This window comes from Bombus flavifrons, chromosome 6, assembly GCF_040668555.2.
Source record: "Bombus flavifrons isolate JBK064 chromosome 6, iyBomFlav1_principal, whole genome shotgun sequence".
NCBI classification, from domain to species: domain Eukaryota; kingdom Metazoa; phylum Arthropoda; class Insecta; order Hymenoptera; family Apidae; genus Bombus; species Bombus flavifrons.
The window spans coordinates 9,064,288-9,641,003 of NC_138447.1; the positions used below are offsets into that span (position 1 = coordinate 9,064,288).

At 40.3% G+C, this 576,716-nt stretch overlaps 23 protein-coding genes, 3 long non-coding RNA genes, 2 other non-coding genes and 1 pseudogene across 86 annotated transcripts in view; 13 read left to right on the top strand and 16 right to left on the bottom strand.

Annotated features, from left to right (window-relative positions):
- The first annotated feature begins 7,305 nt into the window (after nucleotides 1–7,305).
- retn (retained) lies at nucleotides 7,306–144,293 on the top strand. Of its 5 annotated transcripts, XM_069114838.1 has the most exons (11): nucleotides 7,306–7,499; nucleotides 7,928–8,118; nucleotides 8,223–8,675; nucleotides 48,939–49,142; nucleotides 49,687–50,037; nucleotides 97,049–97,121; nucleotides 127,058–127,241; nucleotides 140,493–140,848; nucleotides 143,030–143,402; nucleotides 143,464–143,660; nucleotides 143,857–144,293. In XM_069114838.1, the coding sequence occupies exons 3-11, from the start codon at nucleotides 8,571–8,573 to the stop codon at nucleotides 144,015–144,017; spliced, it is 2,004 nt and encodes a 667-aa protein (XP_068970939.1). In that variant the 5' UTR covers nucleotides 7,306–7,499; nucleotides 7,928–8,118; nucleotides 8,223–8,570; the 3' UTR covers nucleotides 144,018–144,293. The 5 variants fall into 5 exon arrangements, with proteins under 5 accessions (XP_068970939.1, XP_068970938.1, XP_068970942.1 ...); XM_069114837.1 differs by having other exon boundaries at nucleotides 7,306–8,118; XM_069114841.1 differs by having other exon boundaries at nucleotides 7,307–8,118; nucleotides 143,066–143,402.
- A 2,672-nt stretch (nucleotides 144,294–146,965) lies between these two features.
- Ada (adenosine deaminase-like protein) lies at nucleotides 146,966–148,763 on the bottom strand. The gene is made up of 7 exons (XM_069115890.1): nucleotides 148,590–148,763; nucleotides 148,381–148,511; nucleotides 148,116–148,307; nucleotides 147,805–148,042; nucleotides 147,585–147,720; nucleotides 147,391–147,491; nucleotides 146,966–147,326 (listed from the first exon to the last, which is right to left on the bottom strand). The coding sequence occupies exons 1-7, from the start codon at nucleotides 148,626–148,628 to the stop codon at nucleotides 147,129–147,131; spliced, it is 1,035 nt and encodes a 344-aa protein (XP_068971991.1). The 5' UTR covers nucleotides 148,629–148,763; the 3' UTR covers nucleotides 146,966–147,128.
- A 124-nt stretch (nucleotides 148,764–148,887) lies between these two features.
- Alg-2 (Apoptosis-linked gene-2) lies at nucleotides 148,888–151,510 on the bottom strand. 2 transcript variants are annotated; one of them, XM_069115893.1, is made up of 4 exons: nucleotides 151,065–151,510; nucleotides 150,305–150,411; nucleotides 149,839–150,146; nucleotides 148,888–149,760 (listed from the first exon to the last, which is right to left on the bottom strand). In XM_069115893.1, exons 1-4 carry the CDS (start codon nucleotides 151,118–151,120, stop codon nucleotides 149,659–149,661), a joined length of 573 nt encoding a protein of 190 aa, XP_068971994.1. In that variant the 5' UTR covers nucleotides 151,121–151,510; the 3' UTR covers nucleotides 148,888–149,658. The 2 variants fall into 2 exon arrangements, with proteins under 2 accessions (XP_068971994.1, XP_068971995.1); XM_069115894.1 differs by having other exon boundaries at nucleotides 149,839–150,107; nucleotides 151,065–151,478.
- A 694-nt stretch (nucleotides 151,511–152,204) lies between these two features.
- Nucleotides 152,205–153,890, bottom strand: wol (Dolichyl-phosphate beta-glucosyltransferase wollknaeuel). 2 transcript variants are annotated; one of them, XM_069115892.1, is made up of 5 exons: nucleotides 153,516–153,890; nucleotides 153,170–153,344; nucleotides 152,908–153,104; nucleotides 152,724–152,832; nucleotides 152,205–152,641 (listed from the first exon to the last, which is right to left on the bottom strand). In XM_069115892.1, the coding sequence occupies exons 1-5, from the start codon at nucleotides 153,576–153,578 to the stop codon at nucleotides 152,211–152,213; spliced, it is 975 nt and encodes a 324-aa protein (XP_068971993.1). In that variant the 5' UTR covers nucleotides 153,579–153,890; the 3' UTR covers nucleotides 152,205–152,210. The 2 variants fall into 2 exon arrangements, with proteins under 2 accessions (XP_068971993.1, XP_068971992.1); XM_069115891.1 differs by having other exon boundaries at nucleotides 152,205–152,653; nucleotides 153,516–153,883.
- An 898-nt stretch (nucleotides 153,891–154,788) lies between these two features.
- LOC138181206 (putative leucine-rich repeat-containing protein DDB_G0290503) lies at nucleotides 154,789–162,462 on the bottom strand. Of its 3 annotated transcripts, none has more exons than XM_069115889.1 (7): nucleotides 161,890–162,462; nucleotides 157,899–161,611; nucleotides 156,742–157,832; nucleotides 156,374–156,652; nucleotides 155,668–156,282; nucleotides 155,395–155,532; nucleotides 154,789–155,237 (listed from the first exon to the last, which is right to left on the bottom strand). In XM_069115889.1, exons 1-6 carry the CDS (start codon nucleotides 162,116–162,118, stop codon nucleotides 155,430–155,432), a joined length of 6,030 nt encoding a protein of 2,009 aa, XP_068971990.1. In that variant the 5' UTR covers nucleotides 162,119–162,462; the 3' UTR covers nucleotides 154,789–155,237; nucleotides 155,395–155,429. The 3 variants fall into 3 exon arrangements, with proteins under 3 accessions (XP_068971990.1, XP_068971987.1, XP_068971989.1); XM_069115886.1 differs by having other exon boundaries at nucleotides 157,899–161,632; XM_069115888.1 differs by having other exon boundaries at nucleotides 155,390–155,532; nucleotides 157,899–161,632.
- A 238-nt stretch (nucleotides 162,463–162,700) lies between these two features.
- Nucleotides 162,701–163,838, bottom strand: Fer3HCH (Ferritin 3 heavy chain homolog). The gene is made up of 4 exons (XM_069115895.1): nucleotides 163,727–163,838; nucleotides 163,444–163,651; nucleotides 163,152–163,343; nucleotides 162,701–163,083 (listed from the first exon to the last, which is right to left on the bottom strand). The coding sequence occupies exons 1-4, from the start codon at nucleotides 163,801–163,803 to the stop codon at nucleotides 162,799–162,801; spliced, it is 762 nt and encodes a 253-aa protein (XP_068971996.1). The 5' UTR covers nucleotides 163,804–163,838; the 3' UTR covers nucleotides 162,701–162,798.
- A 155-nt stretch (nucleotides 163,839–163,993) lies between these two features.
- On the bottom strand, nucleotides 163,994–165,570 carry LOC138181212 (soma ferritin-like). Its single transcript, XM_069115896.1, has 3 exons — nucleotides 165,337–165,570; nucleotides 164,951–165,175; nucleotides 163,994–164,524 (listed from the first exon to the last, which is right to left on the bottom strand). The coding sequence occupies exons 1-3, from the start codon at nucleotides 165,493–165,495 to the stop codon at nucleotides 164,339–164,341; spliced, it is 570 nt and encodes a 189-aa protein (XP_068971997.1). The 5' UTR covers nucleotides 165,496–165,570; the 3' UTR covers nucleotides 163,994–164,338.
- TRNAA-CGC (transfer RNA alanine (anticodon CGC)) lies at nucleotides 164,653–164,724 on the bottom strand. The gene has a single exon. It is a non-coding gene; the product is annotated as a tRNA-Ala (tRNA).
- A 24,672-nt stretch (nucleotides 165,571–190,242) lies between the features above and the next one.
- wupA (troponin wings up A) lies at nucleotides 190,243–216,204 on the top strand. Of its 17 annotated transcripts, none has more exons than XM_069115358.1 (14): nucleotides 190,244–190,397; nucleotides 192,969–193,012; nucleotides 195,468–195,485; nucleotides 195,869–195,997; nucleotides 196,515–196,638; nucleotides 198,579–198,679; nucleotides 206,018–206,061; nucleotides 206,185–206,326; nucleotides 209,888–209,926; nucleotides 212,025–212,241; nucleotides 212,992–213,285; nucleotides 214,343–214,483; nucleotides 214,782–214,862; nucleotides 215,455–216,204. In XM_069115358.1, the coding sequence occupies exons 2-14, from the start codon at nucleotides 192,998–193,000 to the stop codon at nucleotides 215,466–215,468; spliced, it is 1,359 nt and encodes a 452-aa protein (XP_068971459.1). In that variant the 5' UTR covers nucleotides 190,244–190,397; nucleotides 192,969–192,997; the 3' UTR covers nucleotides 215,469–216,204. The 17 variants fall into 17 exon arrangements, with proteins under 17 accessions (XP_068971463.1, XP_068971459.1, XP_068971458.1 ...); XM_069115357.1 differs by lacking the exon at nucleotides 198,579–198,679 and adding an exon at nucleotides 199,749–199,849; XM_069115356.1 differs by lacking the exon at nucleotides 198,579–198,679 and adding an exon at nucleotides 200,692–200,792.
- Nucleotides 216,205–217,317: 1,113 nt separating this feature from the next.
- On the top strand, nucleotides 217,318–307,349 carry LOC138180968 (CD151 antigen). Of its 2 annotated transcripts, XM_069115372.1 has the most exons (8): nucleotides 217,318–217,935; nucleotides 243,724–243,821; nucleotides 244,469–244,533; nucleotides 269,830–270,022; nucleotides 288,592–288,783; nucleotides 302,827–303,000; nucleotides 304,535–304,696; nucleotides 305,157–307,349. In XM_069115372.1, the coding sequence occupies exons 3-8, from the start codon at nucleotides 244,490–244,492 to the stop codon at nucleotides 305,301–305,303; spliced, it is 912 nt and encodes a 303-aa protein (XP_068971473.1). In that variant the 5' UTR covers nucleotides 217,318–217,935; nucleotides 243,724–243,821; nucleotides 244,469–244,489; the 3' UTR covers nucleotides 305,304–307,349. The 2 variants fall into 2 exon arrangements, with proteins under 2 accessions (XP_068971473.1, XP_068971474.1); XM_069115373.1 differs by lacking the exon at nucleotides 244,469–244,533 and having other exon boundaries at nucleotides 217,320–217,935.
- Nucleotides 236,196–236,268, bottom strand: TRNAR-CCU (transfer RNA arginine (anticodon CCU)). Its single transcript has one exon. It is a non-coding gene; the product is annotated as a tRNA-Arg (tRNA).
- On the bottom strand, nucleotides 285,272–287,789 carry LOC138181039 (uncharacterized). The gene is made up of 3 exons (XR_011173427.1): nucleotides 287,251–287,789; nucleotides 286,083–286,509; nucleotides 285,272–285,969 (listed from the first exon to the last, which is right to left on the bottom strand). It is a non-coding gene; the product is annotated as an uncharacterized LOC138181039 (long non-coding RNA).
- Nucleotides 304,455–309,266, bottom strand: LOC138180966 (transmembrane protein 237). 2 transcript variants are annotated; one of them, XM_069115371.1, is made up of 6 exons: nucleotides 308,683–309,266; nucleotides 308,142–308,464; nucleotides 307,945–308,063; nucleotides 307,688–307,868; nucleotides 307,434–307,612; nucleotides 304,455–304,780 (listed from the first exon to the last, which is right to left on the bottom strand). In XM_069115371.1, the coding sequence occupies exons 1-6, from the start codon at nucleotides 309,164–309,166 to the stop codon at nucleotides 304,774–304,776; spliced, it is 1,293 nt and encodes a 430-aa protein (XP_068971472.1). In that variant the 5' UTR covers nucleotides 309,167–309,266; the 3' UTR covers nucleotides 304,455–304,773. The 2 variants fall into 2 exon arrangements, with proteins under 2 accessions (XP_068971472.1, XP_068971471.1); XM_069115370.1 differs by having other exon boundaries at nucleotides 304,455–304,795.
- A 164-nt stretch (nucleotides 309,267–309,430) lies between these two features.
- Nucleotides 309,431–312,857, bottom strand: ZnT49B (solute carrier family 30 member 9). The gene is made up of 11 exons (XM_069115352.1): nucleotides 312,560–312,857; nucleotides 311,901–312,378; nucleotides 311,585–311,771; nucleotides 311,409–311,491; nucleotides 311,070–311,193; nucleotides 310,856–310,994; nucleotides 310,456–310,779; nucleotides 310,154–310,366; nucleotides 309,916–310,050; nucleotides 309,744–309,857; nucleotides 309,431–309,666 (listed from the first exon to the last, which is right to left on the bottom strand). The coding sequence occupies exons 2-11, from the start codon at nucleotides 312,322–312,324 to the stop codon at nucleotides 309,622–309,624; spliced, it is 1,788 nt and encodes a 595-aa protein (XP_068971453.1). The 5' UTR covers nucleotides 312,325–312,378; nucleotides 312,560–312,857; the 3' UTR covers nucleotides 309,431–309,621.
- Nucleotides 312,858–314,616: 1,759 nt separating this feature from the next.
- LOC138180786 (protein YIPF1) lies at nucleotides 314,617–317,716 on the top strand. 2 transcript variants are annotated; one of them, XM_069114974.1, is made up of 4 exons: nucleotides 314,617–314,973; nucleotides 315,141–315,520; nucleotides 315,595–315,775; nucleotides 315,846–317,716. In XM_069114974.1, exons 1-4 carry the CDS (start codon nucleotides 314,772–314,774, stop codon nucleotides 316,016–316,018), a joined length of 936 nt encoding a protein of 311 aa, XP_068971075.1. In that variant the 5' UTR covers nucleotides 314,617–314,771; the 3' UTR covers nucleotides 316,019–317,716. The 2 variants fall into 2 exon arrangements, with proteins under 2 accessions (XP_068971075.1, XP_068971074.1); XM_069114973.1 differs by having other exon boundaries at nucleotides 314,618–314,973; nucleotides 315,138–315,520.
- Nucleotides 317,717–321,943: 4,227 nt separating this feature from the next.
- On the bottom strand, nucleotides 321,944–352,451 carry Hipk (Homeodomain interacting protein kinase). Of its 16 annotated transcripts, none has more exons than XM_069114915.1 (19): nucleotides 351,700–351,841; nucleotides 341,557–341,651; nucleotides 340,608–340,955; nucleotides 338,435–338,764; nucleotides 338,251–338,343; nucleotides 337,959–338,177; nucleotides 337,495–337,867; nucleotides 337,202–337,416; nucleotides 336,765–337,088; nucleotides 336,402–336,581; nucleotides 336,144–336,290; nucleotides 335,899–336,063; nucleotides 335,391–335,815; nucleotides 334,921–335,010; nucleotides 334,259–334,531; nucleotides 334,016–334,181; nucleotides 333,534–333,757; nucleotides 332,760–333,080; nucleotides 321,944–332,155 (listed from the first exon to the last, which is right to left on the bottom strand). In XM_069114915.1, exons 2-19 carry the CDS (start codon nucleotides 341,608–341,610, stop codon nucleotides 331,957–331,959), a joined length of 4,146 nt encoding a protein of 1,381 aa, XP_068971016.1. In that variant the 5' UTR covers nucleotides 341,611–341,651; nucleotides 351,700–351,841; the 3' UTR covers nucleotides 321,944–331,956. The 16 variants fall into 16 exon arrangements, with proteins under 16 accessions (XP_068971016.1, XP_068971019.1, XP_068971023.1 ...); XM_069114918.1 differs by having other exon boundaries at nucleotides 335,391–335,809; nucleotides 337,199–337,416; XM_069114922.1 differs by having other exon boundaries at nucleotides 332,793–333,080; nucleotides 334,016–334,178; nucleotides 337,199–337,416.
- On the top strand, nucleotides 351,818–352,823 carry LOC138180798 (uncharacterized). Its single transcript, XR_011173376.1, has 2 exons — nucleotides 351,818–352,261; nucleotides 352,355–352,823. It is a non-coding gene; the product is annotated as an uncharacterized LOC138180798 (long non-coding RNA).
- A 17,447-nt stretch (nucleotides 352,824–370,270) lies between these two features.
- Nucleotides 370,271–375,348, top strand: LOC138181289 (uncharacterized). The gene is made up of 14 exons (XM_069116025.1): nucleotides 370,271–370,447; nucleotides 370,597–370,784; nucleotides 370,870–371,083; nucleotides 371,159–371,335; nucleotides 371,471–371,601; nucleotides 371,671–371,914; nucleotides 371,995–372,174; nucleotides 372,304–372,437; nucleotides 372,516–372,711; nucleotides 373,029–373,214; nucleotides 373,299–373,453; nucleotides 373,552–373,789; nucleotides 373,864–374,040; nucleotides 374,140–375,348. The coding sequence occupies exons 1-14, from the start codon at nucleotides 370,396–370,398 to the stop codon at nucleotides 374,274–374,276; spliced, it is 2,409 nt and encodes an 802-aa protein (XP_068972126.1). The 5' UTR covers nucleotides 370,271–370,395; the 3' UTR covers nucleotides 374,277–375,348.
- Nucleotides 375,349–383,134: 7,786 nt separating this feature from the next.
- On the top strand, nucleotides 383,135–387,632 carry LOC138180941 (uncharacterized). The gene is made up of 2 exons (XM_069115310.1): nucleotides 383,135–383,757; nucleotides 386,946–387,632. The coding sequence occupies exons 1-2, from the start codon at nucleotides 383,472–383,474 to the stop codon at nucleotides 387,080–387,082; spliced, it is 423 nt and encodes a 140-aa protein (XP_068971411.1). The 5' UTR covers nucleotides 383,135–383,471; the 3' UTR covers nucleotides 387,083–387,632.
- A 5,564-nt stretch (nucleotides 387,633–393,196) lies between these two features.
- Nucleotides 393,197–402,776, top strand: LOC138180527 (uncharacterized). 2 transcript variants are annotated; one of them, XM_069114459.1, is made up of 3 exons: nucleotides 393,197–393,324; nucleotides 401,820–401,994; nucleotides 402,084–402,776. In XM_069114459.1, exons 1-3 carry the CDS (start codon nucleotides 393,305–393,307, stop codon nucleotides 402,309–402,311), a joined length of 423 nt encoding a protein of 140 aa, XP_068970560.1. In that variant the 5' UTR covers nucleotides 393,197–393,304; the 3' UTR covers nucleotides 402,312–402,776. The 2 variants fall into 2 exon arrangements, with proteins under 2 accessions (XP_068970560.1, XP_068970559.1); XM_069114458.1 differs by lacking the exon at nucleotides 393,197–393,324 and adding an exon at nucleotides 399,481–399,718.
- Nucleotides 402,777–405,824: 3,048 nt separating this feature from the next.
- Nucleotides 405,825–413,540, top strand: dap (cyclin-dependent kinase inhibitor dacapo). Its single transcript, XM_069114457.1, has 2 exons — nucleotides 405,825–407,678; nucleotides 411,001–413,540. The coding sequence occupies exons 1-2, from the start codon at nucleotides 407,105–407,107 to the stop codon at nucleotides 411,099–411,101; spliced, it is 675 nt and encodes a 224-aa protein (XP_068970558.1). The 5' UTR covers nucleotides 405,825–407,104; the 3' UTR covers nucleotides 411,102–413,540.
- Nucleotides 413,541–438,051: 24,511 nt separating this feature from the next.
- Nucleotides 438,052–441,872, top strand: LOC138181290 (uncharacterized). The gene is made up of 5 exons (XM_069116026.1): nucleotides 438,052–438,630; nucleotides 438,851–439,057; nucleotides 439,872–440,124; nucleotides 440,184–440,715; nucleotides 440,815–441,872. The coding sequence occupies exons 2-5, from the start codon at nucleotides 439,042–439,044 to the stop codon at nucleotides 441,322–441,324; spliced, it is 1,311 nt and encodes a 436-aa protein (XP_068972127.1). The 5' UTR covers nucleotides 438,052–438,630; nucleotides 438,851–439,041; the 3' UTR covers nucleotides 441,325–441,872.
- Nucleotides 441,873–442,499: 627 nt separating this feature from the next.
- LOC138180785 (uncharacterized) overlaps nucleotides 442,500–576,716 on the top strand; it is a 212,891-nt gene continuing 78,674 nt past the window's right edge. Inside the window, exons 1-6 of the mRNA XM_069114971.1 lie at nucleotides 442,500–442,791; nucleotides 442,902–442,983; nucleotides 444,148–444,196; nucleotides 444,593–444,660; nucleotides 445,042–445,109; nucleotides 445,396–445,499. The gene's annotated coding sequence lies outside the window, so the exon portion shown is untranslated. The remainder of the gene's footprint in view (nucleotides 442,792–442,901; nucleotides 442,984–444,147; nucleotides 444,197–444,592; nucleotides 444,661–445,041; nucleotides 445,110–445,395; nucleotides 445,500–576,716) is intronic.
- On the bottom strand, nucleotides 449,190–456,445 carry Pvf1 (PDGF- and VEGF-related factor 1). 2 transcript variants are annotated; one of them, XM_069114576.1, is made up of 6 exons: nucleotides 456,064–456,445; nucleotides 453,281–453,374; nucleotides 451,050–451,261; nucleotides 450,862–450,972; nucleotides 450,463–450,644; nucleotides 449,190–449,965 (listed from the first exon to the last, which is right to left on the bottom strand). In XM_069114576.1, the coding sequence occupies exons 1-6, from the start codon at nucleotides 456,220–456,222 to the stop codon at nucleotides 449,812–449,814; spliced, it is 912 nt and encodes a 303-aa protein (XP_068970677.1). In that variant the 5' UTR covers nucleotides 456,223–456,445; the 3' UTR covers nucleotides 449,190–449,811. The 2 variants fall into 2 exon arrangements, with proteins under 2 accessions (XP_068970677.1, XP_068970678.1); XM_069114577.1 differs by having other exon boundaries at nucleotides 449,827–449,965; nucleotides 450,387–450,644.
- On the top strand, nucleotides 451,510–452,880 carry LOC138181234 (uncharacterized; annotated as a pseudogene).
- Eyg (eyegone) lies at nucleotides 478,440–498,519 on the bottom strand. 2 transcript variants are annotated; one of them, XM_069115047.1, is made up of 6 exons: nucleotides 496,272–498,517; nucleotides 490,578–490,754; nucleotides 483,667–483,807; nucleotides 480,686–481,078; nucleotides 480,341–480,525; nucleotides 478,440–480,029 (listed from the first exon to the last, which is right to left on the bottom strand). In XM_069115047.1, the coding sequence occupies exons 1-6, from the start codon at nucleotides 496,765–496,767 to the stop codon at nucleotides 479,430–479,432; spliced, it is 1,992 nt and encodes a 663-aa protein (XP_068971148.1). In that variant the 5' UTR covers nucleotides 496,768–498,517; the 3' UTR covers nucleotides 478,440–479,429. The 2 variants fall into 2 exon arrangements, with proteins under 2 accessions (XP_068971148.1, XP_068971150.1); XM_069115049.1 differs by having other exon boundaries at nucleotides 479,724–480,012; nucleotides 496,272–498,519.
- On the bottom strand, nucleotides 525,527–558,837 carry OtopLa (proton channel otopetrin-like a). Of its 11 annotated transcripts, none has more exons than XM_069114512.1 (10): nucleotides 558,813–558,837; nucleotides 543,303–543,535; nucleotides 542,354–542,496; nucleotides 530,570–530,900; nucleotides 529,963–530,071; nucleotides 529,657–529,817; nucleotides 529,418–529,574; nucleotides 528,562–529,037; nucleotides 527,714–528,041; nucleotides 525,527–527,474 (listed from the first exon to the last, which is right to left on the bottom strand). In XM_069114512.1, the coding sequence occupies exons 1-10, from the start codon at nucleotides 558,820–558,822 to the stop codon at nucleotides 526,780–526,782; spliced, it is 2,643 nt and encodes an 880-aa protein (XP_068970613.1). In that variant the 5' UTR covers nucleotides 558,823–558,837; the 3' UTR covers nucleotides 525,527–526,779. The 11 variants fall into 11 exon arrangements, with proteins under 11 accessions (XP_068970613.1, XP_068970615.1, XP_068970617.1 ...); XM_069114514.1 differs by lacking the exon at nucleotides 558,813–558,837 and adding an exon at nucleotides 556,396–556,618; XM_069114516.1 differs by lacking the exon at nucleotides 558,813–558,837 and adding an exon at nucleotides 553,860–554,144.
- The window catches only part of LOC138180774 (proton channel OtopLc), a 21,960-nt gene continuing 6,626 nt past the window's right edge, over nucleotides 561,383–576,716 (bottom strand). For 2 of the 4 annotated variants that reach the window (XM_069114941.1, XM_069114942.1), the window contains exons 5-11: nucleotides 569,579–569,806; nucleotides 567,970–568,172; nucleotides 567,797–567,823; nucleotides 566,824–567,137; nucleotides 565,610–565,775; nucleotides 564,796–565,081; nucleotides 561,383–564,697 (exon numbers count right to left, since the gene is read on the bottom strand). In XM_069114941.1, coding sequence (XP_068971042.1) covers nucleotides 563,992–564,697; nucleotides 564,796–565,081; nucleotides 565,610–565,775; nucleotides 566,824–567,137; nucleotides 567,797–567,823; nucleotides 567,970–568,172; nucleotides 569,579–569,806 — 1,930 coding nt within the window. In that variant the 3' untranslated portion in view covers nucleotides 561,383–563,991. Of the gene's footprint in view, nucleotides 564,698–564,795; nucleotides 565,082–565,609; nucleotides 565,776–566,823; nucleotides 567,138–567,796; nucleotides 567,824–567,969; nucleotides 568,173–569,578; nucleotides 569,807–573,206; nucleotides 575,113–576,716 lie in introns of those variants that run through there. The other 2 variants (XM_069114944.1, XM_069114943.1) reach the window with 2 other exon arrangements.
- Nucleotides 561,719–576,716, top strand: part of LOC138180796 (uncharacterized) — a 120,303-nt gene continuing 105,305 nt past the window's right edge. Inside the window, exon 1 of the long non-coding RNA XR_011173374.1 lies at nucleotides 561,719–561,730. This is a non-coding gene — a long non-coding RNA (uncharacterized LOC138180796). The remainder of the gene's footprint in view (nucleotides 561,731–576,716) is intronic.

A 576,716-nucleotide genomic window follows, 5' to 3' on the forward strand; every position in this document is an offset into this window, starting at 1 on the left:
ATCCTAAAAGCGATCTACTCACGGTTGTCTCGTTTTAGGGCAATCTTTCTCCGTCTTCCGAGCCACCGCCTCCGCCCCCCACCCCCTCGTTCGACCATTCCTCTCACGTTACGCGCCCGAAACTTCGTTGCGTGTATCATCATTTGCCCCGTTGTAATAGTCGTGCATACCGAGTAAAACGATGCTGCGTGAAACGCATCGGATTGTTCAATCGCTAAAATCACGGACAAGATGGCGACACCGAGCGTTTCCCGTCTAGAACGCTTCGATAATCGACAAACGTCTTCGGAAACGATTAACACCCGTTCGGATAGACACAACGTTAGTGCTATTAACAACATCGTTATTTCTCGGAAATTTGCCATTCTTATTGTGTTTGATGAACGGATTATGCAGCACCTTGCAAGGTTTTGTTGTTGCAGTGTTTCCAAATTCGTTTTACGCCTAGCGGCATTGTTCGAGTTTCTCATCTACGATAAATCTTACTGAAAGGTAGGGGATTAGCACGGACCGAAGGAGTTCAGTAAAAATGGAAAGGGGGAACGTGAAGTATTAGCATAGAGAAAGACCAGGTGGCGTCTTCGGCCAGTCTTCGACAGCCGTCGATCTCTAATTATCTGGAAACACAGGTAATCCAACGGCAAGCTTCTCTGCCTTATTTGCTCGATAATAAACGAATATTTTCATGACAATCGTTCGCACACGAGAGAAGGATGAGCCAAGAGACGTTCAACCGGGCATTATCTCACCTTGGTTAATTCCTTCGCAGGTTTTCTCGCTCAACCTTCCGATCCGTCGACAAACGTTCTTACCTCTCTTCTTCGTTCCTCTCTCGTACGCGCATCTTGTCTTTCTTCCCGGCCAGTGAATACGGAAGCGACGAAAGCTGGAATTTCCGGTTGATTCGGCACGCTAACGATGGGGTGGTTCAACACCCCGTAGAGACCATGAACACTTACGCGGCGATCCCCCCATTGTCAACCTTTTACCGCAATCTGCTCGTCGATTTGCACAATAATGGACACGCACCGGCGAACAGCAAATTAGCAGAGAGAAACCGTTGAATCGGTTTCGCGTCTGGCATCGCACGTTGGCGTTCGTCAGCGTGCGTTTCGATGCTAGACGCGACTTCGTTCTCGATCGTCGAGTTGACGCCAAACGAACGTGATCGACCGTGGAACTTTGCTAAAAGAAGGGAAGGACTGAAGGATCGTCTATAGGCGAGTGAACCAACAACCGATGAATTGATCCGCGTTCCAGGAAGTCGAGAAACGAAATCAGCCGCCAGGAACGTATAATAGAGTCGGATCAGTTGCATTATTCTAATAATCGGTTGTGCGTTCCACGTACGGTTTTGCGATTTCTTTGGTAAGTTAGCGCAACGTGGTATCCGCTGTCCAATCGACGTCTCTCGAACGTGAAAATGTACCCACGACTGTTGCAAACTATGAACGAAACTGCGCGACAGCAATTCATCGTTGACGAAAAAAAGGCCAATGGTCTCCTGTAATTGAATATTACCGGCCTAGATTCCCGCGATCCGATTCCACGAACAGAGTACCATTACAGTCTGCGTATCCGTTCTTGCATCAATATTTAATCGCGGCTAACAAGATGGCGTTGGTATGCACGCCACCCAGATGGGCTATAAAAGCCCAACCAGGCCCCGTAATAGTTAACTTACGTTCTCGGTACATCCTTGCGCAGTGGCGTTAATATGCGTACGTCCATGTGTCGACGACAACGCGTCTACGTATTATATGCTGAAGAGAGACAGATATAGAAGAGCGAAAGGGGAGAGAAAAGTTCACGAGGCGTACAGAGAAAGAAGAGAAACGTGTAAGATTTCCGAAGGTAGAACGGAGAACGAAAGAGCAAATAGTCGGACCTCGTGGCTAGGCGCAGGCCTGAGAATTGTCAATCGAAGGTGCCAAGAAACGAGAGAATGTCCCGAGGCGCCCGAGGCGCGGCTTCTCAAACATCCTTCCTGTGTCAGGGGCCGCGAATATTCCCGGACTTGCGCGTTATTCCGAACGGATCATGATTACTCGCGTAGTGTATTTGCGCTATGGTCTATCTATGGAAAACTCAAATATAAAGACCGAGAAGGTTATAAAGGTGAGAAGAATGCGATAAGCCACGTGTTTCGCCTTTCTCGAAGAGTAGCTTTAAAATTTAGATTTTTCAAATATCGTTTCCTTTGGCAGTTGTATATTTGCTTTTACGAAACTTCCTCCACTATGTCTCCTCATTTCAAAGGCGTTCCTTTCTATATAGTCACGATGTGACGTTACGATCGAAAGATCGATAAAAATCTACACGCTTCTTACTTTCTGTTCTTCTTCTTCTGTGCTTTTTACTTCGCAGGAATCTAGGTTCGATAAACTCTGTAACAGATTCGATAATTGTTTCGAAAAGTTTTACAAGCCTGAAAATTTTAAAGAAGAAGAATTTTAAAAGTCTGAGATAAAAGTAATTCAAAATCATCGACACGAACGATTTTCGCATGGTGTTCTCGTTGCCAACCAAAGATAAAACGCATTTAGGTCCGATAAACTGCTTATAGGGGACTTGATAATAACTCGAATGTAATTTAAAACCTAATTAATTCTCGAGGTAAAATACCATAAAACTGTCCACTTACAAGCATTTAGAAAGGACAATCGTCAAGACTTATTCCGGAGATTTAACCTAATCCTTTATACCTTTTGGTAATGTACTTAAAAATTCTTTAATACGACAGAAATAGGTACTCTCATAGTCGTTTGGAATTTCCTACAATTTTTCGATTACGGTCGGGCATACGGGCGGATGAGTAGGGAAACACGTGCGCGTATTACGTATGACGAATAAATTATACCTGTCTCCTGCGACGTAATGACGTTCGTGGTTCGAATGAAACGAGTATCTAACCCCGAAGCAATTCACGATTTTTTATAGTCCAACCTTGCTCTTGTTTCAGCAAACAGAGAAGACTTTTAACCTTTATAAGATACCATAGATAAAATCTCATTCCATACAAATGTGAATCATCATCTTACAATAATGCGAACATTTCGTTCGATACTAATGATAATAATAATGTCTATTTTAGTCTCGCTGCTAAACAAGAGACTTGGTTTACAGCTTCTTCGTTTTTATAGAACTATCTAAACCATACATATTTTCCACACTCCCGTTTTATTCATTTTTTTTCTAATCCCGTTTTCTAATCTATCTATTAACCCCTTAACTTACGATTTACGTTCGAGAATGCCGGTAATATTTACGTTTGGCCAGATCATCGTACTATAGGCTATGAATGTAATATTTACGTTTGGCCCGATCATCGTACTACGGGCTATGCCCGTAATTGTAAGTTAAGGGGTTAACGTCACTTCTACTGTTACGCTTTCCATTCTAGTTACTTTTATCTGCTAATGCAGACTGGCAATTAATTTTATTGATTTCTAAAACAAACAAAAAATATACCAAGATGAAATTTCACCCGTAATATCTACTTATTATTATTTTCTAACGTGATTTTCTTCGATAATAGCTGTTAAGTTTTAAGAACTATTAACGTTCTTCTTTAGCGTGAAATTCAAGCTGCTAATAGTACGCGGTCATTGATAATAATTCTTTCTTATTCTGAACAAATTCGAAATATCTGTAACAGTTGGAAAAATGCGTTGGCGTAAACAACGAAAAAATTCAGTAAAAGTAAGTAGTTGCTATTAATGGAAATAAAGCAAATTAAAAACAAAGCGTTGTATATTTAATTTATCACTAAACGATTAGCACTATCCTAAGCAAACATAATGATTTTAAAGACTAGATAAGGGTGTTTACCAGTTTAAAGTTTTATTTCCGTTAGAGAGGATCTTCCATTAAATTTTGAAAATCGTAACGGTTAAATTGAAATGGGCGAGGTCACGACTAGCCAAGGGGGTCCTTCGGCAGGTCGGATAACCTTCCAAGAAATACTGTAACGGACAATGACTACCTACCGACTCGGAAATTAGATGACCGATGGGTTTTCACTTGCTGTGCAAAAGATCGAACGAATGGAGGCGAGCTTTAATTTCTTCAACGTTCACTTTCAAATATTTCCTTTAAAATATTTTTATTCGCAATTAAATCCATAATTAAAGGAAAAGGTTGGATGCGATCTACTCAATACATTTGGTGGAAAACTCGCACGAATTTTATTTTATTTACTGCTTTGCGTTATACAAGTGAATGACGTAAGTGCAATTAACGCTGTAAATAAAATAATGTACCGCTCCAAACTTATTGGATTCCTTCGGTTTTGTTTGCTTGGTTATAGCGGTTAGTGCGATGAGTCACGATACGTATATACTGATTTGTGTGCAGAGACTTGTTTTCGCTACTAAATAGCCATGATATTTTATTTATTTTTACGCATTATATACATTCCTCTACGATAAATTGTTGCACCTTTGAATTACGTATAAACGTATAAACGCTTGCGATGATTTTTAATACCGCTCGAATGGTTTCTAATCTAAATTACATTTTTTCCGTTTTCACATTCAACGTTGCGTAAATACGCCTAACTTCCCAAATAACTACGAGATATTTACGTTCCGAATAAACTGATATATCGCAATGGTTAAAGTGCCGATAAGGAAGAACCAAAAATCGCACGAGTAAATCGTACATCGTCCGTGGCGTGCAATTATCTCGCGGTTGGTCCGCGAGGTCACAGGGGCGGTTCTTAACTGCGGTTCGCTTCGTTCCTCGCGTAGATCCATATACCCTTATAAAGGATCACGTTTGTAAATCATAAAATTCGCAGTTTCACACGCTCTCCACTTCGGCCAGCCCTTCTCCCTTTCGTTCCTCGTCTCGTTGGCGGAGGAGGAGAGCCCTCTCCGCGGGCTGCAATTACCTGCAATTTGTACTACGAACAGCGTATACGCCATCTTGTCTGTATATGTGACGCGGAGCGCATGCAGATGGCGTACAAACGCGCGGGAGAAACCGGCAGAAGCCTGGGGAACGAGGCGAAAATGAAAGAGGAGAAGCTGTAGCACTTGAAACTATACACGGTGGAGAAAGGAGGACGAACCGCGTAGAGAAACGAAGAGGAAAAGGGACCGAAACGGGACGAGGAGAGTTAAAGAGGGTGCATGTTCCGCGCAGACGCTGCACGCCGGAGAAAATCGTAGCGACCGCGTCGCTTTTCCAGTATTTTCGTTCTATTTTATCCACGCCAGTTCGTATTCTATTTTCTCTTTGATCGTCTTTATCTTTGTGAGAAAATATTGTAATTTCTTAAATTCGAATACGTATTAACATACGTATCCTTAATGTTTGCACTACGAAGGAAAGAAACAAAGATGGAGAAATGAGAAAAATGAATTACTTAAATAAGCGTAGTTAGTATCCACAGTCGGTTTATGGAATTTTCATCGATTGAATTTAATTACATATCTGATTATGCATCTCTATTATACGAACGAAATATCGTTTCGATGCCTTACGAAAAATCGATCAGAACGAAGCTTCACCGTGATCATTAAATAAAACATCGTTGTAATGAACGAAGTTTAAATAAATAAAATAGTATTTTTGTGTATTTAAGAAAACAGAAGAAAAATTGACAAATAGAAATGGTAGGTATCTACCAAAACGAACCGTGATTACTACGTCATATAATTGACGAGATCAAACAATCAGGATGTTAACTGATTGACGAATGGATCTAAAGTGCATGGATTGCATTTTCTCGTTTCTTCTTTTCTTTCTTTTCGTTGCTCGTGTCCTCTTCGATCTCGTCTTGCACGATCACCGATGTCCCGCATGGTTTACTACGGCACTTACTTACTTCGTGTACTACGAAGAAAGACACTTGCGATACTCTTGTCTGTTTACAACGCTATGTCTTGCCAATTATATACATATATACAAGTCGCTCGTTGCTCGTGGGAACAATTTTATACGACATCCAGATGCCAGGGTTCGTGTTTTTCTAATGTTCCGTCCATGTTGGCGAATATCAACCAACGTTTGTAATCGAACCTGTAATCGAAAAACTTGGATGAAGAACTGAATATCTAATTTTGTATATATATATGATTCTGAAAAAGAAATATACAACAAAGTAGATACTTAAAAAATAAAATTTAATAATAATAATAATAAAATCTCTATGTGAAATCAGATGACTGTATTTTTTTGGAAGATAAAAATGAATAGTACTTTGACGTTCATTGTATTTCGTTCATTATTCGATTATTTTCGCTCAGGTTTTTGGGTGTAAACGAAAGTTCGCGTGTGTATAGACAAAAGGGATCGTTTACGAATGAACAGTCAGATCAGTACAATGTTGCTGCGTTCACGGCCGATTTCACCTACAAAATACATTCACAGTCCAACGGCCATGTTTTCGAGATTACGTATTCATTTACATTTCGCGATACGAATCCTCGGAAACTCAAACCAAATCACGACTCTTTCATAGTCAGATACATAGTAGTCTACAATTTTCTCCGGAAACATCGTTTTTATCACGGAACACGATCTTTGTTGCCTAATAAAGGGAGAAGGTAGGTCTCGTGACTGACATTTTTCGCGTAGTATCGCGAATAAGATCGTTGCAATCATGGTCAATTAGCAGGGACCTTACGCAGCCATATTCTCGATGGAACATGATACCAGTATGAAAATGCAAGGGAGATTGGGAATGGACTCGGCCGTTTCCATCGAACCCTCGACCGCTCGGGACAGCACACGAGTTAACGAGCGTGCAGGAAAATGCAGAAAAATATAGACGTCAACCGGAACGTGGACATGGCTGACGATGGTTATCAACCACGGTAACAGTACTCTGCTTGATAATTGAATTCCTCGTCAGAAAGTCTTGCAGAAAATCATCGTATCGATAGATTTATTGCAAACAACTTTAAATTTTCGCGCAAAGAGTATGCACTGGATATTTCAGGGTCAAGTGACCGAGATGAAACGGAAGCGAAAACACTCAGGGAAATTCGTGCGACCGCACCGAAAATCTCCGTCATCTACGCTTGAGTTTGCAGCATAGGGGTCGTTATTCGGCAGGGTGCACGAAGAGGAGCATAAAGAGAAGGAAGAGTGCAAAGAAAGGACGACTGAAAGATATACGAGAGAAGAAGAGGGCAGAGAGATGAGGGAAAAGAGGGAGGTGTCGATACCGGGCGTAACCCGTCGGTCTACCGCCTACCACAGCCTGATATGCGCTGCCAGAAGACGGCGTTGGCGTCCCAGGCCTCCGCCCACTGGATACTATTTCGCCTGCCCGTTCGTTCTTTCCGCCAGCGAACGTTCGAAGCCTGTACCAAGGCGTGGAATAGTAGAGGGGATCGCGAACACGACGGAATATCCCGGCATCAGATCGCAAGGGGACGCGAGTGTGCGCGCGTCAGCTCTGTGTTCGGCAGTTCCACCGTTTCTCCGGGTCATCGTTTGCCGGTCCGTTCTCGTCTCGTTTCTTCGCGTACCGTTTCATCTGATCGGTGAGTTTGTTGCGATTTTTCCTTCGTTATATTTACAACAATCGTTCTGAATCGTAGTCGTTCTCGACTACGTTTGGTTGCTACGATGCGGAACAACGTCGATTGCGAGTTCCCTGTGTAGTCACGAAATCGGTACCAGTCACAGTCTGTCTTTGTCACGTTCGTGGAGTCTTGCGAACGCACCCGCTTACCGCGTGCCCTGTTCCTTTTCCCTGGCTTCACCCCTCCAAATCCGGCTACGAGTCTTCTCCTTCCCCTTCTCCCCTTCCCGATCTGTCCTTTCTTCCTTCTTCCTTAGAGCATAGTCCCTTTCGGTAACGCGCATTACCACTGCACTACACACAACACTGGGCAACACGAAGGCGAAGTGTACGCGTGCGCGCTCTTCCCTCGTAAACTTTCCACCTTCTTTTTTCTCCACTGTGTAGTGTGTTGTGTATCGGCTGCGAGACGATTTGGACGTTGCGATAGAAAGCTCGTGCGCACGTTAGCTATCAGCGCGCCGCGTGTGTTTCTTTTACTTTAGTGACAGAACAAATTTACGACGTCGATCCAGGAACACCTACAATCTTCTCAGACGACATCGATCGAGTTTATCTTCCATTGGAAGTTGGAATTGGTTGGTATTGTGAATTTTTGTGTAAGAACAGCGAACGTTTCCTTGCATTACCCAAACGTATTAACCAAAGGCATGAACACGTATTCGCGTTGTTTCGATTACAGTGTTTCTTCGCGGTGTCGATGAGGCGTACTTCAAACTCTGTTACTTTTCACCGGTAACGTGACACTTACCGACGGAGTCAATATTAATTCGTTTGTTTCGCGTCACGTGCGGTTGGTGTATATCGAGGATAAAAATCATACTTGCGATCGTGCGCGCGACTTGCTTCACGCCGTGATCTCGTTTCTTTCGTAAACGGTAATAAACGAGAGCGAACCACCGGTTCCTCTTTTTTTTTGTATTTTGGCAGCGTGTTCTGCTGCGGCCGTCACTCGTGTCGTGGGCAACCGCGTTGCGGTAAAACAGTCAAAATTCGGGTGAAGAACAGAGAACCCTTGCCATCGTACGCGATGGAAATGAGCGACGAATATCAGGACATGGGAAACCCTGGAGGAGGGGTAGCGATGGTCAACATACCTATTACCCATCACCAACATACGCCTGATAGTCCATTGGTAAGTTTTTTCAATTTTTATATATATTCCATCGTATTTTTTTCTTCGTACAAGGACTTAGATGTATATATAAAAAAATATGGATTAATAATTAACGCATTGTGAACAAAAATGAATTAATCCTAACATTCAATAAAACGAGTGAATCCGCTATCTGAGGTAGATACGAACATAAAATATTCGGTGTAACAATTGATTTTCAATAATTAATACAGTTCATTGGAATAAGTTAATGCATACAAATGTGGTTTAGTCCATTATCTTTGCTCTGACTGCCTCGGCTATCGATAATCACGTGGCTTGCCTCTCCATGTTTCTAAATGATAGTTTCACAAAAAGTCGATACTCGATCGACAGACCCGTGTCTCGATATTCGTATGTTCGTACAGACATAAAAAAGGAAACAATGATTGTAAACTGTAACTAACAATAGCATCGAAAATTCGTTAATTCTATCATTGAACGTAAAAAATGCAATTTAACTCGGACAGAATTGCGTCGTATCCTGTTGTCACGAATTTTCGATTGGTCGATGGATAAAATTGGCTGACAATAGAGAACGGCCGTGTATTTACGTATTTACGATACACATCACTGAAAATACAGCGAAATGCTACAATGTGCCAGAAGGGCAGCATGGTTTACAAACAATGCCAGACCGACCGCCTTTGCGGCTTCGTAAGCGTTTTTTATGTATCTCAGCTACGAGTTTTATGCACGTGCCTATCCTGATATAAAAGTCACATTCGACTTGTTTATAACGTGATCGTCCTAGAAACTTCGATGAATTTAATGCTTCGTAAATGCTAGGCGTGATAATTCTTGTGTATTTTGAAATCTTCTTTAGAATATCGCAAAGGCAATACCAACATACTACCGAAGGTTGAATAATTTCGACGATATTGTTATGGATCGTCGATATCGCGAAATTCTTATACGACCGAGTTCACAAGCGTTCTAAGAATAACGATATCCTTGGTAGAGGAAAGATAAAGCTATATCAAATAAAAAGGCACCTCGGTCGTTTTCGCAGCAGAATTAGCACTGTTATTGTTGGCACGTTTGTCCATAGTCGACTTAATTTTCAACGGCAATCCTTTCGCGATAGTGTCCTCAAGCTTTGAATTTCTCTTTTCATTCCATCTTCAATTTCCATTGGCATTATATCTTAAATCGTGTATACCATTTATTATAGATACGTATAATGAATTTTCATACGATGTTTTACGAAATTCATTGCTCATGCGAAATGACTGTTGAACATCGTCCTTACGGGATAATTTCAAAGATAAGATATAAGTTGTAGAGGGTGTTTATGAAATCCAAAGAGATTTATTACTTTCGTGCCCGGATATCTGCAGTGTCCCCGACTTTATGTCTCATTAATGTATTTAAGTACTTTACATCGGACAACTTTATGCCCCATTAATGCTTACATAGTGACGTCATTAAAATTCGTAATCTATTGTGACATCATGATTTCATAGCAAAGGGAAAGTAATTTTTAATGACTATGCTCTTATTCTATCTCAGCACTGATGTCATCCATCATAAATTTCGGATAGATAGGTATTTATTTTTCTACTAAAGATATCACCGATATGTATATATATATATATATGTATATATATGTCCCTTTGTGTCTGCGATCGAAGATTTTCCTTTAAAGCAGAGCGAATTTTACTATATATATATATATATATTGCTTCGTAATTTATTATGTATATATATTAATTTATATATATATAATTTATATACATATAATTATAATTATATACGTATAATTATCTTATATATAATTAATTTATTTATAATTTATATATATATAGTAAAATTCGCTCTGCTTTAAAGGAAAATTTTTGATCGCAGACACAAACGGACGAATAACACCAATAAATTACGAAGCAATAACCGACCTTTCGTAAAAACGTTCCGCAGATTGCAATTTACACTCATAGAAATACAATATAAATGATGGTCGTCTCTCCAGTCACGAATCTCAATGGTTATTGTCAATTTCAATCTCTCGGTTATTTCCTGCAGTAAAATATTCTCGTGTGCGTTGATATTTTTATCCTTTCTTTTATCGTCTATTCTTTTCCACGTCTTTTACACGCTTCCCTACTTGCAATGCCGGCCCCATTACAATACTTTGGAATAATAATAACCCGTAGCGAAGTATCCGAACGTTCCCACTCCCCGTCATCGCGGATCAACCAACGAGATCCAGGAAGCACCGTATTTTCGATCTTTGCAATATGTCGGTTCTAAAAATACGTTCATCGATACGCACGACCCCTGCTATGCCGCGTATATTTAACAAATTTTATGTAATCTCATTCGCAGCGGTGCAGCATGTCGGTCGCGAGATCACGTGAGGGGAAAGTTGCTGACTGAACGATGATAGCGCGAGTGATGGGATCAAGTTCAGTATATATCTGTGTATATCGTAACTTATAAATGCGAATCAAATTCATCGTATCGTATTCGCAAAGTATTATTCGCGAGCTCGTTTCCAATTTCGGAATGAGTACTAGCAAATTTCTAATAATTTATAATTGATAACTACGATATTTGGACTAATTAGATATTTTATAAATAATAAACATTAATAACTGAATTATGGAATCAGAAAGGCATTACCATTTCATTTGATTTTTATGAAAAATTTAGGAGTTTAACAGAGGTAATGTACAAACCTATTAGGTTGTTCCAAAAATTCCTTTCGTTTTGTAATGAAATAATAGAATTCCAATGGAACAGTTCCATAAAACAAAATAATATAAAACAAATAATGTTGTGTATCTATTATTTCCTTATAAAACGAAATAAGCATTAGGACACCTGATACATTCCACTGTTTTCATTTTCTTGTTATTGTATCATAAATCTATTTATTCCCATCATATATATGTATATAGCTTCTAATTAAATTGCAGATTTTTATGCAAATTTATATTCTCATAAACACGATTGAGAAAGTATGGAACCTAGATGGTGATTTATTTCGTTCGCTAGGTATTATGAACAGATCATATTTTTAGCATTTGTATATTTTTGCATGATACCGCGCTAGTACCACGATAATATCTTCAAATATCATGTAAACGCATAAAAATCTGCGCTCCACTTATACCAAGTATGTACCAAATCAACTATATACATATATATATATATATACGTTCAAGCTTTTCATTAAGTGTAACAAGAAAGTGTCCCAATACTTAATACCGGCCGTGTATCTGCGACGTGCTTGAGCCCATCGCTAAATAGCACTGTAAACAAGGAGAATAAGAACGGGTTAACGAGGGTTTCGCCTGGGAAGAAGATCCTTAACAGCGAGCGAATTGCCCGGGGATGAACGACGCGACGCGTCGCGTTGTCGTTGCGCCACGAGAGAGGTGTAAACACGAACCCGGTTGATTCAGTCTGAGCTCGTTGTCAGCGTGTGCGTGAGCTCGTGTCACAGGCCACTCTATACGTCGAGTATTTGCACATACGGTCGCGTTAAGGGGTGAGCCGTGTGACGGAACGGGGAGAAAGAGGGGCGATGTAATTCGCGCGCGCGCGCAAAGAGAGGGAAAAGAGTTGGAAACGGGGGAAAGAAAGGAGAGGGCGATAATCGGGTGAAGATAGAGATCCAGGTAGTACAGGAGAGGGAGTGAAAGAACGCGAGAAGAGGGGGGGCACGAGGGGCAGCTTAGCTGGGTCCAACGTCGAGGCAAACGGTGTGCAGAACGTGGTACAAAGGCGGGGATTCCTCTTTCGGCCAATCGGATCGGCTAGCGAGTGCGCTCGCTTATATACGCGGCTAGCCTGGCTGTTTCACCTGCAGACGCCATGTCGTGACGTCATGTTTCGTTAGGACGGGACCAGGTAAAACATGTGCGGTACCATTGTCGTGGCAGTGCTGCTAGCGCCACCCTGGAACAAGGGTACCCTTCTGAGATTATTTCAAATTCAGACAGTTAAGTTAGTTGAGTTAAGGTCGACGAATGTTCGGACGAATGAAACGTTTGAAGATGGAAACGCGTATACCCGTATGAATCTTTATATTTGATTGTTTCGACGTAGTTGCCAGGGTGACAGGGTTTAAGTACTCGCACGGAATGTGATTACAGTCTAGCACGATCATCGCAAAGTCGATTTCGGGTGACGCGTTCTATTCAGCAAGGTCGTATTACAATTTTAAATTACAATGAACAATGAAATATATAATTAATTCTATTACTTATATTCCGCGAAACGTGATATCCATGATATTGCGTGTTGTACATACTTTTACATATTCATTACCTTATGACAGCCTTGAAAATCTTTTGTTGCTCACCGATGACCGACATCCTGTTGAACACGTTAATAGCCTCTTCGAGTCAAATTTCAGATAGATATCCATCGAACAATTTGATCTTTATTCTTGCGAATAGCAAGTGGTTGGAGTATAATCATATAGGTATATACAGAGAATGATCATTCACGACTGTTTTGTAATTCGACGTCTTTTGATACAACTTTGACAGTTGGCAAGGTGCTATCTTCTGTTCTCTAATTAACATTCCCGCAGAGGAACGACCAATTATGTTTAATAGAGGTTTTGATTAGGGACAGACTTTAGGTGAAGAACGTCCTTGACAGTGTATCAGTGTTTCTTTTTGGAGGGGTTGGTCGTGCTATTCCCCATTATCTTGGCGGAAGATTATGGCGGAACACGGCCCTAGCCTCCTCCCTCGAAGAGATGCCAACTATTATTCGGCCGTTTTACGATAGCCCTATAAAAATCTCATAATTAGATTTTGAAGATAATATCCTACCGGAGCTCGACCCTTAGCCGCGCCCCGGCCCGTAGCAAGGCCGGGCTGAAAATTGCAAACACCAATCTCTTCTCCCCTTCTTTCTTTTTACTTCGCAGATACATTTGCAATATGCTCGACCAAGAAAAGAACAAAAGGATTTCTGGACTCGTTCTATTCGTATTATTTGACTGACAGATGCTTAATTTTCATAGTCGTACCCATCTACATATGGGAGTGACCGAGACAAGTTGATACAGAGAGAAATTACCTCGACACTGCGTTTACGATACTCCATCATTTCGAATGTCGCATGTCGGGTGTCCAGTGTCGGACATTTACTATCATAGAGTGTGTACTTTTCATTTTGATCGAGTTACTGTATACGGTATACCAAAAGTAATTTTTTTTTTGTATTAACCTGCTCCTTTATCAGTTTGTCTTGTCTCTCTATCTTGCATACAAAAAAGCAAACGTTGTAAGGATTCAGTGACTCGTAATAATGCAAATGCACAATACTGGCATGTTTGCAGTACACGTGTACTGAAAATACTCCAAAACTCATTACCACTGGCTAGCCGATAAGGTAACGCAATGGAAGGTCGGTTGACGTCTGGATCAAATTTCGCGCGCATTTTATGCGTGCTCGCGTTTCATGTTCTATGTATATCCTTCCGCGAATAGAAGTCACATTTTTACCCTTAAATAAGTATCAGTAATCCAAGACATTCGTGTATCTTCCATTTTTTGAGTTATCGCACAATGCTGAATAACTGGAGGGTTCGTAACAAACTCGAACATTTTGAAATTTTTTGCTTTTTAATTTTAAATAATACATTTTAGTTGAAAATAACTTCACAACATTAAAATGATCTATGTCCAGATCGTGCACAATTCTAATCAACCAAGATTAGATAAACGTATAATCACGGGTACGCTTACAACATTTGCATAATATGAATATTTTGCAAATAAAAAAGAAAATAATTTCCTGAACAAAACAAGATTGCTAAAGTATTCTTTCCTGCGTAAAATTTACGAATTAGGGAAATTTTTGCTACGGTTCCTTTAATAATAATACAGTCTAGTATAAGCTATAACTCGAATCTCAACCAAAAAAGGAGCTTTATCGCATCGAATTTTTCTATCAAAAAATATCTATACAATCGGAAACGACTTGGAGAAAATGTCATCAAGAGTTGATATTTCACGAATTATAGATGTTCAAGGAAAAACGAGTTTATATCGAGTCGCCATTGTAACACATAGTTATCACTATATAACGCCACGAACACGACGATTCTATGAAACGGTTTTGCAGGGGCGGAGTAAAGGATTAATCGCGCGAAATCGCATAGCCCCGTTCGTGAATTTTCAAAGACGGTGTCGGACGCGGACTAATGGATCGGTGAACACGATTTTATCGCGAAGATCGCCGCGATGGCGTCAAAGCGGTTTTCGCGTTCATCGGGGCGCATCGTTGAGGACGCGATTCGCGGAGCGCGCATGCATTCCTCGTTGCAGCTGCAATGCGCGTGATCGCGATCCAACGGTCCGTGAGCCCGTGAGCACAGAGTTTATGCCGATGGTGGGGAATCAGTGTGGCCGCGTAGACGAAAGGGGGGAGAAAGAGTGAATGAAATAAAGAAAAAAAAAAAAGCGGTGGACCAGGCTGAATCGCGATTGGTCCAAGCTCGTGCCGCGGTCACGCCTGCCTTTATGTATGCGCCGCGCCGAGAACTCCGTTCGATGGAACGCCGACACGCCGATATCTCCACTCTGCTTTCGATTTCGATTTCTTAGGTTCGCGTGCGTCGTTTAATGGCAGCCGACAATTCGTCGTGACGCCGCCGTTTCACACGTGTCGCCGTTCGCTCGAAATCGCATGTGCTTTACATGCATCGATTGCGTACGAGGATGAAATAATTATTTCTTGGTAGTATTGACGATATTCTTTTTTTTTCCTCCTTTTTTTTTTGTTAACTGAGAATACGTATCGTATTTAAAAAATCGTAAAAACATTATTCTTAAAATTTGCATTAGTAACATGAATTTTGCGTCATTGCGCTGTTTGGATATATTTATTTTTGCGATAACACACGGTAAATGCATTAGTGATACAGGTTATCGATACGTTCGAATATAAAGCTGATAGCTATTTCGCTTGGTTTCGTATAAATGTTCGATGCGAAGTAACATTATAGAGGTCTTATCTCTGGTTAAAAATGAGTTGCCATTGATCATGTTAACGATGACCGAAATTAGACATAATCGATCGAGGGTCATCATATCTATTGCCATAATTTCTATTGTCATAACTTCTATCATTAAGGGGATGATTATATGTTGTAAATGATATACGTATAACCTTCAACGTGCATCAAATATTCTTTACTAATTGTACGTGGTACCTATTATTATAGTAATTATACATTTTAGGTGACGTCACTAAATGTATCAAATTGTGTCCCATGTGCCGATCGTAAGAATTTCCGGATAACTGTCGAACATCGCGTTACACTTAACGACTCAAGTACTTACTCTCATCCGCCTCGTTGATTGCTCGTGGATCAGCAACCACGGATATCCCTAGTTCTGTGAATGTAACTGTCAATTACACGATGTCTCGAAGAGTTCTTTAACTACATTGCCTCCTATCTGTGCGATGAGCCTTCTGCGTTCAATATACCCTTAACAGTGCAACCTGGAACGTTCCTTCTTCTACAAATTACGAGCGAACGAGGAGGAATAAAATTCTGATAGCCTCGCTTTCGTTTCTGTTCGATGAACTGTGCTTCATAAATTATCCTGGTCTTTATGGTACCAGTCGTTGGTTCGCTGGCGAACACTGAATATTCTATTAACTTTTTTGTCATCCCTTGAAACTAACTTAGCCAAGGGCACGTAAAAAAGAGTCTGTAATTTGGCGATTATTTTTCTTTGAAAATTGCATTTTGTTCTGTACATGTCGTATTGGTTCTATTTTCAAACGAAGCAGCATAGTAAAATGTACTTGTAAAAAGGGCGGGGGAGAATGTGTATGCTAAGGGAAAGTGAAAGGCGATGTAAAAAGGTGGAGAACGACATCGGATCTGATTTTGGAACGGAACAGACTGCTGTCTTTCGGGTTTGTTTGTTGTCTTCTACGAGTCAAGTGGAACTTTCTACGGTTAGCACCCAATTGGCTATCACACCCCATCGTGCCTCGAAGGGAAAGGTACGAGCGACCATTAGGCAAGACTTATAAGGTGGCTACTGCCACCAAGGTGGTCGTAGGGTCCTCTTAGTTGGAAAAGACCCCATGCAGGTAATGGGCCTGGCACGAGCCTACCGACTCCCCTGTCAGAGATGTACCGCCTGTAAAAGCACCGCTGAGGCCAAGCCGATTTCACGCAGAGGAGCTTTCACAAAACTGCCGTTTCTTGCAGCGACCCGTTTTCTTACCTTCCCTTTTATGCTATATTATCCTTTTGTCGTGTCGGAACAAGCGAATTATTTTAGCTGTGCGGGCTCTCGGATGATCGAGAGACTGTTAACTAGGAATAGTAGATAGGCGAATTCTTTGTCTCTTCTTTTTCTTTTCTACCGTTTCCAAGAATCGTGAATAGTTTCTCTTAATTTACAATCGGTGTTCCGTTTTCCATTCTTCGAGCCAAGTTTGCGTCATATCCGGCGTGGAATGGAATATCGATCGGACTTACATTATTTTACGATCGTGAATCGCTCGTAGCGTGTCGCCGGCAAACTTGAAAAAGGGAAATCGTTCGTATTTTTGAGTATACCCCTACTCTCGGTTGGGATATTTAATTTGAGCCACCTTGTGTATCGCGCGGGGTCCTAAGTAAACGCTAACTCGATGGACTCTCGTGGATGCTCGTGCATGCCCGGCGACGAGGAAGGCGCGGAGGAAAAAGGCGAAACGGGTTTCTTCGTCGAACTCGTGCAAACATCGAGAGCCAGAGACGTGCCACGACCGACCACGAACCCTCTTGTTGACTCTTCAACTTTACTCGCGCCTTTTGCTCTCTCTTTCTCCGATGGCGCTGACGCTTCTTCGTTCTCTTGGTCCGAGTCCTCTGCTGCACGGTACACCGGTCTCTTCCAGGTCGGTCGGGTCGTCGACTCCTTACCTGGTCGCTTCGTGGAACCACGCGAGAAACGGAGAGAGACGAGTTTAATTTAATTTTGTATGTGCTCGTTGTCTGATGAAGCAACGTCAGGACACGATTTCGTGGCTGTCGAACTCCTCGTAGTGTCGCGTTTCGATAGGTCGAAAGTAGTTGGTTGGATAACGATGCCAGAGAAATCTCGAGAAACCTTCGAGAACCTCTCTGTGGAACGCCTTGGTATTCGCTTCTTAATTCAGTGGCTGCTCGAACGAATGAAATTATCGGGAGAACTCGTGTCTCGCGTGCGAGGAATCGGTATTGAAGGGGAAACGAGTTCCGCGGCAGAGGTGGTGGTTTCCGTACAAGTTGTTAGAACACAATGATTTATCGAGGAATAACTTTGGTTAATATATTTAATAGGCTAGAATAATCTGTTCCACGAGGTTGAACGTTGCCTATAGTGGAAGCGGTTTAGCAGGAGGCTGTTGCTCCTCGTCAGTATGCAACTGTGTGCACCGAGCGTAATGGTGGTTTGCGCAACCAATGCACTTTGTGCCCTAATGCACACGCACACGGCATCTCTGTCGTGCACTCGCGCCCGCGCGCCGATACCGGAACGGGACTCGCGTCTATATACGCGCGCGCGTGCGTGTGTGTGTATGTTGTGTGTGTGTGTGGCCACGAAAGAGATGCCTGACCAACTCTAGTGCTGTAACTCGCCCATTCACGTATCATTATCCGCACCGGTGCCTGGATAACGCTGTTGCAATCGGTGCAATTATATTTTTACGATCTTAGCCAAGGCTTCTATTCCGTGACTATTAATGTTCGTACGGCCACCTCGATGTTCTACGATCGGGGATCGCGCCGGTTTCTAACCTAAATACTCCGGATCTGAGAAGGCAATTGTTTCTCTCGGTTGTGTACCGTTTTGATCGGGGTCGATCGCCTCGCCTGGGAATGGCGGCGAAATAAGAGGCATAGGAGCGCCCGCGAAATAATTTTACTAACGGTAGCTAGACGATGTTAAGTGCGTACGCAGAAATTTCCATTCCCAAAGTTTCTTACTCGTTGGTTAAATGAAAGCGTTTACAAGGCGACTTGACAGACGGACGGATTAGGATTTGTGATCTTTCTAGAATTTTTCAATTACCGAGGTTTTTCTATCTGGCCTTAATTAAGGGCTTTGTAAAACGTTTACACTTGTTTTATTTGAACTGGTAAAGATCGTGAAACTTTGTATCAAAATAATAATTTAGTTATCCGTATACTTTGTCTTATATCTTACATTTGCATATAAACTTTATTTCATTTGCTTTATAATAGGGTTCATAAATCCTTCTAATATATATATAATAATTAGAAACTTTTATAGCTTGAAGACGACAATTGAGTTTCGGCTCTTTCTACCGCTTTCCAAGTTCGCCTTTTATGTTATAAACTGTACAAGATTAATTTATGGAAGCAATGGAATACTAATTTGCTTATAATTTTATCCGTTCAAGTGTATTTGAGTAGTGATTCATGCTTGCACTAAAAGTTGTAAATCATGGCATTGTTGCTTTTTCAGGATCCGTGGAATATTCCATAGGAAAAGGATTAAGGTCCTAAGAAAAATAGCTTTTAACATTATCTTAGACGATCCGTATTCCTAGAAACCATCCACGAGCCACTGCGTTTTCCAGGGCTACGTTCTTCTCTTTTGCCCTGTTCAAACAATAGAAATAATTTTGTAGAAAGTGACTGTCGCCAGGCAGGTCAGTTGACGACTTTATACCTTCTACAAGGACAGGGAGATAGGCACTTTCTATTTTTTCATCCGCAATGTCAGGACATTTTCATTTTCTCCAGGTAACTCCATAAAATTTGTCATTTCCTGTTAAGGCATGATGCAAACAATAACGATGTTTCTTCTTCCAATTTCGATCGGAAGACCGTGCAAATTCTATAAATATTTATTTTCCGTCGTTCCTATGAATGTAAATATTCCATTGAATCAGTGACATATTTATACATTGAAGTTTATAGCTTTGAACTACATACGGTTCCAGTCATTTTCTTGCTAAAACATCTGTGATTTCTTTGTTTCTTCAATTTCTATCAGAGGATCGATTGTCTGCTTACTTTGAATTACTTTATCCAACTCGTCACAGGTGCACCATTGTCTATCGAAAGCAAATACAGAACGAAACCTTTCCTCGTTAGAGTAACTATTAACACGTTCGCTACTACCAGAAAACCATACTGCCCAAAAATAAAAGTTTCAAGATTTATGGAATAAAAAGACTACTCGTTTTTTCCAAATTCGTCATCCCAAATCTCCCTACCGTACAAGAAATTCCCATATTGTTCTACTATATACGTGTTAATTTTTGGACGAAAGGTGCGTTCACAATGGCGTTTTATATTTTTCACGAAGCGAAAGTTATCGAGCGTACGTAAGCTCCACCAGCTGTAGCAGCGCTAAAATATCGTGCCGCATCCACCGGTATTTACCGTTGACGCTTTTGTAATAATTATCCATACAGAGCGTGCAGCTGCGGCCAAAGTATCTCGTAGCTGGGACGACCAAGAGCGTGTTATTATCGATATTTATTACCGTCAATTGATTTTACTAAGCAGAGATATAATAATCGGGTATTGCGGTTACTGCGTACGAACGAATCACGCTCGCAGGATTTTGCATCGTTTCAAACTATGCACTTTACGCACGCCCTACTTTCGTTTTAATAAATCCGTGGATCGTGCCGCTGGTAACGCTGGCTTTGATGTCTTCCGTAATGGGATATAGTCCCTCGGAGGATTACGTACAAGTGTATCTCTGGCCGTTTCTTTTCCATCCGAATGAGGACATACCGTTTCGCCTTCGCGACGACTTTAGTTTCGCGCCTTCCTCGTCGTTAATTACGCCGTTTCTATCGGCGATATTTTGTTGCCTCGTCCGATCGTCGAAAACAACCACGTTTTACGATCCTACCGATCCCTGCAGCAATTTTCTCGAAAAACTTGCGATAATTTACTATTTGATTGTCGGCAATTAAAACGTCGAAGGAAGTACGGTTGGAAAAAGTTCCGTTAAAAACATTGCAATATCGCTAGAAATCGCAACAGAACGATAAGAAAACGCCTAAGCTACGAGGAAAATAGCATCGGAGGACTGTAAGTTTGGGGGTTCCGTTAGGGACATTCGTAGGGATTTAGGATTCGGGGAGGAAAGGAAGAGTTGGTTGGTTGCTGCAGCTAACACAGCGTAGCAAATACGAGGACTATAAGCCTCGGGAATTCAAGGACGAACAAGCAGTTTCCTTTCGGATGGACCTGAGGATCTCAGACGGAGACGGTTCCTAGATGGACGACGACGATATCGACAGTCATTGTGTATTGAAAACCTTGGTATCTCTTTGGAATTATCGATCGAGAGAGACCCTCTCGCTGGGGGGTCTTAAGACAACCCTGGGCCCTGTTACTTGTCTCTTGTAGAAACTTCGACCTTGTCGTTTCCTTCCTCGGCATAATCTTCGTCATGTTGCGGAATTTCGTTTTTACTACCGCGCTATTTAGAAAATAAACGATCGATTTTATTGATTTATGCGCCAAGTACCGTAAACATAACCGTGGACAATGAAAAGGATGGTATATGGTATAACAATATTTGGCGGGTAATCCATGGTCTTCCTAGTCTATGGTGATGGAAAGAGACACGAAAACATGATGGATTAGAATTCGTTTACATAAGATATCCGAGGAAAAGATGAGAATCACTGGAGCTTGAGTTGTATCTAGCAAAAGGGACATTGGAGGGTTGGCCGCACGTGCCGACCGTATGTTTCGAGACGAGAAGGTTTTAGAAAAGAACCTTCCAATTTCCGTTCTCGTAGATCTTAGCCTGCCGTTAATGCATGAAATTCAAATGCTACCGTTGACCGGATCGTCTTACGTCCCAAAAATGTGAATTTATGCTGCTGCTGCCCTTGCACCCTAACGCTTATTGTTACGCAATTCCTCTGCCATAAATAACTTTCTTCGAAAGTGACCATTACGTTGTTACACTCTTTTCCTTTTGATTCGACCTTTCGAAATTTTTTTAACACAACTAACGGAGCAATAACGTTTTCGCGTTAATTCTCTGCCGTATTTATAGAAAATCCTTGAAGGCTGTCGTGGCGATAACGTGGCTGGATTTTACTTGGTAATTTTTCACGCGCGTCAGTGAAAATCACGTAGCCGACTATTTTTCTTTTTCTCCTTCTTCTTCTCTTTTTTTTTCTTTTTCGTTCGCTGCATGGTCGGTTGGGTCGAGCAACAATTCCAACAATCGTAGAACGGTATACACGCGGTCGCATTGTACGGGTAGTCGCCGTTTGTTCGTTTGCGGCAGCGATTGCATTCTGCCAGCCGAGGCATCATTGTCGCCCGCGGAATACAATTAGCAGTAAATTAGCATACGCCATCGGGGCCGATAATAAAATCCTGCATATTATAACGATTGCATCGGATCTCACAATGCCGTTGTCGACCACAAATTATTAATTTAATGGCTGAGAGCCGGCTTGTGCTACTCGAACGCGGAGTGAGGGAATTACGACTCGGGAAACACGCCGTCATCCGATGGAAATTCTCTCGTGTGCCACGCGGCGAAACAATGCAAGTAAAAAGAAAACAGCCGTCCGCGTGACAACTTTAACATTGTAACAATTGCGCTGCAATCTTCGTTCGACCGGTTCTTCTTTGAAATCGCACGCGTTTCCGGACATTTGCATAAACTCGAGTGAGAGAGATGACGTTTCTCGTTAAAGACACACCTGTTGTGCGCTACTCTCTCGTAGATAGATAACGTCTGCTTGCGTGAAATATTCCAACGGAATAGAAACTTCAATTTTCTCCACGAAGATAATCAGGGTTAAGCCGGGGAAAGTTACCAGACACCAAATGGGACTGAAACCACCGTTCGTGGAAGGGTAATGGTGTTTTAATAAGAATGTTGGGGGTCGTGGAAAGGATCCACGCTGGTCTCTACGTTACAAAAAGGGAAGATAAACACGTAAAGATGGAGAGGGGTGGCGGATGTTTCCGAACGAAAGAGAAGAGAGGGAGATATTTCGGAGGTTATGCTTGGGGCCCGTGTCGCGCCATCAAACTTCGAAACGGAGGTTCGCCTCTTGACGTCTGGCGCGAGTTGCATTCGCTCGTAAAGGCGTCTCGTAACTCGAGGCGTTATAGACATCGTCGGGGGTATATAAACGTCTCATCCTATGTACTTACTGACCGTTCTCTTTCTCTCTCTCTCTGTCTCTTTCTTTCTTTCACGACCGGTGCACGTTGCTTATATACCATCTTCGTATGGTACATACCACCGATACACAGACCGGGGCACGTCCTCGCGTTGAATACGCGAACGCGCTATCCGCAGAATGCACATAACGGGCTCATAACTCGGAAGACACTTCTTTGTAGTGGCGTGCCACTCACGTATACCGTATCGACATTATCAACGGATAGCCGAGACACGTCGGCCGCTTCTTACGCGGTCGAAACGTCGTATTACGGAATGCAGCTGTATAACGTATATATGTACTTGGTAGCGCGAAAAACGTTACGGCTATCGCGAGCTTGGAAACTACTCGGGGCAGTAATGGCGCGCCGCGTAATTGCCAGGGATTTAGTTGCGAGAGGGTTAAACGCCGCGAGTTGTTGAGATGTCTTCGAAACCACGCGAACCTGACGCTCGCTGAATTACGAATATTATCGGCCGCAGGATTTCATGGATCTCTGCCGTTTTTACTAAGCTGTTTTATCGTCGTTACGAATATCGATGCTGCATGGATAGACAGTCACGTTTGCAAGAAGGGCAACTAGGTAGCAGCGATGCATTTCACCTTGAACGATGTTTCGTTCGCGTGCAGCTTTGATGCTGCTGTTGCAGGAACACCAGAGGGCTTATTTTTCTGCGAACGCTAGTTCCTCGTTTTTTTAATCCATCCGTGTTGCTTGCAGATTCGTTTGGTAGGTTTTCCTTATGGGAATAATACTTTGATATTGCCGAGTGTAATTTTTCCTGGATCGTTACGAAGGTTGTTGGAAGGTTTGCAACGTAGGATCGAACCTAGTCGAAATACCACGAGGGAAATAAAGGATCTAGACGATCAAGGAGAACGGTAGAGACGGATGAGAGGGCTGGGTAGGAAGAGCCGGCAAATGACTGCGAATATATCGCTGGAGCGTTTCGCATCGTGCTGCCCCGAGGATACGCGGCAGTTGAGTATTCGTTCTACAGACAACGTTAAGGATTTCAAAGCGATCGAATGCATTCGTAATTGCTCTTTCTATCTTAAAGCCATTCCTTTCCTTCCGTTTTTGTTTGCTCTCGGAAGCGTGAAAAATCAGGTTCAACGATAGTAACGTGCCTGGACGTTAAATAGCTGCCGAAGAACGCTGGTGTGTTATTAAACAATTGCGTTGGAATCGCTGAACACGGCCCAAGTTAGATTCGATACCGGCGTAAATAATATAAATCTTCGTGACCGTTCTCTCCTCCGCCGTATCATCATTCTCGGAAGTAAAGTGCAATCTTGGAAACATCTTGTAATATATTTTAACCCGGAGGGCGTTCATCCCAACGCTGCATTTCGCTCTGGTCTCGCCATACGCGAACAGGCACCGTTTACGCGGCCCGATACGGGAGTTCCGTGACTCACGAGGCTGGTTTCACTGGAAGCTAGCGCGAGAGATATCCAAGATGGAACTCTGACTCGTGGTGGAATGAAAAGAGGCAAGATTGGAAGGGAATCTCGGAGCAAGAAGGGACAGGAGTGAGCGAGATCGTTTTGAATATACCGCTCGGGGGCTGTCGAATCGCGCCGCCCTGTCGACTCCAGGCCGAATCCGTTGCACGCCGGCAGGATTCAAGATTCGAGCGCGGATTGGAGGAATCCACTCCTCCGGTCTGATTCTCCACGCTCGCTTCTCCAGCTTCGTGTCCTCTTTCCTTCTCCTGCCGTCTTTCCCAGAAGCAGGACATCCAGCCAACAGGAACAAAAGTTCGCCCCGTAAAAGATCGGCGTAATCGTTATAATTAGAGATCGTAAAGCGTCGAAGAGGGCCGCTCGCGTTTCGATGAGAAAGCAGGAGGGAGGAAGAGAAAGAGAAAGAGCGAGTAAGTAAAAGAGCAAAGGAGAAAGACGGAGAACGTTGCAACGCGCCACTCCGAAGAAACTTTGTTCAAACTTCGATAACTATAATTTCAATACGATACCGAGCAGACACTCTCAAAGTAAATTCAAAGCCGATCGTCGAGATTTTAGAGTGGACGAAACGAGCGAAGGTATCTTGGCTAACTCGTCGTCTAACGATACAACTTTTCGTCCGAGACCCAGTCCGCACCCCGGGACACCTGTGCAGAAAGTATATAAGGTCTATAACCACAAGCGTTTAATGTACGCTCGCAGACAACGCGGGACTACACGAATTTTATAGGCTGTTCAGGGTTTCGGCTTAATAGCCGAATTCCACGTGCACACACGGCCACTCGTCAGCCACGCCGTTTCTGCAGCGGAAATTGTAAGCGCTCCTATGGCATCGTCCCACGATTTTTAACCCTCTATTGTTTCTTCGTAGTTTTCTTTCTGCCTTACTTCTTAACTTTCTTCGTAGTTTTCTTCATAGCCCTCTTCATAGCCTTACTCGTAATTTTCTTTCTAAGTTTCATCGTATTTTTCTTCATATTTTTCTTTACAGTCTTAACTATTTCAATTGCATCACCGTTTCTTTTTACCTTCGTGATTTTTTGTAAATGCACGTAATAATTTGACATGTTGACATCGATAAAAATTATATGAAACAGAATAACACACCTGACTATATTGCATCGTAGAAGCAATAAAACCGAATACAAATATTCATATGTCTGTCAGCCAATGGCACGGTTGTTTCGGAGCAGATGCTTCTGTCTAACTATCCCAACAGCTCCGCGTGGAATCAAGGAAAAGAGAGAGGAACGGAGAAAATCGTCGATCTTCCATCGGAACGTGAAAGTTTTTCGACCATCGTGAAACAGACCGAACAGCTTTAAAGGCGCAATTTGTCTAAAGGAAAGCCGACAATTAATATAATTACGCGTTCAATAAGAATTACCATACGCCTAGAAGGGTGGCCGCGTAGTCCAGCTGCGCGTTTTTTCTTAGCCTCTTCACGATCGTGATTTTTTGCGATCCCGGTTAGACCGTAAACCAAGAGAAAAGAATCCACCGGCTTGTCGAAAGACGAGAGCGAAGGGATGGTCTTCATCTTGCAGAGAATAGTCGTGTCGTTCCTGCTTGCTTCGGTATTATTTTCTGACAGGACGTCTCGCGTCTTAGTGTTCGCAAGTAGTACCTGCCACCCTTGGTCGATCGTTCAGCGTAATGTATTGCTAAATTTACGATAGTAGATTGTCTGGGCGGCGGATATGAAAATTTGTGGCCTATCGCGTTCAGCGGCGCGCATCGCGTTGCAATCGTTAGTCGGGCTGAGCTCGTATAAAGCTGCATATCAGCTTAAGGGGTAAAGCTAACTCGATTAGTCGCATTATTGGTATCGGATAATATGCAGCGCAGGGGTTCCTGCGCTACCGGGGCATATTAGTAACAGAATCCGTACAACGCTGCCTCGTTTGATATTACCTACCTTACCGCGAGCAAGACGGGTGTGTTGCGTTTTCTTACCGAGCACACGATCGACCGCCCTACCGTCTCGTATAAGTACTTACTCTTATACACTAATGCGCAAAAGTATCCGGAAACATCGATCGATTCGTAAGAACAGTATTGTGAACTTTGCCAAAGCGTACAATTGGGTCATGAATTAGTTGTTAGAAGCAACACGTACTACCTTCTTATGGGATCATCAAGTTATAAGTCTAAATTATCTGTACAAAAATATAGCGATGATGTATTTTATTATTTCTTGTATGTACTACTACGTATATACATTTGCCATTTATATTCGCGATTTAATGGCAAAATTATAGACGATAAAATGATATTGTAATCGATATATCTTTTACAAGTGTATCTTCGTCGTTTGATTTTCCATACATCTAACGAGATTTTTGCGTGTCAATCTTGTTTGTATCTTGCGTGAATTGAAAACTTCAGAATAGCTATATAGGTACGAGATGCAATGTCTCTTTACTGTGTCTCTTAATAAGAAAGTAATTTAAATTCTTTTGTACCCATAAAAATGTAGTAATTATTGCTTCGAATGATTAATTCATCATACAATTTGTACACTTCAGTCGAATTTAAATACTGTTCCTACAAATCGACCGAAGTAAGTTTCTGGATACTTATGAATGGTAGTGTACCTACATCCACGAGTCTCGTACACGTACGCGTCTATACGTATACCTCGTAAATCGAACGTTTACGCCCGGAGAAACGTATTGCCACCATCGAGACGTCTGGGAAAAAATATCATCCTTGTAAACTGTTCTCGTCGTGGCTTTTATTCGCCGCTCCGATGCCTGACAAATTTCTACCATTAAGACCGTCCCACCTACTCGGTCGGTCAGCGATTTTTATTTGTTCGGCCCTGCTCTTAAAATATTCCTAGCTTAAGAGAATTAAACGTTACAACGGTGGACGGTGGACGAGATATCTATCGAGAAACGGACAGAGAGAGAGAGAGAGAGAGAGAGAGAGAGAAAGAGAAAGAGAGAGATTTCTTCTTAAAAATAGAATCTTTCCTCGAGATCATCGAAGAAGACGAAACACCACGTGTGGCTGCACCCGGGGACAGGATCAACTTCGAAATGGTTTATTTCCGGCGGATGTGGCAATAGGGACGCGTCCCTATGCCTTCTTCTTCTTCGATTTCTTAAACTTTCGTAGTCATCGATGAATTTCAAGAGTTCGATAATCGTTCCTTTCGTTGAATTCGAGGGTGCGTGTATCTCGCACGTACGTGGTTATATCGGGGAAGAAGGTGTTCCTTTATGTTGGCTATCGTCGTGGTCCGGAACGAGCGAGAAGGATGCTGCACTCAAGAGGGCACACGCAAACGATCTGCACGCAGTCAGCTGAAGGTGTGTACAGTGGTTCATGAGAGTATTTGAACACCGATCGCTAGACTGCAAATGCAATTCGATACGTTCATAAGCATAATTGGAGAAATGAAATCTAAAAAGAAATTTGTTCCGTTTATTCAAATCTGTACTAAACATTTTGTAATTTCTATATATATTTTCACATTTATTTGAATTTTGACCGGTATGATCATGATAGACAGGTTTAATGAAATTTCAAAACGTTTCGTATAATACACATAGCTAGTACGTTCATAAAAGATGGCTACAAGTGTTCGAATACTTTCGCGAGCCACAGTATATACAGCGAGGTCGCGTGCTGACACCGACAACTTCCCTAACGCGCAGACCTTAAGTCTGTGGCGAGAAGCCCCGTGTTTACGGTATCCCGTTTCTTTCTCGTTTACCGTCTTCGCGCCCTATACGCGAATTTGTTGTGTGCGCCGCGTCACCACCCATCAACCAACCCTTCGTTTGCTTCTACTCGGGCATCATCTTCATCTTCATCTTCATCTTCATCCTTATCGGCCAGGCAATCGCGATCACAACCAATTCGCTCGAACTTCCAACGGATAGACTTCGTTAATTTACTCTCGTTACTTTCGTGATTTATCTCGCGTTCGTCGTAACCGATGTTTGTAAGGTTCGAGCGTATTCGTCGTGTTTGATCAGTCTCGAAGAAAGGGAACTGGGTTTACGAACGATGGCTAATTGCTCTTTATACGCTACCTCGAGATTTTATGGCAGAGCAGCACACAATCGAAAAGAGCGTGGAAACTGAGCGGTTCGCTCGAGGTTCCACCTTGTTTACCTACAAATTTGTTTCGCTGGCTCGGCGACCAATTTTCAAAGAGAACCGCACGCACGTGTATGCACGCTCCTGGCACGAGTCTCGAGAGAATAAGCTTCAGTTGTTCCGTGAATACCTTCTAATATGATAGAATATTAATTGAATTCGGTAATGAAAAGGAACTTTAGCTTCGTTAGTACGTGGCGAGTCAGGATTTGTCTGGTTTCGTTTGGTTTCTTCTTGGTTCGAGGGGAACTTCGGCTCGAGAGATATTCTACGATACACAATTAGCAGGAATACGCAAATAGCGAACTTTTTATTTCCATGAAATCCATAACCAGAAGCTAGCTGTGTACATTCGCGCCATTCGATACGAACGGAACGTCGAGGAAACGGGTTTCCTCAAATTTCGTCTGTGAGAAGAACGGCTCAGATGACCGATACAACCATGTCGTGATCGTCAAATGTGTGTTATCGCAGAAGCAGAGGCAGTCCAGGCTAACATATTTCAAAACCGTCATGAGCAAAAATGTATGTCACGTGTTCACCAGAATATTTCCTACTAATGCAAAGGACATTTCTTAGTTAATATCGTGTACGTCCAATAAATCGTCCATTAAATTACCACGTTTCTCGTAGTCTCTCTAAAGAGAAATCGAATAATTTCAAAACTAATTCTTTCGTTAGATGAAGATCGATCTTGTATCGGTAAGCTTATTAAGATGTGCTTTTTAATGCGTGAAAAGGCAACGGAGAAAGCTATTCAAGAAGTCATTTTACAGTTGGCTTCGTTCTTAGTAGGTCAGTTATAACGCAGAATTTATACCATTACCACGATCGAATTGCCATTGATATTGGAAAAAGGAAGAACAAAAATATATCGATATTCTATTTGACGAGAATGTTGGATAGGATGTATAAAACTTATTTTATTTCATATGATCGTATTAGTAACAAATTGAAGTACTGTCGAACGATAACCTGTTCCATATTTCAAAGAAATATCGCTTAAATCCGAGGTCGCTGGACTCGATTATACTCTTGGAATACTTGCATCGTTAAAGTAGGAACAGCCAGAGCGCATCTGTCTACGTAAATATGGTTACGCGATGCTGTTTGACATAGCAACGTCAACAACACCCTGGAAGCTTTTACAGGCCAATATGTCACCTCCCTCTCGCTTTCTCACGTATCTCGTCGCGCTGAACGAAACAGAGTTTACGGACTCGCAGCGACCGCGCACTTTATTATAAACACACCTTTACGCGGTCGCCACTTCTCTAAGCCGCCTTTAAGCTTCGTAGACTGGTGGGACCACCTCGGTAGCAGTTCCACAACATCGATTCAACGCGTTACAACGCGATTTATGCACGGTGTTGCGTTTCATTCGATTTATTCGTACTAAACCGCCCGCGAAACTACTTCTTAGCAGGATCGTATACTTTCTGCGTGTGGACGCGTCAAACATACAAATTTAATCCTTTGCATTCGATAGAGAATAAAATTCGATACTTGAGACATCGATAAGAGAATCGAATTTACATTAATTCTTAAGATGTAATCGAGAATCGTAATCTTAAATTATAATCGAGAATCGTATAATCTTAAATTATAATTGAGAATCGTAATTTAAAATTATAATCGAGAAAAATGAAGCGAAATGGAGTGTCAGGTCCGGTTCGACGTACGACCACAAAAAGTTAATAGATCGAAGATCTTCTTGCTGCAAATTCAATAACTCGCCGTTCCAGTTCAATGGAATATCGAAGTTCTATAGAAATTCATGCATTGCATGTTCTGTGTGAAGATGTTGAATCGACACAACCTTCCCGCAAAATCGATGTTACCGCGTGCAATAATGTATTGGCAATAATTTCTCGGAGGCATATTTGATATTCAAGCCGCGATGAATATTCTCTCACGGAATAAACGGAAGGTTAAAGAAGCATATAAAGTTATTCCACGAATTTGATCGGGACATTGCGTGACTGCAGATGTTCCTGAAAAGGTTGGTATAGTAGGTAGTATATAATAAGCCGTACACGAGGATCATCTTTGATCTCGTGTTTAGGTTATAGCGTCCTCGATAATTGGATTAATTAGCGCTTTTTGTCGAGGCAATCCCTGTAATCTATCGAAGAGGTTCTTCTCGAAACGACTTGTCTTCGAAAGGATCAAACTGGTATCGAGTATCGATTCACGTGGGAAGTTGCCCTTTTTGCATCGAAACGTACGAACCAAGGATTTCCTCGCGAAAATTATAATATTGTTTAATTATTTATCGACCGATCGACATATATGACAGCACATTACGGCTGTTTCTCATTAACAGATTATCTATTAAGCTTTGCATATGTCTGAATGTTTCAAGGTTTTCCATACTAAACTCTAAAAGACTATATATATTATGATATATATTCTATAGAACATACGAGAGATAAGATTATTATTTCAAAATACTTGTTTTGTAAGAGTAAAATTAAACGTACGTGTAGAAAATAGTAATCTTGGTTGAGAGAAGATGAAACGCAGAAACGATTAGACGGGGAAAATTAGTATGCTAATGGCTTTCTATCTGGATATATTTAATAGACGTCTAAGGAATAGGGAATTTTCCACAGTTGTATAATAAAACTCTATCTATTTTGCATTCCTGAATAGCTATCTTCCGACTATTCTCACGAGAGCACTCTCAGGATTCGAAATTGGTTCATATTCCGGAAGCAGCCGTAGTAAGCATCTTGAGAAGAAACTATAACGCGAGTGCTAGTTGTACAAGGTACTCGTACACCCACCCTCGAGTTCAGCGTTCAATTGCAGAAATAGATCGTAAAATATTTTCCACACCGATAATCGCTATAATCTCTCAAATGAATGAACATCTTTGGTCGATATCCCGAACAGTGGATAATCAGTACGAGAATGCAAGGCGAAATTTCGTCCACTCGAGTAGACGTCTTTCGCCTCCCCCAGAAGCTGGAGAATGATTTTCTTCCAACTTCGTACGCAATCCCATATATGCGAGCGACGATTGTATTATCCCAGTAGTTAATGCTATTTCGCGAGGTGAGTTTGACGAGTTTACGACGCGATTCTACGAGGGTACAAAACGGATGGACGGACGGTTCGCGACCGACCGTCCCGTCGCCCTCTCGCAGCTCCGCCATTCTTGATTTATGCTCGACGTTACCTTTGCCAACGGATTTACATCCTGATATTTATTATTCGCAATATTATCGCGCGCGCCTTTATTGCGTTAGTCGAAAAGCTTCGAACGCCAACTTTGCCGTCCGAGAACAGCTCCTCCCAGCCTTCTTTTTCTCCCCTTTCGTTCAACTGTGTGTCTCGCGTTAGCGATGCCTGCGGCCGTGTCACGTTCGATGCGATCTTTCGAAACGCGTACCACCTTTTATCTTTAGCCTCGTCTTAAATGGCACATCGGTCTCGCAAAAATCACGATCACTCTCTAACCAGCGAGAAACGATAGCTTCCAGTTATACACCCTTGTATTTCGCACGCCATCGTCAAAGACATTAGCCTGACACAACCGATCCTATGGCGCGAACTTCTACCTTTCACTGCGTTCGCGCTTCGTACGTTCAACGGTCTTTTCCTTTTTGGACGCTGGATACTTGACAGATCGAAGATCGCATCGATGTAAGCCAATGGTCTATGAGTTTGAATTTAGTCACGAATTTTAACTTTTCGAAGTATCGTTCCTTTGGTTCGATGATTAATTAAATTAAAAGTTTACTTTTTCCTACGATAGGTTTTCATGACTTAAGGGAGAGGATCAATTTTCTACGACAATAAATGGAAAACGCTATTCCATGGTAATTAGTAGCGGATCGATTTACAATGCGCTTGTCAAAGTTGCGAATTAAGAAGGAAAATAATTTCAAACAACCCTTACGCACAGCTTCATATGCTGTAATTTGGAGACATCCTTTACATCGATATAATAAACGTAGTTAGCCTAGGTGAAGCTCGAGGCGTTTTCACTGAAAATTCTTTGGTATCAGAGCCTGCCTTCCGCGAAGGAAGGCCAGACCCGTGCGAAATAGTTGTTTTGTCGAAGCTCGTGTATCATTAAATTAACGTTAAATGAACGGTTACGCGGAGGCGTAATTTCGACCGGGCTGAAGTTCCGTGTATATCCGAGCAACCGGTAAGCCTGGACCGATTATTCATTCAAGCAGCCAAAAGAGCCACTGTCGGCTCCCGTTCCTTCCAACGGACACGCGATCGCCTATCGTCATCGTCGCGTCGATCCTCCTTTTGCTTCCCAGTGACCTTGCGTCACGCTAACCACCTCGTACCTTGATCTTTCTGCTGTCTTTCGATCCAGTGCAAGTGTCTAGTCACCCTGTTATCGAAGATATAGTATTTTCATTGATCATTTTCACGCAAACCTATCCAATTAATGGGTATTAATTACTTGACACGTACGTAGCTTGTGACATTTTTTTAAATATTGTAGCTTCCCATCTTTATGGATTCAACCTATAGCTATGTCTCATAAAAAATATCATATGCCTATCGAGTATGTAAATAAGAATTTAGGAGAAAAGTCCAAATATTTTATTAATTTTTCCTAGTGAAATTAAATATCTTTTATATAAGATTCGTTCGAATTTTCGGCAATGCGGTTAGAGAAATAATAGTTTTAAACCAAGCATATCAGAAATGAAGATAATTAACCCGATACTAGGCGAAAGGCTTAAGTAATTTCTATAAAACGATTGATTACCTGTTGGTAGATTCGTCCATGGTTCTACATAAAAATTATAGAAATTATAGAAAAGTACAAATTAGAAGACTATGAGAATATCATAACGATGGACCCATTCTATTGCGGAAGCTGTACACTCGTTAAATTTATTACTAGCAGAAGACTTGTGCAACTTCCGTGATCGATCGTGAGATACGCGTTTCAATCGGTCGTAAATAACGCGTGCATTCTGCCTCAAAATGTGTTTTCGTTCCAAATCGTCGATCGCAGCCCAAGGAAATTGAAGGTGGTGAACATCTATTAAAATACATCTGTCGCTGAATCGATCGATAAACGTTAACGACACGGAAACCACTCGTCCTTCCGGAATCGTATTGAAATTGAAAGTTGACCGCACCGGCTAATTTGCAATCTTTTCCACAAAATTACGAACCTCGTCGTGCTCTTTCCTCGATTACAACACGCTATACAAGAGGCAGCTATGTCAAATTGAAGCGAACGTAGAACGATTTCGAAGCACTTGGTAGTAGATAAGCAAATGAGTAGGCACGCGCTTCTGTTCTAACGCTACCACGCTCCAAGGTCAAGGCTGTTTCTTTCCAAGAGCATCTGGTATAATCTCGTGCTGCGGTTCTTCTCGAAAAACTCATAGGATGACTGCGTTGGGTATGTTTGGAGATACAGTCCCGGCGATAAATAAACTCTCGATGCGTTCGTAGTCATCGACTCGAATCGAAGGTGGAGAAAAACGTGGAGAAACAGGAGAACTTAGTGTTATTTCAGCCAGCTAAGCTTCTACAGATTAAAATTCAATCCTGAATTTTGTATAGAATAATCAAGCTTGTCGTATATTAAAAAGACACTATTGGCTTCTGGTATAACGAGAAAAGTATAGAAGGATGTCGTGTTTTATTTCGGCAAGAACAAATTCGAAAAACAGAGAAATGATTTGGATCTTGTATCGAGATTATTTGAGTCAGCAAGTAGGCATTATATAAGAGCTAGTAATAAAATAAACAATAAAATAACTTGTAGAAAATCACATACACGTGCTACTGATTTATGATAATTACAATCACGAATACTAGCATCGGTTGAATAAACTTTTTACCCTTTGGATATAAGTTATACCTATCTTTGTTAGAGAATTATGGCTGTCAATGTACAATGCACAATGTACATGATATATTTCATCGTTTATTACGTCTAACCAACAACGAATCGAATAGCCTATTTTCAAACGTAGGTCTCGTAAAAATTCTTCATAACCGAGTTTAATGATTAACCAAATCCAAATATTACACCGACTCAAATAACTCTACATTATCGTCCAGTTACGAATTGAAAATCTAGTTAAGCGGCCGGCTAGTAATCTCGCGACTGCCTCCGAAAATGTTTTCTGGTGAGTCGAGTGGAAAATGTTGCCTGTCGACGATGTTCTTCTTATCGGAGAATGTGTCTCAGATAACCGGAAAAAATTACAGCGGGAACACTTAAGAACCGGACAGCCGGTCTTACGTATCTCTTTCTTTCCTCGTGGACTTTCGGTTTCTACTCTTGAAAGTGTAATCGAGAGAATTCAACGTGCGTGCTCTTTTTCTTCGTTCAAGGTCTCGTATCAAAGAACACGCGTTAAAGTTGTTGCAGAGATTTAATAAATTGTTTAATAAAATGTTCCCTTGTCAAGCGCTAGGCCCTGATTTCGACGTTGAATCCGAGAGCAAGAGCATGGATATAGGCCTCGTGGGTGTTCGTTAAAAATTCCTCCGATATCCGATGTCGTTGGCATTATTTCAGAACGTTCGTCGTCCTGGTCGTCTTGGGGTCGCCACGGCAATCGATCTTACTTTCCGCCCGACAGCATTTTTATTTTATTTTCGTGCCGATGATAAATGCGCAGATTACGCGCTCGCCCTGGCCACGATGGTGTATCACTATTAAATAGCTCTTCGCCTTGTGTTTTATTTTCTTAGCCGCTATACGGTTGTTACGGGCGAGATGTTACACGCGTATTTACACGCTGTTTTCGGCTAGAAACGAGCTTCGTAAAACAATACGTGGCGGTACGTTGCAAGAACGCACACCTATATTAAATATTTGCCACTATTACGATAGGGAAGATTGTGCGCGGTGAAAATTGGTTGGACCGTATTCGGCGAAGCGTCGAAAACAATGGACAAGTCCAACACGCTGTAGGTGGAGTGTAAGCACGTTGAGTTCCTCGAATAGTTTTCCATAAATTCGTTCTATTCTCGCGGGCGGCGACCGACGAGTCCACAGGCATCTCGGTTATTCTAGGTTATGGTCTAAGACAGACGGTTTCGCGGAAGGAAAATCGGGGATTAGGACGGAGAAGACATGGGGGAAAGAAACGATGAGCGAGAAAGCCGATCATGTGGTCGACAGATGGTGACCTCCCGGTTCGTTGACAATAGATTTTCGGAATTTTCCGTACATTCGAAACGAAGGACAGTTTCTCCGAGTGCTTGTTTTGCCGCGTTAACGAATTCCTCTTTAATTACGCCTAACGTTTTTTTTTCAAAGGAATCCTTTGGTCCTTTATTTTTTATATTTATAAATCACGTTGTTCAGTGAGTCGTATAGTGGTCATAAATACTCAATGTTGCTCAGCAATATCAAATAAAAATTCTGTTAGTAGATAAAAAAATGGTTGCTAATATTAATTTCTTATTCGTATACTCCTTCCTTTTTTTTTATGGTTCCTGATTTAATGTACAAAATGGGCTACTTTACTCGTCTAGAAATAATAAATAATATTTGAAAATGTTCAAATCTGTTTGCCTTCGATCCCATAATCTCCTATCGGAAATATCTTTTTTCTTCGTGCATTCCGAGATAAAACGTAAAATTCACGATGTCTCTGTGAAATATCTCGAGTATGGTTTTCCTGTCGCCATCGTAATCGGCAATTCGTGATATATGCGAACGACGTTGGGTCAGATAAGACAAGGGTGGCCAGAACTGGGTAGAATGTTCGTTTCGTTCTAATGGACATTCCGTGCGTGCCCTTGGGAATCTTATTTTCTATCCCTGCCACTTGTACCAAACCTAAGCGAAGGCACGTTCATCGCTAAAGCAAACAACCCAGCAATCGCGATTTCTCGATAAACTCAGGAAATATCTATGGAAAATATCGGTATTATGGGAAGGGAGAGTCAATTGACTGTGAGTCAGCGGTTGAGCATACTTCCTAAAGAAACTGATGGTCAGAGCGCAATTAGTCCTTCAGGTAGCCAAGGGTCCCGAAAATTCTCCAGAAAGAATCTCAAGGTCTTGCGAGAATGAAAACGTTTCGGGTACGGTTACTGAAAAGTAAAACCGACGCTAAGGTTTACGTAGTTCCTTTTTCGGTACCGTTTCGTCCGTAGAATATACACGTAAAGGATAGCTCCGTACTTGTGTTTAAATCCGTACTGAAATTCAAGGTGGTCAAACTTGTAAGTTTTCTATGTCGTTGGTCGTCTAGCTGGATGAGTTAATGGACCGTAAAATCGCATCGTGGTCTGTCGCTTTTCTTTGCGTTTGTTCAGTGCCACCCCTTAGGCGCACGTGGTCTAGTCGAGTCTGTTCCCGTTCGTGCATTTCAAATCATCGCCAATAATTTCTGAAAGTTCAGTCACATACGAACGATCTTCGGGTTCTTAGGAGATGTTATAAATAAAGCTCGGATAACAAGTAACGGACTCGAGAGGATGATAATATCCAATAAATTAATTGGAAATTCGAATTCGTCACTGTCGAGATGGGATGCGCGTACCAAATAACGTTCGACGTGGAACGATGTTAAATATCCGAGCGACCAGCGTTTCGCGAACGCTATTTATCGAGTCTGGTCGGCGCGGCGGCTCTCTCCGAAAAGATCGAAGACGCGTGGGAGGCTCTCGCGTCGCTCGATCTCTTGTTGTTGTGCACGCACGAGAAATCGGATCGAGAGATGGTGATACAGAAATACCGAATAGTTGTCTAAAAGTGTGTGACGGACGGACAGCTGGCCGTCATTAAAACCCCATTAGCAAGGAGCTCCCCTCTGGACCACGTAACGCAGCCCCCAAGTTCTAACAATATCTTCCACGACGCTCCGCCACCACCCACGCTATTAATATTGCTCTATACCCTCCCCCTTTGGCGGCCAACGCGGCACACCCGCCCCCTCGAACTCTGCCCCGACTCAGCTTTAACCCTCTCTCCTCTACCGCGGAATTCGCATCAACTCTCAGCTCTTGGATTTAGATGACAATTATTACTCCCTAACAGTCTCTACCTTAACCTTCTCCGCGTATGTCATCCTTAATGCTCGGATGTGACTCGCTCTTGCAACAATTTACTCGAGCTATGAGCGAGTTAGAATTATTTTAAGATCGTTTACCTGCCGGTGGCGACTCGCTCGAAATATTTGATTCGTTAAAGGGCAATCGCGATTTCTTGTAAACGTTTCGACGACTAGATTTTAGATGTCGTTTCTTCGTTCTCTCTGTAAATCATCGGCGCATTTACATACGACCGTGATACGAAAATAAATCTTACGCGATATCGTGGGTCAGTCCGGTAGAAATTCCGCGCGAAATAAAGACGCTTCTTATTCGACGACCCTGATCGATCAATCTACTTCTTTCAGCACCTTGGCTGACGAAAAAAAATAAAAGACCAACGTCCGCCGGCTCGACTGTGCGACTCGCTATCCGTCAAAGCGTGGTTCGCCGGAAGCCGGGGATATGTAGGTCAAGTTCGAAATAACTATACGGCACCAGAAGCCTCTTCTCTATGCGCCCCGTTTGTCGTGCTATCCGTGTTTACTTTGACCAAGTACATACGCCGGTATTTCACGCCAATTTTCACGTTTCATGGACCCAAACGCGTATGAATTTTTCCGCGACTCACATGCTGCTTCGTCGAATTCAATCAAATTAACTACAATTTTCCTCCAATAAATGGAGTTTTGGCTGTTTTGGCTCCAATAAATGGAGTAAACGCTGCTGGCCATGTGTATTAAGATTATTCGTTACATTTGCTGAAAAACTCGAGCAAACTTTCCTTTCTTTAATACTTTACATCGGAAGACGTATGAGCGAAGTAACAAATCTTACGTATTACCTATAATCATTTCTATTTCCACTTATACATATTTGTCGTGGAAAATATTTCCATATAAACTCATATAAATCTTTCCCATATAAACAGAAATCTGTTCGGAAAAAATGTTACTTTTTTTTTGTTCATAATGTATAGGGAACGATGGCGAAATAAAGGGGTTGGGGGTTCGAATTTCAGCAAAGCTTGGACCTTACAATTTGTCGAACGGTGGTTCCTCATCCGGCGTCCAGGCGCAAAAAATGGCAAAAGGGTCGAAAAGCAGGAGAAAGAGAGTGGTCGTAGCGCTTTCGAACAATAAGAGGGAGATGGGACGAGTGTCGAGGACGCCCTTTCTCGAGTTTGCTCGCTCCAAGACCGAAATAAACGTTTGCTCTCGACCTCTCCTGCTCGCTCCATCGACGGACTTTTGGTGGCCGTGCGTGGCGAACGGGAGGAGGGCAGAAACAAGAGGGAGAAAGAGAAAGAGATCGGTGCTTGCCTTCGGTCTTTGTAGCGGCAGATCAAACTCGGCGGGTCATTAATTAAATCTGGCGGAGCAGCCATCGTCCGTCCGTCTTTCCGCCGCGTCTCCGATTTACTTTACACGAAATACGCCACGGTTATAAATATGGCTCTCGCGATGGGGACCCTTTTCCCCGAACTTGATCTTGCGGACCGCCCTCGGAGTCAGGGATACGGTATAAGCTCTCCCTGACGTGCCCGCCGATCGGGACAGCTTTTCTCGCAACTCACAAAGTTCCAAACGCGACACCGTCTTTGCCCGAACAATTGGACGGACGCCCCTCTATATCGCGTTGTCCTGTCAGCTCGCTTCTTCTCTTCTGTCTTAGTTTCTTTGCTTCTCGACTTACATGTTGACAACGTGATCTCGTATCTGTGGGGAGATTTGCGCGAAAATTTGGCGGTCGGGGTAGGCGTACATTCTTAGAACTCAAGTCGAATTATTTTTATTTCGAAATATTTTTTGCTGTTCTTTTTTTGTTTCGATATAATTTTGTTGGATATCCTGTGCTCGTATCGAAAGACTCAAAAGTACCACTTCTTTTGGAAACCGATCTTTACTAAGAGCTTACGTGGTAATTCCATTTGTAGATAGATTTGTGCGGAGATCTGCTGATCGAAATACGCATCTATTTTTTCCATGTCGTTCAACTTCTTTCGTTCTTATCTTTTCATCCTTCCTTGTTTGGCGAGTTTTAACGATAACGTTGAATCTCTTGTTTTGCATTCGTTTGAAAGGCTCGTTATCTTTTGAAAACACTTTCTGGCAAGATTTACCTTCTGGTAGTCTAGAGGTCGATTTATATAAAAATTCAACGATTCAGAATGTCCACTTATCATTGTCACACTGGTTAAACTTCCTTTTATCTCTATTCGTTTACTTCACGATTTTATTTATCGCGTTTCGATACGATTACGTTGAATTTCTTGTTCTGAAAGGATCGCTCCTTTTGGAAGCACCCCCTGCCAAGGGCCAGCGAGGTTGCATAAGCGTAGATTGATAAAAATAATTCCTGCCTGCCGTGAGAGGTTCGAGATCTCGAATCTGGCAAACACGTGGAACCAAGATACTCGTAGAAGCCACATAGACTGTACTCGCGGGTACTTAACGAATCTGGTCATTTCGCTCCTTCCTTTCGATCATTCGTGAACGAGTATTGCGCTCGAATTAACGTAACGTTGGTCCCTGTGGAAAGATCGCCAAAAATGCGAACGTTTCAGGTACGAGGATCGCGAGCATGTTACTCGACAAGGTGTCCCGTAGGAAGCTTCACCTAAATAGACAGGTTTGATCGATGCGCCTTCCCGGCGATATTGATAAATAAAGGCGATTACAGCGATGACGATTCCGATGGTCAATGAATTTATATACCTGACAAAAGCCCTGGCTGAGCCGATAAATCAGTCCCCTCTTCCCCTTAAGTCGTTCTCTCCTCCCCGACACGATGGTGACCGCCAGGGGTAATCTCTCAATCTAAATCGATCGATCTGCCAAAACGACTCCGATTCGGAGCTGTTTATCATCGACCACTTATGAATTTGCTTCACGAACGCACGAGTACACGGGTAACTCGTTGCGTACGTACACAACGAGAAGATCTGGTGATGAAGCCGTGATCTCTACGTGGGAGCACCGCAGGGGGTCCGAACGGAACTCGTGTAGATACTTAAACTTTCGTTTTTATTGCGCGTTCGATGAACGCCGGGGCCATTCATTAAATCGTTGCACTCTTCCAACGCTTTGCTCACCTACGCGCGCCATCGTGTGTGGGTAAACGGCGCTTTGCGTAAAAGCTCTTTGAGTTATTGCATCAAACGTTTGCTCGAATCCATCCTCGTTTTATATAGCTCGTGTTTCTACGTTTCTTCCTCCTCTTGCATTTGCACGCTCGTCTTTGCATGCTGAGGAACGATACAAAAGTAATATCAATAAACGTGAGTCAAAGTTTGTACGCTTTTATACGTTCAAGATTTCCGTGATAGCCACGATTCGTGTAATTTCCCTTCTTGCTATCACGCTCATATCGCTAACAGGAAGATTGACTATTTTATGTCGATAATATTGACGAACTGTTTGAAGAAGGATTCTTTTCCTGAGAATAATCAGTGGTGCAGTTTCCTGGTCATCGAATCGAACAACCGCACGAAATTTTACTTTTCTAGCTACGATATCTTCTACGCTTAATATATATACATATAGCAAATTATTTTTGATCGTTTAAATTGTTAATAATCACCTACGTGAATGATGGTATAACAATTATTTCATTTATTTAATTTATCACTAGAAGAATACGGTGGAATATGTCCGTATTTCAAATCGTTTGACCATTACATTTATCGAAATGGCGTGGACATAAAATCTAGTATATACGGGACGTGCTATAAAGAATATGAGCTGTAACGAAGGTGAAAAGAGGCAAATTATTTATACGTATGTATATAAAACCCTAGTAATTAACGTTAAAATTTATTCCAACTGCTACTAAAATTCGCATATATCTCACAATCTTGCTAAAAAAAAAAAAAAAAATCAAAAATATCGGAGTGGTCCTAATTCATCTACCAGAGATTATAGATAGCATTCGTGAACACGTTCCTTCGGCGAAATATAAAATAATCATTGGAAACCCGTTTTCTCGTTTGGACGTTCCCGGTGTTACCGGTTTAGGAAATTAGTTTGATAACATTCCCGATAACGCGTTCCATTTCGCGCGTGTTCCAAGCCGGTCGTACTTGGCAGTTTACGCGTTTCAATTTGCCACAAGCGACGAAGACGCGTTTCCATTTTCCGTGGTAATAAAGATTTCGCAGCGTGTAGAGGGACGCATCTCGCGATGAGGGTTCTTGCGATTACGCCGTTTCCAATTTGCGGCTGCTATTTACGATAAGAAGTTATTTATTTTATCAAATCTGTTTCTTTCCGTTCGAGAGATTTAAAGCCTTATGTTTAAAGCCTTGGACGCGTTAAAGCACAATTGCCAAAGTCGTAAAGCAAACCCGTATACCTACGATGTACAGTGGGAAAGATCGCGCGGTTTGACAGAGAACGAAAAAAGAAAGAAACAGAAAAAATGAAAAAAGGAAACTTGCTTAACGGTGCAACAGAATTTTAGTCGGAGATACGTCTGGTCGTTTGATGTATGACGCGGTACCAAAATCATCGCGAGTTCACGACTCTTTGAATAATCGGCGAATCGCGCGACGCGATGTTCTAGCTGGGCGATACATCTCGCCGCGGTTCGCGCGAGTATAAGGCTAAATTAATCGTCCGTGTAATACGCCTGGAATTGCACTATTTCTTCGTTTCTCGTCCTCCCTTTGTGCACTGGCTTACACCCGACACTTCGTCACGAAGACACCAACGAACGTCTAAACGAGACTTTTCCTCTTCTTCGCTCTTTACCTTCGTTTAGTTCCTTCGCTATGAACTACGATTACAAAATATGTGTGGGAAACATCCGATGTTTTCCATGATAAAATCAAGAAAAACACAAAAATGTTTTATCCATATTTTCGTTCTAAACATATTTTAATAAATAATTCCTACAAATTAAATTTCGAGATCTGGTATTGCGGAACGCTTGGTAATTAATCTTCGTGTCTTCCTTTTTGTCTTCGTGTCTTCATATTTTTATTCTCGAGCGCATTAAATGTTAATCCAAAGCAGTCCTTGACCTTTTGCATTAGTAATTTTTAACGTAAGTGAATGGATATTGAATCTAACAAAAAAATATAGAAATTATTTCTTCTCTTCGTTCGATCTTTCGTCGTTCTGAGCCGACTCTTTCATCCTCGTCGCCTAACAAATCGCATATCAATTCTCCTTTCCTTTATTTGATATTTCGCGTATCAAGAACGATACGCTCACCTCTGCTTTGCGCGATATTTCCTATCAGCTTGCGAAATCGAAGCTCGGTGCATCCACACGACCGATATCCCGTGAATTAATTTATCGCGTCGAGGAGGAAGGTCAAGTTTTCAACGTTTGCCACAATGATGCTAACGATATCAGAGAACATATATATATAATTATATAAATTCGAAACGCAGATGAGGACTATTTATTAATATGAGAATAGCTTCGGGCTCTTGAAACGTAACTATAGTGAGTTATAAGGAGGAAACAAATTGTGTTATATAATAAAGAAAAAAACACATTGATTCATTCTGTTGCTTTAAAACGATACTTGAAACGTATCGTAACAACTAAATGATATATCTAAGGAAGATTGTTCCAAACAAAAAATAACAGGCAGTTTTTCAAAGAGCAATATAAAATTGGTGCGAAACAAAGGAGACGATAAACTCGTATTTCGTTGAAAAAGCAAAGGGTTGTGGATGAGCGGCGCGATTACAAGACAATAATTAGAATATTTAGAGACGCGCCACCCGTAGCGCCTCGAGCGTTTAGGCGATGATTTACTGGCCGCGGTGTTCGCGTACGCGCGTGTCTAGGGATCCACGCGCATGCATGAACGCACGGTCGCGCGGGCTTTGTTACCCAGCTACGGGTACACCCGCGAAGCGTGCAAACTATAAGGTATAAACAATAAAACAATCGTACAGAGAGCGGCGGCGCGGCAATAAATCACGAGAGACTCGGTTATCTGCCATGGCTCGTAAGCGTAAGGGATAACGCGTCACGGCCTGGCCTCCGGTAAATTTAGCTATTGTCGTGCCTAGGATATATTAAATCTCGTTAAAACGTCTTCATGAAGCCGAGGGTTGACTTTCAGGGAACGGAACTTTGCTGCTTATAACCAACTGCATCATGGTCTGCCGTGCTCGGTCACGGTCTCTCGATGATACCCGCCCATTTTGTCTCTTTGACGTTTGCGTTTCTGCCTTTTGAAAAGAATACCGTAGCTTTCTCTTGGTTCAACTTCGTTTTTGAATACACTACATTTCCAACTTCTTTTATAGTATCCGAAATTTTTTGGCAAGTAGGTTCCAACGATACGCTGGTTGCAAGATGTAATTTTACTCGTATCCGTTCAACGGCAACATATTCTTTAATAATGTTAATTAAACCTGACGCACGCGTATCCAACCAAGTAACAATCCATTCCGTCAATCAAGCTCCTGACGATACACGTAAGTCGTAAAATATGTATGTGCAAGTAAATACTGCGGGATATGCACGAACCTCGTGTAACGCATAGCTTTTAAAACAATGATTTCAACACCTTGAAACCAGTATCTCTTAATTCCACTCGTTAAAAGCTATTAATACGTTATGAAAGAAGGCGCAAGTTTCGTGTTTGCGCCGAAAAAGTTGAGCCTTATTTTTCGTTTCTTTTCAGAAGGTATTTATACGTCATTCTTGTAACGTCAGTCAAGCGACAAACGTTCCGGTCGCTGTATCGCATTATTCTTTCGTCGATCACCAAGACAGCACGCGAAGCGGATAACAATGTAGTGAAGATCGAGACGCGTCGAGAACTCGTGACCGCTCTTGACGTTTAAAAATCTCATTTGCGCGTCGTCTTTTTTTGATCAGTCTCGGATCGAAAATAGACGCAAAACCGATAATTGGACGCGTTCGGCCCCTGAACGTCATCTGATTTCGCGCTTCTGCTCGAGTAAAAGAAGACGACGATCCAGGTGATACATGGCGTCGCCCAGAGTAGTACAGGTGTAGCTTTTGTGGATTAATAGAGAGAGCCAGCTCCGCGTGAATAGACCTCTTGTGAGTCGATTAGCTGCCCACGAGCCTGTTCCAGGTCCCAGGACCCACGCGTTTTCGGTAGGCCAACCTAGGAATTATGCAGCAACACAATCATCCACAGGTATTCCCGGTGACAGAAACGTAGGAGTGATTTTTCTTCTATGGATGAGGAACAGGCCGCGCCCACTTGTTTACCAAGGGCAACAGTTTTACCTGAAGCTTTGCCCGACCTGGCTTAAGTCACAGGACCACTCGCCGCGCTCTCTATTGATTTATTCCGTTCATCTTCAGCTAGTATCAGGGACGAAGAAAAGAAACCAGCATGGCACAATATTTGTTCCTCTAAAAGATGGTTTTCAGACGGAACCTTGCGAATTCCTTTTCCGTTCAGGCATAAAGAGAATTTCTAATTCATTGTTCTATGCATTTCTAGCATTCCCTGTGATGACTCCAAAGTTCGTTTCAACATTGGAAAGCGTTATGAAACATGAATGTACATCGTCGTATCTGGTATTCGGAAAGAATTTTAAAACTGGCGATTGGCAACGATACGGTGACGTCGATTATCATGTTAGAATCTTCATTATCGAAACATCGATTAACGGAGTGGAGCGATCAACGAAAAATTTGATAGTGATATTGAAATTGGATAATAGGAATTGGAAAGTGAAAGAAATTACTAAGGATTTATTCGAAAGTTTTATTTTTGCTTAATATTAATATCTAGAAAATAGTGTGAAATAAATGTTCTCTCGTGGAAACAAAGTCATTCGATTATCCAAACAGTTCCATTAAATGTGAACAACGCGTGTTACGATCGTATAGTTGGAATAATCAGGATTTCGTTGTATTACTAAATTTTATAAAAACCTTTTATAGATTAAACAAATGTTTCTGCAACCTGCCACAAACGATTAAGATATTTGAAGCTATCGAATTTGACAAGCATAAAGGAAGACATATTTTGTTAACTCCGGAAAGAGGTATAGCTGGTCGCTAATGAAAGTTACGTTCGAAACCAACATATTTTATATATAGCGTTATATAATCAAATATGCCTGCATTTCGGTCGAGGGTCCCGTAGTAAGAAATTCGAACACCTACGTACGAACAGCGGTTCGTGTTATAGAACAATGGTATATATTCCGAACGCCTCTACCGTGATTATCGTAATGACGCCAGCTCTCCTCGAGCATCCAGCAACCTCTTCAATGATATAGTAATTTGTGGGCCGCCCCGCGACGCGAATACCGATGCGTCCAGCGTCAAATGGCGTCATTCGTTTTCACGACTGCCACTCTTTCTCCACTTGACTTTCTATCACGTACTTTCAATTTTTCATGAAACTACCGACATTCTGCGATACCGTGAAACTTTCACAACGTCTTATCAGAAAGAGAACTGCAGTTGCGACTCGTTCGTTGCACTTGCTAATGATATCGAAATGCGATGAGTCTGGTTCGGCGCAGAGTGAGTTTTTTTTTTTTTCACGTGAGTGAGTTCCACGAGTGTTTCAACGGTCCGTTCCATTATATATATTTTCTAACAGCAAGACCGTAATTTACAGTATATACGATCTCTGCTATACGTCAAACACTAGATAGCAGTTCATCTTTTCATGTACGTGCTATATATGTAATTTTTTGAATTTTAAATTTAATCGATCTGCTCGGTATCAGTGACGTGTAACTCGCATCGCTTTGCGATTTGTAATTTTAGTGTATCTACGCGATTGGCAAGTATCTGCGATGATCTTTGTTCTATCGGTATGTGCGTCTTCTGTAATGTTACGTGCACGAGAATCAAGACAAAATAAAAAAAAGGTCGCGTGAAATGGTAAAAATCGTGGTCGTTTGAACAATATGAGGAGAGTAGATTGGAATCTCCACGATTGTCCCACTGGATAGGAATTCGACGGACGAGGTTGCTTCGTATTTGATTAGGATTCCATCAAGCGAGGACCATCGTTCATCGGTGACCACCTCGAACGGTCAATATTATCACACGTGCTCAAAACGCCGACAGAGGGACCGTTCTTATATCTGGTCGTCTCTCGCTTCGATCACAATTTGGTTTTAGATCGGAACCATCAGTTGGTACATCTTGCGCGGCACCTGCATCCGATAGGTATATATTTATCCAAGTCCGCCCTTTTCAGGTAGACGGTCGCCATTTGAATACACCCGGAGATTCGATGAATCTATTTGCATGCACGCCTCGTAGATAAAGAGGGCACACCTTCATGGGACAGTGAACGCCCCCAGAATTTTGTTTCCCTGGTCCCCTGGAAAAGTACAAGGTCGTTTAAAGGGAAATTTTTACCTCTCGTAGGCAGGTTGGGTCCTTGACGCCCGGAGCGAAATTTTGCTCATTCTTACGAAACGAATTTCTCTTTAATCCTACAAAACCTTTTAAACATTTTCTTCGCTTTAAACTCCAACAAATGTTCTAGAATACTTTCAGTTCCTTTAAATCCTTGAATAGAAAAAAAAGAAGAAATTGATGTGGGTGATTTAATTTGCACAGAGAGGATTAAGAACGAAATAAGCTTATTGTTTAAAATTATTTAAAATTATTTGAATGGACGTCGACGAATGGATGTAAGTACACGTTTAACAGGAAAACCAAGTGAAATGACAATTTTGGTAACGTACTGAACTTTAAAACTGTCACCCTGTAAAAGGTGGAAATATGATTCATCGTGCTTTTTTTTTCTACGAAGTCTTTATATTAGCATATCATAGTTTATGCTTGACATTAGATAATTACCGTAGTAAGCTGATGTCACAACATTCAAAGTTGCAACCGACGAGTGTAATCGTAGCTATTGAACTCTTTCGCTTCTTGCGTTAAACTATTTCTATTCAGTAAAGCCGTATTGCGAACGAAATTTTCATATCAAAGTGATATTTTTAAAGGGTAGCAGTGAAATGTATAACGACCGAATTATCGCGGTTAGTCGTGACTATACAACACGGTGACTGTACACTGTAATCTTTGGACTGCATTTACCCTGCCCGCAGAAAGTGGTAACAACTAATAACGCGTCGCGATACGATCGTGAGAAAGCAATTGTCGGGTTCTGCGATAGCACCGATTCCTCCACGAATGTAATGTCTACCATAAAAGATTCGAGGAGGCGATAGTTGGAAACGAATTAGGCATATTCGTAAAAAAAAAAAAAAAGAAAAAAGAGAAAGGAACAAAGAACAAACGAATTGAGAATAATTCAAAGCGCAATTATTCGTGGTGTCGTGTGTACTTACGTTTGAAAAACGTTGGGCCGATCGTAAGGAGGAACCGATTCCGCGACCAAGACAACGGAACATCCGTTTTTTCCACGCATTTTACGATGCTCATTTCCGTTCTCGGTAATGTCACTTCGCATAGTTTTATCTGGTGACCGGTACAACGCGCACGCTCGTAAAACACTTATGACACCCGTAGCATAATAATGCCGCCCGATAGCAGCTATCTTGCCATATAGAAGGCCCACTCGCCATTTTCCTAATTAATGTTTAATGTTCCCGATATCTTGCCCTCTTTACTCACGATTATACCTGAACCGTTGATATCGCGTATCAACGCTCCCAGGCTTTTCTTTAACCCGTACAATCATGGAATCAGGTTAAAATTTGCGTAACTGTTATTCGACAGATAAACAGAAATTAAAGATATTACCGGTTGTACTTTAATCTTAATGGCTTTTCGGTTTTCCTATGAGTCACGCCGTAATGGTTCGAATGCGCATCATCGAACGAAATATCGAAACTTATTTTGCTATCATTAGCTAAGCTATCGAGTGAAAATGTACAACTTATACCAACATGTTGACACGTGAAAGTTGTATATGAAAAATACAAAGAAGAGAAACGTTTTCTTATCCATATATCCACTTCGCGAAAGTTATCCAAATTCTTAAGAACCGTACCGTTATAGATTTAGGGAAATTTCTACGAGGAATTCGAAATCGATCGTTTCGATCGTCTTCATAATTTTGCTATTAACCCTTCCGCAGTGCGACACGAGAGAAACTCTAGCAAGCTGTTAAATATAGTATCTACCATCGATTTCGTATTTCAAATACTGTCGCGATATGTAATAACTGTTATAAATTGCATATGTTCAATATGATATATCGCACATATCGTAATTATTACCTATTTGCTACAAAGAGTCGCGAATATAGCTATTTTTCATATGTGATACCAGTAATATGGAAGATATCACCTTGAATTTATAAAATTTTTGTGAAATATTTCAAAATAATCTCTCATTGTAACAGTGTTGCTACCTAATTACGCATGTATATACGTATTTATCTATTTCAGCCTGATGGCCTAGAAATTAGACGTGGCTTTACACAGTTTATAAATATAAAAGAAAATTAAATAAGCTTACAGATAACTATAATCTATATAATTATGGTACTGCGTAGTTGCCTCAAGGAGAACAATGTTGACAGGCGTTCTAACCAGAATCGTTAATCTGTTTTCAGTCGCATCAGGAGGAGGATTTGTCGGATCCAGACCTTCAGGACGAAGAGAGCGGCGAAGAATTACTTCAGCAACCACTTCAGGGTAACACGCACTCATCGCCGGATAATGCATCCGCACAGGCTTATACACCTACTCCATTAACACACTTGAACAACCTGATAGGTGCACACCATCCGCACTTTCTGGGGAAGCTGAAACTGGAGGTCAGTGGAAAAAAGACGTTTTAACGCTTGGGTCCGTTCTCCAAGACCCTCGATGAATGTTGTGAATCTCTCGTTAAGTAAGAACGTTGTGTTTCGATGAAGATGGGTTAATTACGAGGTCGTTGAAACGTAGAGTGATCGTTTACGTAATTCGCGGTAGAACTTGATCGAGAAAGAACGTTCGTTGATTCGAAAGGACAGATACGAACGACACACGGGCTTTGAAGAATCTCGAGAAATTGCTGCAACTCTGTGACTATTATCCGTTACGAGCTTGGCGCCATCTTGGCGCTATAGTAACGCGCGTTTCTTTTTCAATATAATAAAACAACGAGACCGTTTTTACGATCTTTACTTTCAACTCGGGATCGTTCAGACTATTTTCCAATGCGAAATTCATCCGTTGTACGCAACTCCTGCTATATGCAATTAGGGCGATATTCGTAGCTTTCCGCGTTTCTTATTTTATTCGGTAAAATTAGGTAAAAGTGGATCGGTATGATTAATTATTAAAGTATCGCATATACGGTAAAATTTTTCACAGGCAGCCGACGTGGAACAATTAGTTCAAAAAGGCGGACTAGAAGCGTTGCAAGCTGCTATGAGTGGAGCCGGCTTCAATCTACCATTTTCGTTCCCACCACCAGCGTTCCTAACACCGCAACACCATCCGCAAAACAGTCATCCACAAGCTAGTAGTGCTATCGTGAGTGGCATTGGAAATCAATTGACATCATCGGCGAGTTCGCATTCCAGCGAATCATCACAGGGTAGCGGTAAAAACGGTGGAGAGCCTCGTGAGACCAACAATCATTCGCAGAGTAACGCAACGGCCACGAATCACCAGCAACAGACCAGCTGGAGCTTCGAAGAGCAGTTCAAACAGGTGCGTCAGGCAAGTACTATGGATAGTTTTATATACGTATAGATTGTTCTTGGCCCTTGTTATCGCGTTCATCGACGAATTTGTCGATATCCGCGTCGATCTCGATTCTACACCTGGAGCGATTGTTAAAAAAGAACGTGTAATTGAAAACAATTGACGTACGAGCTCTGAAAGTTTAAACACGACCGATATCTGGGCTAACGGGATCTAGGGATCTGGGGTTCGTTATCGCGGGATTTTTAGCACAGCACCCAGGTTATCGCGCTCGTTAATGCTCTTCCTCTGCCGTGGACGTTATCTCTTTTACAACGTGCGAAGGACCTCTGTTTGTTCAAGATCCGCAGCTGAACATCGAAACGGAATAATTTTTTATTTTGATCTTATACTACTTTCAGCTAGTTGTTACTTACGAAACGACAAATGTATTTGTTCTAGTCAGAATTAGTCTTAATTAGTTAGAATTAGTTCTTAGTATTATAATTCTAGAATTAGTTAATTAGTAAGAATTAGTTCTTTTGTTACGTCAGATCTTCCCTATAAAAGCAAAAGCTCCTATTATTAACAATTGACGAAACGAAAAGATTTTCATGGTCTCGAAAAGGTTCGGTTTTCAAAGTAGGTTCGATACAAGTAGTCGGTACAAGACCCTTTGCGGATAGAACGGTTCGAAGTCAACCGTATTTTCGTTCATAGCACTGCAACGTGTCAAATTCTAGACTTATGTACATACACAGATTCTCCGTAGGATAAATAAAATGACACACATATGAGTGCTTTTCGTTCTATCAGTTGCTTACGCCGAACGCGTATGTAAGTTCCTCGGCCAAATTGATGATTTACAGAGAACGTATATATACGGAGGTAGTCCGCAAATGGTAATACCGTGGCGCCAAATTCGATTCTCTCTGTCAATCCTGTCAGACGCACGCGCACGTATGAGAATCGCGGACGAGAAAGGATCCTAAACATATTATAAAGCGGTAGCTTTGTGGGACAGTTGTTAGCGGCACAAGGGACATGTAATTACGAGCAGCAAGCGTTCGTGCAAGCAAAGGAGATGGAAAGAAGTGGTCCATAGGTGACGGGTTCAATTAATGCAACGATGGGAGCTAATTATTATTTTTACACGCGCGGCAGATAATTACTGGCCGACCGTCCTCGAATCCTATCGTCTCAGTTGACAGTATCTTCCTCCTGAATGCGCGAGAAGGACAAAACGATGTACAACACGATTGAGGTTGAATGGGAAGAAGAGAATGAGAGAAATGGACGAGGATTGGAAAAGAAAGGTAAAAAAGAAAAAAGAAGGGTAGAGTGGAATAGAATTTGAAAACAGCGTCACGTGAGATAAAAGCAGAGAAGTGGAAGGTTGGAAGGGTTTGGAGTTATAGAATAAGCTCGGACGCGCATCGGAGCCTTGTTAATGCTTTTTGTCCCGTGGCCTTTACTCGCGTGGATATTTTTGCTTGCGGTCTGTCGGCCAGTCAGCCTGGTTCGGTGTTAGCAGCGGTGGTTTTCAGTTTTTGCAAAGAGGGTGTGGTGTTGGATTACCATTTAGATTGTTCGCGCGCGCCATACGCCGATCTTCTTCCACAGCCTGTGACAAACCTACTTGCTTCATGAACCTTCGGGGGAAGAACGAAAACGCGTGTGGTGCGCGTATACGTCTCCCTACGTTCAGCTTTCTTGCACCCTTGCCACCATGTTTTCTCTTTTTCTTCCTCTTCGGCGGTAGTTACCTCACCGTTCGTCCCTTGTCGATCGTTTCGTCCTCGAAGAGAATTTTCTGTATTTGCCGATACGCTTTATCTTCCTCTCTCTATCTCTACTTATTACTCTCTCTCTCTTTCTCTCTCTCTCTTTCTTTTGATCTTTGAAGTCTGAAAACGTCGTGTCAGGGGCTGTTCTCATAGAGAGATCGAGCCCGAGGTTCGATGTCAAGGAGACGGGCCGAGTCTGCGCGAGGCGTATCGCTGATTAAAGCGTAGGGACGACGAGAGAACGCGAAAGACGAACGGTAGAGAGACGAGGAACAAGCGTAGGAATGAAAATGGAAGTCTCCACCTACTCGAAGAGCGGCGCCCGCGTCTCACGGATCGCATCCATCATTCCGGTGGGGGCGTACTTGCCGGGTCTTTAATCTTTCTTCTTAGCGAAGATGGTGGTTCCTTGCCTTCTCTCCCTTAGGTGAGAGAATCTTGCCCCTTTTTCGATGCTGACACGACGCTCCACGTTCTCGCAACTCTCGATCTCCTGCACCAAATTTAACCCAGCATGCTGCGAACGTTGTCGCCCCTCTTGTCGCTTTTCCATCGATTGGAATGCAATTGAAAGCGTCGACTGGAGCAAAGTTATGGCTGTCGTTTTCCGTCTGCCGCTTTCATTCGTCGCGATTGAAATACGGAGCGATACAAATGATTTCACGGATGTACGCGAGTCACGTCTTTTTTCCTGCCATTCTGGCGATCGTTTCATCGCGATTCGTTCGTTTTATTTCGATCTTGCCACGTAATCGCGCTACGATCTTTCGATTACGCGAGCCTCTGACGATAATGTCGAATATTAAAGTTCGACTCGTGAATTATACGAGACTGTATTAATAGTCAACGCTAGATTTACGATCAGGAGATTTTTGTAGTTCTTTTCACAATATGTTCATGATTGCGCAACAATTCGTGCAACGATCGTGCAACCAATAAAACGGAGTATCGCAATCGTTAACGCAGCATGAGGATTTATAACACTTGGTAAATATGCTTCTTGCGATCGGTTTGTTTCTCTCAGCGATAACTTTATTACGAAATCGTCCATCTAACGCTTGTATCAATCGCACAATCGATAAGTCGAGCAACTATGAACATTAGACGAAAAAGTGTATCTGTTGCGACGTGTTTCCACACCTTTCTCCTCTCCCTTCGCAAACGTTCTACGAAAATCGTCAATTACCATCGACGATCATTCTCTTCGTATTTATCACGTTATTCGCGACTTCTCAAGATTCGACCCAATCTTCTAAGCTAGCAATTTGCGAACGTTAGAATAAACCGTGATTTCGTTGTAATTAATCGCCCCTCGAACTTCCTACCGATATTCTCAATCGCCGTTCATAATCGTTCCATTGACATTCAGCTTACTAGAAAGAATCATCGTCCACGTAACTCTAGCGTTCTGGGCAACCTTTCAACCTCCGACGAGGCGCTAACGAGGCGCCAGGATAAAAGTATCCAAGCTTCGACGAGTTTATAGTTCTCAGTTGTTTTCTCGAAACTGAATAGGAGGCTTTTCTGTCGAAGACGAAAGTCTGTTTCAATAAACCAGGCCGGCTGGTACGTGCACCCATGGTACACAGAGAGCGAGCCACCGATGGCTAGGAACACGATCCTTCTCGTCTCCGAGTTGCAACTTTAACTGCACCTACACGTATCTTGCCGCGCATCATCCCTGCTCGCACCACCGTTCACTGACCGTGCACTCCAGCTATCACGGCCAGTATAATACTGTAGCACTATACTTTGCAGCCATTGTGAAATAACTCGTAAAGCTGCAAATTGCCGGGTATTTCGCTGCCATATACCGACGTGTGTACCGCGGCTCTTTACACGGTTTCGCGACCGTGTTAGTGCATGCGTCCAGAGCCAGCGTAATGCACACCCACGAGCGTGTTCTCGCTCGTACTTACACGATGCTTCGGTTAGGTGTGTCGGTTCGAACAGCTTCGAGTTCTTGTAATCTATGCATACGCGCGTCCGTGCATGTGTATATCTTATACACGTATAACCACGCAGGATACGTGTATCGGCCGGTGGATCCTTCTCGCGTTATCATTGTGATTATGCAAATGCGTTATCATTATGCAAATGCGCCGGCACGTTTAAACGCGGCCCACGATTCGTGCGTGGTCGTTTGTCGTCGCTGCTGTCCCAGCTGATGACTGGAGATCGCGGGTGCGAATCACACCTTGTCGCGAAACTTTTTGGCAGAAAACGGGGAGGAGCTGTTGGCGTCGTTGAGATCGCTGGTATTCTCATTGTACGTGTCGTTTATACGTTATGTATACTTAAAGAGAATTACGAGGCAATTGTATTATTACGAAGGTTCTTTCGCACCTTGTTCGGGCTCATATTTCGTAGAATTTGACGAATTACGAGTCGTAGATCAATGATATTGGTCGATTTTATCGTATAACAGTAACGTTCGGTCAAATGAGATCTTACCGCGAAAGTTTGTAAATTACAAATTATTTTGTTATTTCGTTCGTTGTAGAATTGTATAAAATTGTAAAGGGATCTATAAACTACAACCTGTAACTCGTCGATTCACCGATAGTAATCGGTAAATTATTGTGCAAGAAGGCTCTGACGATGTTTTTGCTGCAGAATAAACATATGCAAAGTTAAGTACATGGCTCGTTCAGTCAATTAAATTCCAAGCTAAGTGGATAATAGGCCTTATATCGCAGGAATGTAACATAAAAACACTTATTTATTCAAATGATTACAACTAGACTGCGCATCTTTGTGAAATTTTACATTCTTACGGACATAATTCAAAATATAGAATCTAAACGGAAAGTTCTTTCGGCTATCGAATCGTCGTGGTAAATGCTTTACTTTAAATATCGCGCTTTGTAGATTTTTAGAATCTTAAATTTCTCCCAAATGTGTAAACATTCGCGGTGTAATTACATCGATGCGATATCGATTAGTTATTTGAAGCTGGAAAAATTGCAGATGAGTTTTCCGACGATGTAAAAAGGAAATCGGATAGAGAACCTATTATCGTTAATTATCAGGCCATTACCGCGGGAAATCGTAGCGCGCGAACACGGAATAACGCGAATGGCAGTTCAGTTTTTCTTCGCGGGTTTGCGAAACAAAGCTTGGCCTCGCGAGTTTCGATGGCCTTGCGATATGGAAAGTTGGACGAGCACAAAAGTCGCTTACGAATATTATACGACGCTTGCACGACACGTGTGCTCCTACGTATCGAACGTTTTGTAATTATTAAACGTAGAGAAATAACCGTCAGGTCATACGAAACGTTATTTCATAAAGTTTATCGATAATGAATACGTTCTACCGAAGTGAATGGCGAACGGGTCGGCGGAGTCTAACCGGTAAACATAATTTGTTCCTTCATGAATCTTCCGCAACGAAGTTACCTCGAAGAGGCTGGTCGTTGCAGCCCCGTTTCATCTCTCGAAACCCCCCCTGAACGAGTCACGATATATTAATTAGTCGGCAGTACGTCCAGCTCGTCAATTAATGTCCCTTTCTACGGATTCTCGGTTTTCTTTTTTCAACCGACCTGCCATTCCCACTGGTCATTATCTTTGTATTGCCGGTTATCGATCAATTAGTAGGTCCATGCATGCAGAAGCGCAATTACAGGCAGGGTGCAACGAGAGGATTATTGAACGAAGCCTCGTTCACAGAAGAAGGCAATTGTCCGAGTTTACAGCTTACGGTTCCATTGTGGCACCCTTCGTTTCTCGAGGCGGTGGTGCAACGGTTTGTTAATTCTCCTGCATTCGGGAAGCCAGTTTCTTTAAAAGGAACGAGTAGAGAGCTCGAGCCACGTCCTCATCGAGGCAACAACGAGGAACCATCCGTTGATGTTCCCTGTTTCTTGAAAAAGTGACCGCTGGTTGCTTCGACGTGGACTAAACGTTTCTATAAATTGCCGTCTGTTTTAAATTGGAAATTGGCAACAAGAGGGGCAAAGAGGCGAGAAATGTTGCTCGTTGTTGCTTCGATGCAGACGAGCTATAACGTTTCGACAAGTTTATATTTAACTCTTTTTGGAACATACAATAATAGAAAAACCTCGTTCATGTTTCAACAAGGACGGAGCTTTAGTAATTTTGCCGAAGAATGTTCCTCTAGGAATCTACATATTTGGCGTAGAAGAAAAGGCGCGTGATCAACTAAAAAGACGTTTTATTACGCTCGCAACATGTCTCGCGTGTATCTCGTTTCATCGCAATCGAGGCGGATCTCGGACGATTCGAAAAATCTTCGTAGGACGCTCGTTGACGACAAAATCAACGGCGAGCGGTTACACGTTTACGCAGCTTCTCGCTGTTGCTTTAGCTTTAGCTAAACGGGACTCGACTGGAGAAGAGAATCGTAACAGAGTAGCAAAGCCGCGAACGAGCCGCGAAATTACGGACGACCGTGTTACCGGAGAACCGTGTGCTGGACTAATCCATTTACATTGCGCACAACACCTGCATCGCTTACCTGGTAAACGTTTCAACAGCGTCAGTTCTTTTTACTTAAAAAGGAGGAGAAAAAAAGTAGGAAAGGGAAAAAGAAGAAACGATATTGACCCGCGGATTCTTCGTGTTTACCTAATAATTGGATGAGGCTGTAAATATGGCCATTAAGCTACCTACGCTTTCCTCGCGCGCTCGTTAGAACCAACCAATTGCACGGCGATCTCTCTCGTTTGGTAGTCTTCTTGCTTCTTTGCGTCCTTCTTTTAGCCGTTAGCGGAATTTTTGAAAAGTATTCTCCGTTCGAGCAAACCTGGAATAACCTGGCTTTCTTTGCCTTTATCGTACTTTTCTTAGGCGCCAATAAGATGGGTCTCGGGAAAAATGGTTGAAAGCAACCGGTGGGTCAACTGGGACCTTTTTGGCGCTTCTTTACGTTCGTTTTCCGACCGGATCGACCGCATATAGTCTGCACGAGCGTAGCTGGTAGACGAATAGTTAGGATTTGGTCTGAATATATGACACTCGCGATTTGTAAATATGGCATTTCTATAACGACGAAGATCCTCGTTCTTTATCTTCACGATATGAATGATACGATACGAATGAATTTAAATGGAATTTAAATATTTATGGAAGATTCAAAGATGCAAGAGACGTACGGAATGCGGTCAACGTAGAACGGCGAAAAATTTTCTAATTTTATTACTCGAGTACACGATGAATGTTCGACTCTCAGAACACAAACGATTTGCTTCCATAACTTCGTTTAGCGTAAAAAATGGCACAAGCAACGGCAAATTGCAAGATGGATTTGAAGGAATAACGCTTACGTTATCACTACTCTTTACTTTCCAATCTTGCATCTGATTAATGCGGCCTCTGAGTGGCTCAATTATTCGCAGTCTATTTGCGATCCCGTAAAAGACAGCGAGACTGTCAATACATTTTTGTTTGGAAATATAGACTGAGTTAATTTTCATCGTTAGACACATTCAAGTAGAAAGACGATAAAAAGTTTGAAATGTTGAAACGTCGAGCCGATCTTAACATTAAGTTTTCCGTAATACGACGTTCTCGAAGAAATACGAGACACACGATTAGCGATGATCTCTCGATATCGAGTATCTTCGGAAAAAGACGTCAGTCGGTATTATCTTGGCATCGAATCTCTCGCGCGCTGGCCAAAACGATGTTGAAGTTTACGTGTGTGGTGACCGTCATTCCTCGTAATGCCACGGAGATAGAAATCTTGTAAGCAATGCGCATCGATAGAATCGCGATGTTACAGTTTAGGCGACGGGCAAATTGGTTCGTTACGCCACGGTGCACCACTCGAAGATCAGATTTTCTTTTACAGGATGTGACGAACTGCTGCTACGCTCTCCCTTTCGAGGGAGATGCAATTTTCCATTTCCTTCTTCGATCAGATATAAGGGAAGAAAATTCCAGAGAAGTGGAAAATCAGAATATGTAACTCCTTTCTTGGAAATTCATGGCAAAGATGGCAATAATAGCGCAACTTCATGTTGCATAAATCATATCTGAAACTAGGAGAATGTCGGCAACAATGAGTAACATTGACAGGTAATTAACATATTGGCACGTCTGATACTTGTACACATTTGTAAAGCAACGGAAGATCCGATACGATGTTTCAAACGAATATAAATATTTTAATCTTCACGACGAAAAGGTTAAAAAGATCTAGAAATATTCTCCTAGCTCAGGGAAATAATTCCTTTTCTGCGTTAATGTCGGCGGTTAAATAGAAATTAAAATCAACGATAAATCATCGAAGGCGCCTGGTAGCCGTTGCTCGGAAGAGTCACGATCAGAGGGAAAGGGACGACCGCGTAGGAAGCGTACCTACACATAGGAATTCAGAGATGTCTCCATCACGAACGACAAACGACCGACACGAATCTCGACGCCGTCAGAAGAGTTATATTTTGACCCCGGTTAGCATACCAAAGCTGCATTATATTACACGAGCCTGTGCCCTCGCTATTATAATGAATATCTTTGCCGGGCTATAAGCATATATGTAAAGCACGTGCGTTTCCATGGGGTGTCGCGGTCGATCTCATCGGCGACTAACCACACCACAACGTATCATATCCACATCGTACTCGCATACATCGTTCTATTTCTTCGGACACAGGCTGGTCCAGGAGGATCATCATCTTCCTCCTTTTCTTCTTCTTCTTCGTCGTCGTTGTCGCGGTCGTCGTCGAGCCGCGGAGATATCATTTGAATTTCAATGAATCATGTGGGTGCAAGTGTCGCCTGTATTCATTCACGGTTTACATCCATACGTACGAGTCGTATACGAGAATACACACACGTTTCTTCGAACGTCTCGAGGGACTGTATACTCGAGCATGTTCGTATGTATGTAAAATATCGCCCCCCCTCCCCTCGCATCCTCCTCCACTCGTTGGTCCGCGTGGAAAGAGGAGACAAATGTCGGAATTCTCTTGGTTCTTTTTCCACGGCGCATTCACGGTCTCGCGTTCGAAGCCGGCACAAAGGTGTCTGTTGCGATTCAAACCGCGGTCACAAAAGGAGATTATCTCCGATCGTTCTTTGTCGACCGATTTTCCCCGTGTCGTTGGTGCGCGCGACTATTACGGATAGTTCCGTTTCCCTTCTCCGTGGTAGCCGTATCAAACTTCGTAATTTTTCTTGCAGGTATCAGTGAATGGGACGTCGCTCATAGTCGGTATATCTCTTAGCGGTCGGTTCTTCTTCTTCGTACTTTCGTCACGTGGACGAGACAACCTGTTGGAAAACGAGCGTAAAAGGAGGCTAGGCGAGGATCATTGAAAACCCCAGTGATTTTTCGCCTCGGAGATTTTCATAAAACCAGAGACGCGCTATACAATCGTTCGTTTTAATTTCCTCCGCGAGGAGAGGCGGCACAATGCCCGGGATTTTTCTTTTTTTTTTCTTCTTTTTTCTTACCGACGCGAGTTCGAGTCTCTTATGCAAATGCTCGTTCGAAGGGATTCCACGATGCAGTCGTTCATGCTAGGTAATTTATATGGGTTCTACAGCGGCGCGGTCCGTCGCGTTCGTCTCGCCTCATTAGCGTCTCTCGCGCGCAATTATCCACGCCTCGGGTTCCGAAAGAATTCGGTTTAGAATCGTCGCGGCCAAACTGTCCAGGAATTCTGCTTCTTCTCCTTAATATCCTCGTAACTTTCCAAACTGCCCAAGTTATTACGCGGTCGTTCTATCGTGCCGATAACGCGAAAGGTATCGCTCATGGTGAAATGGTGCGTGACATCGCGCAGCATCCCCCTTGATGTTTCCATGGCGCTGTTAAAAGTTTGCGCGATTCTCCTCTAGATCATCGTCGTTATCCGCTTAAAATCTTCCGATGAACGAAACGTAGAAGACGCGAGAGTTCGGCGCGCCACTACTTCCGTGATTGCAGGTGTTGCATACGTGTTACGTGGCTTTTGTTCGTGAAAAACAGACCGAGAAAGACGTTTGGTGTACTTAAAGGAACCGTCGCTGTGTGAGTAATACGACATCGGCCGGTGTAAGTACATACGGCGCTTGTCGTGGTCCGATCGGCGCTTTTTTCCGCGCGGAATTCCCTAAAGGTGACCGGACATTGCCACCTTATCCCGAAAATTACACATAATAGCCGGCAGCGAGTGATCGCAGCTGCCGAAAAATGACGGTTATATCGCTTGTCGAATATCGTCTCTTTCGGAGTATACACGCGTTTGCCCTCATTGCGATCGCACACGACGAGATAATCAGCGAAACAACGCTCATTGTTCGGGAACCGTTCGTTTCTTAGGACATTTTTTTCAATGGCACCGTGAAATTGTCGATGGTAGTTGATCGTGATGAAATTTGATGGACGAAGAGATAACATCTTGGGAAGAGACAATGCGCTCGGTACACGATCTGTTAGTTTTGGTAATTTATTATCCGTCCGAAAGATACAGATTTCCGTATATTACAAACGTTTGACCAGTGCTTGTCGATTTGGTGACAATTTTAGGATCTGTGCGTTCTGGCCAAAGCAATATCTATGTCTCTCTTTAAACAGATATATATCTAGTTGTTGTTAATTAAGTTTCCGTGCAGTTGCTTCTCTTACTCTTAAGAACCTTCACCTTCGATCGATCGAGATACGCGAAACGTGCAACGTGCCCCTGGTCATGGGTCTTCTTTCATCGGTGCGGAGGAAAGGTGGAAGACCGCAAACGAGCTAAGACTTAAGGTCGTCGTGCCGTTTATTAAATTATTCCGGCCTGTCTCCGCGACGAACTCGCTCTCGAACGAAATTAATTTCGTCGCTCGAGGATGCAACGAGGAGGAAGGAGCGCGCATGGTCGGTGGGTGCTTTCGCTCTCGCGGAGAGATTCGCACGGAAAGGAAAGGGAGGAAGAAAGGCACGCGTGGGACGCGTCATTTGCTTAATTGCGCTATCCACGAGACACGCTCGTTCGCATTATTCGACCACGCGTGCAGCCGCGACGACGCACGTGAGTCAAGAAGAATTCGAGCCGACGAATAGAGCGAGAGAAAGCCTGTCTTTGCTTCGACCAACCGTTCTTTTGCCACGAGGATCGAACACTATACACACGATAGAAGATTTTTGTCGCAATCTGTATCGAAGCTATATTGGGAAAAATCCAAACAACGTTTGTATTGGCACGATGTGACTTTATTGCGTTATTTGCATACGAAGAGTCCGCTGGAAGAACGCGATAAGAGCATTTTTGTTGACTTTTTGATTTTGATGTCGCTTGCTGAGTAAGATAATAGAAAGGGGGCGCAACTTGTTAGATACAAGTTTCTCGAATGTGGGTGATAAATCTACGAAATTTTCCGAATCATTGTTTTCGAAATGGTCGATACGTTTCAAAAGCGCGTATTTCGTATCGTAGCCAAACTAAGGAGCAGTTTTGATAGAATTGAACGGATTATTTGAATTTTTAAGTCGTTTATCGTGTTTGCTTTTTCCTGGTCTTTATGTAATAGACAAGAATAGAGCTAACTTTGGCTCGTGTTATCGCCAGTTCCTCGCAACCATTACGAAGATACCGCGCCATTGTCTTATCGATAACGTCGTTGTTCCATTTGATTTTGTAACTTTCCGTAAATGCTCTGATATCTCTGAACGGGGGTGTAGTATTTAGGAACGTGCTACGGTCGTAGGAAATGCTACCTTTAGTCACCTCACTGATGGAATTCGGGGACTGGACGATCTCGATGAGTCGAAACATCCCGAGCACGATGTCGTTCGGGATATTTACGGAACGTTTGAAAGCGGAGAACGGAAAATGGGAAGCAGAGATCGAGTGGTGCAAGAAACGGGATGTGTCGTGGGCCAGCAGCGATGGAAGGACGACGGGAAGAAGAAGAAAGAGAGAGACAGAGGGTGACCAGTCTACGAAACGAGCGAGATGGAGCGAAGGGGTGGGGCGTTGCCTTTTGACACGACATGTGTCGGTCGTCTCTCGCGCGAGATCTAAGACTGGTCTGGCTTCCGCTAATCCGAGAATCGGGCCTTTTAATGCGAGGCGAGTTTCGCGATTATAAATATCAGAGATACCGGGAACCCGGCCACGGGGACGTCTAGACTCTAAATGAAACCGTCGCCGTTAAGGGGGTGCGGCGCAAAAAGAGCTCGACAGCTCAGGGAACTCGTGTTTCTGCTCTTTTTCTCGCGTAAACTGGTCGAATCGAGCCGCGTGATACGATTTAAAAGGTCGTGCAGAAGGGACGGATTCAACTGGTAAAGAGGAGACTCGACGCTTCTCCTCTAAGATTATTACGAGCGCAGTTAGCAGCTTTTTCGCATGCTGTATATACGTTTGGATCTGTACGCTCGGTGCAAAAGTGCGTTTTAAATTACCATGGTCTCGAGGAGAGCAGAAGAATTACGAGCTACGGCAGCTGGCAGCTGCGAAGGGCCAGAGGCTCCTCGTCCCAGACGGCATTAGGAAGTCAACGCGGGCGAAAGATGAGTGGACGAACCTAGAAGGGGTTGGATCGTACGAAGTACGGTGAAAGGGACTATCTAAAGTGCCTGGCAATGGCACGCGACTCGTTCCGGCTATATAGGAGCGTTTAGCGAAACAGGGTGACGATCGTACGGCGGGTAATTTTAGGAGAAGTCATCGGGTACCGTCGTCGTTCCTGCAAACTATCCACGTGCCTCTGTGCTGCATTGTTGCGTTACTGGGAGTCGTCGATAATTTTAGACGAGGAAAACGAGGGAAACGTTTTCCGTATTTCGATATTAACCGAGGCAAAGCTACCAGTTTCAGAGTATATATAGAAAGGCTGTTTCTCCCCGAAACGAAGGGATCGTCATTCGACTCGACGCCATCCATTTCGTCTGGCCAGTTTTAGAGAAATACGGTGCAGCTTTTCTATTCGAAACCTTATCTCGAGAAAAATAAATCAACCGAGGAAAGAGTAGGATTGCGGGATCCAAAAGGGTGTGTATTATGTAGCTTTCCCTGGATACGCTCGGTCGTTTCGTTCTATCTTGCACGGTCGCTATTATCATGCTCGCGAGAAAAGCCTGTACCTTCGGTAGCCGACCACGGAGAAAGGAGAACGTCTTTTTGTGTCCCTGCCAAGATACCCGAGATTATCTTTGACCACGGCTCGAATCCTCGCCGAGCAATACGTTTTACGGTTATCGTCTGGTCAACGACTGTCTAACGTCGAAGATGCTGCTCCCGTTTCGCGAAAATTGCGCGGTTTCGAGGAACGAACGAACGAACGCCACGGAATCGATTCTGCAGGCTGCACGCACGCAACCGACCCGTTTAATTATGTATTCGATCGCAAGGCCGAGATAATTGGGAAGCAATCTATTGCGTGCATAATTCCTTGTACATAAACCCCTTCGTGTACAAACGAAACGCTCCGAGCACTAAACGAAAGACCTATGAACTACTAACCCTTTTTAACGCGTATTGGCACACGATGAGACCGGATCGTTCGAGAAATCGAGTTCAATCGAGCGTGCAAACGGGGGCGGCATCCCTGTTCTTCGAGGAGCACGTGCCACGCTTTGTACGCCATTTACTCGATAAGCCCAACAACTCGTGCACGAGCAATTTCGTCCAATACGCATCGTGGTTCGGCTTTTTCGCAAATGCAACCAGACGAGAGTTGCGTCTTTGAAAGTAATTGAGGAGCTTTCTAAAGGAGGGGCTCGTAAGACACAACGGATCGCGAATTGGATAAATCGTGTCGCAAGGTTTAGTTCTAGTTTTTTAACACGTGCTACGTGTAAATTCCAAAGCAAACAAAACAATACAGGTGGAAATAGGTGATTGTTGAATAAATAGGTTTGTATCGAGGAGGTTTGCAATTTGAACGAGTTAATTCGTCTTCTTTGGTTAATAGATCAGAGAGTTCTCTCTACCGAATCTTTCTAACTGGTCGTTTGTCCACCTTTCGAACAAATGTTCTTGTGAATGTAGAAACTTAGTACTGGCAATGGTAAACAAAATGATTTTTGTAGAGAATAATTGAAAAGAAATTTAGTTCTTCCAACTTACTTGTAAACGGGAACAAAAACTTAATTATAGTTTGGAAGGCGACTTCTGTCTTCTTTCTTCGGATCCTTAGACCACCCTCGAGTCGTCGTCTATTGCTCCCGTCTTTGCAGCAGCAGTTCGCGATATTAATTATCCTGTTCACCATAGCGTTCATCGTTTTTGATCTCAGGCTATCTGGAATAAACGGAGATCGCTAAATAAGAGCGCGGTAAGAGTCGATCGCGAGCTACCGTTGCTTCGCCCTTTGCACTCCGCCCGTACGTGCGATTGCGTGCAACGTCGCGTGCACCGATGCACCGCACAATGTGTAGGAGATCCCTTATCCCCGGTGAACATCTTCTTTCACCGCGTGGTCTCGTTCACCGTGTACTACCGCTTCCACCGTCCTCCTACCCTGTCCCTAATCACCTCGCGATGCAATTTTACTCGAAATCATCGCGATACGCCGCTCGAAACTTTGCCATTTTTTACCCTGATTTTAAGTGGGAACAATTTTCAAAATCATATATTCACGAATCAAATAAAATAGTGGGAGGAAAACATTGGTTACAATGTTTATATAGTAAATGAAACAGACCTCCGTTTAGTTCCTGATACTTTACTCGTATTCATAAGAGTACAAATTTGTGTAAACGTAGGCGGTTCTAATCGCGCTTCGCCAAGATGCTGAGGCATACCAGAACGCGAAACGCAGCATTCATTTTCGCATAAACGTAAACACGTGTTTCACGCACATAGCAAGGCCTCTATAAATAGAATCGTAAATCGATCGTCCACCGATGCCTTTTACCGGAAGCACTCCTCTTCTCTAAAGAGGAAAATACACCGAACCGTGTTAAAAGAAACGGTAATGTGGCTTCTTCTCGCAGAACAAGCTGTAGAAGCGCAAGATAAAGAGTTATCGGTGGAGTATCGGCGGGAATCGCTTTACTTTTTACGCGGTTTTTATCGCACCCGGGAGAACAAGCAGCCTGAAGTTCCTTAAGTGCCCTACCGCAGGAATGTTCTTTGGGTGTTGGTAACACACACACGATCCTTTGGATAATCGGTAACCGGGTGAAAATATTTCGACGTTTCAAGAATTTTCCCTCCCCTCCCTCGAAGACTGGCGGGACACAACGGCGTTCTGGTTTAAGGGAAGGGCCAGAAGCGAGGAGCCGGAGAAACCATCGAGGGGTTGATAAGATCGTGCGTCGTAAACCGTTAAGTATCGGGCAGCGAGTAGGAGCAAGGCTGACTGAAAAGGAAAATATAGGAGCGTGGGACGGAAGCGGATGTAGCGGCCATAACTTCCTCACGGACCTACCTACTTGGCTCGCTACCCTGCTTGGACCATGATAGATTCTGTGGTCTCTGCCTATAGCACTTTGTTTTACGTTCCACTTCGCTCGCCGTACACCATGGATGATAGATAAAAACGAGAACCACTGTAAATCAACCTGGCCGACATTTGTATCGCGAAGAAAACCGGCATGGTGTATCGTCGTGTTGTCATAATTCGTAACGCGTGCGAGATACTAGGATAATCGTGACGACGAAGATTCGAGGAAGAATGGCGATGTGTTCGCCTTGCGATCGTTTCGGTACGAATTAACCGTGAATTACACGTGGCCCGGCACGAATTGTGAAAAGGACATGTGGAACTGTTGCGTAAAATCGCACCTGCGCGTCTCCTTCGCAGAAAGTCGGTCGAGATAGCGTACAGGGTGCGTGCGCTCGATGATTAAGGCGCACCGTTAAGATACATCGATCCGATATCGAACCGACTGTAGATCTTACGGTATGGGAATATGGTTAGAGAAGCACTGTGAACTCTGGCTTTGAAAGTTTCTCGAGACCGAACCTCGTTCGATTGAAATGCAAATTCTCGCCAGCGTTCGATCCATTGGACGGTCGTCCGCGAATTTCAGCGGCACTGTACGGCGCTAGGAGCACGGCGCGCATTTGCAATGCAAAATGATAAATGAGATCGGAGCCTGGCCGGAGTAGCTGGACTGCGGATCGACGCGATATCGGGAACGAGGAATTACGAGAGAATCATTAGGGTATCTTTAATCGATCGTACTAAACGTACGCGCACCGTATGCTATTAACGGTCGCCGAGTGTGACCTCTCCCCCCCTTTAATCGATCGTTTTAATGACCGTGCCGAGCGATCGAACTATCTCGATGGTAATTAATGCGATCGACGATGAAAAATGATCGAGCCGAGCGAGCGGCGCGCGCGTTCAACTCGATGCATCCACACTGCGTTTCGTTCTTTCTCTTCCGCTCTTTGTGATTTTATCGAACGGCCTGAGCGACATCTCATCTACTCCGACTCTATTTTTCAGTTATGATCGCGGTGATCGATGCGAACGTAAATGAACGATACAAGACGAAATCTAGTTACAGATTAAGGGGGTACGTTACCCGGACGCGTTCAAAGATGTAGAAACTTTGGCGACTTTTTCGGCAATTAAACGCAAATGGCAATTCGTGTCGTGATACTTATTCCCTCTCCTAGAGCTTCGGTGTTTGCGATCTTTCTTCGTTACTGATTTCCTACGCGGCATTACGCAACGAAATCTCTCTCTGTCAACTTTCACATATTCCATTCTTCGATAAATCATATCGGGAAAACTTAAGGAGCTTCGATCTTTTGAAACAGTCGAAACTGGTCTATCTACGTAGTTTGAAAAGAGTCTGTATTCTTTCGTAATTAAAATTCTAAAACACCATTCATTTTATAATCGCGATATCGCAAAACTACGGTGACGTTTTATTTTTACCGTGTTTGCTCTTGAATCGCCAACACGGACCATTTGTCCATCGATTCGTCTTGTGACAACGTAGAACGCGATCTTTGGGCGGCTGTTAATATTCGCGTCGCGGCAATCGAGACAAATTGAAATCCTGCGGCCGGCCGGTCAACGGCCATTCAACGATCTCCTCGCTACCTCGGCCTTTTGTGACGTGATTTAGTGTCTCTGGCGCATATTATTAGCGAGCCGATAATGGCACCGAGTCCGAGATCGTTCGGTGAATCCGTAATACGGTTCCGCGGCGGCCGTGGACCCCTTTTCTTCGCTCGAGCAACCAAGAAAAACCAGTCGTCGTCTCTCTCTCTCTCCCTCTCTCTCTCTCTCTCTCTCTCTCTGCATCTGCATGAATTCGTTCCGTGCGTCCGTCATCGGCGCGGAAGAATGCCACTGTCGGGCTTTGCTTTCAACGAACCCTCTATTCCTACGTGACGTCCAATGAATCTCCGCCGCGGACGTGGAACGAAATCCATGCTCTCACCTGTCTCTCGACTTTTTCGATTCTTCGCTTCCGCTTTGACAAATGCCCGTCGTTTGTTCTCCCAACCTGTGCATGTTCTTTGGAACATAGATCGATTCCATATTTCTTCTTCGTTTTTCTTCCTATCGCCTTCTATCATCGAGTGGATCAAATTGGATATAGCTCGCATCGTTATTTTCGATCGGACGTTTACGCAAGATCGTGGAGACCGATCGTGAACCAATACCACGCTACAGTTCCGTTTATACGAGCTTGTTCGACGACAAACAGTTTATATAATTGAAGCACATGTGATAAGAGTAGTCCACCGATCCTATATATGTACCACGATTTTTCATTCAAATAATAGGAGTTGGCGTTCGTATAATAAGCGTTCATGTTCCTACAAGTGGATTGAAACCGCAAGAGTAGTCTGTTTTATCGAGTATGAATTAAACCCTCGTTTAAATAAATGCTCTACAGCTGTTCGTTCTCCAAACCGATATACGTTCTCTGAAACGTGGATCGATCCGATATTCCTCTTTCGTTTCTTTTAATATCGCGTCGTATCAGCGCGTGGATCGGAACGGGTATCGTTCGCGCCATTATCTTCGATCGAACGTTCACGCGAGATCGTCAAGGTCAACCGTGAACCAATTATTCGGTGAACGCCATTTAGCGCCATTCGTTTGCCAACCCGCAATCGATGTTGCACGATTTTCTGACAACGTGTCGCGATTCTTATCGCGAAGAACAACGACTCGAGGGTAAGTTTTCGGGGGGGAGTTGTGAATCGCGTGATCGATCGAAGATAAATTGGAGACTTTTGACAAAATTGTCCAGCCGCCTGGCACGCTCTTACTTTCTTTCTTCTTCGCGCCGCCTCGAATCGAGCTCAATTTCGAAGGTAATTAAGGGACATTTCCGTGAAAGCAACGCGGTGCGCTTTCCCATGACGACGATTCGCTTTTGATCAAACGTCCCACATGCAGCCCGATGACCGATGCGATCCCTCTCCTCGGGGCTGTTTCGCGAGGCTTCGTTAGCTTCGAATTAGCCGAACATCTCGAGCATTACGCTTCCTCTCTGTAATTGTCCAATTTGCCAAGTTGGAAACCGGCGTGCACGCCACAAATCATTCGCACACCGGCAACCGTTCCCCTGTCTTTCGTCGTTTCAACCTCTCTCTTAATAATGTTATTAAAATCGTTAGCGCGTTCCAGGTACTCAACAGCGGCACACTTTGGCCACGCGTTCTTTCACGAATATCCGACCTCGAACTGGTTGCGAATCTCGTTGAAATTACACCGCACTTGTCGCACTGCCCGCCTAAAAAGTTCATCTTCTAGCTATGACTTTCGAGAAACTGACAAGAGATTTTAGAAGAGAAGCATTTCTCGTTATTAATATCCGCGATTTTTCCTTTGAATCGTGTGCTACGAATTTTTGTCGAAGTTTTGACAAATTTAAAGAACGCAACAGCGGTAAGGTATGCGAACGAACGGCGAAAAGCTTCTCGTTATTGTTTCAATCACGTTGACACATTGGCCGTTTAGAAATCACGTTGGTCGTAATTGTCGATCATAAATTGAAAATGAGAACAAAACGATGATATCGCGTGCCATGGCATTTTTGAAATTTTCCTTGAAATTTCCTACTATCTATTTATTTATTAATCTTATAATCATGGTAGTAACTAATTTATCTTCCAAGAATTGGACGTTAGTCGCGTACTTATCAGTTTGACGCGTATACACAGATTAATTCGTATAAATGTTCATGTAATTCCGCGAAAGTCACGATTGCAAGGTGAAAAATGGGGCAGAGGGTGTTAGTGTCGTGGATGGTCGACCCTTTCGGTGCTCTTTTCGTGACGATGCACGGTCCATTTAGCGTCCTCCGAGGAAAAAGAAGGGAGAAACGAAAGAGGGAAGAAGGAGAACGAGCGGCACGCGAAATACCCGGCCAGCTCGATGCGTGGCGGGTGGAAGGGAAAAAAGTCGACAGGAAATAGCACGAGAGGCGAAAGGGCACGGTTTAACGCGATATCGCGTTACACGGCGACACGAGCAACCACGCCGCGATCACTATGTTGCCCGGCAGCGAGCTCTCCGCTTGGAGCCGCTTCGTAAACGCGCGTGCATCGGGCTGTTGCGTGAATTCGCATCGGTCGCGTGCCACACCTGCGCTCGCGTGTTATTCGCGTTTATCGTCAGCCTCTGCACCATCTCGCTTTTATATTGGAAAAACATTTTCTCCCGTGTAAACGTATCGAACTTATGCAGTCGCATCGACCAGTTGCGTACCGTAACGGAACTATTTTCAAATTTGTCGAAGATTAAGGCAGAATCGAATATTTCGTGGTGCGGTTGGATGGTTGTTGTCTTCACAGGTTGTATCGAACTTTCAGCTACTGTCTAGTTATGTATAGACGCGAAGCAGAATCTCTATATCGTCGAAATCTGTGAAATAAACCGTGCTTTCTAACTTTCGAACAACGAGGTATTTTCACGCTCTGTTGCGAAACAATGGCTAAATATGTACAATCGAACGAAGGAGAAGAAAGGCACAGGAAGATGAGAAAAAACTTGAGTCTGTTTAGGTGTTTTAAAATTATAAATACGACACTTGACCGGTTAATCGCGGAATTTGGTTTTAGAAATCTCTCATGTGGTTAGGTCGTCGAGTGGTCAGATAAATACAAGCAACAACGAGCTAAAGCTTTCGTTTGACGTAACACAAATTTTCACCCGTGAAAACGCATTGTAACAACGGAGTGACGTTGACAAGATTGCATATCGCGTAGCTTAGCAAGATTATTTTGCAAGTTATTTAAACGATTTAGGTTTACGACAGAATTTAACATTGCCCGGTACAATTAGACGTTTGATATGTCCAGCTGTTGTAAAACTTTCAACTACTATGTATAGGCGTGAAACAGAACCGCACAGAGGAAAACGGAGTGGGAACGATAAATATCCGGGTGGTGAAACCGTGGCGGTTCGTGACCACCGGCGAACTTCGGACAAAACAATATTGTCACCGGCACACAGCGACGCTCAAGGCCCGACTCGTTAATGCCACACGGCAGCCATTGTTTCGAGCACGAATCTTCGCGGCCCATTTCGCGCCTCTCTAAACACTGCGTCGCCGCGAAAATTCCCTGCAGCCGAGAAAGCTTTGTCGTTCTTCCCTCGCAAATTATTCGGCGAGTCGCCAGCGTAACGATTTCCTTGGCTATAAAGTCGATCGAAAATATCGCGCCTCTCCATATCGTTTGCCACACCGTTTCACATACACTGGCTACTAAGAATATTTGCGCATGTAGGTTATACCTGTTTGTTAAAACATCTATATAGTAATTAATCGGGTGCAAGTATGTCAAATTTTGTATCACTTGCTCGATAGAAATTGTTACGATTACAAAGATTTGAAAACCATGAAAATTAAAATTAGTTTTCGGAAATGCACGATAACAATGTTCCGTGAGGTTGGTACAGTGGTTGCAAAAGATATTTTCGTACCGTTGTATCTGTCGTATCATTTACAGACAAATTATAATCAAGTCCAAGTAAATTAAATATTTTTCATAGCTCTTCCACTTTGTTACAAAAATTTGATACTACGAAAATGAAACGACAGAATGTGAACGCGAAGGAAACGCTTTATTGGAGAATAATGGTATAAATAAGTACGTTCTACGATCGCTGTATGTTTCTTCCTTTTCTTCAGAAAAACGAAGAAGTTCTCTCCTTTCAAAAATCGAATACAATGGTCTAAGACCTAAGAGAATTTTTATTTCCACTAACGAGTGGAATACGAGTGTTCGCAAAGAGTCTCCCTCTCTCTCTCTCTCTCTCACTCTTTTTCTCGGAGTATTCGCGCACCTGGGTCCCATTGGTGCGGCGCAGAGTACCTTTTGTTGGCCGCCGCGGATCGTATTAAAAGGCTTGAGGTCATCGCGAGCAAACGAGCGAGCGGAGACGTAGTCGGTGGTGAGCGTGAGCTGGACGGAGTGCGGGCGCAACGCGTTAACATTGTTTGAAAGCCGAGTCTTTGATCTGAGCCCGGTTGGCGTACATCAGTCGGGTTTTATGCCTACCAAGAATTCGCAGCCCCTCCATCAGTGGGTAAACATTCGGACTTTGGTACCATTCAACGATTTAGTAGGGTCCTCAAGCCGGCTTCGAGGCCCTCGCGCCCTCCGCCGCGAACGTTTTCGACGGGTCGCTTGTTTCGATCTCACCGCACGCGTTGCCTTTCTCCACAGGAACAAATCTCCAGCCATTTGATCGCCGTATCCGCTGATATGCCGTCGCGAGCCGCGCGCACGCGGGCTATTCTCGTGGCGCGCGGCCATCTGAAAGCCGTCCAAATAGCGCGATTCAATTTTCCCGTTAACTGCAGACCGTCGCGAGCCTCCTGTTGCCTTCTCTCTGGCGGCCTACCACTGTCTTTCGCTAATTGGGAAAAAGGAACGAGACGAGCTCCGCAGTCTCGCTAAGGATTGCTCGTCTTGCAACATTCTCGTCGGCTAGGCTCTGCAACTTTGTCATCTTACGCTTATTACCGTGACACGAGCTTCCTTCGCCAAGTAGAACACGAACAAATACAAGATAGAAGGGGGGTTATAGATTGCCCGGAAGTGTTCGGTTTTCGAGAAGGTTTGGCGCACGAGGGTTGACAAGCCGCAAACTCGTATAGCGAGGGAACCTCGTTCATGAAGTCATTAAGGTAGATAGATCGACCCCGGGTTCTGTTCTCGTTTTCACGAGAGCTTTCAGGGTCTGTGTGCCTGACGATACCAGTCGTCGCGTACGACGCGCGTATACGCATAGTCGTACGTGTACCGGGGCAGAGGAACGTGCTCGTATGCGTGAGCGCCCCTTTAATGACGGGGTACGCTCGGGTATAATGCGCGGGGCGGACTTTGGCGCCTCCCTAATCAATTAATCAGCGAATCTCGCTTTTATCTGCGCCGTGTAACCACGTAATTTTCTCCTTCTCGGTTTATTAGGAGCCGATTAAGGAGCATTCGGCCTCGAAGGGAGACTCGAGAAGGGGAGAGTCCCGGCTTCGGCCATTCCCACCCCGGGGGGACATGGGACTTAATTGCGGACAATACGTAGTTCCCGCAACCGGGACGCGTCTTCGACGGAAGTAGCTCGTTCATAGTACACAAGGGTCATGGTGTTATCGCTTTATCGATCGTACGAGGACTAACCTCTTATTTCTTTTTTTTATTTCTTTCTTTTCTACGTACATGAACGTATCTTGCTTGCGATCTGTTATACAAAGCGCGCGAGCTGAAGAGGTTCGCGCCTCGGTGAAACGATATAAACGCGCAGTTTGTCGTCAATTACAGTAATCATGGTGGCTTCACGGTGTGACGTGCGAGGGGATCTCTCGTACGTGTACGAGGTCGGCCAGGAAATAACTGTCGCGAGATCTTAATCGGTACAAATATCAATTAGGATAAAATAATTACTCGTCGAGCGGACCGTGACTTCTCTAATCCTCGGCTATCGCTATCTCGACAGGTATCGCGCCGCGTAACGAAGCTCGTTCGTTATCGTCGAATTAACGAGCTTTTCTCGATGTTACCATTGTCCCGCGCGACTCGAATCGAGAATCGAGAAGGTGCGACAGAGAGAAGATGGCAAGGTAAAAAAGTGACTAGGCGATAGCAGGAGAAATAGAAAGAGAGATGAAACGAACGGAGATGTCGGACGAAGGGAAAGGGTGGACGGAGGAAGAACCGCAAAACAATAACTCGCGCGCCGAGTCGATCCGCAGAGAGATCGCTTACGCTTCGCCAGCAGAGTAACAGGGAACGTGGAAGGGTAGGGAGAAGAGAGAGATCATCCCCGTGGTCTGCTCCTCGTCCGTTAATGCGTTGCCACGAAGATCTATGGACTGCCCGTAGTTTATATGCTAATCCGTAAAGAGTGTTAAATACTCGATCATTTATCACGCCATCGCTTCTCCACCCCCCCTTTCCATCCCTCATCCCCCTTCTCCAAAGTCTCTTGCTCTTTTGCCTCCTCCTTCGGTTCCTCCTTCTTCCCTCTGGCCCGGCATTCGTCGGTCGACCATTCGAGTAGCTTCGAACGCGTTGTTCGAAACCTTCTTCACACAGTTTCTCTCTCCCTTTTCATTCCTGCTGGCTTTAGCGCCTTCCAGGCTACGTTTCACCCCCGCAAACCGACAACGAGTAATTATTATTCTTCATCCCTTCGACCATTCCGCTCGCCTCTTTTTACCTCGATTCACTCGGTCGAACCTAAACGAAAGAGAAAAAGATATTCAAGCTTCGCCATTTCCTCCATTTTTCATGGTGTAACGCCGCATGGATACGCGGTACGGTCGCTTCTTGGAATTACGGTAGGACCGTCTGTAACACGGTAGATACGAATCGCGCTACACGAATTCCATGTTACACGATAATCCAGTGCGTTAAAAATTAGAATCAAGTGAAAAGAGTTTCTAATACTAATCTATGTAAACAATATGAATTCAACGTAACCGATATAAATAATATCGCTTCTTGATACTTGGATAGTGGGTGGCACTGGCTACTTGTACGTTCCGAGCTCCATCGTTCGTAAACTATCGTTCAATTTTTTGGTAATAACAATTAGAAAACCAAAATTGCCCAACAAAAGATATAACGTACCCATTTGAATAAAAATCGACAGTATAGGAAACGTGACGGGGAAGAACGTATGACAACTGCACTGACCGTTGTCCCTACAAATTTAACGATCTTCCATATTATATCGTGTATACGTTTTACCCAACTCATAGAGCAAAATACAATTTCTTTCATAACGATTACGTTAACGAAACAAACGATTACGATCGAGACCCAGAATCTTTCGTGCGCGGTTTCCATATACGAGATCCTGCGATAGTTTCGACTGTAACGGTGTCATGGCATGGTATTCGGAGAGAAATAAAGTTAGTATAGCGTAAAAGAGAAAGAATCAGGGTTATCGGTTTGATCCAAAGGCGTCGCGCATCCCGCGAGTAGGAAGGTGTTTATGAGCCGCGAATCGGCAATTCAAGACGAGATTTACGATTCACCTCGGATAATCCAATAAGCCGCGAACGATGTAGCGTGGGCGCAAATGATGGAAGTTGGCCAGCTGGTCCACCATGCAACCACCGTGGATCAGTTCTTATCGTCGTGTGCGCGTTGGAAAAGGCGAACCGACTCGCGCCGCATTCTATCCGCTCGTAATAATCGTCAACGTCGATTTCGAGCGCAGCGAATGATAAATCACGGCCCAGACCACGCCGATCGTATCGCGCCTCTCGTGGAAACTTCGCCGACCAATAAATCTTCGCCGCACCCGTGAAAAAATCTAGTCTCGCCGTTTCGCTTCAGCCCCGATTGTCGGCGAAATAGCATTCCGCGGTAGTCACTCGGTTGAGATATCTCTACACGCGATTCTTCGTTGCGTTACTCCTGCAACTACTCGGAAGGACGAAGCTTTCGGAAGCTTCTCTTTGGCGTAGAATTCTGGTTCTTGCTGCTGTTGACGCTGTCTCTAACGTATAGCTTCTAATATCACGAGTATGCGTGACACAAGTACCTGTGACACGGTCTATGGATTCTTACGTTGTTCTATGTTACTCGTGTTACTTCGAAACATCGCCAACGAAAAGCAACCTATAGAAACATCTTGTCCATACCGGCGACATTTTCGAGTAACATGGAACAACGACGAAAGGTTGCTCGATGTTGCTTCAGTGGAGACGAGACTCTAGCGAGTATTCGTTGCTGCTGTAACTTCCGTCTTACGATTTCTTTCGTAGTTGTTTGAGCGAATGTTACTCACTCACTCGTACAATATCGTTTCGAACGACGTAATATTTAACCATAACGGACGAATGATTTTTAGCAAATGAAACTATTTTTAAGTGACAGCGACGATTTTCACGAGTTAATATGACCAACCACGGTACTGCAAGTGCTTAAATGCACTAAATATAGTATAGCATTGATGAGACAAAAAATATGGTGCACATGTATCAACGCTTGGAACGCACCTGTACGCGTTACCTGCTTGCATCGAGGCCTGCACGTGCAGTCGATCGGCAATTTTTCGTACTTAGCTACTCACGCGGCGCTTGCTTACGTGCTCGAGGAGTGTACTCGAGATTCAGTCGTCTCGCAAGGAGACGACGAGTGAAAGAATGGCCAAGAGGAGGTGGGAAAGAAAGAGCGGGAGAACGGCGTACCGGTATTCTAAAATTAAGCACCAGACGAATGCGTCTGACACGCATCTACCGAGAATCACTTTAGTGTCTCCGGTAACCAGCACCTCCCTTTATTACGAGAGATCCTCGAGTGACTGGCTATGAAGATCGTCCGCTTTTCATCGTTTACCGGTAAAAAAAAGAAGGAAAATCGCGCACGCAACGATGCACACAAGCAAACAAACCATCCTCACGCTATTCTCCACAATCTTGTCCCGTTTCCAGATGAAAGGTACAGCGTAGGATCCTCGAAAGTCACCAAAGACGGATACACCTTTGTTACCTTGTCTCGGAAAAACATCCGCTTTCGACCTTGCCAGTTCCTGTCATCCTATGTCGGTCCATTAATTTATTGTAGATGGATCGTAAATCTTATTTGAGGCCTGTTTGAGCATTTATATACAACGTCCTTCAGATTTAAAAACCATTGTCGTATTTCTTACTTATACCATCAACCTATGACTCTCTCTATAAAAACATTAACTTTCTCTAATCAAAATAACAAGTAACAGGTATAGTACATAAATACGTAGTTTAGATTAGTTTCAACGACTTGCCTTTGTTTCTTCTTCTCAGTGACGCTTAGTTTCATGTAACATCATGTATCTAGGAATTGGAAGTTTGTACGGAGTTTGATCGTACTTGTCCGTAAGTTGAAATATGTCAACGAAGGTTTGGGATATCACGGAGATTGCGTGGCTCGAGGTTCGATTGATGAGCTTGCACGAAGCGAACAGTCGACGACGTGGCGCTATTAGATCGTCGATTCGTAGAACGTCCATCCGTCTGTACGGTACGAGCTCATTAGACCGCATTTGAGCTTGATTAATTACGTTTTCGACGAGAGCCGTCGTCCCTTTGGTGAGGCCAGACCCAAGGTGCACCTTAATCCGGTCTTCCGTAGACCCTTGGCCTTCCTTGTCGGTATCGGCGATTTTAAGAACAATGTTCAGATTCAGAAGCAATATATTATGTAGCAACGGCTCCCTGTGCCCAGGTAAGATAATTCTCCGGTGGAGACCAGATAGCCCCTTAGCCAGGGATTAGAAATCGTCAGGTAGACGAGGTACACGACCAAGTTCCTCTTTTCCTACGAGTCATGGTACTGTTTCCGACCTCTGTCGTCTCTTTAGCAAAATTCCAAGAGTAGCCAATATATGGACCAAAGAGAATAAGCAAACGATCGGATTTTTTTTTTATAAAATATATAATACGTGTACTAAAAGTACCAGTAAATGTCGTTTATATCACTTTTTACTAAAATTTTTAACTTTTATAACAAATGGTAATATTTTAAATCACACGACGAGTGTACCGGTAAATTTCAGCGAAATTTTAAAATTTCAAACGCGGTTAACGGATTCTTCCGTTAGAAGGAAGGAAAATTTGGTATATTGCGAGGAAATAGTTGCGTATCCTATACAATAATATATAGTTACTTGCAAAGACACGGTGACCGGAGAAAAATGGCATTAGGTTGGGGGAATAGATTCGTGTACGAATTCGGGGCGTGTCGAGATAAAACAGAGGGTTGGTGAAGAGCTTGGTGGGGAACCGGGGCCAAAGGATCTGCTCCATACACTGCAAAGCTCCGATAGGAAGGATAGACAGAGAAAGAGGTGGCGTCGGTAGGACCGTGACGGTGAGAAAAAGAGGCCTGCTGCGAAGTCCAGGAAAAGCATCCCAGCTAGGTTTTCGGCAGGCCAGTTTCCAATGAGCATCGCGACAACGCAGTCTCGTTTCCCGCCGAACGTGATTTTAAGGAGTAGCTTTTATCACATGGCAAAAGCCATGTTTATTGAGTACGGTTCGTACGTTGGTGATTCAGTTGTGAAAAATCGTGTACGCGCTAGTGGTAACACACGTTCGTCGAATGGTACCGTAGGACATTGAGTCATCGTACATTTTATCGATGAAAATGGAGGGAAAGACGCCTGTCAACAGTTCGTCCATTAAGAATCCCAGGGATACTCTGGCGAGCATGGTACTCAAGGTGCGTTTTTAGCCTTTTGAAAGACCTTGTATGTAAGATAGTCGGATAAATCATGCACGAGAGTCTAATTAGAAGACGGTTCGCGTTATACGACGCTGGTTTCTTCATTATCGGCCTTGCAAGGCTCGCGAGCACTCGGTATCGCCTCGATCCTCGTAACGATCGATTAAAAGAGAACACGGCTTTCGGATGGCATGCGTGCATCGGACGAGCGTGCTCTCGTTTTGCCGCATAAACTCGCGCACGAAAAGAAGCCGAAATAGAATTCACGGTCCGGGGGAGCGGTGCCCGTAAATGAGCGGCTTGGCAAGGGGTGAAGTGTGAGAGAGAACGAAGACGAGGCAGTGGAAGGAGAGGTCAAGGGAGGGGGGAGTGGGGGAAGTCGAGCAGCCAGATAATCGCGGGCGTTAAACTTTTATAGGCCTGATTTTCATTTATATGTTAAACACGTCATAACTCGGTGAGAAGGGAAGGGAGATCGAGCGTTGTACGGTGTGTGCGCGCAAGTTTTTCGACGCGTGTGGGTTTGGTTTTCGTGCAGGTGTGCGCGTCTGGATCGCAGGTAAGGGATCGAAAGGCGGCGCGGTGTCGGGGACGAAGGAGAGACTTTTATTTCTAACAAATGAGCGGCAGGTATGACGATATAATATAAAAAGATCGGCGGAGAAAAGCAAAGAAAGAGAGGGAGAAAGATAGAAGAGGAGGATGGGAGGAAGAAGCGACACCTGATTAATCGTCTTTTTATGGCTGGTAAAATATCGCCGCGCGTAACGACACGGGAAAGGATACATAGAAAACTTTTAACTGACAGATATGATTTTCGGTGAATCCTTGTTCTCGCCGGGTTCTTCTTCCTCCTACCCCGAAAGGGTTATTGAAATATTTGGCTGTTTTTTGTCCCGAGCGGATTTCGTTCCGCCAAGCCGCTTACGAACAGGGCCAGGAAACGTCCGATTAATATTCCAGCTCGCTCGTTGTCAGCAACTTACAAGTCGGTTCTTCTTCTCGCTGCCTCGCATATTTGAAATTTAACCGATCTCTCATTGTAATTTGTTGATAAAGCGGTATATCTTTTGATAATGGTATCAATTTATACTCGCTTCACGGTGTCGCGTCGTCGTCGTTACCCCAGGAAGACCCCGTGAAAGGGTCACGCTCGAAAACGTATTCCACGTCCTCTTGGTCGCGCGGTCTTTTCACCGAGCTCAACAATATAACGTCTCGAAATCCCTTTGACAACGAGACAGTGTCGCCTCTCGGCTCCTTCCAGCAGACCGCGTGACAAATGGAGGCGGCGGAATACATTACGCGCCACTTATCCCTCAAAAATATAAACTAATAGGTATACAGACGTATAAATGAGAGACGTCGAGGCGCGGATGAAAGAAAGTGGGTGAGGTGTTCGGGCTCGGGTATTGAAATCAAAAGGTTACGGTGAATCAGTGGCTTAAATAGCTACCAAACCCGCGCCGGCTCTTCGACGATTCTCGACAAATCTCGACCCATCGATAATAAATTCGGTCGTCGGCCGCCATTCTCGCTCAACCAACCATCTTCAAAAGAGTCGGAAGTCTTTTGCCGGTGAAAGAGAAGCTCTTCGAAATTGGTCACACCGCGTCTCTCTTCTGTCGATCGATGATTTCGTCGACGTGAATCTTCTTTGATACGTAGCCCGAGTTCTGGCTAATTTTTATTAAGAATATTCTTCAAGTATCGTATAAAGCTTTACGACTAGACTATAAAGGTTTAAATTTTCTTCTTCGAACATTTGTCGTCTGTTTTGATAATGAATTCCTTCAAATATGTAGCTTCTACAGGCTTTCACAGCATCCACTTTCTTGTGTATGGTTTTCGAATAAATTTTTAATAAATTCTTATACACCACGATAAATAATAACGAGACTGTACCAGCTATTGGAAACCGATATTTCAATTACGATTCCAAATTTTTCCATATACGACGCGCAACGTTGTCTCGAAACTTATTTTGTTAACAAATTTTCAATACTCCTCCTTAATTCTCTTCGGCATTTGTTTCAACGTTCCATTGTTTGACAGAGATTCGTAATAAAAACTCGACCAACTTTCCGAGCAACTGCACGTTAATATATAAATAAGCGAATTAATTTTCTCGGCCATGAGAGAAGTTGTAGAAACAAGTTGGACGCCGCAGGGCTACCGATAAAGTTTAAACGATGCCCTAAACGTTCCTCGTTACGATAATCGTTTAATCATCCCGCGATACGCGGTATCCGGGTGAGCGCGACTCGACCGTTCGCCGCTGTAAAACTCGTCTAGAATCCCATAAACGCGCTCGGTAGGCCTCCTAATTTCGATGGATATGGTCAACAAACGTCCGGCGGATATCTTTTACAGGAGCGACCCGCGAGGACCGAGCGAACAGAGACCGACTTTACAAAAGTGCCAACCGGTGGCTTTTACGACGATCGAGCGGCGGACCTCACTAAAAATTATTAATAAAAACGTTCTCATCGGCGTCGCCCCTGTAAACATCGCATTTTAGATGTCGTATCCAAAATCGTAAAAGGGCGCTGGGCCTGGCTACGTTTTTCGGATCTACGCCGTTCGACCAGATCGAATCGACTTTGCGTCTTTACGAGCCTGTTCCCCTGTCCCACGAGAGGACAATGTCCCTATAGTGTTGAGTTTCGCGGGCAACACCCGTCTAGATTTATTACACGCGGTCAATCTCTTCTTTTTCTCTTCGTCCATTTGTTGCACTTTGAATCGCTTGCGAAAGTTCGCGGAACGAAGAGATGGAAGATCGATATTGTCGAAGAAATACCAGGATCTTTATCGACCGTGTACACCTTTACCTTTTACTTCGCGAATCTGGTTCGTACCAGAAGCGACGAAATTGCAGAAGGATAATTTACGATAATTCACACTGACAGACATCTATAAAGTTTTATACCAAGCATAAAGACTGATATTGTATGAAAATCGTCCATTAGCATACAGTACCGTATGAAAAGAAAATCAGATTCATAGATTCACAATAGAGAAAGTGAAAAAGCGCGGGGAAATCAGATTCAAGTTCGTATTAAACGAGTTATGCGATACCCGATTATTTCTTCGTCGCTTTGAACTTTGAACTCTTTATAAATCGAGGGGAATATATGTCAAGCGAAAAGGCAATTACCTCGCAGCAATCGACATCATCGAAGAGATCTCGCGGTCTTTACACGTCTATGAATCTCAAACGCTATCATCGACACTTGGCCAGTGTTGACCACGTCGAAGAGAACCAACCGAATTGCTCCGAATCGATCGCGTCGATCTTGTAACCCGTTCTTCTTCGTTCTCTCCCTCGTTAACGAACACGAATCTCGAGATATCGAAACGAGGGAACAGCTCCTGGATAATTGGTCGCATTTAAATATCAATTTTCGGGCTGGCCCCCACGGTGTTAACCCGTTTCGCCGGGTCCGAGCGTCATTATGCGTTCAAGGGTCGAGTATAGAGTAGCGGAGGCAGTGGCCGAGGGGAGAAAGCGAGACGAAACGATAGAACGAAAAGAAGGTTAGACCGGGACGGATAGTTGATGAGAAAGGGACAGAAAGAGGTGTTCGGACAAATAGAAACGTTCACTTTGCTCGACTCGAGAGACTGTTCTGTGAGGTCGCCGGCTACATAGCGCTGTCGTGTAAACACGCGCTAACTGCCTCCTCTTGCCGACGCCGGTCGTCGTCTCCACCCGCCTCCTCCTTTTCTTGCTTCGACCCTTCTCCTTCTGTCGCCTCCGCGGACCTCGATTACCACTATCGCCTCTTCACTTCTCCAACGTTCCTCCGCTGTATTTATTTGTGCAAAATCGATTTTGAATTTTGGCTGGAGATTCCTCTTTCGGATATGATACTCCTTGAGTGCTGTTGCAACGTCGTTCGTAGGATTTGATTGGAAATTGTTCTTGCAGATATCCTTTCAGCGTAATACGTTCCTCGGCTGCTGTCATTAGAATTTTAATTAACAACATGGAATTTTAATATGTACGGCGAATGTCTGTATCTAAAGTCATCAACGAACACGACTGAAAGTCGAACAATTTTTTTCCTTATTATTTTTCATTCGTACGATAGGAACTCATTACGCTCTGCTATTACTCGTTATTACTCGAAACCGTTGAACGTTCTTCGCGATAATCAAACGTAACTGAAAAAGATATTCGTCTGAAACAATTATATCTGCCTTTTTTTTTCTTTTCCGCAATCTGGTTTCCAACTACATATTTAGTCAACAAACGAGTCATCGTGTATATTCGTTTCTTTCCGTTTAACAACGTTTAATAGTTACGAAATAAAACATTATCAGTATTTCCATTAAGCGCGGAATACGTTTAATTTCAAATATCGTATACACGAATATTCGTATTACGTACGAACCAGACGCTTAGAAGGTTAATTGGACGTTAATTAAAATTTCGTTGCAATAACTGGAATTCAGATAATCGAAATTCTACGATAGAACGGATAGAAGTCGGAGAAACGTTGGCAATTGGAAATCGCGAGGCTGCCTGGAACTTTTATCGCTGGCCACTGTCTAATTCGATGGCTAAACGTACGCTCGTTAGATCCCGATAGGCACGCTTTATAACCGTGGTAAGGAACTCGGTATTTTCGAATATTACATCGAGTAATGGAGGGGATCCTTTCACGGTTCGATAAATTCCCATCGGTGAAGAATCGCGGAGGCACGAGGAACAAAGATGGCCGTTGATACCGCGGTCAGGAACGACTGTGCGTTTTGTATGTTCGTTCGATTAGCATGGCGGTGCGAGTTGTTTCGCTTCCTCGTTAATAAGAGAGCCTCCCCTCCTGTATTTCTCTTCTTTCCGAACCGTTGATCCCTCCTCTCTTTTTCGTTCCATCTCTGTCCTCCTCTTCCTCTTCTTCTTCTTTTTTCCCTTACTGATACACGTAATTCAAGCCAGACGCATAATCTTCCCATGGCTAAGTCCAGGTAATTGCGTGGCCGTGGTAGACAATGCCGTTGCTGTGTTTCGCGTGGGACCACGGACTTCCTCGGTCGTAGACCGACTTCTTTACGAGAGCGAGTCTTTCGAGGGAATGAACGCGATGCCCTATCGAATATTTTCGCGATATCCGCAGGAATAGGATTCAAGGCCTTTTATTTAAAGATAACCGAAATCAGTAATAGACGTTACAACGTCTACAGCGAAATCCAATTCGATCGAACGTCGACGAAATTAATTAATGGTATAATCGAAGTATAATAGAAAATAAACGTAGCGTAATAGCAATCTTTTCGCGTCTGATTGAATCATAAAGATCAGAATCATTTTCACAGAACAGGTTAATTTGCCTTCGACGGTCAGACATGACACAGATTTTTTCTATTAATTCTAACTTGCGACTATTAGCATGTGTCGTTATCTATAGGATTGAACAATAAGAGATTCAAAGGTAGGGTTTTAAAGAAGATATTTGAAAAAAGCATCGTGTATTTCGTGCGATCGTATGATTCATCGAGCAGCGACAATATAGAAAATCGAAGAACTATCTGTAGTAAAATCAACGAAATTCCGTGGTTCGATTTTGATAATATCACGACCAGCCAGCAATACGCGAAAGCTCGAACGGCCAACATTCACGTGGCAGGAAGATTCGAATCGACTCGCGAAATAATAAGCTCGCGAGGGCAAACCGTAGCGGAGAAGGCAAACGATACATAAAACTTAACCGCCCTGTCGTAGATATTAATCCTATTACACGGTCCATTGAAATAAATTACGATATAAAATCAAACTCGTTCCACGGGTGACGGTGAGAGATCTCGGTCCCTCGGGGTAGAAACATTAATCGCCGTTGCAAGGTCTCGCGTTGCACCGCGCCGGCCATCGAGCATCGTTGCTGAAGCGGACCAAGATTCGATTGCAGCCGTGTTTCTCTGTCCTCCTTTATCTCTCCCTCCCCTCCGTTTGCTCTCGGGCCCATCCGTTCCTTCATTATTTACGTCTTGATTTATTATAATCGAAGCTCAGCTGCGTTTGATCCGCACCGAGGTGGGCCTTCCTCTTCTACCCTCTGTTCTTTTTCTTTTTCTCGCCTCTCGTTTTCGTGCGTTTCTTCCGACGTGCACGGTAGAAACGCGAAACTGAGAAGAGTGGGACGTGGTCGGAGGCTGGACCACGAGTAACACCACTTTTACCAGCCGTATTTTACGTTCAACGTCACCAACGTTAATCGATCTTCGCATACTCCGTCGTTTCATCTCTCACCTGGTTTCTCTCAATCTCGCGTAACCCCGCATTTTCAGTGGCGTTGCGATTCTTTTCTCGCAATTAGACCGTAACAACGTTGACGTATGGCTGAATTATACGCTAGAGCGATTGATTATTTGTACGTCGTCGTGTCACGGAGAATTTCGGGACGCTTCTTTCGAAAGAGAAACTAAAGATAGAAACAGAAACTGAAAGAGATCGTGACAAATAGGAAGAAAAGAAGGAATATCATCAATCAAAGAGGATATATCGAATAACTCCGTTCTCGTTTGAGAGTTCATTTATTTGGGAATACTTGACAAATATTAAGATTAAACAGGGACAGCAGATTCTAATCAAAGGAGCAACAATTTCCCTCGACTTCTATTCCTGTTTCCAATCTTACTTACGAGGGACCATCGATTTTTATACTCCGATTTTGCTCCCGTTTTAGGCATTCGTAATGTTTCAAGAAAATACAATTAATTAACGTACGATTGAAACGAGAAATCACGCGTAGCAACAATTTTTTGACTTTGAAATATTTTTCGACGATAGACGAGAGAACGTAACAGTATTGTTAATCGATGTTACAATAATTGAAATTCTGTTACAATACGACTCGCTGGAATTCCATACGGATCGATTGAAACTCGAACTGCGTTTCTATTACTTCTGTATCTGTTCCCTTCTTCGTTTGTCTCTGTACATCGAAACGATAAAAATAAATTCAAATTACGCCTGTGTGGCTCGTTGCTCGTGTTCCCGTTCCCACACCACACGAGTAATCGGTCGACGAGGATACGACGGTGACCGTACCACGGCGGACATCGCGGCTTTATCGCGATATCGCGATCAAATTGGACGAGCTACCGAATTAAATTTCGCGATCGTAAATCTCGCGCGGTGGGCATCTCGTTATCTCTTGGTCGGATTTGACGAAGAAAAAGAATTCGGGCGACCGATCGTCCTCTCGCCGAGCAGAGGGAAGTTATTGGCCGACGATACACGCCGTCTTACCGGCACGGTTGATAAAGGAGCTGCAGCGACGAAAGATTAACGCGCTGGTTAACGCGTATTTGCACCGGGTCTCTGACCCCTTCTTCGCGCCACGAAGCGTTTCCTATGTCGTCCAAATTGAATTAAAACGCAAGTGCGTTTAACCATCGAACCACTTACGCTGGATTTCTTAGATTTTACAGCGAAGTACTGTGGTCTATCCGAGTCAGCTGGGAGTCGCAGTACTGCGATCTTGAACTTTGCATGGAAAAATCGAACCTGTATACGAGACGACGCGTTACGAACGTATTACGATTTAATCGATGATTAGACTGCGCACGTTTATGCATTTATTTGAAAGCGAAGCATAATGTTACGTGTATTTAAAAAAAAAAATTGTTTCTAACGGTCCACTTTGTTATCCCTTTCAAGCGATCGATAACGTGATCCAAATCATTCGCGTTTCTGAAACTTTCCCAATCCGTGAAATTTGTCTTATCTTAATAGTCCTAAAAAATTTGGTAACACGAACGATGACCCGAGTGGCAGTTAGCGTGCTAATATTAAACAGGAATACAAACTTCTGGACGGAAGCGTAGGTAGCAATTCCTCGCAACTTTTGTTTCCATTTTGAAATTTCTCTCGTAAAGCCATATTTCTCGTTAATCGATCGTTCCACTGATCGGTGTTTCGATGATCCACGTGTTAACGATAATTTTGATAAACATGCTAATGTTGACGAAGCAGAGTATACTTTCAACGATGTTGGAAGAAGAAGCGGATGGGAATCGACTTTTGCGATGGCAAAATTATACTTGTCGGAAAAGGCCGCGACCGGTTAACAAGAAAAAGTAGCATGAGACGCGGTCGTGATCGCCGGTTACGTTTGAGATGGCTGCAAAAAAGCGACGACTCGCTCGTGCCAGCGTTGAAGTCGGGAGAGAGTTATGTGACAAGCGACAGCCGTGTCTTTCTCGCGTGTTCGCGCTTCCTCGCATTCTTCCATCCGGGCGATCGACACGTCACGGCGGGGCAGAAAATAGGCCCGGGTAAAACGTTTGAAAAGGAAGCGGCCTGTTCCGCTTATTAAATCGTCCCTCGAACCGCTTTTTTCCCGCGATTTCTTATCGTCCACACTGCTCGTGCGTCGTTGCGTAACTTCGAGCCGACCGCAAACGTCTCTCTATCGAAGTACAAATATTTGATCGATCGAGATATTCTTCGAATCGCGATTAATTACGCGCGTTTCCTCTTCGAATTAAGAAATCGGTGCCCTATCGCGCTATATCCGCTCCTTTCGCGATAACGATCTTCCGATCGCGCGTATCAGCGCAAAGATACAATGCGGTTAATCTCCCGCTATTTTATAGATTCGCATAATACAATGGAACGCGTAATTGTACAAAGTGATTGGATCATTGATCAGAAAGTAAATCGTTTTCTTTTTCTTATTTAGAAGGATCAACGTCTCATCGAGATGTGACTCATCAGCGATGTGTACTGCCGGTTAGTGATAGTTTAATGGAATCGCACAGGTGTTTATCGCTGTGGATAAATCTCAGAAGTTTCTCGACATTCCTTCGCATTATCGAAGAATAGCCATTTGGGAAGTTTCGCCTGATTTCGCGAGCTTTCAGTTTCTTTTCACAAAAATTTAATATAAGTTAGACTGGGTTAGAAGGCATTGGCACGTATCGCAGTGAGCTGGAAGTATAGCCTTTTGAAGGAATTCGCGAACGATTCTCCCGTGGTCAATATGAATCCTGTTTAGAACGACTTGATTTCTTCTTTGGCAAATCTTAATTCCGAAGGTCAGATGGAATCTTCTTCTGGGATAGACGATGAGAACGTATAAAAGCGATTATTTGTAATATCGTTTTCTTCGATATGCTTGCCACGTTTTTATATTCGACGCTGATTAAAGTTCAAATTCTTCGAGATGTCACATCTGGGATAAAAAGCGAGAAATCTTTGCAGTCAAAGGCTTTTGTTCACTGTATCGAAATAAAATGCACGAAGTATGCGAACAACCAGTTGCCCATCAACCATGAAAATTATGGTTTGCCTACGTGTTAAATCAAAATTAAACCACGACACGTGTGACAAATTTGTAGAAAGGGTTACAAGAATAGGAAACGATATAATTTACGAACATTTCGTCGAAAGGGGGTTTATAAATCGTACAGCTGGACCACGACCACCAACGATCATGTTCTCGTGAGCGTGAAACGTTCGGGAACGTGACCGTGTTGAACGTTCGAGATCGTACGAAAGTCCTTGCGGGACGGGGTGACGAAAACTGACTGGTTCCGCCGCGGAGAAAGGAAGAAACAGCTCCGGTGGAGATTATTAGGCGGTCGACATAAAACGTGCTTAGGTGCGATTTAATATTTCCAGCTACGGGCATAAAATCCCCGGCGTATCGGGGACTCTCTCCATGAGAGTGGAAGGACGCGTAGGGACCACGAACTTCGCTCTTTATGCCGTTCCTTCTTTGTGACGCCGACATCTGGCGTCATCGAACGTCAACCTTCTTCTCGTTCCTTGTATTTTATACCCCTTCGTGTCGTAAAAAAAGCTCTCGACCTCCTTGGTCGCGCTATAGACGCGGCCTCTTTATTTGTGTTTTCAGCCCAGTTTCGGGGTCGCGGGCCCCGAATTCATCGGTGACTCGTTCCAGATCATTTTCACCCGTTTAATATCTCTATTTCATTGTAAACATCGAGCCGGTGCGCTTTTATCCTCATACGATATGAGATTTCGTAGGCGAGCATCTTGCAAGGCAAATCGTTCGATCTTGCCTTTTGTAAGCTTCTCCGGCTACGATCAACGGTCCAATTTCTCGAGAAACTAATTAATTCGATCGTATAAATTTATTCGTCACAAACGGGGATAGCATAAGTAAGCGTAGATTCCAAAGTGAATTTTAACAAATATTCGCATTTCTACAGATACCTTTCGATTCACGGAGTTGGTTCGTAAAATTCCATCGAACTCGAATAAAGTTTACCATTGGTAGAGATTTCCTGCGGAACGTAGGAGATAATCTTTGAAAGAGGGTTCATCGAACGCATTCGAGTCGTTCCCCGAACGTATTGTTCTTCTTTTTCCATTTGTCGTAAAATTCCATAAACGTGGAATGTAAAATTTGACCAAATTCAAAGGAATCGTTGTACGTAGATATCGGAGATTTCTTGTGGAAGAAGGATCGACGAAAGAAGGTTCATCGAACGCGTTGAAATTGTTCTTCGAAGGTGACGAGAAGATTTCGTTTCGGTATAGCTCGCAATCATCGGGCAATCACCGCGAGGGGATAAAGAAAGAACGTTGGAAGAAGCTTTCGAGATGGGCGAGGGCGAATCGCTTGAAAAACGTCAACGATTCCTCCTGGAAGCTGTAGCTGGTCAAAGGAAGGCGAATGAACGCGAGGAAAACCTCATTCGGATTAGAGGTTGACCAGGGGCAGGGAGAGGAGGGAGGGAAGCCTCTTCTCTTTCCACGAACCGATATCGTTCGAATAAAGCCGATTGATTTGGCCCCGATAATGGCAACTCACTGATTGTATCCTTCTCCTTTGCTATTAGGACGTCACTTTGTGTCTTTCTGCCTCAATACACGACGAGACACCTTCCACAATTCTTGATAATATTTGGTACAAGTTAGGATACACGGTGCGGAATAAAATGATCGGATACATTTACGTGTTTGTACGTTGCATGTATTTAAAGGAAGAAAATGTACATTGTAAATAAACTGTACGTCAGAATCAGCTAATCACTGTGCGAAACTCAATCTTTATCGTGGTTTTACCCGAGTAACTTGTTAATCTATCGAGTCTATAGGATTCTTAGCTCCCATTTGTTTGATCGATATAACAAAATCATACGTATAGTAGCAAGGCGCTAATTATTTCGAGTAACGTATTACGATAATAACGAGTGCTATAATCTGGATATTTTCAATATTTTCGATACCTATAAAATCTATAAAAATTCTCATAAATGCATGAACATCGGCAGTCTGATCGTATCACGTACCTCTTATAACTTTCGAGAATATATGAATGTTTATTAAATCGCTCGGAAGATGGTGAGATCTTCCTGGAAAGTCACACTATGTTCAGCGTAAACTGCAATTAACCGCGTCTCTGTGAAATCACGGACAAGGGTCGCCGCTACTATTGGCACAGCGTGTGATCGCTCGCCCGAGAAACTGGCAGCGGAGACAAAACCAGCTCGATATAAACGAATCCGGCTATTCCTTGGGATATACAAGAGGGCTGGTCCGCGTCACGCTTATTGCTTCTTTGCCGTTAGTACAAACAATCTGCGTTTCCTCGATATTTCAACCGGCATTGCGCGTAAGTTTCCGCGAATTCAGCTACCCCTGTCTTTCATTTTTCGGCGTATCGAATCCTCCACCGATTCTGGGTATTCTAATGACTTTACGAGCCATTTCGCGATCAAAGGAATCGAAAGCCTAAACCGACAGGTTTAAACGTAAATATCCCATTTTTCGTGGTTATCCATTTACAATGCAGCGCGTGAGAGATTCAGGCTAATAATAAAATACGATGACGTAAATTTTATATCTATAGTCGTCGTCATTCATATTGCAATCATAAAAATTTAAAGCATGTAGAAAATTGAAAAAATGTATTTTTTTGTACTTGGCATACGACCGTGCAATAAGTTTTGTGAATGTGTGTGTGCTCGATGTTTGAAAATTTCTCGTAGACAACGCTATAGGTGGAAAAATTGGAAAATGTTGTTTCTTTATCGTATAATTTCCTACGTGTCAATGGGAACGCTATAATGTAGAATTTCAGATTTTCATTTGTCTTCGATTGTCAGCGTTGAAATTCGAGGTTGTTTTAAACAATTGAGAATCGTATCCTTGTAAGCATAATTTCTCGTATTCTTGTTCCGTAGTCTTCACATAGGAATAATTATATACATAGAAAATTTGTGTTTTATGTATTTAATTAGCGTCAAATGTGCTTGAGCCAATTAATCGATAGAATCTGATATATTTCGACTATCGTCTAAGAAATATCACAGGATAGATGTCGTGGATGTCTCAGATGACCTACATGAATAGCAAAGGTCTACGCTCTCCAGCAATTCCCAACATTACGAAGGTTTATAGAAGCGTAACACGCTTTATATACGCTATTCTCATCGTAATCATAATAATTACCAGCGCTATCTTTAATGCCCTGAAAGAGGATAATGATAGCGGCGGCTATTACGACCGCTCGTATAAACCGCGATCTTGATATCTCCACGTTTCTTTCTTTTCCTTTGCTCCGAACAAGATAGGTAACGTTTACAAGCATCATCCTTGCCGAAAAAGTTTTAACGAGAAACGCGGATTAATCGGAGATTCTCTTAAATAATCGAAGCACAGTCGCAAACAGAATTTTCTAATTGATCCAGTTGCTTCTAAACACGTTTCGAAGTATACGAAATTTGAGGAATTTTCTTTAAAAAAGATTTCTTCTATTATTACGATCATTCATGATTCGATAAAATAATATAAAACAAAGAACGTTGTGCATCTATCGTTTCCTTATAAAACGAAAGAAACTTTTGGGACAACCTAATACGAGCCCGGAATCGGATAGTCAAGTCGTAATGAAATTTTCATTTACTCTTTCAACATGAAAAATTCATCCTTTCGCGTAGCCAAGATATAATTGCCAAAACGTGACTCGCAAAGAAAGATTTGTTTCGCTGTAGTCAAATGCAGTGATGATTGTCATTCTATGATTACGCTTCGAATGTTTTATATATATATTTGCATACGACGTGCACACTGTACATCTGTACACTTTTAAGATTCTCACAAAGGTAGATAAGAATACCCGTTCTGTGTAATTACGACTGCCAACAGCCAAATAGAATGGAAGCGAATTTTCATCGCGCTCACGGAGCTCCTTGGCAAGTATGAATCGACTCGCTTCCGTGTCAGAAGCAACGGCTGGGCATAAAACGCGCGCGGGGCCAAGTGCAGCAACTCGTAAATCAACGAAACGGAAGAGGCGTTGTTTGCCTTCGCGAGGGTTATTATTTATCGATTCTTGACCGATCGACTTTTCCTGGCCACGGTGGCAAAAAGCGACGCGACTGGTTCGCCACCACGCTTCGTTAACCCTGATCCTCCGACCCTTTTCCACTCCGTGTTTCTCGCGACTCACTCGTGTCGGAATGTCGTGTAACGCGTAAGTTGTAAACGTGTAAACTGTCTCGATTCTCTCGACTATCCCACGAAAGTTGTTCGAATCGCGCGAAATCTGTTCGATTACGGACGACGAGACAAGATACACGTGGGATCGGTCGCGACTGTAAACGTTTTCCGGTTGATAACGTTCCATTCGACTTTGTTTTTCGACGAATATGTGGATACCTGGAGGAACATCGTCGAGCAATGCTGCGAAAGCTGTGCTCTCGTTGGAATATCAACGAGGAATTTCTTGTCGTTGCACGTTCCATAAAGTACTCGACAGATATTAACTTGTAGAAACATTTTGTCTATGTCGAAACAACGTTGCATTCGGATATTGTTTCAATTTCAAAGCAACATTTGTTCTTTCGCAACGGATTATTCAGACGTATACGTAGCAGATGGTTTGTGCGAAGTTGCGGATGATGGATGGTGGAAGGAGGCTTGTTTGTTATTATTACGAATAAAAGAGGAAATGAAAAATGCGAGTTTGGCGAAGTCTTAAAGAACGTCGGAAATTCAGCAGCTCGCGACTTTTAAATACGCTGAAAAATGAGCACATACAACGGACGATCATGTTCGGGACTTTGTACCGATTTCGATTATACGATATTTACTTCAGGACATTGATCCTGTTGTAAGAAAAATTGACACGAGGTATAGATGCGACGTATCTTAAAGACGTATTGACATATCGTAACGGACAAACAAGTGTACATACTACTAATACAATCGTGTCAGCATCGACAAACTGCACACGCCGAAGGAACATTTGTTTCTGTCGTTTGTTTCTCTTTGATGTTTCCCGCTTCGATCCGTAACATGTAACAAGAAGCAACTTTTTTTTTTACTAACAATGATAGAAACACGGAGGAATACGGGATAACAGATATCGACGTTTTGAAGAAACGTGGAACACGAAGAAAAAGTTGGTCGTTGTTGTTTCGACGGAGACACAGCTTAAGGAACATCGGCCAAGTGTTTGGCTTACGCTTGTTACAAAGTAGAACGACTGGACGCGGAATAAAGTAGAAGAAAACGAAGTCGAAGCGTAGATAAAGCATTCTAAGAAGCGCATCGACTCCGTCTTGACCTCGACAACAGACCACGAACGCATTATTTAAGGCTGCACCCGTTTCCGTTTCGCTCGAGACGCACCCTTATAAAAGCTTTTACGACCGGAAGTTGACCCCGTGTTCGCGGGGGCACAGCGAATAGGTATACGGGTGTCGGTGCGAAAACCAGGAGACTAAGCATCTAATTACATAGTCAAGCGAATGTAGCTGGCTGTTAGAATTTCCTCTTGTCAACCGCGTAAGCACTTTCGAATCTCATCCTTTCGTCGATGCAATCTTTCCTCGCTAGTCTTCTTTTATACGTTTCCAACAACTCCGTGAAAGACGATTGCAATCTGTCAAAGACACCGTGCAAACACGTTTCCTAGAGAAACGTTGGCAACGGTACGTTCTACCGTTATCGTTGTTCCTTATCAGCCGGAAGAGCAAGATATCTGAATCTTGGAGATGGTAGAAAGAGCCGCGCATCGATAATTACTCGTCGTAAAAGTAACGACGTGTGGCGTTGAAACGGCGCTCTCGTCTCTCGCGATTCGCTTTTCACTTGTTCGGCGAATTTTACGGTGACCTCTCTTCCGGATCGTGTTCGCGCTCGTAAACCCGGTCGCTCGATGAAGATCGCGAGTTCGTGTTTCCTTAGGCTATACATAGTTACCGCGGAGGGGTGTTATAACGAATATCAAAGCAGTCAAATACACCGACTACGAAAGTATTTAAACAGTTGTCGCAGGAAACTTTTATTTGTATGCATTGTGTGAGCTATTTTGAAATTTCATTGCCACTGTAACGAGACACGGCTGTCGCTGTTATATCGGTCAAATTTCAGATCAATTTGAAAACGTATATTTATCGCAAATATATATTTAATAAAAGATTAGTGTACGGTATGAATAGTCACATCGAGGATATAACGTAAAAGCGTTATCTAAGTATTAAATATTGGGATTTATCGATACAGTGGATAATCGACCGTTTAAATACTTTTATCGTCCCTGCGAAATGATACGGCGAATAATATAATTTACTATACCATATATTTACTTCTGATTTACTGAAATTATTGGAAAACGATGTTGTCCTTTGAAATGTGTTCCTAGTATCAGAGAACGCTTACACAGAAAGAAAGTTTATGAGAACCCGGAAGGCGGGTTACGAGACGTATCAATCGTGCGAATGTGTTTGTATCGCGATCGATAGATCGATGCAGGTGATAAATCGATCGACTGTCCCCATGGCACAACGACTGAACGACGCGACGATGGGATGCTAACGATAGTTAATCGTCCGGACGATAAAAGCGCAACCGTATCGCGTGGTCGATGCGGAGGATCATCCCGTAGGACGTGGCGCTAGCAGCGGCGTGTACATCGATCATCTGAGCGGGTTGCGTCCCTCCTCTGCTCGCAGGGACGAAAGTAACCCGATCAACGTCGGCTGTATCAGGAATTATTATTCACCGGCCGTCAGTCGATGAGAAGGAGAGGGCGGGGCCGCGAAGCATGCATCATCGAGAGCAAATTCCGTTCGCCTCTCTTTATTTTACGGTAGTGAAGGATAGGGGAAAAGATACGTGGAAGAAGGAAGAGACGCGAAATTGTAAAAGCAAGAGCGAGAGAAAGACGAGAGCCGTTCTACCCGATCTTCACGTGGCTGCCGTCAGTCCGCTTAACTGTAGATCAATCAATATACGCTGGTTGAACCCTCGGACTCTGTTTTCTCTCCGTTGCTCCCTGGCCTCGGTCGGTTCGTTCCTCTTTCTCCGACCTTTTACCCCGTCCTCTCCCTCCGGCTGCCCCTAACGAGCTCATCGCTCGTGTAGCCAAAGAAAAAACACGAGAAAGTGGTACAAAATGGCCCTTGAGAAATGCCGTCCGTCCATCCGTTCGTTTGTCCAGCCGTTCGTTTCAACGCTGTTGCAAGGGTGGACGAGGTGGAGATCGAGCTAGGGCGTTGCCATGAACACACGATGGAATGTATGAATAAGTGGGCCGCGATACGCCGGCCATTTCGGAGAACGAACGCATGTCTAATTTTCGTTCTTCGATCTTCCTCTATGAATCCACGATAACGTAGAGCGCTGTTGGCGAGTTTCCAGTATGTTAGAACTTGAAGCTACATCGGTGAACACGTGTCTTATTCGTAAGAACGGCGTTTCACGGTATTGGAACTAATTAATCGTATATAGAAACGAAAGCTACTTTTACTCTAAAGAGCAAAGAGCGCACCAAACTTTCAATCGCGATACACATCGATAAGTGTGAGAGCATCTTTTGGTTTCGTGTAGGTTGCGATAAATAGCGTATACGATCAGGGAATTAATTATTGTTTTTTTCGTTCATGCAAATTAAGAGTCCAAAGATTTGCAACAGCTATTGACAAGTGTTTCAAGACTGACATAACGAATTACCTCATTGACTATCCTTGTGGCAAAAGTTTTACATAAATTAGACGCAAATTCAGACAATTTTATCTAGAATTAGAATCGAAATTTTGGATTAGAAACGGAACGAATATAATAGAAAAGATACGCGTATCAGAATTGGTTGAAACATTGATCGTACCAGATACGAACACGAAGGAATTTAATCTATTACGTAAATGATTTTTATTGATTTTCGTGATTTTTATTACAAAATTCAATATTTATTTAAGACTCTACTTATCTTGTCTAATCTCTGCCTATCTTTACATAAGATTTCAAACGAGATAATAATTCTTGAAGATTCTTATAATTTCCCACTCGTTTCCAAAGTTCTGTATTCGTACTAATAGTTAGGAACGTAGGTGTATTTGTAAATTGTTTCGTGTCTATATCGCGCTTTGTCTATGAACAAATCTTGCGATAATAGATAGATTTGGTATCGTAGGCGTTACCAATTGTAAGACACCTGTCCTTGCCAAACGTATAATACATACACAGTGGATAATAGACGCCGCACCGGAAACAGCTGTATTCACGCGTTAAATGTATACGTTCCTACTGTTGCGGATCATCGTTTTGAATAAGAAAAAGAAGAAAACGATTAACTAATGCGATATTGAAAGTCAGCACGATAATCAATAATCTTTTGTATCGAATAATAATGTATAGATCCTTGTATCCATGTCGTATCTGCACATCGATTGGACTCTGCCACGGCAAAAAATTCTGGCGAGATCTCAGTTAATATTTTCTGTATTTTAATGGTTTCAAGGAAGTACTTATTAATTGCAACTGATTGCGCGCAAATAGCCAAGCGTGATGTAACAATCATAGAAAAACGTCGATTCAGAATGCGCAGAGTTATAAATAATTTTGTCACCTTTGAACCATCGACAGATTATTTCTTGTACATTTATATCCACAATTTCACGTTTTTAAAAGATTACGAAGAATTAAAAACGATGCGTAGCACATTTAGTTCGACCGTGTCGTCTCGTCAATTGTTAAATAATTCTCAAAAAATTTCTCAATTACAAATGACGATTGCGGAGAAAGAACGTGATAAAAGTTCAACGATCAATTCCACCTTGTTAGAACCGTAGTCTTATTTCACAGCGAGATTAAACGTGTATTTTTTCGCCCTATTGAACATTTCAAAAATGCCAGGTGTAAGAAGGTTTGCAAACGTACAATCTATCCTTAAGAAGACTTGTATCTCCCAGGCTCAGCCACCAAGTGACATAGAAATTTGAAAATCGAAAATGTACTTGTCACGATCTTTTCATCTCGTATAATTTGCGAGTTATAAATCTGATTGGTACGTTTTCGTCTCTCGGAAACCATGTAATACGATGTACCAAACGAGAGAACTAGACGTAACAAACGATGATGCCGCGTATATTGATTATCACGCGTTTCAAAATTATTATTCGTGAGATCGTGAGATGCTGCTCACGTTTTGTTCAATGGAATTTATCGTCTGGGCAAATCTACGAGCGAACAGGGATAGGAAATTCGTTTAAAGAACTATTACTGCCCGTGCCAACAGCAACAACGACTTAAATATTGGGTCAGTTCATAAATTCGCGTGTCGGAAGCACGTGTTATCCGGACGATGATCCAAGGTAACATTCGACTCGTGTTCCTAGCCGTTGCTTCTATTAAGCGATCGTTTGTCTTAGTCTTTCTCTCTCTCTCTCTCTCTCTCTCTCTTTCTCTCTCTCTCTCTTTCTGGGACGATAGAACTTAACACGTGCTACGTAATTTCTAAAAGCGGAAATCGTTGGACCGTCGCGTTTCGCGCGGTTTATCCTCGACCAGTGACACTTGTGCAGCTGTCGCTTGAAAGAGATAAAGGAGTACGGAGATTGTTTGAAACGGTTTGACCGATCGAGAACACGGAGAATCAAGGGAAGCTAGAGCCACGCAAACGGCAATTACTTCCAATAGCTGTTCACCGGAGTTGATAGCCAGTGGAGGAAATGAAACGGTAATGGAAACGGTGCTTAAGGGGACAAAGGAAAACGTAGGCAAAAAAGGGCGCGAGAGACGAAGTTGGGTGGGAGATAGCTCGTATTATAAAAGCAATTAGAGGGTCCCGGATTAGATATAGCACATCGTACATAACAAATATGATAATACGGGCCCGCTAGCCCGAAGGGAATTTGGCTTTGCCTCGGTCGAGGGGGTTTCGGGTTATGAGGCAGGTTAAACGGAATCATTAATAATCGGAGCTAACTAATCTGCCTGTCGCTATGAGCACACTTGTTTCACTCCTGTTTTTATTAGCCCGGCTCGAATAACATTTTATTCGTCGTGGAGTAGGGAGGGTACGTGCATCGAAAAACCCGCGTATCGCGACAACGTGTGACGATCGACTAATGGATGAAAAATTATGGCGACGTAAGGCACGATTGCGAAAATTAAAATTAAAAAAGTGTTTCAATTCTTGCAGCTATCGTGCATTCGGTGTTTCGCATTTAATCACGTTATCGCAATACTTTACTCTCTCTCTCTCTCTCTCTCTCTCTCTCTCTGTCATGATGCGTTTTTCAAATGACACAACGTATTTTTTATAATAATACGCTACTATATCGTTTTATGAAAAGTGAACCAAGACTTACGTCACTACGATTTTGACCCAGCCAATTTTTCATCGCGTCGATCGTCTTTTCTTTATGATTTTGTAGCCAATTCGAGAAAAGTAAAATACTCGACGAAATATCGCTATGCTAATATGTTCACCGTTTTCTACTTTTATTGTTTCAGCTCTATGAGATTAACGACGATCCAAAAAGAAAAGAGTTTCTGGATGACCTTTTCAGCTACATGCAGAAACGAGGTAAGTTCTTTCTTACAACTTGTTGTTATAGATATCGTTACTATGCAAACACATACGTATGTACGTACGTATACGTAGTGCTGACGTGCACAGACGAGAGACAGACAAATCGAAAAAAGCAAATGATAAAATGTATCGCGGTTCGAGGCAAACACGCGAAATGGCGCCGTGTTCGTTAAACGCGTCCCTCCGTCAGATCGCGTGGTTCTCTTCATTATCATCTGATTCGCGAATCGGTCCCGCGGTAATTAATTTTGCAAATATTGATCGTTCCGATCGACGTTCAAGGCCGATTCGTCTCCGGATCGACAAGAATGTTCGCGCGCAGCTCGACTTTTCGTCCGCACGGACGAAACCATCAGTCCTCGCATTTGTCTCCATCGCAGAGGCGAAGACGTATTGCGATCTCTTGGCAAGCGGTCGCGTTCCGTGCGAGCCTACGATCCTCTCATAATCCCGCGTGCACGTCCAACAAGGGGACGCCTCCGAATCCCGAAACGAATCTCCGGATTTAACCTTAGACCACCTACGCGTTGAATCGCCTGTTCCTTTTAAACCAACGTCTCGCTGTTACTCCGTTTTCGCTTCATTTTTCACAATTTTTCCATTTTGACATGTTGAACGCGATCGCCTCTGGTCGCCGTATAAAAATATATGCAGCTGTTACAAAAAAGATTGGCACGAAACTTCAGCAGTATATAGCGCTTATCAAAACACGCATAAGAGAGACTCGATAGAAATGGGCGCGAACGGCCGTAACGTCCAAGTTACGGGTTCATCGGCGAAGCAGAAAATATTTATTTATATAGGAAGAACATTTTCTCGAATGTTTCTTGATTTGTTATTTCTTTGGATAGCTTATGACAAGATTCTCTCGAACTTTTGTTTTTCTTTTTTACTTTATCGCAAGTTAAAAATACGTATCGATCTCGATCTTTCGCGATCTTGGGAATTACCTTTCAATATTTTAGTCTCTCTTAGCCGGTGATGTATGGCACTGAACAAACACATTACCGTTGCGAATCTGTTGGATCGTGCTATTACAGACTATAGTTGAAAATATCTTACAGCTCCGAAACTGATGATATTTGAAGTCACGTTTATTAAGAATTTTCTCGCTTGTCTTAATAAATACTACGTATTCCTAAAATTTAACCTCAACTTTTTAAAACATCCTGTATATCGATACATATCGTGCACATATCGTGTAATGGTATAAGATTAATTATCTTTCCTATTGATCATATTATTTCGAAATAACGCACGATCCGTGTGAAAGTCATCGGTATGTGTAATGAACGTGTTGATGGATTCCTGCGAGAACTGAATGGAAAACATGAATCGAAACGAACTGGTATGTTGGTGAAAAATTAGTTGAAAATGTTTCGTCCGAGTGAAAATGATATCTACCTGGCTATATTTAACCCGCGCACCTGTCGACAGCCGCTGCATTGTCGCGCGACATTATTTGCATCGTCGCGCGAACTTCAGAAACCGTGCCAAGGTATTTAGAATTCGGTGAACATTCCGCGCGCTCGCGCTCAAGCTTCGAGCTTGCGTCACGATCGTGCCATACGATCTCATCTGAGCGCAACGAACTTTCCACGTTATTGTCCTCTATCGTCGCGCTCCTTAACCTATGTACGCGTCTCGATACTCGATAGATACGTCGAAGATAATTTTTCACCGACGTCTCATCCTGTGTAATTAACCTATTCAAAATTTAAAGCGTCTCGCTATGGGCGCCAAGATTTTATTTTGGAGAAATCATGGAATTTTACAATATCTATATTTTATTATACGAATATTATTATAGAAAATTTTCGTTCATCCTTTCTAATAATTCCTGACTCAAATTATTCCGTGACCAATTACAATCAGTCTATAATAAATTTGTAGCGTAAAGTACGAGATATCTCGCAGTCGGCAGTGAACGAGTTAATCCTTGAACATCAAACCTTGGTCATTGCAAATGTACTACATTTCTGAAGTTTTTTTTTACGTCTCTACATTGATAAAGTCCAGAGGAGATGCTTCCTATATTGACACTTAGCCAACCGCGTGCCCCACAGCGAGCTATACGCTGTCCACAGCGCATTTTTCCAAGTATCGAAGACTAATGTTCATAACTTAAAAAACAAAGAAATCTAAAAGTTACTTAAGTGGTCAATTATATTCTGCGGTGATGATTTTGTTTAACGATTTTACATATTGTTTGTACAAAATATCGATTCAAAAGTGTATATTAAAGGTATAGGAAAATATAGGTAAAATTAAAATCATTAAAGATGACTAAAGATAGATAACACGACTCGAAGGTGAAATTAAAAATTCATAATGCGTTTTAATGTTCTTTTATATTCTGATATCTTTCGATTATAACTTTATTTAGTCATATCAGATAGTGTAACTTTTTAATTAATTTTAACACCACTACATTGGTATGTTTTATTATATACTGTACTTTATAAAAGCAGAAAAAGTGGCACAATTAATTGGGTACAATTCCAGGTAAACAATAACTGGTAACAACAACAACAAAGAAAAAAAAAAAAAGAAAACGCGTTGCCAAAGTCAAAAAGTGTTAATGTGTCTCGATGCTATTTCAACAGTTGAGTGTGTATCTTGGATGCAGTTTTCATTAGACATCGTATAAACAATCGTATTGCTGTATAGACAATTGTTTGAAAACAGACAACATCGAAAATGTCAGTGAAACGAGACATATAGCGATGAGCATATAAATAGCAACATTTTATTTTCATACCTTGTTTTAAACACGTATGTACAGTTTATTGCTAAGGTAATTTATTATGCTAGGAAATAGAACATTTTCAAGATTATCAAGATTATTTGTATATTGCGTTTTGGATAAAAATTGGAATATCGTTATATTATTAGAATATATGAAAAATTATTATATATAATTGGAATATAAATATTGGAAATGTATAAAGAAATAACAATATTAATAAAATTGTCAAGTGTGTTTGAATGCATCGATTTGAGTTTGTACGTACTTTTATTAACACGCTCGTCGTTATATATATCGTGTACACTACCGTTTACGAACATTAGAACAACGAATGCTTTTATACGAAACGTGATAATTAACTTAGATTATCTAAGGAATAACGAATCGACCAGAATTTTATCTTTATACAATTGCGATCCAATGTACACAGTGAAAATTCGTTGCAACTACTTGCAACAGTTTATATACATACATGTGATAAACGAGCAAGAATGTTGAAGTTATCTAAATTAAAGCTTATCGAACAATATTTAAACGAATTAAAATGATTCTTTATAATCTTAAATAAGGTCCGCAGTTTACATAGTTTCTCGTAAGTATCCTAATATTTATGAACGGCGACGTATTATTTATATTCTGAGTCATTCTGGCCCAGCTTCGACGTCGCTAGAAAGTCCGATGTCCAAGAATTAACACGTTTACCACGATTAAAATATAGCTACCGTTGTGTATTATTTATATAGTTTTCATGAGATAACCGTTTATTTGAAATCGCAATACGTATTTATTTTAACACACTTTATTATTGTTATTCTCAAATCTTGTCATCGTGCAAACTTAAAGACGCGACAGCTACGTCAATAATATTGCCTGCAATTAGGATCTAATAATAACTAAGATAATTGAATGGATGCAACATATGCGTCAGCAGCAGCGAATGTGTTAAACACGGAGTTAAACAGCGATAAGAGCAGCCACGAGCTATTAGATAAATTAGAAAGTACACGCGATAAGGATTACCGGGAAATTTCGAGGAAATTGTATCTTGGAAAAGGATGAATTTTGTCACCCCGGAAATTACGAGGCGTTATTCACGGTATATACGCGAACGTCGGTTAAAGAAACGAAGCACACGTGCGACCCGCATCTCGTTTCCTGCACACGTGGATTCTCGGCAGACTTCGCGCCTAGCCGCATCCGAACGCCTCGTAAACGTCCACGTGGTTAAAAGGTTCGATAATACGTTGCATCTGCCTCCGTTAGGCGGGACGAAATTAGCTTCTAAGCTCGTCGAAACAACGGAACTGCAAAGTCTTTGTCCTTTGTCCGCTCTAGAGAAATAAATCCAGTTGATTCCGTCGTAGACAAAATTTCAATTTTCTTTTGGCGGTAATTTAATCCATTAAGCACTACGTATAGTACTCGTGATATCATACATTTTTCCCTGTGGTCTACCGTAACGCGTACTCGTCAAACAACTAGATTTTTCATGCTAAATTTATGTTCCGTGAAGATAGATTCTTCGATCGTTTGAACTGTCTAGTCGACGACCGAAACGGGAGAATTTTTACAGGGAGGCTACGTAAAATTCAATTAAAATTCCATACAGATACGATGAAACGAGAAAGTCTCTAGAATCTATTTACATTCGAATAATATGCTTAGTTTCTAGATCTAACGTTCCTTAAGCAAATTGCAAATTAACCAGGGGTTTTAAAAAAGGATCCGTATTCTAAAGCAGAGACATAAATCTTTGTACACGGATGATAGTTTGTCTGGTATCTGTTTTTTTACGAATCGAAAGTTCGATTTATTCGGAAACGTTGTCGTTTTAGATTTAAATGGTCCATTTACTACCTTTGTATATGAATATAACCTTTCCGTACGTTAATTCTTCTATGAATAACTGTTACACGATAGAATTAAAGAACAAAAGACCGTAGGTGTCTCTGATTTTCTGATAATAAGAAACCCGTTGACAAGACGAATGGAAGAATTAAGTACCAGTTGAAAGACCGGAAACACGAGCTTCTAATTTTAAACTTAGTGACCCGACCGTCAACAACCATTCGCGCAAAGCACCAAGCGTCTTCTGTTTCCTCCCTTTCGAACGATAATATTATCGCGTCTGTCCCCGTGAAATATTTGGAATAGATCGGATCTGCATCGTCGTTCCTTCTGATGAAATCAATTAAACAGGTTCTCGTGCACCGATGTTCACGAGAGTGGCGAAGCGATTAAACGTACAACAAAGAGCGTGTGGAGGGATGGGAAGAAATACGAGGGAGAGGGCAGGGTCGATCGTATTTCAGAAATTATATATCACACAGACAGAAGTGTGCATCGTTGCTAGTATAAATTTCCAATCACCGCCGATTGATAGTCCGATGATGCGATCTTTACGAGGTCGATTAAAATCGTGGTTCGAAAAAAGGGGTACGACGAACAGCGACCAGGGAATATAAAGGAGCGTATCAGGGGGAAGAAGCCCAAGCGAAAAGACCAGGGGGAACCACCCCCTGCGGGGCCCGTTATTGTGCCGACGCGAACAATGATTCGACGTTAACGCGATTCATAACACCTCGGCCACGTCTGTAGATATAAAAGACCATTCATCACATCCCGCTACATTAGTCGAGCCATCGACGATTCGTGTTTGTTATCGACTTACCCTTTCAGCCACGCAAACCCATCTCGTAGTTCGCGCGCGACGCCAATCAAATTGATTACCGTGAATCGTCTCGAATCGAACGAAACCTGTTAATTTGCCGAACTGTAAAATTTATTAAACCGTAAATGCCCCTGGTGTGATGTAAGTACGATTGACCGAAAGCTGACAATTTCAAGATCGTATCGCGCTATACGTGGGTGGAAAGTTGAATAGTAAAATTCCGATTTATGTATGGATGGTTATTTATGAAAGTCTCAGTATATTGTAGAAAGGATTGCTTTTATTCAAATACCAGGTATGTAAATATGAAACAGGAATTTTTGTATAGAAAATACATTGTATGAAAATGATTAAAAATATTTTATTCGAAGTATTGCCCATTGCTAGCTATACATTTTTCCCACCTGTCTGGCAATTGGTGGATGCCACGCCAAAAAAACTGTCGCTCTTTTGAGGCAAACCAGTCATCGAGCCATTTTCGTACATTTTCGTAAGGAGTAAAGTGCTGGTCAGAAAGTGCGTGTCCCATCGATGCAAATAAATAGTAATCGGACGAAGCCAAGTCTGGTGAGTAAGCCGCGTGCGAAAGTATTTCCCAACTGAACGCTTCGATCGTTTCCTTTTTTTGCTGTATGTGATGGTGCATTATCATGAAGCAAAATTACTTTGTGTTGCCTTTTTTGATATTCTGGTCGTTTTTCACGCAAAGCTTGATTCAAATCGATCATTTGTTGTCGGTAGCGCTCGGTATTAACGGTTTCACCAGGTTTTAAGAGCTCGGTGGTCGTCCACGTTCTTCGTTCCTCACGTCAAAATTGCTACTTCTGAATTTTTTAAACCACTCAAAGCACTGTGATTTACCAAGAACATGCTCACCGTAAGCTTCGACAAGCATTCGATGCGATTCTGCAGCAGTTTTCTTCAAATGGTAACAGAAAATCAATGCTGTCCGCAAATCGTAGTTTCCAGGCACAAAATTTGACATGTTCAACGCTATTACAAACTATGCTGTTGTATGAAACTTGCATTGTTCTGAGTCGAAAATGTTTGTGAGATATCAACAAAGACTTTTGGCATCAATGACGCAGTTTAGTGATAACTACATTATCAGCTAGGGCCATCTATATGCAAATTCCGGTTTCATACTTACAGACCTGATAAATTGGCTATGTTATTGTGTTACTACTCTAGGCTTCTACTCTACTCTACTCTAGGTTACTACTCTAAATCTTCGATATTAAATCTCCACTTCTTTCACCTTCTACGCTTTGCGAAATTCTAGGCTTCGACAAAGTTTACAAATATTCTGCAACATAAATCATCGCGTTTATAATTTTTTTAAGAATTTTTCCACAATACTAAATAAGGAAAAGAGATTGCAAATAAATAATTCGAATTTTCCCTATACTCTCTGGATCAAGATAGACGATGGAATCTTGGTATGAGATGTTATGTGCGTTATGTATAGTGTGTGTACGAGATATTCTCTTCCGATATGCATCGTATCGAACGATCCATCGTCAGATAAATTCGATTCGATTTAATTGGCTGCGCCCTTTGTACAAAGATTTCTGCACTAACTGTAAATGACCAATTTGTAGATATTATCGTTTTAACTGGTACCGAAAATATACGTGTTCTATTTATAGCACTGGACCATAGAACACCATTTTATTACACTATAAATCAATCACACCTGTATATTCCTTCCACCAACCAGCTTCTCAACCACGAACAGTGCGTTGATTTGTCCGCTGAAACAACTCCGGGCAGCAAAAGTACGAAGAACCGGGACACGGTCTTCCACTACTGGCAATAACGATGGGATTATCTTAATTAACGATCGTAAAGTTAATCATCGATAGAGAGTTTTAGTCCAGCATCTTTATCGCCGCGACCACGAAAGGACACCGAGCAACCATTCCGCGAGCTACTTATCTCCGAATGACCTCTAAATTCAGCGAGGTACTTAATAGATATTACGAGCTCGTTTCGCAACAAAGTGTCCGTTTCGTTCGTATATCAAACGTGCCGACGAGCCGAAGCGGAACACACAAATTCGCATAAGCGGAACATAATTGACGACGATAAGTTCGGCCCGCGGGACGATATCCGTGGAACCGGTTCGTGTCTACCGACGACACCTTACAGATCTATTGAAACATCGTGGATTTATCTCAACGCCATTCTCGTTGACAGACTTTCGTTTCCTTTGTTTTAAGCGGCCACTTTGCCCTTTCGATAAAGTTGCGTAAGGTCTGACACACGTGTAATAATGCGAATATATCGACGTCGATCTGTTCCCTCTCGCGAACATAGTAATACCCGAAGACACGTCTGGAATTTCGTATTTGTTATACTGTCGCAGAGAAGAACATCGGGAATCTTCCAACGCCGTCCCAAATAAATGATACGCGAAACGAAAGAACACGAATCGATGTTCGATTTTATGTAAATCGTACTTCATCGTAAATGTAAATGTAAATGTAAATCGGCGGATAATACGATTTTCTATTCAATCTACAGGCGTCTATGAGAAGTTTGGAACAAACTGACATTTTCATAAATTTACTACACGAAAAGTATCATTTTGAACGCGACGAGTACGACTGTTTCTTCGATTCAAACACTTCGGTTAATTTTACCATTGCCCTTTGTTACCAGTGGCCCATACATCGTCGATAACAAGTGCTTAGCATTGGACGTGTTAATCGATCACATTGTTTCCCAACATGAACGAAATCGAATGGACAGAACGAGACAAGGAGGATAGGAAGATCGGTGACGGTGGTTGTGGCGTCTATCGCGAGGGAAGGTTCCTTATTTATCGCGCGTATTGCTAGCACCTCTCCGGGGCCGACCGTTATAAATCTCAAGCCATTTAATATGCAAATCCCGGCACCTCCGACAGCCCGAGGACTCCTCTCGGTTGGTTTTTTTTTCATCGCGAACGAGTTTCAATCGCCGATGTAATTCATACTGCGGCGGACGACCGCGCGAGAGCAATGCCATTCTCTGTCGAATACGTTATTATCTTACTCCTCTGGGCCCCAGTATCCTCCGCACCCCGCGTCTTCCTCGTCCACGACGTTTCACGGGCCGGCCGGTTACGCGCCAACACTCCCACGAGAGCTGCCCCGCTTAATGATATCCGCTCAATTTCATCGAACACCGATAAGCCTTGCTCGATACAATATCTCTCGGGTTCCGCGACCATTCTTCCTTCTTCTTCGATTCTTTTCTTCCAGCCGTGACGTACAGTGGCTTTATTTCATGGATTTACGAGGATCTAGTGAAGACGGCAGGAAATTGTTCAAATTTTAATCCTTTCGCACTTGACGCGTATCTGCTATATCGTACTTCAATCGCTTACCAATCAAGCAGTAGTTGTTATAAATCGATCAATTTAAACTTTGAAAATAGAATTCGGGTCTAGGTTGAAGAAATAGCGACGAAAGTAATATCAAGCGAATCCTTGGAATTCTTTTGAATGGTCGCAATATGAAAAAACAGAAATCGGTAAAATGAAAGTAAAGGTACATTATTTCGCATTCTGCAGATATATCTCTATCGAAATTTCTACGAAAGTTCTAAATACGAAACGTTTCAACTTACGTATACGCTTATTGGTTATCGTACCGATTCGATTGCCTGCGGTAAGACTTGATAAACTCGTCCGTCTACATTCGCGAAGGATTTTTCAAACACGCGATATCTGACCGTTAATCGGGTTATTTGTAACGACAAAAACAACAATCGTCAGGTGCGAACACCTCTGTCTCGAACGAAATATAACATATTCCGCGATGTATCGCGAAATTTTGGTAACTAGTTTACACGTGCCATAAGACGAAAAAGATCAGAAATCGCTGATCTTGATCGTTTAATTCGTCCTCTATGTACCGCTAATTACTCCATTCATTGGAAACTTGTTCGGACGTCGTAGACGTCACTTGGGAAGAACGTCTTCTTCGTTCACGTCGATTTCGATATCCCATATGCAACGACCTTTTCCTTTCGTTTCTATTCATTCGAACGATACAAGACATCGTCGCGAACTTTCTCCTGGACTTGCAAGGATCGTCCATCTATCATCGAGACGCGAAACAGAAACGAGAGTCCGAGCGGCAATGCTTCAAGAGGGCAAAGAGGCGAGAGTGACTCTCGGTTGCAGAAGTGCATTGCACCGGGCGGGGTCGCGCGTCGCGTTACGACCGCCTCGAGAAAAATGCCTTTTTACGCGGCGCGGGTAACGCATTAGCGCTAAGGAACACGTGTTCGGCACGAACACTTTTCGTTACACACTTGTGAACGGAGCACGGCGTGCGTGCCGTCTGCGTACACAACGCAGTCTTGCATAGGTCTCACATAGGCCGCATGTTCGCTCTTTTCATCGGCCGATACTTTGTACTCGTTCGCGGATTACCGCGCTCAGCGTTTCAACAAAGAAATAGGAAAAAGAGCCGACCGTTTCCCTTTTCTTTGGCACACGTTCTATACATAGAAGTTGCGTGCCTGAATGGCGCCTGTTCTTACGCCAAGATTGGAGTTGGAATTCGGTTAGTACTCGTTTCTACGTTTTATTCGTTATTAGCGGATATAACTTCTAAGGTGAATTCAGCGCACGGCTGTAATAAAATATTTTTCTTAAGAGTGCACGTGGAAATTGGGCGACCTTGTTCGACAAGTAATAAATGGTCTTCTGTTTCATCGATTTACACGTATTTTCCAATACCTAGCTGCCAATCAACCGTTGACTCGTGTTCATTTGGACGATTATATTGATAGAACATATAGTAGGGATTGAGGAGAGTCTTGCTTAGCGCAAAACGTTGGAGGAAACGAATAAAGAACAAAGATTTATCGGGAAAAAGTAGCGATGAACGAGGAAGACTTCGTTGCTATCAAAGAATACGAGGGCATTGTTTTACGTTAGCGAAGATGACAATGAATAAAATTGAACATTTCTGTGTATTTCTATCCAATTCTCACTATCATTGTTATGTATCACTTTATTTCTATAATTGTTTTAAATCGAAACGTTACAAGAAGAACAGCGGAATTTGTATCCGCGTTAATTTGTTTAGTTTATTAAATTAATACGTAGCTTTCGAACGATAGACCCTCGATAGAATATGGTGCACGTTATAAGATTATTTGTAATTAGTTTAGCTTCCATGTATCTGAAATATCGAATTACACGCGAAGAAACGAAGCCTAAGGATAAGGTGCATGTCACTGACGCCAATCTGGGTAACCATATTACATTTCAATCACGTGAGGATTGCCTTTCTCTGGGAAACGTCATTGAAAGTCTGTTTAAAGTTCCCGTGATGCAGGGTAGTTAGGTTTCGCGTTATTTAGGAACTAGTACGGCTCGTATCGACTCGTGTCCGCGACAGCGCACGTTCATACGTTAACGAACGACCCGCCGTTGCATTTCCATTCCGCGGCGCGCACCAGGCGACGTGATTCTTTTCTCTTCTCCCCCAGGCTTTTTTCGCCTTTTTCTTATTATTCGGTATTTGGTGCCGGGAGCACGTTCGTTAGCCGTTACTCGATAACTGCGCGTCGTCACGGCACACTGCGGCTAGCTCCAACGTTGACTTCACCTCGCAACAACGTAAGCTACGTTCTCGCGAAAATAGTTTCCTTCTATTCTTCCCTCGGACATTGTACCAATCAAGTACGGTAGAAGCTGGTTTATTCGTTCCTTCTTGTACGAGCAAGAATGCTCAACTTCGGCTATATGTACGTTAGATATCGTTCGTAAGTATTCGCACGTTTTAGCATCGTGCATCTCCATATAAATTAATGGGAAACTTTGTACTTTTCTTCTAATCGTTCGTTCAAAAGTTGACAAATAGTGTATTAAAATTGAGTACGCGATGAACATGAATACATCTTGTAACGGTTTCCATTACAATTCTTTTTTAGTATTGCATAGTTTCGAGTTTCGACCAATGACAACAGTGTTGTTTACGAGCTTTGGAGAAGCTCCCTCATCCGATCTCTGATAGCCTATATTATTACAAGCTTGGTAACGAACAACAGAGCTTTAGATCGAGAGGTTTTGATCGAATTCTACAGAGACTAGAGTGAAGGCGACAGAGCACGATGAAAGAAACGACGATCAAGGTTTCGTGGTCGCGTTAATGCCTTGGAGCGGGAATTAAAGGCTGAACGAAACGGCCGACGAAACGGGCAACAGTCTCTCGGAGGCTTTATTACGTAATAAATATTAAAATTCATACGGGTTGCACCTCTACCGAGAATCGATCTTCGACCGGTCCAAAGGGACGGCTATAAAAGTCCGGAGGAGAGAGACGCGCTACTCTGTGCCGAAAGGCAGCTCCTCTCTCGTACGACGCTATTTTACTTTTATTCGAGCAGATCCATTCTCGGACGGTTTACGATCCGTCCTGCCATCGTGCGGTCTCTCGCGCGGCTTTGTGAGACGCGAGACAACCTTGCCAGAAAGAAAAACTTCAAGGAATTCAGGCCTCGTTGAAATCCGCTCGAGTAATTAAGAGATTTTTGGAAACTACGAATCGATGGGTAATTTACGATTATTTCTCACAGATATATATCGATGTATATCGTTCGTCGCGATGAATCGTCATCGGAAGGTTGAGTCGCGTGTTAATATCGATCTCTAGAACAACAGTCCGAAGACAATCGCTTCAAAGTATTGTTTGGCCGAGTAGAAATAACGTCGCAATTCTTCCTAACATTCTTCCTAAGATAACCAGCATCCACAAGTTTCATATCGCTTCTGCAACTGCCTGATCGATAGCATAAGACGTGTCTTATAAATCTCTTTATCATCCACTTTTCCACCCTGATCCATCAAAGAATCAACTTTCGCTCAGCCGATCAAACAGGAAAAATGCCGAGGTTTCCACAGGGCTATAATCCACAGGACTCTAAGATTATTATTCAAATCCCGAGCAAACTGAATTCCTTCAACTGTTGCGAAAGAACACCCTCGCTTTCGGATTCACCGATCCGAGAATTGAATTCGCAAACATAACGGTCGAGACGTGGTACCGTTACGGCGCCGTGTTGCAGTAGCCGAGACAGAATTAGACAATAAGGAGCAAAGGCAAAGTCCTGCGAAGAAACAGGTCGGTTGTTCCTATTGTCGGGAACCGATCGTAGGGAACGAGGAGTCTATCGATCGATCGGTCTCGTTCCCGCCGCCCCCGGGACATCTCGGTTTCTACCTTTATTTGTATCTGCGCGAGCCGCTCCAATGTCGTTTTATCGCGTTTACGACCTTGTCGAGCAAATGTACGAGTCGAGCGTGGACGTTCGACGACGACAGACAGAGTCAATTCAGCTTGTCCATAAACACCCATCCACGTTTACCTCCATAAAACGAAATAAAGTCCTAGCGCGCGCATCGACGAGAGTCCCGGCGATGGGCGGACTTCTCCCCGTTCCCGCGAGTGATGGATTTCCTCTTTGACGGATCGCTCGTAAACCTCCTCTAAATGTTTTCTCGGAAACGGTCAGAGAAAGAGAGAGAGAGAGAACCAATACGGATTTCCAAGCGAGCACGCGGATACTTTTCTCTCTATTTTTTCTCTTTTCATTGGCTACTCTCCTCCTTGTTGGATCAAAGATCAGAGTGCTTAGGGCCACCCGCTGTTTTTAGTGGGTCTTAAATCGGGATTATGTCGGGATTACAGGATCCTGCGTACGCTATCGTTTCTTCTGGTAGCGGCCAAAGGATCGCATGGAGCTTACAGCGAAAATGATCCTCCTACAATTCTCCTGCTTGTCTATCATTCTCCTTGGTCTTGGTCGCTACTTTTACAAGTTTTATCGTTAGATCCTTTTTATCTTAACGTCGTTTCGTTAACTAGATTTTTATACCTTTATGCCAAGCTTATTCGTTGAATATATAACAGTTGCCAAATAACATGGAAACCGAAAGATCAACGAAAATAAAATTATTACGTTCTTTATCTTTATATTTGATCGTTCTGACGGTACCCATTCATGTTACCGTTACAGTGGCACGTTTAACGATAGTGTTATGGTTCTTCTCGATACGGTAGTTTACAGACGAGACGAGCTTATTTTATTTGCCAAGTCAGGTTTCAGTAACAGAGTTGGTGGGTTCGAAGGGGTTGCAAGAGTCGAGTCACGACGAGTATCGTGCATTTTCGGGGTTATCTCCTCCGTCACGAGACAGAAGACGACGAAGACGCATGTCGACCGTTTCAGTCGGTGCCAGGATCGTTTCGCGAAGAATTCGCAAATTGAAAAAACCCTAGTCTCTCTCCACGCTGTTCGAGCTCCCGTTTCGTTTAATTGCTTCGCACGGCCGACTCGTTTCTAGCATCGATCATTCTCCCGTTCTTCCTTTCTTTCTCCCTCGTTCTTCCTTTTTTCTTCCGCCGGTCGTTTGCAAATCAGAGAAACGTTGGTCGATCGTCCTCGCGTTTCCGAGAAGTTTCGTGATAAGTCGACGATTAGCGGTTCCGGAGAAGCGTGGCGGCTGGTCTCGGCCTGGCTACGAGGAAAAGGGGTGAGCAATCATCAGCAATTATTCGGAATCCCAGCATATAACGACGTGCACCCGCTGATTGATGCCCTCCAGGCGATCTGGCTACTGAAGGAGGATCGCGTTTTCGTGCAGAAGCCCCGAAATTCCTTCGACATTAATTATTATAATGCGAATCGGATGAGATCTGACCGTACCGCCGACATTCCGAGACCGGTAGCCCGGCTATCGTTTTCACGCAAACGGAGAATCTCGTAAATCGTGTCATTTTTTCACAGAATTACCCAGGAATTTGAATAGCTTCCCTGCCAGCCTAAATCGCTACATTCGTTTCGTAAGAGAGAATTATTCTCTGAAACTCTTCTTAAAACTCTTCTATAAAAGTCGACTATAGTAGACTCGAACCACGTCTTACGATAATTCGTTTATCCCCGTCTGCGAGTAAATAGTAGTAGGATCACGGATGAAAACGAAGGGCGAGCTCGAGAACGAGCACGATCGTCCTCTCGAGGGAACCGAGTTAAATCGCGCGTGTGGCATGAAATTTCGACGCGAGCAGAAAAGAAGAAGCGGACGACGTCGCGGCACACCTGTCCAATTAGTTCTGCGCTCGTGCTCGAATTCGACCTACATTTTCCAGCGGCGGACAAGTGACCGGGTAGCTTCCAGTATCGGTGGACGAGAAAGGAAGCGAGATAGGAAAGAGGAGAGAGAGAGAAAGAGAGAGAAAGAGAGTCGGCACGGTTCTCCGGCACGTTCCAGTGCTATAGATAGCTCGCGCACGCGAGCCGAGCGAAAAGCATTTAGCAGGATGACGTTCGCACATTCTAGACGTCTCGACGCCGCGCCGGCCGTTCTCGCCGATCATCCGTTACGTTCCCGTGACGTAATTGTCGAATTCTTGCTCCGACAGTCTGCCTCCGTTTCTCGCCTTCTCGCTATCTCTCCCTTTGCTTCGCTTCACCTTCGTCTCTCCCTTTCCCTCTCTTTGCTTCTCTCGCGTATCCAGCACGCTTAGACGCCTGGAGATGGGTGACAAGAATGATCGTTTGCAGCGAGACGATTGATTAACGACGAACCGTCGAGTTTTTCGCGATCGGGTCTCCACTTTCGTCTCTGGATAATGTCGCCTCTGTCGAAGTTGTAAGAAGAAAATACCGAAGTGGGAAAATATCGATACGAGGGAAAGAGGGAAGAGGCGAAAGAAGCAAAAGAAGAGGGGTGGAAGGTGGAAGAAATCGGAGAACGGGTTCCGCGTTCTGCAGCCTCGACGCAGGCCAGGCGTGGGAAGTGAAATACGAGCGTTGTAGACGGCCAACGGCCATTTCCATCCTGCCGGTTTAGTATTGGCGGGCCACTAAGTCTGAACTAATTTGCTTATTAATATTTCACAACAGCGCCGATCGCTCTGGGGGTTCTTGATATATCGTCTCCCCCACCCTGACTACCGGTCCCTCACCCTCTGTCCCGGTCTTTTCGTGTCTTTCCTCTTGCGCTCGAACCTGCATCCACGTTTCTTCGCTCGCCTTCCATTTGTTCCCAATTGGAGTCGTAACTTGGAACGCAAGCTTTGTCGGTTGGACCAATGAAACCTACATATTTACCTTTTAAATTGTTCCTGACAAATTGTGGCCAGCACAGGATATATTAAGTCGTCTTGAAAGTTTTCACGGTTTTCGATGTATCTGATTCTTTATAATATATTTCAAGCGTTCTAGAAACATTGTTGGACACTATATCGTACTTCAAAAATCGTTTAGTGTACTTGAAAAACGAGATATAAAAGTGGAAACACAAGTAGTGAGAACACGATCGCCTAAAACTTACGTCAATTATATAGTTGTTGAAGTTTTTCTTTATCTCCCATATGATTTTATATAATTTTCTAGCGATAGTTTCTTTGCGATTAATCGACAATTTTTCTCGATAATTTCTTTCATTCGCAGATTGCGTACACTCATAATGTGCTGGCAAAACCAAGATCGTTTCAAATAAAAATCTTCGATTTCGGTAGAATCGCGTTCGTGCAAAACATTCGAGTTTCAAATTGCAGGAACTTTCATCGTGTTTATAAATTTAACCGACTCGTTGGCTTTTAGCGCGACCTACTCCACTGGCACAACCCTTATACTCAACACGATTCATTTCACTCAGATTTCTACTAAACGTTTCTATTCTTTTTTTCTTCTTTCTTTTTCTTTTTTTTTTTTCTCTAAGAAAAAACAGATCTCCAGTTATCACATATCACAGAAAAAGTGATCTGCGATCTCGCTTTACGATCCATCGTCGATCGATTGAATCGGTCAAAGCCGCGCTACGTTGAAATCGCAAGCGTCGCGGCTGATCGTTCAAAGCTCGTGGAATCGTCGTTTAATGAGCTTTCCGTGCAAAGACACACGAACGACCGGGTTACGTGTAGGCAAAAGGTTCTCGACGAAGATAATTGCCGCGCGACGAGCTGGCTCGCCGCGATTAACGTCGTTAAGGCTCACAGCCGTATCGGCGCGTTTACGATCCCTGACGAATCCACGTCGCAATAGAGAGGAGGCGGCGAGCCACGAGAGGAGGCGGCGCGGCGTGCGCGCATGACCATGCGAGTCCGGGGATATTTGGGTCGTGACGGTGACCGTCGCAACGACGGACTTAAACCCTTATTCTGGCAGAATGACAAGCACGAATCAAAAGTTATTTCTGCGTGGCCAATATATAGGTTGATTTACGCCTGGCATCGGACAATAACGCGACCGGCCTGCAATATCACGGCTCGCGTTGGTATTTTATAACCCTGTAAATAGCCGCGAAGACGACGCTGCTTCTCGGAAGCTTCGATTCCCGAGAACTCGACCCCCCGTTCGAATCGCCTACCAGTTCGTAAGTTAACGTTCGAAGTCTTCGTTTCTTCTATCGATCGTTCAACTCCGACGAAGGTTGTCGTTGATCCTTGTCGAACGGACGAACTTGATGTTTTTACTCGTTAAACGTAAAAGGTGACAAAGTTTGCTTTTTATCTTTGCATTAGGATAAAGCTGTACGAGCAACCGGTCATACAAGAACAAAGTACCGGTTAACGTGCCATTTTACGTCACATCAAAGCTTCGCCACATTGTTGGTAAGTGCCTGGCAGTCCTCCCAGCCGTGAATCCACCGCGGTCGCGATCGCGACCGAGGCCACGGGTACCAGCCGCCTCCAAACAAACCATCACGATTCCAAACACTTACTCGACAAACTCGCCGTCGTCGTCGTTGTCGTCGTCGTCGTCGTCGTCGTCGTCGTCGTCGTCGTCGTCGTCGTCTCTGCCCTCTTTCTTCTTTTTTTCGACTGTGTCTCCGACAGACGAAACGAAGGCCGTGGCTGAATTCGTGTGGAACAAGCTCCACGTTTGAAGAAACGTCTCCAGAGAGCTCGTTAACTATGATCAAAACGAAAATTTTGATACGCGTTTGGCATCGTCCTTCTAGTGCCTCGAGGTTCATCGAACCAATGGAACTTTGTTTGACGAAACAACGACGATACAATAGATCGTTGGAATCGAAATCGTAGCAGGATCCACATCGATATCTTGGTAAAAACCAAGTAAAATCCGGTTTACCTGAGTTTAGTAGCGCAAAGGCTAGCTCGACAGCAAGTTGGCATATCAAACGAACTCGTAAAGTCTATCAACCGACTCGTAACAGCGAGCATTGGGTCGATCGCTTTATTGCGATATTATTTGGGGATTTTATTATCGTGTGGCTAAGAAACGGCTGTAATATAGGTCGCGAGTCGGCCATGCCATAGAGCTGCGAGCCCACCCAGGTCGTTGCTACTCTTACGAGTTCTCCGTGGCCAAGGAACGTGAAAGAAGAACTAGAAGAACGCCGGGCAAAGAAACGACTGGACGAAGACGGACGACGTGGAATTATTCCTTCGCGTGCCACGCCCTTACTACTATCGTGTTTTGTCTATCTTCTGCTTCACGGAGTTTTGATCTACTTTGTCCGGAAACATCGTCATCAGACACAACCGCGGTGACGCTCGGTGTAGGCGTAGAACGGGTAGGATTTATTATAGTACAGATACTAATTTCAGTGACAAGTATCGTGCCGATGAAAATGTCAAGAACGCCAGCAACAATTATAGAAGATTATGTAAGATTAGAGCTTTTTGAGTTTCTCGAATTTTCTGGTCGTGAAGCTTGATAACTTTCAAGTAGGTATATACCCAAGGTAGATATTCTCTGAAAAAAAACTCTATCTGTATCTTCACGCGTAAATTCATATCGCCATCGATCAATGAATTATTCCGACGATACGTTACAAATATATTCGCTTCATTTTAGCTGGTTATGTCGTGTCGTCGTTGCGTAATTTTTATCGTTGTACAGGATGTTGAAAACTAATTAAGTAATTAGAAAAATTGTAGTAATTGAGTAATTAGAAAAATTCATGGATTCGATTATTCGATTTCTAAAGAATTCGAAACTATGATGCTTCTCGAATAACGCTTCGAAATGAAACAATAATTTTATCCTTTGCTGCATCGATTATGAGATTAATCGCGTCCCAATAGACCGCTGTATGTAACCACGACACTTATCAATAATAAAATCACCGCAGTTTCATTCATTCGTAATTTCGTGATTGAAATCCATTCTATAGAAAAACAACCAACAACTTTTATGTATAACATTTTGAAGCTTAACCCTCGTGCGTGTAGATTTATCACGATTAAAATTTAAACGAAAGAAATAGCGAGCAATGTGACAAAAGGACGAACTAAGAGGAAAATCCCCTGCTTGTTGTTCGTGGCGCGCGATATCAGGATCGTTTTGTTTCCCTGGATTAGAGTAGGGAACCGAAATGAGAACGACGATGCCACCCACGAATTATAAGCCACACCCTAGGCAAACACAGGGGGTTGCCATGCCACCGACGGAGATACAATTATTTGATCGCCATGCAACAAGTGGCTACGGGGAGGTTTGCGGGAATCTTCTATTTTAGTCGGGGAGATTTCGATGCCTCGATAGAGAGGCTCTTACCACCGGCAGGATCGCCCCACAAGTCGATAATCCTACTCGAGCTGTTGTTATATCGAGATCAATACATAATAGAGTAGACCCCTTTCTACCAGTTTTTATGAAATAGAAACAAACAGAACGAATGTCATCTCTTTATTCTTTAAGCATTCGAATTCTATTCAGTCGTAAATTCTTAATCTCAGGTTGAAATTCTCGTTACCGATCGACGCATACGTTACGCAATTTGTAATTGTTTCGATGGTTTGAAGAATGGCGCAAAACCTTGTTTGTACCTTCATTTTCATGTATCTAATATTATAGATAGAATATCGTGACACGGTGATTATAAGTTAGGCTTGATCAAACGAAGAGGAATATACGAAGGAATTTTACGAATTAAGAATCGATCGATTATCCTGTTCGATACAAAGTTGTGAAAAACGATAAAAGTCTATAATTTATATCTATCTTCGTTCGTCAAGTTTCTCTTATCCTATCAAGATGGAAAATAAGATTTCAAGAAGCATATAGAGACAATTACAGATCAAAAATTAATTGCCAAGATTCGATCTAATCTTCAAAAATTATCAGGACCGAGTAGCCTCGATCAACGAGTTAACGTTAGACGAAAAGAAAGAAAGAGCAGGGATAGTGTAACGTAGTTAAAGAGGAGGGTGAGGGAACGCGTGTCTGCACGGACTCGCGTTTGGCGTGGCAGAGGCGAGACACGGCGCAACCCCTTGCTTGGCCTCGACGTTCCATCGCGACTCCCTTGACAGTTAACTTCGCTAAGACGGATCGTAAATTACGCCAATATTTCCGCGAAATCCTAACAAGATTATAAAGCAGATTGTAGCACTGTTCGTGGCGGCTGTGGCCTCTCCCCTTTTTCCTCCGGACCCTTCTCGATCTCTTCGTGGTCACGAGCGAAGGGCTGCAACTTCGACGCTCGTTGGAAAGGGAAAGAAAGGATCGGTGTAAAGGAGGGCGTACAACGAGGGGAAGGGGGTAGACGAGCAAGAAAGAGAGAAAGTTCTATTTATAATGCGTTTGCGTCTTTGCAGGGGCCCCAGCCGGTGGAGGCAGTAAATGTCGCGTGTATTTCATATGAAACTCCACCCCCTCCCGGCTATTCTTCGCAATGCCAATCCCGGTCTTTCGTTCGTCTGATAATACCGACGCTAACAAAGTTAACCCGTATGAACAGAGAGAATCTTTCGTCTCTGCTCCCACCTTTGTCCTTCCCTTTCCCCTTTTTCTCCGTCGTATTCTTGTACCGCGTGTCTGTTGTTCGAGCGCGATTAAGTTAGGCGAACGAAGATCGTCGATATTACCAAAATTCGAACGATTGAGACCGACGCGTGGATCTACCACGTTAATCTTTGCAAAACTGTGATCGAACGATGGACAAGTTTTTGGGCTTACGATTTTTTGTAAATGTTCTTAAACGTATCTACCGAAAGATTTGAACACGAGGATAACGTTTCGATATTCGTCAGACGGCAGCGCGTACCGCAAGTTGGCTCGTAAAGTGCGCGTGGAAAGTAGCGTAGCAGCTTTGTTGGGAAAGTTGCTCGGTCAGTTTTCGAAGCAGCCGAAATACATTCAGACGTGAATCGCGTCTTTCGTTCGGTTAATTAAAAAAATAAATCCCGATGAGACAAAAGTAACGTGCAATCCACGTTGCATTGCTTATTAGCTCTTATTGAATTCGTTAACGCGATAGATTCTTCTAATGTAACAGACGTTACGTCGTATTTCCGTAAGCAATAACATATCAACCTCGTCACGTTCCCATTAAATTTATTTGTCACGCAAAAGGGGGAGAATACGTGTTACATACCCTTATCTTCCAATGAATCATTTTTTTATCAGGAAGTAACTACCTACGTGAAAACACTATTAAACTTACTATATTATTGAAACTTATCATACTTGAACCTAATTGATTAGTATCTATATGAATATCATAATATTAGGTCGTCCGAAAAGTTTCTTTCGTATTTCGTTATCGAAATAATGGATACACATTTTTCGTTTTATTATTATTTTATCGAATTACATATGATCCATTTTGTTCTATCAAAATAAATGTCACAACTTTCGACAGATTTAATGTTTGTATAAAGATGCGTCGTTGTAAAACACGTGTCTGTAAAAGAAAGACACTTTTATAGCGTATGAATATATTTCGTAGCCACTGTACGTACGTCGAAATTGAAAAGAAATATCCAACCTACCTTTCCGTAGGAGTGCAAAAGATGATTTTGCCATTAATTCCCGCGCAATTTACATACCGTTATCACGGATCCGCTAAAGCGTTCAACGCTTGTAAACAATAATTTAAGTTGGTTTTCGAGGCGAATGACTGCCTCGTCGACAATGTTGCTGGAATTGTGGACTTTGAAATGGAAATTGTAAATGGTGTGTAGTGGCAGCGAGTAGAAAGGGAAAAGGACGCAAGAGTATATTTCGCAGGGGTATATTCCTTTGGCAGCTTATTCGATAGATTCCAGGGTCGTCACGCGAGATTCTGCGAAAAGTCGTTTCGCGCGCGTCCGAAAGGCTTTTAAAGCAGGCGCGTTAGTCGGCCCACAGCGGGTCGCAGTTCCTGCGTCGGTTAATAAAGGCCTCCGACATAGTCGATCGTTATTAGATCGGGCACTCCTTCGGCCCGCCAATCTTACCCGCCCAATATACTTCGCAATAACTCATAAAATGCAACATTTTGTTTCGTATACCAATTATCCCCTCTACCGACATGGTATCGAAGGGCCGGTTTGTTTCTGTTACGATCGTCCTGCTCGATCGCTGATTGCTACGAACGAGGAAAGACGGCGCATTATGGACGAAACGTAGTCTACCACATGTTCGTGTTATTATTACATTCAACGTTCGATGGATTTGTAGTAATAAAGAGGCGGCCGCAATGTTTAACCTCGCTGCACTTGGCATTTGCTAAATTAATTCCGCTAAAAATATTCTTTCTTTAATACTTTCAATCGCTTATTATGAGTTTCGACAGTAATCATCCGATTTTGCCTTAGAAATTTAATATTTATTTATTTAATATTTTTCAAGCTACTGTGTCTATGTATTTCATCGTAACGACGTGGCTCTTGCCACTTGTCCGTGTCTCTTCTCCTTTATATATATCGAGTTTCTACATTGTAAGGAACGATATGGATTATTGAAACTTTGAATATTATTGTTGCTCTTGTTACGTTTTCGCAGGAATATTCCATATTTGAATACGAAAAGCGTAAGAGTAGGAATAACAAATACTTGAATAAATGCACTGATACATAGATAAATATATATGTCGCTCGCTATACATGTATTAGTCTGATGATAGGTGTTGTGTCATCGGTCGATGCTATTAGGAAAAAAAAAAATGATGTGAAAAGTAAACGACCTAATGTATCCGGTCAGTATCGTATGTACTTATACGTATCTATTGAATATGGAGTAGGAAGAGAACTACCGCGGACAGATAAAAGAAAATTAGCTTTTCATGGTGGCAGCGAAAAGCCGTGGCTCGTCATTACGCTCTACCGTCACGGGTTACGCTTCGTGAGCTCCAATTGCATCGCGGTAAAGTTGGGATAGGATATCGAGACGGTCTGATTTCCACTTAAAACGATGCCGCCTTATTCTAAAAGAAAATCTGTCGGATTTTTAATTCTTTATTTATGAATTAAGCAATCGTGTCTCGCATCAGGGGATACAAGCATGCTGGTAAATCGAAGATTTACCTGATGCAACGCGTCATGTTCTAAATACCTGCACGATTCGCACGATTCACGTAAAAGACACTTCAGCAAGCGAATACAAAATCACTTTGACCGTAATGCAGGCGAGACAATATACTTTCCGCGGTATTCTCGCCATCATTGACTAACTTTCCTTTCTGATACGTCACCTCCGTTTAATCCATATGACGTGAAAAATGTTTCTATCTTTGAAGGCTCACTCTTCAACTCCTATGATATATCGACGTGTTCCAGTAAAATCGGAGTACCTAGGTTGGTGAAAAATTAACAACCTTTATGCATTCCGTAAAATTCAAGAATCTAAAGAAAACGTCAGTTTAGGGTGCTGTTCGTTTAAAAGAATTTCTAACGAAGAAGAATCTGTTAGAAGAAATAAAATTACCATTGATATTTAGAACATTAATATCGAATTAATAGAAGCAAAGCACAAGTGACAGCAGATTTATTTACATTTTATATTATTTTATTATTCATATATCAGACCACTGAGACAGTTATTCCAAATTTTTGACCGCTTTTATAGCTATATACCTACGTCCTTGGAAGAGATGAACGCGCGACTTTCGTAGAAATTATCTAACAATGGTAGCTATAAATACGAGCAAGGTTCGCATCGATGAGGCAGTCTGATGGGTCGTCTCGTGCGCAGCGGCAAGTACGTTCAACCCTCGGTTCCCAACGAAGCGCGCGAAAATTATGTACAACGATAGGTACATAACGCCTGTACGCCACGTCGAATGGCTACTTTGTCTGGTCGAAGCGAGCATGCAATGGCCACCATTGCGGCTCGCTACGGCTGGAATACGCCGGCGGGACGCGGCCGCAGCGGCGCGGCGGCGGTGGCGGCGGCGGCCATTATAAAAATAACTGCTGATTGGACGCCCTACCAAGAAAAATCGTAATCGCATCCTGAAATGCCTCTTCCCTCTTCCCTTCCGCTCCCTCTTTCTCCTGTCCCCCGTTTCCTCTTCCCCTTGTCATTTCTTTCTCTTTATCGTTGTATCTCTGTCTTTCTTCTTTGCCCGGTAGATTTTTGCCCAGTGTCGAACAACGAGATTCGTTCCCGTTGACTCGCACACCTTCCACTCTATAGCACTGTATTCTTCAAAGTATCAATTTCTTGCAATATCTACGTTAAATCCTTTTTTGCGGCTTTTTAAAATACAAAATTCAAACAGTGACAAGATAAATCTTGTATCAGACGAGAATTTTACTTTTTCAAGTTTCTTAACAATTTCCTAAGGTTTCGTCGTTTACGACGTTTCTCTCTTTTCTTGATAGACTTTTACCCGATGACGAACGATGCGATCGTTTTCCGCGGACTTCCGCGAAAGGATCGATTTTCCAAAAAGTCTATTATCGTTCGTATTTTCGTGCTTACGAACGACAAAAACGTACCTCGTCTTTTCATCGTCTATCAGATCTTATCTCAGCTTCAGAAAGTCTGTCGTTTACAGCGTTGCCCTTCGGTTCTCCACAGACCGGTCCACAAGCTCGCTCTTTTTATATTCGAAATCGCGAACCAGCCATTTTCTTTCGAGAAGAACGCGTACAGCGATGATTTGTGTTCCCACAGGGAGCAAAGAAAAAGCACGAAACACGTGGATGGATTGGACAGCAAAGGGGATTTAAAGTCCGCGAAGGCTCGTCGTGGTAACGCAAGGATGGGAGGCAGAGAAGAATCGGCCGCCATTTTGCGAGCGCAGCTTTTATCGCCGCGCCCTATATAGGAACATTATGCCTGGGTTGCCGGGTTGCGCGTATATCAACAATAATTGCAGGGCCAATAATAAAGCTGGAGGGACCACGCTCGATAGCCCGAAATTGCTGGTTCCCCTACTTCAGCCTGCAACGTTTTATTGCCTCCACTCTGGAGAGCAGGAATGGCGGCAGCCCCCTTCGTCCTTCTCGATGGCGGATAAACGATCCTGCGATACGATCACTCCGCTAGCGATGGTCTCTCGATATTCGTGACAGAGCGAAATTTCCAAGCGAATCACTCGCGCGAACCGCTATACTCGATACTAGAAACTATCAACGGCTATGGCGTAAATCTTGTATCAAAGAAATGGAAACGAAGATTGTACGATAAAATAATTTTCGTTGTATCGAGTGGTTTACAGAAACCAATATCTTTCAATTAACTTCTTATTCGTTCGTTAATTTCGTTAAATACGTAGATACGTACCTGATTAATATTCTATTCTTAAGCGAGTAATTACGTCCATGATGATTCGATCGGGACGATCACGTAAATAATGGTAAATTCTAAAGCAAATTTAAAAAACAGTGTTTGTCACGTCATCGCTTTTCTGTATTTTCCGATTTGTGGAATTGATCAATGAGAACTTCTACATGGTTCGTATCCTGAGCTATACGTATTAGATCGTTCAATAAATTTGTATCATTTATCTGATTAGTATTCTAGTTGGATCAATAGTTGAAATACATCCTTGAATGTTGTGAAAAATTGTGATTGCTCCATCGTTCAACGACCTCTTGGTATCTCTTCGCCAACGTTTCTTCGCAGAACTGTTAAAATATCATAAATCGTTTTGTGACAAAAAAATGTTGTAGTATCTACGCGAAGCAGGTGGTAATCTGGTGAGACAATATCCGGAGAATACGATGATCAAATATTCAAAGCAAAGTCATGTAATTCTCTGTTACACACATTCTACCAAGACGACATCGTTCCGTAACTTGGTACGGTACCATTCTCCTTCTCTTTAAATACGAATAAATGGTTAATTTTAGAGTATGCAAGCTCACAGATACCTCACGAAGGGTACAAATGTACCTATCGTCTCACGAAAATTCGTTTAGATCTTCAAACATGCACCGTAGCGAATGCATAGTATTTCAATGAAAAATTACAAATTAATCATCTTCAGCACTCTGTTAATTCAAGTAGCTACTAAATTCCATTGAATTTTAACCACTGTCAATACAAATTGCCAACGACAGAAACACGTTATTTTTGAAAATTCACGTTACGTGCATAGAAATTTGAATATTTTTCAAAGTTCGAAATTCGAAATAATACACGAAACAATTGACAACCCGGCGAATTGTCGTCGTTGGATTCCGCTGCATTTGGTTCCGCGAGCAACGCGGATCTAGTTACCTCAGGCTCGCTATTATTATTACAGATACCAACGCTGCTGCTTGTTCTCGTTATTATTCCTTTTGCTGTTCCTGTTCGTGGCATCGCGTTCGTCGTCGTCGTCGTTGTTGTTGCTGCTGCTGCTGCTGCTGCTGCTATTGTAGCAAGGTGTTTCGTACGAAGAATCGTTCGCGAGCTCGTAAAGAGCCGCAAAGGAGAGCTCGCACGCGCGATAGTCACGAGTATTGCCCTTGTTAACGCCCCGTTAACTCGAACCTCTGGACAAACTCGTAAAATTTACCGGCTTCGAGCCGGTAAGACTACCACGCGGTGTACACGGCTGCCGGTGAATTTTCGCGTGACTTTAAATCGAGCCGGAATTATGTGTTTAGTGCAAACGTCGGCCAAGGTATCGCGATGCGAGAGAGCACCTATCTTGGCTCGCCTCGTTCTCTCCCTCTTTGCTTCTTTTTTTTTCTTTTTTCTTCTTTTTGCTCTCCTCTTCCCTTTACCGTGATTATTCGCCGTTTAAATCGACGTTACGCAGCCAAGGAAAGGAACAAGATGATCGTCGAATGTGGCCTTTTAACGCGACCATAATGGTACTTTGAGAATTCGAATGGAGGATACGCGTGAAGGGGATCATGCGAGGTTTTCAATTATTTTTCCTCCATGCACGCGTATTTACGAGAGCAACGATCAGATTACGGCACTAGTCCGGCTCGTAAAGATGACGTTTACGTACACGTTGTTGAGCCGCGAGATAGTCGCGAACGGGTCGCTAACTCACGTTAACACCCCGTTAACACGAATCCCGAACAAGCTCGTAACGCTCGACGACAGAATTCCTGCGTTACGACAATCGTGTCGACGAAATTCTATCGAGCCGGCGGTATTGATTATACGTTGTAACTTTAGAAATCTGGAGATTTGAACGTATTCTAATCGTGACGTCTATGCTTGCCATTAAACGACAGTTGTATCGTAATTGTGTCATAGCGTATATACGTAGACTTTCTTTCTCTTGTTCTGGTATCTGTTAGAGAACTAATTCGTGGCAAATTCATGCAAACTTCTACGGTTCTATCTGTCGAAATTTTAAACGACAACGTTCCGCAATGCGGTCACTGCTTTTCTTCTTTCCGTTTACTATATTTCTGTCTCTTGTTACAGTTTCCAGTAAGTTACTGACTTTTTTTTAAATAAGATATACATTATACTTTACTACGATTCTTTATTAAAACTAGCAAGCAGAATATTCGGAACTATTCAACGATGCAGTCACATTCTCTTTACAATTTTTCACCATTCCTCTGTTTTTCCATAGTCGGAATACGTAGCGGAATTTTCGGTACGGACGTGACTATTGGACTGCGTTATTTTTCATCGAATATGTTCTTAACCGATACGTATAATATTATTAAACTCCGGTAAAATTCCACCATTAACGTTTCCTTCTTACAACCGTAAAGCTACAAGATTTTGATGGACGTAGAGCTTATATCGGATTATAAATACGGTGTGGGTCGCCGTTAGTTTTGTGGCGTTCGACACGATTCCTGCATGTTATCTTAAATGCCATTTAAAGCTCCGTAAAAGCTCGTAAAAGGCTCGTTTGTTGTTTGCGCGAGCGAGTTCGCGATAATTCCGATATAATTACGATTCTGCACGCGGTGGACTCGCGTGAAGGAATATTTGCCAGATTATCTGCACCATCGATTCGTTTTCTCCCGAACATCCCCCCTTCTCCTCCTTCTTTCTCAAACCCCCTCGCTATTGCTCGAACGTTACCATTTTTCTTTATTCTATTTATTTCGTACGCGAACGTACGATACAGGTAAGGAGATCGTAAAAGCCGCGGAGCTCGCGTGATCGTTACGAATTCGTTATTGCTCTTGTTAACGCCCCTCGCTGGAAGCCTTGGACAAACCTCGTAAAGTTTCAACGGTGCGCCCCGCCATCGAATAGCGCACCGAGCCATCATCGTCGAAAATGCATCAGAACCGATCGCGTGATGAATAAAAAGACCCCCAAAGTCTCGAGACATCGAGTTTGCTTCGAACCGAACGATACATTTTTATCGTTGTCTATCTATGATCGTTGTTAGGTAATTAACGCGTTGTATTAGGTCGTCCGAAAAGTTTCTTTCGTTTTATAAGGAAATAATGGATGCACAATATCTTCCGTTTTATATTATTTTATCGAATTACGTATGATCCATTTTGTTCTATCAAAATAAAAATCACAACGTTCGACAGATTAGGTTTCATGTTTGCATAAAGATGCGCCGTTGTTAAAGACGTATCTGTAAAAGAAAGACACTTTTCGGACAAACTAATAATTACATGACGAAGTTACATACGCAACGCAACTTTGAAATTGCGACGCAGTTACTTTTTCTTGCTCTGTGACACCGACGAGTGTAGTCTATTAAACTATGTATATTAATTTCCTGTATCAGGTGTATGCATGTAAATACGTTATTTGCACTTTGCACTTGTGTAACATTCTAACGTCTTTTTCTGTCAACTCGATAATTAAAAATCATATTCGTTAGAAAAATGTTCTCTTCGTATATTCCAAGGTATCGTTTGATACGATCAAAGGATAGTAGTTTTCGTCGTTAGATTTACATTTTCTGACAAAATCAAAAGGGTAATCGGGGGAAGAAGTTCGATCTTTCTAGTCGGGCTCTAACTTAAAAATTGATAAACTTTGGTTGTTTTAAAATTTGAAAATATGAAATATGAAAAAATTGAGATACGTGATTATTCGAGTTAAGATATCGAGTCCTTGTTATCGTATTATTTTCGATAATACCTGTAACTTTACCATAAATCGACCACGTTAGAATATCTTCGAGAAGAAAGAAATCCTTTTAAAAGTAAAATTCAGTTACTTTTGCAGAATGTAAACATTTATAAAATTCATATGTATAATTCATGTTAGGAATGTCAAAGAAACTACTTACAATTGGTCATAAAAAAATCGAGAGACTGTACAATTTTAATTACTAAAGTCGTACGTTTTCAGTGGATGTACAAGGACAGACAAAAATATTTTGTACTATATTACACTACACTATGCAAATAACAGTAGAAAAAAGCTTTTAAAAGATATTATTCATTGTTGTCTAAATGTTGTGGGAAACATTGAAAAGGAGTGAATTTTTATGTCACAAAAACTTTCGGACACTAATACTAATTATACAGATAAAATTAGACTAATGATAATTATTCGGGAAAATTTAATATTTAATCAGATTTCCCGCATGCTTAAAGACAATATCTAAACATTTTGACATAGTGGAAATAAGTTTCTTACGATAATGAACACTGATTTAGTTTTCTACATTCTACCTCTAAACGTTTCTTTAGCATATCCTCTATTCCACCAATCCATTTTGTCTTTTCGTAGCAGAATACTACTAATTATCGTATTTTTAAACCTGTACATCGTCTTTTTCGACCCGTAAACAAACTGCTAACAAAACTAATGCGCGTTTGTGATCACATTTCAGCGAAGTATTTGTTTATAAAGATTGTATAAAAACACTGACACTACTTAATGAAAAACTAAATTAACAAATCATAAAAACATAAAAACTGACATAAAAACTCGCTGTTTTTTCCTATTTTTTTCGATACTTAGACAAGAATAAACGGTAACAAAACAGTTCTTTTTCAACCTGTTATCTACAAAAAGTAGCGTAACATAATGTGATACATTTGTGTTGGGCCTTGTACATATTAGGTTGTCCGAAAAGTGTCTTTGTTTTACAGACCCGTCTTTTACAACGATGCATCTTTATGCAAACATTAAACTTAATCTGTCGAACGTTGTGATCTTCATTTTGATAGAACAGAATGAATCATACGTAATTCGATAAAATAAAACGGAAAATGTTGTGCATCCATTATTTCCCTATAAAACGAAAGAAACTTTTCGGACGACCTAATACCTTTACCGAAAATATAGACCTTGGAAATTAAAATTGTACAGCGTCCGAATCCTTTTGCAACCGACTGTATATCCAGTAAAACTTCTATCCTCGTTCATTTACTCTCCTTCGTTTATTCTTGTTTTAAGTTTCTCAACAATTCGATTTGATTTCAGGAACACCGATCAACCGACTGCCAATAATGGCAAAATCGGTGCTTGATTTATACGAGCTGTATAATTTAGTGATTGCTCGGGGCGGACTCGTAGACGTAATCAACAAGAAGCTCTGGCAGGAAATCATCAAAGGCCTCCACCTGCCATCAAGTATCACTTCCGCCGCGTTTACTCTACGCACTCAGTAAGTAGATCGTGAAGTTTCTCATCCGGGACCCTATTCCGCCTCGTGCCTATTCGCTGGTAATTCGCATACAATAAGTCCCGGTGTTCGACAAAAGCTCATCTGAGCATGAAATCTGAACCTATGACTAAGGACCAGGCGTTTCGTGTTGTTTCATATTCCGAAGCAGCTATTCGACACTCAGCCTGCGTTTTTTCTATTTCCGTTCGTTTAATCTAATCGATTCTCCTTTTTTCTTTTTTTTCTATAAAAACAACAAAGGTAAGTATCATTTTGATCTTTACTCATCGTATATGTTCGTCGCTTTGTATATACAAAAATAATTCTCTTAAGATCCGACCATTGAGTCCGAGTCTGTTGATAAATTATTTAGAAATTTCTTTATTTAATATTTAAGAATACTCTTGAGCTCTTTGGTAAGAGAAAAGGATGAAAGAACAAGCAAAAAGCCTACGGATGTCCCTATTGTCGACACAGTTTCTTGAAGGTGCGTATCCACATGACGCGTATCTGAGTATCGCGTCATGTTGTCATATCATTACGGACGAACAAACGTTGACCCATTGCGTATCAGAACGATGTGAAGTTTTGTTCTGTACTAATTAGCAAGCGAGATAATTTTTGTCGCTTGGGAAAAATCAATATTGAGAGATATAAAATTAGAATATACAGAAAAATAGTTGATCTAATAGCAAAGAAGGTCCGATTATATTGAACCAAACGTGAGCCAGTTAAAAGTTAGTAAAGTCGTGGTACGTTCGCATGGTATGGGCCGATAGCGAGACCGACGCGACAAGAGCAAAGAATTGGTACCGCGAGTTGCAAGTAAATCGGCGCTCGTTGCCAAACAACTAACGCTCGGGATGAGACATTTTTTTAAGCTTCGGATAGCTCATTAGGACGTTTAAAAATTCACGAGCATAATTTATTAGGAGAAAGATTTTTATTTGCCTTAACTTCCTTTCGTCGTTAATTTATCGTTGATCGTAACCGTTAGCATTTCCTCTATATGTTTCTATAACTAACATTAAGCAAAGGGGAATTGTCACTTTATGATTAAATAATCAATTAATTGTCGATTAATTACGCGCTTGCTTTGATCCGTGTTACTGAATTTTAACCACTTGCGCTGAAAAGACGAGCCACGTACTCGAGACGTTCTTGTATTATACAAATACGTCTTATACAAATCAAATAATACATTTATTTTATTTTAGTAATTTCAACCCATGTTCTGTACCGCGATCCAGCCATTATACACGTCCATTTCTTCATCCACGGTACTTCACAATCCTTTTATATTTCTATAACAACTTTTCGACAATAGCCGTTTCTAATTTTCTAAGAATGCCATATACCTTCTTTTTTTTTTCTTATTTCTCTGTTGTTCCTCTTGTCTACGATTTCTTCAACATACTCGCTCTGATCAGCAATAACACTCAAGGAACCGTTACTGCCGTGTCCAAATATTTAATATTTATTATCACTGATTCCATCTGCCTGCCATAAGGCTTAGTGTTTGCTGTCGAATCCTTTATTTTCACGAAACATTATTGTTTTTTTTCCTTTTTTTCTAGTGGTTTTATTAATGGTAACGGTTAATTCCTCTCCTTGAGACACGCAGGATTTCCGGGATTCCGGCATTTCAATTCTCATTTTTTGTGGATGGATGTTTTTCCGATTATCGATAGCACGGAATATTAATTTTCCAAGGAATATTGTACACGTGAAAGCTAAAAAAGATACACAAAGAAGGTACAGAGTATGTGCGAAACGGAAGAAACAGTGAAACTAATGCCTTATGGTGTTCATATCCTGCCACTAGAAATTTCCGACTGTTTTCAAATATATCATACCCTAGAAAATTCTGAATAATCAAAATTGGTATCGATATCTGTGTAAAGTTCTTTGTGTAAGATTCTTCTCGCTTCAAATGACAGCTTACGGCGAGTTATAGCGTAATGTCCTGGCACGCGTATCTGTAAATTCGTTGCCAGCACAAGTGGTTAATGATCTTTGCATTTTCAACACATGTATTAGCCATAAATGTTGTATTCTGTTTATTATAAACGTATTTTATTCGAGTCGAGCTGTACAGAATGTATAAAAAGCAAATGTAGAAACCACCGATTCTAAACTCCTGTAACTTTCAATGTCAAAATTTCTTTCCTTTCAATAAACTAATAATCACGGGGGACAAAAATCTCGAAGAAACTATGGATCGCAAATGACCCTTTCTACCGGGAAAAATGCTGAAATTTTAATAATTCTTAAACTGGCTCCATTCGCAATGCATTTGCTTTTATTTCACATTCAATGAGGAAGTAACGTGCTATCTACGAAGTAAGAGGAAATCAAAGGATGAAAAAAATATATCAGAATACAACGAAAACACGATTGTCATCGGTTGTGTTAACAATCTGACGATGGTCGAGAATTAACATCGTAATGTCCGAACGCAGATCGAACAGGTGTAAATTGGCGTAAGGAAGAACGAATTAATAATTGCTATTAGAGCCACATAGAATAGTTCGTTGAGCGAGGATTAATCGTATAATTCGTATAATTCAAGAGGAAAGTTTACGATCGTACAAAATTCGCTGCGTTCAAACACTGAAACATTGTTCCGTCCGGAATACCCAAGGAACCGCGTCAGGTTTTCGTCGGTAAAATTTATGGCATGGCCGTAAAGAGGACTAATTTTGAATTGGATCCTTATAGCTTATTAGGAGAGACGTGCAAATTGCGTTTGGAATGTTTAGTTTATTTTGCATTCAATAGATAAAGACGTGTTATAAATTGGATACCTTCGGAGGATACTTTGAAATTACGATACGATAGTACTAGCTGCCGAGATTTCTGACCTGTGTCTTCTTACCAATGGAAGATGATCGTGACACACTTAGGATATCGTCTACTAAAAGACTAACTTTGCCAACGATCAATCAGCGTGTGTCCTGCAGAAACTCGAGAGCTCGGGCAATTCTAGTGCAAACAGACATATTCTAACATTCCAACGATATGAACATATTCTAACGTTCGATGGGCACGGCAGGTGTAGGCAGGTAGTACAAACAACACAAATACATACATTACGTTGCACTCGACTATAAATCTTTCTCATTAAAGTACAAGTTCCTTGATTGTTTACAAAACCCGTGAAGGAAATCTCGAATGGCAAGCAAAGTTGTAATTTGTTCTTGAACGCGATGTGTACGAGTTCGCGCAAGAAAATTCGACTTTGAATTTGGCTTTTTTTGAGGGCTAATTTGATCGGACTGTACCGTGTCATCCTTCGATCGTTCACACGCAAAAGAGCGATTTACTTGTTTCGTCTGTCTGTCGTAATCGCTTTACCAGATCGCTGTCCCGTGCGTCCACGATCTTTTTGATACAACGAAGAAAAGCCGAGAAACGAGCGATCGGTTCGTTCTGTGTCTTTGAATCGAATTTTGATACGCAACTGGGCTACGCTTGGTCATCCACGTTGATACGCATGAGAAAACTATCAATTAACGATCTTTGATATTTAAGGTGGTCCGTGACGTTTACCCTGAACACAAAAGAATTACGCATACCAATAACAATTTCCTGGCATATTCCTGAAATTTAAGAAACGTCCTAACGATCGGCGAAAATCACGAGTGAAAAACGACGTGAGAAATGATTCAAAGAGAGCAGCGTGATTACGAACACGTACACTGTGGATCGATTCGAATGTAATAGATGTAAATACGAAATAAAGAAGCGAGAAAAGAATAGTCGAGGGGACATCAAAGGGTGCTCCACGTCTTTTGGACAGCCGTTGTTTGGGAAATACTATCATCATTACCATTGGTAAACGCGAGCACCAAGAAAGAATGTTTGTGTGCTTAAGATGGCGGCTTGTATCAGGAACAGCGTGTTCTCCGCCAAACAAAAATATACGAACCACGGCGGCGGCACAAAAGAAGCTCGGTCAGGGGAACACACAATATTAACGCTCCTGGCCGTGCTGGGAACACTCAAAACCATGGAAAGAAGCCGGCAAGCGTGGCGGCCGGCTCGTGCCGGTTAACCCCATTCGTCACCTGCCAGAGCAAGTCGACGCGCCTATCCTCGCCTCGTCCCCTACGAGCTCGAAAATCGAAACGCATGTCAAAATAAAATCTCCATTTGGTGCTGCGATTCGACGAATTCATTTACGTCCTGCGTCTATCGCACAATGGACATTTTATTTTTTTTATGTAAATTACAATTCCAAAGGTTTTCCACGATACGGATCGCCTTTCCTGACGATCACGATGCGTATGTGCAAAACTTTTAATGACAAAATCCGCAATCACTTAGTTGCCAACCCAATATACAGGGTGGTTGGTAACTGGTGGTACAATTGAAAGGGGGTGATTCTACGCGAAAAAAGAAGTCGAAAATATAGAATAAATTTTTTTTTTTTAATTTTTCCATGGAGACAACGATCTACAGTAAGATCCGTTATAACGAGACGTCATAAAGTGCACGCGTACCGAGCGAAAATTCAAAGTCGATTTTCTCGAAAACAAAGCCTCAAACGAAAGATTTTTATTCTATATTTTCGACTTCTTTTTTCGCGTAGAATCACCCCCTTTCCGCTTGTACCACCAGTTACCAACCACCCTGTATTATACAAGATTTTGCGAATTTGTATCGGACTCGTTCTGCGATCCGTGAATCAGCGATTGTTATACAGCGAGATTTCCAACAATTTGCGACATGCCACACGCATGAAACAGAAAACAGAAGAATATTGCCGAATGATGTGGTGGTGTTGCTCCGCTATATCGTAGCAGCGGTTGAAGACGAGAAAGAATGGCAAAGGAAGAAAATCGCTGTTTCGTTGCGAATATCCGTTAACCGTCTCTGGTTCACATTGTCGATTTCTATTTTATCTTTGTCACGAGTTAATGTTTTTCACACGCCTAAACTTTACTCGAGAAACGCTCTTTAAAACGATGAAAACCGCATGAAAAGCCGTGCAATGGTCGGAATATACAGACGCTTACTGGGAACTTTATTTTATACTATGTATAGATATACGTTGTAAACATCTGATGATTGGTTGCAACGTAAGATGATATTTATTGTTCTTGACCGATCGTTTCAATACCGTTCTTGTGTAAAAGCAGACTGATCCTCCGATTTGTCCGAGTTACGATTTGAATTAGGCATTTCACCCACGGCGACGTAGGAAATTACCGATTTTATAGCAAAGTTTCCCCGAATTCATTTATTTTTCATTTATTTTCAAATTGTTTGAAATCGAAACTTTCTATCATTTCGTTGGTACTGTAGCAATGATCAGGTTCTTTGAACGAATAACGAATAGAAACATTATCTTGCGCAAACTTCTAGCTGATTTTTTACTATCGCCGACATATAGTCGATCGAAGATTGAATCGATGACTTCGATATGATTATTTCAATATTATTTCGAAATTGCGCGAATTTTGAGTTGAGAAAAATGAATAAACAGTATCAATCAGATATCAATGAAAGCGAATCTAATTTACATCATTGTTATTAGCTGAACTTTTGTTTATTCCGTATTCTCGCGATAAATAGATTATTTAGTGAAAAATTCAAACTAATATTTACATCTTTATGTACTCAATCAAAGCATCGTTTCAACGTTATTTGCAAATTTCACAAATTCTGTACATATTATCAATCGCGATCGCCGACAAGATAAAATCGCTGGATATTGTAAACGTTGCCTTCGAATTCCACGAACTTGCAATTATTTCTTCGCAGTCGTCGCAAATTCTATACATTGCTGATCAAAGCGATATTACGGCATCAGCTGCGAGTTGCGCAAACGTTGAATTATTTCATCGCAACTGTCGCCGGGCTCGAGTTCGTTCCTCGTCGTCGAGTTTGAAATCGCGAAACCATTCGACGTCAGTTCGATGAAACCCAAAATCCTTGTGCGTGTTTGCGAGCTCGCCAAGTTGCTGGCGGGATAGTTAATATAAATTTGACGGTCGATTTATCAGGGAGCGGCTATTTTGGTAGCGCGATTCGCGACGCTTTTGCCGGCGAGGCAGGATGAAATTAATTAAACGTTCGCGAACTCGTCGCGACAAAGGAGGCGTTCTACGGCGTACAACGCACCGAGTGGCGTACCGAGATTTCTCAGCAGTCGAGGAGAAAAGCACGCGCAGAAGTTCGGCGAGGAGGCGCGAACGCGGAACAGCTGCTTCCATTCGCGTGGCCGCTTAATCGTCTTCGCGCGGTTTCGACGAGCTGGAGGCATCGGCACGATATGCATCCATTTATATAATACCGAGCCTGTCTTCCGTAGCAACAAAGATTTATTGGCGTTTCACTTGTACACGGTGTCGTTTCTAAATAAGATCGGTAAAATCTGGTCGCGCTAGTGTTCGATACGTACGACCGTAAAAATCTTGTATCTTTTAGAAAAATATCACAGATCGCTACTGTATTCGTAACTAGAAAGTTGTCTAACGACAGCAGCGTAATGGTAATATCTTCTTTCACGCGATCTTAAAAATAGGGTGCACGTGTATTTTCGTTATTGGCTCGGATCGTCGCCTCTACGAATCGTTTACCGGGTTGAATAATTGGTTTGTTCGTCTTTCATTGGTCTCTGTACTTACGCATTTGAAGAAATATGTTATAGCAGTTATTTAAAGAATGTACAGATACGTGGACGTGGTTCGTTCCAAAAGTAATAAAAGAGAGAGAGTAGTTGTTTTATATTCCAGATGCTTCGATAGAAAGCGACATACAGAGAACAGATAAGTTACTCATTCGTTAGACGGATTTTAAACAAAGGCGGTGACACTTAACATTGTGTTTTGAGGAAAGCAGAATGAACTTGCTATTCAACCTCGTAAATCTTCGTATCAAATAACGAACGGACAGATCGGGAAGATGTCTGTGAAACAGAGCGCGACGCATTAATGCACGACAGGCTAATGTGAATTATACGGGCGTGATGCTTCTCCGCGTCACTCGTGAAAATAACCCCGCGACGCTCGATGCGTAACGCGCGACACAACGTCGGGACGCCGGGCGCATCCATCATTCCGGCAACCGGTTATCTCCAGCAGAGAAACAGAGATAGACGGAGGAAACGAAATTGTAAAGGGAGACGGCGGCAGCTTACCGCGGGGCCAAAGAGAGTGTATCGCTGTGCTACGACTATATCGAGCCACGCGTCTTCAACGTGTAATTATTTATACCGCGAGGGAGGCAGCGCGCGCAACGCCGCTCTTCCATTGTGTCTGACTCGATGGTGGCCCATTTCCTTCCCAACAAATTTCATCCTCCGAAACGGAACGAGAGATACGCGCGACGCGGTGCAACGTTCGGGACAGGACGATACGTTCGTTTAAACGAGTGTTCTTCGAGAAGCTAACGACTATAGTTTCGGTGGACGTGTGTACCGACCAGCAGTCGTTTTCTTAGATATGTACGTGACAACAAAAAGTATAGGCATATATTTTTACGTTGCCACGAAAATTTTGTCAATTTTGTAGTATCAAATTTTTGTAGTGACGCGAAATGTATGAGTCGGTGATACGAAACCTAACGTACTTGGATCTAATTAACTGGTATACAAATGCTGTAACAAATACGATGCTGTGCTAACGTACTTGCTGTAGCCACTGTATAGAGGTCCTTACGAGTGTACGCGTTTCGAATATGCGATTTTTGAATGTTTCACTCGTCAAGTTATGTTATTGTTACGAAAGTTATGTCCTCGCTGAAGCAACAGAGAACTCTTTATTGACATTGCATGTTTCTTGAAACAATACCTCCATGGTTGTTCGATTTTGTTTTCGGTAAAAAAAGTTGCTGCTATAAAGGTCGGTCCACGTTGGCTGAATATTTTCAGTAACGTTGTTTACAAACGTGTTCTCGAGCATTTAAGTAAACTTTTATAAACACTACTCTCGAACTGTGAGAAGGTCCCCGAGCGTCGAATGTCAAAGATAAAATAGAGAAATAGACAATGCGAGTAAAATGAACTAGAAAGAGTCAGGTCATCTTTAGCTTGTAAAATGAATACAAAAGTTTATACAAATATGGTTGTGTTTAGTATTACGTTTACCGCAAGGGTCTCTCAGTAATGCAACTAAAGTCGTCTCATAATGACATAGCAGGAAATACAAAGAAATTATATATTTCTTATTTAGGTAATTCATAATCGGTTGAATTACCTTTGAAAGATGACCTTTTCGGGTTTCTGGTTTATGATGCGGCTAGAGGATGGGTAAAGGAGGCATGAAATGAGTAATATACCTCTGTATAAGGAATAATACCGTTATAATATCTCGCTATTGTACCTCCCGAACATGCCTTTTGTCTTTTAGTTTTCGTTATTGAAGCAATAAATTATGTGAACAGTTCACGAACATTCTTTCTGGACATTTGAGACTTTTACTTGGGACAGCTCGCACGCTTCTCACGAACAAAGATTCACAATGGAAATATCCACCAGTGAGAACGTCGTCTGTAACTATGCACCTCTCCGACGACTGTTCGCATATTAGAATCGAACAGGAGCATTTCCACAGGAGAATCTGTTGGGGAATAGATCACGAGTTCCAATATTCGACCGGAAACCAATCTTAAGAAACACGTCGCAATAGAAACGATATTCCTTTGGCGTGTACAATTTGACGATTGTTCCACAATGTAGTTGTGTATGGACAAGTTGTCGCTAGAACGAAACGCCGCTTCAAAACCTAACGCAAATAGAAATCTTCCTCCGATTACGTTGCTTCAACGTAAACGAAACGTTTCTACAGATCGATATTTGTCGGATACTATTTGAAATATGCAATAACGAGAGGCGAGAAGTGTCTCGTCGCTTGTTCGGTGAGAAGGTAGCTTAATACGCGCAAGATGTATACCCGAATCTTGAGAGCCAACAAGCTAAAACACCGTAGCTCGTGCCAAGGAAGCTCGTTTTTCTCGTGAAAATCAGGCAGTATATCTTCGCTGGTTGTTCGTTAATCGTCAGGGACGCCACGGGAACCAGGGAAAATTCCCCGGAAACCAGGTTTCGCTATGTGGCACGAATTTCTTCGTTCGAGCGATGCAGCGCGAATTTGATTATCACTCTGAGAGAGAGAGAAAGAGATTTATGCCCCGAACCAACGACGCACACCTGGACAAAGTCTCGCGTGCACACACAGTGGAAGCTGAGACGAAACTATGGGGCTGAAGATTGTTTTCGTTGGTTGTTGCTCACGCACGGAGTTTTTGGTTCGTCGAGGGAGAGAAGATTCTTCGCTGTTAAAGAAAGGAGACAAAGAGAAGGAAGAAAAAGAGAAAGAAGCCGAGAAGGCGGAGGAGGAGAAAACGACCGGGCCGAAGGGCTAGTTTCGGCCGCAGTCTGCCAGACAATCGTAAAAGCCGAACGATCCCTGCGCGAATTATAGGCCACGGTTCTCTTGCGAGAATATGTCTATCCGCGAACGTGTGTGCGAACGTCGGTCGATCTCCCGCCACATCTCCTCCGAGGGTCTCCTTTTTGGTCTGGCTTCGATAGCGCGTCAAAATAAACAATATTTACGAATTACTCGGCTTTTTCAAAGCTCGTCTTCCTACCGTCGAAGAAGTTGATTTCACGTTGCGGTTTTCGAGTTATAGCTGGCTCTGTACTTGACTCTTGTTACCTGTTTTATTGCTTCTATTTCGAATCGATTTTCTCCTATCCCTTCTTTCTCGTTTAATGTTAATAATCGGAGATCCGAAAAATAGGAGATCAATTATCAACAGGCAACGGATAACGCGTTATATATTTTCGAGATTTGGTTTTATTTTGGATTAATTGCTCGCTATTTCGCCCTTTTTATCGAATATAAAATTTGGAAAAATCGAGTTCCAGTGAGAAACAGTTAGCGTCTATGAATCATTGTTCCCTGTTTCTCGTACCTTACTCGACGATAAATATTGGAAAAGTCGAAGGAATATTGGCTTCCAATAAACAATAGCGCGTTGTTGTACGAGATTAGGCTACTGTATACGAGTACAGGCTATTTCTATGCTATAGTTTATCTCTTATTTCGGATCGTTTGTCTCTGATGTCTCTCTTCTTTGCTCTTATAAATTGGCATCTAGAAGATTCAGCTTGTAATAAACAACAGTTTGCGCATTGTCTATGAAAAACGAAACGTAACCAAGCCAGTGTATTTTGAATTTATTGTCCCCTATTTTCCCTTTCTTGTTCGATAACAAAATTATAAAGAACAGTCACATCGCGGTAGACAATTTTCGCCGTGTCTGTTTACGCTTTCGTTTTAGATCGTTCGATCTGCTATCTTTTTCTCCTTGCGTGATATATCGAGACGTATCAAAATTAATGGAAACAGACATTAGCGAGCTGTCTGCGAATCACAGGCCATCGCAAAGCTATTGGTTTGTCGCAAGCGTACAGGCAGTATCGTTCAGGTGCAATTAGAACGGTCTGGTCGAACATTAAAGTCGAGTGGCGCAGACACGAATGATACGAGACGCGAGATTAAATTAAGCGTCGCATCGTACCACGCACGTCGTCCGGATCTGCCTTGCCAATTTCGCGTCCGGCGAACCGCGACGTCTTCCTCCGCCTCGATGGACAACGTTGCCTTCGTCCATGACGCGATTTCGATTAATACCTACCTCTCCTGTATTATTTTCTCGTCGCGTTCTATGGCACTGTGCCTCGAGTTTGACTGCTTTGCTACGAAGGAACGTGATACAGTTTTTCAAAAGTCGAGCGATCGGTTACAAAACTGGGTGAACTTTTTACGAGGACATTAAAATTTATCGAAAAAAGATAACGTATTTCATAGATTTTTTTGTAGCGTAGATCTGCAATCTTACGTTTGTGCAACAGTTTGTGGAAGTAAATTTCGTGTTTTCTGTTATTATTTATACGAAAATCACTCGTGGACCGAGGTCAGTTGTTTGATTGTGTCTCAACATTTGTGCAACGTTTAAGAGAATCGATATTGTCAGCATTGTTAACTATTAATCGGTAACAGTTAAAATGTCAGAAAGACGAGTAAAAATTGCGTGTTTATCTATCGGAGAAATTTCTACAAAAATTAATACATCCAATGCGTAAAAATGTCGGGTAACTACGGCAAAAACCATTATGCAGGTGATAATACTAAATTAACAAGATGGAATCGTAGGATCCAGGATCATTCACGGATATTTAAAAAAATTCCTACTGGATGTATGAATACCAGTGAAGTGACAAGTGACATGTCCAATAAATATTGCAACAAGATAGAAGATTAAAGTGTAAATAAAGAGTAAGATTGGAACCTGAAGGAAATCACATGCTCTGGCGTGAGAAGTGGAAGGACGTCGTGTTCTCCGATGATACGAGACTTAATCCGGATGGTCCAGACTGATTTAATTATTACTTTAATTTAAATATCACTTTTTTTAATACTATTTTTTTTTAATATTTTTTTAATATTTTTTTTTATATTTTTTTTTAATTTATCGTAACTAAATGTTACGATGGTAGGATGTGTGAGGTGCACCGAGCAATTTTTTAAAAACAACAACGTGTCACGTTTTTACACGACTGCAATTTGGAACAATACACGGACTTATTGGAAAATACGATGATATTTGCTGAAGAAAATCAAAAGATGCAGAAAAGAAGATCTGTTATCTGTCGATATGATAACGCGACAGTTTACTGTTTAGAAAATGTGAGGAGGTTCTCGTGTACCGATGGCAAACTTATGGAAAACCGATGGGGAACGGTAAGTAACGTAACAATAGTAGATAATTCGAAAATGCAGTGAAAGTTGAACCGATACCAAACTCGATATGCAGTACGAAGAATCGAGTATTCAAAGTGATTGAGCATAAACAAGTGCATTCTATTAATATTACAATTTTTACGTTTTTGATAATAATGTAATACATTGTTCTTATACAAATTCCATTATTATTCTGTACATTAAATTATTAAATACATTAAGTACATTAAATTATTAATTTCTATCCTCCGTCGTTATACAGGTATTATTTCTTATTCCTAATTATCCGTTATCACGTCTTGGTCTAACATAAATTCTATTAGTAAATTGATATCTTTTATTAAAAACCGTGTTCTTCTTACAGAAATCTCATGTTCCGCAAAACCGTACTCACACGTCCTCCGTGATATAAAATCAGTTTTGTTTTATATTTTACGTGTTATACTATAATTAATCTTTCCACGATATATTCTAGCCAATTATTAACTAACTAAATGGTAAATGTATTTGCTCTCGACAAAGCTAACCCTAATTTGTTTTTCTGCAAAGTCATAGGAAGATATATAAAGGTCATAAGAGAAAAGCTTGATGAGATTCGTATAGGAGAAAATGTAAGAACCATAAAGAAAACTGAGATTAAATGACGACAAACATATTCAATTTAAAGACCGGTCTTTCGTAAAGAACGACAAATATAACTATATATCGTGTTCATCCTCGGTATTATTTATACGCGTTTATTGTCATCAAACGAAAAAGTAACTTTTCTCGACTGCGTTACACTACGTTCGTTCCTAAGAACGTCGTTTAAACGCCGATCGAATTTCATTGAAACTTAAATATCCCCGGGCGAATCTTCTTCTCTATTTACTGATTTCGACCCTTATATTTAAAGCTTGCTTTTCTCCGATACGAAAACGATGTATTCACTAATAACGAGATTGAGAGCAACGAATTCCTCTGATAATACGTTAAAAGTTTTTCACGAAGTAAGAAAAATGGCTAGATCTTTCCTTTGCCTTACGATTTAAGCTCCAATAGCGCGTACCGCAAACAACAAGGCCGATCACACGTCGAGCCATTTCATGGCTTGGATGAACGTTCGAAGTTGTGCAAATCGCGCGTGTCTTTTGACATGTAAATACATATGCAAGGTATAACTAATTTTATTTTGCAAGATGTTTGACAAATGATTATTACCAATTGTTCATTGAACAGGAAAGATTTATTGTCTTGAAATAAATAATAAATCAGTAAGATCGACGTACCACATCTCTCATACGCGTTGTTGATATTTGGTTCAATCAATGTACCACGTCTCGCACGATATTGTAGGTTAAGGGGTTAGTTTCGAATTTGACGGGGCAACACAAAGAGCATTTTATGTGTCTTAAAGCAATATTGTCTTAGAAAGCGAGCGATAACGGTCTCATGAGCGAAAAATCAACACACGGCCTATCGGCTTTCTATGCACCTCTTACTTTTCTCCCAGGTACATGAAATACCTGTATCCGTACGAGTGCGAGAAGAGACGCCTATCAACGCCGGCGGAATTGCAAGCGGCGATTGACGGGAATCGTCGAGAGGGACGTCGAAGCAGTTACGGGACATACGCGACGAGCAGCAACACTACGAACGAAAGTCTCGTGCAGAGGAACCCCCACACACCCAACCCGCTCGCGTTGCACGCGCAAATGTCACCGTTATCGTTGGTGACAGCGGTAGCGGCTGGTGGTCAACACCATGGACCGCAATCGCTGATGAATGGAAGTGCCGCGCACACACCCTTACCCCACCATCCGCATCATCCGCATCTTTCTCAGGGGATAGCAGGCCAATTAAATACAGGTCAGTAACTATACGCATAGGACTAAATTGCAAATTCTTATGTACGCGTAATATATATGTATATAATATGTATATAAATATATATTATATATATTATATATTATACATATTATATATATTATATATATAATATATATTATATATATTATATATATAATATATATTATAATTATATTATTATATATAATTATATATATAATATATATTATATATACTATATATATAATATTATATATATATATATAATATTATATATATATTATATATATATATTATATATATATATATATAGCTATGCGGTATATATATATATATAGCTATGCGGTGTAATACTCTTTATAATATTTAGTAAATGAAACCATTTTTTATATAAGTAATTTTTAAACGATTTTTTTTTTATTATACGTGTTCGTAAAGTTATGTATTTGCATAAATATTCGCAATTTAGACCAACATGTGTATTGTTAACATGGTGACAATGTTACGAGATTGCGACATACACTGATTACGGGAAGCATTTTATTGATCTTATCGTAAGGTTTAGATACTCACACAACCGAGTATATGAAATTCCGCGTTATTTAATAGTACGATATCTTCGTACGATTTTTGTACTACGGTCGATTACGAACAGTTGATACAACGATAATAAGGAAATAATATAAAGAGCACCGATAATATAAAATGAAATGTATTGCTGGATAAAGAAACGAGTCGAGATTCCATTTCTTCAATTCGTATTTATAAAAATAATGAGAGTGAAACAATAACGTCCACATGTTGTCGGTACAAAAGCGTTCTAATATCGAAGTTTGTGCTCGTCTCTTTAAAATTCCATCGGTCGTAAAGAGATCAGGAAATTCTCGGCACGATTCGAACCGAGATGAATGGAAAAGAAGTACCGGAAACGAGGGAGTCGAAACGGAGCCTGAGAGGATCTAGATGAAAAGTTAGCGGTGCGCGAGGAGACAGATGCGAACGAGGGAAAGAGATAGGTCGGGAAGGGAGTAGAAGAGAAGCGGGTTTATTTTAAATCGGTAGTTAAGGTTCCGGGCCTCCCCAGAGATGATGATGCGAGAGCGAAGGAGGCGTAATTGATTGTACGATCCTCCGGGAGACAGGCGTTAACGGATGACTCTCGCTAACGAGCATTCCTACTTCCCTACCCCTTTCTTCCTCCTTCTCGCCCCTACCACAGCCGTACTTCGCCCCTTTTCGCCCTGTTACGCCACCCTCTCACCTCGCTTTGGACCAATTTCGCTCCTACGACTCCCACCCCATTTGCTCGTTGTTTGCCCCGCCCCCCGAATTTGCCTTTGCATCCAATCTGTGTGCTTTCTCTTTTTTCCGTATATTATACAACGTATTAAATTCTTTCTTAGAACAACAAATTTATTAATAGTAATCATTCGAACAACACGTATCATGGTGTTAACGCGTTCACCGCGAGAAGCGGATTTAAATTCTGCATGTGGTACAGACTTGAATGCAGGATGCGAACTAAAAAGCACAAACCTACGGAAGAAATATTTCGCAATAATTTATATCAAACACATAAACCAGACCTTACTGAAAAATGTGATCGTTTAATTTCTTTTTTTTTCCTTTTTTTTTTTTTTTTGGCTTTTCGACTTTCATGTCGCTTGGTGGTCAAAAAAAGAAATATTTTGTAAGAAACGAATAATATTGGTTTAGTAGTTGAGCTATTCCAACTTAATTAACATTAATCTGCATGACTCTCTTATCAAATCTCTTTTAACGTCCAAAAAGACGATACAAATCGTATACGCAATACCAATGAAAATGAGAAAAGTCCTAAGATTGGTTGACGACATATTGAGTGTAAAAACTGCACTCGCAGGCTAGTAATGAAAATCGAATCCGCATTAACCGCGTTAACTGAGGAAGAGCGGATATGCGGTTGAAATCGACAGTAGCAAAGCCGTACCTTAGATATGTCATTTGTCGGAATGTCGAAATGAGAATTTGGTCCTGACACATTCTGACGGAGCAGATCTTCTCAATTTCCTCCAACCGCTTTCCTGCTTTTCCTTCGTCGTGTCCAATGGAGCCATGCCAATCCCTATAGTTACTCTAATTTAGCATCCCACCAAACAACTATTCAAACACGACAGTTGGCTGTTACCGTGTAAATGATTTAGGAAAATCTCCTTTCGACAGAATTGCAGTTTCTCTTCCCCTCGATAATCTTTCCAGGACCTATTCCTGGGATGGCACCATCCGAGTTCGAGGCACGCATGGTCGAGTACGTGAAACTATTAAATAAAGAACTTAGAAGTGCTGGTTGTATTACACCGCCACCCGTAATTCATCAACAAGATAGCACGTCACCCCCACCTTCGACGCCACCGAGGGATGGCTCGTTTGGTGCTGTAGAAATGTCCCGACTGACCTTGTGGAATATGTACAATAACAATGGTCTATATCCAGGAATGGCTCATCAACCGTCCATGTCACCGCAGGCCTCACACTCACCGGTACCTGCAGCTCCCACTCCCGAACCTCAAAGGGAAGCTCTTGATCTTGGACTCAGGTAAGAATTCAACTCTTAATTTCAGAGTAATGACAAAAATTAGTAATAGGATTCTTCTTAGGTCATCACCTATATGCTTATCGCCAATAAGGCAAAGTTCACCATCTTCAGGAGGTAGCATGCACATAAGGAAGGATCAAGATTTAACTAATACCCCTGGACCTCCACGGGCAAAAAGATCATTCTCCGAAGACGATAGTCCAGGGGAGAGGAATGCAACGGTCGCTAGCGGCACGCATATTAGAATTTCAAATCGAGGTAAAACAAAGGAAAAATGGACGAATATGTTTCTGTTTACAAGAAAAGAAACAAATTTGACCTTCGCATATCAAAATATATCTCCGTTTAAATCAAATATCTTCTATGTTTGATATTTTTCGCTATTTTAATATTTTTAAATAATATTTCAGTCCATAATATCACGTGTTTTATTCTATAAAATGTTTGGTTGTAGGAGATGGAAGAAGCGGTGATAATTCCTTAGTAGTCAGTATGGAGCTAAATGGAGTGACATATGAAGGTGTTTTGTTCGCTCAAAATCACAATAGGACCACGGACAATACGCCAACATGCAGCAACAGCAATTCGAAACCGTCTCGGAGTGTGGTTTTGTGAATGCTCAACGATTAAGGAACCATCAGCCTACCACGTTGTCTTGATTCTTGGTGATTATCTACATATAACAATAGTAATGACCCGTGAACGAACGAAGCAGTCTGCCATGATCGAACTTGATTTTTCTTTAAGAACTACAATCTACATTCGCCAACTCGAATTGTCGTTTACTCGTATCATGCGCTAATATCTGCTAGGTTCCTAGAGATTGTATAAATATATATGATACGTGAATTCATCGTGATGACGATAGGCTGCTTGGATGATGATATTATGAGTGGTCATTGTATGAATAATGTATGTATGTTTGCGTGCAATGAAGATATCTTTTTAATTAGACATCTTTATATTTTTCGGTTTCTTTCGTTCGATGGAAACCTTCTCGGGGTATCGTTTGCAGCGGATATCGCATTGTCTTTCCTTTCGTTCAACCTTATTAATATAATTAAAAAACGGAACAAAAAAATAGTCAAAATAGTACATATTTGTAAGGGTGAACTAGAACGGAAAGTATTCGCGAGAAAGAACATGTATCAATTTCTGGTAGAATTCTCTCTTTTTTCTTATTAAGCACAGTTCTCTTTCCAAAATTTTCTCCTTAAACCAGTCGTTATGTTTGGTTAGTGTTCTCAGCCAAGACCATTTGCAGAATGCTTTCTACTTCACAAACTCTACAAATATATATTATTTTTTCATCGAATCTCCTACGAATATTTTATAGCATTTTAAATCAGCACATGTGCATTTGTTTTTATCACGATTATCAATACGATATCATTGCAAATGTAGAATCTAGGTGTGTGTGTATGTGTATGTACAAATATACTATATATATACATACGAGTACATACATATATATGTACACCTACGTAAGTGCGTGCGTAGACAATTATCCATCTTGTCGCCCGCTTATTAAGTGTACATAATCATTGGAATATATTTTACCTTCCATAAGAGAGAAACAGAGTGAGAAAAAGGAATAGAGTTCAGTGCGACAGTTTATAAATATTATAATTATTTTATTATTATTATTATTATTATTATCATTATTATTATTATTATTATCATTATTATTATTATCATTATTATTATTATTATTATTATCATCATTATTATTATTATTACTAGTGCTATTACTCTACTACTTCTACTACTACTACTACTATTACTACACTATTACTATTACTCTTACTACCGTAACTATTAGATATAGAATTTTTATTTTCTTTCATTTTCTTTTTGCTACAGCTAAACTCTTTGACAAAAAAGAATTGAAAAGTGAAAATGCTTGATCCTTCGCTTTTCATTCAGACATTTTTATATGATTCTTTCGTGAGTGGTCTTCACGAAAAAGAACGAAGGGTACAGCAAATTATCGTTGCCCATCTCTTTATTTTTATTCTATACTTTCGCGTTATTTTCTTTATTTTATACTAAGTGCGCAAAAGGTACGGGCGTTTACTACAAAAGCATTTAGCGTCGTATCATCCGAATGTTTGATCCGTTCGCACCATTTTGCACCTTTGCCATTGACTCACGCGTTGTCAAATTTTCTAAATCTCTTTATTTTTTAACTATGAATAAAGATGTTTTTCGATGTTTGCTAGGGCCAGTTCGATAACAATACCGCAGTCAAGTAACTATAAAACACTGAACACCCACGAATCGATCTATAAATATATAAATATAGCAATGTTTACTTTACATAATGCCTAGTACGTAACGCGCAGGATAAAAATCATACAGGATTGAAACGTATATCCTTTGTAGCAGACAAGTGTATTTGCAACACAATAAGGATAAAAATAAAACCATCCGTAGTCATAGTTATTAGGATAAAGTAGCGGAGGTAAGATATTAGAGAACAATCTGCGCAACATTAATACAAAGGACATAAGATAGATCAAGAAAGAGATTTTGCGAATGATTTATCGACGATCTCTAAAGCAATAGCAGAACGCAACATAACAATAGCTTGTTTGACGATCTGAGAATCTGCATATTAATAATGATGCAGGTGAGGAAATAAAATTGTTTTATTGTTTATAGTTCTAATATTATCCAAAAAGACTGTTACATTGAATATTATATAGGATAGAAATAATTTCTTATTACAATTATTAAGAGCGATATTGTCATCTTTACCAATATTACGACTATATAGTTATTATTCCTATTACTACTATTAGTATTACTCAGATATTTACTACTATCCTGTTATGACGTGATAATGACAAGTGACGGTTCTAATAAAAGAACAAAAAAAATGACATGAAAGGAATATTTGAATCAAAGTGAAGAAAAGGAATTCTTGTTGCTCTTGCATGAAGGTAAAAGGCTGATCCCTTTTTTCTTTCTTTCTTTTTTTTCATTTTTATTCGAGACATTTGATCTCAAATAAGAAAAATATTCCTGTGGTGATCTTGAAATTAATGACGATATTTTGACTCTTGACAGTCATTTTTATGTGGTACTAAATGTATCGTTTTACTTTTTAATTGATTACACGAAACACTAAATTGCTAAAAAGCATCAAATACAAAAATGAGCAACAAAAAAATAAATGTAACATTACCAGTTTCGCCGCCCTCGATGATTTTCATAGTTTACAAGACAATTGTTAATGTTTATTGAACCGACTAGACTGACGCCGGTTTGTAAGTATTACTACTTTTTTTCTTCAATGTCGAAACAAAAATACAGCACATTTGCAGGCATAACATTGTAATAATTATTATATACGTTGTATATACTATATACAATTTAAAAAAAAATTTTACATTAACAAATAATTATTACATTGTAATAATTATTATATACGTTGTATATACTATATACAATTTAAAAAAAAAAGAACACTGATGACATTAACTATTTTAATCTCCGTAAGTAGCAACTTAATTATCTGTAAATCCATGTAAACCAGCCCACAAATATCACAATTAATAAAATCGATATTACTTTTATTTCAATAGTCTATGACCTCGTTACGCCTTTATACAACATGTATATACTTTGTCAATTCGATCGAATGTTTGTGTCTACCAAATTTTTATACATATATGTAGCGACATCAATTATCGATCTCATTGACGATAATTCATTACAATTTCAATATGTAACGTTATATTCTGTAGCAAATTTTTCGATCTTACACAATATTGCTTGTTTCTCTTCTAATGTCGCAAAAGCATATTGTACAGATGATAGACAAAGTTTTATGAGTTGTTCTCGTTCTAAACCAAACGTTGAACTAGCTATTTCATATTCGTGAGACAAAGATGTATGAAAAACACCTTTGTCATCGGTCTAAAAAGAAATAAAATATTCTTTCCAAATAATTACTCAGATAAATGTTAATAACTCTACTCACACCAAGACAAATAGGATGTCCAGCTTCAAACAAATATTTAAATTGATGAGATTCATAAGTAGGTACTGTTTTACATTGAACATTCGAAGTTAAGCACAATTCTAAACAAAAGGTAGAAAGCAAATGTTAAAACAATATTCAGTATATTTCTGTATAAAGTAATTAGCAAATTTTCATATGTTTACCACTCTTACCTACAGGAATTTTTGACTTAAGAAGCAAATCAAATATTTTGTTTGATCCTTGTAGTGTGGGATGAATGCAAGTGCAATGTCCCAATCTGTCTGGTTTAAATTCAAGGATATCTATTGTTTCAGTTTCATTTGAAATCTATATGAGACCAATAAGAAAACACTTAATGTATTCAAAGATTCAACAAGATTAAGTTCAGTTTAAATGGTAACTGATCTCTACCTCTGCACAATGGATTGCAATTTTAAGTCCAGCCATTCTAGCTTTTTCCAATAACTCTAAAAATGTATTTCCTGTCATTGGATCTCCACTGAGATCAAGTCCAACAATATATTGGGGATATTTCTTAATAAAATCTATTGCTAATTCTATGTTTTCTTGTGCTGCTTTGTATCCTTGTTTACGATTAATAGATATTAATAACTTCAATAATATGTCTGGAAAATCAATCTTGCACACCCTATAATATCCAGTTAAAAGTACTTAGATGTTTGATTGATTGTTAAAAAAAAAACATTTTAGTTAAATCTTACTCAAATGCTCTTATAATTGCTTCTACACATTCTTCTTTTGTCATTTTCCCTTGAATAACACGTGGTGTGCTTCTAAGCTCCAAATATATTACGTTATCATCTTTGAATTCTTTAATTGTATCGTAGGTAGAATGAAAAACTGCTTCTGGTGTTACTGCTAATGAATGTGCTATGTCAAATACTTTGAAACACCTACGAATCAATTATTGCACGTTTTCAATATAATAACACAATGTATAATTTGAAGTTGAAAACTCATTCGTACTCGCCTAATGATGAAAAATCTTTTATACTCGTAAATATTTTGTCAGAATCTTCTGAATTAGGATTTTGCATTTTATACAATTTCTTCAAAGTATCCACACTTAGGGATCCATTTAAATGAGCATGAAGTTCCTGTTAAGCACAGAAGAAAAGATATCTTTTAAGCATTAACCTATACGTTTTATGTTGTATAAGTTTCAGATTACATACCAATTTTGGAAGAGCTCGGCAGAAATTTCCTAAATTCATTATAAAGAATAAATCAAATTTTATTAAACATATAAAAAATATCAGTCTTATTTTAATGTGTCGTTTATTTCAAACTACTGTTCCTTAAAGCTGAAGAATGAATGCAGTAACCGATTGCATTCGATACGTGACTACATATGTACTTACATATATGTTCTTTATTTAGTTTCTCAATTTATTGTATAACTTATTTTCACGCTTTTTTTAGTCAAACAATGAATAAATAGGATGGTGAAAAATATACATATGTACACATAGATTCAATTAAAATATATGTTTATAATCAATTTAATAATAATAGAAAAGTACAGAAATATGGACTTCATACATAATGCAAATAGTATATAGCATTTTGAGAAAATACAGTTAAAATAACTTTAACTTTGTACGTATTTTATCAAACTTATATATGATTTAATAGATTTTGAAGTGTTGTGCCTCAAAAGCTGTATTGATATTAGAACACTAAAGAATACTTAAAGGTATTAAGGTATGGAAAGTATCAGATTTTTAATATATCTACAATTGGCATGTGTTTTGTATACTGTGTTATAGAAACTAAAAGTCTGGTATTTATGAAATGTATACTGCAGAGGAAATTTTAATCATTTTTTTTTATCTCAATTGCATATTTCTTATCTGAAATATGTTCAATTTTTTTGTAACATCTAATAATTATTTGTTAAATATTTTTTGTATGTAACATTTATTATATCTGTTTTCCTATAACAGACAAAGAATAAAAATTAAATTTTCATGCTTATGATCAAATTTAGTTATATGTATACATTTTTCCAGGAATGTTTATATATACATATAACTGATTATTTATAATTTCTTAATTAAGAATTGAACATACAAGCACATTAAATACATAAGATTTTAAATTTGGCATGGAAAAAGCTTTATAAAATAAATTCGAATTTCCAGATTTTCAGATTTGGCATCAAATAGTTTGTATAGTATTTGTACAATAAAAAACATAGTGCCAACATAGGCAGGAATAACATTGGTCAAGCATAAAAATGTCCTATATTTTAAGGTTGAATACCATGCCTAGGAACTGCTCATAGTGAATCGTAATGACACCATCCAAATCTGTATCCAACTGTCTGAAGGCAGAAGTTAATGTCTAAAAAATAAAATTTATATATTTTTTTAAACATAAATGTACATAATCTAACAAAATATTACACAAATGAATACTTACATATAAGACTATGCAGCACTGAATAAAATCATCAAAATATATAGTGCCACGACCAGCTCTGTCATATTTGCGTATAAGGGTGTCTATAATTTGATCTGATAATCTGTATCCAAAATTTGTGAGAGCTGTTTTTAATTCATTTCTATCAATGTTTCCACTGTTGTCCCGGTCAAATGATCTAAAGCAATTTTCCCAGTCTGTTACATATTTCCACAGAGCTCCAAATTCTTCAAAACTAACTGTTCCCTTTTGATTTTTATCAAACATACCTGAAGAATCAGGATCAGTTTTGTCAATGTCAAACATACCTGTATGAATGCAATGAGATAAACTAAAAACATATTAAATATGATAAAAGACCATGCAGATCTACTCAGAAACTATGGAATACATTGTTATAGTATAGCATTTTAAACATTTTTATTGATTTACGTGGTCATTTAAAACAATAAAATCAAATAATTACCAATCATTAAACGAACTGTTTCTGGATTAAATGGTGTCCAAGTCCCATTAGAAAGAGCTTGCTGTAATTCCTCTGCAGTAATTGCACCAGATCTGTCTTTATCAACTCTGCAATATCCAAACCAAAAAACATTAAGTTTGTTTGTGTCATATGTTATTTATTATCAAAATTGTATTTAGTATACAATTATTTATAAAATGAATGAATAAATAAATATGTTAATTTTGTAAAACTGTGTATGGAAGACAATCAAATTAAAATTAAAATATCTTTTAAATGACGAACTTTCAGATAAAAATACCTTAATACTTTTGTATAAAGGATAAAAAATCATATCGGATCGGATCGCGTATGAAAAGATATAAAATTCCATCTAAAGAAATATCAATGACGCTGAATTTCGAAACAAAATGATCTCGAGTAAAAATTCGTTGCATCATTGCATGAACCCTTTGAAATAATGCATATAATTTTGTCATGATAAGTTTTTTCGCACAACAATAAACGAGGCAGATATTAAGCTAATCTACTCTGTATATACATACATAATTTGTATAATTTGCAATATATAAATGTAATTCGTATCATTTATGAATAAGCTAGACCTAATTAAGGATAACATAATACATATATATAATTAAATATAATTGAACATTTACCATATTATAATTTGAATGACAAAACATATGCAGAATTATAAAGGTTATATGCTCGATATGAAAGAATTAAATAAATAAAATTCAAATAAAGTTTGACATACCTTTGAAAAACATCCCAGAGAAATTCTCGACTAGGCATAGGCGATACAAAAGCCATCTTTCAACTAATGTTTACTTTCACAAAATATAGGATTAGAAATAATTATATTTAACACTTCTATCTGTTTAACGTTACTTTGTAACTTATTATGGTGACAGTGTAAAAGATAATATGAATTAACTTGCAAAAAGTTTCGCAGAATACAACGTCATAAACACGTCACACCACTGATAGATCTAACGTATGGTTACTAGTTACTATACTACGTTTATATATACTACATCATACTAATCATATTAGCTATTTGGCTGGTTATTTTCAACTATATAGTATATCTTGTAGATCATACAAACAGGTCTTGATATTTGCTAGGGAAAATTGCCCGAAAATTGAATCATGTCTACTCGTAAGAAATCAACATGGAAGGTCAACAAAATCTGCGTTCTTGTGAGACAGACGAAGATGAATAAAATGTTTCTGTCTCTGTTTGAGACATTCATAGCATGTCACGCATGGGCAGAACGAGGACCTTCTTGTCTTCCAGGTTAATTTTTCACAACTAATCACGACTCGATCTTCGGACGATTTTCTCTAGGATTCAGTATATAAATGTCATGATCTGTTTATATGATGTTGTACTATATCACTGTACGTATAAAGAAATTACTAGAAAATTATTTAAAATCTCGGAATAAAATAAACTATATTAATTGAATTAAAAATTACTTTTTTATAAAGTATTATTTATTAATAATCATCATTACATATTACAATGCATATAATAGATAAAAGAATAAATATATAAACGAAGTAATATATCTTGCTCAATTTGATTAAGTTAATCTAAAACACCAAACAGCTCTCTTTCTCTTTAAAAACATTTATGATAATTTATCATACTTTTTTGTATATGATTGTTCACTAAAATAAAGATTATTATCATCCTAACAGGATATAAGGTTATTAAATAAACCTTGTTATGGTTTTCCACATTTATAAATTTTCCTTACAAAGGAAAAATATTTCATGATTACTAGGTAAATTATATTATCTAATTATGTTAAACATGACATCTAATGTTATCTATAGTGAAAATATTGAATAAAAGGTTTATTTATAAATATTTTGAGTTCTGTGCACATTTGTATTACGTTTGTTTAGATCTTTTTATTTTCCATGCCCCAATTCTATACTTATACCAAATGAAAAATAAATCTTTACCCATTTGTAACCAACTCCAGAAAGGGACTATTTTGGATCCTTCAATTTCTGTCCAATTCACAGGAATCTCAATAATAGGAATGTTTAGAATTCTTGCAATATATAACATTTCTACATCAAATGCCCAACGTTCAACATGTAGAGCTTGAAATACAACTCTTGCAGATTCACGTGTTATAAGTTTAAAACCACACTGTGTATCCCTAATACCTCTGACTCCCCAAAACCACACTAGGAAATGGAATCCATGCATTAGTAACAATCGAAAAAAGGTTCTTTTAGCAGTTTCTTCTTTCTCTAAATGAGCTCTAGATCCACATACTATTGCATGAGAAGAACTGATTTCATTTGGCTTATCTATATAATCAACTAGAAAAGATGGTTTTGTCACTATAAATATTTAATTTTACTTTATATTATACCTTAAGAAATAACTTACATCCTAATATATTTTTCAAACTATCATCTAACTTTTTTAAATCTGTAAACTTAGTAGCACCATCAGCATCTGCAAATAATATTACGCTCCCTCTTGCACTTAATATACCCTTAAATGAAAATAATTATGATAAAAGATAATGATAATAATAATAAATTAAATTTCATAACATTCTGTTACTAACCAGTCTTACTGCCCCACCTTTCCCTCTGTTTTTAACAAGATTTAATACTCTAATGTTATCATATTTTAATGCATACTGATGAGCAATATCCACAGTTTTATCTGAACTTCCATCGCTAACTATAATCACTTCATAAGTACACCCATTTTTTGAACGGTTTTCCAAATATTCCAAACACTCATCTAACATTACTGGCACTATAAATTAAATATATAAACACATTATGTTTTCATAACATTACTGTTAATGCATCAGTATTTACATCTTTGCTCTTCATTATAAGCTGGTACTATAACACTTAAATGTACGCTCCATTTTTCATATAAAGACGGAAAAGCTTCTGTTTTTTTCGTTTTTGGATTGAAAAAGTACTTTTCCTTCTCATCTTGCCATATTTCTGGATATGGTTTTGTTATTACAAGTAATATTATAGAAAACTGAAAGCATGTAATTAATTTCATTATAATACCGAAGAAATAATCGCAGCTATGTATACGATATTTTAATAAAACAAATTATAATTATAAGATATTAATGTACCTATAGAATTGCCACGTTTATACAAATTTAAATAACATAAAAATTGTAATTATAACCTAGAAACGTACCACTATTATACATATTACTGCAAATAAAATAGCATAAAGAAGTAAATGCCCTAACGGTATCATATTAATATTATTATGTTTTTAAATATTAGCAAAAAAATACTTTTCAAAACACGTATTGTTTCATCCTTCCTTATCTTGTGCCACCGCACATGCCTCTGAAGTTGTGATTAATTTGTATACATTTCGCAGTTGGCTGCACTAAATACAAATTTTATATATTATTTTATTGGTGAAAAACTTCTATATTTAAAATGAAAAATAGTCACAGAGGAAGTTTAGTATTTATTAGAGATATTAAAAATCAAATAATTTCAAATTTGTTATACAATATAATTCTTCATAAGCAACTGATAAGTAATTGATAATAAACGTTTGTCCACATAGAGGGAGTTCTACATTTTCAAATTTGTATTTTTATTTATTATGTTCAAAAAATCTGAATTGTCACAATAAAATAAAGTATACTCTAATCGACATTCACGTCTCTATTAATTTTCTGTCTCATGTATTATTCGTTTCGCGTAATTCATTGTACGCTTATTATAAATTAATTTATTATAAATAGTATATTTTATTTATGTACATGAATTAAGTTATGGATATAAAATATAATGGATTCTGATAAAAATAATGAAAATAATAAAATTAATATTTCGGATGAAACGAAAACTACTTCTAAAAAAAGAGATGGAGATAATACGTATGATACGAATGATACAAATCTAATGATTGATAATATCGCAACAGATGAAAAAAACCCGAAGAAAAAGATAACTATAACTGTAGACGAAGATGATCCATGTCTTAAACAGGAAGACAAAAAGAGACATGTGCGATCTGTATTTCCTGGTGAAGATCCAAGGTTTGTTTTACTATGTTACTTTTCTGTTAATTGACATCTATAATATGATTAAAATTGATCTTTTTCATATTCTGAATTAAAGTAATTTGCAATATCGTTATTTAGATTTCAACAACAAAATCAAACATTACGCTGTTGGGTAATGTACTATGATTTCTATCGTTGCGAACGTACTTTAGGAGAGGGATCAGACGTATGCACTTGGTTTAAACAAGTTTTTACATCTATATGTCCAAGGGAATGGATTAGTCGATGGGATGAACTTAGGGTTAAGGACAAATTAATCTAACACAAATATAAAAATCAAGGGAAATTTCCTAGTAACAAATATAGAGTTTAGGAAGATTGTATATTGTTTTCTATGGCTAAGGGATATAAACTTAAGTCTAAAAATAAATAAACTCGCAATTAGAAAAAAATATTAATCTTTTATTATACAGGTACAAGACTTTTATGAGGTAACTTATATAGAAGTACGAAATGAATATTTGTTGCAATGCCCGACGTTGGCCAGTCATTCGGCTGCCTTCAACAATCGGTCAACAATATCTTCTTTCTCTTTTACATTAATCACACTAGTTACTTGCAGTTCATATATGACACTTTTTACATATGTAAAAAATAAACACTTGCAGCAAATTTTCTTTAAATTTTCGTTAGAATAAAAGCTTGAAATAGCACAGTATTAAAAATTTTGCTTTTTTTAAAATTTATGATCTTTATATAATAAAATTGCTACTTTAATTTGTGCACAAACTCTTGCCGTGATGAAGATAACTTACCATCTTCGGGTGTTACTTCTGCTTGTTAACAGCTTCCATCTATGTGGGATTTTGCATCCTCAGAAATAGTAGTATCTGTAATTGTTAAGTGATAATATTTACTCATAATAGAAAATGTTTGAATTTAGAAGTTAATAGATTATAATAAAGTGTGATCACTTTCAATAAAAATCTTGATTTTTATTTTTTAATGTCCTCTGAATCTTATGATTAAAGATTAAAACCACCTTACGTATATTTTAACAATGCCATTTTGGTAGCTAAATGCTACTTGGTTTGGCTCCCTGTTTGATGAATAAATTGACAATCTCCATCACTGCATGTTCCCATCAGTTCGTATGGACAAAGGACGCCATTGGGATTCGTGTTCCTGGTTAAGAATGATAAAAACAACAAAAAAAATACTCGAAATTTTTGTAAAAGTTAAATTAGAAGAACACTGTATATTTTTTATTTAGAAATAAATATCCTATATTATTGAAATATTTAGAGAGCAAAAACCCACCTTGGTACCTTAAAGTGCGTTAATATTGATTCATAAGGTAAAAGTGTTTTTTTCGTTGAAAGTTCCCCTTCAAGTCTCGTAGCATTCCTCCTTTTACTGCCTGCTTCTAAAGTTGTAGACCTTATTACATTATTTTCTGGTACCACTACCTTATTATCCAGCTTTTGAGCATCTTGTGAGTTAAGCACACCAGTAGTAGGAACAGGATTATCACTTAAGTTTGTTTGTTCAGTAGATACTTCTTGTTCATGGTTGTTTTGTGTAGGTGTACTTTCTTCATTAATGCTTGGAGCACAATTATTTAATACTATATTTTTTTTCTTATCTGTATCACTTACATTTACTGTAGTAACTTCTATGTGTACAGTTTTCCTAATTTCGTTAGATTTTATTGGAGATTCATTTTCGTTTAAAATTGTTGTATTGGATTCTTCCAGAGTGTCACTTTGACAAATTTCTGTACATGCACTAGACACAGTTGCTTCTTCCAATTTTGATAATTCGTATATGTCGGAAATGTCAATAGATGGTACTTTTTTCCGGGAAAGTTGCCGCGTGTGATTAGCTACTTCTTTCAATCTATTATCTAAAAGTTGTGCTCCAGCTTCAGGTATCCTAGAAGATACGGTGAAAGAATTAAAAATATTTATATTTTGTGTTCACAGTGATTTGAAGATTAATAATAATGATTCTATTAATATATTACTTATAATCTCTTCCTACGATTCTATTTCCCAAGTTTGTACAAATAATTGCGAGTTTATAGCATTTTTGGCGACCTGCATTGATTTTTCCGCGAGCTTCTACTACTTTTGGACCTATATTATTAATACGATTACGTTGCACTTGTAATCTTTCTTCAGCAACTTTGAGCTGTTCCCTGAGCTTTTTGACTTCAGCCGCTAAATTCGTCTGTAGATCTCTTTCCATATGCCACTGACGAAGATTTTGCGACATCTTCGCCAAATCATCTAAGATTGTATAGCTGTTTTATCAAGAAATGAATAAATTATTATATAGAAATACGCTAAAAATTAATGGATAATAATGAATTTTCATTGGAAAGTTGGTTACCGTTTCATAACTAATTCTTGTTCTGTATCTATTAAACGTTGTTCTTGTTCCGCGCGTGAAAGATTAATAAGAGTATTTAGCTCTGTCTTGACATCTTTTTTAATTTCTTCCCAATTTTCTTCTATGCTTCTTATATCTTTTGGTGATATATTGTTTTTGGGCGATAGAAAATGGATGTCATGTTTATCTTTTGTACTTGAAGTCAATAATGTATCTTCCTGACATCGTGGAAGATATATTGTAGATTCGGATGTATTAAGACTTTCGTTCCAACTTTGAGGTGTTCTTGATAAAATAATAGTCGATGTATCTGAGTCCACTGTATTGTTATTACCAAATGGAGTATTATTAGAAACAATGTCTTCCTCTGTAGGACGTGAAAGTTGATTTATATTATTATCATATATATTTTTATTACTGCTATTTTTATTTCCAGAAATATTTTCACTTCGATCGATTATTGTTTCGTTATTTAAGGTCACTTTATCATTTATTGTTACCACTCGATCGTTTGTATCATTTTTTACTTGTACCTGTACATATTTTCGATTTACTTCATCTGTAGATAAAATTTTTAAGCTAGGTGAAGTTTTTGTTTTCGTTGGACTCTTTCGCGATATATTCGTCGGTTGCATGTTTCCAACTGCTTTGTTTCCAATATTATTTGGACTACTTTCAGCAGATACAGATATATTATTGATTATTGACTTTGTTAGTGCTTTTATTTGAGTTGGATCTGCATGTTCTTGTTTATCAACATCATACATTTTGCTGATACATGACTGAATGTTGCTCGTTGATATAGTGGTATTTTTTACTGAATCTGCTAAATTTTTAGAGCAATTTTCCTTATTTAATTGTTGTGTACTTATACTTTGACTTTTTGAGGGTATTGTATGATGTAGTTTCGCATATAACTCTTTACTTGAGCTATTGGATGATATGGGTTTTGAAGATACTTCCATATTTTTATTTTTTATTAAACTGTTGTTTTCTATTGTTTTATGTAGCTTCAGCTTCTCGCGTTCTAAAATTTGTTGTTTTAACCGTCGATATTCCTCTTGCTGAGATGCAGGTAAATGACGAACAGCCTGTAAAAATAGTCAAACAATTAAATATTTCATATATGATAGAATATTTTGTTGTAATATTCTTACCAGTGGTGTTTGTAGATTGGATGAATTTGATTTTTCTGGTTTTGTTATTAATACTGCATCTTTCTTAGATGTTTGTGATATTAAAGTTGGTCTTGCAGCTGCCATAGATTCTTGTTTTTTCCGTACTGCACGTAAAAATTGATCTAAATTTTTTTCAAATTCTGCTGTAGGATTTATTGCTGGTTGATGCTTTTCTATTGTGACAGTATGTGCTGAAGAAGCAGCTGTACTCTTTTGCCATTCAGATTCAGAATCACTTTCTGTATCAGACTCTAAATTTATAACAATCCTTTGTGTATCGGACAATGCCTTTGTATTAGCAGACCATTTACTGTCATTAGATTTCATTTTAGATTGAACTTCATTTTCTGCAATTTTTTGCTTGTTATAAATTGTAGCTCTTTGTAAATTTAATCTCTTTTGAATCATTGTATTTTGGTATTTTTTCGCATTATTTACAACTTTTGTACTTGCAGGAATTGAAATTCTTTTTATAAATTTCTTCTGTGGACTTTTTGTTATAGGAATTGATCTTTTCCTTCCAATTACTGTGTCTGAAGCCTTAATACTTTCAAGAGATAAACTTTTCTGTGTAACATTATATATTTTCTCTCCGGCATTTGATTGATTTTTATCGTTTTCAGAACCACATAAATTTATATGTGGAGTTGGTAAATTATTAACTGTAGATAATACCGTATTTGATACAGTTTGATTTACAAATACTTGATTTGGTACAGCAGATGTAGTACTTGTTGTTGTAAGTGCAACTGAATTGGAACAACTGTTAGTGATTTTTGTTCGTTTTGGCAAAGAAGCTAATAAAATTGCCCTTAATGCATCTTCATCTTCATCAAGACTTTGTCTTCTGTCTTCTGTACTCTTTCCTTGTCCTGATGTATCATTAGATGAATTATTACTTCTCTGTATTTTATCTTCATTAGTTTCTAAAGAAATTTTATTTAGTTTATCATCAATATTTTTGGACATTTCTGATGTACATATATGGACACAATCTGTCTGGTCCATTTGTGTCTGCGTTTCTTTTTGATTTTGTTTATTATCTGCATAAAGAACTTGATCTGATTTACATATTTGCTTATCTACAGTATTTACATTATCATCGTTTGTACATAATGTATTGTGTTTTTTTGCAATTAATGATGCAGCACTTTTTCTTTTTAATCCCCTTTTAAGCAGTTTCTTTTTCTTTTGTGTTAGAATTTTAATATCACTTGTATTATTTGGACTTGTAATTATATTATTTTGTGCCAGAGTTGCACTGGGATTACTTTCTACTAGTGAGATATGAGATGATTTATCTGTAGATGTTTCATTAGTTAGATCTTCATGAAATGCAGTTGGTATAGTTAAAATAGAATGTGACTTTTGTGGAAAGGACATTAATTTTATAGGTTTAAAGGAAGCATTTATTTTTGTACTACTTTCTTTATTAATAACAACTGGCTGCATTTCTGCACTTTTGAATGTAGGTTCTTGCTGTAATGCATTCTTCCTAATTGGTAGTGGCAGTTGCAATTGTTTGTTTGTTTTCAAAATTGGTGCTGGAACTAATGTTCTATTAATTAATGTTGGTATTTTATTTGTATCTTTGGTAACATCTGGTAATCCCTTCATATAAAGTGGTTCTGATATTTTGTCTTTAACATTATTTGATATATTTGGAATGTACTCTGAAGTTTTTATGTTTTTGAAAGTATCAGTTAATAGATTTACATCTGCTTCGGTTTCAGGAAGATCATCAATTGTTATCATTGAACTACTAGGAGATATTGATTCCATAAGATAACTTGTATTAGACCTAAGAATTGGATCCAATGAAAATGTTTCTGCTTTATTTAATTGTTCATCTTCATTTACAGTGTCTACTTGTTTTGTACTTTGTGTATGTTGATTTGTTGATACATTATTATATTGTTCATTATTCCCACATGTATTAGAAGTATATGATTCTAAAGAAACTAAAGAAGAATTTGAGATAGTTAGTGGACCAAGAGCTTGTGGAAGAGCATGTGGTAAATCAGGATCATATACAGGAGTGTCAGTTGGAGAATAAGGCATTTCTTGGATCGAATTAATATCTAAAACTTCGGAAGTATGATTACTTTTAACAGTAGCACATGTATTTTCATAAGAAGATACATTTAAATGAGAATGATGTACTTTCATAAAATCTGATTTAAAAGTTTCTGTTAAGTCAGTTGATGAATATTGTATATTTGCATTTGTAGCACATAATGGATTTTGTGATTGTGCATAATATGCAATATTTGGCAAAAAACTTCGATTTTCAACAATTTTCTCCTGATAAGATTTTTGATCATCCTGATTACTTGTTATAGATGTATTAAAATTTGCACTATTATTTGCTCCATTAAGAGAGATGAATGATACATCAGATGGTTGAATACCCAACAATTCTGTATCCATAGATATATTGGCAGTAATTTTGTCTGTTGGAGAATATGGTAATTTTTCTTTTTCTCTTTCAACATATGTATCTAATTCCATATCCTCTGTATGATCACTTTCATTTGCAGGGAATGGAGTATGAGGTGGTGATGCAGAATTTTCCTCTCCAGGTATAGGAATGCTATCTAAAAAGCTTTGAGTAAATGGACTTTCACTACGAAAGCTATTAGATTTTTTGGACTTTCCCAATTGAATTCCCTTTTGAATTCTATTCTGATGTTTTTTTAATACAGCAGAACGAAGTGCAATCATTCTTAATTCTAAATCTTCTTCATCTTGATCATCATTCATATTTGCACTCACATGTTTTATAGTTTCAGTCTTTAGCTGTTCATTTTGTTTGTTTGATTTATTTTGTTTTGTTTCAAGAGCTTTCTGTCTTAATAATGCCAAATCTTCTTCATCGTCTGCATCATTAGATTCCTTTTTATTTATATCCTTTATAGATTTTCCTTTTGAAAAATTTGTCAAATCAGTATTATTGTTAGAAGCACTTTTCATCATATTTGTTAACTTCTCTTTTAATGAAGATGCATGCTCTTTATTTTTATTTAAAGTTTCTTCTAATGAATGAGTTCCCATTGAATCTAATTTTCTGACTTTTTTTAGTAATTTATGTGTAGTATCAGTATAATTATGGGATGATTTTAAATCAATATGTGTCGTTTTCCGAGGCATTGTCTTTGTTGAGGATCTGTATGGTGATCTTTTAGGAGATTTAAGTCTTCTTGGAGACCTTCTTGCCACTGGTGATCTAGTACGAGTAATTGGCGATTTTGATCTCCTAAAAGGAGATCTTGTTTTTATAAGAGATCTATGTCTTTTGGGTGGTGATCTTGGAATTATTCTTGATCTACTTCTTCTATGAATAGGACTCATTTCTCTGTGATGTGACCTAGAAGTATTTTTTGTCGCATCATCTTTTACTATACTAGCGCATTCTTTCTTAGATACATCTGCAGTAGCTGAAGAAACTAGATTATCCAATGAAAGTACACGATTTCTTTTCTTTTTCTTCTTCTTTTTCTTTCTATTTTTGGAAGCAGAACGTATCATAATTTGTTTAGAATTATCTGCAAGACCAACAATTTCCATATCACTGTCACTTGAAATAGGCACAAGGTCGTCATTTTTTTCTTGAAGTGTAGAAGCTGTATGTTTCGTTCCAATACATCCTGATTCTTTCATTTGATGAAGATTTTCTTTGCCCTGGACTGCATCTTGTAGAATAAGGTCAACTTCTACTTGATTAGAACATGATATGTCGAGAATAATAATACATTGGGTATAGAAAGGTTCAATATGTTATCAAATAGAAATACATTTTACACAAATTATGTTCCAAAATATTAAAAATATATTTTTTTATATTTTATATATTCATATTTAATAAAAGAAAATTGAATTTTATTTCAAGACTTATTTTTCATAACAATATAAACAATATAAACAATATGAAGTTAAAAATATTAAAAAAACACTATATTATTTAATTTACCTCTTCTATTAGAACCCTTGGAAGGATAAAACTTGGCAGGAGCCGTACAGCACGTTGCATTTTGTTGAGTCGACAGAAAATTTGAACAATGAGAAATTTTAGTGCCATATCCGTAATTTAAATGTCCTTCCTCGGAAGAACTTACATCTTCCAAGGATATCTCACCTTCTTCTTTCTCATCTAACACACCAACTGTTTCCGTACACTCACTCGACAAATCGCTAGCCATTCTTGAACTTACCCTCAAACCATGAACAATTAATCGCGTCCATTCGTAATAATACAAAACTGTTTCATGAAAATTAGGGTTAATTACGTATTAACAATAATTGTGATTTTTTTACCGATCTAAATCTAACACTCGCACTACACTATATTATAAATAATACCGCGATTAAAATCCTTTAATATAACGAATAAAAAAATTAAATAAGCCCGAATACAGTATTTAATTTAGACAAAGAGAAATTACTTAGTCACTAAAACGTCCGTTTTTATTGCAACTTTATCTTCACAACTAAATGCATGTAATAGTTCTGCCATGCTAAGTCGTTTTCAACGCATGATACGAAACAGTTGGTTTTCATTATTCACTGATTCGGTGTGTTCTAAAATTACATAAACGATTACATTACATGAAAACAAAGCGATTAATCTTTGAACAAACTCATATTCACATTTTTTATTAATTTATTATCATACGGAAAATTCTATTTTTTTTGTAAGTGAAATTTTATTAAATTGTTATACACTGTTTGAAAAATGATCTTTTTATTAATATTTTTCAAGTATTTTTATCGCCAGGTTTCACTTTCCCTATAATGTAATTGACATGTACATATATTGTTATTTTAAAAAACATATAAACATGATATATCATATACTATATGACATAAGAAAGCGGAAATATTATTTGTCAGTACGATTTGGTCGCAGTTTTGAACGAAGAATATTAAATTTTGGTTGAACGTAATGTTCAAGTAAATCTTTATCAAATATAAAGCGTGCTAATGATTGATCACCGATACCAGACAGGACAGCTACAAATCTTCCCATTTCATTCACACTCTTCATCTGATCTTCCATAAAGCCGGTAACAATAAAATCACTAGCATTTAAATCACCATGTTTTTCCGCAACAGCATTTACTGCTACTAGTTTTTCAGCTACCTCTAATTCCAAAGTCAATGCTGTCTAAACAAATTTAATAACCATGCATATTATTAAAAGAGAATACTTAATTCTTTCTTTTAATTATTTACTTTAAAAGCGTGCAATGGACATTTCCAATCTTGGTCGGAAGGAGGTTGTATTGGACATAAATTTACAAGACCTCCGCGCATTTTGACGTAATTTAGAAATCTGATAGCATGCTCATGTTCCTCGTGATGCATTTGCATGAAAAATGATTCACAGCCAGGCAATGCTACATCTGCGCGTCCGAAGTATGCAGCCTATAGAAAATAACCGATTTACATTAAAGATAATACTATTAAAAGAACTATATATTTATTTATCTTTATAAGAAACAAATAGTTCTATTTTTTATCTCACCATGGACAAATAATGATAGAAAGCTTTCAGTTCCGCATTTATTTGTTCGTTTAATATAGTTTCAGTTTCTTGATGAAACTTAAAATTGGCCGGTTTTCCACTTGGCCATTTCGTAGGTTTATCAATGCAAAATTCATCCTTGCAGGAGGTTGTCAAAAATTTGGCAAGAAATAGTTTTGGTTTACATATTCCCTTATAGAGTTTAGTTCTTCAAAAAGATTACTTACATTTTCGAATTATACTCAATATTAGATTCTTTCATAAATAAAAGTTACAAACTTACTCTTTAGTATATAATTGTCGAACAAACGAGTTGAAAACATCACTAAGAATTTTTTTATCACTACGCAATTTTAACATGATTTATCTTTAGTTATAAACAATTTACATACACATTTCTTGATATAAAGAACTTCGTCAATTGTAAAAATTATTCTTTAAGAAATTTTCATTTTTATTTATATGTTACATGTCATATGTCATATTATCGATTCGCAATTTATTTTCGATATCACGCATAAATGTTTTTGAAACAAAAATAGGAACTATATATAATCAGGATTGCCAAGCTTTATTACGCTCAAAGTTAGCACTACGTTGTACAATATATATAACGTTTGTCACACTTCTTAACATGGTAAAAGATGTAGATTCAATCCGAAATGAATTTCTTACTAATACTTTTTGAAAGTATTTGTAATTTGATGCAGAAATTTGCAACACTTCAAAATTATACAAGTTCATATATATTTATTTTAGCAATAAAAATTAAAATATTGTATTTATTTCCCATATTAGTATTATGTAATGTACAATTTTTTACTCATTCTCTGTCTATGCATAGTATGTTGACGTTTTTACTACAATAATAGTGTTAAATTTTTAAAAGGGCGTTTTATTCCCCAAGTTCTTGGTCGAAGATATGTACTCCTACACCATCGCCAACTCTTTCTAATTTCGTTATGTGGTTGGCAAGTTCATTGATGGAGTCTACTTGTTCTTTCAGATACTCGGTTTCAAGGAAATCTAACAAGTTTGGATCGTTGTGTCGAGTCGCTAAGGCGTGTATTTGGAGAAGACTCTGAAAATGATAAAATATTTATAAAAATATTTATATATTTTATATTTCACTAAAAAACATTACATTTTATTACTGCAAAATGTTCATGTTGCAAATTTATAAAGAAAAAAAAAAGAAAAAAATCAGACTGGAGGAGCTGGGATTTGAACCCAGGACTTTCCGCATGCGAAGCGGACACTCTACCACTGAGTTACACCCCCACTTGAAAGAACGGATATTAAAAATGTATAAAGGGAAATAAGTTGATATATTAAAAATATCAATGGAATTAAATTATAATTGAAAGTATTTAGTACATTCTAAAGAAATAAGACATAATCAAAATGTATATAGGAATATTATTTTCATATAATTTTGTATAAAATTACTTTTCTATTCTAATAACAATAGTTACATTTGAAATAAAATTTTAATAAACATACATACCTCATTAACTTGTCTCTCTAGCTTCAATGCTTCCGTCATAGCGTCATGAGCGCTGATCCAGTCATCTTTTGGCGGGTTTTCAATAGGTGTCAGAGTGATGCTGCCACCTCTCTTGTTTTGATAAGTCATAAATTTCATGGCATGTTCTCTTTCTTCGTCTGAAGCTTTTTTGAAATATGTATAATGACCTGGTAAAGCTACGTCGCATCTATCGAAGTAATATGCCTACAAAAATAATCACGATAATAGAACATGAAATAAAAACACAGAAAGTATTCATGACGAAAATAATGGTATAGGAAATAAAATGTTTCTTTTTATTTAAATTTTATTGCTAAAGAAAATTCAACATCAAGAATAGCCACTTAATCGATATGTTGACTAACCATAGACAGATAGACGTAACTCGAGAACAATTCCAAGTTGATTTGGTTATTAATCGCTTGCTCACAGTCTTTGTGAAAATTTTGTCTGACCAGATCCATGATGTTCGACTTCATTGTAGTTAATTTCGTTACAGTAGAACGCAAATATAAAGGCACCATATAATAACACTAATTTCGCGGACCTTCACGATGTACTGACTGCGAGCAAATGATGCGCAGTTGTGACACACGCAAGCGCGCTGCACACATTTTATTGATTTCATGTTCAAAATTGACCTTGAATACAAACATAACAAATTAAAAAATTTAATGTTATATAATGATTTAGCGTTTCGCGGCGTTGTGATAAACATGTTTGTTACAGATTGTTATTTCTTTCTTTTTATATTTTGAATTGATTGAATTATTATTCCATATGTTTAATTATTACTTATAATTTACAATAAAGAGGTACGTACGATGGACTTCTAAATCTATTAGTATTTGCATTTTTAAATTGATGAATATTTTCAGCCTTGCCTTTTTGGATTTAAATGTTGTTTGAATTACGTGCGTTCGGAGAGTTTCCACTATATCAATAGGATAGACCAATAGGAAGAAAGTCTGAGTGTCAATGATTTACTTTGGTTAGGTTTCGGAACGCACATGCATGATATGCAAGTGTATAACTATTGTGATGAACTTCATGATTTGATTTCAATTTAAATATTGAAGGTAGATTTTTTAATTTTCTTTTTTACAAATTTTGTTCATAGTTAAATTTATCTTAAATATCATTTTGAATTTTCTACTTAGAGAATTTCGTTTTTGTTAATGTGCCATTGATATTATAATTTTAATGTTATTTCGTAATATTATTCTGGCTTTATATGAATAGTGTGCATAATTATACATCTTTTTTATTTTATAATTTATATCATAATCTACTTCAATGACATGTTAGCTTATTATTGAAAATGAAAAGATTCAACTAATAGGTTATGTGCGACGTCGTTTACATATATCCAGGTTATAATTAATCTAATTGTTTTCAATATAATAATGCATTTGGTATTAACATTGTGATATCAATTTTATCAATCATATGATTTTTTAATGTTTTTACAGCAAAAGGACTATGTATATGTAATGTACAAATGTACATTGTCAAAGAATATTATCTAATTGACAGGCCATAAATAGATTCAATTGCATTTGATGAATAATAGCTGTTTCTTTGCAAACAAATTTTTATCTGACATTAATTTCTAGATAGTTTTATTTTATTTAAAGGATAGGAGGAAATGTATTCCAGGGGAGTGGGAATTTACACATAATGATCAAAATATATAGATATAATTAACATTTTATTGCCATATTAAAGAAATTACTATATTACAATTATGTTACAATGTAATGTTTTACGTTTTTTCATCATTTTTTGGAGGTAACTATGATTTGAGAAATGGTCACAGAAATCAGGGTTTAAAGAACATTTTTATAATTTATATGTATATTATATTTTCAGTTAAGACAGTAATTAAGATATTCATTAAATGTTCAATAGTTATTATTAATAGAAGCTTTAAAAGTTTTATAAGGTTTTCTATAATAACTTGTAAAATTTAGAATAAGAGAGAAATTTTAGAATTTTATCATGCATTGTGAAAACACATTTGTAAATGAATATTACTCTCAAGCTATTCGATATATTATATTATAAGATTTTCTATCATGTTTATTGCAAAATTTAAAGTTAATGTACCTATTATTAATAATTTTAGAATTTTATTATACCTTGTAAAGATAGATTGGTTGGTAAATATTAGTTTTTAAATATTTAATATAGTACATAATTAGATTTTTGTCCAATGATTATGTCATATACTAAATTCCATATTTTGTGCTACAGAGAGATTATAAAATTTGTTCATGTCTTGATCCAGAAGATTTGTATAATTTCTGTTTAGAAATCTTACTTGTCACACTTCGAAAAAATACTGATTTTGTCATACCATCGATGCTTCGTGGAAGCCCCATCATAGCCGCTGTCACACGCACAAGAGTCTTATGTCTAATCTTGTGCAGTGGCCAGCAGCTGCATTAGGGTCCATTATTGTTCTTATTTTCTTCTTATGCGAATGGTTTCCATTTGAATAATTTTTTCCCGAAGTTACACAGCTTAAATGGTTGTAAAATGCATAGAACATCTGCGACAGAAACAATGTATTAAAATAAAGGAAAGCATAGGAAACGAGTTTTATCTAGTATGTATAGCATAAATTATTCGATAGATTTCGATTGGCGTTTGAGGACAATTTTCCTAATTCCTTTTGTTCCATAGAATTTAATCGTTATAGATAGCGTTATTATCCTTATTACGATTTATTTAATCTCACTTTTCTCGTGGCTCATAGTTGAAAAAGTGGGATACCAAGTAGTAAAATATGTATAGATGTAATGAATGAATGAGTAAAGTATAACTTGGCTAGCACCTTCTTTTACCACATGTCAATGATGTGGTCTACATATCTTCTCTTATATATACTGTGTACGGATAGTGATTCTATGCTAAATATCTTAAGAAATCAATGCAACGCTTTAGTAGTAATTTCCTAGATGTCTTTTTATTTGTTTAGAGCTGTTTTCTTTATAGAAATTCTTGAACTTCGTATACTCTCTCTTTATAACACGATGTTCAATTTAAACGAAAAATGCACTTCTATATTTATCATGCATCGTCGAATTACATTTTTAACTAATTTATTCGAATTTGTACTAACACATTTCTAATGGTCACGAAGAAACAACATATATGTAATACATGCCTCGTGCCCATGTAAATACATGAAAAGTATATCCGTACCAAGATAAGTTGTGGGGACCGGACATCTGGTTGTTCTATAGGTTGATAGAATAGTTCGACTCGAATACAAAATTCATCGCCTTCGATTTTCCTACCCATACATTTCTACGATGAACTTTCCATAGTTTGTACACATCTAGGCTAACTCTTTTTCCGTATTCATCGGAAGTTAGAAACGCCGAACACGATTGATAGTGATCGAGATCAATTTTAAGCAATCGTTACAATCGATGTCGCTACAAAATTCAACCATAATTTTGTTCTATAAAGAATAAAATATCTTCTTATACTTTTATTACAGATTTGTGAATATCCACAAGTGAAGATTCTGTGACTCGACAGTTTTTGTTAAAAACTGGTTAGAACATTTTTCGAGGATACCCCTTTCAGAATCATAGTTACTCCAAAATTAGCAACCTTGTTCCAAAAGTTGTGACAACAATATCTGATATCAGGATGTTCACATCATAGCATCGAGGTACACCTTTCAATTGGTCCAGTTATATTCCTCCACTCACTTCGTTCACGTATAAAAATAATAAAATTCATGCGGTACGAAGCGTGCTCTATCCACTAAGGGTTGTACGGTGTGTGACAAGTAAATGCCAAACAGAACCTCCGAGTAATCGCACTTGATCAACGTTCTTTTTAAATTGTTTCGGTATCACTACGCGATCGAAGCTAAGCGCAAGTTAATAAACAACGATCTTTGCACTTCTGTCCATGTTCCGAGCACAACTGCCGATACCTTCTTAGTTCACCCTTGGTTATATACTAGGACACCACGTGGTCATCTAATCCACCGACCAATGGCAGGGTGGCTTTAGAATGCATCGGCCAATCAACATTTTCCTTTAAGGTCACAAGACACGTGTTTCTTGGGAAATAAGGGCACAGGCATTACGAACGAAATCGTATTTGCGTTACCGAAGTTGGACGATCGAATAGCAGACACAGGTACACTCTGCTTGCCTAGCTTTTCTTCTCTTTCCTCAATATTCATGTATTATGCGATATTTGACGGTATGTTTGCTCATGATCAAGTATCAATAATTCATTTTATCTATATTTTGATCTTTTTTTTAGTATCTGTATAGAAAAAGTTGACTTTATCAGCAATTTTATTATTCTAAATATATTTTCTTTGGATCAAATACGCACATTGAATTCTTATACCTGAAGGGGCATGTAGCAAAAATTGATATCTATTAACGAAATAAATTTATTGATGGCCTTTGTAGGATCTATATGTTATGTTTTTGTCAGTTACATAAATGCTTTCTATTTCGTTATATAACTTCAGTTCACCCTGTGACCTGGCTATCGCCGTCTGTTAGCAGTCTCGTTGTCTGTAGTGGTGTTTAATGATATTGTGAAGAGGTGAATCCTTAAAACGTATCCCACATACATACCAACGCGAAGCAGGTACCCCGTTAAATAGCTGGATCCGGCATTAGGGCGACCTAATTTTTATGCCTTGCTTTAGACCATAATTGCCGCATTAAATTCACGATTTATCATTATTAAAACATCTATAATTCACGCTTTCTACTCTAATCTTATTCCTAAAAGAGTTCTTTTTTCGAATTTATTACAGATATTTTCAAAGTAGTTTGATATCGTACCCATGTCAGAGAAACCATTTATTAAAACCTCTTTCTTATAGTTTAATAGTTTTTTTTTTAATTTGATGGCTAATAGATTTAGATAGACGTAGTTGCGGCTATAAAGTAAAACTAACAGGGATATTATCAATGTAGACTGTCGGCGATTTTTACGGCTTCCCACGAAGGAGGTCATGTGATAAAGGACACGAGATACATAGTTGTCAGGTGAAAAATCAAGCTAGAATCATTGTCAATCTCGGTTGCACAAATTTATCTGATATCAAAAGGGCATTGAGAACGATGGCTTAGAGCGTGTGCAAGGAACATCAATGCTAGAAAGCAGCGTAAGAAGTGCGAGTCATTAAGTTCCATTTAACAAATTCTCCAAATAGAACAGAACCAGTTTTTTCTGTAAAAGTACTTCTTGCCCTGGCTCACTGCAGGACCATCGTTCATCGATTAATAACCAATTGGATATTTCCTATTTGATTCCCTACTACAACTTGAAACTTGGAGGAAGGACGAGTCGTTGAGACGGATAGTTCTGTCAGTGAAGGAGCTGTGTTCGGAATAAGGGTGGAATGCGAGAAGCGGATGAAGATGAGGAGTCATCTAGCTAACCTTACGCCCCTGCTGTACGTTCCCTCTGACCGAAGAGCAACAACGAAGAGAAAGAAAAAGAGGACGGTGACGGCGGGGGGTAACACTAGCCGAGTAAGCTCTGGACACTTCTCAGGATTCAGGGCTTAGCACCCCTGGATCCTCAGGCTTCACGTCTGCCTGGCCTAACCTGGGACTCCTCCACTGACTCCACCGGTACCCGCTGTCCCCTTTTTTCCGTCTATCTTTCCACCGATCGACAACTTTCTTTTCCGTGTTCTAATTATTCTCCGTTCGTCTAGTCCGCCGTTTTCTAGCATACGATCACGCTGTAATAACGAATACACGCGTGAACGAGATTTGCCGAATATGCTATGTAGAAGATGCATACAGAAATCGAGCTAAGTTTCTCTTTAACCTTTAAAGGCTATCATGGGTGAAATTTCACCCCAAGCGAATTTTGTTTTAATATTATCGTCCTGTGGTAAAACTATCGCAGTTTTATTATTTGTAAACACTGTAACAAATAATTCTTCTGCTCTTCATAATAAGGGCTCTTACGTTTTATCTATCACGGTAATACTACATAATGATACTGAGACATTTAATTCTTTCACTGTGAAGCCCGTACGCCGTACAATCTCGTCGAAAACTCTAAATTGTTAAGACTTATAATCGTCACGACGATATATGAAACGCTATGTGTTTCCTATTTTAAAATCTATCATATGGGAAGCACATATACAGTGGATAAGTAATCATATCCAAAATCTACATGAAATAACAATTTCTTTCAATTGTGCAACATAGTTATTGCAGTACATCGCTATTTTAATTCACATTGAAAATGTTGATTCTACCTGTTACCTTCGTTAACTTTTTAAACTAGAAAAGCTGTGCTACGGTGATCTTTTATCCACGATAGCTTGTAAAAGTGAATGGTAACCGGAAGATCTGAATCGTGCATAGAATGTACATTGCACATGCATCTATAATCATGCATTTCTAGTTACAAAATTCATGGAATTTGTATACCTTGCTTGAGTTGTTCAATTGGTTCAATTGGTCAAGTTGGTTCAATTCATTTTTTGTTAGAAGGCGTAGATAAGTGTTTCCCACGACGATTATGGCGAATTCGTTGATCATATAGGTACCCACCTTAAGTTTATGTCATATTTCATATCGCAATTTTACAATGAAATAAGACAGAAACATAAGACGGCTTTCCTATGTTATTCCGTTTTTGGTGTTGTCATTTTCTTCGTTCTTGCAGTTGATTCCTCTTCCATCTTCAGCGTGATGGTTACAAAAATGATGAGTAAGATTACAAGTATAACTTTGCGATTGTCCTAACATCATGTATGTTCTTGTCTATAGTGAAATAATGATACTGACGCCATTGTACAAAGAATTTGCTATGCGATATAGTGGACAACCATGCACTGCAGTGTCAGATTGGTATTACATATCAGAAGGGTGGGCATGAGTTAGGATTTCAAACCAAGTCCCTTTACAAAGATGCGTCACTTATTTTTCTTTTTCGTTTTCGTCATCTTTTAATAAATTAAAGTATTGCATATTTAAACTGTTGGGCTATTACAATAATATTCTAGGTCTATAAACAAGTGCGCACCTTTTTTTAACAATATACAATGCACAGTAGGGAATGAATTTATGTAATTTATTATATATAACATTGTGTTTTTCTTAGCAAAGAACAGTTATTATTTATATAGATTTTTTAAAGAAGAATTGAAAAAGGTGAAAGGCAAAGTAAGATATTTAAACGTTTTAGCAAGAGAAGTAGATTAATTCCAATGATTAGATTATGAGAAATATATTTGGAAAAAAGAAGGAAACGTTGCATACAGGTGCCTAGACAGTTGCATACGAATATACGCACGTGAAGTTGCATAAGAAGCCCTAAATCTGCTTGAGGTAAACGGGATTAATCTCATCCACCCCACGCGAAGCCTTGTCAATCTCATTGGCGTAGAAAAATAGAGTTCTTCTGTGAATTACAATTTTTTTGGTTCTAACGAGATTCCGTTGTTCGTTTTTAAGACTTCCAGCTTTTCAAAATATCGCTCTGCTGGTCTACATATAATTACACTCTATCTGAGTTTTCGTTAAAAATTAAGCGGTTAATATTAAACTGTTAAACTGAATGTTAAACTCTTAAAAATGTAGAATCTAGTTCATATAGACATGATATGTTATAAAGTAATATCTCCATTTGGATTTTGAAATAATAACAGTTTAAAATAATTGTAGGAATTGATACAGAATGCCACAGAGGGCATATTGAGACAGTTAACTATTTTGAATTACAACAAAATAAATGTTATAACAAATATTAATATTGTTTATCTATTAACAATGGAATACATTTTACATGATACATATACAATATGTTGGAATACATTTTATATGTATAATAATATCATTTGTTGCTTTAAATTCCAATTAGAACTAACAGCTATGTTAATTATATATCATTATATAGATTTCTAAACATGGAATTAATTATATAAATTTTCTCTTCTGTGTTATAAATTTCGAGAGATTGTAAAAAAGACAATAGTTTAAAAAATGATCATGCTAGATTTTATGTGAGTAGCAGGTAACAGTGTCTAATTAGACATGCTACTTAAATCTATTTTCCAAAGGTTAATCGCTACACTATAATCTCCATATTACATTTTATTTCAATCACTAGATTTATATTTATTAGATAATAAAATCAGTACAAACAGAAGATTTTTTCTGCATATTCAACGAATCGTTTTTTATCGTTTGGATAATTTGTGCAATAACAGAACGAGGAGACAGAGTGTACGTATATTAAATTCGATTTTTTGAAATGTTGTTTATACCGGTAGATAGCCTCGATCTTCAACGGTAGCATTTGTCCGACGGCGGCCGGCATCACGACGTCCCAGATTACACGATTTCACGTATTCACATAATTTCTAATTATTTCGTTTCGTCACAACACTCGTATGTTAGAAATTTACTTTTCCGAATTTATAAACAAACGTTTGTAGAACACCGATCGTATACGATGCGTTTGCCAAAATAACTTGTCGGTTTCTCAAAGTTTAACCCGCCATCTGGTATGCTCCAGAAATACTAATCGGGTTGTTTGATGTTCGCAAATTTTATACAACTGTTTTATTTTCTAATCTTTGAATAATTAAAAAATTTTTGTTGCTAGAAGGAACACGTTTCATGCTAAAACTATATTGTGTATTTAAACGTGGCTGGTAGCGCGATAGTAAATGTTCTTAAATATTCACGAGATTAATATCTATAATGAAAGATAACTATTACAGGTTTAGGAAACGAAATTTATCAGACATTTCATAAATGTTTGAATCAAGCCACGTGATAGAAAGTCGATATTACATAACGAATTTTCATTAAAAAAATATTATACATATCGACGTTAATTTTAACGTTAATAATATTTTCCTTAAATATTAAAAAATGAATCCTTTAATGTTTTAATAATAAAAGTAATACAGCAATCAATAGCATAATCATCTAATAAAACGATAACAGTATTCATTCAAAGCCTCAGCGTTAGTAGGGCAATGGTTCGTAAGTAGAAGTGTCCCGTGCTCGGTCAGACATCTCTCACTGCGCGCTGACCACGATTTTCTTTCGAGTAATGCAACTTTTCATAGTCCGGACACTAAACCATCCTAGTATGTTCGTAACCGGTTCTTGCCACATTTACCAATAGTCATCAAACCACTTGTTTCCTTTACCAACCCTTGCACTAGGGTTACCGATGTGTCATGCATTTATCGACCTACCTTGGTATTGCAGTTTGCAGCCTTGCTACTTGTTTATCCTTTTTATTCTTCTCTTCTCTTTTTTTTTACAATACATATTTTTTACAATTTTCACCCTGCTTTAATTTTGAAGTTATAACGCTCGAACATTTTAAGGGGGTTGTTCAAGGTTGAACAAGCAATTCTCTTTTTTTACATAGAATATGACATTCAATCATTAACAGCCAATGATTATACAGTTACACTAAAGTGTATTTAAACCTGAATTAATGTCAACGATAATGTCGCATCCATGACGTGGGTCATTCGATGACGTCAAAGAAAAGTTGACTATATCAGGACACTGAACTCGTTTCAACAGCTACAAAGGGAAAAGCTAGAGGTACAGCGAAACTGGGGCAAAAAACAGGCATAAGAGAGTACGGTTGAAGTGCAATTTTCGTACTTTGGTGGTAAAAATTGATTGAGAATACTCTGGTGCGAAATTGAACGTAATGAAAACTAGGACTAATATTAATAGCGGTGTGCTATAGCTCAGACGTGAAATTTTCAAGTTGTGTATAAATAATTCGACCGTGCAAGCAATGTTTTAAAGGTCAGTTAACACGTAGTGAAATATATAGCAATAGATCCGTCAGGCTTTTAAAGACGAAGCGATGGTATACTTGACATTAGGTTTCGTTAAGGACAAGCGATTGTTTTTAGTGAAATTAGATTCGGCTAATTGAAATTAATTCGTTTTTGCATTCAAGAATTATCTCGATACCGCATATTGATAACAAAACACGATAAAGCAAAGCACAATTATTTCCTTGTTCGCGTTGAGAACTGAGCTTCTTTACGTCGCGCTTGGTGGGGTCGTTCATCGGGGGTGGTTCTATAAATAGCGCGCCATCTAATATATAGGTATTCAGGTCAGCAGAAGGTAAGCCAAGGGCGGCTTGTTCAAGATTTTCAACGATGCGTGATTTTTCTATAGCTACCTCGTTTTAGCCAATGACATTTATTACTCGCACTTTTTCTTTCGATTTAACTTTCATGGCGGGAATTTTATAGCGGCAATTAACTTATCTTGTGCTTCCGAGTTAAAAGCGGACTTCGACGAAAATAAATAGAAATACGATAATTCTGAAAACTTACCTGCGGAAATAATCATTGAAAGTATGACGCATCTGTTAAGTGGATGGATGATCTCTACCGGAGGTGCAGAAATATTTGGCTCGATCTGTGTAGCTCTATTCTTCGTATGAACTATGATCCGAAGAATTTCAAGCTTAATTACCGTACGAGGGTTGTGAAGTACCGCGTACCTTTCCAGCGGAACAACTTAAGGAGACACCTAGAACGTCTCGTGGGTTGACCTAGTTTCTCCCATGAACGTGTATTCCATTGACCTAAGATGGTTGCCAGGCAACAGCACACCATGGGCCTTGGATATTTTGGCAGAAGTGCAACGACTTCAATCCTCAAGAAGGTTTTTATTTCGATACGTTGGCTTGGCATGTCGTATCGTACGAAGAACTTTGCAGGAATGCAGAGAACGAAAATAGAAGAGAGCATGAAACATCTAAATTTTCTCCTCCACGATCACTGTTAACGAAACTACCAACGATATACGTACATATACTACTTTCTAAATAGTTTTATCGTCCGAGCAAATTGACACTCGATCACTATTGTCCGCGAATCAGCGACTCAACACTCGCAATATTTATCAATGAGTCTGATCGCCGTTTTCCATCACCGGATGTAGCTGCACGTCCTTGAAAGAATACCGAGAGTAGTTACCGAAATCGGAGGTTGCTTAGTAGGATATGCACTCTCACTCACTCACAATCAATCTGATCTCATCTCTTTTCACTCATCCTCTTTCTCTCTCTATTTCAGGTGCGTGTCGTTGTCGTACTACTTGGTGGGGAGAGATTGTGAATGACGCAAGTCATAGGAAATCTGGGTCACCGGGTCATGCTACTCCATCCCTTGTGAGCTCCTCTTCAATGGGGCTTTATTTATGAAACTCGATGTCACACGATCAAAGATGTACCTGGTGAACAGGTTCGTTATGCGATTAACGTGAATGAGAAACGAAGGTAAGTTTACGTAGATCTCCACCAAGCAAATCTTTCGTCACATGCGATGTATTTTCACTCGCGAATCGTGTTTACGGGACGAAACAGTTGGGATTGAATGCGAATAAGATTTCTCATTCGAAGATCGATGGATCCGTCCTGCTACGATAACGTAGCAGAGTAAAATTTTCTAAAGAAGAGCAAACACTGGAGATTTTGTGAGAGATAGGAACAACCACAAGACACTAGGTACATGGTGATAGGTGTTTCGAGATGAATCGTTTAACGTATATTATAACAAAATTTGTCTTCGAAAGAAGAAAAAGAAACGCTGCATAAATAAATACGTAGGAAATAGGACTAGCCACGAGAAACTATTGGTTTATTTAGAAATAAAAGAACGATTTCATTTAAATATGTATAGTTTCATGATTCGATGATTTGAAAGTTTCGACATCGATCGATTTTCTAACTATAGGAAAATTTATTTTTACGATAAAAGGAAATGATAAACGACTAGAATAAATAGATGGAGAAAAAGTTGTACAAATAAGGAAGGATGAAGAAAAAGGAGAAATAAACGCGGGAAGAGAAGGAAGGTACGTCAGGTTGAAGAAGGTGTAACGTACGGCGACCTCTCGGTCCGCACAGCCTTGGAAAACTGGGGCTTTGAACTGTCATGCACCATTTCCCGATGCCTATTGCAGCCAGCATGAGAAGAGTTAGGGGTAGGGGGTACAAGCGCATGTAGTCTGTCTCTATGACGTCAGTAAGGTAACGGCCAATCCTGTGTCCGCATTCTACTGACGTCACCACCTCCCCCGAGGTGACGTGCATTCCAAGGAAAAGAGGGGAACAGAGTGTCGATGTACAGGATTGTCGAGGGACAAAGGGGGTCGCAGGAAGGTGCAGGATGGCGAGGATAAGTAGTGCAGCATATTTTGATCCAATTAACGGCGTGGAAAAAAAAGAAAACATTCTAGATAGCCTTTTTCTTTGTTTCACGATCGATCTTTATTTTCCAGTAATCGATTACCTTCGTTTCAATACTGTTCGTTACAGTTCCCGAAATTCTAATTTAAAGCTTTTCGTTAAAAATGTTAGAGGCATTTTATTGTTTGTATCTGAAATTGTTTTTTTTCTTTTGGAAAGAATTAATAGTTATTCTTACAATATATAATTCCGATAAAAATTCAAAATACTATGAATTGAATTATAACTTTTCGTAGTAAATATTGAAATTTCGAAATGTAGGTTTACGTTAGAAAAACGGCGACCAGTTCGCTGAATCGAATGCACCGGGTGAAAAGTAGGACAATGACGCTACCTGCTAGAGCTGCGTCATACTTGCGGGTCCGTTGAATTTTTTATGAATAATTTAAAAATTAATTGATTAATCGATCGTCGCAGAAAACATTGCACGGACTATATTTGATGCTGTAGGTTTTATTGAAAAACTGCAAAGGACATGTTTACGGATGAAAATGACCTTTAAATTCTCGGCAGGAGAGCGTGTTTGCGTTAAAAGCTGTTGGAGAAAATGCTTCAAAGCTAAAGTGTCATGGACAAATTGAGTACGGAAATTTGTTGCAAAATTTAGAATGTGATATTTTCAATTTTTACACTTTGGCTACAACGTTTGAAATTCCATCCATATAAATAAAAAAAAAAAATAAAAAAATAAAAAAGAATTACAATATTTCGTTTTCAAGCGAAAGCGAAAGGTGTGCGTGATTTTCCAGCTATAGTCTTGTCTGTCGGGAATTTTGCGTGGGTGTGTGTTTGGGTTTTACTCGGACCACGTGTTCGTTTGTCAGTATAGTTGCATCGAAATGATCTTCGATTTTTTAAATAGTAACTAAAAATGATCTTCGATTTAATGAATTATCCTCTTGTATTTAATCTAATACCAATCGACGATTCAAAGAACTACATTCCAAAGAGATTTAATAGGAAACTTCGTCGTTAGAAACAAGTACCATCTATCGCTATTTACTTGTCCGAAAGTCAAGGACATAAATTTCCCCGCCAACAAAACGTACTACTGACTACTTACGACATTCTGCAACAAACGAAACACCCAGGTGACACTTTCTGATATCCTCTTTAGCGACAACATTTTCTCCCGACGTACACTTCAGATTGTCAAATTATTTTGCGTTAAGTCTTTCGTTAAAGCCCGTTTTCTTACAATTTCTAACGAATTTCTTTTTTCCGAGATGAACCACGTTCTTCTTAAATTTTTCAATAAAAACTCGCATATTTTTATGGTGCCATTCTATGATCGATTTTTAGAGACACGCGAAAATCTGACTCTACGAACATCTCGACGAAACTCGACTATTTTCTGTGACGAAATCTATCTAACGAGAAACGAGAGTAAAGTATTCGAGAGAGCGGATCTATCCTCGAATTCGCGCGTCTCAGTGATCGAGGCCGAACTGCAGTCGGGCTAAAGTCCGACGGATCTCGACGACTTTCCACTCGGAGGCCGAGGCTGCCAGGTTTGAATGGAGCTATCTTGCGATTGGTCGGACAGTCAGTGACGTCACTGCATTGATTGTCCCGCGCACGCCGCACCACGTGGCCCATCGAAGATTTCTCTCTCCCTCTTTCTCTTCCTCTCCTCTCTCTCTCTTTCTCTCTCTCTCTCATCTTTTTTCTCTCGTCTCGTTCTTTTTTTCGTCCCTCTCCGTCTTCTTTTCGCTCGCTAGAAAACTGCTTAGAAGAGGGTTGCTTTGCCAAGGGGATGGACGAGATTCTTGTTGGAATCTGTCTTACGTCTGGCCCCCAAGCATCAACCACTTAAGGTCTGCCTGAAGTCTTCATATTTTCCTTCGAGTTATTTGCTTCAAGCACGCGTCTATCTTTGAGATACACTCAAGAAATCCGCGAACCTATACCAAAGTTTTCTTCACTTTCATTTCTTTTTTTCAAACCGATTGCCTTTGCTTGCCTCGACGTTGTTCGATAAATTCATTAAATACATAATGCGCTTTCCCTTTAATTCTCTAGCTCTAAAGAATTGATCAAGGTTATTGCGGCAAATTTCCTTTAGGACGGACGAAACGAAAGATATATTTTCGCTCGATATCGATTCGATTCGCAGAAAATAGAGCGATGACTATCGTAGGCATGTCCATTTTCGTACAAAGGTCCTTCGAGTCGAAGGTCAGTGACGTCGCCGACCTTCCTAAATATTTTCCAATCGATACGCTTACCTTGTAACTATCTCCTCCTGACTCGTCGCGGGATAAATATTAAGGTCATATCGACCAGTGTCGTCGTTCGATCGCGCAGATTTCTTTTCGGCAGACGCGTATAGAAACCTGCACAGTTCATACGTAGTTGATGTTTGTTCTGAATGCCTAATGCGACAATTCCAAAAATATCTCGTTGAAGAAGCAGCCACGGCGGCGGCGGCGACGACGGTGGTGGTGCCGGCGACAGAACCATCACCACCACCACCACCACCACCACCACCGTGGATACTCTTCTCCGGCAACCTCATTCACCTACTTTTCTCCCCTGCTGCACTGTACGCTTGCTTTTCGTGCTGTGAGATTCTTTCGTCTATCTTACTACAGAAATATTATCCTTCTTCTTAACATCATAAATTTCGTCCTTCTCAAATCAATTCAATCTTGTATTATATATTATATTATATCAACCGTGAAAACGATGAATTCTTGGCAAATATTTTTTCAAACGTGTAATATCGGATTGATTTGAAAAAATACACATGTGCAATATGCGTCATTGAGAGATGCCATAATTTCATCCTGAAATTGATGTCCTGCGTTACAGCAGGCTCTGTCCTTTCTTCTTGTTCCGGCTGTAACAGAGATGCTGAGAGTTAAATGTGTGAAAGAAAAGGACGGATAGATGGCCAGCCAGGCACTGGGGGTGTCAGGTCGATGCACCCCTTCGCTCGCTTGCCAACGAGGGTTCGACGCCCTGCGTCGCCCCCTGACGTCATTCGTTCGCCCTGACCCCACCTCCCCGCCCCTTCTGCTTCGCCGGCACCGACGAAATGTCGAGAGCTCGGTAGACTAAGTTTTCGTCCTTCGAAAACTGGATTCTGCGACTCCTTCCTTTCGCAGCTTCCACTCATGATTGTTTTTTAGGTCAGATTCTAACTCGCGAATTGGCTCGATGCGATTTTTAATTGGTCCCTTGTCTCGTGTTGTGCTTTCGTTAGTCATCGTTGATTCCTTTCTACAGAAAGCGAAGCTCATCTTTATTTGTGTTTCTTTTCGCTCTTCGTCGATCGTATGGGCGGTTGTAAAATCTTATTCCCCGTTGTTATAAATTTTAATGTAGGTTTTTTTTTTATAATTAGGTTGAATTCGAGACTGAATTTTAAAACGTAGTCTATGAATGTTTCTCGAATGCGTGTCGGAATAAACATGCAATACATCGTAAGACGATGAATTTTGATGATTAGCACGGCCTCGAACACCGAATGAGTTATCGCGATGTTTCTCTTGATTGCGATTCGAAGCTTGGCTAACACGTTAAAATTGCTATCTACGCGTCAACCCATAATACGTATGTATATCATCCGCTAAAATCTTTTTTAAAGTAATAGTCTCTACATCTTGATTGACTCTGATAATTTTCAGCTGAACGATTTCCTTTAACGATTCTGTAATTTCCTTAATTATTAACTGTGCTGCGATTTTTTAACGTTTCGCTACAATTCCATCTTCTTGATCTTAGGAATATCGCGATTTTTATTATTATTTTATTAATAAAATTATTGCACACATTACCAATTTTATTAATACGAAAGAATAGAACAAAGAAAAAGAGAAAAGCAAAATTTCGACAGTTCATTTCGTTTTTCCCTTCATTGGATACAAATGCAACAACTGACCTAGGATTTCTGAGTGGGGGGTGTAGTGTATCGTCGATGATTCTTTCGTATTCTCCTTAAACCGAAGAAATTTTCTGACCGCAGAGAAATACGATTCAGTGGAATATGACCCAAAGCGGAGTTAAAAATATATTTCCGTGATCGTTGATACTCTGCTGTCTACCTCTAAAAATTCTGGAAAATGCAAGCAACCGAACTACACGGCTTATCTACGTGATACGTATCAAGTATGTATACGATCCGATTGAAATATGCAGCAGTTTCTTGCAGTATTTCGAGTGGTCCTCTGTTAACCGGTTATTTCAGGGAACGTCGCGATTGGTGTGCGTGTTATCGTCCGAATTTTCAATCGATGTCGGGAATTAATATTCTCGCTGGTGCAGTCGATAACCTGTCCCTGACGTAACGCCCACGCGATGCAATGGTGGGGATCGACGCGGGGAGGGTTGCCCGAAGGGATGGTAGCAGCGAGGGCGCCAGGGGGCGGTCAACAAAACTGGGTCACTGGAGCTTCATTCACATTACGCGGCCATTCATGAGATTTGCTAACCGTTCGGCTTTCATGCTTTCGACGCATTTCTTGTCTTTTTCGAAAACCTTTTCTCCCTTGTTCCCCGCGAACAGTAGAAACCGTTTGCTCGATTCATGCTCATCTTCGTCGTCAACTGCCTCTTTGACACGCCTGTTATTTTCTAGGCTAAACGAATGCACCCAGACAATTCGGTGAGCTGTTGAACGTCGCGCTATTTTTTTCGTCCTTTCCCATCGAACGTAACAAATTAATTGCGACGATCGCTTCAAGTATTCTTAATCGCGACGATTGCCCGTATCGCTTCAAGTATTCCTAATCTTCTTTGCAATAACGTTTCATTCTTTCGTACTCAGTTTGTCTAGAAATTCGTATAACTACATTTCACGGTGTCTGTTTGCGATTGCTGCAGAAGTTTCCAAGCAAAAAGGAAGAACGACGAACCTGATTGTTCCTCATTTACGATCATGAAATTCTAATGGTATTCTGACTTAGAAAAAATCCTAACTGTGTTTTTTGTACGAATATCAGAATTGTCGAGGTAGGGCAATGTCGGGTCGGGGTTAGCAATTAATTTGCTTATCGTTCGATTGCTCGTCAAGATCTTGTCATTATATCGGCAAGAAAGTTACCACTGCAGCGAGGGACGCGTGAATAGGTTCGAGCTTGACCAGGGAATTTCTCAATAAACTTTCGGAAGTGTCTTCAAGCGGTCCGGCTGGGTCCGTCCGACCTACTTTTGCCCGGGCAATGACGTTGAGTATGACGTCACGGGAGCGAAAACTGGGTCGCGAGGTCGAAGGCACCTCGTCCGTTTCCCGTGGATACTTGCCCCTTTGCTTGATGGCTGGATTCATTGAAAAAAAGGAATGGGATATGATATTGTTATCCCCATCGAATGGAGCTATTGCTAGTCACTTTCTATCTTTCCTCTTTCGATTCCTCTTTACCTTTCGTCCTTTCAATTCGTTGAAAAAATCTGAATTGTTGGCGATTTTAATTTCACCATCACCTTAACAAATATTAGCGAAACAATTTGTAACGCCGTTGGTTGAATACGAATCGCGTGAGATTTTGAGAAACAGTGACACGTCTTTTTCTCTTTGATTTCTTTCTGATTCGTCCTTCGAACGTGTTAAAGAGAGTTCGAGTTGACGCCGATTTCCATTTCATCACTACCGGATAATAAAGATTAACGAAATAATTTGTAATGACGATGGCTGGAAATGTATCGCGTTAAGATTCTGAGAAATAGCGATGTCTTTCCTTTTTTAATCTCTCTTTATTCGACTTGTTGCTTGAATGTGAATCCAAGACATTCGTATGGCCGTTGATTCTAATTTCATCATCGTCGTAACAAAGATTAACGAAGTAATTTTTAATCACACTGATTGAAAAGAAATCGCAACTTCTTAGAAATTAACGCGTGAGCTTAGATTGGAAACAGAGAAATATGAACACGCTTGTTCAGAGATCGTAAAGGGTAGCAGATTCTATCTATTATTCCACGAATATTTCATGGAAATTGCAAGGAAGAATGGTTTTACGAATACGCGACTAGAAAGCAGAGTTTAGGTATTTTCTAGGATTATAGCGTCCTCGTTATAGAAATTACTATTTCGAGGAAGATTTCGATATATCTAAGTAAGAACGGCTCGCAACGAAGATGTACGAGAGTGGGGAGATCGTATGTATAATCTTTGGTAAAAGAAACGAAGCGATAAAGATAACGCAATTCGTTTCGTTTCGAGCGTCCTGTCTGTCTACTTGGGAATCGGTTGATGCGTTTGTCAGAAATAGTCGAGCATTTGTATCCACGTACGATGTCATTTGACTTACGCGATCTATTCATTCATTATACATCATTACATCTTACATATCATTATATTTGTATCGATGTTTACTCATCGAAATTTATTGGTTAACCGCATTGCGGTCGTATCGCGGATTGAAAAGCGTTCGAAATTTTCCTTTACAGCCGTTCGTTTTGAATCCCGAAGGATTATCGGTAATAGAAAGCTACGAGCGTTCCGAGAGATACGGAATCGCGGTTTTAAAACTCGATTAATCACAATATCCATCTAACGCTATAAGTAACAAAAAGAGTTATAGCGTTAAAATAGAGCTTACGCACGTGATATCGACGTATTTAAATGTAATTCAGAAGTGTATACATATGAACAGGACTCTGTACAATACTCTGAACAGGATTAATGTAATACGAAGTTTCAACATATCGTGTATATTATTCGTGAAATTATATGGTTGTCATTGTATCGTTATTATTACTATTACGATATACGGAAGCAGGTTCGTGATCGAACACGATTACAGCTCGTTTTCATTGTACATGTTATGGCTTTTTGTTTGAGAGGCTTTTGGCTCGTCCACGAAATAAACGAATCAAATGAATAAATAAAAATCGAATACAAAGTGATCAGAATATTTCTCATTTATATTTATATTTAAATTATAGGTAACATTTTACATAAAAAATGTGTATATTCTAATTTGATTTTATACAAAAAATTATGTTAATAATTTCAAAAGAACGGTTTCGTTATCGACATCCTCTCCATTAAAACCGTGTTTTAAATCCTCTTTCTCGCCGACACGTATAGTATCGCAATTCTGCTGTAAATAGAAAAACAAGGAAGAGAGCAGAATGGCAGGATACGGGCAGGAATAGCGGAAGGAAAAGGGTGAGCTGAGTCGGTGAGACTGGACTGGCGGGGTGGAGGACAGAAAGACGGGGTCGGTGGTTCAGCAGGCGACACTGGTTAGGGAAGGAGGAAGAGGCAGTAAAAGCAGCGCGAAGGATGGTAGGGGGTAGGTCGGCGATGGCTATTTTTGGAATGTGGGTCACCCATAAACCCCGGCTTGTCCCGTGACGTCACGGGATCGTCGCCGTGGCAACAGGGACGCCGGGTTAATCACCCTTGGTTCAGAGCTACCTCTACCTCCCTCTCGCACCTATTCCACCACCTTACGACCAGTCGATCCACCCCACGACAAGTTTACCTGTGCTGTTCCGATTAGATGAAACAGCAAACGCATCGATGCATAAATTAATGTATAATATTTTCTGGACGAAGAAATCGTGCATCGCATAAAAGCATTTTCTTAGGGTAGTTCGATGAATACGTGTACTCATTTTGAATAGGTTGCTTGTATTTATTTTACAATTGATAAATCAATTATATAAATCATAGATAAATGATAGTGTGTCGAGGATACAGGAATTTGTTACATTCGTGAGAAATATTAGGTTGTCCCAAAGGTTTCTTTCGTTTTATAAGGAAATAATAGATGCAAAATATTTGTAGTAATAGAACAAAATGGATTATATATAATTCAATTAAATAATGTAAAACAGAAAATGTTGTGCATCTGTTATTTCTTTCTAAAACGAAAGAAACTTTTGGGACAACTTAATGTATAATGTGTCCATACAGCGATCGTATTTACAGGCTTGATATGTTATACGATACAGCGATATTTTGCCTTATTGTTTTTTGTTTTACTACGTGTAAAGATATGTATTTATAAAGCGATTTCATATGTAATCTGACAAAACAACCTCGTTCATTAGAAGATTATTTAATATTGTAGCAGTTATTAGTTATTAGTCACTGCTGGTTTAAGTAATCAAATTTTATAGTATTTTGATACCTAGATATTTATGGAGAGCTCAGGCCATGTATGTTTTGCAAAATTGATTTGGAGTTGGGAAGTGAACAAAGATAGATGCTTTATATAAAGGTAGGAGCTTCATATTCGGATAATTTTGTCGAAGTAGAACAGTAACTTAATTATTATTGAAATATTGATTGTTTATTAACAGTTGATACTAGGTATAAGAATAAATTGTATAACGGGATATTCGTTTATTTTAATCACTTTGTTTTATAAAGAACTTTGATTTTTTATGTAACACGATGTTCCATAAGATGTTAAATTCTTGCTGTATCTATTCGACTCGAACCAGCAAAAGGAGCACAGAGCTCTGTGTTATCAACGTCGCGTCGCTCGCATGTCTGACCACTGACCGACTTTGCGGTCTGACTAAGCGTCGATACGTACTACCTGTCTGTGGAAAGAGGACCATTCTACTTAACCCACCGTTTCCTACTTTAGCCGCGCAGTTTTAACTCCAACGAATTTCAAAGCTATGGAAGAGATGCCGTACTTCATGGAAAATTGTACCCGTGTTTAAATTTTGGAATAGAAATCTTTTTCCGAAGTAAATAAACAAAAGAATGAAAAATATAGAAAAATATCAGAGATGCGAGATGAGAGGACCCCCACTCGATGAAGACGAACGAAAATTCTCGCAGTAAGTAAATTGGCATCGATAAACGATAAACAGACGACTCTAACTTCACCGACGAAACAACACTGAGTATAGAATAAGCGACAGAGCAAAACATGAGACACATCCTAAATAAATTTCTAGATAAAATGGACTCGATGGCCGAGGAAACAAGAAAAGAATGCACAGAGGTAATTAGTTCACTTAAGGAAATGGCAAAAATTAAAAAAGTAGTGAAAGGGAAAGAGTTAAAGTGACCTGAAGGAAAGAAAAGCCTGAAAAAAAGAATCAAGCTGCTGGAAGATATAGAGAAAGGCGAAAGAAGAAAAGAAAAAAGGATAATATAAGGCAATAACAGAACAAGCGAGACACTTTCTAAGGGAAAAACTAGAAGTTGACGCAAAAATAGAATATACGCAAGAAATAAGAACAGACAACAACGATAAAATGATAAGAATCAAATTGGTAGACTGGGAATCCAAGCAAAGAATAAAGGAGAACAGGAAAACGTTGAAAGGCGAGAATATTTACATTGGTGACAACACGACAAACTCATAGAGGGAAGTGCAAAGAGAAATAGGAAAATATGTATCGAGATATAAAAAGAGCTAGGAAAGATTGTGAAAATAGGCTATCGGAAAATTTACGTCGACAACGAGTTACTGATATGGAAAGTAAACGAAGGACCGGTGAATGAGCAGTTGTTTCGCAGAAAGGAAGATCGACGATAAAAACAGAAACAAAGAAAGAACACAAGGCGGTATAATCTTTTGGAACATACATGGTATGGGGAATGTGAATAGTTCGAGTGAGATATGTGAAATATTTAGAGCGAGAGATACAATAAGTTAGCATTTCTGAAAGACTACAGTTACATGCTAAGCAAGGTAAACAGAATGAAGTCGATAGAAAGAGCCAGCGGCGTTGTGTACAGAAAAGGTTTAATAGAATTACTAGAAATGATATCAATAATTGATTTATGTCTATGTATCAAAGTCAAGTTAAATAAAGAAGAGTACATAGTATGTTATACCTATACAGTTGGGGAAACGAACAGATAATAAGAATTCTGGTTGAAATGATTATCGATATCGAGGAAAAAAATGTCATTACCGATAATAGGAGAGGTCTATACCTCAAGAATAGGGGACAGTAACCAATTAAAGGAAGCCATTACAGAAGCAACAGAATTTACTCACTACAGACAAACAAGGGATATAAAAATAAACAGGGCAGAGAAAATACTATGCGAAGCCATGGAAAAATCAGGAATGTTGGTATTAAATGGTAGAAGCAAACCGGACGCAGAAGGAGGTAGGCAAAAGAATGCAGTGCAATTGATATGATATGGATGGATATAAATAACCTACGAGAGCTTGAGGACCTGAAAAATCATAGAAACAGGGACACCAGACCACCTATCGGTAAAAATAAGCCTAAGAAACATAAGCAAACTGAAAGCTGAAGAGGTAAAGGAGGGTAGAATAGAAAACAAATTAATCTTAATTAAACAAATTAATTCGACGGATACGCCGAAGTCCTACAAGATAAAGATATGGAAACGGAAGTAGGAACAGAACCCTAACCATCAATTATTTACCTGCATACACAACTGATAACAAGATTAACAAGAGCAGCAAATATATTAGGAACGATAACACTATGGAAAGCAAGCAGACCGAAACTCCCAAAGAGCAAGCCATGGTACAACGAAGAATACTGCAAAGTCAGAACAAGCTTGAAAGAAGCAGCAAAAGCATTGAGGAAAAAGAAAGAAACCCGAGAAAGGAAAAATTAATTAGAAGCAAGAAACTATTACCGAACCACCGTGAAGCAGACCAAAAACGAACACCATAAAGAACTGTAGAAATTTCCGGAAGCTAGTAAAGAAAATAAACACAGAAACATACGCAAAATGTGAGATAGACATAAGAGAATGGGAAAGACACTACAAAGGAATATATAAGGTAAATACGAGTCAACCTCACCACTTGGTGGATGCAAAACACCCTTGCAAAACACCTTTCGACCGAGGAATCCAGTACGATGAACTGAACGATACTCTGAGAAAAGAAAAACAAATAAAACTGCTGGTCCAGACGGCATTACCAACGAGTTCTTCAGATTCCTGTCCCACAAAATGAAGAAACACCTGTTAAACCTCACGAACCTTACAATGCGAAATGGCAGAACCCCGTCAGGCTGGTGGGAATTAATACGATGATGCTATACAAAAGAGGCAAGCAACTACAGAAGAATAACTCTGGCTAACGCTATTACAAAAATATTCATATCGATAACAGTAAACAGATTGAGTAAAAAGGGAAAGATATATATAGTCTTGGTCGACTTTAATTTCAATTTGGCATTCGATTCTCTGGAGGAAACTATACATGGCAAGGATAAGCACGCAAATTATAAGAGTAGCAATCGAACTGTATCAAAACGCAAATATTCGAATAAAAGCTAACAGTAACAAATACGCAGAGAACATAAAAATAATAAAAAAGATATTACTAGAGATAGTCTGACCAATTCCCTTTTCGTGAACGACCTTCGATACCATAAAATATTTGGAAAATAAGAGACATGCAAAAATGGGAGAAGAAATGGAACTACTCTTATTCGCAAACGACATGGTAATATAATAATAGCGAATAATTGAATAGATATGCTAGAGAAGATAAACGTGCTACGTAACTACTGTAGAAAACAAGTTAGAAGTAAACACCGATAAGATAAAACTGCTAGTATTATAGTATTATGAGAGTGCTATTAGATTTCTCATTAAAAAAATACATGCTTTTCCTTGAGATGGCACGGTGTCTATTTTAAAATACCTCTTACCATTCCGAATATCAAAAACATCATTTAAGTCGTTTAAGTTTAGCTTCCACTGATACAGCGCAGCGTCTCTGCCGGCTAAAAGTGCGGCATCCATCCTAAATACTCGAGAGAGAGGTCTCATTTTCCCATTTTGCGTTCCATAGATTTCCCTTAACGTACTACCAAAGTTAGATTTTGGAAAAGGACGAATTTTTAACTACTTTGATAGCGGATATGAACTCGCAAAATAATTATTGAGGTAAAGTACGATGCACTTACATCGAAAAACAGCGAGATCTTTCAAAATAATAAGGAAAACAGCTCTCGTTTGACAAACATAACAAGACACACGACACAAAATAATTGAAATCGGCAATGCTTTGTTATCGGCAGCCGTGAAATACCGAAAGTGAAGTACCATAATCACCAAACGTAGTCTCGTAGGTAGATACGTTGAATTAACTGGTTTTCTCAAATATTTTATATAACAGTTGTGTATTTTAATCATTTTATTTCATTCAAAATCACAGATGAATCAATAGATTTTTTCATTTAAATTTACAAAATAGCAAATGATGTGCGATTAGTATGTATTTCCGAGAAAATTCTACATGTATCAACAAGCTTTGAAATAGAATCTCTGGAAGTGGTTAGATCATCGCTTCACGTACCATGGCCCCCATTAAAAGTCGGAGAAGAAATAATATTAGTTACAGTCATAAGTGTTACGTTTATGCGACGATGTTTCCGTCAGCGTTACCGCGTTTAGTGCCAAACAGCTGGCACACCCAAAATCCAGAACAATCCGTTAATAATATCTTCGTTCCGTCTCGACGTGTGTCGAGCTACTCGAACGATCAGCCGCAGCTGTTAAATTCCCACTACGATCTTTATTCCATCTTTCGATCATTCGACTGGTCGATTGATCATTCTTTACAGAAACCAAGCTTCGCTACGCAACCATCTCTCAGTTTTATTCCCTACAAATAAATTTCGGATACGAAGCTTTCCTCGTATTTACATATATAATCTCTTCCTAATGCGATACTGTATTGTAATTATTGTACAGTGTATTGTACAGAAGTCTTCAAATAACTACACCTATGGAAATTTTCGTGCTTTTAATTAAGTAGCTGTTGTCTCCGCGCGAGACAACAGGCTTAAGCGCTGTTTTTTTAAGTATGAGAACTGTGTCAATTAACTAGAAATGGTGTGTCTGATCGATCGACCTTCATTAACGATATGAAAAGGAACGAAGGAAACCCGTCTTCTTCTCGACACTCATAACAATTAGATTAACATAATTAATCAAGCGTATTGGAAGACAAGCTGTAGATCGAACGTGCAGCTGAACGAACGACGAAGCAGGCTCGGCTCCGTTTTCAGTTTCCGATTATTTTTGGCAGCAAGCACAGCGGGCATAGCTCTCGCCTAAAAATGCTTGTGCGACCAATGGCGAGTCGTCATTGGTCGGCTACTACCACGTGAACAGCCTACGATGGAGGTTCACGACGTCGACTAGGGATTCACGATCGCACAGTCAGCTGCCTAAGGTCCGGTTGGCCAGTCGTAGCCAGCTAAAGTTCTTCTCAAGGTAAGCTTAATCGTCATGTTCGGCCGGGAGCCGCCTGGAACGCGTCGTCGCACGATCCTCGTGATTCACTTCAGGATTCGTGGTTGACTACGCGAAGGATTTTCCTTCTTCGAACCGACCACCTCTGTGAGGTCGCTTCTCGTTTCGTCGAGTATCGAGTGCCAGTGAGAGGTGTGCTTAACAGAGAGACTATTTTCAAGGTCACGAGTGTTGCCCGACATTTCGACTCGCTTCCAGCGATTGTGACGTTCCCCGCGGAAACCGGCCTCGAGTGAGATCCTACGTCTGTGATCTTCCAGTGACAGGAACCGAGACTTTGTACTCTCGATTCGTCTAATCTCTCCTTTTCGCGAGGAGGTGAACGTTTCTTTTTTCCTTTCGACGAAATTGTGAATCTTGGAGATCTATACCAGTGTGTCTCTTAGTCTCGATCTCTGTATCTTTGAATTTATATTTGAATCGTTTTAAATTTCCTCGGGATCGGAAAAATAATTAAACCTTTCGTATTTCGTATTTCAAATAATCAAATTATTTAATTTCTTATATATTCCATAATTTCGAGAAGTTGAACAATTGCTTTTTATTGGAAATCTTGGAGATGCGCACTAGTGTCTATTAATTTCTTCGAATTTATATCTTCGGATTTATATTCGAATCACCTTTAAGCCTCCTCAGGATAGGAAAAACAATTAAACTTCCCATACGACGTTTCAAATGATTAAATTACTCAGTTTCCTGTATATTTCATAATTCTTCGATGGATATGCTCGAAGTAGAAGTCGCTGGTGATCGTTCCATTATCGTTTCGGTTGCTACGTGAATCCGCGCGGATCTACGTAAACAGCCTTGTACCAGTATTCGTCGCGGTTACCAATATCCTCTTGACCAATATAACTTTAGACGCGTCCATGTCATCGCCATTTATCATTCGCCTCTTGCAAGAAAAAAAGCTTGCGAATCTTCCGACTTCGTTTCTGTCTCTCGTGAATTTTCCTCCACGTTTTTCAATTTCATGCGAGGAAAAGAACGGCGATGGCGTGTCTTTTTCACGATGTCTGGATTTTTCGACAGGGGGGAAAAAACGAGCACGCGATTCTCGTTGATAGAGGATGGTCTCGCTATCGTGGATCATCCGAGGTAGACTTCTGCGTGTTTTCTATTTTTACGGTGCCGGGATCTTCTTTGACATCGGAGACGAGACACACATTGAAGTCTCGGTGGGACGTGTCTTGGAATGGCTCGAACGAGAGGGAATCTATACTTAGCGAGGGCGATCGTCCATTATACATATAAAGCAATTGCCAGTGATAGAATGAAATTTCTGTGAATTGATGATTTTTCGTTATTTTGCATAGTTTTTGATATATATATACCGCCCGAAAAGAGAAAAGATCGATTATCAAAGGACAATTTAATTATTAAAATCTAGATTTTCTAGCTGAAGAAAGGAAGAAATATTTGACAAAGAGTACATTCTACATTCAAGGAGTAAGATATCGTTGCTACATGAGGACAAATGACATTTTAAGTACGGTTACTGTTGCACACGACCAGGTTATACAATTGAAGCGTGCAATAAATTTGATATCTATTTTCAAACATTATTTCTGATTCACTACCTTCGCGACCACGTCGGCACGTAAGATGTTTGCCAAGGAAATGAATTACTTTGAGCTTTCGTATTCTCATTTATCAACGAAGTCTTCTCTAACGTTTCATCATTCTCATAGTATTATTTTTCACGTTTACATTTTCTTGTTTCAATATTACAAGGAAGAAAAATGATTAGATGAAAATGAATATTCGTATTTGAACATACTTGGATTTTATAATATCTCCTATAATATCGACAATCTTTAATTCAATATTTTCGCTTCCCCCTCCCTTTTTTTTTGTTTTATTTCATCTATACGGATTTCGTCTACAAGGATTACATTTTGTTTTACATTCAATTTCAGTTTTAACGAAACAATTTCCATAGCGGAAGAGATAACGTTTCTACGAGAACGATTCCGCGGCGTTTCTCGTTTTCTCCAGTTCGATTTGCCTTCCCGTTTTCGCCATCGGATCGAGTTGAAGTCTCGAGGAGACGTGCGATCTACCGGGTCGTTGCATCCAAATTTGGATCGTCGACGTAGCGACGTCTCGGCGACGCACGGCTCGAAAAGTGGGGACGGTCCGCGTCTATTTTCGAGGCCCGGATATTCTATACCGTTGCTGATCGTGCAGCGAGAGGCAAAATTTACGTTCAGAATGTAGGATTTATCGCGTCGATCTGTAGGAACGGCTATCACCGGCCAACGAAAGAAAAATTTATCCACTGACGCAATCGGAAATCTTCTTCGATTCCCCCCCCCCCCCGACCCTTTTTCCGTGCTCGCAAATTTTCTCCTCAACCCACTTCTTCTCCGCTCTCTACACGCAGTTTATATTTAAACCCGTGTAATGTTTGCATTTCATTCGGTTATCCGTGTCGTCGAAACGATCGTATTTATGCTGTTGACGTAACGCGACGTTATTGTTATTTTGCCACAAATTCGTGAAACAACACCTTGCACGCTTTATTTTTAGGTAGACGGGTGTAGCAGCCAGGTACCACGATGGCGGACGATGAGGTTAGGTGGGTATCTTGGAAAATTTAATTTATACCAGAGATGGATGAAAACTTGATTTTTAGACTCGCGAAACTGGAATCGGGAACTTTGCGAAGTGTCGAAACTTTCGAAACTTGGAACGCTTATCTTTTCACTTTTCGTTTAAAGAAGCATCGATGTTGTCAGGAATTAAAAGCTTAGCAAATCTTTCTTCGGAAAATCACATTATAATATGAGTTTAAGTACATACATAATTGGAATATCGTAAATTCGGAATATTCTGATAAACTATTTATACAAATTATTATTTACCTGGCTTTCGAATCACAAAAATAACACGAAGCTTCGAGTTTCGAATATTCGAAATTTTCTTCGTATCGTTATTTGTTCTAAGACGTTTTCACGAAGATATACAGGCTTTAATATCTCTAAAATGTTCTCTTTATTTTATGTTTCTCTTCTTACGACTACCGGTTGCATCTGTTTCTTGACTTTACACGAAAATGGCGAACGATGGATCTTCTGTCTACTTGGGACCGTGCAGTAAAGTTAATGGCATTGAAAGGTACGCATTGCTTGTGAGCTTTGTGCTTGTGAGATCCCTGTAAAAATACTGTAGTTGTTTCTCATCGGAACGATCATTAGTTCGAACGAAAACGTAATTAACGTCCATTTTTTGATATCCAAAAAACCACATCTCCGTCTGTGCTACATTTTACAAAAAAACGTTGAAGAACGAACGATTTTTTACCTTAGAATAGAATTTTTAACATCTTCTCGCATCTTTTTTTCGTGGATTAATTTTTTTTTTTTTTTTTTTTTTGAGTAACTTGTTTGCTTGAAAGTTAAATATCAATTATTATCGATAATTGATAGCAGAGGTTTTTGTTAGCGACGTAGTCTTGGTAGAACCGGGGCTTCAACCGACCGAGTCCTGTTATATGTACTTTTTCTCGACAGTAGAAAATTGATGTAACTATGTGAACAGTGGTCGACAACGAACCACACAGTTTGGCATTAGTTCACACTGTCTCACGGAATAACGAGGAGACCGCACAAGTTTAATCTTTTCCTTTCGTTAGAAACTTTCTCAGACGTTCCATTTTATCCCTGTTTCTTCTATATCCTTCTTATCCGCTCCTTCTTGCGAAAAAGGGTTGGATTTCTCGTAATATCACGGTCTATCCCCGTGGAAGAAATTGTCTTCGATCAATTTAACGCGATTTTAGCTTCTCGAGGATATAACAGATTGAATCTCTTTCTCAGCCAACGTTATCGATATTCCCGCGAAATCGAGAAGGAAAATATTCGAAAGTTTCAATCAATAATTGATAGGTCCAAAAGTACGTGTAGTATCCTTGGAACGTGAAATCTCATCGGGACCCGAAGAATAAAGGATAGATCCGGAAATATTACGAACGACGCGGGGTGGACTTTTCTTCTGATTTATCGTCAGGTTCTCGCCCCTATTTCAACCTTATTTACCACCGTGCGTCGTGCTTCCCTTGTGTACCTTATTTGTTCTATCAACTATCCCTTTCCTGTTATTTCACAGCACCTCCTAACTTTTCTTCCCTATCGCGACTTGTTCCCGTTGATTGTAAAAATATACCATCGATATCCCTGTAACTTGTATTTTTCAACTTTTCCTTACAACTTGTCTTTTCCTGTCCTCGTCCCGATTTTGCATTCGAATTGGCACGGAAGGTATTGCTACTAAGATAAGAAAATACTGGAATTCTGTCAGAGTTTCGGCGACATAAATCTTGGCAGAAGTTCGTTCTAAATGTAAATCAATGTAATATATTAGGTAAGGGGAGAGGGAATAGAAATACAGCCTCTGTAATTCTTCCGTGCCATTTAATGTTCTTTTCCACGTTGTAGAAATGTCTAACATTTGTTACTATTCTATTAATTCGATTAAGAATAGTCGTTAGTATGACTACGTAGCGGTAGACTAGAACTCCAAGCACGAGCCATCTAGTAATCCGAAAGCTGAGGTAACGTAGATAATATAATCGCATGAAACACAGAATATTTCTGTGTCCTGTGACGTATAGCGTCCTTGTGTGACAGCTGCATGCTAATGACGCCTATCCTTCGTGTATTATGTACTAAATGTTATGTCATAATGTTATGTCTCATTTCGTTCAATTTGACAATATTTACCGGATAAAATATACGCGAACTATTGCATGGTACTTGATGCCAATCTGTACGAATCAAACGCATAAATTAATCGAGATCTATCGTCGACTGACGTATAACGATATCGCGCACTTTATATCGCAAATCACGCGAACAATATCGCTTTCTCAACGCTTGGCGCTCTTTCAAAATGCGGAATTCGAAACACGTTGCTCTTTGAAAATTCTTTTATGATTTTATTGTATCCGTTCGAATGCTTCGTGTTCCGCTCATACGGAATCCACGGAAACGATTTTTCTCACGATGGCTTTTTTATTTCCCTTTACAGAGGAAACGTCTCGAGGATGTACGTAAGAAAAGGGGAAACTATAGGGGAAACTATCGGTGAAACTTAAAGTCAAGAAAAGAAGGACGGCCCTGTCCGCGAAAGTTTTTCAATAACTTGTCGAGATAATCGAATGATTTTTCTAATAATTTTCGTATTAAGGGCTCGTTGCAGACCGCGCTGAAAATTGTGAAATCATTTACATCTCTTTTCTTCTTTTTTTCTTTTCTTTTTTCTTTTTCTCCTTCCCAAAGACCGACGGTTTTTATTATCTTACTCGTTTATATTATTTTTAAATATCTTTTCTTTATGAGAGACTTTTTCGAGATGCTTCGTTAAACGTTGCTTCGGGCTATTGTCAGATAAGATATTTTAAGGGAGTCCATACAATACAAAAAATGTAGGAAAAGAAGAGGAAACAGGCGGAGACGGATCGAAAGAGGGCGGAGGTCCGCGCCCGCCTTGAAGAGGCTTCCAAAGCCAAGAAGGCGAAGAAGGGTTTCATGACCCCTGACAGGAAGAAGAAGCTTAGGGTAAGCTTTCTATTCTTTGGTAATATCCTACTATATTATAAACGTTTAATCGATGCTCGGACAATATTTCACGACCAATTGTATTTTTATGCAATTTAGCTTTAAACTTATATTTCTAGCTTTGTTTCCTATATTTAACTCTGTTGCGTTGTTTCCGTTATTTTGTGACTCAATCGTGCTTTTTCTATCGTTAAAAAATTCCTCAAAAATTGAAGATAATTCATTAAAATGATCGCAAATCCTTTTTGTTTGCTGAAAAAAAGAGTTAAATTTCGTATGTATTTTCGTATTTATTTTATCGAAAAATTCTTTTTTCGGAAGCTTCTAATCCATTTGAAGAAATTGCTCTTTTTACGTAGTTTTCTTTCGAAAGCATTTTCAACGCTTTTGTCCTATAGTTAATAACGACTCGTCTATCAATTTTTATCTGTAGAATTTTCGAAGTTTTCTCCAAACGAAATTCCATTCTTTTTATCGAACCATGTTCTGACAAGTATTTTCGTCTGTGCGCCCTTAGCTGTTGCTGCGAAAGAAAGCCGCGGAGGAATTGAAAAAGGAGCAAGAGAGAAAGGCAGCCGAGAGAAGGCGCATTATCGAGGAACGTTGTGGAAAGCCGAAGAACGTGGACGACGCTAGCGAAGGTACTTTCAGAATTTTCCAAAAATGTATTACTCGATAACACTATAACCGCGTTTTTCTCGGTTCATCGGCGCGTGGTTAGACTGCTAACAATTCGGTCAGGGTCGAAGATCGAACAACACCTTACCGCAGGTCTATAGAAATTTCATTTTTGTCTGACATCGACAGATACACGCGGGTGAAGCAATTTCGATTCGCTGTGACAGATTGTCGTGCCCGAAATTTTTTCGTTCGTCCTGCTCACACTTGTTCGCAGGCCATCTCCTCGTTTTTCGAGCACACAGGATATTTTGAAGTTGTCCGAATCTCACGAATTACATCCCGAAGATTCTTCCACGTTCGTGCATAAATTATAGCCGGACACTTCGACGTCGCGACGCTGCTAATTTGTTTAAACGTTCGCTTTAACAGCGAGAATCTCGAATATTCCCTCGTGTTGTTTCAAATTCAATATGATGAATTCTGTCCGATCTTTTTTCACCTTGATCCACACAGAAACCGTGAAGCGCGTGCTGCGTGAATACCACAATAGGATCACAGCATTGGAGGATCAAAAATTCGACCTCGAATATGTTGTGAAGAAGAAGGACTACGAGGTACTTACGAGAAAGAGAATCAGTTGCGAGAACATTACGAGACGTGCAAATAACGAGGCATTCACGACACCGTAACGATGCTCAATGTTGTTGCACTTGAGTAATGTGCCGCGCTTGCTCGGTTGCGTTCACTTGCGATGACGAACAGCCTCGGATACGTTTGGCAAAGTGCTCGAAAACTCTTGGTGGATCGGTCGTGTTACGCAACCGTAACATTGTGATTATTTATAAGTAACCAAAGTGTATTTTTATCGTCTAGATGACGATGCACTTTTCTCCCTTTTATTTTTATCTTTTTAATTTCAGTTATTTCTTTTTCTTCTTTTTTTTTTTTAAGAAGTGTAAAAATTATTCTTCGTTTTTTTCTTCTTTGTTTTAACTTTTCAAATATATGTCGAACTCTTTGCTAAACGTAATTCGTTCTGATCGCGATCGGTTTCGCGTAATCCGAGCAAGTGTCGCGAGCTTCGCATTTCGTCTCTCCGTGTTTCTATAATATTTATTGTTTTATTTATATCTCTGATCTTTCTCACTTTCATAACACGGCTATTTTCTCTGTCTCTATACTTCTTTATCTTTGTTACTCTTTCTCGCAAAACTTTTTCTGTTCGCATTTATTTGTGCGCGCGATCTATCTACCGTTTTATCGTCTTTGCTCTTCGTTTAATGCTACCTCGACGTATTTTATACATAGTAAGCTGAGCAATCGTGGATTATTCACGTATTAACTTATTGTGCTCTCACAAGTTGTCGCCAGAAAACGCTATATTCGTGTATGATGGAGTTATACTCACGGTATATAATAATGGTAACTCGTTTGGTTTCGAGAGACGCGTGCTTCTGTTCGACACTTTTTTCCCGCGTGTATTTCTACGTCCGACGTATTTAATCGTTTTCACATTGCTTTCTATGTTCACGCCACTACTCCCTCTTCAATTTTCTAGTTATATCGTGTTTTCTACTCGTGATTGTAATCGAAGAGACACTCGATTTGGTCGACATACTCGAAAGCAACGCTGACACTTCGTAACGTCGTTGACAAATTTCAGCTTTGATACCAGACTCACCGCCACACTTGTCCCTGCTTTGACACATTGTCCTTAGCGGTTAACAAAGCGACAAACGTGACACGATAAACTACTTTATGTTTTAATGTTATGTATCGGGCGCTCGTTTGTTTTAAGTCGATCGATAATACAACTATCGTCGAGCAAATGAAACGCTTAGAGAAAGCTATTAATGAACGCTAACAGAGAAAACAAAAGATACATTACTGGTTAAAATCGATCATACTGCTTGGAAGAAAACAGAGGAGTATGTTTCAAGGTGACTTGGAATTTTGACAGCTAACGTGAAGTCCATTCTGATCCAGTATCATAAGAGGATCATCGCTCTCGAGGGGGAAAAGTACGACCTTGAGTACGAAGTCGCCAAGAAGGATTTCGAGGTCGAAAAGTTTTCGATATACAAAAAAGAAAAAGAAAGATAAAAAAACAAAACAGATGACGCTGCAATTAACAAAGCAGAGAACAGAATATTTTTCTTTCCGTTCTTCTTTTCTATCGTGTTTTTTTTTCTTTTTTCTCTTATCCTTTTGTTCTGAATCTTTTTTTCTCATTAGTACGCAAGGACATTTTTGCTAGCACAACCGCTGAACATAATAATCAGTTTTTGTTGTCTTAAACGAAATTGAAGTTTCGGCTGTTGTTACCTTTAACGACGAATTGAACTTAGGCATCGAGGCTGAATCATCTAATTGCACCAATTCTAACGTAGCACTCGCAACATTTCTTTTGACTAGTTTTAGAACGTCTTCCTAGAGCGTACGTAATGATTAGAAAAAGAACAAAAGCAGCAGGCACGCGTGATTCGTAGAATCGCAGCCAGTAGATGTCAAATAATATCATAATGCTGAATACCTAGTCCTCCTATCTTGAGCGATTTCACGTAGAACAACGATTTTCTTTCTTTTTTCTTTCGTTTATTTGCGCGTAGGCAACTAGACCACCTTGTGGCGCCAATACTACTCCGAAAATATGTTTCCTTCATTTTCCCTTCGACTCCTTCTCTTTCGTATCAGGTTAACGTTCACGCAGTTGTCAGCTTCGTGCTTCTTGCTTTCAAAACGCGAGAATCTCATTCACTTTTATATCCTTTGATTCTTTATCCCCTCCGCGATTTAAACCCATGGTACAGTGGTATAACGATAGTGAAATTTCGATAGAAACGACGAGGAAAACAACGTCAATGGTAAGATATTATCGGTCGTGTAATTCAACGAAAACAGTATCAACGAAGACATTTCGCTATATTATTTTCTCTCCTAAAAGATGCAATCTTCTCGTATATTTTCTTGTCTTTTCTGTTTTTCTTTCATCATTTTATAATCGAAAATTTACATATCGCTAACACAAGAAATTTTAATCACGTCATTAAGAATGGTCGAAATCATCCTCCCATTTTTTGTTATCTTTTTTTGCATTTTTCTCTCCATCCTGAAACTTTTGTTCTTTTAGCCGAGCTCCAGACGATCTGTTCGACATATTGGAACAGACTATACGCGCTCGAGGGCGATAAGTTTGACCTCGAGAGGCAAATTAGGTTGAAAGAATTCGAGGTAAATACGATCGGCTCGCCTGAAGAAAACCTAACGAGTCTCCTGCACAGATTATTTTTATCTGGCCTCCCACGTGATTCTTTTTTGATTTAATTTAACTTTGCCACGTCTGCGACCGTATAATGCGATTGGTCGATCGTCCCACGTACTTATTTCTCCGGGTCAACGCACCCTCGAAATTTCACTCTTGATACCTTCAGCCCCTTTTCTCTTTGCGAAAGAAATTCCAAGAGTTCTCTTTTTAGATTCTCGATCGAACGCTTTTATTCGATTGCGCGTATTCGCCGCGATGCGGTTAGTTCTTATCGGATTCCTCGATCATTCTGAATTGAAATTTCGAGGGTACGTAACCGGAGTGTAACCTCGTCTATGTTTCGATACAGATGGAGGTCGATCGGACAATTTCCATTTGAACGAAAGAAGGAGAGATTTCAGAGCAGGTCACGTTCGTGTCAGTTTCTCAAGAACATCGCCGGGTTCGAATACCCAACACGATTAGGCATTCAGTTTTCGCGCGACTTTTATTATCGCACGAGTAGAACGAGAGACAGTTTCAGAACTCGGTATTTACCATTTTCAGTAATAGTTGGAAACTAATAAAGTTGAAAATCAAAAATCGAAAGGATTAGTCGTCTGGTTGTAAGCGGGAATTAAACAAAAAAAAAAAAAAGAAAGAAATTGTAAAGAAGCGATAATTGAATTCAACATATATATCTATGTACAATTGGAAACGTAAATGTGAAGCTGTCTGTTTTTCTCTCGTCTTGCCTCCTGGCTATTTAGTGAAAATAACGTATCACGTGAGTGAAAGATATCTGAGAGACACTCCATGTTCTTTGTAGACGATTTGAGGGAGATTTGCCAAATGTATTACGACCGCGTCTACCTTTGTGAGGGTCAGAAGTGGGATTTGGAGCGTGAAGTTCGGAAAAGGGACTATGAGGTACAGGAGATAAATAAAAGAAAGCAGCAAAAAAAAAAAAAAGAAAAAAACAAACGGTGAACAATGCGAGGAGAAAGAGAGCAACCTCCAGCCGCACGTTTCTTTTGTGCAACCCCTCTCTGAATGTCTCTCTTCGCGTTGTCTCTCGTTGTTCCACCCTCTTTCTGTACATATACATACGTCTCTATTTGAGTTCTTTTTTCTCTCTCTTTCACGATGTTTCTCTTGGAGAACACGTTGAGTGGCTTTTCAACAACCAGAAATCGAACAATGAACAGGAACGACTGCGTTCTCTCGCTCTCTTTTTTTTCCCTTTTTTTTTTTTTTTTTGTCAACGCGAGTACAAAAACGAACGTGAAAACAAAGAAATACGATTTCGCTTCCAGCATTTTGCTCTACTTTTGTAATTTCGATGACGCCTCGTACGGCCATTTTATTCTGTACTGTATAATCTTGGTCAGTCCTGTCTCGGTAATTTACCTACCCTTTTCTTCGATCCGTCTGTTGTTTCCTGGGTAGAATGAAACAATCTACCGAATTGTTTTCTTTTTTCGCGTGGATATGAAGTGCCGCAATTGAAACATTTTTTGCCCTTTACTCCTCGATCGCTCTTTTTCTTTTTTTATCCTTATTTTACTCTTTTTTTTCTTTCTTGATAATACTTCGTCGATTTATTCGCCCGCCTCCTCTCTTCTTTTCACCGCCTTTTTTTCTCTTCTCTCTCTCTCTCTCTCTATTTCTTTCTATCTTATCTCTCTTACAAACATTATCTATACCTGTATAGATACTTCCGTCTGATTTACACTCGCTCTTTCTCTATCTTTCTGTCTCTCTAACAAGTATAACGCAGACATAGGCTTTCTGAGCTTTCTACTAACTCGCCAAAGGAAATAAAATAAAAGCTTCTCGCGAGAATCGAATCAGGGCTGGGCAAGCTTATGGAGGAGACGCTTGTCGGGTCAAGTCGATCCCAATGTGTAGATGCGAGAGTGTAACGTCTCTTGCGTCCCTTTATTTCGTTCTCGAGCACACGTCTCTGACTGGTCCGACGATTTTGCCAAAGGATCGTTTCGTCGCGATCGTGATCGCAGCAAGCGTTTTGTATCGACCGCATAACGCGTTCTCGCTGAGAAAAAGAATCGTGAAATGAGATGTTCGCGATGTCCCGACGATAGAACAATCATCCTCGACTCTTCTTCATTTCTCTTTTCAATTCCAATTCTTTTTTCCTCTTTTCTCTTTCACACACACTCTCTCTCTCTCTCTCTCTTTATATATATATTTTTTTTGTAAAAATTGTACATATATACAGTCAAGGGAAAAGAACACAATTCGAAGGGGCCAAAGTGGTCCCTTTAAATGTCACGCGAGATTCAAACGTGTGCGTGAGACTACGCGCGTGTGTGTGCGCGTGTGCGTGCGTGGGTGCACGGTGCAAAATCGGAAAAGTCAGACGAAACGGACAAAGTATTGTAAATAGGCGGAAGAATAGAGGAAGTTTGAAACAGAATCGTATCGTACCGTTATCGCCGCTAATCGGCTACTACTGTACATTTCACGTCTTCTTCGTGTTTCCTCTCTGCTCGCTTTACCATTGTGTTTTCTATTTCTCGCTCTCTGTCTTTCTCTGTTGATTTCTCCGCGCCTTTCACGTCTCCCATCTTTTTCTCTCTTCTTGTTGCTATCCATTACTTTTCTCCTCTGGCGAATTTGCAAGCTTGATTTTTCGGATGTTTATTAAAGTGGCTCTGCTTTTCTCTTAAGTCTGCCTAACTCTGAACACGCATGGCTTTCGATATCCACTAACGAGATTCTGTAATTATTTATGATATGTGTATATAAATAAAGTAATCGATTATTGGAACGTAGAAATTTTTCCACCATATTTCAAATCATATCGGTGTCTATCAATGTCTGCGCGTAATATTTTTAAACAATAACTCAGAAACGAAATAGAATAGAACTCAATAGATGCCGGCAACCGAAATAACTGGCACACGTTATTCAATCGTTTTGTTCTTTTTTTTTTCATAAAGTTCCAAACGTTCTTTCAATACACGTGCGCACAAATTCTTTATGGCTCGGCTGATATCTAAATTAACAGCATGGATCGATTCTTCACGCTGCACCAACGCCAATACGCATCGTAGATTTTCTATTAACTTCGTTCCGGTCGATCGCGATATTCAATCGCGAACAAATCGATCAATTTCTATAATAAAACTGCAGTTGTATTTTGTCGATAAATAAAAGCGAGGACACTTGTAGTATACTTGTGTCTTTGCATTGCGTAAAGGAAGTATGGCACTTCATATTCCCCGCGAGTGGAGAAAAAGAAAATTAACACGTTCTGCAATATTATTCGACCAATTGATTCTCGTCTGGCTAGAAAAAACCAACGAAATATGGTCATATATCGACGATGATCGATATTATTCCGTACGTACGTATAAGACGCTGCTGACATATGTATAAGGAAAATCATGGAAGATATTTAAAAGAAACACGATGTCGTATTTGAAGCAAAGAAGTGTAGGTATGTAAAAGGAAACCTGCCTTTTGAAATTTTTGCTGACCCTCATTTTCAACTCTGCCCCTTGAACTTTTTGATTACGTGTTTGAACGAAATACTCGTGTATTATATCGTATTTCTCTTTCCCCAGAAAAGTGTAGATAATCGAACGCTGGTTGTATGTTACCTCCTTTTACCACGCTTTTTTTTTTTATCTTGATTCCACTGTTAACTCTCACGAAGGTGGACTGTCTCGAGACCGAGTGGAAAGATCACGAGACCGAAGTGCCATGCTGTGAAAATTCTCCGGCCCAGCCTTTTTCTCTTTTTTATTTGTTACCCTTGTCTTTTCGTCTGAACAGTCCCGTGTAAATTAGTCCGCCACCTCTAAATCCTCTCGTCTGTGAATGTCAATAAAAAGAAACGATACGGATCTTTTCTTTTCTTCTTGTTCTCCCTCTATTGTCCCGTGGAAGAGACGTGAAAGCGAACACGTACACGCGTCTACGATGTCGAAATGGGAACGAGCGAAAGTGATTTTGCACCGATTCGCACGCACCACCGACTGTCAGTGTCCTCTTGTCATGGTGTTCAATTGGGCCTGTAAATAGCGGATCCTTTCTGGCGGAACTCTGTTCCTCCTATAAAAATATTTATTCAAATATAAATATTTCCTTCTAGCTATTATTAAATAACCGATAGATATACTTTCGTTGCATCGATTAATAAGCTATGTACTTGATAATCGTTTAATTTTGTAAGATGTGAAACGCGTTTACGATGAGATAAGAATCGTGTCGAATCTAAAGAATTAGAGGGTTGTCGAACAGCGAGAGGAACAGAATTCTTACGGTCCAGAAAAGAGATTGTAGTGGACTTTTTACTTCTTTTTTTTCTCTTCACCCTCTGTGGATAAAGAGCTGATCGTGACCAGTTCTCCCCTGATTGGCCAGAATGAAATTCACATCCTATCATTGCTGATCCTTTCTACCCTTGATCCTTATGTTACGTTCCTCTTTGTTTCACTTTGTCTGTGATTCGTCGGTCCTTTCTTCCATCTCTCTCTCTCTCTCTCTCTCTCTCTCTCTTTCTCTTTCTGTCTTTCTCTCTCTCTCTCTCTCTCTCTCTCTCTCCCTTTGACCGACTCGCTTCGTCTTCTTCTTCTCATCGACGACCGTAAAGGTGAAAGGGAACGAGAAAGGAAAGACTCGAACGTCTCTTAGGGAGAGAGCGGAGAATCCGACAAGTGGCTTCCGGAGGAAGTTTTACCAGAAGCTATTCAAAGACACTAGAAAATCAATTTGTTTGAAAGATCCTTAGAAAAAAAGTGGCCGCTTTTCGGATGGGAAAACCTTCATGGTAAGATAATATTGGTTGAAACGATTTACTAGGAGCAGAACAACTATTTGATATACATACAGTCGTATTATATATATATGCATACATATATATAATACATTATTTAATTTGCGTTATGCATTTCGTTTCACCGTAGCGAACATGCCGTTGACGTTTAATCAAAATCGCAGTGAATGAAATTTGTTACAGTACAGTTCAATCTTTTATCGTTTGCCATGTCTATCCCGTACACGGTCAATGTGTCACGACATAAAGCTTTGAGCTACATAAATTTACCGGTTTTCCCCTAAACAACAGCCATCAAAGCCGTATTTGTTTTCGGCTCAATGTAAACGGAAGAACGTGGCTTTTGATCGTGGCATTGTCGAAGCAACGTGTTAACAACGACTGACTAGCGTTTAATTTAATCGTTCAATTTCATCCAACGATAGCTTGACTTTGCCTGTTACTCTCTGCACCGTATGTCGGGGTATATCGAGGAGGCTACACGTGTACAACTTTAATCTACTCGCTGGTGGTTTATTTTCACCGTGTCTCTATTTTTTTTCTTTTTATTTTTACATCTCTTTGTACATCGACAACCTCGTCTATACTTTTCCAATGCAATCTTTCCTCCGCTCTCCGACTATATGAGCCTTTTCTTCACCCATCGTTCCAACCCTATCACAGTTACCTGGCATTGCAGTTAATCAGCAAACCAATCTACTGTCAATCTCGATTCGTCGAGTGACTTGCTAACCGAATATCTCGGTATCCGCTGCGAAACCTCTCCGTGTATGCAAACCCCATCCCGCCTGCTTCTGGCACGCAGGTCGCATGCTAATTTCTGCTCGAGTACTATGTTCTCGTTCTTTCGTCCGCTTAACTGGTTGCTGCTCGATTTCGATTATTTCTCCAATGTTTCGTGGAAGCTTTCCATGGTTTCTATGCAGTGTTGTGTGTGCGTGTGTGTTTTTGCGACTGAAATCGTGTTCACTGTGATTAAAAAGAAACACTCGATGCTTCTCTTTTTTCTTTTTCTTTTTTTTTTTTTATGTAATTACCATCCACGGGGATAAATGTCCCTTCCGTGAGCACGAACTGCCCCGTTCTATAGTAACATGGAGAAACGATCTCCCTTTGGGAACATGACCATTGATTCGAGCATAATCCACTTTGAGTCTACTCGAAGCTTCGATTCGACTTTCGAAGCTTTTTACAAATGTTCTCTCGGTCTAATGGAAGTTGCCTAAGAGGATCGTTTCTTCGATTTCCTAGTGTTCCGCGGTATAATTTCGACGAGAAGCACGCATGATTATAATCTTTATCCGATTTGGATGAAACGTGAATCTAATACGATATTTGCTCGCTGCAGATCGCGGACTTGAACAGCCAGGTGAACGACCTTCGAGGTAAATTGTAAGTAACCATTTCCATCTTCGATCGACCATTTTCTTTGCCAATTTATAGGGCTATCCTTATCGTTCGATAAATACTTATTCCACGTTTTACTTGCTAATAATATTCCATTGATGTCGTTAGCATGAAACCCACGCTGAAGAAAGTCTCCAAGTACGAAAACAAGTTCGCCAAACTGCAGAAGAAGGCGGCCGAGTTTAACTTCCGTAACCAGCTTAAACAGGTTAAGAAGAAGGAATTCACCCTCGAGGAAGAGGACAAGGAGGTAAGGACGATCGTTTTCGACAACGAAAATTGTCGTAAAATTCTGTGTACTTTTAAGTAGACATTTTTCCCCTGCCCGTCGGTGGTCTATTTTGAATTCTTCCGTTTCATCAATTTATTTGCTTCGTTTGTCGGCTGAGGTACGCGGAAATATAAGACTTCGCGACGAACATGTGATTAACTTTTGTACATTCCTTTCATCCGAGATCAAACTTAAAAGTTAGTCTTATATTTCTACGAACCACTCATGATATGAAAGTCACGGTTTTTTCATCTTTTTTAACGCGGATGTTTTGAATTTTTTTTCCCATACGACGGGTAGGTCTGTATACATATTTTTTTCCAGCCAATGAGAAAGACAGTTTTTGTGGCTCTGGTTTTCTTTTCGTGCATAAAACTCAATCGGCAGGTTTTTTCCTTGTATCAGTAGAATTTTGATTATTTGTTCGGACGTCCTTTCAAAGAGATCAAACGATTTAATCACCGTGATTCGTGTTTACAGTATCTATGGCGATTTTTTTTTAATCTTTCGACAATGTAAAGAACTAAATATATAAAATAAATACAAAAATACATGCGTTCGACATTTTCACAGTGAATGCGTATAATAATAATTAATATTTACTATATCTGATTTGAGCCTGAGTCTTTCTCGTGGTAAATACACCGCGAAAAGGTTATATCATTCGAATTTGTAGAATTTAACGTATCAGGTATGAAACCAGTTGATCTCCTGAAAGGCACGCCGTCTTTTTGATCCTTTTTTTCGTATACGTAAAATCCCCCCAGTAGTAGCGATAGTTGACTAGGCAATTGTGTTGTTCTCCACAGCCCAAGAAGTCCGAGAAGGCAGAGTGGCAGACGAAGAAGTAGATTTAAAAAAACATAAAGAAAACATGAAAAAAAAGAACAATCACACGCGTATACAGGCAATCAAGTAATAATAATACATTATCGAAAAAGAGCTTCAACACGTACACACCGAACCGCGTGAATACGACGCGAACAGAAATGGAAAACCGCGAAGAAAAAAAAATAGCTGGAGGAAACGTTTTCGTCGTCTTGCGCGATTATATTATTTCGCGTTGATTAACGTGACCTGTTTACCATTTTCCATCGAACCGTTTGTAAACGCTCTTCCATTTTGCCGGTCGTTTTTTGTTTTCTTGATTTTATTGTACCTCTATAAACCGTTCCTCGTTGTATGAATTGCATTAGGTCGTAAGCCAAAGTTATTATTTTTGAAGTCGAATTTTCGCGCGCGCCATCAAACGAGAGCAAAAAAGAGGGAGAGAAAAAAAAAAGAAACATAATAGAACGCCAAAGAATGCTGTGTTAATAAACGATCGAAGAAAGTGCATGTCAAAAATAGGCAAATAATTTTTCCTCGAAGATCATTTCTTATATCTTTCCACCCTGTTCGACCGTAGCTCTTTCTTTCCTCGATATTTTCTTTCGTTTCATTCAGCCACATATTTTCTGATACATTTTTTTCATTCACTTCTTTTGCACAAGGAACCATACTCGACGAGACTCGATCTTGCGCGAATATGAAAATGTGTTCGCCTCCTCTATAAAACGCAGTGAATGAATGCGATCCCGACGATTTTACGGAATATCCGATAAGAATGGGTCGAGTGTTATCGAGAATCGTTCCGTTCTGCTCCACTAATTTTTTCTTTAAGCTCCACTGATCTTTCTTCTTTTATCCGTCTTGTGTGTTCGACGACAATACCGTGGGTTATTCGCGAGATCGTACCTAATTTGCTTTTAACGCGTCTACTTTTTATTTTTTCCTTTCTTCTATCCTACTTTTAATGCCATTTCACAAAGAATGTCGATAATTGCGTAATAAAGAGCCAATACGCGATATAAAAAAAAAGAAAAGAGAAAAAAGAATTGTAATAAAGAATAAAAAGAAGCGATGTAAAAATAAAAAAAAAAAAAAAAAAGAAAAGAAAAAGGTGAGAATGGCTTACAAAGTTAATATTTAAGACTTACAGACTTTCTTCTTCGTTTCGTACGTAATCGCAGAAGCGCTTTACTCACAAGTGCCTGTTCTTTCTTTCTTCCTTCCTTTCTCTATTACCTTCTTTAATTATTCATTCATTGACTCTGTTTGCATCCATTTCGTTTATCTTCTGTTTGATCTCGTTATTCGCGCCAGGCTCCTTCATGCAAAAGTACCTTCGTTTAGGAAACAATTATCCGCGTGCTACGCAAAACGTACAGAAAACAAAGTAAAACGATGGTCAGCCGCGAAAGCGTCGCGCGCATCACTTTCAATTAAAATTCTTTCCAACATGCAATAAGCTCTTTTGCAGCTTGCCTTTACCGCCATTATTCGGCTGCCATGCTTCCAGGCTGTACATGTGTAGGATTGTTGTCCCGTCTGAATCTTTCTTTCGATCCGTGCATCGATCGTCTATTCTTTACGGCTCGATACAAACAATACGATTCTAAAATAAGTCACGATTCGTATCAAAAATATCCGGACATGTAGAGTCGCGATAAAATAGCATTTGCGATGTTCGACGCACGGTTCGATCACGCCATTCTTATCGAACGTGATTCATTCTCTACGATCGAAAGGAGCGACTTGGAAATGAAACAAGGACTTGGATCGATCGAATGAATCACGAGCGACCCGTTAATCGTTAAGTTATTAATTAGTATGTACGCTCTAATAATTGTCCATGTCTTATCTGTTGACTAATGATGTTGCTCTTGCATTATGTTCGCAGAACGCGTCAAAAGATAAGGTAAAGCTTTAAACGATCAACTCGTAGATCGGCATGCTTCTAGTATGAGAGTACAGTTAGTGCGTGTGTTAGATATGATATAGATTACAGGGATGGTGTGAAGGAACGAAGCAGAAGAAACTCTAGGGTTAGATTGAGAAAGCTTGAGCCCCCTTAACGATACAAAAACGCGATAATTGGTTTCATCGAATTTCTATATTTCTATATTTTTTTCTTCGACGTTTCGTTCTTTTCGTTTTTCTTTTTAGTCAAGTTTTTTCCGTATTTTTCGCTACAAGTTTTTATCGTTGGAAACGACCAGCTCGGCGAAAGTATTTCGATGTTTTCTAGGAAACCTCGATGAATCTTTTTTTTTTCTTTTTAATCTTTTTCACACCGGACTCTTCTCTCGCCTCCTTTTCACTAACACACTGCACGGCTTTTTGGATGACGATAAAGAGAGAAGGTCACACTTCGTCGCAATTTCCATCGGAGATTATTCAATTGGCGATGCTTGTTTTAAACAGCCGAAACTTTCAATTCAACAAGTTTCGAGCCACGATTGTGTACGATGTAAGCGCATACGTATGCACGAGAAGCGTCGTAACGAAAATACACGAGCGGTTGTTAATAATTTATCGCGACGAATTTTTCGCTCCTCGCCAGAGGAAATTTTCCGTGCAAAAGTATCACCTACGTGTTGTTACCTTGCTTTGCGAAAGTTTCCCATGGCGCTAACCCCGGACCTAGCGTGTGCAAATTTGACCGAGTTATGCTCGTAAACTGCGACCATCTCACATGTGTTTTCTGAACTTTTGCAGAAGAAACCCGACTGGTCGAAGAAAGGCGACGAAAAGAAGGTAAAGGAAGAAGAGGTGGAGGCATGAGGCTATTGACACGCGCTCTCGACGTTTTCGAGAAGGGATCGTCCATCCATCCATCCGATAACATAACTCGACGCAACAAACCTCCTCGTTATTGCTTCTATTATTCTGTCTTTATTTTTCTTTTTCTGTTTTCGTCATCGTCTCGATTAACTTAACGTCTAAGAAACAAAACTCCCGAAATGCACGCAAAAGAGAAAACACGTTGTCTATATGTTTCGTCTACGATGATTCCTCGATGTATTATCGAGAATCTATCGAATATCTTTCGTGTCCGAGTTCTAATCCATAGTTCAGAATTTTGTGACTGACCAGTTTTTATCTTTCTCTTCGTCTACAAGATATGTATATGTATATTTTTTTAAAAGAAACAAAAACCCTGTACCGTTCACATTTCCGTCTGTCAATGTTCTTTTTTTTACACGCTAATCCTACTGTACATGTTGATGCAATTCTCTGTGAACCGGATAAAGGGAGAAATGAAACGTAATGGAATAGCAAGAAAGAAAGGGAATCGTTAATTAAGATTTTAATTGTAAAGCAAAATATTTAACGACAATGAAATACATTGCGCCTGTGTGTTCATTCTCCTACACATCACGATCCCTTTGTTCTTCCTGTATAATCATTTATGTTTTATGTTGTAAGATCGAAGACGCCGGTTTTAAACTAGGACAACAAATTTACATATAGATGAGTACCGTGTCGAGTGTATTTAAAACTGTCGGCCTTTGATTAAATTCAACGTTAGAAGAATCTTAATTGCATTCGTGTCGCATCGAAGTGAATATTAAGATCGAGCATTTAAATAATGCTGTTAATTCCGCCAATGGCTCAATTAGAACGTGATCATTAGCTTTCGCGCGAGAAATCAAATTTTTGCCGCGTTCCAGCGTTCGCTCTTTGGCAAGACTGTAAACCTGTCAAAGAATCAACGAGGCGTATAGAATGGCAGAGCGCACAGTGAGGCGTACACATTCTACCGGGAAATTTTACGCCACGTCTTATAAATATCGACGATGCTTTAAGAAACCTTCACGTTAAGCTCCTGTGTCATTTAAAAAATTTGTTGGCACCTTTTAATTAATTTCTCTAACCAATCTTTGTTTGTTTCACAAAAAAAAAAAGAAAATGAAAAAGAAAGTTAACAGAATTTAATTTTCAATTTCACGGTAGGTTCAACACATAGATTCTCGCTTAAATACGATTCGCTATTGCATTTGTAAAGCTTCGATATAATGTTCGCTATATCTGTACATTGTTTACGTTTAAACATAGCATTCGCGAACAGCATGTTCGTTATTACTTTGCGATTCGCCGCGTTTCGAAAAATAACGCTGTTTACAGTACCTCGATCGTTACCATAGTTCGTCAGCCAATTTCTCGCTTAAATTCTACATGCAGGTTTTCAGACGAACACGCGACCAGAATTATATATGCAAGGGACGCGAGCAGTCACGATGTGCACACGAAACTCATTCGACGGGCGCGCATTGAAATTACCTAGCAACGTTTATCGTTACGGCGCCATTGTTTAATTATCTTGACAATATTCGTTATCGCAAATGATCATTGATTTACGCTATCGAATAGCCACGGGAGAGGATGGCTCCACGTCGCAAGCTCTTGAGCGTTACATAAAGCATTATTATCGTTCGCCCGGACAAATGATGTATCTATAAACGACGCTTTAATGCGACTACATTTGCGAAATGTGCACGGTGACCGTAAATCGCGTAATTTAATGCGTGTGTGTCGTCGACGTGCTACGAGGATGGAAATGTAATTTTATCCTGACCGCGTGCTACAGATCTTGCTGAATTAAATTGCACTGCCTTCTACTACTTGTGCAAGTTAAATGTTGTTACGGTTTTTATGATTTTTCTACGGTATTATTTAACGTTTGAATCACATGCATTTGATACGAAGTTATAAACAACTGCAAAACGTAAGCAATGTTCCATTGAAGAGATGGTTCGCATACCAAGTACAGTAATTATTTTGTATGCTATTAGTTTACGTATGTGGTACAAATTTTAGTAGTCAAATAGTTCTATAGGGTGTTCTTGCGTAGGGGGAAGCTCCAGCTCCAGAACCATCACCACAGCCGGAGCCAACTCCATCACCACAGCCGGAGCCAACACCATCACCGACACCTGCACCTCCACCGCCAGAAGCAGCTCCAACGCCATCGCCAGAACCGCCAGCGCCATCACCAGCACCTCCTGCTGAGGGAGCTCCGCCAGCGGAAGGTGCTCCACCTGCAGAAGGAGCGCCAGCACCTCCAGCAGGTCAGTGAACTGCGTATCACATTATCTACAGTAATTATTGTATCTGGCAGTATAACATATCAGTATAATAATTTTTCGACTAAATGGGAAAAGTATGGCAAATCTATTTTTCATGATTCGCTGAGTTTGATGTCGCTTTATAACTAAAAAGGACTATTTTAGCAGATGGAACATGATTAAAAAGGAAATAATTCTTTATATTGACAGGGTTCTTTAGATAGTAAAATTAAAGATATAGCGATTAAAGATTAATTATAGATAAAGCGATTACGACATGATAAATCTACGAAGTTTTGTAAAAAAAAAAAAAAACAATCGATTCCTGTTAAGAGAATCTATTTTTCATATTTTTCATTTGTACCATACCGCTTGAATTATTTTAATTAGATTTTTACTTTATTGAAGACACGTAGCGCTTAGTTTTGTTGTCAAAACGAGATCAATCGATAATGAACTGACTGTTTCAATTGCTCTCCTGTAAAACCAGAAAAATGTGATTTATCAAACTTCTCCCTTGCGATCTTCCGCAACATCTTTGAAGGATCTGAAAGTCTAAAAGTCTTTTATCAATATCATTTATTATCTTTTATGATCTCCATGTGTTTTCGTCTTTCATGATAACGATGCGAACAAGGTGCTCCATCAACGGCAAAAGAAATTCCAGAGGACAAGTCGCACTTTGTTACAGTCTGTCCATTCCATCTTAGAATAGAGTAGTGTTAGTAACGTGAGGTGCATGTACTTGTTCAGAAGGTGCACCGGCGGCTGCACCTGCAGAAGGCGCGGCACCACCAGCGGAAGGTGAAGCACCACCAGCTGCTCCTGCGGATGGAACAGCGCCGCCACCAGCGGAAGGCGCGCCGGCCGCACCTCCTGCTGAAGGTGCACCTCCTGCCGAGGGTGCACCTCCTGCCGAGGGTGCACCTCCTGCTGAGGGTGCAGCTCCTGCACCACCAGCGGAAGGAGCACCACCAGCGGAAGGAGCACCGCCAGCGGAAGGTGCGCCACCCGCGGAAGGCGCGCCTGCGGCACCACCGGCAGAAGGTGATCTTGTCATACCATTTATGACGACTTTGAACCATTTCATATATGTACCACAATCAGGAATTGGAATTGGTTCACGAATACCTATACTTATAAATCTATTTGTCCATTCACTCTGTGTCTCTCTCTCTCTCTCTCTCTCTTCCATTCACACTCCGACTTATTCTGACTAATAATTGTCCTACCTATTGCATCTTTCCCAGTTATTAAAACTCTTTCTGGTCTGCTTGTACCTTGTCTTTTTCTTTTCTTTTCTTTTGCAGCTTCTCGGGACGTTCCACAATCCTCCTATCTTGTCCGCTCATTACGTCTTCCAACCTGACATCTTTTTCAGTTTCCACTGCAGTTCACTGTTAAATATTCAAGGTTGAGGAATCTATTCCCTCATAGATCACAACTTCTTCCTTTCTCCTCTTCCTAGTACCTGTTGCAATTTTCCAAATTTCCGCATCTCGCTCGTGCTATTAACATTGCCCTTTTTCTTCTTTCCCTAGATATTCTGGCGGTTTTATTGTTAGAATGCACTTGTACCGATTGGTATATTTTGATTGTCCTATTTTTGCATATGGTCTTTGTTTGGTGCACGCCTCCATCCCTTCTCCTTATACTCTTCGTTATTTGAAACATTTTATAAACGTTAATATTAAATTGAAATCTTTCAACACAGAGGTAACGATTGTTTTGAGTTTGTGTCCTTGTTTCCCAATCTTACAAAGAACCAACCCCAAATCTTTTTTGTTAATCGATGCTCGTAATCGACCGTGTGATTAATCAGTTATCTGATAGTCGATGTTTTACTGTGCCATACGTTTCATATCTTAAAAGTTATACATAACGCAATTATCAATGTTTATTTCGTAGAAAAAGTTGTAATTATATATTTTTTTCTATCCAATACCAGAAATCTATGGAATCTTAAGTACATATCACAAAGATATGTACTTAATTATTTTATAAATCTGGCAACCTGAATTTACATCTTGTCGAAGAGTTAATTTCATTAACCCTAAGTGTCTGTGACAAAAACTTGGTAAGAAACTAACGTGAATTTTTAAAGGTGCACCTGCGCCAGCGGAAGGAACCCCAGCAGCACCAGCGCCAGCAGCCCCACCAGCCGAAGGTGCTGCACCTGCGGAGGGAGCGCCAGCTCCAGCTGCACCCCCAGCAGAGGCTGCGCCGGCACCCGCGCCCGCTGAAGGTAATCTACTTCTTTTATTACTCTAGCTGATACGATTACGTATTGTTCATTGCAGGATTAATCATCTGTTCTCGCCATTTATCATAGAGAAACTGGGCTATTTCCGCTTTCCATTTTTTAATTAATCTTTGCTCTTTTCACTCACGAAACGTATTCCACGTCGTTCTCAAAAGAAATGGAAAGGCAACGTGCTCATTTCGACCGTTCATTATTCTTCTTCTTCTTTCTCTTTTTTTTTCTCTTCTCCCGTTATCGTTAATTTTCTTAACGTTGTTTTCTTTTCAACTTAATTTTCTAGCTAAGGTAGTTTTACTTTTGAAAGTTACAATGAACGTCACTCCCAATCGCCCGATAACTGGTTCGAAGTTCATCACGTACGGTATGTTAAGCTGTAAAAATTTGTGGTTCTAGTAGAGGACTAAAAACCTAGTCATCAGTCACAAGTAACGTTTACAGAGATAGTCAACTAATAGTACCATCGATCGCGTACCGGGTGTACCACCGTTGTTCACGGTGACATTCATCGACGAGAACTAGAACCGACACTCGTTAACTTTCTAACGACCAAGCTTTCGCATCTTTACTGTACGTTTCACGACGACCGCACTTCGAGGAGAGCATTAACTTCTACCGTTTAATTATACTTCTGCTCTCGAAGTTTCTGTAACTTTTGTTCAATGGAAAGTGATAAAACAATAGTAACAATAATCGATTCATTAGCATCAGTAGATTATAATAAAATAATAATAACGAATAGAACTTTTGCTATGAATCGTCGAAACTTCGACGAAAATGAGAAGAGACGAGCAAGCTCCTCTTACAAAAAATAACGATTAGCTAAAAAGACTAAAAAAATAGATTAATATAATTTCTTTGTAATCGAACCCTCCCGAATTCGCGGGAGGAGCTAACGCAGGTGAATGTAATTTCCCTTTCCTACAAAAATAATCTTATTTTTATTTTATTTACAGCACCGGCATCGTAACTTCGTCGAAGTTGAAACGGACGAAGGGTCACCTCGCTATATGATTTCCACTCGTCACATGGTCAGAATTTGCATAAAACGTACACGGATAAGCATAGAGTACGGATATACAGATACGTCGAGTCGTATCATACTCGTCGTTATGGTTCATGCGTTGCTTGTCATCGTTGTCATCACCGTCATCATCATCGTTATCGTAACCATTGTTTTCGTCCCGCACACGCGTCAGCTTCAACGTCATGGCATACGTTATTGCGTATCTCGAGAAATGCGAGCGAAACGAAGCGAAAGAAGATACATACATATAAATGGGGGGAGGGAGGGAGATAGAAAAAGAGACGTTTGTCGTTGACGCGTTTTCCTTCGTTCCTTCGTGGATTTTGCGACACCTTGTTGTTCAAAGTAAATCGAGAATCATGACGGGGTGCCTGGGCAATTTTTCCGCTTGTTTTACCTAATCATAGGAGGAAATTATAAGCCGTGTTGTTGTTCTAAAGAAGGCTCTCTTGTATTCGTATGATCATAAGCGTTCGTCAGCCGTCATACGGATTTTTCTATCGACTGAAATCGAACGAGACGTAACACGAAATAAACACGTAGTTATACGCTACCACAACAATTTTTATGTAAATAATTTACGACGCGTTCTATCGTATATCGATGCAGACGTTATCAACGCTTCCTTGCACGAAATGATTGGATTTCGTAATAAAAAGATTTTTTTCTGCGACCAGCATCTGGAATCTTATCACTATATAAATACCCTTCTCCGATTAATTTGAGTTTTTATTACTTCCAGTAATTTCATTAAGCCGTACGATTCCAGCCACGTCATCTTTAATTAATACTCAAAGACTGCAAGCTCTGATTTTCACGTTCACGTACCTTATTTAGGAGTTAGTTTACTACCGCGCCACATGGTTGATAGGCATCATTTGTTTATGTTGCCTCGGTGTAATTCCATGTGTTCTGTTAATCCCTTTGTCGCTTTGTTTCTCTACGCGTGCGCAGTTAACACGGAAACAATAGACCTTTCTACGTAATGGAATTTACGTGGGTTAGTCTTACTTTGAACGGTTTTCACCGTCTCTGCCATCTCTATTGTCAGCGCAATCGTTCTTCAGGCTATCAACGTAAATTACTATCGCCAACCGTATCGCAATTTAATGGTAGCATAGCAACTAAAACGTTTAATATACTTGACAAGCAAATCATAATTATTTCCAGTTTATATTTGCAAACAACACGATTAATCATGGATAAAATCACGATAATTCTAAGCGTAACTAAGTAGACGGTCATTTTACTGTAAATATGCCTCTGGTCGCTTAACGGGAAAAATCTCATCTCGCTCGAGGGAAAGGAAAATAAAACTGGTAATTTTTCATTCGAAAAAAGTGTTTGAACATTTATCATAGAAAGCTTTCATGTATACGCTGTATGTGTTATGTAAAATATTTAAAAATTTCATTAGCCTTATAATGAAACACGACGACAACCGCGGTTAGATACATTGATAAAATCCTTATAAGATATTACTTATTATCGGAAACATACATTTCGTAGAGGTCACTACAGTATTTCAACAGTCAATTATTTGTTATATTGACCACAATATTTAATAAGGTTTTTAGTATAAATTATACATGTATGTTAAAGATCGCTAAAAGGTTATCAAATATTTCTCGTTTGTTCATTGCGTTTGCCGATCGTTGCTTCAACCAGCTTTTAAATTCAGATAAAAAATGAAACCTAGGTAGATAATTGTTTCATTAAATAATACAATGAATACTAAATTCTGGATTTATTTATATGTTTTTGCATATCATATATCATAAATGCGTAAAAACCCGCGGTCTATCGTATATTGTACAAAGTCAGAATGCGTTTTAATACCTAGAGAGAGCTAGGACAAGATTATAATGTATATAAAAATTAAGTGTTTGAATACTTTTGTGAGCTACAGTATTTCATGCGTAAAACGTCAGCTCCAAAATGACCACGTAATAACCATGTATTCATCTCGGAGCGGTAAGACTGACAGATGCAGAATGTAGAGTCGTTAAGCCGCGCGTAATTCGAAACTCGAGGCCGTGTGCGTAGCGTAGCGGTAAGCTAGCCGGCACGGCCAGTCAGTCGCGCTCCAGCCGTCGTAGTGGAAGGTGATTGTTGCGCTTCTCTTTTCCAACCTTCGTGCGAGTTCACTTCGTTTCGCATCTTCTCATCAAAACAAATGGATTGTCTCTCCTCGTACCGCGCGTCATTTTGTGCCACCGTATCAGTGTTACCTGGCGTGTCCACGCGATAAATCAAGTGTTCTTTCGTATTTCAACGCATTGTGCGAACAAGTTGTCGCGTTACGCAACTTCGTTTGATCATAGCACGCGGGAAGCTGTACAAACTTGCAGTGCATCTTTGCTTCGTGTTTATTTTTTGCTGGCACGCGGTCGTCTCGAGGACGCACTCGGTAAGTCCACGTTTATTATTCTATTCGAAACAGATTGTTTATACGCAACGATGTTTCGGATTACTAGTGAAGGACGCGGGATTTACTACGCAAAAAGTGTAAAAAATGGCGACATGTTTTGACACGTGTTTATATCTGAATGGCGCGTTTATTCGATTCTTTGTAACATCACTTTTACGTTATAGAAAATATTAATTCCATGTAACTGTCTTTGGTTATGTCTTTGAGATGTAATAATCTCGCGTAATTGCGAATATTGTTTGGATTCGCGCGTAGTGTTCCACGAACTTCTGGTATTTTTGGTGCTTTATGAGGGTGACCGTGGTCGCGGTCGCGGTCGTGGTCGCGTATACATGTCAAACGTGGAAACTTTCATCCGATTAGGTTATGGAGAAGCAGCTACAACTATTCTTACTAAAATTACTAGATATTTAAACAAATTCGTATTTTTATATAATTTGAGAAATAAAACTTCAGCAGAGATTTGCTTTACTTACTAAATACCATGACAATTACTCTATCTTAAATATAAGTCTATATTTTAAATATAGCTTTACATTATGTTAGACACGTTCTCTGCACTTTTGCATGTTTAAATTTTCTATAAATACGTAAACGCCTGCAGTCCAAAAATTACGAACCATTTCAGAAAAACGTGACTGTGTCACGAAATATCCTAGATTATATCTAGGATACGAATAGGAATATGAATGTCTAGTAATTTCTCGTATAGTTGATTCGTAGATGTTCGTGAATTTTCGGTAGATCTTCGGTCGAAACTGACACAGCATTCGAACGTTCGACGAAATGCAGGTACGTAAAGGTCGCGTATGATCGATTAGAGCGGATGATGCGAGTTCGTTAAATCAGCGGACAGACTTGTTTTGACAGTCATAGAAAGAATTCTGCCTGTTCGTTCCGGTCATACCGGTTCCCATCGTGTAAAGCCTATGAAGGAGGCGTAGGATAGGACAACGGGAGAGAGAAGGATGGTCGGTTCGCTGAAAAAGAGAGCGATACAGGATCCGAGAGAACGGTCAGCCGACGACAAGAAATCCGTCGTGCGACACCATAGGCTTTTCTCGTCGCGTCCCCCGAGATGATCGTGTTATATTGGCTACTGTGCCGGTTCATTTTGAGGTTAATACGTATCAGGTTTTTTATTGACCGAGTGGAGGCGTTCGAATGTGTCTCGTAGTTTGTCTAATTACGCTATATGACATAGTCACGAACTGTTCTGAAACGTAATATACACGTATACTTGCACGCGACGTTCTCGTTAAAATGAAAAATAGGGTAAGAAGAAAAAAAATAGGCTATTCGAAACAATTAGAGGTTCGTTTCCTGTGTCACTTTGATTTTTATATTTATTCCGTGAGTTTCTGCATTTTATTTTTTTGTTCTGTTTCAATAGTTATTTCATGCTTTACTTTGTAATATTTGATGTTATATTTATTATACTTGATCGTTATTGTGGATTTCGTTACAGGATACGGCTTTGATTCATTTATTAGCATAATTGATTTTTTCTATTGGTTTCCAAATCGACAAAGACATTTTTAATGCAAAATCGGAGCAGTTAAAAAATATTAAATATTACAAATATTAAAATATTAATATCTTTAAAAATTGGAAAAATTAATTACGCAACGCATTCGTTATCACAGTGTTATACGTATAAAACTATCAAACTTATAGAATTGGTCCACTTTTGTTCGCTTGATTGCAACAGAATTATTTATATGTAGTAAGTAGTAATCCACTAACTGTTCGTAGCAATGTAGATAAACCGATGGTACTATAAATCTTATACGGTCAAAAGGTACGAACCTGGCACGAAATCCGTCCAAAGTGCTGCGGTCCAAGGAAAAGAAACGCGCGACGTAAATTTCAAAACCGCTGGAAAAATCGTGTTATTATGGCAAACCAGCTCGAAACGTGTTTTCCAGAAGTTCGTCCGTAATTCTCAACTGTTCCAACTTTCAAGTTAAAGTCGATAATTACCATAGTATTCTACGAATAACACGCGAACCCATAGAATTATAATGTAATCTGTAATATTACAAACTATTAATTAGAATCTAACTTCTAGAATTTCCTCGTTTATGCCCTTCTGATCGCAAGATAATTGTTCATACCAACTAATTGAAAAGGCAGCTACAATATTTAAATTATATTTATTGAAAGAAAAAAAAAAGTAAAAATTTAAAGACACAATAATGTATTCGAATGTGCAAAAGTTTATTACTACGAACATTAATCGATTCATGAATTCGTAGGACTTGTCAAAAAATGGTTCCTATTGCATCTTTGTACTGCGGTTGTCTCTCGATCGTTTTAACCGACAGTACCATAAATCTCTCGGTCAAAAGCTGAAAAACCTGACAGGAACTGTACAAAGTTTCACGGTCCTGGTAAAACAACCGCGCGACGTGAATTTCAAAAACACTCGAAAAGTCGTTTTGTTACGGTAAATTAACTTAAAAGGTACTTCCTTGAAGTTTCTTTCGGAGCGGTGCGGTGGTTCACAAGTGGCCTAACTTTCTCGCGTTCGTCAAATAAAAAAGACCCTAGAACCGACTAAAAAAAAACAACTCGTTGTGGATTCTTAGGCAACTACAGTATCTATCCAGCGAAACGTCCAAGGTAGTTTGAATTCCACGCGGATAGTTGCGGTTTCCGCGACGCGTTCGCTAAGTGAATCGCGCGTGGAACGGTTTAGTCAAGGTTGAAGTAGTTTTCTCGTTACTGAAAGTACAAGCCGATGTCCGCCGTCGAGAGATTTAACGCCAGCCGCTCTTTTACCTTCTTTCGTATTCAAGTCGGTCAGGATTGGATAGAATCGACTGCATGAATATTTCCGCTTTGACTAGCGCCGCCGTGGTTCGTTGCCTCGCGATTTTCCTCCAGATTTTCATCGCGAACTCGACTGCAGACCCGTGCGCGATTTCTGGTTGTTTTAATGGCCGTATAATAATAACGGTAATGTATTTTATGTTTGACGTAATCCGGAGCAGCTTTGCTATTTGAGAGCAACGTGGTTAATAAACCAGCTCCGGATCTTTGATAATAAGTCCACTACGGATGAGTGTGGAAACATCTCTTGACTTTCGAATATCTTTATGAATGCAAAGAAAGAAATAAAATCTAGAGTTAAGTCTGTTTTTAGTTGTTTATCTATCTTCTTTGAATGTTTTACATGTTTTTGAATATTATGTGCGTTCTGTGAATTTGTCCACCGTTTACTTTCTTTTTATTACTCTGGAATACTATTGTGAGATACCGCGATTTTCAGAAAAACTACTTCTTTGTTATCTATTTATTGACGGTTATAATCATGGAATGGCAGTTGTTGAAGGAAAAATGCAAAATAGATTCTGTTTAAAGCGGATATAAGAGTAGATAATGTTGGCTGTTATTTAGGTTTCTGCATAGATTTCCCATAGGTATGAAATCGTCAAAACTATTTAAGAGGATACTCTGTTGTAGAATGGCAGTTTTACGTTTTTTGCTATTTTTGTACAAGGGAACTGTATGAATTTTTCACCGCCATTTTGCACATGTATATATATTGCTATTATAAAAGTATTTTTAAAGAAATATAATAAAAATTGGCGCGGATAATCTAAAGGCTTGGACATTCCCGCTGGAAAAAGGTGTCTTTTCATAGCGTCCGAGATTCCAACCATTCTGCTAGTTTGAAATAAGAAAACCGAAAAGATTCTTAATCAGGATAAGCTTGGCTATAGCGTGTAGTAGAATGAAGGAGAGAAGTCGATAATTAAAAAACGTACTTTGAAGTTGGACTATCGATTTTTCTAGGTTTCTCTCATCAATTTTCACGGAGTAGCTTAACAAAATTAAAAGTGATATTCGTTCTAGCTTGATTTTAGTACGACATGCAATTATCGAAAATTCTTATATACTATTCAAAATTTGGATCAAATTGGCGAAATAAATCCTAAAATATTATAGAAGTCCATAGAAATTACATCGAAAAAAAAAAAACTAATTTATTCGTCGCTCTACGGTAGAACATCCCTTTAGACGCAAGTCTGACCTTATTTGGTTGCTACATAAACGAAATTATATTTTCCAATAATTTGAACTCCATTTTCACTTATTTTTCATGGTTAGGTTGTACAGTTTTCCAGTTAACGGGATCGCATATAGGCGCAATGTCGCAAGCTTAAATTTAATACACATATAAATAAGGAGAGTAATGCGGGTAATATTATTCGAAGAGGAAGCAGCAAAAATCTGTTCAGAAAACGAGCCGAAGCAACCGGTCCCCTTATCGCATTTTTACGTGCGTAACGTAAACGTACGTTATCGACCGTTTTGATTATACAAAACTATGTTAATATCTCGCCACATGCACGGATATTTAGAGCAAAGTAAACACAAGTTTATCTTCCCTCGCTGAAATATCGCTATTTTGCGCGTCCCATCTCATTCGTCGTTATATCGTAAATCTTATCACCGTGCTACCGCCAACTAAACATCACGTTTTTTCCTCAACTGGTACCGAAAGAAATTAGAAAGCCCTCCAAGTCACGTATTCATGGTACCAGTTTCAATTTGGGATTAAGAGCTCTCGTCGTTATTGGCGGCTTGGCATGAGACTGTCTCGCCGTTTTCAGGTTACAGCACATCGATAGTTTTCCAATTATACCTGAGGCACACGATCGTCTCTCGCGCTGAATATGTATCACGGATACAATGAAAAGAACGGTATCGAGCTATACACAGAGAATCAGAGATTCCTGTTCTTCGATTGGATATTAATTGAGAGTTTTTGTTGAATGGTTGTATAAATGGAGTTCTCCTCTTCTTCTTTCTTTTTTCTTTCTTTTTTACAAAAGCTAGATAAGAGTAGGGCTACGTACCTAGAGAGGATTATATTTTGAATTTCCAGGTCTTCGTGGTTATGTGTGATAAGTAGTTTTTAGTAAAATTCCAATTTATTATAGAATTTTTATCTGTATACATATATGTGTAAAACTGGAAACGGTCGTCTCGCTTTTCAATTTGATTTTGATCGAGGGATTTTATAAAAGCGAAATGAACGCAAGAAAGGATGACATCGATATATGTGTACATATCTAGAAGCTTTTATTTTAGATCTCATCAAATTAATTAATCAATATTTCATTCATTAAAGCTTTACCGATACAGTGCTTCTACTCTGAACGATGACTTTGTTTATATTGCATTTTTTAAATTGATCGAAATATCGATACCAAAGTTCAATGATATAGATATATTAAACACACTTTCCTATATTATTTCTATATACTGTTTATCGAAATTTCATAGGCGATAACCTTTAAGGATTAAAATATTGAAAGTCTTTCTCTTGGCTGAAATTAAAGCGACATTGAGACGTACAAAACTCGATTTTTTTCTCTGAATACGCGTCATTTAAAACTGCCTCTCTGTTCTATATCCATCTAATTTACAAACTAAATATGAATCTTGCAACCAAGGGAATAACTTTCTCGTGAAACATAGACATAGACGAATGTTGATATTCGACGTTTGCGAAGACGATAGCTAACTTTCGTTGCTGTTTGAATATGAGAACGAAGTTAAGGCAGCGGTGCATTCCCAGGCGTCGCGTTGTGAACGGGCAGATCGGACGTTACGTATGTATATATGGTAACGATTTCTGCGAGCACATACAAAACGCTTCCATTCTAAGTGTCGAGTGTTTCGTTATCACCGTTATCGCTTACTATGTGCGTAAGCCTCGTATACCTATGCGACATTGGCGTTTCTTCTTTTGCATTCTAGAATACGCTTTACTTTCGTCACTCTAGCGGTTAAAACTCTACAATTTTATTTTCTAAGCGTAATAGTAGCGTGGATCTTACCAGAAGACGATTCGTTTATTTTCATAAATTTATTTATCACGGAAGAATGACACGGGAAAAGAATTAAATAAATGACAATGACGGATTCCAAAGCGAATGTAACAAAATTTACTTAAACTCCGTTTTTCCTTAATTCCTCAATTTCATTGTTCTTTCCAGTAATCTTTTAAGAAGCAAACAACTTATTTATTGCAAGAACGTGAACAGTAGCGAATTCCAAGATAAATTTTAGAAAATGAAATATCTTTTTCTATTATGCTTTCCTATTTATGAGGTTCATTGATATAACTTTTGAGCTGTTCATATCTGATTATGAATGTAGCATTGTTCTCATAGCAGAAAATGACGAAGCGAAAAGTGCCCTTTAGCCGAGGTTCGTCATCAAAATTCAAGGGTCAATGAACACGTCGACCCTATCCTGCGAAGGCGCTAAACGAAATCACCAGAGATATCGACTTTGTACGAAGCATATTTATACCTGTTGCGAACGAGAAAATTTGCAAGAATAATCCTAAGAAAGATAATACTACAATACGTAACGTGCCGGATAAGCATGTTGATGCTGTTATCGTTCCGATCAAAGCTACAATAGTATCTATTGCTACAATATTTAAATAGTTAGGATATTTTAGCGAATGTATATTATCCTCGTACAGAAGGTTCAAAGGATTCGTTAAAAACGAGTTTTGAAGAAGCAAAGTTCACGAAGAATACACTGTACTATCGCGAAAGAAGCGAACCATCCACGGGGGGTTCCTTAATGAAAGCATTAAAATTAAACGTCTACGCCGGGACCGTCCACGTCTAGAGCCGGGAATGAAGCACGTTTCAATTTTTACGTCGGGTCGTTTACACAGCCAGAATTGCATAGTCCAGGACATGGTTGCCGTGAAACTGCCGGAATTTTTCTTTCACCGTCCGACTTGAGGAATTTTTTTTAATTATTAAATTGTCCGTTCAACTGTATTCAGATCGATATACGTATTAATTGAACCAGCAACGGGATCAAAGATATTATCAAAGATCGCATGAAAAACACAGTTTTTGATCTTAACGTTGCTTTGTGACTCAAAAGGAATATTTTAATATGAAATGTTGAAGTAATTACTTCAAGAAAAACTCTACATCTTTATTTTTGTATATCCTTGACGCCGAGATCGCTGTGACGTAGAAAATAAAATTTAGTGAAATAAAAAAATATTCTAAATAAGGAGAGGTCCATATTATTGTGCTCTTAAATATAAATTATGTTTTGGGTTACAAGATCTAGGAACAAAGGAGCTAATAAATAGATTTCTATTTATGTTTCTTGTAGCCTTTAGCTAAAGCTACAAGGTTAACTTTTTTGGTAATATCCTTTGCTATAAATATACGAACGTGTTCCCTACTACTGTGAATGAACACTATGAGAGTGAGAATCTGGATCAGCACAAACTTATACATTATACTTATACCTTTATTTATTTCAATATATTTTCTATTACAAATTCATCCACTCGTTTTTCTATCAGTCAATATCTAAAAGTGGAAAGAATCTGTTAAATCCAAAGATATAGAAATCAACGACATAAATATTAAGACAAACAATATTCTAATGTTTCTAGTGTTTTAAAATTTTAAAGCCGATTTTAAATACCTGTATATGAATAATAAAGTTGTGCGTATATGACTACAAGTCATGTTAAAATATTCCCTTTTACCTACCAAGCGAAATAAAAATCAGAGAATCAATGTAGAGATCTTCAAATGTTGCGACCACTCAAGGTACTGATTTCTTAGTTCCAGACCAGTTCATATAATCTGAATTCATATTTGTAATTAGCGAATGAATGAAAATGAAACATTGCTTTCTACTGATACTCGAATGTCACAAAGTGGAACTTGTCTGTTGAAATTGAATTGGATTCGCGAATACATTACTCGCATATTGAACTTGATCGCGCTATCTAATGTCAAACGTGCGTCTTCGAACTTGGAACGCGTAACATCATAGGAAATCAGCGAGCTTCGATGTACATACATATATATATATATATATTTAATGGCTTGTACGCGATAAATGTCGAGCTGTGATGTAATCTTCGATTGGCGTGAGTTCAGCGTAGCAAAAGCTATGTGAGAATATTTATAAGCGAGCAGTGGACTTTGCCGTATTCCATTATGCCGTACGTGATCTCGCTCCGGTGTTATCGGAGAAGGTAAGCAAAATCGAATGCATTATTGTCATAGCCAGCACTTTCGCGAATGTTAGTAACAACTTCCCCGTTGCTTGTTATATTCGACATTTCTCCGATACAATTCTAGAAATGTCAAAAAAATTATAATTTGATTGTTATTCTTTTAATGACTGAGTTAATCGGCATATACGTACGATGGTTATTAATTGCAATGGCCACTTAGGTTGTCTTAGGCAGCGTCGAGTCATTAAGTGCACGAGCTCGAGTTACAGGCTTGTGAAGTCATGCGGTAGATATTAAAAAATTATCGCGTGTAATAAACGCACTGGTAAGTCTAATGTGTACATACTCGACAAAGCGGACTGACGATGATCGATAGATCGCGAATGCATCTGGTCGGTTGAAGTTGAAAGCTACGTTTCGCTCTCGACGCATCCATCGATGAATGCAAGTTGTCCCGTGGTTTGGCTGATAAATGCTCTAGTTTTCAAAATTCCGAATTTGGCCAAGCAGTTTATAGGCGAGAGGCTAACAATGGAATCAAGTTTGCCCGCGATTTTGAATTGACCGAGAAATTAATTAATCCTCGGAGTACGAACCGCGAAGTGGCAGGGTTGGATTGTGAGTGGCTCGTATGAGTGAATCCAAGCTCACCTAATTTTCTCTCGTAATTACTAGATACAGAGGTAATGAAAAATCGGGTAATAAATTTGGAAAGTATAAATAAATATCCATCCTTTTACGAAATACTACAAGTTTACGCAATATAGAAAGCAATATTTAATTTGCAATTTTTTGCAACCAAAAATATTTTACGTTATAAAATTCAATTTTTTAACATTGCGGCTGTGAAAGAGAATTTCAAAAATTCGTTTGATCTATTTTCGTCGCTATTTCATCCACGTGGATTATACAATCTTATGAAATTTAAAGTAATTGGACTCTTATGGCTACAATAAGCTATCGCTTGATCCTTAATGGATTAAACTTTCTTTTAATTGTACCAATTGTAAGACTATCTGAGCGTGAAACGTGGTAGCAATCGGATCGTACGAGTTAAACGAACGATTCCGCATTAACCAGAGGCGAGAATAGGAGCAGATTATCATTCGGTCGTGTTCAAATGAATCGATATTAATTTTTAATTATACCTATGATTCCTTCGTGTGGCGCGTGTCGATTAATTTGACCGCGTTATCGGCTCGCGCGTCACTAACTCACTCGTTTCTTGAATATCAGATGAAGCGTGTGACCAGCCGAACGAATGTTCGGGTAGTCCGTTAATTACGCTAATAAGTTTCTATATCGAGCGGAGCCGCGAAACAGTTTCGGCTTAAATCTCGTCGATTCACCGAGCATTGCCTTAAAAAGCTGTAGTCGTGCCACATACCCCTTCTCCTCCCCTCTATTCCACCCTGCCTCTTTCTCCACCCTTTACCCGCCACTCTCGCCTTTTCGCTGAATGCAAATTTGCCGCACGAACGAGCGAACCAGTTCCCTTCTACCTATGCCGCCAATTAAAACACTCCTTTTTGAGCCGGAGCAACCGCAGAACTTGGGATTCAGTGGGCACGCAGAAACCGCCGGCTCTCACTGGAAAAAGAAAAGAGACGAAAATACTCGGACAGAATGTTGCCTTTTAACGGACCGCTAAACTATTCGCCGAAATGTGAAGTACATATGTTTTAACAAGCGTGTACGATTTTGTGAGAATTAGAAGCTTATCGCGTAATAAGTATCTCATTTGGATGCATTAACGCATTCAGTGGTATAGTTGTATTTATACTTCTGTTTAAAAATTTGGAGCATGTCAGGATTTCGAAAGGAATGATAATCTGCTTAAATTAATAAGTATTCTTTATTCGTAATAATATTCTTTTATGACGTTAATAGCATAATCAATCGCGTTTTTTAAATTATAATTACGATATTCTTATTTCACAGAAAAATGTACGAAGAAGTTTGCCTCGCCCGGAAAGCAAAAGGTGTTTTAGACGTTTGTTAAATTTTATAAAAAGATAAATTTTATAGTTGCAAAGCTGTGGAAATTTCTGAAAACTGTTCGCCGTTAAAGAAAGGTTTAATCGATCGTCGAAAGTCTGACCAACTTTTGGAAATGGTTAGGGAAGTAGAGAATGTCAATAGCGTGGCACGTTTCCCGTTACATCGGATTTACGCAAACATTTGGCTATTCGTCATTGACAGAAGGGAAACATTTCTGGATGGTAAATTTTACGTCAGTTTGCTCGTTAAAATTCTACAACCTTCGAAATGATAGACAATTCTTCACTTTTCTAGGCATTTTTTAATTATTCAAGAGAGAAATTTCATGACGATTGTGGACGTAAATTCCAACTTTTACGAAGTTCTTTTTTATTTTACTCGAAGCATTCGTGAATTTAGGGTCATACCAATTCGTGAATTTTAGGTATATACCAATAGTAAAATGTAATTTACTGATCATTCGCAATTAGCAAAAATAGTTAATAATATAATAAGATGATAAAAATATAACAAAAATATGATACGATGAGACGAAATGAAGCAAGAATAGAGAATATTACAGTTATCGACATAAACGATATATTATCTATCAGAATTTCATCGAGCAATGACAATATTGAGAATCATGGACCATCAATGACGTAATTTAAGTGTAATCTATTTAATTATTTCGGCCACCGAGAACGACTGCAACCAAATGAAACCGGGCATAGTGAGACCTCTTACCGTGGTTTCATCGTTGATGCATTCTGCATATATTTGCATATAGAAATTTCCCATAAATGCATAATTGTCCGTAATCGAACGATTACGTATCGGAGTTACTAATTTGCGGAAAACCATTATAAGTCGGTGTTTCCATAGATCACGATCGATAATATGTATGTAATATTTTCAACGGGCGTCTCGGAGAGCTCATAAATAATTCTGTGGGATAATTGAAAGGGTACGGGGGCCGGAGAATGCTGGGACGTGCGTGGGTGTCCGTTAAACGAAAGCAAAGGCCACGCTCTCATTCGCGAGGAAACAAGGAACGCCGTTGTAATTGATTCGCTTGATAGATGTGACATCAACGAACGTACCGCACCGTGATCCGGATCGCCAGCAACCAGTGTACGCTTATCGTTCTTCTAAAAATAATTACTTAACGAGCAGCTCTTTCGTTCTTGTTCCTACGCGCCATTCGAATTGCCCCAAGAAACTCGGTTGCTCGTTCAACGCTTACAATGTACCACGAAATGATAATTTACCGATTGTTTGTCTGCGTTTGTATAGATAATGATTCAACACACCAGATAACACTTGTAATTTGTTAGGGTAATGCGTGGAAGAATTTTAGGTACAGAGTACGTCACCAAGTCCATTGTGATAGGATTAACGTCGGATTAATGACGCCAAACAATAATACACGACTGATACCGGGTGCGAGATAATAGAAATATCCCATGATTAATTGCTGATACGTGTTGCATGCGTTTTCAGCTTAGACAAAACAAAGAGTTCTTTTTTGGTAGATATATGGGATACGATCGAGGAGTCGAAACGATAAACGATGTAAATCTGAATGTTTTTGATAATAAGTAATAAGATGTTTATTTCTGTTAATATGGTCACTTACGTTATTTATCAGTAGATTAATAGGTTGAATCCAAAGATAATAAATTATTAAATTTGTCTGTGGAAAAGTAAAAATATATTTATTTCAATCGAAGAAAACAAACAGTTCGTATTTTACAGTGGTAACTTTGTCAGGTCTATAAAAACCAAGATAAATTGTCCTAGTAGTTGTAACTTTATTCCCCGTTTTTCTTTTTTTTTTTTATTGCTATACTCCGAATGTAATTTACATTTTTTCCCCTCTAAAAAATTCCTTCCCTATTTTTCTATTACGTAACCGTTTGCTACTCGGACTTATCAATTTCGAGTAACCTTCCAAACGGTCGTCACGTTCGAGAGAGACCCAACATTCTTTGGTGTATTCCTAAGGTGTATCGTTACGAGCGAACGAGACGAAAAAATTTGTTCGACTCCAACGAAAGATCTCAGCTGGTAAGACAAGCACGTGCGTGGGCGCGTGCCCGTGCACCTTTTAAGGCGCTCATAGAAGCTGGAACCGTTAAAAGCGTACCATTCGGGAAACTGAGGTTGCCTCAGACGGTTCTTTTCTTACGTAACACCGTGAAAAATTCTTTTATCGAAACCAATGACCACCGAAAATAACCGTCATTTGTCTTTCCAGTGGGAAGAGTGATTTCACGGTTGTCCCTTTAAACGTGTACCTTTTTGACATCCTGTGACTGGCCATTGTTTCTACCTGAAATTTTTTAACAGACCGGACGAAAGCCGTGCAATTGCCCGGGTTATTGTCCGGGGAAAATGGCGATTTTGCGTTCGACTGCACTTTACGCTCGCCTGATCGTATTCTGGTCAGAGATGCAACTAGGTTGCATCATAAATGGGTACACGTAGCCAAATCCGGCCACGTATGAATGTAGGAACACGCGTGTTGGTCACGTGCGGTCCTCTCTGTGTCTTCCACCTCGTCGTTTCGGCAGTATCCTGCACCCGTCTGCGATGTATTAATCGCAACGTTTCGTCCGGGAGTACTCTGTATGGATCACGTCGAAACGTCAGCTGTCCACGATCGTTTCGAAACGTTTACGTCGTTGGAGTCTGCCTTGTAAGAGCGCGCCACGTTTTTCTCCGTGGAAAATGCAAAATGGAAAATTCAGGAAACGAGGAAGCCGGTTTCATCCGGGGAGAACGGTCGATGAGACAAGCACCGTGCGAGCGGAATAAAACTGGACTTGAAATTTCATTTAATTCGAAGAGGAACTCTTCAACGCGAACATCCCATCAATTTTCGCGAATGAAATATCGGCTTCCGTGTCCCTCTTCGCCGCGTTAACGGCTGCTTGTTATTACCAGGGCAGGTGCTATGAATCCCAAAGAAATATGCCGCATTGTAAAATTAAACGACTCTCTAAGGAGCTCTGCCCTCGTGTCTTTTGACCTGTCTCAATAATTCTTTCTCGTATAATGGAAATAAGTACTTTCCGTTTCTCTCCTTGAGAATCGAGGACCGTCGTATTAACACCGTTGAATTTATCGAGCAAATTGCATCAGAATAGCCGGCGTAATATCGCCTCACGGTATTATCGGTGTTCCGTGCAAGTGTATCTTGAAAATTCATAGCTCAAAGGAAGGAGACAAAGGTAGGAGGTTTTCGTTTGTGCGAATATCGTGTTATTTATAACGATTACAAGCTTGACGCAATAATTTTGGAGGCAATTGCCGCTGGGTTGGGGGGCCGATGCAATCTTTTACTCTAGGAACTATGTACCGTCAGGGCATTCCTACCTGCTCTGGAAATAAAGCCTGTTGAGATTTCTCTGAAAGGACAGAGAATTACGTGCTCAGGCCGACCCACGACCGGATCCCATAATCTGCAGGTACTCGAAGGTAGCATAGGGGAACGCCACCGTCCTGAAATATAGCCGTGGGAGTATAATTTGAGCGGCGTAGTCTCAGCAGAGGGGTCTGAAAATTCAAGTAAACGGGAACGAAAGGAGCGGCACTGGCGAAAAGCCTCTAGACGATTAAACCACGTTTTTAATCATCATGCAGTTTTCATGGGGGAGGGGGGCTGCGCCTGGCTCCCCTTTTATCCAACGGTAGACGAGAGAAATCTCGTTTGAGGAAAGTTTCGATCCCTCTCGGAGATGTGTGTCACGAGAAAGAATTACTCGTTACGCGCTACAAGTCCTTAGGGAAATCCCCTCCAGCTTGCTGGAACTCGTTCCAGGCACCGAACGATCTCTTCCTCCTCCGTTTCTTGAGTTTCGTGTGAACGACGATTTACAAAGTTACCGGCTAAGTACGGCAGCGTTAGCGTAGTAGGCGAAACGATTTCGCAGAAGCACTTTTAATCAAGAAGTTACGGAAGGCCAACTGTCAATGTATAACCTTAAGAAAAAGTTTCCTTTAAAGTACTTCTTGATTCGTGTATTGCATCGACTAGCTTGCCTCCTCGCGTTTCCGCTGCTAACATAGACAAAGCAGAGCGTACGATTTAAATGCGCGAACACGAAGAGCCGAGGTGTAAATAGTGGCAGGTCCCGAAGGACGATTCAAGTTGCACAATGAACCAAATAAGCGGTCGTGAGAGCAGAGAAATGCCGTGAAAGTAGCTCGTTAAAGACCAAATCACGTACGACTGATTTTTATCACATCGTGTCTTCCATTCAACGGAACACCCGACGTCGCGTGACGAGTTGTCTCGTCGTTGAGCAACACGCGTTAAAACACGACAGTCGATCGTTTCTCGTCTTCCGAGGAAATAGAAAACAATCAGTTGTCCCTCCCACAGACTATAGACGCGCATTAGTGTTCGTTAGCTTCCTTAGTTTCGTTTCATACGTAAAAATCTTAATTAAGCTCATTTACTTTAGACCCGAACGACTAAAATCCCTCGGTACGTATATACCATACGTGTTCGTATCGTGTCCGAAAGCTTCTAGTCCGACGAAGCAGGAGAGAATCGGAGCCTCGAGGATCGATAATTATTTTAATAACATCTCGAGGTCGCTGGTGGAATGTTTGCATCGATCCAGATACATAGTACACAACGGTAAACTCGCCACATGAAGTAGCTTCGCTAGGAACAACTTTGTTTCTCGTTTTCGCTCGGTTAGTATTAGCAACATACGGTGTCGGGCTATTCAATGATTTTTCTCGTTCATCTTCCCGTTCGTGGAACGAACGCAGAGTTCCGCTCTAGAAGCCACAAGGAGGAATCGATTCAGATACCGTCGATCGACCAATACACGATGTACTCTCGGAGATAAATTTTCCTGCGATACTCATCCTTGATACAACGCCCGATACTCGAGAGGCTTTCCGCTCTCTAATTAGTGTAACGAGCTAACATACCAGGTTAAAATGTCGACTAACTGCGCCGACAAGAATCTTTCGTTGCCCTCGTAACGCTCGCATCAGAATGATACCTATTAGCGACGCTATTAAGAGCACCGATGTTGAGGAATTAATTTAGCCGGTAATTTTTTCCCTGTTTACACTCGCTACCGTTCGAACAAAATTATCATGCTACATCGATCATACGAACTGCTCGTGACCCGTGTTTTTTTTTTTTTTTTTTTTTGTTTTTTAATTCTACGTGAGAGAAGATCATTTACTTTTTATTCGTTTATTAACGTATAATATAATTCTTGTCGAATTGCCTCGTCACGTATAACATACTGTAACTTGATAATATACCCTGATAATCGAGTTTCGCTATAATACTAGCCTCTCTTGCACAATTGAGTTAATATCGTTAATGAAACTTATTCGTTACATAAATTACAAGTTAATGAATGTTCTTGTATAGCAGCAAGAAATTTCATAACGAAACGAATAGTAGTAAAATTGTAGATAAATTTTCAGAAGTAACGCTTTCGAATGTTATCGGTTCTCTTTAGTTTTCAATTCCGAAGTTCATTATGATATGACTTCTCTGATCAATTCTGCGTGACTTATACTCGGAAAAGGTTTCTAAATACTTCCGTCAGCCACTGTGTATGCTTATCCTAAATGTACTAATAAGTGTCTCGTGACTTATGGACGTTGTTACTCTATGTACATATCTTCGTTTCTAAAGTTTACGATTTCCCTCCAACTAACGATCAACGAGAAAAATGAGACAATGAACGATGCCTTAGGTCGTTTGTATAGCTGAGTCTACGAAACGATCGACGTTCGATTCATCGGTCCTTTCGATTCGAAAGGAAGATAATAGTGCTCCCGCCTACACGGCGATATAGGAGAAACGGCGACTGATTATTTGTTGTCGAGGCTGCTCACCGGGTTCTAATATTTTACAAGCTGTTCCGCCAGTCGGCGAGGATTCGCGTAGGTGAGCATAAGAAAGGGAAAGGCAAAGGGTTCCGCTATCAACGCAGGGTAGAAAAATATATGTATAGAGAGAGACAGAGTAAGAGAAAAGAGAAGCCGAGAGGACTAGGATATTCGAGGTTATGTCACGGTTCATGTCGTGACTCACGATGTATTATTAGTCACCGTTCGTTCTCGTGACTTCCAGGACGAGTAGAAAACGGCTTCCAATTGGCCCTAGGTTCTCCCGAGGACTTCGTTGTCCTCGCAAAGATACAAGATCTTTCTGCTGAAAAATTTGTCGAGTCTCTCACGAGGGAACTCGTCTCGCGTTTCATCGGCCATAGTTTGCTTAGGGTTCGTCGCTCTGTTGATAGAGGGAAAATTGATTGTCGTGTGTGTGTGTTCATTCGTGAAAATGGTCCTGTAATATGTACTTTGATGTACTATATGTAGGTTATTGTAATAACACATATAACGAATAACACATTACTTCGGTTGGTATTAATTTTGTTGAGAGTATGCACTTGCTTTATTAGATGGTTTTAGTAATAGCAAAAACAGAAAATCGACACACGTCGATTTGTAAGTGACGTCGCGAACGACACACGTCGTTTTAGGTTTGATCTAATGTTCAGTTGGCTTTTGTTGAGGGAATCTTTTCGTTTGAATAATTACTCCATACTGCGGATAATATTTATTAACTTTTACTTTATTTCATGATCTGATACAGCATTTCGTTATCAAGTTACCTTCCGGGCGAATATTTCCCGCCATTTCTTACACAAAAGCTTATTATTCGTTATCTTTCATTGTCCATTATTATCCGAAATAATCAAACAAAAGGAAACACTTTGTTCCATATATTTCTTAATATTTCGGAATTTATTTACATCGAACATTCTCGTTTTCAATCATATTAAACCATAATTTTCATTTCAAACGAGAGATATCCAAACCTATTCTCACATTAACACATCACAAGCGTGTAGCAGCCAGTCATAAACTCGATAGAAACAAGGATATGTTTCTACTAAATATAATTAGAAATTTATAAACTAGAAACTTTCGACGCGAATTAATTAACGTATAATAATACCACGCGCAATATCCGAACAATAGTTTCCCATAGAAAATTGCTCGGAAAGAATCGACCGTAGCTTATTGATTCTGATATTCTCAAATGGTTATTGTTATCATTATCATCGTTAGCGATATTTTTCTCCGCGGAGAAACGTAACGCGATCTCACGCCCAAATGGAGCGATTTTCATCGGTGCATTCATTAGTCGTCGTTGAAGGCGGACGTATGCACGCGTAGAATTGCAACAGGAAATCTAATCCATTCGTCCCACTTTGCAAATGGTTCGTGGCCTTTGCTCTTATTTAATAAACGGGTCGTGAACGTCGGTGCCCGGCGGGGACTTGCCCGGCAAAGTGACTGCGATTAGACCAATTGAAGCGCCGTTAACCATCTCGCTCGCGAACCCGTCATACAATCTGCGATAATTGGCCCCACACTGATTCCGCTCGTCGACAAAAATCCGCAAAGGAGAAAATGTGCACGTGCACGGCGGATTGAAGAGTAGGGAAATCCTGTCACCGCTTTTGTGTAGCATTACATTCGCTGTATATTGTATCGATGTAAAAGTAACACGGTGATTTGTTTATAATACGCGTTGACAATACAGTAAGAGATATTATTGAAATTACGGAAGTATATCCGATACGCTTGTTTGCATTTGTAATTTGTTTATTTATTTATATATTCAGCTTTGCTCATACGTATGGGGAATGGAATTATTAGAAATTGATATTACAATGGCGTATGGTATACGGAATATGTTAATGAGCTGTTATTATGAAATCGCAAAGTTAGCTAGATGTTACACAAGAGAAGCGAGATAATATCATAGGACGTGCCTGTATTGAAATCATAACGTGCAATGAAGCGAATAACTGAAGCATTAGCCACGATTTATGTAAATTATTTTTTTTTATTTTATTACCATTTATATCAACGAATCCATAAAGTAAACGTAATAAAAGTAACCTAAGTATCTTTCTTGACGTTGTAAATATTTGTTATTCGTCTGTAATATGAAGCATCTATCGCAGAATATTCGTAACGATAAATTTTTTAGCTTTAAGGATTGTTTTAATTGCATTTTAGATTTAGCGCGCGTAAAACGAGTTGAAAATTAAAGAACGTGCTTTCTTTTAAAATTGAAATTACCCAAAGGTACATAATTGGAAAAAATTATTTTAGGGAATGTAAAGGTTAATAAAAATGCTAATTTTGAAATTGTGATTACCCCTGGTGGGACTCGAACCCACAATCCCCGGTTTAGGAGACCGATGCCTTATCCATTAGGCCACAGGGGCTGGTATGTGAGGGTAGATGTTAACAGCGATAAGAAATAATTTATACAAATTATAATTCAATTATGCTTTCCACTGTATTACGCCACTTTATTGTTAGCGAATTTCTTCTAATATCCGAGGTTTGTCTCTTAAGCTTTTAGTCGGTTCATTGGAATAGTTTTCTCATTTATTTTCCTGCATGCTATCAAAGAACGATTTAGAATAAAAAAAAAAAAGCTACCTCACTCCACGGATACTCAATCTTTTTGTCTTTTAACAAATTTCTTAAATTAAAAAGAAAAAGGGGAAATGCATTATTTTTCGTTTTAATTTTTTCCAGCGGACTTTATCGAAACATCCTTTTATTTGTTAAAACGAGAATACGTTTCAAAGATAAAAATTCGAGGTATAGTAGTGTATGATTAATCGCCAGTTCGAAATATCATTCTCAAACAGTGCAAAGTGTTACGAGCGTAAAATTGAAAGGGGCTCGGCGGTTTGTTAATGAATCGAAGCGGCGGGTATCTTCATCGGGTAGGTTCTACAATCGCGTCGTTGTGTGCCTGAATGCGGAGTTAACCAAGACTTTTGAAACTAAAATCCTACGGGAGTTGTAACTGATAAGATGGTCTAGCGTTCCTTAATAGAATCTGCCCTCGCAGCTGATGTTCGGCTGACGGCACCAGGTATTAGCTATGTAAGTGAATTGCACTCTGGAGACTGCTCGCGTTGAAATTTCCCTGAAACCGAGGCTAGGGATACCTAGAAATCCCTTGTAACGTAGTTACCTGGCTGCCGCCGTTGGCCGGCAAAATTACGCTCGAGTGTCCACTATATTGTTTGATGACGCTGGCTACGTAGCATCAGTTTTCAAAATTGATTTAGCGCACGTCGTGTCGAGGCATATCGATCGATTCTGCTGCTTCTAAAAATTGTATGTCGTAGAGGAAAAATTCTATTACGTTGAAACCTGCACACATTCGGCGGACTGAGGGTATCGGTGCTGGAAATACTCGGAACGACGAAGTCGGTCAATATTACGTAGTCTTCTCGTTGTCGAGGCAGGCAGTCGGAAAGCCATTGGTTAAAAGCCGTGGAAACGCGGTGATACGTACGTATCATCAGGAGGAAGCAACGTGGTAGAAAAATTGGAAACGTTCCACGAAAGTTTCTTTCGGTACCGGGTCACGGAGATTCGTGTGCGAGCGTTGTCTGAAAATTTTGAAAAAGTACGCTTTCTTTGAGGAGTTTGAATCGAGACGAAGAGCTTTCAAAGTTCCCGAGTCGAGCGATTGTACATACGAGGACGTTGTAAGATCTTGATTCGAAATGGTATTTTCCGCCGATGGCAAGGCTTTTTCGAGGGAATGTTGGATCGTTTATACGTTTGCTGTTTTCTGTGCGAACTACGAACGTCGATAAGACGCGGTATCTGCTCGTGGCGCGGTTTAAAGCGATGAGCGATTATCCGTACCTACAATAGAACGTCGTCGTTCGAAGGAAACTTTTCCATCGAAATATCGATAGTTGTCACGGGCAGGGTTACACGAAACGCGTTTCAATTTGATTGATGAATGCTGAAAGGGTCGATCTCCACCTTTTTTTTCTTTTTTTCCACCCGCGTTTTCGTTTTCATCATTAGTTGAACTACTCGAAACAATTGAAAACTATCTGTAGCTGTAGCTTTTCGAAATATCGATTGGCTCTGAAAATGAAAAAAAAAAAACAGATGCGAAAGGATGGTCGCGTTTAAGCGAATGGAGTCAGTGGATCGCGTTTCTCCGTCCAAAATATATGGAGATAGAGTTGTAAGGGAGTTTAATTTCCTTTTCTTTGCCCGTAACTGCGAGGACGCGACACCGTTAACCGTGTTTCGTCCATTCGCTTGGCGTATAGTTACACATTCTCTCTTACAGCGCTCTATTTTATTAGCGAGTTTCTGAAAAAGAGGAAAACTACTACCAAGTCTTGCCGGGAGGTACATCCTCCAATGAGACCGAACGTGTTTCATGAAACACGTTTCCCTTGGCAAAAAAAGACTCGATAAAACGTTATTTGAATAATTGGTCCGGTCGACGTACATCGCATTTAATTAATTAATATTGCCGAGAATTTAGCGCGAAATACCGTTTGCGACGAAATTTTACATATACATATTCAACAGAGAGCGGCTAATTAATGTTTATTTCAAAGTACATATTCATTCAACGCCCCATCTACGTTATTCGCGTTTAACGCATTATACAATAAACGGTTGGAAATTAATAATTGTAGTATTAAATTCCACATTTTGTCAACCAAATATTATTTTCGCAAAGAAAGGTGTGTATAATCCAACGTGATGAATCTATCTTTCAACTAAAACCCTAAATATTTGATTACCCGCGGCAACTGCCAGTAAAATCAGCTACCGAAAATCAATAGAACGGAGAGATCGCTTTATACAGCGATACGGAGTTGGAATTAAAAGCCTAACATTTCCATGCAAATTTGCTCGCGATGCAAAACCCGAAACAGCGGCAAGAGTATGCGAAGCTAAAAATTTGCGAGATAAAAGTTCCCTTTGTTTTGGGATTCGGCTAATTTCTTTCGCGCGGTTTTCAACAAACGCGAGAGATCGTCGCGGTAAAAAGAACGATTTCGATCTCCGCGCTACGAGACGAACGAATTATGCAGCTGATTCGCTCATGGAGGACGATTTAGCGACGCGAGACGAGCTGATCGTTCGAAGATTCGTACGAATCGATATCGAACCTCGTCGTGAAATTTGATATAGAGTACCTGAAGTAGGAGAAACTATTGGCTTGGCAACTAAGTGATTGCGGATTTTGTCAATACCACCTAATGATAAAATCCGCAATCACTTAGTTGCCAACCCAATAGTAAGATATAATAATAACAAGATAGAGTTATTCGACTCACTTGTGCTTCAACGTTATAAAATTCAGTCTTGAACGTTACACAGAATAATGAAACTGGTCGTATACTCTGAGACGGCATTAGTCTCTAATATAATAACGAGAGAATGAGGAAACATCGTGCATTTTAGGTCGAGCAAAAGAAAATGTTAAAAACAAGAAAATGATTTGACTGTTTAAGGTTAAATTGTAAGATATTGAAGTTTAGCTGACTCAAATAACGTAATTTAACCATACGGAGCTTCAAACAGGAAAATAACGTAGGATAAGGTTCAACCGTTTAAGAAGGAAGCGATCCACTGAAAGGGTCATAAAACAATAAAGGAGGTATCGAAGCGACGCAAAAAGGAGTTTGAACGATCATCGGCAAATAGTTCAGCAGCGAGCGTTCTTTTATTCGGCCAAGCGGCATTCGAGTATCCAGGATCCTTTGATCGAAAACTCGGGTATTGTTGACGACTGACGAATAAGAGGTGGATCGATGTGCTTTAGAACGTCGCAAGAGGGAGAAAAAAGCTTCAGCTACCCTTTCATCTTATTTACCTGTTTTCGTGTTCTCTGCTCGCATCTTTGTTTGGCGAGTCGCCTTTTTTGATTCCAGCTTTCGGCTAATAACAAGTACTGTTGGCTATTACTTATGGATATTAGGATGTTTACTGATATCTAATACGTGAAAATTGAACGTTCTTCGTTGTTCTTATTTTCTATTTATTTTTAGTATACATTTGAAATATGGTGAGTCCATTTTTATTAATTATTCGATTTTTATGCCACTTGGTGTTTTGACAGAAAGAAGTATTTCTTTGTAAAAATGTGAAATGGTCGAAGAATTGATCGACGATGTATACTTTAATCATCTCTTCATCTATGTTTTAAATACAATATTTCTTGGAATCCCTGTGGACCAGTCGGAGACTGCACCGTCTAGACGCTGTTCTTTCTTTTATTAGTTGAAAAGTTTCGGGAGTCAAGTTTTATTCGTTCCCGATGGAATCGAATTTTATCAGTGTTTCGTGGCGATTTTCGACACGGACAGGAATCCCTGGATGTGCATAATATCGTGAAACGAGTCTGCGTACGTGCTGTGTGAGGAGATGCGACCCGTGAGATTTGCCTTCTGTTTCTCGTTTCTTCTGCGTCGCGGATAATGCAGAAACGGACGAGGCTTTGAGTTCCTACACTCGCGGTATGAATATGCATCTGTTTACTCGCTATATAGATAAACGATAATTTGTTTCGGTCATTTGAATATTTTATATTTACGTACATTAGTTATCAACGCTGAATTACTTCCTCTCGCTTAAGAACCTATGAACGATTAACAAAAATATTCTTTATTGCTAACATAAACTTATGTACATTCATTTGCTACTTTCCAACGTATTAGGCTATAGCGAAAATTAAGAAAGATTCAACTAGAATTCGAGTCTTTTCCTCGTTTTTTTCTTTTTTTTTTTAAATGCTCGTCTTTTTAGGTAACGAGTTCCATTGAATAGTTTTTGCAAGCTCCAGAGTATTTCATTTCTTGTCTATGTCTTTCGAATAAATTCCGATAAATACAGTAATAAGTAAGGTAGAAATTAATACGATAGAAATTAAAGGGAAGAGGCAATTTACTTGACTGATCTCCGTACAAATTAAAATCTATGAATCTCTGCTGAGAAACATCGCCGATCGAGTAATTATTTCTCGATATTGCTTTAGAACTATTATTTCTCATCGTTATCCTCAAGCTGTACTGTATTTTACAACTCTTTCCTCGGAGAGTTTTTATGTCGCGAAAGAAATACAGATTTTTCCTCTGTTGCACTTTCGACGACTATCGCAGAAATTGAACGGTTCAAGTTCTCTCAGCCGGTTTATAGGTCTCCATCAGAGACGTCTGCGCCATCCAAAGAGCATTTCTCTTCCCCCATAGAAAAGTTTCTGTCCACGAGAGTAGCGTGTTCAACGCTCAATCCTCGCGCTGTTACAGACGGTTCGCATTAGTGGGTCGTGGCTTATCGCGGTAAATACCGCGGTCGTAAATCTGATCGCGTTTACACGCCGCACCCAGCTTACGGTGTTTACGCTATTCCAGGCGTCATTTGTAGCCCGTGTCGCGTCGCTCTTGGTCACGAAATCGGCTGACGATTCGCGCTTAAGGGTGGCTCATCAGGCGTATTACCGACTCGAAAGGATGGCGCGCGTTAATTCCAAGGCAAATACCTTCCTCGCTCCATGAACCATCGTGAATCGCGATTCTTCTTTACAACGAGGTGAATATAATCGTATCGTTCGGTTGGCCCTTAACAGGAAAATGATCAACACCATAAGCGTAAAATCTGTATCAAAGGTATGAGGAAATGTGTAAGACATCATAGGGCTGTTACATATTGTAGAAAAGATAATCTAAGACGTTTTGTGAAAAATTTATTTTAATTTTAAGGAGATCTATGATTGTGGATTTTTATATATATTTTTGTGAGATTAATGGAATTAGACTTTATGTAATTAAAGAAATCGATGAAATAGACTTTAATTATAGATGGAGAAAAACGAGTTTTTGCATACGTGTATCCTATGAATTCTTATATTTTTCAATCTTTTTAACCACGTAATGTTATAGATTTAAAAAATTTTAATGAAAAATTACGAATTGATTTTTTTTTATTACTCTGACGATTGAACATGGTTACCTCAGTGGATGACACTAAAGGTGTTATAAAGAGATCTCCTCTTGTATCATCTCTTACACGAAGATTATCTACTTGAGAAATATGTTCGTTTGTCCTAAGAAGATTTAGGGGCGTGAACAATAATTCGTAGGAGTATTTGATATCAGAGATACCCACGTTAAGTTTAATTGTCTGGAAAGAAAGAACAACGTGCTATACACGAGTACATTGAACGTAAATTCTCGGCTTCGTATCATTTGCTAATTGCTGAGTTAACGCATTTACTGTATCTATAGAAGACTAGTATAAAAATATAAGAGAAAGTAGCATTACTTTCATAAGAAAGGATTCAATATCCGTAGGTATTAGGAAATTCATAATACTCGTAGCAGTAAGTTTTATCGCAAGTTGAGATTTCATTGAGGAATATTTCGTACAATATATCAGATATCTCGTTCACTGAACTAGCAGATATTTCACGAAAATTCGACGAAAAAGAAAGATTCTATTACATTGAATCGTTCGATTGCGGGGAAGAATTGCGTTCGTGTTTCGTTGGAAAGTGACTGCATGTCTCAAGTACATTTGTCGAATGGACCGAACCGCACGTAATTGCCGGACGAACCTCTCTGTGTGCAGGGCGAAAAATAGTGGACAGGATAGAAAATATGAGGTGGACGAAGGAAGCTGTGGAATCGAAAAAGAACAATTCGAGCTTCTGCTCCTTCTTCTGCTTCGAGATGTCGACCGTTTTTTATAAAACAGATAAAACGAAATTATTGAACAAAATGAAAACGTTTCTGTAATCGCGGATAATGAGTAGACTATATATTATTCTAGGTACAAATTTGAATATATTTACCTACATATTATCTATATACCAATATACAAAGTCTGACTGACTACTTATCAACGCCCAGCATAAATCGTTGTACTTAGAAACGTGAAATTTGGAGATGTATTATACTTTTTTCTATGGTGTATGCATGGGATGAAAAAAGATATTTGTAAATACGGAGCATAAAGAGATAACAGGATGATAAAAATTTTTTTACGGGTTTAGTTGCACTAAAGTTAGAGCCGTAAAATTCGGCATATGAACCCCTCGTTAAAAATAAACAAACACGTATTTGAGCAAAAAATGCAACCCTTATGGGAGCGAAAAAGGGATAAGTTTTTTTCTCAAAGGATAACCATGTCTGTAAACTTGAAATTCGACATATGAACTTCCCATCAAAAATAAACAAACACGTGTTTGAGTGTTTTTTTTTTTTAAATTCCACTCCTAAAGGATGTTCCAAAAGGAGGATAATAAATATAAATTCATCAATATAAAAGCTGTAGGGGCAAAGTTGTGAGGGGGCAGCTAGTGCGTTATAAAATATTAAAAGGTAACGATATATATTAAATATTGTCGTTGCATGTGTATTACATATTTATATTTATGTGTATTTATATGTACCTATATGTACATATCTGTTGGCATAATTTTAAGCAACAACTATAATACAATTGTATAACAGAGATTAATTTCGTTTAGTATATTGTTCCTTGAACCGTCGACTCTAACTGTAATTTCAAGCTGCAATTAATATTCTGATTACCGCTCATAGTTTCTAAATAATCTATCATAGTTTACCGAAACAATTTTGGTAGGCGACACGGAGTTGCGCTATTCGTAGCATGATGCAGCTTTCAACTTAACATAAAAGTATATCATACGTCGTGAACGTGTCAACCCTTCAACCCTGGATAATCTCTTTCCAATTTCCTATACAAACACACTGGTTACGTTTTTTTGTTATTTCCATTTTAATTCACTATAAATGATATAATAATTCATGTTATAAAAGACTCTAACTTGTCTATGTGCTAACTCCAATTGTCTATGTGCTTTTCAGGATACGTAACCGAGTCGTAACGAGAGGAAATTTTCGAAAATTCTAAAGTGGACATGCGTATCGAAGATTGGCCTGAAGCTGCACATCGATGACGCAGGGTAAGTGTAACACGGTCGTTACTCGATCGGGGACAAAAGGAGGAAACGCAATTCGGAGGGTCGTCAGATGAAAATCGTCGCGGAGCTCGGCCGTGTTGCCATAAATGGCGTGGCGCGGGCCAACGAGCGCGTTTCTCAAACCATTAGGTGAAAGGCCCTCCTCATTGTGTCTCTTTTTCGCTCTCCTCCCATCGACTCCGTTCCTCTTTCCTCATTAACTTGATTGCTCGATACCTCTCGTGGTAACAAACCACGCGTGGTGTACTTCCTGCTTCGTGCGCGTCCTCTACACTGTATGCCGCATGAAAAATGGCCCAATTAATTTTTCCCCTGCAAACCGCACGATTACTGGGGCCGTTAATTGCTACCGCGACTTCGGTATCGACCGTCATTGGAAATTTTAATGCGCTTCACGGTCCATTCGAAGAACAAGTTGATCAAATAAGACTATATTTGTAATCTGGGAACACTTTACACACGTTATATCATTCTATCTGAAAAAAGGTCCCGATTATTGTAACGCGCATCAATCGTTAATACATTCGATCTAAGATAAAATAATTACGGCTATAATTCTATCTTTGAAGTAAGATATGTTTTTCGTTGGAAATATCTTTGTTTTAATCCTTTCGTTTTTCTTTCAACAGTGACCACACTAATATAACAATATGGACTATATGGGATATAATTCAAACATATTTCAAAAGCTAGGGTAAGCATAATTTTTCAAATAGAATATACAGTTCTATTTTTCACGGAATCTTATAGCATGAAGGATCTTATTGATACAAGAAATATTGCAAAAATTTAGCAATCTTTTTTAGGCTTACTTTGGGACCTATTGTACCATATTTGATCTCAAAAGGATGAAGTAATAATGTTTGTCCCAGCACGATATTTCATTGCCTTCTGTGTCTTTTCTAAAACTTTCGTTGAGACGTATAAAAACAAAGATACAAGAGCTAGGTCGTTGCAATCATGCTAATTGGTATTTCTTTGCAGTGCCAATTAAATTTCAACAAAGTCTTTTCCATGCACGTAATATGCCCATACAAGTTTTCTACGTTTCATATTCAAATATATATTTTCGTACGCGCGCATACATCATTTTCATCGTGACGTTCGTTTCGCTTATATTTTACACGTATATTTTTAATTCCATTGTTAAAGTTACTTTGACTTCGAGTGTTTTACAATCCGTATTTCACTACCGCGTATTACGTACTTTTATTCTCCGATACCATCTCGCTTTTATCGCCGGAAATAGAATTATTCCTTACTAAACGATTAAATCCGACAGCCCGCTGCAAATTGATCGACAGAGCATCGATTTTTAGCCTGTTATAATATTTATCCTCTCGGCTGTTGAACCAGTAGTGATGTACCAGGAGAACGAACGAGGCAATATTGCCTTCGGTTTTTCGTGTTGGTGCACACGCATCTGCGAAATTCTATCTGAAATCGTTTCGGAAGCGCAATCGATGATCCGCGTTCACGGTAATATCGGAAGCGCGCGGGAGTTTCGTCGCAGCCGGTCGAGCTCGTTCCTCGTTTTTGCAATTCTTGAAATAGGAGCCAGTCTGAAAAATAACGTCTCTCCTTCGTGTTCGAATATTTAAATGAACTACGCATCATCGCTATGAAACGGTTAGCTTTTTCCGAACGTATAACGAAGTTAGTCGTTAATGGAATGTGGAAATTCGCTGGAATAATTTTTTTGACAAATAACGTCTCCCATGGCGGGGGTTGTTTTTGCGCACGTTAGTTACGGGACACATGATCACACGTAAATAATTAAAACTCGCTGCCTCGAGAGCGACTATACTCGGCCTGCTAAAAGATTCATCGAGTGAATTCACATACGAGAAGAGCAGAGAAACTGACAAAAAAGAATCGTAGAGCTATCAGAAAGCGGAGTTCTCTGGCATTTGTGAATGTAATTATGAAAGAAGATCCACGGTAATCCAGCATTCCTGGAGAAAAATTCTTCGCTCATTTGTCTGCTTTCCGAAGTCCTGCAATGAATAAAACGATGTAACAGACGGAACTTTCGGAACTCTGTGCCTCGATTAGTTCGCGAGCTCTTGCCTCTTGGTTCGTTTAAACACTTTTGAAAGACGGGAAATTCCCTCTCGCAACGTTGAACGGGTTTATTGTTTAACGTCAGAGAAAAAATGTTGCTTGTTTCCATGTAAAGTACGCTTGTAAAATAAACAAAGTGAATTCCCAACGCAGAGATTCGCCAGAGAACGAACGGTACCCGATTTCTCGTCGTGATTTATTTTGTTTACACGGAATTGTATCGTTTTGGAAAAGAATTATTCTTCCACTTAATTCCATACTGAAAGCAGTGGAAGTAAAATACGTTAAGCAAACAGCTGGATCGATTCTCCTCGATAATTGTCTATTCGAGAACTATTTCGCGTTTGGCCACAAAATTGATGAAATTAACGCGAGACCGAGGCGGAAGAGGTTTCAGTAGCTGGTTTCATTCATGAGCAGAGAGTTCTCCGCCAATTTCGAGTCGGTGATTTTTTTTCCAGGCTCTTCTAAAATTCCATTTATTCGCGGTAGCGCGAAACTACGCGTATTCTGCCTCGGTAATTCGAACTTCAATTCCACCAGTTCGTTTTTCGGCCGCATTCGCGTTCTTTCGACGTGCAAAGGCGTTCCACCGTGAAATTCCTCCCTCGAAATTCCAGACTGTCTTTAACGGAGGGGTGCCAACGACGCAGTTTCCCCTACCCAGTGCAAGTGTTTTACGATTCAGTACATCATTTTGCACCCACGTGAATTTACACGGAACCTCGATGTAAGCAGAACACATGCCACTCGTTGGATTTATTCCGTACGTTCAGTCAGAGACAAAGAGAAAAAGTACAGTGAAAAAGAAAGACAGATCGAAAGCACCGAAGAGTTATCTAAAAACGATACTAACTTCGTTTCAGCGCCAAAAAGTTAAGCAAATAAAAGGCTATTCGAAACTTTCGAGTGTAAACTGCGTGTTCCGATCGTTTGCCAGCATTGCAGTTAGCTGGAACGGAAGGTCAAGTGGCCCATTGAGACGTCGTCTGGTGTTATAAAGATATCAGCTGACTAACTAAATAAGGCTTGATCTTTGACCAATGATTCGTGACACGAACGCGATCAATGTATACGAGTGTTCCGAAAGCCAAACTGGCCAACTCCGATTAAAACCTCAAGAAAGCAAAGAACTATTTTCACAACTTTATTCGTTTATTACACGAATCGTAAATATCAAATTTTGGAAAATAATTCTTGTGATTGTCATTCTTCTCTGCATTTCAATTTACAACATTTCAATCGTTAATTCGTTGCTGTTGCTAATGACTTTTATAATAAAAATTTTCTTCTTAGCGCATTATGTATTGTTATTTCAAACGAATATTACTCGTGTCTGTAACAATGTGAGTCGGTTATCGCGTTTTGTATCAGGTCGATGAGCATACTAATAGTACTAGTAGTTCTGAACAAGTACAAGTGTATAGCTCCACGATATCGAACACGTCACAGTTTAAGTATGTCGCTTAATTCGTTCGAAGCATCTAGTTGCAATTTTTTTCAAAATTTCACCATCGAGATATAATTCTGGACACGGCTTACACTAAGAAATTTCGAATAGTGTGAACCCGATATAAAGCACAGAACCGTACCGTGAAAGTCTGACAGTGTAGAAAATAAAAAGCGTCGCAACGACAATTCTGCTGGAGCTAGAAACAACGGGAGATTGCGGCGTGATAAACCGAATTGAATCGACTGCCAGCTCCGAAGTAGCGAATCCCTCAGCGTTGCTTCCCTGCAAGAAATCGTTCCGCTTTAAAGCTTCCAATCAGCGGTTCCGTTCCACGATTTCGATACACTTGTTCGCGGATCTAACTTTTTCAGTTTTGCGAGGTCTCGAGAGTTTCTCTTGTGGCGGCGAAATCGCGCGTCAGACGTTTCAAACGCGATGTTTCCAGCGGCGACGCCCCGGTGTGCGGTGAATGCCGTGCTATCACAAGCCGCTCGGTAATAAGCCGGCGTTGAAACGCGAATTCAATAACTCGCGTGGTCGCGTGGAAGACCCGGCAGGAGAGCTGTTCGCGAGCCCGTACAATGCCGCACGCCGGGTTGTCTCTTTGTGAAACCGCGTCGAACCTCGTTGTACCGTGCGTAAAGCCACAGAGGAGGTGTGCGAGAGTGTTAGAATGTGTTTGGCGCGAACTAAAGCACGAATTCCAACAATCGCGTTTGTGGAGGTATACATCGAAGCCCGAAGAACGATCTCGTGCCACTATATCGCTAGGATCGTATTGGAAATAACGGAATTTCAATGAGTATTTTTTTGCCATGAATTGTCCGAGGTCCGTTGAACGCGAGTGCCACTCGTCATTCTCGCGATAACGCCGATCCGACGTCGTGTCTTCGTCTTGAATTATTTTTGCATCTTGACGCGTCTGGTCGGCATCGTAGCTTCACGTTCGAGTAACGAAAGTGAAAATTATTTTCGTAGCTTATCGCGTCGATTTGACATCGCATTCTTGAATCATAAACGAAGATGAAAGTTATTTTTGGACGTTATCGCGTCACTTTGCCTCGTATTCACCTTCGATTAATTCTGAATTTTACCGCGTCAATCTAACGTGTCATACGTTCGATACTTCTACGCTCGATTACTTTTTAAGATATGACGCGGCGTCTTCGCCTCCGTCTATTCCCGCACGTGATCATGTCAATTTGACGCGACGTCTTCGCCTTTGATTATTTTTATCTCTCCGTATAAATAAACGTATCGGCCGAACGTGCCATTAAATCGACACGAATGCAAAAATGACGCGTATCAGTCGCGTGCAATGTGTCCAGCCCTAAGCATGTATTCGAGAAGATATTTCTACGCGATAGGAACTTGGAAACTTCGCTTCTTTCTACAATAGGAGGAATTCCACTAAGGTGTCGTTCCGGATGAAAGGCTGAAAAGTTTTCGAAAAGCACCACCGTGCAGTGAAAACTTCGTGAAAACTGAAATTGTATAATTTCCAAAGGAACAACGAGTTCTCCTTTCTCCTTCCTTGACACGTGCACCGTAATTGAAAGTAACGAAACAAATAGAATTAGTCGTCAAGTTGGCGGCGCTAGGAGCCACGTTATCTCGCAATCTCGGAACTTCTTCGCATGATTCCAGTTTCCTAAACGTTCGATGGAATTCCCCAAGTAATTAAGCGGCTGGCATGAGTCTTTCGCGGCACCTGTTTTCGCTTGGCAAACAGAGAGACGATTCGATCTTTCTTCCTCTCTCTTTCTCTCTCTCTCTCTCTCTCTCTCTCTCGCTTTCTTCGGATGTTTCCCAGAGGAAAGGGATCTCGAGAGCAAGCATCCGAGCTTCCTTATTGGCCGCCAACAGCCGACGATGTCGAAAGGAAGGAACGAAACAGGTTGGAAAGAGAAAGAAACGATCTCTGCAGAATATCGAGGTGTTCCTCGAAATACCGACACCATCCGATCTTTCTTGACGTTTCTTTTCCTCCTTCATCTGGGGCGTTTCGTTTTGTTATATCCATTTTAGCGGCGAGAAATACCGGCGAGAAAATAGAAGGAACTTTTCCACCTTTGTCCTCGCCAGACGACGTTTTTGTTTTACGCCGTCTAAAGTCACATTGCTCGTCTGTAAACTTTAAACGCCCTTTCACCGTGCTCTTCCTCCTCCTACGATATTAATTTCCCCGTTTCTACGTACTTTCGCTACGCGATTAAATCTTGCCGACTTTCCATCCTCGCTCCAAAGCCTCTCTTTCGGTCTATTTGAGAGAACCAGGAACACAGGATTGCAGGATATGCTCTCGTTGCGAATTAATTTCCCAGCGTGATCGCAAACGCAGCCGACACGCGTCTGCTGCTGTTGATTGCTCTTCGAATCAACGCCAAGCGGACAGAATGCGCCGTGAATTTCGGCGAAACGTTGCCAACGATGTTTGCCTAACGTGTTCTAGCGACTTCTAATCAGAAACATTCGTCGGGACAATTTTACCTCTATAAAGGAGAAAATGTTTTTCTAGGAAGAAAATCGATCGTAGACGGTTTATCGGGATTACGCGTACTTCGATTCCGCTACGTTGGTCATCGGTGTTGGTGTCAAAGCTTTGCCGACGCTCTGTTCGTTCATTGATGAGCTTTGAGTTCGGTGGATCAACACGTCGAACAGGTTGTGCGATTGCTTGTGAAACTCTGCCTCGATCCGATAGTTTAACGCGACACGACGCTCTTCATCCATTGGTTCTTCTACCAAGCAACTTTTTAATGGACGAGAATTTCCGTTCGGGAAAATTAAGCTGTACGATGTCGTTTCGTTCGAAAGCTACCTTGTTCGAGTTCAGGATTCTTCCTTTATAACCGTACTCGTATTATACCTAGAGGTAGTTGGCGACATCGCCGTCTAAGAAGCTTCGAATAATATTGAAATAAAAAACGAGGTAGACGAACGAAAGAGTCTGAGGGATAGAGGACCGTTTCAGACTGAATGGATAACCGCGTGCACCGACGAACCTCCTCTTCGCCAGTGAATGCAGAGGATGGGGACTCTAAAGCAGGAAGGCATCTCGTTTAGAACCGTAGGGATTATTTTCTTACCGTTTATTCCAACTTGCCAGGAGATATTCGAATCTTTATCCCTTCGTTCCTCCGAGTGGGTCAAACCCGAAACTGTTCCCTTTCAAACTGAAAGCTGTAGATTCTATTCACAACCTCACGGTACACAGCAGTGTCGTTCTATCGACCAGAGACGATTACAAGCGTTGGTAATTTTGCGGAGAATCACGAATGTATTTTACTCCTAGAATTCTCATACACTAGCCTGCTCAAAATTATCCGGATACTTTTTTATTTTTCATAAGATAGACTAGCCTGGCCCACGTCAAATGTCGTTTTGTACGATGGAACTTTAATTACACGCAGTTTCTCTTAATTATCGTTCGATATACTCTTCCAACGATTATTTTCTTTCGTTATTACGACTAAGTGGACTATATACAATTCTTAGCAACGTGTCAAGAAGAATTTATTCAAATGCTTATTTTCGAGGTTTTAACATTTTTCTCCATAGTCCATAGAAAGTACTCTACATGTTGAAAGTTGACGTACTTGCAACTTACTTGGAAGGTTATTTTCTTTGGAATATTTCCTCGCGCCGAGCGAACGTAAGCCGCCCCTTTTGCGACCGCGTTTTCTTACGCCACGGCGTTAAAGCGTAATTTCCTTGTTGTCGATCAAGAAAAGGTGTTAGTACGCGGCGTCGAGCCGAAGGTTTTCTTCTTCTAGCTCGATTAACGTTACCTCTCTCGAGCCGTGGAAATAACTTGCTCGCGTTCGCCTGATTACACTCGGCTCTGCCACCTGCTCGATGAAAAAGGGCCGCGAATGAAAATACGATTTCCACGCAACGTCGTGTCTCTTAAAATTGTTGTTACGCGTACGATGATGGAACATCGTTCGACGGCTCAAAGAAAAGAATTCCAACCTTCTTTTCTCTTCTTTCTTACGACAGTCGGACGTTTAGTCGTTCATTTTTTTTCTTTTCCACCGACGACTCAGCGAAGCTCATCTGTCACGGAACAACGTGAGGTTCGTCGTTTCTTCTCGCTTCCGCGAGTCGAACAAATTGTACCTGGCAGCGGGACACGTCCGCTGAGTAATGGGCTAACAGAGGGGAGGCTCGCACCCCTTGTCGCACGTCGAAAGTCAGTGCAAGATCGCTCTTATGTTTCTCTACCATCGGCTGCGCCGGCACGCCTTTTCGATGAATACGCGCGCCGTGTTTCATTCTCTTTGGCCATTGTGTACGAGCAGCGAGAGGCAAATGGAAATATCACTATTTGAATAAAAGGACAGGGCCACGGTTATTTATTTTCCCTTCCTAATAGCCGGAACCGGTGAATCCAAGAATGATGGGGCTGAAGCACGCGGACACTGTTTTGATTAGAGCCTGTGGTGGCTTCACCGTGTACCGGCAATGTGTCACGACAGAATGAAATGTCATCCCTGCTGCTTTCGTTCTATACGATCTCGTCGAATGGACGTAGGTGGCAGCGTACAAACACTACGCGATTTGAATAACACAATTGGAAACACAGTGTTACCAGGAAATTCGTCAACTGACTCTTCCTACCTCCTCCTTTTTTTTTTTTTTTTTTTTTTTGGAGAGATGAGGCTTTGTTGATAGTTTGGGGACCATGGAAACAAGCCAGAACAGTTTCATTGCTTTCATACATTTAATATCGTTCGTTTGTTCATAGTAACCGAGCAAGCCAAATTATTTTTGAAGGTTTTGTAATTGTTAATGTACCTCCTCGCTCGTAAAGGTAAAATCAAAAGATTGTTAGGGATTGTTGTTAAAGCTTCTACATGATACTATCTATATGATCGCGATAGAAAAGTTTATGTATTTCGTGTTATATAATAAAAATCACATCAAGTATAAATAATCAAATGAAATCTGTATGTTCTATGCGAGTGATCTCTCGTAGATTTTAAAATGAAAAAATAACGAGCATCGACGTAACCAAAAGCGAGTCCCCGAGGGAGTTGAGAGTTTGTAGGGATCAGAGGGATACTAAGTAGGCGGGAGGGAACCCAAGGCACGATCCACCATTACGTCGCCAATTGGATTTTCATTCTTTTGGGGCGCACCACGTGTAATCCGCCGTATTGCCTGTCGGGGTTTTCTGCGGAGGAAGTCGATGGTTAACAAGTTTTCAGTTCCCGAGATTGCTAATTGTGCAAGCATTAACTCGCAATTAAAGTTTCCTTCGTTAAATCAGGCTTGTATTCGCGTCGTGTCAATAAGCGTCAAGCTAGACTTTATCTTCTTCGACGTTACGATCTTTAGCCAGCTCTTTCGAGCAGACATCTTGACTCTACCTTACATCAAAGAACGAAGAATTCCTTGACGAAGAGGATTAAATCGCGGGTGTAGCGCATATTGTATTTATACAAGAAGCTCATGGCAAAAGTTAACGTTCAGTCTCTCATCGATGGATTGCGAAAAACAATTTTTGCAGGCCTCTATAATATCTCGCTTTCCACCGTGAAAACACTGTTTTACGAAGGTCTTGAAAGGATTAAAATATGGATAAGATGAATTACGCTCTTGATGAATATCAAATATTTTTTAGTTACATCCCATCAAAGAATAGGAATATTTTTTCCTTATCGAAATACAATGCTCTTTCTATCGACTAATGTCAAATATCCTTCTGCAATCGCTGCATCGCAATATTTTGCGAAAGTACATAATACGACGAAGCATATAACATAGAGAACTACGAACTTTCCGAACAACCCGATAACGATATTAAAACAAACACGAATTTCCGTACATTAAGTTGGATAATAGAGAAATTTCGATTCACAGAAACACGAACGTTTTCACGTGTCGTTACGAAGTTCGTTCTACTCGAGTTGCACATTTTGTGCCCTTAAACTGTCAAGTTTCGTGATAATTCGTTCGATCGAGTTCCATTTTCGAAGGAGAAAGGGAATTGTATGCAAAGCTGAGAACTATGCTCCGATGCTACCCTTCCAATAGGTATTTTCAGTGCGACGAAGCGAGACTGATCCTCTTACGGACCGAGAAAAGTGATCGTAAAGATTTTAATCCTCCCAACCAGTGGATCCTTCTCGAGAATAACACCGAGGAAACCGAATTCGATTTACTTCTATGTGTAATATCGAAGTACCGTGGCGAATTTCATATCGGTGACAGGAGATGAAATAGAGAAAGCGCGTTTCGGATGATAAAATGCCACGTATGACATTTCGAGTATGAAAATTTTCATACCACTAGGGTGCGCTAGCTACGAAAATGTTTCTTCCTTTGCCGTCTCTTCTCTGTAGAAAATTTTTCTTTTCCTATTGGGTTGGCAACTAAGTAATCGCGGATTTTGTCATTAGGTGGTATTAACAAATTGACCATATATTCGATAGGAACTCGTTATAGTTGGCTTGCATCTGGTTAAATATCGTTCGAGACTCGTAGATGCTAATCTCGTTCAGAAGGACGAAACATTATTTTCTTCCTCGTTTCTTCGTTTATTTCATTTCATATATCGTATTCGTATGTTTACTAATCCTTTTAACGAATCTACAATTAAACAATTACATTTGTACAACTGAATAGCTCCTTATTACGTATTTGGAATTCCGGACCGTTCTTGATTGCTAGCTTCGGCTATCGACCTTCGTTCTCTCTTCGTCCCCCCTTTCACAAATTTTTAACCACCACCCAAGCGACGGAAGGAACTTTTTTAAGAGACGTGCACGGAATTCGTTAGCATACAGGAAGCAATTGCTTCGCGTTCGAACGAAATTTGTCACGACAGCAATTGACGTTCACCAAAGCGCGTTTCTTCTTTCACGGAAGAACGACCAGCATGTGTTTTCCTTTCGGTCGGAGAACACGTCTCGCTAAAACAAATCGCATTTCATAATGTCATTGGAAATCTAGTCAAAGTTAAATTCTTTATTCTATCGAAGAATCAATTCGGCCAACGAATGTTGTTCGTGTCCTACGCAAACGGTAAACTTCCTCGGCTTCCGGAAGGATCCGTGCGAAGGTTCGCATACCGAGGCGACTCGACTTCGATGCTAGTGGTATTCAAAGTACGGAACTTAATGGATTCGGCGAACTCGAAGGCTGCTTTCAACCAGCCGTCTGGATGCCGTTTTGTTTGCCTTCGCGTTGTATCTTTCTCCCTCTCTCTCTCTCTCTCTTTCTCTCTCTCTCTCTCTCTCTCTCTCTCTCTCTCTCTCTCTGCCAGCAAACAGATCCCATAAAGAAGTTTCGATCTTGAGTTGAACGGTTGCGATCGTATCGAACGAAGCTATTGACCCTTTTACCACAATAAATGCAAAAAGAATGGTGGATTTTATATTCCACGATAAATCCTCGGGAACAAAGTAAATCGATGGTCAAATCCTATCGTGAGTCATCGTAGACGATCCATCGATGGGACGTATTCGTCGTTTAAATCAAATGTTTGCGCAACGTGTCATCGGCTTATTGACTCCGTGACGATAAACAGTCCATTTCCAAACATATTCCCTAAATTTGTGTATACGTACTCTTAAAAGAAAAAGTAAAGAGAGGAAAGAGGGGAAAAAATACGTTGGAAAATCATCCGATCGAAAATGTTTTACGAAAAGAGAGCAAACGTATACTTTTGCCATCATACGCGCGCCAGTTTAATCGATATCTGGCGACACAGGTGAATTTAATTTGACGCATCATTCGCGTTCACACACGGGTGAAAACAATAATACTGACATTTACTTATCATAGAAAACCTATTAGTTTATCCTGCGAAATTCCAGCAAATCTATCTCATTGTCGACGTATCACACGAACGTAACTCAACGTGGAACAAATAAAGCGATCTCTGAACGCGGTATCGTTGCTGTTTTTGCAACATTTCCATCGACGCGAACATGAGCGCATCCGTTGCGCCCCTTATGCAAATAGGCGAATATTTCAAACGTTTGTCCAGTCTCGACCAACGACCGCCTCTGGAAGCAAAATGCACAGGTAGATGGTAAACACCGCTTTCGCGTAACCGTACGCGAACAATCCTTGAACACGCTGTCTCTCAATTCGCCTGGAAGTCGTTACCAGAGACAGCAAGAGAGCAGCAGATTATAGCGAAGCAGCGGCAGCTTCGTCCGCACGAAGGGAAACGATGCAGCGTTTCGTGTTCGTCCACCATAATCTCCACCCCTAACTTTCCCCGCTTTAACTTGCACCGGACTAGGGGGAGGAATAGAAAGGAAGAGGACGCTATCTCGAGGCAGAGATTGCTCTGCCCGCGTCTCGTTGTTCCCTACGATTTACCCCGGCGAGATTACCCTTTGCATGCTCTCCAGTCGCTTTAACTTTTACCCCTCTCCTATGGCTCAGATTTCTGCGACATTCATCTCGCCTTTTTACCGCTACGTTAACCACCATTTTTGCGGTTACTCCCTTCGCCAACTCGTCACATCGAGAACCACTCCGTTATATCGATAAGCCACGTTGACGTATACCCTCGTTTATAAATATGCCAAGTACTCCGAGTCATCGATAGTGAATTGTCTGTTATTTCATAGGGAATTTAAACGAAGACCTACGTTTTTCGTATGGAAGTGGGATTATGAAATTCGAAATCGTGTCGACGATTTCTTCTTTTTTTTTTTCATAATCGTTATAGACGATGGAGTTTCTTTCTGATTATCGTTAAACAGGATGTCAATGACGGAGTTTTTGTTCGTTCACTAATAACAATTATCGACGACAGACTTTCTCTTTTTATTGTTTTCGATCATCCTCCGTTTAAAAAAATAGGAAAACTTTTTAACGTAACTGTTATCCTTCCATGAACTTGAGACTTTCGAGCGAAGATCTCGTGTATTAATGTACTTAAATCAATTTTAATTAATAAGTACAACATTCAGGAATCATGGTTGGAAACGAGGCCTTGTTGCACTACACGAGAAGGCTAGTTCATTTTTCTAATTGAACTGGTTGCCACTGGGGACACACGCTGCTAGATTAATACGCAAGTGAGATTGCAAGCTTTCCGCGGTTATTATCCTCGTCGTAATTACGAAATGGCGATTATTTAACAAGTATAAGCAGTGCTAGGGATATTTTAATTAAATTAATATTCGTCGTATCCTGTACTGTGATCCTACAGCTTTCAGTTCCGATATACATATTAACAAGCTGGAAATTCTCGTCGTCGGATATTGTTCGCAGACCGTCGTTCCGTTTCTCAGTCTCCTCGAAGGACGTCGCTTGTCGATTTCTGTTTGCACTTAGACGAGCACATAATTAGTCGAATCTTGGCGTCGAATCGCGGAAGTAATTCCTGCCGAAGGAACAAGCTTCCTTCGATCGTTTCCTGAGCACATAATTATCGACGTCGTGTCGTTGCGGAGACGAACCTGAGTTTATTGTACCGTTTTAATTACGCGTATATAATTGCTCACGAAAAAATTCAGACACTTGTAGCAATTTTTATCGATACGTACATTATTTACACGTCTTACACGAATCATTTTGAAATTTCATTAGCACCGCAATGAGACTGAAGTATCATGAGTATGCATTAGGTTGTCCGGAAAGTGTCTTTTTTTCGCGAACGTGTCTTTTACAACAGTGCATGTTCATATAAACGTGAAACCAAGTCTGTGAAATGTCGCGGTGTTTATTTCAACGTAACAAAATGGATCGTACGTAATTCGACAAAATAATATAAAACAAAAAACGTTGTGCGTCTACTATTTCCTCGTAAAACGAAAGAAACTTTTCGGACAATCTAATATATCGGTAAAGGAACAAATGTGAAAATCTATACAAAAATTACCTACAAGGTATTTGGTGCAAACATATATCTCACGGAAATGATACAAATATTTGAGCAATTAATTGTCCATCATAATAATGTAATATAAAATGTTCTATTCAGTGTCCTTAACACTTAACAATTGTGTGATAATTAATCAGTCTTTGGTTAAATAAACATTCACAATAAATATTTTTATACATTTTCAGATTGGATCAAATTTTGTCAATGCAATCCCGAAAGTCGTGTCTCATTGCAGTGTTAATGATATCTGAAAATGTTTTCTGCAACGCATACAACGCGGACTTGAAAGTTTTGCGAACCACTGTATATACATTTTGGACTTTGTTGCAAACTCTACCAATATCGTCATGAAAATCATGTCTCATTATAGTTTTAATGAAACTTCGAAAACTTTCGTATTACGCACGTGATGTATTCATAGAAATTGTCCATGATAAATGTTCGAGTATTTTCCTCAGCTACTGTAAATATGTCCATATTGAAATTTACGAGAGTACGTGGATATTGTAAGTGGAGCGGTATTAAATAATTACAACTGCACTGAATTTAAGCTGCATTAAATTCTCATACGCTTCAACAGTATCCATTAGTCGGTTAATGCATCCATGTTGAGCCAACAATTGTTTGTACTTAATAAGATAAAGAGCACTTAACACGATGTTCAGCCTTCGTCGATGGATGATCGATTAATAAGCGTCATTGTCGTGTGTATCGGTTTTAATTAGAGAAAATATACTCGTGATCGATTCGTCTGTAGTTAAACATGTGTAGAGCAGAGGGAATGGTCGCATAACTCTCACTCGATCCGGTTCTACTGTAATCAAGACGTCGCTGCCGGCTGATCGCCGAGGGCAAGTCTTTCCCGCGTCCACGGTATTTTTCTTCTCCGCCCACACAGGTGTATATAACTTTATACTGCATAGTATGGTATATGCGTCCTACGTACTGTTCTCCATTATCACGAATGGTCAATTTCAAGAGAAAGTAGACTGCAGCAGATTTTAAACGGTATAATCTTTTGTTATCTTTCGATTTACTATGATTGTGACTTTAAAGTTCCATGTAGCGAATGTACGTAGTTTTCATAACTTTTGCTGTACAATATGGCTATAATAATTTACTTCGTGCTTTTATAATTCCTGGAGCTTACGCGTTTCACACGGTATAATTTCCACAGTTTTACAATTCTAGCTTTGTAGCGGATCTTTCTATAAGTCTCGATTTACTATCCTTGCGTAACAAAATAAGAAATTACTTAATTATTTTATAAGATAATAACATTAACTGTAGCATTATGTATAATTTTTATATAACGCGTGTCTCAATCACTCGCCTGCAGATTTCTATCTTCCTACGCCAATCGGAGTTTTTTCCCATCTATAATAATCGTAATAACAATAATATACGTATGTAATCTGGGAAAGGTATCGGGCAGAATCGAGCCAACTATCGCTGTGTACAATCCTCTATCGGAGATTTAAAAATTCAGTCGGGTTTCCTCCGTTTTGACTAGACGATCGTGTCGAAATAGATTCCGTTTTTCGATAAAGTATTCGATCAGGATTGAGAATCCGTTTGCAACGAGCTGTGCAATCCAATAGTCCAACCACGACTGTCACTCTGCACACTATCAACGATATTCGCTTGCGTCAATAGGAACGTGGATGAGATCGAGAAAAAGGTGTGCACATGTGCCTGATCTGAGCGGAAGTTTATTCCTTAATTGCGCGGTTCGATGGAAAAAAAAGGAAGCCGATCAGCAAATTGCGGCTAATTCGATGTCACGGTCACCGATTCGAGAACGTATTAACCCTTCAAGAAGTCTCGGCTCGTTAAATCCACGCCTAGTTTGCAAAATTGTGTTCCTAACCGTCTGTAATTGTCCCGTTATTCGAGAAACTAGAAAGAAGTCTCGTAAACGATCTTCTACGCTAATACTACAAAATATCCAAACATTCTAGCCGATTCATATTTTTAGCAATGGTGCATGAATGTTAGCAAAATGAAACTAGAGATGAAAACAAAATTAGAAAACTGGAAATCAACGAGAACGTCCAAAAGTATTAAGCAATTTATTTTATTCAAAGAAATAATAACTTTTAAATAAATTTAAAAAATAAATAGCAGCTGTATTAAAATTGCAGATACAGTTTATCGATGTACCTGTCCTTCAAATAATTTTCGTTCGTGCATAACTTTTTACTTGTGATTCTGTAATTAAATAACTCGCTGTTGAAAATAACCAAATAGCCAGATATTTTAGAGTGCTAATATATCAGTATATCTCTCTCTCTTTTATCGTTTGGAAAATTAGTCTCGTATGGAATACGGATTTTCACGATTGTACGTCTATAGGGCGCGAATATATTTGATTTTCAAAGGCAAAGGGTGGGAACGTTTTATGGTTTGTACCGTAAAATCGATTCAGCTGGTGGATGTATAATATAATTTTATAACGCGATAAGGGAAATAGGAACGAATACCGGTTGCATGTTCCATCGGATACATAGCCCGCGAGCTTTATCAACGTTCGTTCGATCAAAATCATTACGTGTTTCCAATGGTTTACTTTGTAGACTGGCCGGAGCAATTAGCGCACGGAAATCACTGCCGTTCGGAAAAATATCGCCGCTAGTTATCACGTGTTATAGTATAAAGGCAGAGAAATGATAAAGAAAAGCGCTTTCAGTATTCATCGGCGATATTAATTGCAACTTTGATCCAACGTCCATCATATTTTCGTTTGAATTCCTTTGAATGGCCATTGTGACAGGTTTCGGTTACACCCAGACAAAATAATCTTTTTATGTTTATTCGTATAAAATATAATTTAGAAAATTGAATATACGTATTTTGTACGAATAAAATTGTATTGCATTTTTAAACAATTAACACGAGTATATTTTACTCAAATTAAATATCATCTGCAAGATTGAATACACATATTCTTTTATTTCTTCCATACTTTGTAAATATTTTTATTTGTTTTAATAAGTGATTTCATATCGTAAATAAAAAATTGTATGTTACCTAGTATCATCAATCCGTTTTTAATATAAAAAGATTTTTCTGTTATCAATAGCTCAATTTCATATCGCGATATTCATATCGCGGATTTTCATGAAAAATTTAAAAACGCAAAGATATATAAGATATCCAACATATAGTACTTTCTATATCAATTAATACGATATTTAATGTATCAAACGATTTTCTATACCTAAATTCTACCTGTTTAATTGTACCTATTCAGACAAATACGAACTTGCATAAATATCCGCAGACTAAATATTAGAATACGAATTTTCTTCGACTAATTAACCCGTTGGAAACCGAGGCTAGCGAAAGGATAAAAAATGTCTAGATCAGATCTACGGTGACCGTATCCAGGAAAGATTGGAGGTGGTGAGCCGCGAAGAATTTTTACGAGCGGCTAGCGTGTGCACGTAACAACCTGGCGAACATAATTCTCGTATTTCGAGGGGAAAACGACGTAAAGACGAAACGAGTGTCCTTTACGATCCCTTAAATGCCTCGTGTTATTTCCAACAGGCAGACGATATTCAGCGTAATAACGCGATAAATAACGGGTCGTAACTTCCGTATACGTAGGTAGTTGCCGCGTACTATTCGGCCAGGGCTCTTTATTCCGGAGCACGTTGGTTTATAAACGTTAATTACGTGTCCCCCCGTAGCACTGCAACCGCTTGCTTAGCTTTGCAGGAAGCGACGCGAAACACCAGTTGCCAGCGCCGCTTTCTCGCAGTTCTTCAGTCGCTGGTCGCGGCAAAAAGGAATAACTTGTTATTGCAAAAAAAGAACGAGTGCCTCGTTCTGTGACACGATGAAAAAAGAAGCTACACTTGGCGGAATCGATCTTCGTAGCTCAGAATCGTCTATGGACAACCGGTTTCTCTGGTCGAAATGTATCTAAGCGTAGGAAGTTTTAGAAAATTGAACTAATCATTTTACAAACCATTACAGTGGAATTTCTAGTATCCGGACTAATGGAGAGACATAACCGTTGGGACGAGGGAATTTTCGGTTAGTAGAATCCGCGTCTTTTCGGAACATTTGAAAATAAGGTGGTCGTTCATCGTCATTTTCAATGTAATCTTCTTGCTTTCAACACGGAGACTTAAAATGTTGATAATATGTTTAGAAATTTCCAAATGTTTCAAGATATTAGCGTTATAATATTTATATTTAGATAGTGGCATTTCTTTATCGCTGATTCATTACCATTATTGCAAAACAGAGAGCGAGTATTTATTTTTCAACACCATTAAAGTTTTTCTACTTCTTGAAACAGCCGAGTAATTTCCAATTACATGTTCCTGTTCTTGACGTCATTAATTATCTACCTTCTCTAACTTCTGAAGTATTTTCTTTCCTCTCGGCGCTTGATACAAGACATTTCCTCTTTGATGTCATTATATAGAAAATATTAACGTGTACGATATCAGCTTCGTACTAAAGTAATAAGAAAGTGATATGAAATAACAGTAAGGACGTATAAATGTTGTCAAAGACACAAGCGAAAAATTATGCCGCTTAATTAAAATAACTAGACTTGCGCTATGCAACTTTAACATTACCGCACATTATTTAACATCCGCTGTCCGAAGAAATTTCATTCAGAACAGCCGTTTAATTCGAATAACTCAACTCGTGCTATTAATCCAATCCTAAGTTTAAATTATTTGACCAATTTGAACGAGGCTTCGCCAACAAGTTAGCTAGACGCAGCCCGTTGCGTGCGATCACCAATTTCTACGGGATAAGACGATCGTAACTTTACGACCACGCGTAACGCGATTAAGCAAACCTTCTTGATTTACCTTTCCTTCGTCGAGGTTAGATCGTCGCACCCACACAACGTCAAGTTGTAAAAAGGGAAAGCGATTCGTGGAACTGCGTGAGATCGAGGGCGATCGTTCTTCCCGGAAGCGGAGGAAAATTCGAAATGCCCCCGAGGATCGAAGAAGATCGCCACGGTTTGTCGGTATAACGTCGGTCAGATTCCGCTTGTTCCCGGCCTGTGCGAGTCGCATTATCCAATTTTCCACGGTGCTACGAGGTGCAATTGCACGCAGAGGCGGATGGCGTGGGCCGGTGTACTCGTTCGTCGGCTGGTTCCCGCGTTGTACGTTTGTCCGTGTGGCGGCTGTCTCCAGCTGGTGCGCGATGGAACCTGCGGTCGAATCGGCCGCTAGTAAATCGAGAGCTGCGATAAAATCGATACCGCGTAGATCCAACGATTTTTTGTGCCCCCCCGCGAAGCTTTCGATCACTGTAAATGATACCACATTACGTGGGAACGATAGCCTCGCGTAATTGATATGGAAACTGCGTAACGCGCCGACTGGAATCGAGCGAAGGCTAATAGAGAGATGTGGAAGATATTTCTGACCACTACGATTTGTTATAATAGTTTTATTTGAATTTGAACAAAGTGTACAGATTTATGACGAATTGGTAATTACAAGTGGTACTTACTATATTCCTGTAGAAAGAAAATTCCAAAAGAAAAGGTTCCAGCATCTTTAACTTTTGTTCAATACGTTCCGGTTCGTGTAAACAAAATATTCGTCAAGTTACACGATTCGTCCCAGTGTATCTGTAATTATATCGTAGAAGAATTATGTCTAATTAAGTCGTAAAGTTGTACCTGCGAAGCTTTCGATAGAAGTACGCAGGTACAGGATACATTAATTTCCCTTGAAAGACGAGGTCGAAAACGTAGATGTCATAGCGAGTAGTAACGAGTTACGAAGAATTACACGTAAAAGGAGGAAAGTATTACGGGAAAATACGAAACCTAGGCAATAGCGTGGATAGTCTGGCAAATACCAACGAGCGCACTGGTGTCATTCATAAAGATGAAAAAGACGAAGATCGATATATCGGTACATGCAGGCTCTCTTCAAAGTTGCTTAGTCAAAGAACGAGCTGCGGTTTGGAAACATCGACGGATGATTTACGATGCTTCGATACAGGAGAAAGGGCAAAATACCTCACTCTAAAGAATACTTCCATACGTCGAGGCGCATTCTTTTTTCTCCCATTTCGGATGAAAGAATTTTCGATTACTTCGAGTTAACGAGCGATCGCGTAAAGTCAGCCAATCTGTCTGCCACGCTGCTTCTGCTGTGTATTTCGTCTTTATCGACGAAATTTCACGGGGCGGAGTTCATGGAATAAAGGAAGAAAGGGGCGTTCGGATTACGGTTCTGACTTAAACCGAGCGTGCCAGGAATCCCCTGTGATGCTTTATGTTTTCGTCGATACGTGATCCCACATCGTACGATCTTCGTACGTCGTCCATCGTTCTCCTTATTAAAGCGAGCCATTTATCTTGTAGTCTGCGAGCTCGTTCGAAATTCCTTTCGATAAAGTCTCCTCCGTCGTTCTGTTTAATCCACTCGAGGACCAAGCAAATCGTAGTTTATCGTAATGTTGCAAACAAAATAGTAAGAACATTGTAAAACCATAGAATTATCATTAAATCGTAAAATTATAGAATCTATAATTAAGCGAGTTTTTCGATGAAATAGAGAATCGATGATAGGTATTGGATGATAAAAGTTTTGAACTGTGACGTGAAGTTGGATTCTCCTGGTCGAACTCCATAACCTGTTCCATTCTTCTTTTCCGATACTATGGATTGATTTAAGAAGATCTTGATACGATAGCTTAGTTTCATTCGACAGGTCGGTTATTGCTTCTCTCACCATAATCCAACTCGAAAGCAGAGATTGACTCTATCTTTGGCTGGTCATTCCGGATGAACCACAGATAGAAACAATCTTTATAGCTTTCACGCGCGAATAAATCGTTCACGATGCGTGTCCAAAGTGTAAAGTCTAAATTCGCCTTCACACGGCAACGAGTATCCTTTTGAGGTGTTAATGGCTCTTGTAGATCGATCGATAAAGGTAAACGACGTGTCCCGATACGACCAGACCGTTTAACACCTTGGAGGCTGGTGTGTTTGCAAATGTGAAACCTGTCGCAGGAACCAACCAATAAAAAGAAGACCGGGGTCTCTGAATGGCCGGCAAGGTTAATACGATTGGATGATTGGCTCGATTAGCAAATTGGCTGGCGACGTGTAGGACATTGGGATAAATGAGGATATGTCTATGCTGGGAACATGGCACTGCCGCAAATTGATGGGAAGGGATCGAACGACAGCCTCGATGTCATCGCTGATATATTATGAGACATGGTTTTCGATAGGTGGGCTTACGTGCGCGTGTCAGCTCGACAATTAACGCGACCCTTGTAGAGTTGCACCAAAGGGCCAAAGGGTAGTAGATGGGGGCCCTAAAAAATGGAATTCAAGCAACGCGATCGAATACCATTTTTTTCTATTATTCACCTCGACTCTTTCCAGGTGAATCGTCCAACGATAAAATTTCGCGAATCGCTCGCGTCCCATGACGCGTCTCGCGCATCCCACGGTACTAAAGTACCGGTAATTTTTATGTATTTATCGTTTAATACGATCGATCGAGCTATGTATCAGTTTCTTGAAAATAACGTGTATTTCATGAAGTAGGAATAATGCGATTGAAGACTTCATGATAGAAGAGCAATAACACGATAAGTCACATTTTCTATTTTTTACAGATAAGCAGTTTTAAAATTCAGCAGGTTGTTGATCAATAGTTAAAATGTTATTAAAATTGTTCGTTTACTTGTATCTCACAGAGATCAGAAAAGTAGTTGAACGTCGTATGCTAGTAACACATCTGCAGTAAATATCTTGTAACGTGTATATACATTTTCAAATTGGTCTCAAAATTTGCCAATATAATCGTGACATGTCGCGTCTCGTTACAGTGTCGATAAAATTTCAAAATACATGTAACGCATGAAGCATAGACATAAAAGTTTTCTATGGTAAATATCCAAACACTTTCCCGTGCCAGTGTACGACATACGCGCAATACAATTTGTTGGTCTTGGAAAATTAATTATAACAGTAAACATCACCAAAAATCCAACGATAGAGATAAATCGCGAGAAGGATTTATGTAATTCTCGCGTAGTTTCTCGATAGAAGATAACCATTCAAAATGCATCGATGTTTCTCCATTTATTTCTCCTAGATTGTCTGTAAAACAAATACCAGATGCATATAGATGCGTCATCGCGAACGTGGGCCGTGACTTTCAGCGTGGGCGACGGAGGTGTAGCTGAAAGCTGAGGAGCGTAGCACGTGGGTTAACAGAAGAGCCGTATCGGGTGAACGGCGCGTGGCAGATGAATTTTTTCATGTCACCGCCATTGATTATTTTTACTATTCGTTATCCCGAAGATACATACATTTGTATCTCGTTAAGCAAGCCATTTCGATGGTTCTGTTAAAAGCATCGTCTCATATTGAACGTTCGTTGCCTTATAAATCCATAAATGTATTCTTCATTTTAATTTGATAGCTGTATTTCTGAGTAGGGGTGTATAAGTGAGTATATTACTAGGCATTAGTGTTATAAAATAATAATTATACTAATACAATTATACTAATATATTTGAGAACTTAAAATGGATAGTAGTTAGGTGGATCGTTATTATATTCGTCGTATTTTATTTGGTTGTCCGAAAAGTCTTTCTCGTTTCATAAGGTGATAATAGATGAACAACAATTTCTGTTTTATATTATTTTACTGAATCAGGTATGATCCATTTCGTTCTATTTCTATTATTATGTTCGTACATAATTCAATAAACTAATATGAAACAAAAAATATTGTGCATCTATTACTTCCTTGCAAAACGAAAGAAACTTTTCGGACAACCTAATACCTAGTTGCATCAGTTACATTACCGTTAAACCTGTACTATATAGTCGTGACGCAACTAGAACGCAAGAAACTAATTATAAATATTTCATTTGAGTTAATTTAACGCGACAAAGTTGATGTAGCACAGGGCTACAGCAACCATAATAATCTACTTAATATTATATAACAAATTTTGCTACTTTTACCTTCTAACAGATCAAAATTTTTATGCCAAAATCGCGTTACTTATCTCTTAACAGCACATTTGAATATTTTACAGTGACGATTCGTTAAAATAAAGCATTCTATCCTCATTACCGCGAGATATCGAGCGGAAATAGTAAGTTTTCTCATCTTGGGATTTCCTCCTTCTGCGGCCTTTACTCTTCCGATCTGTTTGAGTTTTTCGTTCGGGAAAACTGTTGTTTACCACGTTGTTCCGCGATCTATATCTTTGTTCCGTTGCTTTGTTCCGCTGCTTTGTTCCGCGGGACGTTGGCATAATGAACGATACTTGCAGGAAACTTTGCCGGTTCTCTTACCTCTTTGCATTTCCCGTCCTCGATGTAACAGCGCGAAAACTATCATCCTGAAATTTTCAGCATATTTCAACGAATTACAGCTGTCCCCCGGACTGGAAGTGAATAACGTATTCGCTGGAATAACGTCAGCCGCACGACAATCCTCTGTGGTAAAATAAAACACGATAGCTTTTTCGATGAATCGAAAAAACGCCGGTTGACATTAAGGGCTATATTGCTACCTGTCCGAAAAAAAGTAACGACGGAAGTGGAAAATATTCGATCGATAAACAAACAAAATAACATAAGCAAAAAGTATGCAAAGGCCAACAACTGCGATGAGTTATTCAGCCCATTGCGCGTTAAAAGTTGCAAGCGTTGCTAAAAGAAGAAGGTAGACGAAACCGAAGAAAAGGAGAGAAAAATATATAAATTCCCGTTCATAAGTATTGGGGATACCTGCTGGTCGTGTACAAAATGTCATGGTTGATCCAGATTGTTACACATTGTAACAGTCGAAATTAAAGATTATTCGGAAAAGATTTAGAAGAAAATAGCGAATGAACAGTTAATTATACGTTGACTCCTATGTAATTCTTTGTTCTAACATTTATTTTTTAAAAATGGGGATCAATTGGACAGTTCGATTGGCTGTTAAAATTGTCTGCATATTCGATTGTTGCAACCTCTTTATAATTTCAAAAACATTATTAAAATATTGCTTCTTAATAGTTCTTTTTTTTTTACAAAAATCTCACGATCTATCAGCCATTTACGAGAAGCATAATCCTTGGCCCCAATCAATTCTTTTCGTTTTTAACGATCACACGAAGATACTATCTATTATTCGTAAAGTAACATTGAAGCAATATAATCCGACAAAAATGTACTTTTTTCCTGAGATCTTCGTGTATAATCGATGAGACTTTTATTACGACATCGAACATATCGCTTCTTCACAGCCCATTATTCCAAGCGAGTTTTAATAATCTTCTAACGGTTTGTCAGGTTATTTATATACTTTGTATTTCTCTAATTGTCCTAACCCTAATATGTATTTGTGAACGGTAATGCACTTGCATTCAGGCGGCGGGAACTTCTCTTTATTCTCTGCTCGCGGTCGAAACTACTTCGCCCACACGAGTATGACGGGTCACACCCATTTAATTTCGCGGTTTCTCTTCTTTCATCTCCCCTCTTCAGGTTGCTCGAGCATCGCCTGCAATCAGTTCTTCCACGGTCTTCCTCCGCATTCGACCATCTCCACCTCCGTCGCGTCGCGTTTCGCCTTCCTTCGTTTGTTCTCATTAGTCCGCCATTTATCCTTCGTCTCATTCAACCTCGCGGTTCACCGAAATCCCCACGAAGAATGGCCTGGCCAATTGCGTCTTCGTTGGCGCCCGGCCCAATTGTTTCTCGATCGGCTACGTTCTAATTGCGGAAACACAATTAGCGCGAATAAATAACCAACCAACCAACCAGCCAGCCAGCCAGGTGCGGTTTCTAATTAATTCTCCGCAGGTTGTTATCGGCCAGTGAACGAATCGTCGCCGCGTTTTATCTGTCGCGTCGTTCAATTGAAATCTTCAATACCGTAAATAATGGGCTTGCTTCGATTAGATTACGTTTGTAGAAGAGTACAATTAATTGAATACTTGAAAGGTGATAGATTGCAAAATAGTTTGTCAAATGTATAAGGAATCTACAAATTTGATAACAGTTCATAAAATATATATATAATAATTTAGTATAGTGTAGGGATAATAATAATTACTAGAATGCGCAGTTTTATTCGTTGATGGGAAACTTAAAGGTGACAGAATACGCGGAATGCGCGTAACATGCAAAAGTATTAAAAACAAATGTCTATTTAGATTCTGTTCTTTTATTTGCTCTTTACGAGAATACCAACTACATTGTTATACAGCGATCAAACAATTATACTTAAAGAGGAAATATTAACAATTGTTCATCAGATCGAAAGAAATGTGAGGATGGAAGGGCTAATGAATTTAATCACCGAGAGAGCTGGAATCGATGCCTTTTGATATCGCTTCGACCACGATACGTGGCGAGCTAATCGAATGCACAGAAAAGAAATTGCACAAGAGAAGTCGACGATGCGATGGCTGGAATCGAGTTCGGGTCTCACTGTCACGAAGATAGCACCGACCGATTTCGTGCACGCGACCAAAGTGAGGAAAAGGGGTTACAGGAGCAGAAAAGGGATGGAGCGAAGGGAGAGAAACGATCGATCGAAAGCTGCATTCCTTGGCGAAGTGAAAGAATCGGTTTGTGCCAACCTATGCCGCTTTTCTTTCGAAGTGCTGAAGAGTTACTTACAGTTCCTTGACGTAGATCCTTTGCCACTACACGCCATATTTTCTTTTCATTTCATTCCACTTTGTCACTGTTTCACTGGTTCGTCTCTTATTCGTCGTTTCTATTTAATAGAAGAAACTCGTGGAAAATTCTAGAACAGGACGAAACCGTGAAAACACTAAAATTACTCTTTATTAAAAATATTTTTAATTAAAATATACTCGTTCCTAAAAATTCATTTCGAATTATACTGGGAGAACGAAACGTTTAACGAAAATACCATGTATAATAAAACGTGGAAAATGTCGAGTGCGACAGATAGATGAGTAATTATATATTTTTTACTTTTTAATAACATTTTTAATACATAAATATAGTACCCTTTATTTTTCTGTATAAACGAACCACAATTATTTCCATAATTAAACCACTTTCTTCAAATTTGACTACAAATACAACTGTTCCATGATTTATATACGTTTTTCAAAAAAATCTCCTCCGCTTCATTTGCTCTAATATTTGTTTGAATATGCTCCATGTCCTTTATTGAATGTATCCAATTTGTTCTCCGAAGTCAGTCAGATATCTACTGGATCGATACGAGGTACCTTGAAAAACGGACCGGATATCGTAAGCGACGTACCAGTCAAATATAAGGGGTGAAATCTATCGGATTCTCGTGTCTGTGGCCGTTTGGTCGGAAATGCTAGCGGCGCGTGGTGTCCGCTGGCCTGCCGCCAGGGACCGGAAGGGACGCTCGAAGATAGATTTACTCGCGATTCGAGCGGAGCACGGCTACTCCTAAAACCGTATTCTGAACGCGAAGAGTCGCTATCTCGATAGCCGCCGCCGGAAGAAATACAATTTCGTGTCGGCGACAAGATCCAGTTCCATCCGTTCTACCTCGGTTTTCATTCGAGAAACGACTATCCTTCTTCGCCTATAAAAATCACTAATCCGATGGAATTCCGTGTGCTTTCAGAGTTAGTGACGAGGTGACGACGACGACCACGGGCACGACGGAGACACACGAAGAAGAAACGAATCAACCAATCATGGCTAAAAGCGCCGAGAGACTTCCTGGTACGTCCACCAGGCTGAGGACCCGAGACGACGGCTGCTGTTCCGTGAATTTCCTGAAATACGTTCTACACATCTACAACGTGGTGTTATTCGTAAGTAATGTAAAGTCATGTGCTTTGATATATCTTTGATATATTCTGTGCGTTATATCGAGCGAAATACAAAATGGACAGTGCATTGTCAGCGACCGACGGGGCAAACCATTTACGTTCTCGCTCAGCTCGGCTGGCGTTTACAATCGGCTACGTCCTCTGCAACGATGTCGTTTCTGGCCTCGTAAACGCCCCCTTTTAATTGTTATGGCTTCAACCACCCGCCGACATCGATGAAACCAACCGTAACTAGATCCTCGACTCGATCAACGAACCGTGAGCCGGTTCTCCGTATTCCAAAAAAATTCGCGGAACGTTCCGAGTGTTAGGACACCGAGTTGACACAGCGATTGATGCTTGGACGTGCGTACCGACTGCCTTTGTCAGTCTGAAGTAAACTTGTGGTACATTTGTTTTCCTTTTATGGGAAAAATGCAGTACAAACAGCAAACGAATGTGTATTCTTTGCGGAGAGGCTGCTCTTCGGAAAAGAAAGCACCGAAGAATTCCTTAAACGAAAAGAAATTCGATTCTTTGAGCAAGCTTAAAAGACATCTGAATAAATTTATTCGTGAGAAATCAAAGAAAGTTATCGGATGGAACAGTGCATACATACGAACCCATTTTCCGAAATATCTTGTAAATCGTCACAAAATCGGTACGATTTTATCAAACGACTTAATGCTACGACCACGCTGTACTTGAAACTTCTTTCGAGCTTCCATTGAAATTTCATCGCATTAGCCCGTTATCGCTTTCTATTTTATAGTATTTAGCATATTAGTAAAAATTAACAAGAAAATAACTGGCTTCGAATTAACATTTTACGCTCCAGACAAAATTAAAGTCCCTTCTTTCTGCTTAAACTCTCTGAAATTTCTGTTTGGCGGTGATATAAGGGCGTATATTTTCAAACTTGGTGAATTTCTTCGTCCAAAAGTACGTCGAAAGAGAGGTATACCGCAAAAATTAACGAGGCAATTCACGCGCAAACCCACGGGGACATTTCCTTAACGGAAACAAGGTTTCGCGTTTCGTCGCATGGATGTACGAGCGTTGTAAACAGCCGGTGAAACATCGTGACCCATCGTGATACATCCCATAAAATGCTAATGAAGTCCGCGTGGTAAGGTGCAGCCGCGGGCCGGGAATGAAAGCGTCGAAAGGCGAAAGAAGGAGAGGAATCGAAAAAAGAGCAGAAAGATCTCTGAATCGATCGGTAGCCCTTACCACGGAGCATCGCAGTTTAATGCATAAAATGTCGACGCCTCGTTGAGAAGCGGGTCCCACCGAGGACGTCCGTGAGATTAAAATTAAGCGAGGAACTTGCTCGAGCCTTGTACCCTGTTATTGCCGCCGCCTTCTCGCGCAGTCTCATTTTTCATAATTTTGCCTGCACGTGCATCGTTTCCCTTCTGTATGACAGATGCTCTATTCTTGTTATTTTATCGAAAATGATCGTCGCATTCACCATTCCAACAGTCATAGAAAAGAACAATGAAATTTCTATGATCGCGAATGAAATTCTATCGTAAATTCCGTGGGGTAGAATAGTGGGTGGAGTTGATGGTAAAACAATTGTGATTTTTAAAAAATTCGTATATTTATTCGACTAATCTATAAGAGAGATAAAATATTTGTGTTTAGAAACTAAAAAAAATAAAAGATAAATAAAAAAGGAGATGAAATATATAAAATTCTTTGAATACGATAGGATGTCAAATCAATGAATTATTTTACATTTTTCTGAATTTATTCGAAATTAATCTAATACATAAAGTTATTTTGCTCAATGCAGTAAATTTGTATATTAAAATTTTTTGCGACGAAAGCTATTCAAATGCCAGAGCTACTAAAGTTCTCCGTTAGATTATGATAATGAAATGAAAATTCAGCCTCTTTTTTAGAGACGAATGGGCATGCTGAAGCTTATGAAATTCTCTACGCTCTACTAGATCGTGATAATGAAAAAAAATTGAAAGACGCACTTACAGGACGAACCGCGTCAACCGAGATTGGTCGTAACGTTACACGTTAACGTTTTCTTGTCATGTTTCTGTACTTCGATTACAAATTTTCACTGATGACACGCTTTAAAAGTGAGTAAAATACAATGCAAGTTACATCAAACAAAAACTAGATTACAGAATGAAAATCCATAAATAATCCACAATTGAAACAAATGAAAAATCCATAGTAACAGAGGGATACGTTATGTTACATTGTAAAACGTTGAGAAACAACAACTTTATAATGTCGAAAAGTTATTCTGTTATGTAGATCGCTGAAACGTGGATGTGTGTGATTTAATTCTAATTTTTCATTACATCAGCTCTCACAGTGATCATTTTAATAAATTAAAAAGCGTAAAATGATAATAATGTTACAAACATATTTTTTTTAACCATTTACAATTCTTTATATTCTAATCTTCTCTTCTGTCGATTCTAATAAATTCACGGAAATTTAATTACTAGCTTTTAAAGAAGACCAACGTCAATCATATAACCTAATACAGCTGTAAAGCAAAAAGTTGATCAGATTAGTTTTCTAATCTAATAATCTAAGAAACGTTCGTCCAAGCTCCATCTAAGAAACTCCATACGTACAGACAACAAATACGTTTCGAAATATTTAACTTTCACTCCTACTTGCTTCCGACCCCAGTCTATCCTACGTCTGATTATTCCCGGGCGATCACGTCTATTGGTATACTCGTCGAAATTGGAAAATCGCCGCGATGATCGTCGCGCTGGTCAGAGCAGCCGCAAGATTCGATCGAGCTGAATGGCTGACTTTAAACTCGCTTGGTAATAAGGCTCGATAATGCAGGGATAATGCAACAATAACCTCGCGGGAACAATGGCCGCGCAACAATGCCGGCCGCTTAACGCGTACGTTTACTCGCATTGATTGCGTTTGCAAGTGCAGTCACCCTGCCAGACCGAAGTCACTGGATTATTCCAATGACTGCGGTGTTAGTCGTAGCCGTCAGGCTGTTCCCCGTCGCTCGGGCACGTAACCGTTTGAATTCCTTGGCGACAATCTTCTTCGTTGGCAGAAATTTGCCTGCCTCCTCCTTCGATGCATAGTTTCTCATTGTTAGGTGTGTTCGCGTAGAACGTTAAGCGAATAGAGAATGAAGCGTAAACGTTGATTTCTCGATCAGTTACCGGATCGCTAACGGATTCCCGGTTAAAGGAAAGTTCAACCGAACCAATTGTAAACTATTCGCGGTCAAAGTTGAATCGAACTACGCTCGAGGGAAGAGTGGTACTAGCCTGATACCTTTGCCGCTTGTTAGATCAACGAGCGTAGAATAGCTGGCTAGGTTGGCAAAAAGGAGAGTTAAAGTTGTAGTAGATAATCGAGCGATTAATAGATAGAGCGAAGCTAGTTATTACACGATTTATTAACAAGGGATAATTAAAGCTGGAACAGGCGATCCGGTTGCCTTCTCCTTGACTTCTCTCCTGTTAGGGTAAAACCAGGGAAAATTTGTCCCTACTAGATTTAATTAAAAAGTGCTTAAGAAATGATTAAGTTTTGCCTAAATGGAAGATAGTGGTCATTAAATTCTGAAAAGATTTCTCTAGAAATTAGTTGATCGAAGAATATTGATTCTTTCAGTGTTAAGAGTAACCATTATAGATAATTAAAATTGCGTTGGTTAACGGTAATCATTGTCGATGACAGGAGTTGATTTTTATTACGAATAACCATTATCGGTGATAAAAGTATTTTGTGGTTGCTGGTAACCAGTACTGATGATGGAAATTGATTTTGGCTATTAATAATCATTATCATTGTCGACGATGAATTTTGTTTTTCATAAATATTACAACCATTCGATGATAGAAATTCGTTTAGTTACTGTTAGGTCGAGTGCGGATTTTGACGCATTTGCGAGAAATTTAAAGGCGTACAAACGCATATGATATGCAAAAATATACAAAGTTACAGTATCCATTTTCCATTAAGTTCCATTTTTCCTAGGTTCTGTTCTTTAAATTATTTTCACAAAAACATGAATTTACATAAATATTCGCTGTTTACAGATAACACAGTTATTGTGGCTGAAAATATTTTTGCTGTCTAATAACCATTATCGATAGCGAAAATTTGGTTGATTACTTTCGACCATCGTCGATATTAAAGCTATTAGTAAAGTATTACGAGCATATTTAATACAAGTTTACGTTCAATAGTCATGAAACTATAGCATCTAACACCATTAATGTATATAAGAAGGAAATTAAACGCAAAAATGAAATTCCCCTTATCGGATCAGTTGATCGATCGTTTGATCGATGCTTTAGTTATTCAACGTTTAATTAGCCATCAAGCGCACGATGAATCTCGCGCCGATCAAAGAGTATTCGGGTCTTAACGTTGATCGTCAGACTTGTATCTTTGCCCTACGATCGACCAAGTTGATGGCAAGTTTGTCATCGTTGCATCGTTACTATACAACTTCTAATCGATTGCCTCGGCGTTTCTGAGCAAGTGTATCTATATGTAGCATACCACACGGTGCAAGATTGCTGCAATTTGGACAACTCGAATACCGTTCTGAAACTTTACAGTGAGAGAGAGGGAGTGAGAGGGAGAGAGAAGGAGGGGGGGGAGAGGGAGGTTACCGGCCATCTACGTAGGAAGCCTTAATTATATAGCTAGTAGAGATCGTTGGCTGAACTACTAATTACCGATTAATAATAATGGACCAACGCATTCAAGCTTGGCTATTCGAGAACGCTGGAGTTTTTCATTGTAGACTTGACATCATACTTGAATGTCTTCCTTCTGTTCTACATAATAATGCACCTAATAATATACGGATTGTATTTCACGAAACAAAGTGAAAAGGGATGCGAAATGAAAGGGCATTTTGTTTCCTATTGTTCCGACGTTGTGCGTGCCCAAGCATGCGTACACCCCGGAAAAGTCTAGTGAAAAGTTTATTCATCAAGGGCACTCGCGTGGCGTTTCACGGCAAACTTTTCACCGCAACCGTTACTGCTACCAGTGTAATTTTTTGAAGGGAAAAAAAGAGGATTAGCTTGTTTGACGCAGCACCGTTTTTATTTCGATCCGGATTAATTCGCGTGGACGAAGCGTCACGCGTGTGTTTGTTTTAAAACGGTTGAAACATTTTTGTTAGGGTATCAACGATCGTAAATCAACGAAATTATTTCCTATTCCCTTTTATGTTTTTTTATCCAGTTAGCCAGAATTCCAATAATTAGTGAGACGATCTTTGGCGTAAATTGTGTATTTAAAATTACTATTTTCATGCTCTGACTGTCCGAACGATAGCAACTAATCCAGATCAAAGAAAGTCGAAGTCGTCAAAATTTTGGTTTTGTACGGGATAACAGTTTAAGGGAATTTGAAACTGCCTATAGAAATCGTAGAAACGTAATGAATTAACAATTCGTAATATTCGTATGTAATAATTCCTTTGGTAATTGAAAATGTTTTTCCATTATATCCATTGAAAAATTTATTCGTCACGCAAGGTATGCGGAGAACGTGACAGGGACCGTTCGTGGAAGAAAATTGCCGCTGTTCCGATCCTCTTAGCAGTCCCTTAAGTCGAATTAATTTTAACGATCGCTAATAACGAATATCAGGGCACTTCTTTCATAGAACGTTGGAGCGCAGAATGGTTCGCGCAATAAAATACGATTATCTCGCCGCGTGGTCCAATCGCATTAGGTACAGCCCCTCATTATATTTGTAATTCCCGCATTCCACGCGGCTCGTTTGAGCCGCATCGTTGCGAGTTCCGTGTTAAATACTGCGCGTTTAATAGCGCCAAAACAGCGAAACAACATTCGGCAAAGTTATTCGAGGAACCACAAGTGGGGAAAAAAGAAAAAAAAGAAGAAAAGAAGAGAAGAAAAGAAGAGGAAGGAAGGGAAGAACGGACGAGAAGAAATAAAAAGAAGTGGAATCTTGTCTACGTAGCACCTACCATTACTTCTACTAATTCCAAGCTTTAAGTAAGACTGAACTAATGTCTGCTTAACGTAAAGATTTTATGCGCTACTTCTCTACTGCCCGACACTAAATGAACGTGAAAAGTACGCACATGCTAACAATTATTAATATTATTGATGTAGATGTACTTTTATATGGGTATTATTCATAGGATACGTGCTTGCGCATTCATCAACTGAGAATTTCAATTAGGTTATTTAATTGATGAAATTGGATTAACCTTTGAACTCGGGAAATCTTGATGCGTTTCTCTCTACCAATTCGATAATTAAGCACGGAAGTAATTAAGGGAAAGTTTATAACCAGTCCTCTGGTATAATTAAGAGGCATTTGTTTTATCATCTATATACCAATTCATTAATGTATATTTATATATATATATTTTGTACGGTATAGTGAATAAATGAAGATTGTTTGAAAGTTTGATTTAATTACGAAAAGAAATTTTCCCACCGGATTGTACCGTAAACTTGTTAAAATCGTTACTTTAAGATGAAATATTCCATGAATTTCTTATCGGAAAGATTCTTGTCACTATTTTTGTATTCGATGTTTAACTTGCTTCTAAATATTACGCGTATAACGCTACTTCTTTCAAACTTTTCCACTCTATGTAATTACCAAAGTAATTACATTTTAATTTATATCGTACACTTTATATCATATCTACGTCTATAAAAATTACAAACATAACTATGTAACTAAGTCTTCTGACTAAGTCGGTTCGATTTGCATAAGTAAAACGAAATTGTAGTCATTCGTAGCGATAGGTCTTCCTCGACTCAATTAGCATAAGTAAAAAAAAAGAAGAAAAAAAAGTACAAATAGAAGAGTCGACTGCAATTGCATGGCCAACCGGAGGATTGAAACGAGTCACTCTAAACGAACGAAACGACCGTCATCCGGCTTATTTCTCGGACGAGAACGAGTCCGGTGACCGTCCGGAGGTAATGGCTGTTCGCTCGAACGTATACCACGGGACACCTAGTGCATGCCCTAGGGTACTTGCATTTCCGTGCAGGCAGGACGCGTATACGCACAAGGCAGCGCAGGAACGCACGTAGGCGCGCGTGCATACCGGTGCGTCGTCCAACGACAGATCGCACTTGACACGTTTGTCGATCGTGAAATATCAAGCGTGAAGCAATGTCCACGCGCTCGCATCGCTCACTTCTCAATACCATCCTCTGTGCATCGCTAAAATCTTTTTCACCCGCCATCCTGAACGTAGCTCGAATTATTCTGCTTCGCTGTTTACCGTTTAATTATCCTCGACACGTCAAACAGGGAGTGAAGAATTTTTCACGAGTATCGGAAACGTCTCTGGCTTATCTCGAAGAGGATGGATAATTGAAATTTGTCACGTCTCGAGCTGGTTAACTTAGGTTCGTTAGTCGACTCGATACGCTGCTTAACTCTTGTGCGCAACCGAAAACTCGTATATATATTTTGTCGGAAATCCAGTTAATTTGTATCTCGCAAAAATATGGTAAAATTACTTTGGGTTTCTATTCTCTGAATAATTTCGCGCAATGTCAATTCACTTCTTCGAAATGAAAATTTATACACTAAATTTCACGTATTGTGGTATTAAAGCTTCAAATTTATTAGGCTGCGCTGTGCTTTCTCTTTTGTAAAAATTGTCAGATTTATCATCAAGAAGTAAAGGTAGAACAATTTCTCGAAAAAGATTTGCCAATATAAAACCGTTTCTGCGTGTATAATTATTAAGAATCGATCGTTAGAAAGGATCATTAAAGATTCATTCAGGGGCTTGATGAAGATATCTTACTGCTGTCTTCTATAAGAACACGATTTACGTCGACCTACGAACGATTTCTTTACACTTCTGTTCATCTTATACTTCTGTTCATTTGGAAATACATTGTAGCTTCGCGTAATTAAAACTGTATTTGATACATAGTAGAAAGAGAAAATTATAGACAGTTTGAGTTACGTACGAGAGTAAGATCATCGCTACATGTTTGCTAGCGAAATAGAATGTGCGAAACTCACTAACGCTACGTGTGGTAACCTGAGTTCACCTTTGATAAACTGTCGCTAATTTGCAGCAGTCAGGTGGATTCTCATTCACGCATCGCGTGTCAAACGTAATTTCCTCGAGCCGTCTACGAAGATTCTTTTTCTCCTCTCTCTCACAGAAGTAAGATGTTCCATGAGATCTTCCAAACCTCGAAGAAACGAAGCAAAGAGATGTTTAAATATAAAAGTAATGTGGGAAATCCTCTCAAACGAAACGTAGTTTCTCTATGCACACTTGAACAAGTCAGGAGAGAGACGAGAGTCGTCGAGACACGATGTAACACGTAATTATTCTAATTTCGCTAGGGAATAGAATAGCTCTCTGGCTATACAGGGTTTACGTGCCTCCTGCAGATTGAATCTGGGAATATTCCGGGACCGGGCTCGGGCCGGTTTCACGCTCGAAGTCACGGAACTAGAATCTTTGTGCAACGAACAGGGACGCAGTCCCGTGATGGAATCTCGTTCTCGGTAGTGAAAAGCGAGGACGAGCCTCAACAGCGAACCTTTGTCGCGCTCTGAAAGGTTATTCAATAGCTTCATCGCTCGGTGATCGTGCATTACGCAAAGTAGCCGCGAGTTTTGCGTTTTCACGTTCATCCACTCGTGTTTGATGCTGAAACGACACGATCTGCTCATGACCAGCGATGGATGTTTGAATTTCAACTTCAAAGTAATTTGAAGTTCCTCAAAACTATGAACAATGAACATTCGAATATGATTATAGACTCGGACATTTCAGATTTTGATTAAATATCTTATGCCGATGCACTCGCTTTGACAAAAGTACATATTGAAAATGTTTGTCAGATATTGAACACCTACCGAGACCTGCAAAACATTAAAAACTTCCAAGACCTTCGAGCATCCTCTCATTTTTTATATTTTCCCTCGCTGCACCCGAGGTACATGATATTTTCTCACGTTTTCGTTATTATATCAAAGACTAATAACGTTTCATGATACATAACAAAGTTGAATTATTCTGTACGAAGTTGAAGATTGAATTTGAAGATCTTGAAGCTTAAATGACCCAAATAAACCTATCTTATCGTACATTTTCGTTTTACCAGTGCGCATAGAATAAAATTACGGATGTGTGAATGATCATCTCTGACACATTGTAAATAAGACAGCAGCTATTCTCGCGAAGAGATCTTCTCGGTTCTTATGCTAATAGGATGCTCACCTTCGATTTCAAACGCTCGAGCACAAGATGAATCTCTCATCCAACATGCTTAGACCGATTAATGTAAAACTGCTCTTAGAACGACGTTCTACCAAACTGAGATCTACCGTGCAACACGCGAATACATGCAATGCTTCTCGATCGATTCCGGCCAGCGGCTGAAGATCGATGGATCCCCGAGTCGATAAACTTGGACGGAATGTCACGCGTGCCCGCCAATTTCTGTGAGCATTTCCAACGCTGCATTCTCCGACTCTCTTATCGATCTAGCGAGAAATTGGGCCGGAATTCGGTGTATCGCTGCTACAGCGACCGATTATTTGAATTTATTGGACAGAGGCTATTAATAGCTCCCATTGTCTTTTAAGATTTCTGGCATTTCTGCGCGTTTCCAGACATTAGAATTTCGCGATTTATTAATATTTCGAACAGCTTGTGTTCTAACGAGATTCAACCGTCATTATGAAAAGTGCATAACGAATGGTACAAGGGAAAAACAAAAATAACATTTTTCGTGTTTCACAGAGAATCAAATTTAAAAACTCACTGTGTTGCCAATCAATTTTGTATTACCAATTTCTCTCTTTTTTTCAATTTAGCGTTAAACACATGTATATCGCTGTCAATTTGAATGAAACTCGCGTGCAGAATCTCTTATCAATTGTCCACTCGTATTTCATTGCGTATTAGTCACGTATTTTTTACCACTCTTCAAACTATTATATAGATATAATCGGAAAAGAGGCTCAAAATGAAAAAAAAAACGGTTATTCTGGATTTTCAATTTAATTTCGCATATAGGAAAAAAAGGTTCTTAAGAAATTGTCCGTTCGTATTGAATTGAGAATTAGCCAAGTTCACGTACGTACTTGAACGCTTCTCAAACCCGATTTTCTCGAAAACGAGGCTCCAAACGAAGAAAAGATTATTCTACGTTTTCGATTCATTTTCACGTACAGACAGGGTCCCTTATCCTACAAGCGTATCGAATTGGAAATGAGCCAAATTCACAGTAGCACGACTGACCAGTTTGCAGATTTGATCTTCTCGGAAATGAAGCTTCAAATGGAAAAATTTTAATCTTCACTTTTGTATGTAGAATTTTTCCTCTCGTATTCAATCAGAAATTATCCAAGTTCGCGTGTACCTGACCCATTTTCAAACTCGATCTTTTCGAAAATGAACCTTCGAACAAGCAAATTCTATTCTACATTAACATTTTGCTTTAGTTAATTTCCTGTTTGATTGCTCTACCGTATCTTATATAACAGAGACGTAGAACAGGAAGTCTGGAAGAGGGAACTGGCGTTTCATAGCACGAAGTCTGGGAGTCGTGCCCGGGGGTTCGACCGATTATCGTAAAACTCTCGCTGCAAATGATTCCATTAAATTAACCGACATCGTCTAAGTTTCTCGTGTTTCGCGGTTGAGTCTCTGGCGGTGGGCACGCAGCGTCGAAATTGTTTATCATTAATGGCATTACGAAGCGGTGCCGGTGGCCTTAAAACGGCCGTCATAAATCGTGCGTGTACCCTGCGTTCTACATATATAGTATAGTATACGTATACGCAAATATCATGCCAAGGGAGTGGAACAACAGGCTGCTATAGCGATGATATCTCGTGGCAGCTGCAGCTGTACCGAAGAATGCACCGAGACTAAACGCGAGAAATCATCGAACCATCAGGCCGTGTGTGTGTTTTTCCTTTGGCCCTACCTTTTTTTCTATTTACTCTAATGCGAACCAGGAAATTTCCGAACAATTAACGTTGTTACGTAGCTAACGGATTGATGAAATACCTCATTAACTAAAATTCTTATTCGTTGACACAATTTTTATTGACTGCGTTCGGGACCGTGTTGTACAATTGAACTAATACCATCAGCAAAATTTTTCGAGCTACAAATTACCAATATGAAGTAACAACTTTGATAATAGTATAAATTGAATCATTCACGAAAATCGTAATAATAAATAAGAGGTTCATATGCCTGAATATTCTATGAGACACTCGAAATAAAGTATCTGTTACAATATTTAGTACATGACACAAATTTCTATTTAAATCCCATTTGTTTAGTTAGGTTCGCAAAAATATAAAAATGTATAAATATCTGCGATCTATTCATAATCATGTAATAACGAGAACGAAGATCATTGCGTGATCAAAGATCAAAGCACGAAAATTTCATCGTTTCTGGCTACAATTTGGCCGACATTTGATGCAAGCATGTATATATAGGTTGACATGCAAACAGGCGAATTCTTATTTGCGCGTAACTCGCGGATACAACGGGCAGGACTTAAAATTAGACGCATCCCCGACATACTTTGCGCCGCTACGTGATCCGACGTGAAAAGCCAGTGCATTGCGTAACAGCGGATATTCCGTGTCAGTTAAAATCCACTGGCCCGGGCGAAGAGGAAGCTTTGTTACAAATACAACGCAAAAGTATAACGGATGTCTGTTTATTTAACGTCGGAATTGTACAGATGAAATTAATATGGATCCTGAAAATCATTAACGTAGTCCAATTGTTATTATTAAATGTCTCGTTTCGAAAATTTTGCAGATATAATCGAGAAAGTGAAGTAGCGAGCAACGTAGATTTCCAATATGAACAAAAGCGCCGCTTTGTTAACCTGGGTATTTATATTATTTGTTATTTCAACGCTGCGGACGTTTCCTTTTATTAACACAATTTTAACCTCCGTAGTTTCAACCCGTGGACTTTTAACGCTTACTTTACTTTAAAAGTTTAAAGTGAGAATAAATGATGGAAAATACGTTGGATTAGTTAAATTTATTTATCTATACAGTTATATTATAAACATTTAATTGAAATTTAATTATATTTCGAAAATAGAACATTCTCTCTTTTATATTCAAAATTCAATTCTTCGTATGTGCTTTGTAAAAATATCCATTTGCATAAATATCTGACCGCTTGTAACTTTCGTGGACATATTTTTCATAGAATTCGCATTCTTTCCAGGCAGAATAATTACTTTTTAATTTCTACCATTTACATCGTTTACTATTTAAACTGCACTGTAAGTATCATAACAAAAGCAAAATTGAAACGGAAGAAGTTAAAGGCAAGTATAAAGACTCGAAACTGAGCGCGGAAACTAAGGAGCGACGCCTGAGGTCTTCGTAACGACGCAACGTAAAGAAAATGTTGGCAAAATAATAAAAAAGGAAAACAACGTCGTTGCCGGTGTAGGATAGCTTGCTCGGCGGTCGTAATCGTATCGTGCAAGTTATACAACTCGTACCTAGTTACCGTCCTCATAAATCTTGGCAAAAATTCAAGAGAGGGTGTACCACGATTTATGGAATTAGCAGTGTAATATTTTATAACCGTCGGACGAAAAGATTGTTAGACTCGAACAAACGTCGCTCGATCTTGGAGACGAGCGGAGCTATGACGTTACTATTACAACGTAACTTCATCAAAAAGAATACGCTTTCTAATTGCTACAAATTCTTATTTATCGTATGTTATAGGACGAAGAAGATTTGAAAAAACTGCCAAGAATAATATAACAATTTTTACATTTTAAATTGTATCACGCACAATGTAATTATTAAATATTATTAAGTACGACAAGCGAAGATATACTGAGAAAATACAGAAGTATGTAAATAGGAAATCAGATTACGTGTAATTTATGAAAATTGCTTTTGAACTTTCATTCGTATTATTACCAAACACGTTGTTATTATGCAGGAGAATTCATTCTTACAACTTGTAACTGGTGGCTTATAAAATTTCACCAATAGTATTAGCTCAATCTAATGTAAGTGTAAGAAGATTGTGAACAATAATATTGAGAATATAAGAAGAATTAATCTTCCGAGCGGCTTAATTATCCTTCGATGTAGATTCAGAAATACTGCTCTTCGTAATACCTTCTTCCAAAACTACGTAATCTCTGTTACCCTCCAACATCGCAATAATAATTCTTGCCAATACAATTCAACTTACCCGTCAAATAATAGCGAGAAGGAAATGAATTTTCTGCCCCATCGACCGTCAGATGGGGAGCGAAACGTGGTAAAAGAATGACCGTGGAGCGCCGTTAGACACTCGTCTCTTTATTTGCTCTCCGAATTCATAATCCCTCGAAGAAGATAAGTCACCATCGCGTCTCAGGAAAACGAACGCACAAAGGTCTTAAAGCCCTCCGGGAAACGAGCAAAAGGGAGCTGCGGGGGCGTTTGTGGGAGACATCGGTGTCCCTCGAAGAATTCCAGAAAACCTGTCCAAACGAGGCTTTTAGGCTGACTGGGACGAATGTCGCGCGTGCATAGTTAGCGGTCGGCCTCGAGGAACAGACGAAATCCAGCGCTCCTCTAATTGAGCAAGCTAGATAAAAACGACGCGGCTGGTCCTTTTATTTTCGGCTCGGCTTGATCGAACCGAAAATGGCCCGCTTATGGTTGGAACCGAGTCCCATAACTCGACGACGTTCGATCCATTGTTCTAAGCGGGCCAAGGCAGACTGCTGGCTTTGTACAGTAGGATAACACAAGAAGTATGTTCCGCGTTATTCAAATAGCATTGTTTGAATTTATTATTCGCATTTTACGTCGTATGGGAGCCAGAGCGCAAAAAGTTGCAATTAAATGAAGAGTTCTTTTAATACAGCAGTGGCGCATGAAATGTATTCGAGCATTTATAGATACCTTTCATATGTGAGGTGTGTTATACACTTTGAACCTTTTTATCGGTATTTTTTATCAGTGTTTTATCAGACTCTACGTTTCGTTTCTATGCCATCAAGTTTTAATATGCTTGCATTTAATTTAGTTAATGGGTGAATGCTATAATAAAATAAATACGCTGGTATGTCAATGCTTTTGCATGTCAATACTTTTTCTGTACGCATTATTTTCTCTTTTCCAAATCGCTTTATAGGAAGCAGTAACAACTTTTTGATCGCGTTGTACGTGGCCCTGCCGTTCTGGCAGACCACCCAGGATTCACGTTCGACGGGAACCACGCGACAGAATGCCGATCGCCTCGACTCGAGCTATTCATCGCGCGTAACCATCGACATGTTGGAAAAATACGATGGCGCATAATCTCGTCTACTTGCAGAGAAAGTCTCCGCTCTTACGCACTTGACTTCACCGATTGTAAATATCTCCGCTATTCGAAACTTATGTGCATGTAAATAATATTCAACCGAACACGTCATAAATATTCCATCGCGAATACTAATCGTAAATTACGTTTATGTTCCTCTCGAGAGGTCGCAGCCTGAGAATCATTTACTTTTGTTTCTCTTTCTTGTCGCGCGAACTCTCTTCTCTGATACTAAAGATCCATCAGAAAATGATCTTACGATGACATCTTTCTTATATTTTCAAGCTTTTGATTTGAGAAACATTTTTTTTCTGTTAACTTTTTAACCTCCTGTCGCGATTAATTGCAAGATCGATTGCTCTTGTTCAAACTGGAACAGAGAATATACCTGCGTCGTTCAAGTTCATCCATAATTAGATTACTCTATACTTATGCACCGTATCGTACAAAGATACAAAATATAATCCACCTATGGTATCTACGATATAATACGGGATTTACGACTCCGTGGCCGAGATACGTGGCCGCCTTCGGCATCGGGACTATGATAAAATAATAAATCGCTGCCCCCTCGAGCAGCTTCCACGCAGTGAGATATTTCGGAGTTGTTCGATGCTAGAGCCACCGGGATTCAAGCGCATCGCGGAGAAATATACTGACTCAAGAAAGTATTTGGAGACTACTTACCGTAGAAAATTTTCATATACATATTATATATCTTGTGCGTGTTATATAAAACATTATAAAATGTTATCAACATCGTAACGAGACACGAGTGTAGCGATTATATTGATAAAACTTTAAACCAATCTGAAAATGTATATAACAATTACAAAATATGTATTGCAAACACATATCCAATAAAAAAAATTGGTACACGCTGTATATATGTAGTTTAAATAATTGTCTGATCTCTGCGAAATATACGTACACTTATACTAAATATCGTGTAACTTATACTACGTATACCTACTCTGTACACTTTATACACATATATACTTTCAAATTGGTTTCAAACTTTACCAGTATAATCATGTTACTCGGGTCGCATTACGGTGCTAATGAAATTTCAAAACGTTTCGTAAAACACACATAATATGTTCATGTGTACAAAGTTCCTTTAAGTATTCAGATACATGGTATACAGTATGTACCAATATCGACTTGGATTCGAAGCATTCCTGGCCGGATTTTTCTACGAAGATATATGGTGTAATGCGTAGGTGCGGTTTCGTTCTGTCAGCCCCGAAAAGAACCGGCCCGATGAACGTCGTAGATAAAAGAATATCGATTAACCGTTGATGCAAACCCTTTTTCGATCATGGCTATTTCGAAAATTTACGGCTCCATGCGATGAGATAGGAAGGTTTTATAATTTTTGCAATATGTGCTCGCATAGAACGTTAGGATATATGACAGGCAACTATTTCTTTCTGGTCAAAAACAAATCCCGGTTATATTAGGCTGTAACGTATGAAATGCCCGTTTGAACGCTTCATATCCTTTGCGTAGATTGCCTGCAGTATGGTTTATGTAGAAGTAAAGGTTGATTTATGTTTTTCCATTCCCTGTATCGTTTATATATTATAGCGCTGCAAAGTCTTCGATATTCTATCTGCAACGAGAATTACATATTCTTCTTGAATATTCTACTTCGAATGAATATATACCTATAAAATTTTAGTTACATATCTATTTTAAAAGTCATTCTGCATAGATGATATTAACATAGTTCTTGAACACATAAATTGCTTTATTGTAGTGTATAATACATTGCTAAGGAACATATCATTCGTCGTTGGATTTTGTAATTTTTTTCTAGAGATACCAGCAGCTCTGGAGATAAAGAACGAGGTGAATCCACGAAGATTTTATAAAATCTAGAACAATAATATTTTTTCAGAAGTAGTATTGGAAATATTATATCTCGATAACAAAAGTATGTCAATATTTATCCCGGTGAAAAGCAAAAGCATACCTATTTCGTCCAAAGAAAACAGATATTTCATATGTTAGACTTGATACTTTCTAGAGAGACTTACACGAGTAGGATGAGATTATGACCCTAAATTTGGACTACTGCTTTGATTCATCGAGCTCCCTGGAGATTCCTTTTCCCTGAATCTATGTATACCGTCGCACACTATACCATACACTAGGGAAATTTTAACATTATAGGATAACATTGGTAGCTACGAATAATCTTTAATTTCTTAATCGTTAAAATAAATACAAAAAATGGAAAAGCAATATGCTAATGAGAAACAAATATATGGTACCAATGCAACATTATACCAATATAATTAACCTGGATACGATTGGCAGATAATTAACTATATAATTAACGCATTCGTTACTATGTGTCACACATATATGACACATTAATTTCAGTTGAGATATCAGCCTCGTACAAGATTTTATTTCAATTTCGGATAAAATAAATTAATGAAATGCTATCCATGTATATTCAACACAAATGTTTCTGTATAGTTCAAAGAACAACGAACTACACTTAGACTGCTATTCCAACACGTTTCAAAACTTAGTTGTTTTGATTCTCAGCATAGAATCGAAGAAAGGGAAGAATAAAAACATTGTACTTCTAAAAGAAAACAGTACGTTCACGTATAGTGGAGTAAAAAGAGATACAATACTACAACAAGACTCTATTAAGCCTGTATAAGAATAATATTATTCCACGGCATATTTGTACAATGTTTATACACCGATTTAATAATACAATAAGACATTTAGAGCAAATATAAAAAACTATTCCACGAAAAGATATTACGAAAATCTGCTAATTCTCCACGAATTTACATTATTTCAAGAGAATAGTAACAAACGAAAAAATTCTAGCACGATTATCGCCGGTAACAATAAAGTACGATCTCACGTGTGCATCTTTCGTAGCACGGATAATGGCCAGGAACGTTTCGTTCGTCGAACACACGTGTCTAGAAGCTTGGTCATTGCACGAACACAGACCACACTGACCGCGTACACTGCACATTCCTGGATACCGTAAATATCGCGCGTCCACCGATATTTACGTGGACGTTGTCCGTATATCTCCTAGTGCTTTCCACCGCTGCTCCCGCGGGAGAGGCGATTGGCGTCGCTACCGTGTTGTCACTGGCCGGACGAACAAAAATTCCCCGGAATCAAGGCAGCGAAAAAATAAGAGGAGAAAAATGGGAACGAAATACAGAAAAGGAGAAACGAAAAAATAGATAAATCGTCGTGGAGAAAAGATACGGAAGGGCACGGACGGTTATCGACGACGTTCGACGTTGTGTACCGACTGTTCGTGGGCGGTGACCGTATCTGCACTATGACCGAATTCGATGGAATTCGAACTTCGATATCGGCGGAATAAAACGTACTGACGTATCAAAGACGTCATGGTTATATACGCCATTACGATATCGTCGTCCTATCCATCATATAGCTACATCGTAAATAAATTGCACAGAATACACATAGTATTAAAAAATATATACAATATCCAGAGTGCATATGTATATTTTCATGGGCACAATTGAAGAAACAGAATTGAAGTAGATATTCGTTTTGACTGTTAAAATTAACGACGAAGATTATAATTTGGGTGTTTCATATGTTGTTATATATCACGCACTCTGTGAATTTTCGGTATAAGTATAATTTATATAATACGTTATTACAATCCTTAGAAGCGGGAATGTACATATTACAAAAGGAAGAACTATTTCTGACTAGATATTGCATGTCCCTGAACTCTGTTCTAAATCCTTATGATTCGTAATACATGTGAATTGAATTCTTGCCGAAAATCCTAAACTTCAACCACTAACCGATTTTATGGCCTCATTATACTGTTTCCATTTACTACACTTTTAATCGAACGAATTAATTGAACTTAGACATGTTGATTGTATCTCGTGGGGAAATGGTAACTTTCACAATGGCGTATACAGGTTTAGTATGTACACGGAGATGGCTTAACGAGTTTAGCATAGGGTGAAATACGATTAGCCGAAAAGCCAACTGCGAATCACTTACTCCGTGCAGGTTTATTTGACAGAAAAACGAATAGGCAAATTCTGTTGGCTCTGAGCGCGTAAACGCGCGAGAGAAAGGATAAAACGCTTATTCAACCGCGTTTTATCCCTCATGCACCCAGCATTGCGGTGATTAATTAAAGATTAACAGAACGTGCAGAACTTGAGCGTCGACTGGTTTATTTTTGTTTCAGTTATCTGGATTGGTAGTGGGCGGAATCGGTATCTGGACGGTGATTTCGAAGCACAACTACGTGTCCCTGATGACGACCTCGACGTACCCGGCGCTAGCTTACGCTTTGATCGTCGCAGGTGTCCTGGCTGTAGTCGGTAGCTGGCTCGGATGCGGCGGTGTAACCTCTGAAAATAGATGCGTTCTTCTTATAGTAAGTAATCAAAGGATATTTCTATTTTTCCGCGAAACACTGATGAATGCTCTTTCGACTCGATCGACCTCAGCTGGTTTGAATCAATCGTTATCTCTTTCAGCATATATCATATGGTTGAATACGTTGTAAGTGATCATTTATTGGTATGCTTGTAGTACGTACTGGACGGATATCTTTATTTTTCCACGAAGCACTGCGAAGATATAGAATCAAAAAGAAGTCTTATTAAATACTAATTGTACAATTATTTCTTGTTTTTGCAATAAATATTTTAGACTCGTAGGTTTGATAGCAACGTGACAAGTGTACGGGCATTCCATTGCACGTATGTTATATTCGTACGTTTATATTCATTTCTTCATTCAATGTACACGATTTTACAAGGTTTTAGTAATTAATCATTGTACGAGTGCTTTCTATGTCCACTGTAAGTAATATCAAAAACTAACTCCACAAAGTCGGTACCAAAAACTGTCGTGAAAAATGAAAGGTCGGATAACTAGGTTCAACCTCAACCAGCCAACATCAATTCCTGTCTAGCAGAATTGACTCGTATTATTTAATTCACCGTAAGAAAACCGCTTTACGGCCTCTGAATCCATTTTAGCCAATAATCTTGACAGAGTCGATCGAATCGGAAACGGTCCTCGTGCGTCTCCGTAAGATTCATCGCTTTGTCGAGAACATGTAACACCGTTGATGGGTAGTACGGTGTCTCTTATCGATCATGCGCTTCCGTGCCGGCCATTTATCAGGGTGCCACTATTGTCTGATTAATTAATTCTCCGGTCTGGGTAAACGCGCCTAGCCGAGAGCGATAGAGGCAAAGATAAAGCAGAGGATGATATAGAAGGTTGGAATATTAGAGAAACCAGCCACTCTAGCTATCGTTTTCGGAATTGCCTATAACCTTGGTAGCAGATGCTCTTTGGTTAATAGGACAATCGTTCACGAAACTTTCTCGAATACTCTATTCGAAGCTAGGAAAAGCTTACTAGTTTCATACATAACTAAGTATCGTAAAGCTTCACGTAGTTTCGTCTAGGAAACGATCTTTTCTTTTCAACGCTACTGTATGGACCAAATTGCAGCTATGTAAGATACAACTTACTGCATTTTTTATTTCTATACGGGATGAGTCCATTGGAATGCATGCATTTACAATGATAGGTAGTTACCGGATACAGAGATCTAGAAAAAGATTAAAGTAAAATATAGATGAAAGAGATTAGCTGTAACGGTGAGCTTAAGACCAAGGTGGCGCTTTACAATCGAATCACAGGAATTCGAATCCCTAGAGAAGAGCTAAAAATCTTCGAATGGTGTGGAAATAAAGGAGAAAGGCAATTTCAACTTTTAAATGTAAATCATTTATTTTCAAAAATGGATAACACTTTATGTTATACGCAAAAGGGTCAAGAGCACAGTGAGTGTACATAGAAATACAATTTTTTATTTTAAGGTGTACATATGTATATACCTATTATTTTGAATTGTAAAATTGTAAATGTTTCTATCAAATTCGTAAATTATGTTATAGTGTAAACGACATATTATTCTTTGATATTATTTGACACAACACTAGGATGGCTTAATAATTCTTGGGGATTATTTTTATACCGATGCTCGAATTAAGTGTTACCGCTTTCATATCGATAAAACGAAGAGGATCGTCTTTCCCTTTGAATTTCAGTCGCCGTGTCAAAGATCCGGCACGAGTTAAAACGTCACAATTTAACATTGGAGATTGGAAAAGAAACCACATTGTAAGTCGAATATTACGCGATCTCGATTCTATCATGAATTCATCTCGCTGTCGTTTTGTCCTCCATTCCATTACCTCTTCGTTTCTCCGTGTTTCCTCTCCTTCTCGTTCTAAAACTTTTCGAGGAAAAATTCCATTTATGATGTAAGCGTTCGAATGGAAGACGGAAGAAAAGGATATTCACGATGGTAATTAAAATGGTTCGCCACCATTGAGAGGGACGTTCTCGCCGAAGCATTTAAAAAAAGATTTCTCGAAGTTCCGTTTCCGGGGCAGCTTCAATGCCCATCTACGAGCTCCGTTTCTTTCTCAGCTGTGGGGCTGAACTTCCCTTTGACTTGCATCGCTGCCTCCAACATTATTGCTCCAGGCACGGAGACTTTGTCCGCTGTTAAAGCTCGCTTCCTCGATGAAAATGAAGGAATGGCGTAGGGGAAGAGAGTGCTTGAAAGGCTGCTCGTTTACATTATACCATCGATATCTCTTCCCAATTGCAGATTTTGACCGATGCTGTGAAGCCTGTTGTTTTATTCTATGTGTTTCCTATAACGTATGCCATCGGTTAAAGAATTGACAGCAATGATATGTTTTAATAATAATATATTGTAATATCATTTTTCGTTAATTTAATTCAATTATCATATGGTAACACTACACATGAAAGAATGCATAATATCATTCATTTCAGATCTGACTTTAAAGGGACTTACGAAGGGATACACAGTACCATGCAATAGTCCTATGCCATTTATCAAACAGGAAGTTTGTAGTATTTTGAATAAATTATTTACGTCTTTGATCTGCTTTCATCTCATACATCATTCTAAATCGGTCTATCCGTATCTTATGACATTAATTTAGGACTTAGGATTAAGATTGTGATTTGAGTTGCATCGTTACAAAATCGTTATCCGTGGATGGTCTAAGAATTTTGCACAGTATATACTGCATAGCACTTTTTCAAGTTTACTTCTTCAATCTTTTTAATTTGAAAAGATAGTAATTGAAGTTACGAATAAACGGAGCTTATCGTCGTTACATAGTTCGAAGATTCTAAATCAGCTGCTTATCTACCAGTGAAATAAATCTTAGCTATATGTAGATCGCGCTACTTTTTGTACTCTGCATAAAATACAGCTTCCACTATAAAGAAATCCCATCCACGTAGTAACACGTAATAAAATACTTAATCACAAGGTCGATTTCGCCTTGAACGCATAGTCGATTGCCTCCGACATTATCGCTTGAACTCCTCGGCAAAGTCTCCCCTTGTTGATCGCGACGTTCGCGATCCAATGGCGGTTCTATCGTCAAAGCTAAATGTGCTAAAGTAAAACAAATAGATAGAGAGAATGCTGTTAAAAATATCCAGATTTTTCCGCGGAGAAGATCAGTCGTTACGGTTGATACGGTACCAAGGATATTTTCTACGGAATTGCTTCGAAAGCTCAGATTGCATTGAAGTTCGATCAGCGGAATCGAAGGCGATTTTCTCTTATGAGCAAAGGAAAAACAGAAAAAGAAACGAAAAAATAGAAAAAGGAACGAAAAAAAAGAATCACTTTAAAAGCTTCCTTGTTTTCTTGCGCTCCAACGACATAATTCACCGAGAGAGGATATGCCGTCACACGCAGTCTGGCAGCTTAATGGACTTTAATACGTATTCACAATATCTCATCCATGTTTGCAAAAATTTATATTTTCTTCATCTTGTAAGTATTTAAGTACTTTCAGTGCCAAAGATTTTTCGGTTCGAGATTTTCGTTTAATAAATTTTCAGAATAGTTCGAAGAAAATAGTTTTGCCTTATATTTCTTTACACTTTCTTTAAACCAAACGAAAGTATAAAAAGCCAAAGAATATTTCGAATATTTAGATATCTAGCTAGTAATATTCTCTTAATTATGTTAATAAAAATATGGATTTACGCAAACATTCGTAATTTATTATTATTATGAATACAGAAATTCGTAGAAATCAAGAATTAAGCAGTAGGAAATGACCAAAATCATCCGCTTGCCCCTGTCAGAATTTTCCCAGACGAAATGCCATTCTCCAACATTGTGTATCGACGTATTCACAATTCATTACATTTCCAGTGCTCTACGTCGCGTGTTTTCATATCGCGTATTCTCTTTTATCTAATACGCTTTTCCTGTTATGATATTACATTATTGAATAAATAATTAAACTCTATACAAAGTTCCGTAGTTTGAAATAACCATATGTTTCAATGCAAAGTTTCGTCCTTCGAACCTGTCCGTTGTTTCTCTATCTGAAAACTAGCGTTCCCTGCTAAGCTATAAATTGTGCTTAAGCGAGAATTAGCGTAGCACCGCTCTGGTATCTCGCGCTACCATTGAGCCTGCAACCTTCGTGGACTGGCTCACGCTTAATTCCACATAAATGATAGTTAAATTTCACTAACAACCCTTGCAAACCGCACAGAGATCTGTGAGAACAGATTCTTCTTAATTTGGCTCTCCACTTGTTCAAATCGATTGGCGAAGATTACGATTATTTGATGAAAAGTCACTTAGTCTTCCTCGATGGAGTCTTTGATTTTGTTGGGAACGATGCAGGAATAATTTCCGATACTATTTCGTTCGTCGCGTTCCTTCGATGATACGCCATTCTCATGGCGCTAAACGACAAATTGTCATCGTTAGTCGGTGTTACACGACAACGTAGAAATTTATCGCTGTTCGTTCGATGCTCTTAGCGTGTACGCGTTGTATCTACTGTAACCTAAAGTAACATTTACGAGGCTAACGTTTCCGCTGAGTAATAACAGCTGCTATACGCTTCTATGATAAATACATCTTCGCGATTCTCCTATTTTTACTAACATAACCGCGATTTATATCCAACTATCAATATATTTTCAGTCATCTTCTCAGTACTGTCATACATATAGTTGACTATACGTATAAAGTTTCTAATAAAATTTTATTTCCTACAATTTCGCTTATCAACACAAGCCTAACTTGCGACTAAATTTCGTATCATTTAGCGTTACTTTTACATAACTATAAAAATTCCACAATGTGAAATGTGTAACGCACAGAATTCAGTAAAAAAACATATCATTGTAAAATAAAGATATACGCCAATACTTTTTCTAGCCACCGTATTCTTTTGATATATTCATCACGTGCGAGTAGTACAAACTCATATAGTTGATTAAATACAATTTCTAACAAAATCTCAAGCTTTGTAATTTCCCTCCTCACTGAGTTCTCTGATAAATACCTATCTGCCTCCTAAGCTTCCATTCCTCCTAGGCGATCACGTCACAAATCTCATCAGGAATCCGTCAAATCGATTCTACCTTCAAACTCCATTGTATAATCATATAATCGGCTGTGTAATTTACTATGTATAATCTAATGCTCTTATCAAAGCTACCAGCAATTACCCGTCGAACAATGATCATAATCACGGCGAAGGTCACATTCGATCGTACGATACGCCTAATTCACGATCGCTATGTCCCAAAGGATATCGATGTTTGCGTGTGTCACAGATACCGCGCGCTTCGAGATCATTAAGCAATAATTAGCAAGCTCGCGTATTAACGAGACGCGGCACGTTTCAATTAGTATCCATGACCATAGTAGCGGTCGATTTTTTTTTATGCCAGTAAATGACGTATCGCGGCACTGGCATCGGCGGACAAGTCTCGACGCCTCGGACTGGTTTCGAACCAGTTCCACTCGTCGTTCCGAGCACCGATCCGAACGCTTCGGGCGAGACCACATTACTTCCTAAGTATCCAACGGCCGATCGCGCCACTTACGACCAATTTATGCTCGAACGAACGCGTACAAGTAAGAAAATCGAGGTACGAACTCGAAGTTCATCGATTACCCGTCGATTTGCCGATTTCCAGCCACCTCTGCACGTTCCTCCCTGAGCACTTTCTGGTTTATCATTGTGACCGTTTCTTCGAATCGTTCCCTCGCTAGTCGATAGACTCTTTTTGTTGAAATTGTCTTTTCCTCGTGACATACATGCTCGTTGATAAATCTCTAGCGAATACGCAACAGAATTACTAGTGAGAGTTACTAGTTTTGCAAAGAAGCACCTACAATATCTAAAATACGATGTAAGATCGGGTATTCAATTTGAGATGTATCGTTCGAATCTCAGGTAAAAGAGCGGGAAAGAAGCGAAATTGACTTGTACCTTTACAATCGTGAGCAAAAGACAGCAGTGTCAAGGATATTAGCTTATCTATCCAATTAGCCAAAATTTGACTAATACCCACTTGCCCGCCCGAGAAATGAGAATATCACAAACATATTAGAGTATTCATGGCAAATGAGATGGACGTAAAAAGTTATTAGAAACTTCTTGAGATCTTTGCAGTTTTGTTTCATTTCTTGAGATATGAAGAGTTTATACGTTGCGTGTTCTGATATAAAAATATGTACTGTGTGAATCAGAAAGGTAAAGGTCCTCGAAAAATCCTTAAAAGATCCTCAAAAATTCTTCATCGGGATATATTCCATAACTTGTATCACTTTTTACGTAATTCACGATGACTCTCTCTCTCTCTCTCTCTCTCTCTCTCTCTCTCTCTCTCTCTCTCTCTCTCTCTCTCTCTCTCTCTCTCTCTCTCTCTCTCTCTCTCTCTCTCTCTCTCTCTCTCTCTCTCTCTCTCTCTCTCTCTCTCTCTCTCTCTCTCTCTCTCTCTCTCTCTCTCTCTCTCTCTCTCTCTCTCTCTGCAATCAATATTCAAATGACGGTAAAAGTTGGACGATAGGTCGATAGGATACGAGGCGAGGCTCGTTAAAGATGCCGTTTTACGCAGGAAAGACGTAAAAGGAGATTCTCGAAGGATCATAGACGATATCTCCTTGTTAAAACGTGTCCATGTCGCGGTGTAACGAGCCCGTCTCTCGATAGCGAATCTAGGGATCGTTGGTCGCTCCGTTTACCTTCGACACGCATGAAACTACGATATCCGTGATTACGGTTAACCCTATACGGATAGAAAATATATCGCGACTGCCTTATCCGGCTCTTTTATATTTACCTGCATGAAATACTCTCGGCGAGGAGATAAGTGCGCGCTGGTTAATCCAGTTGGCCTGAGGAAACCACGCGGTAGCAGCGTTAAGAGACAAAAGCGGAGGATATCCTTTCGCAGAATCGGGACCTCATTACCGAGATACGTACGAATAACCGCCTCTTCTGGCCTCTGTTCGTCCGTAATGGTAAACGGTTTGAGAGTTGGGCGAAGCTTATTGTAGGAGATCAGTGATTCGAACATTGCGTTAGCGTTGAATCTGGAGCGTAACATTGGAGCGTTGCACAAACAAAAGGAATTTTAAGTGATTTTAATTAGAACATTTTAATCCGAAATGAACAACCCGTGATTTTCCTCTGATCGTAGAAGATCGGTTATTCGAGAGTTTGCTTAAACAGAGAGAATTTTAAATAGTTTTAAATTTTCTTTTGACAATTTAACGTTACTAGTACGAGGATGGTTAAAAAACGATTAATTCAAGATTTTTCAGGGCTATTTTATACATTTGTAACGGTGTATTTTTGCAGATGATTCTTTGTAAAATACTTACATACATAGATAGATAGATAGATAAAAGCTTCTTCTTCGTGCCACAACATCTGGCTAGTCATATGCTGCTCGGATAAAAATCAGCGCATTATGCAACCATTTTGCAGACCACATCGCGTGTCCGATACTTTACGTACGGCCTTACGACCGTGTCACTGAAAATTTCTATATAATACTTTATATACTTTGCATTTCCTTTATATTTGCATGCTTTATATTTTAGTCGACAGTTCTAACATTAAAGGAAATTAGGTCAATCTTTGAGTACTTTGTAATACTATGGTTAGAGGGAATATTTTCAAGAATTTTCTTCCTTGTCTTCTAATTTCCTTTGAAATAATATCGTTTGGATGTAACTCGAACGTACGATAATCGAAGATGATAAATCAAGATTACGTTATAATCAATATTGTTATGCCACATATATCGCTTTAATCTGCTAATCAAAAAAGACGAGTTAATTCGAATTATTAATTATTATTTTCAGCCACGACATCGTCAGCTGGTGTGTTTTAGGATCCAGGAAGGCATCTCCCGTCTCTAATATTTGTCTGAAGATCTCACATCTTTTTGCGAATTCTCTTGTTCTCGACGATTCGACCATTTTAGATTTAATGTTCTTTTAATTACACACCGGTAGCTGAACGAGCCAGTTTAGCATCGTCGAGATCTTCTTGCGCCGGATTATTTCGTACCTCTCTTAGGAGACTTGGACACGTTGGATTTCTGTGCGCGATGTTCTCAAGGGGTTGCAAATCCTCTCGCTAGCACGCGTCGTCACCATTAGGGTCCGCTGAACTAGGTGTTTTTAGAACAAACAGGGCCGCGTAATCTATGCTTTGCTCGTTCAAAATTATTCTTATAGTATGCAAAAGATGGCTTTTCATATTTATTTTACATCTGTTACGAGGAAAACTTTCAAACTTCAAATTTTATTATTTAAAGAGTTTATTATTCCCGGTTCGTTTACTTATCGATAAATAAAACAAGATAAAATAGGAAGGTCCTTTGATCTTAATTTCTCGTGATATTATATCTGAATAACATTGACGTATCGTTAATGCAAATGGATTAAAAATGTTCATATACTTACGAACGAAATACTGGAAAGATTTCGATAAAAACATCTGCGAACAGTACGAAACGCAGCATGGTTTATAACCACCAACGAAATTCACATACTAAACGAAACAACCGGCAACAAATTTAAAGAAGCGAAAACCAGCATCGATATAGATTCAACGGCAATATCACAATCGGTTGAGTAAACGTACAAAGAAACAAAGACAGGACCGTTTGTATCGAGTTGAACGTTCTCTAATTTGTCGTTTCAGCGAGCATGATGAATTTTTCTGTTGGTCGGTTATCGGACAGTGGCGAAGTGATAATATCGCTGCTCGTTTCTCTCGAATCCGTTGCTCGTTCCATGATTATCTGGAATTTCTGCATTTTATTTCGTCCACGATATTTCGGAAGCAAAAAGGGAAAAACCATTACATCCACCATGCGACTGAAATCAGATTGTTGATTCCACTCGATCGGAGAATCTTGATTTCCGATTGATTCCACTGTCCCCCCTTCTTTCGTTTCCCCAGCACTTTCGGCTTCAGGCAGCTTTAAACTATCGTTGCAGTTGCCAATCATCTGGACGAGCATGGATGCAATTTTTGCCCATTATATCACCAGTAATTGGAACATTTTGGATCGATGAGGCCTCGCGAACTGTCGATTATCTTTTTATTCTTTCGTCCTTCGAACGAACGCCGCGTTCAGGAAAATTACTTTTCCAATCGGTCTATATGAAAAGTAGAACGACAGCTCGACCGGCTTGGAAAAACTTCCATTCTCCGCAGATTTTCACTCATTTTCGGTCGAGAATTCTACATCATGATCCTAAATTCGTGGTATAAATCAAGTAGGTTATATGGTTCCAAATAAGTGGGAAATGAAGAGTAATAAAATTACGTCGAAGGCTTCGTTCTTGAGAAAATCGAGTTTGAAAACTCGTCGAATACACGTGAATTTGCTTAACTCCCAGATAGAATAGGAATAGATAATCGATAGGAGATTTATGTACGTGTGAAATTAAGTCGAAAACGTTGAATACAATTTTTCCGTCTGGATCCACGTTTTCGAGAAAATCAAGTTTAAAAATTTGCCCAGTAAACATTAGTGACGTATTCAAATTCCATTTTCTCTCAACTGAGGCCTTAAACGACAAAATTTTATTCTACGTTTCCAAATTATTTTTCAGTGTAATCAAGAGTTCGTCATATTTTTCAGATTGCTGAAATATTCAAACTCGATGAAACATTCGGCGCAATTTCGCTACTTTTTATTTTTACCTTATTTTCACCTACATAATGCAGTACCACGAATTTTCGGCCATCGTGTACGAACACCGTTACGTGAAACGAGTAATGAGACTAATGAAAGACCGATTACGCGCCGCGAAATGTTTTCTACGTTGCGTTGTCTCGGTCAACCTTTTGCTTCTCCGTTCTCATAGCCACTCATAGGTCTTTAGCTCCCTTTCACCACCTGTGCACACTATGGCACGAGCGAATCGTCTCATTAGCCGAGCCCATATACGGCGTTCAATTAAAATTTTTGCCGCCGCCGCAACCATCGGGTAGGTAAATCCCGATAACGACCACCGTGGTATTTTTAAGGAAAGTGCGGCGATTTTACACGTTTACGCGGGAAAAGTAAAAGGTGAATCGAGTAGAGTGTCAGTTTGCTAGCGATAAATCGACAGTCTAATTTATCGCGAGAGACAGAGATTTCCTTTTGAAAATTCTTTCGATTTTTAATCAGAAAACTTAGTGACAAACGGTCGAGAAATTTTTTGGCAAAAGAATTATTACGTAACTTTTTCCGTTTCTTAATCAATACTATACGTATACTGTTTGAAGAATTTGTGACGAAATTGATGACATTGTACCATCTATTTAATCGCCCCATGATTGCTTTCTCGATAAACTTGTCATCTCTTTTAGTACTTTATGAATACTTTCAAGCTTTTACGAGCTTTTAACGTATTCAGTTTCGGCATTAAAAACTTTTTGTAGAAACGAAAATAAACTAGAATAAAATATTCAAATGATTCAATTTCCTAATTTAACGTTAGATTGACGTTAATTGATTTAAAAATAATTCCCATTTTATTGATTACTTCCGAATATTTCTCTTTAATGACTGTATTTAATGACCAACTAAGAGCAATATTTATTTGAATCTTGCATCACATCGTAATTAATTATACTCTATTCTAATCAAATAGAAAACGGCACTTAATATCAATAATTACGTAATACTGTACAAGTTTTTCCAACGATTCAATATAATAATTGACATTTTAACGAAGGAATCTTGAATCGTGTATTTTTTTTTTCTTTAACAATTTAAAAAAGAGATATTTCGATCGATCTTATTCCGCTTTCATTCCGTTTTCATCTCGCGTCGTTACACGACGTCACTTTCGAATAGAATCGAACCATGTGCCAAGCACGAAGCCGTTTCTGCTCGTAGAATCGATTTATTTGCATTGTCCACGGATATCGGCGGTGATTGCCGTGACCGCGGTCAGTGTTCATGATCGACCGTCTATTCGCTGTCAGCGGTTCTGTCCAATTCTAAACTGTCAATTGCCGTTCCTGCTCGGATGCTGCGGCCAATGTAGTGTACTTACGTATCACGCGCGTGTACATTGAATTTAAATTGAAGCGCGCGTATGCACATTGTGTCGTTTTCTATTGGATTGCCGGATTCAGGGAAGAATTTTTCTTCTATCACACTTTGTGGTATATTTCAGGATCGCCCGAGGAGACTATTCAAAATTGCATAGCAGGAGCATAATCAATAGCGCGATAATCGATTAACAAAACAGTTGAAATAACGTGGAACTAGTTAACAATGTATTGAATTTTTAAATTACTCTGTTGTCGAAGACAGACAGAAATGTGTGACTTGTCGTGCACCTTCTTATAGTTTTTATTTGGATAATAGAAATCTAAATAGGTCGATGAACACTTTGACTGCCACGTTGGTCGTATATGACCGGCCACGGTTTCTCCTGTGACGCCACGCTGGTCATTGGTGACCAGAGCACTTGAACTTCTTACAGTTGTAAAAATTGAATGAAAATTGACAGTTAGGGCATTTTGAATATAACCGATAAATAGAAGATACTTTGAAATAAAAAGTGCCCCATCGAACAATTAAACATTTTTATTAGAACATCAATAAAAAAAATGAGAACAAATCTTGCATCTAACGGTGCACTGTGTTTGCATCCATCTTTGAGGGGTAATCTACGAATATTATTATAAACATAGCTTAGAAAATAACCGTAAATGCTGCTTTATGATCATATAATTAAAGTTAGAAGTGTGAACATACCTTACTATTATATATAGAATGAGCAAATACTGTTTATTAATATCGTCTACACGTTTCAACAATATATTCTGCACGTTTTGCTTACGACGAAATAACGAATGCGAATAGTTTGTTGAAATAAACGAAGCCTTGTTATAATATGTCGCTATCGACTGTCAGCAAGGCGCCACGGTGGTCATCCATGACTACCAATAAGATAAACAGTCCATTGGGGAAGAATGTTGTCTTACATCATCAATTTATTATTATTTTGCCATTATATGCTTTGAATAATAAAAATACTCCAAGGGTGTCCTCAGCGAAACATGTGATTTCGGTTGACATGTGAGTCAAAGTGTTAACTTTTTTCAATCAGTTCAGTTAACATTTTTCAAGCAGTTTCTTCCTACGAAGATGATATAGAAATGTTTCGCAAAAAAGGTTGCGTTCCTTTCTGAAGAAGTTTTCAAAGTTCAAAAGGCAGAGGATTAGAAGAGACGTTACAGCTTGGAAATGTTCAAGATTCAAAGGGTAACGCGTTTTGCGAATCACGAACGAATTCTTCCTTCCTCAGCGATTCGCCTGGAAACTTTGCGAAACGATCGACCGTGGCCAGTTCCTCGCAGCTTGAATATTCATGCGGACAGCTCGTCGACGCGTCGGGGATTTATATTCATGAAAATCCTAAAACGCTTCGCACAGCGTTTTGCGGCTCTAACACGTAACAGACCGAATTTCATCACAAAGAAAGTTTCGGTTAATTCCGACGATCTTCGTCAGCTTGTCGATGAAAGCTTGCCGATGAAAGCTTGCCGATACCATCTTCCGAAACGCTATGTTCCAGCACAATATTCTCCTTGGCGGTCTTAGCTTGTAGAAATTTAAATAAAAAATATAATTGAAAAGTTCTTATCCTCTGTCTTTTTCTCTTAGTTCGTGCGAACAATACACGCTTTCGACTTTTAAACAATTCGTAAGCTTGAAACGAGCTTGAGAAGATTAACGCGAGTTGAATTTGCGAACGCAAGAGTCGCTCTAACAAATTAATTACGCGCCGCTGATTCTCCTTATTTATCTTTTCCTCCTCTTTCAATTCGAATAAATGAAATTTTGAAATTTTTGAAAAACCGAAAGCTTGAAATAGGGCAAGATGGCGGAACGAAACAAATTTACGAGACGTCCGGTTAAAAAAATTAATTGCAAGCTGTTGGTTCTTCCGTTTTGATCGACGAAGCTCGGTAAAAGGAATTAATTTTGTTTAATTTGAATATATGACGGGCCCATTCGAATCTCAAAAAGTTCGGAAACATAAAATAGAACAGATTGGCGAAACGAAGCGACGACAGGCAAGGCAAATTACTCAGACTTGGGTTTATTTGCTTGAAAATTAGAGGAACTCGATTTATTCGTCGCGTGCCAGTCGGCTGTTGACAAGCGTGGCATAATTTATCGCGACAGAAAGGAAACAGGTTCCGAACACGTTTTCATCATTGGACTCGACGAGTCGCTGTTGCGTGTGGTTATTAATCGACCGTTCTGAAAAGTCCACGTTGAAGACTCGATCGTTTCCAACTACGAGAGAATCATTGACGTGATTCGCGTCTCGCTCGATGGACCGTGTTCGCGCGTGTTAACGACTCGCTGGACAAAACTAGAAACTTCCATGGAAGATTTACGCGTCTTCTCGCAAGTATTAACCACGATTTTCCGCGTTTGGAGTTGCGGAAGTCGTTAGCGGCGGATAATCGCAATCGAGATCGTCGACATCGTGGGAGGTACGGGGGCTGGTTTCAGGGACGCAAATCTTTGACGGAAGCGTTTAATCCTGGTCCTCGTTCACTACGTTAGAAAGCCTGCGAGTTGACAATGCTTAAGAGCGTTTGCTCTCTAAAAATAATTAATTGAACGTATGAAATTTCTCATCTTTAATCTATCAATTAAGGAATAATTTGTCATAATGTTACAAGCACTTGCCCATCAATAAAATAGATAATTATTTAGTATGAACTGTAGACAGAAGTTCAACTAATCGATGCTATCTGTGCAAACTAATTGTTTAATTTTTTTTTTTTAATGGAACATCGATCGGCTACTCTGATACCAAATACTGTCATAGAAATTTCTAAAAACTATGATAACCGGTCAGTTTGGCTTGTAACGATAAATAAATTGTACGATCTGTCGTAATTTTTTTATGATTGCAATCAAAATCATATTGCCGTTACGGAATACGAAGATAGATAGGTATCGTTGTTATATAAATTGAACTATTTCTCCAATTCCCTTCATTTTGTATTCCTTTTCTCTACAGTACGTGTTCGTGGTGATGCTGGTGTTCGTGCTGGAAGCGGGAGTCGGTGCTCTAGCGCGGCTCTACGAGGAACAAGTTGGCCCTGAATTGAAGATGAACCTTAATCGTACGTTCCTCGAGAACTACTCTATGAGGAGCAGGGAAACTTCGGCGATCGACCAAATGCAGATAGAGGTAAGTTACCGATGACATAGTGGCTGTCCAAAGCGATCGGAAGAAGCATAGATCGTTCGGAAATTTGGCGTTAACATGACGTTTCCACCTTGTATTCACGTTTATTTATAGAAATTTAACAATTTTAAGAAACACAAAACATAAAGAGATCCCAGGAATATTTGTAAACAAGAACCGTTACGTAAAACTTGTTCCCATAAGAAGAACAAAATTTATATAAGGATTTGTTTCTTTGTAGCATCATGCACATAGAATGATATCTCCTGAATATATAATTAGTTGCCATTATGAGATCACAGTCGTAAATGACCTAAGCTTTTTGCACGCTACTGCAAATCTCTACAGATGATCCAGACGCTGAATCTTCACTCACTGTGAAGAGATGCCGCTAGACTTAACGTTTAGATCACCGACATTCCGAATGTATTAAGTACTTGACAAGGATATCTGTTTATGGTACGGTTAGTTTGCTAAAGCGATTTTTCTCCTCCCTTTGCCTTTCTTCTCATCTTTCTTCGTCGCTATCTCTTAACGCAACGTAGGATGTCGTTAAGTTTTGTAATACGCGAAATGGCTAAGGGCTGCCTTACGTGGCCGCGATATCGCCTAGCCATTTTTCTCTATACCCTGACTACCGGTGCCACTGTTACTTCGCTACGTTTACGACTGCAAATCATCGTTATCGTGTGGCGAAATGGCCTCGAGTTCGTCCTCTGCGAATCTATTAATGCAGCCGCGGCTCCTTGCATCGATCCGATTTTCTTCTCTCCCATCGTAGCTGCCCCGCGAGAGAAAACTCGACGTTCGTCTTAAGATCGACCGAACCGTTGTTGTTGATGTTCATGGTTTTTACTTTCGACAGTGGAAGAGAAATACTCTTTCGAAGGAATGCTCTTTCGTTTAACAATCACGCGATGGAGGCTTTGTACACGTTCAAAGATTTCAACATAATTATCATACGCGATTTTTTGTTTCGAGAATTCGTTTTTAACATTACAACTCTTAAAGGTATCGTCTCTTTAATTTTATAATTAGTTAAGTTCATACTTCGGGTGATAGGTTCTCATGGCTTGAAAAGATATAATAAACTTGTTATAAAATAGGTAAAAGACGCTATTTTATGGAAAATAGCAGCGGTGTGATTTATACCGTTATAATCCACGCCCCAGCATGTTTGCCTCAAAACTTGAAAGAGTTAATTATTAAGCGACACGAAGGTGCTAAAAAGTGTACGTAATTCACAGTTGATGATGTATATTACACGCTGAAACTTTATTCAAAATAATATCTTTTTCTTTTCGGTGTGTAGGATGACTTAATTAATTTAAAAAATAGAATAATAGTAAGTAAATAAAAATTACGAAGTGTAAGTGTCTATACGAGTCAGAATCGATCTACTCTTCGTCGTCTGAATTTAACTGAGGATTAAACTTGAAAATACACGTAAATGGGGATAAGTTTAATGTACTTTTCACGATAAATACTAAGTAGTATTTATATTTACAGTTACTTTATTTGTAAATCATTGTTCCAGTTCAAATGCTGCGGAGCCGTGAGATTCGAGGATTGGCTGGTGAGCGAATGGCACAAAGGCGAGGATGTTCTCAAGGACGGAAGCCTCGTCCCAGATAGCTGTTGCAAGACACCGACCCACCTTTGTGGAAGGAGGGATCATCCGTCGAACATCCATTACACGGTACCAATCGATTTTCAGTCGAATTCAATTGTCCCTTCCTTGTTGAAGCACACGCTTTTTCAGTCCCGCTTCAGTCTTCAAGAGCTACAAAGATATGAGCTGTAACAAGTTGAACGCCTACTATAAATCGAATATGTGTCGAGTTCGTAGAAAGAAATCTTCCAACATTTTCCGAGTGTAAAAGATTAAACGACAAAGTTGGAACCATTAGTTGTTGTTAATTGTAGTTGGAAAATCAATTCTTGCGAATTATTTGCAAAATTTTACTTACGTAAATGGAGAAACTCGTCACTCATAAATGGGTGATATGCAGAACGTTCAACGTGTAAAGACAATACATCGTTATCGTAATTTCTTTAATACAATTTCATTGCACAATAATATGAAAATCGATCTGTGTCAAAAAATCGAATCGTTACAATGCAACGATCAAATCATTGAATCTGAAAATTCTGTGCAGGGTTGTATCTACAAATTTCTGGAGACGACGAAGGACCACTTGATCATCTTAGGAGCAGTAGGCCTAGGACTATCGGTCCTAGAGCTGTTCGGTATCGTTCTTGGCTCGTGCCTGTATATAAAGCTCAGACACGATTTCGACGACTGAGAATTGCTTCAAATCCGTGAGAGCAACAACAACGGCCGTTCCTGGTGCAGGTACATGCAGAACGGTGATGGAACCGTTTGATCATCGTACCAGAAAAGAAAGAAGAGGAGCGGTCGTTGAAAAGAGGAGATCCTTCTTCCGACGTTCGCCATTCAGGATTTCCTCCGTTTCTGGCGCTGAAATCCTCCCAGCCTCTCAAAGAGACGGACTCTTGGAATTTCTGTCCTATTCTATCCCTCTCCCAAGGGGAGATTACGTACAAAGAGACTCGAAAGGGAAAGAAACGAGGAAAAATGGAGTAAACGGTGCGTGGCGTTTGGGTCACCGTGACGATCTCCCTCGCCACGGAAATCTTCAAAGACGAAACTCTTTCTCTTTCTTTTATACGTCCCGTGCAACGCGGAATTCAATGGAAAGAAGAGGAATAAAAAGAGGAGCAACACTGAGTTACCGATATTCGATAACGAAACGGTCGCGAAATCCTCGCTTCCATTCGTTGACCGATTCACCTCCACGAGGAATCCTATTTCGATCGAATTAATCGGACGAGAGGAAGCGGATGAAAAGAAAAACTCTGTCTTTAAAGTTCACCGACTTCCTCCTCGCCTAAATGAATCTCAATTAATTCTCGACTACTGGCCGGGGTCATACCACGTGCATTTTCCATATAAAAGAACCATGACAATTTTAGAAAAAAAATGTTTTAACGAATGCCTATTTCAAAGCGTTCTTCGTCGTGAGCAACTCGTGTGCTCGAATCCGAAGCTTTTTGTACGCCGTTTCTCTTTCTCAAGGAAGAACGGGGAGGCGTTCTTCTTTTTGTAACGGGACAGCATCGATCACGATGCCCCGTTCACTCGCGACAAGTGATCTCTGGCTACGTCGAACGTACTTGGTTTCACTGTCGGCGAACGTTCTTCCGCTCGTACAAATCACGCTGTCTCTTCGAATACTGCCGTAACGAATCCGCACAAATGTTTCTAAAGGTATATACACAAGTTACACGTACGAGAAGGGAGTTTAGCGTTCTTTAGCTAGTAAAAAGTCACAACGACGTGTTCCAGTGGTAGCGATCGAAACACGGCGCTGTTCCTCGGGGCCAAAGCAAGTCCCCATTTGTCGATTAACCGGACCATTCGATCGTCCTGCTTTTTCACCAAAAATAAAAACAGAAAAAAAGGGTACCGAGAAACGAGAGAACCGATTGTTCGAGCGATCGCGAAACGATCGTTCTCCTCCTATTCTATGAAAGTCGACCGCGTTCCTCGAGTTTTCTTATAACGTAAAAACGATTTTGTCCCTTAATTTATTCGACGAAGGACCTTAAAGATCGTTTACCTCAGCGGAAAGATGGAGGACGTGTATGTATTGACCATTTCGAACGAGGGAACGACGTGAAATTCGGCGAATCCATAAGCTCGGACAGAACTGTAAACAGTGCCTTGATGAGTTAGCGTTTAAGTTCAGAGATATTTTAAATTATCGCCGATGTAAATTCGTGCAGAGAAAACCGCTAGCGATTTGTAAATGTACGTACAGTATTTATTCATATATGATGCGTATATATATATATATATATATGTATATATATATATATATCTATCTATCTATCTGTTGCTTCGCAAATCAATACGAGCCTTCGCACATTATTTATAGCAAAGTTTGTCGTGCAACGAGAACACGCGTTGTATCGACAATTGTATGTGAGAATATTCTCTCTCTCTCTCTTTCTAAACAAATTGCAACGCACTTTGCGTGCATAATTTATCTTTCTTTAATACTTCTTCCTATTTCCTCGTTATTTTATTTATTTAAAAACTTGTAAAATTTATTTGCGCAATCGTTGATTCAACTTAATGCGGCGCTCAAGACAAAATCTAAGAACATATTTTATTATTACAACACGATCGCGCCATATGTTATTTTATTCTCAATGTTATCGTCTTCATTGGTATTACATGTACGTGTACTGTCTGTTAGAATTTAGAACTTTATAAATATTGTACATATCAGACCCTATTCTGTTACGAATAAATATTGAAATCGTACACGTCGCAGTTCCTCAGCCAAATATGATATTCCAAATTAAGAGAAGTTTCTTCTTTTCCGAAGAAACTTTGATTCATTTACCGTCTGGAGGACTCGATATCGTCCGCGTACTTCTCCATCGACTGTAGGTAAGTCAAAAACGAATCATCTTTAGTACCAAGAGAAACAAACAACCAGGCGAACACTGCAAGTAAATCTTTCGACATGGATATCCTCTGCCAACTATTTAAGTCGTCCAGAAGAGATTGAACATTGGTGACCTAAAATAAAATTTCTTTAACATAAAAATATATTTTTTGTGTGCTTTGTAGGTAAACGTGTAATCTTCTGCTTACGTTTTGCCATACGGTATGATTGGAATTGTAATAATGTATCAAATTTAATTGATCGTCGGTTCCTGCGCCGATTTGATGAAGACAGAAAACGACGAGGTACAAAGGAACTGCGATCATTGCTTTGTTATAGTCGAAATAAAGCTCACGCAGATGTTCCACGTCGAATCGTGCCAAATCAAACCTAACGATTATGAAGATTTAAAAATTCTGGTAGAATATTCGACGATTTTTAATTTTTTAATACAAAGTAAACATACTTATCGAACGTTGAAACGATGCACATGGCAATAAGAAACGAAAAGATGTTTGTATAAATCTCACTAAATGGTGAGTATTTTGCGATGAATTCTATAGAATTATTAAAAAATACGTGCAACTGAAAAAAGAAGAGGTTAGATAGAAGATAAAACACAATGATGGAAAGATTTTCTTTTATAAAGTAATGGGAACATACCATGATGAAATGAGTAAGCGCCATACCGCCTAGAAGGCCTTGATACAAAACACCTGTATTTTTCCAAAATTGTTGAAGCATAATGGCCACCTTTATAGGCGGAGAATTTTTTTCGTCACGAATATCAACGCTTGCCCTTTCAGTTTTCTTATCACTAGGAAAACCTTTTGTTTGATTAATTTTCATTGTACTAAAACCACCCCTGTGCTGTACGTAAACTTTATCCGTGGTTAACACAGGGAGTGGCACCTGATGCTCATATTTGGTTCGCGCATTTTCTTGCGACCTTCTTAAGATTTCCGTAATAGGCAATTCATTATCCCCTGCAAAGCAAACCAAAGTCATCTGTCTAATTTAATATTTTCGTATTTAAAGTTATTAACCGTTTGACTTGGATGTGAAACATCTTAAATGTCGTTATACATAACACGATTATTAATATTTTTTTCCTATAAAAAGTTAAATATTTAATTATTTTCATACTGTATCATTTTATCACGCAATCAAAGAGTTAAAGCATTCTCAACATAAGCAATTTTACCTACTAAATCTCGTTTTTTTCGTTTCGACCGTTCCAAGTCGCTTTCATTATAACTTTTGTCCGATGACTCTGAGCTGGATGTTTCCTTTCGTCTTTTATTAGCAGCGTCTTCAGAACGCCTATCGTGTCTTCGTTTATTACGTCGGTCGTGTCCTCCTCTCTGCTTTTCAACGATCCTTTCACGATTGTCCTGATACCTTTTTCGATCAACATGCTCTTTGCGTCTCTGAAACTTTTTCGATCCCTTTTTATCAGATGACACCTCTTCTGCATCGTCGATCTCTCCTTGTCCTCGTCGAAACCTATTGATCTCTTCGGAATTTGTCCATCTAGGTCTAAGAGGCGTGCTGGTGTTTTGCACATATGGTGAATACTCAGTGCTCTCGGTAACCGACGAAGATTCCTCGCTGCTACTCGAGTCGTTTCTACGTGTAACTTCCGGATTGCTCCGTCGTTTCAGAACTCTTTCGTTCGTCCGATTCATTTTACCGATTCTCCAATGGCGTAAAAATGTTCAATCTTTCTAATATCGCGGTTAGAATACGTCATATTTAAGAGTGCCTATCTCACTGGAAACGAGAACAGTTTCATACCCGGAACTTCATAGAGGAAGGTATCCATAGTAACCGTTTGTTGTACACTATGAGAGATACTTGGAAAAAATCGATAATTCAGGACAATATGCGACGCCCATAACGTACACGTTAAATGTGAAAAAATTAAAGAATAAATTAAAAGTACGGCACAATTATAAATAAGAAATTCAAATTTATTTAGCTTACTTCTTTTCTAATATAAAGAATAACACAGGCACTACATGTATATAAATAATATGTAAATAGAATACAGCAAATAGGATACATAGCGCAAGCATTGCTATGAAACATTATTTACATCACAATGTATATCGTTTATTAGTAGCTGTATTGTCAGAAATACTTATAAGATCTCCAGGTCACAATGTCGAATCTCGGGATGCTTCTTCTACAAGTATTAAAGAAAAAAGTTAAATCATAATGTCAAATAGTTAGAAATTCATATGTAAAATGTTCTTGGTATACCTTTAGATTTAGTTCCATTCTGTCTATCTCTCCACCAAGCGTATCAACAATAGCTTCGCCATGCTTTAGCATAAATGCTTCCAATTCTTTTATGTCTGTCATTCCTGTTACTTCCTAAGGAATAGAATAATTTGAAAATTAATGTAATACTTTGTGGACATTAAGCTAGTACCTGTAGCATTTGAACAAGATCGTGCTTCTCCAAATAAGACCTTGTTAATTCCCTGCCGTCAAAGTCTAATTCGGCCTTGTACCGAACTAAGTCATTACCCATATCGATACCCTTGACATCATAGATTGCTCGAACCTGATTATTTCGAATTCAATTAACTTAAATAAATGTGTGTGTGTGTGTGTGTGTGTATATATATATTTATTTATTTATTACGATACAATCATAAAAATATTACCATTATATCTGCTTCTAATTCCGCATTGATTTTATCTAGATCTTCTTGAGATATACTTCTTCCAATTAAAGCAGTGGCATTTGTATGTATTATAAACCCAGCTATACCGCCAAGTAGACCACCAACTAGAAGAGATCCAATGGCATCAAACATGGAGTTTTCGAAATAGGATGTTAAACCCATACATGTAGCTGCACATACAAGACCAAGCACCTATCATATTCAAAAAAACATCTCATGTTTAATAACTGCGATTGTTCCTATCCTTTCTTTTTTTTTTTTTTTGTCTAATAAATACTTACAGCTGCACAATCTTCCATAAGTACGACGTTTACAGAAGGATCTTGTCCTCCTAATACATAGTCCTTAAATGATAGTCGTTTTTCTTCTGCACCTTTTTTTATTGATTGTATTGCTACTAACAAAGTTGCTCCTTCGGATACCATAGAGCCAACCAGGATAAAATATGCCCAATAAAACGATTCTATTGTCGAAGGATTCAAAAGGCCGTGAATTCCGTGATATATAGATAGACCAGTTCCAACACAAAAGATACCAACCCCAGATATTAAAGAAGATACATATCTCATATTTGTATAGCCATATGGATGATCAGGATTAGGAGTCTAAAATATTAAAAATGTATATAGAGATATAAAGCAAGATTTATCTTAATTTCACATGACATAATTTTATGCATACTTGTACTGATTTATGTATACCATATGCTAATATCAATTGATTACAAGTATCTGCAGCAGAGTGAATACACTCTGAAAACATACTATGCGAACCAGTATACAACCACGCACACATCTTACATAAAAAGTTGCAACCATTGCTAAAAGAAAGAAAGATAAATGTAGTATACTAATAATGAAGTATTTTTAAATAAAAATAAAAAGATAGGACTTACATTACAATGGCAGTTAAAACTACTTTGCCAGATCTTCCAAAAAGGCCTTCTTGATCTATTGCTTGTGTTTTACTACCAATTTCTCGTCTATAATCTCTTAATCTTCGTTTAACAGTAAATATATCTATGAAATCATAAAACATTTAAATTAAAAGATTTATATTAGTCCTACAAAAAGAATATGTTAATAAAAGTAGTGACAATGATCCTGTAAAATGGAAAAATGTCCAGGAGAAAATGAAACTAATCAACTTATCAAATAAAATGTTTTCTAACTCTATTCTAAATACATTTAGGGAAAGTCATTTTAAATTATGTGTAGATAAAACAGAGACTTACTTTGCTGATACGCTTTCTGTTGAAGTTCTTTCTTGAGAAGTTCTTTTGCTAAGATTTCCCGTGATCCCCAGACTTCTATCGCTCTACAAATGAACATGGTATGTTAAACATAACCATCTATTTTTTATTACAATAATCATCTCATCAGATTTCATTGTTAAAATGTGTAGTATTACTTTGCTTCTACATCTTTTCTCCAAAAAACAGTAATTGGAGGTTCAAACTCATAAGGTGATCTTCTTTTTGTCTTTGGTAAGTTTTCAAGATCGGATGGTTTCAATAAAAAATCTGACATAGCTCTAACTGGCGTAATAAAATTACGTTCCAACGATGATACTCTTCTATCCGTTTTCTTCTTTTTAACTGTAAATAAGAAACATGTGAATATAAGAAATAATAACAATGATGAAAATTAATGAAAATAAAAAATAGAATTAAAAATCAATAAGAAAGCTTTTTACTATACTTTTCTGACTATGTTTCCTTTTGTACCTTCTGTCTTCAAATTTTGTTGCCCTTCTTTAGTCTGGTTATCATCAGGTTTAACATCTAAGTTCCTTTCTTTTAATTGTCCTAAATTTTCTTCTTTTAATTCTATGATTCTTTGTACATTGTTTTGTGTACTTTTACTGGAATCTACTGTTTCTTCTTTTTGTACTTTTGCTATGACAGATATTGGCTTGGAAATTGTAATAAGAATCCATCTCCATTCTTGCAGATGTTTTACATTATTTGCAATAAAAATCTTTTGAGGATTCGCAACAATTTGCACCTTGTATCTGGTATTGTAATTATATGTTATCAAAGTACTAATATGTCTCCTTGCATATCCTACTTGAAACATGTATGAACATTCTTTATTGTAATGGCTAATATTATGAAGAACTTTCAAAAGATTAGGCACACGTTGCAACATGTTTTTAATATTGGACCAGTAATAAGTATTGCAGAACAAGCTGAGCCGCCTAACCTGTACAAAAATAAATAACACTTAAGTATTTTGATGAATAGCAATTCTTTTCGTAAACATTCTACTTTAAAAAATGATTTCTTTTATAAAACGTAGAAATAGAAATATTACAATTTGAATACATTTAAAAAAGTTATACGCGCTTAAAAAACAAAACATATTTCAGTATATTTTTCTTTACCTTCTTTCACATTCACTTATTTTATACAATGGAATACATTGTTAGTAATATTATACGAAAAGATATTGTTCGGGATCAAATTGATCTTAGCAGAACGTTATAGTAACCTTCAAACTGTCAAAACGATAATTACAGTTAGTGTCTAATTCGGCATGCGTAATAGAATACCTATATAACCGATGATTATTACAAGAAATATCGTATTTTTATGTAGTAATACATGTTATAGATGGCAAACTTTTTAAGTCTATTTCAATATATAAACTCTTGCATAACAATAACATTAAAATAATAATAATAATAATAACATAATAATTACATTAAAATTAAAAATTGGATCTAGTGCAAATATATCTCTACATGTAACTACTTTAAGGCTAATACATCACGAGAGTATTAATCGTTCTATTAATTCATTCACAATTGCTTTAACTACAAAATTAAATTTTTGTTATTTTGTTTAATTATAAAAAGTATGATTTTTATACGATTCTGTATGGATGTTATCTTATATATGTTATATTAATAAAAATTGTATGGGATTTACAATTATATAAATTCATACATATAATTTATATGCGTTTTTATTAATACCTGCACATGTTATCTAACTATCTTTTATCTAATGACGTGTATCATGTAAAATGAAACTATTCAAAAATATACTAATAAATAATCATTGATAACGTCAGATAACGAGAAGAATCAAATAAAGAGATGTATACATATATGTATGTTCATACATATTCCTCTTTACAATATCAGAGATGTGTTGAGAGATCGCCAATGAGCATGAGAAAAATTCAGGAAAAAGTTCGCTCCACGAATTATCGCCTCTAGTGGTCAAACAGCTGAACTATGCACACATTTCTTCCTCAGATGCTTTTGGTGGGAAAAACGTGCATATGCATGAGAAGAGGGGAAAAGCCTCCTCAGACCGGACAGTACGCAGTTAGCCGAAAGCAGCCCTTCACAATTAGTGGTGTTTTGAAAACTCCGACAAAATGCTACGCCGTACCGCAAGCACTTATAAGATTTTAATCCTCATTTTTGCATCAGACGATTTGTCATACTTCCATTGGTCGAGCCACGAAATCAAATTATTATAAAATTACACAATTACACGAATAGTTATACAGAAATTGATGAACTCGTACAATTGTACAATTATTGTAAAATGGCAAATTGAATTGAAAAAAACAATTTTATTTTGCAAATCAACAAAGTGTTTAGTCATTTAAAATCCTTCCAACATCCACAATCCCCAAATCCTTTACAGTTCCCATACGGTTAAGTTATAAAAAATGACGAGAGACTCCGACAAAACTGGGAAGTATAGGTAAGTATTGGTATTGGATTAAGTTTTTTAGGAACGTAAAATAGCACAAGAGATAAATTGCAATAAATGATTTTATTTTTTATTATATGATATAATTATTTCCAAGAAGATTGTTGCTGCTGGTTGCTTATAGTATCATGTTTGTTGTTTCTGCCGTCAGAGTGGCTTTTCTGTAATCAATACAAAAAAAAAACAAATTATTTCTAATATTTAACTAAACTTTGAAACAATATTGAAATAATAAAAACAAAAAAATATAGTGAGTAAAATACTATATTTAGAAAAACCTTCATTAATAGTTAAAATAGATTGACATTGTCTTTATCTGACTCATTTGTTAAAGGCATATTAACCGGAGAATATAATACTACAAAAGCATTTCTGTAAAAGTAGCTATATGTATGTGTTGAAATATCTCTTTAATTTCTTATATTCTATAATATTATTAGAGAAATAATATTATTTTTTTATTAAAATATTATAATATGAATTTCATTACAGTGTAAATTATTAAATGTAGAGATAAATAATCACGATTAGACTGCGGATTTTGATGCTAATTTATATTTTCGAGAATGTATAATTAAAGAGGTAGAGTCTCGACAGAAAATGATTTTGCCTTCCATTATAGAAAACACGCTGTTACCGCGCCGATACAAATACACATTTCCCCTCTCTTCTCCCACCAAGAGTACTGGAGAAGAAATGTGCGTGTAGTTCGTCTGTTAGCCGCTAAAGACCGTTATTCTTTGTGCGCATTTTTTGGTTAATTTATTTAACATTGCATCGGCGATCTTCCTACGTACTCATCTCTGGCAATGTCTATACGTCACTTCTGTCAAACGGATGGACAAAATTACAAAATAAACAGCTATGGATGGAAGTCAATCTAAAACAAGCGATTCACAGTTCATTTCGTTTCAAGATTTTCCTTCAATAAATCATGAAGGAAATATTGGTCAAGCACAACTGGATGTCAATACTTCCAGTCATCAAGGTTTTAATAACCTCTCAAACGATCCTACGGGAATTGGTATTATCGAAGATCTTCAAGGAATGCCCGATAAAAGTGAAGGTTTATATTTATGCAATCTTTTATTTAGTTTCAAATAACTTTATAACGATTGTTGTTATTCCTGTGGTAAACGCGAATATTATAATTTAAGATATTATGTTACATCTGTTACATCAATTTCAGTCTATGCACTTCTTTAGAACACTGTATCGCTTCCATTTTAGCAGCATCGCATAGCTTTTGGACAATAGAGTATTACCAGAAATTCTTCAACGTGAAGACAGATGACGTGGTAGAAAGAATCAAAAGGTCTATGTTTCCACATGGCAGTGATAATTATTTGATATCTCATATTAGACCAAATCCAGATCTTTATGGTCCATTTTGGATATGCGTTACACTAATATTTTCTATAGCCATTAGTGGTAATCTGGCTGATTATTTACATACAGCTAATTCAGGCAAATATCACTGGAGGTATGAATTTCATATTGTGTCTTATGCTGCCACCTGTATATTTTTGTACGCATGGCTATTACCACTTACGTTATGGGGTGCGATGAAGTGGACCACCAGTTCAAGAAATACAGAGGAGGAATTAATCGAGGTTTGATTTTACCCATTTATCTTTCTTAAGAGACACTACATAATAATAACATTCAAGGGACATCTTTGTTTTAGTCCTACGCAACACCTGGCCTTTTGGAACTTTTATGTCTTTATGGGTACTCTTTAGCCATTTATATTCCAGTAGCTTTTCTATGGACAATTCAATTCGAATGGTTACAGTGGAGTTTAGTTGCACTAGCGACCTTTTTATCTGGAGGAGTATTATTGAGATCTTTACTTCCCCTAATATCAGGTATTACATATAAAAACATACACATTTTTAAAGCCATAAGAATAAGTAGATAAAGTAAATTAACTTTCAGGAAGATATAGGATAATGTATATTGTGATAATTCTTGGGATGCACCTTCTACTGGCAACAGGATTTATGCGATATTTTTTTCATGCACCATCAAAGCCATTTCCCATAGAACACATGGAAACGACCATACACACGATAGCAACCGGGAATGATTCGCGTAATAATTCTGGCTAATAATGTTGCCATTTATTCGATTATAATGGATTTGGACGCATCTATATTTTAAAATGAACTGTCGACGTTGTCGGTATACTTATTTGTTCCAGTAAATACTGACTGATAAAATGGAGCGGTACAGTTCGAATATGTTTGTTGGACGTTAATTTCGTCTTCGTGCAAGTAGATGTAGTATTTATACTATACCTATGAACGAAAAATAAATGAAAATAACTAAAATTTGTCACATTTGAGGCACTAGTGTTTATTAAAAACATTTCAGTCGACTCATATCAAGTATATATAATATTCCTGTGTGTCAGGGCAATATAGAAGGCCAACAAAGTGTCTGGTTGATTTATTTTCACTGTCCCCATTTTAACATAGGGACGCGTTACATATCAACGCAACACATATCATTTACAATCATACGAACCTCCATGTGTACATAGCAATTGTTATTAGTACTCATAATACAATAGATAGTATTTATAGTTATTAGTCATCGTTAATATAATTGTATGTAATTAATTAAGTTTTTTCTCCTTTGTTTACGATTAACCAATGTGATAAAAGGCAACATTCACTTTGTAGTAGTATCGTTACATTATTATCATCGGTCTATCAATATATTTCGTGATAGTAGTAATTTGCTTGCCGTTTAACGTTATTACACAAATAATGCAACATTGATGTATTGACGAATAACTTTCCAATTGTTTATCGGGACTTTGATAGATTTCGACTTTTTTTCTTCACCACACGAAGACGGTTTACATGATCTTCGCTGGTGCCATTATCGGAAAGAAACGAGGAGTGTGTTGAAAAGCTACTTTCGCTAAGAATGTTCATTCTCTCTACGAACAATAGGTCGTAATTTCGCGTTTCAATCTAATTGCAAGTTAAAAGTGTTCCTCTTTATCTTTTTTTCAACTTTTTCGAAAGATACCAACACGATAATCTTGTAAAAGTCCATCAAGCGATTCGCAAGAGATAACACGATAGTAAAATTTAGCAAATATTTCGAGGTCTACGAAGTCTTCCGTTTTGCAAGCCTTGTCGATGTGAGCGTCGCGTGTACAAAATACAAAAAAGTTCGAGCAGAGCTTGACTCCTCTTTAGACAGAAGTGAAGCATCTCTCGTAGCTTGTACTCTCGTCTACTCTCGTCCAATTCTCTTTGGATCTGTTCAATTATTAAAAAATAAAATCGATATACGATACTCGATGGCTGTTGACGCGATCGCTAACTGTTTGGTATAAATTAATTCAGTATCTAAACGCAAATATCGTCGCACGAGTTGGCTTATGTAACATGTAGATTTTTTAAAGGAGATCCAAATCTCAGCATACTTATGTATAGAAAATCTGTGCAAGGAACATTTATTGGATTACGGTGATATAGGCGCAATAATTACGATATATGCCGTGCACTTAATGACTTGTTTTAATACTGTAAAACGATAGACACTTTTTATCAAATCGGTTTTCTTCGCTTGGACAATTGGTATACGCGATACAAGCTACTAGAATTTCTGTTCGAGCGTTTAAACTCAAAGCCTTTCGACGATCACAAAACCGTCGGAACGACGTTCTACAATTTACGGCTAGTGCTCACAACGACTTGGTCCAACGTGTTTACGAGATAATTACAGTCAAAGTTTGCGAATAGGCAGGAGCAATAATAACGAGTAATAAACCTACGACAGTCTACTTAGTTACTTGTTTTTTTCTTTTCTTCTCTTGACTTTTCCTTCCACGTTTACACGCAGCGCTGCTTCGTCTCATTTATTTTGTTCGCCGTTCTCTCAAAATTTAAAGTACCGCGGATTCTCAACGCGTTTACACGAACAGGGGCAACGTGTTAAACGAATTGAGAACCGTGCGATTAGTTCTTATTACCGTTATTTACAATAAGATGTGTCGTCGGGCATATCTATCGTCATTAATATTAATATTAATATTAGTATCATATAATATACATTTTTTTTCCTCTTCTATTTCATAAATGCAAACACGCATAATTATTACAGAGACATACGGAGCAGCTGTGCGCGGATTGCGCACCAGGCGCTCTTTAAATATTACACATAGATAATAGTTAATGTTTACCCTGGTTTTATCAATTATTACAAGTATACGCATATATATGTAGGTACTTTTATATATATACACACATACTCATATAACATTGCTCATAAATGTCGTACTCTTTATACAATCGTTGACTATTATCTTCTACAATGTTACGCAATATTGCAATAATTTCAGGTTGATTATTCAGTCGCATGCTTAGATAGTACGTAATCCATTTCTTTTCCTTCGTTCTTCCTTTATATTGAACTCATCGGCATCTTCGAAACTTTTACTCGCGATAAACGAATATTACACGATACTGTACGTCGATTGAGTTTAATTCGAGATCATGGCTACGTATCTTCGAAAGCTTATTTTTATTCTTCTTAAAAAAGAAAAAAAAAAAAGAAAAACTGCATATAGTCTACTTCGACGAGAGATATTATATCAGGCTGAAAACGAACGATCTTTTTTACGACACGGGAAAACACGTTAGTATTCGTATATACATTCTTCCTCTTTCTTTACTTTTTTCTTTCATCCTTTATCTCGTAGTTACTGTATTTTTAAAGCTTCCTGCACTTCTTACATTTCTGCGTACGTTCTTTTCGTGTCTAAGATACCATTTTCGTGTCGAACCAATCTTATCGTCGATCGAACAATTGCCACTATTTATCGTGACAGAAACGCGTATTTGAAAAATCTGATAAATACCGCCTGTCGGTCCAATCAATTCAATTTACTCGATTCGTTTAACTAACACCTACTGTTAGATTTGTAACCTGGCTACTTCGGTTAATTAGGATGCGCGCTTTCTAATTAAAAACAGTCCCGCCTCTCGGCACGTTTGTAAGGAACTTCTACTTTTTATTGTACTATCTAGGTGAATGGTACGTTTTTCCGAAAAACTAAGAACAGATAGAAAACAGGAGAAAAATATGTTCTGTTCAACCGTCTATTTTTAGAAACTTTTAAAAAGAGAATATCAGATTTTTCGTATCGACGACCGTGATACTGATATGTTCTTTCCCTTATTTCCTTTTTTTAAGGAAGAAGCTACGTAGTTCAACCCGATAAGCAACTAACTCTACGTTCCCGTTTTAAGAATTGCTAACGCAAAGTTTGATCTTTACTCTTTTTTCTTTTTAGAAGTGGCAAATCTTTTTACCATTGTTAAAGTGTAAAGAATTTAGTCTGACTTTAGAGGAGCTACAGATAATTTGAACCATTTTCTCGTCTCATTTCGAATATATTTTCAACGAAATATAGTTGAACCGCGCAATCGTCTTACCATAGCTTTCCGGAAGATAACGTTAGTCCGTTTTGGTCGGTTACTTAAGACAGATAATTAACTTTAGTGACTAACACGATCGAGAAACTACAAGAAAAACTTACGTCGAACAATACGCAGTTATCGTATCGAGTGTATGTATGTGTATAGACGTGTGTCAGTATTTTTGCTCTACACAATTCATTTTGCGTTCTATATTTTATCGTATATATTACAATTAGACGCTTTATAACACGCGTTTCTACGTGCTCCGAGTAAAAATCGACGCTACATATTTTCATTTTGTGTGTATGTCTGTGTATATCTGTTTATACCATATAGACCATGTACAAATGTATTATGCTAAAAGCACAGTTAGATATAGAGCAGAGAAGAAACACGTCGCGAATAAGACACGCGCTAAGTTACTTATTCCGAGTCCCGAGAAAGAATTCGTGATTCGCTGAATTTGATGCAAAGATATAAAAAGGGACGTTTAGTTTGCTATTCCTCTACTTCCCCTAACGAGTTTTCATCTATGGCTTGGCTTACACGAACGCGAGGCTCTTTTGATCAAATGTTTCCCATTGACCGTTGCGGTCTTTATTTTTTTCTTTTTCTTTTTTCTTCATTCTTTCCATATTTTATTTGTGGTTCGATCGAACGGTTGCTTTGATTGCGTGCTTAAGTGATAACAGGTACGTATTGTTGATGAAAGAGATACAGCAAGATCATAAAAAGCATATTTGACATAACATTACAGAAGACATCGCGCGTATCATTGTTCAAACTTGAGATATTTTTAACGTTAGAAGGATATAATTTGGTGAAGAATGTCGGGAAGATTGCGATGAAAATAACAAATAATGCGTAGTGTAATCTGAGAAGCAATTTCTAGACACGCACAGTTCGCTATTTTTCACACGATCCGGATATTATAGAAAAATTCAATACGCATCGATTCGCCAATGACTTCCACGGTTTGAGATTCAAAATCCATCTACGAGGTGCATATTGACATTGAACATAGACACTAGATACATCAATCTATGTCGCTAATTGTTATTTTAATTTACAACCTCGTTATATCTCTCCCACCAAGTGTAATTACACATGTAATGGACTCTATTTTTCTCTTTTCAAAAGCTTTTCTTCGAAGCTGCGCGATATTACAAATGTGTCGGTGCGTACACAATATCGCTCATAAGTATCAGGACACTTTTTACTCTATCTACTTACTAATTTTATTGAAATATACAAATTAATCCTTTACACTCTGCTGTCCGGACATCTGAGCGTACATCGTAAATCTAGCGAACAACTCGGATGTTTCCTCTAGGGGAACAAAAAGAGATTATCGATGGTTATATAGCAAAAAATTACACCAGGTCCGAGCTTTTTAAAGATACGATCATTTCCTTCAAGTTTTCAAAGATCATCTCCTTGAAGTTTCGTCTTCGCGTTGTACGAAAAAAGAAATAAGGAAATGAAAAATATGCCGAATACAACCGGTTAATACTGAGTTAGAGTAATTAGAAGCAACACTTATTGCTCGCTTATGGAGCCACCGGGCGGTAAATTATTACAGACTTCGCTGGAAACATTGGATTCTAGGAACTCATACATTCAATATCGTAATAGAAAGATTTGACGATCACAAGCGTCAATCATATTACTGTGTATTCACTTCCAGAAATCAATTTGGTCGGTTTATGATACGCTATTGCACGTAGCCGTGGTAATTATAACAAATAAAATCATCGTAACTCGATTCTATAAATTTATAATTAAAGCATATAGATACTGTATATTAAAAATAATCAAGTATCTGAATACTTTTGAGCGGTAGAGTACAGTACTTTACCAATTTGAACGCCAACCACAATTTTTCTGAATATATATCGTGTTGTACGAAACTGTTTGATTAACGCTATATACATTTACAGATTCGTCCCAACTTGAATCAATATAATCGTGAAAATCGTGTTCTGCCACGGCGTTAATGAGATTTCAAAATGTTTCCTATAACATACTTAATATATTTGTAAAAGGTTTTTATAAGTGTTCAAATACTTCCGAGAGCCACTGTATATCGTCCATTCTCTTTCTCTTCCTCGATTCTCTCGTTCACGAGCTCATTGATCGATCTTGTTATGCTGTTATTATACCTTAACGATCTCCTGGTTAAATTTCTTTCGTAAAACCGACACGACGGAATCGCAGTTTCTTCCTGCTGTAACGCCAGACACGCGTAGGTTGCGCCAGAAACTAAAGAATGCAGGAAGTTGAGAACCGGTAACTCCGATGTCCGCGTACGGCGTACAGACCGACTCTGCGACGTGCTCGCTCTTACGCGTACGGCAAGAACACAGGACACGATGTTGTTTCTATTTTCGTATACCGTTCGCCGACGAAAGGGTAGAACAGATACGAAGGAATATCATAATGATGATCCATTGATCGTCGATAGAACGTCGCAATGGAATCAGGTTTGAGTCGCGGCCGTAGCGCGCGAGAAGCAAAGTAAAACGAAGAAACAAGGGTTTGAGACAAAGAGCGTTTGACAAAATAATACAGCCGTAAAAGGACAGCGAAAACTCAGTTGAAAAAGTGTCCGAGCGAATACACGGACATCTGCATTTATTAACCATTTAAAACATAGTGATGCCTGGTACCGATGTGTGTATTTTTCTCTTTCTTTCTCTGTCGTTTAATTGAAACGTTTTATTATTATCTTTTCTTTTATGTATATGTGTGTTTCTTTTCGTTTATTCGTTTCTTTCTTTTTATTTCTCTTGCACTCTTTTCTTTTTTGTTTGTTTTTTTAATCGTTCAGTTTGCATAATTTCTCGATTACACTTACGCGGCTTCGAAGAGCGTCGAGGCTCTTATCGATCACCTTAAGCATTAGTCTTTAGTGTTTGATTATTATACTACAGTAATATACAGAAAATCGTGGTTCTTGCCCCGGCGGCCTGCTCGTACATCGAATTATGTATTTTGTTTTTCCATGTTCGTTCCTTCTTTTAATGTTATACTGCTTCTCCAAAAGTAAATTAATGACTCTATCGTATCGCTGGACGAGCAGCCCCCGGGGCTTTCAATTAATATTCAATAATTACAATACACTAAATATAATCGGCCCGTGTATATTAAAATATAAATATCAAATAGACTTCTTGCCCCCAGGATGTATGCACCTAAATGCCGATGCGCGACTTAAAAAATTGAGAAACATTCGTTAAGTAAGTCGTCACCGATTAGTTAAGACCCCTGTTGACGGAAGAACGTGGAGCTCGCCACTACCAAAACCTCGATAAAAATCGAAATAAACAAAAAAATATCAGTCGATTAATTCTTTTCCTCTTTTTCTTTTCTTTCTCGATCGTAAGCAAAATGTTTACGACGATGTATGTATAACAGTTAGTAGTCGCGAGCTACGGTGCGATGAGATTAGAATTTTTTTTTTTTTTTTGGTTACCTAGATGATATAATGTTCCATGTGCTCCATTACAATATCGAAACGTCGTGTCGGTCGACAGTGACGAAGAAGGTTTCGAGAATCGTTTGACACGGTGCAATTTAAAGCCTAAGTACTTTTGATTTGTCTGCTGATTGATTCATGGTTGTCGTTCGTTTCCGTCGCCCTCTCCAATGAAGCGTTTATTGTCGGACATACGAAAGAGAAGCCAAAGAACGGGACTCGTCGCGGTCGGTCGACGCAACGCTGTAAAACCGTAACGCAGCGGTTCTTTCGCTCTATGCTAAACTCTGTTTTACTCTTCCGCTTCTTTTTTTTTTCTTTCATATTTTCTTGCCTTTTCGTCTCTAGGATTTTTCTTTCTTTTGTTCGTTCGCCAGTGCGTACAAAACATTTCTCGTTTCAACTTATTATTGATCAACCAATTTTCTAACATTCGGCGACGACGTTCGACTCGACTCCTATAGTCCGTATTCGTGCACAAACTATTTCCGAGACCAAACTAAACCTACGCTTTGTACTCTGGTCGACCTCTGAAATAATTCATCACACGCGCAAGCAATGGATATCCCAATTTTTTTCTCTGCTTTCTATTATACAATTTATACGTAATATATACGTACATGTATATATATAATATGAATATGCACATATGTATATATCTAATAGATAAATGTATATTCATCCATCCATATATATAAGAGTGAAATGGTGTTCAGCGTGATACTGGAGTATAAGACGCGAGACGATCGAATCTAGCTACGAAAAACAATTAGTCCGGTCGAAAAACGAAATCTAGAAAAGATCCTGCATGGATCGTCGATATATAAGGCACGCTCTACTAGTAAATAAATTTCACTGTCGACGAATGCTTCCACTCGAGTTTCGACACATCTTGGTTACTTTTCGTCGTTTTACAGGCCACGCGTTGAGCTACGATCGTTCGAAATTATTATCATTATTTATATTACGGTGTGCAGAACCACCGATTTCTACGTGTCCTTTGTAATGCCAAATGGCGAATATATCGTATATTCATCTATTTTACAAACTCTACGGGTCGCGCACAGCGAGAACTGTTAGACTCGAATTGTCTCGAGGTTCCTATGCTCTGGTATATCGGTTGAACACCATTCTCGTTCGACGACTCCGCGACCGTGCGGCCGCTATTCCATACGCACGCGGCAAAGACAATCGGCGCAGCCTGAGAGTTTTAATACTTTAAGACAGACTTCCTGCGAAAGCTTAAAAAAACTTTTGTTTTCCTTTTCTTTCTTTGTGTGTATGTGTGTGTTCCTTTTCTTTTTTTACTTTTTGTTCGTTTATATTCACCTACGCTAAATACCGCCATTTAGAAACTTCACTTTACAATTACGCCACGAAGGCGATCGATTGGGGTTACTATGTTGCTGGATGCATGGTCGTATGAAGGATCCACGCATACTCGAATTCACAAACTTTAACGTTTATCTTTCTCCCTTTGTTTGTTCTAAATTTTATGTAATACCGCGTATCGGATCTAATTGATATTCGATTCGAGAAGATTGTTAGAAACGATCACGTTAAACGTCGATAAATTCGAGCACACCTGGTAACGATAATTTATACATTTATACAGCTGTATCCGTTACGTATAGGATAAAGAAGTTTGGCAAACAGTAATGTTAATCGACGGCACGAAGGACTTATCCTCTTAACGTGTGTTACGTTTGTATCTACTTTGCTGTGGTGTATGTGTATATATGTATGTACGTATGTACCTGTACGTGTGTATATGCTCTGATGTCAGTGTAATTATTATACATATCGATGCTAATGGTACCGCGATAAGGCAAGGCATCAAGAAGAAAGGAAAAGAACAGCTGAAATCGACTTAGCCTCGAGAATTCTGAAGGTATTTTTTATGGTAGAAGAGAAAATTACGACCACAGAACGAAAAGACACTAAATCGCTATCGTCGTGGAAGATGAAGAAATTCACGCTCTATCTATTTTTCATCGAAATATTTAGATCCAGGGCTTACTATCAATTTAGATTGAAAATCATTAATATTAGAAAATAGGACAGGTGTGTATGAGCCCGTGCGACATCAATCAGATAACACAATTATTTATAATAATAACGATATTAAATCTGCCTATCAATAATAATAGTACAAATAGTGCTACTACTATCATAGTACAGTTAAAATACACAAAAGGCGCACATTTATAGGCGGTACAAATATATAGTATAGCCATATAGCGAATAGGATTATTCGTAACATTCCGAATTCGGCTTATTCGTACGATTGTATAAAGTTTCTAAATTATAAGGAGTTTACATAGACCTGTTTTAGCTTCGTTACAATTCGTAATTATTTTTATCAAGCACTTATACCATTTTAACTACTTCAGAGTTACAAAAAGGTTATATAGAGTTAATTAAAATTACATTTCCGTACAACTGGAAACTCTTCGGAAAGATTCCCAAACTTTGAAAAATAAAGGAGAACCTTTGGAAAACGACGAATAATAAGCAACCAGCATCTTTCAAACTATCTATACATATAAAAAGTCGAAAGCTCGTTCGAAAGCTATCTTTACCAAAAGACCGATCTGGTAAATAACCAGTCTAAAGCAGAATATCCCGTGGCACGAACGAAAACGATGAGAACGGCTGCGCATTATATACGAACAAGAAAAGACAAAAAGTAGTAGAAGAGAACTACGAAAACGAAAAATATTCTAAACCGTACGAACATCGAAACACCAAATTTTCTACTTTCTTCCACAGCGAAGACTATCCAGCTATGCCACGGTATGCCCCTAATTATCGATCTGAATCCATCACCCTATTAAAGATGAGAAAAATCGTTAACGATAACAACGTTTTAGCAGCAGTGATGTGTTTACACGAGTGTTATCCCCCATATTTTTTTTTTTTCTTTTAAAAACTATGATTAATCCTTACTCGTATAATATTATGCATAAGTCTGACAAACGTATAATACAAGTACTACCGTTCATAATTATTTGCAATATTACCATAGTATAATAGTGAACATTAAGAACATCGAAGAACAGTCAGATGTGAATCATCGATTCTAGCCTAATTTACCCGCATGATCTATCGTTTACTTCTTGCTTCCCTAATCGGACTTCATTTACTCGCTATTACGATATACAGTTGGCTTAAAAAAAAAAAAACGGTGAAATACCTTTATCACGTGTGTGTTGATGGTTCGTCTCTCAATATCGAATCGTTCAGAGAAGTCGAGGTACGAATTAAATACTACAGACTATTGTGATTTCTCTTGCACGTATATAATCTACGAGATCGCGCGCGCACGTACCGAAGAGTACGTACACATGGATCGTGAGCAAAATTCTAGTGACATGTCGCGACGAACCGAAATTTAGAACAAGTATCGTACATATATAAGATATACATGTCGATAGCATACGCCTCTTGAGTTGTATTTTTTTCTTTCGTTTGCTTTTAATAATTCTCGTTTCTACATGTAAATGTGGTCCGATCGTGATGAGCAATTCGACGATTAAAGACCAAGAACGTAAGAAGACAAACGTTTAAGAACTCACAGAGCACAATACAATATCAATCCTCTAGTAGTATAACTCCAAAAATATGTTATTCTCTCCTATACTTATAGTAGCTACGCTATCTATTCCTCGCAAAAAGTCAGTTGCTTTGTTTTATAATGATAATATATATAATATATATATATATATATATAATTTTATACGAACTATCCATACAACGCGATGAACATTAAATTCTAAGTCCACAAAGAAACGTAATTTTTATCCGCGGATGTCCTTTGATTCCATTTTTTCTCTTTCATTCATTCTTTCGCTCCTTTTTTATTCATTTCTGGCCATTTCAACGCGAGTATCTGTTTATTAACAGTGCTAGACTCGCTCGAACGTTATTCGTTCCACGACTCCGGGCGCTTGTACGGAAAAATTCTATCAGCCTTGGAAAATGCTTTCGCTTTCGTCAAATCATCCTATTTTCTAATTTTATGGTCGAACATGCTTGAACGAAATTCGCGTCCCACTTACAAGCACTCGGAATCGAACGTTAGAAATTCCACACTAAATAAATTTTCTATTGGACACAATCTCATTAACATTTTAGGCACTACACCTAGACACTAAGAAATCTCTCCGCTCCCCTCTGCCCTGATGCGATAAGAAATGTATGTACAAATTTAAAAATGATTAAAATAATTATATCTCTATAGCTTCGAGTGTATATGTATAAGTGTGCGCTCGAACGCGCACGTTATATATGATCCGTGTGTTATGTAGGTGTATTTTGTACATGTGTTCCTTTTTCTTTTTATTATGTTTATGTATCATCGTGTCACCCGAAAGGAAGAGGTAACTGTTACGCTCGCGCTCAACAATGTTGTGAAACATCACGATCGACGTTAAAAAGATCGTGTTCTATTAACACAATTCTCTCCTTTAAAATGGCAAAGAAGTATGGAAGTAAAAATCTATCACAAACATGATTTGATGTGTCGTATCACTCGAAGCGAAATCCGTGAAAAACAAGGAAAGCCCATGAAGAAGAATGGCGTGAAAGAATTGGAGCAAGTTAGACGATGAGCAGCTAAGGTAACGTGTCATATCACCCTATCGGAAGTAACAACCATATGACAATAATCTTCCTGGATTGTTAACGACAAAAAACACTATAGTATCTTCTCTATGCGTTACACATATATCGCGTCATGCACGTGTTGGCCTTCTGAAAAGCCTGACCAAAATAACATCGCGTACACAAACCCTATATTAATAAAATATCACAACTAGAATCATCGTCACTGTTACGGTACGTTCCCAAAAGAAGAAAACAATCGTTCTTCTTTTTGCCCTCTCGTACAGTTTCCATGGTAGCCTAAGATTAATTAGATACTCGTTCAATGACGTGCTTATTTATCTACTCGTACACTGCTTAAAAACGTGCTACTTAAAGTAACAATGACTGCGCTAACGTGACTCTGAGCTCGTACTGACTGACGATCTACACCTAAAAAGTGGGAAACTAACGTAGGACCATTGTGTAGTTTGCGTATACATTCTAAACCCAAAGCTGTTAATTAGTAATAAACATCGACAACGATAATTCTATCTGTTAGACAATAACCGACATCCGACTCCACAAAGCTGACCACCTAAAATCTACTACCCAAATACTTTTGCATATTCGACGCTAATAACAACGTGAACATAATAAAATAACATACTTATACGTAGAATATTATCAGTGATTAATTCGAACGATCGAATCCACGATCGACAATTACAGTCTTATGCTAAACATTACAAATATTACATCGTCAGTCAAAACTTGCTCTTTGGATGCAAAAAAAAAAAGAAAAAACAAGAAACAGAAACTTGACTGAAGTTCCCTTTGCTTATCTAGTGACACAGGTATCTAAATACGTTCGAATGTACAGAGGCTAAAAAAATGAAGCATGATGATGGTATGACTATGATGCGTAGAACTGTCGCATGTACATCTCCTACGTGTGTGTTTGTGCATGTATCGATTCCTGCGACAAAAAAAGGCATGTTCCTATACATACACACGCGCAACAACAGTTTTCCCATTTTTCTTTTCTACGTAAAATGCGAAAGATCTAAGGATATGACTTTTGTTTTTTCACGACTTAAGAGAAGAAACGGTATGTTTTCTCCTACGCGATATAATTTCTACGGTTTATATGGAAGCATACATATATACATGTAGGCGCGCAAACGTGTTTGTATAATTATAATTGTATATTCGTACCGTGTGTGGTCGATAAAATACGTAACACTTACAAGCTGATTGTAACTTTGTTTTCTGTTTTACTGCAACTTTCGCTATACACGTTTTTTTTATGAGTTTACACGTTTGCAGTAAATACAAATGTAAATATGATTAATTGTTAAACAGGCACATCGACTTGGTTACACAATTCTTTTTCTCCTTAATTTTTACGTCATATAATACGCGTAAAGAAATATATCGACGAAGCCAATTCGCGCAATTGATAAACGTGATGCTTAAATTTGGAAAATTAATAAAAAGAAAAAAAAAAGACAAACAAATGTTTAAGTAGACTGTTTAGTATTTCGCGAATAAAACAGGAAATTAGCCAGGTTTTTATCATAGGTGCCCTTTGATATAAATAGTATTAATTAATTTCTAAAAATATTAACAATTTTACGACTATTTATCCGATCGAAATTAATGGATTAGCAGCTTCACGTTATATTCATCTTTTAAGACATTGAAAAATGTTGTTTTAGGATATTGGTAACATATCTAAAGTGTCATTTTATTATTTTCTCTAACACTGTTCTCTCGCTCTCTTCCTCTCCTTATCAATCACACTAATCACGCTAATCACATTCGTTTACTCATTTCGACTTGCTCACTCACATTCTCGCTCTAAGTGTAAAATACTTCTAATTAAACTCTGAATATGGTTTCACTCTAATCAACATACCACAGCTAATATCCCGTACGTTATCATACAGCTATGTATATAAAATAATTAGCAAAACAATGCCTAAGCGTCATTCCATTAAAAACCACGATATACACGTCAGCACGCAGAAAAATGTTTTTGAAACTGTTTCACAAGTCGTAAAATGTGTGCAAATCCATTCTTACACCTGTTCGAACGTTAAAATGTAGGAGGAGAACCACTCATGATAATTATACGTACAAATCGACATATGGGCATGCACATATACATCGAATGCAATTTACTCAAGGAATTGCAATCATATACATTATACATGTATATATGATATATAGTTTTTCTCATTTTGTGAGATATTAGAAATTGCTTTCTTTATACTGACGTGGAAAAATGTGAGAAGGAAGAACATGATTCGATGAGGGAGAAAAAACGAGTGGGGATTGTTAAAAACTTGCACCATTGACGCTCTCATCGGAATAGAAAGAATCAAATGTACGTTGAAGAAAACATGTGTGCAATCTGACATTATAACAGATATTTGCAACGAAGGCTTCTTTTTCGACGAAAGCGATTGAACTAAGAATCTCGCGAAAATTGAATATATCTATATTTCGTTTTGTTCCTTTTTCTTCAAACGCAAATTTGCGTTATTACTGTACACAGATCCTTTGTTGTTGCTCATGCTAATCGTTGTGTACCGCAGATTTGTGCAATATATACTCAATACATACATTTTAAAACTACAATCCTCGGTGAAATGCAAAACATTGAAACGCAACAGATGGATGAAAAAGTTAATGTTAATATGCTGTACGACGATCGTTCAACGCTGAAAAATGTTGCAAAGGGAAAAAATCTCATTTCAAACGAATCTAACGCAAATCTATCGCGAACGTGGTATGTACAAAAAAAAATGACTACAAACTGCTACTGCAATTATCTTAAAGTCGGTGATGCCTATTTGCAATTAATAATAGTAGTAGTAATGGTAATAGTAATAGTAATAATTATGATGAGAAGAATAGGATTAATTACGTAGTAAAAATAAATAATGAGGCTGCTGCGAGAAAACACAGCTTTTGTCAAATACAAATTTAACCATGCAATCAAATATACCCATAATGTATTCGAATCAAAACAGAAGAATTCCATTCTAAACTCAGACACGCTTTACTTTCGTATAGTAACGTCATTGGAAAGAAGTGTTTGCTATTACACCAGCATACCTATAAGACAGCTTGAAATAAATCTAGCGATAAAATCCGGAACACATTTTACAACAAATCAATGTGTCATGTTATGATTGTGTGTATGCGTGTAATTGATCAACTCGCTTTCAATTATTAGATACAAGAACGGGAATCTTCATCAACGTCGATGACCCGTTTAAAAGAGAACGCTTAGAATACATTAAAGCGTTGTCACGCTCGATAACAAAAATCTCAAGTCTGACGAAAATTCCATCGGCTAATAACCGTGGATTATACCGCGCTAAGATTAGCTTTGTTAACGAGTACTAAAAACGTAATGTATATGATATATATCATACCATAAGGAAATGCAAATTTATTCCCGTTAACGTTGAACTTCAATAAAAGATAACTTCTGAACTGTTACACCGTAGAACAGTTTTGACAAATCACCGACACCCAACATGTTTCTCTTTATCTGCTTAAACTGAGCTTAATTTCAAATAATGCATATTCAAACTTTACGATAAAATCGTCTGGTCTCCTCTAATTTTTTCGTTCGTATAACCTCGTAAAAATTCTTTTTGACGCGCCAACACTATTTCTTCAGAATCATACAAAACATGTCAATTATATTATATACTATCACGTATATAACATAAGCGCCATCTAAGTCGGACAAAATTGTACATCAATCGTCAAATAATATTTGAAAATATAATACAAATACAAATCATCAAAGCAATGGTTCACTGAGGAAACGATTGCGCAACGAGAAGCATCAAAAAGCTTCTTTTCTCTATCGTTCTGCTTTTTTTTTCTTCTCCGTTCGTTACTTTCACTTGCTTTTTCGTTTCGAATACGATGTTCATATCATCGAACGAAAGGAAAAAGACAACACGTTTCACGATGAGAATGTGATAAATACGCTAATGAAATCATTAGGATACGACGCAAACGCGATCAGTCTATCGACTTTCGAAGCCATATTATTTACCTCCTTGTCAATCAAAATCATGCGTAGAGCTTTGATAATCTTTTTCGTAATAGCACAGACTGGCAGTTCGAAGGGGGCGATCGCTTTTTAAGGACGGATTGTCAAAAAGTTGAGTTGAAGAACGACTTCGGTCTTGTCTTGAGACTCCGTCGACTCTTTCCAGTCGTGATTTCTTTATTCCTTTCGTAACAATACAAGCCTAGCTTTTTACTCTGTGTTTTCAATAGCTGATAATAGTATCGCGAAGAGACCCCTTCGTTCGCTAGTAAAAAAAACACTTTCGCGAGGAATGAATTCGATAAAGACGATGGGTTCTCTTTTTCCTTTCGTACGGTTATCTTTGATGCGATCGGTTATTTCTCGACCTTGTAAAATTTCGTTAAAAAAAAGAAGCGGCGAAGACTAGTACTCGCACGCCGTTTGATTTTTTCTTCTGAAACCAGACAGAGGAATAATTTACTCGGTGAACCACAAACCAGAAGGTTGATATTGATGTTTGGCCGGTGAAAGTGGGGCCAATCCATAAACGGCTGTTGGCTGCATATGTGCAGGCAGTGGATGCGCTGCATGACTTGCCAGCAACGGTCTGGCCGAGCTGTGATGAGCTGGTGGTGGCAACGCTCGACTAGAATCATACAACGTTAATGGAGACGAGCTGTAAAAAACGGGATAATGAACGTTAGAAAGTCTCCGCAATGCTCTAAAAAGGGAAATGAAACATTTGTTTTATAAAGATCATTTCTTCGTTCCACACGCATACGGTTTTATAAGTAGATAACATTATATATACGTATATATCATACATTTAAGATAATCGAGTAATCGACAAATTTCTTTTTTTTTCCTTTACATATAATACATCATTCATTAATGCTTACGAAACGTTTCTTTATCTTTGTGCAATTGTCTAAGCAGGCAATCAATGGTCTACTTTGTACAAAATAAGTGTACGAAAAATATGTATTGTATAAGTATATCTATTACATTTTGATAAGAAAAAAGAACAATACTAATAAAAAATAAAAAATTAAACATGAAAACAACGTTCAGATCATTTTTAGAGAAGAATATCGATTATCCGACTGAATTATATAAATACATCACACGATCTTTCACAACGTTACATGCCATTGAGAACGAGATAAAACGGTTGCACGGGAACGCACTATATTCCAACAATAACTACTACAGTACGATCACAAATATAACAACATACGATGAACTATCACTAGAACGAAAATATAATAAATGGTACACACATGCATGCATCAACTAGGTGTCTAGGTACCCACCCGGGTGTGAATCCCTGATAGGTGGGCACTTGTTGCTGCTGGATAGCAGTAGGAGCCTGAGAAGGCGCGGCGGTTACGTATACCGGCGGTGGCACGGCATGGGCTCTTGAACGCACATGGGCGTATTCCTGGTACAGGGGCTGTCCCAGATGCTGGGCACTTCCTATTACAGGCCCCCCTGCAGGACTTCTGCCCCCGCCACCGCCCCCAGGACTGAGGTGGGCCGGATGCCCATGGTGACTGTGGGTATGACCCGGATGGGCTGCCGAACCCACCACCTGGCTCTGCCTACAAACCCAAAACAAAGTCCATCCCTTCGTTATGCAATTCCCATGCGTCCTTACTTACTGTAAGAAGTCTCTCTAAGAGGACAGAGACCAAACCGACAGAGAATCAGGAGATCGATTCATTCCGAGATCCTTTCAGATTCACTTTTACTCTCGGTCTTTTACTTTCCGGAAATAACATAGAAATTCATGCTGTTTACTTGCCCGATCATGATATTCAGCCCGTCTGTTGTCTCGACAACGTATACACGAGCTGCCTGTCATCGGTTTGGTCATTTCTCATTCAAAGAGAAAACCTACATGCGTTCAATAACTACGTGCATATAAATCTCGCTTAACTATGCTATTCTATGTATTTATCTGCTAGATTTTTCTAAATCTATCTGTGTATGATATATTGCATGCTTCGAGTGTCGTGTAAATCAAACGTTGTAACATGCGGTGCGATGCTTACCTATACTGATGCACAGTATTCGCTACCGCCCATTTCTGGTGGTCTCTGGAATGAGCAGCCGGTGGTTGAACGTACTCGTGTTTGTATTCAGCTCTCTTTCCAGGCCATGATACCCGCTTGTCCGTGCCAGTCGTATACACAATGTGTTGCTCTTGAAGGTGCGGATGCGCGCTACTCGTGGTCACATACTGCAAGAAGTAGTCATGCATGTCATAGGCATCATCCTAGAAAAACATTTCCAAAAGAAAGATTACTAAGACAAAGGAAGGGGGTATCCCAGTGAATACAGATCAGGATCGTCGTGCTTGTTCCTCGATACTCCCAGAAACTTTCGGTTGGAAATTTAAATCAATTATAAAAAAAAAAAGGATAACGAAGAAGAAAAAAGGAAATAAAAATTATATAAAATAGAATAACATAGAAAACGGAGAGGAAAGATCGAGAAACGAAAGAAAGGATTGTAATTTGAATTAAAATTTAACCTGATAGGTCGGTGGCTCTTTACAGGCTGGCGCGTGACACGGATGTGGTGCAAGGTACTCAACGCCGGGCTCCGGTTTCGTCGCAACATTCACCATATTGCATTCGGACTGTACTTTGGCCAATAAACGTTTCTTTTGCGATTGAGACGAATATCCAGAACTGCTACTGCAATCAACAACACATTGTCTTCATACACAACTGTCTCGAATGATATTATAAACTTTGATCGTTGATGTAATTACCTGCTGACGTGATGTTGCTGTTGGGGTTCGTGTTTAATTAACTGCGTAGTTTGTTGATGCTGAGGATGTTGCGGTAAATGTTGGTATAGATGATTATGCGCTCGACCTGGACTAGCTTCGCCATCGCTGTCACCGACAGTTACACAACTGATAATATTTTTTCGTTGCGATCTTTGAGATGTACTATGCGTTGTTACGTGGCCGTTAGTATGCGACTGACTACTTGAATGGGTTTGCTGTATTGGTTGAACCACGCGTGGTGTTGATTGCGTACTAGAAGTAAAAAACATATGCGATAAGTTACACATGAAACAGTCAGGGAGAACAGATATCCCCATACAATACAAAATACGTTAACACTCAGCATGAAAAAATGGCATTAAACGCTAGAGCTGTAAATCAGAGTGTTGTTAGTCCGTCGAGACAATTGACACTTCAAGCGCTACAATCGTGTTTCTAGACTGCCTTTATTATATACAATTTTTAGTCCTGCAATTTATGTATTTGTACAGGTGCAGTAACACGAAATACGTTAATTGTTTTACAACATTAATTTCTCAATGTGTTATGAAGCTTCGTGTTATACCATGTTCTTAGCGATTATTAACCATTAATCGATGCTATGGTGTGTGATTGCGTGATACTACGTTACATTCATATACCTTCGAATGACTTCCTCGCGGACTGGACGTCCATCGCCAGACAGGCGAGTTGCCAAATTTTGACAGGCTCCACATTGCCGATCTCCACAGCTGTCAATGATATTCATGCATGATTCCACTACTTTCTATTCTAATAAATTACTAATAAATATGTTTCACGGTGGAAACATCTATGATTGGAACTTATCGACAAAATTCGATAAACACAATACAAAACAACATTACAAAATCATAGACACTTGTAAACGAGACACTGGATAATCATATTTTTAAATTCAAAGAGCTACAGAAAAAAAACTTTTAACGAAGCAAGATAATAACAAAGTAATAAAAATAATAAAAATTCAAGATGGCTGTAACATTTTCGATACGGTACCCACAAAATAGCAGTTCTCTTCTAACCTTATAATTGCGAACAATAATTTCTAACTACTTTCTAATATTCTACGAAAATAATTAAATTAACTTACCATTTGCCCGGTGTTTCGTCTTCGCTATCACTTATCGTGATAACAGAAACTGCTGGTGATGGTGTATCGTGAATTGTAATAGTTTGCTGCCGACCAGATGTAACTTGATGGTGTTCTACATTATGACTACTGCTGTGTTTGCTGCTGTGATGGTGTTGCTGCATGGGTTGCTGTTGCCAATGACCGCTGGAAGGTGAATGCCGTCTCATGTTGCTCGGTGGAGTACTTTCTTTTACCCTCTTTTTCACTGGACTTAACTGCTGCGTTTCCTTTTTATGCTCGTGCCTATGTTGAGACTGCTGAGGTACAGTCACATGATGTTGATGATGTTTCGTAACACTACGCTTGCCCCAACCTTGAGGAGGATGCTCAACAAGGGCACTAGTATTGTATACTTCCGTGACAGGAAATACTGGCCTCTGATCCTTCCCCAAAACAAGGGAGATTAGTTACAAACCTATCCGACCGACTTATAAAAGTAATTGTTAAGTAAGGCAATAAGGTTTACCTGCAGAATAGCAGAGCTATCGACAATAAGAGGTCTTCCCCAATCTCCGGCATCACTCAGTAATGGCTGCTGTATGGCTGCATGTTGCGGTGGTAACTGCTGCCAAGATGGTACGATAGCGGCCATTTGGCGACTTCCACCAGGCCAAGAGGTTTGTACAGCGTTCTGTGATCCAAGGATAAAATATAATTGGCCATTTATAATTCATAAATGTTTTGACATTTGTTCGTTTCAAGAATACTTACGGTTAGTAACATTTGTCGTCCAGTTTCCACCATAGATACGGGAACCGCTGCATACTGTTGTTGGGCAGCTGCAGCTGCAGCAGCAACAGCCTGCTGCGATATAATCGATGGTTGGATTTGTAACGGACCTTGTTGCGCTTGTGGAGGCTGTAAAACGTGTAAGGCGCAATTAAACGATCATGAATTTTTTTTGAAACATTTGATTATATACAATATGATTATATGTAACTAAGTTAAAATAAAAAGTGTCTTATTTACTTGAGCAACAACTACGTGTTTTGCAGGACTTGGCATCGTCTGATAACTGGGTGGATGACAAAGTAGACCAGGCACCAATTGATGTGGAAAGTCGTGCACTCCACTTCGTCCGCTATTTGATCCACTTGACGAGCTACTGTACTGAGTCGCACGACGACTACTGTTACTGTATATTTGATACTAAAAGAAAGAATACACCGTGATAGAAAATAAACTCCATATACAAAATATATAATATGAAGGAACATAAACAACAAACAATGAAACTAAAATGCGAAAGCGAAAGGTCAAAACTGAATTTTCAAATAACACGATATTAAACATTGCGTCGATTAAGGGTACCGAGAAAAATTATGAACAAACCAGATTATCATATCCTGTTTGCGCAGTCCGATGTTCCCTAACCAATCGCTGTACTTGATTAGTCAACTGGTTGTTGAAGGTGAAAGTTACGGCACTACCATTTGTCGTCGGCACGAAATTAGCTACCAATGATGTTGGTGGTGGTGGTTGAGGTGCTGGAGGAGCTTGATGATGCGCTGGACTTGCAGTGAAGTCGCCAGCTCGTCGACAAACCTCCATCATTTGGACGGAAGCCTTAACATTGTTACAATGTGCATAATCGACTAAATGGGCCAGCGTAACAAAGGCATGGTTCAGAGCCTCCCCAGGTGTTATGCGGCGCTCCTACAAATAATAAGGATACACGATAGATAAGGAATGACTCTCGCCTATTCTAGAAATTTGCCATTGTCTTCCGGTCGCTGCATGGAATCAAAGCATGAACTAGATATTACTACCTGGTCCATTGTGAGCATCCTCTTCAAGAGGTCAATGAACTCTCTTCTATCTGCTTTTTCTGCCAAAAGTTGACCACCCTCCAAATCAGTCGGGACATTAACTTGGCCAATATCATCGAGACAGTTAAAAATATACTTCCTCGCTTCCTTTGATTTGATACCAGTTTCAGCCTCATGCTCTTCCGGTGTTTTTAATCGCCAAAATGGATATGTACCTGCAATTCAATTAACGTTATCTGTACCTGTTCTTCAAGAATATCAATTTCGAGATGGTTATGAAGTACAATACTTACTGTCCATGTCTCTGTAAAAGAATTTTGTTGTTTTGCTGGCATTATTCAACATGTGTTCCGTTGGTAGGCCTTGCGTCTGACTTATGTATCGAATCTGATCGTATTCTGAACTACCAGGGTATAAAGGCCATCCTAAAAACAATTCCGCAACCACACAGCCGAGCGACCACATATCTATTGCTTCACAATATGGAAGTCCAAGTATAATTTCAGGTGCACGGTAGTATCGCGATTGTAAATACGTGTTGCAGACAGCTTTAGATACATGGGAAGCTGACCCAAAATCAATAACTTTTACACGATAAGGCTGACGAACTGGATCCACCAACATAATGTTTTCAGGCTTAAGGTCTGCGTGAATTAACCCCAATTGCTAAAAAGATATATTCATAAGGTTATTTGGTAATCCATAAAAAAATTAACACGAAATTATCCCAGCATATAAGTACATAAACGCAGTTTACCTTAAGTTTCAAAAGAGCGGTGAGTACTTGTTGAAGAATCGGTCTGATATATTTAAGGGGTAGGGGTGAAAATTTATTCTGTTTCAGGAAATCATACAGATTCTGTTCTAGCATCTCAAAGACCAAGCAGGTATGGGATTTGTGCTGAAAGCACTCATAAGCGCGCACAAAGTTGAACTCATCCGCATTTTCCTGACTGAGTCGAGACAGGATGGAGACCTATTCAGGACAAAAATTGCATTTAGTCATGACTTAAGAATAAAACTGATCAATCATTCATATCCTAACTCACCTCAATCTGCCCTTGGCGCGCATACGATGGATGGTTCTTCAGAATTTTGATGGCAACTATTTCATTGGTTCCCTTCTTCCAGCATTTTACGACCTAGGGAAAAAACACAGGCGAAATGTCGTTTAGTTTCTATGAACAGGTAGAAATAGCACAGTTTATATGGAAGAGAAAAAGAAACTTTTACCTGTCCAAAAGTACCTCTGCCCAAAAACTCGAGGACTTCATATTGATTAGTCATAGAATAGAGAACCTCGTGCTGTACCAACTGGTAATCTCCATCCCCTTGGGGGTTGCTGCCACCGCCTCCATTGGCAGCGTTGGTTACTTGCTTGCTATGTGCCGTCATGCCTGTCTGCTTGTGTTGTTGTTGTTGCTGCTGCTGCTGTTGTTGTTGCAGCTGCTGTTGCTGTTGATTATGATGTTGCGACACTACAGTACTACCCACTGCGTTCGTCGCGTTGGCGGAGTGGACTGCCAGGCCGTCACCATTACCCTCCCTCGACCAGGTTTTTCTCTGTAGGAGGAATATACCTTATACAAAAATTTTTGGGTATTAAGAGATCGTAGATAGTTTTTGATAGCTTTAATTGGGAAGGGACGATAACGACGAACACACGCAAGACGAAACTTTGATGAATCCAAGCCGAGGCAACACAAATCCAAAACACAATCCATAAGAATCGATGTAACATGAATAACATGACTCTCGTCTGTTAAATAAATACACACAGACATTCGCACGTTGTTAAAAATTAGTTTCAAACACGTACGGGATGTGTAGTCAGTAGAATATGAAGAAAAATTTAGTTATTAATGTTCTACGTAATGGTTTTTTGCATACACATCGATTTACGTCGTTTCGATGATGATCTTCGACATTGAGATTTAGCAAGCATTAAGAAACTTCGAACACTATAGCGGAAATACATCACGATGGCCGGTCATGAAATATGAAATGAAAGCCTTGACGGCAATCGATATCTAACTACGCCACATGGAAAAATTTCTGAGAAACGCTCGTACATCTGTACTTGCTTACAATATTTTCGCGATCGAAGAATCAACGAAAATCAATTATATCCCTAATTATCCGTCAGAATACCATCGTATCGATTTGCGAAGCATTTAATACGATAGATACGCAAAGACAAAAATCGTTTACGGTTCTGTATGTCCGTGCGGAACGAAGCTACCTTTGTGAAAGTTGGCTCATGACAGGTATTAGACGATATTAATCCGTAGCTGTCGAACGCCGACGATTATCATTAGGCGGATACTACGTTCTCTCTCTCTCTCTCTCTCTCTTTCTCTTTCTTTCTTTCTTTCTCTCTCTTTTAGTAAAACTCTTGGTTCCTTTTTTATTCTTTTGCCAAACGACTTGACGAATCGCTGTCGTCGAAAACTACTACTTACTTCTGCGAAACAGCCAACGTGGCCAGATGACAAAGTCGATTTTCGAACGGTCATGGAGAAAAAATGGCGAGCACGATGACCGTTCGCTCGCGAAAGGAAAGAACGCGCCACTATTTTTAGCGATCGTAACAAGTTGTATCATGAACGATTGCGGAAACCAGCATGGTGAAAAATAAGCAGAGAAAAATACCGCTGGTAGACGCAAGTTTTCTTATCAGACAAAACCAACTGGATGACGAAATAAAGTATATACACGGATAAAGAACGGATCAACTCTGTCGTTAGCTGGTAGTAGAAATCGCTGCTTCGAACCAAGCTGAACGAGACAGGTCGCGATGTGAAGAAAACGAGAAACACCTGGAAGGATACGTCCCTAGGATTTCAAGATGTCGACATGCCCCTTGAACGATGTAACAAACGCTTGAAATAAAACCGAGGCTATTTTATTTCACGATAACATTCATAAATAACACGCATAAGGACTCTGTTTCCTATCGGGGCACGTCCTATCGCACGATTGCCCGTTACAAAACCGTGGAAGAAAGTCTTCTTCGGGTTGTTTTTAGGTGAGGAGAATGGCTTCACCGTTAATACTTATTTATAGCGATTTCAAGCGGTAAGCGGCGTCTCATCGAGCGTATCAATAGCAAGGAAGAATAAAATATAGGAAAAGAAGCGAGGGATTCGATAGATATAGAGTTTAAACAGCAAGAATTCGCTTAAAAATACATTATTCTCGATTGTAAATTTGTGATCTAAGCGTTTACGAACGTACGACCAGCGTTCGTCTTCTACGATGATGGAAAAATGAACGCCAAAGCTGACGTGCAACGAGACCAAGAGAAAGAGGAATCGAGACGAGGATAAGTCGACTATCCTCGACGCGATCACGCGGGTCAGAAGAGAATTATCGGTAAGAGAAAATCGAAGGAAGTGGCACCAACCTTCTGGCCACAGCGTTGGTACGTGTCTAAGAGCTTGATCGTCGAGGCTCGTACCAGGGTCTGTTGGTTCGGGCTACTCTTCTGCAGCGCATTATTGTTGTGCAGCGAGCTAAATGCGGTATTAGCACCGTTCACGGAGTACCGTTGTTGCAGACCGGTATTGTCTAATTGGTAGTCGCCGGTCGATTGAACCAATGCGTGTTGGATCACCGGCTGACTCACGTTGTACTCCAACTTGCGTTTCTTGCTGTGGTGGTGAACGGTGTTGTTACTGCTGCTGCTGCTGCTGCTGCTGCTGCCGTTGACGCTACTCGTCTGCTGTGTTTGGATGAACATGTCACACATTCCCTGTAATGACAAAGGGAAACACGATCGTTACTATTTCACACGATCGCTCTTCGCGAGGTAAAGACGTTATCGAGCGTTCGAATGTTGGAACGTTTCTCGAATCGGAAAAAGGCTGACAGAGAGCGGTTCTGATCGCCAGTTTGATCGAGTGAGATGCGCGAAACTCGTTCCTATGTTCTACAATTGTGTCTCTCTAATCGTACAATAAGTCAGCTAACAAGCGATATACCACTGTTTCCGGTTCGACAGCAAATGATAAATAACGGAAAAGCGTCAGCAAAACTAAAAATAAAACGAAAATGAACAAAGTTAAGTGAACAAAACTACGGCAAATGGAGGATAGAGAATAGAAGAGGATACAGAACGGCAAGAGTTTCCGTATATTCGTGGATGGATTTTATTCCGAGGCATGTTGTTGCGAGCAGTGGGAGATCGAGCCAGAGAAAAGAGGGGACCCATCGTGCGTCGTTCTGATTTAGGCGAACCGAGAGAGGAGCCCACAGCTCGCCATTGCGACGAGGCGACGCGCGATATATAAAAACGTACGCAACTAACAGCCGACCACGACGACTATGAATATTTTAGAATCTCCTTCACGTACATGTGCCTTTGTATGGTTCCACGCTGATTCGGGCCAGCGGCTCTCAAAAGGCATCTACCGAATATCAGGTTTCTGCGCGTTGACACTCCGAGTAGCTGCAACAGGGCAAACATATTGGGTTGGTCTCTCTCGAGCTAACGCTTCTACATACTCCGTTATTAATCGTGAAATTTTCCTACGTGAAAATCGCACCTGTTTGACCAGATCCAGCTATAGAAATCAAATTTCCCATAATTTCCAGAAAATCCCGGGTATACTTCCAGGAAATACAGAATATAATGCGATCGATTTCTGGAGCGCTCGTTTCTAGCGCCGGTAAACTAGCACTTATGAAATTAAGCTTTAGATAAGATAACGCTTGTGCCTTTCTTTCCTCTTATCGATCGCGAAAGAAAGCTTCGCGGGTGCACGCGCGAGAATCGACGTTACACGTCGCAAAGTAAAACTCGACAGTAGTATAATACGTAGGTGTATCCCGGTGTGGAAAAGGAAAACGAAACATGACAAAGAAATACCGTGGCTCGGTCGACCGCGTCCCGGATCGATCGGCACGTGACGAATGTTTTGGAAACTTTCGTTAGCTCCGATTCGGTTCTCGCCCCCGCGGCACCTCCACACGCGTTAACACATGTCCACGATCTTCTCTTTCTCTTTCCCTCTTCCGGCTATCCCTCTTCATCCGCGTGTACGACGTGCTCTAATTATAGTGCTACTTGTCAGAAATAGTGTTGCTCCGTATTATGAACGATCTACGGTACCACCAAGTACAGTTACGTTTATGTTAACTGTCTCGTTACTCGGTGAGAGAGAGAGTTCTGTTTAATTGGTGCACCAAAGACAACGCGATATCGCGAATCGTATTGTATATTGTACACTGTAGTCCAGAAGTACTTGAGCACCTGAGATTTTCTACTCCAGACGACTAATATTAGCGAAATTTTACAAATCATAAGTTACAGTAAGTTCGCTTATGCAACAATAACAAATTACTAAAAGGAATTAAATTTTGCAAATGAATTATACAAATGATTAGTTATCCGATTAATATACGTAAAGTAGAGTTGCAAAAGAGAAGTCTACAACTTGTAACGTGTCAAATTACTAATATTATTAGCTGGTAAATTATTTTGCAGGAAGACCCTGGTGTAATTCGATCAAAAAGTTGTGATTTTTGTTGTATTGTCAAAGTTGTGGGTGAGTTTTCTCTACTAAAGTTTATCTACTATTAACTCTTCATAATTGTGTCTAATAACCAGGACCAAACGTTCTGCTAAAATTAAACTGAAATAAACAATATACCGACGTGACTTAAAAAATCCATTACCGTCTCTAATAAATATCTGACACTTCGTAGAATCTACATAAACATTTAGAATATGGCCAAACACGTGTTCCAGCTGTTCTAAGATCTTAACATTGAATAGAGACGTTTAAAGTCTTCATTCAGATATCTTCGCAGGATCGCTTTTATCGTTTATGTCATTTTTACGACTAATGAATTTATGAAGGTAGATCACTTGGTTTCTGAAAATTGAACGTTAATAGTGTGGCTGGATAATGAAATCGAGAAACTGATAAAGAATGGGATTGATAATTTTGGATATTAAAAGGCTAGCGCGTCAACAGATTACGTGTGGTATCAATAGATCACGAATCTATTCTTCGTTGAAATCTTCTCAATATATCACGTCTCTCACGGCGCTTGGCTAAAAATTAATTAGAAGCTATGTACAAAACTACTCGAAAGCTACTACGAATTCGCGACTCGTTGGTCGTGAGCTAAGTTTGAACGCGAATCGCCTCGTCACCGTCGCGTCGTCTTTGTGCCAAACTATTCTCTCCCTGCACGCTCTTCTCGACGATCGTCAAGTTTATAAGATGAAATCAGTGGAGAAGAGTAAGTAGCAGGGCTAGAAAGTTTCGTCTCACGGTACCTCGTCATGCCAGGTAAGAGAAGGAAGAAAAGAACGATCGTAAATGTGGGTCGTAGTATAATTCCAGCGGATGGCCGGTTGGCGAGAAGGTGAAAAAAGCCGGTTGTTGGCTCGACGACGAATTTCGGTAGCACACCTTGGATCAGACGAAAAACAGGGCTGGTGAAAACGAAGAAAAATGTGAATAGACGTCCTCCTTGACTAGTGGTGTTTGAAGAACGAAGCGCTATCCGAAGTACGTCGTAATAAGAGTAGCAACTTTACGTAATAGCTGAACGTAGCAGATAGCGGATCGAAGAAGTTTCAGCTTACTATTCGTGATCAGTCGACTTTTATATATTATCATGTCGATTGGTTATTGCAAAGTTCAGCAACGGACCCGACTTTTCAGACAATTACGTAGCCATCAATTAAAAAGAACGAAGAAAGAATAAATAAAAGGCAATAGTGTTGGCTCGTGACATCGTGATAAACATGATACATCGAACACGACGGACGATCTTTGCATTGCAAAGTCGCGTTGTCGAGCGTCGTCGTTGATCTCTCTCGACTTATCTACGAACGACTCGCGTATAATCGTTTCGAAGCGACGGCACACAATAACGGAAAAAAGCGAGTAGGCGCCGACCAGCAAACAACGCGATTAGCGTACCTAATCTATCGCGATTTTTCGTGACCGACGAGTGGTTGAGATTTGTGAAACAATCCACTCTCATGGCACAGCCGTGACTCTCCAAACGTGGACAGCTATTGTTTCTATCGCGATATAGACTGGTGACTGGCGATGAGTCACTCTCTCTCTCTCTCTCTCTCCCTCTCCCTCTCTCACTCTTTCTCGCTCGCTCTCTTGTCTATCCGTGCAAGTTGCGCGAACCAACGAAACGAAAGTCCGACTTTGCCGAGTTTGCGCTTGCTTGCGATGGTACTCGCGCGTTCCAAGCCGCAGTCCACGACGCTACCCTTGCAAAAGGCTACGAATAATCGCGCGCAACGTCTAGACTACTGTATACAGTCATCGTGGTGACTCAAGCTGATCGCTAGATAAACGGGAAACCCGAAAAGACCCGAAACTGACCTAGCTTTCGTAGAAACTTTTACTGCGGCATGGAGTCATCACCGAGCGAACAATAAACCGTCCAGATGAATCACGAAAATATTGTGACTTTCCGAACCGGTAAGATAAAAGTCGACTCAATTTCAGCGAGGATGCAAGGAGAATGCGAGACACGTTTGACGCGAGCACGTTAGAAACGCGTCGAGGCATCGATTCCGTCGGCTATCAATTGACCAATTCTTTGTATCTGACGCGTGAATAACGACCGTTCAAGAGGATATTTTCGAAACTGTGACGAATGCAAGGAAACGATCGAAGACGCCATACACCAGACGTATGTACGTCGTTTCACTACTTTCTCGCTTTAGATAACGGATTGTTGTCGTGGATCAATCGCGGTATTCGTCGCTTAGACGATTGATAACGGAAGGAAGATGACTCGAAACAACTTGGATAACACAAGTTTCTACTTTTCGCTGCAGAGTCGTACTTCGAGATACAGATACGCGACAATAAATCGAATCTTACTGGACCGTATACCAAATTGTATCGAATTGAAACACTGCCCGATTAAGAAGTACGCGCTCGCAAACTCGCGTTGCTTCTCCTCGAAAGAGACAGCGAACAGTTCGAGCCCGTCCGTTGTCGTAAATTAACCGTCTAGTATCGCGATCATAAACGTCTGCTGTTACGTCTTGTATTTATAACCTGCAATCGCGCGCACAAAAGTTCGCCGACAAATTGGATGATCATGCGTTAGACTCTTCGTTTCTACTCTAGCAAGTTTTCACGCCGCTGCTAACAATCGTTGGAATAGGATAGTGGTAAGGTCATGTTTGCAAGTAATCCACGAGTATGTACATGGCGTTTGCAGATCGAGTACGAGTCGTTTCGAAAGGATTGCTGCAATTATTACCAAATTGTTATTAAAGCAAGCTTCAATTTTCACTGAAACGAATGTTTCGAAGAGAACATATTTGAAGAGGTTGTTGCAGTAAGTGCTTTCCCCAGTGTTGCGAACAAACCAACGAAAACCAACTCAACATCAAATCACTTTTCCAAACGTGTTACAAATTCATAGACGATTAATGTTTGCAATAATAAAGTAAAGCATTTTTGGATATGGAACTTACATCTTTCTTTCTCCCGCAGTCAGTTCAATTTAAATATGGGAGCTGCTTCCTTAATGCTGCAAACTCTTCATTTTCTTTTTTACGTTTTCGATCTGTTTCCTCGAGAAGAAGCATCACAATTTATTCCTCTACGCAATTTCGTCCTCGATAACGTTTCGTAACTCGTTATCCTTCGCTCGAAAGCAATTTCCAACGAAAGTCTTGAATCTGTCTCCTCGTTTTCTTGTATCTTAGATGAGAGATATTCGCGTTTTTCAAACACTCTGATTCGGATATAAATCAATAATGGTAAGTGGATATTATCATAACGAAGCATGCAATTATATAATTGAAGAGCACACAGGAAAAATGTGAGATGCTGTATCGTCGTTGAATTTTTATTTCAATGTCACTTGGTGGCTAATATATACAACTGAACATCACAGGAAGAAAACATGATAACTACATATCTGTTGATTATCTAATATTAATGTCAGTTTTGATCAAGCAGAAGCATTTTAATACGACGATTGAAAGACAAGCTATTAGACAAGGAATATTTTAGTACCTTCGATATTTTGAAGAGAGTGAAGAAAATAAAAGAACGATTTTAGTGACACGACATTTCTTGAAAATCATTTGGGCTTTAAAATCGTTGCTCAATATTATGTAAGAGGCCATTTGGGCCGGTTGAGCGGGTACCGTTTTTCACGATATCGTAGAAACTTCGTTAGTCGATTGTTAAGATTACTACACAATAAACACATTATACGCCCCTTCTTCCCTTGTAAAATTCCACGCTTTCCACGCCGACCAGCCGCACGCAAGATAACGGTTCCTTCGACAATGGAATTTTCCGATTAAACTGTTCTATGTCACGTTTACACCCTTTTAGACTTATATATCTCGTCCGAAACGTGTATCCTTCCGCAACACGAGTCCTATGATATTTACGTGTGTAAATCGAGACGCTATTTATGTAAGTGGCAAAATTTTACGACCAACATCCGCTCTTAACCGTAATTTAGAAGTATTTACGAATTTCTGTCGAACTACCCAACAACCTTCTAAGGAATCATTTGTTTCATTAGCTAACTACGACCAGATATTCCGAATACAATAAGGAAATTTAGAACGATAATTCATTGGAAATCCCAGTTTGGTTTCGTGCCGAAGAAAGTTCGGAAAAGGAAGATAATAAACCTTAAAGGATTTATCTTGAGCTTATACGCAAGAAAATTCGAAAGGAAAATCCCTTAGAAATATTGTTTCAATTCTATGTCCAAGATAATTGGACAACAAAATTTTTTAGAAATTTTACTGCGATTTCATTTACAGACCGATGTGGAAGAAATAGATAAATCTATTCTTGTTTTTCTGAGTTTTATGTCGCTCGAATAAAAAAAAAGTATGTATTTTAAGTATGAAAGAATTAACGAAGGGAATAGTCTGAAAAATTTGGAGATACTTTGAAAATAAGCCATAGATCCGCAATGTTTTGTAAGACACGAAGAGAATATTAACTTCGTTACTATTAGTCTGTGTAAATAATGATACTAATGCTTTCTAAATGTCCAACAAGATGATACAAAATATTTAATCCTCAAATCAGATGAAGAGATAGTTCCAATACAGAATTAATTTATAACGAATTTTGAATCTTAACATTCCTTTACTATAACTTCCTTAAGAATGTTGATCCTAGTTCATATCGGAGAAACGAACGATTTTTCGGCACGAAACGCGTGAGAATAAAAGTCGAAGAACAGTATCGTCGATTGTAGGAGCATCTTTATCCCATTCGTTCCAAGGAACACTGTAACAAGATTCCACAGTGTTTCTATCGATCAAACAGTGTAACAAACGTTTGATGGGTCTTGTGTGTCGCGTTCTATTTGTGTTTGCAAAAACCTACGCTAAACTAAATCGAATTGGAAGCGTGTCAGAGATGGTTTCGAGTGGAATCGTGGTTTACGATCGACGAAATAACCAGATCTACCAGGTAAGCGACGAGTCTCGCGTTCGAGCGGTACGAGCAAAAGGATACCCGAGCTTTCACCAGAAGATAGGAGTATTCAGACCAAGCTTAGTCCTTAAACGGAAGGCCATGAAGCATGGAAAATTCCGTTGAACGATATAAGCGAATAGAGAGGGTTTTATTTCATCAAAAAAAAAAAAAAAAAAAATATGAAATTTCTTTGTAGAATACAAATATGATACGTAGCACTCTCGTGTTTAAATGAAGGATAATTAAAAAATTTTTTTATAAGTATTATTCTATGCATTATATTGGTCACTGTATTTAAAAATAAAAATAAAAATCGTTGGAATTTCATAAACTCCGTGTTGCCAATCACGATTTCAAATTCTTTAAAGTATCGTTTTTGAAGTATAAAGTGGCAAATCTACCCGAAAACTCTCACACACCGCTGTATAAGAAATGAGTATTCGAAGATTTTAAGGGTGAGCTCGGCCACCTATCTTGCTTTTATCGCGCGATATCGAACGTATTCCTCATTTAAGGTTACCTAAAGATCAACAAATGTCCCAGAGCGCTATAGCAAGTTCGTTTAATGTATCGATCGATATTCGGTTTACTCCACAAACTTGCTCGTGATCGCCTTGAAATCACGAAACAACCATTTTCGATCAAACTTCCTCATCGCCGTACAATTTCGTGTAATTATACAATATTTCATTATAATGTCTTTAGAAACAATAACTATCGTTGAGTCTAGTTGATGTATGTGCCTTACCGTTCCTAATATACAAGGTGATTGCGAAATCATGATTTAAATGTATTGAGGAAAAATGGAATGAGTCAAACATGGACAAAGGTCATTTTTGTTATGAACCCTGGATATTTTGGTAGATGTGAGTTTAACTAATTCTCGACCGAATATGGAAAAACAATCACAACAAAATTATTTTATATATGAAAATAAGCTAAAATAAGTTTTTCTTCGAAAAAACTGATCACGTTTAGTCGGGAATTAACCTGATAAACGCAGTCTGGACAAAATTTCGATTCTCTCGTAAAAAAACTCCGAATGCAAAATCCTTGCTCCATGTTCTCAACTTGTTTTCGCGTCTACAGTAGTGTCCAGTCTATTGTTCACTGCTGTCTAGCTGGGTGAATCAGGCAGATTCACGTAACTAACCTGACAAGTTTTCAAACTTGATTTTCTTAAACGCAAATTCTTTATCCTTCATTTTAGTTTCGTTTCCAGTCACAGAATCTCCCTGACCCCATTTTTATCATGAACTACAATACACCTTGTATGTATATCAAGCAAATTATCAAACTGCATTTTTTCGAAAACAAAGCATCGTATGAAAAATTCGACATTTCCAAGTTATTTTTACATGAGGAATCACGTCCTTCCCGCTTGTGTCACGATATATTACCATAAAACGTTGTTTCGTGCTTTGTCATTCGCCTATCGCGGTGTTAAAAACGAAACGTGGTTTGTAAGAGGAACAGGAAAAAGTAAATGGAACGACGTACGTTGATATATACACGCACGCACGATGAAGAGAAGTAGTAATCGTAAAGTGTGGTAATGTCCTTCTGGGAGGTGTTCGAACGTGTCGAGAGGTGGACCTCGAAATGCCGAAAGGCCTTTCGGAAGGCCACGTTTGAGGAAATCTCGTAGAAACGAGATAAAAAATGCTGGGCGAGCACACTATGCCGCCGGTTGCCACTTCCGATTACTTCGTTTGCCTCACGGACTGCCAGACGGCGGTCGATAATTAGAAAACGATAATCAAACGCGACAATATAGAGCACCAATCGATCTGCGGATGAACGCGCAGAACTCCGAGGAACAGGGATACGGATGAAACTAATTGGATTTTCAGTCGGAGTTCCACGGGAAAACGATTCGATGATTATTTTTCTTTCTATCTTGAAATTGCTTTCGCTTGCTATTTCGTTTTCGAAATGGAAAGAGAAATGTAGTTAGCGGCTCGTCTTATTTCGAAAGATTAACGTCTTTCTTTATAACATCGAGCTACATTTTCGACTATCTCAGAAACTAAACCGATCGTGTTCTCCACTTTCTGTTAATTCCTCAATTTCATTACTCGAGTGAACAATTAATGTTCAGTTCTCAAGAAACAAATCATTTAGTTCCATAAAGTCATCTATCAGGAGAAGGTAACATGAATAATAGCAAATTTGAAGAACAGCATTCGTAACATCATCATTTTCCCGTACTTGATTTATGTAGTTGACCAATGTGGCTTCTAAATTACTCATTTCTGAAGTGAAACAAGAGGAGTCTCATAATCGTATCAAGCTTCAATTTTAACCCTGAATTTGTTTTAAAATTATAAAATCATAGATTACTGAATACAAATTCTACCCTTCTTACTTATAGTATCCTATCTACCATATCGAAACCGAATAAATTCGAATTTTTATCATATTCATTGTGCTATCTTTAATTTGTCTCGTTCAGTTTAAAGTGTTTGGTCATTATTTCGGAACAGCCTATATAACCTCACTTAAAAAATAAATGGATAAAATCGTGTGTAGATACATTGTTAAAGTATTAATTAATCCTAACGTATATACTACAAAAAAAAAAAACGGAAAAATCATGAGGCAAGAGTTGATATTGATCGACATCGCGAGCAGTTTTCGATCCGTCGCTAAAATATAATTTCAGCCGGGGGAAGAACCATTCGACGGCAACGTAGCACGATTCACAAAACGAAACGTGGTATCGATACGAGTCTCCCAGCTAAGCGGAAATAAAAAATATCGCTACTGCCTGTGACAGTAGGTTTTAACGTAAAAAAAAAAAAAAAAAAATAAAGAGAAAGGAACGAGGACGGTCGCACGTTGGTAAATGATCCAGATACTGTATAAACTTTGGCACGAAGCAACCGACGGTGTGTTATGTGGATGGGGAATTTCCAGGCGAGCTTACGCGCGTGTTGAACGAAGCAACGAAAAGTGCTAGGATTTCGTTCGTAATGAAACATTGTATATGTATATATATATACATATATACGTACGCTATCGACGTACAACTCGGTGACACGTAGAAATCGCGATCCAGTAAACGCTTCTGCGACGCGACTTCCAGCCTACGTGCACGCAGTTGCTTGGTCGACAGATGTTCTTCGCTCGCGTGTTACAATTCAGAAACTTTTCCACTCGGTCGGCACGACTCCGTTTGCGCTGGCATTTCGTCCAATTTCAGGAATACTACGCGTTTCGTGAAATTGCATCCCACTGCGCAACATATTATCGAGATCCACGCTCGAGACGATCGTTACGATTAAAAAAGTTAGGCGAAACGTTACCACGGCAAAAAGTTATTTATCAAGCTCGAAACGCGCACGCACACACCTACCGACGATTGCTTTCGTTGATAAAAGCATAAATCGACGGAAATGAAAAACACGGATCCGAACATATATCTTCTACCTAACGACGACGCATGCAAACCGACATTCTGAGGTTATGTTCGCCTTTCCAAGCTTTCGGCAACAGATGTTTCCGATTCAGCTTCCCGTTTCGCGATCTCCTAGGTGGCTGTCGCGTCGACGTCGCACAAAACCTGGTGCGGAGAAAAAATTTAAACTGTCACGCCGCTAACCTGATCAATTTACACCATATGATCGCGCGATCAGCCTACTGGTTTTCGCAGAAAAGTTTCGTGAAACGAACGCACGGCAATTGACCGAAGTTCACGAGGGGGAAAACTTTAATTTGTTTACGTTTTCAGTGTATCGAACGTACGTATGCTCGTGAGAATATACGCGTTCGCAATATGATAAGCTATACGTGAATCGCTCGACCGAGAGTGGAACGGGTAAGACACGCGAGTCACGGTATCTTCCGGTAACCTGTCAACCGCAAATATCGTCGGTAGAAATATAGAAAAGCATCATTTCATTGATTCGTACGCAAGGGATGGAAACACACGAGATTAACGGCGTGTCGGAAAGAAAGAGCGAAGGAAGGAACATGTTACGGATCGTCGGCAGAACTGAAGTAGGAGAGAAAAGAAGAAAAAGAGAAACATACCTCTCGGTTCTTGGCCAGTGTCTCTCTGTTCAGGGACGGGCCCGACGATCACGTAGCAGCATGTTCTGTTTATTCCCGGGTTATCTTTTCCCCGTCTGGTTTGTCGGGCTCTCGTTAGCGACACACAGCCATCTTGCGTAGTGCCTGGCCTGGCTCGGTCGCTTTCGGTACGATGGCCTCCGTGAGCGCGACAGAGAGGATAGTCGCGGTGAATAGGGGGATTCGAGAGAAGGAGGGAATGAAACGTAACAGAAGAGAGAGCGAGAACCACGGCCCCGCCGAAGTGCGTGTCTCACCAATATACACGCGTATATACACCGAAGTAGCACCAGCAATACCACACCGCCGCCGCCGCCACCACCACCACCGCCACGACCACCACACCACTACTACCAATACCGCCACTGCCACCGACGTGGAGGCACTGCACCTCTCTCACAGTTTTCGCCACTTTTTCGCACGGCCCTCGCCCACCTCCGTCACATACATATTCCGTGGAGCAGCCAGCGTTTGCGCGCACCTTCGTTTTCAACACGACGAATTTTCGCCCGGACAGAACAGGGTAAACGCGACGAACCCGTTATTTACCCGTTTACCGATGTCTTCTGTCAATTTGACCTACCATACTCTCTTCTCTGTTTCGTTCTGTTGTTAGCGTTGCACCACTGCTACGGCCGTCGTAGACGCTACTGCTGCTGCTCCCGTTGCCGCTAGTCCACTACTGACTGCCCGTACCCGTACCCGTACTCGTAGTACCTGTCGTTCCAACGCGCACGACTGCGATCGGGGGATCGCTCGGGCTCGGCTGCCGCACGACTGAAGCGCTTCGGCCATCTTCGGTACGCCTCGGTGATTTGCGCTCACTTTCTGCGCAGGGGCGGCGATATCGTAGGCGCATCAAGCGCCCCGTCACCGTTTCCTCTTCGATGACTCATGTGCCACGCTCTGACGTATACGCGCTCCAACTCCAACCGCCACCGTCGCTTTAAGAAACCATCGAGGCCTCTTTATCGCGTGAATCTGCAGGACATATGGATACGTTGCTACGTGAAAATGTTACAATTTTATTCGATCAAAAAGAGACGTGTATAATTCCTTCGTCCAATTACATTTTCTGGAACCGATCAGTTTGCATGTTGATTTTTGAAAGCGTACCCCGCGTTTCGTGTTTCGCTGTTCCGATCTTCGCCGCAGCGTTCGCGTTCAAGGGAAATCGCAATGACGTCGGCGAATGACGCTAGTCGCTAATGGTCTTTCAACATATGTAGATCGATCTGTGTAATTTTGTTTTCGTTAACGAGCGTTCTTATCGAGGATCAGCGTGTACGCAACGCGTGCGCGAAACGTTCGTTTTGTTTGTTAATTTTGCAACGCTGGGTTACATGGAAATAAACGTCTCGTGCAATTATTTTCACCATCGATTTCTTGTTTTGCCGTGCGCCACGGTACGCCGGTCTCTGACGAAAAAAAAGGACAAGACAACGGTATACGGGTGGTCGAACCAGCTATTTGTAATCATCGTAGTGAAACAAACGGAAACAAGTAAAATACCAAGCGATCTAAGGACTTTCACGGTCGTACCACCATCGAACAAAATGAACGCGCTCGTACCTCGCGATTAATCGTTAATCTAATCGAACGGCAATGCGCGAAAGGTCGAAAGTCTCTTGTTTTTACATCAAATTCATGCAAATCGTTTTTCCATGAAAATGTCGAACAAGAACGCATGCGATGAGTAAAACAATACTCCATCGAGGACGCTTTATCGGACTTGAACTTTGTAGTTTCTGAAACGGACGTTTTACTCGTTCATGCCGTCGAAACGATTTAGCGTTTATTTGATCGAAGGACACGGGACTCGAAGAACCAAGCGTGTGCCGGAAAGGATGATATCTTTATGACTACTTCGTTCGAATGACGGAGTATTAATAACGCGGCGGTGGTCTTTTCGTAAATTACAAAAATAGCTACCCGCTTTACGAATTGCCGATCCGATCATATCCGGGAGCTACGCCCATTTCTTGAAACTCGTCTCGAGTACTTTTTAGAGAAATGAAACAGTCGTCCCTGATCTATGGGGAGATAGTCAATCTAGTCGATAGGTTCGCAAAAGTAGGCGAAAAGTAGTTTGAAATTTCGGCCTCTAGATTAGAAGATAATCCGTTTGCGCCCGAGCCAACTGAAACCGGATCTTTCTACGTCAGACCCGGCCAGTCTAAAGATACAGTCGCTCTTTTTCTCGTATAGTACGAAACGCGATCTCGCATCGCGCTTAGAAGAATCGCACGATCGAATCGACCGAGCGGAGGGTTGTTTCCATGGGAAATTCGTGAGAAAATTTTTTCGAACGGAACGGAAGATTCGCTGATTCGAGCGTGACTAAGCGAAACGTTTACGACCCTATTAGAGTCTGACTTGTTCTAATCGCGTACCTGGCAACGCATGACGTCATTGGCCATTAAAGGATAGCAGTTCTCTCGGGCGGGACTCTGAATTTTCCAATCGGAACGTGAAAATCCAACTCGTCTATAATACGTTCGCGGTATACTGTGCTAGAGGCGCAACGTCGTCGAGGTCTCGGAGCGAATTGGGTCCACGGCACCGACCCAGAGGAGGGTGCAATAAAGAGAGCCAGGCCGTACGTACGACGGTTTACGCCCCTCCCTCGATCCCGCTTCGCCACATCGTATCGCACCCCACTTTATCCATCGTGCTTCTGCACCCTACTTTGAAAATCCCTCAACGGTTTCACAGCAAGTGCCTTCGAAAATGGACAAAGAGAAAGAGAGGTTTGGAAGCCTGCAGGCACCCGTTTTTCGTACGAAAATTCACGCGCTCCTGTCTGACCTGAAAACGCAATAAATAGCGTTCGTCCCGTTATTCTCCTTTCTCGGCCGGCTCCGGCAGTATATATACCGACAACGTCCATCCGCTCTCCGAGAAAAGTTGCACCGTTCTTCCATTATTGTACAGAGAAAATTATACGACACGTCGTATTATAGAGAAAATTATTTGTCAGATTTTTAAGTTAGAAATTGAACGACCCTGTTACTCAAAGAAATAAGTAAAGGAAAGCGTAGCGTTAGAATAAATACAGTTCATAAAATACAGCTCATGGTATCAGCTTTACTTTACGATGTGATTTCTACGATTATCTCTCAGTAACTAAACTGACCCTTTTTTTTCTCGTCATCCTCCTTGGCTTCACAGATTAGACAAAATGTTTCTATCCTTTTAATGGGCTGTACTTGAATTTTTACGACACATCGGGCTATTCCAACGTTACTCGACGCTTTGAGTCTTCCCGTTTTCAATGACGGTAAACTGCTTTTCCTCGTAGAGCGCGCGAGGTATGTGTAATACGATCGTGGAGAAAAGCAACGTCGAGGACTCGAATTGCGACTCGCGGATTGGAAAGTCGATGGAGATTATACGAGAAAGAGATCCGTGTTCGATCGGCTGAATAGGTGAAAAATTAAAATCGACGCTATTTGCGTAGTTAACGAGGCATCTCGAGTTAGCCAAGTCACGTGGCTTTTTTTCTTGCCAAAAAGTTAAGTTACATGCCTCCGTGGCGACTGTCATCGTCGATATTAGCCGGCAAAGTCACCTCGCGAGTTTTCGATGCGACCCACACCGTACACGCGCCGAAGAGATTTTCCACGTGTCACTGGGTCAGTGCACTTGCTGTCCTGCGCGGGAACGTGAATACAGATCGCTCTCTAAATATCAGAGTACCGCGAACCTCCGTATTCGCCCGCGGTCTCTAAAGTTCATCCAGGAACGTACGTCTTAACGAAAATACTCGGTGAAGATCGTTGAAAGCATTTTGAAGAAAAAGGTCGATAGTTTTTAATCGAACGATCTAAATAATTTAGACCATTAGTTACAATTACAATGAATCCGTTTTCTGACGAACTGTCGTTCCGACGAACGAAATATACAAATACGATTTAACCAGTGAGTATCGTGGTTTACTGACATAATGTATAATTGACTATGTAAATACTCTCGGAATCTCTGCGAAGTATGGATACACTTGCGATAAATATCTTGTAACTTCTCTATACATTTTCAGTGTTGCTTTAAAGATGCACCAATACAATCGTGACGATCGTATCTCATTACAATATTAATGCAAAATGTTATATTACGTAACATTTATACGGTGTACTAAGTACTAAGTTTTCACAATGTGTATGTTTACAGTACATAAATGTTTTATAACTTGCATATACATTTCCAGATTGGTTTCAAATTCTGCTGCTATCATCACGATACATAATCAGCTTCGATTGTATACGAGTAGCAATGAAATTTCAAAAAGTTTTGTCCAACACACGTAACATATTCGTAAAAATATTTCCTTCTTTCAGTCACTGTATGTACTCGTACATTTAATTGTTTCGACGTATTCGTCGGAACGACACTTCGTCGGAATACGCATCCACTGTAGTCATAATCTTATACACCTCGAGTGTCACCTGAATTGTAGCGAATTGTACAGATCGGACCGAGCGTAGTTTGGACGAATGGAAACACGCGGACACGGTGGACGATCGCGAAACCGATGAACGTTAACGGCGGGTTACCGTTCCACTCGAAACGAGCCAGGCAGCTAACATTTTCGTGAGAAGCCTCGCGGCACCGTCGCGTCGGTGCGTCGTTGCGAAAAATCATTCCCGTTGAAGGTGGTTTCTGTCTGCGTCTCTGTCCGCCTCCTATCGCTTCCCTGTCGCGCAATACGAAACGAGTTTCCAACACGATTCAATGCCTCGGTCTGCAAATGTGAAAGTACATTACTGTCAGCTCTGAAAGTCGTTTTGCTCGAAGGTTTACCTCTCGAGCGGCCCTGGACCGTTCACCGAGAAAAGAATCGGTTAGTGAGGACGAGGCTTACACCAGGCGAAAAATCATCGAGAAATTTATAACAAAACCCCTGTAACGTTCACTTAACGGTTAACGATAAATAGTCGAGGAAATTGTATTTGCGATCCAAATGAAAGCAGGCTCGTATGGCGGTTTCATTGTGTACACAGCACGAAAGAACTTTGCTTTGCTACAATTAGTCATCGACAGGTTAATCCTTCGTGACAGTACCTTTCGCTTTCCTTCGTAAAACCCATCTTTCCCTTTTAAAAGCTTTCTATCAGATAGTAAAATTTATTGGATTCAGAAAGAAGTTTATGAAATTTAAACAAGAACACTTGAGCACTTAGGACGCGTAGAACACTTGGTTGTAAAACTTATCTCTTTGCCAATCAGCCTCTATTCTTACATTTTTTGTTTGGCAATGCTGATTTCGTTGAGAATTAGCCGTACCCTTTTTAACAATCTCGTAATCCTGGCTAAGGACCATTAGAATCTTATATTATGGAGCTTTATGATTTTTAAAAGGATAATGGAAAGAATCGAAAGGAACGATAGATTTGCTAGCCGAGGAAAGTCTTATCGTCACTCTTCAATGAGTAGTTTCGCATCCTTCTAAAATAGGCAATCATTTTGCCAGTGGATAACGCTCTACGTTTTTCCATTTGAAACGTATGTATCTTTTGAGATCGTGAATTTTTGTCGAAAAACGACAAAATATTCGAAACCTCGACAATAATGTGGTTTTTGAAGAAAAATTATAAAGCGAAGTCAAAAGTCAAGATGCGTTATCAAAGCTGGTATCGATGAGCCTACCGTGAAACAGACAAAGAAACCAAAATGACGACGGAGAGGGACGAGTAGTGGATGCGATTTAACTTCGCGTCGATCTCTGCGAATCTTTATGACGCCACAGTGCGTCACCGTGCACACGGGAAAATACTCGAGCGCAGGAAATATTGGAGGCGAAACGCGGAGCCCGTAAGTCGTGGTCGGAAAATATCGAGAGGAGGAAGGTACTCGAGATACATTTTTCTGCCCAGCCATAAAAAAGAAAGAGAGAAAGAGAGAGAGAGAGAGAGAGAGAAAAAGGAAGAAACAACATGCAGCGTATAACGAATATCAAAATTTCGTTCGTATCAAGATTAACGTCGTTGCGGAGATGTTATGTCGCGACGTTTCGTCGAAGAGACCTTCAGGATGTTGCTCGTCGTCCTCCACCACGGAAGATTCAATTAGGAAAGACTCGATCAATCTACAATCTAGCGGACGAAAAGCGTCCTATCAGCAGCAACATGGTCTCGAATGCTCAAACGAATATTAACCCCACTACATCCTGTGCATCATTTTCTGTCCAATCGATTTTACCATTAGAAACCCTCTCATGCACGTTGCATATATACAATATCGTACATATTCTGTTAAGTGGTTAATTAACTGAACGATAAATGTATTTGTTTTTAGGTGAAGACGATCTTAAGTTTTAGTACATTATTTGTTCTCTATGTATCTGTACGAAATGACGTGCTTGTACTATCGATACAGGACGCATTGCGGACTTTAGATATCTATTTAATTATTTTATATACAATTGCACGCAATAATTATACGTACAGTAGCTCGACAGTAGAGCTGACGCAAAAATAACGGCAATTATTAAAGAAGATATACAAAACGCAAGTAACGATCAAAGTGACACGGATTTTTTAAACGTATAAAGAATCATTGTTATATAATATCGTCTCGTGTCGATCTTAGTCTTTTATTTTTTTAATTAACGATCTTTTTGTTTGTCGAAACGAGACGAATAACAAATATTCAAGGATCGTAGTTGGATTAAACATCGTCTACACAAAAATCTGTACGTATGCCAGTCCAAACCGGAACGAATAAAATAGTGAAACTTAATCGAACGTGATGAACATTTTAATGAACAATATCGTAGAAGCTACCCGCGCGAATAAAAGAATTGTTGGATTACCGGATTCGTTCGCGCATAGAATAGTTGGTTTTCAATCGAGCAAGAATTTCTGATTGCACGATGGCTCGGATGCTTCCGGTGTATTGCGTTTTAATGGGTCCTACCAGGATGACAGGGCGACGATTTGGTGGCGAACACGCTGCAACGGCGAATTATCGTCACAATTGATAACAATTTGTTTCCCCGTGTTCTCCATATGGCACAGGGACGAGGCCAGTGAACCAACTGCATACGATGACGTTGAACTAACGACCAAGCTGGCCAGTTTTCTCGATCGACCAAATTTTCTTTTTCGAGTCGTACAAAACGAACGGAGCATAGAATATCACGACGAGAGAAATCGTATCCATGGTAGGATCGATCTTTACTTCGAAGTCGAGATTGAACGCACATCCTCGTAAAAATCTCTATTCTTTTTCTTTCTTTTTTTTTTTTTTTTTTTTTGGTTACAGGGAATGGAAAAATTCTGTATCATCGTTAATTAACGCATTCGAAGTTAACAATGATTTTATTTAACAACGATTTGATCGTTGTGGATCTCGACCGTAAATAATAAATAATATTAAGCAGACTTAAGATTGGCCGTACTAAATTTACTCATCCTCGTATAATTTCTGAATCCGACTCACTAACGTGTGATATTTGCAATTGCCAAATTACGAAGGACGCGATGTTGTATAATAAAATTTAATCCCCACAGAATTTTCTTTTATTATTTTAATAGGCACATACGCGCGATTAATGCAAAGTTAAACTCTACGTAGAAAAAGAAAAAAAGTCGAAGTTTTATCATTATTGTTGTGTCGTCTTCGTTCCTCTTCGTTCGATTCAAAATATTTATCGATTATTTCGTAATATCTTGTATAATAATATTTGACTTAAAGAACATAAAAACCATAGACGACTTCAAATAGTTCAACATATCTTGAAAAATAAAAAAATGCTGGATAAGACATTTTAGCTACTGCAAGGAGAACAGCATCGGACGCTACTACACGATCGATATCCAGTTAATCACATTACCTAAGCGGCATATAATTTTATTACGGATAAAACTGACGCGAATTCGCTGGCTGGATTCTTCCGGATCGGCCATCGGATTTGCGTAACCATAGGACGCGGGATTGCAACGGAAACGAGTCTTATCGGTTTCCTCGAGCCATTGATACTCGCGCGTTAATTTCGTTATTTTGTTAGATGCGCGTAAAATGACTTCGAAACTTTTAGCAATAAAAGTTCCACGTGTTATAATATAAAACGTTACATTGAGAATTTCTTCTAATCGAACTGCCTTCGTTGGTCGTTGTTATGTATGAACCGGAAGTAGGGACAGTTGGAGAGAGGACAAATTGTCTAATACATTCATGGTATCGTATATGTATAATGTGTAACACATGCACACATCGTTCTTTATGTTTTGATGTTAAACATACAGTGATTCACGTTTTTGGACATTTATCGCAGAAAAGTAGAAACTTATCATATGGAGCTTGTATGCATACGTTGTGTGTATTGCATGAAAACATTTGGAAATTTCATTGGTACTGCAATGAAACACGCTGACTGTCGTAATTATATTGGTAAAATTTGAGACCAAACTGAAAACGTACGCAGAAGTTACAAGATATTTATAACAAATACATATTCGTTCAAAAATTAGTATACAAGAGAAATATAAAAACATTTTACACATATGATAAATGTTCAAAATGGTTCCACTTGATATCGAGATATTAATATAACAGATAATTGGCTGTTTAATTACTTTCATAATTTTCAATACAGTATATTGCACTAAATATCTTGCACCTTCTATGTATTAGATTTTCATTATTAGATGCACATATAAAACAATAAATATCGTGCATCTATTATTTTCTTATAAAACGAAAAAAGCTTTCGGGATAACCTAATACATTTTCAGATTTATTTGAAACTCGAGCGCTATCGTCGTGACAATATATTTCGTGTAACAGCCATAGTATACTCGCTAAAGGATGTCACAAATGTTCGAATATTTCCATAAGCCACTGTGTTCGGCAAGAACGAACCGACAGAACGGTCCGCCGAATGATAAGCAGCAAAACGGACCTAATATTGCGTACCTGAGCCGACTACAAGAAACGATACATATGCAGGAGCCTACGCACACGGTCGCTGGTGTAGGACAGTCGCGGAAGCGGTGACCCTGCTTGACCGAGTCGACCGCGATCTCCAAGTCGGCCGTGTTCTCTCCACGTACCATTTATCTGTGTTCTTTTATAACCGGTCACGATAAGCTAGCTTTGCTTACAAGCGTGGCCCGATACCGTTCCTAGATAGAGCTAGCTTAATTCCTCCAAACACGGTATATCTTACCGTTTCAAAGTCACTTCACGATTCACGCCTCGGATTTACAAACCGTCCGTCCATAGTCTATACGAGTTGAGTAGAAAGAACTCTCACGAAACACGTTCGAACTATACTAGTCATCGACACAGTTGAGTCACGAATAACTATACCGTCAATTCTAGCTCGTTATCCTACTACTAAACCATGTTTTTCGTTCGGTTGTTTGAGTACTGAATGAAAGTTTAAGTAGAAGGCTGAGAATTTTACTACGAGGATAAAAATGTAAATAAGCTTAGGTTTTATTACCGGTTATTTCGGATGAAGATAAGCGAAGATCGTATTGACAGAGATTTATACGATTTTCAGAATCTTGGAATTTTCTGTAATTTCAGTTGCTTTAACCTCTCTCGTGGACAAAAGTCGTGATCTAAAGCCTCTGACGTACGAGAAGATTACTAAGTTGTCGATCTTGTTGAGACAGGCGAAAAGAAAGTGGATTGAATGCAATCGTAGAATAGAACTGGGAAACTAAGTAACTGGTCTGTCACAAAGGGGCGAAAGGAAACAGATGTCAAAGGGCGAGAGGATTTTTCGTGAGGTCGTATAACGTGCGCGTGTAGAATGATAACTGCGTAGATGACGACACCTGGCGGCCTCGTGTCGAAAAGCGTTCTCGGAAGAGAGAACGGTAAAAATATTATTTGAACGAACCTATTCTAGCATTCTTACGATCGGATGTCTTTTAAAATTTAAAATTGAAAATGAAATATATTGCAGTACATTCGTTTGAAAATTGTCAAGAAGCTTAGTACATGTATAGCTACATATCTGGAAACTGCGAAAATTTGCATGCTCGGAGAAGAAAATTTTCTACAGACTTATATGTAATTTATCTTCTTCTTTGTGAAAAATTTGGTTCTTACTTATAGTTTTCTTTTTTTTTCTAGGAATTTCATTCATTTGTATATAAAAATTTCGACTACGATATTCAATGGAAAAATATTAGAGTATGTATATAGTATAGATCTATACGTATACATATAACTTATGTATTAACAGTAGTAATTCTTCCATCGTCGGTAAGAATCATTTTCCTTCTTAATTAAAGTCACAATGTTATTTCCGTTTCTAAAGCATATCGTCATACATGCCTTTTATTCTTTTAATTGTGTATGTTAACTTAATAAATATATCCAATATAATTGATAAAAACCATATTATTCGCTATCCTTATACCTAAGAGCTGATGCAAGCAAAAATAAATTAACTGTATTAAAATAAAATTTTTTTGTAAAATAGAATCTGTATTTTTTAAACTTGATTATAGTTTCTGTTGTTACATTATATATTACGTTCATTGTTAAAAGAGAAACACGCCCCGAAAGGGTTAAATTGTACTCACGAGAGGAAGCGTTTGGACCCGAATTTTCGCGAGAATAGCACAATGCGTAGCTGTATCGAATAATAATCAGACACAGTACGAATACGCGGATACGTTGGTTACATGTATACTCACTGTTCACTATCAAACATGTATGTATATACATTATACATATATACACATATACTCCGCAAGAGGCGCGCCCGCGGCGTCGATTATCGATTCGGATGTAAATAGACGCAAATGATAAATTTATCGGCGGCAAAGACTATGAGCCGTGCCGGCTTGCTTTTACCCGGCATTCCGTTTTCCTAATTTCCGCAAAATTACTCTATCATTTCCTCAAACGAAGCTATCGACGATGATTAACCAAAGTTTTGTACAAAATCGTCCTTTAGACGTACGATTGATCAAACGCGATAGATAAGCGTTAAAATTCCCTTGAATGCGATAAACGAATATATATTGTTATCTGTTTCGTGCGACTGTTTCTTTATTGTGTGCCTTGAATCTTTTTATAAAGTAATCGATATGACGTTGAATCGCCTCGAATGTATTGCTAACTAAACTAAGGTCCTTGAAAGGGATTATTTAAGGAATTATTACTTAGACGAAAATAAAGTACGGTCGTATCGAATAAGATTTTCGTGACACATTTCACCAAATATACTTGTTGCGTTTTCAAGTTCAAAGAGATGGACTATGTTCGTCGATTATGGCGCGTCTTCACGATATAATCATTCTTACATAAAGTGTTCTTACGTGGTTTAAACAAAATTTATAAACGTAAGCGTTTACCTTCGAATTACGAGAGAAAGAATCATCGATGTAACGTCGTGCCACTGAAAGTATCGTTTAATGGCGGTGGTCCTTTACTGCGTTGTTATTGCGAAAGGTCAACTCGAACGCCATCTAGCCAAAATCTTGTAACTTTCGAAGATACTACAACAGTTTATCCTGAATCGATAAAATCGTATTAGACATTTTCGATGTTCATAAAAGGGGAGAATCCACTTTACCATCGAACGAATACAATCCTCATCTATTGTCGGTAACATAAAATTACAGCCGAAGCATATTCATAAACGAAACTAAGTTTGCTTATTACGAATAAATAATTTCGATACTTAAAACGTAACTATGGATAGAGAAATCCATTGTAGAATTTCAAGCAAACAATTATATGTAACGTAGTCCACCCCAAAACAAGAGTAATATACGATAATTCGAAGGAAAGTATTCCTAAAGAATGTCATTTAAGAAACGCATCAACACTCTTTCTCCGATATGGTGCACATGTGAAAGTATAGAAAAGCACAGGTGAAGCATATGCACAGGGGAGTTCTTCCGCTTTTAGCAATCGTAAAGCGCAGGTGTACGCAGTTGTACAATGAACAATGCTCTCTGGAACGAATACCGTTCTTGTAACGGTCGAACACGGCTTTTTGTCAACAAAAAAACGCATAAAAATGAAAGCAGGATTGTAGTTACAATGTATGCGTGTTTTCATGAATTGTTGTTTCGACAAACATGTCAGAACAACGAAATGTATGTATGTACACAGTGAATCCTGAAAATATTCGAACATTTACCATACACAATATTTAGGAATATATACTACGTGCATCGTATAAAATTTCATGAAACTCCATTAGTCCTGTAACGACAGTTGATTATCATAATCGTATTTATAAATCTCAGAACGAAAATTGAAGACGTATAGAGAAATTACAAGATTGTTTAATGCATTTCACCTAGATTACCAAAGTATTTGAACACTCTACTGTTCTCTATATCAGTAATCCATAATATTTAGTGAGATCATCTTTAGCACTAATTATATTATGTTATACATTTAAGACCACCAATCGTGCTGTATACTGATTAATTTACCGAATGTATGTTCACAATGAATAGCTTGTAACTTCTATATACTACATTTCCGGATTGGTTTCGAATTTTACGAACACGATCATGATAATCGGGTTTCAGTTACAGCGCTAATAAAATATCGAAACGTTTCGTATAACAAACTTGATACATTCGTACAAAATTTCTACAATACACATTCGAATATTTTCATGATCCGTCGTGTACATTCCGATTTTCAGACGTCTCGTTCGATAATTCGTTCGAACGCGTTTCCATCTTAACTTAGCATAACGTCGACACGGTGTCATCAACGTCGCACAGGATATACGATCGACAAAAAACGAGTCTCGGATCGGTGCAGATTGATGCATATTTAGCGCCACGGCTTGGTGAACCCATTGCTAATTGCGGTGCGTTGACGATTCGAACGTAGTGCACGTTAAATCGTATGAAACAATCACGGAATATTTGAATACTTAATCGTAGATTCGATCGGAAACGAATATAAAATAGCCGAGTATCCGATGCGAACACGAACACGGATACTTTGAGGGGTTGCAGGGAAGAAGGAAAAAAGTTCCCATTCAGGGACACTGGACGGCTAATGTTATTTCCCATGAAGCCAACGAAGCGCGGACGGGGAACTGATCGCGCGTGCAAAGTTTAAATTTCGTGAATTCGATAGCTCGATCGAAGTTGGAGAACGCGTGCATCGATGGTCACGTGAACCATATGGTTCACGTGCCCCCAGCATGGAAATAATGGGCCACGATTACACAAAGAACACCCTGTCGAAGGATATTCGTGTCCCAGACCTGCGTTACATGACGCGTGGCTCGTTAACCTATTAAGAGTTAATCATACAGTTTGATTTTATAAATATTTTTTACATTTTATAAAATTCTAGAATCTAGATGATAACGAGGAAGATATTGAGAAGGACTTGTTGCAACTCTTTTTCGTAGCTACAATGTTGAGGAGGGGAATTCGATAACGAAAATTGATCGAAAAATCATGCAAATGAAATATTGTATCGAAGCAACGGTGAGTTTTGATGGATTAATGACATTACATTGGACATAGGTTCAACAAACATGTTTTGAAAATCTAGAAAAATATCTTATTCGCAGGAGTTTGCGACAAAGGTGCGATTACCTACAAATTTCCGATATAAATTTTATTAATTCGAGTGTGAATAATTTTCAAATTTCTTCAAATCGGACGGATCGAAAACGCGAAGAAGAAACGTTCGCCGTGCGAAACCTTTTCGCTGACAGGAAAGACACGTGCCCATCGGTCGTCCCTTAATCCGGAAGCAAATACCAACGGAAATGTCTTCAAGGGATTCCCTTGGTCATTTCCTACCGGACGTACCGTATCTCAAAATTCGCGCTCAAAATTACCTAACGCGAAATATTTTTCCTAAAAACAAAAAAAAAAAAAAAAGATGCAACTCTAGAAGTAAATATTCGTATTGTACTAATAGCGAATCCGTTAAGCGTTTGAACCACTGTATTCGGTAGCACGAACAAAAAGGAAGAAGAAGAACGAAGATGAACTGGGAATCGTTGGTCATTTTCACACGCGAGCGTCAAAGGGGAAGGTTCTGCAAGAGTAGCTTGTTTACGGAACATAAAATTCGCGCGTAAAATCGCACCGTCGCGTCGTCGACGACGTCGTTCGTTTCGCGTGTTCGCACCTGTCGCGTGTGAACCAACGAAAAGTTTCGCTCGATTTCCCCGGACTGCGGCGTTTTTTTACATTCGTATGCTAATCTCACGCGTTACGCTCGTAACTCGAGGAAATTTAGTTTACGCACAAGTTAATATCCGCGTAATTGCGAGCGGCCAAAGGAGAATATACACTTTCCGCGTTACGCGCCAAACTTCAAATCGAATTTATGTGTACGCGTTTCCTCCAGTTTCGCTAAGAAATGCGCGGTTAATCGGGATGCGTCTCATTGACAGTTCAACCCTTATGTGAGCAACCGAAATAACAACACACGTCGATGTAAAGGTGTTTAAAGGAATAAGATCCAGAGCGATTTTGCGATATATCCGTAAGAGCGTAAACAATTATTAAAGGACAAATAAAAATGTATTCCGCTATCAACACAAGGGTTGTTCGAGGATTACATTTTTTGTCGCATCGCATACTCCTGTTGCCCGATGAAGCGTTGTTTCGTCACGTTTTACGTTTCATGTTCACGGTATCAAATTGGTGTAGTCGTATGAAAGTGCTGCTGGATGATCCTTTGTGCTTGGAGAAAATTAATTAGCACGTCAGTGTTATAATAATAATAAAACTAATAAATTGACATGCGAATATTTTTCACAGGCATCGAAACATTGTAACGTAGTAAACGAGAAGTAGCTGTACGAGTCAGAATCGGCGAAGCCTTTGTCGGTCTCTCGAGGCGAACTTTTGCTAGGGTTGCTCGAATTTGGTAAACAAAATGTCAGATAATCGCCGGAGAACGCACAGGGCGTAAGTACAGAAACCGATATCGTAGGAGGGAAGAAAAATGTGGGGTATAACGTAATAGCGTTATCTGATGCGGCTTTCGTTCCGGTAAATTTCAACGAGCATGCCGCGTCGAGGATCCGCGCGCGGTAATACGCGGGCGTACAGCGTTATTACGAATTTGCATATCCGAGATACGCGGGCTGCTTCCCTCCTGCAACAAACTCCGCTCCGTGCGGAGCTCCACTCGTTAATTTAACTTCCTCTCGTGTTACCGTGCGTGGACGATCGCGCGTGCACGTACATAGAGGCGCGCTTGTGCATGCTGCGAGTTAAACGTATCGCGACCTGGAGCAATCGTCGCGATTAAACGATACCTTCTATGATCCTGTTCTTCCTAAAGGAGGAGTCGCGCGTCTGCACGTGTTCTCTACGTTTCCGTTACGTGGTGCCGCATCGTCGACCGAATCGAAGTTACAGAAACGACTGACTTAATCGAGAAATTGTACGAGGTTTGCGTTCGATGTTTCAGATTTGATTTATATTTTTCGGTTCATACTTGGACTATAGGAAAAGCATTAACACGTAAAGTAATTGGAAACTGACGTTATGTCTAAACCTTCTAACGGAAAGATTTTCCCAGAATAGGCAGATATCGTTAATAGAATATCCTACACTACTCGTTGAATAAATTCGTCATTGAAATAAATTAAAGTTTCGATATACATTACGTTTCAAAAATTGAAAGTAGAAATTCTTCTTTCGGTTTCTTTCTTATCTTATTATCTTTATATTATCTTTATTATTATTTGATCGAGTTTGAAAGACGCACGGTGAACGATAGACTAATTTCTAGCGAGCACTTGAGAAATAATGCTGTTGTTCGCACATTACATAATCGATACAAAATTGATGTTTGCGACGCCTCTGAAAACATACGGTAAGTGCAGACACGTCGATAGAGGAAATTCGTGTCACGCATCGAGCAATCGACGTATCCGTTTATTCCCTTTGTTCGTCCACCTTTCACAGTGCATTGTGGGTAACCGCTCGTCCGTAAAAGTCCAGTAGAGGTCCAGAAAAGGGTTAGCAACCCTTGAAGAGTGTCTTTGACAGATGGTCGATCGAGTAATATCGATCGATAAGATCGATCTGTTGAAATTTAGTGGATACAACTCCACAGGAAACGACTATCGTAGAAAATGTCGCCAGAGTACTACTGGATAAACCTCGAACGGTTAGCCGTGCCATCGTGCACATTTCTATCGGTTCAATCTGCGTTCCGTTCTGTGTTTATACTTCCTCTCTCTCTCTCCCTCTGTTTCGCGTGATTCTTAATCCTTTTACGCGCATAAAAGAAAGCATGCTGGTACACACACATTGAAAATAAAGAAAGAATGCACCATAGCATAGCGATTATACGCAACGTTGACATGTGTCGTGTATTTTAACTCTGATTTCAACGCACAGAGACGATTAGTAATCCGTGGACGTAATGCTTTGCAGCTTGCAGAAAACACGTGGCGTGCATCTCTGGTTGAATGACTTGAAAATGGTTGGGTCTGAAGGTTGCCTGAGTAACCGGCTCCCCCGCAAAGCGGTGGTTACTTGGCGAATTTGGAAAATCCCTGTGACGAAAATTGCAGTCAGCGCACAATGCCCAATGGTCGCAGCCAACGATCGGTTACAAGATCGTTCTTTGCCGCTATTATTAACGAACGAACCGGGCCACGTCGTTTACCGATGGACAAACATCATTGTAGAAAGGGCTTGCTGGTTTCCCTTTCTTTGTGGGATGAAAACGAGATCGCTTAGGATTCTAAAAGAGGCAAACAGAGGAACGACTAACATCTGGTTCGTACCACATTGACCATTGCGCATACTGTCGTAAATTCTTGCGAAAGATCAAAAGATGACTTTATTTTGCGCGAAACAGAGAGTTACCGGTTTTTTAGTGCCTGGTAAGAAAATATCAAAAACGACGTATACATAGTATCGTTGAATACATATTAATTTGATTTAATTTGAGCCGACATTTTTCAAGATACAGAGTCGATTGCGTCCTATGTATAATTGCGTATATATAAAACACTTATTTATGTGAAGCTCAGAAAGCTTCCAGACTAATGTTATTTGCAAGAGAAAATTCTACTATTCGCTGTTTAACAGCGTCCTTCCTTCTCTCTGCACGCTTACGACAACGTTTGTAAAACCGCTGGAAACATCAGAAACATTCTTCTTTTTGAAATACCATTTAAAATTTTTATTCTGCTTTTAATTGGTTCCGCTTTCGAAACGAATATCTTTCATGACTACGTAGCCTCAATTACGAGAGGAGGAAGAAGTTGACCGGAACCAATGAGCAATTTTCGCGGCAAAGATGAAATGACGATTATCGAAGTGTAAAACACCGCATTACCTGACTCATCGGATTCATCATTTATGACAGCTGTTTTAAATGATATTTCAACAGAAGAATTTTCCAGATATTTCCATTGGCTGTATCGTTACTCAGACGTGGACGTATATAGAGAAAAGGAGATGCGTTGAATATCGGAAAGTAAGACTTCTCTGTAAATGACATCGATCCAGCGATTTTTTGATTATACTGCGAGTAACGCGATCGCTGCAGAAAATGAACGGAGGATTCATTTTTATTATTCGTTTGTATGATTATCGGAGTTCATAACTATGTAATAACGCGATCAACTTGGTACAAGTTGGTAGTTTATTGGCGAAACGGTGGTCTGGAGAGAAGAGAGGAAAAAAACGAGAGAGAAAGAGGGAGGAAAAAATCAGGCGAAACCGTGAATTAGGCAGCTGCCAGGAACAATAACGGGTAAAAGAGAGCGAAGGGTTGCCTTTGCTTAATACACGGTTAATGTGGATTGTCGTGGGCGCGCGCAACCACATCCTGTCCAATTTTTGTCACGCTTGCCACGTTCTTTTTCAATTTTACTCGGTTCTTACGCCCACGTCGAACACATGAAGGGCGTTCGTCAAAATCGCAACCACCCACGAACTACAAAAATCAGGGGAGAGTTCGAGGCATTATATTGTTCGCTGATGCTTACGGTTAACCATTGTACGTATGAATCGATAGCGACGGCTTTATCGTAATACAGAAACGGAGAACCGTGATAAGAGGTATCGGTAGCAACCGATATTCCAAAAATGCACATATATCGATCCCTTTATTTTATTTTATTTTTTTTATTATTTATTATTTTTTTTATTTTATTTTTATTATTTTTTTTATTTTAGTTTTTCGTTCAGTTTCGAATTTAGTTCTGTCGAGTTCAGATACGTTGTTATCTACCATTATTGATTTGCTTCTTCGTAGCAGCGGTATGAGAACTATGTAATTAGATAATTTTTGTCGTAGTTATCAATCGACTAATGTTACATATAATAAGGAGCAGCGTGAGGAAATTAGTCGAATTAATTGAAACATAAACATTATGAAAGTTCTAGATAAAACTAGGGAGAAGCATGCGATCTAGATATTGTCCTTGAGGTAATAATACATCGCTGTAGTGAATTATAAAAATATATTATCGAATGAAAATATCGAATGAAACATGTATTATCTCGGTCTATCAGAAAATAAGCGATAACGTTGATACATGTATGTTTAAGAGTAGGGATAAGCTGATTCCTTTATATTCACTAGCATATACGTTTTCCTTCACTTTCAACCTGTTTACCATAAAATCAAATTATCTTGTGGAATATTTAAAGTTGCGAGTAATTAAAATTACGAGAATCGAATAAGACAGTATATAATTGTGAAAGAAATATGAATCGACGACAATTGGGATTATTATTTTTATCTACCTTAATCGTTATCAGTAAGATCATATAATGTATTTAATGTCGCAATTGCTTATAATTTGTTGAGTGTTAAATACAAAAATAATTTTTATTATTAAATTTAAAGCTAACGACGTGTATATAAATGTATATAAAAGTGGTTTAATGTGTATCACGTTATAAAAAGTTTCAGCGTTCTCTCAGAACATTAATGGGCAAGAATTAGCATCGAGATTAGAAAACAAAAATGTGATGAATATCGAGGAAACGAAACTAACAAAAGGGGATTTTTTGTACGTCGTAAATAACACGATAACAGGAGTGCCGTGTCTTTTGGCAAATATGTCAATTAACGTTACGGTCCCGTATAAGAATGTATGATCTAAATATGAAATATTTTTTATATTGCGTATAATGGTTATGAGTAAATCAATGTGATGCATTAAAATTCTCATTACAGAACACCAATAAAAACTTAAGTGTTCCAGTCAACGCTACAGTCGATGGTCATTGTTCATCTGTAATATCAGAAATGAAACTAATTTGGAAAGAAAACGACACTGACAAAGAAAACACAATTAAATTTACATTTATCAACGATCACGAAAATTTCTCGCTTTTTTCTATCGGTCTCAATATATACCTAAAAGGAAATAATTCTAATAATTCAACGGGTAAAATTTAGTGCTAAATACCTCTTTCTACGCCATATCTTATACTCCATAATTTTTTACAAACTTATACTTTAGGCGATTTGTTTAACGCAACATCAGATACCGATCTTCGTTTATTCGTTGCATCCGTTACGAATGGAATTTATAAGTGCAGAAAAGAAGAGGAAGTGAAAGTTGGTAACGCAAAAATAAATATAAAAGACGTTTTTTTAATCGCATTTTATAATAACAGCGATATTTCTGCGCCCAAAGGTAAATTATATCTATGTTATCTTTGTACGATTTGTAATAGATATTACGTATTATTCTATTAGGACCTAATAATAGAATAATAATAATCGGAGTGTGGAAGAATGGGAAATCTAATAAACATTTATCGTTTTGTAGGAGAGCAATGCTCCGACGAAAAAAACAAAACTCGAACGTTTCCTTACGTTTTAAGGGATAAAAACAGCATATGTACATTAGCAAAAATGTCAATTTCTTTGAAGATACCATACAGAAAGAACAATATGCAAGTAAGAATTGAGATATGAAACATTTCTTAAATTAGAATACTTTTATATAAATTAATTACGTTTCTTTAGTACGATACTGCGATTATAAAAGTTCCAACCACACTTAATGTTTCCGGAACGTGTGACTCTTCAAGGGGAACTTCTACTATGATGTTAAATTGGAACCCAGAAGTGTCGAAAACTGAATCGACATTTGCAAATGAGAAAATAAATACAATTATATTTCATTCACAGAGAGACAATATAGAGAGCCACGTTTCTGTGATTACTGCTAACATTTTCGTAGATAAAACGCATTTTAATGATGCTCAGAGTATGCGTATAAATTACCGCACCATTAAAAATATCTGTTTTTTTTTTATTATTTATGCTAAAACATGATAAATCCGTTAGACGCAGGTGAAGTCATTCAGATGGTTGCGTCATTTAAGGATCTCTTTTCCGCACCCGCCGAAAATGGAATCCATAGCTGCCCTGAAAAAATATTTACGACGATAGGAGGAATTACCGTAACCATGCGCAATGTTCTCTTAGTCGCCTTCGATGCCCAACAAGATTTCGCATCGAAACAAGGTAAAATATTTTCACCATCAGCCGAGACAAACCTAGCATGATGCTTCAAGCGATTGATGAAAAAATTGGTTACACGCACATGTAACATGCAATTGGTTACAAAAATGAAACTAAATCTGAATATTTCAGTAACCGACTGTAGAAGTACATATTTTGAACGTGACTTCACGTATATTGTATGGCGAAATGATACTGGTATACCTTGCACCTTGGCGAGAATGTCGATTAACGCGACAGTACTGTACAAAAAAGGTGATTCGCAAGTAAGTTTCTAAAACATGTGATATGCTTTTGATCTGCTACTGTTACAGCAACATCGACTCATATGCTACATTTTACAGAATAATAGAACACTAACCGTCCCACCTACAGCTGTTGTTAGCGGTACTTGCGGTATTAAATCTTCTGAAATGACACTAAGCTGGTCAGAATCAGACAAAAATATTACGATGAATACAATTACATTTCGTATTGGTAGAAATGAGACTAATTTCTTCGTTTATCAAGTAGCGGCCACAGTGTATTATAATAAAAATAGTATGTTGTGCCACTATGTTTAGAAATCATTCGCGTATCACTAAACTGCGGATTTTTATGTATCTATAGGAGAATTGAAAATGCACAATTGCATAGAACGCGCATAGTACGAAAAAATATATAAGATATCAAAAATATAGTGCTTTCTGTGATATTTGGCAGGTAAAACAATTTTCTACCGAGGTTCTAATTTCTTAATTACATTCTTATAAATATGAATTTACATAAGAATTCGCAGTCTATATATCACAAAATCCATGCGTTCTTATACTTTGTAATCGTATTTCACAATTAACGCATCGTAATAATAATTTTAGATAAAACAACAGCTATACAGGGGGAGTCATATAATATGCGCGATCTGTTTTCGGCATCTGGGATTAACGGACTTTATAATTGCACAAGTCTTATTCACGAAATAAAGGTCGATGATATCCACTTAAACATAACCAATGTTACATTTATCGCATTCAATACCGAAAAATACCTTAGCTCGAAAACAGGTAAATTAATATTAATCGCGCCAAATTGTACTTAAAAGATTGCAAATTCTTCCAAATACAATAAAAATGCTTTCGTTTTTTTAGTGACAGAGTGTTCTACCAACTCAGGCGGAGATACACCTATACCTTCTGTAGCAGGCTATTCTTACGTAGTGATAAATAAGGAAAATGTGCCTTGCATCGCAGCTAATATGTCGATTTCTATAAAAGTACCTTACACGATAAAAAATACATCTGCAGTACGTATCTTTCGAATCTAAACTATTTTCATCACGATACACGCTTTGTTCTAATAATATTCATGTTTGGTATGAAATTAATCTTGTACACTCTGTAGACGAACCAAACGACTTTGATAGTACCGATTGGAAAGAAAGTAAATGTAAATGGTATGTGCGAGAATGAAAACTCTATAATGAATTTAATTTGGACTGGGAATCCAAAAGCTAATTCCCAGTACGAATACAAAGAAAATAAGGTTACGTTTAATTTTGTGAACTACAGTTCAAATTATTTCATTCGGTCTATGAACCTGTCTATTTACTTAGATGATTATAATTTTCCTGGAGCTAACGGTAAGGTTTCGAAATATGCTGTAAGAAGTTTTATATTATTATAGTATATTATGTTAATGCTAGTTTACTTGTAGCTATCGGTTCATATATAAATGTCACAACGGGAAATCTCGACATATTCTCCACTCCTCTAAACCATGTGTACAAATGCTCCGATGAAACTTCGGTGAATGCTCAAAATGTCGTCATAACTATCAGTAAAGTTTCTTTGATCGCGTTCAATAAGGCGAAGAATATTACTTCGAGATCAGGTAAAACGAACATCAATTTTATCGGTTCGATAATTGAAATTTACCATTACTCTTAAATATCTATATAACGTCAGGAAGATACTAGAGATATCTTTTCAGTGAACTGTGCCAATAATGAGTCAACTGATAGTAATGTTGGAGCCATAGTAGGTGGTATTATCGGAGGTATTATTCTCGTCGGTATAATTGGATATCTAGGCGTGATGTACAAGAGAAACAGAGGATACGGTGTTTGATAATAAACACCAGTAAAGTTTGTGCAACTATTATCTATTATAAAAGTAAGTAGGTTTTAAATTTACCAAAACATTGCAAAATATCGATAAGCAATAGATTTTCATTAGTGATGGGATCAAATGCAGTATCCACAATGTACATATTGACGAACAGACCCATATGATGTACCAACACGCTTACATATGGCGCTGGGAAACTGCATACTACTTTCGTTAATTATCCTGCTTTAGGAAACAATTCGATGTTTCGACCACCCTTCACGTTCCGTCACGGTTACGCCCACCCCAATTATCTCGTTTACTTGCCAAACTTCAATATGCGTTACGTCATGTGAACGGTCGTGTGAACCAAAAATCGATTTGAATGCAAAATAGTAAAATTGCACGACAATTTTATACTTTCGAAAACAAAATTAATTGCAGTAATATGAATTTGTCATCTTTCGTATGTTTTTCGATATACTAAAAAAAAAAAAAAAAAATAAATGGTATCTATGAATAAGTGATAGGATACGTCGTTTAATGTAAACCCTAGTAAATATAAGACCGGAAAAAGATTGTATTTCATAGCGATTTTGGGTAAAATAATATCAAATTCTGGACACACCCTCCTTTTACTACCTGGATATCATATCGTATATAACAGATGTTGTAATAAAATCCATGATAATCGGCGTTAATTGCTTGTCGAGAATATTTACGATCTTTTTAACTACGTATGCATCGATCGAAATTTTTTACTTCCGTGGGAATTAAGCAACTATTAGAAAAAAGTTGGTCTAGGTCGTTAAAGATATCCTACTCAATTCAAGCAGTTTTCACCCTCGCAGAAATATCGATCACCATTTCCGTTTTCCCACGCCAAGCAATTGGTTTTGGGCTATTGGCTCCCTGTAATCTGGGAAATAATTGTTTCGTTTTTCGCTTCGATTATGCTCTTTCTGTCATCTGTTCAGTGAACCAATAAATCAGGAGAGTCCTTTAGGACAGATTTGGTTGATAAAAATATTTGAACACTTATATGTATGATATGTACAATATTAATAAAGTTTGAAACAAAATTGAAAACGTACACAGAGAATACAAATATACACTTTGCGCAGATCCCTACAGTGTATCCCTTCCGTATGTTTTCAACAAATATCTTGTATCTTATATATATACATTTTCGAATCGACTTCAAATTTTATAAGTATAATCGTGATAATCGAATTTCATTATAGTACTAATAAATTAACAAAACATTTTGTTAAACAGACACGATATATTCATAAACGTTTTCTATTACAAGCGTTCAAATACTTTCGTGAAACGTTCTAAACATATCCAATCTAATCGTAGTTAATAAAAGTCAAACGGCATCCGTATAGTAGAATTAAAACTTTCAACGTTAAAATTGCCTGAAACTTCTTCGGGTACATATCGCGAAATCAAGCAGCTTAACCGTATTATGTGAAAAGTAATGCTACTTATGGACTCGTACGATACAACAGAAAAGATCGAAGGTAGGCGATTTTAAATTTAAAATGAAATGCTAGGAATGAATCACCGATTGCAATCAAATATTTGCAAAATTGTAGCGATTTTTTTTACTTCTTTCCTAAAATTTTCCGAGAAATCCAACAACACGCTTTTTTTAAGGTGTACAAAATTTATCAAATGAGTGTACATGATCACCTTAGAACGCGTCAGCTGTTCACGGATCTTCCCTTTAAAGTTTAAAGGACCTGGAAACCCTACTATGCGCCTCGTTCCTCGAGCTGGGATCTCTTTTACGATATCTTGCGCAAGCTGTGGAAAACATGTAAGTAGCACCTTTTCCTAAGAAGACAAGTTCATGAGAAATTGGGGAGAGATGATTTTTCGTCCAAGGTCTTTTGTAATCTAGCAAGTGTTCCTTTCATTGTACTGTATCGATATATTATGGTGCGTATAGTGCACAAGTATAATGCATGCGTCAATTATTATGAACAAATCTATCGTAATCTCTAATTAAATAGAAAATATCTGTTGAATTTTATTGGAACGAAAATTTTAAACAATCAGTAAATGTTTCGTACCGAACAATTTACAGAAACGTATCGAAGAAGCACGTGTTAACGCTAATTAGACATTAACATATTTTTTCGAAATGCATTTGTTAAAAGTATATTTAAATGTATTGCGTAACTAGCGGAAAAGAAAAGTCAGCTTGTCCGTGTCGATAATGGTCTAATTTGAATTCTTATCCCGTTTCGATGCCTGCCGGTAGACTACATCCCAATATCAATAAATCTTAAAGGCCAAAAGGACCAGGCACGCGTGCCTGAAGGATCAGCCACGTGGCTACAGCTTCCTTCCAAGAAACGATTTGTGTTTTAACCGTAACTACTCTTCGTCTATGGCCCCTTTCGGCACGAACCACAACCTAACATCTCGAACGTCTAGTTTTTCCACGCTCGCATCCAGAACGGGTATTTTCATTGACAAAAAACCATTCGAATTCAAATGCTTCGAAAGGTCCGATACATCGAATCGATCTATCATTGATCGCCTTGTCTTTCGTATCGTTTCGTAAGTTCATCGATGTTACGTGTGCAAAAGTCTTATATGACATAATGCGTGCAGTTCGACGTAAGGAAAGAAAGGTGAAACGCTTCAACCGACTGTTTTGAAGCTTCTACAGGCTTCCTGTTCTTCCTCTTCTTTCTTCGTCTCGAAGAGCAGCATCGGCCACAAGACGTTTTGGAAGTATGAGGGCGCAGATGCGATTGTGTTTAATGAAGTTTGGCTCGAGTTGCACCTGCCACTTTCGAAGCATCTCGGACCGGCGGCCGTTACACTGCCTCGAGCACACTTTAAGAAATTGGCGGGAACTTTGTTCCCAGGTCTCTCGGAGATTCGATCGCGCTTACTGTTTCCAATTATGTGTTTTTCACTTTTAAATCCGTTTCCTTGTCGTTCGTACTAGCCTTTTAGCACCGTAACCCGAGAAACCATCAAACAAATACTTTACCGCAATTTTCCACTAAATTCAGACGCAAAATGTTTACTATTATTTAAAGGTAAGTGTTTTACACATTTGTGCAGTTACTACGTTGAGTAGTGTAATCGTTGCGATAACACACGAATAGAGTTATATATGTATTTCCTGCCTTAAAACTGCAATAGGAAAAGTGCATATTAACCAAGAGCTAAATATCTATCCAAATATTTCAGATAAGGCATCTTCTCTTTACATCTTATGTAACAATGAGCGGTGAAAGAGTTAAAGATATTCAATCATCGCCATCGTTTCACATTCAACGACTTATATTCGTACAATCGCCTGATAATGAAATAAATTACTGTCCGTTACAGTGAAAGGAAATGGATTATTTGACCAAAAAAGGAGAATCTAGTCAAACTTCCGAGGATTCGATTTCTTTGTATCGATGAGCGGTCCTTGATGTACCGTCTTTTCTTCCGTCGAACGGACGTGTCCTTCCTGCTTCCTGTTGGACCGAAGAAACACGAGAACTCATCTAATACCAGATCGACGGATATTCGGTCAACGATTTAATTGCCACCAACATCTGGCTACAACGTAATATTTAAAGACCACCAAATCCGTTATATCTCCCATGCGTAAAAAATTTATGAATGCCCTTTAAAGACTTATTTACGGAAAAACGAGTTTTTAAATGATATCAGCAAAAATGCGAGGGACAAAATTCGCATTCAGTGTACAGTTAACGGGCATGACTTACTTCCCTTATTCGCACGCTGGATGACGTGCAGGACCTGGTTTTCGAAGATGGTAGCTGCCTCGAGGGCTGCCATCCGTCAAGCAACGTGAAAGGTTCTGCTCCTGTTTACGGCGATTTAATTACCCTCGGCATCTGGCAATCCTGCGTTTCCTGGCCCAACTTCTTTCCTTTTTTTCCTCCCCTTCTTTCATCCACCCACGAGCTCTAACCGCTAACGTAACCACAACCGTTTAAAAACTAGTCCACCAGACACGATGACTTTTGGAACGAAACACCCAACAAATGTTAACTCGCGCCTCCTTCAATTTCACATACTTAAATCGTGACGAGGCGTCGGCTAAAGGCAGCTGCATTTGCGTAGGACGTTTTAAATAGGCCGATGAAACGCGTATGCAGTGCGTACATGAAAAAATGACGAATCGTTCGAGGAATCGTGGGTGTAAAAACGAGGATTATTAAGAAGTAATGTGGAGAGCGGGGTGAAAGTATCACGCGATTCGTTCGACCGCGAAGGTTCTGTTTCTAAGCGGAACAGCTGTTCCACCCCCTCCTGGGCGTCTGTTCGAGAGATCTGCCGGTATTCGTTCTATCTGAAGAAACTATCGTGCGGAGGTGGTTTCGAGAGAGCAACGATGAAGGTAGGTATATACGAGCAGCTGGATCAGTAAAGACTCGAAAAACTCTCGGTCACGCCTTCTCCCCTTATTGTTCGTATCTAATGCTGTTCTCGTTCGCTCGAGAAAAAAGATCTCCACGGCAAAATGTTTCGTTTCGCCATAACATATTACCTGGTCCTTAATTTTTAATTGCATACGACCGGAGCTACGTTACTTTTCGTCCAGGTAAATCCTTCAGGTTTCGCGATGGTCTTCTGTTTCCGTCAGAGAGAAAACGTTCTTGTTCACCTTGAGTGTGGAGCTTGAAAAAATAACTGAAATTACGCCTTTTCTCTGAAATTCCTTTCTCAATCAACCGTTTATGGTTTGCGAAGTATGCACGGATGTACGTTGAACAAAATGTCACGGAACATTCCCAGTGGACAGAGGCCAGCGATCGTGTAGTTTCTCTTTTCTCTATCCTTTTACTTGATCGCACGAAAGGTTAATGTCGGGAAATGAACGAAATACAACGTTGCACGCACGGGTACAAGGTGGAGAGAAACATCCTGTGTTAAACGCTCCCTCCTCCTCCTCCTCTGTGGTTCGGTTGCATGCACGATTTTTCTGTCACGGATAAACTAGCTCAATTACTCGTAATCGTCCTCGTAGAACGCATCTACCTGTTTAACGATTGCCGTCTGCGACGAATTTCGTCCCTCTTGGTTAAAATTTCCTGTCTAGTATTTTATAATTTTGTAAGATATATAGAAATATTTGACTTTTTTACCCTTTAAGTAATGTTACGTTGTAAGAAACGCAAAAGTGGCACAAGGAATGAAAAGAATTCAGATTGTCCCGGATTTTTTTTTTTTTAATGGAAGATAGGATATCTTAACTAAAGAATTTTTATGTAATTTTTATATTTTCCTCAATGTAATTAAAGAAATGGAATTTAATAGAAAGAATCTTTTCTTCCTACGTTTGGCTATAAATCACAACGTCATAAGTCACTGCTCACCATCCACGGTTGAATATCTTTTATTCACGTGTGTCGTCTACGCTTACTGTAGAGGTTCCAGAATTTTAAGAGCATCTGAATGCCGGCAGTTGGCTACATCACCCCCTTCGCCATTTATTCTTTCGGTCTATGACAAGCGCGATACATAAACGGGACGTTTCCATCTGGCAACTGGAAAGAGCAGATTTTAACGGAATCGTCAGCAACAGGACTACGAGATAAACGAATATATTTTTCAAAAATGTCCCGTCAGTACCACGTGTAGCAAGAAAGGATTACAGCTGAAGTATCAACAGTAGAAATCGGAAAGAATCAAAGTGTTAACTTCACGCGCGATGCAAGGAGTAACAGGAAGGATCACGCGCCTCGTGGCGTTGCGAGCAGATGACCAAACATGTTGAAATATATCGAGTTTCTTTGTAATGGTGCATTTATATACTAGGGCCACGCGAAGGATTCTGTTTGTTTTCGGCTTCCTTGTGGTAAACGTGCACGTGGAAAGCCAGCTTTGTTTTCTTACGCACGCTCCAGGGTACCTGAGTGTACAGGTGATTGCGAACACGTTCTCCTTTGTTCAATCTCTCTTTCCCTCCTCGTACTTCTTCAGCCGCTCCTTTCTACTCTTCTACGTACTTCCTCAAGTTGTTCTGACGCTTGATAAAATTTTCCAGCAGCTTCCGGAGATAAGAATCTTCATTGACACACGAAACAGATCTTTTTAAAAAGAAGTTTCGCTCTCCGGAAGAGATCACGTTTCTGGAATATCAAAACGATTGCTTGGTAATAGTCGGATTCTTATCGTTGGTCGAACGTTAGACGATGCTAGGCGGCTGCTCCCTTTGATGTTTGTAAAGATACCGACCGATGTACGTTACTCCGATGATGTTGGGTGACGTGCCTTGACCAAGGAGAATTTACGAAAAAAAGAAGAGCAACGCTGATCGGGCTGTCCTCTAAAGTGACGTTCTGTTCCTTTCTTTCGTTCGGAGCATATGCTGCCAGCTGCTCGGACTGCGCCGCGCCGGCCAAAGGGTTGAGTCTCGAATTTTCAAATTCCATTCTTCGCGATTTCTTTCCACGCACTTCCTACGTCTTTGTCCGATTCTGACCGTTCGCGAGTCAGCTGTTGATCGTTATTTTTTAAACTCGAGCACCAACGTTGTTGCTATCTTGAAATTTGAGTGTTCAAAATCGTGAACGAAATCGAGGATCGTACGTAAGATCCTTTCGTTAGAGAAACGATCGTTCCAGAAGAATCCAGTAAATTGATTGTTCTATGAAACGTATTGGTTGATCTTTATTTCTTCAAATTCGAATCCCAACGTTATAACCTCGAAATTTGAATGCCTAATATTATAAACAGAATTAAGAATCTTTCGTAAAATTCGTCCGTTAGGAACCGAACGTTTTGAAAAAATCCGGCAAATTGCTTACCGCTTAAACGTATTATCTATTAGTGTGTGCAGGCGTATGGAAAATGATCGACCCTGTAATCGTCTTGGGTTCGAGTTAAAGTTGCCGGTATTAACTACATCCTGACACAGAACCCCTGCGGATCGGTTTCTCTCTAATTTTCGACGATGCACTGACGTCACCGTGTTCCCCGTGTGTTCCGGTCTGTATGCTCGGGACCGGAAACAACGAACTCGTTGGGGAGCGCGGAGCGTTCAAACTGAAAATCCCCCACGGATATCGATGTTCTCGCGTTTAAGCAAGGAGGAAGTTGATATTCCCTCGAGGACTCGACGGTTGCCCTTAGAAACGGGACTGAAGTAAAGACTGAAAAGCATTCGAAGCCTATGATGTTTGTATTATGCGATTTATGGCTTTTCTATGAGAAAGAAGTAAACGATAAAAAAGGCAAAATGGTTTCCGTTATAAAGTATGACATATATAATGTCCGCGATAAATAACGTCTATCACGAGCTTCCTAAAAACTGAACAATCATGAGCCACTAATGATGTTGCTCGGTTATAATGTGGGAATATCGCAAAACATCTTTCAAAGCAATCACAAACCTCGGTAATAATCGTTACGGCGGCTGACCATCGTGGTCACGGTGTTCACCTGTCCATACTTTGGTCACACTCAAAGCCGCTTTACACGTATACGAACACACGTAAGCTTGTGTGCCCGCATGATCTACGGTGTATGGTGTTTTTCAACTCGTTTTCTGTAACGGTCGAATTTACCCTCATCGCATGGAAACCGTGATATATGTACAACGAAGCACATTCGTACACACTGTTCATAATTACGACATTACGTTCGTTAGTTCACCTACGATTCGCATTAATTGCATATACGGTTGAAACGAAATAGAAAGGGTGTTTCGAGGCGACTGATCCAGTGTGGTATCAAGGATAACACCTTGTACCGAAATGAAATTACGACCTTGAACGAATTTGCTGACATTCACAATGCGCCATGCAAAACTCGAACCCTTATCGCGTTGCGTACAGTGACACAATGTTAGTTTCAAAATTCTACGAATCGGGTATAAAAACAAGATATTCTGTTCAAAGAAAAAATTGCGAACGGTGTAATTAAAATTGGACGATCATCGAGGATTTGCATTTGATCGACATCAGGTTGTATCGTAATCATTGCTGTAAAAAAGAAAAAATAATCGCAATGACGCGATGGTCAATTTTCAACACGAAACTTGTTCCTACATCGGCTCTCCCTCTTTTTCTGCCTGGTCCACCTGCTTTCGAACGATCGTCTTTTTTTCCTTTCATCGCAGAACGCTCGGCTTCCCGCGAAAATACATAGTACGTATTTTTAACAATCGGTCGAATCACCCTTCGAATTCATAAATTATCAAATAATTGGCAAGCTCGGACGCAACTTTTTATTTGTATCACAAAACCTATTTCTTTTCATCAAGCTGTAAATTATCGAAACGCACGATTAATCTACGAAGATAAATATCATTTAGAGTAGTTTAGACATTGATTCTATCAACTATCAACTTTCGATCTTATCGGTTCAAATAACTATATTTTTGGCATTGTCAAAAGCATAAGCTAAGAAATTGGCTAAATAAATGTGATATCTTTTATTTCCACGCGCGAAGAATCGCGATGATAAAAAGCTGAGAATGATTTAGAGAGGAGGAACCGCGGCACACACTCGTATAGGAGAGTATTCCGCGCGATCGTGATCGCTCTATACGTCGTGCTACTTAGAAAAAAATAAAAGGTAGGCTTCATGGCGCGAGCCTCGTCCCTTCTCTGACCAAAATCGCTTAGCATAATCCGTTGGACGGTTCGAGGGACGAAAGTGCGAGGGAGACGGAGGAACGAGAAGAAAAGCGTGATTGGTAAGTTGGAAAAGACGAGGACATATTGATAAGAGAAAGATGGAACGATAGTGAATGCGCGCCATTTTTACTGCGCATCCACGTTGGCGCACCAATCAGATTTGAATCCTGGAAGTCGGTGGAAGGGCACCGGACCTCGTGGCTTCGGCAAACGGTGGGCTCGAAAGAAGCTTCCTTGCCTTGAAGATCCAACCAGAACGAGTCTGACCGTCGAACGGTGAAGACTACAAGTTGCTTATTTAGTTCGGTTCTCGTGACTTTGCAAGAAAGATAGCGACGAATTTTCGAGAAAACTTGACAGAAAAGTGGAGGAAAACTGATCGAAATATAAAAAAAATAATTCTCCGAGGAACGCTGAGCGTATGAACACGAAGAAAACGGACCTGCACACCTTCGAATTTATCTGCAAAATAGGAAATACGTCAAGACGTTCGAACTTCTGAAGCGGAGAGCGGAGGATCAGAACAAAAGTGTTTCCTTGCAAGTTGATAATCCGATTTATAAAAACAGAAGACGTCTTCGAGATGCTGGTAGCTTCGATTTGTCGCGAAGTTCACTTCACAGTGTTGACCAGTACTACGATGGCCTCGCGCGTACCACGTTGCCTGTTCGGTAAGCCGAATTCAAGGGAAACCGTGGAAATGCTGCACGAGGCGCTCGATGCGGAGAGAAGCAAATTCGCGAAACGATGGGGCGTCGATCCGCGATCCGAAGACAAGGAGAACAACTACCAGAGGAAACACAACGACAAGTACGAACAATCGCCGAAAAAACGGAGCAATCCGTACTCCAGACAAACCAGCATGCACGGTGAGTACAGATTTTTCGACAATTTTCTTCGCTCAAATAACGAAGTAAATGGTTTCTTGGTAGTATGTGATGCATCGAGCATGACTCAGCATTACCTGAAAATTTCATGGAGTTTTATAAGTTTTCCATAAATGGTAACAAGTTCTAACTGAAAGTATCCTTTTTTTTTCAATATTTCTGACAGAAACCAACAAAAAGTTCGTTTAGAACTGATCATATAGAGAGAATTTCGTTGTTTTTAATATCAATTAGTTTACCAAGTAATTCAGTAATTATAAATTTTGAAGTGGAGTAGAATAATGAATCTGAAATAACATGTTGTATGAGAAACGTGTATAACGTGATATATCTGGTGGGATATCCACAAAATGGAAATGAATTTGATAAGCTTGTTAGTACGATGGTAAGAGCATCGTAGATTTTTGGCGGGAAAGCGACAGCGTATGGCGAGGAAAGGGAAGGTAGAAGCGCAAGCGCAGGCCGGTCGCGTGGCTCCGACCTGTTTTCTTAGTCTAGCCTCGCTCCGCGTCTCTTCCGCCTTCTCTCTCCCTCCATCTTCTGATCCTCCCAAGCTTCTGGTTTTACGCGACTATCCAGAAACTTTCGACCCTGTCGGCTAACCACTATCGCTTTCCAAAATTACGAACCCACCAGCGTAGTTGGCCCTCCGGATCTTTTCTTTCTCTCTTACACACACACATACACACGTGCGCGCGAGCATGCACGATACCGCCTCCCTATTAACATATAGCTCGTGCATCTTTTCGTACACCAGAGACGTGTACCGTCTCGTTCACCACAATCTTTGTTCGGTTAATTCGCGTTGCGGTTCAATTGGTCGATGGAACACGTTTCCCGACTGCATTGCTAACAACTGACGCAAAAGTTGGAATGACGAATCGTTATAAATAAGAAAGCGATGTGCAAGCGGATAGAAGGTCTAGAAAGTGTTCTCATAGGTTGTCGAATGAATCACGCCGATGAGTCACGCATGTTTGAAGGCGGACGAAATACCTGAAGGGTCCTCTGACTCATCGAAGGGCTCCAGTTTTCAAGGAGTAAGACGAACTTACGATCGCATTCCTTGGATTCTTTGGACCTAAGCGCACCTTGGAGTAGTTTTACCATGTACGTCAACGGTCGCTCGCTGCACAATGGATATCATGCAATGTCGGCCAAGTGCATATTTCGCGTGCGACCATTCGTCACTAATACTTTTACCGTAATTACTTGGTCAACTTTATTTGCTCGATTAATTCTCTATTCACTATAGCTTTTATAAACGAGATATACAGGACATTCTTACCCAATTGATACGAACACGAAGTATTTACATGTTGGATATTTTACAGAAGTACCATCGTGCGTGATAACAAGTCGCTGTATTATTCTTTGACCCAAAGTATACGAGGAGAACCGTGAAAAGTCAACGGAGCGAAACACTACAACAAACCCTTTCCCACTAACACCTGTTAACCTCCGCTACACCGCTGCGACGACTTCGGCGTCTTTTCCCACGATTAAATCAGACCCGCGAACACGCGATACCAACGGGACCTTTCGAAGGTCGTATACCACCTGTCGCAATACCCGGCTCCTTACGATCGCATTTGCATTTCCTTTATCCATCCGTTTCTCGTTACGACTATAAAGAGCAGCAATGCAGGTTAAGATACTCCCTTACTTCTTCCCTTCTTTCTCCTGATATACGTGCGGATCAACCAATCAAAAACTTTAAGCATCGTCTATGATCTCCGAGAATTGTGACGCGTTTCGAATAAAGAGAAGGGAGATTTAGGTATGTTCTTTAGAGAATCCAAAGGAAACTGACCTCCTTTTGAAATCCTCGGGTGGAAATTCTTCGTTCGATTGAGAAACTCTCGAGAAGGAAGGAGGGTGTACATCGAGGATCCACGCACAAAGGTAATCCCGATCTTTGTTCCCAAATCTTGCTCGGAACATATGGACAGATAGACGTTGCCCTCCGCGAAAATACGCAGTTGTAGGATATTTTGTAGATTGGCTAGGCAAGGAAACAGATGTTGACAGACGAAATTCTCGACGGAATTCAAGCCAGAGGAGAGAAACTAGAGGACGTTAGTTAAGGAAGCTTGGTTTCGCACGCCATATGGCAAACCAGTGCGAAAAGGGAGGACGAGAGAAAGGATCGTGATGTCCTCGACACATGGCCGCTCCTTCGATTTACTCCATCTCTTGCACTTGTCATTATCGCAAAGAATCGAGTCTCTTAGTTTGTACACTGTTAATATCGTTGATAATAATCGTCCCTCTATCGTGTTACTTGATACTCGTTTCCCCGATCACTATCTTTTTCAATCATCGAGTAAAATTACGTTTCTTAATTTTGAGATTGTCGATATCGTTAATAATAGTTTCAAGTCTAACCTATTTTATCTTTCAATTCTCTGATCGCAATTGCTACTTTCGATCTCAATTCTCAAACAGAATTAAGTGCCTTTGTTTTAAGATTCAATCGATATCTTTGATAATTGACTCGTTTTTGGTTTATTCAACTGTTAGTTCACTTTACTATTTTCAATTTCAACTATCGAATAAAATCAAGTTCGCTAAGTATGTTCCTAAGTTCAATCGATTTTCGTTTCCTTAATCCTGATTGTTTCTCAATTTTGTTAAAAAAGAAAAAGATTACAAAGGAAGAATACAAAGAAGAAATAGTCAGCGTGACACCATTAACGCGAAATCGTACCTGCTGGGCAAAGAAAAGACAAGAGATTGAGTAAAAAAAGGAAACAGCAAGGGTGCTCAGGTGACTACCTGATCAAAAATAGGGTGTCCACAAGACGTTTTGTTCGTCCATGGCTTTTGTTGTGGAAATTTTTGTGCTTCTCGCGTGGTGTGTTCCCCATACTACGTTAAACTGCGTCGCAATAAACTGAACCCTCCAGCTTTACAAGTGTGTCGTTCTACTGCTCTTCGACGAAACCTTACGACTTATCTTCGAACAAAGATATGGCAACGGTTTTTATTTCAAATTTCTCATTCTTTTTTCTTTTTACGGTAAACTACGGACTAGACTAGCGAAACTACAAACGAGTTAATTCCTAAATCTATTATGCATCGAGCAACGCGTGTATCGTACTTTAAATTTCAATTAATCGCAAAATGTGCATACTAATCTATAACTTGACCCATTTTGCTTATTGCAGATTATTGGCGAGCTCGGAAGGTATGCGAGGTGAATAAGAAGCCTCTTGCTTCATCGGTAGATGCTTCGAAGCAACAAAACGAAGCGTCGAAGACGTCGAAGACGATGAAATCATCGAAAAAGGCGGCACAAAACTGAGAAAGCGAGCTTGTATTTAACTGCAGCTACTTCATCGTGACAAGAGCGTCGCGGATCCTGTATATTTATTTGTCATCGCTCTTCCCTGATACCGTCGTCATTGTAAATTAACTGATCATCGACGTTGTCCTCGTTAGCATTAATTGCCAATTGTTAAGCATGTTATTTCTGTAAATAATTCGTCGGGTGATATATATGGAGGTTTGGATGAGCTTGTTATGGTAGATGTTTTGGCTTAGACGAGATAGAAAAATTCTTTCGTCGTAGTCAAAACACGAGATTATTGTTAATGGAGATATAATGACGTTTGTAATGACAAACGTTCTTTAAATCAATCGCAGAGTGAGCTATCGAAAGCCTGATTCGGTTGATTCTTCGATGAATCGACAATGCAGCGCCTCCAAAGAATAACTGAATATGAAAGAGTGAAAACTCCACGCTGTTTGATCTCGTCTTCCGAGATACTGAAGTCCTACCTATATTTGAATAATTAAAAATATAAAAAACTCTAGTCATCTAGTCATTTAAGTAAAATTAAATAATAAACGATCGTGCTTTCGTACATTTCCGCTCTGTGTATTCATTTATCCCCTTCCTCGTAATTAAATTAGAATTCTAAATGAAACGTCCGTTGATCGTATGTAATTATTGGGTATTCAACGCACGAGAGTCAAATGGAATCATCGAAAATTAGGCAGCTGAGGAATACGAATGCTATTTTGTAACGAACATTTTGTAACATTCACCTGGATTCTAACCATGACGGCACGCCGCGATGCACGCATACAGGGTAAATTATAGGGTGGCTCAAAATAATGATCACAAACGTTACCAAGTAGAATTAAAAATTTTAATAAAAATAAGCTATAATTCCTACGCGTAAAATATGAATAACCTCGTCTACATTATTATTAATCGTATTGTACATCATGAAAAAATAAGACAAAAGACGATCAAACAGAAGAAGAATGACGATTACCGTACGATTTTTTTTGGTAGACCCTGTGTAGGTGCGTGTCGGAGCATTTACTTATCTTTGACGTGCTATGAACATGGGGGGTGGCAGAACACGGTATACATATATATGGTTAATTATAATGCGTGATGCACCATAGGGTCTTCTACCATGGGGGAACCTTACGAAGGGAAGCAGCTGGTTCGTGCTTTTAATGGCTGTCATCCTAGCTGGTCATTTCGATAATGGTAACTAATATGGCTGGTTTCTCAGGTCTGTACTTACAATCCTGTTAAATCGAATATCGGCCGAAAGCTCGGGTCGATCTAACGATTTCCGAGCCGTAACGACATCCAACGAACACTGCCAACGTCTAATAATTTCCTATTTTCAGTGTTTAGTATATTTTCACGCGTACGCGATATTGTTTTTGCTTAGCGTTAAATATGCTTGATATTAAGGGAGACGAAGCGCTAGAATCTTGCATCGCAACTTTCGAGTATAATTGGAAACCTAAAACAGGACGTGACCTCATCGGGTTATTGTATCCAAGATCGTTAAGGACCCGGTCGTTGCGATATCCAATTACTCGAGAAAAGAGAGAAGAAGTTCTGAGTGTAAAGTAAAAGAAAAAAAGAAGAGAAAGAGGAGAGGAAAAGAACAAAGACGCGTTATGGTAGGGGTAAATTATAGGAAAAAAGAGAAGGCAAGGGAGAGGACGACCGCGCCATCGTAGATCATATTTTCACTTTACAGAATTCTCATCGATGCTTATGAAAATCCAGGTGTGCACCACTGTATGTATGCTTACCGAGCATTTATCGTCAATACACGCTCCACCGCAGGCTTAATTGACTGAATTAGTCGTGGAATCAGCTTATATCGAAGTTACACCTGACCCCGACAAAGTTACGACGGATCGATTTTGATGGATCATTGGTTCGTGCTCGATCGATCAAGCTTCTCTTTTTTTTTTTTAATCGAAACTAAGGTTAATCGATCACTTTTTACATGCCACCGGGTTCATTAACTGTCATTTGATGTAGGCTCGCTCTTTTCTTTTTTTTTTTTGTCTACTTCTGTGCGCTACATAATCGAGCGTTTTCGTTTCTGGCATGTTAAAAATATTTCTTAACAAATTGACGACCGCTGTCACGTAAACGTGATTTCACTCTACAATCTGTTGTCGGCCGCCATCATGTTTACGTGACTTCAGTTTCTTTTTTCTTTTTAATTTAATCGACACTTACTCGCGAGACAAACGATTTCTGTAGTTGATAGCGTTCTATTGCGAGTTTAACGATCCAACGAAAGTGAATGATCAACAAATGATCATAATCCCGATTTCTGCAACTGTACGGGACAATCAGGAAATAAATAAATAAATTTATATAATGTACAGATGTCCAAAATAAATTAAGATAACATGATAAAGATTCAATAATGATGATAATGATGATCAATGTGATTTCTCAAAAAATCTAACATAATTATACAATAATAGACTGACTGGAAAGAGCCGCGGTGATTGGCGGTAAGATCTACGCCGAAATGTGCGACTGTCAAAGTGTTAACGTTTTTTCGGCGTAGAGAATTAAAAATTAGTTAAAGATTCAAACGATTTATAACAAATGGAATGCAAATTGGAAGGCAATTTTGAATTTATGCGGTGATAAATCACGCAGTCAAGAAAAAGACTAGTCTCGCGGGACATTTCAAAACCTTTACCTATGTGTCTATCTGACAAAAATTTAACGGGCAATGAATTAAAGATTCCAACGATTTCAACGAAATTTCAAACGAACGCCTATTGCGTTCAAATTAAAATTTGATTTTAAATTTATGCAGTAATAAATTATATTAAACGTCTGAGGACGACGAGTTTCTTGAAAAACTGTTATCGTACTTGTCTTGATTGACCAAAATACATACAAAGGACAAATATGTAACAGCTGGACGATCAGGAAAAAAGGAACATAAATAAAAAGGTGATATATCACGATCATTCCAACGAATCGAAGAATAGTAAGTGAGAAGGGTAATGTCCGATCAAAATCCTCCAAATGATGACCACAATAGCGTAACGAACTTGCAGAGTGGCATTTCACTTTCTAACGGTAGCACGCGCCTCGTGTTTTCCTTTCTCCACAGAGCCCGCTGCTCCCTCCATTAACTAATACCCTGTAAACACGCGTGTTACGAGGGGAGTAACCAACTGCTCTAATTAAAGGACATTCATATCGAGTGGACCAACCATCGAACCCTTTCCATTCGTGTTCGCGGAAACTGGTCGGGATGACCGTTTGCTCCAACATGTGAGGACCATTTGCCATTTCGTTTCACTCTAGGTTTTTACGTTATTCCATTAATCATTCTGAAACGTCAAGGTTTTGAATCGTAATAGTCTGGCATGCAAATATGTAACTTTGCAAGTTCACTGCATAATTTATGGGTAAAAATATATTCGAGTATTTTAAATAGTTATGTGAACGAGTTCGTTATGTATTTTCAATCTTTTCGTCGGTTATCTTTTTTACTCTTCCTGGCGAGATTGGTCTTCTTCTTCTTCTTTTTTTTTTTAAATAAATCAAAGGCTAGAGGATATTTAACGTATACAAGGGAAGGTATGCTTCAGTGGAGACAAAACAAAAGTTAAACCGAGTCGGGAACGCTCGCAAGAAAGTGCACGTGTCGATGCTTGGAAAGGAAGTGGGAATTATAAGAAAAAAGGAGGAAAAAACTAAGCTGTTTCTTGTATGTGTCGATACTGAATGTCTGTACCGTGACGTCCACATGCTGCACCAAGCGAACTGCACTCAAAGTACGTCTTAACGATTGATAGTAATTCTGTCGACGCTCCACACAACGAGCACGTTGGACGCCACATAAATCCCTCGATTGCATGAGAGTTCAAATGGTACTCGAGAATTAAACAAGTACGATGCGAAAAATCGCATCTTTAAATGGATGCAGATGGCCGCATATACGGTATTTATTTATTAGGTCGTTTTATAAATTTTATCTCTGTCATTTAGAATTTGGCCAAATTTCCCTTTCACGATACTGTCGTTTTATTACCTTTACAAACTTAGCAAAATATACAGTACCTACCGAAAAAGCTTTTAATTTGGAAACTCGATTGCTATTCATGCACCATTCTGCTAACCTTCTTCAAACTAGCACCCGTCGTAATTAAATACTAATTAAGGAGACAAATAAGAAACAAAATCTGATTTTGATAAACTAGGAACGATATCTTATTAAAAATAGATAATGAAGAAACTTAGAACTTATATATTAAAGAATGATCTGGTATAGTCTGAAGTTTTTTATAGATGTTCGATAATTTTTAACGAACAGGTAAACACGATATGATGTTAACGAATAAATGTGGAACTTATGGTGGTGAATCACAATGGTGCAAGAGAGAAGGGTGAACGAGAGGGAAGCAGAAAAATCCACCAGGAGAGGCAACCACTTCTGGTCCCGATGAAATTTCAACCGGGCCACTTTTCCCCCACCCACCAAGTTTCGATGGATCGATTCGCCCGGTAAGTTATAGTTACGAGATGCAAGTACGTTTGTAGCGTCTTGTTCGACGGCAGATGTCCCACGGGCACCTCGGTACCGAGTTCTCTGTTCGACGGACCAAGACTCACCGCAAAAACTGACCGACCGTATTGAACCGAGCGAGGTTATGTCTACCGACGAACGATCGAATCATCGTCCTTCGTCCTATCTCTCACGGTAGTCTTTCTGGGAGAATAGCTGTTGCGAATTCGATCAGAGCAGCGACCACAGAATCTTCGAAATCCTCGTTTTCTCATGGCACGTCTATACCACTCTACAGCCTCGCGATTACTAGGAATCCATCTGTTTAACGACAAATGCAAAATGCATTTCCAAGAAATGGTAGGAAAGAAAATGCGGCGAGTAGTAGAAAGAAATAGATATCACTGTGGTTAACGCCTTGCTAGGAGGTGAGGTTTCCGAGACAGGATGCCTCGCCTAGATCCTGTCTGGAGGCCGAAGGGAGGTCCTTCGAAGCGTGAAATCACTTCCAGTCTGAATATAAAGAGCGAAAAAACGAGTGTCCGTTTGTGTTTCGGTCGTTCCGTTCCACCGCCTTCGGAACTGCCTTGAAAATCGTTAAGCGCCTACTAGCCTGCTTCCTTTCGTGCGCGGAAGCCACGGAGCGCGCATCGTTCAAGGCTCACGAAAGTGATTCCTCCTTAAGCAAATCAAGTAATCGCTGCTTGGCACCCGGAATTTCGCTAACAATAAGTCATACAGAGTATTCTCGCATTTTAAGAATACCGGATATACGTACTGTTACTGTGGTATTCGACAGTGCATTATTAGATACGAATGCCTAGGAAGCCGAGAGCAGAACGAACTTACGATACATTGTAATGACTTACACTTAAAATTCCATGTCCCAGCAGTTCGACCACTGTGAGGTCCGCATTATCATGCGAAAGGCAAGACAGGCTTCGGACAGTTTTCGATCGCTCGCTCGAAAGTGCATCCACTCTCAGATAAGTGGTAGCGGAACGGCGCGGCGTGATGACTACGAGATCCAGGCGTTTTAAATTTATCGCGAAACGGCGAGACGTCCTTCCGCCAGTCCCGCTAATGTACCTCGCAAACTCTTAGCACGAGATACACGTTTTACGTCCAGCGCGCTAAAGAGATCACGGTGTACACGGACAATTTCAATTAAAAGCCACGAAATGATCGCCTTTCTGTTTTATCGAGAGAAACCAAGCCAAAAATAATCCTCCAAGCACCGAACCCTTCCGATTACCTCGCGTCTGCAACAGAATTATTTTTAACCGAAGTCTAATCCATAAACCAAACGACTTTTTCGTCCTCGATGGTACTGCAGACCGGGTGCTTCTTCACATTTCGTGGTACTGCCTTTTTTCCGGAAATAGACTTCCTTTCTCTGAGTTAAAAGCGCATACACCGCATCAACGTAGCACGTGTACAAGGTTCTGCGTATACGTCACGTATAGCCCGTGTGTACATATGGTGGTGGTGTATCGAAGAGCAGAGGGCCACACGCTCTTTCACTTATAAATAGACATACGTAGATGGATTAAGCGTATGGAATGCAGTTCGATGCACGAGGGGTTTTAAAACGTGGAAGCGCTGCAAGCGCGTTCTGCACCTCATAAAGGAGCCAAAGCTTCAGTTACTGCGTGAAACGTTGCGCAGAACGGTTCTATCGCGAAACGCCTCCAGGATTCGAATCTTTTGTCAACATGCTGGCTGCGAGACACAGGTGAGGCCATAGCGGTACGCGATATCGCGAATGCTTGTAACGCTTTGCTAACTCCCGTGCCCTAGTGAAAACTGGGACGGCGCACGATTGTGTTTAGAACGACTATCTCGCTTTGACTTTCGATTTTATCACCTTTCCCTTATTAACCACGAGTAAACGCGCGATCCCAAGGAGAAAAATTGCAAATTTGACGTTTAACGATAAATCGACGTAGACTCGTTTCGATTGAATCTAGTATCGCGGTACGCATAGGTACCCAGTTTTCACGTTCATAGATGGAACTCGAACATCGCATGACGGTTTTTCCTAGCGATAAGACACATCCCTCCGGCGACCAGAGATCCTGTCATATTGCGGTCGTTCCTGCATCCGGTAACTCACGAGAAGAGAGTACTGGTGACTAACGTTTCATACGGGATTTAACAGTGTAACGTTACATCGTTGGTTTGGTCTTTCCTGTGCTCCTCGAGTTCACAAGACGAGTCTTGGATTTCTCTGCGTACGAAAGGAGAGGTTATTGTGCGAGGGTTTTAAATTCCGAACAGGTTGAATGCACCCACAGCAACCAGGAGACACCTTTCTCTTTACTTTAACTATCTCGGCGAAAACAGTATCCATCGGGGTGTGTCATTGTCGGTAGAATAATACGAAGAGAATCTATACATTGAAGTATAGAATTGCTTAACGGAACAACGCAGATAATGAGTCACGTCGTTAAATTCCAAGGCGATGGATAATATAGTAATAGAAGATTCGAAATTTCATAAAGGTCGTTCAGAAGCCTAGTAGGTCAGGAGACGGCGAGTATATGTACGTGGCCTTTTCACTTTCTTATCTTTTGTTTGGCTCCACGGTCCCATTTATGAACCCGATAGCGGAAGAAGTAAAAGGAAATTAGATTCGACGAACGAGGAACGCAAGTTTTGCTCTAACAATGAGAAACAAACGGATGATACCAAGTCGAGTGGTACGGCCAGCTAGGATAGGTAGAATAGAGTCGAATGTTTTGATTCGATTTATTGCTGAAATGAAACACACGTTTGGAAATCTGTGGGCGCAGTGGTAAAAAGCTGTAAGAGGCTGTCTCGCGGCAAAGGGTGATCGTAAAATTCATCGAGTCCACGCGACGCGTCACTTTCGAATGCTTGTATTTCTGCAATGGAAAGTCGGGGAAGAGTGTCATTTGTTAGGCGATACGTGGGCTGAGTAACGTCACTGACCTGCCGCAAATGGGCGAACGGTACGCGAACACGAAATAAATGTTAGATAGAAATCCGCAGCTGCGTCCGCGACCTACGTGAATCTATTTTCGTCCATAGAATCGACGGAAAAGCCGAAGAGGCGTCTAGATTCGCGACCAGCAGTGGGTGGTTTAACCTATTTTCAGAACCATTCATTGTCTTGAATTTACAATCGCAATTGTAAAACTTCCTGTAGAATAGGAATCGAAAGAGGAAGAGAAACTGTGTCAACTTCCGAATAATGATTCATCGATCACCGTGTTAATCGTTAAATATTTGTAACGGATGTGACGCAAATACGTGTCGCGAAAGACGATTCTTGGAGTAGAGTTTTAAATCGATTAACAAGGTGATAGCGAGTCGATAAAGATCATCAGAGTTATACCGATAGAGTGAATCTTATTGCCAGGAATGATATTTACATGTACGATTCGTAGAATGGTTTTTCGTTGTTATATCGTGCCTGGAATGCCCGGTTAATGAACTTTTAATAATTCTTGTTTACGGAACACGTTGTGTATAACTTTCCTATGCGCGTTTCCAAGCCATTATGAAAACTCTTCCACTAACGAGCATAAGTAATTATATGTATACTTGAATTACAGGTAACTGATAATCTTGTGCAGTTCATTTACAAGCATAACTCAGTCGTTAATTGTGCTGTGGTTAATGTTATTCCATCAGCAGGTCTGATAATGGGTACATATTTTAAAGCGATTACGCTCAAGCTATCGAATCGTCTGACATAACAAAAGCGAACACGATTAGCCGCTTTGCATAGGATACGTGATCTCAATCTCATCGCTCTAATTAATCTCAACTATTTTCAATTCGCTTGAATCGCACCGACTTATCTCTTTTTGCGTGTGTTTCTTGTATCTCATGCTGTCCGACATCACCGTCTCCCTGTTTCTATAAATGTCTCTTGACGACGCGACGCAGAGACAGATTGGTCACACGTGAGTCGTCGTTCGCTTTCCTACCGTAACTTTCCGCCCCTGGAAACACGTCCGTCTCTGGATGAAAACGTCCGACAGGAAACATTCCCGAGGGCGTTCCGAATTGTACGAAACCCTCCGTAACGATCCAAGCGACGTTTAAAGAGGATAAAGCACATACGTCGGAAGAACGGAATAATTTTTAAGGGTGTCGCCAAGTCGTGCAGTCTGGTCCCTAATGGGTAGGGTTCGTTCTATTTATTTTGCTTCTTTTCATAAAGGTCTCGAGATATCGAAGCACTTTCGGCATCAGAGTCATTTAACGCGATTCTCGAACGCATACAAAGGACAAGAAAATGAGCAAACGTGTTTTGATCGATCGTAAGGTTGTCGAGCGAGAAGGTTAGGGTATTATTCGCAGGAAGTTCGGGATCTGAACCGTCCGTAGTCGAAATGGGACGGAATCGGAAAGACAGGTCCGGCTTCCTTTCTATATAGCAGCACCGCTTTCTTTTTGCACGTTTCATCGTCGAACGGAGCGTGACCGAGGTGATTCCTTTTGGCGGGAATACATTTCAAGGTCCGTGGATACATGCAGGAAGCGACAGTTGGCGAAAAAGATTTTAGCATATGCTGAAATCCGTGGCAAACAACACGTGCATCGATATTGCGAAGGAATGAATGAATATGCATTCCATTCATAAGAACGGCTTGGTATTTGTTGTATGCGACCGTTTGAGGAGGGCGCGATTTACCGTGAACCGTATGCGATCTCAACGATCGTTTCGATTAAAATGCCGCGTTGCCGGAAGACTGTAAAAACTGCGTGATTCGTGAGCAAACGAGAAACAAGTGATATTTTAGCCAGAACAAGACTTGCGCGTGTTTACGGAGAAATTACAGGTTACCAATGTTAAATTCTTTTTTATCGTCGAACCTATCTCGTGTTCGCGAATTATGTAAAACAAATTTACCGTGCTCGTACAATTATCGATAAGGGAATTAAAGTTGAACGACTTCCAGTGCGATGTTTGATCAAGTGATTTCAAGGATGAAAAAGGTCTGCAACAATTTCGTGCGATTGAAAAGAACGGAAAAGAAAGTGCGACGTGTCTCGTCCGATGACCAACACCGTTATGACAATGACAGTCGTTTGTGCGACTATAAAACACGATTTTTCATCCGATGTCGACAGCTTTCGATCGTTTCGACGATCGAACGTTCGATACGAGCGGATGGTATCAAGAAAAACTATACGATTTTCATGATGTTGATAACAAACCAAGGCAAGGACACGATCAAACTTAAAGAGTTGTTTCGATATCGTTCGTTAACTTTCACTTTGCAATTGTTTGGCGAAATTCCAATTACGAGAGGTGAGAGATCGTTTACGTCAAAATACACTATTCACTTGGAATTAATTCGAACGGGAGTTTGGATGTTCCGTAAAAAAATGCGTTTACAGTTGTGCTTCTTTTTTGGTCTGTAACGGTTCGCTTCTCTAGCGTTAATATTAATCAGACACACTCATCAACTGGACATGTTCATGCTGGTCACACGCGTGAAACGTTCAAGCTGATTGTGAACACTGCAAACTTTAACCTGGACGCTTTCCAATAATCAATTTCCCGTACCGCTAGATCAAGAATTTTTCTACTCCCAATCCAACCAACTATACTTTAGCGATCACCTTGACTGGATAATTATCTGTACGACTGATGCGATCCACGAACGTTAAGAATGCAAATGAACTGCACCGTATCGAACATCGGAGCGACCACAGAACGTTTCCTCGATGAAAGATTTCTTTGAGCCATCCAGTAAGAAATCATTTGTCAGTATAATTCAAGCGGAATAATTAACAACATAGCTAGCAAACATAGATAGCAACACACTCGATTCGTTCTTTGCTATTTCGTATTCGTTTAGATGAAATTAAGCAAATTCCGCGAAGAACGTGTTACATTTGCTTTTATCTTAATGGTTCTCTTTTATGGCTTTCGATTATAGCGACACGAGCCATTAATCTTATGTCTTATTCAACGGTGATTTTATTCTTATTAACGATTTTATTTTTATTATGATTACTCGTTGCAGAAGTGTATCAAATACAAGTTAAAGTTAAACTAACAACGATTAGAACAATATGAAAGAAGAGCACGAGTGTGCATCTGGCTATCTTTTAACATCGATACATCTTTTTTCCTCGTCGATAGGGTTCGTTGAAATTCGAGAGGTGGGGTCGAGCGAAAAATTTGAAATATCAGCTGTCGCTGGGTACGCAAAATATTGATGGCACCGTTTAAAAGCGCTCCTGCTGGTCGAAGCGTTTCGAAAGGCGTGCTCGTCGTCGATGATCGACAGCTGCGTGGGTTGCTAGGGAAGAAACGAGTCGACAAACCGCGAGAACACGGTTTAAACGAGAATCATGATACGTGATATAGATACAAGAGATACGTGAAAAGTCTTTTTACTAAACACTCTTTATAGGAACTGATCACCTGTAAGGTCTTGTCAGTCAGTCTTCTCGCGAATGGTCAACATACGTGGGAGATATTTATAAGATCGATTTTATATACCAGAACGGTGGAAAAAGTTGATATACGCGCTTCGCGAAGATTTTGACGAAACGTATTAAAATGTTTTTTTTTTTTCACGTATCTGGCTGGTTGCTACAGAGTCACGAGAAAGAACAGAAAAAAGGCAAGAGGCAAAATTTATGCGCGATCTAGTTGAAGCAATTTCCTCGGAAGTTACGACGCGGAACACCGGCCCGGAACGGTATGGTAAGCGACGGTTGCTCTGGAGCCGTTAAGAGAGGTCGAATCACCGAAGGAAGTGCAAAAGGCAAAGGAAAACGAGAAAAGAAGATGTTCGACGATCGAGCTGCTAGGAGGTTGCTCTCTCAGCTGCCGCTTTTTTACAACCTTCGAAGAATTCTCCGGAGAATACGAGTATCTATATGTGAGAATTTCCTACCGTTCTACTTCCCGCCATTCTACCAACTATACTCTCACGGAAACGTTTCAGTTTTTCTCCTTGGCAACGCGAACAGCAAACCTCTTTCCTTGTTCCAAACAACTCGCCCTCGTGGTTCGTTCGATTTTATTCCAGCTCGCAAATATTGATCGATTGCTTTTGAACGATCAGTTTACCGCTTGAGAATAACAATTCGATACTCTATCCCGGTGACATCGATATAACTTCCGATCGGGCATACGATCCATCGAGAAAAACTATTCGTCGAACGATCACCCCCTTTTACGTTGTCATGTTCAACGATTCCTCGAAGATAGATATTATTCGTTGGAAAATCGATAATTTTCGTCATCAGAAAGGTGCTAGAGTTTCTTCCTAATGGATGACATCGATCCGCGAATAAATGGTTATGTCGTATTACTTTTGTGTATATATATTACATATTTATGTACAGAATATTTTGTATAACTGAGCAAACTGTAGCTCTGAAATAGAAGATAGAAAAAAAAAAAAAACAACGCATTGTACTTTTGCGTTTACGTTTTCCTTGTCTTGTTACGATAAATCGTATAAAATTAAAATTAAAATATCTTGCAAAGTAACCATCTCTCGGCCTGAGCGTCATAATACCTTTTTATAGAGCATAAAAAGATACATCGATTAATGTATTAAAAAAAAGTTGAAAGTTCCACTTACAAAGATAATGGCGACCTTAAAATCGTCAAAAGAAAATCTTCATCAGACCATGCATCATTCGAAATTTTGTTTTAGAAAAAGTTCCAGGACCATGGCTTAGTTCGTAGTTGCGTGAGTCACTTCGTATATTATAGATTATTATGTATCATCTTTTTCATCAATTGCACCATTTAGTATTATTGCGCACCATGCGGACAATCATTCAGTTAATGGGTATTAGCGCAGGCGTCTGTTGCACTACATAAGTAATAGTCTGCAAGAAGAATCTAGGCTACTCAGCTGCACCTGGGATACAAGTAACTATTCCGACTTTCCGTCAGTCGCAGTTTAAGCTTTGCACCAGCTGCATCGTCTCTGTTCCTCGCGTGCAATTCTAATCATTCCTCTTTGTGCACTTATCGAGCTCTCAGCGTAGTCAGTTTAATGTCAGTAGTGTCCCTCAAAGTCGATGGATATGAAGTCAAAATGCAATACGGATTCGAATTCGGATACAAACCAGAATATCTCCGGAAATCGAGAAGTAACGAGCGAACGATCCAGGTTAGTTTTCAAGGTCGTGTAAAATAATCCCGTTATTTGCTAATATCACTAAAAATCGCATATTCTAACTTGGCCATATGTGCAATCAAATGTAAACGTATTTTCAATGAAAGGAAAAAAAAAAGATTGATATACATATATAACAATCGAACGGTTACCATTGAGCGATCCAGTACAACGATAGAGAGATATTATTGCACATAGATGTATGTATATTGAGTGTCACATATCGATATCCGTGCGAATGCGCACTGACAGTATTTCTCGTTGCAATGTGCGCGCGCACTAAAATACCCCCTCGTACTTTAGTACCAGTCCACACCCCCGACGAAAACGATGGAATTATCGATCGCGTTGCTATTCAACCTAAGAACTTTTCGCTAGCTGACAGTTCACCGTAGAGACGGATTTTCGAGGAAGGAAAACACGCGTCGTTTCGATTACAGGATGAGACCAGACTGAACTGTATTACGTGTTAACGTGTCTGTGACCTGTGATTTGTGATCTGTGATAAAAGAAATTCGCGCGTTGAATCTACGACAATTTTCTTTCACGGACAGTGAGTAAATGAAAATCACGGCAAGAATGAATACTAATACTTTGATTAGTGCACAAGACCTTGGAAACATTCTGCATGAATTGATATTTTCAATGTGAACTTTAACCTTTTCCTTATCAGCCGGTTTTACAGCCGGTGAACAGATCATGCACGACATCAGTTTTTATTGATAAAATTTTAACAATGCAAGTAATATAATTAGCGATATTTATTTATAGAGATCCTCCTTATGAATAAACTGATTTGTAATATAAAATATCGTTACCAAAAGCAACAAATTTAAAGGTCGAACAGGTGCATGCTTGTCGGCACGGATTCTTTGATTTACCGAGGGTGTTTTCGTTGCGTCATCCATTGAATGATTTATGCTACATGTTTATTCTTAGATTTATTCCATAGTAAGTTTTGCGCGTTATTGATTAACGTTGAACAATCGTGAAAAAATATTGATTTGCATGCTTTACACTTGCAAGTATTCATTATTTACAATGGCCAGTCCGATAATGAATAGGAATAAAATGAACGTTTTTTTGTAGCTTGACAACTTTTGCAGTTTGTGATTAACGACGTATACGAACAATTAATCTTAAAAGAATTAACTAACGTAGTAAAGTCAAATTGAATTGACCGTAATTTGTTACACACGTTTGTTTCTCTTTTTGTGTGTATAACTTTACAAAAAAAGAAAACCAATTGCCTTGATACAATGTTGCATCCTCTGCTCGTATTCAACTTTCATTCTGGGATACCAAATTCAACTAGATGTCTAACATTAGTGGTTGTCTGTCTCGTAAGTATTTCAAGTTGATTGGGAAGCAAGAGGTTCATTAGATATTAGCGAAAGTTCCGATATAAAACCAGTTTATGATCGAGCATAGAAACAAAACGTTAAGATAGTAATGCCTGGTTTCGCGTGATAGCAATGTAGAAGATTAACGTTGATAGTAACTATTTGTATGGTTTTTGTAGAGAAGACTCGAAGAAACAGTCGTTTTTAGAAAAGAAATTACATTAGCAATATTCGCCTGAGAAACTGTAATTCATCAAAGATTTGATGTCATACGTAAAAGTTTATCTCGTTTATAAGTTGAATAACATCTATTATCCCGTATGCAATCTTACGTTCGTACAGGAAGTGATATGCATTCCAATACATCCGTTCAACGGCACATTGACCGAGAGTGCTATAGATTTCTCTTCTGTTCTTTCTTTCTCGTTTGCCAACACACGTGCGCAGGCTTGCATACTCTGCAACGCGGCAAGTCACGATACAATCACATTGTTTACACACTACAAAGAACTATTATCTATGCTAAATCGTGCGTAGCATTAGTAACTAAAGTTGTCATATACTCTTGAGAATTCCCTTATCCCTGTTTATGCATAGCATGTCACTTTCGTTTCTCTGCATAACATTTTAGTCTTCTATCATATATTTGTCATAGCTTTCTTTAATTTATTGCAAGTAGCTTGACTCGAACGAATCGTTTCTCTTTCTCCGATTCTTTCTTTTTAACGTAAACTTAATCTGAATGTGTGAAGGGCTCGACTCATGATGCAATATCCAAACATCGATATACAAGAGGGAAGAAGACTCCGTAGCGTGCGAAGAAGACTTTTTCAAGACGAAGACGATGATAACGAAACGGAATCGGTACGAAATTCTGGTGTCGAGGACAACTGTTTTTTTGAAGAGACACGAAAAAATCGAGAAAACGTGCGTAATAAATCAGACATAATTCATCTTGATCGGGAGTGATTCATTGATTGAATTTTCTTTGGATTGTATTTTCTTTTTGAAAACAGGCTAAGGAAAGGTGGAATTTCGACTTCGAGAAAGAAGAACCTCTACCTGGTCGTTATGTATGGGTGAAACTTGACCAGCACGGAAACGAAATCTGTAATCCGTTGGAGACAAAAAATCGAATAGAAAATTTACAAACGATGCAAGAAGAAGACGTGCAAGACGATGACATTACGATGCAGGACCACGTGGAAGGCAAAGATGACGAAAAAATGACTGATAGTACGTGAACGTACGTAATTACAAAATACTTTGCTCATACTGACTTTTTTGCTGATGCAAAAAGTTCCTTTTTGTCAATGGAACCAGAAAACAAGTTTTGTACTATGAAGTTGACTAAATTGGAATAAGTAAAGTTCGGATAGAAATTGCGAAGTTATTGATCGCAAAAAACACTGATTCGACTTCTAGTCAGAATAGACACGCTTTAGTGTCCGAGGAGCTAGTAAACCAAAGTTAATCTTTTTATTTAAATTATTAAAAATTCTCACTCGTAATGACAATTCGACAATCGAATGTTCGAGATCATTTGTCGTGATATTTGTTATTGTATTATTTATCTTGATTTTATTCCATTTTACATGATTATTTAATATTGTTATATATGTGATTAGTAAACGAATGATATTATAATGTGAATAAATTATACAGATGACCTTGTACTTTTTATAGATAGATGAAATAATATATTATATTTAACTATAACTTTATAATCCTGTGTGTGATTTCCAAATGCTTTTCATTTCTCCTACGTTTTAATAAAACAAAGCAACTGCGACACGAGATTCATACAGACGGATGGTTGGAAGCACATGGTGCATGACTTATGTGTGACCTGAATCTTAGGCACGAGAATAAGATGACACATCTGCTGTATGTATCTACCGAAGAAATGATACCGACGAATGAAGTATCCCTCTGCTATAGAATGACGTCGTTAAAATGTAACGATTACTAATGCCGGCGCTAGTTACACTTGATTCCACGAGTATCACGATTCCTTAAACTTAATCTCAAGTTCTCGTGAGAAGGCAGCGTGTGCACCTGGCATCGTTTCTTAAGAATCGTTCTTTTTTTTCACTTTACTCGCGCTATGGAAGCTGGCCACGATGATGGCGGTGTACCCATTGCCAGAAATTGCACTTCCGTTCCGCGAATTCCCACGGAAGTGGGTACAATCGCGAGTACGACAAAAGATATTTGCGTATAACGTGCACCATCTTCATTGTTCGCCCCCTCAACCATTCAATACTTCTATGCTGAACAACTATATGTGTATGTACTAACGGCAATCGCTAATGAAGTATCAATGAGTGATCCTTACAAAGAACTTTCTATTGGACAAAATGAACAGTCATTCTATTAAAAAAAAATTTCGTTCATTCTCGTCCTCATCCTCAGTTTCAATCCACCACCTTGATCTCGAATCAGATGATTTATCACGGCTACATTTTCACTCTATGGCGGCGTGCACGCGACGAGATAACATACATATACCAACGATAAACTTGGATTTGATAGCGAAATACTTTTACTGATGGAACAGGTGAGTCTTTTGGTAGTAAACACAGTGATACAGACGCAGCCACGCGTCTTCCGGTCGTCTATTCAGGATGTATAACACAAGGCTTCCTTGAGAAGTAATCTAGAATAGACCTAAGCTCATCGTTTGAGAGATGGACGTAGAAGACGTTATAAGAGGAAACGGTGCATATTTATTTTCCATCCTTCGTTTACGACAAACCATGAGAAAACACCTGTGCAACGGAATACCTTGCTAAACGGGTACCCCACCTAACCGCAGATGAAAGAGAGACGGTAGTCTTTGCGAAACGCAAAAAGGATTGTTTTACGCGACTCATTCGCTCGTTCTCCCCTCATTGAGATGCATCCGGTGCCACCCTCACCACTTCCTGGATGTTGCGTGGGATTTTCATTTTCAACAACAAGCTTTGCAGTCCTCTCATGAGAATCTGCTCCGCTCCGAATACATCTCTCACACTTTTTTATGTTTTTCATCTTTATTCATTTTCGATAAAGTAGTTATCCGTAATATACAATATAAAGAATATATCTTAAGGACAAAGAAATAATTGGATAGTAACGGTAAAATATTACAGATGAAAAAATATTCTCAAGATGAGCAAAGAGACATTTTTCTTTGAGTCCCTTTAAACGTTTATAAAGAAGACGTGATTGATATAACATAAAGATAATATGTACGAAATTATTCTTTGAATTTTATTAGGTTCGAACATTTAAAACTTCCCGCGAATGTACAGTAGCGCCAGTTGGTCAGCCATATTCTACCAGACGGATATACACTAACACTATTCAACGTTACTTGGCACACGGGTTCCCTGATTGGTTGCGGCGATCGTCTATGTACGGTTCGTTCAACGCGAGTTGCTTCGTACGCGACAGAAAACTATTTCCCCATTGCCTTCCATACGAGACACGATTTAGGCCACGAGAACAACAACGAGGTAAATTGACAATTATCATTGAAAAGTGTCGATTCACCTCGTTTATTTCGTATCTTCTCTTAGCAGTGCCGCAATAAACATCTGTTCCTTAAGAATCATCAACTGTCACATACATAAAGCTTAACGAGCAAATACGAATTCACTTTTTACATTTACATAATGTTAATGAATCAATACTTATGTTCATTTCTGTATAAAGATATAAATATTTACATCAATCATTGAAATATTTAAAAGCATAGTTGTTATTTAAATGCAAACAATTCGCTGAATCAATAAATTCAAATATGTAAGAAGTCAGACTTATAATTAGTAGATACGGATACTGCTTACCAAACTCATCTTTGCTTTGTCGAGAACATTAATACCGGACGAAATTTTATTTTTACATCTTGCAAAACATATTCTGGTTCTCACCATAGTGCCTAGAGACAGTAGCCTTATATCAGTTGAAATAAAATGACGATGATAATCTGAAGAGTATGCAAATAAATTCACCGTGTGTAACGTACTGCCATGCAAACATGGAAATCCGCCGAATAAACGTACGCACGAGTGTCCGTGATAAGATTACAGCCGTTGTTTTGAAAGCTGGACTTGTTTATTTTTCGTTTCTTTGTCAACATACAATGCGCTTCATTTTTTTCTTCCAATCACTTGTACATTTCTCATACACACGTATATCATAAATTTATCAAACATATATCGAAAAATTTTATCTTGAAGTTGATTAAACGCGGCAACTATTCTTTGCAAGAAGTCATTATACCCGAAATTCAAAGATTGCTTTTTATAATTCCAAATTTTTAAGATATCGTATTTTACTTTGAATCAAACACAGATTCGATCGTGCATTGAACGCAGTCGCGCGTGGTGAAAATGGGAGTGGTAAAGGAGACAACAGTGACCTATTACTTATCCCAACCTTCTCGGTAGTACAGTCCCCCTGAATGCAGAAAAGTAAAGTTGGGTGGTATTTACCATGGAGGTTGGCATACTGGGACGCATCCGATGGTTACAATCAGCATTCTACTCGTTTATGTTGCCGTGGAAGGGGCCGATAACTGTACAGCCTTCTCGTACGTATTTTCAAAGGCTTGAAATTGTGCGCTCAGGTTGAAGGAACTATATTCTGCAAATGGCGGTTATTTCGTTTCTCCCTGACGCGCGGAGAGGAAAAAGGGGTGACACCGAATGAACCGAAGGTAGCCGAAAACAGCCGATGTATTTAGAGGCTTGGTTACTTGCATTGAGAGGCGCATGCTTCAGTCGCTAGAGAGCGCTTTACACGTGTGGAACGTGTCTTCGCGTAACTCCGTGCATTACAGAACACGCACGTACCTCGTCAGCGTCAACATAACTGCGCAATCGTATACGACCTTCCGCCGAACTTGGAACCACGCGCGTGCCTTGACAGTCGTGTATTTGGCGGGAAGCGCGGTACTGTTTTCATTTAGAGTTTATGCAGTATCAGAGTCGATTCAGTGGCTCCCCACCGCGTCGGCGAACAGCATATTGGTGCTTTCGGGCCGTGTGCAATAACGTTTTACGCTAAATATTCTTTTGCCGAGCGAGAAATATTGTGTAATATATTTATGTGCTTCACATTACACAGACGTGATAATTGTGAACTCAGGAGGCCCATGCACGATCAGTTTTTAATTTCAACAGTAACGTGGTAATAACCTTCGCGGGAATACGTCGAAACACGTTCGCCGTCTCTTGGATGCTCACGCGCAAGTGCGAGCAACGTTGCCGGTTTGTTCTTCCCGCGGGCTATAGCGACAGATCTGTGAGAAGAGAAGAAAAAAACTTGGAAACGTGTTCGATTGCTGACATCTATTTCGGTTGTTCCGACTGTGGAGTTGTATACCCATCTCTGATGAAATATGAGATAGTTGTTACTGTTTTCCTATCTTGCCTCTCGCTCTTTCATCGTGATACGCAATACTGTGTTTACCGTGTTGCCAAACTTTCTAGTTTCGTCGTACACCCTTCGCCTTGTTGATGATACACTCAGTTTTTAAATCTAACTTCGAATTCGCGGATGTGCCCCGTGAAAAAATCAACGTCAGAAAGTGTTGGGTGCACCCACGAGCCACTCAACGATCACCATAGTCGCGAGGCGACGCTGAGCACGGCCATTATTCGAAATTCGGTGTGTCGCGCCACGACAACGTTGCCACATCTTCGTGAGCCGCGAGTATTTCAACGTACTGTGAACAATTCCTGGAAGAAGAATCATCTCCGTAAATGGGACGTATGTATGTAACGCGTAAAAATCAATGCAGAAAAGGTCGACTTCTAAAGCAGCGCCGCGCGTCTATTGAAATCGATCGTGTTGTGTAGATTCAGTAGTGGCGAATCGCGAATCGAAAACAGTGACGCTGAAAGAGAGAAGGACGGAAGGAGACAGGGAGTGAGAAAAGTAGTGACTGCGTGAAGAGAAACGGAAGCTGTTTATTCGTGAAAACGCTTGGTTATTGGTAACTGCGAGGGAGAACGGCAACGTTGCCGGCGTGAAAGACTAACGAAATATGAGCGCTCGAGTGTTGAATCCGGTGATGATGACGGAAATGAGCAGGAATTTGGGTGGAGGACGAACGGTGCCGAACAGAGCAGCCCTTGCCCGTGTTCGAAGGGACTTATTCGGACCCGTGGATCATGCCGCAGCTCGTGCATTGGCGGAAAGGGAGCTTCGCGCTCAATCCATACTCGATGCCGAAAGATGGGGCTTTGACTTTCACTTGGAGATACCAAAAGCTAATTCGAGGTACGAGTGGGAGCTAGTTACACCACAGGATGTGGTGCCTGAACCTTATGCCCTACGAGGTATGCCCTACTTAAGGAAACACGCACCTAGTACGCCTCGGAAACTACGAGATTCCTCGCCCACCACAAGATTCCTCCGTAAAGATTCTTCGTCTCCGGTAACTCCGATTTTATCGAAATCGGAGAGGACGCCACCACAGGAGCCAAGAGTACCACAGATCGGCGAAATCACCACCAACGATTTGTTCGACTTCGATTCGGACAAGAAAATATACATCGCTGAACCCACTACCCCTGTTTTATCAACCTCCACAACGAGAAAACAGTCCTCCATAACCGGTAAGTGATAACTTAAATTTTTTTAATCTCATCACTTGTATTGTGTACGATGTGGAGTAGGATGGCAACGTGCACAAGCACGTGCGCTGTGCGCTTACCACTCTTACGATGCCATTAGAGATAGAGCGTCATGCAGGTTACTATGTTCTGTATTATAAGAACTCTTTCGCTTATTTTTTAATGCAACCCTATTGGGGGAGATTAACTCTTTCTTTAGTGAATGAATAGCATGTTTTGGAGTTGAATAGTTACGTGCAATGATATCGATAACTCTTAATTATTTGCATACATAGGCTAGAAGTCTAAGATAAATTAAACGTTGCATTGTCGTGCAAAATACTAATTTTTCACCTTTTACTTCATTCTTTTTGTTCTTTTTGTTTCTCTAAATTTTTGTGTCATAAATTACATACTCAACACGAGCGAACAAAAAGTAAAATACTTTTAAGATTATCGTTGCACTCGTTAAAAAACAGTGTTCTCCGCACCGTTTTACCACGCGCCAATCTGTTCGCGAGAAGTTACGTAATTACATACTCGGGGACATGAGGTTTCCTGAATTATTCTGTTTAATCGACGCATGTTATCGAAGTTAATTTGCTGGCATTATTTATGCGAGAAGTAGCTTATCCTAGGTCAATCTAATTCGTCGGCCGAAAGGTCATCGTAATTTACGTAATTACGGAAACACTTGATCTAGGAAATGAATTGTATCCAGTCACTGATCGAACGAGTACGCGCTTTTTTCTTAGAAAGAAATTGTTCCTAATGATTTTCTCCGATCGTTGCAAAAGATACTGCATCGTGTCAGTTTATAGTCAATCGATGATAAAGTTCAACGTGATTGCTTATTTAACTAGTGAACAGCGAAATTATACCTGCAGATTGAAAGATAGATAAAAGAATTGGACTTTCATAGTTATTGATAAGATCAATTAAAATTCACCACATTTTTTTCTCCCGGATAGTTATCGCTTGATAATTCGTCGTACGCGCACGTAAACAAGGATGACATAACGATAAATATTATTCGTAATTTCTCTACCGATTGTCTAGACAACGAGACACAAGTAATGCCATCTGGTTACTCGAGACATCGTCTGTTTTCTTCATTGGGAAAAAAAAAAAATTAAATGGACGCTGCGCCGTCTGGTTCGACATCTCCCGTCGCACATGATTTTCCGCGTTGCGTTTGTATGTTGCATACGGCCATCTTGTTTGGACCCGTACCTCACGGTCTAGTTCCCCTTTTTTCGCCTATTTATTATTCAGGCGTGCACACCACCCACGCGACGCGACTATTTCTGGACGTGACTCGTCATATGTCCCGCACGCATGCATCTACACGCGTGTAAACACATTTTGCGCCGCAGCATCGCACGCACTTTTGTTTATACCCCGAGAGTTCCTTTCGCGAATCTTGCAATTGCCCATCTGATGGTATTATCCCAAAAAACATTATCTCCAGACATAGTAAAATCGATGGAATCTTCGTGAAATTGTGTCCATATTTTGTTCGTGACGATTCTTCTTTTTTCCTCTCTTTTTTCTTTTCTTTTTTTTCCTTTTTTTTTTCAATGTCCAAAGTATAATCTCATGTACTCGAGACAGACAAATAGTAATTGCAGCACTGAGTTGCGTGTAATTGGATTTACCTGTATCGTGCTGATTCGGAGACTAGACTGAATATGGTCGCGTGCTGCGCGTGACCGTTATTAGTTGACGATAATATCGTACGATACGCTCGCCATTCGATTAACAGGATCGATACACCGGACGCGTTTTGATCTCCCGATAGGATCCTTTTTGCGATGAGCGAACTCTCTGTCTGTTTTTCAAATATACGGGAGAGACGGAGCGTGTGTTTTCGTAACGTACGCGAGTTCGTTCTGGGATCGTGAGTACGATGGGGGCGCAAAAATGATTTTCCTAACGTACATTATTAATGAGCCGCACGCGGTCAGCTGTGCAGTCCATATGGGGTTGATAGAAACGCGCACCCCCGTTCCATTCTCTTCCGCACACCCCTCCGTCATCAGCTTTTGTTCGCACGCGCGTTCCGTTCTGCGAGCGATACCTCCTGCGTGTTACGCGCATGGGGGTATCAGCTGTGCTCACAATCGTGCATCTCTGACAAACAACCCTCTGGATGGTACTACTCTACGAGGGTCGAACGGTATTTAAAATCAGGATTAGTCGGCACGACGATTGCAACCCGCATGTGCGGAGTGCAGTTCGAGCTATTTAAATTGCACGTAACGATTTTGCTCGTAGATATCGAACGAAGCTACTTTTGCAACGTTCAATAACACGTATAATGTACGTAAAATAAATTTGAGATTTTTAGATGTATGTAGCAAAAGGGAGAGAGAAATATTGGATAAGAAAATATCGAAGTTTCAGGGATATTTAAGGCATAAGAATGTTTCGTAATAATAACGTTTAACGTGTCACATTGGAAGTTATTAATTTTTATGTGCTCGATTCATAACGTAACGATCGGAAGGGGGGTAGGTAGACTGCATCACAGATGTCCCTGAAATGTTCTTAATTTGTGTCGCGTGGCAATGTGTTTGGATTTAGATGCAGAGGGTTAGTCAGGGAAATCGAACAGATGTATTGAATTTTCTCGTGGAAATTCGCCAAATGTTGGTTGGAGAAAGGGCAGGCAGAGGTTTTGTGTTTGGTACGTGCTGAAAGCAATGTGATATGACTCACGATTACGAGTATCAACCTAGCGCAGACTGTGTTTTTCTGCAAGCTTCCTATATCATGACTCACGAGAAGTTCGCAAACAAAGCGTATATGGAAGAAATGAAATTGCATGTATCTTATTCGAAATTCTTTGCTCGCTTTTATCTCTCTTTGTCCCGCTGTGTTGAGCCGTATCGGCATGCTTTAACACTTTAACGAATATTACGATGATTTGCTCGTATCTTATCAGTCGCCGATATAATTAATAAGCATGTGAGTCGGTACTGTATTCGTAAGGTTATCGGGAATGCGATTTGACGTACGTGCATTGGTCTAGCTAGATCGTGCACGAGATCAAATTTTATATTGCATGCGATTATAAGCATTCCGATTTAAATGCTTTTTGGTTAATTCCTTTCTTTCTCAACTGTACGCATCGATTCAGAAGTACGCGTGTGTGTGTGTATGTGTTTGTGCGTACACTTGTTATTGTTTTCATCATTGATCACATATCAGGAACATCTGTTATCAGTATCGTTGATGTACAATATTAACGAAACTGAAAATAAATCGTGTCATACATGTGGTATACGTATGTATACATGTTTGGTTTGTTGTGTGTTTCCAGACTTCATGAAGAGTCGTAAACGTAGCCTAAACGGTAGCGCGAAGAGCATGATAGAGCCGCCGGAGAAGATCGCTCGCAACGCGGGTCAGATACGCAGCTAAAAGCCTTCCAGCTTCCTCCTTCAGCCTCGCTGTCTTCTTCCATCTCCTTGGAGCGCGAGTGGGACCGGAAACACGAAGCATCACTGCCAGGAGGAACGAGAAAGGCAGAAGCTCTGGCAGGAGGCGCGAGGTCCGTTGGCTGTGCCATTCACGTAGATTTATCCGCCATGAATATAGGCGAAAACGGTGGGAGAAAAAGAAATGGAGTAGTGCCGTTTGTTTCATTGCGTATACTTTCGTAGACATGCCACGGAAATTTACAAAATAGTAGCAACAACGACATTAATTAGAAGTACGAATACAAGAAGAACGATATTCCATGGTTGTTGCTATCTCTCCTTTTTTTCCTTTTTTCTTCTTTTTTTATATCTCATTCGTGTCGTTTTGTTCTTTTGCATTAGGCTACACAGATTAGAATATATACAACGATAGAAAGAAAGAGAGAGAGAGAGAGAGAGAGAGGAAGAGAGAGAAAGTGTGTGTGAGTACGTTAATTTTTCATGAAATTAATTAATGTAATATATTGTCCGTTTAATTCTGATATGAAGCGAAAGTAAGTTAGTGACGAGGTCGTCGCACACATAGGTACATTTTGATGTAAGTGTAAGCAGACAAAAAATATATAAATACCTTGATATGTACATGTTAAAAATAGGTATTAAGTAAAAGTGAATTGCGTTTCTATTAAAATTTACGCAAGAAAGACTACTTGATCCTGATCTGCTAATTTTTGAAAATCGGAGACTGTTTCGATCAACACTCTGTGAGTTTTCATTGACTGTTTCATTCAATGAGGACCCACAGATGTTTGAACATACATATCTACGTATAAATAATAACGAAGCTGGATCTATCGGACGAATTTCGCGACAGTTTTGACTGTGTCCTTGAAACGGTCGCGAAATCATACGACATTAGATTTCTTTTACGTATAACGTACAAAAATATAAGAGACGAAATTTCGATCATGATTTTTACACATTTGAAAATACAAAAGGAACGCAATCATATTTTTGTAGCCGAAAAGAGACCAATCTGGAGGACAATTAACGGGGAGAAAGATATGATTTAGATTGTAGTTGGTTACCCATGTTTAAGCATTGATCTCCTGTACAATTTTAAGAAAGTACAGCCGATGCCAAATCACCCCCGCGACTTTTTTCTTACCTTATACCTTCGAAGAAGGAACCCTTATCACATTTGGCTTCCCCATTCTCATTTTTCCTATTCACTTCATCACCATGAATCCCGTTAAGTGTTAGAGTATATTTAAAAATCTAAAGCTTCGTGAAGATTGTAATCTTTTTTAATATATTTTCTACAAATGAGAAAGAAACCATTGATCAAATTGTGTTACTTACGTATTTCATGGACTATAACAATCAAATTTATAGCTGTTCTATAAATATAAGACGCAATCTTCGTCTGGCTTTTTAAATGAATTCTTTACATTACTATCTTCGTTCATCTTTTTGTACAAATCATCACGAAGAATTTACTCGCATTTTTAATGTTTTACGATCAGACTTTAGGTATTGGTGGTGTAGCGTGATCAAAGCCGTTGAAAGTTCTCCGTAGCCTATATAGAAATCGTACACCATTTGTTGTTTCTTCGAGATGGTAGTAGTAGTCTGAAATTTTGCGCAGCTTACACCTAAGAGAATGCGTAGGTTTATTTGGAAATATTTCACGAGTACAAATACAAATCGTAGCTTCTGGAGGTCTTTAAACGGTTCTTGAAATTATGCAAGGATGCAACTTGTATTCGAATCGTTTTTTACCGTGTTAACGAAAGTACGAGGTGTTTGACGTACATACTGTTTACAGATTTTGGAACAAACCAAAACTTTCCTTCGTTACTTTCTTCGTCGTGAATGAATTTACACAAAACATAATATTAATGTAAATGTAATTGTATATCTTAAATGGTACATTGATTTTATAATGGTAGCTGTTTATTACAAGTTCTTTTTTTTCTTTTTGTTTATGATAATTTTGTTAACGCCATCCTGTGAAGTATGCCCCTTGAATCGTATCCTCCTATTCCCGGTGCACACTTTTTCCGTTCACTCTTTTCCCACTTTGAGATTATAATTCAAAAATACGACTGGTGGTTACAAGCTATTTTTTTCGTAGTTCACTCGCGAAGTGCGCTATGAGTGGTAGAACTGATTCGTTGTGGAATTCTAATGGTCGTTTTTCATACCGGTTACTGTGTATTCGATGTTTCAATAGCGCTTTCATGGCTACGATACTCGTACTATGAGAGCATCGCGATAAGAAATCAAATTGAAGTAACAGTTTTGTACGGAGCACGTTTAAATTTTATTCCTCCTCGACAAAACTTCCAATTCGTTGACTACTCATACGGATAAGCAGGTGAAATTATGACGAATTATCGAAACAAAACGATGTTCGACGGCAGACTGTGCATAATGGGGACAAATTTGATCTTAGCTTTTCTCTTCTTTTTTTTTTTTCCTACCTAGCGTGAATAAGACGCGTGGAACGACTATAGAATCTCGTTAGATCTAAAAGGATCGCGACATAAGGAAGAAGGTAGTCTGCCGTCGGGAAAGAAACGAAAAAAAATAGTAAAAGAGAATCTTATGCCTATGTAACCCTGTGATGTATTAGTATGATCTCAGTAAACATAACTTAGCGTGTACTTCTTATTTGTAATAAGCATAGATGTATATGTGCGTTTCAAACGTGACGTAAAAGTCCCAATAGAAAGAGTATGAAAGGTTGCATATGTTTGAGCACGTGTGCACGATGTTTGTTTGTGTGGGTGAATGTCAAAATAAAAAGGGTGAGCAGAAATACCCAGTGCCTCATATCCAGTTGGTATTCGCGTAAGAATTCTATCTGTAACGACAACATATTATATAAACCATAATCGTAAGAGAGTCTAAAAAACTAACCTTCATAAGTGAATGCCTATGTTTATTAAAAAAAGATTTATCTAAAAATGCTTGGTATCTTTTCTTTACACGCCTGGCATCCAAACCTGTGTTACATGTATGTCATTCGTAGATTGTTGGGTTAAATTGTACTTTATCTGACTTACACGTGGTGGTAGAAGGAAAAGTGAAGTTCAGTTTTCGATATAATAATGCCTTGTCTCTCCCTTACCCACACCAATCAAACACCTTTTCATACTCTTCATAGTAATTAGTTTGACTCCTTGGCATCCTTTTTCACGTGTATCATTTCCTTGTTACAGCAGAATACGCTTCCTAGAATCTCCTGAATCCACAATCAGAATCTTCTATACAATCTCCCTACGCTGAATCAGGAGCATTGAAAATTTATTCGTAGTGAAAAAATTGAGACAGGTGCAGGTGCAACGGCGGAAGTTGTATGCAGCAGAATAGTCGAAACAGGTGCTGCTGGACCTGCATGTATTTGGCTTTGGTAAGTGACAATTTGATTTTATTTTTTTTTTTTTTTTCGTTTTAAAGCGAAACATTTTGAAGGACGAATAGAATGTATTAATTAAAAATATATAATAACAAGTATATTAAATGTTTACATAATTATCGCAATCATTTGTTCTTAAATACTACAAAAGATATAAATCTTGATCGAAAGAAAGTTGATTTACATCGAATTAAAAAAGAAAAATAATTTGCTATATTAATTTTAAATTGATGGTTATGAACACGAAATACAAACAACGATCGCCTCGTATGGTCAAATTTGCAAGTAAATTAACATCGAACGAAGGATGTTGATACAAAGTTGGCTCATTTTAAATACAAAATGCATACACGATATGTATTTTCATAATTGTTCAATTGTCATACGAATCTATGGTTGTTGACGCGATTTCATAATCACGTTTCTCATTATATGTCAGATGAAAATAATGCATCGAACGTTGGCCGGAGCAACGCGTTTAATTTCAATTTGAGTTATTGGATCGTCGCGCGAATACAAAATCGAGGTCAGAGGATTATGCAAGAATTTCTTTAGTGAATCACACTTTTTCCTTGGGTAGATACAACCAATCAATGAAACATTGAAAATTTCAATAATAGATCCAAATCTACGTATGTCTTCAATTTCTGTAAACAACGTGGAAAGGCAAATTTTTAAAAAGTATTTTTTATTGTTTTTTTTATACATATAAAGAACTATATGGTTATTTTGGACTAAAACGACTATTCTTTAAAATACAGTGCGCGTATTTTTCTGTAATCTGCTCTTTTGAATGTTTATCTGTATATACACTCGTCTCGTGCCTCGAGAAGACGCATAAAAATATGTCCTGTCTTTTATCATACATCTTTTTATACATCATACTGTACAAGTTTTTTTTTCACACTAGTTAAATATGATATGTTATTTATTTTCTACATTTTCAATTCGATTTAAATACTAAACATCGATACGAAAACTTTTTCTATATGAACGTACTACATATACAGTTTTAAGTATAATGGAATAATTGTTAAATATACAACGAATAGCAAGTTCAATTCGATACGAACCAGTTATTTGTTAAAATTTTAAAAATTGTTTTATAGAAACGAAGAAGTTTTATTTGTCAGGCTCCTTTTTCCGTAACTCATGTCCTCGTTGTGCCTCGGCGTATAAACACGCACGTTCACTATAGTTATGCTTCTATGCAATCTCTGTTGCTAGGCGCACCTCGGCCCACCAACAGTATTTTTAGACGATACGCTCACATTTCGACGTTCATTCTTGAATGAGAGTGCCCTGTTCGTAGACCCGTCCACTACTGTCTAAAGAATTCCCCAAATTCCAATATGAGTTTCTGTAAAAAAAAAGAGCACGAACACGTGTTATTAGAATAATAATTAATTGGTACAATATTTTCTACAAAACATACATAGTAGAATACATTGGTGTTTATACGTTTTTTAAACGTTCCTGTTACTTTTTGATATTATAACGTTGCTTGCGTTGCATACATTATCGTTTGATGCAAGAATTGCAAAAAAAGTAGCACATTATAAAATTGTGACAAAGTATTTTAGATATACATACGTATATTAATACTTACGTTTATTTTTTGTTAATATATAGACAGTCATTATACCTATATGTAACTAAAAAGATAGTTAACTGCATGAAGAATATTGATCGTTTAATTTTTACACAATTACGTTTCGTACTTAAGGAGGTCTTGGGGATGAAAGCCGGAAGTGACCTCGATTTTGTTATCGACTCACTACCGTGAGAATTTATGTACGCAATGACAGACAACGTTCCTGCAAATAGCGATAACTTTGTCTTTATCACACACTCGACAAAAGGCAATTTGAATATTTTTAATTATCTTTGTACATAACATACATAAATATTTTATTAATTGTTATTGTTAGAATAATAACATAAATGTAATTTTGTCGAGTAACAATTGAATAATTTGGAAAATGTAACAGAGGTATGAGCATCATGCGTTCTAAATTTTAAAGGATATTGTAATAAATAGAAATATTCTTTTGGAATTTGGCGACAGTAGCGACAGATAGTGGTCGAAGTAGGAACTGAAAATGTCGGTAACTAGGCCTATTGACAGAGATATCGATTCACAACAAATACTGATATAAATTTACATAAAATTATCTAAACTGGCGTTGATTTCTTCTTGACCGAAGATTCAAAGTGATGCATTTAAATATTATTTGAGATATAAGAGAAAATCGTATAAGTTATACCGATATAATGTAGATCTACATCGATTTTTATTGTTACTACTCTCTGAAGATATGTATATGGACATTTTGGAACTAAAATTTTTTAATCCTCTAGACTTTGTAGTATCAATTAAATTTGTGTTAATTTTCAAACAAGTATATAACGTAACATAAACATAAGTGAGACTTATATTGTAGAAAAATATGTTGTAAGATTAATATAAACTAAGATGGTCGTAATCGTTACACGAATACGGAAAAATGTTACGCCTTTTTACGAAAGAGGCGTCTAGATTCGATCGTGAAGTTCCAGCTGCCTCACAAACCGGAAGCCGACAACGCTGTGCCATCCTGATACCATTTGCCTCCGATTAGAAACGATAGTCCACTTCCTTGTTAGAGGATTTTAGAAGCGCGTTCAAAAACGGGAAACGATATCAAAGTTCTTCTATGAAACTATATGTAGATTGCTTCAACGTCAACGAGGTTCCTTCGTATCTTAACGAACGTTACCGTTGACTTTGCTTCTTGTGATGACCCGTATTCCTCTTTCACGATCTTGCATTACTACTCATTTCGAAAGCAATGAAATTTCTATGATTTAGCAGAGAAGAAAAAAAATAGAACGCAGTATTAGGAACGGTGGCCGTTACTCGAAGTAGTCTTTGACATTATTTTCGGACGGCTACTTCCTGAAGAAGAGCCTTCTTTGAATTCGCCTCTTACAAATTGCGCCACGGGTGCAACGTACCTGTTGTTTACCACATAGTGGGTTCAAAGCCCGGTCAGTGCAACGGTCCTCCACCTTCCCTGCCTTCCTACCCTGCTCATCTTTCTTGCCCCACCATCGGTGAACATCATCCCATCCCCTACCGTCCGCCTCTTCAAGTAAGGACAAAGCGGTAGTTGCCTGTGATTCGAAGTCTTCGAGGATGCGCAAGACGAGGAGCTCGCTTGTGCCTCTTTGTAAGGTACACGCGGCGTCTGTGCTTCGTGCCTTCTGCTTCTGTGTTTGGTCTCTTCCTAACAGACCATTTTTTTTTTATCCAACTTTTTATCCCCTATAATCGCTCTTCCAATCCTTCGAGACGTCCTAATTATTAACACGGATGAAGGTTAATTGCATCGTGCTTCGCATCGTGTATATTTCCTCAATGAAACGTTCGTACACGTTTACCGTTAATTCCGACGATAGACATCTAAGACTGGTTGGTATACTGTTTGTAAACATTTTCAGTGATCCGCGAAAGGCACATCAAGGTCACCTAGAACCTTTTCGTAGCTTCTTTATGTCTTTTAGGTTAGATTTTCGTCGAGTACGAAACTGTCCAGGGACAGAAAGTATCGAAAAATGGTAAGGTTGTTGTTGGCGGAGTATGAAAGAAAGGGTGGAGACGAAGCAGGGTTGATAGTGTGGTAAACCGAGAAGAGTGGACGAAACAATCTGGAGGGAGGCCGTACTACGGCGTAGTACTCCAGTGGGATCAGGGTTCAAAGCCCGGTCAACACCATGTCCATGGTTCTTTCTCCTACTCCCCTTCTCTTTCTCTGCATAACGCTTCCCCTCCGACTCCAGTTTCTCCCTACTCTGTCCCTCGCGTTCTACCTCGGTTATTTCATGTCCACCACACACACGTGCTAAGCATCACCATGGACCTCTCTCCTTCTTCCGACTGTCTCTTTCTCTGGGCATCGGTGTTGGCCGCGGTGATTCACCATCGGTCGGAGATAAGGGGCCAATGAAAGGAAACTGTAGAGGGCAGCACCGGCGAATAAGTGTATACGTGCTCCACTTGCCGCAGGAAAAGGTGGTATCAGGTAACGAAGATGAAAAATCGCGAATCGGTTTCTGGCTCCTGTTCATCCCGTTTCTCGGTAGTTTACGATCATCCTGTCCAGGGTAGATAGAGAGAAGTAACATTGTTGAGAACTTTGTTTTCACGAGGGAACAACATTATCGAAGAAATTTGCTGCCAGTTTACGAATCGATATATAGATTCCGGCTAGTTAAGTTCCAAGTGCGATACTTTGCAACTTTATACAGGATACTCTTACTTTGTTTCTATAAGCTTCAAATATATATAATATACTTTAGAATGTACACCAGAATGTCAGCGAATACGAAGCGAAGGAAGGTTACAAATCAGATTTATGTGAGCGTAGTTTCTTCCATCGTAAAGGCTTTTAAGAGAGTAGCAGTTCTTTCGGGGAGCAAATACAATAAACATACTTAGTATTTGAACGGATAATTTAAAAATATGCTGCACCAACGGTGCAGCATATTCACGTGGGTTTTATGTACGAAACTGACCAGGGAACCGGTTACACAAACATTCATTAAGAGATCATGGTTCCCTGTGCCAAAATTACGTAGCCATTGACAAACCTGGTATTATTTTGCTTGTGTAAAGCACCCTTAATGATACTACGTCTTCGTTTCGGGATGAATATGAAGTACGAAAAATGTTCGTAACGTACACTGTCATCTCTACGAAGAGACCGATGGAGGTGTTGATGTAATTTGACTGTTCCAGAATGTTCCATTTGACTGAAGCAAAATTATTGCTAGCAGTATTTGCACTGACGTTTGGCGTTCAAACGACGAGTAGAAATTGCAAAAGAACTTATTACCACCGCGTAAACAATTCAGGATATTAATCAGTCGTGATCATCGCACACTAGAGTAATTGGTACGTGGTGATGGAACTTATTCTTTAGATACAGACAACCGTTACATGGAGAGGTAAGGCCTCGCTGTTGGGACGACCATTGAATAATGGAACAATATCGGTCATTAACACTTTTTACAAGACGAGTTTACTGTAACAATCTTTGTCGTTCATAAGGTGTATAAAGCGGAAAATCGATATAGATTTTAATGGATTATTATTTTGCCGCAATATTTGATGTAATTGGATGTTACTCGAGGAAGCGCATCGTAAAATGTCTCTTCCCTTCTCCCTCGTTTCGCAAAATAAAATTTTTACGGAATATTAAAAAAATAATTAATACGTTACCTGCTACGTTTCATAAGTTATCATTCATAATTCGTTGCGATGATCGCATCGTTTCATTCGAGTTACTCTAAAATCAATTGATAATCTGCAATGGTGTTTATAGGAATATTAGAACAGTTGACTGCAAAGGGTAATCATATGCGCGTACAATGCGTACTATACATACTAACGTCCTTGAGCGTAAGCGATCTGTTTACGAAAGGGACGTCGACCCCTTTAGTGCTCACACCTATTACGGAGTTAGTCGAAGGGGAGAAGAACCTAAACGATATTGCGTGGTATAGCAATTATACATGCATCGTTTTTCCTCGTTCGTCTCCTCTTATTATTTTTTCGGTCGATAGATTTATCATGGCACTTTTTACATTCTTTAATTATTTTCTTTACGAGTCTGATTGAAACTTGGAAACACGACTATTATTAGATTCATTGAGAGTAGAAAATCTCGTTTGGTATCTACCTAAAATTTATAGCTTCTGCGATCGATAGATTCATCACGGTAGTTTTTACATTCTTCGATTACTTTCTTGACCAAACAATTCCGGTTCGAACAGAAAAATATTATACCAGATTCGTTGAAAGCGTTGGAGGTCTCTCTCAATGCCTACCTAAAATTGGTCGGCCGTAAGAAGATGGAAAAAGAGGAAGATTATCGGTTCTGAACGCAGGAAGTGCAAAGTGGTGTTGAGAAAAGGAATGGTTTTGCTTTCTCCGAAGCGTTTACTTGGAGTTTTATTAATGCAGAAAGCAAGCATCTCGGTTGGTTGCAGTGGTTGTGCTCGAGCAATTGTAATTTTTTTCAAGCGTTACTTACTGGATTGTAGATCGCATTCCAAGAAGTAATTTCGGCCCGAAGTCGGACACTTTTCTTGTTCAATTCGATTTACTCCCGGACGTTGGAGCCTTTTTTTTTGGTTTTCTTCTAAACGTCAATTGTAAAACCAAGTTGGGAAGAAGATCATAGGACACGTTACAGAAATTACGTTCAAACAATTTCACTTTGCTTATTCTTAGAACTCTTCTTTGATACGCGACGGTTTCTACCGAGTAGAAGAGTATCTTAAAACATTGGGTTCTTCGGCCGACCAACGCCACACAACCTTGTCGATTTAAATCAAGTCGAAGGATGGATACCCTTATGTTCTACTATGTTGGGTTCCATGCAACCCGTCCATCTTCGTTTTCGTCAACGGTTTAAAACTGTTCTTTTTCCCCTCATCCTTAGCAACACCGTTTAGTTTCAAAACCGGATTGGAAAGACAACAATACGGAAATTCTTGGATATAAGAATTTCCAATGAAGCATACCTCCGCAGGATCCTATAACTATCCGACACCAGCGATTCAACCTCCTAAAACGTTCACTTTTTTCCTACTTTTTTCTTTCACCTTCTGATTTATTAACTTTGCTTGTGTCGCACAATTTAATACAGACAACGCGTTTATTGAACACGTACTGTCCTCCTTAGTCACGAGATCCTATCTAGAATTTTATCATTTCTCAAGATACGTTGAAACATTTCAAGTTCCTCGTATTATTTAGACTATTGCGAAATGATTGGATAAAAACGAACATGTCTCCAAGAAAGTAATAAAACTTCAGTTTCCTGCAGTTTGGAAAAATAAGACATTTTAACCAAGGGATACGGTACAACACATCAGATACCATTTTGGTCAGTACATTTTGCGGACATTGATAAATTTCGCGCAACAAACAATATCGTCATTTTCCTTATTTCGCCTTCCAAGGGAACTTTCTGTATTTCAGAATTGTATTCGTAAAGTTTGAACAAAAGTTTACTTTTGTCACGTTCCCGCTGTTTCACGGCTCTTTTAAACTATGCAGCGGACTAAATTTTATCCGGCTGGTGGGTTGTAGAATGTAGAGTCACTCTGTGGCACGCGGTAACACCCAGCACGAAAAAACTTTTTGTTGCCTGCAACCCTTCGAGCTGGGTCAGTGGCCGAAAAATGACCTGCATCGACTTGGCGATCGTGGGTACCTAAGGAAGTGAAGTTTGTACATCTACAAATGTTATCATGTTCTCTGGGATTTTATCTGCTACCTAGAACGGTATACGTAGTCGATGAAATATGTACTTTGAAGAAGATACAAAAGATGTTTTTGTAAGAATTACTGCAAAAACGGAAGCATATCGTGAAACTGTAACGACGTAATATGCAAGAGATAGTGTGGTTTCTTCGCAATGTTTACGGATAGCAACGGAAGAAACCGCGATTCACGGTCGAGCTTCCGGAGGTAGAAACTTCTTCGTCGTTCACATGGGATCATCAGAGATACGGGAAAGAAAGGAGAGCCAAGAGCGGTACCGAGGCCTCGGGTAAGAAACCGTAATTGCCAGGCAGTGACTTTTGTAGCAGAAATTGCTCGTCCGCGATGTGGAAAGCTAACTTTGAAAAGCACGTAGCAATTCGCGAAGTGATTCAAGGGATTCAAGAAGCGGCGATTGGCGTACAAGAGGTTGGCATTCGAACAAGAAATTATGGAACTGACCCTTGAATTGTCCGCATACGACAATGGAAATATAATAATTCTTCCGTGCGATGGCCACATTCCTCGATTGTTTGAACACGGCTTAATAATTGATTTGAATCTAGGCTAGCTTTGTTCGTTAAATTCTTTTAGCTAGAATGCATTATTACTTAGAAAGTGAAAAAACTTGAAGGAGGTGATTATTTGTGAAATATTTGTTTATAGCTATTACGTTGATTACTCATTATGAGACTCGTAGTTAACGTAAGCGGTAATAGTTACGCGTAATCAAGGAAATGGGACGGTTCGTAGCAAGTTTCTTACAGGATGACATTATATCCATGCCGTAGATAATTAAAATATGCAGAAAAATCAGTCGAAGGTCTCGTTGTTGTGTTTTTTTACACGATTCGAGAGTAAAGCTTCGCCATAATATAAAAATTTACGTCATAGATAAGTCTTTGAAGGTATATGAATTTGGTATCAGATTCTGGTCGCTTATAATGTTCTACAAAACATCCATAATTTCGAGAAGAGATTGCATTGTATTTTTGCACCGCTCGTTAAGCTGTGAAACAGGCAAACCTGTTTACAAAAACCGTTCTGACCTTCGCATGGAACGGATACACGTATATAGCAAGTTCATCTCTGCTCTTGTTATTTCAGCGTAAAGTGAAAAATGTTTCTCATGGTAAAGTTAATAACGTATCGGACCTCGGTGCACCTGTGGCGCATGTAGATGCTGTCGAGTTTACAGTGTGCATTAAACGTACGCGTATATCAGCCTCCGGCAGCCTCTTCTCTGTTCTCTCCATTATCACCAACAATCATGATCATCACGACCTTTATCGTACTTAAATTAATGTCAAAAAATGTACCCTGGATCTCGTGTTCCTAGTATTAGTAAACTTCGGATATTTATGCGATTTCATATGGGTATTTATGAATAAAACTAAAATAAGCCTACTTACGTAATATTAGCTCACCTACTAAATATTATAGCGAGTATTTTGCTTTTGATATTTTACATATCGCGTGTATGCTACGCATTTATATTTCTTTAAATTTCCGCAATATACGCAGCACGAATAACAGCAAACCGATATCGATAAGCAAAAGAATTGCGCGACTCGTGCACGAATCTGACTCATAGATGCGTGATTTGGCTTTAGTCACGTGCCACGTGTCTATCACGTTATTCTGCATAAATGACTAAAAAATGGTAAAAAAACATGCATACGTGGAGCACATATGGAATGTGAACGAAGAATAAGCGGTAAAGCAAGCAGTGTCGTAAAACAGCTTTATTGAGAAAATCAAGTTTTAATATTTAAGTCCATTCGGAAAGGAACAACATTCGATGAATTCAACCGTATTGTTCATACAACGAAATTTGTACGCTACTTATCGTTAGTTGTCGTAAAAAAAAATGACCAATGAAATATTCATCATTTTTATCCGTGTTTTGTTTCAGTACAAAGTGGATATTCCATGTTTTTAACCAGTGCACCGAATCTTTAATGTTATCTAACAGAGACATTTTGAACATTATAATCTTGATTTGATAATTTCGCAATGGCAATTTGCATAAACAGAATGTGTTAAAATTTAGAATATCACGAACAATGGATATTCCATCGTTATTCCTCGTTATTCCTCGTTTTTCTCCCTTACCCTTTAAATACGTATAGATGGTATTTGTCGTTCGTATCAAAAGTACCGGTAGATTAACATTTGTTATTACTAGCATTCGCAGAACAATCGCAGGAAGCGCCGCATCAATTTTTCTAACGATACACTGGAACGATAACGCATCGCCATTGAAAGAGTAATCTATGCGCGTAATGTCAGATTTGGTCGGATTAAGGTCAGATTTATCTGGATGACCGTGAAAAAGAGGGAAGCTGATCATCCTGCGCGTTTCGATCTCGATCTGCCTTCGGCTAAAAGCTCGACCTGCATCGCCATTTTTAGTCACGATCTGCAGCTCACCCTCGTCCCCTTCTCGCACGGGACGCTTCTGCTCTAAGCAAGGTCACTTTAATACCGGAGACATTTATCATACGAAACACAGCAACATTGAATATCGAATCCAGAGATAAAGAGGATTGCATCGAACGATTACGGTGATAAAGACCCGTTTGCAATATTCCCGTTATCTCTAGTGGTATTCATTGTTAGAAAAACAAATTTAGAGAATGAATGCATTTACGATGAAAGTCTGAAGGTGTTCTTTTCTCTCATGCAAAGATACGAGAAAACGATGGATTGAACAAAAATTCATATTACAGGAAATATAGTTGGTCGTGAATAATTGTCCATGGAGATTGCTCTGTTGACTTGTGTTCTTTATTTATAATGCTAAAATTTACAACTGGTTTGTAGGTCTGTTATTCCTTGTCGCGTTTGATCACTGCAAAAACACGCGTTCGCCTGTCGCAAAGAGTTTAATCGTAGATCTTCCTGTACGACCAGTCACCTCACTCCGAGGCCATGCCGTTTCCTTTAGTAGGATCAAGAGACAAGATGGTACCGGTCTAATAACACCGATCATTAACCACTCGACTAATGTGGCGGCATGCACGGCCAAGCTTTTTTTACCGAATGGGACAAATTTAGAAGAATGTCGAAGCGTGAGATATAAAATACGTGTGAAACAAAAAACACAGAGAACGAATGAGAAAATCGAGCGAACGAGAAGAAAGTATGAGAAGTATTTAATCGAGATATTGAATGGAGCGATAACAATAGAATCGAGATAAAGTTCAAATTGCATCGTGCCACGACTAGAGATGGTTATCGTCCTTGTGATGTCATTCAACACCCTCTGTACGCCAGGCAACGACTTCTAGCTTTACCTTCGGCGACACTGTTGTTGCTAAGGGGAATCCGATTACATTTTTCACATAATCGTAATCAGTCCAATAGCCTGACTCAACCTGCGCGTCACGGCGTCGATATCTTGTTATTTCTGTATCTTCCTGTGTATATACATACTTGTACATTTACGTACATGCGTACCTACACGATGCATCGTAGGTTTCTTCTTTCGTCCACGCGTTTTGCTGGTAGAAAGAGGGATTACAGTTAAACGCGCGGAACGCGTGGTTTCTGGCAAATGTAGCATGAATACAATCGAACCGTACTCTGTGGAATGGATTGCGGCAAAAAACCGCGTAATCGACGGGGATACCGTTTTCTACCGTTCTGCTACAACTGCGGAATACGAACAGTCGTAATACGGCGCGGAATGAATTGGCAGCGATGGCGTGCGAGTCGAATCGATTTTCCATTGGCCCGTTAAAAACCTGAAATTCGTGCCGTGTTTTCGCTCGAAATTGCGTCTTGATAAAGCCAAGAAAAAGCAGCCGAGACGAAGAGGATTCGACAGAGAAAAACGGAAAGAGTGGAAGAAAATATCACGGAACGAAATAAGGACAGGGAGAAAAAGGAGGCACCGGGTGCCGCGCCATTAAAATATCGGAGCAAATTCTCCGGGCTTGGACTTCTGTAACGCCATATTTTTATGTATCGCCCGTTCCTCAAGTCGTCTGCTTCGTTTCAATTTGTTCCGTCCTTATTCCACAACTACTGTTTCATCTGTCACCTTCTTTACGAGATTTCATTTTTTTATTTACTTCTCTTGCTCGTTGCATATATTTTTCATTTCACCTCTCTCTCTCTCTCTTTCTCTCTCTCTCTCTCTTTCTCTCTCTCTCTCTCTCTCTCTCTTATTAAAAACATACTATTATTTATTTCGTACAATCGTTCCTAGCAGTCCAAAGCATCTCTGGTTCCGTCGACGAGACATCTGTTCTCTTTGAGTCGCCGTATACTTCTCTTGTCGCACGAGAAATTTATTTTTTTCTCGGATGTTGAATCGCTGCCAACAGCATTAATGAATCTTAACTGCCTGTCAGCTGTCGGCGAGATTACTAGTCCGTGATAAAAACCCGTCCGAACCTTCCATAAAAATAGGCGCAAGTTCGCCTTTGAATCAAGGATTTCTTTGCGATCATTGCCAATGTCCCGAAACGGCTCTATCACGTGGATTAAGCGAGTGATTTCATTTCCTATTCAAATTAAAAAAAAATCTCATTAACCTTCTTTTTCGCAAAATAATACAAGACGGAAAGAAGAAAAAATTTCATCGAATTAATAAAATTCAATAATCCAAATGATAAAAGAAGAGAAGAGTTCCTGCACTTCTCGAACAATTTCTCTCGATCCCGATGACCTTTCCACAAGGGCATGCACCAATGACGTCATCGCGCCCTTGCACGCTACGTAGAACGCAAACAGGTCGAACAGCATCGACGAGATACGGGTGTGTAGTGTAAGCACACAATCAGTCGCGCTAAATCTGGTCGCGAAGGGACACAGCGTATACGCACGAACAAACCGCATCTTGCTCGTAGCCTTTACGACGTGTAAATCACAAATGTGAGACGCCAAGGATCCCCCCTCGCATATACGGCCGCGCTATTAAAGTGTCTCCGAAGGTTTTACGATGGCTAAAGAATTCTTTCGGGGCTCGGTACATCGAAACGAGCAGGCCGTGGTTCAGTGATTTCGCGAGCCAATTTACAGTTCACGAAATTTTCTCGTCGAATTCGGAACTGGAAGAAGCTAAGCGCCATCGTCCTTCGGTAATGCCGATCGAACAATGCGAACTTATTTAACGATCGAAATCGCGATCGTTAGAGAGTCGTGCAAGTTGGTGTGTATGGCGCCAAACAAAGAATGGCGATGACCATGGGCCAGAATCTCGATATACCGCGAGCGAATGCGAACATCTAAATGCAACGAGACCGAGGATCGATAAGAGATGCAACACGTTACAATGCAAATTCTTTGACAGAAAGTTGCCGATTGAATTTAAGCCCTCGATCCTCCAACCTTGATACGTATGTATATTTGTTCTCGTACGAACCCCAAAAATTACTGATCTGTAATTTAAAAGACTGTAGTTCAAGTTTTCGATTTTCGAACTTTCGTTCAAAACGTATATTCGTTTGCGTATAAATTCCAAAAATTGTTAAAACTTGTAATTTAAAATTAGACGAATTACACTTCGAGAGCAGAAGGTACTTTTGTTGGTGTTAAGAAAAAAAAAAAAAGAAAGTTGGAAGGAAATCGTATGGCGATCAACGTAGTTGTAAAGGTGGTTGCAGTTCCAATGGGCGAGGCCATAAATGGAGGAAGATTCGACGATTTTAATCTGTTCTGATGTATACCTCTTGTAAGCCTCTCGTCCTCTTCGATACACCTCTTTGATCTCTTTTTTTCTTCCCCCTTGATCCGCTTCTTTCTCTTTCTCTCTCTCTTTCTTGTATCCTCGGTATTCTCCTTTTTCTCGTTTCACCGTTCGTTTTGCTCCTGTCTTCCTTCCGAATGCTATTACGCGCACCGGCTACCGCGGGGAATACAACCGCCATCGACTCCACCCAGATGAACGGGACGACGAACTGGAGGAACTTACAATTAGGCAATTTAAATCAACCAGTTTTGATAGGCGAATGACGCTCGCGATCGACGTGCTTCGTATTAATATCGCGAATAGCGTAAGAAATTGATTTTGTTTCGCGAAAGTTCGTTTCTTATTTCTTTCTGATTTTGCCTCTTTCGTCTTCGTTTTTCGTGTTAATCCGTCGATATATTCGATCGTATTCGTTTCCAATGGAAATTTGTCAGTCGTTTACTGGTAGCCGGACGCTGATAATATAATTAGCGAAGCAATTAAGCCGCAGATCGTGCCGGTTAGAAAGAGTAACGCCGCGTACAGAGTAAAAGAGTAACCGCGGGTGGTGGCGAGCGATGTTCGATTAACACGAACGTTCGACGAAACGAACATAGGTCGCGCGTTTGTAATTGGCGCGGATCGACGAATACGGGAATGGTTTTTGTGTTGGTCGAAGAAGAAGTTTCGGCTACCGGGGAACGAAGAGAAGGACCTTGACATCGGGCGATTATCGGGCTGGCTCGCCAGTGTGTACCTGGCCGTGGCTGAACCGAACAGGATGATGCCAAAGTGGTACACACGCAGGTACATAGCCGCACACAGGAAGAACCGGTGCACGTTATGCTTCTCGACACACGTGCGGCTATACGCTGAAAAGTCGAATGCGCACGCCGTGGCACTATATCTTGCCGTACTGTACCTTACTACACACACTCTATATGGTAGAGAGGAGGATGAAGAAGGAAGAGAACGAAGCGGAGGAGGAAAGAAGAGAGGCCGAGAGTGCGCGTGGTTTTGCCCCTTTTGCCAGCTCTGCCTTTTTTCTTCCTCTCTTCTTTCCACTTTCACCTCCTTTATCTCCTCTACCATGGCCCAGGGACGTAGCGACCGAGTATCGGCTGCGAAGAGACGCGTTTTCGTTTGTTTCGGTTCATCGACTCCTCGCGCTTCGAACTTCGCTTCACCGATCGAGATACTTGCGCTTTTTCGCTTCGTTGCGTTCTCTTGTTCTGCTCTATCAGCAGCGTCCGGTGAATTGAATTTTTCAGCGATCTCGTGTCCGCCTTCGGCCACCATCGTGGGTTAGGTTTACGACTTAAGAGTGGGTTAATTGGTCGGAGTAACTGAGTTTTCCTCGGGAGAAAGGTCAGCCTTGAACAACATCGGCCAGCTGATTGAACGTGTTACTAGGAAGGCGCTCGAGGTATTGCGGTTGTGCGACTGGTTGTAGATACAAAACGAGGCACGCGGTTTATCTATTTTTCTATCTAAGAATACAAATGGTTCACCGCGTTGCGTAACCCTTGCCTTTTTCTGACCAGCTTGACGCTCGTTCGCATCAGGTGCAAGAACAAATATACGTAGACTTTTACAGATAAAGTTAATTCGACGATCTTTCTATTTTTTTTCTCTGTCAGCATGAACAATTTTTTCACACATAAATTATCCCTTAATCTTACAGATATCCTATCTACACACAAATCTTATAACTCCAATATTTATTAGATTTGTTGATATTCGAAATTTGGTAACAATTACAGGATGTTCTCGAAGTTTCGATCAAGCGATCCATCTAATCGTACGAGGCACGAAAGTTTCCACCTTACATCCCTGAGGTCCCCTCGTTCGTTTAGCCGGTCTCTTCTTCTTCTTCTTCTTCTTCTTCGTCGTCTTCTTCTTCTTCTTCTTCTTCTTCCTCCCCTCTTCGTTCCGCGTTGCCGCGAAGGGCCGCTCTTTTCATCTTTTTCCTCCGCGGCTGTCCGTTTGGTTTGCTCGCTTTGCACGGCATCACGGCTACTTTTGTTGCGCTTCTCTTTCCTTCTTCTTTTTCCCTCGTTCTCTCCTTCTCCGTTCCACCCTCTATCCCGCTATCTACGGATATTCGGCGTCTTCGTCCCTTCCTTGAACGCACCGCTGACGAACGATTCCTTTGGAACCGCGGAAGAGAGGAGGACAGAAACATAGGGGAAGGAGAAGGGACCTTTCTTTCTTTTTTCCTCCGGTCCTTCCATCCTTTCGTTTCTGCTATCGTTCGCCTTCCTCCAAACCCTTTCTTTCTCTTTTTCTCTCTCGTTTTCTGCCCACACTAGTTGCTCCTTTTGTTTTCACCGAGTAAGTGAGTCAGTGTGCGCGGGCAAGAAGAAGAGGCAACAGGCGAAAAAAAGAGAGAGAGGATGATCGGTGCGAGAGGGAGGAAGAGATCTAGAGATGCGAGAGAGGAGAGACAGCGAAGCGTGTCTGGACACGCGAGATGCGAGGATCGAATTCGACCCTCGGATGCGGATCCACAAAACTCTCGATCTCTTGGGTCTTGGATCATTCTCGAGAGAACGTTTCTTCTCCTCCTTTTGTCGATAGATTTGACATTGGAGAAAGATTTCTGGAACCGTAGTCATCCGTTTCGAGACGCGTCTCTCATATGGAAATTATTCGGCCAGCCTATTATGTAGTATATGCGTCACTTAGACTTGTAAACGCTTGGAAGATCGGCACGAAATTAAGTGGTTTTAATAAGAATCGCGATCTAAATGGGACGGATGAATTGATTTCGACACGGTTTGCCGAGCAACGCCACTTGTGTTCCTTCTCGTTTCGATGGGGCCAAGTGTACGGAGGCAATGCATTCGTATGCTGTAATTTGCATCTCTTCTCGCCCTGTTCCTCGCCCGTGTATAAATATTTAATGGAGCGATTTCAGTATATATCAACCGGGCGTAAGGAGATTGTCTTTACACCGGCTAAGACTATAGGTTACAGTGAATACACCTTCTGGTGAATTAATGTTCCGAGGAATACTTTGACGCGATCGAATATATGAATTCTTACGAGAGTAGCTACAATCAGTCAGAAAATTGTTCACACGTTCCATAAATTTGGAACAATTGAAAAAGTCCATGCGTTATCCTACATTTCATATTACCAAAATTGTCTTTCTATTTTTACAGGCAGATGTGAGTTTGTCATCCTCTTAAAAATTTTCAAAATATCGCTCGTCTTCGCGATTATACCTCTGACTTCCATGAAACTTCATCCGCTTATCAGTCATTCTTAGAAGAGATACATCCTTGAACCTAATAGGTTATTTTCATTTTCAGCGAAGTTGTGTTAAAATTCCTTCGTATACAATGGTAAAGTGCTATTGAAATAAAAAAGACCAACAAAAATGTACTTATCGTGTTTTTCTGCCGCGATCTTCGCTCACGATGTTCAGTGAAATTTAAAACAGGGGAGAAAATAACGCCTAGATCCCGTGTCGATTATCTTGCGACAAAGAGCCAGATAAAGTAACGAATCTCTCTACTTGCTAATTACTAATCGGTAGAAATTACAGAAAATTGTTATCGCTATATTACCCTGTCCTCGTGTGACGATCTCGTAAATTCGCACGGTGATTCGGGTCCCCTTAATCGCCTTTTTCACGCAACTCTATCAGCATAAAGCGTCGTGTAAAGCGGGCAGATACGAGGAAGAACTTAATCGACGAGCCGTTACGCTTCGCCGTAGCCACTTACCGCGAAACCGCCCTTTTAATATCAATGTCGGCTCGTGCGAACTCGCCTCGTGCGAACCCGCCTCGATGAAGTTGTATATACTTAAGGTGCTGGATAGACTCGTAGATAGCGTCGTGAAAGAGCACCGACGGAAAAAGGAACAGTCGGAATGTTGGCGAGGGGCCATTTATCGAACGCGTCGCCAACTCGCTGTGGTTTCTGTCGGCTAGATTCTACGCGAATGCGCTTTAAGGAGAACGTATTCGTAATTCTATCAAACTATATGAAACGTCATTGGTGCCGGCACGTAACACAGAAGCGACCCATCTTCCGCTATTGCCAACGAAACTTTCAATAAACGATAACCTTCCGGCTCGAGGCTTCTCGAGCGGAACCATTCATTACTGGGATCAGCAGAATCGCTGTATTATAGCATAATATAGGTAGCTATACTGCGACAGCAGTAGCTCGTGAAAATGTTGGAATATTTATGAGAGGACATTTTTACGAATACGTTGCGTGCGTTGTACGAAAGTTTTCGAAATTTCGTTAACGCTGTATTGGGACACGAGTGATTATATTTTTATACCGTTACAGTTACACACATGATACATACGTTTCTAGAAATGTTCCTAGAAATGTTGGAAGACCTTCACGAAACACTATGCATATATATGGATACAATACGGTATTTATAAAATATCTTTCTGAGAATGATCGAATATAATTCCGGATATTCGGAATTCAAATAAGTAAGTGATTATGTCTTTTGGGTTATTACAGTTCCACGAACGAGAAACTTCCTTTATTCTGTCCCGTTTTTGTGAATTTTTGCGCAACCAAGGAGGCTACTTCTTGCCCCCTTTTTACAAGCGTTAACCTTCATGAGGATTCCGTGCTTGAAAAAAGGGAACATAAATGAAATATTAGTGTCGACGTCTTACCGTGTTGTAGAGTAAATAAGTATGTACTCGGTTCTCGGAGGTAATGTCGGTTATTATAATTCCATCTGTACATGAGAAGAAAAAAAAAGAACGAAGATATGCGAATAACTTGTTCCAATGATCGCATTTTCCTCTATTGAAGTCTGAATTGAAAATATGATTACGGCTACGTTTTTCTTCTCGTTGTTTATTGCTTATACCTTGACCGTATCGTAGTTTATAGTTTATTTTCAATCGAAGGTATGTACACTATCGGCTATAAGTATTTTGGGACGTCTACTCTGTTCTCTATAGTTAAAGTCTCCTATTTACCATTTCAAAACATTTGAAAAGACTAAAGTTCCATCGTTCCTTCTGCCATCTTTGTTTCTTTTTTCTCCATTCAGCTTGAAATATTTAGTCATTACTTTGTAACGACCTTTACGGTATAACTTTGAATGAAACATAAAAAACACGGGCAAATATTTCAACGTGTCCAGATAAACGAACAAATATTAGGGTACTTTAAGTTACGAAGGACAGCGCTGATACTTAGTACGACGCGAATTAGTAATAGTATTATTATTAGTAATAGTAGAATCAGTAATAGTAATTCGCATCATGTGTGCTCCGAAACGCAAAATATTAAATAAAGTAGAACTTGTTCGAGCTGTCCAGCAAATGTAACGTGTAGTCTAAATATTCTGATATTTATAGCAAGCGGTGTACATCTGCTTTTGCCTGATTTCTCGAGCGCATTCATTTCGCGAAAAGAAAAAAATTCGTGCAATAATGGCAAATACGACGTCGATCTCGATCAAGGTCTCCTTCGTTCTTCGCCTTTTTACGTTGTTCTCGATTCCGTATAGACGCTTCTATATCGCGTGCAGATCAAAAATCCCTCGTGATACCTTCGCAGCATAAATTACGTTACCAATTTTGTAGTCAATTTATGCTCCGAACCTGATACTTGCCACTGATTGCCTACGTAAATAACACGCGGCTGTACTATGATGAATGAAGTTTCTAATAAAATTCGTGAAATATCACGGTGTTGTTCTCGTTGGATAGAAGACGCAGCATTCTGGCTGTTCTCCGTGGATCAAAGAAAAGTGGTTCGTGTAATTTAGAAGCCATCACGCGTGGTCATCCTTGCACGCACATATTATGTATACGACTCATGTTAGAGAAGTGTGCAGTCGCGTGACTAAAAATACAATCCTGTACGTAGAAACGGTTATCTATCGCCGGCATTGTTTCATGGACAATCATCTATCTCGAGCCTCGACCCGTATAGACGTATGATTTCTTTCTTGCCTTACGATACGAATCTTCTACTTGTCTCATTCTCCTTTATTTCTTCCCTTACTCCCTCTTTTTTCTTTTATCCTTCGTAAGGGATATTAATCTGTTGACGAGTCATTCTATGACCAGCATAATTGTGAAATTAAAAGTTAACACAGAAAAACCAATTTCGGATATCGATCTTAATTCTTCCAGATATAAACACGATACAACTTATTTCCAGTAGAAACGAAACAGGTCGTTAAAAGATGTAAAATCAGGAAATAAAAATCTAGAAATTAATAATTCATAAATGCGCATAAATTATTATATCCAATCGTTTGGGAATTTCGAATGGCCAATTAACTCGTCTCTCTCGATTAACAGGTTAAAAGTTACGATTTCGCGAATTACCATTGATATGTTGTAATGTGACCATAGCCACGAGTTTAGACGCGCTCGAAATTCGTTCTCGTTTCTGCCGCTGATTGCATATCGTTTCGAACAAACTGCAGCATGCGAGCGTGACGCAGCGGGGTCAACACTCAATCGGTACAACGGGAGCTGAACGTGCATCAGAGAACACAAAAGAGACATAAAAAGCAGGGAGAAAGAGAGGCGATACAATAGTGCTACTGGTGCTCTGACAAGCGAGAGAAAAAGAGAGTAGAGGAGAGATAGAGAACGCGGAGGCAAAGTGGGCTGGAGTATCTGTACGGTGCGGTGTAAGGGGAAAAATTGATGGCACGGTTACGAATGGTCCTGCTGCTGTTATCAAATAAAAGCTAGCCCGAATTTCTTTCTTAACTACGGGTCACAAAATTATGACTACCATTTTTAATAAAACATGTTTTTGTATTTCTAGATTTATCGGTATCTGTTCCAAATCGTTTGATTGTAACAAGCCGCATCGTGCCACGAACAAGCATACTTTCGCATTCTTTTTTACTACTCTAGGCTTTTGAAGTTACTTATGGTTAAAAAATCACGATTCCAAAGATCATGTGTAAATTAGATGTGGTATAATTTGCATTACAATTCGAGACATGTAAAGAATTATTACTACTATTTCCAAAATATTATTTTTTCCGTCACGATTTACGGATTGAATTTCAAATAGAACTATATAATCACAATGGCTCGCTACGAATACTAACCCAATTTCGTGTCACCTACGAATGCCTACGTTTTCAATAGATCTATTCACACTTATGGACTCAATAAAATCGTGACCGATGTACTACACGCGGGTCTTACAATCCAGCTGATAATTTCAAGGGGATCTTCCTTAGTATCTTTGCCATAATTTATGCTAAATTAATTTCGTCCAGAATTATTTATTTAAAAAGCAATAAAATTGTCATGGCACACATTTGAATAAAGGGAAACATATCACAAAATCGTTATTTATTATCTATATTTCAAATTTTCTGAATTCATCATCAGTGGTCCCTGTTTACGTTATACGAACAGTTCAGAAATCACATTGACTAACTTCATAAATTTAAACGTAAGGAAAAGTGATGATATTTTACAAATGTCTCTTTCTTTATTTATTGTCCTTAGAATTTACTGTTATTTATGTTATTTGCTTACGATATACGAGCTTGTGGCAATGCTTTATCTCGAATATCGAACATTAATCGTGTATTTGGGTAACGAAATTGGGAAATTTATAAAAGGTGACGTTGATCAGTTTGACTTTTAAGAGGCTCGTGTGACGATTAACGTTCTAGATACGAAACAAAACCATGGCTCCGACTCGTGTTTAATATGCAATGTCTGAAATTTCGAGATGAATTCTACTCTCTATTCAAGATGTTAGAGAATTAAGTTATGGCTGTTGATGCTGTTGATCGGTTTTGGACATTGGTCATTTCGTGTCTGCGGCAAGTACCTTCCTGCCGAGCTTCGGAAATGTCTTATCAGGTCGTATCTTGTATAAACACGTTCCACCTGGTCTCAGGCCGTCACGACCCACGCCATTTTCTACTGTCGCTGCCCACGTTGTTTCGTAACTTTCCACGAGAACACTTTATCACGCACCGTTCGTCTCTCGTATTGTTCTGCTCTGTTGATAGCGGTAGAAAGATCGCAGCATTGATTATACGCATATTTCTTCTAATAGCTTCTCGCTAACGGTGTTAATGATCGTAGTTCAGAAAGTAAAGAATGGCAAGAACAATGTCGTTCAAAAAAATAAACTCTAAAAATGCGTATTTCGATATGCTGATAGGACAGACGCGTACGTCAACCCTTAGATATTGTACTACAATAACGAAGAATTCAGAACGAATAAGTTAGAAGTTTATTATCTTTTTATCTCGAAAATTTGTTGCAATTTTAGAAGAAATGAATATTAATAATTACATCGAAATATGTCGAAGAATGAATTGCGGTTGGTTAACTTTAGTCGTTGCAGCATCATCTCGTGCTAAAGTGATTGAAATACGTACACATCTATAATTAAGAATAATTTATCCCAAGTCTACGATGTAGAGAAATATTACGAATTAAAATGAAAAATACAACCGTAAAGATGTAATATCTGTATAAGATCCGTATAAGTCTAAAGCAAAGTTTACGGAGTACTAACCAAGTACTTTAAATTGAATGGAGAAAATAATAAAACTTCACTTTTCTCGAATATTTTAAAATAATAGATAATACGTTGTAACTAAAGAAGGTAGTATGTATATGTATGTAGTAACTACACTGTTGAAGGCTTAATGAAACACTAGACGAACATCGTCCACGTAGGTGTAAAAAATCAGAAGCAAAATGTAGAATTAGCGAAGGATGCAGACCGTGATTAGCGTGGACCTTTGAAAGGCGATCGAATTAGTTGGGTACGCGGAATTCCCTGTACGGGACGATTTGTAGCAGTAATCCAGGCTTACGGTTCCCGGTGCTTGGATGCGCTTTAATATGATTTAAACCTACCACCGTGTTGGCTACCGTGTTACGATCGTGAAGCTCTTACTGGCTACATGGGCCTTCCAGAGAGTCCTTGAGGAGAACTCGAGAGAGCGCGATGAAGCGAGACAGTGATACACGCGTGCGTACACGCAAGAAAGTGGCGTAAAATACGTAGGCGAGGTACCGGTTTTTTCCGGACCCACTACCGTTCCTCTTTGAATTTTAAATCTTTCTCGCTACCGAATGTAATTAAGCCGCATTCACCGCCAGACAAAAAATTGAATTCGTACAACATCCTATACGATTAAATTGCAACGAAAGCGCGTCGGTTCTCTTCAACATTTAGCTGTATAGTTTTATCTATGAGTAAACTTGCTCGTGCGTGCCTTTGTACATAATTTGCATCGATCTAAAGCTTTGCTTCGAACCTTCCTTCACCTCGTTCTTCTTCATTGCTCGACATTATCCTTCACATTGCGAAACTATAATATCCGACGAGCGTTTCTCTCTTTCAAGCAGCTTGAAATGTAATGGAAAACGGGTTATTCGCACGTGTTTGCTCTTTGCAAATTCAGCCGTTCACGTGCGCTGGCTGAGACAATTTCGTGACGCGAGTCACTCGAACACACCGGTTCGTAGCTTGCCTTTGTTTTCTCTGTCTTTAGTCTCACGTGTTTTTCTTCGTCTACTTCTTCTGCACTTCCTTTGCTTGTTCGTTGAGTAAGCGAAGCGAACGCTTTGAGGTAGCCGCCGCGTTTCAGATCGGTCGAGGCGACGCGACCGCGACGCACGAAACGACGTACCGGGCGACGCACCAACGAGATACCTCACTGCGGTCCGTGCCTCGGCAAAAGTGACAAGGCCCCGGTAATTATAACGGGTGGCGCAAAAAAAACGACGCTTCTCGTCTACTCGCCGCAGATCTCTCGTTTCGTCCAGTATGCACTCGGACATGCAACTCGATAAGCAACATTACCCGCAGAGTCCTTCTCCGTGGTACTCTCCTTTTCGTAGATTGTTCGCGTGATCTCCACGATCTTGATAAAATATAATCCACGCAGAGTTCGTCGATCGAACCAGTCATCTCTATCGCGCGACGGAAATCGTACGTTGGATTCGCTGGAATTATTGAATTACGCGGAGCTTCAATAAAATCAATGAACGCTATCCAATGAACGCTGAATATTGAATTTTCATCCTCACCGTCGTCGATCACCAACGGTAAATCAATTACGTAATAAAAATAAATGAAATGCAAACCTCCAATTTGTGCATACAATATGGTTGTAGAACCTCTAATTGCAAAATTATATTATCATTTACTTAGCCGGGTCGAACAACTCGGTTCATATTCTTTGGAAACTCGCGAATTACAGGCAACAATAAATAGTCTTTTAATGCAAAATAATAACTCAAAATTGCTATTAAGAATTACATATAATTGTTCGTAATTGTGTTCTTAAGATTTAAGATCAAAACAAAATAAGTCGAGAAATCGGCAGTTAAATACATTTTGATATGATTGCAGATAGGTGTATGTGATATGTCATTAGTTGTTATTAATATTTAACTTATTAATAATTTATTTTTCTGAAAAAATGATTTACACTGATATCGTATATGTGGCGACACCTATTATTCACGAGTGAAAGGTATAATGTTTCATTGTCAGCAAGAAGATGGCAGTAAAATAAGGTAAACAATATCCAATTGCTGGTAATATTTTTTGCATACATACAAAAAACATAAATGGACTTAAAATAAACATTTAACGAAAGTTTTTTAAGAAATCACTTAAATGTCACATTAAGTACACGAACTGCTTCGTGATCTTTCAGATCTAAAATACTAAAGAAAGCTTTCATATTCGCAATTTATTGTATAAAGATAATCGAACAAGTAATATATATCGCTTCATGGTAAATTTTATTACAAAATATCTTACAATTGTATTTTGTCTTTCATTGTGATTTTGAGTGAAATTTTAGTACAAAGGCATTTACATAATATTGAAATATTTTGTACATTGTCTTGTCCATACATAATTGTTACAAATGTGATCGACTGATTTGGATATTTTTCGCGCCATTTGAGGCTGTAAGCATTTGTGAAGGATCTTTTTACTTTTTGTATTGCTCCATTATTTTAGTTTAATTTTATAAAAAAAAATGGTGTAAACGATTGAGTCCTAACTTTATTACAATGGAACAGTTATTGAAACGTTCAAGAGTTACAAAAGAATCGACTATTTGTGATATTGCATCTTCTATAAGTAAGTGAATGTTTTTATAAATGAAGTTAATTATGTGATAAAACATGTTACATATATCGTTAAATATTTTCTGTGTATAAGTTTTGCAAATTTTCAATCTTAGCATCATGTTTTCAAATTGCTTACACTTTAAATAAAAGTGAGGTTATGTGTGTAGTTTCTTTCAATTTGTAAACACTTTTGCTACTATAAATCATCAATCTGTTACATAATATTTCAGGGGAAATATCTGAATCAGTTTCGTCTGTAAGTGAGAAACACAGAGCTCTTTTGAAAGTTAATAAAGCATTGGTGTTATATATACAAAATAATAAAAAAAGGCAACAGATTCAAACTCTAGATGACATACAATCTGATTTGGAGCAAACAAGATTGGAACAAGAATAATAATTATAACTTATTTATACGATAATGTACAAACACAATAGTTAGTAAAATATCTTTTATTAATTGATGTAAAATAACAAATGTAAGTTCTATGCATTAAATAAATATATTTCCTCATATCACAATGTTTTTATTTATATATAAAAGTACATTCATTCATAACTTATAATAGTGTATAGGTACTATTATAATATAAATACTATAATTATATGTTGTGTATCTATGTGTATAACGAAATGACATAAAGGTAAGAGATTAAATTAGGTCTGTGCAATTAAATACCTGCTTTATAAAATTATGATTCAGTCTATAAATCGTTATTCTTATTTGTATTAGGATCTGGTTTATGTTTTCTTGTCAAATATTACCTGACCTCTTTTTATGTTTGTCTGAATTTATAACCAATCCCTTCTGTAGATAGAGATTAAATTTCAGGCAATAGTAATTGCTGATATCATTTTTAAGTATTCGATGTTTCAAACAATATCTTAGCATTTTGCTTCCTTTTTTACAATGAAACATATATGTGCCATTAATAAACACGCAGTGTACATTTGGGAAAGGAAGATAGCATTTTATTTTGATTGTATTAAATAAAGTGATTATGTAATCAAGATGTTTTTGGAACTATCTGATTTAGCTGGAATTGCCTCCTCACTATTCAAGAGTAATCTGCATTTTTCCATTTTCTTCGGAAGAAAACGCGTTAAACAGAAAGTTTGTCATCCTGAATGTTTCCCTCTTGTTTCCCCTGAATTCCTGTTCGAATGTTCGAACGTTCAATCTATTTTTTGTGGTTTGATCTAAAAAATAGTTGGGACCATTCCACCCTAAGACTTGTTGCCCTTTTTTAGGTAGTTTATCAATGGAAAGCCATACGCAAGCTATTTCATTCGCGAATAGTTATTTCGCTTTGGTCGATGGTCTTGTTTCTGGTTTAGAAAGTCAGCTCTCGAAGGATGTGGTCCTCTATTGGTTTGGCAGTTTGATCAAAGGCAGGAAACATGTGTCTACCTTCTTGCGAAGTCGTAAACTGAATTCAAGGCATATATTCTCACATATTATATCGACCACTGATATCAGTTACGAAAAGGAAAGGTTAACTCGGTAAGAATACGTGAAAATTACAGATTTCATGGAATGAGAAGAAACAATTTTAATTTTAGAAATAAAACTTTAATTAACATTAGGTTTTTGTATAGGAACAAGCTTTGTTCGTGTCATTATCGAAAACAGCAAGAATGTCAAACAAGACATAATAATTTCGTCAATGATAATAGTACAATATGCGAGCCGTTCCTCCAAGAAATGGAAACGTCATTGTCGACGTGTGACGTCATAACAGACATTAATCACAACGAAATCCATGTGAAGGAAATTGGCGCAGTGGACGACACGTTTTACAATCTAAGCGAGGGTGATCTCTGCAATCTTTTCAAGCTCGACATCTTATCGACCGACATAGAAGAAATCGAGCATAGCATTAATAGGATAAAATTGAAAGAGGAAATGGTACCAACCATCAAGAGAAAGTGTAGTCGAAGAGATAAACACGATATCGTTCAAGTTAAGTATGTGGAGGCAAACGGCGAAGTAGAATTCTCCCGAAAATTTTACAAACTAGGCAAGAATTTTTTTTCTCGTTCTACAATAATGGTCTACAATAATAATCAACAAACAGTAATGAGAATCATTGTTTGACTTTTATAATTATCTCCACATAATATTCAGATTTTTTTCATGTTCCGAATTTTAATTTCAATAGAATTAATCGGGTTAAACTTGTTTCATTGAATCGTAGGTTCCTGGAAAACGTATATCTCACGTCTCTCTACAGCTACTCTTCACACTTGGAGGCGGCCATGTAAATTGCAAATTGCATATACCATCTCGTCTCAATGTCAAACCTCGGAACAATCGTGTGAAACTAAAAATGTCACGGCACGATTCGTACAGCCTAAAGTCAGACTACCCAGTCTACAGGAGATTAATGAAATTACTAGTAGACTAGTGCCCAATACGAATGAGTTCGGTGGATTTTTGAAGGATGCGGATTTCTTTGAGGATTATAAAGGCTTTCTAGGAAATGTGAAAATGGAAATGGCAATTAATGATCCTTGTATGTCATTATCCACTGCTCAGTATGTTAAAAATAAACTTGTCTTTAATAAACCGTCCATCAATATGGATGATCGCAATGGTAAAGGCAAAAAAAAGTTCGCTTTTAATTATAAGATTCATCTGATAATATATCAGGATATTGATATATGTAACATGAACGAGTGTTGCACAATTTTAAAAGAATGAAATTTGAAGAGGGGCAGAAGTATAGCGCTTGATGTGCAAAAAATAATCCCTTTTCTGCTTAAATAGTATTAGAAAAATCTTTTTCAGGCAGATGATATCTTTGGAAAAAGATTAAGAAACTGTTTCTTTTTTACTTTTATAATTAGTAAATATTTTTCGTAATTTTTCTTTATTTCTACATAAGTCCACACGTAAGTTTACGTAGTTGCGAATTTTACGCTTACAATGTACTTAAGTACACATATTATGTCTGTTTTTTTCTGTTGTGATAAACTGAATGATTTTATGTTCACCAGTAATCAAGCTTAAATGAACCGATCACTAGAAAATACTGCTTAAGTTAACATGTTATCTAAGTCAGCAATATTTGCCATGGTCGCAGGTGATTAACCTATTATAACTTATTCTTTAAATACTCAGAGATTTACGAAGGCAACTGTATTTCTCTCGTCCAGTATCAAATCTGAGTTAAAATATATTTTTTTATTTAGCATTAAGTATGCAATTTTTGTTTTCTTTTAACTCGAATAAAATCCAATCTTGAAGATACCAACTTTGTCAGTCTTTTTTTCGAATTGTCACAAATTAACTAGTGTTTAGTACATTATCAGTCAAAATTTGAAATACCACTTTTTTATTTATACGTATATTAAATTGTTAATTTTATTATTCATTCGAAAGCGAGGATTTTTTTGGCAAGAGAGATTACGAAATAAAATTGTGAATTGAGTACATATATCGCGTTGAAAGTTTTAGTTTTAGCTTTTAAATATTATCTATATTTGGATTGATCATTGCAATGGCTCTTAAAGAACTTTGATCTTTATATAAAAATTCAACTATTTCGCCATATTTTTGTTCTATTATAATATTTTCTTTCCATTTATTGATTCCTTAGATTCACTCATACTATACAATTCTTATATACTATATAATTCTAATATAATCTAATATAATACTATATAATTCTAATAATAAATAATCTCCAAAGTTTATTAAGAATGTACGTATCTAATCGTGTAAATAATGGTCTCATAATACGTATGTATGTATATATAAAAGTTTCTGTTACTCTGTGAAAAGTAATGCGTATAAACATGCCAACTCATGTTCCAAAACAACACAATACATACAATGTTTACGAATGTAGACCCCCCCCCTCACATTAGGAATTGCGTGGCGAAACTGGAGAGCAGATCATTTAGCTGTCGAATTTCAGTGCGGTAACATATTACGTTGTATTATGTCTGTAACGTATTCTAACCTTTTGGTGGCGTTCCTTTGCTTTTTCATTATTCTTTTACTACCACTTGTATCTCGCTATTAACATTGTTTAATTCATACACGCGTTTATTTAACAATTCATTGAACATCAAGATAACGGAATTAAGTAGCTTTTTTGAAATTTTCTGTGTTGATTTTTCTTCGATCACTGTTCGATTGCTGGCATTATCGGTGTCATGTATTGTAAGCTTTTGTAATGGAATATGAATTTGATTATTGTTTTATTTGAATATATATTTGTCATCACTCTATACATTTGTTTTAGGTTTAACTTTTGGTTCTCTTTTGTGCAGGTAATTAGTTGATTGCAGAAATGAGTCGAATTACATCGAAGTAATATGAATAATTAACGTATGGACGCCACAATGATTAATGGTAAATCCGATGAATCTTCATAAAAATGTCATAACAATTAATTTATTTTAACAAAGATAGACATATATAAATGATTATATCGTCTTTTTGTTGAGGCATAGGTAATATTTGGTACATATAAGTTTCATACTTAAATTATATTTGATATAATTATATTGAATATGTATATTCGATATACAATAAATTTACCATACATAATGTCCTAATTATTTGAAATACTAAGATGAATATAAGAAAGGTTAAATAAATCATTTTAATTGGAATATATGTAATCATTTTCTTATTTCAAACGGATTAAATGAATCATTTTATTGTTTCAATTTATTCTGTATTCTGAAATGTAAAATTCTTGATAGTTTAACAATAGCCTTATGTAGACAGATCTTGTAACGTAGAAATCTTAATAGTTTCACAATAGCTTCAATTATTTCGATAAATATAACATTCGACCATTCAATTCAAATCTTTCACATTTTGCTATATTACGATGAATTTGCTACAGTTAATGTCATATATGTTTGCAACTTATAGTTTTTTCTCAGAGGTGGCGCGTAATTAGACGCTCAGTCGCTTCAAACTAAGGTTTCGCGCGCGTTTTTGCGTAGTGTTGTACTTCACTCATATTTAGTTCTGAAATTTTTATTTCTTGCAAACATGTTGGGATATTTGTAACAAACCACATAGAATATTAGTGGAGTGAGTTTTATGCTCTATTAACGAACAATTACAGTATAATTTTTATAAATGATTGTATCACGTTCGCGGTATTCATAGACATTCTTCAATGTTGAGAAATATTTTGTAATTTGCAACTAATAACTGTAACATATATTCCAATTTCTTAATAATCATTTCTTAACTGTAGAAAGATAGCAGTATTTTTTAAACAAACGCTCGATAGAAAACCTCTCCGCCAACTAATTAATTTTCTTTTCAGAGAATATTTGTGACCGCGCGCAATGCAGTTGATAGTCAGTGTTTGTTGTGCAGTAATTTATTTCAATATTTTCGAATCGTGGTAGCTTTGATTAAATTCAATTAAGCAATCGCATGTGAAGTCACACAGTAAGATATTAAGTAAATTTGCAACACGGTCGCGTTAACGCAATCTTTTATTTTTTCTTTTTTATATATGTTTTTTTAAATATATGTTTTCATTATTAGAGTCAGTGCATCTTTCAAGAGGATAAAGCCTCTCCAACAGCTCAAGAATGTTAGTATATGTATTTGTATATTGCATTTCAATTTATTCAGTTTTGTTGTATTTTGTTTGAACTACTGTTGGCTAAAAAGTGAAAATGTTTGATAATGTGAAAAATTATAAATGCTTTTCTACTGAAATGAGAAGATTAAAAACGTTAACAGTCAATTATAAAATAGAAATGTCTGACGTTCATCAGAAATCATTGAATTCTAAATTTTCAGATTACAAACTTTTATATTTCAGTTCCAATTTCCATACTTATACTAGAATTTATTGAATTATCAGTTTCATTATTACTAAAGTCTCAAATTTAAGAACTTTCATCTTTTATTATCTCAGATATTTTAAATAATCAACAAAATATGCCTTCAAAAACAAATCTTAATATTTTATGTACTGTTACAGATATCTCGAAGCCTCAGTTTCTTCCTGTTCCTTGAGGAAGGTCTGACGATAGCTCAGTAGCCAAGAATGTAAGTATATATCTTTACTTTATAGTTAAATTAACTCTAGTTTGTATATTTTGCTTCAAATACTACTAATTAAGAAACAAAATTTAATTGAAAATTTGGGAGATTAGGATTCCTATTCTTCTATTGAAATAAAAAAGATGTCAAAGTCCTAATATTGAATTATAAGATACAAATGTCTGACATGCTTCAGAAATCATTAGATTTTTAATTTCTAGGTTCTAAAATTTTATATTAGTTTCAATTTTTATATTTGTTAAAGTTTATTAGAACTTCAAACTTTATTATAAGTAAACTTTCATCTTTCATTATTTCCAAATTGTTTAAATAATCAGCACTCTGTTTTTAAGGACAAATTGTAATGTTTCATGTTATGTTTTACAGATCTTTTACAACTCTCATTTTCTTCTATTCTTTAAGGAGGATCTCACTGTGCTACAAAAGCTAAGAATGTAAGTAATTTTACACACTGTGCTTGAATTAATTTTATTTTCTATAATTTTCTTTCAAATGAAGTAAAATGTAGAATAACCTAAAGTTTCAATAATAACTATAATAATAAGTAATAACTATCAGATGAAAATATATGTCTGATATGATTAAAAAATTATTAGAGATCCAATTTTTATATTAATATTTCAAGTTTAATGAATAGCAATCTTTTATTAGTTCAAATTTCTCAAACAATTAACTCTGTGCCTTTAAGAGCAAATTATAATATTTTATGCTTTGTAACAGATTGTTCACAGCCTCCATTTTTACCATGTGTTTTTCAATGATTGAATTGCTTGATGATAGACTTGACTTCCGCTGATCCAGTGCAACGTTCTCCGCGTTTAATGGTGGGCAGCATGCACTTTTGTTCCTCCAGTCACTCAATCATGTCGTAGGATGAATGGTCCGAATCGACACGGGTGACTAGTTGTATTACGTAGAATTTTTTGCGAGCATAGTGACCGCGGATATTTATTATATCCGTGAGTAGTAACATTTTCTTGTCTATATCTATTTATTAGTTCAGGATAGGTTTTCTTGCACGTCGCGTTTTTTAATTTTGATAACAATACATTGTGAATAATAAAGAACTAGTATGGATAACGTAATATTGACAATTGATATATGTATATGTGATTGAAAAGATTAAATATTTATATGAGCATGTATTTGTATGAATAAATAAATATTCGAATAGACAACGGATATTAAAATGATTCTGAGTATTTCAAAGCAAAGAAATCGGACACCCTTCGATTTCGTCACTGTGAAAATTACGATAATAATAGAAATCATTATAATAATTATTATAATAATGTTATTGACAATACTTATCTTCCATTTTATAATAGTATTGAACAACTTTATTATTCGAGTTCCATATTCAGTATAATTTCAATAGAATTTGAAATTGAAATATGAAGATATAAACGTTCAGTCTGTCTAAGAATGCATCAGTTTTCATGTGCAAGAAGACACTTCACAGACATTTCACTTAGAGTTCACTATTATTCATTGAATTTAATAGTATATATTTGCATTCAATCCTAATTTGTTTTTTAATAGATACGTTCTTTATTAATTTCTTTCATTCAAGTTTAGCAATTTAGTAATTCGCTAAATTAACAAAGTAAAGTATAGAGTTATTAAAGTTGGAAATAAAATGGAAATGAAAAATCAAAGAATATTAGCCCGTTAGATACAAACTATACCAAATAGATACTCTGATCATAATTTTAGCTCAGGATTTTCAGGTTTAACCCATTCCATGTTCATCGCCAAAACCTCACTCACGTGCCCAGGTGCTACTTGGGTGGGAGAAAGGCAATGGGCATGATGAGGATACTTTATAAGCTGAACAATTTCTCAACGACTGACATTGCGTTAGCGTATCGTGCCCGACGTATTTTCTACATTGTGTGTGTGGTTAGGCTGTGGAATTGCGTCGTCGTTCTTATGATTCCAACCATTATAACTTTAATTTTACAATATACAATGAAAATATTTAGATATGCTATTAAATATAACATATAATAAACAGTAATATTCAATTACAACGGCATCAAATTACCATTTATTCCAACGATATCTCTCAATTTCTCCAAATGACATAACATGTCAAAGATTAAGAATGCTTATATAACATGATCATGAATACTAATTAACATTAACAATATTCGATATATAATATCCTACACGTATCTTTACCATATTTTACGCAATAGTCGCTAGCCATCGTCAGTCGATTTCAGGAAAATGGTATGTAAATTAGAGTGTGAAAGTTGTGTGGAACTCGAGTGTCGAAGGCGTCCCGGGACGTCTCTCTAGTGTAGGCTTTTGCGCTCGAGTTATGTGTGAGAACCGTGGAGCGAATGTGTTGGTGTGCTTGTTTTGCAATTTTTTAAATATAGGGCTAGGTAGGATAGGTAGCATACTTTCTGGTATGTGTGTGTATTAACACAGTAACAGTCTGTGATCGGGTAGGCGCGTTTTCGCGTGTTCAACCTGTTTCAGGAAATTTGATTTGAAAAAACGATAGTGAAGCTGGTACCACGAATGGCGCATTCCATTTGTCTCTGGCTTTGTCTATCGATTTTTCGAATTTCGCGGACGTGGACGCGAGTAGGGAGTAGGTTTCGAAACGAACGTTTATCTATTGCTCGAGCACGCACATGCGAGCAATGAACGATCATTACGATCCTTAGTCGTCCATGTGCATCTGAGTCAGCTTCCGTGATATATTTTTTTATTTCACTTTTATAAGTATAAGCACCCGAAGAAAGAAGAGGCTACGAGCCGAAGAGGCCCGGCAAATTTACCATGGAAGAGGGCAACTATTAATGTTTTTCCATCCTCTGGATCATCCAGGGCATGGAAAATCATTCTCGTTACTACTTTGTCACTATGCTCGTTATATATAATAATATGTAATAATTTTTATTAAATTTGTTTTAAGAATTAGTGTTGCGGTCTTTCATCGCGATTGTTTTAATTAGTTCTTTAGTTAGAGTTGCGTTGATGAATGATCGCGGTTTTTGAAGTAGTGTTGCGCCTATATCAAGCCCAATTTTCTTTCACTAGACTGTGAAAGAACAGTTTCTCCTGAATCATCTGATGCAGCATTACACTCGTTATTAACGTTATGAATATTTAAATACGAGTGCATACATCAATATGTATAACTAAGACATCCTACTTTTGCTTTTGAGAGTTTTCTAATTTTTTGTTTGCTTTTTTTACTTTTAGTAGTTAATTATATTAATTAATACTTGAAAATATTATATGAAGCACTCTTCGTAATTTATATTGAGAATTTTCGATTTTACATTTAGCTTTACTGAATTAGAGTCGCGAGAAAGAAAAGGTAATCCACTCATAGCCTGTTGTTTGGAATTATATCGAGTGTCTGTTGATCGTATTCTGATGGCCATGTTGGCCACTGATTCGTTCACTTCTTCAGCACACCCCGAATTATCATAGTGTTTGTTAATGAAAATACTAGTAAAATATGTTCGTTTGTCAGTAATGAATATTGTTTTACTATGAGTATTTTTTAATAGCATCTCAAATAATTTTTCTCTTCATTTGTATGTAATTCATTACATACATACATTAGCCTCATAGAATTTTACCAAATTTTTTCTGTTTGAGTTTGTTTCAGGATTCATTGTAAGATTGGCAAAAGAAGACTCGTATCCCATATAATGTCCTATGTAGTTTTCCATTTTTTCTTTTTGTAACTTTTGGACTTTTGTATATGATTCCCACAATAGATCCTTAAATTTTTATATAGACAGGACTCATAGAAAAGCTTTCAGATTTCTATAGGTAGGGTTTGCAAATAATCTTCGTTTTCGTTTAAATTATTTTGAAGATTGTTTCAGGAATTGCTTTAGGACGAATAAAAAGAGATACACAAAGTAATTCAAAGTATGTACATGGGAAGTATTCAAAAGTGTATAGAAATCATTTCATACAATACCTCTCTTCCCTGTCCCGTTAGTATAGTCAGATATTTATGTAGGTAGAGCTCATGAAAATTTTAGATTCTTACCAAGCATGTTAAATTAGATTTTCAATTAGGTAGGGTTTATTGAAATTTGTAAATGAGATGCTTCTAATTTGGGATTGTGATTAAGTAGAGTATTTTTGATACTGCTAAGAAACGACTGTTTCTTAGGAGTATTAATCTGGGCATAAATAAATGTTTTGTAATTAAATGCATGCATAATCAAGGGTGGTATTTAAAGCAGATAAAATAAGGTAAGGTAGACAGGTAATTTGAATGTTTTGGTTTGATGTCTTGCAAATGTACAACAAACGGGGAATTTGTTCAACTTTTTAAATGCAGAATTAATATATTTTTGCATGAAAGGATCTTGGATAGGAAGGGCTTCCATTTGCATCAAACCTACACGTGTTGAGACGTAGGCAATCAGTATTATTTCATATATAGAATTATTAATTACATGATAATAATATGACAATAATACGATTTTGATTGATTGACTGCGATTATAATTGTACTATGCGGAACATTTATAGCTGAAAAATTTAATTTATATTTCTTGAAGTTTAGCCTACGATATACAAAATTGTACATAAGTTCTACATATAAATAAATTTTGCAATAAATAAATTTTGATTTTCGATTCTCATCCTGCCCGGCGAATATTAGAACGTTGATGAACAATTCAATTCGAAAGATGCAGAACTCCTTTAAATGTTAATAAAACAACGATTTTATACATATACAAAACGATCGAAAGTGGCAGTAGTCGAATAAGATCAAGATAGGATAGATCGCAATAATTGTTAACTTTTTAAAATTACAATATATAAAAGTTGTATAAATAAAATACCTTTTGCTAATTGATGCTAAAAAGTGTAGCTAGTACCATATGCATGGGATAATTATATTTGTTTATATCACAGTGCGTTTTAATTTTAAGGGTAAATTCATTTATACCTTACAAGAATGGATTAATAATACATATTATGTAAATACTGTAATTATATATTGTGTGTGCGTGTATGTATGTGTGTGTGTGTGTGTAGCAAAATGGCACAAAGGTGAAAAATTAACCTAAATAAGTGCTATTAAAATAGCTGTCTTATAAAAGTCTTATGATTCACATTTAGTTTATAAACGGAAGACTTCTATTCTGGATCTGGTTTAGGTTTCCTCCTAGGATCATTTGCATCTAGAGGAATTATTACTGGTGGTTCATCTGGTTTTTGTGTTTGCCCAAATCTATAATCAGTCCCTTTCGTAGATGTAAACCAGGATCTAGATATCGGTAATTGCTCACATCTGAAATATTTTTGAGTATTAAAAGTTTGAGATTATGTTTGAGCCTTCAACTTGCTTCTTTATAAAAAAAATTATTTGCATGCTGTTAATAAACACACAATGTGCATTGATGAATTCATTCATTAGAAGAAAATAATATTTTACTTCAATTGATTCAGCTGAAGTAATAGTTTAATTACCTCATTCTTGTAACGTATAAAAGCAAGCGCAGGGTGGAAACAGGGATACAATAGATTCTCGTCAATGCAATGATTGATTTAAGATAAAGTAGCAGTCAAATGTGTAGTGGTCGCATAAAAGAATTAAAGAAGATAAGCTATGAGGATAGGCATTAGTTCTTGCGAATGAAGCAGAAAAATAAAGTTATTAAAAAAAAAAAAAAAGAAATTCCAAAAAACACAGTGTAACGCGCGCAGCTTACAAGATATATAGAACAGTAGAGAACAGTGAGGATAGTGTGCTCTTATTTCCATTCTTCTACTGGAGAACGTTCACACCTGCACGTATTCTGGTTGTAAAAGTAGCCGGTCGAACATTCATGTGCGTTTCTACAAAAACAGTTACAATGTACCGAATCCCAGATTTTATCTGGGTGCTCAATACATTTCGCTCGATCGTCCGTGTTGCTGCACATGCATCTACATAAGTTTTCCTTATAAACCTGCTTGGGCGTACAATCCTGAAAAAAGTTTATCAAATAAAATAATGTAGATTCTTTCTTTCTTAAATTTTGAATTTAATATTCTTTAGCTCTCTAACGTATAAATGCATTCGGCGTGTATGATGAAAGTGTAATGAAAATTATAACGTTAAAGTTATCACGGATTGTTGAGGTGTTGAGCGGGTTGTACTAGTTTAAGGAGGAAGATCTCAATTATTGGCTATTGTCAAATTACCGATGCTTTTATTACGCAGTCACATTCGCATCTGATGTGCTCATCTATTGGTACGACTTGTTTGCCTTGGTACTCGAATTTACCTTGCGCTGTCAATTTTGCCAGCATGATCTTCAAACATTCGTAATATGTAATTATTTCGAACATTATTGTTTATCTGTAATTATATATTTATCGAGCTGTCTTACTTCAAAATTTCGGGTTTCTATTTCCTTTGGCTGACAAGAGAGTAACTCGTTTCCGCAACAACCTGAGCATCTTTTGACTCGTGTACACCGGGGAAAATAGACGATAGACGGATCGTTAGATTGGTATGTAGGAATTACGGTTGGTGAAGGCTCACAGTTAGCTTGCTTTGCCATTTTACTATTCGAGCGTTGTACAGGTACACCCATTCTGCCTAAAAGAGAAGGTATTAGACTGTTAAGCAAAAGGTCGGATCGCGATTCTGATCCTGAGTTAGTCAGAGAATTTCCCTTCGTTTCCTCTGAATTCCTGTTACATCCAGTTCAGTGTGGTTTCTGTGGTTTGACGTAAAAAGTAGCTACTTGGAAATTTTCTAGCGTAGAACTTGTCACACCTTTTTACGCAATTTAAAAATGGAGAAACACGCGCAAACTATTTCATTCGCTTTAACTATTCTTCATTCGAACTATCTATTTCAATAGTTATCTCGTTTTGGTCGATGATCTTCTTTGCGATTTAGAAAGTCAGCTGTTGAAGGATGTGGTCTCTGATTGGTTCGGCAGGTTGATTCGCAAGGTAGGATAAACGTGTCTGCCTTCATGGAAGCTTATAATACGAATTCTAGAAATATGTATTTTTTCAAATACGATATCAATCGCTGATATGTCAACTGCAGTTACAAAAAGAAGGAGGAGGAAGAATGTTAATGTTGGAAAAAGATTTTACAATATTACAGCAGATTAAGATTAAGATCTTTATGAGGAAACATATTTTGCTTGTATCACCATGGGAAGTACCAAAAATACGAAAAAGATGATAGTAATTTTACCAGTAGTCATAATGAGGCAATCTATAAGCCTCAGTTCTTTCAAGAGACGGAAATGTCATCAACGTGTAACGTCATAAGAGACTGTAATCAGAATGAAATCCATGCGAAGGAAATTAGCGTAATGGACGACACATCTTACGACTTAAGCGAGGGTGATCTTTGTAATCTTTTCAAGCTCGAGATGTCGTCGTCGACATAGAAGAGATCGAGTAAAGCATTAATAGGATAAAATTGGAAGAGGAAATTGCACCAACCATCAAGAGAGAGTGTAGTCGAGAAGATGGACACGATGTCGTTGAAGTTAAGTATGTACAAGCAAACGACGAAATAGAATTGTCGCAAAATTTTTTGGAAATAAGATAAGGATTAATACTCTTCGTTTATTTGTCTTGTACAATAACGAGAATTATTTATTAATCTATGATCGTGTTCATATAAAATAATGGACAAACAGTAATGAAGATTATCGTTTCATTTTATGACCATCTTCATATAATCATATCTTTTTGTACGACTCAAGTTTTTATTTCGTTACATTTAAGCGGTTTAATCTTACGCGTAGATCTTGGTCACGTCTAATTTTCGCATTTAAAAGGCGAGCATGTAAATTGCAGATTGCGTATATCATTCCGCTCGATAACTCAACCTTGGAACAACCGTATAAAACTAAAAATGTTACGGATACGATTCGAACAGTCTAAAGTGAAAACTACCACCCAGTTTACAAGAAATCAATGAAATTACTAGTAGATAGGTACCTAACATGAACGATTTCGATTGCTTTTTGAAGGATTTTGATTTCTTTGAGGACCATGAAGACTTCCTGGAAAACTTGGAAATGGAAATGGCAACGAAAGATCCTTGTATGCCATTATTGCCACTCTCCTTGTCTTTAACAAACCGTCATTAGTGTAGACGATCGTAACCACAAGAATAAGAAGAAGTTTGTTTTAAGATTTATCTAATAATATTTATATCAGAATAGTGAACACGTAAGACGATTCAGTGTTGCACGAATTTAGAAGAACGAAATTTCAAGTCGTATATCTGCAAGTATACGTAAGTTTACTTGCAGAGTATACGCTTATAAGACTTTTATGTTAAGTACGTTTTTTGTGCTGCGGTCAACTGAATGCTCTCATGTTCACTGATAGTCGAGGTTGTTTATACAATGTAATCACTAGAAGATAACACTCAGGTGAACGCGTTTATCTAAACAGACAATATTTGTTGCAGTCATAGCCAATTTACCTGCTGTAATTTCCTACTATATTGCATCGTTATAGTAGTATCATGTCTACGTTACGGATATTTTTTCCTTTCAATATTACCGAGTAAAAATTTTCCTGTAAAGTAACATTCATAATGAACGATATTAATCTATTTAAGAACGTAAACACTTACTAGTAAGGAAGACTTGTGACGGTGATACACCGATCATTTGAAGGAACTCTTCTGGCGAATTGATTCTCTTGACTGTTTCCGATGACTGCGACCGCTGAAAGTAATAGAACATTTTCTTTACGAAAGAAAAAACATAATTTGTGGAGAAATTTTTACGTTCTCTATTTGTTTCGAGATTATCTTTTTTTCGTTATCTCGATTAGTCAATACCACAACTGATAATGGTAAAATGATACAATGCTATTGCCAATAAAGCCCCGATTAAGAAAGAGCTGTTGCACAATAATGTACTAATTAATAATATTAATGAACTAACAAGTTGTAAATCGTAAATGTTTCTTTCACAATTTTATTTGTAAAATTTCGTTTGTTACATTACCATATTTGTTATTATAAAGTAAGAAAATTGATTAGTTCCAATAATTTGTAACCTGAGATTTGCAAAATATCATTAATACTATTAGTTGAATTGTGCAAGACGAACCAAAAACCAGGTAGCTGTTTTCCTGGAAAAACTTAGTCATTCTTGCATTCTATTAGATGCACGTTCGTTACACGAAACCAATTTTGAGAAGAAAAGGCATGTTAATCAGCCACCTGATTCTAATCAGGAATTCCAATGTTTTGTCATGCATATTAAGCAATGAAGAATTGAAAGGAACATTGGTTAGATAACAGTTATGCGCGTATCATGTACTGACGTATCATGTTCTCAACAATGCGTTAAGATCTCTAATATGGGTCATATGATATCGAAAAATAGGAGTTGCTATGCTACCGTTCGTGCTATTAAAATAATCTAAGGAGACACGATATTTGTTTGGAAATACCCTAGTCTCGAAAAAAATGTACGAACGGTGGAATCTCGATGTAATAATCGGGATATTCCCGCTAATGGCTAATCGATGAATCATCGAATTCGATTGTGTATACTCGTGTGACTAAGGTAATCATGAGAGGTACAAAATGATTTTAGGTCAATCATCCGGGAAACTATAAAAAAGATTAGTCCTTCGCTGCGGCTATATTTAGAATGTTGTTAAAAAGCATTTTTTACGTCTTGATCACTGGTATGAGACTCCCAACTTTAGCATGTCGAGTCGTTTTTCAACCACACGTTCGCCTTTCCACCTAAAACTGGTTTTGAACAAGCTACTATCGTGTGCACACTAAAAACTCTGCAAAACGTTGAACCGATTTCTCAGAAGCATCTTCGACGTTAACATTCTGCCTCGATAGATGCGGTTCATTCGTTTCTTTTCGAATTTTTTAGAGGTGACATGACCAGTTAACAATTTATCGTGTATATGTATTTCGTACTATAGTTATCGCACGTATATCGATGAATTGTCAGCGATCTGACACGTTAACTTGAATATTTCCACAGGTGCGGAGGGAATCGGTAACGGTACGAACAGCATTTTAATAAACAGATTACGTATTTCGCGATTTGCATAGCTGAGAAATCCAAGACATTGTACTTTCCAAGAAGCGCTGTCTCTTGACGCTTTACAGGAATTTTATCGCGACTTTTAAAGATCGACTATTACACCTGGCGTTAAACTCGGTCGTATAACCCTATTGTAGCAATGAAATATGCGTTGTACACATACGGTGATGGCGCCGCGATCAAACAAATATTATCTTCGCGAAATGATATTTATGATGACCTTTTGGGGGAATAGATTTCACCTTGCAACGATAGCGTCGCTGTGTATATGTTTTTCAAATCGTAACCTAAATTTCTCTTTGGTTTCAGAGGAATGAGGGTCACATTAGTCAATAAAACTGTACATAAATACGGATCGTTTAGAAACTTTTTAATTTTGTGTTTGTTTTTTTACTTTTTAATTTTATTTCGTTCGTCAAGGGACGAATTTTATCAACTCTCCCTGATAAAATTAACCGTGTTTCGCAAAGTAATCGGCTAGGTATTCGCTCGAACGTCGAATGACGTGTAATCAATTATCTATATATCGATTCACCAACAACGTGACAGGAATCCTAAGAGTGCACCGCGAGGTTTTTTACTTTTCAATCTCGATCTTCTACCTTCATACCTGCTTCTATACCACGTACATCCTTGACATTAGTGTTATACGGCCTTCGACGTCATTCAGATCTTTGCGGGAAAAGCAATCGTGCTCTCGTTCGCAAGGATGTCGTAATATCAATGCCTATCGTCGACAGAAGGAACTGTCAACCGTTTTTCTTACTGTTACTTAAGTTAACGAGTGTACGGTGAAGATAATGGAAGAATAGGAAACGATACGGTAGCAAAACCGAAACGGATGATTGACTTCCGCACAATTCACTAGAATTGATAGCATGTGTCGCATATATTTTTTCGATAATCATCGTGTATTACGATTTTCATGTTAAATTCGTAGTAAAAACATTCCGTTGATCGATCAATTTCAGAAGTATATATTCATAAATATAAGATCATTATTCATAAAGATTAATGGCGTTGCTAAATGTTAACGGTTCGAACGACCAATATATATCTTCGCGTAAAAATACGACGATAAAAAATACGACCTGTGCCAGTTTACGACCCGGTGCCTTTTGCACACGAAACGATCAAATTAATTTTTAAACGTTCGCCACGTACGTTCTTCACAATGCTCCGCGGGATAACATAATTGCGCTATTTACCGAAGTGAAAACGTGGGAGTGTTGCAACGCGGCTCGTGAACGGTCTCTTTGCGTTCCACTCGTGAAATACGAAATATATGTAACGCTTTTCGAATCTCTTCGATAAAATATGTGATCGATTTTACCAATAACAATGCGGTGTTTTCTGCTGTTCTTGGTTCGACCGGAGGCACTGACTGTCTTGGAATTATCTGGTCAGGAAATACTATGTCAGCCTTATGGGGCACCACCAATCCACAAAAAATCACAAGAACGAGCGTTCTGTATCTGATTAAATGCGACATTTTTGCTGTTTTCAGTCGTTTTTCTCCGCGTGTTCACCACAAAAAAAAATGCGAGGATAATTGTCTTTGAACCATAAAATTCGTTCTTTGTTCACGCGAACTTGACGCGTTCAGATGTATCGGCGACGACAGATTTTAATTACGAGAAATAATAATCGCACGTGTTTACGTGACGCTCGGTCTTGCTGTTTGCGATGCACGAGGAAAACGCGAGGAAGTTACACCTGAACAGGTTCGTATGCTCGCGCCGCGATCGACTGCCGAAGCGAGTACGCTCGGCGCGTATTTCTGGCTACACACACGCTAATGCATACGCGCGTATTCTCACACATACGGAGCACGGATCACACGATTTCGCTATAACACCGTAGCAATAGTATCATTTTTGTTTGCGGTAATTACCGATCGTTATCAGCATGATACTGTTTATGAACACGGAGTTATCTGGTCGGGCGGCTAAATTTTTTTTTTTATATTTGCTCAATCTTTTGTCTTATTGAGTCATTAAGTCATAATATTGTTACGACCATCGATTCATAGTGTCGTTAATAACAAACTTGTGCAACGTTGCTAAATGTTCTGATATGTTCAACGTAGACATTGTTAAGTCTACGTGTTACTCAGTCAAATTTTCACGATTACGGGGCATATTAATGCGACGTAGGTGATGAATTTGCATGCGAGATGAAACTATTCCGAGATTGCCCTTCATATTGCGATTATTCAAGGTGCTAATTTATTTAAGTAGAAGTACAATGTGCTGACGTTGAATGTGTAAGTGTAATCACAGTATAGTTATATGCTAGCAATTGTTTTTTGTTTATTAATAATTGCAGCTTAATTTGAAAACGCGATATATCGTATTTGTTTTGTCGAAATTCGAAATTTCCAATGTTTTTTACATTAATCTTTGATAATCGAAGATAGAGAATAGGTTATGTGCCAATCACGCTATATTTTAACGATAGAACTATAAATAAATTGTAACTCTGTTATCCTAAACACGTTATGTAGAATTTTATGCGGGTTTTATCTTGTTTAGAATTAATGTTACTGTTAAGAAAAAACTAAAGACCGATTTTATTATTGAGAATGCAAGCCAAAGGGGGCAGCCATTTTCCCAGCAACAAAGTTTGCGATAGATCGATTATCGCGTGCATATTAAGATCGCGGTCTGTTTAAAAGTACATAAATTCAATTCGATTGAGTTATCTATTTTACGTTGACAAATAATGATTGGAAACAAAACCATGACATAAACTGTGCGTCAATAAATTGTTATTTACTTTATATTTGTGAATCATAAACGTGTACAGTTGCAAAAGAGTAACTGGCTATACATTTTGCAATATTTGATAAAGAATATAGATATGCCATTAATCCTTGATGGTTCGAACGAGTCCAATTAGTTGTTTAAGAACTGTGGAAGAACTTCTTATCTAGACTCGACTGGAACAAATGGAAAAAATAATATACAATTGCACCAGGTATCGAAAGAAATTTTATAATTTTCGAGATTGATCTTTAATAACTTACCTTCTAAAAATGTCTGACATTTTTCTGCATCCCACGTTACGAATGTATCTGTATCCTGGTGGACATCGTCTTCTTTCTGGGAAAGTAAGAGGCCTGGATTCGCTTGCAACGATGAAAGCACACAGAAGAAGGACAAAGATAATGAAACGTAATGGAGCCATCACGTATGCAGAAAATACAAACAATTTCGATAGGACTGTTTTTAAGAACTCGTTAGGTCCTTTAGATCCTAGTTTATTCACCCAGCTATTGTCGAGACAGAAATCGGATACTGAAATACGAGGCAATGAAAATATGTGTAATATATTGCTTTCTGTGTAATTCCCCTTCTCTTTTTCGTTTTATTCAGACTAATTTGCGGTTACAAATCATATCCTGATTACGCACATTGCGGTTTCCACTTGATAATTACGCATGATAGTTTAAAGATATCATAAATTAATTATTAGTAGGTACGTAGTAGGCAAATTTTTTAGACGTCATAGTTGTGTTACTCATATGCATATTAATGAGTTTATTCGCGTTTGGTAATTTAACAAAGGAATGAATTCTGACATTTCGAGCCTAAAATTATTTTTAATAGGTTGTTCTTTATTGATGTTTAAGTATATACCTATAACAATTAGATGAAATTTTATAAGTAAATTACAAAACGTATTCTAGTTCGTAATTTGTATGTAAGTACATATTTTAGAAATTGTAGTATACAGGAAATTGGAATTCACGTGAAAGGTATTTTACCCTGTGTAGATTATTTATCTCTATATGTTAAGTCAGATTCCAATGTCCTACTGACGCGAATGATTTATATATTATAAATTTATATATTTATAAATGATTGATTTAATATAATTGAGATATACGCTTGATATAAAATAATATAAAAATGTCGTTCTGCATAGTTTTTAACGTTTCGATTTATTCATGGAAATTCTAATCGAATTACGAACAAGCGATAAAGCGGTTTCCTTCCTCTTAATCTCGCAGAAATTGATAATTCCAATCTTTTGAGGCCAAGTCTATATCTGCATCGTATCAATGTTTTTTACTTGGTTCTTCTTATATTTCTATTTTAATTTAGAAATTTTTTTACTTTTTCGTTTGAATTGCCGTTTTGCTCGTTAGGTAATCCACTTGTGTTGCATGCACTTCCTTACCGACGTTGCGTTCAGGAAAGAAGAATCCTGTAGGATTTTAGTAAGGATTTAGACGACTTGGGAATTCTTTGTCACGAAGTGTTTATTACGAAGAAATGACTAGAAATCTCGATATAGATTACTGGAAATGATTTTTTATTACGAATGTGGCATCTAGAATTAATTCGAATTTTGAGCAGAAACTACACTTCTATGAAACTATTAGAGCTAACAATATTTCGTCCCATAATTTCATAAATTTATGTTTGATAATTCTATAACTAATAATGAATTCTACAATTCTACAATTCTACAATTCCACAATTCTACAATTCTACAATTCTACAATTCTACAATTCCACAATTCTACAATTCTACAATTCTACAATTCCATAATTTTATAATTCTATAGTTCCGTAATTCTACAATTCCGCAGTTCCATAGTTCTACAATTCTGCAGTTCCATAGTTCTACAATTCTATATATATTTTTTTATAGAAGATTGCTTAAACAGATGATTTCCCCATTTTTGTTTTTCAAAGCATCCTTGTCAGGTAGAATTTCTACTCACTTAAAAGATAGCCCTACAACGATTCCCAATTTTCACTCTGTCCGGTGGACAATTAATCGGGACGTTGATGAAGGATCCGGTTTGAACGCTTTTGTTGTTGCTCTGGAATGGCACGAACTTCTTTTCTACGTTCGATATATTCGGTGTTACTGTATCTGCGATGTGCAAGGATAAAAACAAGATGAATGCTGTTGTCAGTACAATCCACAGGAGTCTCATCTTGAAAACGATGAAAGATTCGACTTCGTTTCTAACGTTTTGCTGAATCTACTAAAATGTTAATACTGCAATTGACACGGTAACAGCAGTAGATTCGAGACAAAAGTTGCTCATACAACGTAATTTATTGCGAGCAAAGTCGCGAAGTGTATTGACGACGAAGTTTTGAAGACTGAATCACGATAATACCGCGATAATAATATTAACAAAAATTTTTACAACTTTTCAGTGACGTGGTGACACGTGCTTTATCGTCGTTGCATTTCCACTGCGTGACACTATTCGCATTACTTATTTACACTGGTTAGATTTCCAGATCTCGCTGACTCGACCTTCGCGTTCGAATATAAATACGAAGTTGGAAAACTCGTCGATAGCAAAGAAACTGTGTCTCTCCGGGTCTTGTGTAAAAGACTGTCTTATCAGTACTGTAAGTATCGATGGTAACAACAAACTGTTATCGCGTGATACCCAACGTATTAGTTTCTGGAATCAAGACAGGCCTCGTTCCAAAGTTTCTCGATCGATGTACCAACTTGATAATTTGGTAATTCCATACAATAAGTTTCATCGTTAACGTGTTGTTCCCTTTAAACTTGATTTACCAAACCTTCCTGCATATTCCACGTCGATCCAATCTCTCTTGTGCCGGGCAAATCTTCTTTCGAGGAGGAGCTTCTATTATCGTACCTAGAATCGTTACGTCGCCGGCTGTGAAATTTACATTTTTCTTTTCCGTATAGCTTATAGTGGAAGATAATCTTTTACTGGAATTCGTTACAGTCCAAATGGACGAAATGATATTTGCGAAGGACCAACTGCTGGCGAGAACTACGTGAATCAGGAGCAATACGAGTATCGCGTTCCATAATCGCATCGTTCTACGGCTGCAACCACAATCAAATTAGTTGTAACGTTCGCGTTCTATATCCAACGAAACTCACTGATAAGTAATAGATATAAGTAATCGAAACACAATCGTCTGTGTCATGAATGAACGATTAACACGGAGGATCGCGACTGTCATTCGTTCCGTTAACGATTCTTGGTTTTCTACTAAACTTTAACTCGCTCGACGGCAGCATTTCATTTTCATCGGGGCGCGATAACCTTTAGTGATATTTTCGGCGAACGATCAAGGTTTTTTTTATTTTCAAGTATTTGGCATACGTGTTGCCGCTCAATGTTTGGAACAATCGAATCCGGACGAATTTAATTCTATCGATGTTAGTGCATCGACATTTTTCATTGACAAGATCGATTAAATTTTCTATCTACGTAGTTACTTAAAGTACTATGCAATACATAGTCGAAGTTATATTAAATGTTTGAGAAATAACCAATTTAGTATTCGACCGTGGCGATAACCTTCGATGATGACTTTGATAGTGTCATTTTTTGGAGCAGCTTTTGCTTGCGTCGTTAGAAATAGTTAACACGATCGCTTTCTGTACTACGTATTTAGCATTGCGACGTGTGCTGTTTGTTTATAAATGATTCGATTGTTTAGCTTCCTGTGCGAGTGATTCCGTTAAATAATCGGATCAGTTAGTGGCGCCATCGCGCGTTTACTGCATAAGCAATAAAATGATCGCGCGATAAGTGCTTTACTCATGGAAACGTTAAATCGTAAAAAAGATCCTACGGTCAATGAATCGTGTGAGAAATTTTTCCGTTTATCGCATTTCGGATAACGCTCAGACGTTTCGAAGAGTCTTCATTCAGCTATTTTTTACGTATTTTTTACGTAAATTTTTAATCAAATTCTTGGCTATCAATTAAGTAACTTATTAACACTACTGCCTTCTCTGAGTCACTTAAACTGAATCGTATTTTTCTAACGCCATATTAATACATTTAAAAGTTAAAACGAATTATTATTTATTTAGATTTATTATTATTTTTTTAGATTATTGAAAATCTTGACTCCTATACGTCACTATTATTGGATACTGAAAGATTCTGTTTTACTTTAATGACTAAATAAATAAATCAGCGTCTAATTAGAGTCGCGATGTACATAAATTTCTTTTTTCTTATTCATCTTCCGCATCCTGCAGCGACGTACGATCATTTTAAACGTTTAATGCATCGAAAAGATAGTTAACAGGGTAATTGCACGTTCCCATAATCGTATTTACGAGCCGCTTCGCTTTATTCGAAAACGTTTAAACGAATAACCAGGGGGAGGGGGGGGGGGGGAAATTCAGTGGCGGGGAAATTGGAACGAGTCGAAGTGGCGTGCGTGAAAAAAACGATTTCGATTATCGCGGGAATGGATCTCGAGCGTTTGTTACGCCTCTTTCAGTATCCAGTGAAGGGTTGATTTTTCCCCAGAGGGTACATAGTTGTACGTACCGTCGACGTTCGTTTACGTGCGTAACATGTCGCGTCGATTTCTCAAACGTACGCATATTACAGTCAGATTTTATCCGCGATTCGCTGTGCACGAGTGGAATATCTGGGGCGTCGATGATCGATTTTACAGACGACAAATCGCGTTTAAACCTCCGACACGATTTCTCCTAGGGTGGAGTCAATGATCGTTATCTTGTACGTGATTAAAGAGAAATTTAGCGAAATTAGAATTGTCGTCGGAATTCAGGTAAGAAAGGTTGAGATGGATTTTGCTGTAGAAGTAGGCAACATACCAGATATATAGAAATTAATTCAGTATGTTTTTCGAGGAAATTTACCATTTATTATCTTTGCTTCTGAATCAATTATGGTTTATTGGAACGATAAGTAGTTCCTAAATAAATTAATAACTTGGCTGATCACAACAATTCGCTCGTGTTATGGTTTATTGGAACGATAAGTAGTTCCCAAATAAATTAATAACTTGGCTGACCACAATAATTCGCTCGTGTTTATCTTGATGGACGAATCGTTAACTTATTGTTAGTCACTCGCTACTACGATGTAACTTGGATTTTATATCTGTGATATGGGATCGGTTAGGTAACAGGAGGAAGGTGTTCGAAAATTTCCACTAGAACGACCGTATCCTCCTTTATGCGAGAACTGGCTAGGTTCCCACGAACGTAGTACGCTTAGTCTAGAAAGGCAATAACAAGAGACGATTAAGATATAGTCATGTTGCTCGTCGCTTCCCTGTTCCTGGACACTCGGCCTGTCGTGCACGAATAGCAAACGTAACGGCCTCTAAACGTACAATTATTCCTCGATACATTCGATTCAGAGGATAATTCTTCCTCCGCTTGCAATCTTCTATCGACGTAAGTAAAGCATAGAACAAATAAAACTCATATACCTCCGTTTCCTTAGAGAATTCGCACGAAACGTTTCTACGAGTGACGCGTGTGTCACGAATACAGAATCAAACGCGTACCTAATTGATCGTGGTAAGAAATGTAAAAGTTGGACACCGGTAGACGCGTCCGGAGATGATGTTGAAGCGAAAAGGCGTCAGAGACAGTTTGATTCGGTCGTTCGAACCGGTATTACTCGGACCCGTTCGAATAATTTTCGGCCGAGAAGACGCGAAACGTCGTGAAAGAGAAGATGCTTATCGCGGATCGATGCTGAACGTTGGGAAATTCTGCGTGATACAAAACCGACTATATACGTATTTATTCGTGCTTATATGTGTACCGCGTGGAACACAAACGTGTATACGCGAGTCAGTCGAGCAGTCCGTCAGCCAGGCAGCCAGCCAGTCAGGCAGCCAGTCAGCCGGGCAGGTAGAGGTAGGTAGGTAGGCTCGATTTAAAAAGTAAATGACTGACGGACTGAGGTCGCCTACCAGGCAATTCCAGTAGCGGGCAATTGCGTGCAAGAAATTACTTGCCAATGCTGACTGGCACGCAAGCTCGAAGCGAACGCGAACGGCGAAGGTTGATGGGGCAACGCGGCGCGGAGGAGAGAGAGGATCCGGAGGTGGACTTGAAGCGGCTTCGTCGGGGCCTTCTCTTCTTCTTTCAAGCATCGACGATCCCGTCATCGTGCATGCGAGCATCCGTGGCGCGAATCACCCGGACGATTCATCTCCTACCAGCGGCGAAATTTCGTCTAAAACCCATCGCCGATCTGCCTCGTAAACTCGCGCGCTTCATCTTCGCGATCGCGTGACCTTCTTTCCCTTCGTTTGCCATCAGTGGTTGCGAGTTCTTCCTTTCTTTTTCCTTTCAATCATTACGCTGTTCCGATTCCACGCGGAGAAGGATAAATCGATGAAAATTTTCATAAAATTCTCGAAGCAGAGTGAAACCTCGTTTGTTAGAACAGGTCGGGAAACAAAGCAGTTCGGGATAACCGAGTAGTTTCTATAATTGAGGTTTACGAGCTATAACCATCGTTTCTTACTATTATGTCGGATAATACGACCTGGTCCCTCTTGCATAATTAAACCAATATTATCAGACAGATTTTACAAGTCACGAGTCGCAAATTTAATAGTACTAATAAATTTTTTTGTTTAATAATAATTGGTTTTCCTAACAAATTTAATGAAATTTTACAATCAAGGTTTAGTTAAATTATATGTCACGTGATTATCCCATTCGATGTACGATTGTGAAATTATATAGGGGAATCTGTAACCTGTAACTTGTCAAGTCGCTAATACGTTCGCAGAATTGAAATCAAGCAGTTGTTTCACGTCCAACTGTTTCTTTTTTCATACGCTATAAACATATTATAAATAAATATACGGTACATCGCTATTTGGCATCGGCAGTGGTACAACTCAAAAAAATGTAAATTCTAGGGCAAAGGTTTCTTAAAATTGACGAAGAAACGTTTGTGAGTCGTTCGAACGATATCAAACGGCTTAGTTAACACAAGAAATGCTCTACTATTGGCAATCAAAGATGAGTCAGTGTTGTTGTAAAAATAAGGTCAGGGTGATAGCGACACAAGTAAAACTTTTGCCTCTTGACGCAAAACTGATGGAATTATAAATGTACCGTTTCGTTTGAAACTTTTAGAGTTGTGGCATTATCGTTGACAAGCACACACGTTGTCAACCACGTGACACGACGAATTAAACGATCATTAACTGAAATTGTATATCCTTTAATTCGAAGAATAGAGGCTCAGCTGTAAGTTGGCACATCCGAAGTTGAGCATTAACTTCTTTGTAAAGGTGAGATTTTATAGTTAAAATTCAAACACTCTGAAGAGAATTCACGGGTTACGCTTCAAAAAGAACGCCATTGTATTTATTATAACACTTACATGCTACATGTATATCACTCGGTAGTATTTTTATACGACTACTATTACTAAACGTGGAATCTATTAAAAAATGCTTCGTTGTAAAATAGGGCTATGTGCAAATATTTTGTATCGCCATTGCATGTACTTGGAAGGTGGTTGTGACGGAGTATGTAACGAAGGTTGGAGAAGAACGTTTACTCGAAAATACACGGTCCAGCGTCCGACTGTGTACACATGAGCACGGATAGAAGTTAGATCCGACTCGGATAAAATGCTATCGAAACGACGAGCCCGAGTAAAAGCAGAAACGTCGTATCGTATCTTCCGTAGCCGGTGCCGGACTACGTCTCTTGTCGGCATTATACGGAACGCGCACACCGATTATCAAAACTGTCGCTTCCTTCGTTACCTTTTTACGGACATCTGCGTCTCCCCCTTCCGCGGTCCGATGGACCCGTCGCGTTCTCTCCGTTGGAACCGTGAAATATGATTCGTTTTCTGGCAGGTCTCTATGATGCCAGATTCCATGGAATTCGACCGCGTTTAAATGTCATTCCGTTCATTTCAAACCGAGAGCCCTTTAAGCTCGCCAAACGATTTGCTCACGGCCAGGGACTCGATTAACGTTTCTTCCTTTCCCTCTTTCTTTCTTCATTCTTTTCGAGGGTTTCTTTTTTAGGTCGGAATTTATATTCAACCGATGTTTTCGCTGAGTCGAGCATATTCGTGCGAAGCGACTGTGAACGGACAGTAGATACGTGTTCATGTTTTCCAAAGCGAGAGAAGCACGGAGAGAAGTCGCGGTTAGCCGATCGCACCGCATAAAATTTGTCGTACGCAAGAAATTATCTGTCGAGCGGGGGTACGGGATAATTTTACGAGGCTTCGTGCAACGTCTTCACGATCGTCGGCCCGCAACGTCGCCTAATTTTACGAGGCTGTCCCTTTTAACGTCTTCTCCTTTTCAACGAGATCATAGCGTAGAGGCTTGCGTGCCTTTTATCTGGCCACAGATATTCGTGCAACGATCCTCTTTCGGTTTGAGATCAAGGCACCGGCGACCTCGGGCTAATTTGAAAATTGAAGCCGTTCGCGTCCTTTCGAATTGACGTTTTCATTGTGCCCACCAAGATGAAACGGAAAAGAAGAAAAAAAGGATCGAAAAGAGATTAAAACGGTAAAGGGAGCAGCGAGGAAACGTGAAAGAGAGGAGGAAGAAAGCGAAAGAAAGGCGGTCGTTACGTTTACGCAATATCGCGGTGGTACGGAATCGAAACCGCAGTAACAAACACACTGGTGAATGCGAACATCTGCTCTCAACAATTACATCCGCATAACATTGACTGGGGCTGGTTGTGTTCCTCCCCGTAGTTAAGCGGTCGCGAAAATTCACGGGGCCGAGGTAGCCCGAAGAATTATGCCGTTGCACCGACACCGACTGATTTTACGATGCGCCGTTGAGCTCGTATCTAGCACGTCGCCGCCTTATTTTACGACGCTGCCCCTCTTAACGCCTCCTTAGCCCCGGAGATCGGCCAACACGCGCCCGTAAACGTAAACGGCTCGCATACGTTCCGTGCTGAATTTCCAGTCGACTCCGACACGCTTCGTCCTCGATGATTTTCCCCTGTTGCCCCCGCGTCCAAACGCCGCCCCATGATTAACGGAGACCAACCCCGCCGTTATGTTATTGCGCGCACCCTGCGAACCCACGCCACTTTTCTCCTCCAGTTTATACGCGAACCTGGATACCTTTGTGTCTGCGCGGCAAGCAGGCTTCTCAGGTAATGTTCACCACGTTTGTTTTGCCTATTTCCCTGGTTGGTTACCGAGTTAAACCGTATTAGATGGTCGATACACATTTAGAAGCTTTTACGTTCCGGTACTATACTCATTTTTTGAAATACCAATATAGCAGCAGAATTCCATTTATCTGAACTTGTAGCTTGTCAATTCACTGGTATTACTCGTGCAAGAGGGTTCAAATATTCAAATATTTATGCATGATAGCACATCGATTTGACGTTTTAACCGTATCAATAAAGATATCGAGCAGAGCATCATTAATTAATTTCGAAAATTAATTGGAAAAAATCGGAACGTTTTGAAGATACAGAGATAATCACGTAAAGGAAAAGTATGCGAACCGTTTGTCAAAGAGATCGGTTCGAACGTACTTGGTGTTTTATTATTTCGCATGTGCTCCAAGTTGCGACTTTTAATGTACCTTAATCTCGTTGGTGACTTTAATGCCGTTATCACTCGCTAACATCGTCATTACTGCGGCGCAGTTCGCGCTACACTTGGATCCGGTTGTGTTTCATCGAATAAGTAATTTCAGTTATTATACGAACGAGTATAGGTACGGTTCGAAAACGTACAACAAGAAAATCATCGAGACGAGGCGTGAAAAAGAGAGAAAAGTAGTTGGAATAGGTGTAGAGAGGACGAGGAGAAAGGTGCAATGGGCCAGACTCCAAGAACAATGATCGACTACCCTGCCGAATTTTACGACGTGGTCTTTTTTTTCGCGCCGCACGGGTTCCTTGCGTGCTAACCACCTTGACTGATGAACACACCATGTATAACGAATGTTACGGGTATCCTCGTGTTGTAAATATTGTACAGTCTGGCTACCCGAATACGCGAACACGTATGCATCATACGGTTTTCCAAGGATATTTGGTAAACTGTCTGGGAAATCATAAGATACAGTAGAACTCCGTTTATGTGCACTACGTTTATTTACATTTATTTAAACAAAGTTTCAGTCCGATCAAATGAATTCTTCTTATGCGAACGAAAAATAATTGCCAATAAAGAAAATTGACGAACTACAATTATATAAACCATTTCTCCCTCGATAAATCGAGGTTGTAACGTACTGTGCAAAGCTGCAAACAAGATGAGTGTAAGAAACGCAGGTTCATATTCATCGTAATGGATTAGGCTTATCTAGATCTCATATGCATTTTCAGTTACCCAATGAAACATTTCATTGAAAATGACAAGAGAAAATCATGATAAATCGCGTTTCAGAGTAGAACCTCGTTTACTCGAATAAGTCTTCCGATTAGTCCGACTAGAATCAGGTGATGTTCGGAAAATTGAAATCGAACAGCTATTTCTGTGCCACGTTCAACTGTTTCTTCTTTGATATATGGAAGGTATTCGCAATATAAACAAACGATTATGCGTTTATATAAGAGAATGATTTATTACAAGAATATGAGTTCGTATAACTGAAGTTACGTTCGATCCTAATTCGGATAACAGAAATTTGGCTACGAGTTCGTACATTTACGGCTAAGCGTTTAATTTGTGCTCGTATAGGTACCTAAATTAAACACGGATAGACAAGGTTTTATTGTACTTCATTTCGTCCGAATAAATTTCATCCCTGTTTCGTTTAAGTACATGAAAATTATACGACCTTCGTAATTGGTTAGATAGCTCGTAAGGCTCGGGCAAGGTTAGCGAAATCGATGACGAGATGGACGGATGGTTCGAGAGGAACGGGGTATCGTGGTCGATCCGACACGCATAGACGGATGGTGTTAAAAGAGCGAGCTAGTCAGCGTGCGCTACCGTACGATGGTATCCGTATCAGAGATCGGAAATCGGTCGCGGATCCCTGGCCGTAGCCGCGTTCGCTCCGGGAAAAGTAATTAAAGAATTAATTAAACGGAGGCTTACTCAGCTAAGTTCAGCCATCGATCAAGGCTAACCATGGCAGGCTCTTGTGTGCCGCTGACAAAAAACACCGCTACCGAAATCATAGGGAGTCCATTGTGGCCCGTTTCGCTCTTCTTTTCTTCTGTCTTCTACTTTCTGTCCCTTTTTCTCCCTCCATCATGCTCTTTCGGCCCCCGATGGACGCGACGCGAACAGGCACAGCCGATGGATGCCGCTCGGAATATGTAGTGGGTAGGAGATTGTTCTCGAACCGATGCTCCCGATCCGGCCAACAGAGAAAAGGCGAGAGAAGAGGAGGGCTGGTCGGAGGAAGGAGCAAGATCGACAGAGTAGGAATGCAGCTCGCGTGCTCCGTTCCTGTCGTTACAAATTAGAGTAAAAATCATGAAGGAGAATCGTGGCAAATAACTTGCGCAGCGGGAGGGTTCCACCGGGTCCAACCCAGCGAACAATGCCTTCTTCTCCTTCTCCACGGCTCCTTCTCGTTCTCCACCTCCTTCTCTTTCTCCCTCTTGTCCCTTTATTCCCCCCAAACTTGCTTGCTCGCGTCTCCGTTTTCCCTATTCTTTTTTATTCATTTTTCCTTCTCTCCTTCCCCATCTCTTTGCAACCTTTACAACCTTTCTCCGCTTTCTTATCCTCTCAGTGGTCCCCATCTTTGGTCGGTCTTTTCTCGTCCATGTTTTACTCGGCTAATAACGATCAAGTAATCGCAAACAGAGTCGGACACCTCGCACACAGCCATGCGTCCATGACTATCGTTGTCCGTTCACGGATCGGAGCTTGGCCTGCTTCGTTCTGGCCTCTCTTGGTCCAAGAGGTGTGTGCTCCGCTACCGTTTCTTCTCGTTCGCCACGGGCCGGCGCGGCGTGTCGACACGTATCGGTCTGTCGATAACTCCGTGTCCGAGATTCCAGCTGGCGTAACACAAAAGTTTAAAGACCAGGCTTACCGGTAGCCACTGACAGATTTTTGTTGCGCCGTTCGATTGTTTCCGAGTGGAAGGGCTGGTTTTAAAACGCACGCGATAATCCACTCCGCCTTCCATTCGATACGATTCGCTTCGTTTCGTTTCAACGCCTCTTAACTATGGGCGCGCCTCTCGTCGACGACGACACGATTCTTACGAATCGGCCTACCATCGGGTACGTCGTGATCGATCTCGCCAAGTTTACTCGGAATACGCGGTGGTTAAGATTGGCGAGAATACAAGAACGAATGTAACCAGCACCGGACACTCCTTTCCTCTTTTTTCGTGATCGATCGTATATGCATTTGGCGGTCTGCTATGCGCCGTGGCTCAGCATGCCTTTCTAAGGGGACAACGGAATCCTGTCCGTGATCGAGCATCATGCTCGAGATCGGACAAATCGAGCGTCGATCGTGCGTTAACTCGCTCTAAGGGAATATGGAGTACTTTATGTAATATTCCTTCTTCGAGTTTCGTATTGTAATATCCAACGTATAGATCACATTTGATCGATTTAATGAAATTTCATTAGCATCGAAACAAGATACGAGTATCGTCGCTATATCAGCAAAATTTAAAAATAATCCTAATATTCAGAAAATATTTCTATTTCAACGTGTGTGTTCCATTGTATTATCGCGAATATGTTTTTCAAAGAAACTCTAGGTAGAATAAAATCATCGAAGCGATGACACGTGTATCGAATAAATCTCCGATGTGTTGGAATCTGGTTCGCGCGAGGGAAAGGAAAGCTTTGATGTTCGAGTTCGGTTCGGTTCGGTTCGGATCTAAGTGTCCCATCGATGTCCATCGGAACGTTGAAGGATCCCGGGTGAAATAGCCGGCAGTGAATCGCGAAACTTTAAAGGCTGCCACGTCTCAGCGAGTAGGCCGGCGAACAAATTGACCGAGGCGTCTAAGCTGACCGGTAGCAGCCGACAGCTTCTCACTTCTGGCCCTCGATCGTTTTCGTTCGACTGACGAGGCGAGGCGAAAGCCCGTCGGCCATTAATAATTGTTCGTAATAATGGACCAGCCGCGGTACAGGGGCGAGGGGTTGGCCGGCTCATCGACAGGGGAGGTTGGATAGAAAAAACAACCAGGAGACCGGTAACGAGGCTGACCGATTCACGATGTAGTGCCGGTTGTTGTTGTTCCTGTTGCTGATGCCGGTTCTCGCGGTGCTGGTGGTTGTGCCGGTGATGATGGTAATGGTGGTGTCGGTGCTATCCGGAGGCCACCCCCGCTGCGTTCCTAATAAACCCACTTGCTGGTGAGATAATGGCTCCACGGTGACTACACAACTCTCCTTGAGAGAGGAGAGAGATCGACGATGGAGAAGAACGCGATGCAGGGGCACCTTCGACGTCGCAATGCCGACTACCGACAGTATAACGTTACGAGCAAAAAGTTTCAAGACTTTGACTTTGCTTCGAGTATCAATGAGAGATGATCTTTGTCACGCTTTTCCTTCCTCTTTGAAATAAAAACAACCCTCCTTTGCGACTGCTTTTCCTTTTAACGATCAAATTAACGAGATAGGGTCGGTGATTAGGTTGTTCCTTCGATCATATCAAATATCGTTTCTACGAAGTTTGAATTCGGTAGACAGATACCGACGATTAATTCAACTATTCAGAGGTTACATTGAATTCATAAGATTATTCAGTTAAGTCACTTAAGTTTCTTACATCTTAAAATTCCATCTTGAATTTCGCGCAAAATAATCAAACTTGTTTTGTATTATTTCGCTTGGCTTGATTCAAATAACTACTACTCTGCTTTACCTTATTGTATCGTTAGTGCCGTAGGAGTTGAGATTAAATTTCGTCGATAATTGAACGATTCGCGAGTCGTAATTGTGTGTTAGTCGAAAAGGAATTCGAACAGATATCGAACAGAGCGACTCGGAGGTTCGATTTTCGTTCATAATCACGAAACGATCTTTGCTGCCGGGTAGATCGGTTCGATCCAATTTAGATGACTCGACAAATTTGTAAGTTCGACGCGCGTCTCAATCCCTAATAGCCACTTTACTTCGTAGCCCACTATAATTGGGCCTTTCTTCCGTCTTTGCTTCACGAAAGCTTTAATATCCTCCGTAACCGGGACCTCTTGGTTTCTCGCGCCTCTCTCGCTGCGCCCATTGCTCGAGGTTAACGGTAGTTGGAGATCGTTGCCTCTATCGATAGCGATCTTCGACAACGATTGCGTGATGAATCTAGCCGAGCTATCTGAAAAGAGACGATGTCGGTTCCAGCTTACCAAGTAGTCCTGTCGGTTGTAATGCGATATCGTTAAACGTAACTCGGTCTTCCATACGGAAAGTCTTTAAGGCACTTTGTTAGAAATTATATCTCGATAATACCGAAAAATAAGTTAAAAATCTTGTATAGAATAGAATTTCATTTATCTTCGATTGAAAGTTTAATTATCGATTTGTTACGCTTAAAGATCTTTTTCACCATTCTCAGACAATATTTAATATAAAATTGAAGCAAAAAGAAATGATACGTAGCAATAACAATATCTGTATAATATTTTCACACTGAAAGTCGACATATTGATCAATGTTAGAAAAATACGAATAGATCGAAAATCAATGACAGAACGCTACAGACTTAAGATAATTTATATGACCTGATTAGAAAAGCGGCACTGACTGAAATCTCGTCTCGATAAATGAAATTCAGATAAACGAAACTCTGCTATATTCTTAAAGTCATATTCAGAAAAAATTAGATTAAAAAAAGAGGAAATCGTGGAATGATATTCTCCACGTCGCTGCATGAATTTCTATGGAGCCCGAAGAGGTTTTCGATTTCGTGTCACGAACGCGATCGCGGTCTAATCCATCGAGCGCGCGTACATATGACAGCAATCAGTCAAGCAGCACAGGGTGTGCCATAGATCGCATCGTGGCGCGATCGCGACACCCTGTGTGAGGGATCGCCGCGATTTGCATCAGCCGTGCGCCGAATAATGCATACGAGCTCTCTCGGAACCGTTCGGATCGAAGCGACGCTGTCGAACTAATTACCAGCACGCTCGTGAATCGATTCACCGGACTCGCTCTCCTGGGGGCGAGTCTAATGTTTATGAATTCTCCAACTCGTAACTTTCTGATTTCTTTCTTTTCCATCGTGAGCCTTTCAGTTGTTTGAGTAGGGTAGACCGAGGTCGAAAGTAACAATTCCACTTTTGAATACGGTTTCGCAAAGATTATTAGAGCTACGAAAGAATATTTTATAGCTTCAGATATTATATATCTATTGGACATTATTAAAATCATCGTTTGTGACAAATAACATTAAGATTATCAGCGGTAAAACTGAGACGAGAGAAAATGTTACTATAATCGGGTGAAATGTAAAACCGCGTGGAGCAATTCTAGAGGAAACAAAAAGTGTTCTTACAGTTAAATTATAATAAGCGAAGGGGAGATTAAGTATTTGTTTGTGATCATTTGTTATATCCAAAAACTATTTCTTACATTATACATCTGTATAGATACGTCTAAATTACTATAATTTCAGTCGTAATCTTTCATCTTATAATCTTTATGTTAATCTCTATAATATCTACATTTTGGAATATTCGATTTGTTGCTCTCGACCCCAATATTCTCGGAGGAGAAGTTAACAGGAAAAGGGAATATAAACTATATAAAAACATTTCAAGGCTCGTTTTGGTAGCTTAATATGCGTTATTTGTTCGTAACATGTTGAACACGCGTATTCTGTCCAAAAAAAAAAAAAAAAAAAAAGGAAACGCAGCGAGCGGGGGGCTTGTGTTCCGAAACGGCCGAGCTAATTTTTTATTCATTCCAGAGCCGGGATCGGCATTGTGCGAGTCGCGGCCAGGTGAAAAGGTGCGGCAATTAACTTCGGCACAATGCGTTTTTCCTCTTTTGTTGCGAACGGCGTTGGATGCCTCCAAAGTCATGGTTCATCGCGAAAATCGTTCCGTCATGATGCAAATGATTCGGTTCGAAACGACCGCATTCTAGGAACTCGAGGGTCGATTCCCTTTGGATAACAAGTACATGATGTCTACGTACCAATTTAAAATTTACATTAATATCGTCAACACAAATCCACCTTAATATCACGATACGCCTTCATGTAGAAATATTCTTGTTTCTTCGAGACTGTTGTAGCTAATACGAAAAGGCAAAAAATATATGATTAGAATTATGTTTTCATATGTGAAACTGTTCGACAGCTAAACGAGGCATCCTGCCGGCAATTTGTTCAATTTACCGGTGTTTATCGTGGCCATTAGGTATTTGACACTATCATCCTTACGATCGACTTCGTTTTCTTCGAAAGCGTAAGGCGACACATAGCAGCGATTCTCGCGTGTATTTGTCGATACACTCCTGTTATACCGTTATCAGTTCGATCGATCTCGTAAGGTAGCCAGAGTGTCGGTAGATGTTCAATGAATCTATCGAATAAATTCATACACGAGTATTTCTTCAATTATATATATCGACCGTAGTATTTCAATGAGAAAGTGCATGGCAGAACTGGTGTGAAGTAAAGGAGACTTAAAGGAGTTTCTTATTAGTATGAAAACAGTTAATATTGTTTCAAGACGTCGTTTCTTTTCCCATTCATCTAGGATTTAATGAAGCTGAAAGAAATGGAAAGTAATATTTATAGTATCGTACTAGGATATTTGTATAGGAAAACTATATATTGTACTAGGAAACGAATAGAATCTTTTCCTTATATCTGTAATTTACGTAGTGGTTTTCCATATAGTGTCTATTATTACGATACAGATTTTTGCTTTAACGAAACAATAAGTGACTTTATCCACATCTGTCAATAATAACGCGTTTACGCAACTTTTACGAACTATTTCACTGCTTGATCCTTAATGCTTTGGCGAAATAATCGAACGTTACGTATCGATCGATCGGAATCGATTGGCGGGCGAAATCAACCGATTCCATTGTGCGCGAGCTTTCGCGCAGAAATAGGCTGTCCCATTGAATCGCGCGTGGCTCTGAATATCTTCGTGGTGATGTTTCGTGGATAGGCAGCCGGTTCGGTCGTTCCACGCGATAACGCAATCATTTGTATGGGCTAGCCGTTGAAATCGTTTCGATAGCGATCGCGGTGATCTTACGAGACTGGGCGAGAAAAAAGAACGAGAAAGCGAAGAAACGATCGAGAGACATTCCAGGGCTAGGCGTATCCCCAGAAGGTGTTCCGTAGCTTGGGACACGGGGACGGCGTCTAATTGATCACAAATACAAAAGAATCGGCTCGGGGCAGCGGCACGGCACGACACAGCCTCATGCGTGTCGACCGGTCGCTTCTATAAACATGCTAATGGCGGTTCCCGATAATAAGTTAGTGGCCCCCGATAGTCTCGCTCTTTCTGCGCGCGACTCTCTGCTCTTATACAAATCTCCGTATACCTACGTAAACGACGACACGGCGGCGCGAGATGCAGCGAGGCGGTGAGACGGACGCGCGCGCGAATCGAGCGAAAAAGAGAACGCGAAAGTGTGACGGACGAAAGGATGGCGAAGACGGAGAGATAGAGAGGATATCACGGTAAGGGAGAATACGACGGATCGAAGAATTGAGAAAGATAGTTGTGAGACGAATAGGGAAAGAAAGGGAGAGAATGAAAGGTGACGTGAAGGGAGGAGAGATCGAGAGGACGAGACAAAGTATACGGAGGGAGAAGAAGAGAAAGAAAAACTCTGGTCTGAGCGCGAGAGCGTGCTTTACACGCTGATGCGTCCGAACGCGTCGAGGCGAAGAAGCGGAAAGAAGCGAAAATGGTGAAGAAAAAGGCGAAGGAAGAAGAAGGAAGAGAAGGAAGAGAAGGGAGGAGGTGGTGGCGTCAATGGTGGCAGTGGTGGTTGCGACGAAAGGAAAGGTGGCGAAGTAAAGGGCGACAGGCGAAGGGCAGGGGAAGCGGAGGAAGAGGGGAGGACAAGGGAGAAGGGTTAGTAGCTCTTGTAACGCTATCAACCCTGTCGCTGTACATCACGTCGACACCATCCTAGTCGACTCATTTCAGACCGCAAGAGTAGTAGGAGTTGGCTTCTGCGCCATTACTTCGCTGGCCGGGTCCTACGTGCACACGCAAACACGAGCAAAGAGGTCTGCGCGATCGAGCCACGTACACGCAGGTTGCACGCGAGGCCGGCCAACGAAAGAAAAAGAGGGAGAAACCTTCGGTAGAATGTGTGCTATGTCCTGGGAGCATATTCCCTCGCGGACCAACTGATTACGTAAAATAAGAATCTTACGGTCGCCACTAATGCGAACAGAATGTACCTAGGGAATTTACTCGCTTTACGAACGGATAATTGCACTCGTTACACCACGCTAAGAGCGGTCACCGATCGATGGAATATTTTCTTGAGACGCGAGTTTCGTTACGAACTAGACGTATCGAGTTTCGCTATTCGATTTTAGAGAATAAAATTTTCGATTCGGAGAATCTGTCGAAAAGTTCAATGGCCGGAGATGCAAAACGAAAAGCATCGTCCTAGGTTGGGAAGATCGGCAGGCAGTCGCGCGGTCTCGGGGCGAATCCGGCGGGTCCCGAGACGTGCGAGAACGTCTGTTTCTCGTGGGATATCTCCCGGCCATTTCCGTTTAATTGATCGTCCTGAAACGTTGGCACGTATATGTGCTCCGTGGATCGAAGACGATACTGGGACGGCGGTTTCAATGGTCACTGGACGAGCCAATTAGCTCCGTCCCAATGCTCAGGTACACTCTTCTCCCTCGCTCTTCTTCCCCCTGACACCCTCGTGGCGTTCTTTTTCTCGTTCGAACGAACGCGTCTCTCTTTTTCTTACCAGAGCACGGATTCCCGGTCTATATGCGACCTGGAAGGCTTCCGGGCTGAAGCGGGACATTACGGGCCCCTCTTCTACCTCAGACGGAACACAGAAAACCGAGGTCCTATCTTATCCGGGAAGAAGTTTATAGCCCGGTCGACTCTAATTGGGCGAGAAATCATCGGGCACTCCTTTCCTCTGTCCGCTCGCTCAAAAAGACGCTCACTAATTCACGATTTCTCGCGTATTATTGCCGGGCCATGCCACCCTTCTTTCCCCTTTCTACCCTCTCTCTCTCTCTCTCTCTCTTTCTCACTCCATCTTTCCGTCTTGCAACAGTTTCACAGTTTCGATGCTATTCGTTTCCGTGGCTCGTGTCGGCTTCTCGCCGTGGCAACAATGTTTCGCGAGGAACGAGTCGCTTTGACGATTTTCTGCGAGCGACGCGTTATCGAGAGCCGAAGGTGTTCGTTATCGAACCAGACTCTTCGAGCCTGAGAAGAATCCGAAGAACGATAGATAGGTACGAACACCTCGTCGTGTCGGTCGGTTCGATTAACTTGTCCTTAAACCGCGAATGTTGGGGCCGCGTTAGCAAGGAGAAGCTCGAGATACACGGACTGTATCAGGGATATTTCTCTTCTTTCATGAAAGGAGGGTGTAACGCGCGAGGGGAAGGGTTTGGGTGGCGCGCGTAGCGTGGAAGGCGAAAACGACAAAGAGGAAAGAAAGCGCGCGCGATTTACCGGGCACGAAAAGGTGCGCTACGCTCTCCGCGGCAGGCAATATCTCATTGAGCAAAGGAGGAGGTGACTTTAACGTTGGCCCCTCGTTCTTCCCATGAGCAATCGCGGCTGAGACGGGCTCCGACGTGGCCGCTGCGAGTAAGATCGTTAATCTTACCGCACCGATCGGTCTCAGATAGTAATTGTTACGTTCTCGTTTCTCCTGGCTGACTGCCTGAATGTATCCGGCGATCCTTCCTTCTGTTCTGTTCTGTTCTGCTCGTGCCCTCCTCTCCTCTCTGCTCTTCTCCTCTCTTTACCGCTCTTTACCTCTCTTCACCAGACGCTCTTACCTCCTTCTTTCCTCGACTTCTCCCTTATCCACCCTGTTTCCCGCATGTGTTCGACTGCTCGTTTGTCCCTTGTTCTTTCTTTTACGCCGAGAGTGTCGAACGACCCTCACCCACCACCGGTGTTAATGCCTTTGGCAACTTTGTTCGCATTACAATAACGTCGATCCCTTATTCTATCTTAAGCTTCGGCCCTATCGCTCCTGCCTTTTGTACATCGTTCGCCTCTGACTTTCCTTTTCTCTTTTTCGCCCTATTGTACGATACACCGATTTCACCGTTCGGGATATGAGCGTTCCACGGGGTAATTTCAATGGCCTCCACCTCGCTACGAAATTCTTTCGACCCGAAGCAGATAAGGATAGTAGGGAGTAGTAATCGTAACAAGGCGAAAGATAGCAGCAGAAGATGTCACGAACACGCAAAAATGTTGCTAAGGACATACGGGATGATTCAGGGATATTTGGCAAGTTTGTTTCAATTATCCGGCCGACCGTGTCCCTTTTTTTCGTCGCGACGCGACGGGTATGTTCGATGTTTCGCCTCTCTTTCGTTCTTCGGATCGTTCGCTCTACCGTGCGCGCACATCCCCGACCACGGGCGTGGTTATAAATTTGGTAGTCGCGTTAACAGCTGACGGGGGCCACGATATCCGAAATGTTGGCGGATCCGGTGTTTTCGTGCTCTCCGCCAACAACCGATTCCACCCGTGGCCGAAAAGTGTCGCCCAAGAAACCAGTTTCACACGCAGATTCCTTATTTGCGAACCCGACGAAACCGTAGATTCGAGTTAATCGTCGATGAGCCTTTCTCCTGGCCCCCGCCCATCCCCTTCTTTCTCTCCTTTCTGTCCCTTATACGTGTCTCATACTTGCTTCCCTCTAAGGGGATGCTAATTTTCACCAAAATCACCCAAAATTGATTTTTTATCACCCAATGGATTCTAAGAACGTGTGACCAGAATAGGAATAAAGGTGGATTTGAAAACTTGGACAAGGTTGCGATGTTTCGAATTGTTTCGTAGTCAAAGACTTGTGTAGATATTTACAAACGAATTCATTTAAATAAAAGTCGTTTTTAACAGAGTTCGTTACAAGGTTACCATCGATTCATCTATTTTTTCTACATAGTGCCTAGGTAATGCATTATCTGCGTTATAATGATTTCGCTAGGACTAGTTCCGGATAAGTTTCGGCGTTTGTTTCCTCGGCGTTTGGATCTTTCCTGACTTCGTATCTGGATCTTTCCTGTTCTCGTATCTGCATCTTTCCTGTCCTCGTATCTGGATCTTTCCTGTCCTCGTATCTGGATGGGGGAAGCGTCCACTGCACCGCGGTGTAAATTATAGCGCAGCGCTGCAATTATAGCGCAGCCGGCCGACAGCCCGATACATATCGGGTAAGCAATTAATTACCTATCTAAATCCTCGGTACTTCTAGCTGACAATAACGCCACGACGGCACTGCCGGTAATTGGAATTTAACGTTACACAACCATCCTCGTAGCTTATTATCGTAATCTTAATTGTAATAAATGGATCGTAATCGTAGTAAGTAGTTGGATAGGTACTAGGGACGTATCACTCGACATGAACGATGAAGAGTCGAGGACATGTCGAAGCGAGACACACGAATTGAAGTTTAACGAAACGATCTCGTCAGTCTTCTGTTCTTGTGTAATGAAATTCTATGAGATTAAGCAATAGTTACAGTCACTGTTCGAATTCGACGCGAATTCTACTACGATCACGATCGATCGATATAAACGGATCTCGAGATTTCTTGTTCACGCACATATTAGATCGATACACTTGAACGTTCTCTCTCGCAGCATCGTTTTTTTCATATATCACTGATTCATAATCGATCTTGGACACTAGGCATGTGTTAAATCACGATATTCGGTGGCAAAAAATTTCACGCAAAACTCATTGTTACTTTAAACGTTTCTAATACGAGCACAATTTCTTCGATCGTTCCATTTAGTTTCGAGTTGGAACGATTTCAACGATCGTGTTTCGTCAATTCCAAGGGTTGCTGTTCCGTCCAATGATCCCGCCATGCAACGGTCGGCGAAGAAGCAACGTCTTGGTCCGAATCTTGCACGTCGATCTCCTCGTCTTCCTCTTCAACCTCGACCCGCTCAAATTCCTTGTTGTTCGCAGACTCGGATTCAATCACGGATCTAACGTTAGTCTCGTGCCTCTGCTGTTCGTAGGTCGGACTCGAGGACTTGATTATACTCGGCGAATCATCACCGACGAGTTGACTGATCATCCTAAAGGCGCTCGGCTTTCTTTCCGGCTGTTTGGTGATGGAATCGACCCTGTCGATTCTCTCGTTCCGTTCCGCGGCCTCTCTGGATGACGAGGAGTTGGTCACGACGGCCCGGAACGCGCTACTTTCTCCTCCCATTCCGGCGATTGAGCAGCTTGACGCACGGCTTACTTCCATACCGGATGCGGAATGCGGTTGCGGCGGCGGCTGCTGCTGCGGCAGCGGCGGTGGCGGCGGAGGCGGTGGAGGTGGTGGTGGTGGCGAACGTTTTAAGAGGTTCATTCGCTGATGACGACGCCACTTTGCCCGTCTGTTGGAAAACCAAACCTAAGAGTCACGAGTTAGGTCGTTAGATGGCTTGTGATCAAATTTCTAAGCTTCGAAGAAACCAGGAGGCTATGCACGCGACAGTCGCAGGGCCTATTCCACGGGCGACACCGACGCAATTCTCTGTGTATCGCGTTACTTCGCTTCTCTATGGATCTGGAAGCTCTCGACGAAGAATAGAAAGAGAAATAAGGACTACGATCGAAACGAAAGACGAGAGAGGCAAGAAAACTACGATCAAGAACAAGCCCTGCGAAACCAACGCACTAGCCCCCCGACAAAGATATCTTTGAGATGGAATTGATCCTCACCTGTACACGAGCTTCCGAGAGAGAGGTCTTAGAGGCTAGCCGTTCGCGCGTAGACACGCAAGGATAGTGAGATCGCTCGAATTCTTTCTCGAGCTCCTCGAGCTGTTCCGGGCTGAAGGTGGTACGATTTCGTCGGAATTTCGGTTGCTCCGACCCATCCAGGCTTCCTTCATCTCCGTCACCGTCTGCACAGAAAAACGACCATCTTCCTCTACTACCATCCCCTGTCTCGCGTTATCTTCCTCCACTCGACAACACGTTTCACGATTCTATTTCCTTTCTCTCTTTCTGATTTTCATCCCAATCGTTCTTCACACGGTTAATGGAAGATTAAACAATCATCACCTTGCAAGTACCCTCGTGCGATGGCGTCCGCGTGAAGAGAGTGATCCGCCGTTCCAGCAGCCGACGCAGAGGCGGCTGCGGCTGCCGCTGCCGCCGCTCCTGGGCTCAAGGACGGCGGAAGAAGCAGAGCGGAAGCTGCGCCCGTGATTCCAGTAGCTAATGGCGGCAGCATCCAAGGATGACCCGCTGCCCCCGGCGCTGGCCAGCCAGCGGGTAAATGGTGGCTGGTCGTTGGGTGCTGATGGGCGCTGTTGAAATACGGATGTGGACCCGCGGCGTATAAACCATAGCCTGCCGCTCTCGCGAATTCCGCGGCTGCTCGTTCTGCCGCGCGATTTCGTAGAATTCGGTTGATACTACTGACGGATGGAGCTGTCGCGTTGCTGCAAACGCCTGGAAAGAAACGAGCATGCTTCTTCTGGAACTGTCTACTTTGCGATTCTTGTGATTCTTTACGAGAGAGTAGAGAACTTTGGTGGTTGTTTAACGTTGTCCGGAAGAGAAAGTAAGATAAATCGTCTAGTCTTATTCGGATTTCTTTCGCTTCTTGTTCGCAATTCTTTGTGAGATTTTGAAGAATTTTGGTAGATGATGCACGATGACGATCTGAGCTGGTTTGAAAGATAAAGTAAAAGTTGAATCATGTATTCTTATAGGATTCGTCTCGCTCCTTGTTTGCGATTCTTTGGAAGATAGTGGAAAGATTTGGTAGATGGAAAACGATGGTAGTTGATGGTAGTTTGAAATTGTTCTGAAGGTAAAGTAAGTTAAATTGCGCTCTCTTGTCGAATTTGTCTCGCATCTTGTGAGAATTTTCCTAGATCGTCGTTGATCGATTGCGTTTGTTCGAAAGCGTAAAGTATACCTTCATATAATATACATAACATATACGGCATTGACGCGTTACGAAACACGTGTGTCGTGCGTTATTGATAAGCGAGTGACCTTTTTGACAATAATAATAGGTGTCCACGCTAATAATAATAGATCGTCTCACGTACTCGAAACTATAAAACAAACAATCGATTTATGACCTACTAGTTTTATATTATACGATTATTGTAAAGTACAATAAACAGTTTTAACTTTGATGTTAGGCTAGAATCGTAACATGCTAGAGGCGTGTTCGAATTTCTTCTACGATGAACTTCAATTGTAGGTTTACAAATAGATTTCGTAGCAAGTAATGTGAATTATAGTTTCCATCCTCGACACCTTCCTCCCAAGATTCCGTTCTTTTGAAATCAATAATGAACACCTTGCATCCGGTTCTTTCTGCGTTTCGAAATGCTCTTGATTTTCATGTAAATTGCTCGTGGATGACGCACGATACGCCTCAAAGGAGAAAGTTCCCAACGCATTAAGAACGAGAGACGCAAATTCAGTTAATTGATAGTCGAAGAAGGAATGAGACATTCGTGCGCGATGAAGAGAATACAAGGTGAGACTACGCCGAAGCTCGTTTTCAAAAGAATAAAGTATGCCGATGGAGAAGGACGTGGAAAAGTTTCTTGATTCTAGTCGCAATTGCACGTGTGCTCGTACTACGACACACGTACTACTATTATTGCGAGCGATTTGCAACTGTGCACGAAACGTGCGGCTCACGCATTGTTAAATAAGAAGTTAACTAACTACATATCTAGTTGTTGGCAATTACATATGAACAGAATTCGTCGTTCACTTTATCGTATTGTATATTAGCAACTCAGAAGTTAAACCGATCAACTCTGTTTTTTGAAAAATTCTTAATTTCACTACAAGGTATTCTCCGACGAAATCGATAATCTTTACTATCGTCGATGTTCGACAGATCACTTTGACAATAAAATATGTTACACGTCACGTAATGGTGTAAGGAGTAAATCGAATAGTTCTGTATGAGTGAATTTAGCTCTGTTGTCGTGATATTAGTGAAACTATCGAACTGATGTCTTCGGAAATGTATATTTTTATGAACACTGCTATAAGAAACGAAATTCAGATAAAATTTGTTTCGTCTAATCCTAAATGTTCTAACGAACACTTTATGTACTTTAGATATTTTGCGTGTTTAAATTTTTTATAGAAGCATAAATTTCTACAATCTACTGATGTATCTAGTTAATTACTTAATTAATTAATTTGCTCTCTACAACTATCTAACCTATCTCCGTTAGATCTTTTTGCAGAATTGTATGAAATCAAAAGTAATTAAATGGAAGGCTGGATACGAGATAATATATATATACACGTGAACCTGGTACGTTCACATTAGAAATGGTCTGTTTAATATTTTGATCAACAGAAGTTCACTTAGTTGTATGTATAGAGACACGGCATGGTTATTTTAAGCATGTAGATATCATTAGACTAAATCAATAAATAAAATGTCAGAAAATTCCAAATATATAATTAAGCAAAAATCAAATAGCTGGAAGGCGTCTGACTATTTATCGTTTATATCAATATACCTCTCATATTTTCAAAATAAAGTATTAATGAACGGTGTATATGACATATTTTATCTGGAATAACATGCTGAATGCGTTGGTGAAGTTCGTCGATTTCATTGCGGAATGCGATGGCTATATGTATACGATCAGTGCTTAGTTTCTTGGAATGCAAATGATTACCGTTATAATCATATATTCTGGTACTAAAATTAAGAATTCTTCATACAGAGTCGATTAGTTTGATTTCTGTGTAACACATGAATCAAACTGGTCTATTAGCAAGAATGTAGAGCGACAGCAACAGCATTCGGTTATACTCGTTTACTTTATTATATCCGTTTACCGAGCAATCTGCTCATAAATTCGTTTTCAATAACTCAAACATGCATTTTCTAAGCATTCCTATGCGTTTTTTACACTTTAATTTTTCCAAAGTGAACGAGCATTGGCATTAGCTCGGTTAGGCTAAACGTACTTTAACAGATGCCATTCTTTCATTTATCGTATTGTTATCCACGTGAAATAGCATCGACAAAATGTGCTTACCTTCGGAGATGAGCCTCTCTCGAATCTCCCATGCGAAGATCGTCGGATTTTCCCTCTTGTATTGTTCGATTTTAGCGACGACGGCTGGCGTCGCAACTTTTGGCTTGCTGCCACCGATTAAACCCGGCGGGCGCAACGTACCTGGAACACGTTAGAACGAACTTCAAGGACGCGTTGTCTTCGCTAATACTTGTGCTTCGCGATAAAATTGGTCGTAAACGGCGATGCCGGTTTATATGCCCGTGCCGGTCGTATCGGCGAGTGTCCAGCATTGAACCCGCATAATTTCGGAAAATCACGCAAACACCGGACATTCTCCACGTAATAACGCTCGAGTGCAAACTGTCAGCCGACCTTTATAAGTGTTCCTCAAGCACACGAGCTTCTACATTGTATGAATTTCTATTTAAACATACGTAGTACGCTACGAGTAGATTGGTTACAAAAGTACATATATGGAGAAAGGAAAAGAATTATTGCTCGTAGTTTGTTCGATGCATTGGATGGAATACGTTGTAGTAGTTGACAAGATGGAGGCTTAAAAGGTTGGAGCGCATCCCGTGTAGAAGTCCTGGCTCGCACGGGCTCTCGACATCGGATACCAATCGTATCGTCTGGGCGGATCCACACGAGGTAGTCATTAGGAGCTTAGCGCGTGAAACGATACTGGTATGCGATAGCCTGCGATAATATATAATCAGAGATATCTAATATGAGCCGAGACGTGTTCAACCTGCTGCGATGCCGCTCCTCTGCGTTTCTTTCCGCTCTCTTCTCCGCTCTGATCGATCGTTATGAAAGAGCAATGCTTCCAACTCGCTCGGATTAGGCATAATTAATGAAAACTGAAAGTTCGAATCGTTGCAATCGCATTCATTTCCCGATGTGTTTCATGCTTCAAATTGATCAGCTGAAGTGGCAAATTTTGTAGCAAATAAGTACAATTTTTTTATGGGAGAGGATGAAAGCTGTACGAGCGAGATATGGTAAGAAAAATTATAAGTGAGAGGAAATTTTATTCGAGGTTTTACAATCATCACAACGTAGAGATTAAGATTGCTAGTAAATTGCGATTAGTAAATTTCAACTTCTCTTCGCTGTTTTATTCCAATTGAAGGATTTTCACAGTTTAACGCGATATCGCGTGTTAAATATTTTCGCCGAAACAATAATTTACTTATCATGTTGGACGTTCCGCTAAATGTATTTCACAATTTAAGGAACTTGGTCTTTCCAGTCTCTCAGTTTTTGTCGAATTATCGATTGTAATTATAAGATCGTGTATCATCGAGAATCGTAAGCAGAGTTCGCATGATTGTCTCGTTGACAGATTCGTGGTGATTATCATCGATTTAACTGCTTCATTCTCCTAGCGTATCACAACTCCTCAGGAAAAGTTGGACGTCTGAAGTGGACGAACCCAGCTCTATAATGCGAGCAGAGAAAGCGCAGTCACACTCGAGTAATTATAGAACGTTTCGCGTTATCATTAGCGACAATGGCTACGGTACAGCTGACAAGTTGTACGCCGAAGGCAGACAGGTGTTACGCGAATACATAACTACAAAGATGGAGTGTCGTACGATGCTCGTTAAACTCGATCGTCGATAAAATCCGCGAACTCTATTGAACGACCTGATGCACTGGAAAAATTGTCTATCAATGGAGATACGCTTGTAGCTATAAAGTTGAACAGCGTAATTGAAGTTTTTATTATGCAGCTGTTTCGAAGAATATAGATGGACGAATGTTTGTTGTACAAACGATGGAGGTTCTATGGGTATTCGAAGTTGAGAAGCTGGAATGATAAACGACGAGAGTTCTAAAAGAAATGGAAAAAAGCTTTTAAAGTTATTGCAGAATGTAACAGTATTATGATCGTTAGAGTTCGGTAGATTGTGATCAAAAAAGAAGAAAGTATAGTGTACAAAGGAAGAAATTTCTAGAACCGTAAAGGTAGTAATCGCTAAAAATTCGTAACAGTCAAATAATAAACGACGTAACCGTCAAAATTAACAGAACCGTGTTTTTCTTTCTATCGAAACTCTTCGCTTCTGACATGACTTATCATTCCAACTCCTCCACTCTTTATTTAGCGCTCGGTCCTAAAACTTCTACTTCTTGATAAAACTAGAAGATTCGCATGTACAAGGAACTCGCGTCTTACGTGTACTCGCGCGCTATTACAGGAAAAACCGCTTCGAAACCGCTTCTTATCGCAGAAATAATTGTTGAAAAAAGTACACGAGCCGGAGAACAGGCTGCTTACACGCAGAATACGCGATGTTAGACGTATCGGAAGGCTTGTCTCGCGTCTCGTACCGCTGCCGGAGTTGTCGAAACGCACGATGTTGGCAAGGATAATGGAAAACGGAGGCGCAGTCAGAGTTGAGCAATTATCGGTAGTTACGTCTTATTATTAATAACAATAATGACGGCTAAAGTCTGTAGGATATCGCGTGCGCTCCCACGGATGAACTGCGTGCCTGGTATAAACGATGTACCCACCTAATAGGCATCCATGCCTCGAGCAAATTCTTTGCCCCGATCCAATGTCTCTCTCTTCCATCTGGTTACTCGCTTTTCCTCCTCTCTTTCCGTTTCATTTTGTTCCGTGTGCACGGCCGCTGGTCCGCGCGCTCGCGCGTGTATATGAAATTTTCGAGAGCGGGGTTCGGTTAATGAAAGAAACCGCACGAAGCCGCGGTTCCATCGTACCTAGTGGTTACTCGTTCCTTCATGGATCGAATCAACGGACAGCGGACGCAAGCGGATCACCATCCGTATGCTTATTCGTCTCGAGCTTTGCGATGGCTACCAGCATCCATCTACGATGAGATCGAGCCGGCCATTATGGATTTACGAATGGAAAATAGGCGTAATCGCGGAACAGAATGCAGGGATAGGTTTCTCTTGCAAGGCACGCGGTCGTTATCCCAACGAACGTCTATGCAGCCGATCGCTATGGAGCGTTCCAGCCGTCTCCTCGACGTTCCTTTCGCGCATTCCGGGACCATTTCTCCATCGGCGACGATCGATCTTGGTACGCGTGGATAAGAAGACCGATAGGATGTTGCGGCTGAATTAATCGTCCGGGATGTATCGGAGAAATTAGACGATATCGGCCGTCTAGCTAAGAACGTTTTTCTCTTTGCTCTCGAGAAATTTATCGTGCTCTCGAAACGCTGTTGCACAAAGATATCAACGCACGTGATAAGCTCTATAATACGAATACATGTTCTCGGATGGCGGATATGTATCTCGGCGAAATTGTTGATTCTTGATTCCATACGAAACCGTGGATGCGAGGTTCGCAAGATGGATGAACTCGCGTCCGCGGTTGTCAGACGGGAGTTAACGAAACCGTAACGTTCACCAGGTACAACGGTGAACATCGTTGGAACGCCCAGTCGATGGTCTCGAACGTTCGCAACACGCGTTTCGTGTCCGCACGCAGAATGCACCGCGGTTGCTCTGGATCGAAGAAAAAGATTGCGAAGCTGGAAGAGGAATCGGCGGTTCTTGCGCAGCCAGACGACTACGGCGCAGCCAGGGGATTAATTGTTTGCCGCTGTTAAGTAATTGCGGGTCGATTATGGTACATTATATTCACCTCGAGAGGCCTAAGGAGTCCGTATCCAGTGGAGATGAAGACATTACCGGCGAGTCGAGAGAGCAGGCCGAACGGTATTTTTACGAGCCGCTCGTAAAGTTAACGAGGACCAAGGTAGCAGTCAGTCGAGAAAGAGAGAAACCAGCGTTCCACCGATGCTCGGTGGCTCACCTCCATTTTTTTATTGCTCCCCTCGGCAATGTTCAGCGTTCCTCTTCCTCTTCTCCGAACGTAGAAGTCGATGGTCGTCGCCACTGTTGCTCGACTTTGAATCACGATTTTCGACCATCGATTCACACCTGTTTATCGGATTCGACCTCCCTTCGATCGTTAGAATACCTATCGTTTATCCATCGGTTGTTCGATGATTCGATTTCGTCAATGATATAACGAGTTCTTCTTTTCAAGGTTCGATGTAGTCGATTTAGTCAACGAATCAAAGTTTTCCAAGGGTTATTTGTATTAGATCGTTTGATAAGTTGATGGTATTTTCACGTAACTCGCAGCACTGTATTTTGAAAAGGTAAGTTATTTTCAACACAATATGCATGTATCGTATCGTTCAATGACTTTCGTTTATCTATTATTAACCAATGACAAATACCTCTAATCGACAACCATCACTCGCTGAGTGTATGCTCGAACTTTATTAGTCTTCAATGTTGAAATCCCAGGCTTTAAATCTAAGAAGCCATCTTTGGACAGTTCTTTCGTGAAAATGCTTTCTCCATAAGCAATAAAAAGCTTCGTCTGCTATTTTTACTGTATTCTTGTCATTCTTCTGATATAAGAAATATGTCAAATGTGCAAATATATCTTACTTTTTCGTCTTAAATCTGTCACAAAATTAACAGATATTTGTTAAAAGCATTTCCATACTTAAAGAAACATTAAAATTGTCACACTTTAAAAAATATATAATTTAATGACATAAGTTAACTTAACCTCCGTACTACGGACAAATACAAGCATTCCAAGATCCACAAAAATTAACAGAGCTTATCAAACAATGCATAAATTCTTGGTACAGTAAAAAGAACATCGTTCGATATCTCCTAAATTCCTCCTCCTAGATTCCTCGAATCGGGGACGTGGAAGATCGGAACGGGTAAAGATCAGAGCAATTATTGACAAATTATTCGAGAACGGTCGAGCACTGGTCATGCGAATGTTTTACGGGAAAAAGAAACAGCTGTTACGAGTTAATCTTGGCCGGCTAACGAGCTGGAAAGACCGCCGCTTCTTCGTAACGCTCGTTATGCCTTATTTGCCCATACTGATACGCGATGCTCCTTCTTATTTCCCCGACAGTGGTTGGAAAATGCTCGGGATGCCGATCAATTTAGTTTACACCGTTTTATCGCCTCGGACGCGAACGAGCGGTCATCAACGTCAATCTGCTCGAATTTGCTGCGCAAACAGTATGGAACATCCTCGTAAAAAACTAGCCGTGAACGAGTAGCTCGCGGGACTGTCATCAGCTTGTCGTGATTAACGGCGCTGGCGAATTAATATTTTGAATCTGGCAAACGCTTAAGAAATCTACCGAACAGTTATGTATTTTTACTTCAGCGTGTCTAAGCTTCGGACTCGTTTATCTCTAGTATCTTTCTAACGAATGATCTGATAAAATCAAACCACTTACGGTGTATGGAAGCGATAAAGCGAGATTGTCAAACTGGTCAATGTTTGAAGTGTACAACTTTCGATGATTAATTACTATTAATTTGAAACGTATAAATGAACTTATAATAAACGTATTTTTCGAATAAACGTATTTATAATAAACGAATAATTAATTTGCATCGGTGATCATAGGGACCTAGAATCTTGTTCAGGATCATATAATGTACGCAATTCGAAATCGGTTCTTCGTTCGTTCCCGAGAATAGTTACAATTAAAAGTTACATTTTGGGAAATTTGGAGATGTAAAAATGTAGAGAATATATATACAATACAAAAATATAGAGAATATCTAATATTCGTTAGAATAATTTGTACATAAGCGAGATATCCTGTTTAGCTTCCACGTTTCAGCTGCGTTTATAAAAATACGAATTTGTACAAGTATCCGCAATTTACTTATAACTAGTGTCTAACTTATGTTCAACGTATAAGTTATCGTTGAGCTGTTAACGATGACAGAAAATGTTTTCAAAAAAGCAACGCAGATACCAGCATGCGCATGGAATGCGAATAGCTATAGCTAAATCAATTGGTGACTTTAGTTAATGTTTTATTTTACGACCTTACAAGGTATATCGCTTCTACCTACTATACCATTCGCATGCTCGCGTTCATCAAAGTACTTTCAAACTCGTGCTACCAATTTCTCGGACGCCGGAAGCGGCAATTATCCCCAACTTCGCGGAACGTGTTAATCTTTTTCATCGATGGACGTTTACAAACATTTGCAGAGATTAGAGAAATTTCCAGCGATTCGATCTCTTCCGTGTTACAGGGCATTAGCCACGATTACATCGGTATCTCAAGATTCGTCGGATAGGCTAACGAACAGTCGCGGATGCAATTACCAGGGAATAATGGTGCCACGTCTATGGGAATAATAGCGAAAGATTGCCGCGAGTTTCACCGGTCGTTCCGCGGATCACGATGGCTGCTTCGCCGCTCGCGATCTCCGCTGATTTTTCTGTCGCCTTGAGCGGAGAGCACGCGCGGCTAGGTAATTTTGAGCGAGTTACTGGTGCAGTTTCGCTCGACTGAGCGAATACTATGCCGAACAGGGATTTTCAGCGCGTGTCGCCTCCTGACTCGGCATTTTCTTGGATTTCATCGCGAGGAGCCGCGTCACGGATCGGTAAACGCGTGCACGTTACCGCTCGCCGGCATTTATCTCGCGATGATACCTGGCTGAGAGGAATGCCGTTGTTTGGATCAGTTCGCGATCTATGGAATTCTGTTACGCGAAAGCAAACTGTTCTATTATGCTCCATCGTCTGACCAGAAGGCTTCTCAGAACGGAAAAGAACGAGTTGTAGGTACCTTGCATAAAGGTAATTTCTCGTAGAAGGGATACGCTTATGTATAGCCGCTTCTTCTTTTCTTTTTTTAGCTATTTCTTATACATTTAGCTTTCCTCGTGCGTCAAATGGCGAATTATTAAATTATACTGAACTTATAAACAGTCACTCTCGGTCGATAGGAATCCTAACCTGCAAGCTACGCGAAGTGTCGACGACATACTCTCGTGTCTTCCTCACGCATGAGATAATTTATACGAAATTTGACTAGTTTATTAATACGTATGTAGTTTAGGTACCAAGATGGAAAACTTACCCAGAAGTTTGGTGACGACCGCCCCTTGTTGATTCAGCGACAGCACATGATTGGCAAGGTCGTTGTAGTGCCTCAAAGCTCCTAATCCGTGCGATAGTTCGAGCAATCGTTGACGGCTGGTTCCACCACCGTTGCCGCTGGCAAATGGTCCCGCGGTACAGTTTTGTAGGCTCACGCCTGGAAACGTAGCAACGTAACCGATTACCAATCTCGCTGGTATAACACGCCTTCGTCTTCGCCGCTTAACAAGATCGACTCGCGACAATAACGCGAATACAATACAAAGATCAATAGCGAAGACAAAAAATCGTCAGCTACTTGAGAAACCGTATTTCATACTATGTTCACGAACATTTCGTCGTCTGGTTGTCGTACTATACGTAAACCCGTTCGTGAGACACAATAGTAGGTATCGTGCTGAGCGGATATAAAACTTTTGCAACTATCTTGCGACAACTATTTGCAAGCAGTATATCTCTTCACAAACTGTACGCTTGTGAGTACGCGCTTTCGGTGAACGTTCGACGTGCTTCGTTCTATAATTCATGGACGAACATTCAACGAGTTTCTCGCTATCGAGAACAGATCGAAAAATAGTAGATCGATTCCATGCATCGCTCGAATGTTTATGGTCGATCTGCTACTTTACTCGCGAAGGATCGGCAAAAACCGATGATAAATACGATTTCATTAACAGTAAAGGTGTAACGAGCGCGTGGAACGGCGATCGCGAGGACGTGCCGGCGTAATCGAGCGAATTAATTTAAATTACTCGACGCGGAACGCGATCTCATCGATGCGATCTTCTTCTCGTCTCTCGGGGGCCCTCTCGCCGGCACCACGGACAAGGGAAAGAAAGAGATAGCCGAGTGAGAAGCATCTGCCGTTTGAAATCACGTCGATTAATCACCGAAGGTGCGAATACCCTCGTAATTCCACGAAGGACACGGCCGGACCGGTGGTTCGCGACTTCCTCGGTGATTTTATAGGCGGCTAATCTCGGCGACGCGACGCGACGTTCCGTTTCGTGCCACTCTCGCGCGCTCACCGGAGAAACAGGCGACGATTTACGATCGAACCGGCCACGGTATTGAGAGCGATCCATTTTTCGCCGGGCGAACCTTACTTTAAACTTCCAACACTGATCGTATCTTTCCGAAGAAGAGAGAGGGAGGGGTAGGGTTGACGACGAGGGGATGAGGTTGAGTACTTATAGGATAGGGTAGGAAAGAGAGAGAAAGAGAGAGAGGGGGGGAGAAGACACAGAGAGATGAAAGAAGGGAGAACAGGGGGCGGTTGAGAGGAGGAAACGAGGAGAGAAGAGCGAAGAGGAGAGAAGGCGATCGGAAAGGGTGTCGGCCGACAGCTCGCGTTTACGAAACGATTGGTTTTTTGCGACGATGGCCGGCTGGCTTTTCATAACGGCTTCGTGAATCGGTAATTGCGAGAAATAATCACGCGAGCGGCTCGTACGAGTTCGTGCAGCCGTCTGTGCTCGTCTCTGCGTACATATCCTTTTCCCCTTCGAATTAATTCCGAAGAGGAATCACGGCCAGAAGAATAATTGTAATTAGCGCCGAGTTCGCGCGGACAGGCACCGTGATTTTACTGGCGGATAATCTTAACGACGTTTCGTACGATCCGGTGACCACGATAATTTACGATCGAACGACGATATTAAAGAACCGTTTTCCGCGCCGGGGCTCAGGAAGATGCGAGAAGGGCTCATGATGGTGCGCGCGCGAAGACAAGCCGGACGCGAAGACGATCGTCAAACGAGAAATTAAATTCCGCAGGTAGATAGAAAACGACCCGGTTCCTCAGCTCATTTGTAACGCCTTGTTTCGAGTGGTTACGAGCGGACAGAACGCGCGTATGCGTTTACATAGCACCCGTTTAATTAATTAGTCTTTTAAGCGTCGACCGAATTGCCAATCGACGATCCAGATGAATTTTACGCGAATTCTCGTGGTTTCTTATCCCGTTTTACGCTCGTTTCGCGGCTCGACATCTTGCGTCGTCCCGATATTCAACAAAGCAACTAGCGCCGTTATAACACCGGTTTCTTTGTATTTATCGCCATGTCGGTCGATTAACGAATTAAATTGTAACTTCTCCGCGCTCGGCGTTGATACATGGGTGATTCCAGAGAGGTTATTCATACGCGTGACTCTCGGACGCTATATCCGAGATATAAAAATACACGTGGAATATATTATTGAGCAACTCGAAGTCGATCGAGCGTACCAAGTTTAAAGTATTCGGAGATGTTTCGATGGCGTTGAATTGAACATAAGAAAGCCGGTCGGAAGTCGAATCGGGGAATAACGAGGCGAGTTCGTTTCGGAAGATATGTACGCGGTCAGGGAATGTACACGTGTCGCGAGTAATTTGGTGCTGGCAACAGAGAAGGAGACGCGAGGACGAGGCAGTTTGCGGACGATGAGATGCATCCGTTGGGATCGTTTGGCAAGCGCGAGCGGTACGAAACCTACGCGTTCTGCCCGTTCTGGAAATCGCACGGACGCGCATTCTGCGCTCGTTTCGTGTCAAAGCTATCGAAGATGCCGTGAAAACGAAAGTAGCCGATGCACAGAAAGAAATGCGTCGTGTCGTTGCATCGACGCGAGGCTAGAACCGGTTCTGAACGAGTTCTGCCATCGAGTCCTCTATATTCTTTCGTATATACGAAATTGCCCCGTGGAAAAGACCGATCGTTCGCGCGAGGCAATAGATAATCGTTATAAAAATCAAGGAGCGCGATTCCTTCTGGTAAGTGCCTGGAGGAGGAAACGAGATCGATGAATGAAAATCGTCCGATCCTTGAACGAATCGACCGACTCGACCGTCTCGTGCAGATCATTGCGACGATAAACGCAGCGGATATCTTGGTTCACGCGTAATCGACGCGACGCGTCGATATCTCCCTTCGAAGTGGTTGGATCGATCTTCGGAACGAATCACGCGTGAAACGATTTCGTTTCGACGACACGAAGGCAACGAGCTGGCGCGGCGCAGCTCGGTGTTCACGAAAATCCACGAAAGCAGAAAGCGGGCAACGGACGAACCTGACCGGTACCTGTCTCGAAACTCGCAGGGTGTGGCTATAAATTCAGCCGGATAGGAACGAGATACTTAGGTTATCCACGAGTAACGGAAAATAAATCGTGCGCTGCCTGTTCCCGGACGACGAACGGACACGAAATCCAATTAGCTGCGCATACTTCGATTAAATATTGTCCTCGTTTAATTAGTCTAAACGTTTCGCGGCGGTGTCGCGCAATATTTACGCGCTCGTATATCCACGCGTCCCCCCTGTTAACAGGGACTGACGCATCGGCCTTCTAGCTTAGCTGCTAGAAGATTCTAATTAGCGTCCGACGCTCGACGACCACGAACCGACAACGACCACGGACATCGTTCGTTACGCTACAATAAAGGACAGATAGGAGCGAGAGTGACCGGCGAGGAGACACTTAACCCACGATCGGTGGAAACAAAGTGGCCGACACCCGAACAGATGAAGATACCTGCCAACTACCGGGGCCCCGCGACGCGAGATATACCTGCTAAAGTCTCGAAATACCTGCTGGGTGTGGCAGTTAAATGTAGCGGATAGTCCCGGCGAATATCCGGAGCGACCACGGTATCGGTCAGGGTACAGAAGTCGAGAGCGTACCGATCACCACGGACGGATATTGAAGGTTCAACGAGAGCACAGCAGCTCTTCGCTAAAAGACGTACTGTTGGCAACATATTGAAACCGGTTCTGAACGAGTATGGCTGGTAGCTGACCGTCGTTCCGTCTGGCAAGTGTAAACCACGGAAAGGATTTCTGAATATACCAGTAGTTGGCTGCAACTCGGACACCTATTCGATGGTCATTCGTTGCTCGTTGATCGCACACCACCTTATCATCGGATTCTAGGGCTCCGTGGAAAGGTCGACGGTCCGTTTAAATTCTTCTGCGATGCTTCTTGTTTCGTGCTTTGCATCCTCGACGAACCGGGAACACGATTTCGCGGTTGGTGAATCGCCGCGACAACGATTCCGTAGGCGTTCGCGAACGCGTTATGATTGGTGTCGAACGTTCCGACCTGTTCTTTGCCTTTGATCGGTCAATTAACATTCGCCGGGTAAGAATAAGCTCGTCGTACGTCCGCGACAACTCGTCGTAAACATCCTCGTCCGGTGTGTATCACATAGAACGCATTGCGCTCTAACTTATTCCACGAAAATGCTATTTCTGATACCTCGTCGCTCCGATCGACCGTCGTTCTCCGTATTTCGCGCTATGGTAATAGAAAACACGCCTATCCCGGATAATTTGTGTCAACTCTCTACGATTTTCGATTCGATCATTTAGCTATCGCACCGATAAGCGTCGTATGACATTTCCTGTGCGATATTTATTCGCGAGAAAATATCTCTGTACAGTTCCACGATTCTGTTTCCTTTCGACAAAGTCGATGTAAACCGATAGATATCTCATTGACGTGTAACGAGTAACCGTGTAAAGCGGAACGTGGATCACGAAAATTGGTGGTAATTTTGGACGCGCGATTTTTCGAGCGTTTAAACGCTCGTTTAAGATACCGAGAGGGGCTCGAGCGGCCTCGGAGGAAGATACGATCGTGGACAGGGGAAAGATCGTATCATCCCTTAAGAATCGTTGGCCTACCTACCATAGAGCCCGGATTTCGACACCTGGAGCACCATGAAACGACGTTTTTACGCTCGTTTAACGCGATTTAGATTGCCACTTCTTTTCCCTTTGCGATGTAGAAGAGCAAAGGACACGCGCGACGCGTCCATGGGAAAATGATATTTCTCCGTGGTGGAACAATTACGCGAAGAAACTTCGTTTCGGCTTAAATAATAAATTTCGATTTAAATGAATAGAGTCGAAGCACGACAATCATCGATAGAAGAGAAGAAAAAAAGCAATCGATAACGTGCAATCGGTTCCTCCGGTTTTTGCGAATTCGTGTCAAAGGCGGCGAGGATACAGTTTACAAAGTACCATAAGAAGGTGCTAGTGGAAGAGGAGAGCAAAAAATATGGACACTGCTAGCGTTGTTCGATTGTAACGCGGTACATCACAAAGAGAAACGGTTGGCCAATTAAATTCAATCATCGCGGTTTTGTCCGGCTGAAAACTATCCGCGCGAACCCAGGAGTGTCTCGGTTTGTTTGCGTTCCATGGAAATTTTCAGAGCGAGACGAACCGAAGCGTAACGCGAACGTTTCATCGATTATCCCGGTGTGTCTCGATTTATATCGCGAGACGCGGTGTATTCAAGTGTTCGAGTCGCGCAATTTAACGAAGAGACGTTCGATCGGGCTACGCGATGCACGATTAATTGCTCGTTATCACTCTGACAAAATTAATTACTTTGTTCCCGCGCTCGAGTTTTATCTCGAGCCAGCCCCGATCCTATTAGAATCGCACGATTTCATTAAACGCGCATTGTTTTCGCAATTGTGACGACATCGAGTCACACGCAAATATCTTCGACATCGTTAGTATTGACGAAACGATATTCAAATGGTGAATATCGTGTGTCAACTGTGTAACGTGCTTGCCAACGGTATATAGTAACGTGGTTCGAAGGATTTCATGCAAAAAGAAAAAGAGTCAACCGTATTGGAGAAGGCAAAAAACAAAGGGGATGGATGTGGAGGCAAACTGACCGTCGATCAAAGACACTGGAGGCACGGTCATCTGTTGATGGTGATGCGCAGCTGGATGCTGATGATGGTGCGGTGGATGGACCTGAAACAGATGCGACCTCGTCTGCGAGAAGGTCGGCGAGGGTGGTTCCCAAGGACGCGTGACGCCGGTGCTGACGGGTGCATCGTCGTCGTGACAGCAAAATTTGTCGGTCGCCGCTGCGGGGCCGCTGGCGCAGTTCACCACCGCGTGACCTTCGTTGTTATTGTTGTTGTTGTTGTTATTATTGTTGTTTGCAACGTCCCCGTTGTTGTTGTTATTGTTATTATTGCCGCCAGCGTTGTTGCTGTTGGTTATACGTGTAGTAGTCGCGCCTGTCGCAGGACTACCACTACCACTAGCACTGCCACTGACACTACCACTGCCAATGCCGTCGACCTGCACCATTTCGCTGTCGATCGCAGCCGCCGACTTGGCAGTACCAGGAGGGGTCGCGACGCCGCCACCGATCATCATCACCAGACGATCACCTCCACCCCCTCCACACCGGGCACCAGCTCCTCCTCCTCTTCCTCCCCTTCTGCCTCCACTTCTGTAGCTACACCGTCCCTATGGTAGAGTCGTTTCTCTTCCTGCCTTCGTATCCGACGGATGCTCGTCGTTTCCTGCACCCGACGTTTCCTGATCTCTCTTCTCGCACCCCTGTCTTCCCGTGTCTTCTTCTCTCGGGGAAAGAAGTTCGCCGATGTACTCGAGATGTCGCAGGTCGACGTCCGTAAAGATCGTAGCGATTTTACGCTGAATTTGGACGAGTTTCGAGTCACCAGTTCCAGTGTCTTACCGAGGCACGAGTGTCACGACGTTCTCGAGTCAGAGCAGATAGCACACCGACAACAGATCCTACGTATAGGTGGTTGAAAAGCGAACCGCGGAACGAAGGACAACAGTCTTCCGGCACGTACGGCCCCGGACGTTCAACGACGGCAACGAGGTCGGTCCTCGTGCACGCTTAGCCACTCACGGTGTCACAAGATGCGGCGGTCGACGTGTGTATCGCGCTGGCGCAGAAGCGCGCGAGCGCAATCGACGCCAGGGTCCGGCGTGGTTTCCTGCGTTCGATTAACGAAGCTGAATGACATCCTGTCTGACGGTCCGTCGGCGAACGCGATTCATCGCAACGCGAGCTTTCACGTCGGCTGTCGCATCTACGTGGACGAGCGTAGTCGATGCGAGGAGGTAACGGCGAGAAGTGCTCGCGAGCGCAGGCGCTTCGTCGAAGCTCGTGACTACCTATAGACGTGTGCCCTTCTCTACCTTCCCACCCTCCGCCTCTCTTCGCTCGCTCTTTCTCCCCCCTTTCTCTCTCGCTCTACCGCTGTCTTTCGCTCCGATTCTCGCTCTTCTTTCTCTCGGGTTCCACGCTTCTCTGTTTCTCCTTCTGTCCGACCTGTGCTCCCTTCTCCAATAACGACCGACGAGCTACGCGCTACCACGGGATAACCTGCTCGCGCTCCGCCGGATTCGAGCAGATTGCCTTCCGTTCGGGCTGTCGAAGCGCGCCAACGACTAGCTTCACCCCCACCCTCTAGAGCCTCGCGGGAACAGCGGCGTCTACACGCATCCAGCTGACATCCAGATTTCAGGTAACGACAGTCTTTCTACTTGTCCTTCGATTCCGACCTCGTTCGCTCTATCGCTTCGGTCTTCCGCTTCTGTCCTTAAAACGAGCTTCTATGTAAGTACATACATTCGTTAGACTTTTCTCTTCATTGGTAGCAACTTCCGGGTGCGATCGATGTCTGTCTGAGATATAGTAGTCGGTTCCGGTTGCTTCTCTCTGGTAACGCCATGGATCGAGGCTCGAACACCTCTCGGACCATTCACTTGACAGTAATTTCGGACACGCGATTCCTCTTGATTTCGGTCGTCTTGCACGATGACCGGTCCACCTCTTTTTCGTAACCTTCGACTCGAGCGCGAGAAGGAAAGCTACGTACCAAGAAGCCAGTGTGGAAGAACGTAGAAAAAAAAGGAGAACGATGTAACACGAGTACACGGGGTAACCTGCTCGCGGTCCGCCGGATTCGAGCAGATTGCCTTCCGTTCGGTGGCTCGAAGCGCGCCCAGACTAGCCTTACCCCCACCCTCCAGACTGTTGAGTCGAGGTGAGATCAAGATTTAAGGCGCCGCGGCGCAGCGGCGGTGGCCGCGGTAGCAGCGGCGGCGGTGGCGGTAATTCTGACGAAGACGAACAGGAGGACGAGGACGAAGACGAAGGAACGACGACGCGGTGGACGTCGACGGGAAGGAAGAGGACGAGAAATACGAGTTCACGGAGCAACGAGGAGAGGCGAGCACGAAGACGAGGCAACAGCAGCAGTAGCACCAGCACACAGGGCTTGCACGATTACGATCGCGCGCACACAGGCCCCGGATCGTCGAACGACGAGGAGGAAGAGAGGAGGTGACGAGAAACAGGGAGAGGTGGACAGTGTGCGGCTTAGTCGAAGCGATGGTAAGCCGAAGGGGGAAGCCGGGAGAGAAGCGCGAGGATGCATGGAACAAGTCGTCGTCGGCTAAAGGTAGCCAAGTGCGCACTCCATGCCGCGCATCTGAGCTTACCCGACGCCCACCGACCATTACCGGCTCGATCGACCAATTGGGCGAACCGGTGGACGCCCACCGATCTGTTCGACCTAGCGTTCGTCGTCGCCCACGCCGAGAAAGCGCCCTTTCGCCTTCCGCTTTTCGCCTTCCACCTTCCACAGGCTCTCCCCTTTGTCCTTTTCGCAGACGGGATCGATTAATTCCCGAATCGGATGTCGATGTCGGATGCCGACTACGCTCCGGAATCGCTGATTCCAACGATTACCTTGCCTCGATACTTGCAATCGTCATCGTGCTCTTACATGCACTATGTTTTTCCAACACCTGGCTTCGGTATGATATAGGACAATAGGTATTTTTTAGGGAGGATCACCGTTGGATCTATCGTTTTGCGTGTCTATGAACAACGGCGATATCGTACATAGAATTTTTTTTAATCCCGCGATGTTTCTCTAGACGTGTAGCGGCACACGAGTAGAGGATAATTCAAATCAATTTGTTGTTTTGCCTCGGAGTATCAAGATGGTTGGGACACATGTAATGTAAGAATGAACAAACTCGGGGTAAAACAATGTCGCAGCTACGCGCAATCGTCGAACACAGACGAATTTGAATTTTCCGACTTCCCCTCGACCAGTGAAGATAAACGGACATAACCGAAAAGAGTTCAGTATCAACGAGCTATCTAGGTGTTATCACGAGTTATCTACCGAGTTATCGACGAGTATCTAGCAAGCATTTTCTGAGTATTAATTAGCAATTTTACTTTGCGGTTTATACACTGTACAAGCGACTCAGCGAATATAGTCTGTATATTTATTTATTATTTTAAATATATTCGGCGGTTTCAACAACAAGGAATAACATCTAATAAATGCCACGGTCAAACATCCTATATACTAGTCCTCTACAGACGATTAGTACGATGTTACAGACAGATTTTGATGCGGGTTTGTGCCGGGAAACGGGAATGTTTGTGTAGTTCCCTCGAAACAAGTTTTAAATCCACTTGGAGGAACGCGGCACTCGTTTGATCGTCTTTCACAGATTCGGCGCAATCGAAAGCGCGCTTGTAAAAATCCTTTCCGTTTGCGTGTTATACTTAGTCCTGATATCTCAAGTTCGACGCTCCTTTTGCACAAAAGTCTTGGTTAGTTTTCAAACATTTCCTGCTACGATTTAACTTCCGTCGGAGCGAGACATTCAAATCAACGTTTCTTACTATCTCGTGCGTTCTCTTTTCACTAGCAATATACCGTTGTTTCCTCGATCGATCTGCCATAATTTCTCATTTTCACTCCAAAATCATAGCGCAAGTCTTACGCACAGTGCGTCGACCCGTGTCAGATGCTCTTTATTTTCTGTCGTTGCCAGATAATTAGCAATTGGAAGGCGTACGTTCAAAACGGTGTCGTTCATGGGAAAATCCGCTGCACAGCGGTGTAGCGGATACGCTGGAAACGCGGGACGTTTGCGTGGCGAATGCGAGCGTTTCCTGTTCTTCGTACATTTAGTTCGACTCTAGCTCGATTTAGCGAAACGCAGGTACTGTTTAGCTAGTTTTTCCTCTTACGTGAGGTGTCGGTAATCGAAAGACACCGTAATAGTTCAATAACATGGCGAACAAAAAAAATGGAGGATCATTTCGAAGATCGTTGGAAGTATGTTTTGCACGCTGAAGGTGGTGCTGGACGCGAAGATCCGTATAAACCGAAGAAAAAACAATTTGCTAGGTATGTAATTCCTCGGTTACTATCGAGGACTCACGCGAAGGTTTCTCGGGCCAGTGTCTCTGCTAAGTGCGGATCATCAATTTCATTTGGTTGCGTGCACGCACTCCGCTGCCACTTAAATTCTTTCCGAGTAGCTACGTCAAGGAAACGAAAACAATCGATCATCTTGTGACGTATACGAGCTTTTCTTGCAAAATTATGCTGATTTCGTTGCTGTCGACGCGATCATTTTGGTAAAAGTTCGTTATACTGACAGTAAATTAAATCGTATTTGTCGAAAGAGAAAGAAAGCTTAGTATCTACGAATTAGTTGACTACGAATTTATGACACGTTTGAAATTTAATTGTTGGTTGGCTTTTAATTGGCTGGAATTAGCTGAAAGCGGAGCTAGCCGTTCATGTTACATCGGTATTCGATTTATCGTATAAAATTGATAGGAAATCATGCACGTCATCGAAGATTCCTGCGTATTTTCCTCCAACTCGAGAAATTCTCCAACAACGGAAACATGTTATTCGGTCGAAAATGGCCTGAATGAACGTTCAGGAGAGTCAAGAAACGTTCGAGCGAAGAAACGTGAGTCGAACTGGTGTTTAAGAGTAAATTGGCATCTGATCGCGAACAATTTCGATATTCGGTTGTATTTTTAGGACGATAAAGGCCACAAAAGAGATTTACCTTCAAAGTATGTTCACGAGCGTGAGTCACGCGTGCAAATCGAACTGGCGGAAAGGAAGAAGGAAGGCAACGAGCCCGATGCAAATTCTTTCTTGCAACGGAGACTCCTCGCGTGCGGTTCTCTCGACAGAGTAAGGTACATAACAACAGATCGATGCCTAGCTACCCCTCAGGAACAAGTTCTGGAGTATCGATCTTAAAACGTTGTACTTTTCTACCTCGGTCCTGTCGTCTTCTAAATAATAGTTATACGTTTATAGATATGAACGTCCAGACAACGTAAGTAGCATATCACATAGTTCAGGCAATAAATTAATAAATTAACCAATTAATATTTAAACGAGCCAAGAAATTTAAACGTTCGGAAGTTTCCTCGCCGTTTGATATCAGAGTTTAAAGATTACTATAAACGCAGTGTGTTTCACGGTACGAATTACAAAGATATGGATACATCAGTCGCTACAAACTTCAGCTTTTTCATAGTTTACGGCAACTCATTTTTTATTCAACGTTTAACCGATAGGTTCGCCTACAGTGTGCATTCCGGTTAAGCGTAGATCGTGAAAGCGAAGCGAAAGTTTGCTTAACGCCCTCGATCGACCGTGATCAAGTTATGGTTGACATTTCTTACGGGGCCGTTCAAATATTCAATTAATATAAAATAAATCATAATAAATCATAATAAATAAATTAATATCAAATAAAAATGAATATACAACGTACATTTTTACAGGATATGTATTAAGATACTTTAGAGTACGATATCGAGGCTTGGATTCACGAAGATTGACGAATAAAATAATTGTCTAATTGAAAATGACCTATTGGGTTAACAACTAAGTGATTGCCAACTAAGTCATTAGGTGGTAACGCCAAAATCCGCAATCACTTAGTTGCCAACCCAATATATTACCTTTTATTAGCGAGTGAAATAAAATTCAATTTTCGGTGGAACAGTTTCCGTTCTTCGGTAGAACGGCGGAGGAATGTGCGAAACGATAGCTGCGTGACTCTCACTGCCTTCATTGTGCCAGAAAAATCCTGTTAGGATTCGGTTGTTGTGGTTCGCCTGTTTTTGGCCCCCTCGCTCGTACCTTGCCAAATCTGCTAAACGATGTGGTCACAGTAATTTAGTTATTGACCACTAAACTGCCTCTTTGCTTGCCTCCAGGGCTCCAAGACGAATGATCCCTCTGGAAGTCTCTGGAACAACAACTCTTCAAAAGCCTGACGAACGCCCTTTCGTCTTAGAAACGCGTTTCTATCGCGTCAAGCGAAATGAAACGTTTTCAAATTTTATTAGCAGTCTGAAAACGAGATCTCCAGGGCACTTTACTTCGCCCGAAGCATTGTCAAACTTACTGAACGAGTTCATATTTCCAGAGAACACGACAGCATATTTAGAGAAGATCGATGATTATTATATTTGATGACGTATTTATTATATTTTTATATTGATATTTTCTCGAACGTTTAGCAGTCACGGTATGCAGCACAAAAACGATGATCGAGTTTTAACAAATTGCAAATTATTGACGTAACAATGAATATATCTAAGCGATTATTAAAAAAAATCCGTATTGTTGTGATAGGCTGTGAAGTGGAAGCGCGACATAACAGAAATTTCGATGTTTTACTTCGCACCATCGAAGATACTGTTCGTGGCTGGAAAGATGGGTAGCGAGAGAAGCGAGCGACATGTTCTACTTGCTCTTCCTTTGACTTGTAACTGTAAATGATAAATTTGTACATATGACCAACTTGGTTAACCACGAAAATATTCCTTCCGATGACCTTCTTACCAGCCACAAACCACATTATAAGCACATAATATATTTTTCCAAGTATAGCTATCTTCAACATCGGTAGGTTAATTTTTACTTCTTTCCTTATCGTAACACAAACTAAATCACCCCAGATAAACTATCGTGTGTAAAAAAATCATGGTGACCCAATCAAGCACAAGGAGCTCGTGACTAATTTAATTAAGGACGCGTTCGTTTTTCACGCAATGCGCCACGCGACCTGCGCGGCGTGTCCTTCCTGCACGACGCGGGAACCGCACGAACCGGGGCTTGAGACCGCAAGAAAGAAAGAGAAGGCAAGAAATTGAAGAGAAAGCGAGAAAGAAGAGGCAGGGAATAAAGGAAAAATATATACGTATATCGCGACGATTACTCCGACCACGGGGAGTCGTGCAGCGCTACACATAGCATGAACGAAGATTTATCGTGAACACTTTGCATGGTCGTCGGAGCGCGGCTCGCCTACGCTGGCAGAAACTTCGTGTCCACGAGCCACCACTATTACCACTATTACGTTATACATGGTGGTAAGGGCGACGGTGATAAATCATGCGACAGGAATGATTCGGCTAAATTGCTGCTCGCACGTATCCGCGCTCGAAACTGCCCCTCGCTCGTTCTCCTCGTGCGCTGTCGATTGCTCGCCTAGGCCACGCCGGAAGGCGGTGGGGTACGAGGGGTGAGTTCCACGCAAACCTTTCGTGTCCTGCCTCCAGCGGGAGGAACCGCCGCCAGGAACCGCCGCCCGTAGAAAGAGGCAATGTCCGTCATCCGCGTTAAGTACGCACGCGTCCAAGTAGCCATTGGTCTATTGATTTTACTGGATCTCCTGGGGGCTGCTTCTCGGCGGATTGTGTTACCTCTCGCCGGTTACCTTTGCGGTGTCGGCCCGCTTCCAGGGAAAGGCGTGTCATCGAGAGGCGGAGATCGACCCGGTCGCCACAGTGGGGCAGACCTACCAACGATTGGTCCCCGTGACCGGGACGCGGTAGCCAGCCGCGACGACCACGCTATCGGCCAGGGAACCGACTCTCGCAGCTATGCTTCCCAGCCTCTTCGTTCGTCTCTCGAGGCCCGTCATTTTTTTTCTTTCGAGCTCACCACGAAGGTAATGTCGATTTCGTATACGCTAACGCTTTTGACAGTGTTTGTCATCTCTTCAGGCTCGTCTCGTTTCCCGATCTATCGTTTGAACGCGACGTTACTTGGTTTTTGGTAGCGGGCTGCTCGAGCATTGCATCGCCGCCATTGGAAGAACGCCCTCTCGAGTTGCTTTTGCTCGTATTATCGTTTCACGGGTATGTTTCGTCGAACGTTCGATTCTAAGTCTGTTTGAATGCTACTTGGTATCATGCGTGATACGGCAGTTAGATGCTTTGGTATTAGCGATTACTATTTTACATATATATATAGTTATTCTTGCGCCAGTATGTCCTGCACAATACCGAGTTAGCTAATCGAATGCGCCATTGTGTATTAATTCGTACTATTTTCTAGAGATCCACCAGTCCTCTGCGGTATGCAATTAGGTATTAATTACTTCATCGTCAACTTATCTATAAGATACTAAATAGTAGAAGGTTTTTCAAACGGTCATTACGATAATTCTCCTCCCTATATGGTGGCTGTTTGTCGGGGAATAAAAACGAGCGTTCTTAGACCATGGAAGGATAGGATCGTTGGCATTCTAAGTAAAATTATGCGATCACCGGACTGATAGTTCTAGACGGCAGCTATATTGTAAGTAATTTTGCGACGGTCGAGGGGGTTAAGCTAATTGCGGCCCTCGCATAAGTTAGCTGTGCGACGCGTTGTAAATACGTCTTGGTCGCAGCTACGAGAGCGTGAACCGCGCGTATTTGCATGGAACGCACGATATTCGGCGCTTAATTGTTCTGTCGCGGCCATTCCTCGTCCTTTGTTCCTACTCGTCCTGTGAAAAATATTATCATCGGAGCAAGGAGCGTGTAACCGGTGCGCTAGCTCATTTACGCCTTTCCCAGGAAGTGCGCGAAACTTTTATCGCCTTCACGAACTTTCTCTGGGCAAGAATCTATTCTTCCCTTACTTCCTTTTCGTTCCTTTCGAGAGAAAATTCTAATGTTTCGAACAGTACTAGTTTCTAATTTGTTGGGTCAGTGCCAGACGTGTATCGTTTGTAATTTATCTACAGTTCACTATGATCGCAACGCACTGTTTCATCATTTTTCTTGTGGTAATTAATCTACCTAGATTCCTTACTAAAATACACGATTATCTACGGTATTAGGCGATCTACGTTTGGAAGAATTAGAATCGATTCATTTGAAATTGATTTGTTTTTCATCGTGAAAAAGAATCGGAGAAATTCTTGACTAAGAGACGATTCGAACAACGAGTTAACACGTTCGTTGCGAACAACTCCAGTTTCGGTATTTATACGTTTCTTCATCAGAATCGTATCTTGTTTTAAGAAATAATCTTTGTTCGAACGAACTGTTCATAACCTTTCTCATCTTTCCAAGTTAGTTTGCTAATACGCACAAAAACAACTTGCGTCAGTAGCATGATATAGATACTTAGGTAATCGAAGGGGTACAAGGTACATCAATAGCAGCGAACGTAGGTATTAATCTGTTAGCTAAGAGATTTGATAGAGACTTTTGTAATGATACAGTTCAAGATAAATTGTAGAAAAGATAATTCAATTTCAGTTAGATTCTTCTCGGTACTTGCAAATGCATGCACTATATAAATGCATGCTTTATATGTAACAAAAATGAAACTATATGCGTTGATATAAAAAGATAAACTAATAGCTATAGAATGATCTGCGAGTAGAGAAATTTCTATTCAAACTAACTTGTTCAAACTTTCCCGGTTAAGCAAAGCTACGAACATCTTTCAATTTTTTCCAACTTTCACGGTATCGAGAAATCATCGCTCTTCGGAATTTCGTATAAAAGTTTTATCTGTAAATGGCGGAACAAAATTTTGTTCGCAGTTTCGCATCAGCCCGTTAATCTAGTTCCACGCAAGACCATCTGGCCGCGTGAGCGTTAACAAAAGACAGAGGACGATGGAATGACTTTGCACGTCTGTTTAATCTCCCGTTTTCGGAGGCCAGAGTCTTCCCAGGGATCGACGTGTCCGACCCTGAGCAGTACACGCAAAGATTGAAGGCTTCGCGGACCACATGAACAAAGGGGACACCGTGGTTACATTCATTTCGACTTGCAAGAATGTCAGGGCGCACAAAAAGACCGAGACCCGCCCTTCCGTTACGAGCCGCTTTCCCTCGTGCGCCCGCGAGCATGGAAACGGACTTGCCTCGAAAGTCGTTTCGCGCGAGTCGATTCAACGCGGCTGCGACCGGATGGAAACGTGGTCGATGCCGATTTCTCAACCCGGGAAACGGCCAAATGTGAAACGCAACCGACCGTATTGCTGCTAGTAATCGCGAGTTTCTCTTCTTCGTGTTTCTTCCTGTCGTGTCCCGCGTAACAGCCCCGATGCTCTCCGAGAACTTTTCGTATTTGATTATAGAGAGTCGGAGACGGATCTCTGTCGCGCGGTTGAGGTTTGAAATTTAGTTCTTTGTTAAGTTTGACCAGGTCTCTTTCGCTGTGAAAGTTTTTGAAATTGTATTACAGGTTATACAAATCTATGAATTTTTATTTCGGCAGAATAGTCTTCTTTTTTTCCTCCATTTTTACAAAAGAAAACAAAATCGACGAGTAATTTATGTACACATCGTGAATGTTGCTAAAATTTAACCAAACTCCAGCCTTCGATTAATTCAAAACTAATGCTACAGATTGCGAATATCAATGATAACGTTTATTACTTCGATAGCATCTTTTATCAACGAATGTTCTAAGATAGCGAAGCTTCAAGTTGAAGTTCAATACAACTCTTGGTGGTCTGAAATTTTTTGAACGATCAATCAGCAACTAACCGGACTAAAAACCAGCTATGGGTTTTAAGAGCATTAGAAGCAACCGTTGAGAAGCGAACTGTCTCTGGCGGAGGAAATTAAAAGACGCATGGAAGAAAATATATTACGTGAACGACTGATACCGATTGAGAGTTAAATAACCGAAACGTTTTCTAAACGTTTCTTGTCCCTTTCCTAACTTCCTCCAGACGTCTGTGTATAGTTCGATCAACAAGCTGCGACGGCTGTTCGTAATCTTACCGAACACGCGGCTATTGTCAGTCTGACGCGCGCCTAAATAATTCGAAGGCAACAGCGTCGGCTAATAATGACGCACGAGCGGCTCAGCCGAGCTGGACTACAGAAGCAGAAGAAGTAGCATCAGCAGCCGCAGCTTCGTATACTTAGGTGTTACATATTAAACGAGAAGGCCGTATTCTAGCTAGCCGAAGCAACCACCTGTGCGCATAGCTAATACCATATAATAAGGGCTCATGCATATGAATTTCGTGGGCCAGCCCAGAGGCGCTTATCGCGTAGAAATCTATCGGGCCTCAGCGCCGCGACCGCGCAACCCTTTTTTTTCGATACACCTATGCGGAACATCGCGATAATGTCTTTCACTGGCCCCATCGTGCGTGTCGTCCGTTTCCTTCTTTTCTTTTTTTTTTTTCTTTTTTCATCCAGACGCGCACCTACGTAAACGGTTTCGGAGCATATCCGACGCGATGGAAAAGAGAATGAAGACATTTTAATTAATTCGTCGCTGTGGGTGTATTTGCGAAGATTATGGCTATTTGTGGCTTGTAGTTGGTGGAACGCAAGGTGCGATTAAGGAGATTGCACGGTTAACACTTTGGTGAACAAAATGGCAATGATCGTAGTTTTCCTGGAAGGGCGAAGAAAAAGCAGCTCTGCGGTCATAAGCTAATGACTGTATTCTATGATGATATGGATATCTATGCGTAATAATTGCAGTAACGCAGCGATATGGTAATTGTAAGTTCTCCGAGGACTTCCTAAAGTTTCTATGTTAGACTGAATAATCTGTTAATCAAGGGTAATGAATACTCAACTGATTGGATGCTCGGATATTTGATCCACTAGATATAATAATTTTTTTATTTATGAATCTTCTGTATTTTAAATGCAACGTAGCAATGCAAAAATAAATGAAGATAAATTATATCATATTTATGTTTGAAATTTATCGAACTGCATATTTGAAATTGATTTATCCTATAGCTTATTAATGTCAAAGTTATAAAAGTTCCTGGTTAAGGAATCGTTTGGTTAAAGGGTAGATACATTTATTAGAAAATACAGCTATTACTGTTTACGTTTATTTTAAGTAATAATGTTTGTTCCAGTACATTATTATTCTTTGTACTCCCTTGCCGTTCCAGATCATTTTATCGGAAAGTATGGAGGCAAAAATGTAACAGTTGCATCAATAATTGAAGCGATACAACGTATACGTGAATCACAGCGAAAATGTTAGGAATTGCATGGCTAAAATGGCTAGCGTACGCGAAGTAGATTCGGTCGTTTATGGTCTGACACATAAGCACAGTAGAGTAACGGTATATCTAAGTCTGTTCAGAATGCGATCTTCGGATCTGTAATAAAGTATGAATCATACCACAATAAGTGGCGGGAATTTTTTCAATTCTTTCGCCTGATTCCATAACGAGATTCTCTGTGTACAAAGAGAAGATAGACGCGTGTAACGCGTGCACAAAGGATACAGGCCTGATGTTCTTTTGGTGTACGGATGCGTACCATGAAGAAGAGATATGGCCAAGCTAATATCCGTGGAGAGATTTCTTATGTTCTTACGATGTAATAAAGACTGGCTGAAGGGGGACAGATGCGTTCGCGTGGCAGACGCGGCGATAAATTCCTGCAGTCGATTCTTCTTTTGATCAGCGGGGCTGCAAGGTTGGCCCTCGGCGTTGTTGTTCGATCAGTGGTTTCTTTGAAATCGGTTCGATCGAAAGGATGGTAAGGCAACGAGTAGATCAACCTCGTAAGCATTTTTCTCTTGAAACACAGTCGTATACTGTGATACGTTCTGCGACTTCTTACGCTAAATAATCGTATACTTTTTTATCGTCCCCTGAACGAAAAAAAGATACACATGTACATGAAGAAATTACTTGAAGAATTGTGTGTTGGTATATCCGGTCGGACGAAACCTATTAATTAATAAACCGTGCATTGCTTCTCTCCGCTTTCCAGAATAACGTCTGCGTCCTCGACGATATATCGTCTCGACGCGTAGGCTCGACACGTCCGGACAGATGCTTGCACGCAGGCGGTCTCTTTATTCGCGGGTCGTGCGTACGTACGCGATCCGCTTCGCTCGTGTCCATCTGTTTCTCGTGGTCGGACTCAAAGACGCTCGTCGATGAAAAACCGGGTCCGCGATCTAATGTATTCCGCCGTTCGTTTTGCATACCTTTGCGTGCCGCGTCCCACGTTTAACGCGCGATTTGTAGATAAACAATACAACGCCGTAAGCGGAGCAACGCGCGGATCTACTTATGAATTAATTTCCTCTAATAGTTAGGGCCCGATAGCGAACACCGTTTGCCGTGAGCCGCGCTCAACAAATATTTCCACCCTTTCATTACAGCATGCTTATGCATACATCGATCTTTCTATCGATCCTCGTTCCAGTACACGAGCTCTATCTACACGAACGGTGCTCACACGTTGCCTCACCGAGCCCAGCTTATCCGTCCATCCGTCCGAGGCTGTCACTTCGTAACTCCTTACCGATCCGTCATTTTCACCGACGTCCATCCTCTTCTCTCTTGAATTCAATGCGCTTACTCTCGGTCCCGGTGGCGCTCCGTAATGAACAGAGGACACGAGGGGATCACGGACGAGAGCGACAGAGACCACCTTGAAATAAAAAGAGGGACGACTACGATGAAACGAGATGGACAAGGAGAGCGGAGCCGAGTTAAAGGAACACCTGTGCCAACTGGGGCGCAACCGGGCCACAGACGGATGGACGAGCGAACGGGTGGACAAAACAGGTGGGCCGTCACGCCGGGATTCTTCACTCGTTCTCCCGTGGGCCTCAGCTTTGGCCCTGCGAGACTTTAATTCATCGCTTCTCGATGCCACGCCACAGTTTCTCTTTGCTACTATGCGCGAGCGCGCGATTTGATCGTCGTTCATGCTTCATGAAAAATTGCCAGCCACTTCTTGAAGATAATTTTTTAACGATTTCGCGTTGCTCTGATCGGATGTTATGTATTACATGCAACTTAAAAAAAAAAAAAAAAAAAACGAATCCCGTCATTTTTTAGATTGTTTGTACATTTTAGAGGTAAGGTAAAATCGTACTGTTGAAGCGTCGACGGTGTAATTAGGAGTCGTTTCCACTTATTCCGTATGCAAATGCCTCCTACTGCGGATTAAAACATCGATAAACAATTTAATAATGTAATAGGATATCGGATGCGACGAAGATGACTCGTGTATAATTAACCGATTGTCTTGTGTCTGATCCCAGCAGCTTGTTGATCCTCCTCTGTGACCCCCGTTGAATATACAACGGATTACGAGAGTGTTTGAACATTTATCGTAGAGAAAAGTTTCGTATATTTGTTACGTAAGTTGTATCCCGATTGCTGTGGCTTAAGAAACCAATTTAAAAATGTATGTAGAAGTTACAAGGTATTTACCGAAAACATATATTTAGCAGAAAAATTAGTACGATATATAGCGCGAATAGCTGTCATAAAACACGTAATTAGCGCTAATGAAAAGTAACTCCTGAATATCGGGACCTATCGATACAATGGATAATCGGCTGTTTAAATACCTCTGTGATATGCTAATGAAGTTTAAAAAAGTTTACGCGTAATATATTCGTAAGAAGTTTCTATGAACGTTGGAATACTCTCGTGAGCCACTGTACATGCCCTCGATCATATCACTTTAGAAACAGGAACTCGCGTACTCGTGAAAACTAGCAAAAACGATGGATTGTTAAAAGAATCGATCGTGGTTGGCAGCTTTACGTTCCCGACATCGTCCCTGACTTTTCCGAACGAATTTTAATTAGCGTGCACGATCGTCGTTATTTATGCAATTGTGTAGCTCGCATGCAGTGAGTGGTAAACAGGGTAATCAGTTGGCGCAGCGCGGGGCGAGTTAAAAAGCCGCAGGCGCGGTGGACGCGGATAAAAATTTAATCGGGTGAATTGCAACTATGGCTAATGCGTGTCTAAGCGAGCGCGTGCGCCACGTAATGCAGCTATGCAAGAAAATAAGACATAGAAAAAACTGAGGAGGAGGAAAAACGTTCTTGGTTAAAGAGTTATTCGTAGACACGTGTGTTGCGTTAATTTGTATGATCGATAGCCCGCTTATTCGTTTCGTGGTCTCTTGATGCGAGAATTCCTCGCGTGTTAAAACCAGAAGGAACTTTCGTAAATTTACGTGACTCGATCGTACGGATTATGAGATTCCCGAGATAATCCCAGGAAACGGTAGCCGCCGTATTCTTCCCTTCTGTTGATCCTAAGCTGCACGACTTCCTTCTTATCGGTCGCGCTAACCCTTTGCGGTCCAAACAACATTTGACGTTTAATCCTAATTAGTTTATAGTCAATACGGTATTTTCGAAAGCTGGTTAGAATTCGAACGCATTTTTATATTTTTTCAACCAACAGTGCATATGTGAATTGACGTATTTTTATTAAATTAACGTACGAAGACTGCAAGAGAAAAAAACAATCATATTTTCCTTTTTTTACGGAGAAGCAGTTTCAATATCAGCACGTTGTCGATTTGTTTCCGAAGCGGACGGCGGAATACGTATTCCCTTAATCTCTTCGTAACCTCCAAAATTGCTCGTTACAACGTTAAAATATCGCCTTAACAGTTGTATCTTGGGCCTCTATAAAAATTTGTTAATTTACCTAGATATATCCTTGGATAAATTCGTTCCATTGTTACCTACTACTATATTATGTTAAAACAAAACGATAAAAAGTCTGGAGTGAAATAGAACGTCGATTCCAATTCAACATTGGTGGACTACCAAGGGTTAAGTATCCAGTTCACGAAACGTTGAAATATATAAGATCCACTGGATGGAGGTTGCTTCGTACCATTCGTTTCATCAATTAAACCTTTTTACAAATGATACCGCAAGTCGCTCGAAAAAAGACCGACACGATCGAAGAACCGTTTATGAAAAGAGAAAGGCGAACATGGGGAATCAGCTCATCGAAAAGGTGGCTCGGAGCGAACAGATTGAAGGCCGTTTTTAGCGTGCTCAAAGGGGAACCGGTGCTCCCGATAAATCATAACATCGACGATGTATCGGCGTGTCCAGAATCTCTCCACCTTCGCTTCCGGTCCGCGGGCAGGGAGCCGATATCACCTGCCGAATTGGGTGCCTACCGGGCGCACGCGGCACCAAATACTTGCGGTTGTCGGTCGGTAAGCGTCGAAACCGCGGCCAGATGTTACCACGAGCAACGAAGAAGGTGGCGAAGATCGCGATCGTACATTACGAGTCCCCTTATCGTTTTCTCTGGGACCATGGACGACCAGCTGCATATCCTCGGCTCTCGTCGACCCGCCACTCCGAATTTATCGCTCCGATCTCCGTATAATAACCTAATCGGACGTTGTATCGTTGTTGCCAACTTTTTTCGCCACGATCTCTCTCGTAACGGGCGTCACGCCGCACGATTTCGGGAACTTAGATTAAAAGGAAACCACGCGACGTTCTTTTTTCACCCCGTCTTTAAATCGATTTCTTGTTAAATCGATTCCGTGGAACGGATTAGCGTGTAGGAATTGGTAGCGGTCGATTAGGCGATATCCTGTTCGTTAGCGACTACTTTTTGACGAACCATCGAAAAGTTTTTACTCGGTGGAATTCTTCCGAAGGTAGCCGGTCGAGCGAGGAAGCGTTTCGTCGAACGGTTAACTATCTATTAACGATGACGCTTTCCGTCCTGCTAAATGGTATCTCTAATCTTTGCCTACACGCAACGCTGACAGCGGATATCACGGCGGGTCGAGTCATCGTACCGGCAAAAATCGCGTAAAATAATCGCGCGTACTCGGCCCAGATCCGGCGCGTCGAATTTATCGATCTGTCGATCTCCGTATAATGAGCTAATCGGATGTTATATTATTGCCGGCAGCTCCTTCGTTCCTCAAAGTACACGGCCAACTCGGGAGAGCTCGGCGAATTAAGTGGAGTCGAGAAAGCTCCGATCAAAGAGAAAGAAAGCGAGAAAGAAAGAAGGAGAGGGAGAGTGGAGCAGAAACCAGCAGAACGGATGGAAAGAAGGATCGGAGCTGTTTGAACAGAAAGGGTGAGAAGGAGAAACGACCGGAGTAGGGTGAAACAATGAGAGGAAGTGAAGGTCCAACGAGTGCGGCTTCTTTCCATTCCCGATTGCCATGGAACTTAACCGAAGATATCATCCGTCCCTCCATTCTCTCATCAACGTGCCCGTTAGGTGTACATCCAACCGAGATATATCTGGTGTACGATGCCCCTCGCATCAGTCATTATCTCGATCGGCTTGACCTAGCCTATGCATCGCGATGCTATTCTAAATTACGCTCTTCTTTTCACGAAGACCTTCCCCGTTGCTTGTGTTCCTTGATTTCTCCATTTCTTTCTTCTTTTCTTTCTCTCGATTTGGCAGATAAAGAGATGGATTAGCACGATGAGCTCTTTTCGCGGATAGGTAGATCGTTCGAATATCAACTGCGTTTCTGTCGAATCTTCTATCAATTTCTTCGGATGTCGAAAATCGTTAAAACGTTAACTGCACTATTACCGCGAATATTAATACATGCGTTTGATTCCATAAAGCGTAAATGGAAGGTTAACTCTTCTAAGACTAACTAGACTGTACTTTCATGTCCGAAGATAACTTTGGTGAAACTTTACAGAGAAACTATCGTATTTAATATTTTCTATTATCCCTAAGAACCGATGAGAGACATCATCCTATTAGATACGTACATCGTACGCGTAAGTCTAATAAGATTAAAAGAAAAAGTGGTCGTTGGATGGTAGTTCACTGATGAAATTGCTCACCACGGTAGTTATCTCGTTGATAAGCTAGACGCTGGTAATTCGTATAATTTCGTAAAAGACATATGTGTACTTCGCTCGTGCTGTTTCATAGCGTGGTAGCTATTTATACAGATACCGTTAGAACAAGCTTCGTTGGTTGTGCCATTTGTATCGATTCTGTCTCGCACTTTAGCAGGATAACTTTGAGAACCGCCGATTCAATTGTCCATTGATAAACACCTGGCGCTTGGATCGCGAAAGTCGATGGCATTGCATGTCCGCCGATGTCTGAATCACGAAACCGGAATGCACCAGGGGACTGTCAATTATGACAAGGCGAATTTTTCTAGAAAAGTCATTCTCCGAGGATCGTTTCACGAGACGATAGTCACGAATTGCGAGGTGCATCCGGTTCGGCAGGATGAATCGGTATCCGCGCTTGCAACTTCTTGCGCGAACAACTCGGACGTTTATCCAGGCAAAGGGTATAATCAATTTTTTGAAGAAGACTCGGCTTTCCCTCGGTCGGCTGTTCCGCTCACAATAGGCTCGCGTGAAATCAAGCGAGTCGAAGGTTCGCGGAAAACATATGGACAGGCAATTAGTACCTACGCGGATCCGCGGCACGACCGTGTGTACACCGTGCATCCTGTAGGATCGTTCTGTTGGTAATAGCCTGGTAAGTGTCCAGCTCACGCATGCTGAGCGGCCTATGCGTGCGCGACTGACTGCGTGCGTGGTGCTCGCGTCCAAGGGTGTCAATCCAGCTACCGCGGAACTAACCGCTTTGCGGCTGCAACAGAAAAACCTACATTTTTCTAGTAAGTAATTTATACAGCATCATAGAATAGCCAACTGCATTCTACATTTCAATTATCGATAACTTTGAAGGAGAAAGAGTATTGTATTATCAACTAACCGTTTCTTTTCAAAACGAAATCCATGCTATCCATTGTCTATCACTTTCGAAGGAATCGTGCATAATTCTCGCATACATTGCTGGAACACGAAGAGAAGAGACGATCGAAACAATTCCCAAGGCAACGCGGAGTGCGACATATGCAGGCGAGTATTGGCCAGCGAGCGGGAAACAAAGCGATCGGAGGCGAGTCGGGGCGAGTCGAGGCGAGTTGAAGCGACGGTACGGCGCGTAAGTGTGCGTAAACGCGCGTAATAGGCGGGGAGGGGCACAGCAGCTGGCGTCAGAGTGACAAGATCTAAAATTAGAGTGGTTGTGTTGCGTGTCGATCGTCGCATGCGCTTATCATACGCCCCCTTCCGGCTTCTCCTTATTTTCATAACTTCTTTCAATTCTTCGCGCTGCCTCCCATCGTTTCTCTCGCTCTTGTTCCTCGATCGTTCGTCTTTCTTCTTGCTTTCTCCTTACCCGCTGTCTCGTTCTTTGTCTGATCGGTGCTCCCATTCGTTTTCTTTCCTCGCCGTTCTTTCCGTTCGAAAATGCGGTCTCCGTCTGCGAGGAGAAACCGTGAGAAGGAGATCGATGATGGAAGCAACTCGAGGACAGACCGCGAACTCATTGACGATGAATTGTTCGTGGTGGCGCGCGAAACCGAAGAATTTCACCGGACTGAAAGGGAGGCGAGCATATCTTGGCGGACGAGGGCGGCAAGAGGCGATCAGGTGTTACAAGACAGGTAATCGGACTGTGGTGCATTCGCACGCATGTGTACCTATGCGTTCGTCCGAAGGTCTTCGAGAGAGAGGATACAGTCACGAGAGATGTTCAGGCCAGAACGTGTATTACTTATTTACCGATCCATCGTCAATATTTTTCTTAAACGCAGTTTTCCTGCCGAAACTGCTTCCGATCTTTTCTTTCGTACGCTATTATCAATCGAACAGAGAATGCACGATTATCGTTCGACTATCGTTCGATTCGTCATCATTTGTCTTTCAAAGAATCTAATAGTCGCTCGATCCTCGACAGCTAAATCGTCGGCTATTTGTTTCAATAACCAGTTGGTTATAGTCAGTCTCGTTTTTTTCTCTTTTTGCCTTGTATTTCTCTCTCTGTCTCCTTTTATCTTTTACACGTAAGAATTACCTATAAATCGATGAAATATTCGCGTAAACGGTAGACGAAGCAGCTTGCAAGACCGACAGAAACTAAGCGTGCATAGGAGAGAAAACTAATGGCCGTGGCGCGTGTGTCCACCTGTAATTTAACATAAGTACGAGCCCGTAGGTCGTTGTAACCGTGGCCGTTTGTGCGCGCTGTGTAGATAAGTACAGGCTACCTACTTTATGCAACCGCCCACGTCGTTTCGTGCCGCGGGCAAAAAAAAATGCCTGGAGGATTTAGGAGCGTCACGGTGTGGACGTCGCGAGCGGCCCCCCTTGTAGCAAGGACGCGGAAACGCGGTGGAAATTCTTAGTCGTTGTTGTTCGCACAATTTCATTTGGTTCTGGCCGCGTACATGCATCGCACGTAATTTCCCCGATAATATAGCCGCCGTTACGTTCCGCGTTTATGGGATAGAGTTGACCGCGGTGAATTTTAAACGTGCTTCGTATAAAATACTCCGCGACCGCTCTTCGACTTTTGACGATCGAACGTTTACCGGGTACAAGAGGTAGCTCGAGCTCCGGCTGTATCCTCGCAAAATAGTGCTCGTATTTTTTCCTTTGGAGGAGTTACCGTTTCTTCGAGTAAGTGCGCAATCCGAGAGCAATTTAGAGATGTCTCGATAGAGGGTAATTGCTATTCCGTGGGAGCTGAAGAAACGGTGAAATTATAGCCGTGTTCTAGCATCGCAGCGACGCGACGTGCGATTCGGTTCGAGCGTGTGTAGATGGTCGGAGACGGTATATCTTCACGCGTCGATGAAATCCAACGCTAACGACTGCCAACGAAAGAAAAGTCTGACCGTAGACAAACACCGTGAGCTACTGAGCGAAGGAAATAGATGCACTCCGTTCTACCTATTATCCTTTTATCGGCAGATCCGCGGGCTAATTAAGGATGCACTTATTCCACCTTGGCGGAAGCTCTTCCCACTTTCCAAAGGAGTGCAAACAAAAGTAGATGTTTGGTTATCGCGTTTCGATCGTATGTTCCACGCTCCATATCGTTTTATTCGATTGCCACCGCGGCTGTCTCATTGTTCCGTTGCCTTCCGTGTCTTTAGAGGGGACGTTTAAGGGCGGAGTGAGAAAGAGAAGGAGATGGAGGTGGAGAAGGTGGAGGTTTTTATCGGCGATCGTTGTCTCGCGAAGACAAACGCCGAACCGCCGCGACTGTCCTCGATTTCACGTTATATACAGGAAAGTTTGTCCGGCGTGCGCGAGCCTGCTATGTCTCGGTTCCTGTCTAGTGCAGCTGCCGTGAAATCGCGGATCACGACGCGGCGCCGCGGTGTGAAATCGCGGCTGTCCCCTTCAACCTGCTCTCGTTTCGGACAGATTTCAGCCGTCCGGCCATTCGATCCGCGATACACGTGCCAACTTTTTACGCGCGTGCCAATTTCTTCTCTCGCGTCGCCTCTTTCGTCTTTAGTACGCAGAAGGCACCTGATTCTGAATGAAAAAAATCTATATACACGAGTATTTAAAACGATCGAATTGATTTCTTCGTTAGCGAGCTTCCATACGATTTATGGAGCGTACTTCTTTTTTGGCATGCTTCTGTTCAGCTACCGTTTATATTCTCTATGAATTATTTGTTACCTATTATTCTCTAACTATTCCGCTGTCAATAAATTTCTCTAGTGGCTCTTTCATCTCTGCGTATCTGTATCATCGGTGCTCGCTGCAATTTTTCATATCGAAAATGCATCGCTACTTATCGTTACTTGAACTCACTACAAATCGTCTAATTACGCTATTCTACTGAAACTTTCTTTGCGGCGTACGAGATCGTGAGTATGATTCCCCTATAGGAAAGAACGCGCCATGAATATATCTATTCATTTCCTTATGTACATTTCGCTCTAAACTTTTAAATAAATGCTTGGTTTCTTCCAATTTTTTCTGCGTGGAACCATATATTTTTTCACGAAAGTATCGACAGACGTCGCGCCGTTATTACCGATTAAACCATTATCTGACTGCCGCCTATAGCTGCTGCTGAGAATGAAAGGGTTAATGCGTTTATATATTGGCGTATCGTTTCCACGAACTGTCGTACGAGCGGAGAAAAAGTTCTTCCCTTTTATCGTAGAAAATCGTATTTCTATCGTGTACTTACTGCAAATCGATAAAGTTGAAAAAAGGGTAACGGTAGAAGACAATGGATCGAACAAGATTTATTCACGATACACACGTGCCTGTAAACGACGACGCGCTACGCATCAAACGGGGAATCGCGTCCTTTTTGCGTGCGATCGTGGCAATCTTGGCGAGGACGAGCGGGGACCGAGTACGTCGAGGAATGCGAGGCAAGCAGTGCAAAAGGGCGGTACATCTGCGGCAGCGAAAAGACGGGCGCTTGTATTTAGCGGTGTGCAGGTTGGTCGTGCACCGGGTTAAGAGGAGGGAGCATATCGCGAGATAGGATCGGACGCGGTAGCCGCGTACGACCGGCTGGTCGAGATAACCATCGAACCAAACGAACCTGGCCAACCCCTTTTGCCTGACTTTTCAGCCACCTTGCAACGATTCGGATATCGCGGCTGATCTATCTCTCCCTCGCATTTCGGCCCACTTTATATTGTATACACAGTGTATGCGAACGCGGGGCTCAACGACGATATATCGCCATCTGTGGCTCATTAGCTTAAGCGGTACAAACTGAGTAGCGCGGTCTCTCGCTTCGCTTCGTTGCGCGTTACCACTCGGGCACTCGCGAGTTCGCTCGACTTCGCTCGACTCCACGCTAGCCTCGCCTCGCCTATCACCGACCGCTTAACGGCCATTATACGGATTATTACCTTGCTTCTCGAGTGGAAAACTGCCAACTGACGCCGTCTTGAATCCCAAAACGAACGAGGAAGCAACTTTTTTTTTTACACCGTTTCGGCTTCTAGTCGAGTACCGCCTTCTACTGGTCAGTGTGCCATAGTTAAGGCGACTGTCGGGCCATCCATGCCCCTTGGCGAATCGTTCCGCCGTTTCTCGTTAATCTTTATCACGTGTGGAAACGATATTCAATTAGATGCGGCGTCTATCTAGACAGTTAATCAATTTCACGTTCTGTCCACGAATGACGGGTACATTTTTTCAAGATTCTCTTTTAAATTCGTTGCTCATTAACAGCGGCTACCGTTAGACTACGGTTATAGCGGATACGCGTCCCGAAGAACCTTCGTTCTGACGAATGAAACATACGAAAAATAACGTAGAATGGCTCGAAGTATTTTACTTTGTATAATACATTCTTTGCGTTATATCAGATACTTTGAAATTTCGTTGCCACTACAGCGATTCACGACTATTCAGATTATATTGATCAAATTTTTAACGAATCTGATAATCTATACAGAAACTATAAGATATCTGCTGCACATATGTAGTAAAAAGTTTCTAAATTATCATACTACGTGCCTAGTAATAAATTACTAAACATATCATATACATAAACACATAATAAATGTTAAAGATGACTCCATTGAATATTCAGGGTTATTAATATAATGAACGATTAACCGTTTAAATACTTCTGTGATCTCGACGAATACAATGTATGCACTTGCACTAAATATATTCCATGTACTATTTTCTTCATTGATATTCTATATAAATTTGTTTTAAAGTCTATCAATGTAATCGTACCCCGTCGTGTCTCATTAGAGTGCTGAAGATATTTCGAAATGTTGCATAGTATAATACACATAATACATCGATAAAAAGTTTCTACAAGTGTTGGAATTTTGAATACTTCCGTGAACTATTGTCACTACTCTCGTAAGAATCCGTGTATTTGATTGCTCTAATAATCGTGTTCGTCAGGAAACGTGTCTAATGTAACCATAGCTTAACAAGCGTTAGGATGTCATCCGCAAATCGAGCGAGGTTATATTTAGTTACCATGCTCCCGATCACTTGCACGAGCATCTGAGTTTTAAGTCTCGTTGGTATTTATCAGACGGATTAGAAACGGATAACAAGACTCTGACGCAAATGACGACCACGAGTTATACGCGCGTGCTATGACAAAAATTCTGACGACTTAATAACTTGATACGACTCGTAATACGTACGTGTGCGAGATCCGTCATTCCGCGAATTTTATTAGCGTTACGCGCGCATTTTAATCGGCCTCGGAATGCTGTGACGCGTGAACACCGGTTTCATGGACTCGTCCATGCGAGTCAGATTAATATTCGAATGATCCCTGGAGAATTCCGTGAACCTCTTGCATTTCGCTGGTGTGGAACGCAAAAGGAAATGTTGGAAGGTTACACAAACACGGCAACGGTTTTCACGGAAACGTTTCATTACCAAGCTTGCTTAAGACCAAGAGGCAGCATGGTGACAAGCGTTTAAATTACTTGTTGTGACTACGATTGTTCGAGAATACTTGGGATACCTTTTCAAAACGATTCTAATACTTTTTAACTGTCATATCTCTGAACACAACTATGATTTCCTTCTTTGATTTCCTGACTTTCATTTGGTTTGGCAATTGGAAAGGAATGTTTCCGTATGACATAGTTGCACAGGAAGATAATACGCGAGACTCAAAGATACGAACCTTCTAAGAAAATGAACGATAAGTCTACGAATTTTTGTAAAAAAATCAAGCGTATAACTAATGTTGTGACGATCAAAGGTCTTGATTTTTTCACATTTGGATCTACATCTAATACAGATTATAAAATACAGATTTTGGTGATGCGAAATTGATCGAAAGCGCATTGAACAAGAACGCTGTAGAATACGAAGAATGCCACTTATTCTACTTTTGCCCAGTAGCCTTTGTATGTTTTTTATAGTTTAGTAATTCTTGGCCGCTTCGGCGCATATAGTTTTGAATAATGAAAGACGAAGTGACGCGATTATGGTGGTTGTGTTTTTAAAAATTGATGAAAATTGTGCCAGACGAAAATACGGTTTATGGAGAGGATAAGTTGAAACGGCGGCTAGTGTGCACGGCCGCCACCCACGCTGGCAGGAACACGAACGAACAGGTAGGTAATACATGGTGTACGGTGGCACGACAATAGTCGCGTCGTTGTCACAATGACAAGAAGGGAACCGGTATTGAAAGGCAAATGAGAGGCAGCGCTGCTCTTCCTCGCCTTTTAGTTCATCTCCTTTCTGTCGCGCACCCACATCCGCTGCCTTTCAAGTAGCACCCCAAAACACACCTTACGCAAATTAATGTCGCATGTTAACAGGACCCCGGTTCCAATGACCGAGACAACGAAGTGCCTAAGGACAGTTGGCTCGTCATCGTCTTTAATAATGATTCATCGCCATACGGCGCGACTAATTGTTTACCGGTCGTTCACAAGCAGCTTCTTCACCGTGAACGTTTCTTCTGTCGTCGATACGCATGCCACGCATGCATATGTATTCTCACGTGGCTTTCTCTTTTGTTTTTTTTATTCTGTTCGGCCCGCTATTTTACGGCTCGTTTTCTTGTTCGGCTCAATTCCCTGGTTTCCTGTTTCGCGTTTGTTTTCCAACTATCCATGGTGTCTGCTATTTCCTGCGCCGATTCATCACGCTATAGATTGTGAATTGTAACGTTCGAATTAGACTAAATTAACTTAGGTGTCCAAAGCCTCAATGAACTTTTATTTTTTCATCTTTCGTTGCTCTTCTGTATACATTTATTAATATTTTCTTTTTAAATATCTGTTATGTAGTATGTATTTATGTTGTTGGTTCCAAATAATGTTGCTTGATATCGTTGAATTATGTATGTGATATATAATTGAATTACATATATTCTAATGGACCAATGTGGAGAACTGCATTGCCAGCACCATGGTCCTGTTTTGCCATCTGCCTTTAGACATTAGACTTACTCGTATAGTAGTTACCTTCTGTTTCTCTTATCATTTGAGTGTCATTTTCAGCATTACCGACAGTATAAGATTAATATACCGAGAATAAGATTACGACGTTTATAGTGATTGGAAATAGAACTTTCGCTTATTATTTCAGATAAAGTCTAAAACAGTATATGTTGTTGTCCCGAATGAAATGCGGAGTTCTATATTTCTATATTAATCAAAATTCTATATCTCTACATATCTCTGCTATATGTATAATTTATATTATACATATAATACATATACTGTAATACATATAACTGTGATATTCCAATACGGTAATAATATCTAGTGTATCATAATATTTTCTAAAATTTAACCTTCAGCATATCAATTTTTTTTATGCAATATATATAAAAATTAATGTCAACAAATATATTGTACCGTGGAGAAAGTAGTCTCTGTATTCTGCATGCATTATAAACAAAGTAATAAATACTACAAAACAGAAGCCAAATGCTATATTACATCTAGATAACTTTTATTAACCAATATAATCGTATATTGTTACAAATGACGGCGGTACAATATCGTACCACCTCAACGGATTACAATGAAACGGCGTGTTAACGTTATACAATTAAAATGGGAATCGATGAATGAGCGAATTTTACGAATGTTTACGGTCGTATCGTCGCTACTCGACTTGAAGAAACTGCATACACGACAACATGTAATTTGTAGAACTTTTATCCTTGTGTCTTGCGTATTGAAACGTTACTCTAATCCCATTGTTTGCGTGAATTCTTCGGTTTGCCACCTGCTCGTATTATCGTATCTATCTGATAGAGTGGTGAATATGTCGGTTGTGCGCGCGTATTGTATATGTGTACAAACTGTAATTATGCTCGAAGACATCGAAAACTCACTACGTAATGTTAAATGACGACGTGTCGCGGATTTGCTGTTGGTTCGCGCCCTCGCGGATTTTTCTTTTTTATTCTTTATCGTCACTGGAAATAATTATGCAGGAGCGTGCGTTTGCATGATCGCGCAAACTCCTTTTGTCATTCTAATTATCTTTCTCTCGTAAAATTCCTCGTAAAATGGCTCGTAATTCTAGTCGTAATTTTCCACCGTACCTGATCCAAGAAGCTAATTGCAGCTCTTGAATCGAAGATTCGCGTGTTCTCCACGAGTTTCCAAGCAAATCCGCGACTCATTGATTAGGCTTACGGCTACTATCGAGATACTGATGTACATACACAAGAACCATGATTCTCCTGTTCTCTAGAACACGGGTAGAGTATACAAAGACGTTGTTTGCCGAATAAAAACGTGTTGCACGCGCACCGTTGCTCAATCACTCGCGCAAACGCGTTCCGGACTCACTCGTACACTCACTCTCGATAAACGCTGGAAGGGTACTGGTTTCGTATATCTTTCTCTCGTTTTCCGTTTCTGCTCGAAAATCGCTGCCTTTACTCTTTGTTCCCTCTTCGTATTTGCGCGTGTCTCGGCTTCCTTCGCTTCCTTTACGTCTCCCTTTTCGCCTTTCTTCTTTATTATCACTTTTCTCGACTTTTGTTGGTCCTGTGTGTGGCAGTGCCTTGTTAACTAAGATTTTTGTTAGAACGTCATAGTGATTTCTTTTTCACTCGTTGTCCCATCCCCGTGGACTCGCATCCCCTTCTTCCTTTCGATCTGTGGTACACGCTGATCCTCGCTCAGAGCGATGGTGAAAAAGATTCGAGCGGAGGAAAGACCAAACGAACGTTCGTTTCTCTTTGCTTTGTTCGATTGTTGTCGAAATCAGTGCACGCGGATGTGTACGGTTTATGGTTTTTTTCGCGGATTCACGGTTGTTGAAACGAGGCAATCGAGGGCAAGGGGGTGCGAACCACGTTTTCAATTGATTTCAATTGATTTCAATTGACACACGCTCTGACTAAAATCGATCGATCGGTCGTAAAATAGTCGACGACGAAACTAACCTGCTTTTATTTGAACTTTCAAGGAGGGGTTTGATGAGGTTTTTGCATCACAATTTAAGGGAAAGAGACGCGGCACCCCCTTTCTATCGAAAACACCTCGAGAACAGAACTCGCAACAAAATTGCTTTTCGTTTCACAGACACTCTGCTGAACAATAACTTACTGTGCATCGTTATTTACATATTCGCACGCAGCATTCCAATCGCAGTCGCGCACATCGAAGTCAATAAAAGATCTCCATATAATTGTATTTATATTTATATATATTTATATATATATATTTATATATATATAATATATCTATCTATCTATATATATAATATATTTTTTAATTTTTTTTATATTTATATCGTATTACCTTTTAATAATGTCGTCTCGGATTACAATTATGTATAATTAATCTTTATGTATAACTAGTGTCACAACTTCGTCCCCCTCGTTTCCATCATCCCATTCCCCCCTTTTGCTCTTTATATCTCTTTCACCTATACATATGTCTAAGAATTAAAATATTTAGACTCGAGTAGCTAGGTATGTACTTCAACCGGGGAGGCTTTCTGTTAGGGCGGGGTTGGAGTATTTCCTTTCTGAGTTTCACGGAATCCGTGGAGGGATTTTCAATGTATAACGACTATGTAAACACGTGTGTTCTCTCTTGGTTTGCTTGCTCAACCATCTACAATGTACGATATCCATAGCGAATTAAGTGTGAAAGGTCGATCTACCTCTTTTCATTTCTCTCGATTCTCGAGATAACTTTGGAAGCTAATCGACGACGTTAATTAACAATAACTTTCCGTGAATGGTATGTGTGATTGTGTGTATGTATATGTGTGTATGTAAGATTCACTACTAGTGTACCGACTATAATTTCACCGTCGTATAATCTTCTCTTGCACGTCCATCTTAAAACATCGTCTACAATATTTCTTTACTCTTAATCTCTTAGTCTCGCGATAAAATCTACATTCGTGGTTTCTCACCTCTTCGCCGTAATGCGAACATTCTCGAGCCTGTTTCGAGTGCCCGGATTTATTTCGAACAAAAAAGGAAGAAAAAAAAACGAAGAAAGAAGAATACACTCTACTCTTTATACACAATTTTTCATCCTGTTTTCTCGCTACCGTCGTCGTCGTCGTCTTTCTCGTCCATTCTTCTGTCCCGTTTTCTTTTATACATGCACGTCATTCGATTCGAATACATGCTTCGATGTCGTCGGAACACTCTGCGGAGCATGAATGTCGAAATGGTGTGTCGATAAAAGATTCTAAAAGTTAGAAACAGTTTTTGTACTTTGCAGCACGCAACGAGAAAGAACGTCGAAATTGTTTTGGCGCGCCTTCTCCTTCCGGTTCTTTGATTTCCTTTTGTCGATCGATCGGCAAACGAGCGGCCAAGTTTCGTCCTTGTACTCGTCAGAACAAAAAGATATCGTTCGCGAGACCAAAAAGCGTCGTGTCAAAACGTCAAGCGTCTTGCTTGAACGCGGCGAAAAGGAATTACCCTGTTCCTGCATCGAGTCCTGCGTCTTTTCTCATTTCTTCGACTGTTTAATGTTTCCCGCGTTTTTCTTTTTCTTTTTGTCACGAGAAAGGGATCACGTGGCTATTTATCTAAAACTATCGTGTGCCATGCTAACGAAGAATATACTCGATCGCTAATATGAGGTGACTCGTTAAGAAGATCGTTCGTTCGCTCCTCGTTCTCTTCTAGGTACCGTGATTGCTAATGTCCACTTTTTACTGAAAAATTTCTAATTGGATCGTTGGCACACCTCGGTCGAACGATGGAAGCGATATCGTTTGAGCAAGTTCGAGTTTGCGATTGAAAATATTTTTGATCGATGCCGAGGTGTCGAAGAGCGAAGCGATCTCTTAAATGCTCTCGATGCACGATGGGGCGAAGGTACATATATAATATATAAAAGTAGAAAATTTGACGGCAGTATATAGAGATCGTAAAAGATGTGAAACACGGTGAAAGGAAATGGGCCCTATTTCGTGAAATGGTATTGCACGTACACTGTGTTCGTATGGTTTTTTCTAGAACTTTTTGTGCTTTATGGCGAATACAATCGGTTTAATTATATGTTTTGTACCTATGCGAAATTTTCGTTTTCTTTTTTTCTCGGCGGTCATTGATCGACCTGTTCCTCCTGATCCGTGCTCTCTCGACTCACTTTACCGATCAAGGAAGCAACGTTCAAGCTGTTTTTTAAGCTAAGAGAACCGAGGATAAAATACATAATGCGCGTAAAAAAATAAAACGACGCTTCGCGATCCTCTGCGGTTTCTTCGCGAAGCCCCGACCTCGAACACGCAGCATCGACACCTGCGCCTTTTACTTTGACCCCCGACTTTTAAATCGTCGATCGAGTTTTCCGTTCTTTCCTCGACGAGCACCGTAAAAGCAACGTCTTCGTCGTCGCTCCTATTCAGCTCGTCGTTCCGTGCTTACTCGGCTGTTTTCGCCAAGATTTTAAAGAAGAGACCGGAAGCTGCCCCGATTTCTCCGGCGATCCACGAACGCCCCAAGATATGTCCAATTATCGGCTTTGATCAGAGTGACTCGTTGAAACCTCGAAGCCTCTCTTACCTGCTGGTAATCCATCCCTTTGTCCAAGTGTTTGACTCGTGATGGACTCGAGTGACGAAAAGATCGACCGAAACCTCGAGATCGATCGTGCAGCCAAGAATGTTGTTTGTCGTCGAGAGGCAACTTCGGCCTCGTGTCATTCTCCATTCTCCAAATCTTCCTCGATTCTGTCTACGAACGACGATCACTCCGGGCCATTGATCCCAATGAACGGCCTGTTCGTCTAGTCGAGACGCGCTTTATAGCTGGTCTTCCAGATCTCCGCGAACGTGACCGCGCTGTGGAACCTGTGAAAGATGCAGAGCGGCAGAGTGACCCTCTGTACGATGGCCCAGGCGAGGAACCCGTAGAAATCGAGCTGCACCGGGTTCGCCATCACTTTCTGCGACTCGAACGTGTAGATGACCCACATGGTCAGGTTGCAGATCAACAGGAAGGTGACAACCTGTCGGCCAGGCTTGCTGCGATCGTGCTCCGGCAGGTGAACCCTTCTACGAGAAACGTCCGCGATGAACAGCATCTGAAGGATCACCTGTGCGACCGACAGAAGACCGGTCACCATCACCAGAAGATTGGGTTCGTGTGTGAACGCTGCTAAGGAACCGGCAATCACGCTGAACACCGCGTAGACGAACAGGCCGAAGCCAGAAACGCGAAGAAGGATGTCGTTCAGGTCGCTTTGCTCTTCGGCTTTGAATTTCAAGCTCTGCACCCGTATAAATCCGACGATTATGGCGACGATTGACAGGACCATTAACACGCAATGAGAGACGTCTGCTAGGTAAATGGCGACGAGGCCGAAGTCCGGATGATGGATCAGCACGAAGAAGAGGATCAAGCAGATGAGGGAGCCAACCAGCAGCAACAGGCCGAAGAATAGTCCTTTGCTCGCTCCTACACAGTCCACCCTTGTGTGACCTATTTTTGCGTTGAGAGATGCGTTTAGTTTTGCCCTGCTTTAGCCCAACATTATTTTAAGCAGTCTTGCGAATGGTTATTTTAAGCCAAAGATTTAACCATAGTCATTTGGAGATGAAACCTTGGACGAGCTACTATTATGTAAATTATAATATGAATGCTTCTTTTCTTGAAAGAAAATGCTAAGTGATTTTAACCGTTTGGGATTGCATTAATCGCGAAAAAATAAATGAAATTACCTGCATGAGCCAAAGCGACGGCTCTTCGAGACAGCATAGCCTCGAGGCGGCGCTCAAGGTCTGCTTCCACTTGATGCGGCCAACGAGGATGTCGTCCAATGTGTTTCCACATGACGTAAATAACAGCGGCGCCAATCAAACTGTACTCGATAATGAATGGAAACAGATACGGTTCTGCGTCTTGCACGATAGTCCCCATGATATTGACTCGGCCGCACGAATTGGATGCGATCTCCTCGTCCGTTAATGCCTCCGCGTAGGCTCCAAAATTCGGGCTCCAATATTCGCTGCTATTTGTCTGGTTATTCACATCGAAGATTTGGTGTATCTGTAATATTTTGTCACAAGATTTATGTACCAATGACTTTACTTACAAATGATTCTATAGATCATATATAGATACATAGGATCGTATATAGATCAGTACAGACAATTCATATAATAAGAGTACACTGATTCCCTTCACTTGCTGCTACTGTTCGTTCGTACGTACTAGAATCCGCTTAAATTATGGTAAATTAGGAGGACCGGATTTTGTTCCAACAGCTACTCTCGAACTCCCCGACGAAGAGAAAGAGTAGGTCTAGCTTTGCCGTAATTATTTGCTTTCTCTGTTAATGAATGTTACACCCAGCTCGAGACATACCAGATTAGCAGAAAGTAACAGAGCTGGCTCGTTTAAATTTAAGTGAGATCATTTTAAGCGATTACCATTTTAATAGAAGTTCGTGTACAAGTAAGCGTAGTCAAGGGACGAAAGCTGATTATTTAATCAGGTCGTAATTAAAATTTCGTCGCGGTAAATCTTCATTTCCAGCGTACGTAAAATGCACTCGAAATATCTTTACCTCTTCTTTGTTTTCGGCTTGAGGAGCGTCAAAAAGTTCTATGAAGAAAGACGAGAAAGTGGTGGACGGTGTGGTGGTGGTAGTAGTGGTGGTCGTGGTGGTTGTACTGGGAGTAGTCGGGGTTGTCCTTTCCTCGGTGGTGGCTTTCGACGTGAACGTAGTTAGGAAAGTGGACAAAGTGTTGGCAGTGGTTGTAGTCAAACTCGGCTGGGGAGTTGAGGTGGAAGTAGTCGTTGAGATCGGAGGGTTCCAGCCGGTAGTAGTGGTCGACGTTGGGGTCGTGACAGCTCTCGCGATCGCCCTTGCCGTCGTTCTCATCACTCGACCCAACGAGGCAGCTATCGTGCTTGCGACCGACGTTGAAACGGTCGATGACCTCGTGGCGGTTAATGGCGCCTCGCGCAAAAGAGCCACATCCCGAGGTGCTGTTCCCAATATGGCTCCCGCGTTTCTCATCGAGTGCTGTTTGATGCTCTCTAAATATATTCGATCACGACATTAGCGAAATTTCTTGGGACGCTTATTTTTATGTCGCTTGGAGTATTGGGAGTAACAGCGAACCAAGCAATATTTTTTAACGCGAGTTTACAGTATCAATCTATTCCAATAAACTGTGTTAACCAGTCAATTCTCGTAGCTGAGATTGTGGCGAATGTATAGCAAACCTTGTCCATTTCTATCTCTCTTTGTACAAAACGATAGGTCTCAAAAGTTTATTTGCAAATACATGTAAAATATTATTTTCTTATTTTTATAATAAATTACGATCTTCTAAATATCGTGGTCATGTAAGATTAGTCCAATTTTGCTCCCAATACTTCTCAAATGTTGATCTTCCTTTATAATGAGAATTTACCAAGAATGCCCGCCTCGACTTGACCCATTTTCTGATGATGCTTCGTGATCTCCTTGATACTTTCCAATACCAAAGTACGAATCCAGACGCATAGATTGGTAGCCACCACGTGCATCAGCCCGAAACGCGCGATCACTTTGAACCGATGAATGTTGAGCTGGGAAAACGGATAGTCAATCTCATATTCGGAAGTTACGTGAAAGGATGACGGTTATTTGCCGATAAGCTCGTCTACTTACCCTCGAGTTCATGAAGATGAAATACATCTGCATGAACGTGAAAATCATTTGCAGAACCGGATTTACACCTTGGAGAATCTGGTAACACGGTGACGTAGGTGGTACCTCGAAAAATGTGCCGAATTCTAAACCATTGTAGACCATCGTACCCAAGCCGAAAGCTACGAACAAACGAAGTAAAATTCGTTTTTCGAAATAAGTCGTTATACTTGGATTTGAATTTAAATTTGAATGGAAATTCGAGTTAAACTTAAGTCCGAATCTAACTCACGTTTGAATTTCAAATGTGAAATTCAATTTTCTCACCAATTGCTCCGATTCTGAGGAAAAAGCTTCCATGACTCTGGTCGTTTTGCGAAGTCTTCCGCTTCCGCAAAGCCCGTGTGGCCACGCCAGCCTCGACATCAGCGGCGTCCTAAATCAATTTTTTCTCTCTCAGGAAATCGTCGTGAAATTCAATGGGTAGCTGAACCAGCCAACTACACCATCGAACTACGTTTAATTTCGCGGCTGGAATTAATTTTTTAAATACTGTCTCGATACCGAAAGGACAGCTTTAACGAGAATGGGACTGTCGAGTTTCAGTTTGGAAGAAGATTAGCGTGACAATGAATGAGGGAACTGTAGCATACGCCTTTTGATAGATAGTCGTCGACGACAGATAACCCACTTACGTCAGCGTCTCTTTTAAAATTGCGTCGTCGTATCGGTTCGATACTCGTTCTACAGAACACGTTACAACGAAATTATTAACGTTACGTGACTCGTCCCAGTATTTCTAATTGCTATTACAAATGAATTACGAATTCTTGCTTGTACGTTAACAAGTTAAACCTATCTTATCGATATATCTGAAGCTTAAAATACTTAAGACAGTACGATAAAAGGAAGTTGAAGATCTCTGAAATCCGACCTGGTACTCTTTCTTGTTTTTCGACGACTTCTGCTCTTTGTCCTTTTTGTCCTTTTTCTTGTTTTTCTCCTTCGGTTCCTTAGGTGGTTTCGGTGGCCTCGGAGGTGGCGGTGGTGTGTCGCTGCCTCTCGAGCAGCAGGCGCTTTCTTGAAGTAGGAAGCAGAACACGTACAACAGGAATAAGATGCTAACACCGTACAGATACGTGAAGAATCCTTCGTAGTAATACAGGGGCAGTTTGTGCGTGACCACTTCGCTTATCACATAAGCGATGCATACCACCACCAGTAGTTTCGCATAGATGAAACTCATGATAATGAACAGCGACGTCCTGCAAGAAAAAAAGAACGAGAACTCGTGCGTATATGTCGAGCAACGCGAATCAAACACGATCCTCGCGATCGTTGCATCTCTTCAACGATCAGAATTTCGTTATTCCTCGAGTCTCACCGTGTCTTTCGGACTATTTGTACCCTACTACCATGTCTTGGAACACCCCCGGCTCTGTTTACGTTATTGTTCTCCATACACGGCACTGTTTCCACTTCCATCGCGAATTGATCGAAGCCGACTTCACGTACGCGACACTTTTCTTTCTTTTCTTTCTTTTCTACTTCGCAGCTACGGATATCACAGACGAGTCAACGTCGAGCTGTATTTACACTCCTGCATCCGAGTAAATTATTTGCTAGCGCCGGCTGCTGTACTGGATACTCGATTCACTGGCATGCTATTTTCGATGTCGAACGTACGTTGGACCACCGAGCATCGAACTCTGGTTGATTTTTCACAGCCTCCTCCTCTCTTCTTCTTCCTCTATTCCCGTAAATTGTTTATTCGATCATTCGTATTTACCCACTCGCGTATTCCTCTATCTTCATTCGACTCTTCGATCGTGATCGTTCGCATACGCCAGTCCACGAAACTCTTGACGCAAACTGGTTCAAAAATTTTCGTCCGACGATGCAAGGTTCAGCGACGCTGCACCTCGAACTCTCGCGCTTCTGCAACGTTCGTCCGCCACGGCGTTCTTTTCTCATTAAAGGTTAGGTCGCGAAATCGATAATTTGCGTACGCGAAGGGGAGAGTGCGTTGCTGGTCGATCACGTTGGAAATTAATCGCGCGAGAAACCGGTTTCTTCCTGCGACCTACCTGACAGGAAGATGACGCAGACGCGCACGCAATCAAAACGATAATAACAAGAATACGAGCGAAAGAAAAAGCAAAGAGATATTTCGAAATCCGCGGAGCGTCTGCGGTGCAATTGCACCGCGTCGCGACGTCTGCACGGGAATATCAGGGGCTCGGCGACGTATGGTGCATCTTCGTCGAGAAGGGCTTAACCACCCTTTGTCACGCTGGCATTTCAGGGGTTGGAGCGCAGACTTTATTGTGTTCCGCACGAGTCTGTACATTCGTGTCAGGCATTTTTTCTACTCTTCGATGATTACATCGCGGGCCGGATAAAGAATCGTGATATTTAGCGAGACACAGCGAAATCAGATTTTTCCATCCAGCTTTTGTATCTTTCTCCAACCATAACCCGTTGATATTTCCGCGATCTACCTACCATCTACCTACCATCTACCTACGTAATTTTCTTCTTCGTTTAACTTCGAAATCTCTGTGTTACATAATAAATATACTTTTTACACTTACCACGTTAAAATAATTTTTGTAAGAAGGAAAAGAAAAACACTAGGAACTCGTGTTTTTTATACTCGTAAAATGTGAAACAACGTCTCGTAGTCAGTTTTTTCCGTTTTTAATGTCGCTCCGAATTATCGTTAAAATTTCGCAGATTTTTCACGCGGAACGTCTCTTGCCAGGAGCAAGATAGCGAGGCGAGTCAAGGACGATGAGTGAAGGTGCCTGGAGGGATGAAAATTTCCAAAGATTTCGTAGCGATGGAAGACAAAAATAGAGAGAAGCGAAGGCAGGGCGCGTGTCCCCCCGCGGTATGGCCTTTTTTCCACTTCTGAAGAAGAAAAGCGGCGAGAAGTGGAAACAGTGGCGGATAGCACAGACTCCGAGCGAACCAGGCTGCCACACGGTCGATATTTCGAAGTACCGACTTTCAGCCGCTGGTCTTTCGCTCTATACCTCGCTCTCTCGACTCGCTCCCGCCTCATCTGTGTCCTGTCGACGAATTTCGCTCTCCCCTTCGCGTTCAATCACGGCTGTATTCTTCATCAGCAGTCGTTTACGTATATTCACGTCGGATCGTTTTCACGTTTCTCGGTCAAGCCTATCGTCCAAGCATTTAATTTAACGTCGTTCCGTCGTTTCGTTCAATGAGATACTCGACGTTCATTTTGTTGATCATTTAAAAAAATGTGTGTTAATTTCGGTTCTATTTTAACCACAGGCAATTTTAGCTCGCTGTTTCGTACTGTAGTTGATTCACGAGAACGTTTTAGCGTTATTTTCGGTGGTGTGTTACACAGATTGTTTTACGAGCGTGTCGTGCTGGTCGTGTTGGCGGCACGGAGGTATGTACAGTCACGTTCACGAGACCCGTAATACTGTCTTGTCTCAGCGTCTAGACTCTAGACGGACGAAGCGTCGCTTTCAACCCGTGTTAATGCAATTGCGACTGCGACTGTGTAATTCGAGAAGGTATTGCTCGGCCGTGTTGCATCTATATATCGTCGTATCACTGTCATACTTTACCGCTCGATCGATAGTAATAAATTATAAATCGCAGCGAAACTAGTTCGCGCCATTATCAACCGATCGATGTTCGCTGTCCGCATGATTTTCTTCTTTGTTTCTTTCCCACTCGTTGTCCTCTCGATGTAAGGAAGGGAAATTAATTCATCGATTGGGCGCAAGATTTTCTGTTTTATTATATCTCCAAGCGTATCGTAGGCGTTAAAGAGGTTTCACTCACCATCCTATAGACAGTTGTCCTCTCGTTCTCTTTTTTCACTATTCTCTAATCCCACGATTACGAGGAGAATACGCTAGCGCTCCCTTGCCTCTCGTTTTACGCTTCACACGCGTTCATCAATTTCCATGAAAAAAAGGTGTCGTCGCGTTCCAGGGTTAATGCTCGTCGGCCTGTCTCACCTCTATTCCCTTGGGCTAGCTCGATATATCGAAGATAAAACACACGTATACCGTCCCTCCTCGAAATACGTTCGCGCTCCACTTCCTCGATTCTTTCTCGAGAATGATTTCCATTCGTTCGTGGCCGCAACCTCGGTCGGTTAGTTACTTCTTTCAGCCTGGGGTAGTAGGTGGTATACGTGCGCGAGTGCATAACTCGGGGCCGCGTATAATGCACACTAGACGCAAGACGCTTCATAGGCAGCAGTGCGACAGCTAACGAAGTGCGTCGTAAATAGACACGCAGACGAAAGCCGCCATTTCGAGTCGAATACACAGAGTATCCTGTAATGAATGGTATGTCTATGGAGAACGACGTTTTACGCACAAAATATACTACCGTAGACTTGCAATACTTTTATCTTACTGTCTCCTTTTACCAATAGTACGAGACATATTTTGTTACTTTGTCTAAATCTTCTTTCATTTGGAAAATTACACAGACTGAGATTTATATATTAGATATTTGTATGTCTGCAGACTTGGAATTATTTCCATCTATAAAGTTTCTTTCTCAATGGTAAAACGATTTTGCTATCCTATCTGTTTCTTTCTTTTGAAAAAAAAAAAAATACTATCTGTATATGTATGATGTATATGTATCGTCACTGATTACGATTATCTTTTTATAGTCTTCTTTTATGAATAATAATGATTGGACTAAGGTTGCATAGATATACAGATATTTGTATTGTGAAATTTATTTAACATGCGGGTTCTCTCTCGATTATATCACGCATTACGGGGCTCTGTATTCTTTTCTCGTTGCGCCTATTGAAGCAGCCATACATTCATTCGATCAGTCCTCATCTCTTGTCTTTCCTCGCTAATCGTGGGTGTGCTTTGAAAAGCGTCATATCGTGGGATAAACGCAACCCATTGTGTAGAAAGCGAGGCGTTGAATCGGTTTAAGAGTGGAAATCGTTACACGCGCGTCTGCTTAGACGTTCTCGAGCGGAAGCCGTCTAACAGAGAATCGCTCTTCCGGGATCCACTGCATATGTTGCATGCTCGTGTTTCCGGAAGTTGCTTTCCAACGTGGACATCCCGACATCGGGCGACGTTCGGCCCAGTATTCATCGATGCGTTATCGAAATTCCAGAACGGGTAGCTGATCGAACATTCCACTGGAATGACGATACTTTCCCACGTTCATTCGATGAGCCATAAACACGAAGTATCGAGAAAATGTTCGCGAGTTCGCTCGAGGAATTTTTAATTAGGTCGATCTAATTATCCTATAGTACGATGTTTATTAATTCCATTTAAATAACAAATTGTTTTTCCCCGACCCTACGATTTTTTAACTATCCTCTTATCGAGGGTAATTTAAAGCAAACGTCGACGGCGTAACAAAGAATCGAAAAGCGAGAATTTCCAGAGAGGTTCAACTGGTGCTCCTAGATAATTACCATTCGTTAGCGTGCAGATTACGAGAGCTCTGGTCAAGTGGATTCTTGACCTAGTCCCGTTTCTCCTCGTAATTGCGCCGTGGAAAAAAAACGGTAACGTTCGGCTAATCCCTCGTTAAAATGCGCAAACGACCGATGTTCATGCTCCGACACGTTTTTAATAGGTCAAATTGACACGACGGTTAAATAAAAGGAAACTGAGTCGACTAAAAGGACGCGACAGTCGTCACGTTGCATTTACTACTGGGACAAGCGATGTATCGAGGAAATGATGAAAAAGAAAAGAAGAAAAGAAAAAGAAACGTAAATGGAAAATGACGGCTCTGCTTTCTCAGATGATTTTTCTCTACGTCTACAGCAGCCGGTCTTACTTTTTCGCTGGGGTCGAGCGCACGTTCTTCAGCTCCATCTCTTTGTTCGCCGCGTTGTTCTTCTCGGCGTTGTCCTGCGCGTTTGGCGACGAGTTTTGCGGATTCAGAGGCCTGGTCACCGGGAGCGTCGCCGTGTTGTCTGCGGCGGCAGCCTCCACCTCCACAGTGGCGACCTTGCAATCACCACCACCCACCATCGCGGATTTCTTCTTCCCTCACAATGGACCCTAACGATCGGCAAAAGACACGGCTGGATCTCACCGGGAATATACCACGATTTTCCTATTCTGAGATCCAAACGCGAGATTCCCACTCCGACAGAAGCTCGATTACGACACAGCCGCCATTTTGGCGAACAACTAGAGCACCGTTTGAAGTGTCCACGATATTTTGACTGAAAAATCTTCCCCTCGTCGTTGAAGCTTCGACACGTTCGTCTACTGCCTCGATAGTAGCGAATAAAGAGAGATATCGGATCGAACAGAGCGAACGGAAGCTGATCGGGGCGCGAAACGCCAGAGAGTCGACACGGATGGAAGGTTTCGAGACACCATTTCCGAAAATGAGGGCAGCGAGCGCGAGTCAAAAACTCTCTCCCCAAATTGTTGCTCTCTGTTTATTCGATTCCGCGGATCACGCCTGCGCGTTCGCCCCTTGGACTTTTTGCTGCGCCTCACCTCGGTCCTCGGATCAGATGAATGATAGTGTACGAACTTTAATGAGATACGTATAAATGAACATCGACGGAACGGATAACGAGCGCGTGTAGTAAGATTGACAGATTTTTTTCGGGGGTTGTCGGTGGTTTTTTTTTCTTTTTTTTTTAACAAAAGATTTATCAACAAAGAACGCGTCCCGCTCCTTTTATTCGCCTACTCCCAAAGAAATTTATCGACCAACGGTCGACTGGTCGGATCTGGTGAGAGAAAAGAGGAAGGGTCGGGCGAGATTTTGGAGCTGGAATTGAAAGGGCGGTTCGGCTCGGCGACCGCGTAGTCGCGATCGAACGCGAGGAAACAAAGAGAAGAGAAAGGCGCGACAGAGGGCGAAGGGAGAGGAAGGAGCGTGGCCAAAGGGCGAGAGAAAGGACCGCGATCAGAGTTGGGAAAGAAGAACGTCGGGAGGAACGAAGCTGTGGGCCACCCCAAAGGTTTTCTCTCTCTCTGATCCCGCGCACTTAGTTGAACGAGCTAATGGAAAATCCCGTGCACACGACCGAACCTGAGGCTGGGAGGATCGAGCACTCTCGCTCCGATGACTGATGACGAGCACGACGACAGGCGACGGCCGATGGGCGACAGGCGACGGGCGACGCGCGGCTACGATTACCAACCGAGTGCAATGCACACACCTCGACGAACGCCGACGTACCAACCGACGACGGACCAACGAACGAACCAACGAACTATCCAGTCACCGAGTACGCGACCAAGAAAGCTCACCTGCTAGAGAGGTGGTTGGTTGAAGGTTCTCGCGGTGACTGCACCCAGGGTTCGGCGGAAAAGGGTGTGAAGCGGAGAGACGGAGAAGGGATGGAGGATGGAAGATCGGTGAGAGAAAGAGGAAGTTGATGCTGACGGGAGAGGAGAGGGGGCAAGGGCCAGACACGGAGGATGGGGGTAGAGAAAGAGGGAAGGAGAGTAGGACGAAGATAAGCGTGTAGGATTCGTAAGTCGCGTAGAACGTGGAATCGGGAAAAAGGGAGAAAGAGGAATGGAAGAGCGGATGATAAAGATGGTAAGGTAGACACCGAAAGGGAGTCTACCTTACGATAGCGGGTGTAAACACAAGCGTCGAGGGTTAATACGAGAGGAACGGGAGCAGAGCGATAGATGGACGGATGGACAGGAGCCGAGCGAGATGGACTATGTTATCGGAGCACGATGAAATGGGGGTAGAATCACGATCGCCGCCCCCAGCATCCCGGAGACTGAGGCTGGCCGGGAGGTCTCTTCCCGGGCAGCGGCAGCTTCTTGCACAAGCGCACTACGAACCGCGGCTTTCACTCTATATCGCTCTTTTCGCCTATCTCCTTCTCGCAACCCTGGCCTCTTTCTCCCCAATATATTTCATCTCCTTCTCGCGATCTTTCCCTACGGTGTCTCTTGTCTTTTTCACCCTTTTCACTCCTCCGCTCCTTTTTCGATGCATTCCATTCCCTCCACCCCTGGCTGTGGTCTCGTACGCGGAGATCCAACGAGAATCCTCCACCACGATTCCTCTCGGCTACCAAGCTACCTCGAAGCTGGGACTCCTTTTGTTCCCTCGGAATCTTCGGTCGCGTCATGAATTTTTTCTCCTCGTACTTGCCATGTCCCCATTTTCGTTCCTGCTTCGCTCTGTTTTCTTTCCAACCTCGTCTCTCTTTCTTCTACTCTTCTTCCTCTTTATCCCCTTTTTTCTTCCATTTCCTCGTACAACCACGCGGAACTTCGGATGACTTCGAGTTGTTTTCTCGATTCAACGTCAATTACGGGCCAAAGGCCGACTCCTTAATTCGACCCGCGCTTTCCTTTTCAGCTTTTCCACGCGTTTCGTCTCCCGACTCTCACCGACGTTGCTCGTAATCGCGGTCACTGGGTTTTCGGAGTAGCGTCGCGAGCCCGCGTGCTTCGCCAATGGCAAATCTGTATCCTCGCAACAGTCGTTGCAAGTCGTTTTTACGCGACGAAAAGCAACGTCAGAGCTGATTCTTCGATCTTCTTCCAAGCCTTTCTCGCCGACCTCTTTTTAATCCACGCGTTTCGCGGAATCACGATAGCGGAAGTCGCAGCGCCAACAAAAATCCCTCTTTCCCGGTGGCCTTTTTCACCGTCTTGTCTCTGGCGACCGTGTTCATTCACACCCGCCAATGATAAACGCTGAATAAACATTCAGGCAACGTCCTCTTTTTTCCATTTTTATCCCCATCTTGCGTTATTTAAATATCCTTTCGCATCTATTTGCAGCCTCCCGGACGTAGTGGATGCTAAAGACCTGGCATCGATGCATTTACGAGCAGCCTTTGTACGAGCTCCTCCTCCCGCTCCAGCACAGTCGCTGTCTATGGTTAACAAGAATCGGTGAAGCACCCTTTGCCCGTAACTCGTCCTGCATCGTCGTCGTCAGGAGGGAGCCGTGTCTTTTGTCTACGTGAATTTCTGTATGGGAAACGCGTGCGCTATCGCGAATTCCCCTCGCGGCTCTTTTCGCGATCAATTCTCCCGAAAACTCGAGTACGCTATCATACTCTGTCATTCAGCATAAGATATCATTCGGCAAGATATCGTACTATACATCCACCATTCGTATCATACACCCAGATTCTCCACAATCGTAAATTCGAAAAATAATTTCGTGATCGCTAGAGTAATAATATCTCGTACTGATCCTTCTTTTTTTCCTATAGATCTGGTGATCGTGTGTAATTCATTACCATTTAAGTTTCCCCCTCGAGTAGCAAAGTCTCACGGTTTGTTTCGTCGATATTTTACGATCACTTTCAACGCGTCTCCCTTCCCCTGTATCACGATACCTTCTCCATTGACTCGTAGATTCTCCCACTCTTCTTTGACGAGACCGCAAGATCGTGTCTCTGTTCCGATAAGTTTTTAATTCCATGAAATAGAGACGAGGGGAGAAGCGGTGTGTTTCGCGAAAGCGTTCCCTGTAAGTTGAAAAAGTCCGGCGCGCACATTCGGCTGCGTTCCCACGGGAGGATCCGGAATTGTGAGAGGTAGGAGATCTGGATGAGGGCTGGCGAGGTGCCGGGGGTGAGGGAAGGGGAGTGATATGCTCTGTGGTTCTGCGACCCACTGACCCGCTCGATAACGCTACCACCGAGGTCAGTAACCTTACCCTACCATAAAATTCTCCATCGTACGACCCTTCTCGTACCGACTTGACTAGAACCAACCGTTGATTACGATTGCGATCGGAGATTATCTCTTGCCTCGTCGATGATTGCCACCAGCTTTGTGTCTATTGATCGTTCCACTTGTCTTTTATACAAGATACCTACCAAGAAGTAGTCTTCTTGCTTCTCTTTTTCATCTCACGTTAGAATGGAAGGTTTTTCGTAAATGGTTGAAATCATTGTTCGATGGTAACAAGAGATTATGGCAACTTCGTGGTAAGGGATTCGTTCCTGTGTTACATGGAGTTATGGTTCGTAGATGTGTTTTTCCGGTTCCGAAGGGTCGATGACCGGCTCGATGATCGAAATACTTGGCAACCATCCATCGAATCCACGAATGCCAAGCTCGATTATAGTTTTCCTGCTTTTTCTCTCGTTCGTCGGACAGGTTTTTCAGCCGTCCGGCAATGTATTGCTCGTAGGTACGTTGGCGAAGAATCTCGAGCGCGCAATCAGCTTCGACTATTGCGGTAATCTGTACAAATGGTCGCGTGAGAATTATCGCGATGCGGCGTGTCACGCGATAGAGGGGACCATGGTACCCTTTTTTTTATTTTCGTTTTTATCCCTTTTCTTTCTTCCCCCTTCCCCTTGCCTCGATCGACTCGAAGCTGACGTTAAGGGTGGAAGACCGCAGAAGATCGCCGGACGTGGAGTAACGCGCGGCGATCGCGTTCCCAGCGATGATCGGAATCAGGTCATCGATACGACGCAATACCTGTGTCCCTAGTATTTTTCTGCGTGCTGTAATATCGCGTTGCAAGGATTGCGACAGACCAGACTCACGCACAGCGAGTATTGATTTCGAGTCTCGCTGGCAGTGCTGCCACGATTCCGCGTCTCTAGAACTAAACCCTGGATGAGAGCTAGGGAGAAGGTCACCGAAATCGCGTCCCTTTCAAATTTTGAAAATTTTCATTTATTCGCAACGCGTAAGTAAGCTTTTATTCAAATCGATCGTGTTTCATCTCCGTTTACGAGACATTTACAAAAAATTTTAAAAGCTCGTTCCCCGCTGTCTCTATGGTTTTCAAAATTTCCAACATTTACAAATTTCGTTTCTTTCAGAAATTCATTGTCACGACAACGATCCCGTGGTTTTTGAATTTCAGTGACATTATTTAAATTTGTACGATGCAGTCAGACAATTGCTGGTTATTTGAAATTTTTCAATTATCCGTGTATCCTTTTTCTTCTCCGAAGTATCCGATCCTTCTGAAGAAATTCGAGCAAGTTCGCTCGGTTTTTTGCCCCCAATCGGTGCACCTCGAGGTCGTCGACGCAGCTTACCTTCTTCGGATGCACGTTGCATCGCCCGAGGGCTGCTTCAAGATGGCGTTCTTCTTTAACCGATGCATATTAACGAGGGTCAATCAGTCGTGCGGAGGTGGTTTTCTCGTACAACGAAGCGTTCAACGAGCCAGATAACGAAACTACGGAATTTCCTTCTCCCATCTGTCTTCTATCGAAACACGTAGTTTTCAAAGTCGATGCAAGTTTGCCACGTCGATCGCTCCCATTTCGAGAAACAGTCGAACCAACAACAGTCGATCACAAATTTCGATCGTGTCTTTACGCAAATTATACGGTCGCTTGACAAATTCGAATAACGAACATGGTTTCGATTCAGGTTCACGCGAAACTGTATAGATCCTCGTTACTTCTATTATAGTCAAAAGATTGCTTGTTTACAATGGCTTCTCGGGTCTGTGAACCATTTCCCTTTGTAAACGCCGATACGATCTTTCCCGAAATAAACGATTGCTATATCACTCGGTTAAGCATGCAGACGCCCATATCCCCATGAAACTTTGGTTACCGAAGTCGTAAAACGCTAAACCACGTTGGCTAATGTTATTTTCGGCCAGTCAAATGGTCGTTATCATGATCAGCAGTTTAGCGCTAGCGGAAGCACTGGAAACTTAACATGCCTCCACGTGTCTGTAATCACCTACCGTACTGTTCAAAAGTATTCGGACTCTTTCTTATTTTCGATTAGGTGTATTTAATTGTACGTACAATTCTAGACAAATTAAACAACAATGATTTTATCCTTTATAATCAGCTTAGATGCGCGTACTAGTGTATTATAAAAGGATTAGATCGACTTTTGAAACCTTATACGTAATGAAACTGGTGTTTGTATCTGTCAAACCTTATAAAGGTTACTTGAGAAACTCTTTGTCATTTTGCTTAATTTTCGGGTTACAAGTCGGATTAAGATAAACCGATGTTTAATACAATCAAAGTTATTTAAATAACGACATGTACGTAATACATACAGTAAACAGCAATATTATCCCTATATTCTTAATAGATAATTAATTTGCTAGTTTGGCAACGAAAAGATAGTAAGCAATGCGTCTAATCTCTATGTGTAGAATCGAAAAATTTAAATCGAAAAATTGTCCAAGTTATAATTAAATACAGAACAATAATATAAATACGTTGAGGAGATTGGTTTGTTTAATGTGCACAGTTCGAAGATAGATATCTTTTGATGTTCAGAAAAACAGGCAATTTGTAAAATAATTTGTAAAATAATTTATAAAATTCACGTACTGTTATTACAAAACGACCAAAGTGTCCGGATACTTATGATCGGTAGCGTGCTAGTTCCATTACCATTCGAGCCACGTGTGGATTATATTTAACCTTCCTTCGCGCGGCTATCGATATTTTTTTCCACCAACGCACGTTTCCGTAATGTCCTATTTTTATCGGTGCGTGGACGTCCGCGTGCAAAATGAAAAGAAAAGAAAAAAAAAAAAAAGAGAGAAGAACGCAAAGAGGACGAGCAGGCACGCGTTTATAGGAAATCATGGATGGTACCGCAGGCATGTAAAGGCAATTAGACGACAGTCGCGAACGCGTCGTAAAACCGTCGCGTCTCGACGAGACGTCGCGCGGAACGAGGCCCTCGCGAAGGCCTTTCGTCACCTCGACGATCTTAAGAATGCACTCGCAAGAATGTACTCGTAAGAATGTACTCACTTTGCGTTCTTTGGCAGTGTGCCAGTCGCTGGGCCAGAATGCGTGGGGGTGAGGCAGAGGGGTGGATTGTTCGTGTTCTGAGGCACCAGGGGTTGCCTCGCGTGAGCCGGTGACGTGTGCGAACCGTAACCGTCTGAATTCAGCTAAAACCAATGAATTAATCCCGGATGCATTTTTATACAGCGGCTCACGAAAGTATTCGAAGAAGTATTTTTCTATGAATATATTATGCGTGTCGTACGAAATATCTTTACACTTCGTTGATATTTTATCGATAGACACGACTATCGGGATTATGTTAATGGGATTTGAAACCAATCTGAAAACATATACAGAAGCTGTAAGATATTCAGTTCAAGTCGATACATATCCCGTATTGAACAAAGTATTTGAACAGTCTATTATTAATTACGTACATTAGCGAGCAACGATATTTAACGAGGATCAGCCGTATTTAAGAAGTTAAAGAACTAAGATCGATAATTTGCTATGAAACATTCTGCTGATTACTAGCGAACGTTCGGTATATTCGACTTGGACAGGAAGCACAGTTTTGCGATGTATTATACATATATGCACATGCTTGAGATAGGACGATCGATTAGAGAACTGGTTCACTGGATGAAATCTCTTTTCTCGACAAACGACAAAGCTCTATCCCCTTTTGAAAGATCGTCCCAAAGAAAGTTAGAACGCAAGTGATGGAACGTAAAACGTTAAGCAGCTAATTCAATAGACCACGGTCGAAACTTATTTATTACAGCTACTTGTAATGTCAAGTTTAAGAAATCTTGACAAGGTATATCGATAATTGATTAAACGTTTAATTAACCGAGTTTTGTTTGCTTTTGAGGAAACCCGATCAACGAGAAAGTGAAAGTAATCTCGAAAGTAAGGTGAAACTGGACTTGGACCGGTAATTTGATGGAAGCCCGTGAAGTTCACGTACCTTGACGACCGTGCCGATGAGCGAATCAGGCGGCATTTCCGGAGGATCCGGTATCACTCCGGGGTTGGCGTGGGCAGGATAATCGTTGTGAAGATTGGGCTCCTTGACAGGAGTGCCGTCGACTCGCTCCATGTCCAGGCTGTCGGTCGGTGTCGGCTGCGAGAGCAGGCGCTCCTTCATCTCGTGCAGATACGGACACCGCTGCATCTCTTCAGAGTTACTTTTCGGTCGATCTGCAAAGTAATCAGGTATCGACCGGTTAAGAGACGAAGCAAGGAGGAAGCTCGTTGCTTGCTTTAAGCTCGATCGTAAACGATAACGTTGACATCGATAGGCCGGCCGTGTCGTGGCCATCGTGTCTTTCGCAAGGGATATCATTAATTATACGCCTCGTGAATAATGCATCAAAACTATTAATCGACCGTTCGTCCTCGTTTCCGGTCCTTCACGGCCGGTAGTTTCGATTCGATCGATATTCCCGAGATCGTCGTATAACGACGGCTACTCGGCCGTTATGTCCGGTACAATGGAATAAAGCGACGAAGAAATGACACCCGCGCACTCAGCCTCCGCCATTCCCTCTGGAATTAGAACCTTTTCACCTCGTTAAGTTTCATCGAACGCGTATTTGTCCCGACCTCGTGCACCGCGCCTCTTCCACACGATTCGCTTATTTACGCAAACAGGCACTCTTTGAGAGGGACACTCTGCGCGAGGATCATCTTAACACATCATCTACCTTTTCTCCCTCTTCTCTCCATTCCATCGACAACTAGTCGTCTGACGGCGAATATCGAGCACATATTCTTCCTCGTTAATACAGGAGGAATCGATAGGAGAACTGGAAGTTCAGGGTTCACGAAATCGCCCCTGCATTAACCTTCAACGTTGAACTTACTCGACATTACGGTGTCCATCGCGTGCCAGTCGAGCAAAAGGACTCGATCGACGAAAAACAAGAACTCGAACGATCTCGATCGCGCGAAATCGAGAGTAGGCCGTGATCGATCGACCGGGACAATCGAGCCGTGGGACGATAGCGTAAACGCGATCGGATCGGCACTGGTTCAAGGGGAAGTCTGATCCTCGCCGAGTACGCGACATGCTCTCTCCCCATAGCAGAGATCGCCAAACATGGCACTGCCGATCGGCCATCGAGCGGTCCGCTAGTCACGTGCGTTCATCTTTCCGCGCGGCCACGCTTCGAGGAACTTGATGAGCACGAGACGGGAAATCGAATGAGAGCCATCGAACACGCATCGAAGCCTGCTCGAGTTCTTTTTACGTTATCATCGAGTGGCGCTGCACGAAGTAGCCGTATCCAGCGGGACTTTCCATTAATTACGTTACGGTGATCTCAATCGTCCGTTACATTTTTGGGAATTTCAGCGTAGAGAGTTTTTCTATTTACTTTTCCTCGTTTGGAATATAATTGCGTTAAATTTCAATTGGCGTGATGCTGGTTGTATGGCTGGCAGACGCAAGCGTTGCAAATTGATTTAAGAATCGATAGTATCCACAATATTATATAAGTAAAATATGATATGAGGTACGAGGAACTTTATTTAAAGTGCTGACTGCGAGTCAGCTTTAACTTCGAAGAATTCTAAAAAATGTATAATTGATGCTTTCGAGGAATAAGGTGTACTCAGGTCTCAGTGATTAACTGTTGAAAAATTTCAATTCGGATTTTGAAGGATTTAGTCGTATTAGGTTGTCCGAAAAGTTTCTTTCGTTTTGTGAAGAAATAATAGACGCACAACGTTTCTTAACGTTTGTATGAAGGTGCATTGTTGTAAAAAACACGTTTGCGAAAGAAAGACATTTTTCGGACAACTTAATATTTATCTGACAGTAATTTATCGCGAATAAGAGAAATTTGTCATTAGCTTAAAGATTCTAAATAGATTAATAAGATAATATTCCGTCATCTCATAATATATTGTATGTATTAACCTAATTATGAAACGTACAAATTTCATCGTATTTGTCGATTAATAATTATCTGCTGTCTTCTGGAACTATGTTACTCTTAGGTTCTGCTTTTAAAAAATTATTAAGATGTTAACATAAAATATTCGCTTACTCTTTTGACACTTTACACTGAGAAGTTTAATTACTTTGCAGACTTTATACTGAAAGTTTAACAGCCATATTTCAATTAATTTTTTAATTAGTAATTATCTGTTAATCATCAAACTCGTGCCATACCAATCAAAGATTAATATCGATAATTTCCAAGCCATTGTTTCGCTTACTACTCGAAACCACATCTATTAAGAGAGTTCTTTCTTAAAACGAATATTTAATCGATATCAAATCGACGGTTCTCTTAATTAGAAGCGAAATCGGAATTTACAGGTGAGCGGTACACGACAAACAGATGGGGCAAACAGAAGAAAGTAGATATCGGTCGAGGATGAATTTTTAACGTTTGCTCGGCGTTTGAATTACGGTTCGCATCGAAATGGCACGGTTTCCCGGCGAAAAGCTATCGATTCTCGAACGCGCCGCTAAATAGGTCACTCGACGCAGCGCAGGTAATTAGCGGGAGTAGCGAGTTTACGTAAGAACGGGTTGCTGTGCGTTTTGCAGGTAGCAGCGTTTCGTGAACTCGACGAGTCAGATTTCTCAGTTATCTCGTTTTCGCGAAAAGGTGTCGATTGCTTCGGGTATCGCGCGATTAACTGGGTCATTTGTTTCTGTACTGTTTTACTCTTGCGATTCAGCTATCTACATTATATATATGTATGTATGTGTGAGCTCTTCTTGTATCTGTATTCAGATGTCTCCGATTATTTTTAAAAAGAAACGGACTAAAGTTACATGTTAAAGTCAACGAATTCTCGCCTACGAATTCTCATTCGTCTATATTTACCCTACGATGTTGCCAGCACAGATTTTCATAGGGAAAAATTATCGATTATCGAACGTTGTTGTGCGTGAAGTTAACGGAAGCAGTTATTTATATCAGCTAAGGGAACCGATGACACCAACGTGAATAATAAATGAGCTCGTCGAACAAAGCTCGTCTCTCGTAGTGCTTGGAATACAATATACATTGTATATTGTATTTTGTATATTAAATATATCATTTAATATACAAAAAGAGAAAAAAGAAAAAAGAATAAATATTCACCAGGAAACGTAAGACACGGATCGCTCCAGTGTTTCGACGTTACGTGATTTTCTAAAGTAGCTTTTCTTCTCGAAATATCGCTTGAAACGAAACCTGACGACACTCTTATTTTTAGTCTAACGGATATTATTACCAATTGTTACGATTCAGATCGCTCATTTGCAGGTATACAGCGTGGAAGAAATTAGACGAAGTGAAGTGTCGTAAGGAACGAACACTCATCGAGGTTGTTAGTTCATTGACAACGCCACGTGTAAATGTTTGCTTGCTGTCGCAAGCTAGGAATAAATTACAGCTACGAGCATGCCTTTGCAGCCGTCGAGCGCATACTAAACCATTTTCTCGACATGATTTGCATCCGTCGTTTCAGCTACGAATCTAACGTCCTTTCGTAGAATCGCGATCTTGTCATCGGTATTTTCATACGTTTAGCAGAAGTTTATATTTATATCGAGATCCGACTGTGATTTCGATCGACATGGAATAGAAACTACGTTCGGTGTATGTACAGCGACGATGAAATTTCAAGGTGATTCGCAAAGCAGGAAAATGGCAAACGCTTGAATGAAACTAGAAACGTGGATAGGAGGGTAGAGGGGGGGGGAGAAAGGGTGGTGAAAGCGAGGCTGCAGTTACTGACCTACCTCGAGTCACGATTGCAAGCTATCTCTACGAAGAGGCGGGCAAGAAGAAGAAAATACTACTGGCGGAAGGGTAGCAACGACCGACCGCAACGTAAATACACGACAGCATCTCGAGAAAGGAACAAAGGAGGGTCTAAGGGGACGATGAAGCTGCCGAGAAAAAGACTCGAGTCATCAAGAGATACTTCGTCTTTTCCATTTTCTGTCTTTTGTTTAGTTAGCGTGATTAAACGTACAATACAGGGAAGAAGTGAGGGGCGAAGTGGATGACACGTAGATAGCGGAATCGTCGGTCTAATCGATCAATTTGTTGGAAGAAAAGTTAAAGGGGTGGCGTGCCGCGTATCGCGAGTACGAGCTCCCGCTTTGAACGTGGTGTTGAATCGTACAAGGGGGAATTCAACAAGTGCAGCAACGGCTAAATGGAATAATCGGTCCGGTTAGAGCAAGCACGGATGGGGTGGAACGAGCGCGAGAAAACGCGGTGCTAGTCGACACTGAGAACACTCGCGATCAATTTTAGGCCGGTTGTTGGTAAATCAGCGGGGAAAAGGTGATCGAGCTTTGACGGAGAATCGATGGTGGTCCGATATAAACAAAGAAGGCGAGGAGGAGTTAAAAAGGAATATAGAGAAGTAAAGTAATCGGAAAATCCTTGGTTACCTGTGTGCGAGTAAGGCTGATACAGGATTCTAACGCGAACCCGCCGGCAGCTAGTTTGTTCCCCGATAACTGACCTATCCGAACGCGCGTCCGGGTGACGCCGCGGCGTCGCGGTGCCCACTGCAAGCTCACGTTCCATTCGTTCTCTCTCGAGACGCGATCGCGAGTCGTGCTGCTTGCCTCCTATTCTTGCACATCGCCGGCTATATATTTAGAAATCCGCGGTTCGTCGGCGTCACAAGCTTTAATCACGATCCTCGGGGGTCGGCTATCACTGTTCCTTCTCCTTCCTATATATTTTTCCTCCCCCTTTTATTTGCCGCGCACTATCCTTATCCCTCCTTTTTCCCCCTATCCTCTCCGTACGTGCTGGCTCCTCCGTCGTTCCTTTTCCACCTCCAGTTCGCTCTGATTGTTCGCCTTCGTTCCCGTTTCGGCAGTCGGCGTGGTATGTATCTCTCTGTCTATTCACGTGTGGCGAACGAAACGGAAAAGGACACGTGTGCGTACGTGTGCGGGTCTTAGGCGTGTGACACGTGCGAGCCAGCTCGGCAAATGTGGAATTATTTCTGCCTTTTGCCACATACCCCTACCTGCCTCTTCCCACGCTACCTTGTTTCCCCCTTCCTTCGTACCTGCCTTCGAACGACGCTTGCTCGCTCGTGAGCCCGACGACGGCGTCGACGCCGATACCGGCCGCCAGAACGCTCGACGGCCATTCCGCCATTCTACGCGATTCACCGATCGCTATTACAGATCTTCTCTTGTCAGCGAACGCGTTCACCAACCCCACCCCCGTTAGTATCCCCCTCTTCATCATCGATCCACGTTAGCACCGCTAATGGAACACCGGGATAGGAGACTTAATTTACTCTCTTGTCGCTTTTCAGATCTGAGAACAATTCGCGTGCGCGATGGATATCAGTTTTTTCCACGGCTCCCTTTTGTTTCTCATCCCGACGGGTGCCCTCTGGTTCGCGTTAACGTTCAGAATCGACAAAATGACGCGTATTTTATTAGAGTCAAGGGATCGATGACGCTTCGTTCCTTCCGGGTCATCCACTCTGTCTCTCTTGCTCTCTTTCTCTCTCTCTCTCTTCTTTTTTCATCCTATTTTTTCCTTCCGTGACTACGCTCCATATTTTCGCCTCACGTTCTTTCGAATATCGAATCCTATTCGCGCTTTCAATCGTAGCCAGATTAACGAACACCCTCTGGAATTGCTCGAGGGCGACGCGTTCAATCCGCCCGGTGCACCGTGGACGTACGTATAATCACAGACTCCTCGAGTCCCTGCAGGTCACGTAAATCCTTTAAGCGTGTGCACACAGATCAAAGATCCCGAATGCGACCCGGAATAGCGTTCCTTTCGGTCCAAGCGTATCACTGATCGTGCTCTTTCTTTGGAGTTACCTCATCGTCGATCCGAATAATGGATCGAATTCGATGCTCGTTTAGAACCTCTGAGACCGGAAGAAACCGCTAGGCCGATAACGATCGATCGATAGAGCCGGCTAATATATTCTCGATTATGAGACCGTCGTCGTACTCTCGATGGAATTCTAGAAACGTGGCCGCCAATTACCATATTGTCGAACGACTAAAGAATTCCGTGTAAATCGCTAATATCGTAGGTTGATGCCTAATTAATTTCTTCTTTCCACGATACTCAAAGCTAACTGTGCTTTCTTTCTGTGCCCGAGCTCTCGCATTTGAAATATCGATAGCCCATGGAGCTCTTCTCAGAACGAGTCTCGATATTCCTTTTTCCTCCGTCTTGTTCTCGTTTATTAATATTCCCTCCGTGCTCTCGTTTCGTCGCGATTTGTTCGAATGTTTTGTTTCGAGCTCGAGAGAGAACCTTTCGCTTCCATAGCTTTTAGATTCAATTTCGCGTATCGACTGGAACCCTCGTCCCCTGACTCTGTCCTCGTCTGTTTCCCCCTTCGTGTACAAACGTCTCGCGAGGATAAAGCGCCGAGGACACATCGAAAATCGTCGACCCGGAATAAGCTCTCCTCCATATTTGAAAGCGCGCAATAAACGAGCTTTCTTCTCGAACAACTTCCTGGAAATGGCGGATTTGAAACGAAACGACGAGCTCGAATGCTCTTTCTCTCTAATCGAGCTGCCACAGTGACACGCTCTATCGCGAGTAATTTTAATTATTCCTGGTTGTTTCACCGTGCACTGATTACTCGATTCTTAACGCATCGAGATACGAGGTAACGACACGAAGTGGAGAATTAACGTCAGGACTGAAAGGGGTCGTAGAGGCTAATCGCGGAAGTATATCTCCCCTTGAAAACAAGCGGCAGCGATATTGTAAGGATGCAATTACGAGCCAGCCTTTCTTCGCTGTCAACAATTATTTCCTTGCCACCGATGTAAGACGTTCGTCCGCTTAAGCTTTCACGCAAACTTTGTTTTCTTTTGCGGCCGCCCGCGATAGCCTGCGCGCGACAAAAAGACCGAGCATATAAATGCGCGTCGTTGAACACAGAAATGGAACTCGACTCCAGCGAGCGGCTAACCCAGTTTCTTACTGGCGCATTTAATTTAAACTGCGAGATCACCGAAGCGCGCCAGCTGTGTGCATCCATCGCACGTTTTTACGAATCCGTGTCTTTTTAATCTGTCGTGCTTGAACGTGGCAACGAATCGCGAGTGAAAGTTCGTTGTTTGACCTCGGTCGGATGTTCGCGGCTACGGAAGCCAGCAATTGCCAAGCTGCGAGAAGTTGCGACGTTGAGGGGAACAAAGTGGGCATGTAATTAAAAATGAAGCACACCCTCCTATGCAATCGCGCCGCGCGTCAAGATCCTGTCGTTTCTCGGCTTCCGACATTCGTTCTCGCGTTCATCGAATTCCAGCCTCTTAAATTCCTCCACGTTTCGCTGACAACGCGATTCTGTGTCCGGAAAACGCACAAATTTTGCGAAAATTCTGCTTACGTTGTTATCTACTGAAAAAATGGAATGAATAAAGTAGAGTGTTTTGAGAAACAATAGTTCGACGAATAATGAATGACGCGTGGAAGAGAATCGACAATCTTCGGGAAGGGAATTGATTCGTGCAGGAAGTCCGTGTGTATGTGTGTGTGTGTGTATAGGGATTGGCGCGATGTCAGCCGAGCAACACGTATCGGGTTGGAAGGCAGCGAGAGATCTCAATGAGCAGTCCATACGAGAATGTACGGTCACAGATATGTAGTACGATAGTCTCGGAGAAACAAAAACATCGCGAGGTTATCGCGCCGGCTCCGCCCGTACTCGCGTCCTCGAACCTGATCGATATGCCCGCCCCTTCGACGTTCTCGGAAAATATCGACCGAGTCCTGAGTATTTCGGCTCCATAGGCTGCTGCTTTTAGTATATTCTACCTTTTCCCTCCTCTTGATTTACCCCTCTAATATTCTCTTTCTATATCTCTACCTCATCGGTAGAAACCGCCAATAGCAATATCTTGATAGAACTGTTTGCGCTCGATTCACTCGTTTCTTTATCCAGAGGAAATTACCAGTCACTCCAAACTCGCCTATTTTTTTTTTTTTTTTTAGTATAGTTCTCTCTCTTTAATATAATTTCCTAGCTACCCGAGTCTTTGGAAAAAACATTTCCTTATTTACGACAGTTCGAACGAGCGAAGTATAGGTTAAGAGACTCGAAATAGGTTAGGACGCACCACCCTTCGCAGCATCCCCCCGAATTTTACCACTCTCCTACTTTCGTTTATATCGTCGTAAGAGAAACATCCACTCGTAAGAAGTAGCACGTAAACCAGCCTGTCAACTACGATGTTCCTGTATACCACCCTCGACATGCCATTATCGATATCTCATACTCCATCCTCGTCTTTCTCGAACGCGATTCTATCGGATTTAATCTCCAGATAATTTCCTATCCAGCTTTCCTCTGCCTTATCGAGCTTGTCCGCTTTTCGAGCACACGTTCTCGCGGCGGCTTTTACGCAGGTCGGTACCATAGTAGGGTTAGGGGAAGGGCAGGGATCACAAGCCTTGTCTAAGGTCGAACACGAAGAGGGAGGCTTACGGTGGTCCTGTTGGTAGAGGTCGTCGAGGATAAGGAGGCCTGGAAGCCGGCAGCGGCGTGGTTCCCGGCGCGATACGCGGCGTCACAACAATCGGACGCCGGAAGCGGCAGTGACGGCGGCAGCGGAGGCGGTGGATCGATTCGGTCGGCCGGTCGTGAACCTCGAAAAACCGTCACGCCGAGCTGCTGCCGCGGTATCCGACACGAAACACGGCCAGACTGCATGGCGACCACCTGTGAGCTTCGTGCCGGCGCCGGCGTCGCGACGCCCACGTACCGTCCATCGACCCAACCGCGCCACCGACGAGATACCGCGACCTCGCTCGACCGAACCTCCGCACCCGGGACCAATTCGAGATTCGCGCATGAAACTGCGTAAGCCGTGGTCTTTCCGGATTTGAATTCTGGATATTGTTATCGTCGTCGTTGAGGGGTGAGCAAAGTGGTTCGCTCTTCTGCATCGAATTACACATACGAAAAAGAACAGATTACGGAAAGGAAATATCCATACGATACGCAATGACAAAAGGATGCGAAGACGTACGATAGAATATAATTTATGAAACATTTTTAAAATAAAAATAGGCGATTTTTAGACGAATGAAATTTTTGGACATCTTTACTTTGAACAAAGAAGGGTTGTTCAATCTACAGTTATGGAATAAAGAGATCTCTGAAATCGAACAAAACTCGTGTTCGTTCGAGGCAATTATATTTTTCTACGGTTAAAAAATATCACAAGTATCGGTCAAATATAAAACAATCGCTATCGGCACGCGTGATTTCTCGTTTCAGTATTCTGTTGAAAATTTTCATGATGCGTTAAAAGTTTTCTTGTTCCTTGAAATAAGATGGAGATTGAAATATAAAAATTCCAGGATTTCGGTAGAATTCGAAGAAAGTAACAGAATGTTTTCCTTTGTTGAGTATAAAATTTGATGATTCAAGATAAGATGTAATAAAATTACACTTGCGACAGCACGGCTGCTTCCGGGAAAATGGAGTAAGCAATAGCGTGTCTATACGCTGTTACGAGTCAGAGAATCGCGCACGCCTATTGTTTCGCGATTCCGATGGAAGTAAAACATTCTACTTTTATTCGGGTTACGAGTTCATTCAATCCAATTTACCTTTAATCGAATCAAAAGCGTTCGGTTTCCTTTCATCGGTGCTCCTTTCTACGGAAAAAGAGGATCGTCAGACTATTCGGTTCGCGTTGCCGTTTGACGATTCGGAATGCCATTCTTCGCTATTTTCGCTCTTTTGACTACAGCATTAACAGTCGTAAATTCAGGCACCGATGTTGAGCGGCTTTGGGACGCCGATATTGTGGCAGAGCGGTATCGCGCTCCCAAGATAATAATCGTAGTAGTTACGATGATTACAACCGCCATTGTTCTTCCCGTCCGATATTATCCGCTTTCCGCGCTTCTCGGTATTTTCTGTCGGTTCAACGAAACGACGAATATGACGCGGTGCTCGGGAGAAAAAAAAAAAAAAAATACAGGAAGGGGAAAAATGGGAAGGAAAAAAATGTGTCGAAGAGAGAGAAGTTTGAAGGGAAAAAACTGGGTCGTTGGGATGGATGGTGCGCGGCAATCGGGAACAACGGTCGCCGAGTTTTCCGTGCGTTTGCTAGTTCGCTCGATATTCCAACAAACGAATGTTTAGACCAGTTGCCAGATCGTCGCGGAGAACCGACGAGGTTGTGAAATAGGAGATGACATTCGATCAGATCCCACGTTCGTCTTGGGAAAAAATTCTATTACGACGGATCTATTACCGTGGGTTTATCCGAGCGGTTCTCGCGCGACGATGAACGCAACTAGTACGAGTTTTCACCAGATCGCGGAAAGCGTCGCGACCGAAGAACGAGAAACGAAGAACGCGTATTTTCGACGAAATATTCTGAAATTAAAACTTTAGATTTTCGTATAATAAATCACTGAAATCTCCTGTTTAATCGTAGCCTTCAGAAAATAATGTTAAACTGAAGATCTGTATGTCCTTGAGGATGTTACAATATTCCGTGACTCTACTATTTTTATTAGTTTCTTACCTCCATAACGAATTTCGATCTCGTTTCACAAAAAAGACCAATGAAAAGATATTCACTGTGAAAACTTGCTCCTTGATGAAGCCACGCGATTAAACTTTCGCTCACTGACGGTCTAAGAATTTTCACTGAGAAACGCTTTTTTCGATTTTCCTTGAAATTATCACCTGGATACTGCGTGTCGAAGTACGAGCAACTTTTCATCCGACTTTCCCGACGTCAGCCCTCTCGAAACGCGAATCTCGTAATTGTGAGCCGCGTCGCGAGGCACTCGCGTCGCGATTGGCGGCTCGAACGCGAATAATCGTGGTTTTATGATGGGCGCCCGATACTTCGCTCCTTTCTCTTCGCGAATCGTGGCTTCCCCTCGGCTCTTGTCGCTTCACGCTTCCCGCGTCCACGAAATTTTGCACCATCGATCGGTACATGCACTTCTATCGAATATTTCCGCGTTACGCTAGTAAAATATTACGAATACGTCTGACAAATTTTAGAAAGCGAAACGAATCGCTTCTGCTATCGTCGAGATTCGTGTTCTCGTTGTCACGTTGAATTCTTGTGATTCGTGTTGTAACACGAGACACAGGCGTTCTATCTATTAGGCTCGTGTCGAATCAAGGTACGAATTGTTAAGGGGAATTTCCAGTCTGAAAATTCGCGTTGTCGTTGTTCTCGGAGGACGAAGTTCCCAGGAGAAACTCCAGAACTTTTTTTTCCTTTCGCGACTTTAATCTTGAACACTGCAAAGCGTCCTTCTGTGCGACAAGATTCTTTGATATGTGTCGGTCGTCACCGAGTAGGTGCTTTTGTCATCCAAGTCTTCGACTCAAAGCGAAAAGAACGTTGTGTCGGATTAGACGCATCTGTATCTGGCCCTAGGTCGTATCAAAGCTGTCACAATTGACACCTAACGAGTTATGCAAACACGAGTCATTCAGAGAGAAATTTCACTAAGATGTATAATTTCAAAGGACGCAATCATAAATTCCTAAATTTTGGAAGCTCCGAATTTCTAAAATCTCTGATTCTTTATTAATCTTTCGCGAACTAAATAATTCGTTTTTGGCAATTTGTAAGAATTTTCTTTCGAATTTCATACGAGGATATTTCACGACCGTTCAAAAGAAAGAAGAGTGTGTGTTCGCGGCAGGTCGGCCATCCCTTCCCACATTACATTTTCAGCCCCCTCGTCCAACTTCTCCACCGACCTCAGCACAACGGTTCAATGCCACGGCCCGATGAACCTAGACACCCGGTATATATGCGTGCACACATACACACACCCAATTTCGCGTACGTATTCGAACGAGACCGTGGTTTTTATTTGCCGGACCTTGACTCGATTTTTGGCTCCTGAATCGTTGCCGGTACCGAAAGGTCGACAGATTTCGAGTACGCGGCTTTTCGCCACAACGAGAGCCTTAATGGCGGGAACACGTTAATTGGTCGCTATCGATTACGGGCTTTTTTCACGAAGATTGCACGCATCCCACAGAACATTTAATCCGAAAAATATACACTTTGAAAAAATCGAAATTAAGCGCGACTGAAGCTTTCTTAAAGTATTTTACAATTTTCTGTATGATAGAAATGTGCACTAGGAATCGATGAAAAAGTGGAGGCAATAGGCGTGCGGGAAGACAGAAACGATCAATCATTAAGAAGGAAACGATTTTTCACGTTAGAGTCGCTAATTAACGCCGATCTGTCTGTCACGTTCGTTTATCGATTAGCAGAACCTAATCGAACAGTGTTACGCAAGTAAATAGCTCGACTTCCGATGCTATTATCCCGCCTGTTATGTACTTACGCCGGTACCTGATGCGTTCGTTACACGCGACTAGCTTGGAGATCGATAAAGCTCGCGTGGAAATTGTTTTGCTGTGAAAAGTCGTTGACCGCGAAAGCGTCGCGGAATCGAAATTCACGTCGTTTAGTTTTTTCTTTTTTTTTTTTATCGCGTCGTATTCACGCCTTCCACAACCGATATGGCCAAGCCATAAATTCTCTAATTGGCCATGATCGCGTCCGTCATAAAGCATTTGTAATGCGATTCGAGTTTCTGCCCGTAATTAAGGTTAGAAACGACAATTATATATGCAGTTCATTAATTTCTTCAAAATCCAGTTTGTTGGAATCTTCGTGCAGAGACGTCAAATGAACGAGCGTTGCTGCAACATGCTGAGCGTTTCGCTGAACAACTTATAGAGTGCGTCATTAGATAGAGGAGCGCGGGAAAAATTTACGGTCGCGTTTCGTTCATCGGCGTTTGCTCAATGAACCAAGATTCCTTTTCAGTGTCTTTCATCGACGAACGTTTTGATACAAAAATAGAAAAGGCGATTGTATCTACCATTGTCTTCTCTCATTTACATGATTTTCGGCTGACAAGTAAACCGTGTTAAATAGACCGTCATTCAAGACGAAACTAGATATTCAGGCAAATAGAAAACAGGCACGCGCGCGGACGTCGTAAGCAAGGGGGAAACAGCGTAATCAAAAAAGCCACTCAACGTGCACTTACGCGAAGCGTACTCACCCGTCCATTAAGCAACAACGATGCGCTCGTAGAACGCCATGAGTCGCGGAGATGGCCCGATTCAGTTTTCACCCCCGTATTCTATCTTCCCGCGAATTCTATCTTGTAATCACGTTCTCCCTTCTCGTCGTCGGCCGAATGGAACGGTAGTACTATGTCCAGCGACACGCTGCCACGTTCTCACCAACTGTTCGGTTATTTTCCTCGAGCAACGTGCTTCCTCTGCGGCATTCGTCGAATGTAAACAAGGTGTTCGGAGCTTGCGCTGTGCCCGGAAGCTTCACCGCGAACCACACAGACCTTTCTGTCCATGCACGCGACTTCTACGCTGCTTCTCTCTCTCTCTCTCTTTCTCTTTCGCACTCTCTCACTCTCTCTGTTTTTCTCTCTTCCACGTCCGTCTTTTCCCTCCTTTTTCCTCTTTCATTCACCTCTCGCGTCCCTGTCCAAGCAAGCTTACGGTTGGTCACCGTCCTCGTCACACCCCTCGTAACCCGTCTTTTTCCCATCAACGGGAAACGCTCCCCCTTCGGAGCCTTTCTGCGTGTTACGGTTCGTAGCTGGAGAAGTTCGGTCGCTTTTACTGTCGCTGCCGCTTCGTCCCCGTACGATCCATGGCGCTGTAATGGCGACGCAACGGTTATGGGGGTCGCCGTGCGCGAAGCCACCCCCATGCACGATGGGGAAGCACGATCAATACCTTAACCCCCGCGATACGCTTTTCCACTCCGTGACGCTTGCCTGTCCCCCGACGATGTACCTAGCCCGCTCACCCTGCAACTCTCTATTTCTCTCTCTCTCTCTCTCGCTTTCTCTCTTACTTTTCCTCTACTCTCTACACTCGGTTCTCTGTATCGAATCGCACCGGTTGTCGACGAGACTCTACCTCCCGCTTTTATCGTCGACCATCCGTCGCTATTCTTTGTCGCGCACAGCGAAACTTTCTGTATCGCGTGGAGCATCGCGACCGACCTGGAACCTCCTCCTCACGAGCAGTTGGAGTCTAGCGGCAGAATGAATGCGACCGGTGGCTCTTTATCTTCCAGCGATGCAATTGCGTCGGAGGGCGGCCTCGAGTGGCCAGAGCAACGGCTTAATCGGAGCCAGGGAACTTCGAGGACGCTCGCCGAGTCTCTCGTCTCTGCCGTGTGTCGGAAATTCGTTTCTCGCGCTATAGGGTGCGATTATTTGGACATCGTTTACCATTTCGGCTCCCCGTATCGAATTTTTAACCCCTGGTCTGCACGATTTTATCGAATTTTATTTCAGCTGGTTTAGCTCTCACGATTAACAACAATTTCGAAATTCCTGAATAACACTTGGTTAAAGCGTTCTACCTTTGTCGATGTCGAATTGTAAATTGGAAAAAACAATTGAAAGGGTGTGTATAGTTGGCGATCGAATTTCTACGTGTTCTAGTGGCATTTCGATGATGCACGGTCGTAAATTACCGGACACTGTACAAGAATGATGGAAAAATCGCTTTTTCCGTTCATAGAACGACTAGCCTCGGTTTTCGACTGTAGGTACAGGTTTCAAAGGGCTCGGATATTCTTTCCTGGGTATTGATTTTTTCCATTACGATTTAAACGGGCTCCAGTAACGATGGATACGAGAGCGTATTACGAAGAGTTTGGCGGCTAAAGTACACCCTCGTCGAAGCGACGGGAGCCCGACAACGCCCAGGAGGGTTGAATTTAGCCCTTAATTACGGGGACCGGCTCACGAACGATCAGCCACCAGAATGTTTGGCTCGTCGAGGGTTTTCTCTATCACGCTTCACCAGATGCTTCGTGCTTACCATGACAGACGATCGTCCTGATTTTTTTTTTACACAACCTGTATCATTAAGAGGAACCCCACTACTCGTTTCCTGTATAATTTCGTTCCATCGTTCGAGCATTTAAAATTTGATTCGTTTAAAATATAATGCCGATGTATAGATACTTGTCGATGTAGGTTAATTTCATTGAAACAAACGTAGCTACTATCGTGAACGCTATTAATACTGTTACTTATTATTTGCTGTTTGCTATCGAAAATCAAAAATATCTAGAAGGGCGAAGGAGCGAACAACGAGCAAAGAGAGCAAGGTACACACCAACGATCCACTTGCGAGTGAACATTATTGCAGGCGTGTAAAGGGTCGTTGTGTTCGCACGCTCTCTTGTGCAACGCTCTTTTACCCTTTTCACACGCGTGCCACGATAAAAATGAGCTGCATGCGATTTTATTCAACGCCCAGCCGCCTTCCCTCCGATCCCACTCTATCGCCCGTGTTAATTCTCCTGCGTGTGCAGATCAATTTGCGAATTCACTTGATCATTTAGCTTAATCCCGGCAGGACGAGTGTCATTGATTAAATCAAGGAAACGAAGGACAAAAAATACAGCGAGTGTGTAGAGACGCATACTTACCATCGGACATGATGACGAACAGTGATCACCGGATCTTCGCAAACATTTTATGATCACTGCACGATTTTCTTGTAACAAACTCGCGATCAGTTCTCGAAACCTATAAAAACGTTCGATTATTCGCAAGAATTTTCTGTCTGGTATGAATGTTGATAAGAACTGTGTTTCATGAACGTGCTCGCGAGTATGCACGCTGCACGCAATTTGTAATCTATCGCGGACAGCGAGGATGCAAGATGTTTAATGAGGTTACTGGATGGTTCTGCAGGTGCGATAGATTACCGCCATGAACAATCGTGCTATAAACTTTATGGCGCCAGGCTTCTGAATGACTACTTGCTATGTAGGTATGTATAAAAGATAGTACTTAAAAGCGGAGAATTATTAATCGAACACCGTTCTTCACTTTTAATTCACAGCGTTATAACTATCAAGGCATCTATCGACGTTTCATACGAATTCAAATGCTTTTCAATGATTTTATTTTTTTATCATTTTATCATAAAATTTTATTTCGCCAGCATCATGTATATCTTAGAATGTAAACATTAAAGATAAAACTAAAATTTGTCTGTTTTCCAATAAACTCCAATAAATGACAGTATACATAGAGCTTAAAGCACTGTATTGTATCTGAGGAATATGAAATGGTATTTAAATCTACTATAAATAGATTTATATTGTTTGTAAGGGATTTAAAATACCATATAGTATTTTGGTATATTTATTCTTCTGTTCTTCGAAATGTTTTCCTTCTACTCTGATCTCACATACTTAATATTCTTCTAATTCTAATCTCATGTATAAAAAAAAGAAGAAAAAGAAGAAATTCATTTGTACACATAGAATTACGCGATTATGTAATATTTTCCACGCAATCTCATTCGATTCGAACAAATTGACATAATACGATTCCTCATTACGTTACGCGACAAGGCCGCAGTGGTTTGCATTATGAGACTTGGATGCAACTATGCATATGGTCCTGCACATCGTACTAGTTTCGCTGAAACTTTCCATTAATTGCATAATTAAGCAAATGGGGACGCAAAGGTGTACTAAGTGCTTTGTCTCGAAACTTCGACGATCTTACACAAGATTTTGGGCAACTGCGAAGATGACGGAGTTACAAGTAGATGAGAACAGATTAGAAGTCTAGATGACGGAGACAAAGTTATACTCACCTTATGAACAATTAAGGCGACTTCCTTATTAAAAGACCACGCACGTAACACGGAAACCAGTTGCATCCAGTGTACTCGAAGGATGCATCGATATACGCACGTTAACTGAAGCCGTTTCGCCGACTGACCTTGTCCATTTTACATAGCCGCGACAAACGAGCGTGATTAACGAGGAATTAATTAAAAAGCTTCACGTCTATGACGCCGAGGCTTCGCGCTATCATACTTCTTTACACACGGATACATTCTCGTATTTAGAAAATTTCGATTTCCTATGCAAAAGATTGTTTAAAACAGTTCCGCGCGCGAACATAACTGCGTAAATACTATACGAACATTTGTGCACGCGAGGATAGCATACACGAGAAATCATGGCCGAGAATGCTCGATTTAGATGCATTTTGCTCGGTGAAAGTCGCGTCATGATTCGATTTTCCTCTTTTTTGATTTAGTTTAGCCTGTTCTAGTGGAATGACCGTGGCGGCTTCGTGACAGGCCTATCTCAACGTCGAGAGATCACGGACTCTGAAATCGAGAGCATAGTCGTAGGTATTTAGGTCGACGCTCGGCCTCCTAGACTCGCGACACTGTTCTGTTCAATGTACGTGGAACAACTTGCAGATAGAACCGCCCGCATCAGCGAAGGAAGCATCGAAGAAAAAATATTCATCTGAATATTACGTTCGTGACGTCTTAGTAATTTTGCTGACTGTTACAAATGCAGAGTAGATGGACACGGTAAATGCTTTCAGATTTCAGGTATCTTGGATTCATTATTCGAAGTACGTGCATATTCGAGAAATATTTTAATAGCGACAGGACGATAGACGCTTGGTGGCAAAGAACGAAAGTAAGTTATTATTGCGGACGAGTGTATTGCAATTCGTAAGGTACAAATAGTACAAAGGGTATAAGAGTACAAACATTGCGTAGGAACTAGAATATGCGGACATAGAAAAAGTACAGTTTAGAGACGTGACATAGAAGGGTATCGTTTTCCCTCGTTCACCCTTGCTCGAATTTCGAATTGCGCACATCGTGACTTACCTCCGATTTTCGTTTCGTAATTCATCTCGATTTTCGGTTAAGACTCGTGCCGAGATCGCTTGTGCCGTTTTCAACACGATATCAAGAGCGTTACGCACGTAGATTAACTTAAATGGAATAGAAATTGACAAGCTTTTTTCAATTTTTGCAAATGACAACGATGCGAAAGACGAAGAAAGAGGAGAAGAAGAAGAGTAAATAGAAAGGAGGAAGAAAAGAAAGGACAAAGTGAGAAAGTGCTAGGGGATGAATCTCGACACGAGCCCCGATCAATAAACGTAACGTGTCGCGCGTAAATCCTATATCTGATAATACAATAAATATTATAATAGAACAACGCAATAATAAATATATTTATATTTGTATATATATGTGTATATATTATATATAATATAGGAAGAAACATGTCGACACAACTAGCTCTAAACACCGAGAGGATCCATTTTCTTATCTTTTCTCTTCGCTTATCCTTCTTACGTTCTCTTCTTTTCTCTATCTTGAAACCCCGTATTTACAGCCGCCTCACAGTCGAATTTTTACATCTTACAAAAGAATCAACCGGTTCAACTATGCAGCTTAGATTTCCAGTATCGCTGAAAGTGTGATCGTTTATCGACGAAGAATAAAAAAAAAGCGCCTATCGCACGACAAACACGCGTTTAACTACTAAAAATGTCTCTACCGAACGTTTTACGCTTTCGACGCTTTCCCGTTTCCTCTTTATCTCTCTCCTGACCATTCTTTTTCTCGTCGAGTTGTTCCCAAGGGACACACGCACATATCGTCACGCAGTCGTCTCACACAACACGCGGTAAAACAAACGCATACGGGCATTCTCGCAGAACAATAGTATCGTACACCGATCGATTAGATCGGTACGACTCTCTCATTCGGTCTCTCCTCGTGGGACCATCCGTTGAGCAGAAAATGTATGAAACACACTCGAGCAGGTCGTCTCGGCTAATTCTTTCAAGGTTGCGGTCGATCGCGATTCTTCGATACCCCTTTTTCCTTTTTTTAATTATTCAGAGATTGGACAGCACACTCGACGGATTAAGGCTTAATGATATGATTCGCCATTGTACTCTGTTCCTCCTTCGAACGTTATCTTCATCTTATCTCCTCTTTTTCTTTTTTTATCTTAACATTTTCTTTCTATCACTTCGCGTGATAAATCTATGGGAATCTACGGGACGATGCTTTTGCATTATTGCCACCGTTTAACAATCTCGTGAATTTCTTTTTTACAAACGTACCTATCTCTCTTTCTTTTTTGTTTTGTCTTTTTTTTTTGTTTTCTTTTTTTGAAACGGTTGGAAGTAACGCACGAAGCATCGATTCGGTGCTATGTTTAAAACTGAGACCAACCCCCTTCCTCTCGCTCGTTCTCACCGCGTTTCTCTCTACAAACCGATATTTCGAATTTAGATTCGTGACTAACGTGCAACGCCATGCGAGGAACCGTTGAAGGCTTGCAATTTCGATGTGATTCAAGTGGACTTGTATAGGATAAACGTTGTGTGCTCGCACGCTCGACTCTCGAGGCTTCCGTTTCCTCGAAATGCGCACGATCGATCGATCGCGAGACGTTGCCGCATAAAATCGTGAGAAACAGACTATACATTTACTTTGTACAACTATCGTGACAGACGCGTTGGACTTTTATACTTATTCCTTCAAACCCACTTTCCCTTCGAGTAAAAAAATTACGACGAGAGCATCTACGTAGTAACAATATAAAAAACTATTCGAGTTGTTCAGTCAGGACTTCGCTATAGGTAATCTGTTTCTCTCGATCGTTGGATTATTCTTTTAGTTTCTTTTTCTCTCTCTCTTTCTCTCTCTCTCTCTCTGTCTCTCTCTCTCTTTTTGAATTATTCATTCGAATAACCAGGGACATTATGTTAAGTTGCAGCTTTGTACTACGTGGAAGACGGATATCCGTGAGAGTATTCGAGTAACATCGAAGGACAGATCGATCAGGGGTTCTCTGGGTTAACGCGGATTTTGGTCGACTTGCATCAGAAACGTAATCGTTCTTCTATCACCTTAACCATCGTCCTAAGGTTGCTTAGAATTCAGTCTTACGAACGTTTACGATCAAAGAAAAAAGACCTTTCTTTCTTTTCTCATTCTTTCGTATACACACACTCGCTGCCTTTCTCTCTTTTCTCTCATTCGCTATTTTGATCGGTAGAAAATCGTCTTAACGCTTACTTATCGAACAGAAATCTCATTGTTCCCGAGAAAATCGAAGGAACAGTCGTTGCTTCGACGATTCTAAGCGACTAATCGTCTAACATCTAACCTCGGTAAAAATTGTGCGTCGTTAATCGTGCCTCCATTCTTTCCTACACGTTTACTTGTTTCCCTTAAATCGATTACCATTAAAAGATTTCAAAATGTCTGCGCGTTCGTTCGCAGTTCATTCCTGAATCTCGTCACGTACGAACTGCGTATATACATCGTGATTCTTTTTAGCGCGACGACGATTCGAGATAAAAGCTTCTTACAATTATCTAAACGATAATAAATAACACAACTTCTCGACGATCGAAAACAAACGCGGCTGCCAACCACTTTCTCCTCTACGGTTCGTCGAGCTTCGTTTTAACGCGTTACTAACGTGAAATCGTTAACGTATAACGTGTCTAAATCAACCTAAAACAACGCATAACGCCTCGAAACGCATACTCGACTAACATAGTGAACTTGGTAAATTGTATCGACAGCTTTTTGCAACACCTCAGGGACGTAGGACGAGGATTCGACGAAGAAGAGGTAAAAGGACGTCGACCTTGGACCACGTAGCTCACAAAGAGGACTTTTCTCCGCGATTACATGAAGTAAATTGGATCGTTCTCCGCGATGGCATCCAGCCTGCCCGGCAAGGTTTTCGGTCGTTGAGGAGCCGTGGTCTTGTACACGACCTCACGAGACCCCTTACGTCACATGTAGGTTGGTTTCACCTTGTACGCCCTTTTCCAAACCTCGCACAGACAGACGGTGCTGTGGAACCTGTAGAAGATCGCCAGAGGCATCGAGACGTGCGTGATGATCGTCCACGCCCACAGGCCGTAAAAATGCAACTGCACCGGGTGCGATTCCGCTCGCGATTTTTCCAACGTGTTAATCGCCCACATCGCCAGGTTCGTCACCAGTAGAAACGTCACGATCTCTCTACCCGGTTTCCTCCTTATTTGTTTCGCAGTGACGACAGATCTCCTTGACGCGTCCAAAATGAAGATGGTTTGAAACGTAGTCTGCACAACGCTCGCCAACGCCGTAATAAGCACCAAGATCGTGTGCTTGGCCAGAGTAAACTGGGCGCCGATGATCGTGAACGTTGAATAAATGAACATGCCCGTCTGCGCGGCTACTAGAAGAATGTTGTCCAGTTCTAGGTTTCGGGTGCCGTCGTAACGAAGCTTTCGCATCTGGAACATCCCTATCAGCGTGGCCAACGTCGACATTCCGTATAACGTTAACTCGCAGACGTTCACTTCGGTGACGGCGAAGCTGACCAATTCTGGCCGCGATATTAACACGAAGAATAAAATTAGCGAGATGATCGTTAGCACCAGGATCAAGATGCCCACGAACAGACCTTTGTGCGCCCGGGCACAATCCACGCTGTAGTGATGCGGCGATCTCCTGTGAAATTGAAAGTAAAGTCAGAGCTTGTACGTGTGACGAACGCATAGAAGTATATTTATAATTATTATGGTCTTCGATTGTGTTCAACGATTTACCTGTAAGCATGAGCATGATGCCGGGATCCAGGAGGTGTTTTAGGCTGAGAAAACGCCGCCTTCGATATATTCTTCCACATTACGTATAGAATCGCAGCACAAATTAAACTGTACTCGATCGTGCAAGGAAATAGAAACGGACTGGCGTCCTGGACTAACGATCCCATTATGTTGGTTCGACGACACTCGAACATGTGATGCGGCCCTTTCAGACCTCTCGGAAGCCTCAGGTGCTCGCCATGGTGGTAGTGATTATGTCCCCCAAGATTAAGATTGGCCTTCGAACCTAATTTAATTTCAACTTGATTCTCTGCTCGATATCATTAGGGGTTTCGTTGTACTCGAGAGACGACATAATTATCCAGACACATGTACATATACAGTGACGAACGAAGGTACTCGAATATTTTTTAATAGGAATCTTTTATGTATGTATCGTATGCGTTATGTAAAACGTATTAAAATTTCATCTGCCAAGTTGTTATCAGATATCAGTCTGGAAATGTAGAAATTACAAAATATTTAGCTCAAACGTATATCTACAGCATGATTAATCATCTTCAGCGTGTAATAAGCGTCCCAGACGGTCCCGCTGAATAACGATTGATCGTTTAAATAATTTTGTCATCTCTGTGCAATAAAATACATTCGCATTAAATATCTTATAGCTTCTAAGTATAGCGTAATCTTAATTTTAAACTGTATCGACTCTTATTACAGTGCTAGTGAAATTTCAAAATGTTTCGTACTATACGCGTAAAAGGTTATCACTAGGGTTTTCGAGCTACTGCCCGTACGCAGCTATGGATCGTACCTAATCTGTGGGAGATCTTTAACGAGTTGTTCTCCGGATTGTAGAACGTCAATATCTCGTGTTTCGTTTCCTGTACAAGGACGCTCAGCCAGACCGACAGATTCGTTCCAATCATGTGCATCAGCCCGAAACGCGCAACCACCCGATGACGATAAACTTTCATTTGCTGTCAAAGAGAACACGGATTAACATCATCAGCGATTCGTAGAAAGGAACGAGAGTTTCCTTTGTACATCTAATTAAGGAAAGAGAAATAATCTTTGAAGCAGGGCTAGGGAATCGCAAACGTATCGGTCAGACGTTCGATAAGGATAATTCGATAATTATTAATCAGATTTCTCTCGTTGTAAAAGACTCAAACCGTATTTAGGGGGATGTTAAACGATCGGCGATAATTGAACGATGGGAATTCTCTCGATCGAGAAACCTCCACGGAAAGTTTCAATGAAAAGCGGTCGAGTGTGGCGAGAAATATTCATCTGTCGCGAGGCAAAGGAAAGAGCAAAGCCGGCCAGGGTAGGACAACTCGTGTTTCAGTATTAGTTTCAGGGTTGTTCACCCTTCCGTTTCATTAGCCTTTCTAGACAAGCTTCTCGTTTTGCATCGACGCTTTTGCTCTTTCATTACGTGCCGCGCACCGATCTCTGCATCATCGATGCCGCTGCTATTTTTAGTCCCATCACCTACTCAGTGATCCCCCTGCTGATTTTCAGTTAACCATCCCCTTTTACGCAATATCTTTGCGTGAAAAACGACGAACCGAACCGCTGCGATTCCCTTATCCCCTCTTAACGCTTGAAAGATGGGCCACGATTTTGTTTGCCATCGATCCAGCCACCGTACATTTACGTTTCTCCATAACAACACGCTAGATGCCAACATACGAAACGTTCAATTTTCTAAATCGTCTTCTTTTTCTAACTACAAACTTCTTCTACAATCTTTGTATAGACATTGTAAATGACGACCAGCAGCTTTCCTCTATATGACATGGTAAAATTGAGAATTTGTCATCGTAAATGATTTTAATTTTCTAATTGTTATGAACGTAAAGGCATCTTTTTTTGCGATTCCTCGAAGATAAGCGAAACGGTGAAAAATAGAACATCTCGTATGATATATTTTCATACAGGATCAGCTGTCGATTGCATGGTGATCAGTGAAACGAGGGTTAATCTTGAATACAATTTCGATATCAGTAAAAATATACTCACCTCGTTGTTCAGAAATATAAAGTACATTTGTATGAAGATGAACGCCATCCTAGTGGCCGGCGTGAGGGCGAGCATGATGTTGTGGCACTTGGTGTTCTGCTCCAGCTCGAAGTACTGGCCAAATTCTAGTCCCGAGTAGATCATCGAGCCGATACCGAACGCCACCGCACCCATTCGTAGATAAAAGCTTCCGTAGTGTTGAGCTGGTTTGATAGCAGTCACGTGCGGACACGTGGTGTCCGCAACATCGCTGTCGCCACCGGCGCCGCTCGACGATCGCGACGAGTCCAGGTCGCACACGTCCTTTCGTTTCTCTTCTCATGCAAATTTATGGTAATCGGTCGGTTAAGATTAATGCGATTTTAACGGGGCTCAGCTCGCTGCTTCCCGTCGTCGGAAGCGGGTTGAAAGCTAGCGCGCGAGATGCCCGACTCGCCATTGCCACGCAATGATACTTTGACCCTTTAACGCTGCACTCTGACATTCTTCCGATTCGCTTATTTTTCATTTTACGTTTGGGTAGAAATGTCGAGTGACTACAGAAATCATTGGCGCATGCTTAATTATTTTCCAATGAAGCGTTTCTTTATCAGGTACTATATATTTTATTTTCATAGCGTCAAATTTGTGTAATCGCATGAAAATACTACTAAATGGTAGGAAATAAATTTAATATACTTGGATTTAATCAATTGGTATATAAATGCTGTAATCGATACAACGATATGCCGATACTGTTTTTAGCTATTGTATCGTTTAGTTGTTTAGTATGAAGTTACGAGGTCATAGCTAATGGCGTAATTAAAGTTCTGCGAGGGTTCATGTGAAGGGATTCGCAATGCACACAACGAGCAAAGGATTAATTTTGTAAGAAGCAGGCTGTTTTTGACAAATCGATAGGCAAGCGCCTAAGTTAGCGTAATGTGACCTATGTTCATGTCATAACAGTCTTGTGTAGAAAGAAATTACCTACTCGTAAAACAACTCGTAGCGGACCTTCCTGAAACGTCAAGTGGATCGTGTTCATTCGACCTCGTTTATATCCCTGGTCGTGGATATAAAAAAAAACAACCAAAAAAAAAAAAAAGAAAAAGAAAGAAAAGACGGAGAAGAAAGAATTTCGTGCGATCACAGCGATCGACTTACTTGACTTGGATTTGCCGTCGCGAAGCAACGTGGCGTACATGTAGACGAGAAAGATCATACTGCCGAAGTAGAGGTAAAGGTAGAATCCTTCGTAGAACGATGGCGGTATGTAGGTGGATATTACTTCAGCCATGGGAAAAGCGATTCCCATGACGACCAGCAGCTTTCCGTAAAGAGCGCTAAAAGTCGTTGCCAGGGCGTCACTGTGCAACAAACGGAAATTGTGCTTGAACGAGTGTGCCCACGCATTGGATTTCTCTCCACCGGGGAAATTGGATTATTTCCGACCCTACCTGTTGTCGCGATTACTTTCTTCGACTTCGAGCGTTCCACCAGGATTACGGATATCGTCGTTCATCTTTCGAAATGCGTACCTATCGCGCGTGTACAGAAAATCGAATACGAGAAAATTCTTTTTCCTTCGGTTTAGGCTTGTAGCTCGATCGACTGAAAAAACGCAAGCGAAATGAACGTTAGCCAGACGAAAAGGAAACGTCGAGGCCCCGGAATGCAACGTCGGGAAGCGTCAGTGGAGATACCATCGGCCGCAAATACATCCACCCCCGTAAGAATTGGCTCAATTACGAGTAATCGTGTGCTCGACCGTGCGTATGTGTGTTTGATTCATAAAGTACCGGTAATTGCGGTGCAGACGTCGGTCAGGATAACCCCGAGGATCACGTGAAATTTCCGTGGTGACCGGCATATATTCTCCCCCTTCGTGTTAATTCGTTTGAAATTGGAATCAGTCAAGATGAAATCTTTTGGTCGATCGGTGCACAAGCGCTAATGGGACGCTTGAAACGTTCAACTGCGAATATGACCCGATTTAATCGTACACGTTCAACTTTTCCACGCCATGACATTACATTCCACTGATTTTCGATATAGGCACCTGAGAGTGCTCGATATAGAACGACTCGTTGATGGTTATAAATTTACAATACCTCTCAGCAAAGAAATTGTAACGCCTTTCTCATTCTGTATTCTATATCCTATATTCCATATTCTATTCTATTCGTTCTACTGCTCTTCGTTATCGGATTATTCGCAATTTTAATATCTTTTATATTTTTCTTCTTTTTAGAAATAAAATTCGCAGGAGAATCATAATAGAAAAGTTTATCAATTACTACGGTGTTATATCCATACATAAATGTTCATGATTTATGTTCCTTTCGTTGCTTCGTTATTTCGCTGAATATTCTGAATTTTTATTTTTAAATTGACAACTATGAAGGTATGGAAATCGATTTAGTGCGACATCGCGATAAAACATAAAGCCGGTATTGCGTTTTCAGTCCTTAGACAAAATATACCAAATACAACCAAAAAGAGCAATAACTGCATTGTATCAAAAATACTATCGATTAAAAGATTACAGCTATAAAATTATAAGTCAACTTGCTATAAATTGATGGCTGATACGTATACACTGTCTTTCCCTATATTCGGATCATGGAACCGTATAATCCTATAGAACTATATGATTCAATAGTCAGTATCTATATCGGTTTGAATATATCGAAGCTCACTGCGTAAGAGAACAAACAATCCAATTTGATTCGGTGGAGAGCGAGAAAGAAAGGAACGTAAATAGAGAACTTACCATCCAAGCTTCTTCCACTTCCGGTCCTCGGCGACATCGAGGAAGGTCGGTGCCGGATAGCAGACCGCGGAAATCGGCTGCGAGGAGCATGGTAGAGCCAGGGCGAACTGGGGTGGCCGGTGAGCGCGGGAGGGTGAGCTGCTGCTGTGTCTAGACAGCGTTTCCGGCGAAACGATTACCGCGGACGGTGAAGCCGGCGACGGTAGTGCAGCCGGCAATCCTGGCCAGCTGAACAGACCGTGTTTCCTCATTATTTCTATCCTGTCCTTGGCCGATCGATTCATTGGTATCGACGGCTCAATTACGGTAGTAGATAATTACAAGGTACGCTGCTTGAGGTACCTGAACTATATCGGTAAAACGATTCGTTCTTTTTGTCGTTCCTGTAATTACCTGTGATTTCAATGTTCTTTTCATCATCAAAGATACTTCGACTCGTCGTGATTGCGTACTTATCGATACTAACGTGTACTAATCGAGCTTTACGCTTATCCATCGTCGAAAAGAAATTCTTCCATCCAACGAACTCGTAAAACGAACGGATCAATTTTTTCTAATCAGCCCATACCTACGCTGATTGGTGCGTGGGAATCAGAATCGATCGTTCTTTCCGTTTTCATTCTAGTCCCGGTCCCCAGTTACCAATTTTCATTCGTTCCACACGAATTTGCTCGGTCGAAAGCAATTTATCCCGAAAGCATTCGACGCCAGTGCTTATCTCTTTCGAGCGGACTCGCGCCCTGCCCCCGTAATACGTTTAAGCGAGTTTCCTGAGTGCTAGCGGGTCGTCTGAAACGTGCACGCGGCCCGAACTTCGTCACCGTGAAACTGGCTGTCGTTACTCGCCGCCAATTCGAACTCGTTAAACTGCGCCGACAAATGGCCGGGAAACTTTTCACTGGGCGGTATCGCGACGTCGTCAGTTTCTCCGGAGAATTTCCACTCCAGCCATCGTAAGAAAGGCGACGCGAAGTTAAAGAGTACGTTCTCGGGCTCAAAGGCGGTCGCGCTAACACGGGAAGAAGTAATTAAGCGCGTTGCCGGGGAAAAATATTTTTTCGACCTGTTTTCACCACGCAACACGTTTAATGAAACTCTGGATCCCGACGCGTTGCTCCAATCTAGTTTCTCTAGTTTATTCTTTTCTTTTCTTCTCTTTTTCTTACGCGCTGCGAACGCCAGTAATTAAAGTGGGCGTGAGTTTTCCCATTTGCTCGATTGCGCTCTCCTCGTGCTATTCTACCTGTACTACACGGCTATGAACAAGAAATTCGTTTTCTCTCGTTATCCGTTTAAAAGAAGGAAAGAAGGAAAAAGAACAAGCGGATAATTAACGCGTTGCTACTTTGATAGAATCAATGTTGAATATCCGATGAGTCTGGCCGCAACGTAACAACGGCTGCTAACTAAAAGTTTCGAGGAATTGAAAGGGGAGCTCCGGCCGCAAACGGTTTCGCGCGTCTAATTTAAGGTCAACACGGTGTCGTAACGTTTGATACACGTCACATTGACACTGGCTGCAGGAAGAGACCTACTATAGAGCGTGGACGGTCTCGCGAGCGTTATTAATGCGACGACTTTCGAACCAGTGGCCGTTTATCTAATGATAATCCCTCCTCCGATCCGGCGGCCGTTTCTCACACACGTGCCGGCCTCAAGATTCGCTGCAATTGTCTTCTACGAAGAAACGGAGAAACACGTTACTCGTTTCTATGGAATCCACGACGACAACTTATAGATATACGTTTGGCGGTCGAAATGGAATGTAAATGCACTTTCACCGTTGCCAGCGTCGTCGCGATATTGCGTCGACGTATCGGGGCGAAATTTCAATTTACCGCAAGCTTGATTTACCCCCAACCACTCTGCAAGCGTTCCGCGAGAAAGAATTTTCGAGACGTCGTAAACGGAGCTACTCGTTGGAAAACCAATTTTAGAATATACGAGAAACGGCGAAAATATTCGAGTAAAATAAATAGATTTAAGTTTGATCAAAGTGATCGGCAGAAATGGAGTAATTTGAGTGCTTAACTATTAACGAAAGAGTTCGGTTTTGGAAACAGGTCAACGTCTATTTTCGTATTCGAAATTCACCGCAGATGGTGTATTCCGGTTCGCGACATCCTCCGAAAGATCCCCGATATCCGAGCGTTATTTAATATTCTAGTAGCTGTCGTTCCACATATCCGAACGCGAATTACGCGTCTGAAATGAACACGTTGACGAAGCGAATTTCATGAAAGCCATCCATCCGCGAGGTTTTCGCTAACCCCTCTTTAAATATATCCAAAACCGGGAGATCGTTGTTCCGCGCGTTTAAGAAGGTAAACGAGGTACCGCGTAAAGCGACCTACCCCTACGAGGCTGATAGTAGGCAGTGAGAGAGACGTGGAAGAGTTTCGTCCTTTTCACTCGAGAGATTGCTGGGGTAGATGGTTGCTTGGGCGTGCGCGCGAGCGCGTTTCCACGCACCGTGAAAGAGAAACGTGAGAGGAAAGGTAGTCGACCAAGGATGGAATACGCGCGAAAGAGAAAGAGAGGATGACTCGTCTCTTGGCTTGCAGCTTTTTGAAATAATCACGTAGTGTTGAAGAAGCAGAGGAGCGCGAGAGGGTGTTGCCGGACGAGAGGGAACCCGTGGAAGGGAGCAAGAGGGCACCGAGGGGTTGATTCAGTGGCTGAGTACCGTTCCCTCATTGTGGCACGAGTGTATCCGTGGCTCAAGGACTCAGGGACTGGCTCACCCTTGTTTCGGTGGCTCCGCCACTCCGCCGCCCCTTTAGGATATCCCTCAGGAATCTGTTCCTCGTCTTCGTTCGTTCGTTCGTTCGCTCTCTTTACGTGCTCGGACTCGAGCCACGAGAAAAGACCTCCTTTTAATCGTTTCGCTACCAAACTTTCGCCACGTAAATACTCGCTAAACGCTTTTCACCCCTTCTTCCCTACTTTTCCCGAGCTGTTTTCGCGAACGCCAGGCGCCACGCATTTTTATCTCTACGATTATTGCGAACTCTCCGGTCGGCTGGGGAGCATAAGCTTTTGACGTTCGAGGAGGGTCGTGGTTGGCTCGACTCGATACAGTGAACGTTTCGTGGTCGAGAGCTTTTTTGCCATCAGGTTTCTTCTCACTTTCGTTATCTAGTTTCTTTCACGTTAAATCGTGTTCGTACTTGTGATAGGCAATGATAATATGTACATAGATCGACTGTAATCTTTTCGAGATCGATACGACGAAGTGTCACTTCCAAACTAATAAGATTAATTTCTCGCTCGTAATTCTTATCGAATGCGTTGCTCTCTGCTGCGTTAATGGAAACCCAAAATTCCTGGTCTACCCGCAAAACAACTTCCAACTCGAGCATTTCGACGCGTTTCAACGATCGATCGAAATCCCCCTCGGGAAAGCATGCGAAACATACGAGGACTACGTCCTTGTCGTCGTCGTGCCATCGGAAATCGTAGACGACCGTGTGGCAGTGTGCGTGCGCGATTTCAGGATTCCCGACAAGTCGTCCGGAGTGAGAAGTACAGAGAGAGAGAGACAGAGAGAGAGAGAGAGAGAGACAGAGTGAGGAAGGAAGGAGCAACCGGATCGATTCGTGGTCTCGACAGGGTGGAATCGTAGTACCTGAGGGAGGTCTCCTTGATGAGCATATCCGTGACCTTGGCTGGTAGTTTCCTCGACCGTCTCGACGGAATGTTAGCTGCTGAACTCGCCAGCGGGTTCGCACAGTCACGGCCCTGCGGCTCGTGTCACGACACTCTCGGACCCCGCATCACAAACTGATGCCCTGCACTCTCGCGAGTCCGCGGCTCTCTCTCCGCTAATCTTGCTCCTTCTCTTTCGCTGTCCCTCTTTTTCTCTCCCCATCCCACTCGTCGCCTGTATCCATCGTCTCTGGATACGCGGCCGTTTGATAGCGAGCTCGTTACCCGAATGAGATTCGCAGTGGCGTAACGTTCGCGGAAGGACCGCTCGAACTCGCCCACGTTCTATGCCACGAAGTTTCGTTCTGCGTGTGGAAGAGTTGCCTCGAGAAATCACGACGAAAGCAACGGTACCGACAAGTAGGCGGAAGCTGCGAGACGAAGGTCGAATGGAAACAAAGGAGAGACAGCGGCAACGAAGCGGCTTGAATTTGGAAATTCTCGAATAGGATCGAGTGCGTCGAATTGCTTTAGCACCCTATTCGGTTCTCTCTATCCCCGGCATCCTCTCGTTCGTACCTTGACCGTGCAACGAGGATCCTCGAATCACGAACTTCCGCAACTCTGATCTTCGTAGGAGAAGGAAGAAAAGGAAAGGGGGAAGCGATTCGCTCCTCCTTTGCCCTGGCTGAGTTTGCTTGAAAGGAGTCGGGTGCCGAGTGCGCGTGTACCCTGATCAAATCTGCATGTAAATCGACGGAATAGGCCAGTCTTCCTGTTCTCGTCCGGACCGAAGGAGAGGACGGTTCACCGGAGGTTCCGGTGAAACGGGAAAGGAAGAGAGAGCTGGTAGCGGCAGAGGGAGAGAGAAAAAGGGACGAACGTTGGACGATGCGTACAGGCAGGAGGGTGTACGTGTAGAGGATAGGAGAGGAGAGAAACGATAGAGAAGAGAATGCAACGACGGAAGCGAGATGGAAGCAACACGAAGGTCGTTCGTTGGCCATAACGAAGTGACAGGTCAATATTAACTTCGGTGCCGTTGGCCACTCGTGCGTTCACGAATTCACGTTCGATATCCGCCGGAAGTAATCGAGTTCGGTACGAAATGGAGGCGGCCGGCTATCCACGGATCGGCTGCCGCAGATCGGATGGAAATTGCCGTTCGAGCGGCAATTAATCGGTCGATTCGTCGCGTCGCCAAACGGATAAATAATCGATTCACGCGAGACAACAACGGTGATCGCGTTTCAGATAATACATAACGGAAATTACGAGAAAATTATTTGCCTAACCGTGATCAATATTCAGAACAAGAAGAAGGAGAAAAAGCACTATCGTACGCGTTTGATTATCGTTGCTTGCCGCGATACGCCTTTGACGTCTCGTTTCTTGGTGACTCGGAGATTAAATCCGGTAGAAGCGGCAATTTTGCAAATTGGGGTCAGTGTTTCGCTTTGATCAAAAGCTCGCTCCGTTTCGTCTCGAACTCGCCCCTTTTCGGGCCGTCGACCACTCGTAAACGACTTTGGTCACCGATAGAGGTTACCCCGGTTTCAACATGATCAGCGTTCTCTCTCGGTTGCGAACGTGTTCACAATTGTGCTTCCGGTCATGCGAGTAAAAATTAATGGAGCAAAATGGAGACGCTCGCAATACGATTTTTCACGATCAAGTTCAATCGTCGACGGTGGACAAACTGCCGCCGGTCGCTTCCCTGCTGGATACACGGGAGCCGAGGGATGCGCGTTAATCGTGGACAGTGACTAATGTTCCATGCCTGTGAATAGTGGCGGTGGTCGTTCGAATGAAGAGGCGAGGAGTAACGTGGCCGCTTAAGGGGGACGGTAATTCACATAGTGACGTTACGTATGGACCTACAAAGCGAGAAATAATGGACGATAACCTACAAGAATCTACAGAGATTTCCATCAATGACATTATCAATTCTCTGAAAAATATGATGTAGCACCGACTAATGCGTCAATCTAATCGACGCGTGTTATCTACGGCCAGATATGTTTTTTATTAATACGCTGCGTCTGATCATCCTACAATTTTTTGTTCTTGTCATATCGATTCTTATTAATTGTACGAACAATACGAAAAGGATAAATTATTTTTCAATATGACCTCGAGCACGGCATATTTCGTCCCTTATCACGTTTAACGTATAAAAATATATATCGAAACTTATAGAAATTAAAAGCTTATTAAGCGTGTACGTCTAGAATATTCAGTAGCAAAAATACGAAATTGTAAAAGAAGCATCTACAGATTTAGATGAGATTATTAATATTTAGAAGCCATTCATGAAATTGGTGGCTTCCCTTGTATCCGATCAATGAAACCGTCAAAGACGGATCGTAATTCAGACTTCCTGCCACGAGGTAATCGCGTCACGGGCCTAATATTTCCATCGGTTGCCACGCTCGTAGTCGTTTCCTTACGCGTTTCTGCAATTATGCTGTACCTCGCGGTATTCCAGACGCGTTGAAAATACTTTCTTCTATCTCATCTCGCATTTTGTTCACCCCAACGCCGAGATTTTGTTTACCTACTTAACCAACCACTTTTTTCCCCCGTTCGAGTTTCTCGCCAAATCTAGAGGAAACTCAAGCGAGAGACGTATGAGGCATCTTTAATGGATGAGAACGTTGCTGACAAAAAATGTAGAGGGTGAAAGACGCTTAACGCCGAAGACGGAAATTAATCGTTGTCGGTTTATTTCAATCGCCTTTCTTTCGAGCGAAGATGTCTTTATAGCTCGTTCCAACGATGTTCTTCTTCTTCGTCTGAACGTTTCGCAAGATGTATACGAATGACCAACGTCGTTTATGTAACGAAAAAAACGAATTTAATTTCCAAATTTTATCTGATATCTATTCTGCATAGGGAAATGGCTAGGTAAAAGAATGCAGATCTAATTGCTTATTTCTGATAGACCCCGTACAATTATAAAAATGGGCACATTCAGCCAAAAGCATCACGACACCTGTTTCACACAATTATACTAATATTATTATTATTATTATTAGTCTACAAGTTTTGTTATCGTCACTAGTACGATCAAGTGTCCTAATACTTGTTGCCGACAATCGTAAATGAATTTGTCCCTGAGCTACTGCATTAACCATCCTCTCAGTTTCACAAAGCGTATTAATAAAAAAATCCCGATGTCTAATTAGAAAAAGGAAGCGAAAGGTGAGCATAATATGATCTTTTCACTGCTATCTTGAAATTGTTAGTCTCTGTAGATAAAATACCTCTTTACGCTCTGAACGCTAATATTTATCCAGACCATCTACTTGCCTTTCTCTTCTTCAGTTACTAACCGAACACCCTTCAATCCGTAACCGCAAATATCCTCGAGCGACGAACGGAATCGCGTTACTGGACAAATCAAAATCGCGTCTCCCAAGTAAAACGAAGGATCTCGTTGAGGGTGGAGGAAAAAAGAAAACGGGGGATTCCAATTAAAATCGAGATC

What these genes read in the sequence shown, in the direction of transcription:
- ZnT49B (XM_069115352.1), bottom strand. Translation starts at nt 312,324, where the DNA reads ATGTTGCAACGTGTGCCTAATCTTTTGAAAGTTCTTCATAATATTAGC. An exon ending in AGAAAAGATGTAGAAGCAAA is followed by an intron (nt 311,492 to 311,584) that starts GTAATACTACAC and finishes GTTCATTTGTAG; the next exon opens with AGCGATAGAAGTCTGGGGAT. An exon ending in GTTTTAACTGCCATTGTAAT is followed by an intron (nt 310,995 to 311,069) that starts GTAAGTCCTATC and finishes TCTTTCTTTTAG; the next exon opens with CAATGGTTGCAACTTTTTAT.
- LOC138180786 (XM_069114973.1), top strand. Translation starts at nt 314,772, where the DNA reads ATGGATGGAAGTCAATCTAAAACAAGCGATTCACAGTTCATTTCGTTT. An exon ending in CAGAGGAGGAATTAATCGAG is followed by an intron (nt 315,521 to 315,594) that starts GTTTGATTTTAC and finishes TCTTTGTTTTAG; the next exon opens with TCCTACGCAACACCTGGCCT. An exon ending in TTTACTTCCCCTAATATCAG is followed by an intron (nt 315,776 to 315,845) that starts GTATTACATATA and finishes ATTAACTTTCAG; the next exon opens with GAAGATATAGGATAATGTAT.
- Ada (XM_069115890.1), bottom strand. Translation starts at nt 148,628, where the DNA reads ATGAATTTAGGAAATTTCTGCCGAGCTCTTCCAAAATTG. An exon ending in TAAGTCAAAAATTCCTGTAG is followed by an intron (nt 147,492 to 147,584) that starts GTAAGAGTGGTA and finishes CCTTTTGTTTAG; the next exon opens with AATTGTGCTTAACTTCGAAT. An exon ending in GACATCCTATTTGTCTTGGT is followed by an intron (nt 147,327 to 147,390) that starts GTGAGTAGAGTT and finishes ATTTCTTTTTAG; the next exon opens with ACCGATGACAAAGGTGTTTT.
- LOC138180968 (XM_069115372.1), top strand. Translation starts at nt 244,490, where the DNA reads ATGGACTATATGGGATATAATTCAAACATATTTCAAAAGCTAGG. An exon ending in TCTACAACGTGGTGTTATTC is followed by an intron (nt 270,023 to 288,591) that starts GTAAGTAATGTA and finishes TTTTTGTTTCAG; the next exon opens with TTATCTGGATTGGTAGTGGG. An exon ending in CGTCGAACATCCATTACACG is followed by an intron (nt 304,697 to 305,156) that starts GTACCAATCGAT and finishes AATTCTGTGCAG; the next exon opens with GGTTGTATCTACAAATTTCT.
- LOC138180941 (XM_069115310.1), top strand. Translation starts at nt 383,472, where the DNA reads ATGCTGGTAGCTTCGATTTGTCGCGAAGTTCACTTCACAGTGTTGACC. An exon ending in CAGACAAACCAGCATGCACG is followed by an intron (nt 383,758 to 386,945) that starts GTGAGTACAGAT and finishes TGCTTATTGCAG; the next exon opens with ATTATTGGCGAGCTCGGAAG.
- Fer3HCH (XM_069115895.1), bottom strand. Translation starts at nt 163,803, where the DNA reads ATGTTAAAATTGCGTAGTGATAAAAAAATTCTTAGTGATGTTTTCAAC. An exon ending in CGACAATTATATACTAAAGA is followed by an intron (nt 163,652 to 163,726) that starts GTAAGTTTGTAA and finishes ATCTTTTTGAAG; the next exon opens with AACTAAACTCTATAAGGGAA. An exon ending in GTCCATTGCACGCTTTTAAA is followed by an intron (nt 163,084 to 163,151) that starts GTAAATAATTAA and finishes AAATTTGTTTAG; the next exon opens with ACAGCATTGACTTTGGAATT.
- LOC138181289 (XM_069116025.1), top strand. Translation starts at nt 370,396, where the DNA reads ATGAATCGACGACAATTGGGATTATTATTTTTATCTACCTTAATCGTT. An exon ending in ACAGAAAGAACAATATGCAA is followed by an intron (nt 371,602 to 371,670) that starts GTAAGAATTGAG and finishes ACGTTTCTTTAG; the next exon opens with TACGATACTGCGATTATAAA. An exon ending in GCATTTTAATGATGCTCAGA is followed by an intron (nt 371,915 to 371,994) that starts GTATGCGTATAA and finishes TAAATCCGTTAG; the next exon opens with ACGCAGGTGAAGTCATTCAG.
- LOC138181206 (XM_069115886.1), bottom strand. Translation starts at nt 162,118, where the DNA reads ATGGCTAGCGATTTGTCGAGTGAGTGTACGGAAACAGTTGGTGTGTTA. An exon ending in CCAATCTACAAACACCACTG is followed by an intron (nt 157,833 to 157,898) that starts GTAAGAATATTA and finishes CTATTTTTACAG; the next exon opens with GCTGTTCGTCATTTACCTGC. An exon ending in ACGCACTTTAAGGTACCAAG is followed by an intron (nt 155,533 to 155,667) that starts GTGGGTTTTTGC and finishes ATTCTTAACCAG; the next exon opens with GAACACGAATCCCAATGGCG.
- wol (XM_069115891.1), bottom strand. Translation starts at nt 153,578, where the DNA reads ATGATACCGTTAGGGCATTTACTTCTTTATGCTATTTTATTTGCAGTA. An exon ending in CAGTAATATGTATAATAGTG is followed by an intron (nt 153,345 to 153,515) that starts GTACGTTTCTAG and finishes ACATGCTTTCAG; the next exon opens with TTTTCTATAATATTACTTGT. An exon ending in TTTGAAAAATATATTAGGAT is followed by an intron (nt 152,654 to 152,723) that starts GTAAGTTATTTC and finishes CATCTTTTCTAG; the next exon opens with TTGATTATATAGATAAGCCA.
- Pvf1 (XM_069114576.1), bottom strand. Translation starts at nt 456,222, where the DNA reads ATGTCGCATTTAATCAGATACAGAACGCTCGTTCTTGTGATTTTTTGT. An exon ending in AAAACACCGCATTGTTATTG is followed by an intron (nt 453,375 to 456,063) that starts GTAAAATCGATC and finishes TATTACTTTCAG; the next exon opens with CGGTCGCAGTCATCGGAAAC. An exon ending in TAGAAACCCGAAATTTTGAA is followed by an intron (nt 450,973 to 451,049) that starts GTAAGACAGCTC and finishes GAATGTTTGAAG; the next exon opens with ATCATGCTGGCAAAATTGAC.
- retn (XM_069114837.1), top strand. Translation starts at nt 8,571, where the DNA reads ATGGAAATGAGCGACGAATATCAGGACATGGGAAACCCTGGAGGAGGG. An exon ending in AGCAGGCCAATTAAATACAG is followed by an intron (nt 140,849 to 143,029) that starts GTCAGTAACTAT and finishes TCCTTTCGACAG; the next exon opens with AATTGCAGTTTCTCTTCCCC. An exon ending in GCTCTTGATCTTGGACTCAG is followed by an intron (nt 143,403 to 143,463) that starts GTAAGAATTCAA and finishes GATTCTTCTTAG; the next exon opens with GTCATCACCTATATGCTTAT.
- dap (XM_069114457.1), top strand. Translation starts at nt 407,105, where the DNA reads ATGAGCGCTCGAGTGTTGAATCCGGTGATGATGACGGAAATGAGCAGG. An exon ending in AAAACAGTCCTCCATAACCG is followed by an intron (nt 407,679 to 411,000) that starts GTAAGTGATAAC and finishes GTGTGTTTCCAG; the next exon opens with ACTTCATGAAGAGTCGTAAA.
- Eyg (XM_069115047.1), bottom strand. Translation starts at nt 496,767, where the DNA reads ATGATGATCGGTGGCGGCGTCGCGACCCCTCCTGGTACTGCCAAGTCG. An exon ending in TCCAGTGTCTTTGATCGACG is followed by an intron (nt 490,755 to 496,271) that starts GTCAGTTTGCCT and finishes CTACGTTTCCAG; the next exon opens with GCGTGAGCCTACAAAACTGT. An exon ending in AGAGAGGCTCATCTCCGAAG is followed by an intron (nt 481,079 to 483,666) that starts GTAAGCACATTT and finishes GTTTCTTTCCAG; the next exon opens with GCGTTTGCAGCAACGCGACA.
- LOC138180966 (XM_069115370.1), bottom strand. Translation starts at nt 309,166, where the DNA reads ATGAATCGGACGAACGAAAGAGTTCTGAAACGACGGAGCAATCCGGAA. An exon ending in ATCGTTTCAACGTTCGATAA is followed by an intron (nt 307,869 to 307,944) that starts GTATGTTTACTT and finishes CATAATCGTTAG; the next exon opens with GTTTGATTTGGCACGATTCG. An exon ending in ATCATACCGTATGGCAAAAC is followed by an intron (nt 307,613 to 307,687) that starts GTAAGCAGAAGA and finishes ATTTTATTTTAG; the next exon opens with GTCACCAATGTTCAATCTCT.
- Alg-2 (XM_069115893.1), bottom strand. Translation starts at nt 151,120, where the DNA reads ATGGCTTTTGTATCGCCTATGCCTAGTCGAGAATTTCTCTGGGATGTT. An exon ending in AACAGTTCGTTTAATGATTG is followed by an intron (nt 150,147 to 150,304) that starts GTAATTATTTGA and finishes GCATTCATACAG; the next exon opens with GTATGTTTGACATTGACAAA. An exon ending in AGTGCTGCATAGTCTTATAT is followed by an intron (nt 149,761 to 149,838) that starts GTAAGTATTCAT and finishes TTTATTTTTTAG; the next exon opens with ACATTAACTTCTGCCTTCAG.
- LOC138181212 (XM_069115896.1), bottom strand. Translation starts at nt 165,495, where the DNA reads ATGGTGCCTTTATATTTGCGTTCTACTGTAACGAAATTAACTACAATG. An exon ending in GTTACGTCTATCTGTCTATG is followed by an intron (nt 165,176 to 165,336) that starts GTTAGTCAACAT and finishes TTATTTTTGTAG; the next exon opens with GCATATTACTTCGATAGATG. An exon ending in TAGAGAGACAAGTTAATGAG is followed by an intron (nt 164,525 to 164,950) that starts GTATGTATGTTT and finishes TATCATTTTCAG; the next exon opens with AGTCTTCTCCAAATACACGC.
- wupA (XM_069115358.1), top strand. An exon ending in ACAGGAAGAAGAAGCTTAGG is followed by an intron (nt 195,998 to 196,514) that starts GTAAGCTTTCTA and finishes GTGCGCCCTTAG; the next exon opens with CTGTTGCTGCGAAAGAAAGC. An exon ending in TGCGGCACCACCGGCAGAAG is followed by an intron (nt 213,286 to 214,342) that starts GTGATCTTGTCA and finishes GAATTTTTAAAG; the next exon opens with GTGCACCTGCGCCAGCGGAA.
- LOC138181290 (XM_069116026.1), top strand. An exon ending in GAAAAGGAAAGGTTAACTCG is followed by an intron (nt 440,125 to 440,183) that starts GTAAGAATACGT and finishes TTTTAATTTTAG; the next exon opens with AAATAAAACTTTAATTAACA. An exon ending in CAGTAATGAGAATCATTGTT is followed by an intron (nt 440,716 to 440,814) that starts TGACTTTTATAA and finishes TTTCATTGAATC; the next exon opens with GTAGGTTCCTGGAAAACGTA.
- OtopLa (XM_069114510.1), bottom strand. Translation starts at nt 547,887, where the DNA reads ATGGAACGTGAGCTTGCAGTGGGCACCGCGACGCCGCGGCGTCACCCG. An exon ending in AAAACAAGAAAGAGTACCAG is followed by an intron (nt 530,072 to 530,569) that starts GTCGGATTTCAG and finishes AAATTGATTTAG; the next exon opens with GACGCCGCTGATGTCGAGGC. An exon ending in AAGCCGAAAACAAAGAAGAG is followed by an intron (nt 528,042 to 528,561) that starts GTAAAGATATTT and finishes AAAATATTACAG; the next exon opens with ATACACCAAATCTTCGATGT.
- Hipk (XM_069114914.1), bottom strand. Translation starts at nt 341,610, where the DNA reads ATGCCTTTTGAGAGCCGCTGGCCCGAATCAGCGTGGAACCATACAAAG. An exon ending in CTTTTACAGAGACATGGACA is followed by an intron (nt 337,417 to 337,494) that starts GTAAGTATTGTA and finishes ATTGAATTGCAG; the next exon opens with GTACATATCCATTTTGGCGA. An exon ending in AACACGTAGTTGTTGCTCAA is followed by an intron (nt 336,291 to 336,401) that starts GTAAATAAGACA and finishes CACGTTTTACAG; the next exon opens with CCTCCACAAGCGCAACAAGG.
- LOC138180527 (XM_069114458.1), top strand. Translation starts at nt 399,627, where the DNA reads ATGGATATGAAGTCAAAATGCAATACGGATTCGAATTCGGATACAAAC. An exon ending in GTAACGAGCGAACGATCCAG is followed by an intron (nt 399,719 to 401,819) that starts GTTAGTTTTCAA and finishes GAATGTGTGAAG; the next exon opens with GGCTCGACTCATGATGCAAT. An exon ending in CACGAAAAAATCGAGAAAAC is followed by an intron (nt 401,995 to 402,083) that starts GTGCGTAATAAA and finishes TTTTGAAAACAG; the next exon opens with GCTAAGGAAAGGTGGAATTT.